This window comes from Neopsephotus bourkii, unplaced genomic scaffold, assembly GCF_033783945.1.
Source record: "Neopsephotus bourkii isolate Nb327-2 ecotype Australia unplaced genomic scaffold, CSIRO-AGI_Nbou_v1 NB_1615, whole genome shotgun sequence".
In the NCBI taxonomy this organism is placed as follows: Eukaryota; Metazoa; Chordata; class Aves; order Psittaciformes; family Psittacidae; genus Neopsephotus; species Neopsephotus bourkii.
Window position 1 is genome coordinate 2,650,903 of NW_026902090.1, and position 551,262 is coordinate 3,202,164.

The 551,262-nt window shown below is 43.4% G+C and overlaps 8 protein-coding genes across 23 annotated transcripts; 3 read left to right on the forward strand and 5 right to left on the reverse strand.

The window, feature by feature from the left end:
* Positions 1-6,656: 6,656 nt before the first annotated feature.
* SH3PXD2A (SH3 and PX domains 2A) lies at positions 6,657-263,999 on the reverse strand. Of its 4 annotated transcripts, XM_061372607.1 has the most exons (15): positions 263,836-263,999; positions 218,970-219,050; positions 189,672-189,747; positions 158,028-158,104; positions 147,835-147,926; positions 98,251-98,279; positions 83,226-83,273; positions 74,365-74,496; positions 39,471-39,584; positions 34,934-35,017; positions 24,825-24,942; positions 19,104-19,438; positions 18,202-18,251; positions 15,653-15,772; positions 6,657-15,520 (listed from the first exon to the last, which is right to left on the reverse strand). In XM_061372607.1, exons 1-15 carry the CDS (start codon positions 263,905-263,907, stop codon positions 13,625-13,627), a joined length of 3,324 nt encoding a protein of 1,107 aa, XP_061228591.1. In that variant the 5' UTR covers positions 263,908-263,999; the 3' UTR covers positions 6,657-13,624. The 4 variants fall into 4 exon arrangements, with proteins under 4 accessions (XP_061228591.1, XP_061228592.1, XP_061228593.1 ...); XM_061372608.1 differs by lacking the exon at positions 83,226-83,273; XM_061372609.1 differs by lacking the exon at positions 34,934-35,017.
* Positions 264,000-272,433: 8,434 nt separating this feature from the next.
* STN1 (STN1 subunit of CST complex) lies at positions 272,434-321,837 on the reverse strand. 3 transcript variants are annotated; one of them, XM_061372617.1, is made up of 10 exons: positions 321,732-321,837; positions 304,852-304,994; positions 300,263-300,358; positions 295,757-295,828; positions 293,855-294,016; positions 292,462-292,573; positions 291,474-291,636; positions 284,666-284,788; positions 283,025-283,097; positions 272,434-277,250 (listed from the first exon to the last, which is right to left on the reverse strand). In XM_061372617.1, exons 2-10 carry the CDS (start codon positions 304,985-304,987, stop codon positions 277,093-277,095), a joined length of 1,095 nt encoding a protein of 364 aa, XP_061228601.1. In that variant the 5' UTR covers positions 304,988-304,994; positions 321,732-321,837; the 3' UTR covers positions 272,434-277,092. The 3 variants fall into 3 exon arrangements, with proteins under 3 accessions (XP_061228601.1, XP_061228602.1, XP_061228600.1); XM_061372618.1 differs by lacking the exon at positions 321,732-321,837 and adding an exon at positions 321,659-321,714; XM_061372616.1 differs by lacking the exon at positions 321,732-321,837 and adding an exon at positions 321,406-321,646.
* Positions 321,838-322,344: 507 nt separating this feature from the next.
* Positions 322,345-369,587, forward strand: SLK (STE20 like kinase). 4 transcript variants are annotated; one of them, XM_061372611.1, is made up of 19 exons: positions 322,345-322,806; positions 343,457-343,621; positions 345,897-345,945; positions 346,683-346,832; positions 349,153-349,225; positions 349,453-349,647; positions 350,326-350,407; positions 351,370-351,498; positions 353,473-354,876; positions 356,218-356,348; positions 356,609-356,732; positions 356,996-357,175; positions 359,166-359,258; positions 362,458-362,587; positions 362,826-362,950; positions 363,815-364,003; positions 365,141-365,266; positions 366,767-366,880; positions 367,484-369,587. In XM_061372611.1, exons 1-19 carry the CDS (start codon positions 322,657-322,659, stop codon positions 367,628-367,630), a joined length of 3,756 nt encoding a protein of 1,251 aa, XP_061228595.1. In that variant the 5' UTR covers positions 322,345-322,656; the 3' UTR covers positions 367,631-369,587. The 4 variants fall into 4 exon arrangements, with proteins under 4 accessions (XP_061228595.1, XP_061228598.1, XP_061228596.1 ...); XM_061372614.1 differs by lacking the exon at positions 359,166-359,258 and adding an exon at positions 360,365-360,436; XM_061372612.1 differs by having other exon boundaries at positions 353,476-354,876.
* A 4,496-nt stretch (positions 369,588-374,083) lies between these two features.
* On the reverse strand, positions 374,084-415,603 carry COL17A1 (collagen type XVII alpha 1 chain). Its single transcript, XM_061372619.1, has 57 exons — positions 415,418-415,603; positions 410,796-410,861; positions 410,061-410,105; positions 409,165-409,263; positions 406,827-406,961; positions 406,422-406,469; positions 405,444-405,479; positions 403,806-403,853; positions 403,279-403,422; positions 402,182-402,325; positions 401,351-401,422; positions 400,444-400,515; positions 400,018-400,083; positions 398,578-398,742; positions 398,162-398,251; positions 397,980-398,024; positions 397,488-397,637; positions 396,833-397,048; positions 396,189-396,227; positions 395,205-395,231; positions 394,706-394,732; positions 394,165-394,227; positions 393,888-393,992; positions 393,353-393,415; positions 392,683-392,718; positions 392,489-392,542; positions 392,069-392,104; positions 391,829-391,864; positions 391,363-391,425; positions 390,570-390,605; positions 390,120-390,191; positions 389,744-389,770; positions 389,013-389,048; positions 388,438-388,473; positions 388,066-388,146; positions 387,052-387,087; positions 386,287-386,367; positions 385,012-385,065; positions 384,863-384,904; positions 384,010-384,072; positions 383,796-383,855; positions 383,255-383,281; positions 383,127-383,168; positions 382,908-382,964; positions 382,484-382,531; positions 381,363-381,470; positions 380,965-381,102; positions 380,323-380,406; positions 379,977-380,105; positions 378,877-378,966; positions 378,231-378,344; positions 377,860-378,012; positions 376,668-377,084; positions 376,340-376,480; positions 375,029-375,091; positions 374,736-374,807; positions 374,084-374,541 (listed from the first exon to the last, which is right to left on the reverse strand). Exons 2-57 carry the CDS (start codon positions 410,848-410,850, stop codon positions 374,492-374,494), a joined length of 4,536 nt encoding a protein of 1,511 aa, XP_061228603.1. The 5' UTR covers positions 410,851-410,861; positions 415,418-415,603; the 3' UTR covers positions 374,084-374,491.
* Positions 415,604-439,595: 23,992 nt separating this feature from the next.
* Positions 439,596-443,834, forward strand: SFR1 (SWI5 dependent homologous recombination repair protein 1). 2 transcript variants are annotated; one of them, XM_061372620.1, is made up of 4 exons: positions 439,596-439,710; positions 441,587-441,702; positions 442,830-443,216; positions 443,434-443,834. In XM_061372620.1, exons 1-4 carry the CDS (start codon positions 439,680-439,682, stop codon positions 443,623-443,625), a joined length of 726 nt encoding a protein of 241 aa, XP_061228604.1. In that variant the 5' UTR covers positions 439,596-439,679; the 3' UTR covers positions 443,626-443,834. The 2 variants fall into 2 exon arrangements, with proteins under 2 accessions (XP_061228604.1, XP_061228605.1); XM_061372621.1 differs by having other exon boundaries at positions 439,602-439,662.
* Positions 443,835-446,541: 2,707 nt separating this feature from the next.
* CFAP43 (cilia and flagella associated protein 43) lies at positions 446,542-494,416 on the reverse strand. Of its 3 annotated transcripts, XM_061372623.1 has the most exons (39): positions 494,165-494,416; positions 490,804-491,057; positions 489,924-490,020; positions 487,000-487,167; positions 485,641-485,791; positions 482,099-482,249; positions 480,245-480,307; positions 479,118-479,197; positions 478,269-478,400; positions 477,057-477,170; positions 475,893-475,973; positions 474,961-475,109; positions 473,885-473,988; positions 473,073-473,213; positions 470,844-471,013; positions 469,932-470,084; positions 469,381-469,511; positions 468,487-468,652; positions 467,308-467,421; positions 465,642-465,719; positions 465,393-465,518; positions 464,877-464,981; positions 464,137-464,253; positions 462,608-462,766; positions 460,673-460,879; positions 459,258-459,347; positions 458,407-458,484; positions 457,867-457,992; positions 457,221-457,340; positions 457,030-457,137; positions 455,373-455,459; positions 455,014-455,102; positions 454,465-454,672; positions 453,632-453,744; positions 452,686-452,842; positions 450,693-450,857; positions 448,642-448,722; positions 447,416-447,569; positions 446,542-446,766 (listed from the first exon to the last, which is right to left on the reverse strand). In XM_061372623.1, the coding sequence occupies exons 1-39, from the start codon at positions 494,239-494,241 to the stop codon at positions 446,609-446,611; spliced, it is 5,022 nt and encodes a 1,673-aa protein (XP_061228607.1). In that variant the 5' UTR covers positions 494,242-494,416; the 3' UTR covers positions 446,542-446,608. The 3 variants fall into 3 exon arrangements, 2 of the variants coding, with proteins under 2 accessions (XP_061228607.1, XP_061228608.1); XM_061372624.1 differs by lacking the exon at positions 446,542-446,766 and having other exon boundaries at positions 447,441-447,569; positions 448,642-448,792; XR_009728338.1 differs by lacking the exons at positions 446,542-446,766; positions 447,416-447,569; positions 448,642-448,722; positions 453,632-453,744 and having other exon boundaries at positions 450,720-450,857.
* A 2,418-nt stretch (positions 494,417-496,834) lies between these two features.
* On the forward strand, positions 496,835-505,123 carry LOC133222693 (glutathione S-transferase omega-1-like). The gene is made up of 6 exons (XM_061372625.1): positions 496,835-496,887; positions 497,001-497,109; positions 499,216-499,438; positions 500,700-500,801; positions 502,858-502,964; positions 504,586-505,123. Exons 1-6 carry the CDS (start codon positions 496,854-496,856, stop codon positions 504,737-504,739), a joined length of 729 nt encoding a protein of 242 aa, XP_061228609.1. The 5' UTR covers positions 496,835-496,853; the 3' UTR covers positions 504,740-505,123.
* Positions 505,124-521,040: 15,917 nt separating this feature from the next.
* ITPRIP (inositol 1,4,5-trisphosphate receptor interacting protein) lies at positions 521,041-545,080 on the reverse strand. Of its 5 annotated transcripts, none has more exons than XM_061372627.1 (5): positions 544,363-545,080; positions 540,081-540,269; positions 539,873-539,980; positions 521,153-523,519; positions 521,041-521,120 (listed from the first exon to the last, which is right to left on the reverse strand). In XM_061372627.1, the coding sequence occupies exon 4, from the start codon at positions 523,509-523,511 to the stop codon at positions 521,862-521,864; it is 1,650 nt and encodes a 549-aa protein (XP_061228611.1). In that variant the 5' UTR covers positions 523,512-523,519; positions 539,873-539,980; positions 540,081-540,269; positions 544,363-545,080; the 3' UTR covers positions 521,041-521,120; positions 521,153-521,861. The 5 variants fall into 5 exon arrangements, with proteins under 5 accessions (XP_061228611.1, XP_061228612.1, XP_061228613.1 ...); XM_061372628.1 differs by lacking the exon at positions 544,363-545,080 and adding an exon at positions 543,922-544,093; XM_061372629.1 differs by lacking the exon at positions 544,363-545,080 and adding an exon at positions 543,023-543,304.
* Between the last annotated feature and the right edge of the window lie 6,182 nt (positions 545,081-551,262).

Here is a 551,262-nt window from a genome sequence, read left to right on the forward strand (position 1 = left end):
CAAGCACTGCCACAGATTAGGACATGTGAAATGCCAATGCTCTGAGCCAAACCCAGATCCTACCCTGGCATTAGCAAGAGGGACCAGGGCAACAGCACAGGGACCCTGTGCTTCCCTTTGACATCCCCATCCTGTTCATTCCCTCCTGCAGCCACCACGTGCAATAGCCCCAGTTAGGTTTGCATCCTCTTCTGCTGAGCACTGCTGGTGCTGGAGTCACCCTGCCCTGCCCTGCCTTTCCCTTACCTTCCTTGGCCATCACCTTCACCTCACCAAACCCAAACCAGATCTGCAATTCTACCATCGCTCCCAACCTATTCTCCACCAAGACCAACCATGGCACGGCACAGACCTGTCCCGGCGACAAGGCTTCCCATCACCGCAGCTTTCCCGCTGTTTCAGACAGGGACACCTCGCGGACCGCGCTGGGCGGGGGGGGAGAAGGATGCTCTGAAAGGGATCCAGAAGCAGCAGAGCTAGTCCAGCATCGCCACCTGGCGCTCGGTTCCCAGCACGGCACACAGCCTCTCTTGCTGTGCCTGTGTCCCTTTTCTCTCCCTCCACGTTTATTTTACTCCTTTTCACAAATGCTACAAATACATATAAGTAGCACCAGAAATATTTAGCTTGAGTGTACCATAACTTTGGTAAACGGCTCTCTAATTAAAATGGGGAATGAAAGGAGCAACTAGCAGTGGTTACAATATATAAGGGGATACATCAGTATACGGTGATTGTATCAGTCCGGAAAAACCCTTTCAACCCTAAGCTGTCTCACCATACACACAGGGGAAGAGGGTGCTTAGTTCCCAGGCACACTTGTCACTAGGTTTGTGCCTTAAAACGTCCAGGACTGCGTGCTGCCTCAGTTCTAATTCCTGACATCATTCAGAGACAAGAATGACCCTCAGGCACCACCCTATGCACGACCTACCCTGTGCATTCCTACATGCCAGCACAGAGGAACATCTCATGGGTGCTGTTGGCAAATGCTGTGCCTCCAGTGAGAGACAGCTCATGTCATGGCCTGGGTGGGACTCGTTTCTCCACAGCATGCTATGAAGGCATAACTCCATGCTAAAATGAGGGATACACTCATAGGAGGTCATTCTCTGCTGCAGGAACAGAAAGCTGAGGAGGACCAACCCCCCTCTGCAGTCCTGCTTTTGAAGGTGGCAGCCTGGCACTAAGCATGACCCCTTTTACCTACAGACCTGCAAACCTAACAGACAATGAGCAAGTGGACAACACTTCAATAGAGGGTTCTCAAGTTGGGAACTGAAGTGCTAGAAAACAACCTCATTTCCTCTCTACTGTTACATCCCCTATTACAACCCACTCCCCCATTACATCCCCCCATTCACTGCCTTCTACACCCCCAAGACACATCCTGCATAAGGAGTGGGGATCCAGCAACCTTGCCAGGATCACCCCGTGTTGAAGCACTGCCTGCTCTGCAGCCTGCATACAAGGGTGTTAACGGCTCATTCTAACTTGCAGAGCAACCGTCTTATCACGGAACTAAAAGGTCACTCCTATAAAAGGATGCTTTCCTTCTTATTTTGCATCTGATGCCACATCCCTCTCCAAAAAACATCCTGTCAAAGTGTTGTAAACCTTAAGACCTTACTAAACACAGATTAAAGGTCTTCATGATTGAGGGCAGAGGTGAGCCATCCATAAAACTTTGTGTACTAGGAAAGAGACAAAAATACAGCATTACAATAACAACTCAGGACCAGGGACAAGAGAAACTCCTTCATCTATTTAAGCCTAAGCTGAATTTTGCAATTGCATGTAAACATAAGTTGTAAGTTATTCTGGGAAGGCTAAATTCAGTGGTTTGCCAAACACACATGGAATTATAACAGTACTGCAGAACTGAAAAAGAACTCCCACCCCAAAATAAACCAAATGGATCACAATTAAAAAGGTCAAAAATTTATTTTTCCTTAGGGCATAAGAGGCAATGTAAACAAAATACCAACAAACAAACAAAAATCACAAGTCAATTCTTACAGTCTGCAAGCATTTGAAGATAGAGTACCCTTTTCCCACCTCCCCCCCCCAGAACACTGCAAGCCTGCTCAAATGTTAACAATTCTGGACCATGAAGGTCCATTGAGTTTTGACGTATCTGAAGCCGGGCACTAGATTTCTCATGTAAGAAGGACACTGCATCTGTTTTATCAAACACTGTTTAAAAAAAGAAGTCCAACACAATATAAATATTACAGACAAAGATCAGATTTAGCACCACCTTTGGTCCAAGCAAGCAATGAACTGGGAGATGACAGGTACGGTCTGTTTAGCAAGTCCTTTCTGCCTGAGTCTTTGAAAACATTAGAGGTTCACATTGCAAGAACTTGTAACAACTCTGAGAAAATGGCCCTCAAACTCTGGCAGTCTCTTACGAGCTCCCCAGGTCCTGTGGAGAGGAAAGGATCATCACTGTGCAGCAGCGCACAGTGCCAGCCAACATCACTCAAAGAGCTTGTCAAGATGAGTTTGGCCCTGTGGTACATAGCAAGCACTGTGCCAAGGGTCGGATCCTGCTTTGGCCTGGTAGACTTTGGGCATGGCTGAGGAACAGGAAGAGCAGTGACCGTGTGCATCCTGAACTCCCCTTTCCACTAGGATTTGCCATCCTCCAAAACCCAGCAGACTGCAGAAGGGTGTATGATAGCAGATGCCTGGAAGGAGCTGAAGTTGCCTAAACCCAAGTTATTTCAGCATATCTAGAACATGCAAATTAAGAGCTCTTTTATTGAGCATAGTTTTACTCTAGGCCGTTTTTAGGCTCATCTTTTCCCCATACAGACATGCCCATCACAAATGCAGAGAGTTGTCACTACCTAGTTTCTGTGCCACAGCACCAATGTGAGCCAGGATAGCCACAAGGATAAGTGACAATCCCGGCAGAAAAATGAAATTCATAAAGCACCTAGCAATATTTTACATTTATTGCAACTCCCTCCTCTACAAGTGACCAGAACTCAATGTGTCTTCTTTTCCTCCAGAAGCTTAGAAGTTTTTTAGCAGTCTTAATTAACCATTATTAAATGCTGTTCAATTCTGAGATAACATCAGCTCTAATAAATGCCTAAAGAGAAATGCAGAGATCTGCTTTCAGGCACAGTTTTTGCTCTTCATGTTCACATGCATAGCTGTCCAAGACAATGTGAGTTTCTCATTGTGTTGAGACACCCATGCAGAGTTTTCACCTTTACAGGCACAGACATGACAAAGAGCAAGCATTTGGGCATGGCATGCTGCTGTTCAGCAGTCATGGAGAAGAGGGCAGCCCCTGTGTGCAGCCCTTGTCCCACACAGGGCAGCAAAACCCCGACCCAGACACCCACACTGGTGACACGAGCAGACACAGGTTGATCTGGTGATATTCCACCCCCCATTTACCGCACTTGGTCTGCAACACAACCATGAGGACAGCTCTGAAACCAGTTCTGGACTATACACTAAAGTCAAGTAAGTCTGCATGTCTGGATTAGGACAAAGCTAATGCTTCATGCAACTGTTTCCCCCCACCACTGTCATATCCAAAGCAAACGAAAACAATGTGTTATAACTCCACTAATTGTCACTGATGATATATATGATAGAGATGCACTTCTGTTGTCCCAGTCATAGAACCAGGCCCACAGTACTGTATGTGTCAGCTAAATCATCACAGGTCCCCAGATGATCTGTGCTAAAGCCTGAGGGATGTTTCGACAGGGTCACTTGGCAAATAGGAGAGCTCTGTTCTCCCCACTGATAATGCATCTTTAGTGTCAGCCCACAGAGAAGTCACTTATCTTTGTTAACTAGTACTCTACTCTGTGTCAAATCGACCATTTTACATGCAGACTCAGGGACTGATCATAAAAAGGTCTGTTTTCTGCCAGTTCAAACAGACTGGGGCATCTGACCCCTCATTAACAACAACTCTTGTCATCAATGGCACAAGGGACTGTTAAGTGCAAAAATAAAGTCATTTTTCTGGGTTTCAGTTTTACTGGGATGACTTTGAAAGGCAAAATCGTGCGATTTCGTTTTCTAGGAAAGCATCTCAGAGACCCAAGCACATCTGGACCCTTGCAGTTGTTCACTGTACAAACAGTTCCACCCAAGTGGTCAGTATCACAAGTACATTGAACAAAAACTGGACAACACATGAGGCTGCAGTTACAATTTTTGTCTCTAGCTCACTTTTGCTATAGGTATATTAAGGACTGATGCTGTGAATTTCGGAATACCTCTCAGCTCTGAGAAAATCAGTACTTTGCCAAAAGCTCTAACATTTGTATGATGAGCGATATTTGCTCCGCTACCTTCAGAGGAGCGGGATCAGAGGCCACAACAAAATATGGTCCAAAGCTGTTACTACCAAAAAAAAAGGGTTTCCCCAGACTCATTTTCTCCCTCTCTTGGCTTAACTTGCAACCCAAACCAAACTGAATGGACTCCCGCCCATAAACTTTCTTAAAAAGAACAAAAAGAACAAAAAGGAAAGCTCTCAGTTATTCCTTCTCACATACACTGCCACAGAAACCACGCCAACTTCTAAGCTTTTCCCCACACAGAACAGACAGAATGGTTCCCATGTTAAAAATAAACCAACCAAACAAAAAGACGACAAAAAAGTGTCACCAACTTGACCACACACACAAAAACCAGCCACACGTTTCTCTACCTCTGGTCACCGACATACTCTCCCAAGCTCCCACCAGGTACATTCCCACCACCTAACCACTAGAAAATGGACTGCGACACCAACACAGAAATGACAATAGTATCTAATATTGAAGGTCACATTAAGAACATCAACCGCCTAGGAAACCCACTGCAAAACCTCACTTGGACCAGGCCTAGATCAATTATTTATCAATTACAAATTTGGCACAGCAAAACCCGTAGGAGTTTCCAGTCCAGACACATGCAATTGCTCCATTAACAGAGGGGAGCACAACTGCATGAACAGATTTCAGCCTTCATTCAACAACAGGTTTAGGCTCTCTGCAATTGACTACCCACCAGTTCCAGAGACAATTTGGGCTAATTAGCAGCTCTGGAAACAGCTACAGATGTAAAGATCCAGCTGAGCTGCTTTCAACACCCACCTTGAGTTATCTGCATCTGAACTTTAGCCTAAGCAGCAATCAATCAAACTGCTGGCAAGACTTCTCCTGACATGAAATCCGATATTGAGTCTTAACTAAGGAGGCTCATCTGCTTGATTCTCCCCAAACACTGCAGACAGAGTAATGAGCACTGCTGTCTGCAATTAAATCTGCAATAAAGGAACAGCACTGATGTAATGTGGTTAGCCAGACAGCAGAAATGCCCCCTGCTCCGTACACTATTGACCCTGCAATACTCAGTTTGGACCCTCAGTACAAACAAGTCATTGTAATGCTACACACACTTTGCTTTTGCAATACTCCAGGTTTGAACTCATCATGAGTAATGAGCAAGTCTTTTCAGCAAGCCTATTCAGCAGGCTGCAGAAAAATTCCTTCTAGAGACTGGAAACAATTATAACTCCCCCACCCCCCAAATCCAAGGCAGGAAATAGTTAAGTCAGCTATTCACTGAAATATTTCATTTTTTAAAAGGTTCCCTTTTAATTCCTTTTCTATTACTTTTTTCCAGTTTACTAATTGTTACAGGCTAACTTCCAGTGACTGCACTGTTCTCTTCTGACCTGCTCCTAGGGGACAGAAATAAACTGAATCTGGATGCTCAAGGGGACGCAGAGTCAGAATACAATTTGATGCCCTCCTCCCCCAGTCTAAACGCCAAGGGTGATGATGGGATTTTGTTTATTTATTACTACTTCCCTGGGGACCCAGAAGCAGTTCAAGAACAAGCTCTTAAACCACAAAAGAGCTGTTTGCACAGAGAAAGCTGCCACAGTGCTTATATTTCAGACATCAAATACAGCATCACTAACACAGCTTTGGTATCTGGAGAAGCCCGAATTATTTCAATTTTAAATGTTGTATTTTAAAAACCCTCCTACAGTGCCAAGTGATCCTCTCTCTCCTGGTTTTCTCCTCCACCAAGCAGGGAGTGAGACTGACACATACCACTGTAACCAAATCACCCTGAGCATCAGGGGGAGATCACCAAACTCAGTATACTCCCAGAACTGCCACTAGCACAGGGTTGTTCCACAGAAGGCCAACGCAGGCACACTTGGAACAGCAACCCCTGCCCGCTCCATCAGCTGAACCTCAGTGTCTGTAAACTCTCAGGCACACAAACTGCATCAGTTACAACAAACACATAAGCAATGTTTGTCTTCCTTAGGTGGAGCTTTGGCTTCAGGATACAGATTGTCATAGTACATTATGGAGTGAAAAACTTCAACTTCTCTCACTAATGAAAAAGCCTAACACAGAGCAGTGATGTATTAAACCCATCTATACAGAGAAAGCACCTGCAGTGTCAGACCCAATAATTTATGGCCTTATTAGAAACATATTTTTCCTCATATTTTATCTATCTCTCCTCTGCCAATATAGTTACCTCTCATTTATTTCCAAATTATCAACACAATTCCCATAATTATTTTGATCAGTAACAAACAGGAGTCTCAACTCAGGACAGTAGTGGCTTATGCTGACAAGAACAGGTCTGTAAAAACGCCAGTGTGAAGCTTTAAACCAAATTTATTTATTAAAAAAACAAACACAAAACAAAAAAATTGCACTCTCCAACTAGAATCAACGCTACCTTGATGCGAGAACAATGAAGAACATTGTTAATGGGACCAGCCCAACCCTGACATTATAAAATGGGAAAAACTAATTTGTTCTGCCTACGCCAGTCAGGCCCGCAAGCAGTGCAGCACAGCTTTCACTCCAGGAATCGCTGCAGAGCCCCAGCCCTGATGTGAGGGCACCCAATAAAAGAAGATCCCCTCATCATTCCACCCTTGGCAATGCATGCACACCCCACAAAACTGACACCCCAAAGTAGAGTTATGGGTGACTCTTTACAAACATCTGTGCTTTGCTCCAAGTTGGGTCTAAGATGGAGGAGGAAAAGCAGCACCATCAACCTACATCCCAACCCAAAGTCAACTGACTGTGGGGGCTTCTGGATCCAGCCCTATATACAGTACTTTATTTGAAAGTTACAGACACACACAACAGACATGACTACCGAGCAGCACAGAGGGAGAGAAAGAGGAATGCAAGCACTGGGCAGAGCTAGCAGAGGCCATCAAACAGTTCAAGTGTGCAGACACATTCCTCATGCATCGCTGTATTGGTGCTCCCTGCTTCTACCAAGCAACTACAAGCAAATGAAAATAACATAACTTACACAAACATTTGCTCTCAGACCATCCTACTGGTACTGTGGACATCTATCAAACACTGCATTTATGCACAGCACTTTGCAAGGTGGCTAAGTAGCATCTACACTTGCTAGAGAAGGAGGTGCCGGTGATGGGAAGCCACCAGCAAATAGCAGCAAAGCTCCAGTTGATTTCCAAAAGCTGCAAGACCTGCAGGGAAGTGGATCAAGGCATGACAGCACCAAGGCTTAGCAGGCCTGTGCACCCTTTGGAGGTGTAGAAACTGAGTGCACGGTGTTTGCTTTTGCTGAGAACATTCCATGCTGAGTGCCCACAAGGAGCTTTGTGCTCCTCTGTGGGGCTTCTGTCAGTGTAACTCTACTGATGCTTGTGGAATTCTTGCCAGGTTAGACAAGAGCACGTGAAAGAATTAGAGGTCTCTCTTCAAAACGAAATTCTTTTGTAAAATATTAGAGGTTTTAAAAAAATCATGTAATTGAAACTATTTCAGTACAGCTGCAGAATTCAGTTTTCCTCTTTGCATGCAAAGGTCTCTGGTAATAATGCTTTTTGACAAACTTAAGAACAGCAGGACACAAATTAAGCAGAAAGCTGAGGTACACCCCCTCTCCAGCAACATGAGCCACAGAAGATGTACTTGCCAGAGCTCACAGAATCAAATGCTCTGGCTTTCACATTTCTCTTATGAAAACAATCCAGTTTTTCAAAGGTAGTAGATTTTGCTGCTACCTGGAAAGTCACATTATTTCTGACAGATGGAAGTTCTCCTTCCATTCAAACAGAATTTAAGACAAAATTTCTTTTGAAGAGCAAAGTTTCTGCTCAACTTTATTTTGGACCTGAGTGATCAGCCTTTGCAAGCCAAGAAATATGAAATCAATACCCAAACCAGCTGTGAAATTCTGCAGGTGAGAACTAATCAGATAAAACGGGGACTTTTTGGCTTAGGTTAACAATAGGGAAGGAAAAGAAATAAGGAACTGTAAAAATACTCCTATAGCTCTTGCAATAAATACAAGTAACAATACAGTATCAATACTTGGGACTGCACCAGCAGAATTATTTTCCCTTCTGAAGTTACCATTGATTCCAAAGTGTAACAGAGGACATAACCAGCAGAGACATACCAGAAGAAAGTATCATGCATGGATGGCATACAGAGTTTCAAGCATAGCTCAGAAGTCCTGTATTGATAAAGATGTTAATGCACATTCTATACATAATCCTGGCAACATGCTGCATAATCCTTATACTTTCATTAACAGGTGATGATTTTTCATGGGAAGCAGTCATTCCGACCCCAAACCACCCTAGCTATCCTGTCAGTCCCTACCTACCCAAGGGTCCAGCCAACCCCTCCCCTGCATTTCCCCTTTCCTTAAGAGTGCATGAATAGAGAATTGCAAACTTTTCACACTGCACGTTCCACTCCAAGTCCTGGATGAGGGGCCTGTTTATTCTATGAATATTGCACTTATCCACTCATTGGATTTGTTTTTTCTCAAGAATGCAGAGTATTTGGGAAAAAATAGAAAAAATAGTAGGATACAACACAGGAAAATATGAGTTATTAACAAGCTAGCTATGAAGATCTAAAATTAAATAGTACTAGTTCTATTCTGTTAATACTAGTAATATGAAAATAATGAATGCTTTATCAAATTCCCTTGTTTTTCATATAAGATAAAAGCAGTAACTTTCTTTTTAACTGAGGAAAGCAATGAATATATATTACAATAAAATACAATTCATTAAGATCTGAAAGTGATGAAAACAATTATATAATGCCTTCGTCAAACTTGATAGCACTGTAACGGAAGGAGTCTTTGGGATGTGGGTCCACAAGGGTAAAATCCATTTTTCAGCCATACCCGTGCAGATGTGAAATTCCATATTTAAGAGTAAATGTGAGCCAATTTCAATCCTTCATTACTGTGTGTTTGCTATTAGTGTACACACCGATTTAAAGGCTTCCTGTCAACACATCAGTTAAGTATCCTGACACGTGCCCATCATATCTTTTATCTTGAGAAGTGTGGCTTGCAAAGGATGAGCACGTATGACTAAACCCACCCACTGCAAAGCATGAGAGATAACACTTAACAGGGATTGCCTCCCACAGGGAAGGGCTGCTGACAAAAACTTAACAACTCTTGTGTTCTGAGAGGGTAGACAAGGGAAACCAGGAGTTAAACTTTTCAGGCATTATATAAACCTCAATAACGAACTCAGAAGTGCTCATTATTATTAAAGTTGCAGTATACAGCAAGACACAATTTTCACATTCTTAAATTATTTTTTTTCTCTGGCATTTGGATTTTCTGCTGGTCCAAATTCAAGACATTTTGGAAAGCACGGACAGCGGGTGAGAGCAACGCGGTGATAGCAGCCGCCTCTCCCCCCGGAGGAGGGCCCCCTTCAGCTGCAAATGGCTTTGCCCAAGCCCTGCAGAGCTCTTCTTAACATTCTGGTTCAAGAATAAACCAAAAAAAGAGAGAAATTTAAACAGTACTGTTGATTTCTGCATTGAGTGTTCACTGAGGTGTACGTTACATTTAAATACTGCTCTTGATCCAGTGTCAGTTCCGACAAATTTAGTAAAACTAAAAGCTTAAGGCGACATTAACATTTTAGAAAAGAACTAAAACACTTCTAGCACTACACTGTCCTTTGAGGCACCCTGCCAGGTTTTCCTGCCCTGCAGTCAGCTTCTCTGATTTAGCTTAAGGCCTTTCACTCTGTTTCACAGCTAATAGTGGAAAGGGCTTGCTATTTCAGGTATCAGTGGAGCTGACCAAAACTAGCTGCTCGCTGGTGGAAAAAGTAATTCTTTTCCTCTCAGTTGGAAGAATAAAAAAAGAGATTGGTGAGAGATGTTATGACAATGGTAAAATGGGAGGGGGAAAAACTGCATTGGGGGGGGGGGGTATTTTCTTTAAAAGTGACCTTTCAAACACAAGCAGTCAAAACAGCCACCAAATAAAGGGAAGCCCAAACTAAAGCCTTCCCATCAGGCCGTGGTGGCCCACATTCATTTCTAGCATCAAGTAGGTTGGTTATGCCCTATCTGAGGCAGAGGGAAGAAGCAAGTGTGGCTTTGCAGCCCATCTACAGGTCCTGGCCTCTCCTCAGGGAGACATGAGACCTTTGGGATGTGAAAAAGGAGCAACTGAGCCATAGGACACTGGGCTGCTGCTTGAGAAAACCCTGGCTGCTCTGCAGGCACCCTCACCAGGTGTCATCCCCTGCACTGATGAAGCTCAGCAAACCATCTCCTTGCAAAAGCCAGAGCTGGAGACGCAAGCCAGTAAGGTGGAAAGGGAGCTGTGGGACAGATTGATAACTGTTACAGAGGTGGCCTGCATTTCACAGGTTAGTGTGAGGATCTGCCTGAGCCTGTGTCCGCCAGGGACCAGCCTCATGCAAGGACATGGCACCACAACTGTCTGCCAAAACCAGCTCTGCCACTCCGAACCCTGTAAGCACTTTTGCAGCTGGGAGCTACTCTGTGCTCAACTTTGCTGGATGCAGGTGAGAACACCTGCGGTAGTCAGGGCTCTCCCATTTGTGTGCTGCTTTCCTCTCCCTAGGTAGGGGCTCATGTCACACCACACCATATTCAGAGAATTCAGTGGCTCAATGCAGAAGATCTGGGAGCTGTGCTTTTACATCCCCCCAAAGAGATGACCTAGAGGGAATGTCTTTAAACAAAACTTTAGAATATTTTAAATAATAAGTTAATTCTTAATAAATATGTGCTTTAAGAAAATGATAATTATATACTGCACCTTTAAATAATGCACTTATTTCTCTGCATTGGCTTCCATTTTGTTTTCTTTTATTGTTAAAGTGCATTAATTCAAAATAATGAACCACTTCCTCATCATTATTGTTAAAATAAATCACAACAACATTAATACGAGTCACTAAGTCACTACTATTAGTACTGCAATCTAGCAGATAACTCTATGTATTGCTCTATTTAATACTGTCCAGCAGAAGAATATAATACTTCTATTATAATCTCACAACAGCTCCAGCAGTCTTTTATGGCTGCTACCATATTAGTACAATTAAAAATGGGGAGAAGTATGGGAGACAGGGCCACAATGCCTCAGATACACATCCAGTACGATGTAGCTAACTGGATATATACATATGTTATATGGCAAGACATTAAGGTACAAAGAGGACCCTGCACACTGTGATAGGAGCTATTGTGCAGATACACCTCCTTCTCCTGTCACCACAACATAACGGGATCCCAACTGAACAGCTTCCCTCCCCACTTGGATGCAAAGAGCTGCTCGAACCACAGCACTGTTCATAGCCAGTAGTGGCACCTGGATGTTGTTTCAGCTACCAGGACACCGGTCACGTTAGGTGTAGGTTAGCTGTAGGCAACTCTCTCAGTGTTACTAGGGAAATTAATAACAACTCCAAACCACAACCCCCCCCCCAACAATAAAGACAAGAACAACGTATAAATTGCGTAGTATTTTTTTGGCAGAAACACACGATATTCTTGTGCTATTTCACTCAGCCCCTTGATCCCAGCTATTTTTAAGTCTTTATATCCTTTAGCTTCTAAGCCAAATCAGTTCGAAATTCTGTTGGAAAAAATGGCATGTATAATTTAGTGTAAACCAGTAGTGAAATAGTCTGCCCCTCCCCCTAAAAACAGATCTGCAATGCTGCTTATTATGTAAAGGAATTGGACACTGATCTTGAGTGATTAACAAAGCCATTTAACACCCCTGCCCCCCAAAAAAACCCATGTCTTCCACAAGTACAGTAGGGATGTAGGCAAAAGACTTGGCTACCTCATAAATAAAATATATTCAAAGCCTTTTTCAATGGATGCCGCATCCATTTCCCACCACACTATCCCTACCATGTGCCACATTTCAAAGCATGCATCAATAAAGGCAATTAGAAATGGAATTAGAAGAGGCAGCTTCCTGGTTAGATGCATTGTAGGCCTAATTCCTTTGATATTAAACCTCTGAGCCTGAGAAGCCCAGGTACACTTTCCAGTACAAATGTACATTTTGGATTCAAGTGGGAACAGAAACGCATATTTGGCTCCTCCTTCAGTTTTAAGTCTCTCTTGGTAAAAGAAGACTAAAAAAAAAAGTAAACCAAGAACGCACAGAAAAGACAAAAACAAAACACAGAAAAAACAATTCCAAAAAAATACACAAATTAAGTATGTGCAGACTGAGTTTGATGGCTTTTCCCCCCCACCCCCTATTGTAAACACTGATGTTGCAGAAGGTCACGGCTATTTCTAACTAACACCTTGGTGGGCCCTGCCAGCAGTCAGCACACTTGAATTCGGACCAGATCACAAAAACAAGAAGTAACACGTTTGATAGCTTTGTCTTTAGTGTCTTAAGGGACTTTTGAACATTTTCATATTACGTCAAGTTTTGAGAAACCCAACTCTGAGAAGATAATCAACCAGGATCACCTGGCAGGAGTCAGGAACAGAACTAAATATGGAGTCTACAAAGTAATCAACGTGCTTAAGCATGGGGTTTGTAGGTTTGTTTTACAAGCACCAGTAGGCATTGCTGCCCTAGAACACCTGAAATCCCAACTCAAAGTACAAGACAGAACAAAAGGAAACAAAAAGCCCCCAACCAACACCACCTGATTGCCTTTTCCGGTGAGTTAGCAGTAACAACAAAACACAGCTGAAGTCAAGAGACCAAATCTCTCCACGGTGAAAAGGCTCCAACTCTGGACCAACCAACTGTTGAGAATAGTGAAAAAAGAAGTGAACAGCTCCAAAGGATTAGAGTCCCTCTGTGTTTCAGTAACTTCCATTCCCTTCTCACTGTAAGTTGTGGAAATGCATCCAGAACTCTTGGGTATTCCATGTACGGACACGAATGAGGAGAAAAGGAGCCAAGACTGTAAAACAAGAGTTTGGCACAAAACTCCCCAAGTAGATGCATGTGTATTTCTCACAAAAGGCACACATTTGGTTTCCTATCAATAATGGGAAAGATGGGATATCATACCCTGTTACACATACAAGATTATTAACAACTTCACAAAAAGGCATTTGACTATGCTGCGTCTTCCTAATAGCTGTTTACAACATATTAGCCCCACAAACCTCTCCAGAACACAGCAGGTTTGTCCTCAGCATAGACTCCTTTGTCCCTTTGTACAAACTGGAGCACAGGGAAACGTCTTTTTGCGTAGCAATTGTTTGTTTGTTGTTTTTTTTTCCACATGTACACAGCAGGAACAGTATAAATTAGGGAGGTTAAAGATATTGCAATATTAGTTCTTTTTCTCCAAGTAATTTGAGGGCACCCAGCCTTTGAATGGCTTCACTCCATTCATAATCTGGCAATACCACCAGCCATTTGGGTTCCTTTCGAGGACCTCCATGCAGACACCTTCTTGAAACCCTGCAGTCTCCTCATCCCCCTCATAGTCTGCAATGGAAACATAGATGTCCTTGAGATTGTTGTGGATAAACTGGGATTTCTCAATGGGCTTTGGCCTGACTGTGGACACAGGAATCCCATTCCTCTGGGTAGAGAGATTGGAGGTGTTCTCTGAGTTCTCTGTACCCGACCGCTCAGGCTGCTTCCCCTTCGCATCACCAGGCTGTGACCACGCATTGCTAAAGGAGGAATTCCGACGGACGCTCCTAAGATGATCAGTAGTTGTTAAAGATTCATTTCTGCGCAAGGAGCATGACAAGTTGTTATCCTTTGGTGGTGGAGACACAAACACTGACTGCGGCCGGACGGCAAGTTGCCTCACACCATTCCTCATTTTCACTGGCCCTGATGGCTTTGAAAAACCACCAGGAGGTTTGCTTGGGATGGGTGGTGTTGAACGTTTGCTCTGGTTGATGGTGTTCAAAGCCTGAACCCTTTTCTCTATCTTCTCTAAACTGTTCGACTTGTTTTCATTTTTCCTGTTCCTGGCAATTGAGGCATCAGTCTCTGCTGATGTAGTTTCCCGCTGGTTATCAGGGAGAGCCAAATAATGGGAAGGAGCCCAGCCTTCCATGTCTCCGTATTTCAGGTACCACCATCCACTGGCTTGCTTTTCCAGCACTTCCACTTCTACTCCTGCTGGGAAGCAAATTTCAGAATCCTGTACCTTTTGGTATGAGTCAGTGGTCACATAGAAACATCTGGAGTCATTTTCTTGCTCAGTTTTGGCTGTATGGCTAGAGCAGAAAATGCCACGGGAAGGAGCTGTAATGATATCAGCTGAGCTCCTCCTAACAGGATCCTCTTGGTTCTCAGAAGCTGTATGTGGGGGGCTCTCAGACTCTTCACTTCTTGAACCTTTAAGTCCACCTCTGAGTTGCCCAGTTGGCCTCAGCTGTCGCCTTAAAGTGCTGATATCCATCTTTTCTTGGCTCTGAGAGTCTGCCTTGTTCAGGAAGGGTTTGGGCCTAACAATTGGCTTTGCTCTAATGGAAGGACTTTGACCAGGCTCTTTCTTCATGCCTGTCCTTGGCACACTACGTAAACCAACATCTGAAGCTGACCTTGGTTTTGTTTCCTCACTCCTGGAATAATGGCATTTTCCAACATCAGGCTGAATGTTTTTGTCCATCTTGAGCTTCATAAGTGATGACTTAGGAGAGCTGGAAGATGGAGAATTCCTTTGGATCAGGGAGAGAGAGGAGCTTTTCTGAGAATCGGAGTCTCCACTAGATTCCTTATTGGATGAAGCATCTTCCACATAACGTCTGAATCCCTCATTCTCATAGATGGTCTCTTCTTCGTGAGCAACTTCTTCTGAAGACTCTCCTACTTTGAACTTTGCTTTCTGAAGTGATGACATAGGAGAGGGCTTGAGGGGCTGAAACAGTCGTTTTTCAAGACTGCCCTCTTCACGATGACTTTCACTCCCTTCACACTCCGAGTCAAAGCCAAAGGCAGGCACATCATACTCAGGTTCTTCGTATTTCAGCTTGTGGGGAGAGTCCTGGGTATCTCCTGAAGAAACTGTTCCAGGAGCTGTTCCTTCTTCAGGGTCTTTTGGTTTACTGGGAGGTGCTGGGGGAGGAACTTTTGGGCGGGTTAAAGTACTGGTTCTTCTGTTTAAATTTGGCTTCTTCCTTTTGTCAATGTAAGATGCTGGAGCCCATCCCTCCTTCTCTCCAATCTGCACGTACCACCAGCCTCCAGAATTCTTTTCTATAACCTAGGACATGACAAGGAACATGTTACTTTGACAAAAGTCTCAACCAAAAGCTTTCCACTCCTTCCTGTTCAATCCAGTTCCCTGCAATCGCCAAATATTACAGTTTTTTCCAGCTGCGCTGTTAAGGCTCACCTCTGCTTTTTGTCCTCCACGAAAGCTTATGCCATCAGAAATACACGACTGGAACTCCGCAATGGTGTAGTATTCCACTTCCACAGAGGGTGGCTCTGGTGGTTTGGGCAACTGAAAACCCTGCAGAAAACAGGGAGTTTTGTTCAATTAAACCAAAGAAACAGTGGCTGAACAGCAATATGAAAAAATATTTGCCTTCATTCCTAAAACTCTTCCTTACTCCTGTGCTACTTCCTAATGATAACTTCCCAGTTCTCCAGAGTGGAAGCTGATATGCTGAGACAGGCCACAAGAGAGAAACCTATCAAAACGCACACAGTTCATACCGCCTTCACCACCTATTAAAACCGTGATAATCTTTACCTAAACAGTAAAACATTTTACTGATGGGCCATAAAGTGTGAGCTGCCATTCCAGTCACAGTAACAACAGCCCATGTACTCTGAGATTTTGTCTAGAAAGACTCAGTTCTGAATGGCTTGCCACAACTGCAGAAAATCACAATGCAACTGGCCCATAACAGTTTCTGCCTGTCACCAAATATACTGCCTTAAAATGCAATTCTAATGAATTATTGCTCTTAATCTGCTGTGGGATTTTTAAGACATCTGAAAGAGTGATATGAGCTAATGGGATTCTGTTGTAGCAAGAAACAAGAATAATATCACAGACACCATGAAGAGTAAGAGAGAGGAAGGGCTTTACTATAGGATTAAGATGCCAGTTCCTCCATGTAACAGAGACCCAGAACCTCTACTCAATCCCAACATAACCTGAATTTAAATTGTACAGAGGCTCCAAAAGAAGCATGACACTGCTATTTACAGACACTCTGCAGCATACCAGACTCTTCTAAAAGCCAAGAGCCTTTACATTGAGCTGTTGCATTTCAGAGTTCGTAACAATTATTTTTAGGGTGATGAATGGGGTAAGAGTCCTTTCAAGAATTTTGGTACCAGAAGCTTTTCAGATTAGCACAATGCTCATCTACAGAATAACTAGATGTTGGTGAAGCTTCACAGCTTGTGGTTCTAACACTAGAATTGCAGTATGTCAGGATCTCTTGACCATAGGTCAGACCTGCCACAGACATGTACAGGACAGCCAAAGACACAAAATGATCCTAAGCCATCAATGGGAGAAAAGCAAATTGCATACTGTGCTTTATTCTCACACTGCTCTATTTCTAAAACATCCTCGTTGTAACTAACAACCCAAGTTTTATTACATGAATGTGCTGAAACGCAGCATGTGGTATTTCATGGAGAATGCACCACTGCACCTTAGGAACCATGTCTAACAATGTTATAATTGGATGTTTCTGCACTATAAATGCTGAAACACAGCAGAAGTGCAGCATAATAAAATGCCTTCAGATAATAGCATGGTTTGGATTAAATGAAGATAATTGAAAACAGCAGACATGTTCCGGTTTCATATATATTATCATTGTTATTTTTAGCATAAGATTAAGAGTAATAGTCTTGCCAAAGCAAAGTCTATTTGAAAATAATGCAAAAAGAAACAGGAAGAAAATGCCAATATGCTATTCATCTAGTTAACAGGAATCTCAGATAACACAAAAGAAATTGTAAGTCACGTACTGCTAAAAAGGAGTACAACAAAGATTGAACACTATGTATTGTCTAGTTGTAAAGAAGTTATTAGCATGACTTTGTGCTAATAGACTACTTAGTAATTCCTATCTGAAAATCACAGTCCTAATATCAAAATGGTCCAGACTTCCAGCTTTGAGGGTAAAAATCATATGAGGTCTCATTCTCATAGTACACATCCTTCCATAAGGTCTCAAGTAACTTTAAATATATACAAGAGTGAAGCTTAACTATCTCAAAGACAGTAGGAATGGAAGGAGGACAGAAGACAAGAGAAAGTCAAAAGATCCAGTCTGGGCTAAAGACAAACAGAGGAACTTTAATCCTGCTGAGTCAGCCAGACAGGCTTTAAGGCTCATGCACAGCATAGTAACTTTAGGATTTTATCCCTGCAGTTCCCAATTAACATTAGGATGTCCAAAGGTCTGCTCAACAGATAAGCAACAAAATGAACAGGCATGAGAAAGCTGCATGGAGACCTCATAGCAGCCTTCCAGTATCTGTAGAGGACCTATAAGGATGCTGGGGAGGGACTATTCATTAGGGACTGTAGTGATAGGACAATGGGTAATGAGTTCAAACTTAAACGGAGGAAGTTTAGATTGGATATAAGGAAGAAGTTCTGTACTGTTAGGGTGGTGAGGCACTGGAATGGGTTGCCCAGGGAGTTTGTGAATGCTCCATCCCTGGCGGTGTTCAAGGCTAGATTGGACAGAGCATTGGGTGACATGGTTTAGTGTGAGGTGTACCTGCCCATGGCAGGGGGGTTGGAACTAGATGATGTTAAGGTCCTTTCCAACCCTAACTATTCTGTGATTCTATGATTCTATGTGCCCCACCACCACCACCACCACCTTGTACAGCTGTAGAAAGTCTCATAACTCACCCACACACCTACCCCACTGTTAACATACATCATAAACCAATACAAACCAGACTGGATTCTCTTCGTGGTGGTGGCCTTGTTCGTAGATTTGGAGAACCTGAGCAGGAAAGGGACAATTTATTTAACTTTGTAAGTATTGCTAAACACATTTTTCAGCAGCTCTTTGCTGTTACATAGTTTGAGGATATTAGTTGTCAGTATTTGCAATATTTAAGGCATCTGCATGAAAAAATATAGGAAACTATGAGGATATATTAGAAATACCAAGGTAGCTTAGCTATTCATCTCAGCTAAGCCAGCAAATTTAAGAGGAAATCACTGCCAGAAAGTAGTGGATTGTATTTTCTGCTGGAACTGACCAGCTCCATTGGAGATTGGCCAGTACAGAATTGGCCTAATACCTAGTTTTCCCCCCAGAGGTAAAAATAATCTACTAAATTAATAACACTCACATTGTCCTCTATCATAGTATCTTGCCATTCCTTGCACAGACTGGTGTTAGGATCTGCATTTTGCAGACAAAGTAGTCAAAACATTATAGCAATTTGCCCCAGGAAAACAACAGAACAAATGCAACAGAAGACATAGGTGGTCTCCTTGACTCTAACAACGCACCACCACATCATCTGCATTACTGAGGGCGGGGGTCACATTTTAGAGTTTTCAAAAGGAAAGGCATCTTCTCTGGGAAAAAGTAAAAAGCAAACGCGTACCAGCTAAGATAAAGAACCACCAGCCAGCCCTTGTAGAGAGTGAAATTAAATTTCATCACTACTAATGAAGGACCATGTCCTGGTGCTCCTGCAGATCTACAGGCAATGCAAAGATCTGCTCATGTGACTCAGCTATAAAGCCAGTACACATGGGACTTAGGCAATGCATGCCCTGAAAGGTAGAAAGCAAAATTCACTGAAAGCCAGTGGAAACCCAGACTACTTTACTGCCTTACTTATTTGAGCTCTTTGTGGTGCTATCCTTGCTATGGCTGGGGATCCCTGGGCCAGTTTGGAAATCTGCTTGTCTGGGGTCATCATGGCATTGCCATTAGAGTCATTGCACAGGATGGGCAAGCTGATTTCCTTCTTGGTGATATGAGTTTCTGCAGTCTCATTTTCTGCTTGAGTTTCCTTATCGGTGGATGCTTTCTTGTTCAGCAGGTTACTGATCTCCATGATGTTTCCTATGATTTCCACTGGCCCAGTTAAGTTCTTTTTCCTAGATGGAAGATCATCTTTAGCCTTCTTCAGATACGAAGCTGGGGCCCAGCCTTCTTTGCCTAGATACCTGCAGAGGCAAACGAAACGTCATCACATCAAACCTAGTCTTCTCACACATTTAAGGTATCATAGCGAAGGCAAAAGTGATAGATGATAACATAAACCAAAATTTGAGGTTCTTGGATAAGCTTTTCTGGTCTCTATTACCTATTGATCAAAACATGTCAGCTGAGGTAGCCGTGAGCTGTGGACTGCTGTTAAAACCCACTAATCATCCTATGGAAGGACTTATGTGTTTTATGCCACACTCAAACAGCACTAGGCAAACTCTATATTTTCTCATACAGCAGCAGAAAAGCAAATTATCAAGTAAAATATTTCAATACTTTCTAGTGGCAACTCAAAAGGAAAAAGGGCTAAACTAAGGGCGTGTGGAGCTCAGTACTGAGACCATGTGTCTACGTTTCAAAGCCCTTGTTCAAGCCTCCCCCCTTGCAATTGTTAACATACACTGATGCTCCTCCCGTAACTCCCAGTCTTGTATGATCAGTTTTTCTTACGGAGAATATGGGACTCAGTCTACTGCAGCTTTCTCTAGCACTGTAAAGTCAAGAAACAGTTTGACTGAGGAAAAATGGCTTTGATGGAGATTCATTCCTCTGAACAAGTTAGAGGCTATTTAAAGAAATAAACCGGGAAATACGAACAGACACCTGAATCCAGTACATGTTCCTGGAGCACCAGCCTGACCTGCTCATGCCACACTTCAAACTGAAGTTATTCTTCCACAACTGGGCTTTTGGGAAGGTGGTTTTTCTAACTCCTGCCATTCCTAGCACCTCAGCTGGGATTTCAGATTACAATCAGACTCCAGGGATGACCATGTGGATAACTCTGCTTTCCCTAGCGGAACACTAACTTGCTGCAGAATGAGTCACTGAAAACTGTCTTTCTTTAATCTCTAGAAATGCCCAAGGCAGGAGCTTTACTGTAAGTGGGAAAGCAGGCACCATTAACATCCTGGTGCTCAGGAAATCTGCTGGAAATGCAAAAGTTAAAACAGTAGGACTCTAAGGCTCTTTAATTAAAATGGAGACTCATTAGACAGCAGAGGAAAGAGCTGGGGGGCAGGTGGGGTAGAATATCAGCAAATCATCCCCTGGCAAATGAGCAACTTTGCCATGCCAACACTTGGATTCTGGGGTCTTGGTGAGATTCCTGCACCAGGGCATACTCAGCTCCTTCGCCACATCCAGACACTCAAGAGTGGTACAGGGGCTTTATAAGAACAGGAAAATCCAGTGTAGGCTTGCTTCCTGAGACTTCTTCATTACTTGCCCTGTACAAAGGCAAGATCTTGCCTTTTCCTCCCCTCCCATCTAGATCACCCAGGATACTAGTGATGCTGCTTCTCCCTATATACCTGCCTTCTGTCACACATGAAAGCAAAGTTACAGAATCTCTCCTGCTCAGAGAGCCTAGTGACAATTTTTTCCCCAAAGATTCTGGTGTAAAAGGAAAGAATCCCAACAACTCTGAGCTTTATTTGCCATGTGGAGACTAACAGGTAGCAGCAGGTAACAACTTGATTTGACTTTCAACAGGTACACAGCGTCCAGCCATTGATACTATGTCAAGACGCAGAAGGCCTGAATATGCGTCATATCCCCTGTTGTGACAAGGCAGTTCTCAATGACATTTTGCAACCCTGACGACTTTTGGCTTCCTCCCCTTTTGCAGTAGAAGGCCCTTTTGCAGAGCTACTGACCAATGCTTTCTGCTGCCTGGGCAGCAGAAGGCACAGAAGTTTTCTTTAAAGGCCCTTTATAACTTTATATGAACTGGAGATGTAAAGATTATAATCTGTGAGAAAGCCTCATTGGCCAATGCGCTGAGCACTCCAGCTCCAAAGGTTACTTTCAACAGAGCCTGATTGTGCAAAATCAGCAAAAAACCCCAGTTTACATCCATCTTAGTTTGTGGGAGACTTAAGTCGTTTAAGATCAGAAAGGCAGCCACAGGCAGCTTCTGTACTGGCACGTTAGTTCTCCTGCCAACTGTATGTATTTGGATCAGCCCATACAACCCTACTGCTTCAGACACCTCTGGTTTCACATAGTTTCTCCTACTGAATAGTAGCAGCAATATCAGGACAGTTAATAACTTTGGGCAACACACGCCCAGTAGGGAAGCTGTTGCTGGTTATTTCTTCCTGTGAGTTAGTAAATTCAACCTGAAATTTACTGCCAGCAACTGCCAGTTTATTTGTGCAACATCACGAATAAAAGCTACTTATGTAAGTCAAATAGTTCTTGAATTTGGTAATATCAAAGACCTTTGCATGTATCACCTTAGAAGACTACTTTATCTCCCTATTTTATAGGTGAATGAAGAACAAGGGCAACTGCTAATTGGCTTCAGAGAAGTCTTGAACAAGTTACAATCTTCTCAATCTTCTCATCAAGAGATGAATCCCAAACTTACTTCCTTCGTTTATGTTCACAACCTACTGGAGACATTTCAAACCCCATCCTAGATTCCTCCTCCTTTTTGTGCCACTAACACCTCCCGACTACACTTCATTCACATGGGCTGAGGCTTGCAACCAACCACAAAATGAAGATGCAGGCAAATAACAGAAGTTTTACTTAGCATATTGCTACTTACTTGGCCTCCAAACCACTTGGGCACCATGAGATTACCTCCAGGCGACAGTAACTGATACAAAGCAAGATCTAATAATGGATGCTAATGCCAGTCATGATCATTCTGGGAAGCACACAGATCCACTGAGCTCAGTAGAACAGTAAGAAGGATCCCAGGTCAGAGCCTCCCTTTCACTTCTCCAGAGTCCAAATTATTTATGTATTTCTTTTGAAGCCATAATGCACACGGAGCAAAATAAAGACACAAATACTGCCTCTAGCTTCTGCAGCATTGAACTGTGAGGTTTGCAGAATTAGGTGCAGTGATTTTGTTCCTCAGAGATTTCAAAACCTTCCCTATTTATATTACATGAAGGAAAAAATGGATTCAAACCATAGGAATGTTAAAGAAAGAGTCAGAAGTGCCTCTGTGAGTCTGAGAGTCACATCTGCTTTCCAGCTCCAGAGCACTGGAATTACTCCAGAGGGAAGCAAACCAGGGGAAAAAAAAAAAGGGGAAAAAAAAGAAAAGAAAAAAAAAAAGGAAAAAGGACAGGAAATGAGGATCAGCACATGGCCAGGAATTTGGGGAAATTACATATTTAAGGTGGAACAAGCTAATGTCTTTAAGGTGGATTCCATTTGCAAGCTGCTGGATTTGTTTTTTATTTCTACACATTGATGCATGCGTGTTCAGTCTCCATTACCCAGCCCAGCAGACAAGAAGGCAGCAGGCTTCAACTGCACTCTCTTCCTGCTCTCTCTTCCCCCACGCTCACTGCAGAAAGATTTGTTCCTTTTAAGGCACTCAGTAGTCAGAAAAATGTCTTTCTGCAGAAGATGAATCCTTTCCTGAATGGCACCTAACAGTACACAGAGCAGTTTAAGTCTAATAAACAGCAAAGGACCATCTTGCAGGGATGGATCAACATATCAACATTTCCAAAAGTGTTGTCCACTAGATGATCTTAAGGTCCTTTTAACCTTAACCATTCTATGATGCTATGTTAAAAACCCCAACTGTTTCTAAAAGCAGTTTAATCCGCCAGCAAGACGGCTCCATAGGCAGAGAGGTTGATGGCTGACACCCAACACACTTATCACACACATATGGGAAGGTCCTAACTCACCTTTCAACAAGAAGAGTGGTTGCTCAACTCAAAATGCCTCTTACAAAAAAGCCAAGGGCATGCTGTATTCCCTAACTACAATGGGATGGCTGGAGCATCCACTGTCCTTGCAGTAGATCACCATGAAGTGGCTACTTAAGCTACTGCAGCAATAGTCACTGTCTGCTAGAATCCACTTCTGCTATATAGAAAAGTGTGTGTTTTGGGTTGGCCTGAAGGGGTATGTGAGGAAAAGCAGGGAGAAAGAAAAGAAATTCTGCTTACTGTAGAACTGTTAATATTGCAAAGAGGAATCTACAGTAGTCATACGGCTTCATTTAAGAATAGCAAAATAAATTAAAGATGTCTTGCAGTGTTTCTCCTCTCTAAAAAGCCCCTATGTGCTCTTGATTCCTCTATCTGAAACTTTGGATTCCACTTCTGTGAATGATTAAAAGAGAAAAAATATGTGACCTGACCAAACCCAGGCATTTTTGAGTTCCTCCTATCTAGAGTGCCTTCCTGGCTCCCCTGCTACCTTTATTAGCCTATTCCCTCTATGGGAACATTAAACAGAAGTTAAAACTAAAAATTAAGAAACCCCATAACTCAACAGTATCAGTTTTCTAAGTAACGGACATCAAGAAAAACACCAGCACTGCTTCAGTCAGCATTTTCATAGTCCTCATTCATAGCTGATAAATCAAGCAGAATTCAAAACAAAAGCAAGTTTTGGCTTAAGGAAGGAAAGGGGAAGAGATAATAACTGCATTTACAAGCTGAATGTAAAAAGATGACTAAATGAGATGTTTTTCACTGCCTGAAAGAGAAGCCTGTGCTTATAAGCTACCTGTAGAATCACATCTTGTTTAAAGAGAAATGGGATTTCACAGCACTGGCAGATTCACATACAGATACAAAACAAGGGGCAGAACCAAGAAAAAGCACTAAACCTTAAGTATTGTGTATGCTTAGATTGACAAAGCTCTCAGCAAGTACTCATTCCTGACCTTATATTACTATCTAAGACATAGCTAACCTACATCCTCCCCATAAGCATTTAAAAGGAGGATTCTTAAGTCACAATTATCTTCTATGACAAACATATAACAAAGTTTGACACACAATGATAACTTCACCTGCCCTCAGAATCCAATCTCTGTACACTGGGAATATCTAAGGTGGACAGGCAGAAATCAGGCAAATTATTTGAGACCACCAATAAGTATGGACAAGAGCTATAGCCAGCAGACTGATCTCTTCCACTCCTGAAAATAGCACTACCTCCCCCAGACAGCTCAAGAGATCACAATCAGCCTTTCAGCATTGCTATCAATAGATTTAAACATGTTACAGAATAACTCTTATACCGGAAACACATTTAAGTTACATAGAACAGAAAGCTTTGATAGGTCTCACTGATCTTAACTTAGATACGGGCTTTTAACTTGAAGGAAAGAAAATAATCTACAAGTTCAGGAATTTCCCCACTGGAATGGTTCACAGCTTTCACAGACACTGCAGTGTTACTTTAACCACCATTGTATCATCATAGCCTTTTCTTTATATTCCTTCAAGAGGCATTACAAACAATTTGGACTTCCTTGCCTAGCTACAGAGTAATTTAAACACTAAGTGAAGGATCAGAAAAGCTCATTGTCACAGTTTCTGCAGCAGCCTGGCTGCATGGCTTCTTTACCTTATGTACCACCATCCTTCCAGGTTCTTTTGGATGACCTCCACGGTGACCCCTTTCTCGAACCCAATCTCATCCTTCCCCTGGCTGGCGTACGGCTGGATAGTGACATATTTCTCTTCTAGTGAGGGGAGAAAAGGCAACATCAGTTAGGGTCAGAATTAGTCCAGCTGTTTTTCTGCTCTGCTTGCTTTTAAACTGTTATGCAGTGATTACGTGGAGCCGTTACTAAAGGCGGAGCCCTACTCAGGGGCCCACTGATTATTTATGCTGACGACATGATAGATAATCAGCCCCTTGCCACTACCCTGCTGCTGATAATCACAAAGTGCTTCCATGCCAATAATGACACAAAGTCCCCTGAGAGCTTCCCCCTGCCTTCCCACCCCCACCCCCCTCCAAGTTCCTCGAGCGGGTAAGGGAGAGGATTTGAAACTGGACTGAACTCCCATACTGTAACTTGACAGAATCAACCTGGCTGCCAAATCAGCCAAGCGTCACCGCGGGAGCTCCAGCCAGTTGGCTCTTGGAACACGCACATGGCTGCAGAAAGCATTGTGTTACTGAAACCCTAGCCCTGCATCCCGAGAAGGACTGATCCTCCCCAACTCAGAGGGGCTGGCCCATCACACTGCTCTCCTGGCACCTCCCAGACAGCACATGTCTACAGCAACAAGCTTGAAACAGCATTAAAAAAGTGATAAAGGAATAAAGACATTTTGCATTTGACAGGAGACCATACAGCATTTGTACTTGTGAGCTGTGAAGAGCTTTGCATACTTTTCCTAGACCTCACTCCAGAAAAATAGACTTGCGGCAGTGGTAAACAAGGGCCAGAACTAAGACACACACTTCAAAAGCACAGGCTAGTTTTAAAGTATGGTGTCTGAGCCAAAAACTCAGCATCTCTGTTCATTTGCAGCATCTATCCCCTTCCCAGCCAGGCAGGGGTCAGTAGACTTCCTAAGAGCAAGCCAGTGAGCAGAACAGAACATACACTTTGTTAGCATCTTCCTCCACCCACCAGGAGTCATCTACTGTGGCATTTCCATCACGCTCAAGGTCAACCTTCTCCATTAGTTTAAAAGATTACAAATGGCACTGAAAACATGAACTACCAGCCTTGCTCTACAGCAGCAGACATGGAAAGCGTTACCATGCCCCTCTCCTGAACCCAAGCTGCAGTGCATGTAACAGCCTGAGTTTCTGTAGCTAGATCAAAGGGAGGGAAGGCAAGCAATAAAGTGCACCCTCACCAGCCTTCCTAGCACTTTCTACTGGCAGTCACAAGGCATGGCCAGGAATAAATAGTGGGTTGTCAGGGCACAGGAATGGGCAGGAAATTAAGTAAATCCAGAGCTCCTGATCGCTGCAGGACAAAGGAGGTAGGAAAGGTTGCAGCAGCTTGAGGCAAACACTCTTCTGGAGAGAGTGAAGCAGACCCAACCATCTGTTTGGCTCTGTGGCTCAACTGCATTCTGTTCCTGGGCAATGCATGGAAACTTTAAAGAAAAAAGCTAACCATTACTGAGAGAAAGTAAGAAATAATACCTCAGAAAGGGTGAGGGGGAACGTTGACAGAGCATCCGGTAGCAGAAAATTCAGCAAAGCTACAGCTCTGAAGTCGACCTCCCTTGATGAGTCACATTTGGATCCTTACAATTCTGGTCAGGTAAGACCTGTCAAAACCTTTGCCTCCAAGAGGAAAATACTGTCTCCTGCTGCTTTAACTGTCCTATCACTGATAACAAATTCCAGCTAGTTTGTAATTAGTACTATCAGGATATGACACCATCCCCACAGAAATACTCTATTACAAGATGGGGTCTGATAAATGAAACCTAGCTAATGAAACCTGGCTTCAAAGTCGCAGGAAAAGAGGAAATCTCTTTGAGAGGAAAGCCCTTTAGGTGACTCCTCCGCATATGGATGAAGGGCTGCATGGAAGTAGGAAGGGAAGAGAAGTTTTCCCATGAATTAGAGACAATCAAAAGTGTTAAAAATCCATTTAGAGAAGAGAGGGTCCTACAATGTTTTTGTTTAGCAGTTCTATTTGTAAGCCTACAGATCAAAAAGGGAAGCCACCATTACAGTTTCCTCTTGCAAAATGCCTTCATAGCAAAAACTACAGCCATTTCCAAGATTACACGTTTGGCTTCTTTCAGTAGTGCAGTGGCTACCACAAACATACATGAGGTTTGTAACTTAAAAACAGTATTATGGAGATACGGGCCTCCTTGCAGTCAAAGGGTGATTTTGCTTTGTTTCTCAAAGACCAGTTGTTTCTCTAGCCCGTGAGATAGTCTTTACACCAAGATTTGCTTAAGGGAGCAGTGGAGCTTTCAGTGGCTGTGTTACTTAAGACAACTGATGCAGGATTCAACATATCAGACTACTAGTCCAGTCTTTAAGAGAAGATATTTTACACTTCATAACTGATAAAGTTACTAGAAAGAGGTATGAGAGAATCAGGAGAGCATCTGTCAGTAGAAAGACACTGCTCTGAATTACACTAACAAATCCGAACTTTCATGATGGTTTCATCCACCTACAATGACAGGCAGTGGTATAAGACACAAGTCACTAAACCATCCCAGACCTACCATCAAAGTTGTATGCCCAGATCTACAGAGAATACAGAAGTGTTTAATTTTGATTCATTAAATTTTGATTAAAAATTACCAAAGGAGGGAAAAAAAAAAGGCAAACAAAAGTATAATTCATATTCCCCAGCTGCAGCTTCTATTACATCAACTTCACCATTGAGGTCAAGTGGGCAGAATAAACTTTACTACATGTTACAGAGTACATTCATCAGCCAAAAGGCTACACCTTGGAAATAATGGGATGAGAATCCTGCTACACTTCAATACAGAAATAGCATGAAGGCACCCTTGTTCTTAGCACCTGACACCAGGAGATCTGTTAATGGCTCAACTGGCTAACTTCACTTATACTCCTTTACCCCATTTTGCAGGTCAAAGATGCCTCCCCAGCTAAACTGGAGGAGGTATCTCTATTGAAAATTCAACTGCACTAGTAAATCTGAACAAGGCACACATGAAGAAGCAAAGTCTGTTTGGCAAAGGGCTACAATCTGTCACATCATGTTATCCAACTTCAACCCACTTAGCTTAGAAAGGAAGGATTCATACATGTCATTCTCCTTCCTACCCAAACAGAAACTATTTAAAACAGGCACAGTAAGAACTTCTGCACTGTTTGGGCTACCCAACTCAGGCACTTGTAGCTGTGCTCTGCCCAGCCCTCCCAGAAACCTCAGCTGCCCCAATGATCAGTGCACTAGCTATTCTAAAGCCTCACTTTCCTGTCAATCTTTCTATTCTTCCCTTTCTCCTCCCCAAATAAATGCAGGCTTCTATTTCACTTTGCTTCTACCCAGTCTCCTGAAGAGAGACAGTAGAGGCTTGGGGCCACAGAGACAGATCCTGATGGATCACTGGGAAAACAGTGCGGACAGCAGAGAACAGCTCCCATGTCCTTGTAACAGCCCATTTCCCTTTCTTTCCTTCATCTTGCCTTGCACCCACCACGTCTCCTTGCTCAGTTCATGGCTCTTCCATGAGGTGGACCTGAAGCCAACCTGGCCAAGGAAAAGTCAGCATGACCCTAAGTCTGGTTTGCTTCATTGCAAATCTGCATGAGCATAAAGGAGAAGGGGAGCTGCTGGGAATGCCTCTTTTAGTCGTGGCACCACAAACTCTGAGTAAAACTCTTCTTTATATTAAGCCAAGCCAGTTTCAATGCAGCTTCACTAAATTTTGAGGGAAGAGGCCTATTTCTGAGAGTGCTGGAAGCAGAGTCAAGGCAACCCATATGAAACTTGATCTAAGCCCAGGTTAGCACAGTTTAAGTGTGCTCACACATCATTTCCCACCTATTTTAAGATGCAGCTTAATAAAGTGCAACTTTTTTGCATAAATAGGATTTGTAGCACAGCTCTTAAACCATCACATGATTTACAGTAAAGCAAGATTACCTGTAGGCACCTTGGCAATGCTTACCAAGTAGTAAAAGGTCACCTTTGCAGCCACTGGGGACTGAAATACTACTTCTGTCTCACCCAGCCTGTTAATAGCTATGCTACAACATACTGGTTGCAGAAAAACAAGGGATGCCATATTTAACTTGTTACATTTTAGCAGGACTTAATGTCAATGACATTTATTTCCAGATAATGGCAGACCATAACAGAGCTTTGCATTTTTATCTTTTGTGTAAGACTGCAGCTTGTAATTAAAGAGCCAGCAGATGCGTCCGCTCCTTCCTTCACACTGCCTTTACACAGCATAGTAACCAAATAGGTTTTCTTTTGTTTCACCTGATGTATTTCTGTCTACTAGTAAAAGGGGAATCTCAAAGAATTTATAAGGATTGAGCATGGTGTTTTCCATATCAGGTGACGTGTTAGGACACCTCTCCTACAGGAAAAGCCTCAGAACAGTAAAGATGAAACTTTGTCTGTTCCTGAAGAAACTGTGCCTAACTATTTGACAGAGCAAGACACCAAACTTGTCAGCTTCCCATCTGTCAAACCAGAATTTCAGACTTTGCACGTGCGTTTGCGCACACACATACTACATATTAAAGTTATGAGGTGTCTTGAGAAGGCAACTTGGTCTCTCCTCCGGCTGTCTGGATTTATACTTACTGTCAGGTCAAGGAAAGCAGACCTATGGTTTTACTGCTTGAGTTGTAACGTAGAGCTTCAGTAGCACTTTCCAAATCTTCGTGATTCCCTTGGCACTGGTTATTTCAGATTCTTCCTAGTCTATCACCAAGGTAACGGTTCCTTTCCTCAACATCTTCAAAATCCTCTATCGCTGCTGCTCCTCACCACCAGAGCCCTGAGCTGGCCTTTCAACCTCCTTTGTACAGCTACTGCAGTCACCTCCTGCCTCCTCTGCTACTTTCTCAAAGGAGCAAAGCACACTGCTCTCACCAAAGGCTCTTGGCATAGCAGCCAGACTTTGGTCTTTACCAGGTACTTTGGTACCTCAGCCAGATTCCTACCAAGTGTACATCAATTCAGTTGTCTTACCTCAAATTTTTAAGCTTGTGTGATGTGCCTTGCTTTAATATCCAGCTACATGCTCTCACACGTTCTGCTCCCTTCGTATTTCTCATTCCTCCAGATCTTTCCATCTTTTCTCACTCAGCCCCATGCCTTTCTTATGATGCCTCATCAACCTAAGCAGGCTCCCTCCTCCATGGTACCAATAACCCAAAACTCTCAAATCCTTTCTAAAATAAGCTTTACCTAGCCTGACTTCCTGCCTTGCCAAACAAGGCTGGCTTTAGCCCTTCTCGAAAAGCTTTTAAAAATACCAAATAAATATCACTTTCCACTGTGAAAAACGTTTTGGTCATAGTAAGATGCATGCCAAATTGCCACTTGCCCAGGTTCCTTTGATGCACAAATCTCCTTCTCTTTGTTTAGGCTGTAAACTATCTGGGACAGGAACCTTGCCTTTAAGCAGCTAAAATACCATGCACGTTTCCAGCCCTGCCTAATCAGTCTCATCTCTCCCAGGCAAATGGCCAGCGCTCAAACGTTTCTGCTTCCAAGTTCTGAGCGCCCCGTTTCACATACCTCTCCTTCACCTATATTTTATAAGTTTGCTCCTTTCTGCCTCCATAAAGAAGTGTGGAAGTTATCTACAGCGCTTCAGGAGCCAACCAAGTCAGGGAGTCATTTCCTTTGCTCAGCTAGTGTCTGTACATGCCCCCAGCTTTCTGTGACCCCATCCTTGTTCGATATGCCAGTAGGAGTGGGGGATAGGGTTTGAAATTAGCCAATTAATGATTTCTCAGCAAAATGCAACAGCTCCAAACCTACGTCTTCCAAACCACAGAAGAATTCTCTTTCAAAATACTTTCCCCTCAGTCAGCAGTCTGCTCTCGCCCTCCCCCACTCCTCCACTCCCCCCCCCTTTGTCAGACCTGCTTCTGGAAAAAGTCTCACTGTTCCAGAAAGCGATGCATTAATTCAACATGGACTTTGTTTTACTTGTCTAAATACGCAGCGCAGAAAATAACTGTCCACAGTTATCAAATGTGTTCATCTGCAGACAGGAGCTCTTCAGCCTTTGTTCCTCATCTGCAGGCCCCTCACCCTCTTTTTGGTTTTAAACAACAGAAAACCTTGTGCCAACAGATAGAAAAGAACAACAATGACATTTCTTCTGAACAGTTCTGTACTGCGCACGCTCTTTCTTCAACCAGCAAGGGGCAATAAACATTTACTACTTTCCTTGGAGCACAGAGGAGGGGAAAAAAAAACCCAGATGAAAAACTAAAAAGAACAAACCACGTCTGAAGCCGCTCTGTGCTGGTTTGATTTATGCACAGCAAAGCAGCCTTGTGCTGCAAATGACAAACACTTCACCAGCGTCAAGGAGAAGCAGCAAAAAAACAGTGGAAACAAAGAGAGAAGGCCTGTGGGTAGTGAGGGGGCTGTCAAAGAGGGCAGAGCAGCTCTGGTGGGATGCAGAAGCACACCAGCCAGGCTGTATCACCAGTACTGATCAAGGGTTCTTGCCACAGCTAGAAAACTGATTGCAGAATGACTCAGCCAGGGTAGGAGATGGGGTTCAAGTATCAAGACCAATTCAAGATAGGGTTCAAGTATCAAAGCCTGTTGGGTTACATGACTGACCTCTGTCTACGCCCCATCTCCCACCATCAAGCTCCCGCTCTCCATAAGTTACGCAAGTAAGAGGAAGACCTATAGTTTCCAAATTCTAACTTTAACTCTTTCACTGAATAGCTTATTTTTTTTGTGCTAGCAGCTACTCTTAAGTAACAGGCTCATTTGGCAGAAATTCAGCCCATATGTCACTATACTGTTGATATGAATAACTTTAAAGTACTTTCCCGCATTGTAACAGCTCCAGTTGAAAGTGTTGGGCATAAAACCAAAGCAGCAATAACTTATGTCAACTATCTGGCATATAAAACAGGCATGTAAACCCCCTCTTTTCCCAATCAAAATTGAATAGCACAAATGACTTCTCATTAAATTAGCTTGTAAACAATCCTAAATTATCTTCCAGGGGAAGTTCCAAATAGATGCATGTGTAGAATTACCATTTTACCCAGCACAAGGGAACATGAATTCTGCAGCTTGGAGGTCTGACAAGTGTCAGGACTGAGGAAAACTACAAAGGTTCAGACTTCTCCTTACAATTCATATTTGTATTACTGGAGTTTCGTAATGTATAGACAAAACTTTAGAAAATGTACCACATTTTAAAACATTTAACATGTAAAAGAAACAAGCTCCGCAGCTACATAAGAAACATAAACCAATGTAATCTCTTAGATCTGGGTACACCATGGACCATTTTAAAGAGGAAAGTTTAGCAACAAATGCCATCTGTTTCTCTTTGTAAAAACAGACTACAGCTGTTCTCTTTGCAGATTTTTTTCAGCTTTAAGAAGGAGCACTACCGTGATATTCAATACTTTGTCCTTCGTGTTTCGTATTCATGGACCCAGTAAGATTTCCCTCAAATATCTGAAGTTCAGGGATGCTCAGCCTTTTGAAATGGCTTTGCAAAGGGTAGAGGTAAATATGTTGTCCTTGATAATTCTCCCCTGTTAGGTAGTCTGTAACAGGGAAGCAAGCACTCTTCCCTTCCACACTCAGGCTTTCCTGGTGTTTTTAATATCCAAGTCCCTTAGAAAATCCTGGTCTTCAGAAACAACATGGAATTCCTTCAGTTCTCACTTTAAAGTGATTCTATCATAGACTTAGGTGATAAAAACACTTTTATTAGTGGAACCTAAGCATAAATAGGAAGGGAAGCATCTCTTACAGCTTGCTTTTAAACTCCAGTGACCTCTTGGAGCTAACCCAACAGCAGGGACTATCTTGAGCAGAATATCACTGGGTGGGGAGAATTGCAGCCAAAATGTTTAATTGAATTTATTTCCAAGAAAGAGGCCAAGTGGGGAAGGGGAAGCTGTTCTGCCTGCATTGAACAATTCTGGCAAGCTCCTGGTTGAGCAGCTCTTCTAGTCCTCCTGGGCTTTGGAGCAGGGGCTTGAGGGTTGGCAGGGGGTGTGTGTACACTTCATGCATTCTGTCATTTCAGTGCAAACCCACCCAAATTTGGCCTTGTTAGGAAGTCGTTTGGGTTGGGATGAGGGCAAGAAGGGAGAAAGAATCTCTTCTGACCTCATATAAACTGTGTTCGTTTAGAGAACAGCAAGCTGGACACCCAGAGAGACTTGTACTTTCAACAACAGCATTTTGGAAGGCATAAATGTCTGTACAGACTACAGCTGTGTCAGATGACAAAGCCACTGTCTCCAACCTGTCCCCAAGTATTCAAATCACTTCCTTTACTTCCAATAAGCCTCCTTTTTTAAAAAAGCTCACTAACCTACTATTTCAGATGACATCAACCAGCTTGTTTTTAGCCAGCTTGGACAGCTGTGGCTGAAATGCATTGCAGAGAGCTTATAGAAGCAGCCCAGCCATGGAGGGTGCCCCAAACTTTGAGATGTTGCAGTTTGTGCCAAGTTCAAGTGCCGAGATTTAGTTCTAGATAAAGCACATGTTCTCCAACACACTCAAAACCCCAGCATTGCTTGGTCCTAATAGGGGAGAAACTTACGGAACAAGAAAAAGGCAGGGATGGAAGAGATTAGGGGAGCCTGTGCTGGGGAAGACTGCCAGAGAAGACACTGTCAGAGGGCAGTTCTGGAGCTGAATCCCACAAATGGTGGGCATAAAAGTGAAAAAGATAAAAGCTGGGAATGCAGTTTAGGTCCTCAAATTTTACCTCAACACTATGCTACAGGACTGATCATGCAGTTTTAATATCTTATGGAGCTTTGTTTGTGGTATTGTATGAAGGATATATTTGTTTAAACTAGTAAACAAGCTGTTTAGAAAACTGATTCCCAGAAATGATCCCAATTAATTTGCCTGGAAGTATCTGGCAGAGTTTGACAATGCAAAATAAGTAGCTCCCAAATTCCTGTGGTACAGAAACAAGCACAGGTTCTTTTGCCTCTGAGGAGTAGTTCCAGTTGCTGCAGGGTCTCCAGTAGGAAGAACACCCTTCTCGTTACTTTGGTTTCATCAACAGTATTTTGAAGCAAATGAAAAAGGTCACTGAGAAGTTGTATGTGCTGCACACACGAGTCTGCAAAAAGAACCACCACCAAATCCAGGAGAAGACAAATTTGCTACTTTTAAAGTACACTGTCTCCTTAGCAGGAAAAGGCACCTTTTCCTCAACCCAGAAGCTTCTCTTGTGGTTACATTTGGTTCCATTGCCTCAATAAGTTACAGAAGTGAAAATTGTACTTCCCCCCACCTCTTCCCATTTTGAACTGTAATGAACACCACATCTGGACAATCTTGCAAGAAGAGTAGAAGGGGATAGAAAGGGGTACATTTGCTCTTGAGAAGATGATTCACACGCACCGAAGAAGTGCTTGGGTTGGAAGATACCTCGGACTTCACCCAACCACAGCTTCAGAACACAAAGTGCTCTCCCCTCCAAAGGCTCAGTGTCAGACCAGCAAAGCTAATAAATAGATACTGCTGCTGGTGGTCTTTTAAACACCTCGGACTGACACAAAAAACTCCCAAAAGTTCTGAAGGAGTCTGTCTTTAGTACCAAGCACTGCTTGCAAGAAAGAGCAAGCTGAAACTGGAATGCTCATCTTTCCACTCCAAGCACTTTTCCAGCGCACACATCTTTGACCATGGCTTTTGGCATTCTTCTCATTTTCACAGCCCTGAAATATCACTTGTCCTTATTGAGGTAGGAAAGACTGAGTATAAATGTGCCCAAAGTTAAAACACAACAGATGTGAGCTTCCCGAAGCAGCGCAAGGAGTCAGACTGCAGAGTTACCTTTGATTATCAGCATCCAGCTCTTGGGGTGCCTAACCCTGGTTCCAAGACACCCTCATGCTGTCATGTACAAAATCCACATCTGAACTCTGGAGCTTTGGCCTCTCTCTACCAGAGTGCCGAAGATGCAGACCCCGGTACACCACAGCCAAAGCTGCAGCATGGCTTGTGGTGCACCCTTAGAGGCTGGTGCCATAGGAAGCTATTAATTCACCTCGACTCTGCTGCCTGTTGACTATCCCTCCCAGCGTCCATCGCCGGTCCAGGCGCCTCAGGTGAGCCTTGCGTCGCTTAGAAACTAGTTTGGAACATGGAATGAAAAAATAAAAACAAAAAAAGGAAAAAAAATGATGGGAAGGTGAGGAATAAAAATAAAACATGGCATTTGCAAGCACTGGTCTTGTTAACAGGAATGAGTTAGGTGGCGTGCAGACAACTTGGTTTAGTTGATATAGTGTAGTGGAACAAGTTAGATTATTGAGCCTGATCAACACAAACCACCTAGAAATGTCATAAATTGCCACTCTTGTTATGGCTTTCCTTAGAAAAAAACCTAAAAGCCAAAACATGCACACACCCCAAAACAAGATGTACAATTTAAGGCTGCTTGTCCAAGGAGGTTGGATCAACATCATTGCTGTTGCACCTCCTAGTTAGGGTGCACGATCTTTGGAGGTTTCAGTCTATAGTGCATGACATAAAAAACAGGGCTCTAACCCTCTTTAAGCAAATTATTACACTATAAACAAAATCTAGGGGATAAATAATAATTAGAAAAAGAGGCAGCCTGTCTTGTGCGAGTTCACTTGTAACAGGAGCACTCAGGTAAAGAAGCCAGGTGGAAAGTGTCTGATGTCTCCTTGTTTATAACATGACTCAATCGCTGCCACAGCTAACTGTCACAATCCAAACTTCTAATATACTGATTACAAATACAAGAAAAAACCTAACCTTGCAATTACTGAGCAGGCTCAAGAAGCTAACAAGCCAGAACTGGGAATTAGGTACACACTGAAACAATAATTTATACTTAAATTATAAACAAAGACAAGACACCTATGGAAATGGCATTGAGAGCAGCTGTGCACAGAGGACACCACTTTTGCTGGGATTACATACATAGAACTATTCAGTGCCTTCTTGTGAAGGTGTGAACAACATAGGAACCATTGGACTGCCATATAAACACAGACAAACGCTTCCTTTTTTCCATTCATGGGTTTCCATGCTCTTTTGACAACTACTGCAAGGGTGCTTGCTGCTGCTACAAAGCAATGTGAAGTATTACACTTCAGCTATCACTAAGGTGCAAACACAACTGTTTCGCTAGTGATACAGGGAAACTGTAAACTCTGACATCAATAATCACTCAGTTCTGCTCACATGTACCCATGAGAGCAGACACCACTGTCTTCTAGGATCATGTTCTGTGGACAATCAGGCACAGAAAAATTATCTGATTTGGGAATGATTAGCTGAAGAAGTAAAAAAAAAATAGTAATTCCCCTAGAAGGGGCTTTTGTCTCTTTGCCCTTTATATCTGTCAGGGGCTTACAGACCAGACATCATACCCTGCTCACTCTCCTCATTTGCTCCTGTGTTATAAAGCCTAAACCTTCCTCAGTGAACTGGAGGTGTGGTGAGTGTTGTTGAACAGACCCGATGTCTTATTTATGGTATTCTGTACTTCCCTTTGTTGCCTTGTGCGCCATAGAAAAACCACAGATTTTCAGAGGAGCTGGATTTCAAGCTTATAGATCGCTGTGTTTTTAGCTGGAAATCAGTGATCCTCTTGGAAGCCCCTGGTGGCACAGAACGTGAGCTGTCTTCACTCCCTACTGGTAGAGTTTTTCTTACCAATTGCTTTAACCTGGTGGCTTTCTCCAAATCAACAGGACATTAGACTGCCAGTGACACAAACGCTACACAAAAGGCAGCATAAGACACCTCACTAGACATATAGATTATAGCAGCGAGATAAGTTAAAGCTAAGGTCATGATAAGGCTGCCTGTATTAGGAGATGTCTATAGAAGAAGAGAAGAAACGAAAGATATTGAACTTAAAGGCTTGCAGGAGGGGTGTGGAAGGGGTAGGATTTGCTTCAGCTGTCAACACAGAGCAGTCCCCCACAGCTCCTTGCTCTCACCAGGAGTTTGGAGGATTGAGTCATCCAGCAGCACCCCTTGGACACAGTGGGTCACACAGATCCACCACACACTCTCCTCCTCAAAACATATGACTGCCCCCCAGTGATAGCCCTGTTACATCATGATGCTTTCTTAGGAGTCAGGGGGTTTTTCCCCTCAACAATACTGAATTTTGCCATTTGACCTCAGACTTGGACTTAGTTGATCATATTAGAGGTAGTCACCAGAAAGGTTATTTATCAACAAGTGTCTAAACCTTTGCAGAGACCATTTTAAGATGTTTACTTTAACAGATCTTGTGGCTGCAAATGTTTCTTTAGATTGCTTTCTGAATGTTTTCCAAGCTTTGTAAGATACTGTTGGTCTAAACACAGGCCCAGGTAGCAGTCGACTGTCTAGCCTCAACCTGACAAAAGATGTTGTGCAGGCTTCAGTGCAGGGAGGAAACACTTTTGTCTTTCTAAGGGAACAGACTATTCAAACAAACACACGTGGAAGTATTACTGCTATGTAGAGGCAGCATTATTAGTAAGTTGCATTCAGCACCTCCTTATCTACAAGGGGCTGCCACAGCAGAGCAGACCTCTCAGTCTGCTTGGCTTGTGGACTTGTTCCAGGCTTGCTGCAAATGGAGAGGGCCATGAGGCTGATACAGAAAGCTCCCTGCATTAGTGTTTCTACCCTTTCAAAGTACGCAGAGCACAGACTTCACAGCTCCAGGAAGCAAACATCTCCAGGAGTCACTCTGAAACTTGTATGAACTCTAAATCCACAAGCTAGGGCACTTAATGCACTGAAGTGCCTTCCTCCTCAGTTATACTGGAGGCTCTATCTCCTGGCAAGTTTTCTGTGTAAGTATATACACATTTATAAGCTTTCCTTTAAAGAGAGTGAATCCGAGTTGTTCTTTCCTCTCTTATGAAGTAACTATTAGAGGAGAAAAGCAGCCCAAGTAAAGAACTGTGGGGTACAGGGACAGGACACACAACAAAGAACAAAAGAAGTCTCAGCTTATGTGCTTAATAACAGAAAACAAAGTTACAGAAAAGCAAGCGAAAGTTGGGGCACATCAAAGTAGCGATTGAGGTAATGCGATTACATTTGTCACTGAGATGGAACTGAACAGAAAGGGAAGAACAGTCTCAGGTTTCAGCATGTATGGATTTGGAGCAAGGAAAGGAGCAGGACTACTGACCATAGCTGAAAAGAGCAGTATAATGGATTAAAGGGGACCAAGAGGAAAAAGATAAGGAACACCTCATGGATTTTCCATTACCCAAGAAAGACCGCTGTGTGGCAACAGCCCTGTGTAGAGTATGCCCCAGAGGGCAACGTGAAAGCCAGAGGAGAGCTTGAAATGAAAATAAGGCTGTCAAGCATACATCATATTTAAGAGCCAGGAAAAGGGAGGAAGCTACAAACCAACAGGCAGGGCATTCTTCAACTCTTTCAGAAAAGAGCAGTAAGCTTTTGTTCTTTACTAACAGGGAAACTTTACTAACTGCTTTTGCGTTCGCTAACATGTTGCATCATACCAGACTGGTTACTGGCCTACCAGTCTACAGCCAGTCTGTCTCTAAACCCTAAGTGACCCAGGATATGGGTAGCTTTGAGCAGGGAAAAATGAGCTACAGAGCCAAAGATTTCAATAAGCCACAGATGTCACCCCTTGGGGCCCAGCACAAAGTTATGTTTTGCCTGTGTGCTATCTTAATGGACAGATGGCCACCCCTACACATCTCTAATCCTCCTGCCTGTAAGGAAAGAAAGGTCAGCTGAGTTTTCACATACGTTTTACATAAGTGTCACATCAAGAGCACCTAGAAATTTAGCAAGAGATTCATTAGAATGAAGAAAATAACAATAAAAGTGTCCTTTGTACACAGTTGCTACATGAGAAGTCTATTAAGATGTGGTTAGTCTTTCATAACGGAACAGAGGAACATGTGAGGTTGTACTATTCCATTTCTGGAACCTGAATTTAGCATCTTTAGCCAAAAACCAGCACAGCTAAATGCATATACATGACAAACGGCATCTCAATTCTAAAAGAATGAGACCACACCAAATAAAATTACCTTTCCACACAATCATAGACCATAGCAAGCAGCAGTGAAACTAGTATTAAAGATTAATTAAAAAAAAACTGTAATAAGAAGCAGCCATTCAAGTTAAATCTCACTCTTTCAACGGCCTGTGGCTCTATCAAGCATCTTTTTCCAGTTAAAAGCTTCCACTTGTATAGTTTCTGCAAACAAGCCATGCAAGTTCTCTCCTTCCATAGACATGAAAGTCTGAGACCTCTACCAGAACATAGGGGTTGCACTTGCACATGAGTTGTTTGTGTGATTTTTAAAAGGTATTAAAATGAGCACCATTTCAGCTTTTGAGCCTCCAGTCACACTGACAGCCTAAGCTGCTCACAAACGGATTACAGGCATGGTACTTCAATTTCTTCTGCAACAATTTTACTGATATAAAAGGTTATTGCACTAGATGAACAGCCACAAGTGGCAACAAGAGTTTTTGGAGTTTTCCTATGGGGAAACAATCAGAAAGCAAGCAATACCAGTTTCCCCTTGATAACAAAAAGCTTTCCATACCTTCCCCAAGTTTGGATGTGTTGATGTCAGAGTCATCTCTGGTTCCATTTTGGGATTCCAGGTATGTAGCAGGGACCCAGCCCTGCTCCTCTGCTGTGCTCACAAACCACCAACCTACAAAAAGAAGTAAAGGAAGTTGCTCATTCAACATTAAGAGGAATAAGAACAGCAGGATGCTACAGAAGAGGTAACACAGAGTCAGCAGCTTGGACTATTTTAAGTAGTCTAACCCCCCTAGAGAGGGGTTTAGTTCTATTATACAATTTCTATGAGATACTCTCACAGCAGTAAATGAATGTGCAGGCAGGCCTCATGTGAAAAAAGGGTACAATGCAGCAAGCAGTTCATTTTAAGAAACCTGAAGTCTATCCATGAAAGCTCTGATCTGAGTTCTCCAATTCAATTTCTCAAAGCAAGTCTTGGGATATGTGCATCTACAGTATCAAAACACTTTGTATGTATATAGATGAAGTCACAGAAGTCAAAAGATAGAAATAGGCAAGACTTCAGTAGAAGGGCACATATTTCAAAACAGGATACAAAAGAAGTGCTTCCAGAGCACTTTCCACCACAGCTGTTGTTTAACAAACATGACCTGAATTCAATTCCCTGGGAAGCTGGGAAGTACTGCGCAGAGCAGAAATACAAGAGAAAAGCTAACTGAAATGTGACTTCAGGCCATAAGCACCAGCTATTTGCTTTCCCACCTGAACGTCCAAGCCTCTACGACTATCTACAAACATCTTCAATATTTACCAGCTCTACACAATTAATGTTTAGGTTACATCTGTGGATAAAATTTAGAGGTGAGCCATCTTTAGGGTAAATGCATCCCAACCATAACTACCTTTGCCTCTTTTCTTGCTGGCTACATTGATTTATTGAATCCTCTACTGGTTTTGATGTACAGTCACTCATCCAAGAGCTTGCTGCTCTCAGATATGAGCATAACTAGATTCTGCTCCATTCAGATAAGCTCAGGGTTAAAATGCAGGACAATAGAAAGCCAAGCAGGTAAACCATTTCTGTTGTTTTCTACAATCTCCCAGTCTCCCCCAAAAACGCAGGTTGCTTTGCCAGGACAATGCAAACTATTGTTCAACCCCAGTCTTCCAGCCCCTCCAAAGGGAGCTGAGAAAAACAGCATTTCTAAACATGCAACTCGAAACAGTTAACAGATCTTGATGGCTGTCATAAACCCAACAAATTTCAATGGAGGCTCCCAAGCCTGCAGCAGGGCCAAGCCAGCTTGGTCTGTAAATAGATGGGGCACAAACCCTAGTTAATTTATGGTGGGACAAAGCCCCAGGCTGTGTGACAGCCACAGCCAGGAGACCGCAGCCCTGGGCTCAACAAGGGGAAGGGGGGCTTCACTGGACTCTGCCAACATGCAACTTTCTTTGAAGACAAAAAGTACTTGAGCAATGCTCAAGTGTTCATGCTAAAAGTCACCCAAGTTCATTCCAAATCCTGTCATGGAAGATTTTACCAGAAAACAGTTGTTACAAACTCTCCTTCTCCTCTCTGGGGGCCATGGATGGGAGACAATGTGCCCCAAGCAACAAACCTCTCACTTGCCACCACACAGCTGCTAGGTAGCTCTATTTATTTACTCTCAAACCCCAGACACTGCTCTCCATTTTCTGGACTAGTAGAGGTTTGGAAACTTTGCTTCACAAGGCTCATGGTTGGAAAGTTAAATTTAGTTATTCCCCCTCAGCAGGAGGTGGATTCTCCTGCCATGAAGCCCACAGCAGTGAACACACAGGATCTGCCAGACCGTTTCAAACACACATCTCCATGGTTGTTCCTTATTTTACTAGCAATGTATCGACATGCGTAGCAAACACACTTTAGCACACACTCATAATTTGGCACAAAATGTGAGAAGTTGGCTTTCAGCTGATATAAATCAGACTAGAATAGTTTATGTAAACTCTTCCTCAGAAAGAAATTAAACACAATTGCACAAAAAGAACTTGCCTACACTTAAGAACGTGTGCTGAGGCCAAATTCAAACCATGGTAAAAACGTCTTTGGAGGCCTGGATCTCCCAGACTTGTGACACAGTGCTAGTCCATTTCACAATACACCTCCTCTGGTTTGGCTCACTGAGCTGTATCATGGCCTCAGAGCTGAGTTTAAGGTCTTGTGTTTGGGGCCATAGTGTAACTGAGCCTCCATCCAAACCATCTAAACTGGGCTCCCTGCTAAAAGGCAACCCCTCACCACCACCCCTAGGCACGCATACACATATCTTCCCACTGCTTCTAAAAAGCCATAGCAAGGAAACCTTTCAACTCCCTGATCTTAAGAACAGGCTCCCACATACTGGCTGGAAGTCAAGTCACATTTGAGGAAGGTTATAGTCAAGTAACGCAACCAAATTCATTGCAATATGCAGACAGAGCATGTAACAGTCTAAGTGAGGTTTTAAGCTGCTTTGATTCTTCAAACCTTCACTAAGATTGAAGCTCCTCATCTCCACAGAGCTCATGAAAGTTATCACTTGTTTCTAAAGATTCCCTTTATAAAGTATGTGCAGGGGTAAAGTATATCTGAGAAACCTTCTCTGCTACTGAGAAATTAGCAGCATCTGTCCAGATTGAGAAAACCAGTCTCTGTTTTTGAGTTCTCTTCTTCCATTTCAAGCTTGCTTCTCAGAAGGACAAAAGAAAGGCTTTAATGCAGCTCACTCAATGGCATGTCCACACACACACACACACACAAGGTGTGTTTGACTTAAACAGCCTGAACAACTGAGAAGCCTGAAAAACTCCCAGCAGCACTCCTGGCAGCAGAGAAGTCAAAATCGGATGATGCTCACAAGCAAGATGTTCACGGTCTTAGATTGCCTGAGCAGAGATTGCAGAGGTAGCTCACTCCCTGTGAGGCAAAAACCTGAATTATGATGGCATATCTAAGCCAGGAAATTCAAACATAGTGCAAGAATTAAACTCCTAGCAGAAAATGGCTGAAGCACAAGACAAGTTCCACAATGCAGTCCATGCATGACAGCAGCCAACTGCAGAACTCTGCCTAGCTGATTGTGAAGTACTTGCTCTGCACCATCCCCTCTTTAGAAGGACTAGGGTAGCTGCCATTTGGTCAAACCATTCTTTCTCCTCCTCCTCCACCCCAAGTTCATAGGAGTTTCACAGTTTGCAGACAGACTGACCTTAGTTTGTGCCATTATAATCCTGACTTTCTGCAACCAACCTCTTGTCCCCTCCCCTGCCATCTTTCCCAACCCAGAGCATCACAGAAATGTTGTTAGAGAAGTTGCTTTTGAAACAGTGAACAAAACATTGCATTTATTTGGAGTTCTCCCTCTATGCTGGAATTGAGCTCAACTTCACAATCCATTATTAAAACCATTCTGCAGCAACATCTGCAGAGAATTATGTAAAGTTATCTCTGTGCACTGCCAAGCCAGTCTGAGGTTCATTCTTGCGCTCACACCATCTGTAAAAATTAGGCAGTGCTTTACAGCTTGTGTTAACCCTTACAGATGCCCTTACCTCTCATGCATTAAAACACAACTCTAAAACTGATGTGGCACAGATGCCTAGACCGAGACTTATCAGCCCTCATCCCTGATGAGCATTCAAAGGACCTTTGAGTCTCACAGAAGGCACAGAAGGAATTGCAGCCACTGCGTGCAGACCAAGCTCACCTTGAGCTTTGCAACATTACTCCAAACCCTGCCTTAATACTCATCCAATAATATGATTTTTTTTAAGGTACAAATACAATTTTCTTCCTACATTTGTTGACTCTTTGGTTGTCATCTGTCAGCATCCCTAGCTGCAATAGCCAAGATGCCTCTATACTAAGAATCCACCTAGACTCCAATAACCCTCAGGTATCTTCAGTATAGAGCTACAACAGTTACCAAGAGACAAAAGGTTCCACTTTTCACATATACATACACATGGCAAGATGACGGTTGCCAAACGCATTGGTCGCACGAGTCAATAAATGACTAAAGTACTACAACCGTAAAAATCATATTCTTGCTTTTAATTGTATTCATAGTCCTGTCACCAAAAGCTTTCTCAAAAAAGCAAAAGACTTAAGGCAAGTGTTATCCACAACCTGCACCATGGGAAACTACAAGAGCATAGTTAAAGGACAGTCTTTTAGGCAACTTTACACACATCCTCACCCTTCCACGCTTCAATATTGTCCTTTTCTCCACACCAACAGGAAACCTAGCTATTCCTGTTGAAGACCACCTAATCATAAGAAGCTACAAATCACTTAAAATGAAAATGCATGATTATGCTGCACATTGGTTTCTAATTCTCCTCTCAGCCATTAATTTCTCTATAGACTTTGACTGTCAATTTATGAGCTTAGCTAAAGTAAACAAGAAAGATAGCAACACTGTAAAAGTGATCAGGATGCATGAGTGGACTACCCATTCTTCTAAACAAATACTTAAACAACACTCCATCTCTCAAGAGTCTTGGAAAAATCCCACTCAAGCAGTGGTCTGGTACATTTGACATGGGCTCTTTGGACTTCAGGGAGCTGCTCCCTTTTAAGTCCTTCTGCCTTGGAACTAACTCTTGAGGGTTATTTTGATCCAACAACTTAAATTGTCCTACAAAGCAGTACTAGATGCAATCAGGTCACTTCCAGACCTGGCACACAGAACTTTTCATGCCAACAGCTTATAACTTTCCTTCAGACATGTGCCCTGCTTCATTAAAAAACAGCTAAGGTAAGCGTATTGCTATGTAGACGAAGGCACTTGCTTTTTCCACCCCTCTAGAGCTCTTCCCACACAGTACATGTACAAGGAAATCAGTCGAAATTGGCTTGGACAGACCTCCAAAGAACATGCATAAGCAGAAATATAAAGGCCCCAGAAGTAGCATTTTGCAAGAGGGATTTTCTGCAGTAAGCATATTCTCACACCCACTTCCTAAAAATACACTACAGTGTCCGTATACTGTTAGATACTATCACTGTACATGCTGGCTCTGCTCTCTGTAAAAGGATCCTTCAGCCCGACACACTTGGCAAAGGCGCTGGGTTGAAAACTTTGAATTTATATGAAGGCCAGTGTCTGATTTCTGAGCATTTTGTCCTTAGACTCACAGAAGAGGCATCTTTCTTTTACATACGGAGATATACGCAACAGATCTTCCTAGAGTGGAGCTGACTACAGCTTGGGCTACAGGAGTCTGTGTGTGAGTCACTGCACAGCAGACCAAGGCTGTCATCTCAGGATGAATTATTCAAGTTGGTGAAATATTAAAGGCAGCTTTCATCTTTGAACACATAACGTTTCCAAGCCTGTGTGCACTGCAGACTTCACTGCAGCCACCACTCAACCATGAAGCAACATTTGTCTCGTTTTAAAGATGGAAGCGGGCCTGAAACAAAGACACCCTGAAGGAAGAAAAATGTGCTTGTAGCAGACATCCTACTTTAACACAACTAAGATCCACAGCACAGGTTCACAGCCTTTTACGTGCCATACCCAAAGCAGATTGGCCACATACTAGGATTCTAGCTCAATCATGTTTTATGATCATTCTAGCCAGTTCAAATCCTAAACCTACATGCTAGGAGCATGGTTTGCATGCTCAACCCCACTTCCCATGGGAACCTTATTTTGCAAAGTGCTGCAAGCCCAAATGACTATGACTGATTGCTCTCACAGTCAAGAGTGAATGTTGCTGTCCTGCTTGCAACTACTGTGGTTGCACTCCAGGTACTGAGTGCAGCTTTAGGAACTCAGGAATAAAACTCACCACCCCAAGTTAGTGCTGAACTCCAAGAGGTTTTTTAATTTGCTCAAGAGCCCCACAGCACTGTCATAGGGCAAAGTTGTTCACTTTTTCATGTGCGAAAAGATCATACCTGTCACTCCTTTCATAGTAGGCCAACATGGGAAACTAGAGCTTCTATAAGAGTAATGGAACAGGTTTGTTACCATAGCATTAAAAGCTGAGTAAAGAATTACAAACACTACAGGCTACATTCTGCTCAGCAACCTACCCTCCATACTTAAACTGGAGCGATGCTTTTGTTATTTAGTGAAGAAAGAACACATTGAAAAAGGAAAGGAGAGAGACTGCACACTCCTGTGCCTTGTTCCAGTGTTCAACTAAAATCTACAAGAATACCTACGAAAACATAACAGCAACCAAATCTTAATGGCATCACTTAGGAACCCTGACAACACAAAGCACACATGCAGTGCCCCTGGAAACACTTTTCTTTCCCTCCTTAGGGAGGGCCTGAAAGCAGAACTGTGTTCTCATCAGAGTACAGGCTGCAGCAGGTTTTGCTTAACTTGGTGATGGAAACAACACTTGAGGCCTTTCTGAGGTGAGAGAGAAAATGGAGAGCAGGAGGTGGGGACTTTAAGAAGGCTGGACTCTGTTGATATTTTTTGGCTATTAACAGCCTTTTGCCTTATGGAGCTAAAAGTTGGAACAAAAGGCAAACTGCTGAGGCCATGGTTTGCTCTTCTCTGATCTGCAAATGCTTAGGATTCAGCAGCAGTACAGGGAATCACATTTGTTGCAGTGCTTTGAGTGTTACTGAGTTCAAGGAAAGTAGAAGTGAATCCCAGAGTTTGGGTACTGTAACACATGGGGGAAGAATAGAGTTCTTTCCTGTGATAACTAGCTATTAAGGTGACTAGTGGTTTCAAATCTATATGGTTTTGGATTTACTATCCTAACCCTTCCAGTCTGTTGTCTTCCTTCACCTCTACTAGTTATCTTTTGGCATTCGTAGATGGAGATGTCTCAGCTGTGTGTTAGCATCTGTCTTTGCTGCTGTACTCCAGTTCCTGTGTTTGCAGGGCTGGCTGGCACACAGGGCTCACTAGATGTTAATAAATATCCTGGTTATTGCTGCCACACAGGTTTTTCCTGGACCAAAAGCAGCTGACTAGGTGTGCACATAAGTGCTTGATACAGAGTCCCAAAGTGCATCTCAGGTTCTGGTTTATACATCTAGCTTGCTTGGATTGGTTTCACATCACGTTACATGCATAAACACACGCGTATATACGTGGAAATTCACACCCTGACCTCTGCATTCAAGTACATATAATGCTAGTCTTCTACTGGGATTGGAACCGTGTTTCCTCATACTTCTGGAAAAAGTAGAAGCGTTCAGAACATGGGAAAAGTTCATGGGAAAAGAGAAAACTGGATAATATACAACTCAGCTCTAATACCTTACGTGTTAGATCACTAGTAGAGACGATGGATATTCAGAGTATTAGACAGCTAGGAAATACCACACTGCTGCATGTGTTCAAGCTAGTAGGTGACAAGCTTTCCAGAGGTACACATTTGGCAAATTACTTAATATATTTATCTCTTTTTACACTTGTGACTTCTTGTGTATGTGTGCTTCTTGTGTATGTGTGTAGGGAGTTGTTTTAAGTAAAGCACACGGTTTATCTTTGAGTTCTGATAATACAAACTGATAGTTACAAACTCCAAGTGCTGTATCTGCAAGCTATTTGCTATGGCCCAATTGTTGTTACCCAGGGGTTTTCCCTCCCTCTTTAAAAATAAGGACCACAGATTTGTGTATTGACACAGCTGGAATGAAGGAATCTGCCAAGCACGTTTTCAAGAATTGGCAGATACATCCACAAAGCCATCATAGAATCCAGTACAAATTACATAAGTTATGTCCTTAAAGGAAGGGAGTAAATGCACTACTTATTACATTATCAGTTATGGAAAAGTCTTGGACATTGCCTGTAAATCCCAGATTGAGTCCCATCAAACTCCAGGGCATCAGCTTCCTCTAAATTGTCTGGAATCCTGGGGTCCCCAAGACAGAAGCAGAGGAAAGCATCACTTGCTAAGCCTGCCCATGGCTAAGTCTAAAATACACTCAGCTGACATGCACAAGGTGTTGGCCAGCATCCCCATACCACTGAAATTAGGGGATTTACAAACCAATGAAGTCTGCCGGTATTACAGGCCAGTCAGCACCCAAAAAGATGCAAAAAAACCCAACAACCAACATCTGCCAAGTCTCAAACATTCTAATGTCTTCTAAAAATAAATTTAAAATAATCTTTCCCTTCCTGCTTTACTTGATTTCAAGAACACCTAATGCTGAAATTGTCTGTGCAATGCAAGCTTGCATTCCACATAGCCCAACATGTTTGTGGCTTACAGCCAGAACAAAAGAAACTAAGAGAAGGAGAGCTTTACTCAGAGGAAATATCTCATCAATCACGACAAGGAACAAAGCTATCTTTAGGTGGGCATACTATATTGTGCAAGCAGCCTGGATGCAGCTGCTAGCCTCCAAATGCTGAGTACTGTACAGTAATTGGAGTAAAACTAGATCCACCCATAACCCAACGGCTTTCAAGAGGTTACTGACTTGCCAACATGGTCCTGCCATCCAACCCACAGTACCAACTCAGTTATTACTCAGAAAATACCTGTTTACTGATGCGGATTTTCCTTTTTTTTTCATCAGATCTGCTTGGAAACAGGATTTCCTGTGCAACCTCAAGTTTTGGTCACAGAACTATGTATGAATTTCCACCTTCTCTTGCAATTTTGTTTCTCTCGGAAAGCCATAGATTCACATGCATCCTTCAAGGATGAAGTCTTTGTGATTTTAGTAACCACAAGGCAATGTAAGATTGCTAGAGGGCACACACAGTTAACCACCTATATAAAAGTACACTAAATCTCCATGGGCAAAACATGGTACTGGATAGTATCTTCCTTTCTTCCTTCCTTTATCCTAAAGTTTTCTTTACTCCAGTAGGACCCAAAAGCTGAGCAGTGAAGATACTGACTGCTACTAATGACTCAGTAGAGTCTCAGTGCTCATGTAAGTTCATATGGCATAGCCCGGAGTCTTTAATCTCCTAACTTCCAAAGGGACTTCTGTTCTCCCTCTCTCCTGTGTTTCTATTGTTAGGAAGATGTAGCTCAAGTAGGAAAGTTAAGCAATAAATCCATCCTCTATCATCCTTAAAGCCCACCTCCTTCCCAGCAGCCCATTGTTTAAAAGCTGAAACCTATAGGTCCGAGGTTTTAATGAACCTGCCAAAGTGATACTATAGGCACCATGTTTACATAAATCAGTAAATTACAAGAGCTCCAAACCACAAGTGGGTTTGGCTGGGGCATGGACAAAGGAGGACTCTAGCACACAGCACAGAATAGACAGAGGTGGGCAAACCCATTGCCTTCAGTAAGGCTTTTCTTGCAGAAGCAAGATTTTCCAGAGCCATGAACAACTGATTACAGTAGAGGCATGCAAACAGATGGTTTTCCACCCACAGGGCATAGGGACCTCAGCCCTAGGAGCCAACGGAGACTCTATTAGTCATTACCAGTTGTGGGGTTGTGTTTTCTGTGGTCAGCCAACAGGGTGCAACAGTCAAGCTCACAAGTAATTTCCTTTACATTCACAGGACTTAATCTTAAAGCAAACACATTCTGTGTCCAAGCTTTCTTTAGGAAAACATGAATAAGCTTTCAAATGGGCCTCATAGTAATCTTGTCCAAAGATTACAAATTACTTCCTAGTGGTTTAAAAGAGGTACAGACCCCCAGCCCCAGCTGATAGGAAACGGCTTTCACAGGCAGCAGAGAATAGCCAATATTTACTTCCTGCACAGATTGACAAAAGTTGCTTTTGTTTTAATTTCTTATTCTGAAGTCTGTAGAGAACAGCGCCGGTTGCTTACTGGGAAATGCTATGTGGCTTACTGGGAAATGCTATGTGGCTTACTGGGAAACGCACATACAGTCAGGAAAAAGAGACTCTGTGGACTAGGAACAACCCTAGCAGAGTACCAAATAACATTCCAGGTGCTAGAGTCGAATCATACATGAATTCTGTATTTCAAGGAAAAATACATCTTCCACCTCCAAAGCAGACTTCAGTTATCTCAGGGCAGAACAAAGCAACACTGGACAAGAGCCTGAAACAAGGAACAAAGACTATACTATATCCAGCACCCATCAGAGGACAAAGCAACCAAACAGTGATATATTTCAAGTCTGAAGCATAGCTGAGTCACCAGATAAAAAACACTGCCTTTTACAAACAGCCTTTATGGGATCCTTCTGAACCACAATACTCCTGCTAAAGGAATGGAGACACCTCAGTTTGACAGTGTCCAGCAGTGTGCAAAGCAACATCTCTCTGCAGCACTCAGATAACTGTCTCACAGTTGCCATTTCTATATCCCGGCTGTTCCTTGAAGCTCTGCTGTCCAAATACAACTCCTGTCCAGCTCTATTTATTAGCTAGATCTGGCAAGATCGTAGCCCAGACGGTATGTTATCACAAATACAGATGTAAGCCAAACCGAACGCTCTGCTCTCCCTCCGACACCCTTCACTGCTTTTCTCCTAAGCTCCATTCAAGCTGTGTTTCTGCAGTGACCCCGGGAGCTGAGCCTCAAAGAGCTGCCTGCACAAGGCTGCAGGAAATGACAGCTTCGGAAATGAGTACCAGAGTGATGAATAGCAGGCTACAAGAGCAGCCAGTGCATTAACGGGCTGCCAGTTAATGAACTACATTGTATTGAACAAGGACATACATGGGCAAGTAGTATCACTGACACTCCCCAGAAGATTACAAACCCAATTCAGTATTTTTTGAAGGGTTTTTCCAGGTTTCTCTAAAATCTAGAAGCTTAGACTTGTTATTGTATTTTTTTTATTATTCAGGAAGCTAAACTGGCCCCATTTTGAGTGAATTATGGAAAACTGAAAGAAGGGGGGAAAGAGGGCAAAAAGATTTGCCTTTTATTTTTATTTGTCATAGAGACCCAGACAGTGAGAAGACCCAGACTGTGCAGTTGGAAACAGAAGGGGACATTCACCTTTAGGAAGGTGATAACTGAGCTCATCCACATAGACCTCAAAAAAGCCGGCAGGAATTACTGGGGTATCTGATTCCATCTGCTCTAACAAAAAGGTGCATCAGCAGAATTAGAAGAGAAGGTGAATACAGGATAGCTATTGAGGCAAAAACCTCTGGTAAGATGCCTCAGCAAAAATGCACTTCTCTTACATTACAGAAAATACTCTTCACATAGTCAGGCAACTAAGCATTTTTTCCAACTTATTCTGGCTTAGTCTCTGGATAAGAGGGCTACACACTTTGCTCAAGTGTCTTTGCAGGGTTTTTGCTATATGGTAGTAAGCATGTGATTTCCCTTCAGCTTGCTTGGTTATCTATCTCACCTGGGACATTGACTTTGAAGACTGATATTTGGCCTTTGGTGTTCCTTACAGACTGGAAAGGCAGCCTAGACTCAGCAGAGAACTGCTCTGCCTTGAAAGACTAAAAGCACCTCAGTGAGTAACTCTTGCACTATGGGATCATCAACAGCAACACCCCTATTAATATATTCATCACAGAGAAGGGCTGTGTCGCTGGCAACCTCTGTTGCCAGTCAGCTTCCAGGAAGGCACCATTAAGTGTGCAATAAGTCGAAGTCCCAATATTTAAACATTTTCACTCTCTGACTCTTCTTTCTGTCTCTTCAAGCTTAATCAAAGCCAGAGCAGGCACCAAGCACAGATCTGCTGGCAATAACCAGTGAGGCTGATCTTCTGATGTTAAGTAAAGGCTAGCAAGGCAAATTAATGATGCAATATGCAAAAGAACTGCCAATCTCCACACACTTCACAAGAGAAATTTATCATCGTTAGACTTATTCCTTTCCATTAGGAATAAACCGACCATGAAACAAGAGCAAGAGTAATGCTGTCCTTGGGCAAAAAGCTGAGATTTGCAGACCCTCCATTACAAACACACATGCATTATACAATACAACACCATTTAAAAGAAATAAGCAGCACAGTAAGGGATTACCTAAACCCATTAGACAGATGATACAGAGGCACAGTGTTTATCTTTTCAACAGGGAGTCACTTAAGCTTACCCTATGTGTGCATGCAAGATTAAACTCTTCCCTCTCCACAGTACAGGGCTACCAAAAGAGGACATATAGGACTGCCTGTAACAACCTATGGCCATACTCTGCTGCAAGTGCTGCATTTTCCATACATCTCCTTTCTTTGCATGGGTAACTGCTATTCCACTATTACTCTGATGCTAACATCATAGAAAACCTTGAGTTCAGGCATTTTGTATCCTTGTACTTTTCAGGATCTCACTCTAGGCAAATTGATAGCCTCTCTTGCCCCAAAAGGCATTGGATTCTCCTTATTTTGGGAAGTATCACTGATGAAGCACAGAGGCTGCACATTCACTGCAAGCTGAGAAAGAGGATGGTCCTGCTGCTGGGGAGCTGGCCTAGCTTTGGGGAGTTCTCCACAAGAGAGAACTCCATTTCTTTTCATGGGAGAAATTTTTCCCTCCCCAGTTTCCAAGTCTTATTTATTCCCCTTCCTCTCCCCCACCACCCAAAATTCAGACAGTGTTTCCTTTGTCTGTCCTTATGTAGACTTCCATTCTCTGGAGACAAAGCCTAAATGTCTAGCAAAACAGGACCCTGATCTCAGCTGGGCCTTAGGCACTGCCATAAAAAACAAACAGATCACAAAAGCATGGTTCTTATGATGTAAAAGAGCCTGGATAGTAAATAAGCCTTTGCATAGGTCTGTTAACTGACATGCTAATTACAATGTTGGAATGCTAGAATTTAACAAAAGCTTGTAAGGCCTGAAAATGTATTTAAACATCCAATTTAGTGACTAATGTGTGCACATTTGGAAGGGTAAGTTGGAGTTCACTGCAATACTAACGTGAAGTATATGCAACACTGCACCTCCAGCAAGACCAACTGGACTGCTAGCACGTTTTAGGATGACTAATGAATTGAAGTTTCCTTGGCATGCTTCCCTCTCAAGGGCTGCGGGCAAGGATTACAGAGTGGAAAAAACTCAACCTGAGTAGAAAATACACACTCCTGTGGCTGCTAAATCCCTACTGAGGAAGGGGATTTCCCATTACATTTCAGAGAGGTCTAACCCCAATCTTCCTTGTTTGCATAGGCTCTTCAACACACACACCACATTCCAAGATTCCAACTCAACGAAACATCAGGCAATACAGTCTGCAGGAGGCAACCAAGACTTCACGTTTTGAGGAAGGACAAACATCACTTCCAAATACCCTTTAACTCATGCAGAGACCCTCAAAACCAGGCATGAGGGAACCACCTTCCAGGCAAACCAGTCCCTTGATGAACTTCTTGGTCAACCTTGGCTAGTAACTGATACCTCCTGAAGGCTCAAAACTGCCTCCTGATGTTCCTCAATCCCATCAGATATAGCACAGCTCTTCTGTGCTTACAAGCCTTTTTCATGGAGATCATGCTTTCTTTGACTGACCTATTTGTCACCAGTTGCTGATGCAAGCTGGTGAATGGGACTGCCTGGTACCAAACTCATAGTATGGGCTGGGACCACAAAACAATCTTTTTGATGTTTTTATTTTAGCAATGGCCACACATTACACTTGCAGCAGTTCATGATAATTCTTAGTATTAATTGCACAGTGTTAGCTTATTAATTTTAAGTCTTACAAAAAGTCTTCCCAATCTGCCCTGCTAATGAACAAATTCATCCATATGCCAAACAATAATAGGAATTTGTTTAATCAGATTTGGAAGCCAGCTTTACATGGTGCTAAAATTAAGGGCTTAAACTTCTGTCCTACAAATGTTAGATTCATTGGTCATCTGCCAGCATGTATTATCTCAACGCTAAGCTATGTCCCTACTTGTTAGTCCACACTTGAAACTGAAGGAAGATGAAAATTCAAAGGGAGATTCAAAATCTGATCTACCTTCTCAAAGGCCATTAATGCTACATCACCTGGCTCACCAATGTTGTGCCTAATAACCTTTACAAGAGTACTCATTTTCAGGAACATGGCTTTTTCCATAGATGAAACTATAGTATGGAGGCTGTTCCAGAAACACGGTCACTGGCCACCAATGTCTGAGGAATTATCATACAGACACCTAACCTGCTTTCCTAAGATAGTTGTGGAAGATTCAGGTGACAGGAAGGTGGAAACATTTGCAACATTTGACTAGTTAGATTTTGATTTTGTTTTCCCAGTTCTTCCCTGCCATTTCAGCAGGATGATCCAGACAAAATCTCAGATATTTCTGTCAGCCTATTGCATCAGCCAGTAAGGTCAGAGTGACCAAGCCAAAGCTTTGAGCATCACAACCACTGAAGTTTCAAAAGTATGGTTTGACTTCCTGACTGGTTTTCTAGCTTGAATAAAACACAAATTCATACTTTCCTATTCTTTTGCAGCCTGAGAATATCTAACCCTATGACAGGATGTGATCTTCTATTTGGATGCAATGAATAAGGTGTGACAGCGGGAGGGGATCTCAAGAGCACCCTCCCACTGCAAGTAGCAATTAGTCATTTTCGCTCATGTTCATTTCTTTTAAGTCCTGATCTCTGATGAGAAGGTAATACTCCTTAATGTAACCTTAGAGCTCAATATCACATTTGACACATTTGCTGATGTGACTCACAGCACGGCTAAGACTGGCTTCTGGGAGATATCTACCCCTGCTCCTTTTGCCAGGATATGCAGAAATCTCACACCCACACCCCTTTCTATGGTAAAAGAAATATCCTTCCTGGTATCTCTTTTCTGGAGAAAATAGAATAAGGAAAACCATTAATCAGTTGACTTAGCTTTCTTACCACGTTTGCTTGTCCAACAGCCCGGCAACCCCCTACAACATGGGTGTCAGAAGAAGCAGAATCTGTCTTCAAGCAGAGACTGTCCCTTAATTTCTGGCCTGTCTTCTGTCCAGAGGCAGCTCTGGTGCTTGTCAGCACTCCTCTACCACCACCACAAAGGAATGAAGTTACTCATCTTTCAGGCCATTTCCATCTCTATTTTTACAACTGTGAAAAGGTTCACACTGTAGTTTTCTTACTTATAAAAATAGGAAACTTTCTTTTTGATCTGGGTTATCTGAGTGGGCCGTGGTCTCCTATTCACTAAAGGTATTTTGCAGGAAAAGAGTGAAATCCCCAAAACAGCATGTTCTAGTCAAGTGTAGGCTTAAGCACTTTGCTCTGCTGAGGATCACAGCCAAGGAGTGAGCAACATCTTTAAGAGACCCATCTGCTAGGAGCCACTTGTACCTTCACTCGGTCGATGCCTGTACCACAGAGCTATTAGGCCTTTAACTCATCACAGCTTTGTGCTGTCACTTCCAGCCTCACTTGCTTTTTCCTTCCAACTATGTCTCAGGCCCTTGGATGAGCCTACACTTATTTATTCACAGCTCAGTTTTCAGATCCTGAGCCCATGACAGTGAAGCAGAGCAGCTTCTCCAGATGAGGTTCTAGAAATTAGCTGCAAAGGTTTAATAGAGTGAAGTAAGAACATTGCATTTGCTTCTTCTACAAACTAAATGAGGGTGTGTAAGGGGCAGAGGTATTGCATGACAAGTAAGAAAAAAGTGAGATGAAGTCTTTGCAAGTGGGGGGAAAAGTTACAGAACCCACTTCCAGCCCAAGCATACAAGAAAATACAAAATATAGTCTGCCTACCTACTCCAAGCACTGGGGTAAGGTCAGGGTGTGTTTTCAGGTTGGAGTTAAAGGGATTTCTCATCTGAGGAAACCCACCATTCCTTTGGTAAAATGCTGGTAATCCTATCCAGCTACAAAGTTAGCAAGCAGTAACAGAAGTCGAGAATAAAGGATACCAACAGCCCTGCCTTCAAGCACTGCTAGCATACCTCAGGGTATATATGTCTCACAGCTGCACAGTTAAGTGCTGCACTGGGTCTTAAGACTTATTTTGGGTCTTTAGATTCTGAGAAACACTGCTAGGGTAGACTGCTTCAGTGTTTTTTATTTATTTACTTATTAAATCAAAATAAAAATGCAGAAAAGTGAGTGAAATGTGACTCCAGATCATTGTTCCTGTGCCTGTAGCTATCCCATTTAAAACAAGATCCATAAAGTCCTACTTTGCAAGCAAGATCACTGTCTTTAACCAGAGCCAGAAGTCTCAGGAGCATGACGTCTCATTCAGATCTAGCAAAAGACTTCTTACAACAGAGATGAGGTATTGATTAAAAACACCAAAAAGAAAAGCAGCTTACGCACCCCCTGCCCGCTCAAGCAAGCTGTAAGTTTGAAGGAAAAGAACAAGATGAACTTGGGTTTGACTCTCTGCGCTCAGAATTACTCTGCGACAACGATTCCCTGCTGCCAACACACACTCCAGCTCTGAGAGCAGGGACAGCAGCGTCCAAGCCAAACACATGCATGGCTGGAAAGACTCACAGCAGATTAGACAGCTCTTCTTTGTACCGATACATGAAGTACATCTGGGGCACCCTGGCTATATTAAGGGCACATTCCTTGGCTGAACCAATGCTTGTTGAGCATCGCACTGCAGGCACCAGTGACATTCATCCCTAGAGCACTGATACAGCACTTCCAGCAGTACCTCAAGCTGGCAGATGGAGATCCCTGGGAATCAGACTTGTGAAACATTCCTGAAGGGCTAATATTCTCATTCAGATTATCTAAATCCCAGCACAGAAAATATGCCAAAAGCATCCTTACTCTGAATCACAATGAAATGCTCAGTCAGAGGCTGGATTTACAGAGCACCAACTGCAAGCAAAGGCAGCCCTTGGCCATCAGTGTCACAAGTGCTTTGAGGAATCTACACAGACCTACAGGTACAGTGTGTCCAAGTCGAGCCCTGTCTCAAAGTCCAATACTCCAATCATGATATGCATCTGGAACCAAGCTGTTGCCACTCTACAATACCTCTCCAGAGAGTCCGTATCCTCCAGAGGCACAGGGCTGCAAATAGCCCCATTTCTCAAGGTTTCCTTTTCTGGTTTTAAATTTCTTTTGAAAGTGTTTTAAAAGGAAAGAAAAAAATATTAAAAGCCACCATTACAATGATGATATCATCTAATGAGATAATAAAAAATACAATATGGATTTCCCTTCCCTATTTCATCAAATATCAGCACCCTTTTAGCCACTTGATATGTGGCCCATCAAGAAAGTACAAAAATTTACACTGAATCAGATTTTAAGAGCAAAAACCAAACCACATTTACCAAGCTTTCTTTCAGGTTTACATGCCATGGCTTTTTCATGGGTTTAGCAGTAAATCTTCAGTCTGCATAACAAGTATGTCCACTTTAACATCAGTGAGTACTACCATCACTGCTCATCTAAATCAGATGCTATTTGATGGGCCACCAGAAGATTTAGGAAGAGAACAAGCTCTTGCCCATGCAGTACAGCCTGGGCCAATAAGAGCTCCAGCACCTTGTGCTAGTCTCACCATAATGGTCACCCTTTGCAATAGTTTCAAGTTTCCAAATCAGGTTTCCTGGATTTCTAACCTCTAGATATCTCCATGCCAGAAAAAAAGATTCCTAAAGAGTTTTAATTTTTCCAGACTGCATACCAGGCTTAATTCCTTACTCTCCATTACTACTGCCTATAAGTTCACTTGACAATTTTCAGCTCTTCAGATTTACAGCCATTCCTAGCAAAGTATTTCATCCACAAATAAACACAACCATCCTTTTTCTGAAGGCAAGGGGAAAATATATAGAAAGCACACAGATGTTTGGCAAGTACATCAAAGCTAGGGTAGTCAGTACAAAACCCCTCCCCAAAACCCCTGATGTTCTTCTCAGTGCTTTAACAATACAATCAAATTTTAAATATGAACAGAGGGGGATTCCAAATGGGTACATAACATCTACAATAATAAATTAATTGGAAGTGCGCAGAAACTTGGACTACAGAAAGACATACACTGTATTAAACATCTTCATGTGCCACTTCATTCTGTGAGGCCAGTCCTGCTGAGTCTGAGCAAATCTTTGCTTTTCACATTAATATGACATTAGATGAGGCTGGGCAGAGATATCAGCTCCTGGCCAGTAGGTATCAACTTACTGTCTTTGGCAACGTTGTGCTCGTGTTCTCTGCACAGTTGGAGAATATGGTATTTGGCTCTTCACACCCTGAGATTTGCTGCTGACCTGTGTACGTTCACTTAGATGCTCTTGGATCGTTGGAGAGCAGAGAGCACTTTCCCCTCCGACAATATTTCATAACTTCAGCACGTAATACCTTTTCCAAAGGAGGACAGATGTGCAGGAGTAGTTTCAGTCTTCCAAGAAGTTTTCCATTAGGATCTTGCTTTTTCTCTGGCTGTGTAGTCCAGCAGCATAATCACGGTCCCTGCAAGGCTGGAAAAGGGAGGTTGCTGCTCCAGTAATACTTGCTGCAAGCAGACCATCCAGCTGAGGTACAGCCCATTCTCTCCCTGGGTTCAGAGATGCTGCTGGGAGGAGGCCTGCCAGCACACAGCTACTCACCCTTTTCCGGGCAGCTTCGAAAAGGGCGTCATGGAAGAACAGCTTGAGCCCAGCTTGTCTTACAAAGGAAACTTCATCCATAAGCCATTATGTCAAACATTTAGATTTTGAAGGGTAGAGAGGTATATGGGATGGGTGGGGGAAAAAGGCTCTATTTTGTTTTCAGAATACTTTATGTCCTAGTTACAGGAAAGAAGCCAGTAGTAATACCTATCCCACTCACAGTTTTTCAGTTTTACAGGCTTTGAAGAGAAGATGGAAGATATTGAGCTCCAAGAATTTCACTCTTGGCATGCCAAAGGCAGCAGTAGAAATGCCTGGATTTTCCACGATGGCTTGGATACATGCCACAGTAAAAGATACCACTTCATAGTAAGGTCCTGTCCATGTGGATACACTTCAGATCACTCGGCTTCAGGGAGATGGGATTACTTGCCTTTGCTACATGGAGACATGATCGATATGTGAACTGCTCCTGCCCAAACAGTCATCAGGCTGTTCAGTCAACTTGGGGCATTAAGGACAGAAGCAAGTCTGTTGCTGTGTTCCACAGGAAAACATCAAATCCATGATGATGTTCAAAGTGGATTACTATGGGCTAAAGTAGTAGAAACCCTTCAAAGGCAGAAGAATGAATGAGTTGATGGGAAAAAGGTGGTTGCATCCCTAGAACTGCAAGGGAAAGTCAGGTTTTCAGTAGGGATTTGGAGGCTGGAAGATAGGACTACAAGTTAACTTTTTGATACCTGTATGCACCTTAGGGAACATTATTTGTTTCTGCACGTTCCTATTAGGACATGCTAGCTTATGCTTACTCTCCATTTTTTTTTTGGCAGGAAACCCTGAAGCTGCCATCACATGATTAAGAATTTGCTCATGAATTCAGCTGAAACCCAACACTCCAGTGTCTGGCTGTAGCCACTGTACAAAGAGCATTTGGGATCTGTGGCATCTGACAGCTTTCCTCCCCTCCAAGGCTGACATTGACCAAAAGCCTCCTATCCAAAACAAAAGTGCTAGACAGAACACAACCCACATTCCTCCTATTTTGGGAAAGTCTGGATTGGAAACCTGATTTCTCATCTTGAACCCATGTGTAATTGTTTAAGTGTAGTTCAGGAGCCATTTGACATTTACAGCTCATTCCTGTGAATTTTAAAGAAAACTAATAAAAGAGTGAGAACCATCATGAAAATGGACTACAAAATGCAATGCAGAGTAAACTGGAGCAACCAGTGATCGCATTCATAACACTGCTGCCCACCAAGGACATTGTGCTCCACAGAAGAGACATGATGCTGGGAAAAAGCATTTTGGTGACAAATTGAGAGCTTGAAAACTCCAGTTTTATGAAGGGAGGCTGAGCACTCAGCTCCAGCTTCAACCCAAGCCTGCTCCTCATTTCAATGAGAAACTACTTTTCCAGAGTCTCTGCCACCTATTCAGAAATCAGACTTGAGCAGAGATGGCAAGTTTGCTCTGCTGCCAGTTCTTCAGCCCCTACTTGGTCACACGTAAAGTCCTTTGCCTCTCAATTCCCTTCTACCAGCCTTCAAACAGTATTTTCTGAGCACATATGGGCAAAATTCCACCTGCAAGATACTACTGGCTTTGAAAGAGATGACAGACAAACATGCAAATACAAATGGAAAGCACTTGCTCCACAGACTCCACCAGTGTCTCAACAGTTCTCAACTAGTCAACACTTTACATTTTTACAATAAAAATGTACTTCTACCACGGTTCTTGGACCCCTTAAATCAACATCATCAAATTCCACTATGGATTTAGACACCACAACGTGACTTCAGTTCTCCAAGCAGAGTCTTGTGAGAAGGTTTTGCTTCTGCCAGCATCCACTTCCAAGTTTTCCATCCCGGATAGTGTAGAAACAAAACAGGATAGCTGCATAACAGCGGTCAGCCTCCTACGCACCAAGGAGCTTCCCGGCTACTGCTGTGTTATGCATTTCATGAACTGTCAAACAGAGCTAGGTCCAACTATGTGCCCACCAATATTAAACTGTATGGCTTGGGACACCACATGCCATGCCAACGCAATAGCCTGTCATGAGCATGTGACAGGAGGCACATGCTCTATTATTTCAGGGAAGTTATGAAGCTGTACACATCCAGCAAGACAAAAAGCTGATACAGCCCATATTGAAAGATGGAAAGGTGCACACAAATATCAAACCCAGTTATAGGAACTAGGATAACCAGGAACTATTTTATAACTTGAGCAAAGCTGCCCATTCACTGACAAAACTGTACAAGTCCAGTCAATCACTGCTGCAGTGTTGGCATCCTGGAATGTAAGGCAGCAAAAGAGCAGAGAAAGATGGACAGAAAACATGATCACACAGTCAACGCATTTTCCTCCTCCATACCAGAAGTTAGCAGAGACACCATTGAGCACAGGAAGCAAAAATAAAGTAACAGAGAAAAGGATGCATCACAGAGGATTATATTCAAGTAGCAGATGTCAAGAAAGAAACCAATTTTAGCATTCCTTTGCCTTTCAGGCCACAAGGCATCTCCCATAACTAATACACATGGAGCGTTTTCAAGGATGCTGGCCACATAATGCTCACATAAACTTCATGAGATTAACATTGCAGCCTGTGGGATGAATCACTCCTATATCTTTCTTTTTATAGCCCACATTAAAATCTCAGAAGGAAGAAAACAATGGCTCATAACAGATTTTTTCTCCCTACCCTCCAAAAACACACACAGGACTTGTAACAAGATATATTCTGGAGGAGTATGTACCACTGAAATAAAAGCACCCAAGCTACTTTACATCATTAACTGTTCTGCTATCTGCCATTCTTTCTATGGTTGTTACTTTACTGATGGAAGTGGTCTCTGTGGAGTGTGAGCTGGCCACAGGAAGGCATTTAGTAGAACTTAGTTACCTCCACAAAGCAGCCTTTACAAGTCCACTGTTCCCCAGAAAGAGTTACTGTTCAGCTTCAGAAGCCAAAGATAAGCAGTTCTGACCTCAGCCATAGCTCCAGTTGAACAGGGGTGATTGCAGTTGTGAAATTTGCTTTCTTACATGATGGTTGCTTTTACCAATCTAGGTCAGACTCAACTACAGCAAACAAGGCTCTTTCCTGCCAACTTACAAGAAAAACACTAAGTACCAATGGACGGTCTGACTCCAGAGCTCTACCTTATAAGTGCAATTCTAGTCCATCCACCAAGACCTGCTGAAGGCACAGCTCTGAGACAGCTACAGAAAAGTGCCTCAGCTTCACATTGTCGAGGTTAAGGCTAAATTTCAGAAACACAGGGTTCTGGTTCCCTTAAACTGAGGAACATGCTGTGTTAGATCAGAATTTGCTCCTGACAGGTAAAGTTAGCAGAGGATTTAGCTATCACAAAAGGTCAAAAAGTATTAATTGCATGGGAACCTCCACAGAAGGTACAGGAGATCAGTGGAAAGGAGCAAAAACCAGCAGAATAAATGATACCCAGGAAGTCAGTCACCAATCTCCACCTGCTCTCAGTTATCCTCCTTTCAGGTCTCCCCTCCTGCACACATTCAAGTTTCTACCAAATGTACCGGAGGCCAGTCAGATAGTCCACCCAGGAGTCTGCTTAAACAAGACAAAGAAGAAATAGAGGAAAGATTATACAATCTGGGGATATGGAGAAGAATTACTATTTTAGGCAACTTTCACCTAAAGCCGATGGTGCTCCTGATGTACCAAGGACCTGGCACTGTTATTTTACAGAAGCCAGGGTAGCTCACCCAGCAGCTTGCAGCCTTTGCCAAGGTGCAGATGAGTTTGGCCCTGTCACTATTTATATTGCTGTCACTGCACTGCCCTCACGACATACTTGCCAAGGGTAAGTGCATGCACAGGCATTCAGCCTCTGCCATGTCTCCACATAACTGGGGGAAAAAATGCCCGTGTGCAACCCCAGGACACCATGCAAGGAGGTCTCGACACCAGCATCTGTCACAGCATTGCAAAGGGTGGGTACTTCTCATCTGTAATGGAGTTTCCCCGAAACCAGCAGCATTTTCCCTCAAATGCCACTACACAACAATTCCTGGTAGCCTGAGCCAAATTTAAACCAGGGTCAGTAAGCTTCTTTCAGAACCATTCAATCCCCGAGTTCCCATGTGTGCATTCTGTGAATAGCATCCTCACTGAGGGATATTGGTTTCTGTTTTGGATTGTTTGCAAGGGAGACTCTGGGGTGGTTTGGGGAAAGCAACACCCTTTCATGTGGCTGGCTCTCAAACCTGGATACTTCTGTGAAAGAGATACTTCTCAGTTGAGTGGAAGGGTTCACACGCCAAGTCTCAGAGGCTCACTTCTTATTTTAAAACCAACAGGCTAACAGCCCAGGAAGTGTATAGTCAGCTCCAAAAATACACTAAAGATGTCTGGAATGGCCAAGTATGTAATTTAACTTGTAGCTGGTACAGGAACCAGTTCTGCTTGCTGTGCTCAGGAGCAGAAAAAGGCATTTTCCTATAGCGCTGTTATCCCATCTGCTTGGTGATGGAAATAGCATCCCATTTCTGGTCAAGGTCTACTTGAAGTAAGGGAATAACTTGCAAGCTCACCCTGAGCATACAGCTGTCCCATGATTTTGGTTCTTCATACTCTGCAGAGAGTTTCCTTCTTGGTAACAATAAGGAATTTTAGTAGGATTAAGAACAAAACCTCAAAGAAACTGTCTCAGATTCCTGATCCTGTTTCCAGGCAAAAAAGCAAGCTTCACCTGGTGTCCCATGAGTCAGTGTGTGGAGTCTTCCCCCTGCCCACACCCAGAGATGCAGATACTTCACAGTGGTTTCCAGGGCACTGAACAAACTGGCCTTGAGTGATAGATCTTCTCAAGTTTACATTACTCATCCTGAATCTCCAGCTGAATCTCAGTTAAGATTAACAGGTCAAGTCTCCCCAAGCAGGTCAGGTTTCCCTCATGCAGACAGGCCTCCAATGACATCCAAATACTACAAAAGCCCATGTGAAAGATTAAGGTGCATTTATGATCCTACCAATATTCAAGTCAATGATTCAGGTGGAATACTGGAATATTCTTCCAATCTTATGTTTATCACTGCATGGAGATTTACCCTATATCCCCTTCATGTTTGAGGACTGTTTGTTCAGGGCTGTTATTCCAATTGCCAGGTTCTGTATGCAGTCACCAAGAATCCTTGAGAGCTATTTTCCTTTAAGGACACGTTTCACCTGCACATACGGTCACTGTTGGAAGTCAGTAGAGTGCCTCAAGTGCCTCAAGACCTGGACATCAAATCATGAAGGTCTTATCTCACACTTGTCAGGCAGCGCAAGACATGTGCCTGCCAGTGTTACCAGCTGCTAAATCATGAAAGAACAATTTATCTTCTCTTTTATCCAAGTATAAAACCAGTCTTGGATTCTTAAACAAACATGTGGCAGCTGTATTAATATAGGAGCAAAGTGAAGCTAGGTCTGCAGCATGAGTGCACTCAGCATTACCCTTACCCTCCAGCCACCAGGAGATATTCTTGCATTAAAAGCCCATCCACCAGCATGCTTACCAGAACGAGTGTGTGCACACAATGGGAGAGAGGAAAAGATCAGCAGGAGGCAGTTCTGTGAACAGAACTAAAACAACTTTCAAAGCAACAGGCTAAGGCTTTCCAGCACGTGTCTGCCTTGCAGGGAGGAAGAGGAGATATGGACTCAAGCAAGGTCTGGGAAATACTTGACATTATCACCAAGTTGAAATTTGACTACATTGCCAATATAACTGCAGTTTAGCTTCATTTGAAATAGTGATGTCCCATTGCATGTGAAACTTCCAGATGAAGTCATGCCGTATCAAGATACAAAGAGATGAACTAGCCAATGAAAACAGTAAAGAGAAGCTAGCCAGTAAAACAGAGCTCCAAGAGAGTTCATCTCATCCCCTGCATCTTCCAGAACTGCTTCAGTTAATCCAGCCATGAGCCAACATCTTTTTACCACAAAAATAATTAAAGTCTTTGTCAAGAATGTTGGAGACTCTGATGTCCCAGCCTAAGGGATGGATGGGAAGAGCCTACATACACCCCTCTGTCAAACCACCCCCTAAATCTGATTGTATTATGAAACTCTCAAGCAAGGCAATTACTTCTATAGGTTTTGCTTAATCTGAAGATGACAAGAAATTGATTTGTGGGGAAACTTGGGTTTTTAACACAAAACCCAAGAATAAGGAGTTATGTTGCTGGTCATAACTGAAACACGTCTGCTAATGATTACAGCTTCTATTTTATGCCAAAGTATTATTGGAACTGCTTATTTGCCGTGCAGCTTGGGGGAAAAAATAATTCTCTCTTCCATCCTTTATTAATCTTGTCCTCATCTGACACAACAAAAATGCACCATCAGTCTTTTGCTTACTTTGAAAAATAGGCCCGAAAGTCACCACAAGAGCCAAAGCCTTTGTGTATAATTGGTTTCTTGATTAACTAGAACAAAGGGCAGCAAACGTCAGTCACTGTGCATTAAGCTTAGTATTTTTGGAGCTTATTTAAAGCCACTTAAGTGACTTGCTTAAAATGAACTTTGAAATAATAAAAACCTATGGAATAATTGCCCCCCCCTTCCCTTTTTCTTAAAGCAGTCGTATCCCAAGGAATGTAGCCCACAAGGTAACTACAGGACTCACTGGAAGGCCCCAGTAATATCCTTGTATCTTCTTGGCTCCAGGTAGTTTCTTGCAGCAGTGCTGAGCTGGTGACCTATTCGGCTGATATAGGAAACCCGATCACTAGAAAGTTTATGTATTCTAATACGAAAAGCAGATTTTCCTTGGAAACATTTTCTTGGGGCGGGTTTCAGGGTCCCAAACCTGGCAGTGACTGCCTAAACAGGGGAGGTAATGAGTAAAGGCTCCAACCAGGGATTCTGTGTAAATTTTTTCCTTTTCAGCTTGCCATCCTGGGCTCCAAACAGGGTATGCAGTGGAAACAGAGAATTTAACTGTCTGCCCGAGTACAGAGTCTCAGCACAGCAGGATTAGATGAGAAATGTAAGAGGAGGGGACTGCTTGCAGGCAGCTGTAATTTCAGAATTGAAGTTTTCAGAGGCATGGTAAATTTTACTGTTCAAGAGTACCTGCCTGTGTTGTACACCAAACCTGAAGGTAGCCTTGCTTGTGTCTTGGTTTCTCCACATTACTGATGTGCCCTGTTCCTCTGAGGCTAAATTGCTTTTATAGACAACTAAGTCTTCAAGTCCATGGTTTCAGTGGTCACATCCCACCCTCTCTCCAGCAGCCAGACTAACAGGGCAGTCTCAGAAGTCCTGGAACAGATTTCATGCCCACAGCATCCAAACACGAAGTCCAGACAGGCTTGCTCTCTCTCTCTCTCTAAGGTGGTCTTCAAGTTCAGTCCTTTGGATATGGGAAGTCAAAACAGCTGCAGATAAACAACTTTTGCAAGGGCTGACACAGATTTTTTCTTGTTTGAACTACACTTCTTGTGGTTTGGAGACAAGAAAAGTCTTCATACATGCTGACCTGGCAGCCATGTGGGACCTCTTTCAACCCTGCTTGTGTGAAGGCTTTGCCCTGGCAAGTGGGCTTGCAAGGGCACGGGCATTCCTCTCTGTGGGTTTCCATTTCCATTTCTTGAGAGATTAGAGAGCTGTAGAACTAAAAGGGTAACATTTTGTTCCACATCAAGCCAGGTGGAGGGAAGTTTAAAAGGGAAACTGTTTACTTCAGTAGGATGCTTAAAAGAAGCAGATGGGAAAAACTCAGCCCTGGAGATACACTCAGAGCAATAACCCTTCCCCCTAGTGTAGACATTTAGGGGTGGGGAAGAGTTGTTCTACAGAGACATGACATCACCTAAAGAAAAGGCAAATAAATGCAAAAGTCAAAGTGGTCGGACTTCAGATGTCTCCACAAAAAGGAAAAAACCCAGCCCACATACGTGAGCTAGCTCTGTTGGAATATCAATTGACTAAGATTAAGACAAACAATGCGAATGGGACTAAAAATATATATATATAATAGAATAATACAAACCACAAACTATACAGTCCAAAGCACGTGAGAAAATATGCTCCAGAGGGATGATTTCAAATTGGAAGTTCAGTTTTATTATGTCTATCTGGAGAGATGTTCCTTTAAAACAGCTTAAAAGCAAGCACTACACAGAAGCAATCTGATAGGTATTATTAAAGAGGAGAATTCTTAAAAGGAATATGACTCTATGACATCTCTTGAGTCCCTATCACTTATTAATGATTCTTTTCCCTCTATAGGAGAATGAAATGAGGCAGCATTGCTTGGAAAATAGTAACTGATTTCTTACTGCACCGAAAACTTCCATGATGAACCAAAGGCAACATTATTACTAGCTAACTTTAGCAAGGCTTTATGAATGCACTGAAGGTCACTTGAGTTTGACATCCAGCTGCTCCCAACTCAGATATTACAGACCACCAATCAACTCCATCCCAACAAGCAAAATATCCCTACTAGCACAGCTTCAGTGCACCCCGGAGGTGTCCCAGGAAAGCTTCAGCAGAATTAGCCATTGCAAAGTAGTGTTACCAGACAGCCATATTTCAAGTGTTCAGAATGAGCTTGTCACTAATAAGTCAGGGCAAGTGCACACTGCAATCCAAATCTGGGCAAAGAAAAACCAAGCAAGGATGTCCACGAAATGCAGAAGTGATGGAAATGTCACAACACGATCTTTTCTGTCACAGAGCTAGAATGAGTATTCCCAGCTGAAAAGCAGGAGCACACCTCAATCCTTTTGCACAATCACAAAATCGTAGGTATATCAGAGGTGGCAAAGGAGAATAACCTTATTTTCTCCAGTGACAGAGGATAACCACAAGCACTTGGATATTAACAACCGTGCTTTGGTTCCAGCATAAAGAATTGCCTTCCAAGCTCTTAAACACAGAAACAAACATCACTTGCCATGTAAGTTACTAAGCAGGGAGAGGAAAGCCATTTAGATATCACAAGACAGCAGCATGAGTGTTACAACACATTAATTAATTCAAGCATTTTGTTTTATACAGCAACCTCCCAACCTCAGCTGTTGGTGTGGTGATGCTCAAGCAATATGCAGGTCTAGAAACATCAGTCCCAAATAGCTCATTGTTTAAGCCTATGTACAAGGCAGCCTTGAACTGCAGCTCAGAGACAACTGCTTCAGAAATGTTGTGGCATACTTCCTTTCTGGGCACAGTAAATGCAAGTTAAAGCCTTGAAACTCAAACGAGGGCTTCAGCCACACCAAAACCCTTTGAATGCTGGAAGTTGAACAGCCAGAAAAAGAACGCAGCCAGCACCTCCTTACCCTTCCACAGGCACACATGCAAAAATGCAACCAGATTAGGGAAAAAAAAAAGGGGTCAGAAAATAGTTTACAGAACAGAATCACCAGAGAGGTCAGGGTAGGCTGTCAAGGGCTGCTTCCCGCTTAGTACAGCTGCTAAAGTCATTAGACAGTGTCACCCCACCCCCGGGCTCCCAGGGGCAAGAGCAGAGGAAGGAGGGCTCCTCCTCATCTCCTGCTGACCAAACTGTTTCTGGTGAGTGTAAATTCTCTCCATCCATTCAACATTTGCAAACAAACCACTTGGAAGAGGGAGTGCCGGTTCGCAGGGTTGGTCAGCGCTATATTCCCAGAAAGGAGCTGATCTCCTGTGAGAACTTGGCTAGAGCAAGTCATCACATCCAGTTTTACCTCTCTGCTCTAAACTTGAGGTCCAGTACAGAACTTGGATTAGTCTAAATGCTCCTGTCCATCCTATCACTGGCTAGTTTAAAACAAGGTATGTAGGTTCTCTTCACAGATGCCATCTTCCAGACAGCTAAAGTTCAAAATAAAAAACCCCACACCTTTACAACCAAACACACCAACAGGATGCTTTGCTTATACTGCTGCATATCACAGTCTCCAAATAGCTTGAAGACACTGCTACAGTGAGACAAGCGAGAGCCACTGAACATCCTTACCCTCAACACAGATGTCTCAAACTCTGTCTGCACAGAGAAGCACCTCTCCAGCCCGAGCTTTAGGCATTTGAAGCAGAAAAGCATCTCTGCTTTGCCAGCATTGTCCCTGTTTGGAGGGAAACTTTACAAACTCTGTTTCTTAGGACATTAAAAACTTTCCAATAACTCCTAGCCAAAAATTCCTGATCACCCACCCTGCTTCCTCAGATGGCCTATGTTTGCCTGCCTTAGTATGTACACTGGGCAGAAAACTGGCAGGACAGGAACTGAATCACAAGTGATGATACTTGATAAGTATCCTCTGCTACAGGGCTGTGACAGGCCCAGAAAGGAAGGACACATGTCAAGGCAGCACTGCATTCAGGACACTTCATACCTCTGATTTTGAAGTAGGGGTTTGGGGTGGTCTTCCCTTGAACTCAGCTCTGCTTGTTAGAGACTTATGAACAGTAGTGCATATATGAGTAGCTGCACGAGCTACCCCACTTATTTAGTGATGACCACTCACGTAAACCTGTCCACTGGGATGAAACCACCAGTGCTAGAAAAAAGGTATTCAACCTTTGTGTTTGGTTTTTGTCCTCAAATTCCAGGCACAGATCAAGGACTGATGAAGAGAAGGGGCTACTGATATTTACTTTTAATATCACACCCATGGTCTCCTGAAGTTTAAAACTCACATACATGGCCATGCTGGAAAGGAATGAAAATGCAGAGAACTGAAGTAGCCTTTGAAGAGCAAACAGCAGGGCAGGGCTGGATGTACAAACAGAAATCAAGTCCTGCATCACATGTGATGGACCACATTCTCTTCCAATGCTTTGGAAAAAAGCTTTCCAAGGAAAGCCAGCATGCACAATTGCACTTGAAATAAGGCATGATGTTTGTAATTAGGTGTACTGTGTCTGCCAACAGATCTAATCAGTGGATGCAAAGTTATTGACAGCTCATAAGCAAACATGGTAACTGCATTTGCAATTTGGTGTAGAGCAACATCCACATTTGAAGCCTAGGAAACTGCTAGTGTGTCACTTATCTGTTAGAATAAACAGAAGTGTACTGGGTTTTGGCCAACATTTGCAAGACTTTACTGTTACTTTAACTTAACTAGTATTTCAGTAGAACAGAACCAAGCCTGTGCTAGACCATAGTGCCTACTGTAACTTAGAGGGACCCACACAAAAGTTGTGTGCAGAAGAGAGACGCTTGCTCACAGTGTCATTTAGCAATCTTGATTATTTTAACTGAGATTTCTTTTGAGGACAGGAATGGAATACTTAATGAGTATTTTAGGGATGTGGTTTAGTGGGGGAAGCGAGTGGCAGTGCAAGGTTTATGGTTGGACCTGATGATCTTAAAGGTCTTCTTCAACCTAAACGGAGACAATACTAATGCTCAGAGGCATTTGCTAGCATTGCATGTAATGCCATGCTCCCCCATGTACAAAGGGGGGACCGCAAAGACTCATCCTAGAGAAAGGAGTACAGTAGCAGAAAGCAGATGTAAGACAGGAACAGTGTTCTTTACACAATTTAAAAACAAAACCCCCAACAACACTAAACAAGAGACCAACCTTCAATTCTGCTTGTCAAAACAAGTGTGGCAGGGGGGCTATAGGCATGAAAGACTGATCCATGATTTGCAAACAAATCCATGTGTCTCTATTTCTACCTGAAACACTTTAAGGGTGTATCTTCAGCCAAGATGCACCAGTTAACCACAAAGGTAAGTAAAGTAAAACCACTCACTCAACCCAGGAAAGCAACACCTTCAAATAAGGATTCTGTGTTCCCCATGAAGAGGCAGAAGCCTAACACAGAAAGCCCTCAATCTAAGAAGAGGGAGTTTGCTGTAGGGAAGCCAGTGCATCCCCAGGACTCAAAGTTTTAAGAAAGTTGTGGCTTGTTTATGTCCCTCTCCTAGATCATGAATGCAGCCAGGGAACAGCACAAATAAAACCAAATGGTGTAGCACAGCATACCTCCAGGGACATGCTAGTCTCCTGACACTGCTTGGACAGCCAGCAAGTCCCAAGGCCCCTAAGCCAGGACACCCTGATGAGCAAAGAGCTCCCACAATATTTCAGTACCATGTCCCGCATCCCCGCTAAGGAGCAGAGAGCAGCCTCCCTTGCCAGAGATCCCTTTAGATCCCGATAAAGTTGCACTAGCCATAATAGCTTTGTTTTACGTATTCCATGTAATATAATATTGGAAATTGGTCTGCAGTTATGTAACTGCAAAGGAAATGGCTATGGTCCTGCTCAGCCCGGTTGAAAACACCGTCCCCACAGTATTTCCACCACAGACATGGCTCTCAGGGGCTGCAGGAGAACAGCACCCATCCTGCCTGTGAGCAGAGCAGCAGCGGAGGCAGAGGTGCTTGGGACTATGCTTATACTTCACCATCTGTCAGGTTTTCCATTGCAAACACTGCCGCCACAGTTTATAGCTTGACCAGTTCCAGCCACATCCACACAAAACTTGGCAGAGAGAGGGAGCTGCTCTGGCCCAATCCCTCCCCCTTCTACCTTAAAGAAATCTCTGTCAGATTCCTGCTTTAAAGACTCAACATTTCTTTTCTGCAGCAGAAATACATTTTTAAGTCATTCCACAAGGCTTTATTTTTGATTTTTTGTTAAGGTTTAAAAGAAGCTTGTGTACTTGACAGACAAGATTTGTCAACTAAACTTGTCCAAACCAATGTCAGATACTCATGCTGTTATTCTGAAACAGCTCAGAAATGCTTAGGTAGTGTTGGACAGTGCAGGTTGGTTACACAGTGCCTTGAAACAAATCACAGTCACTTCTAGCAAGGAAAACAAGCTCTGTAACTGCAACCTGTTCCCAAATACCACCTGTAGAGAATGTAAACCTCTGCTTTTCTCCTGATGTATTTGTGACCATTGCTACATGCAGATTTTCCTCATCAGCTACAGAGGAGAGAAATATCCATCAGATACAGCAGACACACTGTGGGTCCTCTGCTCATGGAACCAGAATTAAGGTCTGAAGGACAATTTTTGTTGAGCCAAGATAGGCATTCACTGCAAAACCCAAGTACCAAAGTCTGAGAACTAATACATTACTAAATAATTTGTTCTTTAGTACAGAAATCCTACAGATTTCTTTCAGTCCAGCAATGTTTGCTTCCCGGCATGTGCAGCAAGCCAGGTTACAGTGACCCATGGCTTTCATAAGAGATGAAGGTTTTCAGAAATTATGCACCACACATGCTACAATGACCTTGCTTTTAAGTCATAAAACTGAGCAGAAATTTCAGCTTCAAATGATATCCAAGTCGTTAATTTTATTGGCACAATAATGAAGATGTTACCCAACTCTTCTAGTTAAAGAAAACTAAGTATAAGACAAAGCCCCACCAAGTGGACTTGCACATGTCTGCCTACAAGACATCTTAAATACCACCTCATATAGGAAAAGTAACTGAATAATACTATACAGTAAATGCAACAAACTTAACATAGCTTGAAGATAGCCAAGTAAGACTTCAATAAATCACACACCAAATTCCCTCCCCCTGCCCTATACACTGGCTTTGAAAGCAGAGCTTACTTCCTTTCAGGGGGGCACACAACTTGGAGGCAACCATCAGAGGAGATGGTAAATCTAGCTCAGGCCCAGGAATTGTTCAGAAGAAAACATCCAGCAGGACATGAAACAGGCATCATTGTTCTGAAACTAGTTTAGAGCTTCCCATGTGAAAAGCATAGGTCCATCTGATGAGTAAGGGGAAGGTGTTTCTTTCCCTACAAAGCCATGCAACAGAAACAAGTCCAGGTTTGCCCCACTCCAAGGAGCAAAAGAACTTTTTAAGTGTCCCTAGGCATTATCAAGCAACCCTATTCAGAAAAGATTTTAAAACCAAGCTGTCATTTGTGCCTTTTCAAATCCAACTGCCTGAAAGTACAGTTATAAAACCCAAATCAGACATATGATATGCTATATGCATGTTTACACACAAGGAAGTTTCAGATACTGGTCTAGCAGCACATCCAATACATACTGTGCCATCTGATGGGACTTCTCAGCCATGCATCTAACAAGCTATCTAGCCATAGTTCCTTCCTTTCACTAAGGAAACTTCCTGCTGCAGGTGAAATACGTAACACCTTACATTACCTTTGTCTGGATCAGGAGAAGAATGAGCTTAATTTATACAATCACAGCTACAGTTTCGCAACACTTGCCAACATAAACATACAGTCAGATGAATGACTACATGGGTGCACAGTCCAATGGTCTATTTTCTTGAAAAGTATATCCCCATTTTCTTAGAAGTTATAACCACCTTTTCTAGGCTTGCTTGCCTACACTAGACAGATACCCAAATTCAAACAATAACTCATGAGTTTTGAAAGCTGGCACTTGAGAAACTTTTGCTAGTTTCATTACATGCCCTACATAGCTTAAGCAATAGCTGAAGAGACAAGAAGTCACAGTATTAGAGTCATTCCTGTGGTATCCCTAACCTAGGATAGAGAAAGAGTGTGTTTGGACTCCTATTCTTGGAACAACTTAAACATGATTTCCCTGGCGGAATAGTTTAGACAAGCATCCAAGCAAACAATGCTCTCTCCATCACCAATCTGTGACTTATGTTTGTTTGGGGTTTTTTAAATGTATCTATATCTTCATTTTATACATATACACACACACACACACATATATATAAATGTACATATATAGGCAAGATCACAGCATCGATTTCAGGACTTGACATTTCCTTCCTTGTTTACATGGTCATTAAAAAAATCTGGCTGCTAAGAAACAGAATATGATCTTAAGAACTGTAATCCAAGTTGAAGGATGCTTTCTTAGAAGAGTCACATTTCTGGATCCACTAAACTCAAACCTTGACACTCTCCATTTATATCTCCACATACCATGTGGCTCAATACAATATGATGTGAACTATGCAAGGCAGAGAAGCCACATTAAAAGAAAACACAAAAGCACTGTAATTTGGAATTCAGACACTTCTTGCATTATTTAACAGCCCAATTCCCTTGGCTCCATAAGTCATTATCCAAGACAGGGACATCATGGGTATGAATACAAGTTGCCACAATAACCAGCCCTGTTCTGACAACAGTAATACCCACTATTGACAGTGAGGAGCCCTCAGGCTTGGAAAGGAGGATGCTTGTCCAGCAGCCCAGAAACAGTTTAAGAAGTTAAGACATTTTTCCCCCTTCAGTCATAACGGTTGTTTTAAAATGGGGCAGATGAGCATTTTGGCTTCTACCAGTTTCATGAGTGATACAGTCAGTATCCAGGAAACAGGCATGTCTGTTCACCTTAGCCAGTGTATTTCCACACACTACCCTTTTGGACACCACACTAAATCAGAGGCCAGCAAACTGGCTGTATCACTTTGAGCCAAACAAGCATTAGGCTTTCATACAGCAGAGAAATCACCACTCCATTAAAAGAAGAAAAATACAATGCAATGTTATTCACAGTGATGATCAGACTCGAAGCTTTGGAAGCTGGATCTGATCAGGGTGACCTGGTTCCCTCAAGCTCTGGCATGCCCAGCTTGCTCCAGAGCCAGCAAGTTGTGAGAGCCCTGCATGTGGAGCTACCACAACATGAGCCTTTGCTAAAGCATCTCCAAATGCTGCAGGTCCTCTGGATGAGGACACGCAAGTCATGAGTGGACTGGAAACCAGTTCTGAACAAATGCTTTGCATTAATACACAAGAAGCACTGAAGGGCAGGAGGAGGAGCTGCTGAAGACAGGCAGTTATTCAAACCAGCTGCTAACCCACTCCAACCACTCACACATACACAACTCCTGCATTTGTTCAGCCTGACTCAAAGCTACCGGGCATCCAAGAGTTAAAAGTACACAAAAGACATCTATAGGAACACTTGCCAAAAAATCTCATTTTCCAAGTGCAAGCTGGCTGTTCCACAGATGGCAGAAGAGATTTCATCTCGCTTTTACACGACAGCCTCTGCCTCCTTGCATCAAAATTCCCCAATTAACACTTCTGCAACAAGTTTTGAAAGTGTGCATGGCCACGTATATATCGACGCACATTCTTTCCCCTCCCTACTGAGCTCTGGGCCACGGACTAAGCTGTCAAGCCAAGTTTCATCCCAAGCAATTTTTAAACACTCATTCTATAAATCCTCTGAAAAGGGAGTTAGTAATGGAAATGCTGACACAGACTTGAAGAGGCAGGAGGGCAACGGTATCAGTGTAATATACATCAGCTTCATTAGCTGCAGATCCTTCTCTCCTTCACCTTCATTTTCCATTATCGTATCCTGGCTAATTAATGCACAAAACCTATGAAACATTCTTACAGTAGAAGGCAACATTTGGCCCCCAGCCCAAATCAACATTGAGAAACTTCAACGTCCTCAGCCAGACATAGTAGCCGAACCAGATGGAGCTAACGTACAGCCACAAGGAGTGATGAGGAAACCGAAAGAAGAGGAACACATGCAAAAAAACTGGACCATTGGATGAGTAAAAAGCAGCAATCGTGTCTTACCGCTTTCGTTTTTCTCTATGACATCCACGACCTCTCCAGCCTGGAGGCTGATCTCAGAGTTCTCCTGTTTCTCATAGTTGGACACCACCACATATTGCTCCAGGATCATGGGTTCAGAGCTAGCATCAGCACCTGGGGAAGGGAAAAAGCAAGCCGTAAGCCAGCTTCCAGCCATGGTTCCTTGAGAGCGACCTCCGTCCATCTGATTCACAACAGGCCAAGTTGTCACCAGAGCCAAGCGAATCCGCAAACAACCCTGGCTCACAGCATATCCCCAAATGGCTGGCCATATAGAAACAGCCTCCTCTGGCCCACAACCCAGCAGCACAGAGGGACATTGGAGAGAAGAAGAAGAAAAAAAGGGGAGGGGAAAAAAAAATACAAAAAAGAGCCAAAAAACCAGTGAATTAGCTGCAAAGTTTCACGATGGATTCTGAAAATAAACCTCTTCCCAACATGGTTTCCACAATCCTTGCTCCCATTCAGAGAGAAAAGTTCTGGGCTGAAGCAGCATAAATCCACAGCTGAGCCATCCCCCCCAGTAAACCCAAAGAACAAACAGCTCTCCCCTTGGCGGCTCAGCTCCTTCTCCACTCTAAAGGCTTGAGCTGCAAGTCAAGAGGGGGCTGTAGATGCCAATCATATTCGTCTGCACTGCAGCCCTTAAATAGAAACACATGAGCAGGACTGAAGGAGAGGGAGGTGGGGTGGAGGGAGAGAGGGGAGGGCGGGGAAGAGTGTTTACTTGAAACAGAAGAAGAAAAAAAAAGAGTTATAGCTCCAGATCCTTGCTCAAACACAGCCACCCCTGCCTGCCCCCCGCCAGCTCTGCAGTTCCGCATTCCCCATGGCAGAGCCGCCCCGAGCGGGACAGGGGCACAGCACGGTCCGGCTTCCCCCTCTCCATCACTCTTTTTTGGAACCCTTGGAGCCGGCCTCTCCAGTTGTTTGGTTTCTCTTTGCATGAAACGCTTTCAAGTGTCAGAGCCGTTTATGAATGAGAATGGGCTCTCACACAAACGGGTGAAAAAAGGTCCAAAATAACCATTCTTCCTTTCCCCACACTCCTGGAATTTCTTCTTGTGTTTGTTTTTGATTTCTGACTTTTCCACCCCCAAACTGAAATCGTGCATTTTGGGATGGAGCTGCAAGGCAGGCACATCACCGTGCCAGATGAGGAGGGAGACCTCCTTGCACTGCTGCTCGCTGTATGAGCTGCATCTCTGATGCAACATAAACAGTGCAGACAGGGGCCTCTGCACTCCCAAGCCCAGGCACAGACCCGCTGTGCTCTGCCTGGAAACTGCCTTGAGAAGTCATGAAAACCTTTAAGACATCAGGGTTTCTTAATTTGCTTTCATTTATACACTCTTCAAAGTGTCAGTCCAGAGCAAAAAGCACTGACAACTTCTGTCTAAGAGCCAACATGCCTTAATGCAAAATTATTTTACAGGTTTCCTGAATTACAGCAACGGGCATTAAGGCAGAGTAGTTTGGGCCAACAGCATTATTATACATTTTAAATACTAAGAGGCAGTTCCTGTCTCTCTAGATTAAGGTGGAAAGGGGAGACAGAAGCAGATGTGCGACTTGCTGAAAGTCCCATTTCACGTGATGGGGGCAGAGCCAGGAGCAGACTCCAGGTCTCCTGAATCTCTGATGACAAATTGGCTACAAGAGACGGGAAGGAAGCAGCATGGTCTGAAACTGTCCACCAGACAAGTCAGGAGACTGACCGCCAAGCACAGGATACTCAGCACTGTACTTCCAAACGCAGCATGTTCGTATGCGTTGGGGCTAAAGATGCAAAGTGATTCTACAGACAAATAATTAGCATCCCTGCCAAGAGGGAGGCAAAGAATGTATCAGCCATTAAAACAGCATCCTGTGAAATGAAAATCCTAGAACAAAACGCAATTAATTGAACCATTTCCTGAAAGGAAACGCTATCACAATGCCTCCCTTTGGACCAGATTTAAGAAATCCTGAAAATTAGATGACTTCCTTGCTCCCTAAGCGTGCCTCTCACTCTCCTCAGGTTACATAGGTTAATTTTCTTTAAAGAGAAGTCATCTCCTCTAGAAGTTTGTGTTTAAGAGATTTCTATAGATAGCTGATCCACAGCCAGCAGTGGGAATAGCGGGAGACAACCATGAACTGACAACATGGAAATTTATAATGAAGATTTTCACCATAGCTGTTCATTCCAAATAAGCATCGTATTTCTGTTCATGATGAATCAACTTGACTTGTGTGTTCCGGTTTAAGCCAGTGCTAACTAGGTTACCTAGAGTGTAATGCGATGCTTTCCCCTGTTTCACACTGCTTTCTACACAATTCTGTCTCCAGTCCGTAATGGAGCAGCATTATCATCTTCGTTCAACCTATTTATGCAATTAACACCTACAACCCCAACCTCATTCTAGTCTTAACATAAATATTAGTTCCCTAATCAGAAACAAAGAACCATCATGGCCTTATTTTTATGCAGAAAATTCATTGTGTGGAAAGGCAAAAGGGAGCAGGGGAAATGAAGGAAGCTACATGCTAAATAGGCACCCCAAATGTCTTCTTTCCTCTAACCTCCTACATAATTTTCATGGGAATAAGGAAAAAAAAATCACCAAAACACAACATTGGCTTGGTAGCAGGAGCAGTCAGTGCTCACAGGATGCACATGTCCCTGCTGGGAACAAGGACAGGACCAAGCTTTAGTGCAGGCTGGCAAACACCCCGCTGTCAGTCACAGAGGCTGAGCCAGGGACCATGTGCCAGGGAAGCACCCTTGCCAGGAAACCTGGACAAGCAGCACTTCCAATCCACCTCCGCAACTCTGGCTCCATAAAAAGTGGGTTTACAACAGTCTGGCAAGATAGGTTATAGCTGCACTCACATATCCAAAGCCCAGCAGAACTTTACAATGCCATTTACTCTGTCCTGCCTTGGATAAGGTACTCACTGCAGGATAATTTCTTTGTCACTACACTGGCTGGTGCAACATACACAATTAAGAAACTGTTTTAACAGAAGCTTTTATAAGCATTACAGAGTCCCTATTAAGACAAGAGAAAGTAGAAATACATTCCTTGGTCTAGGAAGTAATCAAAGTCAAACTTGTTCATTTATAACTACAGCAGATCACACTTAGAGAATATCCCCCTTCAGAGGGATGGGGTCCCTGTGGCTCCTGGAGTGATGCTTGCCCATCATTAGCCACTGCAGAGTTGGGACTTCAGTAACTATAAAGGAAGAGAGAAAGAAGGAAGGGATGGAGGAAAGAAGACAGAGAAACAGCTCCTCCCAGTAATCAAAAGCCTTAAACATTTTCTGGGTAGCCTGGTTTAGGTTGTTCCTGTATTCGCTTCAGGAACAGTCCGTAGGGTAAAATACTTCAACTGTCTTCAGCATCCCAACCTCCACAAGCATCTTTAAATTATTTACTTCTCAATGGCACTCAGGATGCTCACAACATTGCCAATAGGTTAGGTTAGGATGTGGGGTTTTTTTCTCCCCAAAGGGGATAGGATAGAACAAGACAGGCAACACGACAGAGAGTGCAGTTATGCCGCTGCCATGGGTGCATCCGCATCCCTGCCAATTAGTTCAGGTCTAAGTTGTAACAGGACACAGCATCGTACTGAAGCTTAACAGGCTGCACAGTGTGAGGCACGCCAGAGAAAAGGGATGCAGAGTGGCACGAGTTCCCCAGCAAGCTCACATGCACACTGCGATGAACCTGACATTACAACCCCTCTTTCAAAAGCCTCTTCAGCCCAGGAAGGAGAAATAAAGAGCAGAGGATAGGGTAAGGCTGATGCTCCAGGTAAAGTTCCCCTTCCTATCCCCCAGAAAAGCAGAATTAGTGTTTTGGTTTAGCTCCAACTTGCAAGCCCTCCCCAGAGCAGAGCACATGAGAGATTGCTGCTGAAATAAGAGTTTGCTTGCCTCTCCATTTCTTTTTGCCTCGAGTCCGTTTCCTGGTTAAAGTCTTGAGGATACCCCTCCTCCTCTCCATAGGGCTCCACTTTACAATCCTCCCGCTCCTCACCTCAGCGGTTCCCTTCCCAGGGCTGGGCAGGAATGTCATCGGAGCTTGTCCATGCCCCTCACAGCTGGCACTGTTAAGTGACACAGTTGCAGCCTGTCCCCCTCACGAGGAAGTGAGGAGGGAGCATCATTCCTCCCACTGTACTCGGAGACCAGCAACTACTGTGAAAGCCTCCTAAATAAGAGCGCAAAGTGCCCGTTCCAAGCAACGTCGTCTTCCTCCTCCTCCTCCTATGTTGCAACAGCTAAGACCTATGATGGTTTTGCAATAGCCAAAAATTAAAACCACCAACCGGACTCCAAAAATAAAATCATCTGGATATGGAAATCCGAGACTCCTGATCTTTGCCAGAGTACTCTGTTGTTATCAGGCTATAAACATGTCTGCTCTTTTAATCCATACAGCACACAGGCTTTTATATAGCCCTTTTATGATTATCAATCGAGTGTTTACAGATTCAGACTAAATGAACTAGTACTGGGCTGGTCAGTGGAAGCTTTGCAGAAGCAGCCAAAACCACAGCAACGGTCAGCGAACGCCATGAGGATGACTCATGGTGGAACAACCAACTGGCAGGTAGTCCAGCCCCACTGACCTGGGCACAGTGGCTGAGGACACGTGCAAGGCCTGCACACAGGGCTGTCTGGCAGAAGGCATCCCCCAGTGTCACAGCTTTCCATACAATAAAGTTGGCGCTTTGCACTTTTCTGCGCCTAGGGAGGAGTAACTGTGGTAGCTTGGCTCTAGAGCTCTGGTTTCTTGTTAAAGCCAATTCTGGAAGGGTAAGCCTTTACTTATCTCTGGAAAACTCCTTTTGTGGAAGGAAAAAATACCCAGAATAGCAGCAGCAAGCCTACTTAAAATCCTCAAATCAGTCTATCCCTCACAACTATCATATGCCCAGCTCTAAACACAGGGATTTTCTTCCCCTTAAGACATTACTCCTTTTCTTTCTTATCAGAAGGACCATGTCGCTGCGCTAAATAAACATATTGCAACTGCCTTTGAGCCTTCCACCAGTGATCTATCCCCAAGTACTTTAAGACACAGAGCTTAGGTTTGCCTAAAAACTGGGTTAAGTGTCTACTGCACACAAGATAAAGACTAGGCTTTACCACATAAAGCACACGAGATTACACAAGAACTCACAATCTTATATGGGTCTGTGAAAAGCAGTTCCTAAAATAACCAGTTCCTAGAGTAAGCAGTGGGATGAGACTGATGAAACCTCCTACAAATCTCCTTGGGAACAATATGGATTTAGATCAAAACAATGTTTCTAAGCCCAAGATCTCTCCTCTATTCAATGGGGGCTTTTTGTCTCCTATTTTTGTTTATTCATTGTACTGGGTTTTGTTCTTAATGTGCCCTAAACAATCAAGCTTTTGATTCATCTCCTGGTTAGCCCTGCATGGCAGCCTGTCACTCCTCAGCCCCTTTCCCATTTCCCAGATTCAGACTGTAATTGCATGTCAGTTCTTCTTAGTGGTAAAAGGCAACTCACATCTTGTGGCAATAGGAAAGGGGATTCTAAACTAAAGGAGTAAGTCCAGTCCAGTCTCCAGGTCTTAGCAGTAAAACAGCACTGGCAAAAATCCCTTTGCTTCAATCCTGATGATACACATATTGGATAAGCCTATCAAATGGGTTAGCACAGTATTATTTCTGCAGCTCTTCCCTGAGCTCAGCCAGGTACCTCCTTTGTGAAGAGCAAAGCAATTCTGTTATGTTTTCAGAAAAAGAGTTTCAAAGCAGGTGACACCCCGCAGTTAGGCCAAGATGGGACTAAAAATAGAAAGGCATTTGTCAGTTGGAATCAAACAGCTTTAGTAATTCAGAACGCACAAAGCCAGAGAAGTTTGGCCTAAAGCCTTGTCCAAATCCAAAAGAATGCCTGAGAATAAAACAAGGTTGAGCACCAAGCACCCAGAGATGGCCAGGTCATGTGCAAACACTCTCACATGAGGTTAGCAGCCATGATTGATGTATAAGAAGTTTCTCTATAACTGAGCATCTACACATACACTTCCTCAACTCCACAGCGCTCATGTGCTCTGCAAGGCTTTCAGTACATAGGGCAGTGGCTTCCTTGCAGAGTATCTAAAATCTTTCTTGTTATCTTTCTGGTTACACATGCAGAAATCTAGCACAGATGGGAGCCCATGAGCTGCATTAACTCCCTCCTGATCGCTACTACAACCCAACAGCATGAGTTGCCATTAAGAAGGGAATATGAACCAAAAATCACAGAAGCCGAAAATTAACCTGATGTCTGGATTCATTCCCCAACATACGGCACACACATTATTTTCTAGGACTTCTAAGAAAGAAGACCTGGATAAGCTTTCAAGAGATGGGACAAATGGCATCTTTGGGGTAGACTGTGGCTTCCAGCACTGGAGTACGTGTCTGACACACAGCTAAAACCAACAGCAAAACACAACCCCTGTGGGGGAGTGTGTCAGGAACGAGCTTGGCCCATGGTAAATGGCAGGCGCTCTCTCAACTGAGTGCTCCAGTTCAGCTCTTCGTTCTTTGCAGTCCTCAGAAGCATTTCCAAATAAATCCTGACAAATGGATAAATTTAGTGCTGACCTTTGCCAAGGAGCTTGTTAGACACAGGATTTTTTTAAATTTCATTTTTGATCTGCTGAGTTTTAAGACAGAGCCAAGAAAAATGAGAGGGTGAAAAGAAAAAAAATAAAGTGGAGTCCTCTTTCCACTCCTTCTTGGAAAGCTGGCTCTCTGAGCAGCGATTCCAACCAAGTAGGTTACAGGTAGCAACAGTTAAGAATACTTAAGTATTCTGCACACAAATCTGTTAAACTGCTTGGAGATCTTCACACAGCTGCTAGACACACTCTTCCACCAGGATGAAGTCACCTACATATGCTGGCATTTGCTCTAGTCCTGCTCAGCAGTGCAATGAATTCATGTTACTCCACGTGGCACTAAGCAGGCTAGCCAAGGAACTTAATGGTAATTGGGGAGCCCCAAATCAGTGCCCCACTACAGCACCTCTCAGGATCTGGCTGCATGGCACCTGTCTTCTTCCAAAGTGGGTTATTAAAACACTTTTAATCCTTAGCTAGAGTCTCCACTTCATGGAGCAGGTATATGCCCTCAAATGGAGCTCAGGAAAGATGGCTTCTGTTCTAGTCTCTAACCCCCAGCCTCAGACACAGATATGTACAATGCAAGTAAAGATCATTTTCAGATTCAGGTCTTCTCCATTAGCCTGCCACATTAGGATATAGCCCATGGCAGGTCTGGACTGAAGAGTAGCTGTGTTGGAAACTGGGGATTAATTTAGATGATAAGCAGAACAAAAGGCCATGTGAACTCGAGCAGCATGGCGGGGGGGGGGGGGGGTTAAGAAGCTGCCAGGTGTACAGGAAGACCTCTGAGCAGCACTGCCTATCAACATTCACCTTCTTGAGCACCATACAATGCAATTAATAACTTGCATTTGCCCCATCATCATGCACAGATTGGTTTTGAAGCCAAACTAGCAACATGCATTTAGCTAAAAGCAGTCAGCAGAAGGGTTCCCCCAGCCAGGTAATCTGAGGGCTTCTTGTCATTCTTCCCAAGTGACACCACCTCTTCTGTCTCCTCCTCACCTCTGCTCAGTCTCGTTCTGTTTCTCTGCCTGAACTCCCCGGTGACCTATCAACCACCAGGCTCCTGTGACTGAATACTTCACATATTTCTGCACTTTTATACCCTACTACCACCCTGAAATTAAACCTACTCTGCTAAGATCAGGCAGAATTTCCCCCCCAGGGATATAATCAAATCTGTCAAGGACAGCATTTCTGAAATCACAACAGTCTTGTTTATTGAAAACCTCAGAGAAGCAAGCACTCAGCCATGAAGATGGCGAGATTTTGTTCACATATCTTGAGCAGGGCATGAACTTGAATATTTACCAAATCAGCTATGGAAAGCAGCAGGAGTGTTTACAGCTTTCTTTGCCTGGAGACCTACGTGTGGCCTTAACCAACTGCACGACCAGGCCAGCATCCTGTACAGACAACACAAGGTCTGTGGCTCATGATCAGTTTTCCTATGTCTGAAGGAAGAAAAGATCTCTTTCCTGGTATTCCACATCAGGTGAAAAGTGTTTGCAGAAGAAATCCACTGGTTACTCAGGAGAAGTCCTAATTTCTTATACTATAAGGCTTAGATTTCTCCTTGTATTGGACTACTATTACCAGACCCTGACATCACTTAGAAGTTGTTTCACTGCTCCCTCCTCCTTTCCAACATCTTGTGACAAGGAATCTGATGCTCTTGTGAAAATATAGCATATTCCTCAGTCATATGTTTTCTATATAAACCCCTTCATATTTACTGTGGAAAAGCAAAATAGCATTTCAGAGGAACAAGCAGCACATAGTCATGTTTCTGTCCTTTATCTTGATCCACAAGATTTTTCACTTTTGCTGTTCTTCTATCCTCCATCCCACATGGGATAGTGAGCGAGCAGCTGTGCAAGTATTTGTGCAGAGTCAACCCACACAGGAGGCTTCAGATTGTGGCTTTGAGTTGGGCAAGAAAGATGCAACACAACAAACTACCCCTGCTAGCAGCAACATCATGGTGAGGCAGCAGTCAGAAAAGCAAAGCTCTTCCTTATCAGAAATCATGCATTGTGAAACACAATATACAGGTAGACAACAAGATAGACGACAGATCCTGGATATCCACTGTCAGAAACCCACATTCAAAAGAACTCCAAAACCATGCACAGTTTGAACTACAGACTTCTCTTTTTAATGGCATGCAGAATGCTAAGACAAGAAATTACCTGGAGTGACACTCTTTTTTGGAGTCTCAGTCAAACTGGACATCCAAACTTGGAATCCAAGAAGAGGGCAGATATGAAAAGAGAAAGTAATTAGAGAAACAAGAAAACAGTCATATCAGAAAGTCTGAAAGTTAGTCTAAGACAGCTTTGAAAGGAACGTTAAGTTTTTCTTAAGAGTGGTGTTGGCATAATGGGGACTCACTTAAAGGTCAAGTCCTAACAACTATCCAGTTAATTATTGTTTTAATTTAATGCAGGACTTATGAAACTGATCTTGAGTGATCCAATTTTGAGATCTCAGAATAAGATATACTCTGAGCTAATTCCCAATAGGACAGGGAATGCCTATCAAGAGACAGTTTGACTTATTAAGCCTCAGATCTGCAAAAGTATTTAGCTTTGCAGCTGTTAACAATCCCCAAAAGGCTAACAGGCGACTCACAGAGATTCAGGTTCGTAAACACATGCAAGTTTCTACAAGCATTTTGTTATACCCTGGAATAGCATTAAGGAAAACAACAATAGACAAACAATGCTCCATGGAAAAAAGTACAAAGCTCCAATAAAGGTACATTCAAAGTATCACTACAAATACCACTTTCTTTCAGCCAATGAATACGGCACAGAAACCCAGTTAAGGAGAAAGCTAACAGAGTTGTTACCAAGAAGGTCAAAAGATTTCCCTCTCCCTCCATGAAATGAGGTGTAAATACTTGGGTTGGGATTCTGGGAATAACCTTCAAACACTGAGTGCTTGGGTTTGGGGTTTTTTTGTTTCAATACCCTGGAAGCATGTTTCACAATTTAGCAGGTTTGCCCCCTTTCTAAATTAAAACCAGCAAACACTCCTCTTCTTGGAATGAGGGTGCAGTAGGGTAGCTGTTACTTTCACATTGCCTGGGAGAAGAGATGAGGATAGGCTAAGAACTTCCTGCATTCTGACAAAAAAAGCCAAAACAATTTAAAAAAACAACGGGAACCCAGTTCTGGACCCACCAATTTAACAGCACAGAAGATGCACTCTTCAACCACCTAGAGAAAGGGGCAAGCTATATTGGTGGCCTCCTCTGCTAGACTTGCTATTGTCTTTTGACCTGCAGAATTTCATCAAGTCAGCCAAAAATCAGTAATAGATTCCTACTACGTACGTAACTGAGAAATTGCTAGCATGATACAAAGCATAAGAAATGGCTTTCAAACCTTCCCACTGGAAACCAGAGGTCCAAGAAACACATTACTGCATTTCCTCAGCTCAAGGGGAATGGTGAGGTTTTTAAATCCTTTCTTTAAATCAGACACACTATTGTTACTGTGTTAGAGCAAAACTGTAATTCAGATGGATTCAGTATTGCGCTTACTTTTCACTAAATTCTCCAGTAGTGCCTATTCAGGGAAAAACCTGAAATCTTCCAACCACCTAAGTCCCAAGCCCATGCATTTCACTGTCACAATACAGTACAAAATACACTGTGGTAAATCACAATAATTTACTTTGGATAACCATTTAAGACAAAAAGAAAAAGCTTTGCATTGGTAGAGTACAACAGGAAATCATCTGGCAGAGTAACTTGTGCTTTAGCTGATAGAGGGAACATACAGCATGTTTCTATTACAGACTCAGGGCACACACGGGAAAGGGTGCGAAGGAGTTGTTGTCAGCAACTTGTCTACTGGCTTTTGAATAGACTTCCACTGCCTTCAGGAACAGGATTATGAACTTCAGTCAGCAGTCAGATGTTTTTCCAGACAGAACCACCTGAATACAGCAGTGATAAATAAAGCAGAGGATGTATTGCAGGAGCAATTGGGAAGATTTTGAACAGTTTGCCCAATCCAAGCTGGCAACAAAAGGCTGAAACAGCCAACAGAGACAACAAGCTGTGCTTAACACAAGTGTGGGGCTACCCTGCATCTTATATGGCCAAGAATAGAGCGAGTTTAAACTTAGATCCACAGTAGCCATATCAACAAACGCACTGTGCGAGATCTCAAGGAAACAAGCTCACCATAAAAAACAATTGTTAGATACTAGCCTTTTTTTAAATTAATTTTTAAATAAAGTATTTTTTTCCTTGCCAAAACCCTTGGTCTAAACCACAATAAAAGGTCAATCTAAGGATCAACTGGTAAACAAACCCACAGGTCCCCAACATGGGCTCCCTGGCTCAAGAAGAAGCCTAAAAGCAGCAGCACTTCTCAGCTGCCCCAGCCTGACAGCAGCCCTATGTGGATGAGGTTGCTTCTGAAGCAGAAGACAGCTAGCATATTTCAGCTGCTCCTGCACATCTGCTTAGCATTAAACTTCCTTCTTGGGGATTTTTTTCTTTATTCCAAGACGTTTCAGCTCTAATTGCTACCAGCTTCTAAGAGTCCCCCCTACAAATAATAAAAATATCATACATTAGTGATGGATTCCACTTCACAGGGAGCTCAAATGAAGAGCCGCGAAGGGAGCCAGGGTATGGGGAGGAGGTCAAAGGCCCCAGAAGCACGCTGTGCCCGAGCCAACTGAACACAAGCTTTGAACAGCCCCTGGCTTCCCCTTTAGGACAGTTTTACTGGAATTCTGCATGGGGCTTGGAGCTGGTTTCCAATGGGATTGGTAACGGTAAACGAACAAACCCTCGCTTCCTGCCTCTCCTCTCCCCTGTTGCCGCATGGCCAAGCACTGGCTGGTCTCAGATGACTTGGAGGTGGGTGGGTGGGGAAATCTCAGTATTTGGAAGGGAAATTAAAGTTGCCTGCTCAAAGAAAGCCACTCCTAAGGCAACGGCATCCCAATTCTGCTCCTAACACCAGCCCCTACAGCCCTTGCTGCCAGCTTCAGCTGGAGCCAGAACAAACCCCTCTGATCAGAATTATTTTTAAAAGCTCAAAAGAAACACAGGTCCATAAATTCCAGCTAAGCCGCAGGGCTGAGGCGCTTGTGAAGAGCACAGAGGAGGCTCCCTTTGGAGCCACGCTGCACAGAAATAGCAACAGAGCAGGCGTGTCGCTAGAAACGGCCACTGAACCCCATCCCACCCGAGCTGCCACCACAGAGGTGGGCAACCCCAGATGGGCTCCTCAGGTGGGGAAGCAAAGGAAGGTGTTGAGGGGTGGAAAGGCTTTAAAGACATAATTAAGCTGGTTGCTGTGGTGATAGAAACACATGAAACGGATTATTTTAGATTTCACCAGAAGCTTTTCTGCTGCCAGCGAAACTGGTTGTTTTGCTGCTCCTCCCACCACTGGCAAGAGAATAGGCGCCAGACTGCTGGGGACTAACGCTTTATGCTTGCAATACAGCTCCACTCATCTCATTTTAGCAGCACACTATTTGTCTTGCGTGCAGTCAGAACAAAAAAGTGAGCTTCAAGGAAAAGCTACAAAACCTAGAGTCAGTCTGGAGTCAAATGCATGAGCGCAGTGCTACCAAAACCCATGAGATGCCGCATTCATGGTTCACATCAGTACTGCATCTCCAGCTGGGTCCCTGGCCCAGCAGGTGCAGAGAAACTCCTCCATAGGCATTTTAGCAGTAGCTGCTGATGCAGTCTTCTTTTTGTCAGTAACAGTGCTTAAAATGTTCAGTTCAGTGTTGAGTCCATTATGTATTACTGCTGTAAAGGCCAAAAGGAACACCTTCCTAAAGATTCAGAGGTTGCACATAACAGGGGCTATCAGGGTCCTTTATAATAAACTTTTTTTAAACCTAGTGTCTGTATAGCTGTCTAGCCTGTTAAGCTACATATTTCATGACAGTAGTCCTCTAGTAATTATCCAGAGTTAGATCATGCTGCTTACGAGTCTCAGCATGGTTGTCATTCTGGCCATGTAGCCCTTGCCACAAATGATTTCTGTGCATAGCTGAGAAGTTAGTATGGGCCAAAGACAAGTCCCCACAAGTGATCTGGATGTGGCTACCTTGCTTTGGATGGTAAAAGTAGCTCAACTATGCAGGCATGACCTGTTCTATGGAAGTTGCCTTTCACAGAAGAAAACAGGCCTAGGTCCATTTAACTAATCAAACACTTTTGTTCTCACGAAACCCTGTCTTAAAAATCACTTGGAAATACTGAAATCCCCCAGCAGCTGTTAAGGTGAACCTTAAAATACTGAGAAAAGGATGATAAGAACAGGTGGCCATGCTGAAATACTAAGATCTGAAAGAGACTGCCCCTTTCCAACAGTGATCAGTTCTCTAGGTCATTAGTCGTGTCCATGAGGAGGTAGTAGTGGCTCAGTTATGCAAGGACCACAGTGGTGAGTGCAGCTGAGCATTTTGCAGATTCATTTCCCAGACATAAACCCTTCCTGTCTTTATTGGAAGGGTGGAAAGAGACTAAGCAGTACAACCTTAGACTGAAACTATACTGGCTTCCTGGGAGGTCAGTGTTCCACCCCAGAGAACTTCACTGGTGGTCCAGTAACTGGATGGAGCTGGGGGAAGTAAATACTGCTTTTACTCATCACTGTTCAAATAAAAGGCATTAAGAGAAGAATGGTGGTGTTCTCATGCCAACAGTGTTATTTGATAAGTCAGCAAGAGCAGGCTGAGTAAGCTGCTCCCTAGAAGTATTAATTTCTTAGAATTGGCCTAGAGCCTTGGTCACTAATGTTTGTCACACATGGCAGAACAGCAAACAGAAATTAAGCCTTTATTTCAGTCTAGATTTTGAAGGTCAAGCTTGCCAAGAAGCTGGTACAAATGAAGTGCCATGTTGTTGCCCTAGGTGCTCAGGGGAGGCACCTTACTGCTTAGAGAAGGTAAAGAACCCCCAGGGGCCAGGCTCAGTCTACTCAATCCTTCTTCTGGCTCCTCCAGAGATTCCTCCTGAGATTTTGTCTCAAGTTCTCCCCTCATCACTTCCTTCCTGCTCTCTTCAGACGAGCAGAGGAACAACCTCTTCCTCCTGACAAGGTGAGGCTGGCAAACCATGCAATCAAAAGCAGGAAGATCCATAAAGAACTCCAAAACTGTGAGGCCCGTGTCTGCTCCCATGTGCAGACAGCACCATGGTCAGTGTTCCCCCATATCCTTGTGAGCCATTTCCAAAGCCTTCAACCCCAGAACCACCGACCATCTTTTGTCAACGTGTCTCCAGGTTACACTTCTCTAGCTCCTTCCCATTCATCTGGGGATTGGCACTTTGGTTCAATGGGAAGGCAACAGTCCTGGACTAGGGAAGGGAGAGGGAAATACTTGGTGTTGCTAACCTCCGCCATGAACAGAAGAGCTTTTATCAGAGAATCACTCTGATACAGAGTGTGCATGTAGCTCTACAGTGGGTGCAAAAAAGCTTGGAAAAAGTGAAAATGCAAATGAGCCTTTATCTGAACTGGAACCATTTTCACACATTCCTGGCTCACACAATTAATTCATTCAATTAGGCAGAGAAAAACAGATAGCCAGAGAAATGGGAGGATGGCACAGAAAGGATGCGAGTGTTTTGATCTGTTTCAAGCATTACTGCTCAAGGCACGCTTTTGAACGGACCCATTGATGTTTCTCCCTCCAGGCTCCAGAGAGACCTAAACAAAAACAACATTTGTGCCCAGTGCCTGACCCAGGGCAGGCCTGGTCAGCCATTACACTTCCTAGGTACCACAATGACAGGTTTATTTGCTATTGAAATTGCAGGGCAAGTAGCAGCCACCCGTGTTCCTACCCAGAGTACCTTAAATAAGCTTTCCTTGCTCTTATGTCTGTAGGATGCTGATGCATCATATTTAAAGCAAGTGTTTTAAGGTAGCTCTCGAAGGAAAACAGATACACCCATTTCACACACACCCCCCCTCAAGACTGTGTTTTAAAGTAGGCCTCTCGTCCTTGCAAACATATCTATCTCCTCTTCTATATACTTGAAGCAGAACACCTCCACTCCCCAGGCCATCTGTTCAAGAGACAGCATCCTGAAGAGCTACATCTTGAAAGAAATGTTTGAGTAGTAGATTACCAAACATGCAAATCCAGCTAAAGTGCAGGATTAAGAGGATTAGCAGCAGCCATTAAATAAGGGCTTTAATTTTAGTCCTATTCACCACATTCAGCCCATCATGAGCAGCCTGTGCAAGACCTGTAGTAAGGAAGAGGTGCTGCAGATGTGCTGAGCCACAATGAGAAGCCCAATGAGGACCTTCATCTCCTTGGCAAACGTGGCTGCTCCGGCATCTGCCAGGACTCCTTGCCTCCTCAGCACCAGGCTGCAGACCAATCTCAGACCACTTCCACTTGCCACGTAGCCTGGCGTACGCTAGACCCACACACACTGCTTGGAAAATGTTCACATCTGGCTTTCACGTGACTCGAGCATGCCTCAGAAATTCATCATCTGGATAACTCACTCCTGCAGGGGAGAAATCCACAACCAGAGAGCCCTTTCCCGAGCCAGGATGGGGCAGTGAGGAAAGAGGATCGTATGCCCGACAAGCTGCGCAGTGACACGCTCAGCAGCTGCATTTCCACAGCCTCATACAGTCCCTCATCCCTTCTAAAAGTACTAATGCAAAGAAAAGTTAGTCCCAGTTTCCTACTCTGTTTACTCCTGCAAAAGACCATCCTAATCCTATTCACAGACCCCAAAGTATCCAGGATTGTTTAGCTTTTGTTCTGGCAGCCATAGCACACGTTAACTCTTTCCACATGGCAAGCAAGGACTGCTTCCCACATGATCACTGTGGTACAGCCCCTGCACATACAATACTGTAGCAGTTCCCAGTTTGCTGGGAAGTGCCTAGAATATCTGAACGCTAATCCACATCTACAGCTGTACAAACTTAGAGCATCACCCCTCCAAAGGAAAAAAAGTGCCTCTAGCACTGCCAAGGAGAAGCCCCAGCCATTACACTTGGAAAGTCACAGGTACATACGCACACTAGGATTCATGCATGGCTCAAAGGAAAAGAAAGAGCTAGAGTCAAATTCCAACTGTGAAGAAATCATGCTGCCAAGCACAGAGAGTGTACTACAGGATCGGCATGTCCAGGCAGCCTGTTTTAATTGGCAGCAGACTGAGCTGGCCAATTGATGCATACATGATAACTCCTGCTGAACACCTTTATAAGTAATGTTTCCAGCCGTCTCTGGTTAGATAAGCCACTCCATCCAGAGCAGACTGGAGAGGATTTTGCTTGTCACACAGCCCAGACACAACCAGAGCGTGACAACTATAAAACCATGCACAAAGCTGGAGGCACTTCAGGAGTGCTATTTTAGAGGGTGAGTGCTCTCAATAACCCGCAGACACACACTTTGCCATCTAGGTTTCCTTCTCACAAGAGAGATTAAAGCTTCAGGTGCTCACTAGCCTGAGACTAAGTTATCTAAGACACAGGTAAGAGGTCTGCTCCTCTCAGCCAGACCCGTCTGTGCTGTGCACAGATTCCTGCAACGGCTGAGGATCATCACCCTCCACTCCAGTGCCTAAGTGCATTTCTCACCTCCCTTATCTAACACACCAAAATCAAAATCCATCACCACACAGTTCTCTGTGCAAGAGGAAAACCCACGCAGGCAGTGTTAATACCATCTGTCACTGACAGACAGAGGAGGAAGGCAGAAGAGCAGCAGATGGAGTATATACAACTCCTTAAAACCACGAGAAATGCCACTACATCCCCCAAGGTACCAAGTGTTTTCTTGGTGCTCAGCTGAAGGCTGAGACATTTACAAGGGTGCACGCTGTTCTGCCATAGCTGTGCTCAAGCCACACCTCATACCTGCAGTCCTTCCCTGCCCATCCAGCCTCCCTGCCCTCTCCCCGACACAGGGCTCTGAGCAGTGTTGATGCTGAACTGGGAACGGCAAAGAGCACAAACACATTCCTTTCCCTAATCCTGTCCCCTGTCCCCTCACTTCAGCTTAAAAGCCAAGGAGCAAAACAAACAACCCACACAACACACATAGAATTCTTCCCTCTCTTATCCCATCTTCCTCCCACCCCAGCATATGGGCCACCCAGAAGATGACAGGGTTCCTATACATCTAAGGACCACATGTCAGCAGAAAAATGAAGCGGTGCAGAAAAACGTCTCCTATCTGCTCTTCTTTCCAGTAGCCTCAGGCAGAAGTCCAAAACATTTTGGTTTAAGCAGTGACTTCAAAAAATACGGTGCACAAGGAGAAGTGTGAGATCAGTTTCCTCCTGCCAGAATATCACAGGCTGGATTTGCAGCGTGGGATTGGAGTGGACAGATTCACATCTTGACTGAAGATGCAGAATTGGGTCACATACACACAGATGCCGCAAGGAATGAAGTCTGCCTGACTTAGCTGATGCTCTTCCTCAAATATACCACTCCGTGCAAGTGCACCTGAGCACAGCATATTAGCCCTGCTTTGGAAAAAAAACCAACAGATTGGATGTTCCTTCAATTATATGAAGAATTTAGAATAGAGACACTTGCAAGCTTATTAAAAACATGAGGAAAGAAAATGGCTGTTTTGGGAATTGCTGCATCAGGCAAATGCCAGCAAAATGAATAGATTTTGGAGTTTAGCAAATTGAGGAAGTTTAGCGAGTTGAGAAAGATTAATTCTCCATCATGAGAAGAGGAAGAGCCATCAAGGACTGAGCTGAGGATTCACCCTGAGATTATTAACTACTGACTCCTTCCAGAACCAGACCCAAGATGTACATCCCCAGTAATTATATGCTAAGGTTTGTTTAGTCCTTGGTTGCTATGCTTCTGCCTGCTCTAGCCTTTTTTTATTACTAAATCTTTTAACCTCTTGCTTTTTTAAAAAAAAAAAAAAAGGAAAAAAAAAAAGAAGCTATGTGAGAACCAAAATGTTCTGCCAGGATCTGCTGTTTTTGAATTCCATGCAGTAATTAGTAGATACAGCCAAGAAGGTTAATCGCATGGTGGGGAACAGATCCTGATTTCTGATCAAGAGCAATCCTGTCAGTACATGCTTATGACGTTACAAAATAGCGGCTGGCAAAGTCCCTCGTCCAACCATCCTCATCAACAGACCAAACGGCACCAAGGAGCCAGTCCACCATCGCTCTTCCTGCACTAACTGTGGAAAACAATGCAAGGAGCACAGCACGTGTGATTCATCAGGACGCAAACAAGAGCACATGCCTCAGTCTGCAGGGATCATGTCGTACCATAGATTTCTTACAAGGATTAAGTCACCAAGCCCAAGCTACGTGGTTTAAGATGTTCCTGGGACCTTGCCATGGGCTTGGACAAAGTTAGATCCCCATTCACCACCTTAAAAACCCAAAGATTAACCTTCCAAGCTGAAGCTTTCCCTTTGGATGGAGGACAGGGAGGCAGACTTCAGAGACAAATACCACAATGGCAGAATAAGTCAAACTAATATTGGAGTTTAAAAACACATTCTAGCTTTGCTGCTATCACCTGGGCTCAGATTCATTAAGCAATAACCAACTGCCTACTTCACTACTCATGCATTCAATGTGGGTACCCACATGACATCTGCTGCAGTGACCACCATGCATTGTTTCATGCTGGGATTCACCATGTTGGTTTTTTCAACGTCTTCAGTAACACACTCTTAAACTTGGCCCCCTTGAGAACCCACTGAAAAGGTTCAGACTTCCTCTGGCTGAGAGAAGAAAACTGAGACAGATTTAACAGTCAACTGAGTAAGTTAAGGCATGCCCGCAGCATGCTTGCAGTTGCATTTACAGCTCTTCTAATATTAGAAGAGCATCAACCATTCCAGATGACATCCCACAAACACTACTACAACCTTAAGGCAAAGGAAAGGCAGCACTGTGCAACTCTTGCAGAGATCTAGCCCTTCCTTCTTCCTCCACTACAGCCATCTCCCACAAATACCATTAAATATCTGCCAAGGCTGGAGGCTGTATGTTCTGTCCTGTCCCTGTACCCATGTGTAGCTAAATGGCTGCTGCAGACCTATGAAGTTCCACACTCGGTTCCACCAACAAAGCTCTGTCCCTAGGGTGGGCATCTCAGTCTTGCAACAGGCAGAGACAGCTCCAACACCACAGCCTCAATGGTCCAGCTAGCGGCTCACACACCTGTGACCCCATTGAACGATTAAGAAAGGCTAGCACATGCCATTTCTCCATATTGCCTCAAAGGAGGCAGCTCAAACTGAAGTTAAGAAAATAAAGTACATTTATTAAAAAAACCTACAAAACCAAACCCAGAACCAAAACCAATCACATGCCATGGAATTGTAAATACACACTGGACATACGCAGTGTGACAGGACCAGAAGGGCTCAGCTCTGAAGTGATGAGCACAGCTCAGTTGCAAAGACATAAAAAGCCAAAGAGGTAAGGCACTTCCCTTTGTAATTACAAAGGAAGCAGGAAAAAGCCCTATCCCAGATAAAGAAATTACAATCAAGACATCTCCCTGAAGCTGACAGCACACATCCTTTGTGTGTGAAGGTTTCCCTAGTAAGGAAGAATTTGGCTAAAGAAACAGTTCTTGTCATCAGTTCTACCCATAAGCACACGGAAGCAATCCCACAAAGTGAGCACCCAGGAAGGCCCTTGATGTTACAGTGATCTGCTTGTTTCTCACTTCGGTCACTGCTGCAACCCTCTCAATTGTACTTGATTTCCCTTCTGAGGGGAAAAAGAGAGCATTACAGATGTTTCTGTAAAAAAGTCTGAGAAGTAGCTTCCAATGGACTCTGAAGTTTTTATTATTTACTTGCCAGCAAAGACATCCTTCCCAGTTTTAGATTACAGGAGGGAAAGGAAGCAGAGATTGTTGTCTGGGTGCTGCCATATTCTACTGATCCAAATATTGGACATGGGAACTAAGCTGAAGTATAGTTCTCTCTGCTGAGGAAGCCAAGCCTCATCAGCATCCTTATTGAGGCAACACTGGCTTGGACCAAACTGTTAAGTTAATATTCTAAGTGCTCAATTACAGGGGCTATTTATATAGACTTCAGCTGGCAGACTCAGCCAAAGTACAGCCAGCTTGATGTACTTCTCTGGTCAGCTGAGAAAGAGACACTGCAGCACTGATGGGGCCATGAACTCTAAGGTTATTCCCTCTCATTTGGAGGAGCATCCTACCACATAGCAATAAACTGCCAGAGAAAGCCACTAAGCAGCAGCTTGAAGCCAGCTGTGCCCCCTGCAGCAAGCAGGGCAGTCAGAGCAGTGGGAGTGAGCAAGCAATGGGGGTTTTTGTTAGGATTTCAAAAGGTGGTGGTCAGCAGGGCTCCTGCTAGTGCACACTGAAAGCAGTAAGCACAAGGGCTTGGCTGCCTACAAGGCAGGTGGCAGAGAAGCATGCCTTAGCTTTGAAAGCAAAGGCAAAGCAGCATCTCTTCCGCTGCATCTAACCCCACCGTTGTCAGGAGAGCACTCTCAGTAACTGAGGATCACTGAGACTCAGTGTGCAAAAGCTGCTGCTGCCACCAAACACCAGGTCCCAGATGCTTCCTTCAGCTTCATGACTGGGGACTGTGTTAACAACTCTGGCATGAAGCCAGCCAGGAAAGATTCTCAGCAAGGGCAGAAGGCAAGATCATCTTACTCCAGGAGTCTGAAACTTACTGGAGCTGGCAAGGGTAGGGAGAGAGGGAAGCAACACACAGGGGACCTCCCTGGAAAGATATATACCCCGACTGGTTCTACAAGCCACATCAGGATTAGCAGATGTCTCAAGGGTTAATTAGTTCCCCAGGCACAGATGGTAGCTGGTAGGGTTTGTGGAGTGGATTAACCTAATTTGTGGTTTGTAATGTTCCATGCAAATATCCATTACTAGACTTGCAGCAATTCTGCCCTTATTTTGATCTGAGCAGAGAAAACCACACAATGATGGTAGTGGTGCCTTTTTGAGTGACAAATGAGTTGCTGTTCACTTGGTTAATGTGATTGACAAATTGGAGTCTGGAAAGCAATTCCTTCCTTTTTTGCTACAGAGGGTCTTTGGAGAGACCTAGACGAGACCATTTGTTGTGAGTGCACAGAACATGCCCATGGTAACCGCTCCTCACAGTTGTACTGAGGTCTCCTCCGCATTGACAGATGGTCATAGAGCAACAATTGCCTGGTAACATGAAGGCAGCTTTCTGAAGCAGCTCTGCAGCATGTCAAGTAAAACCCCACAAATCCAAAGCAACAAACAGCACATGTGGCAGTTCAGGCCACAACAAATATCCATGCCTACACAGAGCCTCAGTTGATTCAGTGAAACGCCAGGTCTGTGAGCTGACTGCAGGTCAAATCATTTATAATTAGGTCATATCCAAGTAAAGGGCTGCGTGTTTATACAGCTCTTCACACTAGAGGAAGCCGGGCTCAGGGCTGGCATGTAGAGGTACCCTAGACTCCCTTCTGTTTAGTTAAGGACATGCCATGCTATTGCATTTGGTTCAGAAGGTCTCAAATGTTTACAACCGGTATCAGCTGCAGCAGTAAATGTTTCCATAACTCCTATTAAACTCTGAACTTGGATTAATTGCTCTAAGGAGCGAGCACAGGACTAGCTAGACACGCACTCTGGCAAGGCAGAGGTCAGGGTAGAGGTGACATTGGCTGTCAGAGGCATTCCCCAAATGTTTCTGCAACAGGCCATGCTCGTGTTGTGCCTGCACATGCCTGAGACACAGCAGCTGTGGGATTCCTGCTGGACAGTGTGGGACAGCTGTGCTCGTGCCCCAGAGCCCCCTCCCACCACATCTTTGGTCAAGGCAGAAGATGTGCTCACAGGCCTGATTTGTTGGGAGATGATTGCATTTTAAAGTGCCTATTTGTCTCTTGTTTAAAGACAGAGTAGTGTCTGCACCTAGAGGAAACTACATTTCAAAGCTATTTGTTACCTTAAAAGGCTCTCACAGCACACCCTGGAAATTTGTGCTTATTTACCCCACCACTTGTTTGAGTGTCATAAAGCCGGTCTTTGTTAGAGGCTGCAACTACCAACTCCTTTGGCATATTCCTTCGCTCATTGTGTGAGCACTCCCACAATATCCAGCTCTGAACAGAAGGAAGCATTCCTCCTCTGCTCTAAAATCAGGCAAGAGGATGGCTGGGAACAGAGTCCCTTTATGCAGCTCTCATGTGGTCAGAGAACTGCTTCACATTCCTCTTCATAGCAGCTAAATGAAGAAAGAGCATCCCTAAATCCCACTGCTTCCAGGCTGTAGCTGTGCAAGGGGCCAAGCACCTAGAAGTAGAGAAGAGGAAACAGTCCCAGAAGGAGACCTTGCAGCATGTGGAGGTGGGACAGGCAAGGGAGGGAGCCTGACTTGAGCTTCCATCCCTCACAGGATGGAGGAACACATCACTTGGGCAGGAGGCCAGAAAGAACCCAGCAGGGCAGCATCCAAAAATGGCATCTCAGCTACACTGACTCAATCCCTCTTCCCCTAATGCCATAGCAGATCAGCTCCAACTTCCCTCCAGAGCCACAAGAATGGAGGAGCAGCAGTTTCCTCACACTCCCAAAGCAATCCTCACATCTCTTACAAGATTATTGCAACTCCTGTGTGTCTCAACTGGTGCACTGAGCCCAAAGCTTTCCTGGTTTCCTAATGCTGTTCTAGGTCACTGCTAAATCAGGTTGCCCCAGAGACTTCAGTGCTGTTTTTCAAAGGTCTTTACATGGCCCAAAACGCCCAGCGCTCAGGATGTGTCGCTGCATCAGGAGCTCCCACACTCAATTCTGCCTTCTACAGGGTCACTTCACCTTTATGGTCTGCTCCTCTAGAGAAAGTGCCGCTGCCAATATAAGTCACAGGCCACCATGAACAAACACTACACTTGTAATACTACATTTAGGAGATCCTAGAAGTGCAATCCAGATAATCTTTGTAGATTAGGCAAATGAAGCATACCATAGTTTAGCACATTGGGCCAGCACCTAGTACCACGCTTGCCTCTTCAGTACCACAACAAACCTCAGGGAAAGGATACCTAAAGTATTGGCCTGCAAAGGCAATATCCATTTAATGTACAGGACACCGGGGTGAAGCAAGAGCTTTGCTTTAGTGCATCACTTAGCTTATTAGAGACCTGCAGCTTAAAAGCTCTCATAATTAACCAACAGATCAATCTAGGCAGTGACATTCATTGGAGAGCAGTATGTTACATTCATCTTCTTTCCTTCCCGAAGATTAAGCCATTGCTGTGTTTCTTCATCATCTTAAAAAGCAAGAAGAGAAAAAAACCCTCCTCTCCCCTGTACACAGGGCAGAGTTTTCCACAAGTTGCTAGGGGTTTGAAAGGCCTCTCTTTGGATGCCCTGAATACAACTGGGAGCACCCAAGACTCCAAACAAAGTCAATGAGAGTTGCAGGTGCTCAATGCAGCATGGAGAGAAAAGAATAAAAGGAAAAAAAAAAGAGAAAGCCCTGACACATCCAGCGCAGCAGAGCCAAACCCAGAGGCCCATAATTACATGTCCCTATTGAAAACACATCTGTAAAAATCACTAGGAGCTACAAGGGGAGGGGAAAAGTTGGATTTATATAGTTTCAGATTAGGGTTTTATGGGACATTTGAATCCAGGAGCTTAAAAACAAAACACTGAGCTACAGCTTTTGAAGCAGCCCAAATCCAGACACAGGCATTGAAAGCATTTATGCATCAGAAGCTACATCAGACCCTTTTGGAAAAGCAAAGGTAAAAGATTCCAAGGAGACCAGAAAAGCATTCCCTTCCCCTTTGGAAAAGAACCCCGCTCTCAGGCTGCATTTTGACTGTTTGCTCAGGTAAAGAATGACTTAAGAAAAAAAAAAAGAGAGAGAGAAATTTAATACAATTATTATCTCAGACTGAAGAAGGAGCTGTATAAACACAGTCAGAGGAGAGCAGTCATTTTAACTGCAATACTATATGTGGTGGGTTTCTTTTCCTCTCCAGTGCAAAGAGCTGATGCCTGTCTCTAGCAGGCTTCAGCAACAAAAAGTTAAACTGCTACACAATTTAACGCCACGCAAGGTAAAGGGAAGGTTTAAGGGAAGCGGTGTTGAAGAGGGGGTGGGATGAAGGGTGAAGGGGGCACATGGGAAGCTCCTCTCTGTAATCATGCAGTACACAGAAAGCCAGAAAGCTTGGTATCTTACCTGATTTCCTCTTTGAAGATCCATAGTCCCTGAAAAAAAGACAACAACAAATAGACATGGTTAGAGCTGGAAACGGTGGTGATAGAATGGGTGCCTCCCAGATTTCCACCCATATGCTCAAGAGCTCATCCTGTGCACTCCCTCCTTTAAAGAGGAGGTCGGGACTGCAAGGCATTGACAGGCAGGGACCAGGACGGATCCTGAGCAGCACTGGCTCATCAGCAGCAGCAGCTGGGGCTTCTGCAGCACTAGGGGCTCGGGGAGCATGTGATCAACGAGACAGAGCAAACCATCCACAACCAGCAAGGCAGGGGAGAAGGGTGTCATTTTTTCCCCTTTAAATTGAGCTATTAAATGCACAGCTACTGAATTAACCCCTGACATTCCCCCGGAGAGGAAAGGGAGTATTAACTGCTTGATGCAGGGGTGCGGCTGCTACAGGCTTATCTGGCACTGCGTGCAGTCCTCTCCTTTCAGAGGCTGGTTAACTTGTGAATAACCTCGGAACCTCTCCTTGTTATCTCTGGCAAGTGCTTGTCTTCTGCAAGCAAAAACAACACCAAACCCCAAACTTTGTCCTTCTTCTTTCCTCCAGGATGGGGAATGCACCCATACTTTTCCATAGTGATTAAAGGGTGCTGGCACCTTCGCTCGTGGCAGAACAGCTGAGAGCTCAGACAGATGCTACAGAACTGGGAAGAAATTACAGAAGGGAGCTGCGGGAGCTGGTTTTGGATAAGCAGAGCTGAGGACAGAAATGCTTTGCTATGGCTGTGCTTCTTCCCAGCGCTTTCTCAGCCTCTGAGACTCAGCTCTGAAATGGTCTGCACAGGCAAGAGCCTGGGCAATGACAGATTGGGCAGACAGCACTGCTGTGTGGGCACAGTGCCTGAGGCACAGCCACACGCTGTACCCGGAGGCATTAATGTTGGGAATACCACAAAATGAAGCACTGTAGAGGCAGGCTGTGTTTGCAGGAATCCCACTGCAGGGGCAGGCAGCAGCTTCTAAATTTGGAGGGGGGGACAGGCTCTTAGAAGTGGGGTTTTGTCCATTGCAGCATGCTCTGTGCTCAGAGGAACCAGAGAAGGATTATCCTAAACTATGTATTTTATTTTAAGAGTCTAGGGGATCACCTAAGGAAACAAACTGGATCCATGCCTTACATGTCTAGGATTTGCTTCCAAACAAACTGGGGGAAGTTTTTGCACCCTCTTTGGATTTTCCAGTGTCATTTCTTATTCAATTAAATAGTTGTTTTCTCAGCCATGTCTGCAGTTGTACTTGATATGAGGATGCTACTGCTCATGAATAGGCTGCTTTTTCTACACAAGTGATTTCATATGCAACTATAATGCCTGCTATATGGTGCCCAAAACAGAGATCCCTCAGAACGAGCCAGGGAAGGCACAATCCCCAAAACTCCCACGCCAGCCTGGAGCTTTGTGGTTGCTGTCAATACAGCTCTCTTGGCACGCGAATGTCTGTGTTTGGTCCTGCCCTGAACTGCCTCTCTCCTGACAGCGCTAAAGGGTAAGGTGAAACTCTGCTGAGATCCCCACATATAACTTGCTTTGGCCTAGTGTCTCTATTGTGCACATGCTCGAGGATCATTTCAGTACCTCTGCCTGTCCCAACTTTCTGGTCAATGGCAAGCAGGGTGCCAACACAGGCAGTAACTGTTCACGTGAGCCAGGAGCTCTGTCCAGCAAACCCCATCACTGCTTCTCTCATGGCTTGCGCATGGTGAAAACCAACCTTGAGGTTAGTCTGAAGAGGTAAAAAGCCACTTACTGTCACTGCAAAGTGCACAGCTGAGTAAGTTAGGGTCAGCTACAAGAGGATGAAGTAGGAAGTAGCTCTCAGTAATGTCTCTTTGAGATCTGGAGCGTAATTAGCAACATCAGAGGATACAGAATGTATTCAGGCTCTTGAAGGCAGTTGAACCTACAACTTCTGGTTATGTTCTTAGTCTTAAGCACAAGATCATCCTTACAGAAGAAATGAAATTATTATTACAAAATATTTATTTGAATCCTCACTGCCCCCAAAGTCATGAGGGTTGCTCAGAAAAGAAATGAAGAAACCAATCAAGCTACTGGGCAAGTTTTCATCTTTTCACCTATTCTTGTATTCAATATTCACCTATTCTATGTAAGGGTTAAAGCCCAGCTTTATCAGGTTTTGATTTTGGAGCTCCTGAAGTCCATGTACCCCATGTACTCCCTGCCTTGTCACTTTTTCGTACACCCACATTTCACTTATAAAATCAGGACAAAGCAGTATCAAATAAAATGGAGCTTGAAATAAAATTCTCATCTCCCCAGTGAAACTCTGAAAGTCGAAACTTGCTCCTCTCAGCGAGGATGGGGAAAAAAATTGCTGCTGAAATAGAAGGCAAAGAAGGTACAGCAAATTATCTCTGCCTAAGTAAAGTGCTCTCTGTATACATACTCTTTTCTGCTAATGAAGAAAGCCTGTGCTGCTGCTTTGCAATAACACCCAGCAAGGAGCCCTGCCTGACTCCATGTTTATTTTTATGTCCTATTATTATGCATCTGCAAGATCCATTGATGTCTTTTCCCTTTCCCAAGTGAAGATCTGTAAGATGAATACCTCTCAGCCTCACTATTTTCAGAGGAGCATTACTGTGAGGCTGAAGTATCTGATTATGTCTCCAAAACAATTAAGGAAATTATTTAATAACTGTAACAACTTCAAGTAGAAACTCCAATCTTCTCCTTCAGTACAGCTTGCACCTGGCACACTGCTAGACCTTAAATCAGACAAGAAACCTCACCTCGCAGAAGAACAACCTTTCCAAGGAAAGGCACGAAGCACCCCATACTGAGCACATGCCTTTCACAAAAATAGTGTATTTCTAGCCTTTTTTGTATCAGAATATGGCAATTTTGTCTAAAGTCTTCCTGTGGAGCACCACATTCAGCTGATACTGAACTTCATTACTGGCAAGAAAAGTATTTCCTGCTGGTAACGATATTAAAATATCACTGGTGCCAAGCACATCACACAAGCTGGAAACACTCTACTGACAAAGGAGAGGGAGGCTGGATCTCCTTTCTCATCAGCATTACACCAGGGTAACATTACTCATTTGAAAACTAGCAATGAATGTGAGAGGAAGACCACAAGCATTACTACAGAGCTGATTGCCTTGTTATCACATTAAGCTATCCACAGTCAGTCTGGAAATTTGTGGAAAGATAAAATTATCTTATGTCATTGATTTTATATGTCATTTGCAATCTAATAGTGACCATTATATGAGCAATGTTATGGAAAAGCTTTATGGCACAATCTTTCTTTAGGGACATACTTGGCTGCTGTGACCAGTGAGAGTTGATAAGCATTGATGTATGTGTGTGGCATGTTTTTGTCTATCTAAATACATACAGATATACACAAAGAAGCAGTGGCACAACTGGAAAAGTTGTTTAACAAATGAGGAGTATCCTCACATTTGCTCAATAAAGCCTAAGAAATATTCCAAGTGGAGAAGACTCGAGGTGACCAGGTGTGTCTGTGATGGACTGTGCCTATCTCTTTAGCTGTACTTCTAATTCAGTTTGATTTGTATCTATCCCAGAGGGTTTCTCCAGCAAGTCAGCAGAAGCCTCCTGCAGGAACAAGGAGAGTTTGCAGAGCAACAGTGCATCAACAGAGGTACTATAAGGCTGCTACTTGGCTCCTGCACAGCTCCCCGTCAGAGGTGATGTTTTAAGTCAGGGGACTTTATCCCTGTGGTACCCATGATGCAAAGGCTCTGTCAAAAGCTTCTCCCCTTTGCCACGCAGCAGCAGACCCAGCAAGCTCACTCTGTGGGATTCCTCTTTTCTCAGATACGTCACCTTTTAGCCTAGGGCCTCTGTCTGCCAGTAAAGCAAGGCTTGGCTTCAACTCTTTTAGCAAAGTTTTCAGACAACTGTGAGTTTCAACCGTGAGAGAAAACAGTGCCTGCAATGCATGAGGAGCTGTCAGACCCACAGAGGAGCACGGCTGGGGGAGCTGCACAGCAGACATTTCATCAGACGAGACAGAAGCTAAAGGAAGAATAAATCATCTTTCTGTCTGTTTCTCAGTGTTTGCTGTCCAAAGGAGATGAGACAGTGACAAACCCTGAGTAATGGAGGTTAATCTGTATCCTCCAGAGTATTTTAATACATAAATTAAAATTGTTCCTTATTTGTTGGCTTTTGCTAATTCACGTTTAAATGCAGTGTAGGTGTTTATGTTCCCATGCTCCTTAATTCCTAGAAGTCTACTGGTGTGGGCAGGCTGCGGTGGAGATGTATGACATTTCAAACAAACAACTCAGATTATCATTTACTCTCCAATGATTTGCCAGGCAGATTAGGAGCACAGAAGTGTTTTAACAAGGAAGTCCAGTCTCTCCTTCCCAGCACTCATACGGTCTGCAGTCAGTAATGAAGACCACTTTTCCACAAACTATTTTTCTTAGCACTGCTATCAGATTCTGTGACAGTGTTTTTAAAGTAAGCCAATACAAAAATACTTTGCTACTGCTCTTTATGCACACAGAAACCTGAGCCTTGGGAATATATTTGCATCTTGAAACTCCTTAACTTATTTTCCTCAACAGCCAGACTGACATTTTCTATTTGAGACAATTGGTCCAATATAAAGCATGACCAAGAACTGTCACTAGGTGCCTGCTTATGGCTGAATACATAACACCATACAAACACACAGGAGGTATATGGAAAGTGCAGGGTTAAAATTTGCATTCATGGTAGTCAACGTGCAAAAGTTTAACCATGGGCATGAAGGTATCTTCATTCCCATTGAGCTCTGAGACATAATCAAGCAAAATTAACTCTATACATTATGCATCATGAACACAAACACATGGTTGCATACAGCTATACATTTTCCCCCTCCAGCATTCCATCCTCTGCAATCATAGAAGCACAGCTGATCTCTTCACTGAGCCAAATAAACAGATGAAGGCCTTTTTCCTCTTCTCATTTTTTTTTTTTTTTATAAAATATTCTGCTCATTTCCTGATATAAATCATTGCATTGTGGAGCCCTCTCAAACATGAATCTGTCCTTTCTGAGCTGAGGTCGAGCTTTCCAGCCCCGTCAGAAAGGGCCCCATTGTGGAGGACCCAAGATTCCACAATTCCTTGCCGCAAGCAAAAGGGACTTGAGGGGCAAGGAGAAAATCTGGAGACCTGACTTCAAGCCCAGGCATTTCTTGCTGGCTGGAAGCAATTTCTGCTTGCTGCTAAGAAGGGTAAGCCACTCTTGTGCAATAAGCTCCTTAAGAGAACAAAGACAACATAAAAGAGAACTTTGCCTTCCTGACACCTTTCTGTTGTCTTCACAGTGTGGCTGTAATGCTGGCATAGAGCAAACAGCACAGTTTCAGATAGTATATCCTTCTGGTGAGGCTGTAGCAATTTTCTCTGCATCATATAACAATGGGGGCCTAGTTTGATTTACCAGGACCCAGCTGGAAACCCTGATCCCTGGCAGTGCTCAAGGCCAGGCTGGACAGAGTCTTGGGTGGCATGGTTTAGTGTGAGGCATCCCTGCCCACAGCAAGGGGTTGGAACTGGATGATCTTAAGGTCCTTTCCAACCCAACCCATGCTATGATTCTATGATCTAGTGATGACTTCTGACAGCTCCCTTGGACCCAACAAAGTAAAATTCAACCCAAGCTCTTCCTGAGAAACTCCAAGCACAGCACTGGAAACATGTAAGTACAGAAGAGATCTTCCCTATACCAATAACATTAGCTTGCACAGAAAAGCCAAGATTGGAAGGAGATGGACACTGCCTCCTCTCCAGCAATGCTTCCTGCACCTGGATCTATGGATTTTCTCACTGAAAGGGTAATCAGACATTGAAACAGCATTCCCAGGGAAGTGATGGAATCACTGCCACTGGAAGTGTTCAAAAAACATATAGATGAGGCCCTCAGTGACCTGGTTTAGTCATGGCCTTGGCAGTCCTGGGGTAATGTTGAACTTGATGATCTTAAAGGTCTTTTCCAACAAGTTGATTCTATGATTCTATGATTTGTATCATGAAGGGGAGGGGCAGGACAAGGAAAACGAGTGTCCTCTGCTCTGCACTTGGAGGATCCTAGAGATTAGTCCTGCACAGCACAACCTGAGCTCTGCCACAGAGGCCAAGGTGCAGGGGAAGCAGACAGCTCCAAGATAAATGATATCTCCATGGACCACTTCAGCCTCATGCAGACTCACAGTGTTTGAGGGTGGCTGTCATGAGAGTTTTTGTGTAAAAAGGGTGTACAAGGATGAGAGATGGGTTCGAGGCATCCTGCCCCTTCCCTAAATGATTGGGGAATCTCACAGATTTCTGTCCTGAGGTTCCCCAGCAGTGAAGCTGATCGCTTGGCTCCAGGGTGCAACTTCAGTATTTGGCTCAGGCTAAAGATATGCAGGATTAGCCTCTTGAATTTTTCACAACTGTATTTCTTTATGATGAAATTCTCCTCCTGGAGGAAGCCAGGGCTTTGGAAACTCACATTCAGCATTTCACTGGGCTGCGAGATACGGGGCAGCGCAATCTGACAGCAAAGCCCAGCCTCTCCGGCACCAGAGAGAGACGGCTTTGGCACAGCCTGGAAGCTGCAGGACACTGGGACAATGAGCTAACACCATGTGATCCTCTACTGCAAGGCTTCAGCAGCCTTGAAAGAGAAAACACAAATGTTTATAGCAAGTTTTTTCCTGGAAAGAAGTATAAAAACAAGATCTTGCCTAAGAGTCACATCCTCATCTGCTTTTGTTTTACCCTGTTTATTCCTTCAGATGGCAAATTTCTCCACAGGACAGAAAAATGTATTTACCTTAGCAAGAACTCTGTGTGGAGGTGCTCTTCACCTCCTCTACACTGACCTTGCTCGTCCCTTGCGGGGAGGTCAAATTTATCTCTGTCTTACAATGACCAAGCATGTGTCACTTTATCATAGCCTTGATAACACAAATGCTGAGTGATAAAAACAAGGTAATAAAAAATAATCATTCTCATGTGCAGCTTTTCCAGTTGTGCTCTTCACTTTGGGATTTTATTGCGCACATTTACATGCAGATACAATATATGTTTAAAAGATGCATCTAATCATCGTTACAAATTAAGTACTGAACATCAGAATCATAAATTCAAATGTACCTTATAAACTAGTCGGGCTAATGAGCTTGCATATGTATCATATGAAGCTGATTAAGAGCTTAAGAAAGCAGCAGAGATGTTGAATCTTTGCTTCATTTCTTTCTTTCTTTAGCCCTTTCTGGTTTGAGGGTGGGCCCCTCAAACTCTAGCTTCCATAGATTTGGGTCTGACATCTGATTTGAAACCACATGGTCCATCTGGGTTTCTGAATTACAGACCAAACAGTGATTATGAGAAAAGGCAGAGTCCCTTTGCTGTCCCTCTCCAGGGGCACCTTCCTTCTGCTGTTTCAGACTAACTTTGCTCAGAGCTACATGTATGGTGCACGGCCACTGTCCCCTTGATCTCATGGTGGCACTGCTCCCTGTGTATAACCTCCCCCTAGGGAGACATCACCCACTGCTCACCTGGTTGTGCCTGCTCATGGGGGGCAATATACCATCACCTCTACTGGAGTGTGCATGGAGACCAACAGTGTCACTCCCAAAACCCTCATCCCAGAGACTGCTTGGAAAAGGGGAAGGGGAAGGGAGAGAAGAACACTGGCAAGTTACAGATTTCCAAGCCTCAGGTCCAGACACAGCTTGCTCAAAAAGGCTTTTCCACTGAATTACCGTACCAGGAAGAACAGTTGGAGCACAACAGTTTAAATTACACTAAAAGAAGAGCTCCTGTATGCAAGGCAGCTGAATCGTGGTACCCACTGGTATTAGACACTGTGATTACAAAATTAGGCATGGGTTCAAAAGGCAACGAGATATATCTATGCAGCAAAGATAAATGGCGGCTATTGTACTTCACACTCTGGATGTTTTCACCCCAAAAGTCCCATAACGGCTGAATGCCAGAAGCAGAGTGGATAAATAGGGGAAGCTTACTCTATATTTGCTTTGTTTCTTGTATTGGCTGTAAGCCACTGTTGGAGACAGGAGGCCAGATGGGGCCCTGGTCTCACCTAATTGTGGACCTATAATATATTCTCCTGTAAAAGATCAGACTGGATTAGGATAAATTATATCCAAATCATGCTGCATTACTCAGCACATTAAATTGTCCTTAATCACATTACTTTGATGGTCTAGATTCCTGCTTAAATTTACCTCCTGTGCATATTTCTGTGCCTGTTCTGTTGAAACCATCACTGCATTTCAACTATACATAACCAGGCTCTAATGAAAAGCCAGTAAGGTTCTTTGATCAGGCTTTAATAGGACTCATCATGGGGACGTACTCTGCTGCAGCAAAATGGTTTCCTCACCCTGTCTCTTTCAGAAATGTTTTGTGAGCCTTTAAAAGCAATTTAGCCCTGATTTATGTCAGCTAAGTGATTTCTGCTGCACATGTGAGTTACAAGAAAAGGGCTCTCATCTCTATTTGCTACACTGTTCAGGAAATCAGTTATACATGCTGCAGAGCCTTCAGTGTCTCTGACTTCAATGCAGCGGAAACTAGCAATTTGAGAAAATACTTCATCATTCCCAATCCTCTCAAACACAGCATCCAGTACTTCACAAGTGACAACCTATAGCAGATTCTTTTTTGGTAAATAGCACTGAGCTTCCCCTCTCTAAGCTGTTTACCTAAGCTGTTTCCAGAGGATATTAAAGGAAAGAAACATGCAATTCTTTAATAGAAAGCATATGAAACATGCTGATGACTATCTAATAAAATCGAGCATGCATTCAATACGGGTGAGTCACCTCATCACAAGTTTAGAGATGAGGGATGTAGAAATGACTAAGCAAGCCAGAGGTGCAACAGCAACCCAAAAGTCTTGATGGCCTGACCTGACCTGCCAGTGGCATCCAACCAGCACTGGGCATAGGTTAGAGCAGGTCTCTATACCAGGGAACAGATGTCAGGAGATCAGGAGCCACTGTGAAGACCCTCTGACCAAGAGGTGTATTGCCAGTGGTGCTAAGTGCTACAGCCACTGCTGCTGGTTTGTGTGGTCCTGCCGAGCAAAAAACCACCCTAAAATCGATGAAGCCCTGAAGTAAAAGATCTCAAAAAGCCCATCGACTCTCTGCCTACATTTCCATATGCCAATGAAAATAATGACAGTAACTACTATGGGAAGAAAGAACTACTTTCTGCGGAGTTTCCTCTATTGTCCACTTTTAATCTCCCACACCAGTTTTTAGCCATTGCTCCTGTTTGTATTCTTTGCTACTATCAGCAAGAGTTTGATTCCAATATCCTTGTAGCTCCCCTTTGAGAAGGTGTAGGTTGCTATTAGGTCACCCCTTTACCTCTCCTTTGCCAAACAAGTGACAGAAACAATAAAAATAACCAACTATTTTTTCTCCCAGTTCTTCTTGATTCTTATCCTGGGGCAGAGTGACCCGAGAAAGGAGCAGTGACCCAAATGACAGTGGTCCAGGCTGCCTTCCTCCTGCTCTACTCTCCTGCTTCCATTGGCACAAGCAATTCCTCTCAGCCCACAAGGCCTCCTGTGAGCACAGTTCCCCACAACACATCTGCAGGGGCTGGTGACACCAAGCCCTGTGGAGCCGCATAAAAGCAAGACACTGAAGGAAGCCCACCAAGAAGGCAAAGCAGCAGAGCCTCCTGCCTGCCCTTCTTCTTTGCCCAAGCTGCAAGGATATGCACTCCCAGCCTCCCCTGAATTCTCTTCTTGCCCCATACCAGCCTCAAAACCACCCCATGGTGTTGCTGGGTGTTGGCATTGCTCCTTGGGATTCCCTGCTGCCTGTCCCAGTGTGTGGTGCAAGCGCTGGCACCAGCCCACATGCTGGAGGCTCACACAGGGAATTCCCGGGCTGCCACTGGCATTTTTGACATTTTAAAGGCTCTAAATTAGCAAAGTAAGAAATGAGTTACAGGCATTCCCAGACGTGGCTCGGGCCCTGCTAGACCTCCGAGCTCCCAGTACAAAGGAGAGCGTGCCAGATGCCTGGTATTATACAATTGTGCATTCCTTCCTGGCACTGTTCTTACAGGGTCGAGCACTTCAGTGTACTCATTTGGGTTTTTAGCAACATGCTGCTTGGGCCTCTCTGTCTGGCTGCTCCTGCTACTTGTTCAAGGACAGCAGGACCTGAAAGATTAAGATCACAGTGTGCATAGACAGCAGATGGCTATAGCATCTGTATTTACTTTGCACTGCTAAATACCCTATTGCCCTAGCTAGTTTTACATCCCCTTCTAGTGGTAGATCTCTCTCCTGACTTTTTAAAATCATCTGTTGTACATATGGCCCTAAGAATGGTAAACAACAATGCATGTGGGAGACAAGATCAAGCCCACAGTGAACTCCAGCTTCTTCATCTGGTGACTGTAATCTTTCCTCATTACATTTTGTTCAGTTAGAACAGTGAGATTAAAGCACAGCCACTTCCCAAACCTGCCTCAGCAACATGTCTGCAGTTAACTGTCCTGCAACATCAAATGTCTTTCTAGCATACTAAAAAGTAATGTAGTTCTCTGTAAGACACCAGTTCTGTATACCTTGGAACTGTTTCCTCCCTGTTTCTACAAAGCAGCACATGGAAAGATCTTTCAAGTCACTGGGTTCTTTAATTTACTAGTCAAGAGACATAAATCATGGCATGTAAGATGTACTGTGAGTTCATGAACTCTAGGATTTTTTTCTAATCACTGTCCTTTGAACTGAGCTTTTTCAGAAACTGTAAAACTCCAAAACATCCAGTAAATGCATCTAGTAAATTTTCCTGGATTGGCAACTACTAAAAGCAAACTTGTCTTCCCTGATGACCTACCAGCATCAAGCAGTCTTAAAACATCCTCTGTGATTCTAACACTAAAACATGAAAGAGAAAAGAAGTCTTCAACTTGTCTTGGCCAATATAACTGTTGGGATTCATTACATTATTTCAAATTATCATTGACAGGCACCAATTAAGCCAGAAAATAAAGACAACTTCCCAAAGATAGAATCTTTCAAACACTAGGGTTACATTTCAAGGTAATGACCATAACACCTTTCAAATATTCAATTCTGATAACAGGTCCCACTCTTCCTGCACCCCAAAAGGTTAAGGAGCTAAGTTACATGGCATTTGCAAAGAAGCATCACAAAGTTTCCTGAGTACTCCACTCTAGGATGTATCAGACCAGCTAATCAAGGATTTACTCTATTTATTACAATTTATTTATTTATAGACTGTGTGGATATCAAATAATTAAACAAAAGTCCTGTACTTCAAGACAGTGTAAGGGATTGTTTTAGTCTCACTGCTCAGTTTATTTTGGGAAGGAAACAAAGAAAGCGGCAGAGCTGTTTCAGCCTGGACCAGTATAAGATTCATGGGACTAGAGATGGACAGGTACACCCTAAGTTTTATAGACGCATCTCAAAACCATCAAAGCTTCTAGTAAAGTTTGCTTGGTTAGTACTTGATCACACACTTAGAGATTGTAATACTGAACTGAAAACTCACTTCACACAGGCAGATGTGTTTGTTAGCAAATATACGGATCCACACTAATACTCCCTTTTGAGCTTTACTCAATTAAAAAGGCAAATAAAAAGAATCATGTTAGCCTCAAATACACGCCTATATACCTGCCCAAAACACTTCACACCATGTCAACTGACTTTCTAAGGTGTCCAGCATTAAATAACTCTGGAAAATGTAAGAAAGTATCTTTTTATATGCGTATGTAGGCATCAAGGCACAGAAGTGCCATTACACCCCATGAAACACTGAAATGTCTGAAATAGACCAAAAATTTTGCAGTCCAGTTCAAATACAACTTTGTTTTTCAGACCTGTTCATGCAGAGAACAGTAAATTTCATTTTGTTCCTTTTATGTAACTGCTGTCCAATTCTCAATCCAGATATTAACTTTTAATTCACCTCATACATCTCCAAAGGGGGCGTGTGTGGTATTTCCAATCTCTTTTTCCATGTTTTAGGTCCACAGAAGTGGAGAGGCATAATGAATGACTTTAATTATTTCCATCCATTCAGCCAGTTATAGCAGTCCTTTTAATTCAGCTAAAAGAGACATTACTTGTTTCTTCAAAATCAGCACTGATTCAAGGGTATTTCTGGCCTGCGACATGAAGAATCTCTTCAAAGCTAAATGGACACTGGCAGCTTATTGCTGCTGTAACTGTCCACATTATCTGATATATAGATATCTCATGTAGGCGAAGGGAAAATGCCATCGATTGTCAGGAATTACACCCCCTCCTTTTAGGCTATTGATGTCACTCACTCAGTAATTCGCAAGCTTGGAATATCAACAAGGTTCTCCAAATGCCACATCCTGCAATTGGATTTTGTGCACTCTTTTCTTCCTTTGTTACTTGAAATATCAGAAGCTGAATGACAAGGAAGCACACTCTCAGCAGGAACATTGCCTTTCCTATCAGGAAAGGGTGTTGTGGGGTGCTGTGGCTAGCGGTGAGCTCCTTCCTTGCGGAGCTGCATCTACCATAGGAGGACAAGAGCATCCCCGAGGTGCTGGGGAGGTTTGTGTACCCTGAAGTCCACACTGCAGTATCAGCCAAGCAGATACACTGGATACGATACTACACAGCAACCATGCTGCATAAACCCCCCACCCTGTAAGTGTCTAATGCAAAGGTCTGCATTGTTCTTAGCTCCCAGTACTGAGTCTGAATTCAGCACTACTTTGAATAATCTCTCATCACTGTAAAATACTGCAAGATTCAAAGTTAGGATCTGGGTATATCAGCTGCAAGATGCAGCAGTAGGGATTATGAATCAGAGCACAAAACGGAGTGTCCTGCCGCCCATAACCTATTTATTAACAGTTTCTTCTCCAGTCATCCTCTGGGACTGAAGCTGATTCCTGGAACCTTCTGCTTTGCCTCTGCTCCCTCGCTGGCACCAGCTACCCAGCCATCCTTGCCACACTGGCCTTGACTTGTCATCCCCTCCATGGCTAATTGATGTCCTCCCCTCATAAGACACACCTCACTGTAATGCAAAATTGCTCTGATCACTACATGAACATCCTGGACCCTGCACAAAACCCAACTCTGAGCTACCTAGCAATAGTGTGTGCAACACCAGAAACTCAGCTCTCTGTCTTACCCAGCTATAATAAAAACCCTTCAAGCTCTGCTGTGCATTCCATCCATTAGCGGTGTCTGGGGAACTGTGCAGAGACCTACCTCATGATTAGATAAAAGCTTTTCCTTCTAAATCACTGTCCAGAAGAAACCAAGGGTCTGGAAGAGTGAACTTCACATACATTAGAGGCAAGGCACATCCCCTATGCTGGTTATTTATGTGTCTATTTTTTACGCTGAAGAATGCAAGGTTTTGTGGTAGGGAGTAAGTTGATTCATTTATTTACTGTGATAATGATACCAAGACCCTTTTCTCAGTCCAGACACAAAAAAAGGGAAAAGTGCTCCAGTTTTACTAATGAAACAGCATTTTTTAAACAATGTTGTGAAAATCTTAAAGCCCTATAGGTACCAAAGCAAATCTGGGATGACGACGAGAAGGAAAGTCAGAGAATTTTGGTTTTCACTCTGTCCCACTCCCCCCAGAGTCTGCAGGCCACCTCATGCACAGGAGGTCTCAGAACTGCTCTAACCAGCCAAGAAACAGTTCAAAATGCATACATTATACCCTGTCCCTGCTTTGAGGGTCTTCAAAGGGCAGGCGAGGAAGCCATGAAAGCAGCCACCTTCCTGGAGCACACGGGTGGGCCACACTGTGCGCATACCCTGAGGCTGGCTTACTGCCAGCTTCACAAAAAGCTCATTTTCCAAAGAGGACTTGAAAAAAATAACAGCAACAATGACAAGAGAGGTGCAAATGTGTCTCCAGGTCCAGTTCTGCTCAACGCTTAAAGTTCAGAGCATCTCTGGAGGAAAACTGCAATTCAGGCTCGGAACAGATCCTACTTGAAGGACCTCAAGAGCATCAAGTTGCTAATGCAACTGTGGCCATATTCTTTTCACAGCTCAACACCCAGAAACTTGAGTGTATCTCTCCTCAGAAGCAGGCACAAGACGCCATGGCATTTAACAAGAAGAAAGCAAAGAGCTCCTGGCCCAAAGCTGGAGGCTGGGGTTTAATCTGTCAGTCCCTCAAAGACTCAGACTCAGTTGGGCTGACCTTCATCTCATGCCATAAACATGAGTTTAAAAATACACCACTCCTCTCAAATATGTGTCACAGCTCTTAGAAGCAAGAAAATCAGGTTGTGGGTGGGAATAACTGCAGAGCATATACACACATATATATATTCCCTTTTGAGCAACAGTTGTTTAAATTCCACTTTACAAAAAGCAGATTTTTAGCACCTCAGGAGCTAAACACACAGCTATTATCGGAAGCTGGAAGCAGAACAGTTTTAAGAGGTAGTGGTCACTTTCTATTCATTTTTGTAGGAAATACACTTCTTTTTGCAGCTCTGTTTTTTAAATAAATAATTATTTTATGCTCAGTCACAGCTTTTCACTGGCAATATCATGCCCAATTTACAAGATATGAGCACCAAATGATTTGGCACAGGGATATACTCAAAGGAAAAGAAACTTCTTACAATTTATGATACGCTTTGATAACCGTGATTTGAAAATGCCAGGGTTTCATTCCAGCAAATGTTACAATAACAAGCACAAGACTAATGACCTGATGCCTTGTTCACAGGTCAGATAAAGCCACCACATTATACCTGCAGGATGCAGTGTTTCAAAGACAGCCCTGTTTGAGCTTCTCCTGGGCTTGATCCCTGCAAGCTGTATGTCAGCACCATCCTCCCAAAAGCTGGCCTCACCTGAGGGTTTTTCTGCCTTTCACACCTCTGAAACACATCCGAGCTGTCCTGCCTCGCATCTGTGGCCATCTGAACCACCCAAACAGTTTTCTGCATTACAAGGAAGCAGTGAAAGAAGAAAACTTTCAGCCCACACCAGGCTTCACCAAACAGCTGGCAAAGAATAACCTCAGAAACACTGATATTCAGGCAACTGTGGAGGAAATTTGTCGATTTAAGAGGAGCAGGGTGAGATCATCCATTGCCTGCTGTTGTCTTTTGGCTGAAAGTGGCCAATGGACAGCTGGATGGCCCCCGATCCCGCACTTAAACACAGTCATAGAAATATTGGCATTTCATCATCATGTTGCATTTTTCTCTTCTTCTCACAGGCCTTCCCTTGGATCGCTCCACAGTTTCCAAGCCTGTATCACATCCCTTCGCACCTGCTGTGGTCTGTTCACATTTACTGTTGAGCAGAGCATGTGAGCAGTAACAAATACTTTTCTCAGCATATTTAGTATCTCCTTTGTTCAAAAAAGCTTGCCATTTTTTTAGAGTTTCCCATTACTTAAAATTATTTTCTATATAATGTGAGGAAGCGCTGGTTTGTCCATAGGTAGGATGCTCTGATGGGTTGATTGCAGGACCTCAGAGATGTGGTAGCAAACTGCACTAACACATTGCAGCACATATTTGGGTTAGAGATGATGCTCACAGATGAGGACATGTAGGCAGGATTTCAGCAGCACCTGCACTTTTCATTCATTTCATTTGCTATGGAAAAGGCTTAATTTCCCAGAGAATCCTGCACATTCAGACTCCCTTATACTGCCAGCACGTGCTACCCTTGAAGAGGCTGCACAAGGCACTGTGCGGGCAGCTCTGTGTGATGTGAAGGGAATTGTTGTGGTTACTTAAAATAACCTGATGGAGAAATGATGTTTTGCTGGGACTCTTCCACCTGTCTTTGCATGGGCACAGGTAAAATTCCTCCTTGGGAGAAGCAGAGCAGCAGCAGCACTCATTCCAGCCGTTGGGGTGAACTGCAAACTTACCTTGGACTTAGGCAAATTCAGTTTCACCCTTTATATCTGACCACTTCTCCCTCCAAAAGAGAGAGAGGCACATGTACAGGAAGCATCCACGTGTAAATATTACACTATGATATGTTGGGTACCAGCACACACAAGTTTCCAATACCCACATGTTTGCAAGGACAACCTTTGATATTCATAGAATCATAATTTAGCTGGAAAGGACCTTTACGATCAGGGAGTCCGATCGTAAACCTAACACTGCCAAGTCCACCACTAAACCATGCCCCCAAATGCCACATTTACAGGTCTTTTCAATACTCCCAGGGATGGTGACTCCACCACTTCACTGGGAAGCCTGCACCAGTCCTTGATAACGCTTTTGGTCACAAAGTTTTTCCTAAAATCCAATCTAAACCTCCCCTGGTGCAACTTGAGACCATTTCCTCATGTCCTATCACTTGTTATTTGGGAGAAGAGACCCACACCAATCTCACTACAACCTCCTTTCAGGTAGTTAGAGAGAGTGAGAAGTTCCCACACAACTTCTTCAGACTAAACACCCCCAGTTCCCTCAGCCATTCCTCACCACACTTGTGCTCCAGACCCTTCACCAGCCTCACTCTCCTTCTCTGGACCCACTCCAGCACCTCAATGTCACTCTTGTAGTGAGGGGCCTAGAACTGAACACAGGATTGAGGTACAGCCTCACCAGTGCCCAGTACAGGGCACTGCCCTGGCCCTGCGCCACACTATTGCTGATACAGGCCAGGATGCCATTGGCCTTTTTGGCTGCCTGGGCACAAGCTGGCTTATGTTCAGTTGTCTGTCCACCAATATCCCAGGTCCTTTTCTGCTGAGCAGCTTTCCAGACACTCTTCTCCAGGCCTGTAGTGTTGCATGGGGTTGTTGTGACTCAAGTGCAGGACCAGAGCTGAGCTCCCCTCCCTTCTGCTTTTCAGAAGATATAATTCAAGGCCAGACACATCTTTATTTTATAAAGCTTTTTACAGATCGGTTTGCTAATCCAGATGGATTTTCTGATTTGCTTTAGCTAGGAAGTGATTTTACAGAGTTTGCATTACAGTATGTGACTGGGAGAAGACTATAGACCAATGAGATTAAATGGAGAATATCAGAAGAAGCTAAGTTATTGAGTTTACTGAGCAATTCTTACTGCAACATGTGATATGTCCTTCCCTACCGGCACCCTCTCCCCAGACCCATTGTGCAGTCATGTCAAGTTTGTCAAGAGATAAATGCCCAGAGACACAGCAATGCTTGTCTTCCCTTCCTTCTGTAAGAAACTAAGGAACAGATGATGTCTTGATAAAAGCAGGCTGCTTAGGGTTTACTTTACACCCAACCTTCACCAAACATGGCCTTCCCCCTCCTCCATGTTACTAACAATGTTTGGATGAAGATTTAGCACTTCATTTCATTATAGTCCATCTGCTTGCTCCTCATGGCTCATTTCCTGCTGTCCGGTCAATTCTTCAGCAATACTTGCAAAGGACAGGGAGTCAGGTGAAACCTCTGCCACCCTCAAAATAGGACAGCAAGAGGGCAGGAAAACTACAGATGTCCCTCAGAGGAAGGCACACGAGGAGAGGCATTCAGAAAGCAGAGAGCTGAGGCACAAGGCTGGCTCTGAGGTCCCCAAGGAGCAGGGGCTGAGCACGGTGTGCAATGTGCTGCTTCCTGATGAGGTTGGGGCATGACCGCTTTCTGCCCAAGCACTACAGCTCTGTCTGCCACCATGCCTTCAGCTGTCTGGCAACTGGTGACAAGCACGCATCCTTCACTCCTGGCAGCAGATTAAATCTTCCCTGCTGTGATACATGGGCTTTTTAACTACGCATGGCCAACTCCTGCTATGATGGCTTGCTTTGATCAATAGGTGGTAAACGTGCTTTATCCCTGTCCCCAGACACAGCCCCTGAGTCCCTGTCGTGTGTCGAGGGCACCGACCTTTGCTCTCTGCCTACTGAGCCCCACCAGGGCTCCTCTGTTGCTGGTTTCTGCTCAGTTTCAGCCTCCTTTCTTTAACACACTGCTCCACACCTCTTGTCTCTCCCTGTGTTAATCACTTTGGATCAGTGGACTCACAGCAGGGTGAGGGTCAGTGTTAACTCCAGTGAGTGCTCTTAGCCTGATACCAGATAGAGCTGATCAAACCAGATACAGCTTTTTAGGCAGATTATGGCTCACGACAAAGTCCTGGCAGCACCCAGCCATCACGGGACAGGGGCTCAGACACATCATCATCTCCTGCATCCTTTTCCCTCTCCAACTGGATTCAGCCACAATGTGGAGAAGCCCAAGCAAGCCCTATGGGGACACCAAGCTTGGGTTTTAGCCCAGACACCGAGGCTCTGCTTTATCTCTGCCTCAAAACGCAGCACAGCAAAAAGCAACTCTTGGGACACTGCAGTGACCCATTAAAATTAATGGGGTTAAATCACCCTGGTGTAAGCCACCAACTTCAAAAGAATTACACAAGGGATGAATCTGGGGTCATTATTTTAGTTCTCTGTGCCTTTCAGAAAGATGATCTACTTTCCAGACGGCTCTGCTCAGTCTTTCTATGTAAACTAACTACCCTCTTGTCGGTCTCTTACTCCATGCTCTTGTTTACTATCCAAGCAATTCCAAGAACTGCTCACCTGCTTTGGTCCTTCACACACAAAACAGCCCTTGTACACTACCAACTGGCCCAATTAATTTCCTCTTTCAGGGGCAAGTAGTAAAAAATGAAAAACCCCAAACCAAACCAAACTAGTTTCATTAGAGAAACCGGGAGGGTTACACGCTCACATGGCACATTGCTTCTCTACTCTAGGTTGCAGCAGCAGGTAAGGGAGCAGGTTTAACCCTCGTACCTGGTCTCCGTTAAAACCACAGTGGCCCAAACCCAACCATGACTCATGGATGTCACATACTTCTCTGTAATTGGAAGCACTTGTGTGAGCTAAGGAAGTGCAGGAGACCAAGGAGACAGGCAGAGAAACCTCACATGTAAAAGATACAAACCTCCCAGCTACTCTGGAAGCCGGTCTTGCTCCTGAGGTGCCTCATTCAATAGCAGCACCAGTGGAGATGGCCTTCAACTCTTTCAGCAAAGAGCTCAGTAACATTAAAAAGCATAAATCAAAACTGTTAAAATTGGCAGATGATTCGATAGGAAGAAATTGCCTTTCGGGGACTGCTTTTTGTCTGCCAAATTCACCCAGATGCAGATCCACATATGGATTTCTAACCTATCCTGGTTTCAGTGGTGATTACAGCAGCAAATGCGGTATGGACTATGCTAGACATATTATTTTGGGAAAGCTGATTCATTAGAGGTAGACAATGAAAAGCTCCGAGTGTATTTGGTCCGTGAGTTAACCCACCTCCATAGTTCCCAGGTATTCAGCTCGGGGGGTTTTGGCATGGGAAAAGCAGACTTGAAATTCAGCTCCTGAACTGGGTTCAAACTTTGCTGAAAGTGGAGCTGTTCAGAGCTGGGATTTTGACTAGTAGCTCCCAGAAGAGGCTGCTAATTTCTCAGGGTGAGGCAGCAGAGGATGGGAGGAACCAGTGTTATTTCACTTTGCTCTAAATGCAATGCAGCCATCTGTGAAGCTGCTAAACCACAGGGCCTTCCTTGAAGGAACTACAGAATAGTCTGACTGTAAAGTCAGTCACTGAGAAACAGTCACTGCCGGGCTGACACAGCCTGCTGGTACTCCTCAAACCCCTGGAAGAAATGCTGCCTGACAGCTGTATTCTATCTCCTATGCATTGGCCCCATCATGTCCCCGCTAGCGTCTTCTACAGCCGTGGTTAGACATATACCAATGATGTATCAAGATGAGTAACGGACTAAAAACAAAAATACAGACTGCTCAGGAGCTCCACAAAGCTGCTTGTAAATCTACTAAAATTGGCATGTTTCCATAATAAACAATCCGTTATCGCATTGCTCTGTTCCCACTTAGCAGTCTGCCGAGCAAAGGGAAGAAAGACGCCGGTTTGCAGGGCGCTGCATTTAACAGGAGATAAGCAGTGTGCAATGCTCCACACTCCCTCTGCCGGCTGCAAAAGCTGCACGCAGCATCCTCCGGGTGCTCTGGGAGGCAGCGATTCTCCCTCTGATGGAGGCCAAGCACGACTAATCTCTACTTGCAGTGTGGCAACATCTGTGAGGGCACCGACCATAAAGTGAGACCTGCTCTACACAGGTAAAGAATGAAAGTGCCAGCACCTACATGAAAGATGCTGGGCTGTGGCTGGCACAAGGATGTCGAGAAACACTCTCCGTCTGTGACCGAGAAGTCTCTGTGGTCACCTCTGTGAGATGTTCAGTGAGTGGGAAGCACTCGGTGAACCAAAAGGTTTTCCATTCAGTTAGAGGCACACTTCCACTTCCCTTGCCCCGACAACCTCTTCTGCCGATATCCCTGTTCAAGTAGGGCTCCATAATTGCAAAAACCATCTGCCTTCCGAAAGGTCTCAATATGCTTGATCATGCCATGGCAAAACTGGCAATACCTAAAAAGACAAATGTCCATAGATACATGCAGCTGGCAGGCCCAGGGATGAAGCATGCATATATGTCCTTGTATTTAATGTTCACAAAATGTGTATTTCCAAAGCACAGATTTGGCATTTCCCGTCACCAGCAGGGCTTTAGAAAGCCTGAATCGCTGTGTTACCCATCAGCCATAGGTATCCTCTCCTGGGAGTTAGCCTGAGAGCTAAAACACAGACTAAGCCATGCACAGTGAGATGAAGTAGCTCCAGTAAAGCAAATCTGCAGCAGAAAGAGAATGTGAATTCAGGACTTCTTAACCCTTTCCTTCCACGTATCTCCTGTGTCCTGCCGTAGCCCTAAACAATGAGTTCTCCCACAGAGCTGGATATGCAGAGCCCATGCCCACCCAACAGAGATGGCAGGCACAGGGAACCTCAAACCTCCATCAAACAGCCTGTTTCCTACTAATTAAATCTTGAAAGCTAATGAGCTTTAAAAGCCTAATTCCAGACTTATTTTTCCTATGTCACTTTTGATATAATGAGGACAAAACAGCTCACACAATAGCTTCTAAGGTATCAGGCAATTTAATTTCTTGCTTCTCTGATGATATCTGAGGAGACATAACCTTTTTGATGTCCTGCCCCATGTTTTGAAAGGCAATGGTGACAGCTTATAAATGTGCATACAATTATGAATGCTAATACAATTAACAGTGAAAGACTCATACTTGGATCACAAACCCAGCTCTCTTCCAACTCAAGCTCCCCTAGTAGGCTTCCAAGGAAAAAGGTCACAAAACTCCAGATAAAGAAAATTAATGCTTATATGGGGAAAAAAACCCCAGACCAACAGAATTCTTCAAAAAGCCCTGACTAGGCACTGTCAGAGAGATTAAAGACAGGAACAGCTCCCTAGCTATTAGATGTCAGGGTCAAGTTTCATGTAGGGTAACTGAAGGTGGAGTTACCCTTGGGATGCAAAGGATTTGGATCAGTGGTGAACTATGAGTGGGTTTTACCCCTGTGCCGAGTGCAGCCTCAGGATCAGTGCCTGTACCCCCTGCAAAGCACACGCACACGTGCACACAGGGCAAATGATGAAAAATGCATGATCAAGTTCATTGCAAATCTCCCACCGAGGATCAAAGCTGCCGCCCCCAGCAACGCTCACTGGCCCCAGCCAGCTTCACATGCTGCCTGGGTTTTCTGACATAGGAAAATAGATCAAAAGCCTTGAAAGGGAAAAAGCACATCTTCAGGGAACAGCACCTTAAGCAGGCAGACAGCACTGCAAAGGAAGGGGGCTTCGTCAGCACTCTGCAAATACCACGGGCACAAAAACACCCAGTTTCCCAGAAGAGAAAGAAAACTCTACTTGGTCAAATCCAGAAACAATTAGCCCAGGCACATCCCGTTTGAAGCTGGCACTGCAACAAGGGGAGCCTCTGTCACAGCTGGGAAAGCTCGGCCCTTCTGAGAACTAACCAGTTAGTACAATATTAATGGATTTAAGTAAATGGACTGAGACTGGTGCCTCTTCTCAGAAGCTTTGAAGCAATTTCTCTCCCCAAGCCCAGGGGACCACAGGCAGCTGGCTCAAATCAGAGCCTGGTCAGCCCATAGCACCACAGGCTTGGTCAGCATCACCATCACTGGGGGTTATTTCCAGCTTTTCCTCCTTCCACAGGTCATTGACCCACCTGCATAGGATAAGGATGCCCAGGACCTGCAGCCCCAGCTCCTCTCCTGCAAGGCACTCCATGGCCCAAGCAGTCCTTGCCTGAGGGGGCTTGGCCAGAAAGTGCTCCAGGCACTGCTGACTGGTGGGAGGCCATGAGAAGGGCAGAGACCCCAATCTTCCCAGCAGCAGCTGGACATGGCTCTAAAACCTCAAGAGCTCTTGCTCAGGTTTTTCAGTTCATAACTGCAAATGTATTTTCCTCTTAAGACCATTTTACCAACAGTTCATAACTCTGTGGCTTGCAAATTGCCCAGCTCTGGGTCAGATGGTTGCTTGCAATTGTAAAACATCACAAATTGCTTGATTAAATCAGGTTAAAAAGGTCCCAGGCCCCTCTCCTCTTTCCCCAGGAGTCATCATTCTTTCCTTTACTCAATCACTTAAATCTTCATTCTGCACCACTTCTGCTCTTGCACAGAGTCTTCCATTTCACCCGCAAATGAAGAGCGATTTTCCTTCAGAGCAGCATTTGGATGGCTTTGACTGGAAATTTGTCCTTGTTCCATCAGTTTTCAAAGGCTTTATGGCTCCAACCTGCTCCCCATGCTGGGTTAAACGGAGCAACGTGGACAGCTGTTCATCTTACTGCAAGGCAGGAGCAGGGACTGGCAAAGAATAACTCAGCCTGGCCAAGAGGTGATCAGCTGCTGGCTGCCAGATTCCTGTAAGGACTGTATGTGATCTGCAGATACCACTGTGCAGCAGGGGAAGGGATGGATGGATGGATGGATGGATGGATGGATGGATGGATGTACGGATGGACAGATGGACGAACAAATGGGAATCATATAGGACAAGCAGGATCAGTTCCTGCCACCTGTGAAAGAGCTATGCCTGGGAAGCTGTGAAGGGAAAGACCTCCGAGCTTTGCTAAGGGAGCATCAGTGCGATTAGGCAGCAGCCCAAGGGAGCCTGAGCAGATGTGGGGTGGGGTCCTTCCTGGGTCAAGCAAGCCAAAACCCAGATTAATATTCAGCGTGTCAAGCTGCACATGCAATGCACTGGCAATGCAATTTGGATGAGAGCAAACACCCAGATTAAGTGCTGACACTCCCTTAACAGGATCACGCACGAAATCTGGCTGTAAGAAGAGCTGTCACTGACTTTCACAGCCAAAAACGCAAGCAAGCCAGTGACATCTTCCACACTGAAACCCTGCCGAGTGCCCCGGCACAGCCAAAGCTGGGGATGAGAAAGGTTTCCACTTCCAAGTCAGCTTTCCAGTTTAGTGGAGCAGGAGCAAGGACAGCCTGGTGATCAGCCCAGCTTCCCAGGCCTGGGGAGATGATTCAGTCCAGTGGTGAGTATTAAAGAGACAATCAGATGGTTTTCAGTCTCTTCTATATGCTTACGAATTTCTCATGCAGGTGTGGTTCTGGGCTCGTTAGTATTAATGTCCAAGACTGCAAGTCTGCTTCTTTCCCATTCCATCACTAAGTCTTAGGTGCAATGTTATCAAATCCAAAAAAAAAAATTACTATCATAAGACCAATGGAAAAAGATAGGACTATAATATCTAATAAGAAGCCAGGTGGAAAAGCTATTTCATACCTGTACGTAGCAACGTCACAAGCTTTCCCACTGTTGTCTAGAGGAATTCCTGCTCTCTGAGGTACAAGAGCCAAGAGAAAGTGAGCTTTGCCAGAAGAGCATGGCAAGGGATTGAGGCAGGGCACATCCCAAGAGAGATCAGAACGAACGTGCCGCCATGTCCAACGCCCACACCAACCAAAGGCATTTTTTAAGAGCTCAGCCTATGCCGTTTTGCTGCACAGTAAACGCGTGTAAAGCATCATCTCCCCACGACGTGGCAGCAGCTGCCTGCAAAGCCTGCAACACGGGACATTCCCGTGCCTGACCCCTCGTCATCAAGTGGAGCTATTTATAAAGGCTGCAACAAGCTGTGCAGCAAATCTGGCTTTGCAAGAGGGTGGGAGAGTTCTGCAAGAGACACCAAGTGAAAACCTTGATAAACATTAAGTTTGCATGTCTCGTGGGTGAGGTTTCTCAGCCAGGATGGTCTGCAGGTTGCCTGTGAAGTGCGAGCATTGCCATTCATTCTATATAGAAAGCCAGACACAGGGACAGAAAGCTACAGCTGTGGTAGAATGGCTGTACACATCTACACATACACACCCATGCACACAAGAGCAAAATACTGTTCCATGCATGAACTGGCTTTTGCCTTTATGTACTTTAAGGCAAGTTTTGTGTGAATACCAGCCAGAAGTCTCTGCCCTCTCAGGCAAAGGTGAACATGGAGCACTTGTAGACAAGGGGTGGACGTGCCTGTTAAAGTCACTGGCTGCACTCCAGCACAATGAAGTGTGCTGAGAAGTACCTCTCCTGGCTTCCTGGAAAGGGAAAGGACACGGGGCAGGTGAAGCTCTGCCCACCTGGGGGCTTGGTTTGCTGTGCCAGCCGTTGCTAGTGAAGAATGGGAAGTTGGAGTGAAGTGGCCTCTCCCAGAGGAAGCTCTCTGTAAAACAGACACCAGCAATAGGAGGAAGACACTAGACACCAACCCCATTTTACTGCAGTCTCACTGTAGTCTGCACAAATGAAGGACAGGACGCAGTGAAAGAGCTTGTGCAAGGCTGGGAAAGGAAGCTGTTCCTTCCCTACCGGTGAGGCCTCCTGCTGACATAGAGCCCAATTCATCTCCTGGCACGTGGTCTCCAAGAACATAGCCTTCCCCCTCTTGATCTTCATGCTGCTCTCCTCACGCGTCCTCCCTGCAGCAGCACTCAGGCTATCAGCCCTCTCCTGACACTGCTCCTGGAGGATACCTTAGCCCACTGACCTCAGGCTGACAAGCAGTGCCCATAGGTGGCCCGACACTGGATCTGCTGAGAACCAAATGAGTTGTGTCACCACTGACAAGAACAGCAGTTGGAATGGGGGAACAGTTAACAAAAAGGCAACAGAAGAGACAAGGTGTCCATCAAAAGGAGATCCAACAGCAGCACCTGAGTCACATCAGATATCACAGCATTTGCCTTCAAGTGGTATTACTTCACTAAATGTTGAAGACCTTGGATTCAAGAGCCATCTTCAGCCAGCAATGTTCAGAGGAGGGAACATACGAACAATCTGATGAATGATGCACAGGCAGCATCGCCACCACCTTGCTGAGGTGGCCTAGATGCTGTCGCTCTCACACTGAGGTTGCTGATACACACTCCACCTCCGGCAGCATAGTTTGCTTTTAGAGCTAAGAAGACTTCTGGGGATCCATCCCTAGATTAGCAACAGGGGACTGTGCAATACAGGGACTGCTCTGCTTTCAGTGGGAGCTTCCAGCACAGCACAACTTGCTTCCCACCTCCAGCGTAACATTTCCATTGGGCAGTGGGGATGAAGGGACGTGCTTATTCCCTCATCTCCTTCCACCTAACACTGGGAAACATGAATGAGGACTGAAGTGTGTTGAGACAGAATTTGGATAGGGTCAGCCCTATACATTGGTCTCTGCTTTCTGAAGGAGAGCAGGGTCTGTCTCAAGAAGCTGCCATGAGCCAAAACTTGGTCAGTGCACGGCAGGCAGAGCCCAGGCAGGAGGTGAAGCTGCTTGCCATAGCACACAAAGCCTATGAGCACCCAGCAGACACAGCTCAGCTTTCCAGACACAATACCTGCAGCAGCAGGAGCCGCTCCATGGGCAGCCATGCTCCCAGCAGCTTGGAGCTAACTTGCCTCTTCTCATGTGGCTTGGACCGCATTTCCCTCTGCACTGCCAAGCCACGAGCACTTGTCTTTCTGGGATGCACAGGTATCTGCAGGCAAAGCTTGCAGAACCATGTGCTCTAGTCAGCAGGCTCCTGTGCTGAGGGTGCGCAGGGCAGAGGGCTCAGGAAAGTGGGACGGGCTGCCTGCATCAGGACTGTTCTCTTGTGATAACAACTGGCCCTCAACAGGGCTCCACTGCAGGAAGTTTGTTCTTGTCACCTCATTTCCCACCTCCCTCCCCTCTCCCTGCAGGGTGGGGAGGTCGCAGCTCCGGGATGTGCAGAGGAAGGAGGCATGCAGGAGCAGGCTGCCCCTGGCACTCTCTTCCTAGCCAGCCCCGACGCCTGTGGAGGAAAGCCTAACAGCAGCTCCGGTGGTTTGGTTTGTCCTGTGAGCACAAGCCTGCAGCAGGCTGTTTATGGCCAAACAAACTATCCCTATAAACCCTTTATTTGTTCCCTTTGCCCACCCTTCTGCCAGAGCATTTGTCCCTAGCATTGCACATGGCCACACAAACTGTTGATTCAACATCCAGTGGGAAAGGTGAGAGCACCAAGCTGGACACAGAAGGACAAAACAGCTGGCAAAACCAGCTTCTCCACACTCCAAGGGCTCCTCTCCAAGTGCTTCTCCCTGCAAAGTGGATCCTCTGCATTCCTTATGCTCCCTCCTGTCCTCTCTGTGCTGCAGAGCAGCAAATGGACATTTCCACTCCTTCTCATGTAGGAAGCCATGGGAGAAACCCCAGTGAGGAAGAAGAAGTGAGCAGAAATGAGTGGCTGGGGATAAACCTCTTTTAATGATAATAAAAGAATACATGGCTTTAAGTAGCCCAAAAGCAACTGGAAATGGCTTAAGGCAACACACTGCATGGTTGCACTGAGACCTTCTGCCCTCACTCCTGCTTTCAAACAGGACTGATGGGAACCCGGGCAGCTCAAACAGCACCATGTCACTCCTGGCTTCAGGTTTCAGCATCACACACTCAGGCTGTTTGATGGAGGAGTAGAGAAACGGAATCCATTGAGTTATTCCAGCAAAAAGCCCTCTCTGTGCCACTTCTCCTCCACCTACTCCCCTGCTCTCAGACACATTCCAGACATAAGAACAGTGCCTACTTGGCAGTGCTGATGATTGCCATGGGTGGATGTTGCAGGCAAAAGGAAACTGCCAACAAACTGCATGACAGCAATGGCACTTTCAACACATTTGGCACTTCCCCTGACAGAACCTCCAAACCCGGAGGGAGACAAATGGCCAGGTGGACTCCCAGTAAAGCCCATTATTTTGAGGAAAGTTGGATCAATTTAGCTTATTCTCTTAATTTTACAGATAGGCAAGCCCCAGATGTATAAAATACTGAATTTGGTCAAGGTGTCCCCCAGTTCTGCAGCACACACCACAGGCTTTATTCAGGCCTTACATCCTGAAGCGACAAAACCCTGGGTAGCATTTCCCATTAGCACACTTTCAAATGCTTTTGTACACCAGTTGAACAAGTGGCTGCAGCACTGTAGGACTCTGGGATTTGCTCTCCATTTTCAAAACTACTGACTTTCCAAACCTGGGAGTAAGCAACCCAGTAAATGGGTCTCCCTAAAACTTGTTTTCAAATATCATCTGTAGTGGCAAAACCCACTGCTGCAATCCCACGTCCTGAGCCCCCCTCAGATTCAGATAACGTTCACCTCAGTCTCTCCTCATGATCACCATTATTTTTCCCCTTTCAGAAAAAACAGGTCAACCACAGGTTTTGGGGAGCAGCTGCACACAGAGATGGATTTAGCAGTGTAGCTTCTAATGGGAGCAGCCTGCTGAGGAGTCACTGGGCCGAGCAAGGGGAGGGAGAACGTTTCTGACCCGCCGAGTCAGCACTTTGCAACACCTCTCCTTCTGTGGGCTCTGCACAGGCAGGTTCAAACCCTTCCTGCAGGTCAAAGCAGCACCACCGACAACAGAAGCGCAGCAGCGGAAAGCAGGATGTGCCCCACAGTGCAGTGCAAAACCGCCCCACCTCATACCTCCAAACCTATGGGCTGATGTATCCCCAGGGTAACTCAGTTGACATCAACAGCTTTACCACACACGGTGTCTGCTCTGTACCATTATACAACCCCTAAGAGATGTCTCTCTGTGGCAAACACCATGTGCCTGCCCTCGCAGCAAGAACTGAGAGTTTGTTGCAGGATCTTCCCCAGTGCTGGACTTTGCACTGTGGGGAGGTGGTTCACAGCCTCCACCTCACTGCAGCCCAAGGAAAGCCCTCACAGCATGGCACAGGAAGGATCCCAGTGGCATGCTGGGCTCGGCAGGCCATCTGCATGCCAGAATAATCATTTTCCTATTGTTTCCTATTATTATTTCCCCAATTCAGCTAGCCAGGGTGAAGTGAAACTGGCGGTATCATGCAAGCTGTAGCCTGTCACAGCCAGAGTGTTAGTGCTACCCACTGTTTACATTTATCCTTCCCGTGTCTCTGACCCAAGAGATGTTAATAGCCTCAAGGTTGAAGAAAGGAGAGTGCAGCAGAAGAGATTTCTTCCATAAATGACCTTGCAGCAAATGTATTCACATTTTAGAGGTCATAGGAAAAACCCTCTATCCAGAGAAAAATAGTTCAAAAGGTTCTGTCAAGCCCGACAGATGCTCTCTTTCCTTGCCCTGCTTTTAGGTGTCAAAACACTGCCATACTGTTCACTGTCCCCGTGTTCCTGAGGATCGGGATCTAAAACATTAACACTTTCACACCCATGTGGGTTGCAGTATGTGCTGTCACTCCTCCTCACACATCAGGTACCTAGCAAAAGGAATTCTCTAAACGTAGTTGCAGCTACGTGAGGTTTTGCTCCTATCTCAGCATAACCAGCAGTAACCCACATTTTAATCTTCAGCCTGAAGCAATGAGGAAGGAAGAGAAAAACACTCTTTTGTAAAGCCAGGAGCATGCTAGCTTCAGCAACAAATGCACTTTTTTCTCCATTGCTTTCTTTTTTAGCTGTTTTGTCACTGATGCTACATTTGAGCTCACACCGAGTGGGTATCTGAATTCTAGTCTCAATAAAAAAACTAAGAAACAGAAAGCAATCAGAACAGATTTGGCAGTGTCAAATTCAGCTCTCCAGAGGCAAAGGGCCGCCTCGGATTCCCAGGGCTTCTGGCCCTCCTCCCACTCCTTCCAGTCACATCTCCATCTGACTCCTCCATCCCTCTCCTCTGCCTCTGTGAAGCCTCCACTATTTCAGTGTTTACCCCAGCAGAGAGCAATTATTTATGGTATAGGTTACATTAGCCCTAATGGCCAACCCAAACAGGGGCCTGTATGTCTGCTGCAGAAACACAAACCTGTTTTGTTTCTGCCCCAAAACTTGCAATCTGAATAGCCAGACAGGGCAGGGGCAAGGAAGCAGAAAACCCATGATGAAGAAAGCCAGTGTTGGCAGCAAGCTAAACTGCAAGCCCATATTTTCCTGGGGCCAGTGTGGTTAGTGGTGGAAGTGAAGTGACAGTGTTAGAAGGAGAGCTTGGAGAAGAAGTAGGAAAGGCCCCATCTGAACTGCAGGACATTATCTGAAGGTCCCAAGGTCTTGGCTTGGCTGCTTTTACAGCTGTTAGGGCTGGTTAGAGCCTTGCTAGGTTTTCTCTGCAGTTTATTTCCTGAATCCAGTTGGGACAGAAGAGAGCAAGGATGTGAAGCAGCAGGACCGTGGCACTCTCCCAGCAGCATGCACACTCCCTGCATGCTGCCAGGGCTATGACACGAAAGGGAGAAGTGGCCTAGGCTGGGTACCACTTCCACACGCTGTCACTCAAACACAAGTCCTGTACGTGCCTCCTCCTGCCCCTGCTCCCACCAGCTGGAGTCTGGCTAGCTCAGTCTGACTGGCTCATGTTTGATCTCCAGGATCAAAGGGGAGCTGTAGGCTCAGAGGAGCAGGGAGTATTCTCTTTGCCATCTGTATGAAGGAGCAGTACAGTCTTGGCTCTTAGATGGAGTCTGTAGGTGTTTTCTCACAGCGATGCAGGTGTCTTTTGCTCCACCGTTCATCCACTGATTCCTTAAAGGCTTCTCCTGAGTGCCACTGGAATCAGAGCAGACTTTGCCACAGCAGCAGCACAGAGGAAAGACAGCAAATACATGCAAAATGCAGGTCTTTTTACTAGGGTTTCAAAAAGGGGAGATTTGCTGCAAGGATCCTGGACTCAATCCAAGAAATTGTAACTCTTTCCTTCTTTGCCCCTACAACCTGAGATCAAGCAGCCTTTAAAACCCAACAGAACACGGGTGAAGCCACCAACCCTGCAAAGGTCAACCAAGAAACTCATCTCCAAATGCCAGTAACAGCTGCCCCAGGTCTAATGGTTCCCTTGGAGGCTCTTCTGCCTCTCAGCTAAGCACAGCAATACTGCGTTACATTTATTCAGACCATATGTAATATGCACAAGAGCCCATAAAAGCTTAAACAGCACAATAAACATTTGGAAAAGCACAGTGACCAGATTTACGGGGTTTGGATACCTGCCAGCATGACCCACCAGAATCAGATCCTTAAGTTTTTGTGAAAGCCCAAGACATACACACAACACAAACACAAATGTGCTGTTATCCTTGGAAAAACAAGATAAACAGACCCCAAAGCTCATCCCCAGCACTGGAACATGCTGGCCTTCCACTGTGTCTGATTGGACTCAGTTTAAATCAAAGCCATAAAGAAGGTCTTGGCAAGGAGAAATAAATGTAGCACGACAAAACTTCATCCCAGAGCACACAGTAAAATTGTGAAAGAGGGAAAGACAAAAGGATTTAGGCAGTTACTTTCCATTAAAGAGGATACGCACCCTGCTACAGAGAGCTGTGTTGCCAAATTCCAAGATACTTTTGCGCTGATTTTCCTCCACAGGGATGATGTGGTATCTCCTGTGCCACTTCCCATGCTGGAGGAAGGCAGTGATGGTTCAGCAGAAGAGAAGAATTGTGAAATGATAACAGATCCCAGGGGGTGCAAAACATTTTGTCCCAAGGAGCTGCAAAAACCTTAGGCTTTCATAGCTACAAAGCACTTTGATATAGTGGGAGAGGAAGGCACTGGTGGGATGTAAAAGTTCTTCTGTTTCCCAAGGTGAAGAACAGTTGAAGAGCTCCAGTTTCCCAGTGAAAACTGGACACTTTCTTTTTCCTCTACATTTAATAACATTAATGGCTAAACACAGTATTTTTCACACCTACAGCCCCTTCCAGTTCACAAAGATATTGCACAAGCAGGATTTAGTACAGCCGTGAGCATCCAGTACACAAGACGGAAGCCAGGGCTCCTAGCTCCCCATTTTATGCTCTGAAACGCATCCAGAGGAGAACCCCATCTCAGACTTAAAGCCAAAAATAAAGAGAGAACAGCACAAGATGCTGCTTTTGAGAATCCTGCCTCAACCGCTATGCTAAAGGAAAGTATTCTGGATTAGCTGGCAATACATGGAAGGAGTTGTCCACCTCCCACACATAATTTCCCAGAAAATGTTTCTACAAGTTTAAGACAAGCTGCTGCATAAAGTTATACAGAAGAAAGACTAAAGCGTGGTGACGGATTTACTTACATGAGGCTCAGGACGTGAAGATGCCCTTGCTGTTAAAGAACCAGCTGAGAAGCACTACTCCACTTTGCTTATTAAACTGCAGAAAAAAGGCTGTTTGTGTTTGTCTGCTGCTCTGGGAGGTGGGTTGTGCACTGAGAACAAAAGCTACATGCAAGGACGCATTCTCTCACCCACTGGCACGGGCATGCTCAAGGATGGCTTTCCACAGAACAAGGTCTATCTTCAGCACCAAAGGCCCCAGAGGAGGATAGAGCAGGGGGCCTCTGGTCAGACTGCTGCATGGTGTGAACTGCTGTGAAGACCACACATTTGGTGAATGCATAATCTAGTGAGGAGGTGCACAGTACTAAAAGGTCCTGAGAGTGCAAAAGATGTGTTGAAGCAAGGGCCAGGATGGTGAACGACTGGGATGACTGGGAAGTCTTAGTAGCTCCTGAGGGGAAGGTCAGGCTGCTAAATGTCTATGGGAGTCATATAAGCTTGTGTTAGCTCACAGGTCAACAGGCACAAGAGTTAGGGATGGGAAACACAGGATGGGACAGGCAGGGAGAGAACAAAGCCAATGAGAAGAGCAATGAACTCTTCACACATTTCTCTTCCACCCACTTGGGAAGGTAACCTGGAGCAGGAAAGCTCTGCTAGAGTTCCAAACTACACGGCTGCCTGACACCTCAAACAGCTCCAGCCAAACCTCCCTGTGCTGACTCTGGACATGGACTTGCAGATTGAATAATCTGGACGAATACCACAGGGAGCCAAGACTGCAGCCACAAATGGGCTGATGTGCCAGGCACTGAAACAGTGTAGGCTCCTGAGCAATTTACTCTTCTACAGCAGATTGTTCTCCCAGTGCTTACAGAGATTTTGTTGAGCAAGAAGAGGGAGACCTAAGAAATTATCAGGCTCCTCTCTTCCTCCATGCTCACACTCATCCCTTCCAGAACTCCCATGGGGCAGAGGTTGTGCAGAAAAGCAGCTACTCCATCCACATCACAGCTACAGCTCACCCTGCTCTCCATGCAGTCCTGACGTATGAAGAAGCATGGACTGGTCTTTATGTCTCTTCTGCATAGGTATCTGTGGTTCATCTCAGGAGAGTGACTTTAGATGACATAATTGACCACAATTTGAGGTAGGAAGATAACAGGGTGAGGTCGACCTTGAGCTAAGATCCTCCTAACATGCTTATGAGCAAGGGACGAGTGTGTATTCATTTGGAGGATGGGAGGAATGGGGGATAGGCAGTGGTTGAAGCAGAGAATTTAAGGGCATCCTGAATCCTAGTCCCACTGTAACCTAGGGCAAACTAGTTCAATGTTTATTTGCACATTTTCCTCAAATACAGCATTCTGCAAAAATGGACATGAAAGTTGACCCACTCCTGAAGATCCAGGGAGCTAAATATCAGCAAGCCAAACTGTTGGTGTGCTAGTGGTGTTTGCAAAGGCAAACAATAGAAAGCATGCTGAGAGTCGCAACATGAAGCTAAAATTCAGGATTTATGACTCCTGTTCCAGCCTTAGTGACCTTTCAAAACCACTTCAGTACTAGTTCTAAAATAAAACCTGTATTTCACAGTCAAGCTGAGAGAGCATGTACATGTTTGGGCCATACTTCGAGGTCTATGGTGAGCTAGCTCTATAGAAGGGAAATGCAGTACTATTGCCGTTACTACTACTCTATGATCCACATGACACCTTCCTTTCAGTATTATTCTTAGGAGCATTCCCTGGGAAGATTTTGGGTTTGCTAAAAAAAGGAAAAAGATAGATTATACTCAGCTAGGGACAAAAATAATCCCATTCCCCTGTGGTTTGTGCTGTTTAAAGGGACAGAGTGCCTATTTTTTGAAAAGACAAACAACTGACATCTGTCAGCACAAATAAATTTGGAAAAATAGACATAATATCATTTTCCAAAAGCTTGAGGTGAGCCTGAGATGACCCAGAGTATGGAGCAGAGGGTGGAAGCATGCCCTATGTGATAGAGCCCAGCCGTATCTCCGGCAGAACATGAGCAGGGAGTAGTTTCTCTAACTAACTTTTAGAGGAGGATCTTGGTTTCGAGCCAGGAGGTTGAAGGGTGAACACAGCAGCACAGGACCAGGCACACAGGGAGAGTGTTTTGTCCCACGTTCCCACATTTTTGTTCACTGTCCTGGTTATGGGCAGGTGGGAAAAAAGACAATGCTGTGTATACAGCATGAATTGCAATTCCATACAATGGGCTGAGTTCTCTGCTAGTAGCTGGTGTTGGAAAGAGGCCACTGAGCTAACAACAGCTGTGTATTGCAACTAACAATAGTTGGAGGCACCAAGGAAGTAGCAGATGATGGGAATTTGCCCCTCACAGCACCAGATAAAGCAGGAAAGTCTTATTCTTTCTGCATTCCCACTGCATCCTCCATGGCCACATGCTTGGGAAAGCTGTCTGCCAGGATCCAGAGGTGCAACAATGGGCTGAGGTGAGTGCTGGATCTGGGGGACATGAGCAGACAGAGCAGGGAGTGCAGGAAAAGCAGAGGGATGCAGCTGGGAGTACCGGGATTTCACAACACAGAAACCAGGACAGGATCGCTTTTGGTTCTGGAAAATCCCAATCCTCATGCAACTGCTGTGAAGCATTAACCTTGTCCTGGACTACAACCCGGAGGTAATTTAGACATGTCCACAACATGGACAATCCCAAGCCACAGGCTCTAGAGTTAGTTTGGGTGTGTTTATCCATGTGTTCTGCTCTGGGACCACCTCAAACTCCAGCAAGAATGTGGGGTATAGAGCCAGCCAAGAGAAGAACCACATTCAGGCTTTGCTGCTGCTGCCCCTACAGTTACTGTCACTAACAACTGGTGGGGAATCAATGAGAGATGTCTCAGACACAGCATCTTCAGAGATGCTTCATCTACTGCCATCTCATTTATTCTGAAGACTTAAAGGGTTTGGGACAACTGCAGACAGGACAAGGCTGAACACAGAAGAGTAGGCTTGCTTTTGTTTGTCTATAATATTAATAGGAGCATTATGTAATTTCCTTGGCTTACTGATGCACCAACTCTGGTTACAAGACAGGATGGGATTTCCTTGAGGTCATTCCCCCAAACTGTGTGAGTTGTTATTTTCCTGGCTCACCCACAAACAGAGCGGTTTGCTCTTCTGAAACACTAATGTCCGACTGTTGAAAGGTTTTGCCAATCAAAACACTGTGGCCTTACCCCATTTTAATAATCTAAGGCATCAATCTGCCCCTTAGTATTTGTTTGATGTGTTCTGCACCCTGCTGAAATATCCCCTCCAGACCTCCCTGAGCTCAGGCTCTGATTGAAGAGAGATGCCATGCATCAAGCCTGCAGCTTTCTCTCTGAAACATTTAGCAGGGGATGGTGGTAAAATGTATTTATTTTCATGTATTGAGGAAAGACCATATATTCCAGCCTCTTTTTTTTTTTTCCCCCATCACTCAGAGATGGGCCTGAGGCCAAAACGGTGCTGCTAAGCTTGTTTTCTATTTAAAACCTTCATTTTTATTAATAACCCTTTACAGCCTACACACCAGCACTGCAGGAGTTGCATTTCCGTGTTATGTCATCGTGAACCGTTACGTATTTAATTCCTGTACCCACAAACCCATATGGACATCATTAAACACGCACCGTACAGCATTAAAACTGTGTTCCATAAAGTGTGATGTAGAAAAAAAAATAAGACCTATGAAGTGCTGATTTCTATTTTTTTTTCCTAAGGTCATGGGAAAATGAAGAAGTAGGGGAGAGAGAAAAGGTTCAGCAGTGCTGCGGGTTAGCTCATAGCTCTCCATGCCTGCAGACTGAAAGCCCAGCCCGCCTTAGCCACCACAGAACATTCATTACCCACTAACTTCAGGCCAGGGATGATGAATTTCTGCTTGGCAGACCACAGAGACAACTTCTACAGAAATTACAGGTCACAAACCAGCACAAGACCTTGATGATTTGATTTCTGCCAAATGAGGTTTCCATCACTTCTCCTGAAAGAAGTCGCCTTTAGTGGGGCAGAAGAGCAGGTTTTTCCATATTGCTGGGAGTTAGTTATCAGGGCTACTAACATAGGTGAGGATAGACCCTCACCCCAAGTATGACATGTCTCTGGCACTGGGCTTTCTCCCAGTTTGTTATGGCTCCAAACTGGCTTGTCCTGGCTGTAGTCTACACTAGAAGCAAACCCCGTGACAGGGCAACTTCTGCAAAGCAGCAAGGACACGTTTCCTCAGCCTCAGGATCTTACCTGTGTCCAGGACACTCTTATCACCTCTCTGTTATCTCTTATGTGGGATTGGGGATGAAAGGATATGGGAAAGAGAGAAAACGATAGAAGAAATAAACTCAGCGTACAGAGTCCCACTGGGACAAATAGAAATGAGTGCAGCAATGATGGGGGGGGAACAGGACAGAACATATTAAGAAGGAAAAAAAAACAATATCCAAGTGATGTAAGGATAATAAAACCCTAGACACAGTTTAATGACACAAGAAAAGATGTCAATATGAGGCAGAGAAGCTGATGCAGTCAGGGATGGTAAGAAAGCAAAAAGAAAGTAAGAGATAAAAACAAAGAACAATTTTAAAATGTCTGGTAAAACATTTATGTATGTATGTAAAATAGAAGACAGTCAATTGCCTACAACACACACTAGGCAGCTTACAATAGCCTAGTCCTTTATTCAGGAGTGAGACCTGCCAAACCCTGTTCAGTGGCTGAATTCCCTCTGATCATGGAGCTGAAGAGAACAAACCACAGTGAAAACGGTATCTGACAGCATTTTACAGCACATGCAGCCCCAGAAATGTATTTGCACAGCCTTGTGCTTACTGCTTTGTCTACGAGTGGCTGCATTCCCTTACGGATACTGTCTTGGTGCTCCACCGATTTTACAAGCTGCACAATTAAAAGGTCCCCTCAAAGATGCAGATGAAGATACATACCTAATTGCTTTCAAGCCCTTTTTGGTTTTCTTTATGAAATATTAGTAAAAATAAATGTATATAAAGAGCATTCAGGGTGCACATAAAGTATCTGCTATATAAAACCTCTGTATGTTCAGGCCAGTACAGCCTCTCTGGTGGTTTTGCTGTGTGATGTCTGTGTTTAGAAGTCTCCAAGAACAGATGTTACCTACCCCTGTCCCTTGAAAGCTGGTGACTTAGTTCAAGTTAAGTTTGTTGTGCTGGCCCCAAAGCCTGTGTGCATGTTTTCCACACATGTCCATCTCCAGGCAAGAGAGAAGGGTTAGTATGATTTGCAGAGGGGGTTACTGATGAATGCACCTCCTTTATATCCCAGCCCTCTCCAGAAGTTTTCATTCCCATCAAACAAACATACCCATGAATACACACACAAATAATTTTGGGTGCACGTGTGCTCCCGTTGAATTCAATACAGTTATTCACTGTGTAGAAAACTACCCATGTGCATAAATGTTTGGAGGAGGAGGGCCACTCTCAGGATGAGGCTGACAGCAAGTTTAATGTTATCCAGTTGCATTACTCTGGAGGTGAAATGTTTTCTGTAGGGCCGTGTCCTACTTCATTCAAAATCAGGAATTTGCTTTGATCTTTTAAAAATAAAGCCTTAAAAGAAGAAGCAGACACGACTGGAAAAACCTCTTCAAGAAACTTTCAAAGTACCATTAGGACCCCAAGCTGTTAAATGGTCTATTTTGGGTCAGTGCTCTCTTAAACTGATAGTCACATCTTCTACTTACACAGTTCCCTGGCACGTGAGTGTATCTGATTTGAATGTATCTGAAATGGAGATAAGAGTGGAGATTTTCTGAGCACATATTAGGATAGACATTATCATGGCAGAAAGCAACATTTGTTTGTAAAAGCCAAACATTCTCTGTTTGCTGATATTAATTCAGTCTTCTCTCACAAACGTTATTTATCCTGCCAGGGATCAGGACTTATTGGGCAGTAAACCGGGGCTCAGTAGTTTACAAGCATGTCAACAAAAAAAATAAATATAAAAGACTTGTCATAAATCCACATGGACAAAATTTTCTGATTTATGAGGGCGATAAATGATTGATGCAAGAAAATGAAAAAAAGCCTTAAAAGAAAGCAGACAAAAAAGGAAGGAAAAAATAGCAGTATTTATATAATGCACTGGAGACTGGGCTTCCACAAAAGGGGGAAAGGGATCTTATGATGCTTATTTCATCCCTTGCCTAATAATCCAAAAGCACCTAACTTTCAAAGCACTGTGTTTTTTTCACAGGCTGGAAGCATCACAAAGCATCCTTCATCAGCCTGGCCTTTTGGCAGTTCTCCTCCAAATGCAAATGCTACATCTGGAAAAAGCAGGAATCCTCTCTCCTGCCTGAAAGCCTCCTTTTATCTCCGTCCTCTGCAGAACTCTTACTTCTTGCAACTATACACTCTAACATACTACTTTATTGAAGGGATTCAAGTCTTCCTCCTCATCTGCTGAGCAGCCCCTTAAAGTCCCAGCTCACCTTTGGAGCTCGCTTGCTAACTGGCACGGGTCACCCTGCCATACCTCAGCCAAGCATCTCTAAAACAACCCCTTCGTGAACACAAGATGAGCATGAAAACAATAACAATGAAGATTAACAGAAGCTTATTTGTCAGGCCTGGCAAGAAGAGCATCTAATTAGCTAGTATGGCCTGTACAATTCAGCCACCGGGGGTTCCTCCTCCCCTTAGGGGATGACACTGATGCATCATGAACATTAATGACATTGTTAGTGCATGTCCAACAGAGCTCTGCTTTGTGCATTGAGATGACCCGGCAAACAATAAGATACTTTTCCATTGACCTCTTGCTGGAAGAGTTTAAAGCTGTTTGCAGGGATGTGAATGACTCTTGCAGCTTTCTCTAGTTGCCCCTGGCCCTTAGCTTCACTATAAAGTTATGTATGGAGGTGAAGGAACAAATCCAGACTGAGCAAGATGTCTCAGCACCCAGCTTACCAGATACTGGGACTGTAAAGGTTTTATGCCAGCTGAAGAGCATTATTACTGGGACCACAGCAAGGAAAGTGTTCAGCTTTGTTACCCACATGCTTCCCCAAATTTAGGAGCTGTGTTGCTAAACTGTCCCATCATGTATGAAGAAATGTAGAACATGGGCAATATATACTGGTCCCTACTACAGAGTAAGAGCTACCCTAGTTACTCAGTCTGCATGTTGTTTGCATTTGCCATTATTTTCAGGAGATTGGTGATAGCCTCACTCCCCACCTTTTGGTCCTAAATTCAGAATAGCTGAAATGATTCTCCTCACCTGGGGTGAAAATTCACTGCACCACTGTTGGTGGGACAGTGCTGTGGCTGGGCTTTAACACAGTGAAACCCTCCCTGCTCCTCTTTTATTTAGCAAATATTCATAGTGCCCCAAATGCCCCGAAGTGCTGTGCCAGGGCTTGAGCTTTCATGTGTTCATGAGCCCTTTCTTTGCTTGCCAGATGTTGGCAGGGGGAAAAGGGATTGGCCACATGATTGATGCTCTCCCACAGCTGGAAGAGTGAAACATTAGGCAGGACCAGACACACTGAAGCACTGTGAATGACAGATCAAGCCCCAGCCACGCAGCACCCAGGGACCCGTACACCACAGCAGAAGGGGTCTTCTGCAAAACCATCTGCAGGATGTACACATCTGTTCATTCTACAGCCATCCTGCTGCTAGTAGGGCTGATGAAAAAGACCCAAATCCTGTGTTTTGAGACCATGTTTCAACAGGAACTGAGACATTCATTACTGGAAAAACATTTTCATTAAGAGAAAGCTCCTCGTTTAGCCAGATTTGAAGGATATTCAACAACTCCGCAAGATAGCGCATTTTGATGGAAATAAGATCAATTTAAACTTAACATCTTCAAGAACTCTACAGCTCCCCTAGCAAGAGAAGACAATGTCGGTGGAGTTCTCATCATCAGAAAGAGGACTGAGACCCAGCAACCTATCCAACAGGGAGCAGTAAAGATGGCAACATTGCTAATTTACTAGTGAACCAGGACAGCTTCAAGTCTCTAATGAACGCTGTCTGGTTTGAGTCATTCACACGTCATTCCCAGCATGTTTGGATGGAAAAGGAAAAGGTTTATCTGTTAGATATGGTGCCCCTGACGTCTTAACCCCACAGTTGTTGCAATGGGTCTCTTCTCATAAAGCAAAATAGATGTTTTTTTGACCCACAACGTTCAACATTTTCCTCTTCTTTTGTATTTTCAAGCACTGGGTATCTCAGGTTACTAGTGATTTTTTGCGGTGGTTCCCAAATGAGCCTGAACTGCTCTGATTTTTCAAACCCACAGGACTATAATTGAAAGCAAATGTAATCAGACATATACAATGTTCTGAGGTTCACCACAGTGCACTGCAGTCAGCATTACTGGAGTGGCCATTAAAACTCCTTGGAGCTGGGAAGCAAATACAGCAAATAACCAGCTTTTATTAGATTAGACTAAAGTATTGCAAAGCCACAGTCAATCCCCTATTCAGAATATATCTGAGGTCTGTTTAAACGAACATCTTTCCTGAGCTTAGGCCAACTGTTTTAAGAGATGTAAATAGAAACAAGGAAAGAATTCTACTTCTAACACAACAAATTCTGCAATCCTTACACCAGCATCAATCTCGAATAGTCCATTACTGTCAGTGGGGTTGTTCCAATCAAACTCTGGCATAACTGGAAAAAGAAAGTGGCCCAAAGACAAAGGGTATCTTTGAACCCAGACACGCAGGTCTAGCCTGAGATAAGCAGTAGCAAATCCCTTTCATAAACCTCCCAAACAAAATGCAGACATTAAAAGGTGATGGTGGGGGGAAGGTTTAATTGAATTCCCACTGGCACTTGAGTCTGCACTTAAAAGCAGGTCTAGGGTTATCTGTGAAATTTCAATTAAATCAAAAGCTTTGATAACGTGATAAGTCACACCAGAGTTTGGAGTCAAAACATGTTGTTATTTGATCCTCTGCTTGTGTTTCTGGGAACAGCACGCACGAAAGACAGTCAGCTGCAGACCAGTCAAGAAGATGGAAAGGGTGGAAATGAATCCACCAATACATCACTGGGGCTCCTACAGCCAGAGCCACTTGAGGTCTGGTATTTTTTATACATCCTAAATCCTAAAGAAGGCACCCCATTCCTCAAGAGGCAGAAGGACAGAGCAAAACAGATCATCTCTGACATGTGCAGCACTCCAGGGGATGGTTGTCTATTGCCACAAATGGGTTTTTTTCTCTTTTCAGGCTTCCTACAAACAAGACCTTAAACAGCAACAGCACTAGGATCTGAATGCAAAACTCTGTGGACACAAAACACCAAGCCCTGTGTATGCAGTGGTTTTCCAGCACAAATCCTTTGATGACATGGGGTGAGGAGGTGAAGCCAGGTGCACCAATCAGTAATTGTCTAATGTGCTGTTATGATACAGCCAAGCCAGACGGTAAGGCCGTCTCTCATCCTGACCCAAAAGGAGGTGGTGACTCCAGAGAGACCTGACTTGCTTTACCTGTTGTTCAGCACTTTGATTGCTAATGCTTCCTGCTCTCTCTTCAGTGGCAACTGCTGGGTGCTAAGGGCAGTACCAGAGACTCTCAGCATTCAAAGTCCTTTTTATGGAGGAACATCACCTCTACTTCCCGGTGTCTAGACAGAAATGCCCCACATTAAATAAATGTGAGATGTCAACTTCACCTGGCCTGTAGTCAACAGCAAAAAAACAGATTTTAAGTAATGCCTTCCCTTGTAACATATAGTAAATCCTGATGTCTTATGTTGCTCCCAGTCAGCTCAGAATCCCATCTAGGGCTGCACTAGGCACATGTACATGAGAAAAACACTCTTTTTATAACCAGTGAGGCTACTGATCCTCAACAGCATTAACAGTAAAGGGACTCTCCAGATAAGCAATGTCAGAATTACACAGTGATCAACAATAGGAAGTGCAGAGCACTGAAAAGTCCCATCTGACCCAAGGCACCATGGAGACACAATTTATCACCCTGGCAGCAAACATCCCATTAAGTATATTTGTTCCTAGTGCCCTCCTCTTCAGAGTGGAAAAAGTTCTTCATTAAACAATAGTGCAGCCATATTAAACATAGACATAGCAGTGACAAGCCGGATTCTTCTCCACGACATAGTTACAGTTGTAACATAAGCTGCCTATCCTTGTTTTTCAGAGATGACACAGAGGAAGAGACAGGCTCTATTCAATTCTGTCATGCTAATGAAAACTCTACCCCATCTCGTCCTGCCTGGCAGGTCATGAGTCAACAGTGACAGACATCTCAGTGAGTGCAATTAACCTGCTAGCGGGGGCTCACCAGAGCAAGAAGTCCAGATAAGAAGAGGAAGTCCCCATCCCTCTTCCTCGCCTCAGTTACAGGCATATCTGTAAAGGATAGTGGGACTGGATGCTACTCTTCTGCATGGACCTAAGGATCTCTTCAGTGTTTATTAGCATGGGTGATTCAGCCCTATGGGCTGCCTCTATTCTGGGGCATCACACCAAGCATCATGTCTTTAAACGGAGACTTTCTTTTGGAAGATCCTGTGGCACTGAGCCAACCATTTCTGGAAGTGTGGGCTCAAGAATAATGGGTGCCCCAAAGCCTTCCCAACAAACTTGATAACCTCTGAATCCATCTATTTTGGTTCTGCTCCAATCCTGCCTCATTAGCACAGGTTTCCCCCACTGCCAGATGAATACTTTTGGCTCCCTAACTGGTGTTGCATACAGAAGCACCAGCAGAACAAGCTTTCCTGACAGATTTTGGAAGCAATGTTTCTTCCCATATTGACTAAGGATTTTAAAAACAACTTATTTTTCTAACTGGTCATTTATTGAATTATATTATAGAAGAAACAGGGTTTCTTTACCAGAATCAAATCCTCTTTACAAATCTCTGGAACCATACCTCTGCAATCATACTGCAGATATAGCCAGAAGATGTAAGAGGCATTTCCAACATCACAAAATAAATCAATGAGCCAGTAAGGAGCAGATTTTCCAAACCCCTGTACTAACCACTGAACTTTTCTTCTCGGGAAGGAAGCAATTTTATGGGTTAAGTTAAACGTTAAGCAAACTATCACTTTCTGATCTACAAAATAGGCATTGGCAAATTATCAGCAGTGATTGTTCCTTTAGGATATGAACAAAACTGGACAGGAAAAAGGCCCTTGAGCCAACAGGGCCTGGCATTTTTGTTTTCTCAAGGCAACACCTCCACACTTCAAAGTCCCAACTCTTCTACAGAGAAAGAAAAAACAATGCCTTGAATTTGTGCTCATAAAGGGTAACCTTTGGCTAGCACTGACACTACAGTTGTGTTTAGCCCTAACACGGCCGTGTCCAGTGCCGCTGCTTACAGAGCCACATGTCGGCAAGGCTCTGATCTCAGTCACATTCTGATGGATTTTGGATACGTCTGGTTATTCTTAATCCATCTTGTGCCCATGACAGCACGCTGCTTTTAGACCCTGCAGCATGTTCATATACAATCCAGGCAAAAGCTATTTCTGTGCACTTGGCTGCCGGTGCTGACTGTCAGTACATTAAACTATCTTTGTTTCTTTCAGCACCATGTCCTTTCACAGGCAGACCTACAAAGCAGACCCAAATGTGATATTCAAGGCAAAGAATAAAAACTCTTGCTGTACAGTAACAGCAGTAACGTATGCTGTTCCAACTGCCATTCTTCTACAACATTTTTGTGTGGTTGCTGAACCTATTTCATTTAATGTGCTTTCTGTTCCCCGTGGTTTATTGCTTGATATTTGTCTGTATAGAGTTCCTTCTTTCATTTTCTGGATGAGTAGCTAAAAGATTCAAATCTTCTCTCAGGAAGGCTGAGTTATTTGCTGGTATCACTGATGCTGCAACCAGCAGCAAATTTCAATATCATCAATTTGATATTTCTGCCCAAATCATTCATAGGTTGCAAACAAAATAGAAAGTCCCATGTGAAAGTAAAGAAGATAACAAATAATGCATCTGTTGTTTCCTTGTGTCCACTTCTAGAGTCTCCTCCATCCCTGACTTGCCTTAGTTTATTTAAGATAACAATCTCCAAGTGAAACCTTCTCAAAGAAGGGATTAATAGGCATTGATGAAAGGCAGCCTACGCTGTTGGAGTATCTAGAGCTCCATCTGACAACAGCTGGGTCCCAGAGACTAAGCTCCTGCTCTCCAGGTCAGAGGGAGCACAACCAGGAATCAGCCACACTTCACTCCTGTACTTCTGGGGCACAAGGCTGCCTGACCTCTCAGCCACAGATTTATAACAGTCCCACACTATAAGCAGGATACTGTGAAGCACTTCCTGCTATTTAGAAGCCAAGACCCCATTTTCATGACAAATTTAGGTGCTGAGGCCAAATATTTCTAGTAAATACGTCCCTAAACCACGCACATTTGAAAAACCAAACACAGGTGCTCTGCTACACTCTGATGCTTAAAGAGCCGTGGTACCTAATTCCCACTGGAATCAGTGGGAGTCGGATGACTAATTAGGAGTAGACAAGAAAGGCTCTTGGCAAACACAGCCCTAACAGGCTGTTGCATCCCTTGCTACCCAAGTCTCAGTGAAGGTGATTAAGTCATTCTTTGAAAACATTAACTTCTTCTTCCCTTCAGAACAGTGGGTCTTAACTGCCTTTTCCTGCCACCACCTTATTCAGAGCTTTTCCTGCTCTGTGCTTTGCATTTCCCAGCTGATAAATCACATAAATATATAACTTCCATCTTTTCTTTGTTTTTCTGCCTCTTAGGGAAATTAATTTCCTTTCTACATCTTTCAGGTGGAATGAATTTCCCTAATCAAATGTATGCATTGAGCAGTCACAATACAGAATCACAAAATGGTTGAACCTGGAAGGGACCACTGGAGATCATCTAGTCCAACCTCCCTGCTCAAGCAGGGGAATACCACTGGCAAGTGCAGATTTCAACAATGACTGCCATAAAATGGTGCTGACCACATTCCTCAATGATATGAAAATTATCTGTACAGTTAAGTCCTGTAAGAAAGAGCAACCACAAAAAAGAACAAAAGCTTTCCTCATAGCACATCTGCTCAGAGACTCAACTATCAAGTGTGTTGGGAAACACAATTCTAATGGGGTGAAATAGAAGAGAAATGTAAGGGCAGAAAGAGAAGATAAAATGTTTGCATAACCTTTAACAAAACAGAATAAATACAGTATTTTACAGATGAAAACTTTTCCTCCTCTACTAATAGGTAATTGGATTGTTATCACAGGGTATATATTTGGGAAACAGAAATAATCCTATGTAAATACAGTTATGCTTATGGATAGAAAAAAGGTGTGCTTTAGCTCTGGTAGACTCATAAACTAAAACATACTTCCTTAAGATGGTCCCTGCAACTTCTTTCCAGTTTCCTTAGAAATTTGTAGTACATGAAGAGTGAAGGGAGAATCCAGCTTCCATTCTACAGCAGCTGCCTGGCGTCTGAGTATCAGAGTGTTACACCAGTATTTATGCAATAGAGATATGATCAGTAAAGCTCATAGCTACAAACCACAACAAAGCATTTCTGTTCTTCAGTATAGGCACCCTCAGCATTAAGTCTGTTTTCTGCATCATCCCTCATAATGTTATGTCATATACCTAATAAATTCCCTAGTTTTCCTGGATTTGCATATTCCTTGAACATCGCTTTAAGATTCTTACAGTAAATATACTCTTAGATATTGAGAACTGATTTAAATTCAGTTGTTAATACATAGTAAGTGATGGTTTAAACAGAAGTCTTTTTCGAGCCTGCGTGCGTTTCTGCAGGGGGAGTACTGCAGAACTGAATCCTTGGCTTTTGATCTGCTTTTTAGACTGGATCCAGACTCAGAAAGGAAAAGCAAACTCCCACGAGTGGTCTGGCTGTGATATTTTGAACCTGACTGCAAAAAAAGCTCTAAAAGCAGCAGACCATGTGCAATGTCTAATTGATTAATCCCACTCTTTGGGAATTAATGTTATTTCTAGTAAAAAAGAAACATTAAAAAAATGGGTTTGTTTGTTGATTATGAGCCCTGGCCCGACCTCAGCCTTGAATTTAAATCCCCAGTAGAAGTCTGAAATTAATCCACCTCTGGCTTAGTTATCAGTAATTATAATTATTAACAGAAGTAACCAGTAAATGAATGGCTTTCAGTGACAAGGCGTTTCAACTTAGAATAATGGATAACTAAAAGTGCACTTCCTTCTTACCTCACAGCATCTTTTCCCATAGCAGGCAGGATCTCGTCTTTAAATGGGCATGGCGAATGACATAAGCCCAGCCATTTGCTTATATATATATAGGCATTTGCTCAAATGCTTGAATTCCACATATTACAAAGCTAAGCAGTTGAAAAGTGCTCCTCCTGTACCAGAGTTGATGGCTTGAAACTTGATTTCTCTGCAGCTACTCAGCTGAGCACAGCAAGAGCAGCAGCAGCAGCTGCCCTGAGAACATTGGCACTGGAGCTTCAAGCCCTGCCTTGTCCATCAGTGCTCCCAGCAATTTGCAAAGGCCACAATGTCACCATGTGAAATGATCCGAGAGAGATCCCAGACTATCCCACAGTGGGATTTTGTGTCCCACTACAGTCCTGTAATTCAGCATGAAGGAAACCTGCTGCTGGGAGCTATCTGACCTGGAGCTAGCTCTACTAGCAGAAGCAAACTCAGAGGAAACTGTCAGCTGGTTCAAACACTGTGATTTCTTGAGACATCTCTCCAGCTATCTGCCTGTAAACTGCTGTACCCAGAAGAGGCTTAATGGAGCTGAAAGGAATATCTTCTGCCAATTGTCACAGGACTCGAAAGCTTGGACCATCACCAAAACAGGAAACAGAAAACCTAAGCTGAGAATCCAACCAAACAAATTGGCTGGATTATAACCGTGTTGGGAAAGCCCAGCTTTTATTACAGCTGGATTGCATGCTGCTCAGCACTGCAGGCAATAGGAGCACAGCAGAAGTAGGAAATGACCCTGTAGGGAGCAGCCTGCAAGCCAAACACAGCATAACCCAGAGAGGACGGTACACAGAAGCAGAGAGGAGGCAACAGTAGGGCAGATCAAGAGTTATAAGGAGGAAGCTGGGAACACATCTGTAAAAGTGCCTAAGGGACTACAGGAAAATGTTGGCTTCTTTAGGACAATAATCAAAAGTCAAGGACAAAAGTCAAGGGTACAGCTTCCCACCTAACTACTGCAAGTGCATCCTTGTGAGTCATGGCTCAGCCATTAAGGGCATGGATACCTCTCTGCGCATCCACTGAAAGGTAAACCAGACTTTGTGTCTCCTCCCTCAGAGTTTAAGCTTCCATGTTTTTCTGGCTGGGAGCATGTGCTCAGTCACTGCTCTGCAGACATGAAATAACTCAATAGACTCTCTCGGCTCAACAACCCAAATGCCCATGGAATTAGTTAATTAATGCCTCCTGAAAATTAGTTAATTAAACTCGAGGTCAGGCTTTGTCTTAAGAGGCTGGGCTGCTGCAGAAAAAACAGACCAGGTGATCATGAAACTAAAGACCATTGTGCACAGAGAGAAGACATGAAGGAGCACAAGCAAGTCCATTCTGCCATCCCTCAGTGGCTGAGTCCCTCACTTTAACCCAATCAACTGAATGCTGTGTCTATGCTGATGCATCAATATATAAGCCACCTCTCCACTGAGGGCTAAAAGAAGAAGCTGAAGAAATAGGTAAAATAATTAGGGTAGTCTAGATGTTGTTCCAGGCTACACTCCTACCCCTTCCAGTGAGACGGACCATGAGGTCCAGGAAAGACTGAATGCACAGGGCTTGAGCACCATTAGCTCACCGCTTCTGTAGGGGCTCGGCAGAGTAGCAAAACAAGGGAATAAACTGGGGATTTCTCTGGCTGATCATACTCCTTCCTGCAGTGACTGCTGAGGCTGAGAATCGCCCTGGAGGTGTCCTTTCCCCGGACCCTACACAGTGGTGCAGTGAGCCCCAGATCTCCTCCCTTCCCCCTCAGTTCACAGAAGAAAAACACTAAGATGTTTCTGTTGGCATTTACATCACCTTTTTGTAGAGACTAATCTTCAGTTTCAACAATACATCTTTTGTGAAGCGCTCCCAGCAGAAACCTTAGACACCTTCCCCAAGATCTGTTTGCTTACAGAAGACGAGGTAGGATTTGTTTAAACTCTTCTAGATTAATGTCTTGCAGACATTAGTGAAGTGAGATTTAATCAGGTTATTGCTCTACATTTTCCAGGGAAATAAATCACAGTTATTGCTAGGTTGGAATAAGATGCAAGGCTTGGGCTGAGCACATTCAGTCTTCTTTGTTTTTCCGGGCCGAGGGAGAGCAAATGGATAACTTGAAAGTTACTGCAAGGTTGTTGAACAGGGAGCTCAACAAAAGGCCCCCAGTGACTTGTAGGAGGGTAAAGAGAAAGAAAGCCATAATGGCTAGTGCCAGCCTAGGGATGTGCCTTGGTCCCCCTTCCAGATGTCCAGTCCTGAATCTTATTTTACTCAGGTTTAATGCCATAGGGTCCATATCAATACAGAAATCAAATAGGAGTCTTAAACAGTATTTAAAGCAGACTTGTAATGTCCAGTTGAGATCCTCCAGGTAAACTCTCCCATAACCCTGGGGACCTCAGGCCTCTTCTGAGCGCCTGTTTCTGCCTGGCACAAGGGAACATCTTGCATCACAGGGGTGTTGTGGGATCAAGCAACGTTTGCAGACTTTCTTACAGACCGTAAATGGAAACTGTGATAGTCAGCAGGTGTAGCCATATGCTGCTGCAATGGTTTTGAAGTCTGCAGTATGTGTTTAACAATGAACATACAACCGTATTTACTTTGGCATTTTTCTAAAACAAAGCTGGCTGCACAATAAAAAACCCAGCTTTTTTTTTTTTTCCCTGACCTTTGATTCAAAAACTGCTTTTCTCATAAAAAAACAAACAAAAAAATCCACCAAACCCAAAAGACTTCGCTTTCAGCTATACTAGCAGTGTTTCCTTTAGCACAAATGCTAATACACCCCCTTGTATAAAATCATGTATGTGCAAAAGGCAAAGTCTGGGAAGTCAAACAGCAAGGTCCTCTCCACCAGCATGGGAACAGACAGCTGAAGCCAATATAGATCTTTCCGCTAACTACAGGTTTGCGTGCAGTGAAGTGGCCAAACCCCAAAAGGTTTACATCCATTTCCCCTTGCCCAATGGGCTGTGCCAACACTGGAGAAAGCAAATTACGGTAACACAGCCTGTAATCAAGTTTCAAGTTGTGCAACAAAGCAGCACAAAACACAATGGGACCAAGTCAAACTCTTAGTGGAGCACAATAAAATATATCCTGTTTGCTATGAAGGAGAAAAGGAAATATCAGGCGAGGCAACGCAGTTGCTTGTAAATACCCTCCTGCCAACGCCTTCCCTGGCTAAATTAGTCCTCTGAACCCTGACTACATCAGCATGAGTTGGTCTGTCTGCTCCAAGGTAAAGGCTATGATTCTGTTTCGTGTTCAATGGGAACTCTTCTCCCAGCCTTTTCTTGGCTTCCTGCTGAGGAAGAACAGACTCTCCAGGGACAATCTTGGATCTGGACCACAATCTTGCTCCCTTCAGATAACTAAGTATCTCTGGGCAGGAGTGCATTTAAAGAAGCAGCTGGTAATTATGAGCCAAGTGCTTACTGGCAGGATTTCCCCCTGCTGCTGAGCCAATGCTTTTGAGAACTAAATGACTCTTCGGTGATAATTATCAGGTAAAACCCACAAGCCAGGGGAGGTTCACCCATTAGAACCATCAGCAAGAAACAATGCACAGGTGGGTGGAGGATGGCTGAAAATCATGTCTGAGGGTTGCTTGACTCCCTGTCCTCCACACACCCAACGCTGTTGTATGTAATTGCTGGGCATTTTCAAGGTACTGCTTGAAAGCTACAAAATCTGTTCTCACACCTACAGCAGTAATAAAAACAAATGACCTTTTCTTTTCAGCTTGTCAAAATGAACTGAACAGCATTGGGAATCCATCACAGCACTTACTCTTTTGGAGGGTTAAGGTCTTCTGGTCGAGCCTCGAAGAACCTGAAGACTTCATCACACTGTGAAATGTGAGGAGGAAGACGGACCAGTGCCTGCAAAATGTAACAAGAAGGAGGAAGAAGCGCTTAGAACTGTCAAGTTCAAAACATGGACTCAAACATCTAAAATACCAAGAAAGAGGAGGCAAAGCAGTCCTGATGGGGGCAAAGGAATACAAAAGGGAAGCATCACATCTGGCTACTTACTTGAGAAGAAAGGAAATAGCATGTCTCAGCTGCAAATGTCAAGCTGGATGAAATGAATTGAGACAAGGATTGGTTCTTAGAGTCAGCTAGTGTAATTTTTTTGCCATGTGCACAAGAGGAGAATTTGGTCTACATGTGTAAAACCGTAACAATGAGTAGATAAGTGCTCTGTGGCTGGGACAATCTGTGCCATGTGTTTGAACAACACCTCAAACAACGTGGTTAGGGCTTACAAGCTTTAAGTCAATGCACACAAATTCAAGCAATGAAAACCCACAGGCTCAACACCAACTAATACAACAGATTAATGTGCTCCATAAAGCTTTCCATTAAGCACTGTCAACAGAAAAAGTGGAGTTTGTTAAAAAAAACCCAAACAATCCCAAACCAAACAACAATTTGCTCTGAAGATAACAGGAAAGGAAGTTTCATTACATGTCTGACAGAAAAAAAAAACCCAAACTCCACCAAAATCACAGAGAGGACACTTTTGTCTTCTGTCTGAAGACAATTTCACAGCACATCTTGGCTAACAGTGTCCATGTGTTCTGCAAGGCACAGGTATGCAGCATTTGTTGCATACAGCAATAAGTACAATTTGGGAGGCAACTACATTATGCTGAAGCATATCAGAAAGCAAGATTTCAAAACAGTGAGACAAGCACACAAGGTAGAAAGGTACTATGAAACTGCTGTTCAGATTCTAGAGCTGGTGCCAACAGGAGACAGAGCTGTCCCCAGCCCAAAGAGATGGGACATGAGATTGTCTCCAGAAATGATGAGGAAAAGAGGCTGGCATTCACCTTCTCCTTGCTAAGTTACACTGAAAATAGGCCACAGTTTAAATATAGACCAAGCTTCTTAGAGGTATTGTAAACCTGTTTGACAAAATGAGATTGTCTGGCTCTTCTGGCAATTGAAAGATGGATGAGAAACCAGAGCTAAATGTACGTACATTAGGGTGAACTGGTTATACTAACCCAGGAGACATCTGACTGATCTTGATCAGACACACCAGAAAGTCCAGCCAAAGCATGAAGGCAGGACAGGGCAGCTGGCTACCCTCACGGCTGTTTTTAACCAGGCTTTAGAAGTGGCCAGATTTGTTTCCTAGACCATTCCTGCTTGGGGATGTGAAGGAAAAGAGCTGACAAATGAAAAATTCCTCCTCTGAAACTGTATGTGTCCAGTGTTTGATGATGGGGTCTTGTTTTGAGGTGGCCTGAAAATCGAAGTCAAGTGCTTCCATACCTACAGCTCTCTTTTCCTGTCTGAGGGATGTTATAGAAACATGAGGAAAATCCATTTAATATCAGCAGATGTATGAAGAATGAGGCCCTGGCCTTTGGTCACATGGAAATGGACTATAGAGCAGGAAAAGATAACTTGCAATAAGGAAGCAGCATCAGATGCAGAAGCTGGGCAACAACTCAGTGTGTCCAAGTGCTAGGGCATGTGTATGGAACACTACTGCTTGCTGCACTAACAGAGGATGAAACATAAGAGCTGGAAAACTCAAGCGCTCTAATCTGAATGCCCTGGTTGCCACTGGTATCTACTCAATCTTGCCTGAAAGGATAACAAAGGTGTGAGCTCTCTGTCCTTATTCCTCGTGCATAAACACAGCTGGCAAATTAGGACTAACACTGGGAAGTCAAGAACCACCCAGGAATAGCAACAATCACAGCATGTTGAAAGAGAAATGCCTCGCCAGCACAGGAAAACAAGGACATAGACAACATTACAGCACATTTTATTCATCTGTGTCTCAAGCAGGAGACAGACATAGAGAAGCAGTGCTATCTGACCAACAGTGGATGGGGCTGAAATTTAGTGATGGCTCTATTACTAACACCCTTCTCTGTTCAGGCAGGCTACTTAACCTCTTTCTGTCAAATTCAGCAGGGATATATCTTCAGTTACCCATTTACAATGCTGACCAATAACACTTACCTAATCTGCAGAAAGGTTATGAGGCTCAGATATTTAATATCTACAGTGTGTTTTGAAATCTCAAAGGGCTTGAACTTGTGCAGTCAAATGGGGCAGGAGCAAGCACTGCAAATGATACGTATCATTACTAGAAAAACACAAATACCCAAGTTATACCTATCACAGGGGGTCCTGGACATCAGACGCCTTCTCAAAGAGTCACCACTTCCCCACAGGTCAGAGGTATTCACCCTTCCCAAAAACCAGGCTACAGATGTCAATACTGAACTGGAGTACAGAGTGGATTTTCAGTGATGGAGGAACACAAATACTACCAAGCTACCCTGGAGATTTGTGTTTCTAAATAAAGGAAAGCTTTAGGAAATCCAAACCTGCCTGAATCATTGCTCTGCTGCCTGGAAATCTCCAGGAGCACTGTGGTCCTGCTGGGCCAAAGTGGAATAACTGAAAAGCACCTCGTTGATTCCAGGCTTTTGCAGACAGGGGTTCAAAATCAGCCAAAGTCATTTCCACACCCAACCATCCACCTTCCCACCCTGGGGCAGGGCTGGCTCCCAGCTTCTGAATCACCTCCCAGAGTACTGCAATTTTCAGCCCTGTACACAGAGGTGGAATGAAATCCACCAGGTAGTAACTTGCCATTGCATGTTTTTTGGGAAGGCTCAGGTGTAAAGTCTTTAACTTGTTTTTGTTAAAGAACAAATCCCTAAAAAGGGGTAAAGAACACTGAAAAAAGAAAGGATAAGAGAGTGCAAACAAGGGTGTAAAACCAGGCAGAGCCAGTCTATTGATTTTGGACAGTGGAAGGGAGCGGCAATGCTGTTTTGAGAAACAAATGTCTCTTCAGCAAACACACAACATCCACCCAGGAGCAAGCCAAGTCCAACGTGATTCCAGCAAGGGAACAAAAGGTGCATTGAGAAGACGAGGGACACTGCTGACACTCTGCAAGGGGAAAATGCACACTTCTGGCATTTCCAGCAAGATGGGCCCAGGGCAGAGCTGCATCAGCCTGAAGGGAAGACTGCAGGGTCAAGGAAAGAAGGGTGAAGAAAAAGAGGGAAACAGATGGTAAGAAGGTGGAAAGGACAGGGAAATGACATTCTTCCTGGGATGTGGAAACCAGAAGTAAATGCACACAGTCACAAGCAGCAAGCATCCAGAGACAGCAAGGAATGTGCACAGGAAAGGTGAGAGATAAAAAGTGCCAGTGAGCAGGATTCAGCCTTGCACAACTGTCAAGTACTATCAGTAATGGCATGTTTTTCTCACTCAGCATGCAAAGGAGGACGTGCACTGCTCAGACCTAGGAAATAGGCTTTTATTTGTCATTTCAGCCTGCAACAATGTCTGTCTCTCTATATGAGAGGTTTCAGACAGTCTCGCAGAGTGGATGATTCAAAAGGCTATTGAAAAGCTTTAATGTCAGGCAGCGCGCGAGCAGGCAGCCCTTGGTGCTAGGCACGGCCAGCACCTCACACAGTGCCAGCTCATCCTCAGGCAGGCTGCTGCATGCCACACACACCTCTCGAAGCAAACAGAGCACCCATTGCTTAAGTTTACATGAACTTTAAGCAGTTCCATCTATATTACAGCTCAAAGGCTTCATGCAATACACGCACATGGGTGTAAAACCACGCAGGCACTTGCAACTATGCACCGAGTGCTGTGTGCTGCATCTATGAAGATACATTTATAAAAAACAGATGCACAGACATGTATATGTAGAGATCTGTGTTCAGTTCTGGGCTCCACATTACAAGAAAGATGAGGAACTACTGGAGAGGGTCCAGCACAGGGCCACAAGGATGGTCAGGGGTCTGGAGCATCTCTCTTATAATGAGATACCGTAGGAGCTGGGCCTATTTAGTCCAGAGAAAAGAAGACTGAGATGGGGATCTCATCAGTGCATACAAATATTTCAAAGGTGGGTGCCAGGAAGATGATGCCAGACTCTTTTCAGTGGTCTCCAGTGACAGGAGAAAGAGCAATGGTCATAAGCTAAAACACAAGAAGTTTCACCTCAACATGAGGAAGAACTTCTTTACGTTAAGGGTGGCAGAGCACTGGAACAGGCTGCCCAGGGGGGTTGTGGAGACATTCTGGTTGTCTGGAGACATTCAAAACCTGCCTGGATGTGTTCCTGTGTAACCTGCTCTAGTGGCCCTCCCTTGACACGAGGGATTGGACTGGATGATCTCCAGAGGTCCCTTCCATCCCTAAAGATTCTGTGATATACAATATGTATGTAGGCATGCGTGTATATACACACAGAATACTATTCATCCCATTGATCTATATGTGTCTAAAATGAGAGACTGGTCACACTTGTCTATCAACTTGTACAACTGCTAGAGAAAGATCAGCACCTTCAGGGGGTGCTTAGTCTACCCCACCATGGACGTCTAGCTCTGGATGGGGTGAATCATTGACTGTGTCTCCCCGCAGCATGTTCAGGCAGTTCAGATGCATAGCTTTTAAATCACTAATGTGCAGTGGGGTTAATCCCAGATCTGCACACAAACACCCAGAGCCAGCTGATAGTAGTGCATGGTTATGACTCCCTGACTGTTCACATGAAATATCCTGTTCTCAATTGTTTATTGCTTTCATTAACGTTAATCATGATTAGTGCCAGATGTTTGGGAATGGTCATGAGTCCAGCAAGGGGGAAGGTGCAATTAAAGTAGTTAATTTCTGAGAACAGAGAAATAAATTGTTTCACCTATGTGAAAACACTTTCCTGTGAGCCTCAAGTAACTCTAAGCTTGAACTCATAGCACCTAAAGTGTGGAGGTTGGATGGCAAACACTGACAGAGAGGTGATGAGTGCATGGTGGTGACTCAGACTGGAAAAGAAGTGGGGAGATATACGAATAAGTAAAAAGGGGAGGAAGAAAAGAAGGTGCAGAGCTTCGGAAATAAGTGGGACACAGAAGGGCTTTGCAATGGAAGGACCATAAGGGAATGGAAAGCATGGCTCTACTCCAGGCGCTGAGAAGGATGTTGCAAATAATTAACTCTCATTACTGCAGCTGGTCTAAATGCATCAGGAATCTGAAATGTAGATTAAAAAACTAAAGTTTGGAAGCTTTCCACTTCAACTCTTTCATTCTTGACCAGGACTATTACTCCATCTTCAATCAACGCTACCTTAGCTGTACAATGGATAGAGAGAAATGTCTGTGCATCTGTCTTGACGGGTTCAAGAATTAAAACTTGAAAGAGAGGCAGGGCTAAGAAACCAAAAGGGAGCTAATTATGGTTTTGAAGTATGGTCTCTCAAGTTCTGAACATTAATAAAAGTGACCAGTATTTCCTGGCACTGATGTGACTTGCTCCTCTAATTTTTATTTAGGTGATGTGCATTTGGGTAGTCCAGGGTCACTATAGGAAATCCCATAAGTTTCTGATTAAAGCCATCTCCAGTCAGGACAGCACAAAGGCATGTCAGAAATCCAGGTGTTCATGACAGTGGGGCTTCACATCTTAACAACTTCCATGCACAAAGATGCTTCCTTCAATTAGGACCAATGCACACAAAGATGCAAGTCTGCAAATGCTGGCCCGAGTCTTCCCGGAGGGCTGTGTAAGGGCAGTGCAGTGGTTTTGTGAACCACTGACACGAGAGGTCTTTTTGGACAATATATACTGGACAAACACACACCAGAGGTGTGTTTGAGAAATCAAAAGCTTAATAAATAAAATGCCCCTGGCAAAGGCAAGCTATGAAGCTGCTCTTTCTTTTACATTGGCAAAACCCCCTAAGCAAACTCAGAAAACGAGGCCCAATGAGCCCAGAAGACCTTAAGTCACACTAAACTAATTCCAAGCCTACAGCTAAGAGGGAAATCATCCAGAAATACCAACTCCAGTGGGCAGCACACATTTACTGGCAAAACACAGTTTGTTTGGTAACTCACTCAGGTTACTGGTAAGAGCATCCAGACTGCACTTTCATGTTTACAGATGGGAAAAGCCCTGGAAATCTTCCCCTCTGTCCCCCACTCCTCTGTTTTTCATTGCAACTTCAAAGTTTCTCGAGGCCCGAAGGAAAACACTGGCCTGACTACCTCTGTGATGGCATTTCTCTAAGCTGGTAGAATGCAGCAAAGAATCACCCAGGTGTGAAGAGTTTGGAGGCCCATACTGTAAGGTCCAGAGAGCTCATGCCCCTAATAAAGAACATTCTGAAGACCTCCCTTTACTGCCAAGCATCACCACAAACTCTCTGCCTGTCACTGCTTCTATGCCTGGTGCAGGAACCAACACCACAAACAGCAGTCAAACCTGCTTCTCAGCCATGCAAATCCCCATGCTCTGTCAGAGACAGCCTGCAAAAACTAAACAACAAATGGTGGAGCATTTGCATCGCTATTTGCCGGGGCCCATCTGTGCTTTGTCTTTCCAGGGAGGGGGAAATGGATGGAGAGCCCTCATCTGACAAAAAAATCACTATGAGCTTTGCATCTGAACCTGCCTCCCTCCTCTGCTTCCTCAGATTCCAGTGGACAGAGGTCTATTGTCTCATTTATTCATTCTATTATCCCACGTCACATTTTCTCCATCGACTTCACCCACATCATTCCAGCATAATTCTCTACATTTTTCAAAATCAAGCATGTTGCCTGCCTACCCATTTTAGAACTAGCATGGGACATGAGCTGTGCACCCTTCTGCTGTAGAAACAGGACTGAACTTGTCAAAATTATGCTCTTGCTCTACAGTTCTATACAACTCCCTAAAGGGTCAAAATATCCACTGGCCAGGGGAAGAAATGCAGAAAACAGACAATGTTTTTAGTGATCCCACTCTCAAGACAAGCACATGCAAAAGTGGCTGCTACAAAGTGGGAAATGGTAACGAGTAATATTATTTTATTAGCCAAAAGAAATTTAAAATCCCTCTTACACCAAGAGGGGGTTCACTGCACTTCAGCATTCCAAAAGTTAGCATTGGGTCACAAGTTAGCAAGTCACACAGATTCCCTCTGTAGTTAACAGCTGAATGGAGAGAGACCCTGTATCTGTCTCAGGCTGGTGAAGTGAGGCCACTCTGGTTCAGAGTCACCACCTAATTTTCTGTTCCCAGTTACAGTATCACAGTATCACAGTATGTTAGAGATTGGAAGGGACCTCAAAAGATCATCTAGTCCAATCCCCCTGCCGGAGCAGGAACACCTAGACAAGGTTACACAGCTTGCTGTCCTTCCTGGTTAACTACATCTGGGATGGAAAGATTGCAGTAAGGTGACAAAGGCCATGTTCCCAGAATCCCTCTAAGTGGTGACTTTCAGTGAAGACAGCAAGAAAGCATTTCTGAATTTTAAGCCTCTGCTAAGCTCCAGAGATGAAATCCCGTCCCTGCTGAAGGTCAGTAGCAGATCTATCACTGACTTCACAGCATCAAGAAGCGATCCTACAAGCTGTTTCCCTAAATTTATTGTACCTTTGAAGTCCAGTGCCTGATTTACATAATTATTCTCACTCTTGTGGACTTTCATATCCTGGGCCAGGTTTGGAACAGCAATAGCACAGGACAATTACTCTTTGAATAAATGCAAATTGGATGAACCATAAACCTTCAAAAGAAAAAGTTACCCTAATAAAATGTGCAGACTTAGAAAAGGCATGGGCTGAAACTTTCAGCTCCTTCTGTTCATGATTTACACAGGTTGCCAGCTGCGTGCTGTGGGATTTAAGAACGACTGGGAATATCCCATGCCAGACAATGGCGTTACCAACTACCATCTTCATTTACTCTCTGTAATTAGAAGGAAGCTGGAGCAGAAGGTGAAGAAATCAGACCATAACTGGATCTGATGACAGGCAGGACATCATAGCTACTTCTGTACTGTTACTGAAGAGGGGCACAGGCTTGCCTACCATCCACAGTGGACACAGTTAATGCCTGGGCATGGGTTTGGGGTCAAATGCGGGGAATGGAAAAAAACCTTGGCAGTACTTTGCTGCCCAGCACTAGCTGAGCACTCACCTACATGCAGCCCAGGCTGCTCAGACACAACCATGTTCATTCACACTACATCAAGATACATCCCAGGGGGATGGATGAATTAGCCAGGGCCTCTTTCCTTAAAGACCTGGCACCCCATGCAGAAAGACACAATGGAGGATGTAGCCCTCTCGAAGCACTCAGACATAAGATGCAATGCCTGGTCAAACTTTTCAATGACTACAAGCCTCAATCTCCAGTGCCATCCAGATTTAAACACTCCTGTCAGTGTTCAAGGCCATATTGGACAGGGCCTTGAGCAACCTGGTTTAGTGTGAGGTGTCCCTGCCGATGGCAGGGGGCTTGGAACTAGATAATCTCAAGGTCCTTTACAACCCAAACCATTCTAAAACTCTATGATCTTCTACTGTGACGTACAAAGGCAAACTAAAGACAAATTACAGTAAACTGCACATGAAATAAAAAAGCACTGTATCAGGCACAAGAAACTTGTAAGACAGAATTCACTGGAAGCTGTGAGAATATTCTGGAGAAGTCCTGGCACCACTGCGGATACTGCTTGAGACAGGAAACACTGTGATGGGGGAAACAGGGCTAACCCAACACGGCCAGGTCTATGCTCAGAAAAGCAGTGCCTATTAATAAATAGGTTAAGTAAACAGCTTAGCTTTGGGGAAGCACCCAGCCATCTCTCTGAGCTGGGCAGCAGCAGCAGATCTGCCCCGACTCATCTGAAGCACAGTGAAGCCATTCTACGATTCTATGAACAGAGCCAGACTTCTCCAGAAGAGAAAAAAGGAAGCAAGGAGGGGGTGGCAATCACAGTGCCACGGTGTCAATAAATGTGCCAGCACCGACGCCACGACATACCCCTTGGTGGTGACTGGTGGGGCGCCAGTGGAGCCGGCAGGGTCAGGTCGGGTCTGTCTGCGGTGCAGACAATGGGGTCCCACAGAAGGAGCTGCCCCCTGCACAAGTCACCGCGCTCTCCACCACGCATCTGCTGGGTGAACCCTGACATCAGCCCTCACTGCATGCGTCGCCGGCAGTTCCTGTCTGAAGGAGGGCGGCTGGGGACACAGTGAGACCCCGCATATTTGAGAGAGGGCCGCTGGGCTGGCGGCAGGAAGACAGTGCATTAATTGTTGCACAAGAAAGCCTGATCTCATGAGATAAGACTTTAATCACAGCTTCCTCGCCTGGGGGGTGCAGATGGCATGGGCTTCACCCCCCCACCCCACCCCGCCCCGCTGCCCCAGCATGCCTCGGGCGCTTCGGCGATCTGCTCCCAGTTTGGGGTGAGCGAATGTCTGACTGGAGAAGTTCTTGGGAATGTATTTTTTTCCCCTCCACCTGCTCCTCTGGCTTTCTAAAAACGGAAAGAAAAGCCCATGGGAAATAAGAGAGGAAGTCTGGGGTTTAAATTACGCGCTGACTGACACGTTCAATGCCTTTACAAAAAAAAGGATATCTGCCTTGCTTAGAAATTACTTTTAATCTACTGTCAGAGCATTCTTATCAAATCATAAACTCCAAACTAGAAAGAGAAGATTAGGTGACCTAACCTTCTCAGCACGGCTGTGCTTCTTGGTCCTGATGTAAATCTCCAGGCTTCCACTCACCAGGAGAAACACTCCTGGAAGCCATCCGTTCCCACAGGGCTGAGCCAGCCTCAAGCAGCACTGGGGAACACACAGGCCGGGAACAGAAGAAAGCATCATCTTAGTTGTGCCTCTCTGCCTGATCAACTCCTACATTCATCAAGGCTGATGTAGGAGTTTAGGGCAGGTGAGACTTACAGTCTTAGTGACTAAATGAGGCATGAAGTTTGCAGGGGAAGATGCCACGAGGACCCTTGGAGGCAAACAATGGCCTTTTTTCACCTGTTCTCTTAGTTTTGATGGTGTTTGGGAGAGACCATCATTCCTTATGATGGACTCGACACAGATGAAGCTCTCAGAAGTATCCATAAGGGAAAGCCCAGTGCCGATGGGGTGCGAGATGCTCCCTCAGAGCTCTTACCCTGCAGTACTCATCGATGGGCTTCAGCCTCTTCACAGCTACATCTCGGACATGGCTCCTCCGGAACAGGATCTTGCCTGAGGAGGGAACAGAGGAAAAAGGGGGGTTAGAGGCATTGTCTGCTACGTGGGATAACACAACAGCACCATGCAGATGGGTCAGCAAACAGGGTTTCATTCTTGGCTCTAATCATGGCTATTGGCAGTGCTGGTGGCTGAGCTCTACAACCTTGTTATGCTCCCAACAGAGGAGTCCTGGTACTGGAGAGGTTCACAGAGCAGCAGCTTTGTGTGACTGCAGCCCTCCATTGTTATGAGACAGACAGTGCAGCGCATTGGGAAGAGGTGTGAGCAGCAGATCTACTCCTGCCCTTGGAGCAAACTGCACACAAACACACTGCAAGGGCAAGCAGGGGACGGATGCTGGACAACAGCTATAAAAGGGGCATGCATGGCACCTCTTGCAGCTGGATGTTGCTGGTCTTAAGTTTGCACAGGAGATGCAGCACATGGCCAACAACTGCCACAGGCACAGCAGTTCTGTGAAACCTCAGCAACTGCCACCAAAATCCTGTTTGTGTAAGCTGCTGAAAGGGGACCACAGTGACTCACAGGGCAGTGGGAGGCTTTTGATTTCATCCTGCAGATAGCACAAATTTGGCTCCTTTTTAGTGATGGCATTTTCCTGGAATGGATTGATACTACGTTATAACTCCCTTCTACTTTGAGGCTGTTCTGGAACATCCATGCTGCCAGTGCAAGGAGCATGGCTGGGGTGGGATGCAGGCTCCATCTGCACCCCATGCCTGCCCGCTCAGCTGCCTCCCACTGCGGATGCTCCTGCTCTTGCAGGCAGACAAACCACACAGCCAGCTCATGAGCAAATACAAGGCTGTTGGTGGCAGAGCCCTTATAAATCTACAGAGGGAAACCAAATAACAGAAGGAAAATAAACAAATTCTCCTTTTTTGAAAGGAAAAAACCCCAATAACCTCAGTGTCCTTACTGGGTGACATTTCTGCAAGCAGTTAAGATTAAACAAGCGGCTGGGTTTTGTGTGAAACTGATTGTAACAAAGTTTATCAAAATAATCTAGAAGCTGAATTTCCCCCCACACAAGGATGTCATAGAGTTGGTATTTTTGGGGCTAGAAGGGATTATAACTTCATATCCTTTTTTGGTGGTTTTCTGCCCTTTTGTGCTGTATTTCTTTCAATGTAATAAGACAGGAATAAATTATATGTTCTCTTGTGGTGGAAGAAAACAGTATCTGCCGGCATTATTTGGTCCATAAAATGTCTGCGTAAGAAAACCACTGACATATATACCGCTCTCTGCTCCAAACTTCTTCTGCCAACAGGCAAATACAATACTCATCCATAGATCACAGGATAAGAAAACGGACTAGGAAATTAAATCAGAAGCAAAATCTGAATATGTGGCTTTGATTTTGTTGTGATTACATGAGCTGAGAGGTTAATGAAATGGCAGCCTTTAACAGTCCAGTAGCAGAGGCTCTAAACCCTTCCAGAGACTCTGTCCCTTTTGGTTGCCTTTTCCTCCATAGCTGCTAATTTGGAAGGTGATAAAACCTTTTGTTTCGGACAGAAGAAAGTAGTTTATCTCCATTCCCAGTTCTGGCAGCAAAACCGTTTGTCCTGTGAGGTAAAGCCATTTCCTAGTGCCATAAATTTATCTCCCTGGGTTCCCTGTGGTTATCCCATTACAAAGCTGGTGATGAGCCATCCCTGTAGGATGTGGTGCCACACGGCCACAGAAAACAGGGGAAATCTTCAGTAACTGTCTGAGATGTTCTGAGCTTGAGCAATTAGGTCAAAAGCTGATGGAGAAGGGAAGCAGCATTCCCATCGCCTTGCACTGGCCCACTTTGGACACACCAAACCATTGCTGCTTTCCTGCTTCTCTGTCTGGTAAATGCACTTCCAAAACATTTCTTCTTATTTCTGATAGCCTCCAGGATCACACTGCACTTGTAACTGCAGATCTGCAGTAAGCTGCTTTTTAGGGGGCAAGAGGTGTGAGAGTAGCTGTAGAGAAAAGACTTCCTGAGGCACTTTCTCAGTGCTCCAGATATGTCGGTGAGGGAGATCTTGGTATTTCTTTGCAACTTTTACAAATATACTGCAAAGAGAAAGCAGCATTTTGGAAATGTTGTCACTCTTTGGCTTTCCTGTTTTCAGTTCAAGCCATGAGTCGAAAGTTGAACCGGTGACCATATAAAAACATAAAGGAACCAAAGACTTAAACACATTAAAGATCTCCTGTAAACGCAATTCAGCTTTCCTAAAACTAATAATAAAGAATGTTGTATTAAACACAACATACAAAAAGACCCCAGGATATGATGAGTCTTATTTCAGTCCTTACATGGAGATGGAAGGTATCAGGATGAATGTGCTGTTAGGATGAAGCAAAGCCCTGAAGTTGCTTTCATTTTTATCACTTCAGAAAAAGGGAGATTTTCCCTCTGCTACTGGAAGCTGGAAATGGCCTGATGAGGGCTGTGGGACAGATCTGTAGCTGCCCAATCCATTATGGCATTCAAAACTGAGATCTGGAGAAGGCTGAGTAGTTTAGAGCACTGAGGAGTAGCAGTCAGCAGAGAAAAAAGCAAGAACCAAAACAGGGACACTCCGCAAGCACATCCAGTTCTAGTGGACAGTAAGGAAGGACTCCCTCACAAAGGCAGAGCAGTCTCATTGCCAGGAGTACTGAAGCACCTCTAAGGAAGAACATCTTCCCAAATGTTCAGCTTCTCCCCTTTTCTGGGAAGATCGACTATGCTGACAGAAGCTTGGCCAAAACCATCACGACTGACCAGCAGGAACCACTGCAGATCCAGTACGAGTTATTACTGCTTTCTTAGTTTCCCTCATTTCTACTGGTCTTCCCTCTGAATGGAGGGGAGATCCCATGGGACTGAAAAATAAGGTAACCCAAGAGACACGTTGTTCTCCAAGTGGGTGCACTGGACACAGACCCCATTAACAGAAAGCTTTGCCTAATGAGGCTCTCTCCTCAATTTTACTGCAGCTTTTTAAAGCCTCTTCAGGCACTACACTCCTGTTTTACAGAAGGACAGGCAGCTTTCTAACCATGCTGCAGCCCAGCTAGGAAGTGATCGGGAAGTCTGTGTGGGACTCAGATGGGAAGCTGTAGGCTACGTGGGATGATGCTGCCTAGTGCAAAATATTTCATTCACCGATGTGCCAGGCTTAGACCAGGCCAAGAGCAGTCTGGCATATGTTAGGAGGGACTCCGAGGACGGCAGCACTTGGAAGGCAAGACGTGGGAAAGACACAGGGCTCCAGCCCTGCTGCTAATGCAGGATAACAGTATTTATTTTTATCCTTTTTTCTTTAAAGAAAATATTATTCCTAGGAAATTAATCTGGATAAGAGGCAAAGTATCAGGCTTAGCATTGTAGGGGACATCTTAAATCATCCCTTCATCTCTCTGTGTGTATATACATATATATATATATATATATGTAGTCTTTAATTCTGCGACCACACACCTCTTCTCCCACAAGACTTCAGTTTCCTCAGATACACAGCGGGTGCACAAAGTAGGAAGAATAAAGCTATGCAGGAGACTGTCTGTAGGGCAGCTGCTGATTCTTTAAGGCATCCTCTGCATATCACTTTATTCCTAATACAACCTCATACTTAAGAGCAGCACAGATTTTAACAAGTGCATGGACCATAGGAGCAAACAGGTTTAAAAACATCCCAACATGCCTGGTCCTCCCTTTAGCCTATAGGTCTGTACTGAACACACCAGAAAGGGTCCATAGCCTAATGCTTTGTAATGGTCAAGGACCATTCATGCAGGGAAGAAACTCGGCTCCTGGTGGGCTTCACGGCACTGTGAAACACAGTCTGGAGGAAAGACATGACCAGGCAGAGTAGCACTACAAGTCCCCAGTGGGATGCCCAGCAGGACAATCCAGTCTTTCCTCTTCAAGGGAGGGGACATACCCTATACAGACCCTACGGTCACAGCATATGCCAGCCATCACAGCAGCTACTGCTATACATGGGTGATTTGTAAGTTCTAAGAAAGCCTCTAAAGCAAATCTCATAATTATACCTTTCACTGCCAAGGAGAGCTGTTGCATATCTAGGGCGCAGGAACTTCTAGAAATGTCTTCGTGATATTCCCACAAATGTGCCAGTGGTTCAGCCCCAGGCTGGCAGCTTTGCTGCTCTCTGAAGCCAGGCAGTGAATGGGAGCTATGGCAGGGGCAAGAGGGAGGCAGCAAAATTCCTGGTTATGTCCTTTCCAAATTTGCCAGAGAACAGATCCACCTCTTGCTCTTACTCTCTGATTGCTGAGCTTGAGTTTCCTCTCAAGGGATGTCTGAGTGATGGATTGGTCTAAGGACACCAGCTGCTTCATGCAAGGAGCATCTGTTGAAGGTTAGGAAGAGCCCAAACCCACTGTCAAAAATACATGTTCACATTTAATCCTCAAGTACCATCACCACGCTTCAGAAGGCAGTACGCAAAGCAACCCATATGATAAATATTCAACAGCAGCAGCTTGAAGAGTAATGGATGTATTAAAAGTACTGTAATGTCTCATCTGATTTATGTTTAAAAGAGACATGTGCTGCCTCTGACTGCAGAAGCTCCAGCTGCCGAGGCTCTGTCAGTCAGCTGTCTCTTAGGAACAAGGAAAGCTCCTGTTTCTGCCTCTTCACGTTGCTCTTGTTACTGGGCAATGGGTAATTTTTACGTGAGAACCTCAGAGGTACCAGGTCTAAGTTGCCAATGAATGTGTTCAACCCAAGATAACTTCTTAGATACTGATTCTGCTTATAAGAGGAGGTCAGACTCTTTGCAGTTACACTGGGGTTGCATTGGTAAAAGGAGTAAAGAATTTATCCCTCATGCAGTTACAGGTTCTCCTCTTGGGTTATGCAGCATCCTCCAGTGTAACTAAAACCATTTTGCTGCTCAAGTATTTTTATAAAGGCTTCTCCCCCTTATGCACAGCTGTTACTATTTTCATACACTGAAGAAGCACAGATGTGTAATCAGATATGACACAAATTCCCCTCAATGCCTTTAAGTGGTGACATCCACCTCAGTGCTGCCCGAAACTCCCAGGCATCTGCCACACAAAAACTCCCAAATAGAGCATTTACATACCCACTGCTGACGTTGCAATGCAAAATCGATGATTTACAGCACAACACTATGGCATAGAAGAGCAATTTGATGTTTCTCATGGAAGTGCATGTGATTTTCAATGAGATGGCAATCTGACAGTGGCCAAGAGGTGTGTTCCTTACAAAATAATGTCTTACTGGGGAACCCAGTTTCCATGGATTGTTTTCATCCATGATTTCCTGGAGTCAGAAAACCAGTGCCAGGGTCCTAACACTGATGGCATTTGCTCCTAACAAAGAAAGGGGAGGGAAATGATTCATAGTGTTTCCACTGATGGCAGGGGGAAGGACGTTTTTAATAAGTAGAAACTTGTGACAGAGTCAGAACTGCTGGCGGAACTTGGCTGCAATGAACCTCAGTTGATAAAGACTTTTGCTAATCAGAAGGAATTACTATGGAAGGTGACAAGAGGTGATGGAGACAGATGGAGCAGCCAGGAAAGCCAACACAAGCAGTAACAGCAGTGCTCTGAGATATGGGGGATGCTGGGGAGGTTGTCCTTCTTGGATCCTGTTTTTAATGTGCATAAGTTGCAATGGTAAAGAAAATCACCAAGAAACAATAAAGCAAAGGAAGTAACATGGCTTGTATAGAATATCACCAGGAAGAGAAACCTTCCTTCATTAGAAGCAACAAGGAGAATGTGCCCTTCCCTTATGTGAACAATTACAAGGGGAAACCAAACACAGGCAAGAGGCGAGGCTGTATTCCATACCAGGAAAGAGCTCCTACCTCTGAACCTGGCTGCTTTGCTGTCTGTAGAAGTGGCTATTATCCAGGGACAACTGCATCAGCTCTAGGACAGCTTTGCTAGTACAGACTTTGAGAATTCAAGCACCAGGCACAGCTGGAAGGAGAAAATCCTTGAGCACTGATGCTGAAATTCAGGAGTGACAGATGGGGGCCATAGGGTCTCAAGCTAACAGCTCTGTTACTGTTTGTATAGTGTTTTGCATAAGCCAAGAGCTACTTGATGTTGTTCTATGTCCTGCTGCTATCACTCAAACAACCCATTGCTCCTCTAATCTCTTCAGCTGCCCCAGCTGCAAATCTCCCACCTCTCTACAGCAAGGCAGGAATCATGGTATAGGCAAATTATGCAGTGTTTGCCCTGGGAAGGGCAGGCAAAAATGCTACAAAATCACCCTTTCAATTTTCTTACTGTGGTGCAGCTCTCTGTGCATTGGTCTGTATGCACCAGTGAACCTGAACAGATCCATCAACTTGCTTAAATCAACTTTACACAGAATCACAGAATCCCAAGGGTCGGAAGGGACCTCAAAAGATCATCTAGTCCAGCCCCCCTGCAAGAGCAGTGTAACCTAGAGTACATCACATAAGAACTTGTCCAGGCAGGCTTTGAATATCTCCAACATAGGAGACTCCACCAGAGTACAGCACAGTAAAGTACCTACCCCACACAAGAGGATCTCAGTATGAGCACAAGTCCCTGGATCCTTTAAAACTGAACTTCCTGGTCTGTGAGTGGTTGCAAAATGTTGGGACTGTTGATTCAGTGAGTAAAGTCTTCAATTTCAGCAGTGAAACTGCTGCCTCCTTGAACTACAGAGCTCAGCTTCTCCAACATGGAAAGTGAACTCATTTGTAATTACTGGTTCCAAGTGCTATATTAGAGTGCAAACAACCAACTGCTTTTAATTGCAGAAAGCAGTCAGTCTGCCTAAGGGAAGAGGAAGAATGGTATTTATACCTGCAGCCAGCAACACCGGCAACTGGCACGTCCTCACCTGGAGGAACTGACCTGATGATAATTCCCACAGAGTCCCACAGAGATGAGGAGCCAAAAAGGGGTCATGTTTTCAAACCAACCGAGAAATGCTGCCTTAGGCAACAGAAGGGCTTCCTCACACAGAGGATGCAGGAATGTCCCCCTCTTTGCATACAGTCTTTGCTATGCTGGGAGCAAAAGGCACAGAAAGACAGGAAAGCCCACGCAGATCCAAGGCATCACCCTTGCCTATGCGTACTTCTCCCCTAAGGTAAGAGTATGTGCACTTTCACATCCACTACACCCTGTGTTTTGTTCCAAACATCTTCAAAAAAATCCATTTCCAGAATGCCAGGACCAAGTCATCTAACATACAGAAACATCAGAGCTTAACAATCAAACTCTATACCAAACTGATCAGAGATACATCAACCACTATGTCTCAGTGCTGAAACACTTGGTTTTCCTCCCTGTATCAGCTGATGCCAGTGTCTTGTTTTCACCTATGTAGTTAGTGGCTCCTGACCTCTGGTTTCCAAATCACTAGTGGTCCACAGGACAGTCTGTAGAGCTATGTTCAAGAGTGACTTTCATTTCCTGGCCAGTGTGGGAAGGATGTGGATCACTGCATGTTGATACAATGAGTCAGAAAGAGCAGCCCCTGTCTGTATGACATATTTGCTGATGAACATGCTTGGTATCATCTGAGCTACTGCAGCTCCTGACCACAGAATGAGAAAAGGCAAGAGCTTTTCAAATGCCTTTGTGCCCCCTTAACCATGAAAAATGCTCTTCCTGAAGGGTAAGACCATACTTGTGTAGCTATACTAACTAAACTCTTCCTCTGCTCTTTCCAAAAACACATCAAGTACCACCTTGCTCACTGGAGTCTGTTGAAGTCAATAGGAGTCTTTCTACTGACACAGTAGTACGGACCCTCAGGGAAGGACCATATGGTCCCACCTCAATCTTTTAAAGCAGGAGCCTTAACAAATTGAGCCTATTAAAACATTTTCAGTGTTTTGCACATAAGCTTGTATGAGACTTGTCAGTAATGCACATGCTGGTGTGACATTAAGCCTGAGACACGACCTCACACACACTGGGCCAGTGCCAGCCTCACCAACAGGGAGCCTTTGAACTACAACCACTGGGGTCGAAAACCTTCCAGCAAGGTCAGTGGAAGGAGATGGATTCGCACCACACCCTTGCCAAACTACACTGGAAAAGCACAGTAAGGTCCTAGCCACATCCTTTGGCCTGCCTGGTAATAACACTGCTTGGGACACTCCACCCTTAAGCTGGTTGAGAACTGGAGCTGTGAATGAATCTGTGCTCACACCACGTAGATCAAAGTTATTATTACTAGGAAGTAGGCCATGCAATAATGTGGTGCTATGGCATATACTGTTGTGGGACCATTGCAGGTAGAAATTGAAGGGTTGGGATGCAAAGTTGGCTTCATGAGGTCACAAAATGAGCATACGCTAATGAAAGCAATAAAGCCAGTCCCTAGATTGCTCTGTAGATCGCATGCGGAATGAAAATACAGGTACCTTGGCATTTGGGGCCACAAAAATCTTTCTGTTCAAACATTTTATCTAATCAAAACCGAATGCTCAATTTCTGCCACAAGTGAGGCAAAACTCTGTCTTGTGGAAGACCTTGATTAGGTCTGCCAGGTACACAGGTCCCACACTACAGGAGGTGAAATGCAGCAGTCAGATGGGCAGGGATGCTGCTCCTCTGAGCAGTATTTGGAAGGCACCAATTAACACAAAAATCAAACAAACAGGGTGGTGGCAAACATAACTGGGTGTCTGTGCTTGTCACAGGCTGGCACTCACCAGCCAAGGTTTCAGAGAGCAGTGTTCAGATTTCCCTATGCTTTACGAAACAGAGCACTGCTCTCTTTTTCCAAATGGAAGTGCTCTTCTGGAGTTCTCCAAGCAAAAACCCTCACTAGTTTTAAGCTAAATTGTCTGTGGGTGATAAGCACAAAACAAGCAGTTGAACAACCATCAGAACGAAGCTGGCCAGGCTCTGAGTCAGGAAGCTCCTCTGCAGGACAAGACATCTCTACACCATCTGAAACCACAGGCATCATTCTCTGGCTCCAGACAGGTCGTTTTAGTAGGTCTTACCTTTTTGTGTCATTAATGACAATCTCTGGTAGGGATTTTCTCTCTGCCTGCTCTGATCCCTGATAAAGCTACTGTTGATTTCAAAGCACATGAGCATGTGCTTTAAGACAGGGAATACTGATTTCTGTGTTATAGAAGAGAGACGGGTACTTTTATTTCCAGCTTGTTAGGGGTCTGATCAGTGCAGTCATGTTTGCACCTCCCTGCACTGACTCCAAAGACAGACCTGGACCCCTTCCCCTGACTCCTCTTTGCTTGCAGTGCAATAATCCAGCTGCAATGTGTGATCTGACCACATGTATTGGGTCTGGCTGAGATGGAGTTAATTTTCCCCATAGCCGCCCTCATAGTGCTGTACTTTGTATTGGTACCTAGAAAGGTGGTGGTAACACACCAGTGTTTTGGCTTCTGCTGAGCAGTGCTCTACAGCATCAACTCTCCAACATTTTCTTCTCATCAGTAGGCTGGGGGTGGGCAAGATCTTGGGAGGGGACACAGCCAGGACAGCTGACCTAAACTGACCAAAGGGATATTCCATGCTATATGACGTCTGCTCAGCAATAAAAGCTAAGAGAAAGGAGGAGGAAGGGGGACATTTGTTATTTTCCGCATTTCTCTTCCAGAACAACAGCCATTTGTACTGAAGCTCTGCTTCTCAGGAAGTGGCCAAGCATCTCCTGCTGATGGGAAGTACAGAATAACTATTTTCTTTTCCTTTGCTTCCATGTGCAACCTCTGCTTTTATTAAACTGCCTTTACTTTAACCCATGACATTTTTGGTCATCTTATTTTCTCCCTCCCTGTCCTGCTGAGGAGCAGAGTGATAGAGCAGCTTGGTGGACACCAGGCATCCAGCCAAGCTCAATCCACCACACTGCATCACCTGATGAAACAGCTTCTGGGTCACGTCTGTGGCCAGGCCACCCAGCAGCACCTCTTCATTAACTCTTGACTGTGAAGCCACCCCTACTGCCTCTTCCGAGCTGATGGATGCATGGATAACCCACTCCTTTGGACACTGTGATCCATGTGGGTACAAGTAGCCAGTGTCCAGTCACTCGGTCTTCCAGGGACAGCAAAGCTCACTCACATTGCTCCACCTTGTCTGCAGACCTAAGAGCACTCACACCAGCAGCTACCACAGCTCAGCTGATGCACAGAAGTAGGGAAATTACTTTATGATTAGTTATCAGATAAGCAGCTTCCTTCGCACCCAGCTCCTCCATGTGTGAGCGCTTCAGCTATTTCCAGCTCAGGCTACTTAATCCAAACTACACTCACATGTGATTTGGCGCCAGCCATACCTGCTGATGCCCAAAGACAGCTGAGGACAATCTCCCTGAAAAGTTTGTCTTGGTTCCTCACTGTGCAAATGAGTGAGGTGTTAAGGGTGCAAGAGCAACCCAAAGGACAGAGCTGCTGCCCTGGAGCTCAGGGTGGAGGGTGCTGAGCATCCCCAGCTTTCCAGGCCCACCTTCTCTTGGGTTCAGAAAGGTGCCAATGTCTGATCAAAGGAGGAAACAACACTGTCAGATGTCAACAGCTTCACCCACTGCAAAATAAAAAGCCTCTTTCAGGGATTAATGTTCTAAGCAATTACTCACCCCATGAAAGGAAAAGTGCATTTAGCCAAGGTGACAGCAGAATCCTAGGACCATGCACGCTTTCGTTTCCCTTTCACAGTTAATATGGCCTTTTCATTTCCCAGGGAGAAAAAAAATGTGGACTGGAAACTAATGTTTTGTTATTCTTTATTTTTAATAAGGATGGCTGGGCCAGCAGCATAAAAACATGAAAATAACCCCAACTTTATTGCTAAATTAAAGAAAAAACAGTAACATGAATAGGCACAGAAATCTGAATTAGGAATGTGAGCTGATAATTACCCTTTCGGGCCCTGATTAATTGCATTTGAAGCCACGGAGACACTGAGCCGCCAAACGGGACTGGCTGCTAACAAAATCCACCCCACCAAACAAACTGGTCTTTCTCTCCCTGTGCCACCACACAGGAATGGCAGCTCCCCAAAAGCTGTTTGCCTTTGTGTCCTGGAGTGCAGTGCTACGAAGGGCTGGCCGGAGGTACAAAGTCCCACTGTTGGGTACCTCAGATAACCCCTCTGAGGTGGTCCAGTCTGCAGACTTGTGGTCTCCAAGTAGAAGGTCAAGAATGGACAGAAGCCATCTCCATCACTTCTAGATGGAGGATCACCATCTATGGGTTTAGCTGCTCCAATTCAAGAATGCAACTTCACTGGTAGCTATATACTAAAAAGGGACAGGAGATTTAGTCCATTTTGTTGCAGGAATGTAAGAGTGTCACCTTTGGTTAGGTCAAAGATCCCTGTAGTCCAGCTCCCTTGTCTAGTGGCAAGTAAAAGGTAAGCAAGAAATTCAACAACAGGACATGTGTAATGGATCCTTTCCCTGTTACACACTCCCTATTCCTGCACATCAGTGGTTAGACTTTTCCAGAACTAGAAAATAGCTTTTAGCAAACAGTGCTGGCTCCATCCTACAGGAACTCCTCTAGAAACTGCGTTTTCAAACCCACTGTGGATCCTATAGAGTTCTCTGCAAATTAATGTCATAATTTAATCACATGTGTGATGACATGCTTCCTTTCATTCACTTTAAGCTCACCTCCCAAATTTTATAGCCTGCACTTGTATTTTGCATTCTGAGAAATAAAGTAATCATGTCCTCCTCACTCAAATTCATTGAGGTTTCACAAACTTCTCCTCTTATCCCATCATCCCAATCATCACCTTTATTCCAGATGGAAGGCTTTAAGTCTATTTATTCCCTTCATACAGAAGACAATTCACCTCTGTAATCCTCTCTGTCCTCCTCAGCACCTTAGTTTATTGCATACCCTTTCTGAGAGGCCACAACCAGACCTGCACACTGTATTTGCTACATGGGGAAAGAAATGGTAGATTTTCACAGCTGAAACTCTGGCTTTTGCTCCCCATTCTTTGCCTAATTCTTTCTAACACCACCTTTGGCTTTCTGACTGCTGCTCACTGTTGAACAGAAACATCTTTAGAATCCATACTGAAATCTCCTTTCTAGATTGCAATGGTCCTTCCCCCTACCTCCCAGCAATACTTTGTGCTTTCCAACACTAAACTGCCTTTTTACCATCAATATCATAAGATCCTCCTCCAACTTTTTGCAGTCAGCTCCAAATTTGAGTATCCTAAGTCAATTTTGTGATCAGCTAAGTTAATTATATCACTAACACCCTCCTTGGCAGATCCTGGGTTGAACAGCACAGATTTCAGAACAGATCCTTCCAGAATCCTTGCTGGTAGAACCATGTTTCTTTCTGGATACTAAGTTTTCAAGTCCTCATTCCCAGAGGATGCATCATTTGGGCTCATTTGCACCTATTGGCTTTGAATCCCCTATTTTAGAAACATTCCTCTAACGCTTTTAATTGTCAGAAACAAAGGATTACCGTCAATGTCCACAAATGCCAAAGCATCCATCTTTAAACGAAGGCTCCAATCTGGTTGAAAATAAGCTTACAGCCTATGTCAGTCATATATCAAATACCAAGAAAGGCTGTTAATATAATTATCTTCTTATTGCTATTTCGGGAGGCACAGTAGGTTTTGATGGAGCTTGTAGTAATAGGATCTCTCATGCCATAATTTACGAGCATGTCTGTCCTGAACAATTTTCCACATGGGAAATTAATCACATTCTGCCTAATGGGAGGAAAAATATCCCTTTGCAGTTTGAATTGGATTTGCCATGGTCAATTGGATGTGGGATTCTTCTTTATCCCTACTCATAATCTGAGGTGTAGTGTTGCCAGCCAAAATTCACTGTGTTAGACTCCAAAGATGAAGATATTTCACTGATGGGTGATACTTTTATGCAATGGCCACAATGAAACAAGTCAAAAAAGTGAGCGTAGCATAGCCACAAAATTGGATTGTGGCGTATGTCAGATATTGTAGATTATTGCAGGCTCTGCCACCCAGTAAATTTCAACAGCAGCTTCTGTATAGTCTGAGTGTACTTTGGTGTTACTTCTATGAAAAAGAAATACTCAGGTCAGATTTAGGAAGTAGGCCACGCATCCCTCCCCACCAGAGGACCTACACAGATCACCCAGAGCTAGGCCAGTTTAAACAGCTGATCTGGCTTTGCTCAACCACCATTTCCAAGACTCACGTACTGATGTGAAGGTGTGAAACAAGTTCCTGGGTTGCACAACCACTTAAAACATTCATGGGCCTCCCCATGATGTGTATCTGCATCTTGGGGGTACAACAGGAGTGGGTTTAGCTAAGGCAATGTTTGTGTACTTAAAATCACATCACCAGCAGCTTCACTTGGTACAGGGGTGCAAGACCTCTCAGCAGAGCCATTGCTCATCCAAAGACACACTACCAGGCATGAGTCCTGGAGATGTGGCAGGATGCTGAAGGCCACTAAGCACTGGGGCCATGCTGCAATAGTGAATGACACATGACAAGGTATCAATGACTGCTCAAGGACTCAGAGGTCTCATTCAGATGCACAGTGCAGACGTTTATTCCTCCAGGTAAGAGACCACAAAGAATAGAAGGCTCCCCATGTACCAGGCTAATGAGGCATCTGGAGGCTGGCTGTTTTTCCACAGGCACTCAAGAATGAACTGCCCAGAAACTGGGGCTAACCTTCCCTAAGGATTTACTGAGATAATTTGCTAAATGTCAGTTCAGGTTTGGACTTTAATCCCTTCTTCTCTCTTCATCAAATATCCAGTGTGCAGAGCGAATGTCCTGTTGCTGATTCATCCCCACTGCGTATCTCAGAGACACAGTTCTCAGAAAACCCCAATTTTGTTCCCAGTTCCAGTGGAAAAGGGGCAAAAAAGAGAGGCTCAGAAAGGGCGAGGGAAAATAAACCAGAACGCTAACACTTCAGCTGGCACCAAAGATAAAGAAGGTGTTTCCAGGTAGCAGGAAAGGAGGCCAGCAAGATCTGCGTCTCTGAGATCCCTTGGCTTTGCCATTAAGAAGCAGAACATATAGTTGCTCAATGTTTCTTTAAGGCTGAAAGACTAAAGGAAAACAGGATGGCTTAAAGTAAAAAGGAGTAATCGTATGACTGGAAACTGTGAGTGCCCCTAGCCAAGCACCCAAAGGAACTGAGTAATGTTCATTAGTCAGTGACTTTATTGGTACTTGGGACATTCAACTGCTGAGCAAGATTTAGACTGAAAAGATATTCTGGGGCATGCTACTCTATTTATGTTTGGATGGAATTCAGCCTCACCCCACACAATATTTTCCTGTGCTGATTTGAGCAGAACGAGCCCTCAGTTTTTCCCTAGGCAGGGTAAGAAAGAGTGGGTCCCTTCGCGCAGCACAGTGCAAATGCCACTTCCCAGCCAGCAGTGTGAGCGCATGGAGAGATGGCTGGAGAGGAGTGGTCCTTCTACAAGGAAACCAATGATGTTTTCCAAAACACTTCTATTCCCAGAGCAGAAACTCACCGTACCAGACACTGTTCAAACACAAGACAGTCCCTGAGATTAATTTGCTCACAATCAAAATGCTCTGTTCCACTGTGGCTTTTGAACAGGTTAATACACAGCAGAAAGGTGCCTGAATTAACACAGGGCACCTGTGCAAAACAAAATCCAGGTCATACCTCAAAACTGTCGGACTGAAATAACACAGCATTAAAGGCTGACTGTGCAGCAGCTTGGTAATGCTGCACTTGCCACAGCAACGCTGGGTAAGATTCAGCCACTGGGAAAGTCCTGTGTATGAAGGGACGGGGAGAGAAAGGTAGCAGGACCAGTGGAACCGAGCAGAGAAATTCCTCAGGCATCCAACAGCCCATGCTGTGCAGCAGAGATTTCCACTGCACTCCTCTTGCAAGATGCACAAGTGAGTATTACCTACTAGGTTACATAAAACTATGTTGCTGCAAATGCATTTGAAAGACTGGGCTTTCCCTTACAGACAGAGGAGGAAATAAAAGGTATTTCTTGCAACTGCTACAATGACTGCTCTGTGACATGAGACCTTCTGAATGCAATATTCATACGTGTACACTTCAAAGACCACATTCAACTGAGGGACTGGTGGTGTGCTGTCAAGAATTATGTTTGTGCCATTTACAAATCAGAGGGGTGTTGTCCAGAAATCATGGGGTTTGGATTAAACACCTGGAGTAGTTTAGGAAAACATCAGCTCTTGAGAAGTTTCTACTACTGGGTAGACTAAGATTCTTCTTTTTGAGGTTGAGATTTTACAACCACAAACTACTGACCCTTCATGTCCAATTAATCTTTATCACAATCTTTTCATAGTATGGCTCCAAATAACCAAATCACATAAATACAGCACTGAAAGGAAGCTCAACAGACCAGCAAATCCATTACCCTGATTCATGGCACAATTCTACCTATGGCACTACTGAAGAAGTCTGTTTAACCTGTAGTTATCGACCTCCAAAGATGGAGATTCCTCATCTCCTCCAGCAGTCCAAATCCAAAATCCCCTCTCCAGTGCACTACAGAACAAGGAGGATGCACACTGAGTGTATTTAGGACATGGACAAAAGTTTAGATCTGATTTACGACCATTTGTGACCGTGTTTCCCCTTTCACCTAGCCAAAACCCATGATTTCAGTAAATCTACCTTAGCACACAAAGTAATGACCAGTTGCAATGACTTTGCTCTCTGTGGTGAACCTGACATGATAAGGAAGGGACACCGTGAGGAGAAGACCAACAGGGGCAAAGGACCATGAGCAATGAGCCTGACAACTTGTTAAAGACCTTATCCAGAGTGTAGGGGAATTAAAAGGACTTTTTCATTCACTGGTGCTGTGCCAAGCCTTAGCTTACACACACATCTTCGTCATTTCCTAAGTATGCACTTTCCAAGCTTCTTTTTTTTTTCCCTTCTCTGAAAGAAGAGCCATCTGAATCTCAAACAGATAATTAAAATCACTCTGTGTCAATACACAAATCTTCCTTCAAGTACTTTCTTTTTCATGTTATTTACCCAGGACAAGTACTAGATAAGTCTTTTTCGCAGGTGTTTCTTTTGTGGTTCAGCAGATGGTGGGTTTGGGAGGAGGGTTGTTTGGTTGTTTGGTTGTTTGTTTGTTTGTTGGGTTTAATTTTTCTTTGGATGATGCTTTTCCACATTATTTCTTTTAAGTCACACTTTATTAATTTATGTTCATGTGCCAAGAGGACAAGCCAGATGCATTTCAGATAGCTTAATTAAATAACTAGCACTTGACAAAGAGGGCACGAGGGAAGAGTAAAAAGAGAACAAAAGGGAAATAACCTTTTTGGAAACACTCACAAAACAAAGGGTCTAACTTATTTCTGATGTTTCTGAAGGCATGCAGATCAGTTTGGTTTGAATGACAAGCAGATCAATCCCCTGCAGTCAACTCTCCAGATAGCTCAGCAGCCTGGGAGTGATTCAGAAGGGCCACTTCTGAGTCAGCTCAACAAGTCAGGTTGCTTTAGATCATCTCATAACCCCCAGGAAACCTGCATTAGTAACAAACCACAGAATAAACCCAGAGCCCCTGAGGAACCCCAGGCATCACAAACTGTGACAAGAAAAAACCTTTCTTGGCCCTTTCTAGGCATTGCAATAGGGAAACACTGCAGAAAGGGAAGCGCACGCTTCCAAATGAAGCCATTTATGAAAGTAGAGTCTGGCCCTGGGACTAGCACAGATCAGAAACAAACTGAGCAACATCGGGGATGATGTCTCATTGCTGCCAGTGAGAACCCAGCCTGGCTACGTCACAGGTTTAAAAACATATGGAGCACCAGTGAGCCTCTGGGGGACAACAAACTGGTTCAGGCTATAGATGAGTGAAGAAAAGAGTGTGGAGAAGACAGTCCCTTTGCAATGTGCTGCCACTGAGATGGACTTAAAGGACTTCAGAGTGGAGCATGAACACCCATGTTGGCTACTCTGCAGCACTACGAAAACCTGTATGGGGCTCCTGGAGCTGAGGAAGCCACAAGTTGTGTCCTTGTGCCAGAAATAAGCTACATGCAAGAAGGACAGAAGGAAGAGAGAGCGGTTAATGAGACTGAAGAGGATTATCCCCCCTCCCAAGGACCTACGGGTAAATACAGGTTTTCCTGCACGCATACTGATGCTCTTGACACTGAGGCTAATAGCTTTCCTTCCATTGTGTTAAAATAGCTAACCAGTTTGAAGCAGAAGTCAAATTTCCAAGCACACAACCAACACACACCAGGAACACACCAGCACTCCAGAAAACAGGAGCCGGGGTCAGATGACACTCGAGCTCTTCTGAAAGCTTCCTGCTGGAGCCTTCCACGCTGTAAAACTGAAATAACTTGAACACTCCAGGCGGAAAAGCCAGCTGCTTCCCTGGGTCAGCCTGAGACCTGCTCTTGAGATCCCTCACATGCTTGGCAAGGAGGCTTTCACCGTGTTCCCCAAGATCCAGAAAAAGTCCAGTCTGTGATCCCCATATGCAAATGGGAGGTTCCTACACCCTGTCTGCACCAGCTTCTTGTTTGCATGAGGCTGTGTTTTATGAGTCCCAGAGCATTGCTTTGAAGTAGGACAAAATGGGAGAGACTGTAAATCGCCTGGGCAGAGCAGCACTTCACTCTCCCTGATTGCACTCAACCCAATGCTCTTTCAGCATGGTACCAACATCAAGAGAAACTATGCCTTGGGCAGCCTGATCCAAACCAGACTCTTGTGGGAAACAGCTGGGCACTGCCAGGAGGAGGGACGGGGCTCCCTCCACCTCCCCTCCTTCACTCTGTACTGCAAAACCCAGAGATCACCCCATGCTGCCCCACCAACCGCCTCAGCCCTTTGATGCCCAAATTCACATTCCCTCCTTGCACCCACCACCCTCCTGTCCTCTGAGGATGACATCCTCTCTTAGTTATGCTATTGCACACAGCAGCAGCCAAGAAACAGTTTACCCTTTGCAAAGAAATCACTTCACCATAATGTAGTAATTTTACTCCCCTGTAATTAAAAAGCTTAAGCTGCAACTCACACTTCCAAGCATTTGCTCAGAAGGGAGGAAAACTAACAAAAACACTCACAGCCATCACTAGCACCACCCCTGTGAAAGGCCTAATTCCCTATATTGCTTTAATTAAAAGTGGATGAATAGCAGTCTCCCAGCCTAGAGACCTTTAAGAGAAATAGTCAATCTATAGGCTTATGAAAATAAAACAGAAAGAGGGAACCAAACACAAAAATCCTTCCAGTTTAGACTTACCAGAGGATTATAACATCTGGACTCTTTTCAAGATGAGGTGAATCGGGGATGCTGGGTATGGAGAGGAGACAACCACCTCGTGGAGCAAGCATCGTGCACAGGGAGCTGACAATGGGAGAAGAGGAGCAGAAAGCCACAGAGAGATACAACACCCTTTCCTGCACGTTTTTGTCTTCACGGCTGCCTGGAGGAACACTCCTATCTGCTGACACCATGGCACAAAGGATCTGGGTTAATTACCAAAAACAAAGTGGGGCCCAGGGGAAAAAAGCTAACAGATGATGAGTATAGCTGACCTCCAGTGAAACAGAACCATTTGTGAGAATAATCTAATCCGTAAGAGCAAAGTATTTATCATCAGCGTTACAGCAAGAGACCACCCTGCTCCAGAGGACATCTGCAAACAGATGTGAGCATGGACGCTTTAAGCACAGCAGTAAAGGCATCAATCAGGTATAGGTATTACAGAAGGACTCCAATGCTGCAGTATTTGAGTGATAGACAATGTTTATGGATTTATTATTTTAATGTCACAGGGAGATACAGCAGTTCTAGTTTGTCTCTCTTTTTCCCCAATAAAAGAAGTTCAGAAAGTCTGGGTGTAGATCTGGACCGTTTATATCCCACTGGAGTCCCCAGATCTTCTGTTTCCTACTTGTAAAGCACCTCTGGCAGTGGGGAAACTAGGGACAAGTCTTGGACACAACTAACGACTAAACATGGGCTTAACTAGTGATACCCGAGATGGCACACTATGGTTGGGGGACAGAAAGATACTGAATCTGAACTCCCTAAGTGGGCTCCAGACCGCCTCACCTGCTCCCGCATGCCCAGGGTAAGCCCACACATGGTGCTGGGTGCAGGATGTCATCTCTGGTACCCCACAGGAGCAGCACTGACACATGCCCAGCATGCATATAGAGAATGAACCAAACTCAGTTGTTTTTCCACTTGGGCGAGAGAAAATGAAAACCTTGTGAAAGTCACTTTGTCTTAGAAAGAAAGCAAATTTACTTTGCTTTGCTTTATTACATCTCAGCCTTCTTATCAGTTTGACTTCATTCTTAAGTCATTTTAAACCCTAGTGTCATATAATCTGGCAGCTACAGTGATGGGCTTTATACAGAAAAACACAGCAAAAGGGTTTTCAAAAGCCCTCAGACCCACTGAGACTGCTCCTGCTGAAGTCAACAGTAAATCCAATGATACCACTGGGAGCAGAGGTCAAGACTGAGCAGTACAGAAACTTTTGGGTGGGATTTTCAATCTCTTCAAAACCGATTACTAATAACAAAGTATATTAAAAGTAAAGAGCTAAGTTGTGACCCTGAAAATATTTACATACGTGCTCGGCTCACAGCTTGTAAGTAATTACGGGGGCCTGATTTCTCTCGCTTTCTCTAATGTAAGCCAGGAATAAAGGTCCAGATGCATGTGGAAACCCTTGGCTCACAGAGGGTCAGGTACAGTGATTCTGGTGGAATTACTCATGCCCTGCAGCAGAGCTTTGAGCACAGGCATGCACACAGCAAGACTCCTTAGAAACACCAGGATCTTCCTCAACCCACAGCCACACTGATGTGTAAATACACCAAATGTGAGATGAGCCTTTTCTGGCTGTGCTGGTGCTGCAGATACAGCATTAAAATCCACTCCCTCCTAATCAAACACAGTAAAACTTGGGTCAGAAAATGAGGGCTAGTTAAGAAAAACTCCGTGTGTGCGTGGAACTGTTTTATTATTTGTGCAGATCTGACACCATGACATGAATTAACCTAACCTCAAAGCACGAAACATCAGCATTACAAAGTATTGCATCGAGTATAACCATTTCCAGGCAATTATGCAAGCTCAACTGAAATAATATTATGTGTACAGGATTATTGTAGCTCTCTATTAATCCCAAGAGGAAGAGGGATGTGACTTATTTTCTCATCCTGACAAATCATCTCAAGACTCTGCTGAATCAGACATGCTTGCAGCTTAAGAGGAAATAAGTAAGAATGTTCAGCTTCTATTACTAAGTTTGAGGATTCATTAACAAGGATGCAAAAGTAAACCTCATTTAAATCCCCTTATTGTTCACAACATAAATCCTTAGATTGTGTAGCTACGCTGGAATGAAGAAAGGAGCTAGAGAAGGTCACCTTCCCAGCTATTTGTTTCCAGGCAGTTTCACTCCCAGATTCCTGTACAATACAACAGTCTTCACTGCAAATGTTTCAGGGGAATTGCTTTACCTGCATAAAGGCTGCAACTGTTCCCACTGCACCAAAGCCATAAAACTATTGCAATTGAACCAAAACTTGATAACAGCTTAATGGCATAAAGCAATATTTGGACTAAATTGAACCTGATCATATCACTCTAAAGTTCTTTTCCAAGTTAAAAGGCTTTTATTTATAGACTTTACTTACACCCAAGAGCCTTTGACATATTTTAACTAACCTGCCTTCCTTGTCTTCTTAACCTTGGTCCCTTTCCAAGAAAAAAGATGCCATCTGACCACAGATGGGGTTTGATTTCCAGCAGCAGAATTAACCCACAACACAAATCCCTTGTGTTTATTCATGGAGTGATGGTGCATGTTGTAGGGAGTGAGCTTAGCCAGTATTTCCTTGATGAAAAGGGTAGAGGGGAACATTCTGGAGGTACCTCTGTCACCACATCAACCATTTGCATGCAACAAATCTCTGAGTCCCACTTATTCCAGCTCTTCTGGTTTCATAGATACCACCGGAAGATCAGAATATGCTGAGACCCAGCGGTGGATCAGTGCCACTATTACTGGGACCCACTGCATCTCCTTACATACAAGCTACCCCACATTGACACATTATGGACCTCTGTACTGCAGAAACATGGCTTGGACGGTGCAAACCTGGCTACAGGCATGGCCTAACTGGACCTCAGGCAAAGCACATCACAGCCTTCCCTCAGCCACCCCCTGAGTACACATGGGAGGGACCAGCAGTCAGGTACCATGTCATATGTACACAGCATCTACATGGCACTGCACCAGCCACCCCAGCTGAGGAGGCCTAATGAAAGGACAACTGATCAGCATTTATAGACCAGAGCATGACAACTCACCCTGTCTGACAGGGCTGGGAAAAATAACGTTTTTGTCTATGGTGAGGGAAAGAAATTGAAAACTGGGATTATATCAGGGAGAACAATGCCATGATCAAAAGAAAACCTTTTCACCATCTCTGAGGGACTTGTTTTGACCTGCAGCCAAGGCCCTTTTTCAATCAGGTCTGGCAAGTGCCTGCACACAACCTGGCTCACATCTGCTCCAGCTCCGGCTGGTAGTGGGCATACAATGTGGTGGTGCCACCACATGAAATGCTGCAGTCCCCAGATCCTGACACCTCATCTGTCCCCTGAAAGCTTTGCACCTTCATTTCCTCACCCCTCTTCCCAAGCCTGCCCTCTGGGAAGGAGCAGGGATATATACCTCACTAGGAAGGGTACCTCACTAGCTTGGCTTGGTCCAGCAGCACATCCCTGGCTGTGGGATGCAGCAGGGAGCAGAGGGGCGAGCAGGGCAGTATCACACACCAGCAGAGCAGCTTATGCTTGTGGAGAGCATGCTTCTTCCAGCTGCAGGCAACCCACTGGTGGCTCTTCCATCCCCTGTCACCACTTACCAGAGCCAGCAGCAAGCAACCTTCTTCTCCCAGCCCCTGGGAGAAGGGGGTAGCTGAGACATTGTGCAAAAGTAAATATTTATGTAGCCGGGGCCTTCCTTCCCCTGCCCTGTGTTTTCTCCCCCTTCTTAAAATGTCACAGATCAGCTGTTTTCATAATTGTGCAGGAAATGAGTTCCCTGCTGGCTGGCAGCTTAACACCCGTGTGTGCTGGGTCTACCGTGGCTGCACTGCTCATCTCTGCTGCCAGCACCTCCATCCACCCGGGATCTTCAAAGGATGGGTTTGGCCAGAGGGAAGATGGGACAGTCAGGGATGTGGGCACAGAGCTGCACGATTATGGTAGTCCTCATTGCTGCAGCTTAGAGGAACCCCTACTGCCTGGTCCACGGTCAGATGAGGATCCCAGGAGACCCAACACTCTGTTTATGCCACTTCAGAGCAAACATCCAAGCACAGCTTCCTGTCTGCACGCAGCCGCGAGTGCGCTCAGGATATCCAGGCAGATTTCAAGCTTGTGACGACTTCTTTGTTCTTTGGACAAAGCCTTGTCCACTGGAGATGTTGCTAAAAGGATTATTATCTATAGGAGACTTCTCTTCCCAAAAGGAAATCTGCTAAACACACAATTCTGCATTGCTCTCTTTTGCAGGAGACGGGATTAAGACAGGAATGATTTCCCTCCTGCTCTCCCCATCTAGTGATTTAAATAGACCAACAGTGACGACACTGCCTAGTGGGAATAGGCACAAATGCCTTTACCCTGTACTCCCATCTGATGGCTTTACTGCTTGCCTGAGAGGGTACCCAAGCTATCCTGTGCTCAGTGGGAAGAGTTGGAAGAAGATTTAGAAGTTTGATGGGAATCACATCTAATAGTGCATTCAGTGAAAAGGTGAAGTCTGCCCACCAGCCTCAACACCTCCAATAAAACCCCATCAAGGGCCAAACAAGATTGTAAATGTTTTGCCTAGTCCGTGTCACCCCTATGCTGTTCCAAGCCCTGAATATGAGAAGGAACCTGCAAGTCTGAACGTGACAATGCTTAGGATGCGAAAGCAGAAGGAATGTAATTTTCTGCTCTTTGCTTAGAGATGGCAAAACCCTGATAGAAAATGACATGGTGAAAGTGCTTAACTTCAGACCCAAGGAAATTTGAGAACAAACATTAATTACTTCCATTCTGAGTACAAGCCTGGGGCCTGTATTAGCACCTCTCTGAATGGGAGAAGCTCAAGAGGATAGAATTTCCCACTTCTAGGGCCTACTTTCTTTTCCTTATCTACCTACCCTTGGTTCCCTCTTTCTAATTCCCATGTTATTTCCCTCTCTCCACCTCAGCTTTCCCATTAAACAGGACAAAAACTCTAAAAAATACAACAACCCAAAACACAGGGGGGCAGACACTGCCATGGGATATTCCATTATAGTGGAAATAGATTCAGTTTGGCAAAACCCTACCCACAGTATTCTCTCACTCTGCTCCTGAGTATAAAGATTCTCTTATGAGTAAGGATAAAGGTGTTCACAAGATCCTGAAAATAGCTGCATTGTGGAGCAGGGAGGTCTGCAAACATACTACACTTCAGAACATCAGCCCACCAAAAGCTTAATAGATAGATAAAACAAAATAGGAGAAATCACTTGTGATTGAGCAGCAAATTCCCAGGTTCATTGTTTCCAATCCACAGGAAAAAAATAACCCCAACCTATTTTAAGCATGTGAGTATATAAATAAATCAGCTGGCCCAGCCAAAAGGCAAAGTGTGCTGAAAAGCGATTCAAGCAGAGGTTTAGACTATTACTTAGCTGTGAATCTCAGCTGTGCTCTGCTCTCCTCTATTGCTCAGGCAGCTTAAATCTGAATACAACAGAGACCAGATCAGGCAGAGAAGTAACATCCAGAGGGAATAGCTAGAGCCTGTGGGGCTGCACAGCCATCCGAGTCCCTGGCAAGCTTGACTCCCGTGTTAAAAAGCACTTTCATTATATGGGCCATTTGTTGATGGATTGTGGGAAAAAGTCAGATTTCAACCCAGAAATGAAGACAAGCAAACCCTTATATAAAGCCACCCTCTCCCCAGCCTGTGGGTTGAATGCAGAATGGTCTCAGACTTGCTGCATACCACCCACTTGAGATTACAGACTTGCAGGGTTATTTTTAAGAAGTAATTATAGCAGTGGAGGGCACACTCATCTGGAGCGGCTGCCTGAGGAAACGACGGGCCCAGCGCAGCTCCGCTTTTCAAGTCTATAATCGTGTTTATTTATTGCCTTTAAAAACAAGAATCAAAATCCAACTGATTTCTGAGTAAAAACGTCTGTATATTTCCCCAAGGAGCCCGAGCAGCCACACTGCTCCCAAAACCTGCCCCGGCCTCCCCGGCCTCGTATCCAGCACTGCAACAAAAATAAATAACCCCCATTAGCTCTGGCTTCGAGCAAACCCAGACCAAACACTCTTTCCAGTCTTTGTCTTCCCTTGAAACTGCGGCTTGATCATTACAAAACTCTCATCAAATGGTCTAATGAGAGGCACGTCATGTTCTGCATATGCTGATTTCTGCCCAGAGGTGGTTTCTGGTTGAACAAAATAGCAGCTCTTGACAAGAAGAACAGGTATAAGCCCCAGAACACTGTTCTATAGGGTTTTCCTATTCCAGCCTCTTGTTTCAGCTGCCAGACAGTGGATTTTAGACCTTACACTGAGAAAAGACTCAGAAGAGACTGAATGAGAGGGAAGAGGACCAGGTATTTGGGCAGATGTCAGCATTGGGAGGTTTTTTCCTTTTTCTTCCTTATGCAATGAAATCAGGCCTTTGACTCATGCCCTATTAATGACCAAAGACCTCCAGAAGACCTGATGACGCCTGCGATAAAGGCTCTGCATGAAAAGCCAAAAGCCCCCTTGCACTCCATTACACTGGACTCATTACAGCCCCTTCCTCTGTGGGCAGCTCTGAAAGCCGGCAGCTGCTGGTGGCTGCCTTTTCCGCAGCTTCTTCAATAGGAAGCAGCCTAAGGGCATCCTCTGACCTCACAGTGGATGACTTCGTCTTTCAAACAGAAAAGACTTAAACCCTAAAAATATCTCCATGGAGCCTGAAGAAAAAAAATAGGCCTGCCCCCCTCAAAATCATCAATCCCCCCGCTGCCCAGCGAGGAACAGCCGCTTCCTCCCGGCAGCCCCTGCTTTCCCTTCAAGCTCGGAGCCGACAGGAAATCCATTCTCCTCTTGTGAGAGACAGGAGATGAATTTTCCACAATAGCTCTCCTAGCAAGGCAGAAAATAGAAAGAAACAATAGAAAATGCTTTCTCAAACAATAGGAGCTGCTGAAGAGCAGCTCGCCAGAAGCTCAGCATCACCCAAGTCTTAAATAAGCTGGAATGGAAACAAGCCAAGGACCTGTTAGCCGTCTTGCTAACACACTACCCTGGCTCAAATCTAAGTTCATTTTCAACCTGGAGGCACTCTCCCTTTTCAAAGAGGCAGGAAAACTAAAAATATGTATATTAAAGGGAAATTATATTGCATTATGGAGTAGCCCTCTAAAGCTGTGGTCAAGCCCCCAGTGCCATGGGTCACCTCCCTAACCCCCAGCATCTCCTTGGAGGTAGGCATAGGGAACTGCAACACTGATTTACTGCAGGCGGGTGGAAGGAGAGGGGGTGCAGAGCCCCTCTTTCTCCATCTGAGAAAGTTTGGTGCCTCGCATTCAGGATAGCACAGCAGCGTATCCTGATCATTTGTGTGACACTGGTAAGGCTCAGCAAATCAGACATCTGAGACTATGTGTGTGCTCCTATTATGCCTGGAAGACTACCCCTGCACAGTAAAGGAACACGTTTAAAATAATTCATATTTTAATCTAAAAGGTAAGCTATGACTGGGTTCAAGATAAGAAGTTCCTTCCTTTTGGCTTTTTTTAACCTTTAAAACTACTTTTTGACTGGCTCTGAACTGCTGCAATGCTTCATTTCCGTGTAGGTTGAAAATGACTCTAAAGAAAGATTAAAATCACTAACACCTTGTTGCCTCGGCTCACAGAGCTGCAGGGGAGGATAGTAAAAAATGGAAAACAAGCCTGAAATTAAACATAGTTCTGCACGTAAAATCCAGGTAAAAATCAGGAGAGGGAATGCATTTCCTTTTAAAAGCCCAGCTAGCAACCACCTTTCCAAAGAGGAAAACAGCCTTTAAGAGGTGGGAAGAGCAAATGTTGAGAACACCTCACGTGCCCTGACCACTGCTGTAATGCACCACCTTTGACAAAACTACACATGGCCATGCTCTAATTCTGCTGATCCTGGTCTCGATTTACACAGACGGGACATGAACTACTGGATCTGAAGGTCACCACGGTGCTGCTGCTTCAGATGAACCCATCATCTCTGCTTCAGCTCAAGTTTAACCACCCAAGATCTCTGAACTAAATGCTGTTCCAGGCCGGAGCAAAACAAAAGGAGCAAAGCTGGAATATACACAACAGAGAGGGAAAAAAAAGCTGCTCTCATCACCATGGATAGAATCCTGCTGTTGCAAACCTGCTCAAGCCTTTCTCCTGAGCTTCCTCTTCATTGGAAAGGGAAGGGGGGGCGGGGGGGGGGGAACCCAGTACACCAAACCGAAACCAAAAAGCAGAGATATCCACCTGGGATGCAGTTCATCGGCAGATCTCCTTCCCCACTGCAGTGGCAGGAGCGGAGGCAAGGAACGTCCCGGCTGGTGCTGGGAAGAGATTATTCCCCATTCTCCTGCATTGTGCAAAATGGGGAGGCTCCCGCCAGCGCTCCCCGCCTGCCGGCACCCCCGGCCAGCCCCAGGTATCTGGGCGGTGCTGGGTGCCCTCCCGCGCCCTCTGTGACTGCACCTCTCCCTTCCCGCAGCCATCCTGACTCACCCATGGGATGAGGCTGGGCTGGGGCTCACACCCCCGGCTCCTGCTCTGCTGGGGGAACAAGGCGGGAGGAGAGGCTGGGGCTCCAAGGGGGAATCAGGAGCCCTGCAGACATTAGGCAGCCCAGCACAGAGCAGCTCACCCTGCTCCCCACCTGCTGTTGCTGGCATGAACCACGCACCACAGCTCAGGAGCAAAGCAATGTCAAACCTGCAGGGATCTTCCTGCCACCCTGTATGTGCTGCCAGTTCTTAAAGTGCTTCAGCAGGTGCCACATGTTCCAGCTGCCTTGGGGCTGAGGAAGGAGAAAGCTCCAGTGACCCCTTTGAGATGGTGCCAGGGCATTTCTCTTCCTGGGGGGAAAGCAGGTCACCAGGGCTCAGCAGGTCAGACAACGGCTGGTTGACATCTCATCCACCATACTGGCATCCCTCCCAGTGCCCTGGGACACAGCCACCAAGCCCCACTGGCAGCATGCACCCTGAAAGGGATGGTTTCCCCTTCCCTTGCCTTCATCAAGGGAGCTGAAAAGTCCAAGTGGAAAAGATAGGGAGAGAGAAGAAGGTGCCTCTCTGGCAGATGCTCTCAGGTGCTGGAGGCATGGCCTGGAGCCGAGCTGGTCTGTCGCTTCTGCAGTTGCCTAACCAAGCCAGTAGGGCAGCCTGCACCTACCCCCGTGGTCCCCCTGGGATAGGACTCAGCTTCCCTAGGGTAAGGAAAATCAGGCGAACAAAGCAGCCTCCTCAAGCGGGATGTCTCCCTCTCCAGGCAGCAGGGAAGCTGCAGAACAGGCACCCTGCGAGGATTTTCCCCTTCCAGGACTATGGAAAAACCTCCTGTTTTTTGAAGCAGGGCTCAAAATCGTTTGAAGTCCAGGCAAGGACCAAGCTGGAATCTGGGTAGAAAGTGCAGGGGCTGTCATCATCTATGCCCAGCCGCCTGTGCCATGGAAAGCCCAAGACCCTCTCTACAGCAGCGATCTGCAGCCCAGTAGCCAGCACAATGGGAGGATTTCATGCTGTGCAGTGTGTTTTCTCCAAGGCTACACTTTGGAAGACACAGAGGAGCAAGAAGAGCTGACACCCCTCCAACTTCAGCTTTGTCTCCAGATGGCTCTTCCACTTAGTGCCAAAAGGAATGAAAAACAATGCAAGCCCTTGAGTCCTGGGTCAACCACTGCAGAACTGTTAATCCCAGAGCTGCATCACCCTGTCTCTGCCATTTGTATTTGCCACCCTGTCCTCCAGAAGCTCAGCAGACCAGCCTTTTCCTTCCAGCTGAAGCTCCTTCATCAATCACCGCCAACATTCCTGAAACAGGGAATGCAAATCTATAACCTCTTCTCTCTGTTGATGCAGATACTGAAGTATTGACAAGGAGGGAGCAAAGCTTCAAACCCACACTCCAAAGGTTGCTCTTCAGCTGTGCAGCAGGAGAGGTGATGGAGAAATCAGTGCATTGCAAATGGGCTCAACCAAAAGCCACACTGGTACAGCCAAACAGCATTTTCATCCGTGTCTTCTTACAGTGACAAGCCATCTCTAGTTTAGAAAGGCGGCTTTGCAGCCAATTTTGTTCTAACTCTCCCACGGTCTCCCTCCATCCTTCAAACCTTCAAAATTTCATACCACCAGCTACAAAAATGCTCTCTGGCCACCCCACAAACATGGTTTCTTATATGGTTTTCTTCTGCCTCACCTTCTCTGATGCAAACTTTTCCAACAGTCAAAAGAGAAATCAGAAAGAAGAAGGGAAAACTCATGGGGAAAAAAGATAAAATGAGGAAAGAGGAGGAAAAATATCCGGTTTGCCTTCTTGGAATGGAAAAGGAAAAGAAGTTCGCAGAAAATTTGAAGGCAGGGGATTGACCCTCAGAAAGGTAAGCAAAACTACAAAGTTATCCACAGCATATCTTTTACAGGATTATCTGGCACTGCTTATTTCCTCGTTCCTCTTCATGGCACTGAAAGCTGTAGAGTCCGTACTTGTGTAAGAGGGAAGCGGGGAAAAGAAATGGCTAAAGATAAGATAAAGGTATCTAGAGGAAAGAAAAACTGTGCTTTCCTGCTGTTGAACCCAGAATGGTCTCTCCTTGCAAGGCACTGAACTCTGTTACACTCCCCTTGGTTTTCACAGGTAAAAGGTTTCCAACACAGTCAAATACTTAGGCTTGATTGACCCAACAGGGAGGCACCTTGCCCAGTAGTTTGCAACCATAAAACCACCTGAAACCAGCAGCAGTAAGTGCAAAGGGGGCTATCATCTGTGAGTAAAGCAAAAATCACAGCCAATAGGTAACAGGACAGAAAAGCAGCAGCCATCTGCACCTGAGTGGGACGAAACCTACACCAAACCACTTTCTAGTACCCAGGGGATTTATGATCTGTGCATACAGTGGGAGGAAGAGAGATGTACACCTGGGGGCAGAACAGGGCAGTGGGATCCTTCATCATAAATCATGCATGCACCACCATCCCTGGTTTGTACGGAGTAAGCTGAGACATAGCATGACTGGATCTGGACAGGCCAGCCTCTTGCTCCAGATGCACAGCTGACTGTGCATGCTTTCATTTCAGGAGAGCACCACAGCATTGCCAACAAGCAGGAGACACAGGCTGGCATCAGTCAGCTTCCTAAACCAGACCTGATGAGGGAAAATTGCCCTAGCCTGAAAGTGGCACAGGCAAAGCCCAGGCACTCAGAACCCAGCACACAGAGTCACTCCAGCTTGGCTGAATCAGGCAAGCAAAATCATAACATTTTCATAAAAGTAGGATTTAAGTACAAACATCTGCCCTGCTGGTTTTTAATTCTCAGCCTATAGCCAGGCATTCATTTCAGGGATCCACGGTTCCAGCTGCAGAAATGCCATGCGGATTCTAATTATGGCAGCTAGTTTGTTTAACAGACTTTGACATTGTTTGACATTCAGCTGAGTCACCTTGTTCCCGGGTAAAGCAACATGGGCTTTTCAGTGGTTCACCAAGAGAGAGGCACAGATTCAATATCAAAAGTAGAACGTATATCACAAAAATCCTAAATTAAATACAGCTGAGGTCTATTCTCATCTGGCAGCTTCTTTCTTTGGGATGCTAAGTCAATCCAAATGTTTTCCAGATATAATTCTTCCCCTCACGGATATGCAACAGTGCCACCTCCCTCGTGCTGTTGGAGGGTGGGAGGGGTAGGAAGTGTTGTAATGGGCATATGGGATGTATGTCATCCTCTGCAAGTACCACCCACCCATGTATCAGGACATCCATCACTAAGAACTGCACGCAGGCTGAGCATCAGTCACTTGCATTCAGCCAGCGCTTTTTCTAGGACAAAGTAAAAGAAATGGGCCATCAATGGTCAATCCAGAAGGAACAACCATCACCTGCAGACAGAGATGTTCCTACAGCACCTTACCTAAAGCTGTCTGTACCCCTGTATGATGCTTTTCAAGAATCTCAGAATGCTTTCCAGGAAGAAAGGCAGACCAGCACTATCCATCCTCATCACACAGAGGTTTCACAAAGTGACGTGTCTGTGAGTTTGTTGGTGGCACAACTAGAAAGAGAGTTTATGCTTGCACCACTCTCCTCATGCCAGATTGGAAATGGAGGCCAACACCACGTCTCCCTGTCTGCAGAGAGTCTGGATGCAGCATAGAGCACTGCAGAGAGCAAACCCCAGTCCTGGGGCTGCCTTCCAGAAGGCTTGTGGAAGCTGCTAGGCTGCTCTACTGCGGCTCCAATGCTTGTGTCATGTATCTGTGCTGCTGCTTTCCAAGTCCCTGCTCCCCTGCTAGCCCTAGAGCTGTGTTCAACACACATCTGGAGCAGCTGCTCCGCTTGCAAACAGTGTTGGGGACTGCAGCACGCTCCTGAAGACGACTAAGCCCTCCCATCCCAGCTTCTCTTTACAGACCTTTGGGGAAGAGCTGGGATCTCCTTTTTATAGTTAAAGGCAGAAGGAACCTTTTCAGAGGCTGAAAATACTCCACTTATTCTGGCAGGCAGCATAGCGAGCCAAACTTCAAACCAACAGCCAGAACCGTGCAGTCAGACAATAGCGAGCTGGCCTGAGTGTGCATTTCCAAGAGCACGCTGTGGTCTGGCTCATCTCCCCCATGCCATCCCTGCAGTCACTGCTGGAAGAAGCTGTGTGGAAGTGTGTGCCGTTACCCTGAGGAGAGGATATCCATCATGTCCAGGCCCCCTCTGAAAGCTGTCAGAGAGACAGTGGCTCAGGCCAAAGAGATGTTTACTTATCTTTCTGGCCAGCACTGCAGAAATCCCTGTTTGCATTTAACCTTCTTACAGTTTCCTTTATAACCCAGTGGCAACTCTGATTATTCATTCCTTATTGTACAGTAACAATACCTGCAGAGCCACAGCATTAAGAAACAAAACCGATGGTGTCTCTGGTCTCCAGTGGCCTTGAATTGGCAGCCCAAGCTCAGACTGGGGGGCTGCCAGCCTGCCACCCCACAGGCTCAGCCCCCCAGAAGCCATTGAATCCCTTTGTGTGGCAGGGCAGGAACCAACCTGAACCTCAACAGCTGATGCAAGATCCCCTGGGAGCCCTAAACACCATGCCAGTTATTTTAGGAGGAGATGGAGGTCTGGTATCACAAGGCTTTATATACAAGCTCCCAGGGAAAAGGCATTTGTAAGAGTGGTCACAAAAAGTACTAGAGACTGTGGTTGGGGAACTGCAGTCCCCAACTGCTCTCACACATCTTATTTAAGGCCTTCCCCACAGCATTACCTGGTAGGAAAGGGATGATCCTTTGCTTGGGATCTTTCTGGCCTCCTTCAATAGGGAACTTGTCCAGAAGCTGCATCTGCAAAGGAAAAAGAGGAAAGGTCTTAGGGGGAAAACATGGACTGGCTGTGTAGGGACCAGGGGATCTCTTGGTCTGTGTGTGGTTCAAAAGATGATTAGCAAAGCAAAGCAACTGCAGGAAACACTCTGCCTCGTTGCAGGGGAGCCTGTACATTAAAAGGCACGATACAGTTCACTCCAAAGAAAGGAAGGGCAAGTTCCTGGCAGCACAGAGGAGCTGGGACAGGGCCCAGGCAGACATCCGAGCCTGGCCTCACCGCTGTTCTAAAATTAGGCTCTCATTCTTCGTTACAGAACACACGCCTTGCCTCTAATCCACAGCCTGCCCGCATTGGTGGAGACACAGTTTTCACCTGTCCGTTTGACAGGCCACTCACCTGGCTAAACATGCTGTCCAAGCAGATGGATTAATGTGTGTTTAATAAAATACCTGCTCTGCCCTCTCACTGGCAAGGCACTGCCCACTGCCCTGGTCCATCAGAGCACTCCTGCTTTCCCAGGGAGGGAGATGGGAGCTTTGGAAGGATCTTCCACTGCAGTCCCTACACGGAGACAGCAGCAGAGAAAGGAAGCAGGGAGGAAGAAGGAGAGCAGAGCATCCCAGAGAACGCTACCAATAGGAATGGCCAGAAAGCAAAGCTCAAGGTGGGTGTGCTATCAGCTCGTGACAAACAGACTTTGGCACATGGTTATAGACAGAGTTTTGCCCACATCAGCCAAGATCTTACCCCACCAGCTCCTAAACCCTGTCCACTGCAGCCGTCTGTTTCTAACACATCCCTAAGGCTGACTAGGCTCAGAATTCTGTTGTACCACAGAAGTGCAATTAGCCTTCAACCTGAGGAACTCAAAGGGATATCGATAGCTTATGGTCAGCTTGCACAGTGGAGCAGCCTGCTGACCACCAGTGACTTTCTATGGAAGCAAGCCTAGAGAAGCAGCAGCATGCTGACCTGATGTTCCTAAATGAGCCCAAGATAAATACTCAAATCTTCATATTCTATTTAATTTTCTCCCATATTTCAGATGTATGATGCAATGTTCTATGCCCCTGCTGATGCTATGCAGCAGCCCCAGCTCCCTTGTGCTGGGGGAGCTCCAAATCTCTTGCCATCCCAGTGACTCGTTTCCAATAGTCCAGGAGAGATGCCTGTCAACCCACAGTCCACAGGCCCTCTGTGCAGGGTTAGGAAGGAAAGCAAGCAGTCCTGTTACTTGACCTTGCAGGATCCCTATCTCCTCACCTGAACTGGATCTACAGCTCAATACAAACACCTAAAAGGGCAGCTAAAGCTGCAGGTGTGGGGGCTTATAATTGCTACGTGTCCAGCAGTGAGGGTGTGTGAGTTAACAGAGGTTTTGCCAGCTCAACAGATTTCCTTTAAAAAATACGTTTGTGCTAACATGGGGAAAAAAACAGGGGTTTTTTTTACTGTTTTTGTTTTAAGCACACAGGATCCTTCTCTTCAACCACACCGCAGCATCTCCAGTGTTTTCACCATATGTTACAGCAAACCGAAGATCAAGAGGAAGCTCAGGAGTAGAAGGAACATCTGTGCAGCAGAACAAGTTAAAAGATCCCACGTTTCCCCATCAGGGAGTCAGCCTGGTAAATAAATAGAGCGTAGCTTTGCGGATTGTTACCTAACTCACTTTTCTGCCAACAGAGACATGGGTTTTATTGAAAATGGGAAAATTTGTTTTCTCGGAGGTAGAGCTCCGGGTGCCTGAGGTCAGGCATGGGCAGGAGCGTTGTTCAAAGGGAAAAGAAAAAAAGAGGGGGAAGGAATCCCCACCGATCGACTTGAAGTTTTGCTGTTGCTACACTTTTAGCCAGGAAGGCAATTCTCACTTTACTACACAGTGACTAATTCAAGTTTGGAACCGATACAGTCAAATTCCCATGGTTATTCTTGGAGTTAGATTAGCTTGGCTAATACAAGCCTTTTTAACCACATCAAGAGAGTCACAACGTGTATGACTTAGTGCTATTTATCTAAAGGGTGGATATCAGCAAAATAGATACAATAAACTGCAGCTGGAAGAGTTTGGCTAAGTTTTCCTAGATTACACTTTCCACCCCAGCTCTTGCCTCTGGCTGGGAGGGTCTGGATGTCAGGGAGCTGGGGGGAGGCAGAGGCACTCCGGAGGTCACCAATGCAACTGATGGAGATACAGCCTGTCCCAGTGCCAAGTCCCGGAAGATTTCTCATATTTGATATATAAGACAATATTCCAGTGGGCAACATGCACATGTTTGTGCAAAACTGAAGACAAGGTGTAAAGTTGCTGCTTCTCTAAAAGGCCATGCAATGTTGGGTACCCATGGAGGAGTGTGATAGTCCATCTTCAAGTCCCTGACTCCAGAGAACGCTTGCTGCTGGCTTGTGGAATAGCCCATGGATCAACAAGTTGGGCTTGGCATTTCTGCTGCCCAGCAAGAGACAGGCTGGTTTGGGGCAGCTGTGCTGGATGTTTTGAAGGAAACCATGGGCTCAGTTTCAGGTGTGCTATGGGAAACCCAACAGATCCTAAAAAGGATCAGAGGAAGGACATAACTGAGGCCCAGCAATTAAACCCCTGCCTCTATGTCTGGCTGTTCTCATTAACACCTAAAAAAGCACTGCCAGCATGACAGCGTCTATACAGATGAGTACTAATGGCAGGGAGAACCTGCAACACAGACTGGAATGTGATGACTGCCCTTCAACTTTGCAGAGCAGGAAACCTCTCACGATGTTAAAGCCAAACAAAGAGCAGCAGAAGCATGGAGCCTTCCTCAGCACTTTCCTGCACCCAGTTTTGACATTCAAAGCCAGTGCAAGTTAGATCTAAATCCTAGAAAAGCAGGATTCTGCATCCTCTCTTCCACAGAGAAGGATGCAAAGCAGAAAATGAGGAAGAGATAGATGCAGAGGAGGAGAAAAAAACAGCAATAGGTCTGAATGAAACATCTGAAATCTCCCAGAGCTGATGGGATATCCTAAGCCCCACTCAGCCTAGCTTGGATAAGAGGAGACACTAACCACAGAGATAAACAGAGCAGCCAGGAATGGATGTAGATAAGGGCTGAATCATAAAAGCTGCTCCTGGTAGTCACAGCACTTTCCCTACACGGATGATTAACAGCCAAAGAGCAAAAAGCAGATTTTCAGTTTGCTTAATTAGATGTCTGCAGAGCATCTGAAAGTCAAAAACTCCTTAGTCTGTGGCAAATGCTTTTCCATTAGCAGAAATTATTATTGTTATTATTGCAAATATATGTATGATAGATGGAAAAAAAAATCCCTCATTTAATGCCCCAAGTTATTCTGTTCAGACACGGGCAGTCTCAACAAGTTGTTGCTTACATGTTGAATATGACAATTACATTAAGGACAAGATTTGCTAATTGAGAGAGTCATCCCATCACCTAGGGTAAAACCATCCCAGCATGAAAGGAAAGAAGGAAAGTCTGGATGCACAGCCCTAGAGGATGGAGCTAGGGCTGCAGCTGGCTTTGGGCAGGCAAGAAATCACAAGTGGGCAATACATTTAGGCAAACCTGGGGAAGCTCATACTCGGTTCATCTGCTTACAAGCACGTGAATCCCACCACAGGAAAGCCTCCAGTTGTATGACCAGTGTGATGAGCAGAAAGAAATCCATTACTATGTCACTGTGTCACAGGGTGGGGGATTCGTTTGGAAACAGGGAGGGTGTATGGAAACCGGGAAGTGAGCTTCCCGTCCATTTGGGCGGCATGTCTGGGGTCAGGCTGGACAAACACATCCCACCTCCTGCTGCTGCCACAACAGATACACATTCACAAATAACTCACTGCAAAAATCACCTCCCCAGGCTTTGTCTTTCCAAACTGTTCTGGGTTTGTCAACAGCATTCCTGCCTAAGTTCTGCATGGAGTCCTGCCTTCTGCTCCAAACAACTTCCTTTTGCTTCTGTGCTGAACTCACTTAGGTCTGCTATAAGCCTTGTTGGTCCACATTATGACTTGCTTACAGTGGTCAGCAAATGATCATGCAATTAATCCCATTAAAAATCAAGGGAATTACTTGTGAGTTGTTGCTCATTAAAATAAGAGCAAGCTCAGATCACTAGCCGACCCCACTCCTTACTAACTGCACGTAACCATGAAATCACTTGACTTGCAAGAATGGAATAGGAATATTTCCGTGGTATCAACCCTCACCTTTTGATATTAGCACAGGGAGGTATGGATGCTGCCTCACACATGCAAATGGGAAACAAGAGGTGTAGCCAGTGTCCTCACTTACAGCTGAGCTGTCAGTTCACAGAATCATTTAGGTTAGAAAGGACCTTTAAGATCATCTGGTCCAACCATGAACCTAACACTGCCGAGTCCAACACTAAACCATGCCCTTAAGTGCCACATCTACACATCTTTTAAATACCTCCAGGGATGGTGACTCCACCAGGTCCCTGGGCATCTTCCTTCTCAAGCCTTCTGCTTTGGGTCACCTTCACCTAAGAACGAGACTATGCCATGAAGAAAGAGATGCTCCTGCACACAAGGACCATTTAGGCTCAGCAATCACAGCTGATGGCATCTGCAGTCATGTCACGAATGTTCTGCTGTGAAGATTCAGCCCCTCTGTGATTTGCAACAGTATCACCTGATTAACAATCTTAATGAAAAATAAGCACCCCTTGAGACGCTACAAATAGCATCTCTGAGGATGAGAAGCCAAGCATCTTCCTGACAATTATTTACTTACTACACTTTATTTATTTTCATAAAACATTGTTTTATGTTTCAGATGTAAGAACTTACAGCATCTGAGACTAAGGAGCCACTCCTCTTTTGCAAGTGAGGCTTTTACCCTGCTGTTAAGTCAACCAATGCAGGGGACAAGAACATGACCTGATCCTGTGGCATTTGCCAGCAGGAACTCTGTTTCCAATTTGGTCTCCAGGTTTTGCAAGTCTGTGACTAAATCTAACTCCCTAAAATTAATCCACTGCAACAGTTACCTAACCTCCACCTATGCCTAACACCACAGACTCCAGATGGAGCTTCCTGCTGAGCTGTTAGTTCCTCCCCTTCCTTCCTCGCAGCAGCTTTAACTCTCCCCCACTCAGAAGAGTGAAGTTCTCCACACCTTTTAAAATAAGCAAATTAGGACACCCACATAATCTCTTATCAGTGTGCATATCTGTCTGGTTCCTTTTCAAGTGGATGTAGGTTTGCCATGTGCACAGATAAAAATCAAAGCCCTATAAAAGCTTGGCACTGAAATCATGGGAGATTTATTTTAACAGCCAAAGACCCTGAGGAGGACTTTCATCCAAACCCTTTACTTTGGCAAGCGAAGCAACATCCATTGCTGCAAAGGGACACAGGACTCTGACCTTCTGCAGAGAGAGAGAGAGAGGAGACCTCACTCCCATTCCGCAGTGTCTAATTTGCTTGTGCCCAAGGGAAACAGAGGATGAAAATCAAACCACAACCAAGAGACTGAAAGCAGTAGATTTTGGTCAAGGTGCTCACAGAACCCCCCTGAATTTGCCACCTTACTCTTGGTCACCCAAGTGGTCCTAAGGCTACAACATTTCCCGGACTGAATGCCGAGAGGCATATTAGCTCCCCATTTTCCAAGTGATTACTAGAAAATTCATTTTTCACTACAGATGAAGCAAGCTGATAATAAAGGTACTTGGACCTGAAAGGTAAAGTACATGAGGACAGTTATGCTTTGGGCACATGGTGATCCCAGCTCTGTGATCCCTTCTCATGAGGCTGATCTGAGCTTTGAGTCTCAAGGAGGAGAGAGGGGCTACAGCTGAGCGATGAGGCAGAGGAGAGGAGGCATCTGTACACACATGGGATCGTATGCATACAGCTCAGAGACCAAAGAAACTGCAAGAAAAGCAAAGGTACTACCAGAGATCTGAAACTAGTGATGATGGAACTCACACCCTGAGCAGGAGGGGTTCAGGGCATCTGCAAATCAGAGTAGGTTGAAAGCCTCTGATGCACGTAACGCAAGCTTAGATGAGAAGGGGAGGTAAGATACCAAAATAGAAGGCTTATTAATTAAAACCCCGAGGAGCAGCAGCAATTTCCTTTCATTTGAAGCTGAATACCAGCTGTGCTGCTCCCTGACGTGACTGATGATTACAACATCACCAGCCATATTTTGAGTTATACATAGTGTGATCTGAAGAAAGTGAAAGGCTGGAATTGGGATGAATTCTGTCATCTGATGGAGTTTCCTCATGGAGAAACCTCTCTGGTCCTGTCTCTGCTTTTGCATCTGCAAAATGCAAGACAAATCTCAGGAAGCTGGCATGAGATTTAATGAAAAGCCATCAAATGCTCTGAGCAGGAGTCAGACTGAATTCAGAGGAACAATATTCATCTAAAATCAGCAGGACAAAAACAAATGGAAGAAGTATTATTGGTGGTTTTCATAAATGCTTTTCCTCCCATTTGTGGGCTTGTTCATCTGTAATGTATTCCAAATCCTGGTTAACCAGAGCATCCAAAGGGGTCTTTCACTTAAGGAAGATGGTTACCCACCATTGCCAGCAAATGAATCTCATGCTATTAGGTAATATATCAACATTTAAATTTCAACAGGTGAAACCAAGCAAGAGAGTGGAGAATATGACAGCCCATCTCCAGAGATTCACTTCCTATAAGCTGGCCTAGAGATCACTTCTTCAATGGTGTGATTTCAGGATGGGTTTTCTGCTAAGGTTAAGCAGTGGAGCATCCATGACATAAGGGGAAGGACGTGATTTACTCCAGCCCAGGACCATACTGCTGAGATCAATGACAGATGGACAAGCACGACAGGGAACAGAACTGCTGTCCTTGGGGCAGATCCCTCTGCAGGACACAGTTCTTGGAGAATTTTCTCTAGATGTGGGTTGAACCGAGCTTGTTTTTATCCCTCCTCTGCTTCACCTCTCACAGGAACAACGAACCAGTTCACCCTCACAGATGCAATACAGCAGGATGCCTGCCTAACTCCTACCTCTTCACAACCAGCCAGAACAGAGCTGCTCCTGAGCACAATATCAATTAGTGGAAGCTCACAAAAGACTTGGAGATCTTTGGGTGAGGGCATGGAACAGACTGAGCACAGCACAGCCCATCTGTTAACTGCTCACATGTATAACTGACGCCTTACACAGCAGAAGGAGGTGAAACCCCATCTCTTCCTAAAGCAGTAACAAGGTCCACAATGCAGCAGGGATAATTATATCAGGCAGGCAGTGACGCTGCCTCTCTCGTGGTGTTACATGATGTCACAGCGTGCAAGAGAAGTGCATTAATTCAGTCTCTGAGAAGCAGCAGCAACTGGCTTTCCTTTTATTTTGAAACAAAAAAAAGAAGAATGAAAGCAAAACCCATCCGGATAACTGGCTGACATGCCCGACAATTACAGCATTATAGGATATGTTCTGAATTAAATATAGTGTGATCCGTGAGAAAGTCAAACAAAAGCAGGAAAATGCATATAAAGTAAAAGGAACAGACATTTACAGCATGGTGTAATCCCCAAAGGGAAAATGCTTTCCTCAGGTCTGAAAATTTCCACCAGAAATCTTGGAAATCTTACAAACCTCTCAGCATCCAACTAAAACAGCCAGGGGAGTAGAAGGGGGGGAGCAGAGACTGGGGGTATTTCCCCAACATGATCCATCAAAAGAGGGAATGCAGTTTCCCAGTCAAGACATTTGGTGTTTTTCATACAGAAATGCAGCTTTCTCTAAAGGCTCTGCAGAACGAGCCCAGCATTTGTGGCTAACACAGACTGGCAAAACATTCGGAGGTGCTGCTTTGGGATGACAGAAGCACTTGATGCATCTCAAGAGCTTCTCAGAAAGCCCACACAGTCCTTTCACAGAGCAGCTATTGATGCCTCTTGCCAGAAGCATTTTCTTTCCCAGAGCTAAATTAGACTGGCCTCATCCGACTTAACCACACTGGAAGATGCTTGGACAAAGGCTGCTTCATACTTTTCCATCTATCCGTGGTGATTATATGTCCCTTGTTACTCCAGTATCTACAGTGGATTTGTCCTGACAGCATCCCTGGGAAATAAGGCCGTACCATAATGCCTGTTTCAAAAAGGCGCAGAGAGATGAATGCTGCAGTTATGTGGCACAGCAGGGTTGTGCAGGGATGTCAGAGCCACGCTGATACCGTGCCCCATCAGGTCAATTAGCTTCTGAGGAAGGCTTATAATTTTGTGATGGGGTGCAAGCATTATGCCTTTTTTCCATAGCTGGCATACCCAGAGCCAGCCCAGGTGTCCAAAGAGGCTCACTGTAGGTCCCAGCAAAAGTCCTGGCTGAGAAGAAGGGCTGATGTCAGCAGAAGAGCATCTTTCCTTATACCCTTTTTATCCCTACAAAAATCACAGGCCTTAAGGTGTTCTTTCAGACCGCACGTAAGCAGCAAGAGACCAACATCCTCTAGTGACAAACACTGCAGTAGCAGTGATAACTGCCCTTGGACATTAACAGGAGCAGGACCAAGCTCTCCTATAACGCTGGCTTCCATGCAGCAACAGAGCTACATCTAAAAGTGCTGCCAGAGCAAAGGTCCCATTTTTAAATATGATAGCAACTCTAAGAGCTTCACTGGAAGGGAGCAAAGCATCAAGGTCACTTCCATTAATCACCACCTCCCACATCACCTGGGAATTGTGAAAAATACTTATTTCCACCCATTAAATTTCAACCCTTTCACGACAGCAATTGAAATACAGTGTAGCCCCATTGATATTTGGGTTTATCAGAGCAGTACCCTTACTGAGCCACTCCAAAGGCCTACAAGTGCCCAAATCCCACCAGGAGAGACCATTCATCAGGCAGGAACAGCTTGGCTCAGCACAAGGGCTGGATGAGTTGGTGGGAGATGCAGGGCTTCAAACCCTCCAGTCCTTAGGGAACTGCTGGCAGCAGTGGTGAACACTGCACTGAAGTTGCAAGCAAGGTGCTGGAGCTTGCATCCTAAAAGCAGCACAGAGCCATTAGCAGGGTGCTGCTACTAGTTACATACTTGCTCTTAGAAAAACTGTGAACCAAATATTAAGATCAGCAGAATTTGCAGGTCTGTTTTTGCTACGGTCTCTTTTGTCCAGTGCTGTCAGATTATCCAGGGAACAAACGCCTGACCTGCTCCACATCACAGATTTAGGCTGGTATCTCGCAAGGGGGAGGCCCGGTTCTATATTTAAGGGTCCCCTCATGTGCTAGTGTGACTTCTCTCAAGTCCAGCCATTCCCATAAAGCAATATTGCCAAAGGCTGGAGAATTACATCTGTCATGCAATGCCCTCTTTCACCCTTCCTTTACTCCCCTCTCATAAAGTGTAACTGCTGATTCATTGGTGACTAGGCAGGGACTATCCAGCCAGCCAGACCCCACTTCTACAATCTGATTTGTCTGAACCAGTGCAAAGCCTGGCACAGGAATGCTGTGAAACCCAATTTATACATTGGATGGTCACTGATCTTGCACGCACAAAATCCATCCTTAGAAACCTCTGCTGCTCACGCACTGGTGACCATGGTTTTAAATAAACCTGCTTAAAAATACACCCTTAGTTAAACTGGTAAAAATAAACCCTTAGTTAAACTGGTAGAGTTTTGTGAGCCTGCAAGACTACTCCCCTGCTTGCGCTACTATGAGAGAGATGAGACTTTAGCTCCAAATGTATGAAACTTAATCCCTCTGTTTTCATAATCTACATCTTCTCTACAGCATGTTAGCTCTGCATGATGTATTGTCCCCTGGAAACCACGAGTAACTTCAATATTGAAAACAGAAACAATAGCTCCAAATACAATGGCACATCTTACTTCAGAAACTCCATCTGAAATGGTATCTACTCATCTCTGTAGGACACTGCTTGTAGCTCTGGGGTGACGGGGGAGAGCGACCGCCCAGCTCAGTACAATGAAGAAACTGTGCCAAGCACAACATAACCACAGGTTTCAACTCCACACTGGGAGGAGACTCCTTTGTCTTCTTTTCTCCCTCTTTCTCTACCTCCAAACGCTGAGATGTTTTGCCTGCGTATCTGGTTCCAAACACATGTGTCTCCTGTCTTTGGAGGGACTTAGAAAGGGCTACAGACAACAAATCCCACTGCCCAAGCAGGCAGACAGAGCTGCATGTGTAACAGATATCTTGCTCTGGGCCTCTAGGGAGGGTAAGCAAGCAAGCAGCCAGCAGGAGAAGGGTTTCCAACAGTCCAGAGCCAGCTGCCAGCCTTTACACTCCCAGCCCTAGTGTGGATCCTTGACCTTAGGCTCTGCTGAGCGTCGGGTGCCAACATCTGCCCAGGATGCTCATCTGACACATGAAGATGACAAAGGTGTTCAGTGCACAGGAAGGACAGCCTCTAAGCCATGGTTGCCTGCTTCAGCTTGCAAAGCAGGGAGGGAAGCATTTATATGTTAGAATGTAACAGCAAACTTAGGCTTGCAGCAATCTCTCCTTACAAGTGCCTACTGCAATGACACCTCAAGGACTGGTTTCTCTCTGCAGATTTATTTCTGGGTAGGAGAGACAAAGTCTATGGGTACCAAAAAAGCTGTCGCTAGCACAACCACACCACACAGGCATCTTAGCTGGACACTCAAACACATGTTAGTGCCTTCCAATCACTGCCCTGATATGCAGCACGGATGCTCAAAGCCATGACACTGCATTCCAACCACTGCCCTGACAAGCAGCATGGACACCATCCTCTCTTTAAAAAAGAGAAGAGGGATTTGGAGAACATCTGAGTTCTTGAAACTCATGTCCAGAGGAAGGATGCAGGGGATGCGCACAGCTGTCCCAAAGGACCATGCAGATGGACCACACTATGACGCAAGAATGCCCTGAAAGGAGAGACAACCCGTCCTGAAGGCCAAACCCAACCCAGCCCCCTAAGAAGGGAGGCAGGGACTGAAACCTTGTTTTTGTAAGCACAAGTCTGCCTGAGGAGCTTTGCTAATTTAATTGAGAACGAAAGCAAACCCTGGGAAAGTAGATGGGTTTGGATGGCGGCCACGGCGGCTGTGCATGTGCTGCTCGGATCGGGGTGGGCACAGTGAGTGTTTACGGGGCCTCCACGTTACGCTCTGCATGCTCGTGTGGTACTCCAGGGGTTTCATTCAGATAATAATCATCCATCCCTGGACGCGCTGCTCGTCGACCAGATGGTATTCTGTGTATTATACCAACTAATCACATGTAATGTTTGGCAGGGCATTAAAAGCATCGATGGAGGTCTTTGACAAGGGTGGGGGGTTTGGGGTCCTTTTTAATCTCAGTAGCTTTTAAGTGGAGCAGGCACACTGTCAAGAAATACTGTCGGGGCTGTGACTTTTCCAAACTTGTAGATGATAGAACTGCTACAAGTTGTGAGGTACAAACAGCACATGGAGACCAGCGCCTGCAGCCGTGGGGAGAGGGACTCCTTCCAGCTCCATCCTCCCATCAGAAGGTTTCCAGCTTGTATCTCAGCCTGGTGGCATTGGCAAGGCGTGATAGTGGGACCATGGTCAGTAGGACCAGGTGCAGGAGATAACAGGTATGCTGCTGCCTGCTGCATGCCAGGGAGCATGGCACTGCCTTTAATGCCAGAGCTGTAGTGTCTGTGCAGGAGATGCCTCTCGCATCCCCATCAGGACAGTGGCTTCCTGAGCTTTAAGCCACATGGTCTGCATACCACCACCCCTTGCTTCATTAGGCAGCTGCCTACATGTCCACTTTACCAGCAAGCATTCATACCTGCTCTCCTCTGGCAGACACTCTTTCAATGACACAAGAAGAGGTGTTTCACCAGGGACTGTTTGTACATCGCTGGACACATATTCTGTCATAAAACAAAAACACAGCTTTCTCCAGCCTGCCTGGCCACACATGCAATCCACTGTGGCCAGGTGAAGGATACACACTGATTATATGATGCAGGTGTGCTTGGGTGATGCAAGAAAAGGGAGGGCAAACTGCAAACTGCAGAGAAAAGCCAACCCTAAGAACTCATCCCATCCAGTAGCTCCTTCCCAGACATTTCTGAGGGGCTTTCTGAGGAGAAGGTGACCTACAAGCTGCATCTGTGGCCAGGCTGATGTCCATCCAGGACATGACCAGTGAGGATGCAAATTTCTATGCCTCTCCATGTCTTGTGACCAGCTCTAGAAGTGAGATGGAGCAGACAGGCAGGACAAACAAGCATGACAGTCATCTTGCATTGACCCTGCTGGACACTGTGTAGGCACCAGGGCTATTTCTCACCCTCCTTGTGGGTTTGTGCATGTCTATTCTGTTGTCCTCTTCATCACACAAGACCACAATAAAGCGACATCAGAAGGATGCCTTGAATGTGGAAACATCTTTGCAGATGTGTTGAAAGCCCAAGTCTAACCAATAAGCTGCAGGTACCATGCAGCTCTCTTCTGCCCTAGCCCCTGGCTTGGGCAGGGAATTAATATTTCAGGGATGCTTCCCCCCAAACAATTACTTGATGAAGCTTTGTCACAGAAGGCATCCAGGAACACAGTAACATGAATCAAATTGATTAAGGCCACATCCGGACCCTGTAATTCCCTTGCAAGCAGCAACCAAGCTGTCTGATGGCACTGCAGTACCTAGACCTGGCTGCTAGTTTTATGAGCCCACATGATCCTGGTGTGCTCCGTAGGGATGTGATTAGCCTTTAGCACCTCAGCATTAAGGCTGAAAGGGATCAGGATACAGCTTCTCTAGGGGATTGCCACACCAGCCATCTGCAGAACCTAGCCCTAAAACTGCAACTCTTTTGCTTTTCTTTTTTAAGAAAAAGGATCCCAAGGAAGAAGTGAAGTAGGGAGGATGTGGGATGAGGACTGACACGTCAGTTGCTTTCTACAAGGACACAAGCAACTTCTAAACTTAAGTTCCACATATGTCCCCTGCTGAGGGTAAGACAAGCTATTTCAGAGCACAGAACAGCCCATCTTCCATCTCCCAGTAAGACCCATGACTCACGGAAACACAGCTACTGCTAACTTCTCTTAACAAACCAGGACAGGGAAGGTAGCAACTAGCACACCTGTGACCAGCAAGCATGCGAGCACAGGGATCTGCTCAGCCAGCAACCCAGATGTAAAGTTATCTCGCTTAATTAGGGCTTCCTTTGGGGGAAACTTTGGCTCAAGTAACTGAACAAATAAATTACGCTACCAGACACACACGCAAAGGCACAAATAACCTATTTTCCATAGCCAGGTGCAGACAATTGTTTCTAACCCTTTATCTGGGGCTGGAGTACATCTCTCCATGAGGCCAGGTGCAGGAGAACATCGTACTAGAGCCAGGAAAGGAGGAAAACCTGAGAGCAGCTTAAGGAAAACAGAACTCAACAGGTGCAGAGATGTGATTATACGTGCTTCAACACTGGCTTTCAACACGGCCTAAGCATCACACTGCAGATCTAATATGGTTAAGGGGGCTTCGAAATCTCACCCCTGCTTTGAACCTTGCAGATTAGTATCAGCATGGAGAAGGATTTGAAGCTGGAGGAAGATGCTCATGTTTTGAAAGCAAGCACCAGCAGGTGAAGGGGCAAGCAAAGGGGCTGCTCTTCATTACTGGTGGCAATGGCAAAAGCAACCTGGGCAGGCAACCCTCTTGCCTTGATGTGGGACTGAACAGCACTAAAGAGTGCAAATACAACAGAAGCTTGGAAACACAGATAAATTCCCCTTCTTAGCCATAATGAGGTGTGCAACAAGGCAAACCACCACACAGCTTCACTTGCTGTTAAAACCAAGCAGAAGATCATGATTCAAACGTCAATGCTTCCAATGACAGAGAGGCTGACACTGTAACAGCCTCTCATCTACTTAAAAGCATCTTGCAAATGTCAAAGGTGGAAAAAGAACTCTAAACTTTATACCCTGAATCTGAATGTGTCCTTCGAGATACTGCTTCCAGATTCAATCACAGCAGCTATTACAGTGCCACTGACAGCAGTGAGCACACAAGGATTGCATAGGCAAAGAATAAATACAAGCTGGCTTATATTCTTTATCAAAAGGGTGCTCAAGCACTCAAACAGGCTTCCTAGAGAGATGCTCAAGTGTTTAAGAGGCATTTGGACAATGCCATTAATAACATGCTTTAATTTTTGGTCAGCCTTGAAGTAGTCAGGCACCTGGACTAGATGATCGTTGTAGGTCCCTTCCAACTGAAATATTCCATCCTAATGCTGAAGGCCTGTAGGATGGGCATGCAGCACAAATTTCCATATTTCTGGAGTTCAACATTATGACAATCCCACAAGATGAGAATTTTCCGTGAACTTTTACTGTCCTTGGATCAAAACCCAGTTCCCAGGACTGGATTTAAAACTCTGCATGAGAACAAAATGATCAGTCTGAGTTCTCAACATGACCCCAGACACCTCTGCATCCAAGCACCTGATGGGCACAGATGAATTTATCCTCTCAAAATTCATGGGAGATGAAAAACTTGCAGAACAGGAAATCCAAAGCCCAAATCTCTAAACTCCAGCTTTTCTGCTTTAGCCAGGGCAGGATGAAAAAACCCCACTGTGTTCTTCCTTGAAGCCCTTATGGTGCTTCAACCATCCTAAGAAAATAAGACAGAAGGCCAATACACCTTATGTGGCTTTAGATCACGAATTGCAGTTTGCACCAGATGTAGAAGGACAAGAGATGGCTTTTAAACTTGCCATCCCCATGGGGGAAAACAGCCCCCAGTGCTGGCAGGCTGGAGCACATGGAAGCTGTGACTGTAACCTTTCCTGCATGAAGCTCTGGCTGCTGCTCATCTCCCAAGGGCAGGGACACCAGTCAGTGTCCAGCACAAATGCCTTGATACTGAAGTCCCACCCCGGTTGTTCCCATCTCCCTTCCCCACATCAGTAAAATGCTGCTAGCGGTGTAATGCTTTTAGCTCAACAGAGAACTCCCAAGCTTAACTAATGATGGTGAACAAAGGGAATATTCCTTTTGATTTAATATTCATCACGATTTGCATCTTTTCCATGCATTTTCCAGTCCTTAACACCAGAGAGAGCTACCCCTGCTCTGAGCTGGTATGTGCTACTGAAACACAAATACATTAACAGGTCGCCATGAGGGAAGGAAAGAATCAGGTTTCCATTCTAAAGAGTTACTTACTTGAGAGCCTGATGTATCTGAAATCAAATTTTAAACATACATGTGTAAAGGGCTCTCTTTTATAGAGGGACTTGGGTACGACGTGGAAAATCCACAGCTCCTAACATCAAGCCATGGGTGGAGGGAGTCTGGAGTATGAATTAAAAATAATGTGGTTGTTTGCAGAAATTAGTGGCACCGATTTAAATCCACACTCCCCTCCCTCCTCAAATAATCACCCTGTGAACGGAGGTGGTTTATGGAGCCCTCTGGAAAATGTTCCTCATGGCCTCCATTCCGAACCCAAAATAAAACACATTACATCGCAGCAAATACTTCACCAGGGTGCTGCTCTCTTCCCCCGGCCCACGCCTCCCATTTGTTGCTCATTAAATGAAACAGCAGGTGCTCAGACCACAAGCACAGCAGGGCTGCAGTGAGAGCAGTGATTAAACCCCCCTGGAATGTCTTCTTGGAGAGCTACATCTTTCCAGGGACTGCACTCAAAGAGCAAAGATGAGATTAGAGGAAAGGGGTGGGTTGGTCTTTGGCTGCGAGCTCCATGAGGAGCTTTCGAAGGATGGGTCACTAGAAACACCAGGTTTCTGGGGAAGATGCTGGCTCCTGTCTGCATTACCAAGCCACCTTCCTGGCACCCTTGCTACAGGGTTCATGCAACATGGCACACTCTGCCTCTCAGCTGGAGACATCTCAGTTTTCACCCAGTTGAGACCCATCATGGGGTGACCTATCTCTTCTCCCAGGTAACAAGTGATAGGACAAGAGGAAACAGCCTGAAGCTGCACCAGGAGAGGTTTAGATTGGATATTAGGAAAAATTCTTCCCCAAAAGGGTGATCAGGCATTGGAACAGACTGCCCAGTGCCGTTCAATGGAAGCGTTCAAAAACATGTAGATGAGGCCCTTGGTAACATTGTTTAATGGTGGTCTGGGCCCCTTGGTAACATGGTTTAATGGTGGTCTTGGCAGTCCTGGGGCTTGTTGGACTTGATGATCTTAAAGGTCTTTTTCAACCTAGTTGATTCTATGGCAACACAGAGCAGCCTTCCTGACAGCAAGGCATGTATGGGCACCCCAGATCTTCAGGCAATGATTAGCAATGCAGTCCCCGAGGCAGAAGCCATCCCAGCCTAACCCTGGGCAAGGCCAGAGAATGGATGCACAACAAACCAGAGTGTCAGAGCTCACAGGGAATGTTATCGGCCACGTCTGAACACATGACACATCAGGCCACACTAATGAGATGTTCCCAGTTGCCACACAAGGCAAATAGGTGCAAGCCTGGAGAATGATTTTGCAATAGCAGCTCACTCTTTGGGATGGATCCTTACACCACAACTCCTGGTGCGCCCGTTTACCTGCTTGCCTCCATCCGCGCTGCGATTCCATCCACAGGTACTGTGGGGACACAGCACAGACTGAATCCACCCCAATGCCTTCATATGAAAGAAAATGACCCTTGGTGCCACCACCGCCATCACCAAGACTCATGTCCTGATAGCAGAAATAAAGCAAATCAAAAGGTAAATGCTATTCTGTTACTGATAGGGGATAGGGAATGCTGTAGGAACTGGATGGGCAAAGAACAAAGGACACTTACAGGCAGCCAGAGCTGAGCACTCATCAAACCAGCTCTAGGGCCTCCTTGTTTCACCCCTGCTTGCTGTGCACCCCATTGACAGCCAAGGCTCCCTTCACTCCCAGCATGCCAGTCTCACTATCATGACTTCCCATCAAGACAAACTGAGATGGCTTTAATCACCAAAAGACACCGGTGAGTACTAATGCAAGAGCATAAACCTCTTACAAACCAGGATAACATGGTACAAGCCTAGAAATAAACTCCTCATCCCTTCTACACATTGCACTCCTGGCAGCAAAAGTCCATGGGACCAGGACATAATCCCAAGAAAGAAAAGCACTATTTATATTTCTGCTGAGCAGTTCACTTCTCTTTGGTCACTCTGCTGATGTTTCACTTCTTCACCAAACCCCATTAGAAATGACTGGGGGCTCAGGCGGAGGGGAGGGAACATGGTCATTAAGGTCTGGGTTAGCCACTGCAATACAACTAACATTTGGCTCTGTTAAAAAACTCCCAGTTGAAGACTTCAAAGCATTTTACAAACATTAATGAATAAACTTTCTCTAAAAGGGCTGATTATAGCCCCCATTTCATGGGTGGATATTTCCAGATGATCTTCCTGCCCCACCAGCAGCTCCCCACTCCTTGTTCCACACCACAGACTCCCAGCTCCTCATTACACTAAAAAACATCTCCACACTAAGGCAATGAAATATATTTTGACCTAAGAGTGGAACAGGATTTGAAATGAGGTTTCTTAACAGCAACAGGAAGGAACTTCCAGCCCCGCAGCCCACAGCACACCCCTGCTCAGCTGTATAATCCAGGGCTGTCCCACATCCAGAACAGACCTGAAACTTTGCCGGGCTTCTCCCCATCGTGGAAACACTTCATGCAAACTTCTTCCTTTGCCTAAGAATAGCCAGGGACCACCGTTGTGGAGTGCACCACCCCTGACTGCTCCATCTGCCCTGCTCCCAGATCCCAACAGCAAACAAATCTCTGCCACCTCCTGAAACATCAAATATTAATCAGAGACAGGCACCCTTTAACCCTCACCACAGCAGTATGACGAGCATTGCACATGGCTACAGAGGTTTTTGCAAAGCTGCACGCACAGCCACCAACACACCAGAAACTACAAGACAACCTAGACTTGCTACAGGTCCATAGGTGTTCACCACGTGCCATCCCACAACATACATTCTTCACCAGGAAGACTTTGTTCAAGTAGCAGCAGCATGTCACTGTAGTGACCAGGACAAGCTTGGACATAGATTTTAAAGCTCCTCAGACTGCAGAGAGGCCAGAACATCCCAATCTACTGGGCTGTAAGAAGCCAGAGATTAGCCAGATAGAAAGAAACACCGGTGAAATAAGATAAGGTGGATAAGATATACCCATTATAAGGCAAAACTTCAACCATTAAACTCCCCTTAATCCTTCAAAAGATTTTTTTCCCTGTTATTTTACTTGGTCCCTTTCTGATTTGCTTTCTAATTCCTTTCCATTTGGCATCTTCCTCTCTCACACAGTGTTTTCGTGGCTGTCCTTCACCTGTCTCAAAACACCTGGCTGAAGGCAGCAGCTCATCAAGTCCTACTGGTTTTGTTAACACAGCCTTAAAAACCCAAATGCACCAAGAGCCAGGTGCATGGCTCCCACATTAACTCAGTTTGCAAGAACACCACTAACCAATTAGGATCTGCTCTTGACTGCACCTGGTGAATCAGAGACACCTCTGCATCCACACTGATGCCTCATGAATGGCTTTCATAGAGAGCTCTGCTTGCACTGTAGGTTTACAGAACTTATCTTAAACACTTAATCTTAAATAGGGATGCTTTTCTGAGTCTCTGCTGAGTCCCTTGTGAGACTGTTCACAGCTTCTGCCCATCAGGAATTTGTCAGCAACTCACTCTGCTCCAAAGCATGGACCTCCTTCACTGGACTGCAACTCCCTGCTATGCTGCCTTTGTATCCTCACAAGGTTCCAGCTGCACTTGAACGAGTCCCAAGTCCAAGCTTGCACCATTAGGGACACCTGCAGCCACAGGCCTGGACAGTAGACCCACTGCTATGTACCTGTGGCTCATACTCTGAGTTAAGCTCTTGGGGTTTGGACCTGGAAACACCGTGGGTCAGAAACACACTCATATCATGCTCCCAGGGCACCCTCCTCTCACACACATACCAGGAGACCATCAAGCCTGCAGCACTTTTGGGCATAGGCAGGGAAGAGCAAACATTAACTTCTACCATAGAGATGCTTCCCCACTTAAATGGGGAAGCTTCAGAAAGCCATGATTACAGGATCTTGTACAGGTAAATGCTCCATGAAGGGCAAAACCAAAGAATCTTCCATGTTGTAAGTGTTCCAGTTCTTCCTTTCCTGCACAGATCCCCTCTTTTAAATGAAAAGCAAAAGGCAGAGAGCAAAACCACCAGCCTGGTGACTTCACCACTCATCTGCTCAGCAGTGCGGCTCCTCTGTGGGTTTTGCTGCCCTGACCACTTCACTGGAGAGTCACTGATGCTTCCCCTGAAGGAGGGACAGGGGAAATTGCAAAAGCCAGTCCTGCAGTGGGAATATTTGTATTTGCAGGAGACATGAAACTGCCCTGACTACAGAAAAGGAGAAGAAGGGAAGAAGGCAGAAAACAAACCTCCATCTTCACACTCTGTACACTGCTTCTGCAGGGAAGGTAAGTTATTCAGGTGCTAAGAGGAAGAAGCAAATAGCACCCAACACTGATAAATCAGGCTGGTGTGAGCCTGATCAGGAGCCTTTCCGATGGCAGGCATGACTATACACAGTCCACAGCAGAAGAAATGCCAGTTGATGCTTTTGTGTGTCCTGTAACCCAGCCCTGGTGTAACAGGACTAAGAGCTACAGCTCCTTCCAAACACAGCCTTCCCACATCTGAGCGTGCAGGAGCAGAAAGCCGGGAGGGGTGAGGTGGCAGGGAAAAGAGCCCTGACAGAGCCCTGCATAACCTTTCCATTATGGCTGGGCAATTTTCTATTTGCACTCATATGCAATAATGTAAATAAACTCCCCATAACCCTCGCAGAGCTATTTAGGACGTTTGCGAAAACAACCAACTCCTCTCATCGCGAGCCAAGGGATGCGAGCACAACAGGCACTTCTCATCTCAGTCTCCGCACACTTAATGAAAGTGAAGGATTGTATTCCCGGCACAAAAGTGGAATTGTGTTCCGGGGCTGGGGGTGCGAACTCCGTGCGATTTTCCGGCAGGATAAATAATTGAAAGCTGAGTGCGATTAGGGGAGAGCGGCGAAACGGTGGAGGGGGTGGAACTGTCGCGACCGAACTTGTAGGGCTTGGGTGCTTTGGGGAAGAAAGGCCACGAAACAATCCTGCCAAGGAATGTGATTTTCACACAGATATTCCAGAAGAAAATAAAAAGGCCGATCTTGATCTCTGCTAAAAGAGGAAATACGCCAATAAAAGCGGCACTTGGAGAATTCACTGCTGTGCAAGAGCAGCCCCAGTGCGGTAGCTTTGGCTGGGGGCAGTCCCACGGCATAGCTGCCCTCCTGTGTTTTATTGTTCCAGCAAACAAAACCTGGAACAAGGTTAACAAACAAGTGGGCTCCTCCCAAGGCTGAGCTTTAAAGGAGACCTAATGGGCTATGACAAGACCCTCCAACACCAGAATAAAGGAGATGGAGGAGGGGTAACACAGGAGGTATAGTATATTGATCCTTGACATGCTGTGCTGAAGACAGACTTTCAGCCCAGTTTTACCATGTTTCTGCATAATCCCCTCTATGAGATACCATTCAGGTATCTATCAGCAGACCTGGGCCCAGTACTATAATTTTCCATCACGGTTCAGAATTTTTGGAAATTTCAGACATTTTTAGACTTCCGTTAGCACCACATCCTTGCACGGACTCATGTTCCTGATGCATTTGATCTTTAACATGAAAAGCACTCAACAGCTATGAAAACAGGTCTGAATCCTCCTCATCTGATGTGAGGTAAATCAATTGGGTTCATTTGGGAGAATGTGTTCCTTTTCCTCTTTGTGGCTGTATCCAGGGGAGCCTTTCCCACATTGCAGGGTCCCCACTGTGGACAGCGTTCATGTCAGTGACAGGTACTGATAACAAGAACAACTTACACAAACCAAAGCTCTAGAAAGCAAGGGAATAATTCACAGTAAATAACCCTTTTGACCAATTCCACTGCTTTCTGTGCTTACTAGAGGCCCATAAATGGAGTCTGATACACCTCAAGGATCCCTGAGGGATCTTTGCAGGTAGCAAGCTTGTGTAGTTCAAGTGGTGGATGCAAAGTATCTGATACTACAATATTATCTAACCTTCCTGTTCCACAGAGGAGCGGCTTTAAGCCTTTAAAACTCAAGTTCCTACTCCAGACAATGTGAATTCATCCACTGAGAAATGTGCTACCCAATACAGCTCTGCAGCACTCCCTCAAGATTCTTGGGTTGGACAAACCCACCCAAGTTAAACTCTTCCTAGATAATTCATCAAAAATGCATGAATGCAAAAAGCAGGTAAAGCAACTTGTTTATAGCTTCCAAATAACATCCAGAGAATTTTTCAGTCCAAAAATACTATCAATGAATATGGAATAAAGAGGATGTCTCCTAAGAAGGTGAAGGAATAGCAGTAGAAGACCATGTGCAGTTAAAAGGGTGCAATAAAAAAGCCAACAACCTCTTTGGTGTCTTTGTGATGCTTCCAAAAACAAACAAAACAAAAAAAAAAAAACCAAATAAAACCAAACCCCATTCATTTGTCTAACTACATATACAGCCCATAGCTTAATTAAACTTTGTTTTACTTCTAGGGTGAAAAGCCTGCCTAAAGAACAGTTATAAATTCAATGCTAACAGAGATCTACCAGTGTTGAGGTTCTGCTCAGGGGCTGCAAAAGGCAGGAAGTCAGCAGAGACAGTGAATTCCCTTCAGCAATCAGAGCAGATCATTAATTGTTCAGACCCTTTAGAGTAGCTCAGATTGTTGCAGCACAGCACATGAGGAAATCATGAGGATGGAGAAGAAAATTCGCCTTTAGAGCAGCCTGCCACTTAATGCCATGCTCATTTAAGACCTTAGAAGTGAATTAGCAGTTAACCTGGGTCAGATCTGGTGAGAGCTTCTTGATGGTGTGATGAAACTTTTCAATACTACTGATTCCACACACAGAACATGAATACCAGGGAAATAAGGCCTTGTTGACATCCAGGAGAGTATCAGCATTGTACAGAACAATATCTATACGGTGCAATGACAACAGACAGCATTTGTCACAGTCACTCATGCCATGGAGGGGTCCATGCTCATGGTTTGGTGCAGCAAAGGAACAGAGGAGGACACAATACTCAAAAGATGCAGCTTCCAGAGATTTCTGTTCACAGTAGCCAGGACAACCACCCAACCAGAGCCCAACACCTCACTGCCACCTTACCTAGAACATGGAAGGGGATTGGAGCTAGATGATCATTAAGGTCCCTTCCAACCTCAATAGCACTCAAGTGCAGAAGTAAGAATGGGAGGGTTTCCAAAGGCTGGGTCATTTTCTCAACTGCAGGTTATTTGCACGTTCATCGAATGTGGCCTCTATTGTAGCTTGGCAAGCACTTTGCAATTTTTCCATCACAGCCCTCGTCTTTGTCTGACGTGTAAAGTCTTTTAGAAACAAACACTGGAAGCTGAACAGATTGTTTTGCCAGGCAAACATTTTAAAAATGATGGAAATAAGAATTATAAACAATTCTACTTATTCACTGAAGACAAAGATACTCCCCCAAGCCAGCTGGTATCCTAAGGCACTAACTGAGGCCTAGAAGGACAAACAGTATTCAAATAGCCTTTAAATCAGCTGAGAAAACCATTCCCAGTTCAATGACCATATCAGTTACTCATTTTTCTCCCCCCAGGGGCATCTCAGTTCCCCCAGCAAGCCCTGTTACTGGCAAGCTTGCTGCTGGGCTGTTTTCCTGAGGGCAGGCATCCTGCATGCCAAGGCTTGCAAGCACAGGGCGCTTCAGCACAGCTGGAGACATGGGAGGCACGGTCAGCCCTCACAGCTGGCTCAGGGCTCCTCCTAGAATCCTCTTTTCCTGCATCACCTTCCAGCCTTGCCACAGTGGTCTCTCCGCATGCTGGGATCACAGCCTGGGATAGCTGCAGCAGACAAGTGGCCCTGTTTACTCAGTAGAAAGGACGTGCCATTTCTCCCCAAGGACCCGGCGCTGACCTTTGGGAACAGACATGTTGACAGAGCCCTCTTAAGATTTCCTCTGAATTTTCCCAGGCTTGTTTCAGTTTCAATCTTGCTCTTAAGGAAGCTGTTTTCAAACCAAAGCCTACATCTCAACTGCTGGAGTAACTCCATCCCTGCAGTCCTGTGACTACCAGGGACTGCCCTGAAGCCAAGCCAACCTGGGGTTGAACCTCACAGGTCAGATATGGAGCCAGGTCCCTGGTTTGGAGAAGGATTTCACAGCCGCTGTCAATGTCCACAGCTGGGCCAGGATGCTGAGGTTCAGCATCACACACTGAGGGAATGGGAGCAGGAGAAATTTGACCTTTGCAACCCAGACCATCCTGGGCCAAGGCCTGCACAGCCCAGAGCAGAGGGAAACACGTGCTTTGACTGCAGACCAGATCCCCTGATGTCAACACAACCCAGTGAGAGCAACGCCAGTAAGTAAAATCTTCCCTTCTTCCCTTTCTCCCCCTTTTCACTGTGCACTTGCACCACAGCTTCATGCAACAACCCTCTGTCATGCTGCTCCTCCCCACCTCTTCCCCTGCCCAACTCAACCCCACCTTCTCCTCCAGCTTTCCTGCCTGTTTCCATATGCACCCTCACGTAGCTCAACAGAAACACTCCCTGTGCCCATCACAGGCTGAGAATCTTCTAACACAAACCTCCCACGCTGCAAGAGGGGCAAGCTGCATCACGCCCGGAGCCACATCAACAGCCCTCCTTCCCTTCCCACAGTGCCAGGAGCTAAACATGGGGCAGGACCTATGGAGGAGAGCATCATGCAATGCAGAGTGACCCCACTGCTGTGGATGGCTGAGGAGACCAGGCAATGACTCTACTCATCTGGCTATAAAGGCCTCCTAGGTTGAGGGTTAGGGGTTAGCATTTGCAAATGCAGGAGGACACTTGTCCCGTTGCATTCTTACCTAACTCTTCACCACTGATAAATGTAGCACATGCTTGAGCTTGTCTATTCACTGCTCCTGCAGAGCTAAAAGAAAGGGCCTTACAACATGAAATAGTATAGGTCCCACAAAAACGGTCATTTCTGACTCAGACTGCACTGGACCACCAGGTTTAGGACTACAGTCTCCACTTGGGTAGCTCACCAAAATTAACTAATGGAGTGAATATACACAAGTCATAGAATCATAGAATGGTTTGGGTTGTAAATGAGCTTAAGACCATCCAGTTCCAACCCCCCTGCCATGGGCAGGGACACCTTCCAGTAGACCAGGTTGCTCAAAGCCCCATCCAGCCTGACTTTGAACACAGCCAGGGATGGAGCTCTCACAACTTCCTTGGGCAACCTGTTCCAGGTCTTCATCACCCTCACTGTAAAGAATTTCTTCCTTAGATCTAATCTAAATCTCCCATGTTTAAGGGGACCCATTACCATTTGTTCTATCACTGCAGTCCCTAAGAATCACATCGGTCCATCAGAACTACATCAGACACCTATCCTGCAAGCACCCTGCACTGATTCCCCCTCTGCTCTGCCCCAGAAAGCCTGCATCCTCAAGCCACCAAGGTCCTGTTTCTCAAATCATAGCAACCCAGTGAAATACAAGGTGCTCAGGGGCATGAGGCAGAGTTACAACCACCTGACCGCAAATGACAGTGGACATTACAATACTTGATACAGCTTGGGATAACAGAGAAAGGGATGTTTGTACAGAGGTGTATGCAACGAAAGAATGATCAATAGCAGCAGCATTCAGACAAATCCCAGTCTGAGCAAGAAAAGCAGCAATACAGACTGCAATTCCTGTTCTTTATAGCACCACTTTTGTTTAATATCCCCTTCAAGGCTCAGTTACTCCATTACAGCACTATAAACAATCAGGATGACCCTAGCAATAACAAATGAAGCTCTTGATGTTTTATCGTCAGCCTGAAAACAACTTCCATCTCTTTCCATTCCCCAATAAAATTCTTGATATTCTTTATTTTTCATGTTCTAATTGGCTGCTAGTGAGTTCCTCTTTCTGTCCCACTTTGAAGAAAACCTGCTTAGCTCAGCACACCGCAGCAGCACGATAGCTTTTTGCTAACCCATACGCAAAGCAAACGCGTGAACAGAGCATTGTTTATTTGCCTTTTCAAAATTGTGACATTTCAGATGTCTCCTTGCAGCCAAAATGTCTGTGTGGGTCATTGTGCACAGAGACGGGGATCTGCCTACCTAACATTCCTGCCATGGCTCCAGCAGGGACGTCGTTTGCCTCTCATGCAGTCAGAAACACAACGTGGGATTATGGCACGCCGCTACAGCCAGCTGCTGAGTCTTGCCTTTGGAGAAAGCTGCATTTCACTGTTTTGAGAAAGGATCCTCCTACAGCTCCACACACAGAGACCCAGCCATCCTCATGGGAGCAATGCAGGAGCTGGCATCTGAGCATAGGGTTTGGTCCCTCTGCCAAGGCTGTGGTCCTGTTCATACTCTGACTCCAGGCACCAGATAACACAGGCATGAAACTCGACCAGAACTTTTGGAGTTGCTGCATAAAATGCAGCAGATGAGCCACTGGTGACCCAAACTAAGACACCAGGCACTGACCCTTGGTCACATTTTCCCTGTTCACCTTGCTGGGGAGGGGGCTTTTCAGCAGTGAGGGGCAGCAACCAACTGGGCTCATAGTATCTGTAAAAGCCCAAGTGAGCTTGTGGAAGCTGAGCAAGTGGAATGGAGTGGGGAAAGAGCCACCCTTCATACCTGCCAGCTGCAAACTTTGTTGTTGCTTTCCAGCCCATCATAGCCACTGGGAGGGTGAGCTGGCAGCATTCCCACCCTTCTCCACCTTACGCACGTGCTCAACTGTGAATCCAGATATTCCTGGGGGAGAAAAAGTTAAGTGCCCCCAAAGGCACTTTTACTGCAGAGTGGAAACACCAAGAGTTATCCCTGTTATCCCAATGTGTCCTTTCTCAGCTCCTTTGGGGACAACAGCAGCACTGCTGAACTGCCAGCTCAGGGCAGCATTCTGCTACCACCACCAGCAAAACCATCAGCGATGATGGAAGACCTCAAATGGCATCCAAGGAACGTGCTTCAGTGAGCCACCAGCCTGTCATGAGGGTCAGCAGTACCCACAGATGATGCTCACATTGCTCTCCTAGTGATGGGCTCCTCATACACCCCCGTTCTGCACTGTGGGCAGGTGCACGAGAAAGCAGCACTTAAAGTATTACATTAGGAGATGGCTTTGACCCCATGTGGTGCTCAGGTGCAAATGCCTCCCCAGGCTGACAGACAACAGATAAGTGGACTTGACAAGCAATTTATTGTAGTGCTTTAATCTATGCAGAGTTAACTCAATTCTTTCAATCCTATTTACTGAGACACTGGCACCCACATCTATTCTGCTGCCATCATTTGACCCATGCGTAGCAGCAGACGTGACTTGGTTGCACAATTAAATGATGCAGCAGCACCCTGATTTAATTTAAGCCCGTACTTTTAGATCTCTAACCCTCACTGAAGAAGCACAGGGCTGGCAGTAAGCTTAGGCTTGTTGCATTGGGTTCTGTTTGCTGTACTTCTCATGCCTTCATGGGGCAAACTCCAGCTTCAAAACCCCACGGTATGTCTAATCTCACTGCCCCATTACTCATCTTGAAAGCAACCTCACTCCCAATTCAAGTGTGTGTACTGCTGAAACAGCACAACCAAACACTTCTGGGGTTTCAATCCTTAGGACAGAGCAGCCTCTTACTGACTGCAGTGCCTAAGAGAATTTGCTAGGAAGTGTTTCAGAAACCCCAGTATCTTGTAATGGAAGGGCTCTCAAAAGCACTGAGCCACTTCCCACAGACAGAATCGTTCGGGGCAGGGTGGGCTCTCTTTTAAAGAAACATGAAATTGCAGTAGTGAAATTAATTATCTGTATTCCTCCCCAGCTGCCTCTGGGCAATTAGGGCAGCCCCCCCCGCATTTCCCTGTGGGTCCTATCCAGTGTCACTATCAACACCAGGCACTGCAGCCCTCATTAAGTCATTACAAGTCAGCCCTTGTTCCTCCACTTAGAGTCAAAAGCAAATGAGACACGTGCAGGCTTTGGAAGCTCTGAAGTGCAGCTCTGTCGTGGGCACAGTGGGATGAGTGGTGCTGGCAGGAACCTGTAGACTCCAGCTGTTCTGGACAAGAGTAGTGCCTGTGAATTGGCTGAGCATCACTCACTGAGTATTTGCTTGATTTTCTGCTGTAAGGGACACATAGGGATAAGCAGGGACACTACCAAAGTAGATTGATTATGCTAAGGCCACGTTACCATGCATCGTATCAGGTCACAAAACCCAGGTCCAACCAGTGCTAGGTTACACCAAAAAATCTTTAAAGAACAGATCATCCCTTCTCTGGAGCAAATCTGCAACCTCAGCACACAGGGCCTTGTCCCCATCTTATAGCTGGGAAACTGAGCCACAGATCACCACAGCGAGATGCTTACAGAGACATGACAAGGCCATAGAAACTACACGTGAAGACCTCAGTTTCACTAACTGTGCACCTAACACTGCAAGAGCTAAAGAGGTTATTGCAGAGGGCTGTCACTGCTAATGCAGTGGTGGCCCTGACACAGATTCCTGGGAGAGAAAAGGGTTAAGGAAGGGAATTTTGTTACTTTCTTGTCGTATTTTCTCGTGGGGGGAGAAGCGTTGTGCAAGCGAGAGTTTTCCACTGGCGCTAGGCCCCCTTGCACTTATCAATGGGACCTTTCAGGACTCACTCCCTGATTGAGACATCATTTCCTGTCCAACACACTAACCCCATTGATAACTCCATGCTTGATGGGAACTTTTCAAACCTACCAGGAAAGGCCAGGAGACCCAGAAGAACACATATATGAAAACAGAACTGGGGCAAAAAGAAAAAGAAGAGAGAAAGAAACAGCTTTGGCCACAATCTGCATGCTGACAACAACTGTGTGTGATTACAGAGCTGTGCATCTTTAGCAGGTACATTAGACACTGATTTAGACTACACAGCAGTAGGACTGGCAGGCCTGGCACTTCAGCCATAAGAAATGGAGAGGGGCACAAGAGAAGCATCTTTTGTCTTCCAGCCACACAGCAAACACAGAAATCAGGACTGGCCACAGAAATGGTCCCATTTCCTACCAGAAAAGCCAGGAGGCCATAACCGATACAGACTGCAGAACACGCTAGAGACTTCAGATGTCCAGGTACCAAAAATGACACATAAAGGGGAGCGATGATGAAAGTAAGACTCTTAAAGATATCTCAGATCAGCTATCCAAGGGAAGAACTCTTTTCTCCCTAATTTATCATGGCAAAAAGGCTTAATGATATTTCCCAAGACACAGCCCAGTCAGCTGTGCACATCCTTAACACTGGCTGTGAGGACTCACTTGATACTTAACCACAGCCCAGCTCCAAACACCACCTTCAGCCCAAAATCAACATTTCCCCCAAAGTTCAGGAGTTTGTCAAACCACAGCTTTTGTTTTCACCACAGGCAATTACAGCTTTTCTGCCTACAGAGGTACAACGATAGAAAGGTATCAGTGGACATGGAGTATTGCTAAATAGTTCTGAGGCAGAAAGCTCTCCATACCCATACAGGTGCCTGGAAGCAGGACCAGAAATGAAGACACTCACACTGAAACTTTGTAATTTGGACTATTCCTGTTTCCTGGCTTCAGACTTCGGTCAGCAGCTATCCAGCAAGAAAGCTTCAGATGAAATCTAAATATACAGGCACAGAATACAGCAAAGGAGCTGTACAAAGCAGCAGGAGCCAGGACACCAGCTGGCTGGGTAGACGATTAGGAGGAGAGTCTGGAAGGTTTCCACTACCATCTCCATTACCGAACTGCTGTGGGAGTGTGCAAAAGCTCTGTTGTTCTCAGTGATTTGGGTAAGTAGTTTCTGGGGGCCCAGAATGTAGCTCTCTTTCTGTTCTAAGTGCATCTGAAGTATTTAAAATTAAATCCCCTCTTCAATGGGAACCATTCATGAAAATGTCAGCTTTAAATGTCTTTACAGTGCCAGTTACTTGCTGTGAGCATACCACCCACTTATCTTACACCCTACAAGGACAGAGTCTGAAAAGTTTCAAGATCATGACATGTAACAGACCAAACACACACAAAGCTTTATTTAAAGGCACTATTAACCCAGCTGGAAACACGACTAGAAGTGAGTGGAAGTAATATTTTATGTTAGACAAGACAGACTTGCCTGCAGGTCAAAGAACTTGCTGTATCTCCGATAGATGATCTGGGAAGTCAGGTCAGACCATGTTACGTTGATGATATAGACCTGTTCAGGGAAAAGAAAACACAAGTCAGCGTGGGCCATGAAACACAGGATACATACAAAGGCTGAACAGTCAGCTTAGGTTAATTCCACATCTCACTGCCTGCTCCTGCTCACAATGAGGAAAATAGCCCTGGGTGCAGCACTAGACTGGATTAAAGCTGTTGCCCTGTTGCAGCCTTTAGCAGAGGTCTTGGGAGAGCACCCAGTGCTCTCTCACCCAGCCCAATCCAGAGCTCCCACTGATTTTGCTCTCCCTGGGATTAAAGCTTGGAGTGATGGCACATTCACTGCTCCCTGGTAGCACACTCTGGTCTCTGCCTCTGCCCATCTGGAGGGTCCCAGGACCTGCTGCAGCCATGGCTAAGAGAGTGATTCCACCCCTGAAGCAACAGCCCACCATAAGCTGCTGATCTCCCATTCCATACTCCAGGTTTTCCTTGTATATGGAGAAGTGCCTATGGCCCTTCCTAGGTAAAACAAGGAAAGTCAAATGGGACTCAGCACCTGGGGAGTTGTCAGATTACAGCTGTGCAACACAGCTGCTTACGCACATATATATACAGGTGTGACAACACTCAACCCCACAGCACACAGCCCTGGCTGAGCCACATGGTACCACTCAGCATCTTTGGCACCTATCAGACTGATTTGAAGGTGCTGTAAACCAGGTCAGCAGGTGTGGCACTGCTTTGTTACATCCGTGGAAATAAAAACAAAAGCCTAGAACAAGCCCAGAATTTGCCTTGTCCAGCCCTGCTCCATCCCCAATAACCATCATCTTACAGACACTGTGTTTTGCCAGAAGCTGTGATAAAAAGATAAAAATATGCACGCACATACACATATAAACCACAAGTGTTTCCTTTTGACAAAAGTGCCTCAAAACATAATAAAAAAAAAAAAAGAAAAAGAAGGTAAAAATAAGCCAGATTCTACTCTTTCATACACTCAGGGCAAATGCTGGCACTTCTGCCTTGATGAGAAATACCCACAACTTCAGCAAACACAGGACAAAGTCACTGTGGGTGACTACGCAATGGAAATCTAATGGAAATCACAGCTCGGCTAGCTCCTGGGTCTTTAAAACAATCTCCAGATTTCACATATGGAGCAAGACAAGGATCTGACATAGGAAACAGGAAAGCACCCCTCCTCCTTCAGCCCCAGTGCTGCAGTAACTCTTTTGCCACGGATGCAGAAGTGAAGCTCTCTGTCTCTAGCAAAGGGGGATGGATAAGCATCACCTTTCTCTCCATCTCCCCAAGGACACTGCCTCATCTTCTATGACACTGATGCCGGGTAATTGCTTCTCTGCTTTTAACGATAAAGGATACTGCATGAAAACCCCCAGAGGGACATTGAAGAACAGGCTTAACAATGCCTTTCCAAAGGGATTCCAAAGGGATTGTTAAGGGATTTCTTCCTTCTTCTTCCGCAGTAGGAGAAAGATGTCATCTGATGTCCTGGAAACCACAGAGGTCCTACAGCCTCGCTTTCCTCTCTGCTTATTAACCATATTCAGTCCCTAGGCTCTCCATCTCCTGCAGCCCAGTTTCATGGCATTAGGGAACCAGACCTACTGAGCACAGGCTGTTAAGGAGATCTTGGACCTTTCCTAGAGCACTGAGGTTAAGGACTAAGATCCTGAATTTGACTTGGTTATCATATCAAACCTATCTGCTGCTCCCACCAGAGACAATCGAGGCTAGCAAAGAAAAGCACAGTAGTGAGAACACATCTCTCAGCAAACCCAGGTGAAACCTCTGTTGTGCTTTACATTTCTCCTGGAAAACTGAGCCACTCAACCTGCCTCCCACAGTACGCATACACACAAGCGTGACATGGATGGGAGATAAGATTGTGTAAGATGAAGATTTCAGGTCCCCTTTAAAGACCTTGTCCATGCAGACAAGCCCGAGGAGTCGGAGCCTGGGAAGGAAGCTGCTGTTGCCAATTTTCAGGCCAGCCACACTACACTGAAGAATATTTTTCCATGTGTTTGTTGTGAAGGGGAAAAAAAAAAAGCTTGTAGCTTCACTCTGAGCTAATTCACAACACAAATATTTCTACTCCTTCTCCATCCAACAGCTACTTTCAGATGGAAAACCCATTCGATTAAAAACAGATCATGACAGATGGGAGCTGACTGGGATCCAAAAGCAACTTCAGATACTGTAATTCTGGCCCTGGGTTCTCACAAAGGGGACAAGACAGGGATAGGAGAAACATACTGTATATGCAAATACAGGCTGTATTTTTTCTTTAATAATTCACTTTTTCTCCAAGAAGCTAGAAACAAAACACATATGCCACAGGTTCCAGGCTTCTAATTTTCATGGCATTGAAGGCTTCCCCTCTATCCGTAAAACCTTTGTATCCCCCCAGATTTTAACAGCCTGCAAGTCTGACAGGAGTTAATCCTGCTTTAAGAGTCCAGCATCATTCAGTGGTGCAGTGAGTGACACAACACCCCCATCACATGAGACTGGGCAGAGCTGGGTGCAAAGGCAAGAGGCTGGATGTGTTGGGCGCAGGGTGCGGGAATGGAGAAGGACCGCAGCTCTGAAATCCAGGCTCTGCAGGAATGAGGCTGGCACTGACTTCAGTCAAGCCAGGATTTTGCTGCACATTCAAAACAGCAATTAGCTACTTTTGAGCCTTCGGTGTCTTCAAGCTTAGCTAGTGATGAATTGGGCAGCATGCAGATGCACCGAGTTTTTATTTCATGGGAAGATCATAGCAGGAGCGAGAAAAGCCTTTAATCATAACCCAGAGCTCTGTGAAGCAAGAAGCTAATGGGCTCAAAATGTGCTCGGTGGGTTGCAGGTGCAAAATCTGAAATGGCTATTGATTTTCTTTGCTCTTTCCCGTAAATCAAATCGCTTCATGACAGCCACCATTTAAAATGATGGGGAATAACTGTTAGCTTGAAAAAGATCTGAAAAATGACACACTTTACAAGCAAGGTCTAGAGGTTTCAAAAGACTTCGGTATCACATTTCTCTCCCTCAGAGATCAGAGTTTGGTGATTATTCGCTTCTGCTGCCTTAGTCAGACCCATAACTGCTCCATGAGCAGCAAACATTACATCAGCTTACCTCGTCATTTTTTTGCTCAGATCTTAAAAGGGTCACTGTGAAAACATCAGTGATGTTTAACCATGCCAAGTGCAAGGTCCTACACCCGGGTCGGAGCAATCCAAGGCACAGCTACAGGCTGGGCAGAGAAGAGATTCAGAGCAGCCCTTCAGAGAAGGACTTGGGGGTGTTGGTCGATGAGAAAATGAACATGAGCCAGCTTCAGTGTGCACTTGCAGCCCAGAAAGCCAACCGTATCCTGGCCTGCATCAAAAGGAGTGTGACCAGCAGGTCAAAGGAGGTGATCCTGCCCCTTTGCTCTGCTCTCGTGAGACCTCACCTGGAGTATTGTGTGCAGTTCTGGTGTCCTCAACATAAAAAGGACATGGAACTGTTGGAACAAGTCCAGAGAAGGGCCATGAGGATGATCAGGGGACTGGAGCACCTCCCATATGAAGACAGGCTGAGAAAGTTGGGGCTGTTCAGCCTGGAGAAGAGAAGGCTGCGTGGAGACCTCATAGCAGCCTTCCAGTATCTGAAGGGGGCATACAGGGGTGCTGGGGATGGACTCTTCATTAGGGACTATAGTGGTAGGACAAGGGGTAATTGGTTAAAACTTAAACAGGGGAAGTTTAGATTGGATATAAGGAGGAAATTCTTTCCTGTTAGGGTGGTGAGGCACTGGAATGGGTTGCCCAGGGAGGTTGTGAATGCTCCATCCCTTGTAGTGTTCAAGGCCAGGTTGGACGAAGCCTTGGGTGATACGGTTTAATGTGAGGCGTCCCTGCCCATGGCAGGGGGGGTTGGAACTTGATGATCTTAAGATCATTTCCAACCCTAACTATTCTGTGATTCTATGTCCCAGGGGAGAATGAGAAAAGCAGTCCTGCGGGAGCCCGAGGTCATGCAAATGCAACGGGACAGGGAGGCAGCAGGAAATATCAGATAGATACGGACAGCCGTCCCACGCTCGAAAGCCCTGAACACCCGCTGGCCCAGCATCACTGCCTGTGGGGCCAAGGGAGGGATTTCTGCGGCACCCAACAGCTCCCTAGAACTGACCTACACAAGCCACAGCTCCAGCACACAGATGGTCCTGCCCACGACAGTCCCAGGTCTCAGCACTCTGCTTCTTGATAGAAGACAAAAATCAAAGCATCTCACATGTCTTGGAGCAAGCTCTTCTTGCAAGTACACTGTAAGTACGGTGTTTTCCTAGTCAACACATGCACAGCACTAAACTGGAGTCGTGACTGCAAATTAAAAATTACTACAATAATTAATTCCTTAAGGTAAAAAGGATCTGCTTCCTGTAAATGCCATGCTCATGGCCTTAAAGGAGTCAAACACAGCTACTATTCAAATGCTTCCCCTCAAAAATCCTTAAGAAGTCCTTAAAAATAGATACTAATTGAAGTGCAAATTACAAACAACTCACTGCACAACTACTGGGTGCTCCAGCCTCTAATAAAGTTCAACTTTTAATTTCACAAATCCAATCGTTTTTTAGTCTATTATGTATATGAAAATCAGTCCTTCTTCAGGAAGCAAGAAGCAGGCCTGTACAAACTGGAGAATATTAATAGGGAATTAAGCTTCATAAGCAGCTCTTAATATTCATGCTGCATGAAAGAAAGTGCAGGATGCGAGAGGGATTTTATCAGCTGCTAATTACTGTTTAATTCTGGCTCTGAGAAACTTCCATCTTACCCATCACAGAGCAGAAAATTTACTGCAAACTGAAGTTATTGCTCTCCCTTTACTGCCTACACCAAGCGATGAGGAGAGATGACTTCCGACTACAAAAAGCATTCACTCGAATGTCATTGGGCATGACTTTATCATTGAAGGTCTTGTTTTCAATGGAAAATATCCAGGTCCAGCTGGCACAAACCCCAGAGGTAAAAGAGTTCAGGTTATTCCCATGTGACCAAGTTTTCAACTGGGTTTTTAGAGACTAATGTTTTGTTTCCTACAGCCAGATGAGCTGGGGTAGAAGATAAGTGCCTGAAACGAGCAGTGTGATGAGACCACGATAAGAACATCCACAAATACCCGAGCTATTGGCAAAGACAAGATTGAAGAGCAGAGACTAGAAATATCCCTGCACATGTAAGAGAGGGTGCTGTTAATGTTTAATAAGTAATTGCAGTAAATACCAGCTATTAGAAAGGTTTTAAAAACAACGCTATGGTGCAATTTGTATGCAGATGCCATCACGACAATCCCTTTTATCCTGGAGAACCTCAGCTTCATCAAAGTCCCGTATTCAGGTGCTGGATGTTTGTCCTCCAGTGGGTCATGATGTAGTTGGAAAGAGCACTCCTCACCTCCCATATTCAGATGCTATCAGTACCTGTGAGCTGGAAACTTCATCACCACAGCTCAGCATGTGAAGGCTCCCTGGTCTGCTTCCATGCAAAGTCAGTCCAACTCCCACAGGGCTTGCAGCAACTTCTGCGGGTTCATTTAGTTGGTGGCATTCACAGCTCTAACTGCAGCAGCCCTCCATGAATTCAACATACCTCTGTGCCCTAAATTACCAGGGTACAGGCACTGCACCAATTTAGTTTGCATAACTATTTTAATGTCAAAGATGTGCTGATGAGCACAAATCACTGCTGGCCCAGACCCAGATTTGCAGTGATAACAGCCTAGAGACAGCACTTTTGGTACCCATGAAGTCAAGGCAACAAAGCTGCTCACTTTCCAGAAGGTACCTTGATTTTAGGTTCCTTTTTTCACCCCAGAAGACACTGGCATTAGTAGCCAGGGTTTCCCCAGGGCGAGGGTGCCCAGTGTCCTTAATTCCTGCCCTATACAAGACCTAGAGTGGCAGCAGGGAGAGAAAAGTGCTCCAGGAAAAATCATGGAGAGTGTAAGCTCTCCTCCTGCACACATCACCTGTGCCTTCACTTGGCTTGGATCATGTTTGACACAGGATCCAGTGAGAGCAGCACGGGCTCCCTGCCCAGCTCACAGCATCCAGAAGGCCCTGGAAAGCACTGTGAGACCTGAGAAATTCCCACAGAGATGAAGTCAGACCCTCAGCCCTGAGCCCATGGCGAATCCACCACCGGATGATGTCACCTTTCAGCACAACGGTCTCCAAGGGACCACAACTCAGCCGGGACATTGCCAAGGAAGAGCTATTTTCAGCGCCAGTCTGGAGCTGTTCTCGTACCAGGAATTTGAAGATTGAGCTAAGAAACAGAGATGAGGCTCAGAAGAAACATGAAACCCAAGCAGCCCTGAACAGGAAACCTTCTTGCAGGGTGATTGCTGCCATGGCAGGGTGCCTTAGAGCAGTCCCCAGCACAAGCACTGATGCAGGCTGCACGCAGGTGTGAAGCGTCTGGCTTTTTCATGAAGCACATGTGGTTTCATGGACATCTCTCTGCCCAGCTCGTGTTTCCATTACCAATGGGAGAAATGTAACTGAGAAAAAGCCAAAGCAGCCCATGGGTCTCATGGACACGTACCTAAGTTTTGGAAGCAAAGCAGAGTTATAATATGCTGGAAGAGAACGAACTGGACAGCCCCAGAGCTTGCCAATTCTCATCTGTGAGCAGCCACCACATTGGTAAATTAAGCAGGACACAGCAATTCCAGTTTGCATCACAATTTGAAAGCTAATTTACAATCTAATTAAACATACAGGGTGGGGGGAAAGAGTTTTCCTTCCTTCACTGCTTTCTTTTGTGGATCTTGTTTCAGCTCAGCAACGCAAGAGGATTAATGCCACTTCTCTTTACAGCCACGTCACATCAAATCTATTCTGTACACAAGAAAAATAAACTCATTTCCAGCTCTGAATTCAGTCATACTCTGAGTCTCAAGCTGGGTCCTTTCTAGCTTAGAAAATCCCACCACTACTCCATCCTATAAGGGCACAGACCTTCCTCCTGGTGGAGCATTAACTAGGATGAAATCCATTTCTCTTTGCCAAATCCTGGTATTTAAACACAAATGAGAATAACAAACAACTGCTCCAAGCCAGCCAGCCAGCAGACATCCCTGGGAACACAGGAAGAGTAGCTCATTTGAGTATGGAGGCACCTGGCTAGATGTTTTTGCTGGTTTCCTAGCTTCAGGGGTGAGGACCAGACAAGTAACAGGGCTGTGTCTGAATGACAAATCCAGCTCATTGTGTTTACACAGGACAGCAAACCAGTACTCAGCTTCCCACATTTCTTATACACAGATGAGGTTTCAAAGCCCGTAGTTCAAATTTCTACTTAGTCTCTTCCCTTCATACTTTTGGCATTTGCCAGCTTGGGATTTTAAGCACTGACTTCAGGCCTTCCCAGCACCTCCTGCTAAGAAGATGCTAAGAAGTCCCACACAATCAGAGCAGTAAGCCAAGAGGGGAAAAACCTCCCTGCTCCACTTCTTTGCATGGTCATTTGCATGGCTATGAGAGGCATGAGAAGGTAAAAAGTGGAATTCACACCCATAATTTGAGACATTAAGTTGACCAGAGTGCTGCAGAACTGGAATGGCTGGGAGCTCCACAGCTCGGTTACAAACCACCTCCGAGCCTCTAGTCAAGCTTGCTTGATTACTTCATTTGACTTCGTTCTTAGGGGTGTGTGAGAAGAGTATGATGTGTCTAACTCCTGCAGACAGGCAGTATCTGTGTTGCATTAGCAGGGCTCTGTTTTTTAACTGATATCCTGGGTCACATCAAAGACCTCTCAAGGCTCCCATCTTATCTCCAACATTCAGTAGGTGGAGCTTATAGAAAGAATAAGAAACAGGACTAGTAAGACACAGGTCATTTCCCTGCTACCACCTCCTGGCCCTTTCCAGCTTCCCTCCAAGGAATTAGCAGACAAGGGAATTGGACAACATCCACCCATTAGACTTCCATACACGCATGCGGGAGAGAGAGCATCTGACCCCAGTACAACTTGCACTTGTATTTCTGTTTCCAATGGTTCTGTCTACCTGCATTTACTTTCCATCTGTGATGGAAATACTTGTGAAGCAGAATAACCACAGGACTGTGTTTCTGCCATTTAAGAGTTGACAGATAATTAGAAAACACATCTAAGCCTACAGAGCATTAGAACAGTAGAGCGACAAACACAGAATGGAAACAAGAACACACAGGTTCTCTGTGAAACCTGTCTCCCTCATGGCCTTCTCAAATACCCTATTCTGGGTCTAAAAGAGGCTGTCTATGGCAAGGAAACAAAATAATCCAGCTGCACTTCCAGGCGAAAAGTTTTCAGTTTAATGGCTCTTAAATCTGGATGCCACTTGATTTCTAAGCTGTATACGCGGTGCTTATGTCTTTCTCCCTAGCAGGTGGTCGGTGTTTCATGAGGACACCAAAATAAGAGTCTTGGTAGAAGAAGAGTCAAAAAATAGAGCCTTGAATTTCAAAGCCTTCAAGTAAGTTTCAGTTAACACCAGATCTCAGACATCTTTGCACAGAGGTATTTATGCCTGGGTGAGATCTCTCCAAGTACCTTTCTTTCTGCTCTGAGAACAAGGGCCCATCTACATTGTACCAGCAGGGCTGTACCGGTGCATTTTCCCAGCGCTGGAGCTTGTATACAGTGCTAGAGCACCCACAGCTAGTAGCCACATGAAGACAGAGCACACCATGACACTGTTGACATTGGCTTATGTATAGGCAGAGGGCAGATTTTTGCACACTGTAGGCATGTGGCCCTACTTCCACAAATGACACGAGCTCCCTGTGCGGTCAGTGTTACAATCACACAGAGGCGCTGCTAAATCCCAGCCTCCCCTTCGGCTTCTCGTGTTGGGGATTTCTGCTCTGCACCAACACTTGCGTGTAGTTTATATCAGCATGCAAATCTTCCAGCTTTGATTTGTAACCTTCCATATGACCCCCAGATGCAGTGCTGGAAAAGCAAAGCAAGGGCCTGGGAAAGGGACCAAAACTCCTCCAGGCCCTTCCAGAACAATGACAAAGCTCTGGGACATTCTTAGTCCAAATAATGGAAATTCTCCTGGGATTTTGCCATAGAATAGAAGGATAAATTTGTTTTCTTCTCATTTTGAGTAGAGGGAAACAGAAAGTTCATGTAAACCAGGAGACCCTCGGGTTCACAAAGCCAGAGCTGAGGCGCACAGTACTTCAGGTGTGATCTACACCCCCTGACACAAAACGACTCCGAAAAACCCTTCTAACTTTTATACAGTTTGTGCAACCACATTTTTCATGAACTACTGAAGGATAAAACTTGAGGTGAAATCAAACAGATCAACCTGCAAAGCATCACAGAACTGCCAGCATAACACGCTGACAGATGAGGATTTGCATTATAATTGCAAGATGTTATGAGTTGTGACTGCAAACCAGACCTATCCTCAAAACAAACACCACTCAGCAAACATACAACTATACTGCATGGCCATATATATGTAAGACTGAATGCATTTGGATGTTCTTTACAGGACAATCCTGACAATGTGAAACCATCTCTTGGAAAGAAAGGAACAAATTTCCACAACTCCAGGAAAATGCAATGCTGAAGTCACTGGAAAAAATACCTTTCACTTTTGATTTAAGGCTTCGTAGAAATCCATGTTTCTTGTGGGGAGAAAAGTGAAAGAAGAAAGTGATTTTGTGTCGTGGTCTTGTAAAGAACACCTGAATTGCCCTGTGAAATACCAAAGAGGAGGCAGACATGGAGCACCCTCCTTATTCTCTGCTGTGCTTCTGGCCAAGGCAGGAAAAGTGATGCAAGAGCCCTGCACAGAACAGATTCCCTCCCATCAGGGCACGGCACTGAATTAAACACAAAATCACTTTCTTCCTGTGGAACTTCAGGGTTTTCGGGAAGATACTCTGCCAAATCCTCGCACCCTCAATCACTGCCTCTTTGCTAAGTTGAACTATTGTCTCTGCCCCTTCCTTCCCTCCTACTCTTGTAACAGTCATCCTCCTTTTCCCTCCTTTTCCCACGCCTGGCTTCCTGTCTTCCCGCTTGCAGGAACACCCTCTCCCCCCCCGAGATGTGCAGGACCATCACGAACAGCGTAAAACCCATCTCTCTTCAACTCTGCAACTTGCAGCCTGGGCCGCACACACAGGCACAAATGGCCATCCTCACTGGTTTCCAGACTGAGTTAATTCAGCTCACTGGGCTGTGGGTTCTGCAGATGGGCACACATTGCTCTGTCCTGATGGGATACAGGGATACAGAAGAAATGCTTCTTCAACTTGGAGCAATACCATACTATGGGCATTTCTGCTCAAAACATCACTCTTCCTTTAAAACCTGCAAATATAGGGATCCTCTGGTAGGACAATATATTCAACTGGAGCCTTTTGGTGCAGAGGAGAACAACATCCCTAGGGATCACACAGCATCCCTCTGCGAAAAACTCCATGTCTCCTTTGGAGACATGCACTGCTGTTTGGTACATCACTGTCTGTCTGAGCTGCCACGGAGGGCAGTGATGGAGACTACACTAATTCCTTCTCATTTACCTACCACAACCCAGCCACAAGCCACACATGCCCAGGGAGTTGCTCATTTTTGGAAGGAGAGTGTGTGGCTGCAAGTCAGCATGTGTCACCTTAGAAATAAGCCTTTTAGGGCCATATCTATATTATATGTTCTATCAAAACCAGTAATAAGGTATGAATCAGCAAAATGACTGCATGCATTTATATTTCTGTCAAATTCAGGGTTTAGAGTGACTTGGAACAATAAACAAACCTAGCCTGAATATTCTCCTACTTTTAGCCACTTGAAGGCAATTATTAATGTTCAGCAGACATAAGCTCTATTAAATCTGCTCAAGTGACCACCAAAAGCTCAGAAAAATTACCGTCTGTAACAGCAGACTTTCAAGAACTGCAATACATACTTTCAATACAGCAGACAGCAGGAATCTGCTCGGCAGGATCTGGGCAAAAAGTCCTAGATTTATTCATCCCAAAGTCAGGCTCACAAACTGGTCAAAGCTACCCATCTCAGATCCTTCTCTAGGTACATGGCTAGAGTAGACGTCTGCCTCTGGAGCTGCCTTGTCCTCTGCCTGTAGGAGGATCCTATGCTAGACAGACATCTAATGTCTACAAAGTTGAAGGTGAGGTAGATGCACATAAGAAAAGGTCTACACAGCACAGAGATGCCCAAACTGACGCTGACCTCTGTCTCGTCCATGATGCAGCACTGTCAGTGCATGGTGGTCCACAACGCAGGTTGGCTGGGTCAGCCACACTCATACCAAAGAGCCCCACATCTTTGCAGGGCACAGCATCACTTGGATGTGGCTGTTCTACTTGATGGGACTTCTGAACAGCATATGCCTCTGTCACAGCCACTGGGTCCAACTGCTAGCAACAGAACACTTCCAAATGGCAGGCCCTTTTAAAAAATGGGGATTTGACTCCAATCCTCATTCAGAGGATTCAAAGTTTGTAACATGGGGCCCCAGAGCAATTTAAAATTCCAGTTTATGAAGGGCTAACACAAGAAGGAGCTGGAGGCACTCTGTAATTTACCATAGAGCAGATATGCAAAAACAATAGTCTGAAACAGCATCCTGACAGCAGACCAGGACTAACTGCCAGATCACCAACAGCCCACATGGGCACAGCATGGATCAGAGTCACCTCATGCATTCAGTGACATTGGGCAGTGCAGGAACTCGTGCTCGTGGAGTTTGGGAAAAAGGACAGGCGTTATTTAAGAGATGCTTCCTCTTTGAATTAGTTCAGCTGTCAGCTTCAGAGTAGAGCACTCAACATGCAGCTGCTTTGCCAACTCACCCCCAGGCACCGGCATAGGATGGGGATGACAGGATGGACAGTCAGTTCAGCTGAAGGGCACAAACGTTCTGCCACCCTGCAGGCGTCCTGAGACACAGAGAAGCAAGCACCAATTTTTGTCCCAGCCAAGGGCGCTCTGTCCCTGAAGTGAGCTGCAAGATGAATGCATCACCTGCCAAGCCTCTCATTAATAATGACCTGATCTGAAAATCTTTTCCCTAAGTGTTCACTCTTACAGAGCAGATTTCAAACAGAAGATTGAGATAAAGATGGATGTGCTCAACATCCATCTTCTTGACCCATTTCAGACTTCCAACCTTGCTTGCTGCTCCCAGGCACCAACCCTTACTGCCTCCACTGATCCCAGCAGGAGCAGTGCTGACACAACAGAGAATATGCAGCTTCTATAGTACTTAACATGCCCTTCATTTTTTGCTAGGACCAGGGATCTGCTTACAGGTAAGGATACACCAAAACCAGGCTGGACTAGGGAGATGCAAAGTCTGCCATGAACAGCCATAGCTTTTTTGCCAAAGGGAATATACTGCAGTGGAGGAAGAGCCAAGTTCTGCAGCCATACCCATGCAGGCATCTCCACTTGAGGGCTGAGCAGCCCAGGGGCAAGCTGAACCAAAATCTCTCACACAGCGTGTGCAGGGCATGAAGCAGTCCAGTCAGTTGAATGCCACAGAACACATGAGGTGTGAATTACAGCATCCTAACTCACGCCCTGCAGTGTCTTATTGCCAAATGGTTCAGGGCAGAGCTAGGATTCTGTTTTCCAGTGTTGTAATTCCCCTGCCTCTTTTCTCTTTCCCACAACCACCCTTTCAGTAGAGATACATCCAAAGAGGAACAAATCTCACCCTCCTCAGCCCTGTGAAACATGAGCAAAACTAGCAGGGCTTGGCCCACTGTGCCGTTTCTTAAGGCTTCAATAAGATTAAATTAACACTGTTCAAATATAAACCACTCTTGCTTCGGAACAACACAAAGACAGATATAAAATCACCATATTCACAACCGGGTGCTATCAGCAGGCTATGGTAAGAGCCAAGCATCCCGTGCTCTAGCAGAGTGCCTCCCCTTCCACTCACCTCCATGTACCAAGAGTAGACGTGCTGCAATGCAAATCAAGGCAGGTGCAAAGGAAGGTCTCCAGCTTCATGCACCACAATCTCTATGGGCCCAACTCCATTTGCAGCCCACTAATATGGGCTGGCTCTCCACAAGGAGATCCCAGGTAAAATAAACCCTTGCCCACACACCAGCAGATGCAGACTGATAAATAAGAGGGGATGTCCTCAGCAATGCTATCAGGCCACTTGCTCCAGGATTTGCCCTAGTCTGTCTCAGGTAGAAGGAATGGACATCCTGGACATCTCCTGGGTGCAGTGATGGGAGGATCCATCACTCTGAAGGCCAGTGGGATAGCTTCCAAAGTAAAATAAAACACACAAAACCCAAAAAGATCTGAGGCAGGGATGTGCTCCCAGGTCAGCCAAATCCCACTGGAAGCAGCAAGCAGGGGGGAATTCTCCCACAAGACACACCAAACTGACACAGCCACCATGGCTGCTCTCACTTGAGGGAAGAGACAAAGTTAGACAAAATGAAAGCAAGAGCTCTCCCACACGACAAAGCCACAGGCTCAGGTTCCAGAGGCAGACCATTAAGCTCCCACAGTCTCTCCTCTCTGTTAACCTACCAAATTGCTCTTGAGAGTAAGCAAAGGAGGCCAGCTGGAGAGCTGACTGATAGTTTTAGTGGAGGATAACCACTAACCCTGAGACATAGCTGACCACAGGGCAAAACCACTGCTCCCATCAGCATTCTCCAGCAAGCCCAGGACCGCCCTGGATGGGACAGGCAAGAGCAAAGCCCAGGCCTGCACCCTGAGACCCATGCTGTCTGTACTCCAGATAGGGCAATTTCTGCTTCCCCAGCTGCCTGTGCAGTTTCTCCACCAGCAACACAAAGACATCCAGAAAGTTCCTCATGGCTTGTGAACACGGAGGCAAGTCTCACCTGATCGTGAGATGGTGCCTTGATGTTCCCAGCTCTTCATGGTCACAAAAAAGATCTCTCCAGCAACCATCCTATTCTCAATGCCAAGACAATAAGCATTTTGCTTTGGTCCCATGGATAAAAGTCATCTCCTCAGGACAGGAAATCTTCCTAGAAAGCGTAGGGCAAACACTGAATGGTCTGCAGAGATCACAACAGTGATCCCTTGGAGGCTCAGCCTGCCAGGGCACTGATAGACATGCTGCACTTCAAGAAAGGGCCTGAATTCCACAGATTTCAATGGGATTTAAGCCTACACTTAACTGTTGCTGACTTGTAGTCTGCGACTGCCAAGGTCATCTTTGTCACTCTGTCCCTTGGACTTGTACAACTGTTAATTTGTGGGCTGCGTTGAAAACCCTGACTCGTGTAACTATCATCCTTCCACCATAATTTTGGGCTTTCCCAAAACAGGCCCATGTAGTTTGTCTACAACCTTGCCTGAGTAGTATGACAACACTCTTCCAGCCTTGCACAGATGAGAGGAGCCCTCCAGCCCAACATCTCCCCAGCTCCAGCATACATGAACTGCTCCAACACCCTCATTTCACACATCAGTTATATCCTGCCAAGTTTCAGCTGGAGATGACTGAATCCTCTCCAGATTGGCTCAGCTCTTGCCACAGCTGCAGCACTCCACACATTTCCAGCCCTTGTTAAGCCACACTAGTGGTTGCCACATTGCCAGTTCTGCAGCCCAGGGGAGGCTCTGAAGCAACCCCATCATGGTGGCAAGAAAGCCAGTTCCTGATTGCAGTCACTCAGCAGCCAGGACTCCTTGGAGAGGCTGCCACGTGGCTTTGGTCTGTCAACTGCACTGCCTTTTAACTTGCACCCACAAAGAGCTACAGCCAGCGAGCATGTCACCAGCTCTCCAAGTCAGCAAATCACTATCACAGTGAGCAATCATGTATGCAAAAATACAGAAAATAGGAAAAATGTCACACCTCTTCTAGATGAATAGCCCCATTTCTGTCTCATGAGTTTAAGGAATGGGACAGGGCCTTGAGCAACATGGTCTACTGGAAGGTGTTCCTACCCATGGCAGGGGGTTGGAACTAGACGATCTTCAGGTCCTTTCCAACCCAGACCATTCTATGACAAGCAAAGGAGGCTGGAGGTTTGTTCAGGAGTTCAGCAAACCTATGACAGAGGGGTACCAATTCCCATCTGCACACCTGACCACTCAACAGGTCCAGTGGCCCACTTGGAAACACCCACCAGGCCAACTGGAGACCCGACTGTCTTTTTGCTGACACAAGAACCCTCCTTAGCCCCAAACCTGACTCCAAAACACCACTGAACTGCAAATCAACTTGACAGGGTAAATTATCAAAGCATGATTTAAAAGTGAGCTCTGAAGCTGGGGAGCTCAGCCAGCTGCTGCATCTGGCCACAATATTGAGAGTCAATCCCCCAGTTAATAACCTCAGACTCCATCAAGGTGCGACATTAAATAACTATCCAAATAATACACCAGCCATGTCACTTTATTCTTTTTCCCCTTGAAAGGACACCTGGAATGCAAGGCTTGGGTTCTCCCTCATCCCAGGGAAACCAGCAACATCTTCCAAAGAGTTCTGTTGCCTTGTTCTTAGGTCTTAAAGATCCATTAAGCTACGAGGTGTAATGCAGAGGGAATTCACAAATATCCCTCAGGAATGTGTCATGGTTTAAGCATCCAGTAAGATCCAGGTAAATTTGATCTTGCTGGGCACAAGACAGAATAAAAAAAGTTTTGTAGGCAAGATTTATATTTTTTTCCTAGAAAAAAGAAATAAGCACCATGTCTATAAAATAGTGAATTTTCACACCAAGTTTATTTTGAGCCATGGGCTGCAAGGCAGTGCTCTCCTATTGACTGCCAAGCTGGCTACTGTGTTCCTCTTCACTCTGCAATACTTACTTGATTGGCAAGTCACTATTTCAGAGCTATAAAACCCTCCTGGAACACACTCCCAATAAACTGAATTCCTTTTCTAACTAATCATTTTATTTCCCTAATTATTAGCAGCACTTGGAACAAATTAGACACCACAAGTAGAATCCAACGCAGTCCCTGCCCAGGAGCTGTTTATATGCTGCTCTATGAAGGGCCAGGACTGGGGTCTCCAGCCCAGCTCCTCATGCTGAGGCTGGACAGTGGAACAAGCAGAAGGCAACCTGGAGCATGCTGGGGAGCTGCCTACAGTGGGGCATGATGTGTTCCCAGGATTAATAATGCCTGATTCAACTTCTGTGTCCTACCTTGGCCTTGAAAAGATGCTCTTTTTCGGTACTTGCCTTAAAAGTAGTAACTCCTGTCTATCCACTTCGACATAAACATGTACACTGTTATGGGGTGCACTGCCTCTCTGCAATGAAGAGGTTACCCTTCACAGGAATGAGAAAGAGCAGTAGCTGTAATTTCCCTATACGAAGCAAACAAAGTATGCTCCCTGCAGCAGCAGCTGGAGGCATAATTTGGATGCAGAATCTGGATGCAGTATCTCGGAGACCGATACTCCAGCCCACATGGAAAAAGCACCACATGGTTAAACTCAGACAGAATCCAATCTAGAGGCACCTTGGATGAGAGACCAAAATTCAGGAGTTGGAGACAGTTGTTCAAAGAAATGAAGGGTGAACAGCTTTGAGAAGCAAGTTTCAAGGGCACATTTACACTTAAATTAACAACCTTCCAGATAACACTGAATTAAAACTAATATAGACCTGTATTAAGAGGGCACGTTGCCAATACACAGCAGCATAGCAGTGCACCCCACTCAACCAAAGCTGCCCCTCTCAGCAGCAGAACAAACTCACCAGAGCCTTTTTGTGGCACACTCAAATCCCACAGGATATAAAAAGCCCATTGACTCGCCTGGCACGGGGGGACAGCAGCTTAGTCACACACAAGGATTTTCTCTTGAAACACTTCTCATCTCCCCCCGGTGTGCAGGCACGGACACACATGTTCTCCCAGCCCAGTGGGGATGGGATACCCCAATATCAAATGCTTCAGGAAGTTCAAACCCTAGTCACACCTGACAGGGAGAGCAGCACAGGCTTCAGCATCACAGGGGAAGGAGGCTTCCTAGGTCCTAATTCACCTCCTACTCCACCTCCTCTCCCATGAAGCCTGAAGCAGTATTTCCACTTGAGTTCTGTGTTTTCATACACCCAGGTTTGAGTCCCAGGGCAAAAGGCAATCCTAGGAGGAACCTGCTCTGACAACATGCAGAGAGCAACAGAGATGTCCCCAGAACAGGGAACATGAGCTTTAAGAGAATCTGGAGGGGGGAAACACGACGACCAGGACACTATTCTGAAGCATAAAACCACTTGAAGCACGTTCGTTTCGCAGTTGCTAGAACATAAAGCCATGCCCTGGAGCCCCGCCAGCCAGTCAGTATTTTTACGACCGTATCAAAGCACATGATAAAAACAAAAAGCTTCAGGGTCAGACTCAGCGCCAGGATTAGTAACCAGGCTGAAGTGAATAGAGTGATACCAGGTCTGAACAGGATCCTCTGATCACAGGCACGTAAAACACGCTTGGTTTCTGCACAGACAGCAGTCATGCCTGAAACTTATATGCCAGATTCCTCCTTCAGCCCATCCAGGTGGGAAGGGCTTAGTGCAAAACTTCTAAACCCTTTCCATCAAGGAGCACCAACAGCGTCTGCAGCTGTCTCAAGTCACATACATCACCCAGAGGAGCACACATCCAAGCCCTTCCCTTGTCACTATTTCAGTCCCCCCGCTGCCCCTGGCACAACTGCTCCCCACAGCAGCAGTCTATTTCCAAACATCCCTACGTTAGGCACTACCACGAGTATGACATGCTTGCAGGCTGGAGCATGCAAGCACCAGAAGAAGAGAAGGGCTCCCTTCTGGATAGACTTCAAGTTATAACCAAAAGGGCTAATGACAGAATCAGTATAAGGAATCAGCCAACTTGTGCTGAAGGCATCAGAGATTAAGAAAGACCAAGGTTTCCTTTCGTGCTGCATCAGAAACTGCCCATGGCAGACCAGGAGATCCCAACAACAGCATCACCTATCAGAACTGCTTCTGTGACAGCCAGCAGCAGAGACACTGAGCTAGCCACTTGGAAGCAAGCATGGTCACTACTGGGTTACAGAGATACAACTGCGATGCTACTCACTGCCACTGCTTCAGCTCAGCGCACAAAGGGTTTGCAGTAGCTCTAAGCTGAAATGCCTGGAATTAGAAACCATCATAGACACCTTCTCACCCTGTGGGTATCTGCACTCTGTGCCTCTGTCACCCTCATCCTGATAAGTCAGGAGGCAGCAGTGATGGGCACATGAGTCAGGGAGAGGGATGAGGACACCGGTGGATGGTGGCACATCCCCTGCTGCTTGGCCAGTGCTGAACAGCTCCAGCAGGACATGGTGCCACCTCCTGCTGCTATAGCCCTCTTCTGCATGGCTGTAGAGCCAAAGTGTCCATGCAGACATGTCTCTTTTATCGAAGGAGAGAGGCTGCTTCCCTATTGAACAGTCTCCAAGGGTGAATTTTAATAGAAAAGATCAGAGAGAAGGTTAAAGCTCAGGCTGTTTGTTTTAAACACTGGATGTTCCCTTGGCTTGGTTATTTTGGCCGTTGGTTAAGCTCCCTTTTATGTTACACATAATTTCTTCTTTTCTATGGCAAGGTTGACCAAAACTGGGAGTGATTTCTTTCCAAAGTATCTTTTTAAACTAAATAAAATGACTTATTTGTTGCATTCAGTACTTTTCAACAGTGATTTTAGCTCCTGGACAAGATGCAGCATTTTACTCCAGAAGACGTAGATTCAAATGAAAGCCTTTTTCCGTCTATCTTTCAGCAGGAAAAATGTGGGGTTTTTAAGGTACCAGTGTTGACTGAAGGTGAACTGCAATGGCAATTCTTCAGTCTTGTTATTTCACTAAAATGGGAGTTAAAAATACACATTTTTTACACCAGGGTGTTTTTTAGCTGCATTCAGGAGCTTTCTCACAATCAGAATTAAGGACTATTTGGGGGCTATGTTGTGCACAATGGAGGTTTTGACAAGTACCTCACTGTGACCAATTTGCACTTAACGACAGAATTACAGTTGGAAAAAAGCACTGAGGGAGGGAATGGCTGTGAATAGAAAGAGAAAAGCCTGCTCCCCCTGTTCGAGCCATCCCCCCCTGTCACTGGTGCCCTTAAGCTCTGACCCTATCTCACAGAAGCTGCCCAAGAGCTCTCATCCTGCAAACTGCAGAGCACGCTCTACTCCCACACACCTCTCTCCATGATCAAGGCTTAATGGATTTGGGACTGCAGCTCAGCTCCAAAACACAGTGCGATGGCATCAAAAATCACTTCAGGACTCTGCTCCAGGCAAGATGCAATTTTGACTGAAGAAGCAAAATTTCCAGCTCATCCCAGCAGCCTTAGCTCCCACACAGGTTTCTGTTCTGATCCATCTGCCACTTTAATCAGGTTTTTAAACAGGCAACAGTGTTGTCTTCTCTCCTTCCTGACATCATCTGACCCACAAGGCTTGACTGGGGCTATACTTGAAGTGCATCATACAGTATCACACTCCCTCTGATGCAATGTGTCTCTATGACAGATGATGGGGTTATACTGCGCCTTTGCACAAAACCCGAAAACCCAAAGAGGAACTTTGCCAGGAATAAATTCACAACCTGACACAAACAGCACACGCAACAGTTTCTGTGTTTCCAGATACGGCCTGTCTGATAGCACAGTCCAAAAAAAGGAGTTCTTACAGGGTGGTTTTGACCTTCTCCCTCATCTGAAACCTCAACAGATATCGGCAGGAAGAGCACAGGTCAGACCAGCCTGCACAATGGAGGTGCATCATAGAATAGTTAGGGTTGGGAAGGACCTTAAGATCATCCAGTTCCAACCCCCCTGCCATGGGCAGGGACACCTCACACTAAACCATGTCAACCAAGACTTCTTCCAACCTGGTCTTGAAGCCCAGAATCCCTACCCCAGAATACACTTTATATCTAGTAAATCCCAAGGCTTCTGAAACATGTGGCTCCAGCCACTCAAGTCTCTATGAGAGATATTTCACCATAGCTTTTTCCCCCTCACAAACTACTCTCATTGAAGCCCCAGTTCAAATATCCCTCACTTTAAGGGGCTGAAATTTCAGAGGAGATGAGCGCTTCCATGCCAACTCATCCTCAGGTTGTTCCTCCTGCTGCCTGGACATGATGATGCTTAAAAGGGGACATTAATAAACCAAAGAGATTGTTTCTGAGCCAGTTTCACATGTCCACAGCTGACCAAACTGCAGAGAAGGAAAAGCCAATATATTCTGGGTTGCCTGTCCAACTGCAAGCTTTGAGCACAGAAGTTTGCTTCTGTAACCCAGCTTGTGAATCCCAGAAGCAGGAGGACCATAACATCTCAATGACACGGCATGGGGACAGGCAGTCCAACACAGCTCAGAGGCAAGCTGGCATCAAAGGGGCTGGGTAGATACTGCAGTGCAAACTGCAACATCCAGGTGAGAAATCAAGTAAATATACCAAGCCTGTGCTGACCCAGCTGCCCAAACTCAGGACTACAGCCAGCTCAGAGACACCTACACAAAGTAGTGTCATGGCCAAGACCCACTTTCTTTACTAAGAGCACAACTGAAAGCAGTCTGTCTTTTCTTACCTTACCTACAACTTTTCATGTTAAGCATTCATGAAGTGAGATATGTGAGAGTCCAAAGAGCTGCTTCAGGTCACCCAGGTGTGCCAAGGCAGAGACCCCCCAGATCTGACAGATGCACTGAATTACTGCCCATGCAAGGCTTGCACTTACTTTCCCATCTTACCTCTTGGACCATGGCTATGGAGGACGCAGCAGGTACAACTCAGAAGATGCAAGTTTATAAAGAAGCGGATCCAAGCCACCTTTGCAATGCAGCTATACTGAGCACCACCACAGAGCAGGCCAGAGCCTCTGGCTGCTTTCACGCCTCCTCAACAGGGAGTTTGTGAGGAACTTGTCATCTCCTCCCATTCAAAACAGGAGAAAATAGTATTGACCCTTTAAATTGTTCTGAGTACTAATGAGCCACATTACAGCAGAGGTCTGAAAGTTGACTCTTGCTTCTTGCTAAGTCCTATTCCTACTGTAAAATTAAACAGCTCATTTTAAAAGTAGTAAAATGAGTCCCACTTCGGAACACAGCTCTTGGGGGATAAAAAAAGTTTGCAATTTCAGCAGGGCAATGCATGAGACTCTTTTAATTACCAACAGAAAGGCAGCTGGTTCAGTTCCTGCTATCTTAATAACTTTCCTCTCTTTGAAGTCTTGATCACATCTTTTGAACAACACACTTGAAGCGTAACACTGCAGAGAACACTTATTTTCATAATGAAAGGGAAATATTTTGCTCCATCCATAATATTTAGTTATCTTGATAGGCTGCATTGATAGGGTTTCATATATTGTGTTTTCAAGCTAGCACTGAGTTTAAGAGGCCTGCAGGGAAGTGCAAGACCTCTATCTAAATGATAAATATGTAGCTGGTGTACGTATTTAGAATCCTTTAAAGTGAAATCAAATGGTTTCTAGTAAGAAAGATAAAAGCGCCCGAAACTTTCTTGCCCTAAAGGCATAAAAGTTAAGTTCACTTGTTTCCCATTTTAGTTCTAAAAGTTAAAACTTCTAGGCCATATGAAGATGACGTTAAACCTTTGTACAGTGTGACAACCTATCTACTGTTGTGTAACATACACAGTCAAACACTCTCTCTGCTTCCCACAGACACCAGAGATAACCAGCAATCTGGAGCAAGCATAGTTCTGAAAGCTGGCACAAACAGGGTGGGGGTTTGTAAGAGTCACAGCAACCTATAAAACATATAGGTGTATGCTCCTTTGCACTGCCCCATAGTAACGGGAAAAGCTGGAGGATGACCCAGCTACACGAACATGGCACCAAATTCTTTGAGAAGCACCTGGCCACAGCTCCCTGCAGCGAGGAGCTCTTTCCTTGATAAATGGGCTCCATCCAAGACGGGCCATGATCCAATTTATCTTAATGGTCTAAATCATAATTTGAAGGTCAATGAGGGTATCCCCGTTGGGCTGCACACCAGAGTAAAGCCCAGTGAACTGTGGAGGAGAGCTTACTAAAAGGATGTCCAGAGACATGAAAAATGCCTCCAAAATGGTTATGACCCGGGCAGAAAGTTCAGGGCTATGGCAAACACTCGGCCTTTGCTCTAATTCTCCGTGTACAGGCTGAGTCTTGACATTACAGGTTACATTCAGTCTGTCTAAACAAAACCTAGCTGCGGAGGAGTGACTTCAGGATGCAGACTTTATTTTAACCACAACACCCATTTCCTCACTCTTTTCACTTTAAACCAGATGTTATTATATTTGCCTGTGTGACATTTACACTTAACAATGCAGACTCTGGTCGGATTTGCTGAAACAGGGAACAAAACCATGATTAAACTACTTCCTATATGCAAAAGCACTTTGAACATCGTGTGTGTCATGGAGACTGGAGAGTCAGAGGAGCAACCACTGCCCGGCCGAGGTCAGACATGCTTTGAGCTGCAGCTGAGCAGATGTAGGAGGCAGCTGGCAACCACTCACCATTGCCTGTCACTACCCCTTCCCTCCGGCGGTTACCATCACCTCACACATGCCAGAAGGACCAGGTGTGTTGTTCCTTGCAAATCCAGATGAGAAAAATCCCACTAGGAAGTGGGCTCTAGTTAATCCCTGCTGGTATGGGAGAAGGGAGGGTGCCAGCCATCGGATCTGCCGGAGGATGTGACCTCTGGGCAGGAGGAGCTGGAAGGGATGACACTTTACTCCTGCACAGGATAGCATCCCTGAGCGCAGCCCTGGGCTTCCACTGACTGAAAGGAAAGCTTCTCTTCCGAAAAAGGAAATAATGTGGGACATCTTTTGCTCCCTGAATTGGCTAACCATGGTCTCAGAAAAGAGCCACGGCAAAGAGGGCGTGGGGAAGAGGGCCAGGGCTTCTTTCAGTGGCAGCTGCCCCTGGGTCAGCACTGCTGTCACCCTACACAGCAGGCCCCTGACTGGCTCTGAGACTCATCTGGTCCTCTGGCAGAAGCTACCATAGAAAAAGGATATACACCATGCTCCTAGATATGCAGCAACAACCTGAAATCACTCATACCAGCAACACACATGAAAGAACAGGGTCACCCACTTCAGAAGCTCAACTGCTCTCAACACATGACAAGTTTAATTGAGACTGAACTAGAACAACAAAATGAAGGGGTCAAGGCGCATCAGCAATACCATGTCTGGAGTCAGGACCTCCCCAGGTCAGAGACATGTCTGAAACAAGCTGGGGAGGACTGGGACAAAGGAAACAGCTTACACACCCACAAAACTGCACAGAAGGTCCTTCACAGCCATTGCTTTGGTGCTGCAGTGCAAGGGGCCCTTGCTGGGTGCCTTACTGCCATACAGAAGGGCAGGACTGTCATGGCTTTCTATCCTGCTTAAGGATGCTGCAGAGACAGACCCAGACTGAGGGCAGCCCAAAAGCCAGCCCAGCATCCTGCCCCAGTGACACTGGGCTCCCATGCTCTACTCATCCTTCCTCCAGTGAGCTACAAAGAGTGGAGAAAGGCTGGGACCAGCATTAACACGTGCCAGATGAGCAAGTGGGAGGAAGGTTAAAGCACTGCTCATCCTGTCCTCAGAGGAATGGGGAGAAGAAAAGGCCACTACCCTCTGCAGTCTTCCTCACAGGGAGCAGAAGAGGCACACACACCCTTCGGCCATAGTTTCATCCTCTAATTTAGCACTGCATGGAACTGAATTGTATCCAGCCAGTGTCCAGGAATAAAAATAGACTGAGTTTTGTTGCTGGGACAGCCCCTTACGTTCCCAGAGCCAGCAAGGAGCATTGCTTTGCCTTGGTGCTGAACCCTGACAGCTGAGCTGCTGAGGTGTCAGGATGTGCTGAAGGAGCCATCGCAGCTGCAAGGCCAGCTGAGAGCCCCGGAGAGACCGAGCCAGTGCGTTCTGAAAAGCATTGTGGAACACTTGCTCCAGAGACTTTAGTTGCTTGCCCCCTGCACGTACATCTTTTCCCCATCGCTCTACAGCCCATGTCACTTTTATCAGCATCGGTCTGTGCTACCTGAGGAATGCTAAGCATGCAGCTGAATCCTGAGTTAAAAGTTCATTTTTATCAGAATATTACATCTCCAGTGAGCTAACGAAGCATTTTGCTAGAGAAGAGGAGTTTCAGGGCATCCTTTGGAATAGTACTGAGTCTCTAAATAAGACTGAGACACTTGGTGTGTGGAAATTTGGCCAGTTTTCAGCAACAGTGATGATAATAGTATTTATATCCTGTTCCTCCTCCTTCCAGCACAAAAGAAAGCTCTTACGGAATACAGCAACAAACACAGGGTAATAACCCCACAGATTGTTGAAACACAAACACTCTCAAAATAAAACAAATTAGGAGCTGTAATTTGAGAGTGGGAGGCATCTCAAGTTGTGATAACAGACTCCTCTGCTGGCAAATCCATAGCACTCCATGGCAGCCAGAATCATCATTAGCATGTTTCTTGACAAGGAGCGATTAAACCAGGGCACAAATGAAAAGATCTTCCCCAAGGAATGAGATGAGAAAATGAACATGAGCCGGCTTCAGTGTGCGCTTGCAGCCCAGAAAGCCAACTGTATCCTGGGCTGCACCAAAAGCAGCGTGACCAGCAGGTCGAAGGAGGTGATCCTGCCCCTCTACTCTGCTCTCGTGAGACCTCACTTGGAGTATTGTGTGTAGTTCTGGTGTCCTCAACATAAAAAGGACATGGAACTGTTGGAACAAGTCCAGGGGAGGGCCATGAGGATGATCAGGGGACTGGAGCACCTCCCATATGAAGACAGGCTGAGAAAGTTGGGATTGTTCAGCCTGGAGAAGAGAAGGCATAGCAGCCTTCCACTATCTGAAAGGGGCCTATAGGGATGCTGGGGATGGACTCTTCATTAGGGACTGTAGTGATAGGACAAGGGGTAACGGGTTAAAACTTAAACAGGGGAAGTTTAGATTGGATATAAGGAGGAAATTCTTTCCTGTTAGGGTGGTGAGGCACTGGAATAGGTTGTCCAGGGAGGTTGTGAATGCTCCATCCCTGGCAGTGTTCAAGGCCTGGTTGGACGAGGCCTTGGATGACATGGTTTGAGCGAGGTGTCCCTGCCCATGGCAGGGGGGTTGGAACTTGATGATCACAGTATCACAGTAGGTTAGAGATTGGAAGGGACCTCAAAAGATCATCTAGTCCAATCCCCCTGCCGGAGCAGGAACACCTAGATAAGGTTACACAGGAACGTGTCCTGGCGGGTTTTGAATGTCTCCAAAGAAGGAGATTCCACAACCTCCCTGGGCAGCCTGTTCCAGTGTTCCGTCACCCTCACTGAGAAGAAGTTTCTTCTCAGGTTTAAGTGGAACCTCTTGTGCTCCAATTTGTACCCATTACCCCTTGTCCTTTCATTGTTTGCCACTGAGAAGAGCCTGGCTCCATCCTCGTGACACTCCCCCTTTATATATTACATACACTAATAAGGTCACCCCTCAATCTCCTCTTCTCCAAACTATAGAGACCCAGCTCCCTCAGTCTTTCCTCATAAGGGAGATGCTCCACTCCCTTAATCATCTTAGTTGCCCTGGCTGGACTCTCTCCAGCAGGTCCCTGTCCTTTTTAAACTGAGGGGCCCAGAACTGGACACAATATTCCAGATGAGGTCTCACCAGGGCAGAGTAGAGGGGAAGGAGGACCTCTCTCGACCTACTAACCACCCCCCTTCTAATACACCCAGGATGCCATTGGCCTTCTTGGCCACAAGGGCACATGTCGGCCATGGTCACCCTGTCGTCCACCAGGACCCCCAGGTCCCTCTCCCCTACACTGCTAACAGGTCGTTCCCCAGCCTATACTGGAACCTGGGGTTGTCTGCCAGATGCAGGACTCTACACTTTCCCTTGTTATATTTCATCAAGTTATTCCCCGCCCAGCTCTCCAGCCTGTCCAGGTCCCTCTATGCAGCACAGCCTTCTGCGTGTCGGCCACCCCTCCCAGCTTAGTGTCATCAGCAAACTTGCTGATAGTACACTCAATTCCCTCATCTAAATCGTTGATGAATATATTAAATAATACTGGTCCCAGTACCGACCCTTGAGGCACTCCACTAGATACAGGCCTCCAACTAGACTCCGCCCCATAGACTACAACTCTCTGGCTTCTCTCCTTCAGCCAGTTCACAGTCCAAATGATCTTAAGTTCCTTTCCAACCCTAACTATTCCATGGTTCTATGATCCTAAGGAAACCCAGTGGAAGAGCAGGGATTGCAAAAGAGACCTTTGACTCACCCTCAACTCACCAGACGTATCATTTCATGCTGAGCAAACACCAAACCACATTGAAGAGATGTAACCAAAAGCTCCCGATTCCTGAAGCCGTTTCAGACAGCTCACTAAGTCATCTAACAGACTGATCAGATACACTACCAAAGTGCTGTGATTTACCTCCTTATATTCATTAGTTAATACATGGTAACCTTGCATAAACCTTGACCTGCACTGCCAGTCCATTTGTTTCAGTTTCAGTGCAGAGAAAGCAAGTTTGCTGTACCATGTATCTGAGCTGACTGTGAGTGTGCAGGCAGTGAGCACCCCACTACTCATGCACTGTTACTTATTAAGTCGCAGTAAATTGCCCATGAGATTTTAACTGAGATCAAAGGGAGACCGGCTCCTGCCCCTGTAATTTTGGCAATCGCATCTCTTTGCAAGATCAGTGTTGAGTGTGTGGAGTCAAAACCACTATTACAGCTCACTGCTCAAGCATGAGGAACCTCAGCTCCAATGCCCAGCAACCCCCCATGGACACAAGCAGGAATCCAGACACAGCAGAGTCAATCAGTGAGACTCAATTGGTGTTCCTCCTTAGCTGTGCACTCCTGGGAGAAAAGACTGCAGAGGGAACAGTTTTGCAATAAATGTGCTTAATCTTAACCACCTTTATACAATCTTTAAGTATATTAATCGCCTTTAGTACAATCTAGCAAGCCTAGTAGGTATTTTACAGCCAGAGTTACACTGTTGAACGTTAGCTTCTCTTTCTCTACAGTAAGTGACAGCTGCTGGCAATGTCCCCATCCCAACTCCTCCTGCTAATCCCCATCTGCCAAGGAGGTAACATGGCCTCGGGAAACGGGCCCAGTATGTCAGGCACTTTATCACTAATACCGTCCTGCCTCACCACTTTACACTTCGTTTCCATGTCTTCATGGGCACAGCATCTCTGGGTGGCTGGAGGGAGACGGGCATCGGCTATTTGAGCCACATGCTTGTAATGGCATCTAATACAACACGGCCCATTTTATACCCAAGGTCCCAGCTGTGCAACTGCCCAGGACATGTCTGTCCTTGTTTCCTGACTGGTCAGTTCAGAAGTGCCAACCCCAGTCCCACAGGCTAGCAGCTAAAATGATGTGTTCTTCAGTGTGTTCAGGAATGACTGGAGAGTACTAAGGATAATCCTTGTACTTGCCCCAGAATATGTTCAGGCAGTTAGAGCAGGGTCACATCTGATACTGGCTAAGACTAGAAGGGATGGATGGGCAGCTTAAAAATTCCAAGGAAGAGTTTCCAACACACAGGTATTCACCACCTCCTGAGAACACAGTCTCAGACAGGTCTCCCAAAACCCCAAACAAACCCCAAATCCATTCTCTTAGAGCCGCTATTTCCTAAGTTCATCACTGATGTGCTCAGTGACAACAGGCAAGTTGTACCAGGTTCCTCCATCTTGCAAGCACCACCCCCCCAAGCCAGGTCTGTATCATTCTCCTAGCAGGACTGCACAGACATTTCACCAGCTGTGTATGAGGTTTTCATGAGTCTCAGAGCAGCAGTTACCTGGAAGCATAAAGCATCACCGTGCTCTCAGTAGCTCTCAGCTCTGATTCTTCCCCACCACGTGTTTTTTAGCCTTTCTACACATGAACCCTCTACAGAGAAGCTTTACAGAGGGCCTGCCACTGAATAACCATTGCTAACTGAGCACAGATGTCTTGCTCCATCCAGAAAGATGGCTTGCAACCTTCTGGTTTTACCTCTAACAAATTACATTAAAGACTTAGTTTCCCTCCTGACCCCCCTCACTGCTACCTATTGCTGATACTTTCACAGCAAGCACATATTCCAAGGTGCTTCTGTAGTTTCATTGATGCTTGTGGAAAAATGCAAATATACTGGAGACCATTTTAACAAGTGGCCTCTGCACATTTTTCATCCACTGAACAGTGAATTTAAGCCTAAGAAAAGCAAACCTACTGCCAGTTGTTACTTTTACCAGTGCTTCTGGAACAAGCCACAAATCTCAGTGTGAAAACTACTGCCTTAAAGCATAAGGCACTGTGCTTCCCTCTTGGGTCTCCCAAAGAAATCAGCCTCTAAGACAGAGTTAAACATCTGAAGGGCAAATGAGTCTTAGACTGCTTTGATCAAGTAAGCTGCAGACATCCCACAGCCTTCTGAGTTCACTGATAACAAATCAGCCCTACAATATGTGTAAAAACTGGCACTGAGTGTGCCAGTGAGGACACTGAACAATCCCCATGACAGATCCTGGGAATGTCCCCCAGCAGAGAAGGATGGAGAGACACCAGCCAGGAGGAGAGCTGGCCAAACACCCAGGGTCAAGGATGGCTTTGGATGAGGAGCTCAGTACTTGGGAGCAGAGTCAGCCCCCAGCTTTGCAAAGGGACAACTCCAAGTGACACTGATTTTAATGGCAGCAGATCTATAACCACACAACTTGGACTCATGGGGATTGAAATCCCAGGGGTTGTGATGGCCTCTTCCTTACCCCAAAGGCAAATGCCAAGAACACTAAAAAAGAGCAGATATGGAAGCTGAAAAGAGGATGTTTGTCTGAAACTTCCCAGCATCAGTTTCGTATCATCAACATCACAAACCAATCTACAAAGAAGCTTGCTGATAATCACCCCAGCTATCTCCACTGATACATGCACGTATGATGTGGCACGTCAATTCTGTGTCTGCCAACACTACAAGCTCCAAATGGGACCCTGGCTCTCTTCCCCAGGCACTGAGAAACTCTTGTTTTGTTTGGCTCCCCCCTTGTCCTCTCTTCACAAAGCCAGCATGCTTCCACAACATCAATCTGGAATTATTTACTGTTGTTGAAGCTCAAACAGAAACCTCTCCTCTCAACCAACCAGAACAAGCAGAGGTTGTCCAAATGAGAGGGCTTCACCCAAGTGCTTTCAATCCTGCCAAGCATCAATCTGGGCAAATTGCTGCCCACTAAAACGATGCCTTCATCTCTCCCACTCCATTCCCAAGACCTGCTGAAAACTAGTTTATCTGTGCCTTCAGAACATTAAATAGACACCATCTGCTTAAAATTACCCTCATTAAAGCTAACGTGGGAACATAATCAGACACATTTTCTCTACTTTTACAAGTGGAGTGTCACTTGCAAGGCTTTGGGACTAGCTCTGAAACTCCCTGAAGAGAAGAAAATGAAACCATGAAAGAGCCACAAGTTATTCTCCATCAAGCACTCTCCTTCATGCTCACACAGCTCAGGGACAGGCCAGATCCAGGATCTTGTCTCTTTCAAATGGCACTGACTACATCTGGCACATCATCCCACTGAGGTCAAATTTGTTCCCAGGTGGCTGCATCTGGCCCCTGCCAACATGGGCAAGTACCCAGGCAGCACAAATTAACCCACTGCATGCTTGAAGTTACCCAGACTGAACTGCTGTCAGTTCCTGCGCTCTCTTATATTCAGTATACGACTGCTAAAAGCGTGGTGTGGGGAGATGTATTTGCTATGCACCTTGGAGAGTGGTCTCTTCTACACAAGGAGGGTAAAGCAGCTCAGTAGAATGAAGGCTGAGAAGGGACACAGTCACTCCCTAAAAAATGGTGGACAGGAGTGGGACAGAAGGTCAAACCAAACTGAGGGCAGAGATGTTTATGCAAAAGGATGTTCTGGTGCGAGAACAAACAGAATGCTTGTGAATAAAATAAGTCTACACGGGAAGCCACTAACCATCAGAGGTTCTAAGCTTCCCACCAAGCCAACCCAACCATCCTGAAGGTTCACAGGTGAGAATGCAATATGCTTACACACCTAAGTCTGTCCCAGGCCTATGTTCTACAGTCTCCTTAGTCACTCAACAGTACTTTCAGCCATAAAAGAAAAGCTTGTTTCCACCAGCCCAAATTATTCCCTAAGGTTGTGACAGCTCTGAGAAGGCACTTCTGCCTGAGCTATATTGCTGCAAACAGGATGCTCTCCCTCTCTGCTCTGCCTACCTTGCAGAGGTGCTGATGCCCAGTGTTGGGGGACCCATTGTTGAAAGGTATGACATAGTACAAAGTCTGAATACATATTAATCATACAAGACATCATATCTTCATAAATTGCCATCTGACCTAAGGCTGGGAAGAAGAAAACGATGTGCCGAGGGCCTGATGTGCAACACCAGCCCTAAATCATAAAATCACAGAATGGCTCGGGTTGGAAAGGACCTTAAGATCATTTAGTTCCAACCCCTCTGCTACGGGCAGGAACACATATGGGAAAGCATCAGAAGACCCAGACTGGCCCAGAAAGTTTTATCATAGCTCTTCACTCTGTTGTTAATGAGGCTAGATGGTAAGTGCTTAATAGTAACACAGAGAGCACAGTGTGCTTAGTCTTTAGCAATCGGTAGATGACAGACTTCCTGACCCAACCACATATCCTGGCTGCTGTGCTTAATGCAGTCAGTCCTGTCCCTAGAAATTTGTCAGTTCTTTTTTTGAACCGTTTTTACCTTCAGCCTTCCCCATCACTTTTCAGCAAGGTGAAACAGCTTAATTGCACAGAGGAGAAAACACGTTTTATTCCATCTCGTACCCAAGAATGTCGTAATTCCTGCACCACTGCCAAGAGGCTGAGGCTGTTCCTCTCCATCATCTATTCATGCATGCATCAGAATTCAGGATGTGCATTCAAATGAGCATCTCTCTCCTCTTTCTTCTGCTTCTAGATTTTAGACTAGACTCCTTTAGTCTGATTTAGGATATCACTACGGATAGGCCTTAGTATGAGACAGATTGGGCTGTTGCCAGCCCTAGAAAGACCAACAAGAGTTAGGGATGAGAGGCCTGTTTGTTTTAAGCAGATTAGCTCTAAACCACTGAGTAACTTTATAAATCTTCAGTTTCATACCCTTCAAGGAGACAGATGGAAGTAAGCCTAGAAGCAAAACAAGGAACAACAGTTACAAGAATGTTCTAAGTGGCTTTAAATCATCTGTGGTGAGTGTTGTTTCTGAAAGCTAAGAAAGTTAATTTATAATGTTAGCAATTTGACAACCAGTTTTTTTAATAGGAACTCAGCTATTGGGTTTTGAAACAAACAGGAGCTATAGAGGGTGGGGTATTGCCCCTGGCTATGACTTGCCTATTATATCATCAATGAGGAGCAAGGCTGGGCTGCAAATCCCTTCACCTTGATTTGCCTAGTCTGAACTCATGAATCCAAGAGTTTGTCTTGGCTAAAGTCACTAGAAGATGAAACTTTAAAAACCAAAGCATCTTTGCTAAACAGGTACAGCTCCATCTGAGACAAATAGGTTGGAATGTGTTAGCCACAACTCCTAGACCCTACACGTTTCCCATAAAGCATTCATAGGCTTTTGATGGACGCAGAGACCAGAACATAGGCAACAGTAGGAAGAAAGAGCCTGGGAACTCGGATAAAGCCCCAAAGTGAGTGGACATTTGCTGAGAACAGCACTGTAAAGTTGGCTTCAGTGCTTGGCTCCTGGCAAAACAATGACATAATGCTGTGTTTACTAGCAGGGAAATCTGAGGGTTGGAAATGGGTCTGTAAAAAAACCACTAACACGTACTTTTTGACAAGCCAACAGATTAACATCTATTGTCACTGGGGCAAGGCCAAACTTGCCTGGAAAGGGTCCAGGAGTTTGATGTCACTGAGAGGCTCACAAGGACGTCAGCTAAAGAGCTTTCCCATGTCATCTCAGCATTTACCGCTGTGTTACTGCCTAAAGCAAGCTCTTTGCCACCACCACCATCTGTTTAACCCTTCCTCTCACAACATATAGCAAAGACAACACGCTGGCCTTTCAGAAATAGGTGTTTCACCTAGATCTGTTACAGCTCAGGTTAACCTGATGCAAAAGGCTGGTCAGGGACCAGTCAAGACAGGGGGCTGGCAGATAAAACACACATTTGATCAGGCTTGGACTGTCAGTCCTGTGCTAGTACTAATTGAAGTCTCTATCTTTCTACAAGCAGAAATAGAGGGTATCATTTCCTCATTTGAATCCTTAGGATGTTTTCAAGTCTCCTGTGACCCAAATCATGTGGCCAGTTGCACCCTCACCCTGATCTGAATTTAAGTCTTTATCATAACCCAGCCAATACTTCTCGCACAGAGCAAGACAATGGCAAACAAGTTTTAGCTTCTCACAAACAAGATCCCAAAGCAAGGACAAGTGGACTCCCATAAATGCCAGTGCCTGGTAGAGAACACTTTGCTAATCAGATGAGCTAGAGACCTGATGGCTTAGCATCTCTATATGATAACATGGTAGGCAGAGCCCCACAAAGCCCTCAGCACATGGGGAAAGCTTTGTGACGCCTCTCCTTAGGCACAAAAGCTGCAGTAAGCATATTAGGGCTGTACTCTCAGTCCTTCCACAGAACCCCAAAACCCAGTGGAAGGCTCTGCTGATTGCCCACAAGATGCTCTCCAGTCCAGCCTTACTACATTTGGAAGATCACCTAGAACTCCAGAATTAAGACAATGTGAAATAACCCCATGCTGTGGGTAAGATTAGAGCTTGTCAGAAAGGAGAAAACCAAAAGAAAGAAGGAAGAATAAAGGAGTATTCTTAGGATCTGGCCAGGACTGTGGCATCAGCTCCAATGGAACCTAAAGATCCTTTACAAAACTCTGCTTTTCACCCCGTTTCTTTGACTGAGCCCTCTTCTTGCCCAAAAGCAGTGCAGCACAGAAGTTAAAACAGCAGCAAAATGCATGCATACACAGAGCTTCACATCAAAACCCCAGTTCCTATCAAACACCTGCAACTCTCCCCCAACTCAAGAATAGAGAAATTCTGTATAACAGTAATCCCAGTGTTCCTTTGGCAAACACCATAGCACACAGATACACAGCATTACTCACAGCTGAAAGGACCAGTAGAAAACCCAAAACTGCCACAGCCTAGCTGTGAAGCAGTGCCTTGCTCCCATCCCCAGGCTGCGCATCCTCAGGTCTTGCTCACTTGGGCCTAAGCCTCAGCTCTTTCAAGGAGACTCCCTCCTATACAGCAGTGCCTCTTGCACACCAGTACGGGCTGCAACTCTCCAGTGCCACTAGCACTATACAAAAAGATGTCAAGAGGGCAGAGAGAGGTCTAAAGACAGATTAATGGACTCTCCTGCCTAGATCATGACTACTGCAATCTCCAAGAGTAGTTACCCATGACATATTCACTTAACTTCTTAGACCTCATAGCAGCCTTCCAGTATCTGAAGGGGGTCTATAAGGATGCTGGAGAGGGACTCATCATTAGGGACTGTAGTGATAGGACAAGGAGTAATGGGTTAAAACTTAAACACGCATAGTTCAGGTTAGATATAAGGAAGAAGTTCTTTAGTGTGAGGGTGGTGAGGCACTGGAATGGGTTGCCTAGAGAAGCTGTGAATGCTCCATCCCTGGCGGTGTTCAAGGCCAGGTTGGACAAAGCCTTGGGTGACACGGTTTAAGTGTGAGGTGTCCCTGCCCATGGCAGGGGGGGTGGAACTGGATGATCTTAAGGTCCTTTCCAACCTGAACTATTCTATGATTCTATGATTTGAACATATATTTAGTTTAAACTGAGCTATTTATACTTACCTTTACAAATCAGGGATGTCTGTATTAAAGGATTAAATGCAAGCTACAGCTGCCCAGCTCAAAAACAGGTGGAAAGCTGCTTCCCAAACCCAGTCCAGATTTCTGACAGACACTGTTACAAAGACAGCAGCAAAAGATGAAACAGAAAATCTGTTCTTGAGCAATAACAGGCAGCAGACTCCTCCGTATGCCTCAAGTGAGAGTATTTCAGAAGCTGGCTGCTGCACTGGATTCCCTTTGAGTACAATATCATCTGTTGTCTTTATAAAATGCCTTTTGCTGAAGCATTAAAGGAAAATTTCTCTGGATTCAGGGAAAGGAAGGAACTTGTTAAGGATGTCCAGGGCTTGTAAAATACAGAGGATACAAGATTGCTACCCCTTGGTACATGGAAAACCAGCATGGATGTTCCTCTAGAATGTGTCACCTTTTATTCTTCTCTACTTCAGCCAACAGCTCTGATCTCTTGTTATGAACAGAGAATAAGCAGCCCTTGTGTTAATAAAAAGAGATATTACCACCAGTGCTGGTTCAAGGATTATGGCAGCTTTGCCTAATACCTAACACATACCCCCACCCACCCACACACACACAGATAGAACGACCCTCCCACTCCTGCTTTTCCTCTGCCCTGTCCCAGAAGCCAGCTCCAGAGCCTGTTCTAATCCAACTTAGGAAAACATTGAACTCCAGTCCTTCTTCCTGTGACATGCCTGGGAGATGGGAGGAGGGAGATGCACTTAAATCTGCCCTTCGTGGCTTTCTTCCAGGACAGTACTTCACATATCCTTGTTTGTTTGTTTTCAGATTCTAAGTGATTTTAATGCTGGAGAAAGTCGCTGGAGTGACAGCCCTGGGAAACTGCAGGCCTTCCACTATGCACTAGCAGGGGCTGTGCCAGCTGCCCTGCTGCTGCTGAAGACCCAGCACTCAGTGGCCTCTTGGAGCATCTACCCATGAATAACCCTCAACTCAGGCTGCTTGAGATGAGGCAGCTGTCAGTTTGCCATATTTTCAAGCAAAGGACATAAACTGAGCTCAGAGATGGCGCAGCAAAGCACCTGCAGGGCAGGGAATGGAAAGACATTTAAAACTGACTCTCAGAGTATTTTGCTTGGAGCTACAGGGGTCTACTCTGGGCTTGCATCTGCCAGAGAGCGGAAAATCAGGAATAACCTTCTACCCATAGCATATGGGTTAATCTGTAAATAATAATACAACAGTCTGAACCAAGCAGTAGGAAAACCTCATTGAATGGGAGCCATTAAAACAATCTGATCATCACAGAGTTCGGAAAATGGTAATTCAGATGCTCCTGTTGCATCACCCCCAAGGATACAAGAATGCCTGGCAAGAATATTTCACCTCTGCTGGTGAGCTTTCCTGACAGGGAATACAGAGATACCAGAGAGAGATCAGACAGCAGCATCTAGCAGCCTGCTGCTGAGGGACTTGCTCCCTTCTCCATGCTGCACCTCAAATAGCTCCACAGGTGCTGGGGCTCCAAGATGGGAAGGAATGCTCTAGAGGAATAGGCTCCCAGCTGGCAAGCACGGCTGGCATCCTAAATGTACATTTCCTCAGAGGGGAATGTAGCTTTTATACCATCCCATTCATTACCATGTAGTACTGGTACTAGTAACAGTAACAGTTTGCTGAACACTATTAGGGAAGCGACAGTCTGACTCTCATTTCCAGATAACACAATGACCTTGCCATTAGGCAAGTGCTGCTCCCAGGGGTGGACCTCCTGGTAGAGGAACATGACCCAAACGTGGAGGTTTCAAAGCGTATCCTAGCAGCCAGCCCTTAGGTAACGCTCACGTCTTTACAGTTTATAAAAGGTGAGTAAATCCTGTTGGCTTTGCAGCAGAGCACACAGAGACCCTGAAAGGTTAAACAAGCGAGCCAAAGCCACACTGCCAGTAAAGAGGACACACAAGCTCTTCTAACATGCCACACTATGTCTTGTGTGTACTGCACTGGACATTAGATCAAGCATTTCTGGATGATTTATGAACTGTATGCCTTAAAGTTTGCATTTATAAGCATACCCTGGACAATGGAGAACCAGGCTTCCAGTATCTCAGGGGCAGCTACAGAAGACTTCTGTAAAGTAGATAGCATGGCAGTGTGAAACTCTTGTCTAAACACAGCTATGGTTACGAGAGTTTTGGCATGTTTCTCCCTGTGAACATAGATAAGGATGTTTTCCTTGCAAACAACTTTGCATCAAACCTACAAAATCATGCTGCTGACTGTTGAGAGTACAGGAGCCTAGTGCACCACTGTGTTTAGCCAATGTGGTTATAGGAAAAATAGAACATAGCCTACTGGTCAGAAAGACAGTGCTAGCAACATATATAGGCATGTGTGTTTGAAACATGGGTTTAAAGCACAGTATGTATGAGATCACACACACATATTTATGGACATTTACATTCTACAAACCTTCTATTTCACCCAAGAGTCTACCATGCCAAAAAAAAAAAAGAAAAAGAAGCTGAATTGTAACGAATGTTACTACATAGCAGTATATTGTGAAGCTATGGTACATCCAGGTCCTGTGCTAGTGTAGTCAGTCACTATGAAGACCAATTAAGAATATACTGCAGCGTACTAGTGCAGTATGTGAAGTTCTGATGAAAACACAGATTTGGGGATGTGTATTCTGCACACAAAAGTAGAATGCTCCCAGTGTAAGGACTTAGTTACTTACCTACATGTTGAGCTCCTCTTATAAAAACTGCGACAAGTAGCTTTGCTGAAATCAACAGCTCAACACAATCAAGAAGAGAATCTTTATAATTGTCACAAAGGTCATCCTAAGCACAAGAGCATCAGTTAATACCAGCACTTCCAAGAACTTACAGGTGCTACAAGAAATAAAATCTGTCTCTGCTCTACCTTCACCCCAGAGCAATTTAAAGTGTTATGAGATCATCCTTTTTCACAACGATGCCTAAATAACCACTAGACAATAGTCTGGGTTATGTTGAGACAACTAACTGCACAGCTAGTTGATACTGTCTCACCGTCCCCCCCGCCTGTATGCATGTGCCATGGCTTGTCTTTACAGCCCAGTGCAGAGACCATCTTTCAAGTCTGTTTGCACATATTTTAGTCCAAAAGCATCCTTGCTTTGTAACAAAGGCTCTTATGCATTTACAGAAACTCCCATGTTTATAAACACATGCAATGAGCACACCATATTACTGACACATACTGAATTCACATTTGAAATGTTTGAAAGACTGATTAGGTTGTTTTATATGTTCACCTAGAAGGTGGTTCAAAGAACAAGTAAGCTAAAGTGGGAAGAGTCTAACTAGGTTGCAAGATGTTCCACTTTAAAGTCTTTCCATGTGAAGAAATCCACCTCGTTTCCTTTTGCTTTCCCCCACTCCAAATGTGATGATGTCCCTGCCTAAAAGAGAATAACAAAGAGATGATGGGGAACATGTTTTTGCTTTTAAAGTAAAGAAAAAGGGAGATGCATTACATTAAACCCATAGTAATTACAAGCTTCTCAGTAAAACTTTCAATAAAGCTTCTGTCTAGAGGTGTGAGACAAGGCCCAGGGAGGTTTTTTTTCCGTTGACTTGACTGTATTTGGTTTTGACGCTACCTGATTAAGCAGCAGACACCACCAGCTTCAAACAGAACATTACTGTGCAGCTCGCTGCCTTCTTCATGTAATATTTACACAACACGCTCCAGGCGAGGTGGTGTCAGGTCTTGCTACAAGAAAGTATTCAGCTTCACAATGCCATAGGGCTGACGCACGAAGCTGTCAACCCGCTCTAATGATCCTGCTCTTCTCTGTGGTTACTGGGGAACAGCTCCCTTTGCGTGAGCAGGCACAGATTAAGAGGATATGGCATGAAAAAGGAAGATCAAAAAAGAGAGAAAATCATCTCGCATTAGAAAGCCCAGCTGTTTCCTCCCAAATGACTAAATTAGAGAGCTTGTACGTCACCTCCTGCCGCAGGTAGGGTCACACTGAATCCCTCTTCCTGTTTAATCCACATATAATGGGAAATGGGATTTGAGGAAGACAATGACAGAATGCGAGAGTAGTATTTTTTCAGGCTGTGTACGCTTATCAGATAAATTGCAAGACTGCTTTAGAAGCCAAAGCAAAGAATAGAAAATGCTGCCACACGCTTCATGAGTGGCCTCGGGCCAACCACTTAATCTCTCTCTTTGCCTCATCTCCCCAGTGGGAGTACTGGTATATTCCCTTCCTCACAAGGACAGGAGGAGGGCAATACTTTTGAGTTGCCCATCTCTCTAAGGGCTGCTCTGGGATGCAGGAAGTCTGGGCTCCGTTTCCTATTCCATCACTTGCTTCCTTAGGATGTCTGTTCATTTCTCTCCAGTCACCCTTTTTGGGAAAAGGGTGTGATTTGGTCTCTCCATTCCTCTTCCTTTTAACTCAGGCTGGCGTAATTGTGTGTACAATCCATCAAGCTGTATTGTACTAGTGGGCCCTAGCACCCACCACCCTACTCAGGGCTCTTATGAAGCCAGAGGTCACCCACAGCATGCAGCGGCTGAAAGCATTTATGCTGCCTCTTAGGACATCATCTCCCTGGTAACTAAGTCCTGGTGAAAATCAATAGCGGCATCTTCATCACTTTTAAAATGGAACTTGGAGGCTTTTTGAGCTGTTGCCCCCAGCTCACGGGCTTGCTAAAAGCTTTTCTTTGAGCTTTCTTTTGGCTGCCCTCCCAGCACACTGCAGGCTCAACCCCAGAAGAGCCAGTAGGCAGCCTGCCGGGATGTAGTCTCCTGCGTTATTTCATTCTGCCCTGACCACAACAGATCAGGACAACTTGCTTTGCTCTATTGGGGTTTAATTTATTCCTAAGGCTGGGGACAGCCATTTACTTTGCAAACTGTTGCATTTAGATACTACTGACTCTTGGCTTAATGTAACCAATCCACAACTCTGTTGGAAGAAAGGACTGAGATGCTTCTTAATGTGCTGGGCTGCCCTGCTGCCTGCTGAAGAAGCCTTGAGTTACAGAGCAGTAAGAGACAGATAGTGCATTATGGAAAGCAGGTAGATGTCTAAAGTGTCTGATCTACTTTAAAAACCTGCTCTGAACAAGCTCAAAGGACTGTCTCTCTTGGGCACTTCTGAAAGATAAGGGAACATGTGAAAGACCTCTGAGAGAGAGAATCAGGTAAAGGTATGACACTGGAAGGCTAAGTGGATGGTGAGAAAAGGAAGAAAGTGAATGTCTCAAGGCAGTGAACAGAAAAAAAATGGATGTTATTTTGGCCACAGAAAAGAATGGTGCCCTTAATGTAAAAAAAAACCAACAGGACACGGAAACTAAAACCTCTGCCCTTAGGGGAGGATTTCACTTCAAGAAGCAACATTGCCATCAAGAACTGGTTACAGTGATAAGGAAGAGATAAGTCCTCTGAGTACCAGTGGGTGCAGCAGCTTTGCACTGGCAAGGTCTGATCTATACCTCCTGCTGCCCCTGCTCCTCTGGCCATTTGGGAGTAGGAAAAAGGGCTGAACCAACCTGCGGAGAACTGTCTATGCACAGCTTCCAGGTGTTTCAGAAATATGGACTTCTCCTGACATGTTTCAGACATTAAAAACAATGAAAAGTTGGTAGTCTGCAAAAGCAGAAGATTTGCATCTAGAACAGGCAGAGGGGTGAAAATTAACCTTAAAGACATACATCTACCCCAGCAGGATGGTGGTCTACATACAGAGAAAGCCACTGCAAGGGAGAGGGAATGTTTTACCCCAGTGTGCTGCCTCCTGAGCTCTCCTCCGCTCTGCACAGAGGGAATCACAGCCACCTTTCATCTAACCCTTACCAATGTATGGAAGTTCAGTTTTGAGGAATGACAAAGTCACAGAGCAGCCTGCTCATTTTCTGGCTCTTCCCCAGCACCCCAGGCAAAGATAATAGTAGCAATAATAATAATTAATAATAATAATGCAGACTGGTGAGCCAAGCTGGATCATGGCCCCTGGAAGGAAAGCCACACAGGGTGTCTTGATGGGGGAAAAGAGAGAAGAGAAAATGGTTCATAAGACCTAAATAGGTACTCCATCTGCCCATTTAACACTGCCTTCTGATCCACATCAGGTCCCTTACTGAGCTCTACCCACAGGCCACAAGCCATATGAACTCCAAGTATGTCACATCCTGTCCACTCTGGAAGAGATCTGGCTCACAGGCTCCAGCTCTGCTAACTAACAGGGTCAAACAAACCCAGGCTAAGCCGTCCTTACCCATGAGCTGCTGGTACTGCTAGCACAAGTGGCATATGGAGCTCCTCAACTCAGATCCCCTGGCAGGGCCACAGTGGACAACCCATTTGATGATCCAAGCAGGGGGAACCCAGCTCTTTCTCCCATGGTAGCAATGAGGGACCAACATAGGAACAAAGATCCTTGTCACTAAATCTACGACATGTCCAGACCCTCCTTGTCAGTGTTGGCTTTTTAAATCCAGCAGCTTGCAGCAAATAGAAACAAAGCCGTGAAGATGTCTGATAACATCTGAGTCACTCTTGAACCTAAGCAGTAAGCAGGAGCAGGTAAGACGCAAGGAACAGAGCTTGGCCCTAGCAGTATAAGGTTTTTCTTCAAAGTGTGCTGATGTTTTTCAACAGGTCACCTGTGACAAGCACACTCAGGTGCTCTGGGGAGCAGTGCTAAAACCTAACACAGGAGTCAGCCCCTTACAGTTCAATGATGTCAGTGCCCCAAGGAGCTTAGCAACCATATCCATGCAGCAGAGAGAGTCCTACAAGAGCAAACTTGAGACATTCAGAGATGGCATTAGGAAACAATTACCCAGGGAAGGCAGTGGAACAGCATGCAGGCATCTCAGACTTGATGATATTAAGGGTCTTTCCCAACCTAAATGATTCGGTGGTCTCAGATGACTAAAATCAGCAATGCACTCACTCCAACTGGAAAGAGATAGGGCAGCCACTTGTAAAACAAGAGTGTTTTAACTTCCCTCCATGCTATACAAAGCTGAAAACCACACAAAGCCTACCTGCAACAGGAGCAGAGAAGTGCTGGAAGAGGAAATCTGTACCGATGTATCCATCCCTGCCCTTGGGATAACACAGGCACACTTAGAGACCTCAGAAACTACCTCAAGCATATAAATGCCTAGGGAGATAATGCACATCAGTAACTACTCAGTCCCCTGCGGAAAAGCAAGTGGTCAGGGAAGAGGGTGAGGGATCTCATTAACTTGGTTTCCAATGAACTTCTGCCATCAGCCAGGTCCTGCAAAGCTGTGAACAGATGAAGGTGCTAATCTCCTCTCACCTCCCTGAGAGCAGGATCAAGCACACCTGGTAGGCAGAGGCTCCCTGCAGGGCTTCTAAAAGAGTTAGGCATTTGGGTAAAGGGTAAGATATCTGCCTAAAGATAAGCTGGCAACAGAGAGGAGAAGGGAGGATGTCTTGTTTTAGCTCCTTGATGGATGGTTAAGGGAGGCAAGCATCAACAGTGGGGCTTTTTAAATAGAGAATGCATTTCTAGTTTGGGATCATTTCATATCTAAAACAGTCAATCACAATTTCAGACTAAAAGCCAGTGAAGCCACCCCATAAACAGATGAAACTTCAACAACCTAGAGAAGAGACTTTCAGACTGTTTAAAACTTAGCAGGGGCCAGAAAAGGGATTTGGATTTTGTTACCAGCTTTTTCTCTTCACAATGATTAACTGACACCTTCAACCATTAACTGCAACATCCTAATCCACCCAGCTTCACCACAGCATTGCTCAGCCAGTGTATGACCCCTGCTACATCAAGGGTCTTTCCAACAAACCCAGACTTCACCTTCCTGACATTGTTCTTGTTAAAAGAAAAAGGAAGGGGGGAAAGCAAGGAGATTTAACATTTTTTAAGTATTATCAAACATAAATCAATTTTTAAAAGACCATCGGTGTGAAGAAAGAATAGGAAATTAATTTGGAAAGTCAAAAGCTGTAAGAGCACCAGGAGCTTGTATTACTGATATCCCATATAAGAGGCATGTGGTTATGGATCCGACTTTCTGTTTATCCTTTCACATGCTGCCATCCAGGGTGCCCAGCCAACTGGGTGGCCTTGTGCTGTCCAGTTGCTGACAGCGATGCAGAGGGAGGCAGTGCAGATTCCTTCCCTAGTAGTGATTTCCAAGGGGAATGGGGAAAAGAGCTGGCTGGGCTCCTATCAAATAGTGCTGCATCCAAGATTTTAATCTCTTCCCATGTGCAAAGCACTACAAATCTTCCAGTGAGGTATTAATCTCTTTAGACGTTTCACACACCAGGATCATGGCAGAGGATAGGCAAAGCCATCTTCTTTCTTCTACTTTCCTGAGTCAAGGCCACATAAGCTATGCTGAGATCATGAAATACATCTGCTCCAGGGAATGATGCCTGGCATCTAGGCCAAGCAATGCAGGGGCTCATGTGCTGGCTCACATTTAGCCCTCTCCACATGCCCACAATACCTAAGACTTGCCTTCGTTTCTCCAGGCTCCACTACTGCCTTGAAAAATCACGATTAAAAGGAAAGGGAGTCACATTAAAATGCCTGCAATACCTGTGTCACCATCCACCAGAGAAACATATCATCAATCGGATGCCAAGGCATGTGCTACATGGCCTTGAGGCATGGCATGAAGGGGGCTTATGGATGCTGGAGGTAGAAAGGCTTTCTGATATTATGGAGCCACATAAGGCAGAGCGCACTAGGTTTTACACTCTCCTAAACTATCTGCTAGCAATGGAGAGAACTAAATCCCAAGTCATGTTTACCTTCATTTCAGAAGACAATGCTTGTTTCATGTTAAAGAAGAGCACAGAACCAAACTAACAACGATCAGTGGATCAGACCCAGGGAATTAAATTCTTTGACAGCACAAGTCCACCCTCTGTGAGTTACTCTACCACAGCCAGATGAAAGGCAAAGGCTGCAGCACATTGCAAACTGCAATCTAGCAAACAAAAAGTGTCCAAGGCTTTTGGACCTGTGGGCTAATTCACTCATCTAAAGATTCACAAGGACATGGATTACTATCATTTTTAACTGAATTACTCCAATGATTCTTTGTGAACCAAGACCCTACTGTGCCGAATACTGTACAGCCAGAGATGGAGTGGGACAAAAGGCAGACACAATACTAATCACCAATTTATGATCTTTTTGGCTAAGAACTGGACACACAAGAACATGGACCTGTTGTGCAGAAGACAGTATTAGAAAAGGTTTGTGGAGAGAAGGGTGTAGAGGAAGAAGTAGATTTTCCACTAGAAATGTTAAAGAGAGCTTCTTGGAACAATTTAGGCTACTGTTATTAAAACGCAATGACAGTCATCATCAAGGAAATACAGATATATTTCTGCACACAAGCACAGAAAATATTTCCTTTCAAAACCGCAAATACAAGATTTAAATCCTTATTTTCCAGTTGATTTCCAACAAATAAGAAATCAACAACGTCAATTTCTTTTGGTGATAAGAAAGGTATCGCTACCAGCTCTTTTGTATATCTCTGTGCTTGGCAGATGTATCTCCGACGCTGAACTGCAGCCACCTTTCAGGTGAGAGAACAGCCTGGGGTGGTGTCAGCCGCAATTCACATCAGCAGCTTGCAAAGGCTAAAGCAGCCTGGAAGCAGTGAATGAGCAATAAATATACTGAACACACAGGTCCTGCTGGCAGCCTGAGAGGACACGAGACCTCAAACTTCCACTCCTCTGAGCCGGGCACAAGATGCTTAATTCTAAGGGAGATGAAAGCTTCAGCTTTACATCTACAAATCAGCATCTCTCAGCAACATAGTGCCCTCTAGCCTTGAACTGGGTTATGGTGTAAACTCCAGACTAAAAAGCCCAGTGATACGAAGTACTAATGCAAAGCTTTACATCCAGTCTTCAGCCTTATCTTTCAAGCAGGCTCTGAAGAAACCTGGCAGACGCACAACGCCAGGAAACACGGTAAACTCAGAGCAATTCTGCACCAGCCACAACACCCTGTCAGGCTTTACCTTACCAAAGCTAGATGATTTACCGTCCCTAAACACAAAATCCAGCCTTCCACGTATTAAAATGCAAACTGTATTTTGAGCAAAGAGTTAAAGGATTTGGTGTAACTAAAACCCAGAAACGAAACATACCCTCCCTACTTATGCAGATAGGCAAAAGCTACTCCACCGTATGCTGCGAACTCCCGCAGGCAAAGACACTTCTACATGACACTCTGCAATACCGGAGTCTGGGAAGGATGTTAAGAATCCTCTTACTGCTATTGGCAGTAAGGTGTGAAAGGAGCAAGGCAAAACAGAGATGAAAGAGATCCCAGAAGCTGAGTCTGACTTGATACCCATGCAAACCGGCTCCCCCCTCAAAATCTGCCTTCATGTAACTTATGGGAGAAAACCAGGGAAGAAGCATTCAGCACCCCCGGCTCACTGACCCCACAAACTGCAGAGCCTTGCTCCGCTCCCCACCGGGCACTCTGCAGAGCCACGGCCAGGACGGAGGCAAACCGGGGAGCCGAGAGACCTGTCCCATCCTGCGCTGGCTCCTGCCGAGCAAGGAGGGAAGATCCCCCTTCGGAAGGGAGGGGAACTTCAAAATAACATCACAGAAACCCAACCGCCCAACGGGATGAAGAAGGACAAGGAAAAAGAGCTGCATTTCTATGGCAGCCCGGAGCACCGCGGCCGCCTCACCCACGGGGGCAAATGGGCTGGGGAGCTACAACCACGGCGGGTGCCTCGCCAAGGTCCGGTCGGGGACGGCTCCGCGCCCGTCTCCATCCCGTCCCTGCCCGCCTCCCTCACACGTGCGCCGCGCCCCGCAGCCCGCCCGGCGGCGGAACGGGGGCTCTGCCGGGCCCCAGCGCCACTCACGTAGTGCTTCGAGGGGTTCCTCCGCTTCTCCACGTCCACCACGTTGGCGTCCAGCACGCTGTAGGACAGCATCTTCGCGCACCCCGCGGCGCGGCTCCGCCGCTCCCTGCCGGCGCTGGCAGCACCCTCCGCCGCGCTGCCCGCCGCGGCGATGCCGGCCGGCGCGCCGGGCGGGCTGGAGGGAGAGAGGGAGGGAGGATGCCCCGGTGCCGGCTCCGCCCCGTTAAGCGGCAGCGGCTCCCCCCTCTCTCGGCGGCGGCTCCGCGCCCTGCCCGCTGCCTCAGGGCGGGAGGGGCAGGGCCCGGCAGCAGGACCCGCCCCCGGGGGGCTACAGCGGGACAGGCCGTGAGGGGAGCGGGAGCCACCGCCCCCGTGTGGCGGGGGGCCCGGCCTGCCCTCCGATGGCGGCCGGGCCGGAGGACATCTCCCTGCAGGGGCACCCGGCCCGGCCCCAGGGAGAGCCCCGGGGAAGGGACAGCACAGGGCAGCGAAAGGGCAGGGGGCCTCCAGGGGCCTCCATCACTGCGGTGTCCAAGATACCCTGTCCGAGCGGCTGGACAAGGTCAGAAAGAGCGGAGCTGAGAGCACAGCCCACCAGGCTCCCGCTGGCAGCTCAAGACTGACCACTGCTTGGAGAGATCCACACTGCCCTGGCCATGGGGCAGCACAACGCTGGAGGAAGGTCACACAGACTCGTGCCAGTGATGCCGTCCATGAGTGATAACCCCATTTCATCTATTTACATAGCGATAGATATATGTGCATCATCTTCCCCAGTCACACTTCAAGTAAAGTTTGCCCTAGAAAGTTCAGTTTTGTTGTGTTGGGTTTTTCCCCAACAACGCATCATTACTTTTGATATGGTTATTTGGAAGTTACATCAGAAGCAAAAACTTACGTGTGATATTCCAGCCTTCAGCCTGTTTCAAGACATTCATTAGCTATTCATCACATTAACTGAAGTTGCTAAGATCTCTCATTTCTCTGAAGCTCTTCAGCAGCACTCCATGCAGAGTTTCCACTAAGCCCCCAGAATGCTGCTGACAGCTCTGGACCTGCTAGTGTAGGAGCACAGAAAGGTCCCAGGTAGAAAAGCCCCATGTTTACTGTGAAGACAGTTGGTTGCAATCTGGTTTCATTACAGGCACAGTTTCTGAATCACAACTTTTACAAGTGCTATCGGCCCTGCAACAATGAGCATGAGAGAGGCACCAGAGTCACAGAGCTTTAGATCCTTGAGCCCAACGGCTGACATCTGAAAGTGGCTGGTTTCAAACCATAGCTGGTTTCCACAAACAGCCTAAAAAACAGAAGGAAAACCAGCAGCAGCCCCATCAGTGCACAGGCAAACCGGGGAGCCGAGAGACCTGTCCCATCCTGCGCTGGGTCCTGCCGAGCGAGGAGAGAAGATCCCCCTTCAGAAAGGAGGGGAACTTCAAAATGATAACATCATAAATAACTGCGGGCAAAACTGCCTGCTGCCAGGTGGGAAGCAGGTACCTGCTGTGTAATGCCAGGGATGTACATGCTCCAAGACAGCCTTCCCCTTGCTGCTCAGCTTGCTACAACACACAAAACTAATAAAGTGACATAAAATGCTGAATTCCTGGTGTCCAACCGTGGGATGTGCTCAGGTATACGTGCAACAGGCTTTTGGTAATGGGGAGGGTGACAGAGGGGGAAAAGCTGATGTGCCCACCTCTGTGGTCAGTTTTCAGGCTTTCTTTTCTTCAGAACACCTTCTTTCCTCCTCTTGAGAGACTTCCCACCTCTAACCTAACCCTCCTGCATGACACAAGGCAGTGGAGCAGTTATTTACATTAGAAACCTTTACTGTTTAGACTGGCCAAGAAGTCTCTGGTGTGCGGAGGAACCAAAGAAGATCCTTCCTTGAAAATGTAAATATTCAAATAACCCACTGATAAAATATGCCTGGTGTGGCCAGTGGTCTTGGATGCCTCTTCCCCGTGAGCCGTATCAATAGACATCACACATTCCATCCCTTTCTCCTATCACCCTGTCCAAAAAAGAATAAAGGGTCCCATCCGTCATTAAAAACACTCAGGGTTTGTTTCAAATCAGCTTTCAAAACATGTCATTGTGAGTGAAAGAGAGCAAACACATCATTCTCCACACACCCTGCCCCATCCTTCCTGACATTCTTACTAATTGGCATCTCTTTGTCAGTGGTGTTCTCATCTGCTCTTGTAAGGAAGGAGCTGCTATTTTCAGTGGAACCTGAGCCTGATGCTTTGGGCTTTGTGCTCCCTTGGTGCCCACCCCATGCTTCAGGACATCTGCTCCATGGTTTACCTTTCCTCTATTCAGAATAACTCAATTCTCCACCACTCCAGGTGACCTTCTCCAGCTGTGAAGCTCTTGTACAGCTCTGGCTCCCCTCCTCCTCCTCCTCCATCAGCTGATGGCTTTGTGCTCATTGACACCTTATGCTCTTGTTTGTTTGCTGCATCCCTCCATCTACATAGGAAAAACGTATGTTGCTAGGGGCATGGATTGTTCTTTTAAAATGTGTACAACACCCAGGCTAGTGGGAGTCCAACCCCAGACTATTGCAAGGCTGACAGAAACATAACCGAAACCCCTTATTATGCTGCAGGCTTGGGAAAATCTGCTCCTCTTTTAGGCAGCAGCTGGGAAAATGAAGCTGACAGCACTTCCCAGCCTTGTGCTGGAGAGCCAGGCTCTGGCTACTGGGGCTAAATGAAAGACAGCCTGAGTACACAGAGAAGAGCACAGCAGGCTTGGTCTGTGACCAACCCCACTTGCCCAAGAGCCTGTACCTGACAAGGACCATGAAGACATGGGTTGAGGCACTATGAATCTGTAGGAAACTAACTATGGGGATTTAAATCCTAAATCTCCCAGTATTTACCTTTCTCTTAAAGTGTCTATTATTGAAGTCCTGTCATTACATGGTAAAATCACTGCCATTATTATCAAATCTAATACATATCTTAGCATCAGTATTAAAGCTGATTTAATAATTCACCTTTACGGACTTATGCTTCTGATAAAATTCACCTGAGGAACACCCTGGGAAATTCAGATTTCTGATGAAACCAGGTATTTCAGAAAGCTTTTTTTTAATCTACTTATTTGTTAAGTGGGTTATTTGGGCAAAAAGGGTGGGTTTTTTTGACCAAGCAGGTAATCACATTAGCCTCACAGATCCAGTACAGCTATAGCCCAGCCACCCAGCCTGTGCTCCAATTACAGCAAAAGCTGATGCGTGACAGAATGTGTGCGCAATGGTCTCAGAGCTGGAGCGTGACTTGAGTTTTCATATTTCATGAGGATTTTGTCATGCTGCAAATGTTTTGTAAATAAGCATTTGGGTTGTAAATTGAAAACACTTGGGTCACAAAATCAGTGAGAAAATAAAACAAAGGACAGGCTTTTCTGTGCTCCATTAAAGCCACTTCTAATGCTTCTCATTAATTCAGGGTATATCAATGTAGATAAGTAACCCCCTATGAATATTAACCATCCTATGGTCTAACAGCCCTGCCTGTTGTGGCTGGAGCTGTTGTCGAAGATGAAGTTTATTTCTTATCTATGATTTTCTTTTTCTGGCTGGGCAGCCGGGTTGAACACAATGCTTTCCTGTCCCACGAGCCAGGAGAGGCTCTAACGGTGCTCAGCACCTGGAGGGGAAGCAAAGTGCCTCATAGGCTCAGCCCAGTCCTCTGGGGGAAGTGGGAGTGCTGCAGTGCTGTGCATGACAGATTAGCCACACAACTCATTACTGGCGACTAGAGTTGCATGCATAATCTGCTAGACATGGTACTAGAGATGTGCCCCTTAGGGGGATTTTTGGCTCTGATGTGCAACGCCACAACACAGAGTCTTTGTTACATTCCCATCTCAGCATCTGTACTTACAAAACCTCAGCTTCTTAAAAAGGCTGTTTTCCATGCAGTCCTTCCACTTCAGGGTTTCAATGTACATGTCTTTTGATAGGAGTGACAAGAATAGTAGTCTGTCTGGCATTCAAATCTCAAACTCTGAAACACAAAGCACGATGCAATCTTTTTCTGCTATGTTTTAAAAGCCAATTGCATTTCATCTTCTTGAGAGATTTCTGCTTTTCAAATGAAATTCACTCTGGAGATAAATAGGCCCGGTTTATGTGATGGAAAAGGAAGCTGAAGAAACAAGCTGCAGTCCTGGCAGATCAGCCTCCCCCCCAGCACAGTAGTGTGCCCCTTTCCCCCCAGCCTCCTCATCAGAGTGCTGTGGTAGCAGCCCCTATGTGCAATTCAGGATAATGGGAAAAGGAAAATAATTGTTCCCCCTGATAGAACTGTACATGCTTTCCCAACGGCATAACAGCTTTCGCTTACATTATGAAAGAGCTGCTTTACCCTCATGACTTAAATTATAGATTATCCCCTTCTTCAAGCAGCTATCTTACAATTTAACACTTTCATGACTGATGTTATTTTCAGTCCTCCCTTACCAATTGTGGATGAAGGATTTCCAACCTCAGTATGTGAGCTGCACTCTCTGTTTAAGGTAGTAGCAGCAAATTGCAGACTGGTTTTCATCCGCATACACCTTGTATTTTTCCATTGTCATGAAGGCTTTGTAGATATCCATTGACATGGTTAAAATAATGAAACAAAGCAAACTCAAACCACACTTGTCTTTATGTGTTATGTACATGTCAGGCTTACATTTGAGACTGCTGAAGTTTATCAAACTGATCACAGGTTTGGATTGGGATTCCCCAGGTTTCTTCCTGGATGCTATCTCTGACTTCAGATGTTCTCACGGTTCTCAAAATAGCACATTTTGAGACTGGTCTCTGCCTCACCCTCTCCAAAAAAACCACCTGGCAATCTATTATTGAAAATGCAGGCTTGTTACAAATAAAGTCAGTCTAGGAAGAAGCAGTCTGTCTTTGTGTTCTCTCCCATGTTACCTCTAAGTATATACTTGGACACCAAGACCTCAGTATTAACAGATCTGAATTTTCCACCAAGCCCTTTTAAAACTTGAATTTCCTTGTTCACTGTTTTTACTTATTCAACCCATTCTGAAAGCAAGCAGTAATTTTATTTGGCTGCACATCCCCTAGAGATGGTAGAAGACTTTATCTGCCAATATCCAAAGCAGAGAACATTTGACTGATGGACTGTGAATTATAAAAATGCATCAATAAAACCTTATGAACCATGGAACTGCTGTTAGACCATAGATGACAAAACCACAAGCTTGACACTATAAGGGGAAACCTGTAACATGCAACCTCTACCACTCTGCAGTGGAGTGCTTTGATTATTTTGTATTTATTTATTTATTAAAGTTACTTTCATGCAAAAGCAAAGGGGTTTTCCCTGCAGAGAGACTTCTTTAGAGGGAGCACTTCTGGACCTCCTCAGCAGCAGCATCATCCCATGGGTACACACAGAGAGTATTCTCAAGTTAGACTTTGTACATCAGTAGGGGAGATGTTTGGAAAAACCAAAGATGTTTATTGCTTGGAAAAAAAAATAAGATCATTCCAAACCAGAAAATACTGCTTGGAAAGTGGAACTACAGCTTCTCTAGCAGGTACAGGTGTGCTATTCAGTCTGGGGCAGCAGACACACCATCCACATAATCCCATCCATTCATTTGGATCCAGGCATGTGTTAAGCTATGGTCACACAGCACCAGGGATGCAACCCTAAAGGCCATTTCATTAATGGGAGTCTTTCTCAGCCACTGATCTGGTGACAGAGGCACACAGAGACCACTTACAAGAGAAGGGCAGCTCCTCCTTCAGGACTGTTTCCATCAGTTAGAATCAGCATTTGGGCTACTGACAATTACATGATCTTGAATATTTTCATCCTCAAAGACAAAAGAGCTCAAAGGCCAGCTCTTACTTTATCATCTAACTTTAAGCATCCAATGCACTGGTCTTTTATAGAAAGGACAAAATACCCTGCAGAACATAGGAACTGTTAAAGGAAGGCAGAGGAAGAGCATATAAATATTACTGTGCTCTGTATAAATTTGTCCAGCTGTTTATGGTAAATGTTCTCTTACTCCAATTTTTTCCTGCCCTCATTTCCTCCCCTGCTTTCTAATTGCAGAAAGTAAAACAGTACAAGCCCTTGCTTTCATTACATGCAACACCTGCTGCCTGTCCTGAAACAGATGTCTAAAGCATCGTTAAACAATTACTGCTTTAGCCTTTTTCAATGGGACTAATTTCAAACATCTTTGTGCTAAATCCTCCTCCTTCAGCTTCCTCTGTATTTCTCATCCTTTCCTACATTCAGAGTTCCAAAACTCCTCTCTGTATCAGTTTGCTCTTGTTACGTTTGTCCTGGATCACTGCACTCACAGAAAGACAAAGAGAGAGGCTATAACTACTCTGAACCAGAAATTAAGTGTTTTTATTGGGGAGAAAAAGACAAGGTGAGGGAAGAAAACAATGAGACACCAGCAGTCAGCAGCTGTAGGCTATAGTGTCAGACCACCACCTGGCTTGTTACAGCTCTGGGCGTTTTTGTGGACATTACAGCAAAGAAGAGTTTAGTTTTACATGCATGCAAGGACAACTCCTCCACTCTCAATGTGAGTGGCTTAGATTTTGGCAATAGGAGAAAAACCCAACTCCAAACACCCTTTTTATTTCCCTACCACCTTTGTACCTGGCCAAGAAAAGCACATGTTAGTATCAGGTAAGCCTGCAGGGCTTACATGACTCTGTTGTTGGGGAAGACATTTGAGGGAATGGATTCCTCCCTCATATTTCCAAACAGCATTATATATTTGGATAAGGCCTTCACTCCTGGGAGGAGCCACAAGCATTTCAGGTCAAAACTTGGCTTTGTTTAATCACATAGGCTAGTACGCAGTGACATGCATTTACACTTTACCTTACCTTCTTCACAGCAGACATGAGATGACTTTCCCATCTTTTAACTTAGGGAAATTAGAAAGAAGAACAAAGAACAGATGTCTCAGGCCAAATCTTCTACAGAAGCAGCGTCTGGCTGCAGCCACTCCTGCAGTTCTCAAGCAGGAAAAGCAGATGTTTTGGTCTCCATGCTTGTAGAGTCACAGCATATTCATCGCAGGCTAAGGTGGCAGAGAGCTCCAGTTCTAGCAGGTTGGGAAGCAGCACTCATCCTTCCAATCAATAACAAAAAGCAAGCTAAAACAAGAGCTGTAGGACATGTTGTGCCAGGTTAATTGGCAGCACACTGTTCAGTGCTTCAACACTTGCTGAAAATTGTTCCTTTAGGTTATTTCTTTCACAAGCAAATTCCAGGTTATGTTATGCTCAGGCAGACTTGTTAATCTGGGCTGGCTTCAACTTGTAAATTACTGTGACTAGATGAGTGTAGTCCCCGTGGCACATTTAAGACATATTGGTAGTAATGGGCTGGTGGCATACCTAACAATTGGTTACTCAACTTTGTACCCTGATGTAAATACTATAACTTTACCAGGTTTTAATGACTTGAAGTTTCCCATCGTGAATGGGAAATTTGGGGTGTTCCCTATGAGTAAGCTTCAGGAAAAACAGTGCAGTCATTTCTTAAAAGAGCAGTCAGAGCAAGTGCTTCTGGTGGCAGCTGAAGCCACTGGTTATAAAAACGGGTTTCTTGGGACTGTCTTGTGTGTGGTTTCTCCAGTGATGCGTGACTGAGTTTCTTCCTTCCCCTTAATGGAGGCACGAATTTGGGCTTCCCTCTTCTATCAGTGCATCCATTTTCTAAAGACTCTAACAGCTCAGGGTCCTTCACCCCTCTTAACTAGCCAACAGAATACAAAGTCACTTCAGGTGGTGGGACAGACGTTGACAAATGCCCAGACACACACTATAATCCCATTAGAGTAAAATCACACTTTCTCAGAAAAAAAGGAGACATGCTAATTGGCAGGCAAACTAAAAGTCCACATCAACTTTACAGATCATGTCTGCAACCAAATCTGGCAGGATGTGAAAGCAGCAGGGAGAAACAGCTTCTGTCTTGTGCATGACTTGTGCTTACTTAGGTTTGGGCAAGTACATTTGTTTTGTACTCAGATACCTGCAAGAAAATCGCCACTGGAATCTTCGAGGGGGCAACTGGGTGTTTGTGAGGGTGGGGTGGGAAAAGTGGTGTTATCCTGAAATTACAACTCTTTCCTGCTCCAAACTACATGAGCAAGAAAGCTCTAAAGTCATTATCTGCCTCTTCTAGTGCCTAGACAAGAAGCAAGGCACAATCTGCTGGAATCAGAACAGGCTGTGAACAGTGCCAGGTCAGTTAGGCGAGGGGATTAGAGTGAAACTTTCAATTGCCAGATGCTGACTAGGATATTTGAGTTCGGAAAGAAAAAGGGAACAAAGTAGAGAGGAAGGAGGTTTGGCAAGGATCTGTGGTACAGAGATGGACGATGAGACTGCGAAGGAAATGAAGGGACTGACAAATGACAGTTAGGGGAGGGAGTGGAGAGCAGAAATAGATGAAAGAAATTAGGGAGAAAGCCTCTGTGCCTGACAGGGCACATTGCTGGGAATGAAACCCAAGATCCCTGGCTCAGCATTTCCCTGCTGCCAACAAACATCCACAAAAATGCTTCTGTAGGGCCGGGGCTCCTGGAGGACGGTAACCAATTATTACAACTATTCTTTTATCTTTGCAGCCGAACTGTTGTTTGCTCCCTGGGCTGTAGGGTTGGGGCAGGAGGGCTGGAGACTGCGGTGAAAGATGGCAATAAAGAACATAGCGCTGCACTGACAGGAAGTTTCAAACTTCAGGTTGCCCATGGGGTCTGAACTTGCTCCTTTCCCATTCAGAAGTAAGTATAAAGATACAAATCTTTGCTAGGCACATCTTTTCCCCACAGGATCGGCTTACTCCCAAAGTAAATGAAACTGCCATTTCTCTGACAAGCAGATTTTCAGTACTCTGCCTCATAATTCTTCATGTGGCTCCACGCCTCACTAAATGCTTGTTGATGAATTTTCATTCTGAATGAAGAACTACAAACTCCTATTTATGGTGTTCATCACTGGAATACACAAGCATGCACAGATCCACAAAATAACAGCTTTCAGTCACGCAGCTGATCTTTACATTCGTCTTTATTACTTTGAAAGAAAAGCTTCATTTCTCAGTTAGCTTGTGTAAAATACACACCCCCAGAGGTACAGATTTACAATCCAAAGATTTGAGAATGAGACAACCCGAAACTTATTTACCTGGATTTATATTTTTAAGAAGTCATAAGGGGGAATAGGATTCCAGGAAAAATACTGGATACAAATAAAACTAGGGAGGCCATCATTGCTTCATTGGACCTGCAGAGCAGAAAGACAAGCCAGGCCAAGTAATATGCATGGAAAACGAGGTGGAGAAAGATAAAGCTATTAGCAAAAGTGAGGCTTGGATTAGAACGAAGCCCCACTCCAGCATATATCCATTCACCCTCTCCCACACAGACACAGAGATATTCCTTAACAGGTCACATCAACAGATCTCAAGAGCTTTTAATGACTAATGTTAAGAAAAGTTGAGGCTTATACCTACACAGGGAGCTGGATTGCCCCCTATTTACAAAAGAGCAAAACTGAGGCATGAACCACCTCATTTCTTCTCTCACCTAAGCAGATGGTGGGGACTGAAAGTAGAGTTCATTTCCTCACCAGAAAAGCACTCACCTTACCTTTTGCTAGAATAAAATATTGAGGTTCTTTGGTAGTTTTTGTTCTCAGGTGTTGTATTTCTATGGAAACATACCTTTTTAAAGTAACAAAAATGATGACTGCTTTTAAAAACTCCATTTTACTTACCTGCCTTTTACTGCCATAACTGTTTCTATGGAAACTGAAGCTGGCCATGAAGCAGTCCTACAACATGAATTCTCACTTGTCAATTTTAAACTAAAGTGCCGCCTTCAAAGCCCTTCAGTAAAGCACTAATAATTGCATTGCCTAACAAGTTTTCAAAGTAAACAAAACAAGAAAGTGTGCTTTCACTGTATATTGCACACAATATTTTGTAGGTGTGGTCAGAGTTTTCACAGTGTGCATGATATGACTCTCTTGGTTAAGGATATGATCTTTTAAACAGAGAGACAGTTTATTAGCAGTAAAAGCCCTAGTGTGTGTAGTTAGACTTACATAAAGGTGACTTATGCCAATACGGGTATGTCTAGACTGCTGTCACAGAAGCATACTGTAGAGATACTGAGTAAATGGGTAAATCAACCTACAGTGAGCTCTGTGCTCAGCTAGCCTGGGTACTTCTGTGCAGGCATATGCATACGCTATTCCCTGTAGGTACAAGAGAGGGAATGCACTCAACCAGAGTGTTAGTCTCTGCTGGGTGACCACCATGGAAAAAAATAAAGCATGCAAACTTAAGGCACAACTATTCCATACAGTTATTCAGAATTAGAATCTCTGTAACTTAAATCTAGACTCCTCTTAATTCTGCCTTAACCTTTCAGTCTTGTAAAAACCATAGGCTCCCTTGTGTTCATTCATATTACTTCCCTGAGCAAACTCAAGTGAGAAAAAGCCCTTTTTGCTGTTCCTGGGGAGCAATCTCCAACAGAATGCACCCTCCATCACATGAGTCCAGCATTGCCAGCAAGGACAACTTAAAAACCCCCGAGGACAGGTTCTTTCAAGACTGACTATCCATCCTTCCACAGGCAAGCTCCTCTCACTTCATCTCTGAGGCTTTGCAGCTGCTTTTAAAGTGCAACAGGGACAGGACAGAGAGGGAAGACACTTTCATGAATCTCCAAGGCATAGAAAATAGGTGCCATGGAGTTTTAGGCAGACTTTACACACAGAAACACATCTAAAACCCAGGAAGCGCAGCATTAAAGGTGGATGCAGCAGAACCCATTAGAAGCTGTGTGTATGACTATACAAGCTGCAGAGGACAAAGATGTAATCCTATTTTGGTATGAATTTATTTTAAGGAGACCCTAAAGAGCAACATGATCTGCAGACTATCTTTCCTCCAATACTTAGCAAACTCATCCAGCCCACACACTTGGCTGACACCCTCAGGAGAACCAGGGTCAGTCTTTCTTCTAGCCCAGGAGAGGAGATCACCTTTCCCACTGAGCCAGCAGTGTTCTTTTAACCCTTTCCCAGCAAAATCAGCTTCTGCTAATACAGAACATTTCAAGGAAATGGCCAAGCCAGTCTCTTAAATTAGATGCCACATTCTTCCGTATGCCCAAGACACCGCATACTTTCGTTCAAAAAAATCCATGAACTCATGCCAAGTAGGTGACTTGCCCATGATCAAGCAGTAGCATATAGTTAACTCCCAAAGCGAGTATGAATTTAGGAATCAAACTCCAAACTGCTTCATAGATGGCCTTTGTTTTTAAGCATCACTTCAAACTGATCAGTAATCAGAGCAGGAATCTGAAAAACAAACCTTCCCTCTGGCCAACCAGACCTTTTGCAGGCATAAATTTAAGCTGCAATTCCCCTCAGTACCACTTCTCTCTGAATCTGGACTTCTTTCACTTATTTCCAGAGACATGGGACAGGCAGGCAAAGAATAGAGAAGACTTCCACAATTCTTTATTAATCATCTTCTCTTTCATTTCCTCCTGCACAAGTACATCCTTACAGCACCTCTTCAGGCCCATAGTAAGATCTGACTAACAGGTACCCAACTCGAACCAGAGCAGCAGTGCTAGCAGTAGGACAGCCTGCAGGGAAACAAATTAGTGAGCCCTGCAGCAAGAAGGTAATTTACAGCAGCAGAATGATTCATACATCATTTTCCACTATGAACAAACACACCATTTCTTTAAGGACAGAGTTTTCCACAGGCCTCTGAATGCAAATGCCAAATATTTTGTCATGCCTTTCTCTTAGCCTATATCTCACTGCAGCCAGAGCTTGGAATGAGGCATATAATATAACAACAAACCAGAGACCTGGCACACATGGGGCTACTCACTGGCTTTCCTCATGCCTATGGTTTATTTTTCCCTGCTATGTCAATCCTTATAGGGCTTTACCACTACATCTGCCTCCTGGGAGTCTGCTATTTCAACTGTTCCAGGGAAGGTGCAGAGGAAAGAGGAAGGATACATTCAACCCTTTCTTCTCTTTTCAAGTTAAAGGTCTCACCTCCACACTATTAAACAGATTAATTAAACAGACAAGCCCCTGCAGCAGCAAGCCCTCTCTAAGGATAAATACTGAACAGTTCTGGGCTTTGAACTGTGGCACATAACAGAGATCAAACATCTTGCATGGCAGCCTTCTTTAGGCTAGTGTTATTTCATCAATGCCTTCCGTTCCCCTGCAAGCACAGAGATGAATAGTATTTTTCCCTGAAAGTGACAAGGAACATAAGACACAAAAGATAATGGGGAGCATGGAGATTACAGTGGGTCTTGCTGGCTTTCATGTTTTCTTTTCCAAAGCATCTGATTTATGATTTGCCATTTGTGATGTAGGAAGCAATTTAAAAATAAGCAGCAAAATGGAGGCTGATTTTGAGAATTCTGGTCTAAACAGAATCCACAGCAACATGCATCAGTAGTGTGCATGATAGCCAGGGGAATCCAGACATGCTCGACAAGCAGTGGGCAAGGCTGCAGGGTGGGAAAGGGATGCAGGACTCCATTCCTAAATATAACTTTTCAGAGAAAGGCCAGGACTGTGCTTCAGTAGTGCAAAAGTTGTGCATATTCGGGAATACATATTTACAGACATGGGTACACCAACGCTGCCAGGAAGACCAGGCAAATCTTTTGATTGTTTGCTTATATGTCTTTTCTCTAGGTATTATAAAGTATATATAAAAAGGAAGATCCACAGCTATTACCATATGGAAAGACCACGAGATCAGTCTTTAAGCCAGAAAAAATGAATCCTGTCATGCCCACTGTTGTAAACAGCACTCTGGAGCAGTGCCTTTTCTTTAGGGTTGTAAATGTGAGGACAACCATGTCATATCTTACTGCAAGGAAAGAGCAGTTTCTTTTCTAGCTCCCCTCCTATATTAGGATGTCCAGAATCAGGTTGATACAACTTTCACTAGGAATAGCGAGGAAGTTAGCAAGGATATTAACAAAAGTATTTTAACAGCTTCTCTGGAGCTAGACAAAAATAGTATTTGGAGAATCAGAATGCTCTTTTTTCTCCCTCTATCTAGACCATATCAGGTAATAGCAGCTTTTCAGGGTCACTCAAACTGTCCTTCCCCCCTCCTTTATCTGGAATGGACCACAACAAATGTATCTTATCTTCTCTCTTTAAAATGTCATATAATATCCTTCCATAGTGCTGACAACATCACTGTTTCTCTCCAGCAGTTCCAAGACACGGTTCATCACCATTTCAGGCAGAGAGGGGTTGTAGCTCTGACGAACACAATTTAAGATATGAAGGAAATGGCAGCCTTTTTCAGCATCTGCAGGAAAAAAAGAAGTTAAACACAGTCAGGCATGGAGGAAAGGCTTCAGACTCTTAACTATTATAATCCAGATTAGTCATGAAAAAGCCACAGCTGTCAAAGAGGAAGATCCCTAGGTACTAAAGCAGAGATGTGTATATTCAGAAGGAAGAGACCCAGCCTATGCCTACAGCTCTTCGATTCTCAACTGTTCCTCCTGACTTTTCTGGGAAGTGTCAGGGCTATAACACTAACAATAAGGGCAAAATATCATCAGTCTTGCAAACTCTAATATACAGGGCTCATTCAGTACAACCTGTTGATCATAGAATCATAGAATAGTTAGGGTTGGAAAGGACCTTAAGATCATCAAGTTCCAACCCCCCCCTGCCATGGGCAGGGACACCTCGCTCTAAACCATATCACCCAAGGCTTCGTCCAACCTGGCCTTCAACACTGCCAGGGATGGAGCATTCACAACCTCCCTGGACAACCTATTCCAGTGCCTCACCACCCTCACAGGAAAGAATTTCTTCCTTAGATCCAATCTAAACTTCCCCTGTTTAAGTTTTAACCCATTACCCCTTGCCCTACCACTACAGCCCCTAATGAAGAGTCCCTCCCCAGCATCCCTATAGGCCCCCTTCAGATACTGGAAGGCTGCTATGAGGTCTCTATACAGCCTTCTCTTCTCCAGGCTGAACAGCCCCAACTTTCTCAGCCTAACTTCATACAGGAGGTGCTCCAGTGCTCTGATCATCCTCGTGGCCCTCCTCTGGACTTGTTCCAGCATATCCATGCCCTTTTTATGTTGAGGACACCAGAACTGCACACAATACTCCAGGTGAGGTCTCACGACAGCAGAGTAGAGGGGCAGGATCACCTCCTTCGACCTGCTGGTCACACTCCTTTTGATGCAGCCCAGGATACGGTTGGCTTTCTGGGCTGCAAGCGCACACTGAAGCCGGCTCATGTTCATTTTCTCATTGACCAGCACCCCCAAGTCCTTCTCTGTAGGGCTGCTCTGAATCTCTTCTCTGCCCAGCCTGTAGCTGTGCCTGGGATTGCTCTGATCCAGGTGTAGGACCTTGCACTTGTCATGGTTAAACTTCATGAGGTTGGCATCAGCCCACCTCACAAGCGTGTCAAGGTCCCTGTGGATGGCATTCCTTCCCTCCAGCGTATCAACCAAACCACACAGCTTGGTGTCATCAGCAAACTTGCTGAGGGCGCACTCAATCCCACTGTCCAGGTCAGCGACAAAGATGTTAAACAAGGCCGGTCCCAACACCGATCCCTGAGGGACATCACTCGTTACTGGTCTCCAGCTGGACATTGAGCCATTGACCACAACTCTTTGAGTGCGGCCATCCAGCCAGTTCTTTATCCACCGAGTGGTCCATCCATCAAATTGATGTCTCTCCAATTTAGAGACAAGGATGTTGTGTGGGACAGTGTCGAACGCTCTGCACAAATCCAGGTAGATGACATCAGCTGCTCTACCCCTGTCCATCAGTTCTGTAGCCCCATCATAGAAGGCCACCAAATTGGTCAGGCAGGATTACCCCTTAGTGAAGCCATGCTGGCTGTCACCAAGCACCTTGTTGTTTTTCATGTGCCTTAGCATGCCTTCCAGGAGAATCTGCTCCAAGATTTTGCCAGGCACAGAGGTGAGACTGACTGGTCTGTAATTCCCTGGGTCATCCATTTTCCCCTTCTTGAAAATGGGGGTTATATTTCCCTTTTTCCAGTTGTCGGGAACTACTTCACCTGACTGCCATGATTTTTCAAATATGATGGCCAGCGGCTTAGCAACTTCATTTGCCAGCTCCTTCAGGACCCGTGGATGGATTTCATCAGGACCCATGGACTTGTGCATGTTCAGATTTTTAAGATGGTCTCGAACCAGTTCCTCTCCTACAGTGGGCCCAAGGTCTTGACTGTCACAGTCCCTGCTTCTGCCTTCCAAGACTTGGGTGGTGCGGTCAGAGCCTTTGCCAGTGATGACCGAAGCAAAGAAGTCATTCAGAACCTCAGCCTTCTCCAAATCCTGTGTGTGTAGTTAATAACTTCAGGGTACCTCCACTGAACACTTATGCAAGCCATACAGTTTCTGCAAGTGCAGAAGAAACCACGTTAAAACCCTTTTGCTCATACCCAAGTTCAAAGCCAGCCAGAACAGAGAAAGTTCCGTGGCCAAGACCCTTAACTGCTTGCCCAATGCTGGCATCTTGTGGAAAATCTGCTACAATGCAACTTTCATTCTTCTAGCAGTGCGATCCCATTCCCACACTTCAGACTACTCAGACAATAACGGAAGTAGCAATTCACAGAAGTATCAAATTTTATGTTCTTTTAAGAGGAATTAACCATGAAAATATACAAGAGATCAGAAATGCAACAGAATCCCCTTTCCTGGAAGGCAAACCAGAGACAAAAGTCCTTAATGGCCGCTGCAGTACTTTATGCAGCTACTGTGGGCCTGGTGGAGTCATCACTTGAAGCTCAGCTGTCTCAGCCAACATTTCATCCAACACATCCTGTAAACCCAGTCTCCCCAACAGCTGAACTTGCAATAGGTTTCTTTCTCCCCCCTGGCTAATAATGGAAAGGAACATAAATGAGATGGATCAGAAAAAAATTACTCCCTCCTCCTCAGCTCACATGATGTAATTTAAGTTTGAGAAGTTACAGGGGGGTTCCTGTAACTCATTCTTGCTGCCTTTGTTTATATTTTTGCCACTCTCTACTCTGGAATCAGCTGAACCACAGGACTGCCTTAGAAGCTATGGAGAAAAGTCACTGGTAGGCAGGAGGCAATGCTGAGTACTGGGAAATAAACAGCTCAGCCTAATTCCTATTAGGCTGTGAATCCAGCAAAGATACTTCTTTAGAAGTCAGTAATCCAGCATGATAAAACACCTGAGTGGCTGGTAGCCAAAAATGCATCCACCACTCTAGGATGGCTAAATGCAAGGAACAGAACAATGCCTCTACCTGGACATAGTGACTATTGTTGCAAACAAAGTAGCTAGCTGCATTTTGCATTAGTCACAGGTTTGTCATAAGAAGGTTCAAAGTGCCCATCCCTGATCTAACTTACCTTAAGTCTCAGTGAATTAGAATAGTGACTCAACTGTTACCCAACAGTACAATACATACTTTCCTCCTACATGCTGGCAGAAAATGGCATTTTGGGGTAGCTGCAGGTATGTACTATCATTAAGTAAACCAGAAACACTCCTAGTCTATGATCCAACTTTGAGGGAATACACTCCTTGCAGTAGAGTGATGCTGTCCCTCTTTCACTGACATACTGCACTGCAGCTTCTGTCCACCAGCTGAGGTAAGCCAGGTTGTGAATAACCTACCAATATCAGGGAGGATAGAGTCACAGAACAGGTACCATTTGTCACTGTGGACATCTCACACGGGATCTATTCTGACATAGTAAATTTAACTTGCAGTGGTCCTGGTTTTTTTTTCCCCTTCATTACTATTGGCTCTCAGCTAAGCCTAAAACCAGAGTAAAATTAAAAAACAAAACAAAAACAAACAAAAAATACTCCCTCCCCCCCAAAAAAACCTAAACCAAACAACCCAAATCAAATCCACCCACCCATATCCGGACTAAGTCTTCCATTTTGCAGTTCAGGCTGGAGTCGAAATGTGCTGTCATCCTTTTCTGGCTATCTTAGGCCTCTAGGAGGACTCAGAGTGGCCTTGTATGAGGGCACTTAAGATCAGAATGTGGAATTACAATTGGAGCCAAGGAGTAGGCTTGTCAAGTAGGCATATTACAGGTCAGGGTTTGTGGAGCTCTGACTAGGCATGCTGGGGATTTTCTTTATTTCTAAAGTAGTTCCAGACAACTGGGCTGGGCCTGAGAATGTGTCACAACTAAAGCAATGGGGTGAGGCATTGCCTTGAAAACTGGCAGACAAGTAACCCACTAGAGAGAAGAACTTGGTTCACCCTAAATCAGTCTTTCTGTCATGGAAGATTAATACTACTTTTGAAGGAAAATGGGTAACAATTTCTTGTAACAAATAAGCAAAAGCCCTTTAGGTATTACCATGTTATGTTCTCACCACGAGCCTACTCGCTCTTCAAGGCCAAGCTGGCTAAGACTGCCAACCCACCAGCAGAGGGGGGCAGACAGTCACATTGAGCTCTGTGCTCTTGCATCATTCAGCGACAGTAAAATACCCGCAGTACCCTGTTGGTTTGGATTGAAACTTCTTGGCTTTCCTCCTCAGAATCTCCTATTACCAATGCATTGAAAAGGTTTTTCTGAAAACTAGCAAAGAGACACTGACCTGGAAATTGTCCTCTTTACAACAGGAAACTAAGGAGATGGAAAGCTTCAAGCAGAACAAGAGGCTCTGTAAAGCGGTTGCTATTTTTAACCTGCTCAGTATGGAAAATATGGCTTTGAGGACTCGGGACTCTTTAAAGCATTTTCTGGGACTCATCTACAAGTTTCTGTTTGCTGTTGACTCTTCCCAACTAGGAGAAAGATCTTCCCAACCTCTCAGTACTTCACCAGTGTGACAATACATAAGAGAGGAGTTAAACACCAGGCAGCCGCTCAGTGCCCTGTGTCAGCTATATGCAGGTTCTGGCCTTTATAGTGGCAAAAAAAATAATGGGTTCCCATGAGAACCAGCTGGTGCATAAAATGGGCAGAAGAATGGTTTGACTCTTACAGAGATTGTATTTGTTAATTGGATAAAAGACAATAAAACAATGTGATATGGTACCTTGTACCAGAACAGCCTCAAGCAAACAAGCCCATCTTCACCTGCATGCCCTTTAACAACTACTCCCTCCACTCCTCAAAGATACAGAACTCCTACCTCCACCTAGGAACCCCATCTGCAATTACCCCACCGCTTGAAATAGCCAGTTGAAACCTCAGAAATAATACTACTTCACTTTGCCTATTTTCTTTCAGGATAAGAATCATACACCAGGTCCTACAAGCACTATTATGGTTGTGATATTATAAGAGCAATTTAAGATTATATGCCTGATGTTCTAGTCAGTCATTTATTCTGTGCTAAAGAGCCTTCTACCCCACAAATAGCTGCAAGTGATCCCTGCTGACACGTTCTGTCCAATGAATTGAAACTCTGTAGCAATGTGCCAGTGTAATTAGCAAACGCTCAAGTTAAGCGAGCTGCTATGGCAATATGACACAGTAGACTTGAGGGACAGGGATAATTCAGAAGCCACATGAGGTACATTACCTGAAAAGAAGTGGATTTTGTTAGACTGAAATTCCTACCTGCAAAGAACAACCACCTGAGCTCTACCTGAGCTTAACATCTACAGCAAATATCCTACTGACTTAAGTTTTATTGTTGACTTAATGAAGGTGGGGATTTTACCCTTCTGCACAGTCACTTTTTGTGTCAACACCCCTGTAGGAACTGAACTAGCAAGATTTGCTACTTATCTGAAGTGCAAAGCAACAGCTGCTAAGTGCTGACCTAACTGTGTTATGTTTGGTTCCTCCCAAAATCTAAGTATTCTCCAAAGATACAGATCTAAGATAACGGCTAATTGTTTCAGATCTGAGAGGTCTGCTTCCTGCTGGGCACACCTGCTCCTTCTTTCTCCATGCTCACAGGAAGCTGCTTTCAGCTATAGTGATCAGCTACACCAACAGCTTAGCTCCAAGTTCAAGGGTAAGGACAAGAAGCATATCTAATCCAGCAGCAGGAGGAGATATTGCCATCGATATATCAGCAACAGCTCATAAAAGCCCTGATTACATTGTTACTTACGCCTGGGTTTTCGACAGTCTTCTTTAATCACATCAAGGGTCACTTCAAGCAGCTCCTTATCATAGTCAGTCACCTGGAGAAAACAGAGAAACTGACAGTTTATAGCTGTCTATTTCACAGTAAATGGCATGGCTGTTGAAAAGCAATCCAATGCCATGATGTATTCTAAACCAACACTGTCTTAACTACAGTCTGCATTATATACTGCCTCTGAAATTAATAATGAATGATAACTCTGTAGTTATTATTTTTAGTACTATTAGCAGCACCCATGAGTTAAGCAAAGTACATCATATAACAGAATCCAAAGGAGGGTGGGTAACCAACTCAGTAGAACACCAAGTGTCACCCCACTTCGATCAAGAGAACTATCCCAGGTCTCAGGCTTCAGCGTACTCAAGCTGCATCAGCAGTTCTGCAACCATTGAACACAGACTGCACTTAGAATAGCATCAGTGCTTAAGTCTGGTGCTGAGTTACAAAAAGAACCACTCAGTAGGTGAGTGCCTGTGGGCCAATGCCAATCTCACAAAGTTCAACAAAGTGAAGTGCAAGGTCCTACACCTGGGTCAGGGCAATCCCAGGCGTAGCTACAGGTTGGGCAGAGAAGAGATTCAGAGCAGCTCTGTGAAGGATGACTTAGGGGTGTCAGTCAATGAGAAACTGATCATGAGCCAGCTTCAGTGTGCTCCAGCAGCCCAGAAACCTGGATGCTTGGCTGTATCAAAAGGAGTGTGACCAGCAGGTCAAAGGATGTGATCCTGCCCCTCTACTCTGCTCTCGTGAGACCCCACTTAGGAGTATGTTGTGCAGTTCTGGTGGCTCCAATATAGGAAAGGATATGGAGCTGCTGGAGCAAGTCCAGAGGAGGCCAGAAGGATGATCAGGGGTCTGGAGCACCTCCTGTATGAAGACAGACTGAGAAAGCTGGGGCTGCTCAGTCTGGAGAACAGGAGCTGCATGGAGACCTCGTAGCAGCCTTCCACTGTCTTAAGGGGGCCTATAAAGAAGCTGGAGAGCGACTTCATCAGGAACTGTAGCAACAGAACAAGGGGTAATGGGTTCAAACTAAAACAGGGGAAGTTCATTCTGGATAGAAGGAAAAAGTTCTTTACTGTGAGGGTGGTGAGGCACTGGAACAGGTTGCCCAAGGAAGTGGTGAATGTTCCACCCCTGGCAGTGTTCAAGGCCACGTTGGACACGGCCTTGAGCAACCTGTTCTAGTAAGAGGTGTCCCTGCCCATGGCAGGGGGTTGGAATGAGACAATCCTAAGGTCATAGAATCATAGAATCATAGAATAGTTAGGGTTGGAAAGGACCTTAAGATCATCAAGTTCCAACCCCCCTGCCATGGGCAGGGACACCTCACTCTAAACCATATCACCCAAGGCCTCGCGCAACCTGGCCTTGAACACTGCCAGGGATGGAGCATTCACAACCTCCTTGGGCAACCTATTCCAGTCTTTTCCAATCCAAACCATTCTATGATACAGAGATAAAAGCAACACTGAAGTAAGCTGCAGGTAAGACTTCTAGTAAAGAGACAGCACTTGGATGCCCAGCTTCTTTTATTGAAACATTTCTACTCTCTGTGAAAGTCATAGCCCTGACCTTCTTTGCAACCACAGCTTAGTTTCTTACATGGTATAAGTCCTTGGAACTACCAGGTTTCTGGAAAACCACCCCTTTTTCTTGTAGCATCGTTATTGCTTGCTTAAAAACACCGTGAATCCTTTTGGAACTGCAGTTACTTTTTGACTTCACCTGGATGGGAAGAAAGGAATAAAGCAGATGGTGAGAAATCTCAGCTCAACTAAAGTTTCCAGTAACACCTCCAGATGCTTTCAAAAGCAAGACAACTTCAGGTGATTTTATTACACTTTCAGGGTTTTTATTTTGTAATTCACAAACCATATCTGTTATGCATAAACCAACCAACATCCCTGAGCTTTAAAAACAAACAAATACCAGGAGATTTTGCTATTCTTAAGGAATTGCAATCTCCTAAATACCTTCTTTGTATTTAGCAGCTATCTGATTGTGTACTGACAACTCTCTTTTGGAATAGGTTTGTGATGCTCACACAGCGTTTGACTGTTTAGCTAATCAAGCTTTGATCATATTCAGAGTTTTCCTGGTAATAAGGGTAGTGCTTTGGAAGGTGATATTCAGGAAGAATCCAAATGCTGGGGACTAGATGCCCATCTCTTGATTTGAAACTGAGGAAGCATCCAAGGAAAAGGAGGAAACCAGCAAGAGCAGTATTTATTTCTTGTCCCCTGCGTTCATTCTGGTCATGCTCTCAAGAGATTCTCCACAGCCTGATGAAGTGAAAGGATAAAAAGCACGTAAGACATTAAGACAGGTATACAAAATGAGTGAACAAAGGGTTTAGTTTTGAGGGCAGGCAGGGAACAAGCCTCTTGTGAAAGGAGGTGGGCCTGGAAGTCCATAACTGAGGATGCCATTTAGAATAAAGGGTTCTGCACTTGGGACACTCCTAATAGGGTAGGAAGGAAGAGGAGGAAAAAAAATTAGGGAGAAGCAGGGTTTGCTTGGAAACAGAACAGAGCCAAGACAGTGGAATGACAGCTAGGGAAGTGGGAGGAAAAGAAGAATCAGTTGTGGAGAAGAGAAAGTACGGGTAGACAAGAGCAAGAGCACAACTTACTCTTTTCCACATCTTACATGTCCTACTATGCCCTGCAACTTCCCATTTATCTGCACAGAGTACTTCATTCCCCAATTGTTGGTTGCTCATTTGTTGGGAGCACACTGTGCTCCCTGTGGTTTCCTTTGCGAAGAGAGCTAAACTGCTTCCCACAAACCAACATGTGATAACTAGAACCACACCAGAGCAACCAAAGCATGATTTGGCAAGCTATTTCTTCAGCTTTCACTGTAAATGCTTCCACCCTGTTCTGAAAAAAAGGACTTCACATATCCTACTTCACTCACAGAAGCCTTGGGAGTGAAACAGGCAACCACCTATGCACTAGAATGAATTTGCACAAATACCTGAAACAGACACCACGTTAGCAATACAAGAATATCTTTCCACAAAACATTCATTCAATCAATTTGCAAGTCTCAAACGAAACTCCAGCTGCTTCTAAGCCTGGAAGCTGATGTGTCTAACTGGGAACAGTTCAAAGATCCAATAGGGATTTATGTGTTAGCATGTATCATGAGTTTCTCCATCCCCTCCCTCCAACCTAGACCTCAATATTTCGACAGGCCATAGTCAAATCTCACTCTTTCTGTGTCCCACAACAGCTTTTTCCTCTCAAACCGAGAGTCAAAAATCATTGCATAATAGTTCAAAGTAATTAATACAGAACAATGGCTATTATTCTCAGTTCAGTTTTCTCCTTCTCTTCCAGACGGAAGGACTTCAGTGCCCAAATGTTGATCTGTGCCCCTGTCCACCACAGCTATATCAGTGTGGATAACAACAGTCACTGCTTCCAATTACAAACTTGACCATACATCTGGACACCATTCCAGTCATAGCTTTAATACCACTATCATATTTCTCTTTACAATGCCTCTTCTGAGAAACTGAAGAAACAAATATAAAATGTAGCAGGAAGGGTTAGGAGTGAATATTTTCTCATGGAAAAGCACACTGCCTTCACCATACGTAAAATGAAGGGACTTTGACTCTCAAATGCAGTAATAAATCCTCAAGAATCTAAGAAACTGCTAGCAAAGCAACCACCTCAAGACTCTGATCAATTTTTAATGTGAAAGCAAACATTTGGGGAAAGAAAAAAAAAAAGATAAAAATATCTCCAAAGCAGCACGATAATTATTCAGTTTGGCTTAACACTGAGAGCCCGTCAGAAGAGGGAGATAATTAAAACCAGACTCTGTGTGAACTGACACACAGCTCAGCCTGGATGGGTACTGAAACAGAATCACTAAGAATGCAAGTCAAGGCACTGACAGAGCAAAGGCAAAGAAGCAGGTTTGGGGGTGAGAAAATAAGTAAGCAGCTGCTACGTATCAGCACTCTCCCATATGTCTTGCAGAGTCCAAGTGAAAGGGCTCCACTGCAGGACTGTTCCTGAAAAACTAATGAGGGCTCCTGCCCTCTTCAGAGACTTCAACATTACCCTGAAATGACACAAAAAGTTTGCATTTTTTTCCTGGTGTGCTCTAGAAGATGCTTCCTCCTTTCCACCCCTACAAGTACAGCTACAATTGAGGAGTTTTTCCGTGAACACAAGACAAAATTACTTAATCTGTTCTTTTGGTCCACTCAAAATATCTCCAGCATCTCACCCTGAAAATGCATAAGTCAATAGTACTTCTTACCAATACCTTACCACTTTCCGTTAAAGCAAACCAGGCTATCACTTATTCTGGACTTGGAACTCGTCAGAGCCAATAAACACCTAAGCTTCTGATTTAGTCTACTGAGCAGAAATCTGCAGGAGACTGAACATGGGGCTATACACAGAGAGAAGAAATCTAGGCTATGAGATCCTGCTTTTATTTCAGATTTGAAATGCAAGCATTTATCACAGTTACTAGGATGCATTGTAGCTGTTAGTGTAGTTCCTTCTGAGTCACAGCTTATTAGCCATCACTTTACTTTTACAAAGCTTCTCATCAGAGAAATGCAGATGTTTAGTAGTTTAACTGCTCATCCAAAGCACCAGCAAGATTTGAATATGGATTTTGAATTTAACTCTTGCAATGTTCACATTTCGCTTTGCAAAATGCCCCTCAGCATGCCTTAGTTTCCCCAAAATCGTTCATTGCTTTTGCAAAGCATTTTCCTCCCCCCTTACAGAAAGAGAAGCAGCTATTAAATAACAGTTTTACCATCACTACCCCCACTCCCAAGACCACCCAAGGACTCTGTAGCAAAGCCAGCAGAAGAATCTGTATCTCCAGAATTGGTATTTTAATGAATATACTACTTCTTAAGAGTTTCACACAGCTTAGTGAGCAGGTACTGTGCAACCAGTTATTCTCAGATCTTTAAAATGAGACAAACTCTGTACAATCAATAATAGGTCAAAGAATGAAGTGGTACAGGAATTAGTTTGTTCAATATGCTGAAAGTATGCAACCTTTGGCTTATTACAAATCACAACACACCCTGATGGTGTTAAAGTTTCCTGGTATAACCACACACGTGATTCTACTCACGGAATTGCCCTTTGCAGTTTCTCATGCAATGTTTAATCCTTAGCATAGACAGGTGATAATTTTAGTAATAGTGACTCTGGACTTGTCAGTCCTGCAGTCCTATAATAAGCTCTGCAATATACATATTTAAAGCAGTAGTGAAGCTTCCTCAAGAGGCAGGAAGACAAGCACATAGCATTAAGAATGTATAATGCACTATATTATACCTACAGTACAATGTACAGGGTATATACAGTAAGTACAAACAGCACCATAAAACTCCCTGCTTTAACAAGTGTACTTGTCATTGATGACCCCAAGATAATATTCAAATCACAAGTAGTAAAAATAATAGAGCCTGAAAATCACAACCCAAGTTATGTGTCCAAGCTAGCGACATACTCATAGGTCATACACAAACTAGAATAGCAATACTAAAATAGCACACACTATAGCTTATGCATGAAAGAAGTACATAAAAATGGTTAATCAGGGCTGGCTAGATGCAAGTCATATTTAATCCAGTTGAGAAATTGGATGGACCAAGTGCACATGTAGTTTTCTTCATTAAAAGGAGCCAAAGGCTTGTCTATTTGCCAAACACGATTGCCTAAATCTAGCAAGTACACCCTTAGGTTCTCTAAACACAAGCTTGCTTCTTGTGTTTCTTGCTTTTAGTCTTCCTTGTGGCACCAAGCCCATCAGTCTCAAAAGTCATTTGTTTTAAGGGATAAGGGAAAGGCTACAGCTTAGGGACAGAGGGGGCACTTGTTATGTGAAATAAATCTCTATTGGCTTTAGAAACATTGAGCCTTCCAGTTCTCTTACCCATCCTCTGTAGGCTATAAAATTAAATACTCTCCAGTATATGTCTGAGCAGAAGACATGATTAAGACATGATCTGAGTTCTGCTATGTGCATCTGCTAGAGGGAAATTTATTCTGGAGAGCCAGAAGACTGCACTGCTGGAGAGCCATTAGGACTGGAACATGGATGGTATGTAGACAGGCCTCAGGGTACAGTAATGCTGAGAAAGAACAGACATGCTGCCTACCTCAAGCTATACCAGCTACCTCCTTCTGTCTTCAACCCCTACTCCATGCCATTGCCAGTGACTCCATAGCAGCTCACCACCTCCCTGAAGAAAATACTCCACAGGGAGATACCCTCCACTATGATGAACACTGTGCAAGTACTTAAAAGGCTGGTAAAGAGATGAAGCAGGTGCACCACATCTCCTAGGGTCACAGGGTGAGGAAGACAGAGGCAAGAAGAGTTTAACAGCAACTGTTGCGGGGTTAAAAAAGATGAAGCTATACATCCAAATAACTTATCCTTTCACATAAAGGAAAAATGCAAGAAGTGAGCAAGTGCATTATTGACATGTGGTCTAATTGTTTGGTCCACTGACCTAGCTATTCCCTAGCCAAATAGACATAAAATAACATCATTCCACCCAGAACCCTTTATCCTTTTGGTTTGAGAGCAATACAAAACAGAAGACTATAGAGGGGAAAAGAGAAAAAGAGTGAGAGAAACCAGATCTATTACACTTATTTTTGTGGATCAAACTGGGTACTTGACCCTTTGCCAATTATGAGAAGTGACCACTTCAAGAGACAGGGTAAAAGATCAATGAAGCGCATTTCTAGACCATTACTTGCTGCTCCTCTTAAGGCATTCAGGTCACTTGACAACTGCAGGTTCTTTCTTATGCAAAGATATATAAGCCTCTTTGAAAGGGATTAATACCAAAGGGCAATAGGGAGAACTGCAATTTCTAAATAAGCATCTGTGTGCCCAAATTCCTAGGACACATACTCACACCTTTGCATCATGGTCAGGAGTAACTATTCATTATTATGACAGTTCCTCATGGCTGCTAACAACACTGATGCTACACTGGTTTTGTTGGTTTGAGGTTTTCTGGTTGGATGGTGGTGCTTTATTGTGCCTTTTCCTTGTTCTGCACCAGTTCCTACTTTAAATGGCTTTGCAAGTTATTCATCTTGATCTTTCTATAAATGCTGAAACTTCAAAGGTGGAAGTTTCCATTATTAGTTACAAGGACCACTACTTTCTTTAATGTAAAGCATTTGGGAACTTTTAACACAATTCCAGCTAGTTTAGAAAACATACCCTGCCCTGTGTTGGATATTCTAGTATCAAACTTTTATCTCAAAAATGAGAGCTGCTCCTGTTATAGTTTATGCTCACTTTAAAGCAAACAACAAAACCACCTTCAATAAAAGAAACAGCTAAAACAGCTATCAGGAAGCAGCTATGACCTCATCTACAAGGGAATGTTTTTTGTCTTGTTTGTTTGGTTTGGTTTTGGGTTTGTTGTTTTGATTTGTTTGTGGTTTTTTTTTAAGAATTAAACAGACATCAGATGTTAATATAACACAGCACTTAACTTTTACAGTGCATATCAAAATCAGGCAGTGAAAACGACTGCCACGGATTTATTTCTCTAGAGAAACCCAAGTATAAACAAGCGTATCACAACACAAGCTTAAGTTTCAGTTGCCATTGGTAACATGGTAAAAGCCATAACTGTTACTTCTGCAGAAATTTACCACTTCACACCAGTTAAGAATCTGGTCTGTAATTTATCCAAATAACACAGAGTAATATGAAGCCATTTGACAAAATGTTTGTTGCTCTATTTCCAATTCTGCAGTAGATCAAGAATGTACTATCTCACTGGAAAGTTTCTTAACAGTTTGGTTACACGCAACTGCATGGAATCTGATTTCAGCTAAATTCCACCTTCTGATCCTTTCAAACATGGCCTTTCACAATTAGGGATTTCTAACAAAAGAAACATGTAGCAGGGAGCACTGTTCATCCACTCATTTTAATCTCCTTTTGAAAGCTACATCTCTGTTAATACATGGAGCTTCAAATGAGAAAGACTGTCTTCCTTTTCCTGATCAAATTCAGGATCTCAAACATCTGACCCAAACAGCTCAAGCACCTTAAAGGGATCTTCCTTTTCTCATACTGCCACTATTTACAGATCTAGGTAAATTAGTGCCTGTTGCAGACTAAGGTTACTTAGGCCTAATACAAGATTACACTTAACAACAGGATTTTCTCACACTGCTTTCTTCAGTCCAGTTTTATACGTCTCAAGTGACCAGGTTTCCTCAATCTTTGTAAACAATTCATGCATGAAGCTAAAGCGCTTGTGGCTTTTGAACCCTCCCAAGGCACCAGCCTCTTATCTGGCTGTTTATGCATTAAAAAAGTACGTGGTATTTTTCCCCCCCACTAAACACTTGAAACAGTTACATTCACTTACCTCCTGACAGTCGGGAGTGGATAGATGCGCACCAACCAGCGACACCAACGTATCAATTGTTTCCAACTCCTGTTGGTAAAAGGTCTGAATTTTGTTTTCTAATAGAAAACCTTGCACTTTCTCATGCAGCACATTGATCAAGAATGCCTGATCCTCCAGGCCACTACAAGGATACACAGAACATGTCAAAAGGCAAGAAATAACATTCTTAGCATTTGTTTAGTTACCTAAAGTTAGCCTGCTAGACTGGTTTGCAAAGATCTAAAGCTATTTCAGTGTCCTTAAAGAATCTGAATTTAAACCTTTAATTAAACCAGACCCTTTTTATACGCAATAAGCATTGAACTGTTCTTCTTAAATCATTTGCTGTAACAGTGTTGTGCTTTTAAGATCTGCAGTCTCTGAAAACACGCTACACGCATCAGACCTTCCAGTAAACATCCAGCTAAACTTAAACTGAATACAGGAACGGGTGGGTGTTTGAATCAGTTCATTGAGGTTATGTCTGTGATTTGATGACATGGGCAGTAGAAGCTGAGAGGATTTCAATGGAATAGCCCCTTACCCTTACACATAAAATCAGGCAAAGATGATCATCCATCTAATCTGTTGACCTCACCTCCAAATCTTGCTCAATACCCCAGCTTTTTTACTAGAAGCAAGAGATCTGTACATAGTATTTTACCCCCTTCTGAATGCTCACTTTGGTTCAGAGTTATATTTCTTTTATCAGATTATACAGAGGTATCTGTGCATAGAAAGGTTGGACCAGATGATCCTTGAGGACCCTCTCAACCTGGTATTCTGTGATCTCATCTGTGTGGTTTATGAATTATTTGGGAGAAAAGCAGGCTGCTACTTTACACGTATGCAGAGAGTAAATCACAGCTGGGCTCTTTTCCATCTTTCTCCACAGTTATTACAATAAGAAATAAACAATAATAAAAACCACACTTTGCCCCAAGACCAGTCTGGATACTGCATTTACCTCTGTCCCTCCTCAGGATCTTGGAAAGGTTTATCATAAACTTCTCTATAGAGACAGGGGAGTTCCAGCATCCTTGAAATCTGAACATTACACACAGGATCATCCACTTTATCTGGAGCAGTAAAAAGAACACACATAGTTGGCCAGGACTGCCATACCAATCTTATAAGCAAAAATACCTGAGGCAACACAACAGAGCTTCCCATGCCAGCATTAAATTGGCAAATTTTGTTCACTTCTGCTTTTATAAAAACAAAACCACAAAGGCCACTCCTGCTTTTACAGTTTACAAGGAGGTAAATGGCCTGTTGTGATGCATTGCAGATCATGCTTTTGTCTGACAACTTATTTAACCAGACTTCATGATCTCTATTTTACCTTTCAGAAGTCTTTATCCATTACATAAAGTTAACATATAGTAAGGACCCTTTTTTGGACCAAAGTAAAAGCAATTTAGAGGCTATTTGAACTGCATGGCTCTCTTTTACTGAAACAATGGTGTTATTACCAGCCCTTGAATGGGTTATACATTCATAAATCTTCTGTCTGGAAAGGAGGTTGAATTCCCTTTCAGGTTTTAATTAGAGCCAAAAAAATCTAGATCTTTTTGCTAAGCTACATAGATCTTGTATAAAAGATGGGCTTCCCCCCAAGGAATCATTTTTAGATTGTCTCAAAGGTTTCACTGGGGAAAACTGACTCTTACACAACAGCACAAGCACAGAGAAGTTACGTAAGTGGGAGCTTGTAGGGTGCAATGAGTGGACTTCAGAGCCCTGCTGTCTAAAGAGCTGTCGGATACAGGGGCAGCACCTGCACACAGGTATGTGCCCTACTGCCTGAAGATGAGGCTTCACTTTGCAATTATTCTGCAGAACCAGAGAACCTGGAAGACCCTTGGCTTCAAGAGGTACAATGTGCCTATATGTTGCTGTCTGCCCACAGAATGGATTATACCAGCAACTGCTTCTTCAAAGCAGCTAATGCTCCTGGTGACACATGACATAAAACGTCACCAACTCCCTTCCCATGGGCTTTGTCTGTTCTACCTCAACACAAAGAAAACTGAAGAGCAAGTCATTGTCACAGATACCAAATCACAGTATCTGCATAGTATTCTTGTATGCATGCTAGTAATATTTTATAAATGAGGCATTTTCCAAGAAGGCCTCATTTACAGGCAATCTAATCCCATACATTTAGTAGTGTGCCTTCTAACCTTCCACTGCTAAAATTGAAATAAAGACATACAGATGTAAATCTCTTTAGAAACATGAGGTGCCAAAAAATAAAGTGGAAATGATCCAGTGAATTACATACAGCTTAGATCATCTCACGAATTCAGACAGCTATTCAGACAAAGATACACATGTCACAGGTCCACAACACTCACAAAAACATGAAGCCCGAATTTCTCTTTGTTGCCTGTAGGTTCGGATGCAACCTCTGACCCTGACAACATCCCCGATCTCCAGCTTAGTTTTCTGGCTCACCATTTCTTGAAGCTTCTTTATCTGTTCAAGCACAGTAAGGCTGCTGGGTGTGCTTGGACGACCTGCAAGAAGTGCGGGAAAGGAAATGGGGGATTAAGGCCAAGAGGACTGTCCTTTTGCATTCACCTAAGCATCTCAGGACTCACATTATAAAAAAAAGGATTAAGGTCCCAGGCCCTGTACGTCCTGGGTAGCAAAACATTTGGGTGATAAAGTCAGTTTACAGTATTATATTTATTTAAGAGATCACCCAGGGAAAGTGTAAAAGGGATGAGGAGGAGATACTGATTTACTACCGAAAATGCGGTAGGTGGGTTGCAAAGTTGAAACATTAATTGAAATGGGTTCTGCCATTTTTGATTTTGTCATGCTAAGATGGATGAGAGGTGAAAAGAAAGGTCAGCTGAACTTCTTACATAAAAAAATGAGTCATCTGAGGTGTGGCCAAAGTATTCATGCGATGCAATTTGAAGTCTACACTGAGATGAATGAAACTTGACAGAACTTCACATTTACATAACACACCTTTGCAGGAGAGTAAATTCTTCATAATGTAAAACCTGATTCATGATCCAAGAATCCCTGATGACAATTACAAAGGGCTGGAAGGAAGTTTCCTCTTCCCCCAGGAGCTATTTTCTTTAGCAAGGTACAAATTAATTGATTTCCACTAATAACACAGTGTCCATTCAAGCACTGCTGACGTACAGGTAAAATAAGAACACGAAGTTGAAAGCAGCATTCTCAGTCCTCACTCTCTTTCAAGCAGCATTTAGTTCCTCATAAAAACCAGATTTGATTGTGGATCCCCATTATTTATTTTTTTTTAAACTGTGCCACAACATCACCTCTCTAAAAGCGAGAACTGATTTCTAGATTCCAGTTGCAGTTGGGATTGTTTCTATCAATTGTCATATCACTGTTAAACAGAAGCAAGAATTATCTGTCTATAAAACTGGGCTTGTTTCACAGACAAGAGTTTTTAACTCCAAGTTTTTCTCTCCCCATTCTATGTGTAGATAACCCTAACACCACCACATGGCACTAGTAACATTTATTTCAGTAGGATTTTATCAGCTGTGTATCAGGGTTGTCAATCTACCACACAACCTCTGAAGTTCAAAAAAAGAGTGCATTCCATACTTTGACCTATGAGAAATGGTGGGAGAAAAATCAAAGAGAAAACCAGGCACTAGAAACCTCTTCTGTTATTGAACGCAATGATTAATTTCAAATGCACAATTTCTGCACATTTAGAACTTTCACAAATCATAAAAGACTGCTGGCATCCTCCCACTGTGTTTTACGCTACTTTCAAGTTCATCAAGGACAGTATATGCATAAGCAGAAGAATACAAATGCAAAGAAGATGAATGCTGAAACCACTGTATCACAAGAGTGGGGAAAGTATACCAGGTTGCTGGTCAACAGATTGGCTTTGGAAACGGAAGCTGTGGCACATGGCAGGTTTCCAGCCTAGTCCCCCACTAGATGAAGTCACAAAAAGAACCATAAGAGAAGGATTCTCTGAACAATGTCACAACATAGAATTGCAACACTGTATTACTCAGATAAGGAAAAGGCTTGACAGGTCATAGTGTAGTGCTCTCATTGGCATCACCATTGGACACAACATAAAGGGTAATATGAAGACTCCCAAAATGTACTAGGCTGCAGGAAGTGATGGTTTAAATTAAGAAAAGCATTGAATTTGCTCTTCTTCAAGTTTAATCATTTAGAAAATTACATAAGAGAGACAAGCAAAAATGTACAGTCAAAAAAGGAATTGTTTGTCAAATTACCTGATGAAGATGCTTCTGCTACCATGGGACTTTTCCAGCAGACACAATTTATAACTCCAGTACTATCATCCACTGTAAAAACAAAATAAAATTGCAAGAATGACAGAATAAGAAAGGTAGTGATGCTCCAGGAGGTGAAAGAGACATAGATATGTAGTGAGATGACTACAAAGGGTATTTCATTCCAACTGGTCTGAAGGAGAAAGCAGGTGCTCAATCCCTGCTTAATACCTCTGAGGTAGTCTCAACAGTCATTTCAGTCATGAAAGTAGCTCAGCACCAGGTACATGCTTATGTGCATAGTGAGCAGAGTAACAGCTATAGTCTCAAACAGTGATCAAGTACTCATTTAAAATATGAGTCTTCAGTACTATACTGGGTACTAAAGGGTTTTAATCTCATTGACAAGGGTCGGAAGAAGAATCAGTGTTGAAAGCTGAAGTCAGACAAATCAAAACAGGAAATCAGACACAAACTACAGAAAGATTACTGTAACAGTGAGAAAATAGCAATTCAACACTGGGGGATACAGTCATGCGAGTAGACTGGGAGGGCTGCTAAGAATGTGCACAAAGTCTGCTGGCCATTCCTATACAAGATGTTCCAGAGAGCAGAAAGGCAGCTCCTCCAGACAGGAAGGCCAGGAGACAGCACATGCTTGTGGTTCTGCTCTAGGCCAAGAATTCCCAACTTAAAGTATACATACTGGTGGCATGCAAGACACTTCCATTTCCAAAACAGCTTAACACCTCCAGAGCACAGGAACTATCTAGCTTTTCCTGTTTTGATAGCACCCAATCAAAGTAAATTGGAGGATTTCTGCCCCAGGCAGTGCATTGTCAAGGACAGCAGAGAAAGACAAAAGTCAAAGAAAATGAAAAAACTAAGAAGAATCAACAGCTCTACAGATCGAGAGACTGTATACAGATGGCATGTCCAATCTACACTCTTAACTAAAAAGGCGCTAATTGTTGTCAAACTACAGCAAGGGTCACATCTCACCTCCAGCTAATGCTCCAAGCACCTTGGTGCTTGAATGGAACCATATTCAAGACAGAGCTTCCACTCTTCACAATTAGAATTTGCAATTTTCTTCTGCTCCTTAAATCAGATCCATGACTACAAAAGTTAACAGCAGTATTTACCAGGAAGGTACTGACTGGTACCTGCAGCCATTTCCTTTGGGAACCACAGCATCAAAGCATAATGCCTTTGCATTGTCTCACATGTTTTGAAACAATCTCCCTATTTGGGGGATCTAATTTCAAATAACCATCTTGCCTTCCTGTTTCCCAGTAGTTTAGCTGCATATTCTTAGTAACAAACACAAAGCATTTATAAAATGCAGGCAATTCCAAATTCCATCACAAAAGTACATTCAGCTCATTGCTATCATCCTTTTGAGATGCTGTGTCTGCAGCTTTAATTTTGTACCAGAGCACAGATAATGATCTAGCTGGTAGGATTTCCTCCTCAGTATAGACAAAACACAACTATTTTGGTAGGAGTCAGAGCCCTCACATACCATGCCACTAAGAAACAGGGGCAGATGACATTTTGCTATTATATTACTGCAGCTTCTAGATATTCCAGCTTGCAACTGGCTGTTGCATCAACTGCGACAGATAGGATTCCTAAAAAGAGCTTAGAAACAAACCAGGGAAGGATTAGGAGGCTGGACTCCTTCTCATCAATCTAACAGCTGAAAACAGCTGAGCCCTGGAGAGACTGACCTGTTCTTGACCACACAGGAAATCTGGTAGCAGAGGAAAACTCTGAAGCAAAATTTACCTAGTTCACAAATAAAAGCTTTGAGCAAAAAGACGAATACCTTCTCAAGCAAAGATGAATGAGAACTCTTGCAATTGTATTCTAATTAGACAGGAGAATGATAATCTATTTTAAATGCACTCAAAGGGTCTACAGGCTTTTGAAAACTTCCTGTGCTCCCTGTGCCGCCCTTCCTCATCTCTGTGGGTTTAAACTTCTTTTTGTTTTAATATGGGTTGGTTTTTTGGGGCTGTTTGGGTTTTTTTAGCTCTTACATAAATGATCCAGGGGGTACCAATCTCAAAGCTACCTGATAAATGGTAAACTGTGATCCTTTTTCTTTTTTCATGACAAAAAGGGTATGTTTTCTGTAGGGCCTGTGTAAGCCCAACGAGATCCCGGTGAGACGTTTTTAGTTTGTTTTTTAGGCAAGTGCATTTGGCCTTTCAAAACAGTTCTGGAGAACACGGAAAACCACATGGGACGTTTTGTTTTGGTAAAAAGGAAAGGGAAAAAAAAACAAGTCAAAGGTCAGAAAGGTGCATTAGATAAAATATGAGCTTGTTCAAAGTTGCACTTTAACTAGGCATCTTTCTCCTAATTACAATAGCAACAATCAATCACATCAACATGTCAAAATCAGGTTTTACACATGGTTGGGTTTGTTTGTTTGCTTCTTTAAGCCTAGAAAGAGCCAATTTACTCTCTTACACTGCTGTTATTTTGTCACCAGTTCAGGCTGTACAGTTTTCAGCACACAGAAAGATTCTCTGGGATTGATTTAAGATCAATCACAGAATCTTACATCTTTCAATTGATGAAAGATGTAAGATTCTCTTAAGTGGTGTATATTCTGAAGTAGACAGATAGGAAATGGGGGGGGGGGAGATAGTGGGAGTGACACAAATTTCAGTTCTCCAGGGAAAAATTACAAAAGGGGGAATTGCTTTGTCAGTCACTTTTAAGCAGATGGGAAGGGAGCAAGCACTGAGCAGCGTGCAGCCCTTCAAGTGATGAAACATCAGCTCTGTGACTCACCAACCAGGGGCTGCTGTACCCAGAGACGCAAGAAGTTACAAGCAGGAAACTCTCTAAGAAGTTACAATTTTATGGGTGGGGAGTCAGCCTGCCTGTGAGGGAGGGCAGGATGGGGAGGGCAGCCTGAAAGCTCAAACCAGGAACTGCTGGAACAAAGAATGGAGTTGGACGTGGAAGGACAGCAGGAAGCCAAGCTCTCTGAGAGCTGTACTTAGAGGTTTGCCGATGTAACGCTAAGGCCTTAATTCCATGACTCTGCAGGTTCTTTTTATTTCTATTCCTCCATTTTCTGCCACAATCAAATAGTTCCAATAGGTTTACATCTAGGCTAATGCTGAAGCAGAGTGGGAAACCCTGGCCCATAGAATTGTTTTTACCTTGGTCATTTTGATTCAGCCTTCCTCTGTTCTCATGAAGCAATAACTGCATTTGCATACTAGTGCAATGAAAGAATTGCACTAGGTGATGTTCAATTGATATTTCAACACTTCATTATATCCCCACCTCTTAACTTAGGAGCTTGTGTAGCCTGTGCTACTTAAGTGCCTGAGAAACTTGTGCTTCAAAATATTTACTGTCAACTCATTTAGCATAATGGCAGGGTAATAACAAAGATTCAGAAATTAGACTTAGAAATAAACTAGAAAATATCCAGTCTAAGAAACTTGCAGGGACATTTCTATAGAGCACAGAGCCAACACTAAGCAGCTGCACAACTGTGGGGTACACTATATGCATTAGCAGATAATGCTACTCTGCAGCAGTATGATGCAACTGCAGGTGTTGTGGGGGCAGGGCCCCTATTGTCAACTGTATCTTCACAATACTCCTGAGTCAGGGAATTGCTGCTGACTCAATTTCACAAGTCAACTGAATAAGAAGAGGGCCTCCATGACTTGCCTCCATCAGGTGGAAAGCCATGGCAGAGAAGGCCATTAGACACGAGTCCTTCAACCGCTTCAAGAGGATCTATGCATTTGGCTCCCCCTTCCTACTGTGAGATGACCTCCCCCTTCCCTGCTTTTGAAACTTGCCACATCACTGCTTTTTCTCCAGCTGAAAAAGACAGCTGAACAAAATGATGATCAGATGTTTCAATGTTAAAAGAACAGCCTGACTATTAGGAAGAGCAATAGGGAGGAGACAACTTCCAGCTGGTGTTGGTAAGCACTGGTACTATGATGCTCAAGTTAGATTGGTTAAGACTCTTCACACATCTAAATATAAACAAACTCCTAACTGCTATTAAAAGCTGGCTCTAAGATACAACAAAACATACAAAAAGTCAGAAAGGTTCAGAAAAGGAGGAAGTGACTTCTCATTTGCAGGCACTGGTAAATCCATTTATATCTTACGAAATAAATTGCATATATATGTGTGTATGTAGGTGTATATAATATATATGTATGTGTATGAGAGCGAAACAATTGTAAGTCCAGTGGCAAAGCAATAACAAAAATTAAGATGCGCTAGATGACCCTGAACAAATCAGTTACTGTGTTTTAACTGTTTCTCTGCTTTTGAAGTAGAGATAAACAGTAGCTTCCCTAAGTTTGCTAAATAATCCAACTGCAAATATGTATATTCAGATAAGAGCACAATTGTTTCAAGAATGATGATCAAATAAGGCAACTTTTAAGTTCTAACAGTAACTAAGATTAGGAGGCTGATAAGTGCAAGAGGAAAAACTTTTCTTACCTCCATAACTATAGAAGGCATCTCGCTCTTTCCTTTGAACCACTATCCCAACAACATCCACCTGTCTTACTGGATGTCCGTTATAAAAGAATATACCTAGACACAAAACATACTTGATAAGCATAACTTACTTTCAACATCCTACCCTATACAAAGTCACATTTATCAGTAAAAAGGCCCATACTTTATTGCATATTTAATGTATCTTGAATTATACAATGCTAGTCATGTGAAAAATCTCCTGGATCAGTAAGGACTGGGAACATTTGAAGAAAGAAATACTAGCTCTACTTAGGATACCAAAAGCTTGGGTTTGTAGACTGTCAGAACTCTAATAACCTCTTCTTGTCTTGCCCATTTGGACCTGAAAAACAGTTTGTTTGCTGCAGTTACTAGGGGTGTTTTAGTTGTTTTGTTGTTTCATTTTATTTCAGTTTTGTTTGTTTTGGGGTTTAACATCTTCATCAGGCTTCAGAATAAATAATAGAACACAATGGAAGCAGTCTGAGCTTCCCACAGTGCAGCTGTTCCAGATTAAGGCAGAGCTTCCAAAAGGAAAACTAGCATAATTCTGTCTTTCATTTCTAAAAGAACAGGAGCCATGGGGGGGCAGGGGCAGAGAAACAAGCCTCTTAGACAGTGGCATACACTATGCCGTCATCATGGACAGCACCCTGAACTTCAGCTTCTGAAATAACAGCTTCTAAAAACAGCCCTTCAAAGCTATTTTTGTGTATATATAAAGATGACTTAAATTAGAATAACATGTGAAAAATGCATCCAGGAAACAGTGAGGAATCAGTGCTCAGTGGACTTTGACAGCACTGAAGTTGCCACATGCCCTCTGAAGAGAGTGAAAAATGTTCTTAAGAAACACCAATGCAAACATTATACACTGAAGCTCCACAGTCCACTAGCAGGAGGAGACTAGGGCAATAAGCCCAGATCCTGGGCTGGCTAATTTTTAGTTAATGTATTTTGTTCAGTTTTTGAACATTGCTGCTTCACTGAAATAGGCTGGGATGTTCAATAACTGTCTTTAAAAACTAGGCAACTCAAGGGACTAAGAAGGGAACATTTGGCTCCATACACTGTGGCAAGGCTTATTCTTACAAAGAGAAACACTGCAGCAAGGGAGTGAGAGAAAAATCAAAACCAAAATCCAAAAATAACTTGGCCTACATAGCCGGCAGACTTAAATGAGCCTGGAATTAACTTGCTTCACGTAAGGAAGACAAAACACCTAAGTTTCAAAAGAAATCACAGGTGATCAGCCAGGCAGCTCATAAACAGAAGGTCTGCTCATAAAAATCCAGTGCAATGTTTTGAGGATGTGTCTATCACTGTTGTCGTAGAGCTGGCTGTAGTAATCGTGCAGTCACTGGTCAGGTCTGGTGTAGCGAATGTTTAGCAGGTCTACCCACTTTTCTCTCATTACCAGGACAATAACAATTGCCATAGAAACCCTCAATGGAGATGCTCCCAGTGTATATAATTGGTCACTAAACCTTACAAAATCTCTATTTAAAAAAAAGGCTGAGCCAGTCTCTGGGTAATTCTGTGGAGTAAGGATACCAAGCTCTTGACTGTGCAAACAAGCAACATATTATTATGCTCATTTCCATCTGTAAGCTGAGTTTTGACAAATGACAGAACCAGATAAAACTGGTTCTCTCCATCCCCATAAACTCACATTGAACTCCACCCTTATTCTTTGAGAAACTACTCAAATTTAGAACATGAAATTATATTTACACTTCTAAAAGTTGCTGAACTTAACTCCAAGGTGTAAATTGTTTCTCCTGCCAGTTTATTTATTCATATTGGTAGCAGTAAAACACATGTGAAGCTACTTGCAAGCACCTCCAGTCAAGCTCCTAGTAACCCAGTAAACCACATGTTCATTAACATGCTGTTACCACAACAGGAAATCACAGTAGTGGTAAGGGGGCTTTAAATGCAGAGCTCTCTAGGGCAAGTTCTGGTCATGTCTTTACCAACATTACTAAGTACTGAGCTGTTTGCCATTGCTTTAATTATTATTACCTCCTTTTATGCTATTTGTAGCTTCCCTCACTTGTTGATAAGCTGTCACAATGCAGTGCTGCATGATAAGTCTGAGAAAAGCTCATTTCCATTATGTGTTGTAACACAGTTTGACACCCACTCGCATTTCATGGCCTCTAAGACAACACAATTGCTGTTTTTATCTGGGAGGCTTTCCAGCTTTCTTGTCACCATTTATAGCAGGAAAATAATTGGCCAGGTTTACTGCTTTCCTCTCTGTAAAGGGATTAGTCATTATGGCATCAAATCCTAATGCTTAAAAATGGAAAGAAAAAACCTATTAGGTCATTCAGTCCATTTCCTCAGGGTCAATGCAAGACCATTCCGTACAGTAAATTCCTGGCAATCTGTACAACTAGGATATAAACAATCCCAGTGAAGGGCATCCCACCTTTTTCCTGGGAAGACCGCTCCATGGTTTGGCAGATGTCATTCTAAGGATGTTTTTCCTGACATTCAGTCTGTGTGTCTTTCCATTCTTCCTAGTTACAGCCTTTTGGTTTGCAATCATTCATTCTTAATTACCGTTACTTAATGACTGATTTACAACCAATCGTATATTTAGCTTCAGCTGGTCTTTAACAATCCCATTAGAGGCAGGAAACATCAACAGCAAACACCTATCTGCTTCCTTCCCCAACAGACTTTCTTCTTTAGTGTTTCTGTTGTGCAAACATTTGTTGCTAATAAATAAGATATGCTGAAAAATGTCTGATTTGGTATATACACAGCACTAGGAGAATGAAAGCTCAGGGTGTTTGTTCTATGAAATTTTATTCTTTAAAGTTTGGTTTAGAAAATGATACAGGACTGCAAGCAAGCTTAGTTGTTCAAAATGTCAGATACACAGGAAGCAGAGACAGCTTGCATACACCGATTTTAAAGGCTGATATCTCGACATGACAAATACCACCTCCTTAGGATCATCTTAGGAAAGAAAAGCAATAACAAAACTGAAAGTTCCTGAAGCAGAAGACAACTCACCTAAGTAAAAGAACAGGAAGGGAAGTGAGAAAGGAAATTAAAGGTAAAAAAGAGCAGGATTGTGCTCTAGGACTGTTCCTGCTTTTGTGAAACATTTGTTGGTGCTTAAGTTCAATTCCTCTGAATATATTTTGGCATGTATATATAACTAACGTCTAAGACCAAACTACAATCCTATTCTGCTAACATTGAATTGGTTTGTATTTGTTTGAAAACAATTAGAATGTCTCTAATTGAAGCAGGAACAGGTTTTTACTAGAAGCATTTGCAACACCAGTACTACTGTATGACTGCACGCTTTAAAAAGGCCTCTAAATACTACTCACTCTAGTATAAACATCAACAACTGACTATAGCCTCGTTCTTTCAGTGGATTTAAGACAAAAGTATCCTCTCATGTTAAATAACAGAAGTGTATATATATGTACTGGGCTTTGCAGTTTCTGATGCCCACATGTATATAAAAATGGTTGCAAGAAAACCAAAAAAACCCCACCACTCAATTTCTTCAACAATACACTGCTGCTATCTGTGCTATTAAAGAAAAGTAATTAAGAGCAGCAAAACCTACATGGCAGAGCATATTCAAAGAGCCAAATAGGTATACCTTGTCTCTGTGGAGGAAAAAAACATAACCAAAAAACCCCACAAACTCTGCTTAGGGTTTACTGCTTTTTTTCATTTATTCAAAGTAACTTGGGTTCCACCCTGATTATCTCGCACCTTGTCAAGCTTTAATTTGGAGTAATGAACCCTTCTATAGCACAAAACTTTCTGAAGTCTATTTAAAGTCTTCGTAGCGAAAACAGAAATTCAAGGTCAGCCCCCTGTCGCTTCAGACAACGTACACGTGTGGGTGCTATTGGCTGAAGACCAGCAGGAAACAGACTGCAAAGCATATGATTTCCAACAATGGTTAGGAAATGAAAGGTGTGGTGTAAGATTCAGCACAGATGCTAGAATTTACAGTAAGGTTGTTCAAATACATGAAGATGTCAAGTGTCTATCATATCTGGAAATTAAGTAGACAAAACCTCAAAACCTCTACCTGTTATATTCAGAGGAAAAAGCAAAACCACATACATTCAGCCATCAACTCAAGATTTTGCAACAATGACAAGATGCATAAAATCCTTCTCTAATGCTGTACAGACAGTGGAAAGATACAACACAGATGACCAGAAAGGACCAGAATTTTTCAAATTAATGTTATCAGAAAACAACAAGCATTACCACACAGATGAAATACAACATTACCTTAATGTAAGAGATGTTCTGTATGTACCTATCTATCTCTCTCTCTCTCTATATATATATGTGAGAGGAAGAAAAGCCATTAGAATGAACATTTTATTTTCACACATATTTCACATGCAACCTGTTGTTCCCAGAACTGTTAAAGTTATTAGCTTCACTTAGCCTTGGGGCACGGAACATTAGTGGTGTTCATGAAGCATTCTGCAATCCCTCAATAAAGAGCACAACGTAAATCAATTAGAATTCTGTGTGCATCATAATCAGCACATGTAAGTACATACCTGGCACTTGTTTAGATTCTCTCATTTCTTTTATATCTTTAATATACAGCCTTGCAAATGCAAAAAACACAGGATCCAATCCCCAGTGCAGAGAAGGTGTCTCTTCTTCTTCATCCTTCCTAGACTCTGACTGCATTCAAAACCTGTGAACACAGAAGACCTTGTGACTATTTTCTGCACAGGTAAAGAGCTGTTCACACGTGTTCCACCTGTATGAAAAATAGCCTGGGATTTTACACACAATAACACAGCAGAGCTGGTAAGAGACAGGGGAGCTTATCTAATACAATGTTATCTCTGTGTTACTATATGAAATATTCAAAGTGTCAATACTGAGCAGGATTGTGGGATACCAACTGCCTACTTTCTGCACCCTGGGTTATTTTTTCTCCCTATCATTCTTTTTCCCTTCCATAAGATATTCTCCTCATTGTTCACCCTGTGCTTTACTGCAGTGTTTATTTACTGCAGGTGTATCTTCAATTAAACAAAAGCAGCTGGACCTTCTTTATTTTGGACATACAGCCTCAATTAACTTCATAATTGTTACTTTCACTTTTTGCCTCTTCAGATTTCCCTGTTTAGTACCTGCCATCTTCTGCCATTACCAGAGCCAGTGCTCTGCTTATCACAGAGTTGATGTCAGAAGAAAAACACAGCAATCAATTCAGGAAGGATCCTTGTAGAGATCTGGAAGCTGAATATACTTTTTATTAGCTTCTCCCATATAGATAGCTAATAAATTATTTATTAGCTTCTCCTGTATGGATAGCTAAAGCTTTCCAGGTCACCCTCAGACGGGTTTCACCCACTTACACCTATAGGGCAAAAGTGGTAAGTGGAGTGATTTTGAGGAGTGCATAATAGGGCTGTGATCTAGCAGCTACAGTCTCCTGAGAGAGAACAGCTCCCTGCTAGCAATCAAGCTGTAGGAGACACTTCTAGCTACTGATGTAGAGGAAACATGCCATGAGTAGCATGATAGCATCTTGCTTCTTTGAGAAACAACAGAGCTTGGATTCTGTGCAATTTCTGTTTTCACACTTAAATTTTAATTTGGGGCAGAAAAACAGAGCGTAACGCAGAATGCCAAAGTGTTGCTGGCATCTACTCTATGCTGTGAAAAGAACTGCAGATGACAATTACATTCATTTCTAAGGTTTATTTTTATGTTTTTAAACAACAAAAGGTTAGCCATATTTTGACCTTCCTTAGAGCGCTCATTTGTTTTGTTAGATGTTGAAAGTATCTGATTTAGTCAATGCCAGCCATTTTATCTTCGAATAACAAACTAGTTTTGTTTACACTGGGATTTATTCCTCTCCCTGCTACAGACAGCTTTTCCAAAGCTATCCATTCCACACACAATATCTACTCATAAAACCTTGCCACCCTTTTCTCCCTCACTTCTCCCCAGAAGCATATTTCTTTTCTGCTGCTGAATTGCAGACACTGCTCAGTAGAATTTCATAAACGAAGCTTTAACTGTATGATCTTAATAATGCAAAGCTGCGATTCCTCCATATGGCAGTTCCTCGGTTGCTTGCTATAGTCTATGTCAAATGTAGATCATAAATTTTCCCAAGCAAACACATAGTTTGAACCTGTGTTTTACTTAGCACGCTCGTTTTCATAATGAAATTAGTCTTCCCCATCCCTTTCTTTTTGCTTGCAGTCTCTAGCACCAAGTTGCCTGCATTGTCCCTATGCTACTGTGCTTTTATAGCTTCTACTCAAAAAATAGTAGGGGAGGAAAGGGAAAATATAAAAGAAAAATAATAAACACAGCCCAGCAAAACGTGATGGTGAATGAGAAGAGTTCACACATCAGTTGATAAACTCACACTGTAGTCAATCAAGGTTAACAGATAATGCGTTGAAATAAGGAGAAGCACTACTTGTTCAGTGTCACCCCGCCTCCCACTCAGAGTCAGGAACTCTTAAGATGTAATTTTGTCCTTAATGGTGCCACAATCCCCTTTCAGTGGCACTTCTCCCCTGACAAGAAACACTGATACAATCACAGACTGTTGTCCAAGATCATCTTTTACACAAAGCAATATTCCTTTCTGCACTGTAACCCCCCACCTTACTCTGCATGGTTACAACGTGTCTCATAGCTCAGCACCTGGTTTTTTCTCAGAGACAGATGGTAGGCTGAGCTAAGCAGCCAAAAAGGGAGAATTGGGTAACAAGCCTAACTTTCTGCATTTTGCATGAACACATTGGCACAAAAAGCAGAAGTCACCCCTGCACATCTGAGGGGAAATCAATGAACTGGCACCACTGGAGATTACAAGTATCTGCATTTTGCTATTTCAGTAAACAGCTATCAAAACTGAAATGCCCAAATGTTAACAGATCAATAGCTAGAAGTCCAAACAACACTTCTAGCTATTTAAGCATCTCTTTTCGGTATGGAGATTCTCCCCAAATCTTATATTTCTTCCCTATCCTGAAAGGTGAAGGATTTCTGCTGCAAAAGCTCTATCTCCAAAATTACTGGGAGCTAAATCTCATTCTGGGGCTTCTTTCTAGCTCCCAGGCCTTCTTACAGCCCTTCATTGGAAAAATTTACATCCATCACATTTAACTTCACGTAGAGACCCACTGCTTGGTTCAAGTCTGCTACAGACACACCAAATTCAACCTTACTGATTTGGCTGATTCCTTGACAACAAGTAAATCATGCCCCCAGCACTATGAAGAGATCACAAGAGTTCTTGAAGCCCACAGGACAAATCTGCTGAAGTGAGTTACAGACTCTTCACCCAGACCAGGCTACCACAGTGAAACCATACTCCAGCCACTCACTTTCAGCAATGTCTGACACACACACAGAGAACATTCTGCAGTGCAGTCTCCCCTTGGCTCTTCATGGTCCCAACAGCCCTCACAACTGCTGCCCAAAACTAAATCCATTTTCCTTCTTGCCTCTCAAGTGGCCAGTTGGTAGCTACATTTGAACAGTGACCGACTTAAAGCCTAAAGCTTGTGGCCTGCTTGGAGGAAAAGATACTTACTGCCTCCTGCGCTGCTTGCCATCACATACTTTTATTAAAAATCCACTCTTCTTCTGGTGTTATCTTTTTGCTCCTACAGCGAAGGATGTTCAGTCACAGAAGTACCCCTTCCCAAAATACCTATTTCCCAGTTAGTTTGCAAGCTTCTTTCAGGCAGGTTGATAGTATTAGAAAATATAATTCTCACAAGGCAAATAGAATCACAGAATAGATAGGGTTGGAAAGGACCTTGAGATCATCCAGTTCCAACCCCCCTGCCATGGGCAGGGACACCACACACTAAACCATGCCACCCAAGGCTCCATCCAAGCTGAGATAAAACACTTCAAATCCATTTCTCTTTTGCTATATAATAGCATCTTCCCGTAAGCTTTTCTTAAGTTGGCACAGGAAGCCTCTGTCCCAGGCAGAATATCACAGAGGTTAATTCATTAGTGAGTCATTCTTGTGAAAGTAGAACTTTCCATTATGCTGGAAGCGTTTTCAGCTCTTAACTGGTACCACTGGCGATATGCTATCAGCAAGGAAGATAACAGCTAGGCTGTACAAAGATGATCCAAGGGGCAAAGAGAGAGACACAGGGCATTATAATCAGTGTGAATACAGATAGCTCACAATAGACAATTCTGAGCAGATACTATATCACAAATGTTGAAGGATTAAACTTTTTTTTGCTGAAAGATGGTGAAAAGGCTTAATAATAATACAGAGTCCTAGCAAAAGGCCACCCTTTCTTCATTTTGTTTTAAATGCAGTGTAGTGACTTTACAGTTGCTGTAGTGCAAGGAATTCAATCCTGCTATAGGAGAAAAAAAGGCAAGAGAAGCATCTGGTCCATGAGCTCATTAGATAGAAGATATCTGTATTCTATTTTTAGCTCTTTATAAAATAACGCCAAAGAAAGGCTACAAAAGCATAATCAAAAACAAAAACAGAATTAAATTCAGCTATCTGGACCACTTTTTGGGAAAACTATCCTGTTTCAAACCCAGAAAGCTCAAGTTTACGTGGTAGTTATCTAAATACAAATAAACAAAAAGCCTCAATTTGAGATTATTCTAGACACTAACCTATTAAAATGAGGGTCTTTCACCTACTGCTATCAATGTTAGCTTTCTGACTTCAGTGAGAATTAAACCAAGCCCATAAGCCTTAGTGTTATCTTGTGAGCTCAGCAAGGTGTTATCCTAAAAGGGAAAGAAGGGAAACCAAGGAAAACTGGCAGCCTTCCCAATAATGCCACCACCCAAATCAAAGCCCTGCCTTCCCTCTCGAGCAGCCTACCTGGTAGCCTTGTTAGAACCAGAGCTGTTCAACAGAACCAGCCACGGCCAGTGATTTCTTAGCTCCTACTCCTGTGTTCACCAGGTATCTTTTAAAAAATGGTAAATGATATAGAATTGGTTTTCTTCCAATCTCAGTGAAATGGAAAACCCAGAGAATAATATCTGGTTTAATGTTTCTTCTTTTCTCCAGATGTAATTATCAAAACTCATGGAGAAAATTGCCTTAGTTTGAGATGAATCTTTTGGAGCCATAGCAAATGTATCTTGCCAGCTGTTGTCTGCAACTACTGGCAAACTGCTACAAAGATTTTAAGGTTTGCTGTAAACCAGAAGCAGAGAATATTTATCCACCAATACAGGCAGCTTAAACATTCTACCATGCATTCACTCTTCTCCAAAGACTGCCACAATCATACTAGCACTCATGATCTATGCAGGAAGCAGCTCCTAAGCTGTTAGAGCTGCCAACCCTATGCATTAAAACATCTTAAAGGCAGCATTGGTTTACTTGAATAAATAAGGCTATAAACTGCGGCTGTTAAAGAACTGCTTCATGGGTCAGCCATCCCAGCCACGGAGAAAGCAACTTGTGGAAAGAGGAGCAGAGTCAACAGCTGGGCTTTGTACCAACCTCTGTCATCTGAATTGAGCTCATCTCTGTTTGAGTCAGCACCCTACATAACAAATGATTATTATTCAATTCTTCATGATCAGCAGAGGCAATTCCAGCATGACACAATTAAAGACACCATATTCCAAGAAATGTTTTTACACACAACATTTTAAACTAAAACTAAACAAATCCAGTATCTTATTATACAAGTAGATCTTAGTGAGCTGGAAAGTAAAGCCTTAATATAAAGATTCTAACAATGAAGCTCAACCATAGACTTGTTAAAAAAGAAAGTTTTCCATACCAGTAACAAGATAAAAACCATCACAGAGACCAAAATACATCACTGAAAGATGAAAAAGGCTCCTGAAAGAGATGTGCATTGATATCAACTTTACAGCAGTTAGAAAACTACCAAACAGTAAAATAAGGTCAGTTTGGATCCACTTCCTATCTGGTGATTCTGTTCAAAAGTCAAAGTAGGGTAAACACTTTCAGTCTTACCTAATAAACTACCTTCAGTTGTTGTTGCTCATGTGAATTCCTTTGAGTTTAGTTAGTATGTGCTACAACAGTCAGTAAGGGCACTATGTGTCCTGCAGGCCTTATATACAAGGCAAGTACAATTTCAGTTCAAATAAATAAACAAAAAAAAGAAATAAAAAGGTTTTGAACCAAAATTCAGAGAGCTACAGCTCCTCTGAACTTGCAGCAGTTCCCAAAATGGTACTTGTACAAGTGTTAACATCTGTCTAACCTCCGGAGATAACACAAGTACCAAAAAGAAAGAATTACAGAATTTTCCTTTAAGACACTGCTTGGAATTTTAAACATCTTATGTCCTTTAATTACATTAGATTACAATACACTTCCCTGGCGAGGAAAGATGGTGCAAGGCAAAAGATCCATTGCCACAGATTTTAGCCAGCAGAGAGTCCATCAACAACATAGAAAGGTACTGGCCACAGTACCCAAAACAATCAGGATAATGGTAGGAAAAAAAAAAGCCTTGTTTTATGAATAAGCTGACACCACTACTGTATAATAGTCTTCCAGTGGAGTTAATATCTCCAGGCCCCAACCTGTAATGTATTTCCCGCTCTCTGTTTTTAACTTTCCACAGCACTGACCAGAAATCCTCCGGACAGGAACATGTGGCTGCAGGACATCAGACAGACTGGCTCCTCTAACATCAACAGTCTTGGAAGGAAGGGGGACAAAGCTGGCACTTCCAGATTGCCTTCTTTGGCACTGCAATTTGTTTTATATGCAAGTTAAACCTTGCAACAAGGCTTTGGCACCCAATTTTCCACAAGCATGATTCTGGAAAACTAACAAGGAAGTGTGCAATAAAATAAACAGTAGAAGTAGCTCCTCCTGATCCTTGTCCTATGCATTAGTCACAAGATATTTTCCTACACATCAAGAAATAAGCAAACCACTCAAAAGAGCAGTAAACCAGCTCTATATGTTGATTTGTCATGGACAGCTGTAAGCTTACCATGAAAAAGGTACAGTAGTCTCTACTGATATTCAGAAAGCTTCACCTGCCATTTGTATTTTAAAGCTATTGGATAATCGCACTGAAGCACCTTCTTCAGCTAATTCTCTAACTTGTTTCGACTGAGGGCAGGAGGAAGTCTATGAAGATGATTAATTCTCTGCAAGCTCTTAATCACCCACAGTGCTGCCAGAATAAGCTGAGCTACTGTGAAGACATTCTTTCACTAGGAGAGAGAAGGCTCTCAGTTATCAGCATGAAATAAAACCAAACAAAACTAAAAATAAATTACTTCTTATAAACAGTAAGATTGTTGCTTGGAAAAACAGCAGTATGGAAGCTTTCATAGCAACAGGATTCCAAAAAGGCTCCTGCAAAAGAAAGTTTTTTCACAGGTACGCGTAATTTACTGATCCAGCATAAAGGAATATTAACTCATTCAAGCTATCTAATAGTAAAGGGAATAAAACCTAATTCACCCCAGCTGAAGGCAACACAGTTGTCTTTTGTACTTTGGTACTGTCGTGGTTTAACCCCAGCCAGACAGCTTTTCACTCACTCCCCCCCTTCTTGCCCTCCCCCTACTCCTGGAGGGACGGAGAGGAGAATCAGAAAGAATGCAACTCCCACAGGTTGAGATAAGAACAGTTTAGTAACTAAGGTATAACACAAATCACTACTGCTACCACCAATAATAGTAATGATAAAGGAAATAACAAGGAAAGAGAATACAACATCCCAGCACTAGGCGACCGATAACTTGCCCCCTCAGCCCGACCAAGCACGGACACGTACCTCCTCCAACCCTGCAGTCCCCTACCCCTTCCGGGTAACTCCCAGTTACCTCCTGGGCATGACGTGCTGTGGTATGGAATACTTCTTTGGTCACTTTGGGTCAGGTGTCCTGTCTCTGCTTCCTCCCAGCTTCCCTCCTCCCTGGCAGAGCATGAGGCTCACAAATTCCTTGGCCAAACCAAAACATCATTCTTTTTCAGCCCTGTTCCCAGCTGAAAGTCAAAACACAGCACTGCACCAGCTACCAAGAAAGAGAAAAATGACTGCTACTGCTAAAACCAGGACAGGTACATATTATTCACATGTATGTTCATGGAAGAATAGAGCATTCCATTACAACCTGAGACTTCAAAATAATTAACCTACCATTCGGTCTAGGTGCACAGTTGTGATGGAAGTTCTCAAAATATTCCCAGCATGTACCAAAGCATCAGGTTATGCCACACCTGCTGAATGTTCTAAAAAAGTTTTTATTTGCCATCCAAGTAAACTTATTAACTATATCAGACCACTCTGAAGGTGTGTTTGAAACAGTGTCCAAGTAGCAGTGTTGGTATATACAAAACAATTCAAATCAGAGTAATTTTGAAGTCTCAGATCCAGCTAGGATCATAATATATTTTGTGAGCGTACCTAGAGACCGAGTTTGCTCATTTGGACCTCTTTTGGAACATTGAGGCTTAACTGTTACTCTTCCTTGAAAGATCAACACCAACCATGATTATGTCCAACCTTTACTCAAGGACTGCCAAGGCCACCACTAAACCATGTCACTAAGGGCCTCATCTACACAATTTTTAAACACTTCCAGGGATGGTGATTCCACCACTGCTCTGGGCAGCCTGTTCAAATACTGGATCACTCTTTTAAGAAAGAATTTTTTCCTAATATCCCATCTAAACCTTTCCTGGCACAGCGTGAGGATATTATGACAGTAATCTCTTTGTTACTGGCAGAAGTTTGCAGTATCGCCCCATGTAAGAATAAAGCTTTTGTTATGCTTTTCTAATGTTCCTCATAAGGGTCCTCTCAACCAGCATCTAGGAAAAGTATCAATAGAGTGGGGGCTTTGTATCAAAAATGGTACAATTACCAGCTTGCTGTTCTCTGTAACTGTGCCTCCTTTCTGAGGATTAGAACTTTTATACCTGAAATCAAGCACAGGATTTCTCAGTCACACCCAGGCTGTTCTGACCTACAAAACCAAGGAAGTTTCAGAAATGCCAAAGGTATGCAGCTATTTCTTGATTCCTCAAGATAAATTGTTCTCTTACACTGCATTCTATGAACTTTGAATCATCTCAAGACTAGTTGCTTCCCAGATAAGGAAAGCTGGCTCATCATCCCTTATCTTCAGCCAGTAAACTCATTAGGACCTCTTAAAAGCCTAGAGACTTTGTCCTCTAACTTTTGGGTTAGCAATTTTTGTAATTCTCTGAGGATGTTCTGAAATAATGAAATCTCAGAGACACTCCCTCTGAGATCTGTCCAAATTTCATCACTGAGAGCTGACATAAGACTGATAATGAACAAACCAAGACTGCTCAGGAACACCTGTCCTTCAATGTGAGTATCTTAATAGCTTTCTTCCCCACAGAGAAGACTATAGACTTCTTTGCTAATGATGATTGTTGCCCACCTTTAAAAACTTCTTCTGAATCCAGTAAGAATGCACCAAATGGACATAACACTATTAAGATTATTGAAAGCAAATACCTCACCAGTGACTGTGGCTGCAACTTCTTGCATTCCCTGTATGAATCACTGTCACAGCTAATATGATAAAGTCACTGCTATTTCCGACTTCTTGGTATGTAGACAAAAAACCAAAACCCAAACAACCTTTTATAAACAGATTTAAATGTCTCCTTAATTGCATTTAAATAGATGCTACTCCCTACCTCGTGCTTCTGAAAGTAAGTCACTCCTGTACACTCGAGTGTAACCATAGAATAGTTAGGGCTGGAAAGGACCTTAAGATCATCTAGTTTCAACCCCTTTGCCATGGTCAGGAACACCACATACTAAACCATGTCACCCAACACTCTGTCCAACCTGGCTTTGAACACTGCCAGAGAATGGAGCATTCACAACTTTCTTGGGCAACCTGTTCCAGTGCCTCACCACATCCAGAGTAAGGTATTATAGCTCAGCCAGAAGCCACAGGAATTTATTTTTCTGATAGGTAACTTGATTTTCTGCTACATAAAATTCAGTCTACTTAATGGAAGGGGCCCATAAATATTTTATGGTTATAAAATGTAATACTGTGGATTAGATGAGACTGAATGTCCCTTCTGTCAAAAAAATACAGATTCCAGGGCACTTGAGACAAGTGCATCACATCACAATACTGTATTCTCATGAGCAAGTCCTAGCGCCCGAAGTTTGCTATACTGTCATTGAACACACAATAGCTGTTGTATGCCTTAACAACTGACACATTATTACAGCTCCACATGTTGCTGCTGTACCACGAAGAGATTCTCCATAAAGCCAAATTCTACTTTACAACACACAGTAAACCATTTGTTTTGCCTCAAAAGTGAGAATTATGTAATAGTTTACAAAATCTAGGTAAAAAAAAGAACATTACACGTACAGAAACTATTTTAAACATGGCTGTAGTATAAAAATAACATTTTTTTATTAAAAACTAAGCTGTTTTTCTCAGTAAAAATAGTTTCTATTTTCAAGTCTAGCTTTGCACTAATAAACAGCTTGTATCTCACATTCCCCATTTCGTTTGCAGACATGTATCCAATCCTATCCCACTGCAATGTCTCTCTTTAGGATATTACTAAAGAATCAGTAGTTTTCAGTGGTATCACTTTGTCAGATTGTCCTTTTTTTCTTATTATGTGTGTGAAATTTTTAATAATAGTTGTAGAAGTCATAATAAACATCCTGCGTATGCTTACCACATAACCAGGACTGGGTTTGCTGTCTGGCTAACCATAATAAAAACCAGATTTAAAAATAACTCATTTTTCATATTACAGAACAAGTTATTCAGTCCCATGATTCCAGAGCTGATCAAGATCACAAGAGAACACAATGTCTATTCTGGAAAAAAAAAGTTCCTGGGAAACAGGGTAAGAAAGTCAGGATTTGCTGAAAGCAAGCAGCATTATATGTGGGGGTTTTGTTCAAACATTTTTTTTTGTGCCAATATTGACTGAAAGCAATACTGAGACGCAAAGCTATCTTTATCCCTTAATAAACTTCTAATCCTAGCTGCTATGTGAACTAATGCAAATTTGAAAGCCACAAACAAAAAGAGCAAATCAGCTCGTGACTGCTATGCAAGAGGAAAAGGTCTAATTACCATCTGGAGGAAAGGCAAACATGGTGAAGCATTTGTAATACATGCTTCCATGTGACTCGACTAAATCTAATAGCCATCAGACAGAGGGGGCTCTGCAAGTTACAAATTCTTTGCCTTTTGTTCGTGTACAGTCTTGAGCAAATAGATTTTCCTTTAAATGAAATATAATCTCAAAATATTAAAATGGCTTGAAAGAATACAGCAATATAGCTAAGAGGAGTATTTAATTGTATATTATTTCAAAAGAAATCAGTATTCTGGACAGACTAATAAAAATTCTTTTCCTCCATGTCTGAATATCTATATCAATCTTTCAGAAAACCACACGAGTAAGTCTAACTACTGTACTCAAAAAATGCAGCTGTCCACCAATGCAAGTCAGTATTATCTGAAAATTCCTATAAAGAGTTTTTCCGGTAAATATAAACCAAAGTGACAAGCCTTCTTGTATAATATTATAATGAAAAAGGACCCAAAGTTGTTATTGCATTAGTCAGTTAACAAATGAAGAGAATCAGCTAAGTTTCAAGTTGTCGACTTCTTTCCATTAAATCTGAGATTTGCTTCTCAGTCAAGTAAGTATAAAACCACAACTTACACGTCCAGTTATATATGTTTCTGAATATCAGTCTTGAAGGTGGCTTTCTTACAGACCAGCTTAGAGGCAGACATATTTCTTTTCTGCAGTAACTTCAACAAAGTTAACATGTTAAAGCTTGAACGCCTTTGACCCAGTATGTTTCCAATAAATATTCTGGTACTATTTGCTGAACTATCTGATCCATATTCAAGATTTCTACATTCATATTACTGCTTTTTCCTCTGACACTTGATTTCAGAAGTCTCATAAGAAAACAGCATTGGTTTACTTGGAAATGGTCAAGTAATTTGGTTACTTTTATATTTGCTCTGACATCACTCCCAGAGGCATTGCCTGATATCAGAACTGCACTCCAAGAGCTCTCCTGGCAGTGGCATCCCCATAGGTAGGAAGAACCATCCCCATCTCACGTTTCCAGGACGACTCACCTCACACAGTTAAATACTGTGTGATAAATACCTAGAACAGGAAAGGGTGACTTGCCCTCTGAAGATACCTTTCCCCACTCACTACTGAAATTGTTAGGCCAATTTAGAACAAACACACAGATTTCTCTGAAGCCAAAATTAGCTCAATCTTATTCCTAACCATTTTAACACTATTTTTTTTTTTTTAGCACCAAGTAATACCCTTATACATTGAAGCTTCCAAATACCACGTTTCTATGGCAATTCTTAGATTAACTGGTCCTGCAGTGATGCATTAAAGAAAGAAAAAAAAAAAAAAAAAAGGAAAACAAATTCATGTAATGTGTAGTTTCCAGGTTATTGATAGGACCCTGACCATTGACTCTGGCTCATGAGATAAGGGGAAGCTCTAGAGCATCTAACCTCGGGTATTTTTTTTTCCTGTTTGTGTGATATGACTGAATTATTCCTGTTACTCATATCAGAAAGACTCTTAAAGCACCGAGTACAAAACTGAGTCGTTCTTGTTCCTTTATGAAGACAGCTTTAAATTTCATACGCAGAACTGAAATACATAATAATAAACTACAGATCTATCAACTCCACATTTAATAGAAAAGCTTTAAGAGTCCTATATAAAATACTGTCTCCCCTCTCAAGGCTTTCAATAAATGGGTAACATGACTCAATGCAGTCCTGGAGTAATAGCTGGACTTGATGATCTTAAGTCTTTTCCAACCTAGTTGATTCTATGATGCTCCTTAGACGGAAACATACAGCCTTTTAGGCCATTCTCTTACATCACAAAGAAATAAAAAGATCTTTTCAGATCTCTTTTGTATTTCTTTCTTCACCTTGTCATAACCGTGCGTTATTAGCTAATGATACTTCTAGCTCCTCCATACTTACCACTCTTTATTAGAGCATTAGGACACAGGAGTCAGGAGGTGTAAAATGGTCACACAAAACAGACAAAGTTAAAATGTACACAAAGAAGATGGAAATGTCACAGCAGGAAGAAAAGGAATATCTTTAAGGTCAACATACAAGATTGAAAGAGACTTGAAACAGCATGTATTAAAAAACCAGTGAACTGAGGTGTTCCTATTAAAGGGCAATACATTCAGAAACAGTGGAAAAGGAAAAAGTCCATTCATTATCAGTCCTATTCATTATCAGTCCATTATCAGTGGACTGATAATGAATAGGAGAAGGGAGAAAACAGTCAGGTATGGGAGAGTCACCAGAAACTTCTTATAAAGCCTGAAGGACTGAGGGAAGTTAGTAAAGCTGTGATTGTACAAGGTGAAGAAACATCAGAACTTAATTCCATAAAATCCCAAACTCCAAGGAAAAAGGAGTTAGATTCAGAGGGAAGCAAAGCAGCTTTTGGGAATAACTTCAGATACAGATGCTGGACACACAAGATCTTGGCAAAAAAAGGAATGCAAAAAGAAGGAGGTTAAAATGAAAGGCAGTGGGTTAAATAGAAGAATCTAGAGAATATAGCGGACTCAAACAAGTCCTATACACCATAAAACACAAACTTTGGGAACAGAACCGAGTAGAAATGATAGAATCTATGGAAAAACACCACCATATGATTGGAAAATACCAGTCAAAACACCACATACATCAAGAAAACAGACAGGACAGTGTTGAGTGCCAAAAGTGACAGACAGATTAAGACGGATGAAACAAGAATTATACTTCAGATTTAACCACTAACAAGCCACCTGTGACCTTAGAGCAGTTCAATGAACTCAAACATCAGAAAGAAGACTGGAGGAGATCAGTGAAAGCGTGGGTGGACAGGAAGTCAAGCCAATATAAAGATACCACTAAATATTGATAGAACTGAAGACAGGATGGAGGACTGCAGTGAAAGAGGAATATACGATGGAAACACGTTTCAAAATAAATCTCTGAAGCAAGTGTTTATTTTCAATGAAGAGAAACTGAAGCAGAGCAGTTTAAATGAAACAGAACTTACAGAGGGAGTCAGGAACAGTAGCAAGTGTAAGCAATTAAGTCAATGGGAAAGGATGCAGCAGCAAGTGTAAAGGAGACTTCTAAATCTCAGAGGGATGAAAAAGACTGCAGTGAAGAGTTGCAGCTATTTTAAGCCAGTGTATTTGGTGCACAACCAATATAGTTCTTTAACATCTTTACTCTGACATTTTAAGGAAGCGTTGAATTTTCAAGCAGCACTGCATTAAATTCCTGAAGAAGAAATTTTCATATACTTATTACTCACTTTTACCTTTTAATCCTTACCATCTGGAAACATTTACAGCTGCTAAAAACTCAGGCAACCAGGGAAAAACAAAAAACTAAACAACCCTCTCACACAATAAACCCACCACACACACAAACAACCAGGAATCATACAGCCTCCTCCATACCAGAAAGTCAATGCAAATTGGGAAGGATTTGCTACTAGCACTTAACTTTCACCTTACAGAGTTTATTTTTAGGGTTCAGTGGCAAGCTGTCATTGTAGAGTGAAGGAATAAGGGAAAAGCCACTGTTTTCAGATATAAGTTTTTTTATCTTAAATTACTTGTTAAAGAAAATAAAAGTTAAAAGCAAACCTTTATCACTAGATTAATTGCTCCTTTATTGTGCAGCCTTTCATCTTATCTTTTCAACATTATATGAATTAACAGCTCTCTAGAACAGGAAGACTGTAAAAGTTTAAAGCAACACATCTGTAAGTACCTATTAACATTTATTCATTGGTGGGATGACACTACTGTCCCTGTTCTGCTCTGAGTGAACCTGTTTTATCACACATATTCAAAGCAAATTGATACATTATAAAGACACTGTATGTTAACCACTTATAGTCAAAAGTTAATTTATCAACAGAGCTGAGAAAGAACTGGGCCCTGGTATCCCATGACTGCCAGCCTTATTAAGACAGCAAGCTCAACTACATTTGTTCACATATAGCTCAAGGAATTTTCTTCTAGATTTGCATTTATTTCCAGTTATTATTACAAACTCTGGTATACACACACACACACACACACACTTGCTGCCCTATGACATTAATCCTGAGGCTAAAGAAAAACTAATCCTGCCTAGATACAAGGATTTCATGCTATGGCTTTGGATTCCTTTTTTGACCACCCTCTATTAGTTAGTCATTCCAAACAAACAGAAAAAAAAATAGCCACAAAGCATTTTTCTTATCCAACAGAAAGCAAGTTAAAATCAAAATATTCAATTTAAAAACAAAATTAAAATAATTATTAAAACCACAATTGTATTTTAACTTCCATATAAAAGCCGGTGCTGGAGAAACCTTATCAATAATTTTCTTTGTTATTAATTCAAACTATCTGCATGAAACTTGGAAATTAATGGGTGCAACCAGCCAGCCAGATCATAGAGGAGAATGAAAGCCAGCTCATTTGGATTGCAGCTGTTTCTTGGTATTACCATTACACACAAACTGTCTTGGCTTTAACACTCAACAGTTTTATATTTTGTGGCCAAGCTGTCAGTACAAAGGAACCACTAAGCCCAAGATTGTTTCTGAAAAACAAATGCTGATATTGCAGCAAATCAGGACTGCTATCAGGTTAGCAAGAGTACTTGAAACACTCTCTATTAATAAAGGGACAGTACCCTTGAAACTAACTTTATATAGATTAAAGAAATTAACTCATGACACAACACTGTTGATTCATAAACTTCTTGTATTAGGGGCCATCTCTTTGTTCTATAGCAGTACAATGACTAGCACACCATGTTCCTATACGCTACAAATACTATTAGCATCACTAATTACACAACATACACCACCAACATAGTCTTAAAAGGCTTCGACCCCAGCATGCTTCGACTAAAACAACATTAACACATGAAGTCCAGTCCCAGGGTGCTGTTATGCTCTTAGTTCCCTCTGAGCTGCCTTCCTAATCTTCATTACTATAAACACCTGTATTATCAGACTACTCCTTTGCTGAAATTGCTTTATTAACTCTGGCCAGGACTTCCTATTCCTTCAAGTCATGCTTCTTTCAAGGAGATTGTCGATGTTGCCATAGGATCCCTATTAACTGATGCATCTGAATACCTCATTACTATTACTAAGCTTACACATGGACTACACTACTCAGCAAACTACTATCAAGCTAATAAAATGGACTGAGGAATGATAAACACCAGAGGCTTGACTTTTAGAAGCTTATAATGCAGTTTAAATTAACGGCAACTGCAGGCATTCAGGTGCATACGAGGATAAAGCATTACTTGACTTTCACAGGGTGTCTGTCTCACTGCCAGATCTCTCTTAGGTCTCGCATCATTGCCACAACTGCAAGATCAACTTCCTGCCTCCCGTCACAACTTAGACTTTGCCTTTAAGATGTCTGCTAGTTGTGCCTTATCCAGGCAACAAGAAACAACTCTTGCTTTCATGTGAAGAAATCCCACACATTCGGTGGCATATAAACAACACAACTATTAAAATATAATTATAATTCAGGCTGATGAAAGAATCACTTGTGGAAAGGTTGTGTGATAGGGAAATTCAATCCTGTCCCACTGATTAAATCTCACAAGACACAAAACATGGGCAGCACATGAACATCACACCCTGCTATGTCTGAATGCTGTGACAAAGTAGGAGAGCTAGGAACAGCACTAACCCACAAAGTCTTCCAACATTGCCTTATTCTACCAACATCTACCTCAAAGAAATATGCCCTCCAGGAGACACCACCCGCCAATAAAATACTCCTGGCCAGCTCCCCCTTCAACTGCCACATTCAAACCTGGATCAGAAAGTAGTTTGGAGTGGAAGCGATTTTCAAAGGTCATTTAGTTCAACCCCCTACAATGAGCAGGGACATCTTCAACTAGGTCAGGTTACACAGAACCACATCAAGCCTGGCCATAAGGAAGCAATGTGGGGGAAGAGGCACTCTGCTTTTGCTGAAAAGAGGAACTTGAGGTACTCTGCTAGTCCAGAAAAGGTGTCCCCTTACCTACGAAACATCACCCTCTGCCACAAGAGACCTACAGGGGACAGCTAAGAATGAATAAGAGAGGGGCAGGCTGCTCTTCGGGAGTCAACAACTCAGCAAAGGGTAAAGCGCCTCTTTCCCACAGAGCTTCTCCCACCACGGTTACAAGAGAACGAGGGAGTCACTTTCCTCTCCGGCCCCGCACCCAACTACGCATTCACAGCCTATTCCCAAAGAAAACCAGAAGCAACACAAACGAACAAGAGCTCAGCACACCCAAGCAGTGCCGCCCAGCTCTGACGGAAGGCGGCTACCCTCCTCCATCTTGGAGCCAGGCACCAACTTACCCGCCGGAGGCCTCAGCGCGCTCCTATTGGCTCACGCCGCCAGCGCCGCGTCACGTGGACAACGCAGAGCCCCACCTCTTCCCCCGCCACCTTTGACGGAGACTTAAACGTTGGGAAGCGGGGGGGAAGACCGCGGCTGTCGCCACGGCGCGTGCGCATGCGCCGGCGCGGCGGTGGTCGGCGGCGGTAGCCGGGGTGCGAGGCGGTTCCGGGAGCGCGGGAAGAGAGGCGGGGGCACGGGGAGCGCGCACGCGCTCGGCGGCGGCGGGTGGAGGGAGGCGGGGGAGGGAGGCGCGGCCCCGCCCCGCAGGAAACGGTGCCGCCCGGGCCGCGCTCTGCGAGAGGGCGGGCAGGGACCGGGAGACAAACCCAGAGAGGACCGTCGGGGCACCGCCGCCTCCCTCCGCTCTGCCAGCCCGCAGCGCACCCTCCGGCAGGACATCGGCCCGGAGTCCGGAGCGGGGCAGCCCCCTCCCCTTCTCTCCCTACATCCGCCCCGTCCTCTGAAGCGGGAGCGCCCTCGGCGGGCTGCTGGGTGACCACTCCCCCGTCCGCCGCGCCCCGCTGCCCCTTTCCAGCCACGATCCCTTGGCCGCGCTTCTTCTCCTCAGGCACTTGTTGCTGACGCGATGGTCACCGGCCCGGCCGAGCAGGCAAGGGACCGTTGAGCCCGCCGCGGGAGAGCTCTGCTGCGGCTGCTGTCGACGGCCCGGCCCCTTCGGGGAGATCCGAGGGGTTGTTTCCTCTCAGCGCCCGGCTGCGACGGCTTCCCAGGCGGCGTGAGGACTGCCCTCGGCCGTCACGGGGATCGCGCCCGTAGGACCCCCGCTGCCCGCCCCGGATGGTGACGGCGGGCTGAGGGGGCACCGCCAGAAGCCGCCCGCCCCTTGCTGGCCGCGCCTGGCCTCCCTCGGCAGGAGCGAAGATGTCTTTCTTCAACTTTCGGAAGATCTTCAAGCTGGGTGGTGAGAAAAAGAAGAAACAATACGAGCACGTCAAGAGGGATTTGAACCCTGAGGAGTTCTGGGAGATTATAGGAGAGCTGGGAGATGGTGCTTTCGGTAAAGTGTTCAAGGTAAGGGCAAGAAGGAAACTCGAACCGCCTGTATGGCTCGTTGCTAAAAAATGACCCGCGTATCGCTTCTGAGTCCTGTCTAAAGCTTGCCTGTCTGCAAGCGCTGTCACCTTGGGATACCTGTTGTAAGCATCAGGTGGCTGGAGAACTTCGTTAGGCCGGTAGGTGCTGTGTCCTCCCGACCGGGGGGACGTGCCCGGCTGCCGGGGGACAAGCAGAGCCTGATCCAGGCGCTTCTTGTCCACCGAGCCTCACGAAACTAAAGATAGAAAAGACCTATTAGGTCATCGTCCCGCCTTCTGCTCCACCCTGCCCGTTGCGGAATCGCTCGCTTCTCCTGTATTTTGTTGGTTTCGGACTCGTGTACGCAGCGTGGCTTCTAACATTACGGAGACTCTATTTTAGGTGTGATGTTCATAGTTATTTAATATTTTCCTAAGTTTCTGTACGGAAGGAAGCCCGTGCACAGGAAAATTGGCTTGTGTGCCTCGTGACTAGTTTATAGGGCCAAGCTCACGTTGCTTTTAGTGGGCATTCTCCTCTCCTGTTCCATGTGGGACTGAATTAAATAGTTGTGTTCTCTTGGCTTGCTTTACGTGGCAGCATTCCTGTATTGGATCTTCTAACTTCTCTTAGTTGTTTGATTTTTCTATCTGTAAGTATACTGGCACAAGTAGTGTTTTTAAGGATGCTTATCTAGAATTTATCAAGCAAAGTAGAACATAATGACATAACATTGCCTAGTGTTTGACAAGGCTGTAGCTTTCAGGCAAATCTTTAGCTACTCTTCCTTTTTCTAAAAGGTATTAACTCTCCACATTTGGTTTAGGGGTAGTGTGGAAAAAACATCATGGAGGATAAGCATGAGAGAATTGGGGAACTGACATGAACAGAGACCCTGGAACAGGTTCTTAAGATTGGAAAAAAAACGGTGTGAGAAAGAGTAGCAGCTAAAGTGTTTCTGAGAGCTAATCAGGTCAAGAAATATTTCTATTTAGAGTACAGCACTTGAGCGGTTATGAAATGTGCAAACTCAAAACTTGTGCTATTTTTGCTAAAAATTACTTTAGATTTTATTGTAGTGTGGTGTTACCTGTTTGTAAATTTGAGCAAAAGTGTCACAGTCAGTTCATAATGCTAGGTGGGGTTTTTTCTTATCCTAGAAATTTGTGTCAGTGTCCTATTATAAGAGCATCTAGTTTATGTTGGTGTAATATGTAGTCTAGATGGTGGTTCTCATGCTAGTGTGGAAGATAAGACATTTGGGTTTTATTAAAATGACAAGGAAATATGGCTGAAGTTGCTCTATCATAAAACTTGGTGACTTTAAAAACATAATGTTGTCTCTAATGGCAGTTGTAGATGATGAAAAGTTCTTTAAACTTCATAGTGGAGTTTTGATTCCTTGTTGGTGAATATAATGCTCTGTCCCTTAGAGATGACTGGGGAAGCCTCAAAGCTACAATAATAAATGTGTTCTTCTCCCCCATATGCATTTCCTCACCCATCCTCAAACCTCTTCTCACTTCATGTTTATCTGCAGGCATGTCTGTATAAGCCCTAGTCTGTAGAGGAAGATATCTGAGCAAGACAGCTGGCAAATCTTGCATTTCAGTGTGCTTTGTGTGTCATAAGAGTTTTTTCCAGTTGGATATGATTTTTCACTTTGAGATTTCTGTATGTGAAATGACAGTGTTAACTGATGAAATTGATTTATTTTGTTTAAATAAAACCCTGTTTTAAAAGTTGTAGTAGTCAGAATGACACATGCAGTTATACTAGTGAGCATGTTGAACCTCGCACTCATGAAAATTAGAAATGACTAGTATTCCAAGGGAAAAAATAAATCCCATTTTAAAAAAAGAAGTCTCCTACTGCATGTAGTCAGCAGCACTCATTTTGTTTCCATCTAGTTTGAGGAGGAGGATTACGCATAGATATTAACTGTACTTGTGTTCTTGCATCTGAGCATGCTTGGCAAGAAACTGTTTTGAAAGCAAAGGTGTGGTAGGTTGTTCTTCCTTGGATGAGACACTGCAAGAAAAGCTGTTCAATGCCTTCTCAAGTTTTGGAATCTAAGCTAGAAACTAGAACAAAACTGTCAACATGTAAAGAATTTGCCTAAGTAATGTAAATGGGGTGGTGGTTTAATTTTACGTGTGTGGTGGGGTTTTTGTTTGTTTACAAAACCCAGCATCCCAGTGTCAGATTTGGCAAAACTATATTTGCCTTTGTTTAAGATCCTTGGGGTCGGTGTGTGACAGAGTTTTGGCAGATACATGATCAAATGGGATTGTCAGATAAATAAGGCTTTGTATGATTTGGGCTTCTAATAAAAAAATAGGTTAGATTGGTTACATGCTATGGTTTCCTGTAGAGAAGTATTTGGTTTAGTTGGGTAACTTCTTCTGGACAGAGTATCAAATATTAAAATAAAACCTCAAACGCAACTCTTAAATTATCCTGTCATATTATGATGCCTACCTGATTAAATTTTTTACATTAAAAATTACTGTGTCTAGTGATAACTAGTTTTGTATCCAGATATCTTTAAGGGTACTGAAAACTTGTGTTTTACTCCTGTTCTTCCCAACCAGCTACAAGGGTCTTGCTTTTTTTTTTTATAACTTAGCCAAATTAACAGACAAGCTTATTTCCTTTGAAGCTGTTTAAATTTCCTAAAGCTTTCTTAGCTCTGACAATTCATACATTTGTATTCGCTAAGTAATGTTTAGAAATACTCTTCAGTGTTTCAACTGCTGTGGCAAGTCTGTTGTGATCAGAGGAGCTGTGTAACTGCAGACTACTGATGCCAAAGGTTTATGATTGTGTAGGACTTTTCATTGCTAGCCCTTTTCAGCCTCTTCAGTGAGGCCACTTTTAGGCTGTTTTCTTTTTGCTCTTGGCTAGTGTGGTTTTCCATCCTTTTTCAACTTATAGGCCCTTGCAGTACTTCAGTATCAGGTGATGGCCCTTGTAAAGAGAATTTCAAGGTTGCTGATGATAGAATTTTTTTCCAATGTCTTTTAATTGCCTTTCATGGATTATTTAGAATTACTGAATGGACTGCCAGGGTTCTGACAGCTGCTGAAGGAGTGTAGTATTAACATTGGAGCCTGATTTCAGCTTTGAAATTTGACAGCTAGATTGCAAAATATTCTTCTCTTTTTGCTTTTCGTAAAAGAAAAGAAAAACCAAAAGACAGTTTGAAACTGCTCTGCATTTGATCAGGTTAAGTAGCCTGAAAAATCATAGGCTCTTAGTGTTTAAGTTAATAGTAATAAGTTTGCTTTAGCAATTAGTTACATTATTATATTATGCTAATTTATTGTGTTATATTGCCCTATTGTATCCAGTATCAGTTTGGTGCACATAGTAAACATTGCTTTAAGGTAAATCAGTATAAGTAGGTGTTAGACTTTCATCCGCTTTAAGTTACTTTCTAAATTCACGGAAGTTAATATCCAGATGTTGTGAAAACAGACCTTTAAAAAGCCTGATCTGTTCTGTTGCTCTTGGTAAAGTTCCTGTCTCAGAGTCTTAATCATACAGATGCACGTAACTGATTAAAATGCAGATGCCATCCTAAGTTAACCTCTTGAAGTGCCAGGACTATATTTCAGTAAAATTTCTCAGCCTTTTTGGTAGTCAGAACACTTAAATTGCAGAAAGGCATTTTCCTAGTGTCTAGTTGGTGTCATCTCTGAGCCCTTCACTAGAGGATACTTTTCAAAGAAATTAGTGATAAGTACCATCTGTGTGTGTATATATATGTGTATATATATATATATACACATATACATATACATTAATTTTAAGTTTTTTACCAGAGCAGAGTGGCAGGATATATGTGGTAGTATCTTATATAAGGTATCTATATAGGGTATGTGTATAGAGAGGGAATATATAGTATATATGCATTTTAATAGAAATCAACAAATTACTATTCAGGAATCCCTTATACTTGTCTGGTTTTGAATTGCATTCATGCTTCTTAGTTTGAATGGGAATATTCTGCCTATTTATAGCATCCCATTTATTACCTGTGTCTAAGATTTTGCAAGCATCATATGTACAAGATTCTTGTGGGAATTTGGAAAATGAAATATTTGTATTTCATTTAAAGTCCTTAAGACAAGTTTTCCAACTCTCAGTAATTAACTGGTGCTTGGTTAAAAAGCCTGTTCTGCTTTCTTTTTAGGTTCAGAGAAAAGATGTGGAAGCTGATAGCCATAATCATGGTGAACAGCATTACCCAAATGCATTATCTTCTGAAAACTATAAATACATTAAGTAGTCATATGTACTTATATTCATAGTAGTGGCCAATATAAATTCATCTCTGGCTAATGGTAGTGGACTTTTGATATTAGTGTTTCTTCAAGTCCAATAGACTAATGATTTTGTTACATGTAAGTTAGGCCTTTGTTTCTGCTTTTAAAGCAATCCTACTTATAATGTACCTATGTGACTTACAGGAGAGCCTGGTTTTGCCATTATGTCTTCTACATCAGGTAGAAACAAATAGGTTTTTTTTTGAATACTGATTTCATGAGACTGGACCAATTATATAATTTAATGATGGTGTCCTTCGCTCCTTTAAATGCCAAAATATGGACTGACAATTGGTTATACTTAGAAGTACTTTTTGTGTACTGCTAACATCATAACTTATTTTCTAATCCTAGAAAGTAGTTAATTAGTCTGACCTGAAAACAGAATCAGGCAGAGCATTCATAATTTGTAGGTTTTGTGGCCTTACAGCACACTGTTTTAAATAATCCCTCCAGCTGGATATCACAAGTTGAAGTTATCTTAATGATACTGACGTCTCATGCTGCTTGCTAGGGTGGATTTCTTCTATAGCTGTAATTTAACACTCATAGATGTTGACCACTTAATATCTAAGCTGAAGCACTGATAAGCTCTTTTTTCTCTGCTCTTTATCTTTTGACTTACCTGGTGTCATTAGCTCTACTAATTCTTTGGAAGGATGTTAGAGCTGTTGGAACTCATAATCATTCTTGTAAGAAAAGATAGTTTCCTGTGGAAGGATATTGCTTGAGTTCATTTGAAATCCTTTATGTTTAATGCTAGTTGGAAGATAAGTTCATGTTTGAAACTTTTCAGTGAAGTCAAATACTGAAGTTTTAGGACCCTGCCATAGTCCAGACCTGGAAGCCAAAGCAGGTTAAAGTGTCCTAAATTAAATTTTAATAGATAAGAATGAATCAGTGCAGAACTTCTGGCAATTTTGATTAAAATTTTCGGTATACTAAATACATTTTGTTCTAATCTATTTTCATTCATAATTGACTGTATAAGTTGACCTCTGATTAAACTGGAGCAGTAAAGTAGTGCAGTTGTCCCCAGGAGATCTGAATTAATAATACTCACTTAAATGCTATGTTGCTTTGTTTAGCCGTAGAGGCATTAGTAGATAGAGGAGAGAAGAGGGTTGACTTACTCTCAAGACACTAATGTTTAAGATGGCAATGTTCAATTTATATATTTAGTCTAAGTAAATGGAACTAAAACTTTAGGTAAAGCTTGTTAAGAACAGAAATTTCTGTAAGAGTAGCCTGAGTGTTTTAGGGCTGTTGTGCATGGTCTAGGTGAAAAGATGTGTGACTCTTCATAGAAGACAAACAGTTTTGTTCTTCCTGATCAGCTTGGTGAGTTGCGCTGTATCTTACCTTTTTTTCCACACAGTTGCGGTTTTAGAATGTTGAGGGAGACCAGTTAAGGAAAAGGCTGTATCACTGGTTTAAACCCTGGGAAATGTGTCAAGGGGAAAGCTTCACAAAGCTATTTACCCTGTTGTCACTCTTACTTTTCTGAGGAAACAGGTAGTGCAAGAAAGTTGTCTGTAGATCATAAACCGAGATAATTTTCTTGGTTTAAATGGCTTCTTTCCATTTTGTCTGTAGCAAGGAAATACTCTCAAGTATAGCACGTTTTGTGTCTCATTTTTTGGACATCTTTAAGTCGCTTGGCTTAAAATCACCATCACAATACTTATGAGTAATGTTTTGTTTGTCTGTTGCATTCAGAATTGAACTGCAGACATGATTGTGGAGAATAAATATAGAATGCTCATGATCACTGCTTGGTAAGGGAGTCATCTTTTCCAAGGTGTGGGCACAGTTATATGAACTGTTTTAAACCCTTAAGTAAATAGGAAATAATGTGATTTTATTTATCCATGTTTATAAAAGTTCCTGTTTGTTTTCATGTCTTCTGATATTTCATATTTCTTAGCTAACTATTTGTGTGAGTGCTTGGACTGCTAGTTTCTTGTCTGGAGAGTAGACCTTTAGGTTTGAGGTATAAACTAAATGTGACTGTTTGATGGCAAATAGACTGCAGAGTGAAGCTTTTTTAAGCTGTTGTAATTTGGTGAAACTATTCTTCATATTTAAGATGCAGTCTATTATGTTAAGTAATTCTGATACAGGAGCTACAAAAATATAGTGGTGTTACTGTTTTGGTTTTGCCTTTTTTTTTTTTTTTTAACAGGTTTCGTAGACAAATTGGTTAAACCTTTTGAGCTTAATCTTTGGCAAGGCAGTAGTCCTCCAGTAATACAATCCTCCAAGCAGTAATACATGCTATTGTTGCAGAGCAGTGCATCACAAGTTTCTTTTGGTGGTGTCTCAAATTCTCGTTTTGACCACTCCATAAACAGCATTGAAGAAATCATTTTTTGTTTGTATTTGCAAATGCCACAGTTCCCAGTTTGGGTGTTTTTTTAATTGAAAGCAGTTATGAATGGGCCATATGTTTTCCATGGGCCATGACCCACCTTTTGAGAATCTCGTGAGGTATAAACATCATTCTTCTTCAATGACAATTGCCTCTGTGTAAAAAGAGGCATCATGTAATTAAACAATCTGGTTTGAGATCTTAAGTGCATTCCTTGAGACCCTCTCCTGAATTGTGGTTTATGAATACTACTTTGGTTTTTGCTTCCTTGTGCTCCCCAAAAATCTTTAATTATAATCAGATTATACATGGAATTGGCAAATTCATATTGCCTCACCTCTTTTGCCCATTGTCTTAACTTCACTGTAGTTTCCAAATTACTCAAATACAATGCTTGTGCTGTCTTTTCATTTGACACTATTTGGATTGTTCCAGTTGTCAGCATTCAGTGACAGAAAAGCCAAGAAATTTGAAGTTACAAAACAAAGCAGACTGAATGAATAACAGTAAAAAAATGAATGTTTTATAATTTTTGTCCAAGCCCATGTAAAATACATATTGTCAATCCCTCTAATTCACTTATAATGGCTTTATAACAGTATGGAATGCTTGAAAGACATTTCAACTGCCAAATATGTCTCAAATATGTTACGTGGAAACACATTTTTTCCCCCTCAGAAATTGGAATGAATCTTTTTCAAGAGAAAGAAGATCTAGTGTTTGCAGAATATGTTTGGAGGGTGTCAGGCAATAAAAATTGGAGAAGTACTACTCAATAAAAAGTACTAGGCTACTTCATACTTCAACAAAAATGAAGGCTTTAATGTAAATGTTAACTTTCCATTGGCATTTCAAATTTTCTGTGGAATATGCTCTACATTCATGATATAAACCAACTGAAGTACATGCAACAGCAGATTTAACTAAAGTGAAAAATCCACAATAAAATAGTAATGGAAGATTCTTTGTATACTTAATGTATCTCCTTAAAGTATCACATTTGATTTTCAGGAGGATATCATGTCTTTTACAGCAATTCTAAATATATGTAAAAGCAAGCTACATTATTAGAAGCTATGGATTTTTCTTGTTTATTTTCACTCTTCTGGATTAAGAGTGGTTTGCAGTATTCTGTAAGACTGTGTGTGTTTATATAGAGAGGTTAATGTAAAACAGCTAAGCATGAGTGATGATTTGGAAGCTAAGAGAAAGACAGACATTTTCCCCTTTACATAGCCATGTTTATATTTTGGAGCCATTTTCTATTTAGTTAATTACCTATAGCCTAGAGGAAGAAATTGTTCAAGCATAGATTCATGTTTGAATCAAGTTCCACCCAAAATCTGGCTTTAAGAAGGTTGTAATTACCTGAAGCATGCTATTCTGTGATATGATTTTTACTTTTTACTGATTTTTCTATGGAGAAGAATATATAAGTGAAAAAAAAAAAAAAAAGATTGTGCTACAACAGCCAAATCAATTTATTGATTAGAATTTAAAATCTGCTCAATTTCTTCTCACTACAGAGGTCTAAGTGACCGTTACCTGAAAGTGTCAGTCTTAAAAATTAATTTGTTGGTTGTTGTTTCAGAAAAACCTAAAACTGAAGGAGGCCATAACAAATAAAGGGACTTTATTATTTTCAAAAAGTATTTTTTCTGAAGTTGTGTTAATGCACTTTCTCAAAGTGAGAGGGTGAGCAGAGAGTGGAAGGGCAACTGTACAGTCTGAAGGTTTGGGGAGAACTGTTATCCTATGACTTCAGTTGTGCCTACATCAAAATAGTTTTACCTAGTATGAAAGCAATGATGAATCCCAGTGCTAAGGCAGAATCGTTTTGGTATCCATGTAGCTTGATAATTAATTGGAGAAGACTGTCCCTTTATTCATATCTCATTGAACAGCAGTTTAGATCTTTCTGGGACTTTCTTGTTTAAGAAGGACTTTAAGGAACTAGGTTTTGTCTCTAGAAATATTTAGTTGTAACCATGATTCAGAAAACAGTATTCTGAGGGAAGTTACCGCAAATTTGCTAATGATACAGTATAACTTGACAAGACCTTTTGCAGTGCAATTTATTCTTTATGTTGTAGGTAATGGTTCCCTTGACACAGATTTGTGCTGTGAAACCAAAGCTTTTTTCTAGTACATGTCTGAATTTTTGTTATAGAAGATGACTTTTCACTTTTATATCTAAGCAGTACTTTACCAGGAAAAGAGTTAATAATTTGTAATCAGAAGACAGGAAAACCTTTAATGGGGTAATGTCAGCCGAGTCCTTCAGCAAGAATTAGCATGTTGCAGTAAACCCTCATCTCCTTAACAGCCTTTGTCTCAGGCAGGCTTTACCCAATTCATATGCTCCCTTTTTCATTTTATAAAGTTCAGTCATGCTTCAGCCCCACCTTCAGCTTTTCCTGTTTGAATTGAAGAGGCCCAACCTTTTTAGTCTTGCTTTTCATAAGACAGCTGCTTGACCCTTTAATGATTTTAATTGTCCTTTTCTCATTCTCTTACTTGCTCAACTCTGTGGATGCCACAGATCTTTCAGTTCACCATTCAGGCAAGTGTTCTGTTTTTTGGTGCTTGATAGTCATGGGTCAGAACCACTGTGCAACTGCATTGCACTGTGAAAACTGTGATCATTGCTGGGAAATATGGTTAGAAGAGTTTGAAGAGGAATTATCCCTCAAGCGAACTGAAATCATTCCAGTAATGTTGAGAAATGGGTACTCCTGAAGTTAAGCCAAGCTTGTTTTTATTCTTTCACCCTTTCCAAGTAGTTTTTACTAGTAGTGAAGTGAATGCAGTAGCCAAGTTTATAAGTAACCTGAAAGAAGGAAGTACTGTCTGCTGTTTTTTTATCTCTCTGGATGGGAAGTCTGAAAGCTTAAGGATCATCATATAAACAAGAATACTGTCAAGTGTTTCCTATTGATTTACAGGATAACTGGGGTACCTGAAAATGCCTCCTCTGCTTTGGATATAGCAGCAACTTTAAGCTATCTTTTAGTACTAAACTTAGATGTTGTGGTCAGCTTAACAACAACCCTAGAAGTTGTTTGTTAAAATTAGCTTGTTACAGTTAAATAAAAAACAACCACACACTTCCTAATGTTTAAAAGTAAAATAGAAAAATAAGCAAGTGTTCAAACTTAACCCGTCCATTTGTGATGTCTGTGTATATGTGGTGATTCAATGTTTATTGATGCTGTTATAACTCCTTAGTGTTCAGTGCCTTTATTAGGGCCTGGCATGGGACCTTACCTTGAGGCAGTGCAATATGAAGAAGATTCTTCTGATTCTCTGGAAAGCACTTAATCAGTATGGAATTGTGATATTAAGTGAAACAGTCAATAACACAGTCAATAACACATCTTCTCAAAGTGGTGCATTTCAATAGCTTTAGTAAGTACAGAAGCACTTGTGAATGATGAGTGGCTTCGTCTTTACCAAGACTTTTCCACAGCAGTTTCTGACAGTGCTAGTCAATGCAGCCAGAGTCCTGGCAGTGTGTTCCCTTTCCCACCTCCTTCCTTGTGACAGCTCTGGTGCTTGCCAACCCCAGGATGATCTGGTCCAAGGAACTAAGCCACCGAAAAGCTGATTGTACATGTAATCTCCTTGGCTTCCCAGATCAGCTCACGGGAGGGCCAGACAAGTGGCAATGCTGATATAAGGGTAAAATGACAGGACAATGTCAGCATTGGCTTAAACAGGTATAAAAGGGACGCATCAGGGTGCCAAATCAATATTCTGAAGTTGTTAAGGTATGTCAGAGGAATGTGGTTTTGTAAGGACAAAAGGAAAAATAGACCTACTTCTGTTGTATAAATCATCTACTGTTAGCAACAGTACTGATAAAAGGCAGTTTTGCTAAATGGTGCCGTTGGGGTTATCAGGCAGTAGTTCTGTCCCTTTGCATCACTGGCATCCATGCTAGAAGAATTTTGTTACATGGAATCATAGAATCAACTAGGTTGGAAAAGACCTTCAAGGTAATTCCAACCATTACCCCAGACCACATATATAGGCCACCACATATATATACATAACTTTAACTGGAAATGCACTAAAAGCTTGTTCACCCAGTTTTGTTCCGGGTGGTAATTCTTTTTTATACTTTAGGCATGACACATAACTGCTAGAAAAGAATGAAAATTTTATAAGACTTCTTATTTGGCACCAAATTTACCTATTTGAGGAAAGTACAGAAACTGAATTGAATTTGAGTGAGCAGTATTTTGAAGTAAGAAATGGCCTAGATAATTTTCCCGAAGGACTGGAATTCTGCGTTTCCTCTCCCTGTATAAATACACAACAAAAGATAGCCTTTTGCTTCAAAAAGCCTTAAGCATAATAAAAGAATAAAAAAATAAACATGACAGAAAAGGAGGAGTAGGAGAAATGGGGAAATCTTGTCAAAGAGAAAACTACTTCATTTTTAACAGCTGTGCTGGTGCAGGCTTATTGCTGTCACTTCTTGGGGACACGGGCAAAATAAAGCTTTCATAATTCCATTAAAAGTAGCATTGCCACACTGTTAAGAGATGAGAACAGCACTTCCTCTTGAACATCTTGTTTGTTTAACTGTTTAACGTTATTATGATACTCAGCAGTTGTGTTGGAAGAACATTGTTCCTACATTGCATGAAGATCTCTTACTGATGGAAGCTCGCAATTTGGTTAAGCTGCAAAAGTATGAGTAAAGCAACTGTTTTCCCTTTGCATATTGTGTGCACCAAACTCTGGAAAGACAGTCAAATATTGTGATTTGGTTTTAATAATTTTATCAAGTAATGGAGTTATTCCTTTGATCATTTGTATTTATCACTAGCATATTAGATAAATTCTGAATGAATTGCAGTAAAATGACAAACAGCAGGTGCAAAAACTATATCATAATATGAAAAAATTATCATCAGCACCATGCAACCCCTACAAACTAAACAGTTAATGTGGAAGGCAGCATCAGAAGCAACATGTTCCACTGCTGTGCTGAATACAAATGAAGTTTACTTACAGAGCCCAAGATGCTATTTCTGTGGCACTTGAGTAGCCAGTTTTCAAGGGATACCAAATGTTTATTCAGATGGTGCTTTCCCATCTCTTGAGATGTCATACTTGCAGCACAAAAATAGCTTGGGTCATTATAAGCTGTATGGGAGGCAACCTTTCTAACTCACATGTGGAAAGATTTCACTTTGTTTTCGTGAGTTGGTATGTAGCTTTAGGGTCATTACTTAAGACTCACAAAAAGACTACTGGCAAGACTACTGACTGCACAAGTGTAAAGTAGCATACAACATCGTATTGAATTTTGTGATTGATAAAGTTCATTGTAGAACTGACTTGAAAATAACTGGCTTATGTTGAAGAGAGCTGAAAGGCATTGCCTTAACTGCATTGATTTCTTTTGTGGTTGTTGCTGTCTTTGCAGTTGGTTTCTGTTAGATTGTTTTAAAGATGAGTATGTGAGGAGGTAATAACTTCCCTCTAGAATTCTGAATTTCCCATTCTTTTTAAAATTACCATAAAGAGAATATTAACTGTTTTCTGTAGCGGTTTTACTTAAAAAACAGGGATAATGTTGGACAGCTTTTTATGAAAGCTGTCAAAAGCTACTTCCTTTTTTGTTACTTCAGAAATAGGGGAAGTTTCATCTTACGAGACTAGAACGTGCATGGAGCAACAGAATATATGCTTTGATAGTTTTGCAAGAACTGTTGCCAGTTTTAATGTGTTATTGATGTAGTCATGTTTCATTTCCCACTGTTAACAACTGTCTTTTTGTAAAATACTGAATCCTAAACTGCCTGTGTGTCTTATACTTTTCCCTTTAAAATATGAAGTATATTTTATTTATTGTTCATTTTAGCAGGACAGAGAATTAAATGGACTGGTAATGCTTCATCTTGTTTCATTTGTCTCATTTAATCTTTTACCTCTGGCTACTTAGCTGTGCTTATTGCAAGTCATGAATGTGGGTCACATTGCAGTATCAAATTATACAGAACCTTTTCCCAAACTGCCCATATTTTTCAGCTAGTAAGATGTATACACTTAAATGACAGTTGAAGTTAAAACTGTTACATCCCATCATCTTTGAGAATAAATAAATTGTCCTAGTGTGGGTCTTTATTGCCTTCCTTCTGCTATATGAAATGTAGAGCTTTTAATACTGTTCTTTACTTTTTTGACAGCAAGGTTTTTAACTTAATGGCTGTGCCACATTTCATCTCTAGGACTATGTAGTTTCCCTAGTAACGTGTCAGAAGGCCTTTGTTGAAGGGTTCTTGAACTTCAAAGTAGTTGTCATTTTTGTTTGTTTATTATTTTGTTGACTTGTTCATTTCCAGTTGGGAAAGGCAGAATTTTCTCTGCTCAAGTCAGATGCGCTTCTTTGTTGTTGTTCTTTTGTTATATATGAATAGCTGTGCTGGCTCAGCAAACAGCTGTAGCCATCTTACAGCTGAGCTGGCTAAAGGCTCTGGGCAGAGCAGATCCCAGTTTTGTTTTTGTAACCTGACTCCCAAGGAGCAGAGTAATGAGGAACTGTGGGTTGACCTAGCCAATTTATTAAGAAACAGTAAAAAATCTAGTTTGATCTGTGTACATCTGTGAATGTACACTACAAAGTTCTAGTAAGCAGAATGGCAGGAAGCTAAAGCACTGTGGTATATCTGCAGAAAGCTAGAGTTAGCTTTTACAACTCCAAATGTCTCCTTAGGGAAAGATTTTAGCAGGAGTAGCACTGGCTCTTAGATAGCAAGTGAAATAAAGCATTTTTAGAGATGTTAAATAACTAGAAGCTAGATTATAACATAAAATCCTCTCAAGTAAAGGAATCAGAGGATTCTTAAGTCCTATATTCACACAACTAAAGTTATCAAGAACAAATATAATTCTGTTTTCAACCTGGCAGCATGGTAATTTTCAGGAGGAAGGGGAAAAAAAAGGCATTTTGGAGAGCTTCAATTCTCACGTGTTGGTTGTCTTAAAAGCAATTTCAGTGAACAGCTAGAATTAGCAATTGTTTGATTAAAAACTATTTCTTGATATCGTTGTTTCTTGGAATCATTAGTTTATGTCATCTGGAATAAAGGTGTGTTTATTGCTGGAATAAAGACTTAACTTTAAGATGAAGTGACCAAAATAAATGTGTAAGTTAAGAAGTAGTAAACACTGTTTTCTTTTTTCTAATGACACAATACTGAATAAATAACTGCAGGATATCTGTAATCCAAGATGAGGATACACTGGGCTACCATCTCTCCTGGGAAGTTGCAAGTCAGTTTGGGGCTGACATTGTCTGATGCTGGATGAAGAGGAGAAAACCTCTGCCAGCAACTGTTAGTGCCCTCTGCAGATGAAAGATACTGGTAAAGCAGCTTAGCACTGCAGGGATAAATCTTAATTTGTCACACCTCCCCCTTCTCAAGTACAGGAGTTAATTGTAATGCAGAATGGTGTATTTTAATGCTGCTTTTGCAAGTGGTACATACAGTTGTTATAACTGAACTTGGGGAAAAAAAATGACCAGTCCTTTGGTCTTACACCTCTAACACCACTTAACTGCTTTAGTTACAAATGTTTCTCCTATATTACCAGCTGTTTTTCCCTTCTGCTTTTATGTGAGCTATCACACAACAGGAGAAAGGAAAATGATGTTATTATAAAACCACATGGCATATTCTGGATATTTTCTTGCCAACGTTTAGCAATCTTTTGTTCTTATTTTTTGTTCTGTTTTTTAATGGATTTGCTTAAATTAGAAGAAAGATGCTGAAATCTGATATAATATCCTCTGCGCAGTTTCCTCTGAAGGACTGTTTCAGTTACTTTGCGTATACTGGCCAGCTCAGCCCTGATACTTTTCAAATATGTATATAAATATTCCTGACACAACACATGAATTGGGATGGGAACCCTGGTTAGCTGGTTTACAAAATACCACAGAAGTAATGAAAATATATGAAGGGAATCATGAGGTTAAACATGACAAATATATTCCTTACCACTCCCCAGAATAACTTCTGGAATCCTCAGAAACCAACTGTGGGGGAAACAGAAGAACCACAATATGTATGAAGTACAAGGATAATGTTAAAAGAGTGAAATTGTCGTGGAAACTGCTCCAAAACCAGTATAGCCACAGCGGCAGCACCAGACCACAGTACCATAAAGACCTGTTTCAGTAGTCTGGGTTGAACCCTGGGCTCCACTTTACTAGTATTTGCTTGTAGAAAGTAGAGGCACTTTAATCTACACTTCTGTTTCAGTATTGTTTTCCAAGCGTTAAATGTTTCTTAAGTAGAAGAAACTGTATAATAGGTAGTTATGATACATTGTTCAGACAGGAAGATTTCTGGCTGATAGCTGTATTTTAAGCATGTATCATCTTTGGTAGATACTCTCCTGTCATTATCTTTTGAGTAGTTCTTTTGTAACAGTCATTTCAACACGTTTTAGCAAGTATAACTGAAGTTGGTAGGTTTTTAATTCCTTGGACCAGCCATATCTGTAAAAAAAATTAAATTCTCTATAGTTTTTTTCATTACTAACACATTTTCAAGCATTGTGTAGATAGGACTGGTGCATTGCTTCTGTTAAATGACTGGCTCATTGTAATTGCCAGATCTATGGAGGTTGGCATCCCCTTCACTGGCCTAATGTGATTTATTTTAAAAGTCATGGCTTAATATTGCAGAGGTTGCTATTTGCTTTTGAATTCAAAGTTTTAATTACATTTATCAACGATCAGTGTTAGAATACGTGCTTTCTTTTATTGGGTAAATTAGATTCTTTTTCTGAAATGCACTATTACAGAACACCCTGTGTTTTGAAAAGAAGTTTGTATACTTGATACTGGACAATCATGCAGGTTTGGTTTTGGGGGGTTTCGGGTTTTTTTCAGCTTCAAAATGCACAGACCAATGTTAAATATGGTGGAGTAAACTTACACAAAGCCAAGTGCAGTTTACTTTTTCCAGTAGGCCACGCTAGTACTTACAGATTTATTAGATCAGGCTGTTAAAATCTGAAATTTGTCTGTTTTTTTTTTCTTGTTTCATATGTTTAAGAAAACCTGAGATCCACTGCTTTTTGACAGCGCTGAGAAGCAGCTTTTGCCTTTGCCTTTTCAGTACTGATTACTCACACATCATCAGAAAGTATATGGATCTAGATCTGACAGTCACAGGTTTACACAAAGTGCAGCTTTTTACCTGCAAAAACATCATTTGTTGAGAAGGGATTTGCGTATTTTTCACTTTTTGATGGTCTGTGATTGTAAGTGCAGTTTAGTTGAGAAGAGTGAGTCAGAAAGGAAGAGCTGCTTTAATTGATTTGTTTTGCTGCCTGCAGAACATGCCATGTGGTTACGTAAGATCTCAAAAGAGATCAGGCTTCAGCAAGAAAGGTGAAGAGCAATTTTCTACCTCCTACCTCAGCTTTGTTTCCAGTTGGCTGAACAATAGATGGAGGATGCACTTAACTCTGTTCAGTCATAAATGGTGGTTAATTTTTAGATGTCTACATGCTGCATGGTTGGGAAGGAAGCAGTTGCTGGTGATAGGCAACTAAAACGGCTCCTCACAACTTAGGCTGAAAATTCATATTGGCCATCTAAAGATGAAAGACTACGAGTTATCTCCGAGCTGTAATCCTATTACTCTGGAGCAATGGCTCTGCTCTCCTTGCCTGCCCATGGCTGGGAATATACAGCTTCTTGGCTGAGTGCCCAGACAGTAAACCTGCCTTTTAATATTCTGCTATCAGCCTCTTCACAAAGCTTCTGGCTCTGGAACTTGTATGTGGTTATACGATACGGTATTAAACCCCAGCATTGCTAAGGAGGAGTTGCTAATTTCACATGCTTATGGATCCTAGTGTTGTGTAGGATGATTATTCTTCTTTCTTGTATGATACGTTTTCAATTTTTTGTGGGTTTGTGCATTAGGTATTTGCCATTCTAGTGTGAGGGATTTAGGTTCACAGAAAAAGCAATTTGCAAGTTCTAATTTACAAGATCATATTTATTCTATGCAAAAACTGCAGTCCATCTTTCTAAACGTACTTTTATCTTGAGAGAATAAGAGTATCTGTGTGTTTTCTACTAACGAGACTATGCCATCCATTGCTAGAACCATGCTGTAGCATACAGTTTGCTATTTACTTGTGCATACTATCTCTCTGTGAGTTAGCATTTGCTGCAGTAACTTTAAATATATAATGCCAAAAGAGGTTTTGGTGGAAAGATTACCGTATTTGTTGTTGCATATAAAAGTTAATAATATCTATGTTATATTCCATTAGTCAGGTCTTGGGGGAATGAGTTACTCCAATTCAGTTTTCAGCAATTACGTATAAATCTTTTTAAAAGATCAAATTTTGCTAATGCAAAGAAGGAAAAGCTTAGTCCTCCTTTCTTTCCTGTTTCTACACAAGGCAGGATTGAACATTGAAGATGCCAATTTGGATTTTTTAGTTTAGGACTGAAGCTTAAATGACATGTCATGGAAGCAGAATCAAATGTATTTAAGCAAGGCATTTGGAATAACTTGAATTGGTAGTTGAAAGCTGAAATATAGGAACAAACCACTGGGTTGCTGATACAGGACATACTTTGAAAGATCAGAACCTCTGAGTAGCATAAGTTGTTATTTGTCTTTAAATGTTCATGTACCCAAATGCAAAATGAGTATATGCAAATCAAGACTGCATCTACACAGTCATTGTTGCTCCTGCTCTGACCTTTGGAGAATATTATGTGGCAGAAGAAGGACTTCAGCCAAAGTCTAGAAAAAACAAACATGCCCACAAAAAGCTGTAAGTGCTTTTTGTTCCTCTTAATCCTGAGGGTTGTTTTTTGTTTTTTTTTTTTCCATATGATATAGTGCTACATAAATCTTGTGCATGAACAGTAAAAAACCTTTACTACACAATTCAGAAGAGCATATTTCTTACACACTTCTTACAGTAAGCTGCATAGGTAGTATTTATTAGAGTGCACTGTGGGGTGGAGATGAGTAATGTCTTACTCAAAAAGAACTTTAAAAATAATGTTTAAAATATATAAAGATTTTTTATTATTATTTTCAGATGTAATTTGATGTATGCTTAAAATATTTGGTCAGGCCTCAGAAATACCCAGTGGAAATATGCTACTTATAAAGGTTCTTTCTTTTAAGATCTTAAAAAAAAGTCTGGCTCTAGACCTACAGAATTTTACTATCTCAAGTCGGAACAAAGGCAAACATTTGTTTTGTTTATAATTGTTAAGATACCCATAAAGATAATCATACCGACTCTATAATCACTTCTGGTTTGTAAATGAAGTGTTTTAATAGAGCTACCACAAGGAGAAAATAAAAGAAGCTTACACAAAGCAGATTTCTAGTTACTTCAAGCAAAAGGCGCTGGGAAAAAATCAAGATACAAAGTACTCTGTCAATAGAAAAAAAACCAAAATATGCTGTAAATGCAACAAACTACCTAGGATGAAATTCACCAATCCTTCTTTCTCTCAGAAGGTGAAGCTGAATCTGAAACACAATAATATGTTACTGTCACCTGGCGTAGACTTTAAAAATAGTTTTATTTAAACAAAATATTACTACCATTATATATAGTTTACTTGTAAATATGTGTAAAGATGAATTTTGGATTTTTTCCCCTCAAAGTGTCCTTCTAAGGTACAGTGGAGTGTGTGGCTGTAAAAATGTGACTTTACACTTAATATTTGAATTGCCTACAAAGGTATTTTAACAACCATTTTCTGTACATGTAAAGCTACCAAGTCTAATTCTCTTGTGGAACCAGACGTTTTATCTTTCATGTTTAATTTACAGTGCAGCTCTGGAATAGGAAGGTTGGTCTTACATTCTTGCTATAAGGCACGAAACCAAAACAAGTTTGTGTTGTGAAGCAGACTCTTTTGTTATTAGGATGTGTGTTGGATTAGAATGTTTTATTATTAGAATGTGTATTTTTATTATTAGACTATGGGTTGGACAACTCAGCAGTTTGTTTTCAAACAATAATGTTACATGGATCCGGTATCTCTGTTGTTAAAAACGAGAGGGCAAATATTGAGGTTGGGAAGATGGTTGGTTTTTTTGTTTTGGAAAGAATATTGAGATAAAAATGAATGTTACAGAAAACATTTACCCTCAGCATATGATGAATCAGCCAGGACTATGCTTATAAATGTGTTTAGCTGTTACTGCTGCTTTACTGAATGTTATCATAACTGTTTATGTTAAAATCTTTTATTCTCTTTTGCCACATTGAGGAAATTATTTATGCCTGTGAAAGTAATAAAGTATAGGTCTTGGAAGTCATTCAGAAAAATTCTTACTTGCTGTCTGTCATCGGCTTTAGTCTGATAATGAGATTAAGTGACAAAAGTCAGGTTTCAGGATTCTTGCTGTGTCCTGTCCTGGATTCAGCTCAACTAGGTTTGCCCCGTGGGGTGCACCAGCAGCCCCAGCAGAGAGACAGGATGAGCCACCTTTCGATGCTTCACATTAGGAGTCAGAATTGTCCCTGCAGGTTCTTGTCTCTTGCTGCTTTGGAGAGAGCCTATGTCCCTACTTCTCACTGAGTTTAATTTGTATGTCAAAAGCTAGGTGAAGTAAATCCAGGCCTTTTCTTAGAGGTCATTATAAATGGTGAAGTCAACTTCAGTCGTACAACTTCATTCATTCAGAGGCAAAAGGTGACCATTTTTCAGACTGGAATTGCTTTGACAAACTAATGTTTTTATGATGGCTTGAGAAAAATACACTTTCTTATTTAAAGTTTACTTAATTCCAAGTTGTTACAGTATTCCTTCAAACAAAACTTGCCGTAGAATGATTAGAAAGTGTGTATAATTTTGTGTGTGTACATAAAGTACACATAGTCAAGTAGGCTAGGTGCTTGATAGTTGCTTTATGGCCCACATATTTAAAAGGAAAATATAATCTGACCTTGCCTAGTTTTGCTGGATTAATGTCTCAGCAATACTCTCTGAATAAGTCTTTAGAGCAACCAGTTTCTGATTTTTTTTGCTATTTAAATAATAGTCACCCTAGTTGTTTGTGTGTTCTTATGTTTTAAGAAAGCCAAGACTATTTAAATGCATAGTAGAAATGCCTGGGTTTGTTTTGGTTTGGCTTGGATTTTTTATCCCCTTGGGTACCTAAGGTTTGGTTTCCTCCTGCCTCTTGTTCTCCCGTTGAATTTATCACTACACAAGTTCTAGTTCTCCCAAGTCCTAAGGTGTGGCGTAATAGAGGCAGGCAGCATTTTCAGTGTGGCTAACTTCAATGAGTAGCCATCTGTGGAAGTCCTTCTGGACTTCTGAAGCAAAGAGAGCAAAATGCCCAGACAAATTAATGATGGCTTGGCAGCTCTGTAATGTGGGAGCTTGAATACAGCCCCTGGCTGAAGAAGGGCCTAACCTACTGATTACTGGTAGAGGAGCTGCGTTTCTCTGTGGCTTTGCGAACAGCTGTGCTGCCCCAGCGTGGGGATCCTCAGAAGGGCAAGAATGTGCACTCAGGAATGAGAGGGAGGGTGGTAGGATAGATACTTCATGCTCTTGACAAGTGTTAATAGGTAGTTTTTTGAGGAGCAACACAAAACTTTTATCTTGGGGTACAAAATAATAACAACCCTCAACTATTAACTGCATGATGGTTTGAGGAATGTGATGAGAATTATTTTTATATTCCTAGCTCTCGTTATTTCTTGACCATGGGGAAAGTTACTAAACCTGTTTTCTGCTTGACTTTATCTGGTCTTCAATATGCAGGTCTTTTTGTAGAGAATCAAACTAAAGGTAGGAAAACAGTACAGAACTATCCAGAGAGGGGGTTTTGTTGTTTATTTTTGTTTTATTTCTGCTGACAGTTATCTGGTGAAATTCACATGTATTCATTTGCTGTGACTTTTGTAGGCCCAGAACAAAGAAACGAAAGTTCTGGCTGCTGCAAAGGTGATTGATACTAAATCAGAAGAAGAACTTGAAGATTACATGGTTGAGATTGATATATTAGCATCCTGCGATCATCCTAATATTGTTAAGCTCCTAGATGCTTTCTACTATGAAAACAATCTGTGGGTAGGTATTATTTCTTTTTGAAATACTTTTACTTACCTCAAAAGTAAATTGTACAAAAGTAAAAAGCATATTTTTCTTCATTCAAAGATCATTTGTTCCATCACATCTTTTTTGGGTTGTCGCTATTGGGGTAACTGTTCAGCTTTGATTTATAAATCATGGGTATGAGTTTTAGGAAATTGTCAGTGTAAAATTGAGCTACACTGAGTCATTTGGTCAGGAGTTTGAATCTACAGTTTGGAAGCTTGTGCATTTTGGTATGTGGAGAGAGTTCTTAATGCTTATTTGTAGCGGCAGGGCTCAGATTTTAATTACATTAACACAACTTAGGGTGAGATTTCAGAATCTGCAGCTGAAAAATAAATAATATGCTAAAAAGGTCAGCCTATGAAGTAGATATTTTAGAATTGATACTTCCAGGAAGGACAGTTCACCAGGACTTGGATCATAATTAATTTACTTAAAACCTTTATATCTAGTAGGGAGCATACATATGATTGTACATCACTTTTCTGCTGTATCTTATGCATTGAACAGCTTTAGCTATGAAAATACAACTTTTTTTTCTTCCAGGCAATACAGTGTAATATTTCAAGTGCTTTTGGAACTGTACAGAGAATACATGGTGTTTTTTTTAAAGAGTTTATAATTTGAAAAGATACCTAAAACAAGCAAATCTCCTTTGAGTCTTACAAACATGCACTGTCCTTTAAGCACAAAAATATTAGAGGTGTGATAGCATGTTTCCTGATGTAGATTTATTTTGATAAGCTTTGTGAAAACCTTGTGTGATCTGAATGCAGCGTAATTCAAATACTGTATAACGATGCTGTATAAAACAGTGGAATACTGAAAAGATTTCCATGCATAAAGGTCAGCATGAAAGCAGGTAGGCATAGAGGTGGAATATGAAACTGAGTTGATAGGTTTCACTAGCAGAATAAAGATAGGAGTAAATAGTTTGAAATTAAAATTGTAGATACGTAATTACAGTGAGATGCAGAGACAAGGAAGGGCCAAAGGGAAGGCTATAATGATGTGGTAAGTAAATGGAATTTAGTGGAGGAAAAAAGAAAAGAATGATAGTTGACAAAAGAGTATGCTTTTGCTTTCCAGTTTTAGAAACAGTTTCTGTACCATGGAGACCTTTGTCAGGTTGTCAAACCAAACAGCAGATTTTAGAGAAAGAAATTATTTACAAATTCCCACACTTAACCTACTTGGCAGTAGGTATGTAGAAGCATGAAAATGGAATAATGGTTTAAGGGATTTACAAAGTATTGCATTATGTATTTGTTAGTACCATTGTCAGGATTAATTATAATACCTATTTGAAGTAACATTTAATATAGGTGGTGTATATATATAGAAAAAGTGTTATGGTATAATGTAAAAGGTATAATTTGAGTTTTCCTCTTTTATGGGATTATACTCTGCTTTTAAAAGTACTCTAAATGAAAAAGTTAATGTATTTCCCAGAATACTGGCCATTAGGATTCTGACAAGGAATACTCATTAGCTGTCGAACTGAAAAGTCTAATTGAATGCTTAAAGTTAAGTAGGGTCTCAGTCCTGGATGACCTTTCCTCTTTCTTTCTCTCCTCATTCTCTTTGTCTACTTTTTTCTCCTTTGTCTATGTTCTTTCTGTCCTACATGTCAGCATAGTTTGTGCCCCAAAATAGTTGCAGTTTATTTTTGTTTCAAATGGAAACTGAAAACTGAAGGTGGACTTCTAATATTATTAGATATTGTAGGCATCAATGAAAATGGAGGAAAATTCATGTAAGCATCTGAATGTAACCATTTTCTGTTATCTTTTAAGAGTATTTTTCCCTATTTTCATCTCCTATGAAAAAATACAGGTGATATCTGCTATTGGGAAATCATACGGCTCTTGTTCTTGGCCTTCAGTCAGAGAGATTATAATATAGAAATACAGTTGAATAATTGAGAACTGAGTTTGCAGGGATTGTGCAAATCACATTAAAGTGAGTCAGGTAGAAGCTGACTGTTTTATTATGAATTTTATTATGGAATTTTATGATTTGATTAAAACTTTTGGATGAGCATCCTCAAGCATTTTTCAAATCATTTGCTTGAGCAATGTAAGCCCTACTTTTAGCTGGGTAACAGTTATTTGCAGAGGTGAGGTAAACAATTTGTAAAGGCCAAATAATCTGAAACTCTGGTCTTCCAGTAATGCTCCCATAATCAAGGTTCAGCTCAGCAGAACTATTTAATTTGTAATTTGTGTATTCTTTTGTTTGTATACAGATCCTGATCGAATTTTGTGCAGGTGGAGCAGTAGATGCAGTAATGTTGGGTAAATAAGTTGTTTCAAATAATAAACTTCATAACATCTTAAAATTATAATATATGTTGTAAGACTTGTTTCTTATGTATATTTTGTTGAAATGCAAATATTGATGTAATTGGTGTGCTCTGTGTCAAATGTTGGGGGTTTTAAATTAGGATTTTCACTTCTGTCAGTGGACATGATAGTTAATTTTCTCTCATTTGTAAAGTATTCATTTACACTTCAAAACACATTTTTGTCTTGACCCTTTAAGTGAATGTGATGAGTTGTCCTCATATGCTTATTGAGCTCTCTGTTGTTATAACATTATCTATATGAGCCCTTTTCAGGACCTCATTCTTTCACTGCCATCTTCCAAATTACATTGTGATAATTTTTTCATATTGCATAAACCTTAAAGTTAGATTTTTCTGTGTTTATTCTTCAAATTAGGTGAATGTAATGAGTAAAGGATCTAGTCCTTAACATTTCTGTGTACCACACAAAAGAACCAGTCTCTAAACTATATAGCCTTTTCACAGTTCGGATAGGTAGGTATGTCTCGCTCATAATGAGAAGGGGTTTGGGTACAAGGGATGACATCATTAATGAAAGGAGCAAGTATGTTAAGGTAGAAATTTTTCTGACATATGATATTAAGAATCTGTCAGATTAATTAATTTTCACATATACTTCTATACAGCTTACTATGAACACATAAACCACAAAAATGTTGTGCTTATTTCTGTCTCTTTCTCCTGTAGAGCTTGAAAGGCCATTAACAGAGCCGCAGATCAAAGTGGTATGCAGGCAGACACTGGAAGCATTGAACTACTTGCATGAAAATAAGATCATCCACAGAGATCTAAAAGCTGGCAATATTCTTTTCACATTAGATGGAGACATTAAACTAGGTAAACATCCTGCATATAAAAGTCTTTTCTAGAACTTTGCCTGGTCTTACAATTGTATTTTCCTTAGGCTGTAGCTTGGCAGAATTCAGTGTTTATCTATTTAAATGTCAGTCTAATAATAAGAGTGTTTTCAGATGCAAGGTTTGCTACAAAACAAAGAGTAAAGCTTGAGTAAATGTCATAACCGTACTTGACACATCTTTCAGATTTAAAAATCAGCAGGAGTAGGAGTCATACCAGTATCTGTACTAGGTTGGCTAAAGTCAGACACAGGCCCAACTGTTTCTTAATATGTGTTCTTAATTGTGTTTATCTTTACTGTGGTAACATCAGAACTTCCCTTTGAAGTTGCTAGTTTAGAAAATGAACATCACTCAGTATCACCAAAACCCAGTACCTAGTACTGTTGTCTCTTCTATTATTGAGAAAGAAGTAATAATCTTATTTACTCAGCTTAAGGCTTTTTCATGCCTTTCTTACTTGTCCATTGCACTGAAATTAAGATAAAACAGTCTGGAAGAAAATTAATACAAGTTTACTATTATTGATTCCTTTTTTTTTTTTTTTTTACCTGAATTTAAGCATTCATTCATGTTTTCCTTCTGATGTGGTAGGGAATCCATGAGGATTCCGCCATGAAGAACTGACAAAGGGCTACTGGTGTTGAATAGCACCCTTTCAACCAGCCAGGAAGTCATAGGAACTGTCTGCATTCACTTTGTTCAGAGCTTCATCAGGGGCAAATGTGCATAAGCTGTCAGCCTTTACAGTGGCTTTACTACTGTCATAATTCCATGACATAGCAGCTTGCATTCAGGTTTCAAACATGTCTCTCTACATGTTTAGCTGTATTTATTTGGATACAAGTTACACAGAGGGTAAAGTCAAAGAGAATCAGAAGATCACTGCGAAGCTGGGGCTCTACGTTTCCCAGCCTTGCTACATACATTCCTTTTAAGTGTAAGCAAGATGTGTCCAAATTCATAAATGTAACTGCTACCTAACTTGTATTGATCACAGTCTCTCTGTGGGGTATAGTGCATCATCTCTCTTAAGAAGTTCAGAATATTTAAAAACCTGCTTTTGCTGCATTGATCAGTTAAGTGAATCTCTGCTGTTTGTGTGGATTCCCTTTCAGATCATTACTTGTACGTTAATACTTGAATGCGCCTTTCTCTTCATCCACAAAGTACATGTAACTTTACTGGTTACAGGTTTTCTTGAAAGCATGAAAATTTAGTGATGGACTGAGTCTCATAGGCCTTATTTATAAAAGTAATAGAACCACTATCTTAGTACTACTGTAAAAGAAATCTCAGATCTTAGTAAGAGTCTCATGGTCAGAGAGAGAAACATTTGTTTCTGTGCGTTTTATTTGCCTCACATGACTTGGCTCCTCATACAGACTGGAACTATTTTAAGATTTTGTCAAGCTTGGCTAATGCACAGCACTGTGCAGGCTGTCAGGATACTTTACAGTTCAGATCACAAGGAGATATTTTTCACACATACATTTAGTAACAGAGTAGGTTTGTTAATTAAGATTTCTAAAAAAAGATTTATTTTAGTTTTGGAAAGTAAAGCACATCCCTTAAATGAGCATTTTATTCCTTATAAACTATTTGTATTTTGGTTCTGGTACACACAGGAATGGGTAATTTCTTCTTTTACAAATACAAATAAAATTTATGAAACAAAGGTAAATAAAATTCCTTCATTGCATTTATTTCTGTAAGGATTTGAGTTTTATTATTTCCATGTCTGTAGTCCCTCAAGGTTTCAGATTTAGCATTTGAACAGATAGCTCTCTTAGTCCTTTTTTTCTTCCCCACAGAGCGAAATTAGGCTTCTGAAATGTTGAGTCCAAGTAATTTTGTACAGATTGTACAGGGGTTTTGTACAGATTGAAGACATGTGACTGTCTTGTCCCTTTGCTCTGCTTTCTAGGTCTTCATTAAGAAAGTTACATCTATAATAAGCATATAACACTTACTTAAAAGTTGTCCTTTTTCTCTAAGTGAGAAATGTAGTGCTTCATAGACAAGTAATATTAATTGCAAAGACAAAGTTGATTTTTGGTTGAATGCTGCATCTTATCACACACAGCTCAGCAGTAGCATTACATTTTGTTATAGCAATGGAGAATAACATTATTATTATTATTATTCAATATATTTTATTAAAAATGCTAATGAAATGTTTGCACTTAATTATTAAAACATACATTTTTGCTCTGAAACTTAAAACATTAAAAAAAAAAGTAAAATATAAAATATATTTTCCACCACCCATTTAATAGCATTTTACTGTTTGCTTTAAGCGGATTTTGGAGTATCAGCTAAAAACACAAGAACAATACAAAGGAGAGATTCTTTTATTGGTACACCATATTGGTAAGTGCACTGTTTTGCTGACTTTAAAGTATTAACTAGTATCTTAGTATTTCCTTTGCTGTTACTGTTACAATATTGTGTAAATATATTTAGTGAGAATAGAACGTGCTTCCTAAAAAGTTTCAGTGAATTTATCTCTTTAGAACCTTGGGTTTGGGTTTTGTTTCTTTTTCAGAGTTGATAAAGAGTGTATTTTCTAATGCGGTATTTCATTACTCTCTTTGCAGGATGGCTCCAGAAGTAGTAATGTGCGAGACCTCTAAAGACAGGCCTTATGATTACAAGGCTGATATTTGGTCTCTTGGCATTACTTTAATAGAAATGGCTCAAATAGAGCCACCTCATCATGAATTAAATCCAATGCGAGTGCTTCTGAAAATAGCAAAATCCGATCCACCTACATTAGCACAGCCTTCAAAATGGTAAGTATTCTATTTACAACTTTCTCAGCCCAATTTCTAGGTTTTGAATATAAGGCATGCTAAGTTGTTTATTTGATAAACTTAATGTTCATGAACATAGACCTGTTGAACTTTATGGGACTAGCTTAATGCATAAAGTCAGGTACTTATTCTGTCAATGTTTGTACATGTATGTATACGACTTGTATAAGGAGATACACAGATGGACTGTGGTCTTTTTTTGTAGTTCTGTATAGAAGCTTTCACTGCTAATATTTGGCAGATTTAGCATTAAAATATGCACAAAATAGCTTTTACAAATGCAGGAAAAGATCTGAAGACCATCTGAAAAACAAGATCAGTTGAATGGAGACTGAAGTATTTTTATACTAAGAAAACATTTTTAAAAGCCATTTACTCTTTGATCATTTTTAATATCTTTATGTGATTCAGTGATGCAGCAGATGTGTTGTATTATCAATCCAGAGCCAAATGTAAACTCTTCTATCAATGGACAAAACGTTTTAAAGATTGTATTTGTGCCACATTGGTCTTTGCATTCCTGTACTACCTTTCTGTTGTCCTAAATCAATAGAAGGACCTGGAGATGCACTGTTAGGTGCATGTGAAAGCAAAAGAATATTTCACTGTACCACAAGACAAAAGAAGAACCCCTGCCTGTTTGCTTTTTTTGTGTAGGTCATCAGATTTTAAAGATTTTCTGAAGAAATGTTTGGAAAAGAATGTAGATGCAAGGTGGAGTGCAACTCAGCTTCTACAGGTAGGGAGAGTTGGATTGTTCAGCACCAGTGTTCAAAAGCAAGGAGATTTTGTACTTTTTTTAAAGCAGAACAGTATTATACTCTATAAATAATTTCAAGTTAAGTGTTCAGACACAGTATGGTTTTAACATTGTTGCGTTGATCCTTATTTGGTAAAATTTGATTAAATGATACCAAGTGCAGATCAAATTTGGCATTTACATATTTGAATGTAATTTAATTATTCCACATAAGTATTTATACTTTGATACTTATAATGGAGGAAGGAGGTATTTACATAAGTAGTCCATTGCTGACAGGTGTTTTAAAAGCTTTAGTGCTCAGCCTTCCTCTGTAATGCTGTCACTGCAGAATAGCTAAACAGGAATAGATGTGGCCAGGTACATTTGATTCTGTCAGCACGAATTTACTTTATCCAGTTTACATCCGGCATATCTTGAATGGATTTAAGCAGCAGGGCCAAGCAGGGAAAGCAGATTCAGACAACAGGAGAAGAGCAAGTAGCTGTTTCCTCTTAAAGAAAAATAGAGAATTCTATTTCTTGAGAGGAAAAATTGTTCTAAAGACAAAGCAGAATATTTCTAGATAAAGCTTATCAGGAAATAATTTAACTCTGGGACAGAAAAGAAATGAAACTTGTTTCCAGGAAAAATAAGCTTTTAAAAAGTCTTTCTACTTCTATTCTTGGGATTGTGAAGCAGGTCAGTACAAATGAATTATCTGTATTTTTAGCAAGTTTGTTAGACTTACATGGTATATTTGAATACAAATGTTTTGATTTTAAAACTTCTGCAGCAAAATATATATCAGGACAGTTATGATTAATGCTAACTCTGAACCTTCCAGTTTGAAGGAACCAAAGTAACGTTTCTCTGAAGTTATCTTTCTATCAAGTTCCAATTTTCCCCTGTTTACAGTGAAGTCAGCATGTAATATTGTTCTTATTTTTTATTTTCACAAGCATCCGTTTGTTACTGTTACTTCCAATAAACCCATAAGAGAACTGATTGCAGAAGCTAAGGCTGAAGTTACAGAAGAAGTCGAAGATGGTAAAGATGAGGATGAAGAAGAAGAAACAGAAAATTCTCTGGTCAGTTTAAAATTTACTTTTTTAAATACGCAGCTATTTTCAATCACCAGTTTCCAATGCAGAGCTCAGTTTCTGATGTACTACCCAACTTTTGCATCAGGTCTTTTAAGGTTAGCAACATAAACATACTCTAACCTTATTATAAAGTAAGGCATTTGCAAAATTACCATGTTCTTAAACTCCTTAGGAACTAATAATAAAGAATATTAGCTAATAAAGAATATTAACTAATAAAGACTGTTATCTTCATTTATTTTTACATGTGTATGTAGTATAGAATTTGAAAACTCAGATACTGAGTTTTATGTAAATGGTTTTAAGTCAAAATGACTAGATGAAAAGATAAACAAGTATTTGTATTCCATAAGAAGCTTAAAACGTAAGGTAGGTATGTTACTGTTAATGCTATAAACTGTCAAAGAAAAAAAAAAAAGAAGAAAAAGCCTCATATTTTACTAAGGCATGATTGCATTTATGAATGTATTTCTAAAGATTCTTACAACACAAATTCAGTTCCTCAAAGGGCAAAGCCATGAAGTTCATGAAGTAGGGCAGCAGGTTTCAGAGTATGCAGGTATGGTGCTTTCTGACTTAATTGGCTCACGCACTATAAACATGGACACTGACCAGTGCCACCACTAGCTGCAATTACCTGCAGTGGTAAAGGAGCCGAATTCATGTGCACAAGAACCACACCTCCATTTCCTCCTTGCCCCTCGCCACACTAGTCACATCTAGTCACTTTCCCTGTCCACTCCAGCAGGTCTCCAAGCATTCATTCCCACCAACTTCCTCCATGACTTATTTTCTATTTCCTAAGGCGTTACCCACCATATCCTCTGCTGATTAGCTGCTAAGCCATCAGTTCCCAGGAGGGCTGGGAATGGTGTCCACCCTGTGACTCAATGAAGTGTCTCAACACAAGCAGCAGTTTAGGAAACTGTGAGGTAGATGCATTTATGTTATTTACTTGTGGTAGTTTAAAAACTGCTTCAAGATCAGCACTAAGCTTCTGGAACAATCATGTGAAATCTCTGAAATGTGCTTTTCAATTCAAAGGAATTGGGTTTCGTATGCTGCAGAAAACCCTAAAGTAGCAAAAACGCAATGAAACTCGTGCTTGTTACAATAGCTAACCCCGTATGTTCCCAATGGCAAGTCAGAAGGCTGATCTGCAAATTACAGGGTTCTAACAGTAAATATAGACAGAGAGATATTGCAATCACTTTGAAGAGGGAAAGGGCAATTATGGTTAAAATGGTACTTTATTAGTATATTCTTTTGGAGATCTGTGTGCAATCTGATAACATTCACTCATGTTCCAGAAGCAGCAATTTCTACAGTGATGTAACTGTTTCTATTCCAGTTTCATATTGCCACTTAATCAGATCTGCTGGAGGTTTTCACTATTTTAATGGAGTTTCATAGTGATTAAAAAAACAGATAAAATTTCAGACATTCTTAACAAAGAGCACAAGGAAAGATACTCTTTTTGATGAGGCAGAAGAAGGTCTTTAATCTTGCATTTCAGCAGTGCTGCACTAACTAAAGCTACACAAACAGCTTCTTCTTTGTCAAACTGGCACACACACGTGATTTTCAAATCCAATTGTAGCTGGGACTACAGGGGAACTAAACCAGGTAAAAATAAGCAGCGTGATAGCGTGAGTGGAAAAAGGCTCTTGAAGATCCTGTTAAGAGTGAGACACATGGCTCACCGTGGTCCCTTTCCTTCAATCCAGTATGTTTGAATAAATTATGAGAGAATGGAAGAGTGTTCTTGTGCAGTTTGTTCTGTTCGGAGCCTTTCTGCAGTGCATTCCTGTGGTAATACCAAGTGAAGTGCTCTGAGATTATCAAATTCCTATAACTCTGCCTGTAAATACAGTATCTCTATTCAGATATTCTTCGACAGAACTGTGCTTTAATTATGTTAGAAAATCATTAAATATTCTTTCTCCTTCAATTTTTTAGCAGTTACCTGCAGAGAAGCGTGCCTCCTCTGACCTTAGTATTGCCAGCTCTGAAGAGGATAAGCTTTCACAGAATGCCTCTGTTCTGGAATCTCTTTCTGAGAAAACAGAAAGTAATGCAATTGAGGACAAAGCCAGCACAATATTTCCAGATGGCAAAAGGACTGGAGATGAATCTGAGGACATTAGGAAAATGGCTGATAACATACATGATACTACTGTTGGTGATAGGAAAGTGCAGAATGGATCTGTACCAACTGGTGAAGGTGAGCAAGGCAAAATAGTGCTAGCTGAAGAGAGTACAGAAAGCCTGGAAAAACTACATGAAGATACAGAACCCCAGAAAGGAGAAGGACCTGATGTAGTAACAAAACCAGAAATAAAGGATGAGCCCCACCTAAAAACAGAGAAGGAAAATGACGTGGTAAATGAACAAACAGAAGATAATAAGCTGCAAATAGTACCTACAACTGAAAATAACGTAGAAACCGAAGAAGCCATTTCTAATGAAACTGGTGAAAAAGAAGAGAAGGAGAACAGAACAGATCTCTCTGAAAGTAAGGAAGAAAAGGTCCCTGCAGAAAATGCTACAGAGCAAAAGGAAGATAAAGGTGAAGCTCATAAAGAGGCTGTAAGAGACACCACTACAGAAACTCTACCTAATGCTGCAGATGAAGTGACTGATGAAGAAAAGGAACTAATAAAGCATGGAATTGACAACATTAAGGAGATAGGTGGTATTGCTGAAATACAGATCAGTGATGGGGATAAAATACCTGAGCCGGAGGATAAGCCAGTGGAAAGTCAGGCTAAGCAGGTCCATGAGATAATCAGCTCTGAAGAAACTGTATCAGAAAGCCAAGATAAAGTGATCAAAGTAGACAAGAAACTGTCAGAAAGTGAAAATGAGAATATTAGTAATATAAGCAGCATGGAGATCAAAGACTCTGGGGAAGACGATGTAGACCACAGGGCAATACAGAGCAAGCCTGAGGATACGTCTGCTAAAATGGAGGATAAACTGACTGATATGAACCAGAATTCGGAAGAGAGCAGACCCGAGAATATCCAGCAAAACAGTATTCAGATAGACAAAGAACATTCGGAAGTTACTTCTGATGAAATAGTGAAGAATAAGCTTCAAGATACTGTCAGTGAACAAGCTGATGATTCTGAAGTCACTCCAGTCCCCAGTATTAGTATTAGCACTGAAGAAAAAGAGAAGGTCAAAACAGATAATCAAGACAATACGGAAACGTTACAACAGCTAGAATCGGAGAATATGAAGGAAAATGATGCAGATTCAGGCACTGGTTCTACAGCTGATAACAGCAGCATTGATTTGAACTTGTCAATTTCTAATTTCCTTAGTAAAAACAAAGAGACAGGATCAATATCTTTACAGGTAAGTGCAATCAATCATATAATTTTTAATATAAAATTCTATGTGACTGTGACCCTAAAATTATCTCCAAGTTTGACCTTTGCAACAAAGACAATTACTGAGCAAGAAACTAGTATGACATATAAATGCAAAACTTTATAGAAATCAAAGTTTTCTAAATGGCACGCTCTGACCATGTCTGGATTGTGTGCAGTTATGCAGCAAAGCTAGAAGCTACAGAGCTGCTAAGGATTTTCTTATTTTTATGCATAATTGTAGTTTAAAAATGTGGACTAACAACAGGAGGTTTAACTGTTAAAGGTGAAGATTTATGAATGGCTCTAGTTCAGAGCTGGTATTCAAGGTGATTAGTTCAGTGCCTTACTTTTGCACAGAATCCGTGTTTAACCGGACAAATCTCTTATAAGATCTCGTCTTATGCTGAATTCCTGTCACTTCCTTCTTCTGTCTCTCTGTTTAGATTTAAAAGATCTAAGGCAGACAGTGCCTCAGGTTTGTTTATTCCAAACACAGTACAAATACAACTATGCCAGTATGAACGAGCTTATTCCGAGGGAGCACCTTTCATGTTATGAACTTTATTTGTATCTTTATACTAATATGATTACAGCCAGTATAGAGTATTAACTGTGTAACCATGAGTTTGAAGAGAACAAAACCCAACCCAAAACAAGCAAACAGACAAAAAAAAAAAAACAAAGAAAAATGGTAACTTGGTATAGCAGTGCTGAGCATAACTTCAGGGTGTTTACAGTAGCCTTAATGTAGTAGAGATGCAGTTTCAGCTGGGGTATCTCTTCCCTCACAATGAAACAAAGCAGCTCTGAGAAGGGAGATCTGGCGAGTTCTGTCAGTAAGAGCATCACATGATTTTGTATTAATATATAAGAAACAAAAAACTGAACTTGCTGGTTTAATTTATTTCCAAGCAGAAGTAGGTAGGTGAGTAAATTGCTATTCTGTTTCAGTACTGCTTTTCAGATCAAATCTCTTTCTTGGTGTCTGGGGAAATTATGGTCAAAAGCAAACAGTAATTGCAGCTGCCTTCAGCTCTTGAACATAAAACTGCATCCATTCTGTTCAGGGTTTGCCTAGGTTATTTCTTTCTTCTGCTAATTTGGATGATCAATAATTACAGTTTTCCTTTGCTGACTACAGGAAATCTCAGTATATTAGAATTTTTCAAGTTCTCTTGGTTAGTGGGGTACCTGAGAAGCAAAAAAATCCTGATTGCCTTACAATGGACCTTCACAGAAATATCTGAAGTATTGAATATTAACAAATAAGGGGAAACTGTGTAACTTAAATAAGTCCAGAATAACTTAGCAATGCTTCATTCAGGAAACTAGAAGACAGAAGAAAACTTTAAAGAAAACTCGGAAATTTGTTGTTGATGGAGTAGAAGTGAGTGTAACCACGTCAAAAATAGTTACTGAAAATGACTCCAAAAGTGAAGAAATGCGATTTTTACGGTAAGTGTCTTTAAAAGTACAATTTACAAGAGGTTGGCTTTTTTTTTTTTCTTGCCCTGTTTAAATAAAAGTAGGGGACTAATGATCTTGTTTCTGTAATATTTGGGTATTAATTTCAATTATTTTGTTAGTAAAGAGGAATGTGAGGTGTTTCTTAATAAAGCAATCAATTTGAAACTTGTTTTACTGGACCTAAGTTGTAGATGCTTTTTTCATCTTCTGTAGTTTTCCACTACTAAGTGTTTTTTCTTCATTATTAGGCGTCAAGAGCTAAGAGAGCTGAGGCTTCTTCAGAAAGAGGAGCAGAGAGCCCAACAGCAGCTCAGTAATAAGCTTTTGCAACAGCGAGAACAGATGTACAGGCGTTTTGAACAGGAAATGACAGTGAGTTTCTGGATTTTGGTGCCTTAAAATGTGACATCTTGATGGAGTAGGCAGTATGCTTCTAGCAGCAATCAGGTGTTTCCTTTTATGATGGCTATAGCTTTCACGCCTATTAATAAATGGCAGTATTTTCCATTGTGGAGTGCCCGGGTTGTGTGCTGGAACTCACCTACCTAAGAGAGTTGGTCATGGCCATCCTATGGACAGCACTTCACTGAATGGAATTTAGTTTTGTAAAAAAAGATGCCCAATTGTTTTTGCAGAATAAAAAGCGACAATATGATCAGGAAATAGAGAATCTGGAAAAGCAGCAGAAACAGACAATAGAGCGCCTGGAGCAGGAGCATACAAACCGCTTACGAGATGAAGCAAAGCGCATCAAAGCAGAACAGGAGAAGGAACTGTCCAAATTCCAGAACATGCTGAAGAACAAAAAAAAAGAGGTAAGAGACAATGTTGATAATATAGAAAATAAGGAGTATGGATGTAGCAGCAGCTGAGATAAGTCTCCTAGAAGCCTTGTCAAACTTGTGCTGTACTGAGTTGTGGAAGGGTTAGTAGCAGCCAGTATTATTTCTTTTGTCTTGCTGCCTAAAGTGAAATACAAACAGCTAATGGGGAAGATTTAGGTATTGACTTGATGTAGGGAGCACCACCAAGTTAGAAAACTTTATTAAAGATGCTGTGAAAAACTAAGTATTTTCCCTCAAATCAAGAAAATTATTTTCTTAAAGATTGTGAAAAATACTTGAGATTTTTACTGTAACAAATCCAGCCATAGCTCCTTAGGAAATACCAAATTAGAGTTTAGAATAAAAGAATATGGTTTTGGTTACTACTGAGAACCACTTAAATTCAGATACTTTTTGTTAATTTGTTAGGCTTCTGTTGAATGTGTGCTGTTGTTGTTTAGAATGTCTTGAAGTGGCAGCAGTTACATGGATTTAGTTTCCTTTAAAAAGGAAAGCCAGGAGGGAAAAGTCTGGATAACTTAACATCTTTTACAGTTAATTTCATGTGTGTCATACAGTTGAGACATAATGAATGCCATTTGACAATGACACCTTATACTATTAATTTGCTTGCATTAGACTAAGAGAAGGTGATGTGTTTCCATATGGATTTTGCATCTTAAAAGCTGTTTTATTTCATTTTCAGATCAATCGTGTAATGCTTGTTTGTATATAAACAGCTCTAGTGTTTGCTCTAGTAGTTATAGTTACTTAGACTCAGATTTCCATGCTTCTGCATAGAATGATCCTGTAGTACAAAAGCACATAAAATAATACAAGTTGTATTCAGTTTGAACCATATGCTCACATGTAAATAACAATTTTTCTTCTTTTGTGATACCTCTTGCATTTTTGAGTCTCTCTCTATTTACTGGTGATTGGGTCCTACATGGGAAAGCGGGAAGAATTTTACATATTGCTCTGAGCTACAAGCAGTTCTTTCATGGAAACAGGAATAGCATGTGGTGGTTTGGACTCTGTTTTCTGATGATGCTTCCACTATTAAACAAACAGGCATTTGTTTTGAGTGGTATAGTTTTGTACTTCAAGCTTAAGGAGGCGATTTACAGTTCAAAGTCAAAACGCAGCTGCTGCTCTAAAACTCCCCATGCTATACTGGAGTGCGCAATGTTACATGTTTATAATTCTTACAAACAAATAAAGCACATCAGCAAATTAACAGATTAATAGTCAGTTGATTCAGCCAGGTTATATTTAGAATCTTTCTACTAATCTAGTCTAATTCCCCTTGGACTGAAACACATTCCGTTGCAGCACACGTGTTGTGGGAAGTTTCTTGAAAGTATCCTTAGTTAGTGGTGGTTTCTGCTTTTAAATTCTTCAGAACCAAACACAACCAATTAATTAGTATTTTATTTGATATTTTAAAGACACAGTCTGTGTAGATGTCATTTATGGTTGGATTTGCTACTAATGGCATCTTACGAATTCATGTTTGAGACAGTGTCAGCAATAGCTGGTATTCAGCAGAAGTTGTTTTTAAACTTCCAACCATTTTCACAGCTTTACCGGGAGGTAAACGTACTCTCTAGTCCTTTTGATATAGTGCTTCAAGAAAATACCACTTTTGCAGGTGGTGGTTTTCTGAACTATTGACTATTGTAGCTGCTGCATGAAACTACAAGCAAGAGATTGCCATTTCTGAGCGCACTGGGCAGCATTTGCATGCAAAAAGAGGCTGGCATATACCTCCTTTCTGCACTGCTGGCACACATAAAGCATCAATTGTTCCTTCTCTTTTCATTAAGCTCATTTCACTACTAACATCCCTGCCACTGAAGTAATGCACGCTTCCCAGTAACTCTAGTGCTTGACCTGCATGTCCTATGTTCACGGTAATGCTTGCTGTGGAGAAAGTGTGTCCTTTTCGCCACCTTCTGCATGCTTATATACACTGTAGGTTTTATGTGAAGTGGAGAAAGCACCAAAAGAGCTGAGAAAAGAGCTCATGAAACGCAAGAAAGAGGAGCTTGCACAAAGCCAGCATGCTCAGGTAACAACGGCAGCTTCAAGCTACTAAAATACAAAAGGCAGCAGTATTCACACAGCTTGATGATTTCACTTCTTGTTGTTGTTGAGTGAATATGGAACTTAACTCAAACTAACCCTATGTACTGCTCTCTTTCTTCAAGTACTCCCATGTCACGTCCCATTGAGTATACTGTGTAGAAATGTAGGCCCAGCAATTTCCAGGTTTGTTCTGTTAAGCATAATATTTCATATGCTGTACTGAAAAAAAACCCAGTGTTTTTTCACAGCAAGTTTATTTCCAGTGCTTTTATGAGTGGTAAGTACCCCATAGGTCCATTGAAGTATAAAGGTTACAGTCAGAAGTAAGTTTTGAGCAGTATAGGCGTAGGAGAGGAAAAGGTATATAATGTGTAAACATGAGGCATCCTGTTCATGGAAGCAAAACAGATTAGGTAAAATGGAGTTATTTAAATGTCAAAGTGTAGGTGTATGGAAACTTTACAAGACATCATCTATAATTTCACACCTTCAGACTTGCTGATTTTAGATGACACAGCTAGGAAGGAGAGCTAGTGTTTTAACAAATACTGCCTTTGTGCTGGCCGCAGCTTGTACTGAGTGAGTTTGCACCATGACAGAGCGTGTTTGGGTGAGTTATTTAAAGACATCTATGTGAGTGACCTGATAGAAAATAATAGCAACTTCAGTCAATTGCGTGTTTAATTCATGAGGGGATTTCCCAGGATAGACTGGGCTGCGGGGCTCCCCCCATGGCAGGGATATGTGTCTGAACGTCTTAAGGAAACAATTAAAAACCTGAATTCTCATAGTGCTTGTAGTGACTTAGGTTGTTTTTCCTGCTGGTTTCAGTTTTTGAAGTGAGAGGTGTAAAAGGCAATTCTAAAGGTGAAATAGCCTTACTTGGAACATTAAGTGCAATACAAAGGTGCAGATGTTTAACTTGCAACTATGTGGAACTTCTGTCAGTAACTACTTTAGTGTGATGAGCCTTGACAGTTTAAATGTGTATTACTAACATACAGCAGATCTCGTTTCTCCTTTTCTTTTTTTAAGAGCAGAAATGCATTGCGTTATATTCTGACATAGGAAGTACATTGTGTCCCACAGGGCGTTGCTCAGGTTATGATTCAGTCTTTTCAGTTGTCTTCATGTACGCTTTTCAACGCGCAAATGCAGGATGTAAGTCTTAAAATGCAAAGCAACCAAAGTTTTATTGCTCTCATTTTGCAGATGTGTTTTCTCTTCTTCTGCTCTCATGTGCTGATCAATGTCATTGCTGTCCCTAAACCAGTTAGCAAAAAATTCATGTAACTATGCACTGTTCATAGTAAAAAGGTCAAAATTAGAGCAGTCATTCACTCTGATCAAAACACTGAAGTTTCACACATGCTCTATAATACTGTTCTCTGGTGCGTATTAGTTGTTCAGCACATGTGACAAACAGTGTGTGACTTCTGTGCTGTGTGTGCAGTGAAACCATGTGTTTTAAAGATGTCCGAGGGGTTTTTAAGGTACTTACTGGGCAGAACCAAGTGGTAATTTCAAAAGAGCAGAATACCTTGCACTGCCTGCCTTTAACCATTCAACATGTTCTTTAGTCAAGTCTGTGACTTTTACTGTATGTGATATTTGAGTAGATGTGAGAAGGGGAAAGGCCCAGAGTGCTTTCTGAGATTGCCTGGTTTATCTTCTAGTGGTAGCAAATCTAAAACTTAAGGTTTACCCTGTAGAGAGAGAGCAGCAGTGATATTTAAATGACTGAGTAAAGCTCAAACTCAGTTGCTTTTTGATCATGACTGCACTAGAACAGCTTTCTCCCCTCTCCTTCCAAATCAAAAAATTCCTGGCAAATCGAACACTGTTAATTATGGGTCTGCACCCTCAGAATAATAAGCTTGTCGTTTTCTTATCCTTTTCATCTAGAAAGGGAAACAGAACGGTATTTTTTGTCAATCCCTGCATTTGTTTAGGTATGTCTGACTTAATTTACAGACATTGCCTTCCGGTTCTTTTTTGTACCCTTAGGTCTGTCACTGTCAACTTACTCCACCTCTAGTTCTGTGTTACCTGGCTAATTGTAACTGCTCTCCACCAGGAGAGATGAAAGCCTCATCTATTAATAACTGTCTGTGAAGATGAAAACCAGGATTATCCTGGTCATAATTAAAAGTTCATTTCATGAACATTTAATTCCATATGTTGCTGACAGTTCTTCTAGCCAGAAGCATAGGTTCAGTAAAAAATTCAGACTCAGACAGTTCCTCTCATCATCTGTAGGCCAGTGCTGTCTTCCTGCCTTATCCCATCTCTCCCTTCCAATAGAACATAATTTAACATTGCTTTGTTATGCATAACAGCAAACGCCTCAGCTGCCCACCTTGGCTCTGATAGGACACTGTCATCGTCCTTTCTTTTGATCATTACATCATGGTAGAAACATCTGCTTTTATTTCTGATACTCAAAGAGTGTGCGTGTGCATGCCTGCATGCTTGGAGATGCTTGTTTTGTTATTTGAAGTTGCAGAGAAGAAAGACAACAGGTCTTGGGGCATGGGAGGGGGATTCTTAGTACTGCAGGTAATATGGGGACTGCATCAGACAGATGGCAGATTGCTTTGTGAGAGGAGCCCCCTCAGCTCTGTTGTGATAAGCTTGCAAGTCCTGCAGGTGCAGTTCCTGCAAAAGCCGTTGGGTGTCTTCATAGCAGTCTTGCAGCACTCCCAACCTCAGTATCTTTGCATTCACGACAAGAGATACAAATCTGAAACCCAACTGTATAAATAAATAGGCTTTAACTGACTATCCAAAGCAAAATTACCTAATGTACTTGCATTTTCTTATATGCATTAATAAGTAACCCTTGATATGATAATAACTTTATACTGAGGACTTCACTAGCTTTGAACCTGCGGCTTGTTTTGAGGAGGGACAAGGGATGGGATGAATTATAGATTGCTGGCTAGTTCATTGCCTTTGTTGTTATTTCTGAAGGTATTATTTAAACATTAATTACACTCTTACCTACTCTCCATGTAGAAAATACAGGAGATGCATAATTCATAGCTGAGGCATGTTAGCTCACATTTTCATAGATGTATTTGCTTTTCATGTATTGCTAAGGCTGAGAGAGCTGGGAGTTTCATTAAAATGTCATGGGTTAGAAGGACACAATGTAATTTATATGTGTTGGTTCTTACCAGGAGCAGGAATTTGTGCAGAAGCAGCAACAAGAGCTGGATGCATCTCTGAAGAAAATTATTCAACAGCAGAAGACAGAACTAGCCACTATTGAACGGGATTGCCTCAACAACAAGCAGCAGCTCATGAGAGGTATCTGGCATCAGAATCTCTCTTTAAAACCAGCCATTTGTGTTGTATTTCAATAAACAATGTCTGTCTTAAACTTATGAAATCCAAGACCCTCATGACTAATCCAGAACTGTCATAAAAACATTTGCGAAGGGATTGTTCTGAAAATGCCCACAGAGGCCAATTCTAAACACACTGGCAGTTAGATCAGACAGTATTACGTGGTACTTCCTGAACCAGCCTCCCTCTTCTTTTCCAGCTCGTGAAGCTGCCATCTGGGAGCTGGAAGAGCGACATCTACAAGAGAAACACCAGCTCCTCAAGCAGCAGCTGAAAGATCAGTACTTCATGCAGAGACACCAGCTCCTAAAGAGGCATGAAAAAGTTAGTGTTGCCTTTGACTCTTTCTTTTGTGTGTTGGCATAGAGAGGTTTTATATGAAGTAGCCTCATGATCTCTACCGGTAGCTGTTTGCTTGCACAAGAAAGACCCACATAGTTATTTTAAAGCTCTGTAGGTGGTCATATATTTCCCTTTTGATTCTCAAAAACCTAAGCCAACAACATCAGCCTTTCTGCATTTAAAAATAGCAAATTCTACTTACACACTTGTGTTTAAATAAATCTGCTCATTAGATCATAATTCTGGGATTAAGTGAGCAGAATGAACCTGAGTAGCTTTTGGGAAGTGGCTGATAACGGTCCCTATGGCTAAATCCTGTAAAAGCCCAGAAGACAAGACTTGTCTCCCACAAGGCATTTTTGTTTTTCATAGAATATGCTAACCAGAACAGTTCAGTGTTTGAAAGCATAAAGCCAGTGGAGAGTTGTTATGGGATCTCCTTGGTGACTGGAAGATGAGCAGCCTCCACTGGAGGCTTGGTTTTGTGTGGTTGGGTGTTGCTTTTGCAACAAAGCAGCCCTTCACAGCTGCAGTTGTGGAAGTTCAGTTCCACACAGGTTCTCCCTTTGAACCAGGCTTTAAAAAAGGCAGTTCAGGAGTTGAAGAACCACTGGTGAAATATAAATGCATTCATTTTCATTAGAGTCTTAGAGAACTTCATCTGGGTTGGGCATGATCCAGAGCTTTCTGGAATAAGCTCGCTTCCTCCCTGTTGATATCACTAGGGCTGGGACTGGTTTCTCTTGAAAGAGGCTGACTCAAACAGCATGCTTATTGATGAAATGAGGTGCAAATATTTTAATGTAGTAGTTCCTCTCTAACATTTCCGTGTTGTTAACATTTTAGGAAACGGAACAAATGCAGAGATACAATCAGCGCCTGATCGAGGAGTTAAAGAACAAGCACACTCAGGAGAGAGCCAGACTGCCTAAAATCCAGAGGAGTGAAGCAAAGACTCGAATGGCGATGTTTAAGAAGAGTTTAAGAATCAATTCGTTGGCCTCTCCAGACCAAGACCGTGAGAAGATTAAGCAGGTTATTAATAAAAACAGTTTTAATAGTGTAAATGCTTAAAACAATGTAAATGTGAGGATGGGATGGAGTGTACTCTCAGCAGGTTCACTGAGGGTACAAAACAGGGTTGATGCACTGGAGAAGGTCAGAGGATATTGTCTTTCCCCCTGGCACTGGTGAGGCGCCTCTGGAGCACTGTGTCCAGTTCTGAGCTTCCCAGAACATGACTGACATGGGTTTACTGGAGCAAGTCCCACAAAGGGCCTCAAAGATGACTGCGGGACTGCTGGGTCTTGTTACAGGAAGAGACACAATACCTGCGATGCTGCAGCTGGGAGGCAGGAAGGCTCGGGGATGTCACCCATGTGTATAAGTACCCATCAGAGGGAGTAAGAAATACAGAGAATCCAACTTAAACATAAGTGAACACTCTCTTTTTTTAGTGTGAGGGTGGTCAGACGCTAGAACAGGTTGCCCAGAGAGGTTGTGGAGATACTCTGGAGCCAGCTGGACACAGTCCTGTGCAACCTACTCCAGCTGACCCTGCTCTGAGCCAGGGGGATTGATCTTTGCAGGTGCTTTCCAACCTCAAGTGTTCTGTGGTTCTGTGAAATACTTCTAAGAATACTTGATTTTTTTGTGAGCTTTTGAGCTAAAACTGCAGGGTTTCGTTCTTTCGAATGAAATGTAGTGAAGAGGTTTAGAGGTTTGCTTTCTGCTGATGCACCCAAGTCCCAAATCATTGTTTCATAGTGGGAGCACTGGAAGGATGAATAATCTGGAAGAACCAGCCTCCAGTAGGTGTGTAAGACCAACCTTAACTGAGACTTGTAGCAACGCTGCTGTGTCACTTAGCTTGAGAGGGAGATAACTTCAGGATTGTGGAAGTGAAATGTGCTGTTTTAAGGAAAAATGAGAGTGGAGGCATGGGATGATGGCATGGAACAATGAGAAATGGAATGATGAACAAAACTGTGAGGACATTCCCTTGTAAGAATTTAAAAAGAAAGACTAAAGGAAGTATAGTTGCTGTTTAAATCCTTTAAAACTATTCTTCTATGCTGTGTGTATTTATTCTGTTGCATACCTTTCTTTGACTTGTGTAAACTGTTGTATCTAGAAGCACAATATAAACTGCCTTTTCATTATTCGTTTTAGTTTGCTGTTCAAGAAGAAAAGAGGCAGAAGAATGAGAGACTGGCTCAGCATCAGAAACACGAAAACCAAATGCGGGACCTTCAGCTGCAGTGTGAAGCCAACATCAGAGAACTGCATCAGTTACAGGTTAGAAATAGATGATATTATAAATGAACCTTCAGTGGGAAGACTTGGGTTAATGACAGATGAAGGCAAAGCAGAAACATCTTTTCCTTCATGTTTTAACTTCGCTTTCAAAGGCCTGTAGCAAATCACTTAACCAGATCCAAATACTTGCAATTAATGAAGAATCGTTTTAAATGCAAGACCAGCATTAACCAGAAGCAGATGATCACTTCTAGAATATCTGTCAAGTTCCCAGTGCTATTTTCTGTGGCAGTCTTTCCTTTTAACCTGATTCTGCTGAGATGATGTCATCCATCAGAACAGAGGCAGGCAGCACCAGGCATTGCCCACAAGACATTTGAGGCAGTACTTGGGCTGAGGAGGCTTTTACCCAGTGCAGGCTGCCCTTTGTACTTGAGCTTCTGGAAGGTACTTGGAAGAATTCTCTTCTCGCAATGTGGAACTTGTAAAAGTTGCTGCTGTTTACCAGAGACCAGGTCTCCTTTTCCATTATGTCATTTTTTTCTCTGTTTCAGGGACAGTTTTAAAGCATTAAATGATCATCTGCTGATAACCTGTGCGTAGGGAAAGCTTCCAACAACCAATGAAGCTGGTTCTACTCTGTTCACTTACCTCCTCGAACACAGTCCCCGACTGTGCCGCTAATACACCTAGTAAATCCCCAAGTACCGTGGGAGCCTTGTGGGAGTTTTAGCTCCAGTAAAATCAAGCAGATTAGGGCTGCACCGAGCTTCACCAGGAAAAACTGGTCCCTGGCTACATTCCAGTCTGACCATGTGCTTGTCAGTTTTGTTCCTGTGATTTTGCACTCTGGATCAGACCCAGTTGGGACTGGCACCCTAGAAACAAGGACATGGAGTTTAGAGACTGCCAACTGCTCTTAAAAAACAAATATTTGATGTAGCCAAATACTTGATTTTTGTTTCTCACCATGCTTCACAAGATCAGCAGCTGCCTGTGTGCCTCACTGAGAGGAGTGTGAAGCCAGTGTGGGGTTTGATTGCCCTTTTCCTTCTCATAGAGCAATTCTGAGGCTACTTCTGCAAGCTTATTTCTCTCCTAAGTCCCATTTGTTAGTCTGAGCTCCTTGGCACCAAGAGTTGAAACACTTCCAAAAGCCTACCTCCTTTTTAATGTAATTGAGTTTAATGCATTATACAAACTGTCTTTAGGAATTAAAGCAGAAATGCTGTATGACCTTGAGAAGCGTTTTTGGCAGGGAAACATAGTTTTGAGTAGCACTGTCGTCTGCCACCTTAATGATATTTCAGGAGTATATTTGGACTTATAAGTATTTCTTATCTCAATTGGTTCTAATGGAAAGATCAGCTTTGGATAATGCAGGCTCGTAACATACTTTTATCTTGTAATTATTCACGTCACTATTTACAGGAAATAAGCTAATTAAAAGGAATTAGGACAACATATGTCCGTGTACAAATGTTGAGTTGCCTAATCTGAATTAGTTTTACATAAGGATTATCTTTATCTTGTTTCAAGAATGAAAAATGCCATCTACTGGTTGAGCATGAGACGCAGAAACTAAAGGAGCTGGATGAAGAACACAGCCAAGAACTGAAGGAATGGAGAGAGAAATTGAGACCAAGAAAAAAGGTAAATCAGAACAGTTTGCGAACTGGAAAATCAAGAGTTGGATCTAGCAAATATAGACCATACAGAAAGTAGCGCAGAGGAGGAGACCAAGCCACTGTCCCAAACTGCTGCAGTTCATTGAATAATAAAAGATACTAACATCAAACATGCAAAAACTGACAAAGAGCAAGTGCAACAAGAAAGGCTTCTGTGTTACCAGCCCCAGGCTGTTCCCTCCTGCAGCTTGTGTGTGCATATTTGTGTATACAACTTCTTAGCTGGAGGTAAATCTGGGTTTAGGAATGTATTTCAGGAGCCAGTAGGTTTCTACAAAAACTGAGGCTAGATAACAGGTGGTGGAAGTCGGCTTTGGGGTTATAGTTAATGTTCAAGTGGGAAATACTAGGTTTTCACACTGTTCGGAGAGTATCCTATGGGCAGATGTTGTCCTGAGCTTCCCATGCCTTGGTTGTCTTGCAGCTTCTGAATTGCCTGGTGATTTTATTGCGATGGGGTCACAGTGTTCTGTGAGACAGAATGGCACCAGTGTGATAGGTTTCTTGTGCTCCACAAGAGACTTGTGTTCCTTGAGTTAATCCCATGACAATCTGATTTTGGTTGTAGACGCTGGAAGAAGAATTTGCCAGGAAACTGCAGGAACAGGAAGTTTTCTTTAAAATGACTGGAGAATCGGAATGCCTTAACCCTTCAACACAAAGCCGCATTTCCAAATTCTACCCAATCCCCAGCCTTCACTCCACTGGCCCCTAACTCTGGGAACTACTGCAGGTTATTTCTTACTTGGAATTCTCCATCCTCATCATCTAACCCGACTGGATCTGCGGTGTACATCAAAGGACCTCGTGCTCTTTATTTTCAGTGGAGACAATCAGTGTCGGGATCCGTTTCTTTACTTCTCTGAATGGAAGAAAAGAAGAAAGGTGTTGGTGTATGATGGTAATGTTGTGTCCTTCGGATGTTTCAAGAGTAACTGGGATTTTTTATCTTGGTAATTTATAGACAGTTTTGACTTCAAGCCTAAAGCATTGATTATACTCTTTCTGATCACAAAAAGAAACGGTTTCTCATGTGAACATTTAAACAGTGTAATATTAGTTCTGCTACTGTGTTTCTCAGTGTCTGATTTCTCCACGGGAGAATTCCACAATTGAAACTGCCGTGAGAGGTTTAAAACTCTGTAATGCTGAGCAGTGTCTGCATAGCAAGGACTGAAACAAATTACTCAGAACATGCCAATAATGAGAGAAAGAAACCCTTATGTTTAAACATGACTGGTAAAAGCAAACACCTTTGCAACCTCTTTGAAAAGAAACCTCTGGCATGAATTAAACTGAGCTGATCTCCATGACATACTTTGTCCATTAGTTCCATAATGAAATGGGGTGCTAGTTGAATTAATACAGTGCCTGAAACCGATATGCCGAACCTGGCAACAGGGTGGCATTTCATCATTTAAAGAAACAAAAACTCCTTAGCATTGTTGTTACTGTACAGAACAGAAGATTTCTTGCTGCTACTGCCCTTTTTGTTGTAAATCCTCACCCTGAAATATTTTGCACTAAAATATGTAAAGGTGAAAGAAATGCTAACTTTAAAAATGCACAGTTTATTATTTTCCTTAGCTATTCCAGGGGGTTAGTTCTACAAATTGAACAGTGTAGAATGTATTTTTTAGGAAGCGGTGTGCACCATGCACGTGGTTTCTCTAACTGAACCTGCAATGGGTAGAGCCATTTTTCTGTTCTTACCAAAGCCTCTTCATTTAAACTCCATTGGACAAGTGGAGCTGGGTGGTCATATTTATAAATACCCACGGCTAAGTCTGATTTGGTTAGAAGTGTTAGATTTGATGGGGTTTTGTAGTTATTTTATAGAAAGATTTAAGTTAAATATATAGACAAACTATGTTATGAAGGTGGGTTTTTGCTTTTGTGTTGCCACGTACTAACATAGGCAAGTTTTATTTTTCATAGATGTACAATAAGTTATTTACCTGACTGATCTGCAGTGGAAGAAATCTGAGATGTAGGGGCAATACAGCTCTATTGGGTCACTTTTACTGCGCTCGTTTTGGTGGTTAGAGTTTGAGTCATATCAAGGCAGTGTTACCAGCTGTACTTTGGTATGCTGGCGTTCGGTTTGTGAAGTAGTACTTGCTTTCTGTCCTTTGAGGCCTGACTTTTAGGCTGTTTGGGTATCAACCGTATGCGTTCTGTTTTGCTGGCTTGTGTTAAACGTGCAACTGGTGACCTTTACATGGCTTTCATTTCATGGGAACAGTATTGATGCATGTGAATGAAGTCATAAGTTAACACAGGACTTTAATCAGATGCGGCTGAAACCTTGGATGCTGAAATCCTTGGACGTTGAAGTGTCTTCATTGACCACCTCAATGAAGATATTTAATTTACAGCACGGGAAAATACAGCTAATTTGGAAATGCATGTTTTAAGTTAAATTTTGTAACTTTTTGATAGCATAATTACTTTATAGCTAGCCTTAACTCCTGGCATTTTATTATGTAACTGTGTATTGTGTACTGTTGTAAATTCACATACCATATCTCTAGAATGTTACCTATTGCTAAATGCAAAGTTCTTTACATTGTTCCTTCAGGAGGGTGAAAAGAGTCCTTGAAGGCCTTTTAAAGCTTCACCACCATAAATTGACTGTTACTAAAATAACATTAAATAATCCTCACCTTTAACAGAGTTTGTTGGCAGTTCCCTATGAAGTGGGCTCCGTGCTCTACTCGGGGAGCAGGCAGGGCAAGCACATTTCCCCTCCTGTCTCTACCGTCATCCACATTAAATCCTTGGTGGGAAAGGTTAATCCTCTCCTTACACTTTTGGCAGTTCCAGTGATAACTGGCTAATACATATTGACAAACTGTTTACCTCGCTCTAAATCTTATCAATGTTTTACTTGAAGACCCTTTTCACACCAGCCTGGTCTCATGGTCAGTTGTATTCAGGCTCTGTGATGGAGGGGGCATTGAATGCACCAGTAGTGGGTGCTGGGTCCGGTCTGCAGGTGTGGAGCACTGTGAGCTGTGCTGAGGCTTGATAGCAAGTGTGAAAAGGTGTTTTTCTAGGGGATTACAGGCACTAGCCTGGGTACTTCAACATTTAGACTGATAACATTGGGTTTAAGTATTGCAGAACGTGAAGCAGGTGTACAATATTGTATCAATGTCAGAAAATTCAGTTCAAATTAACTTAGTCTCACACAGGCCTGGAGGAGATCTCCTGAGATACAAAATCCAATCTCTTGTATCATGTCACCCCCCTTTAATAAATGTTAGGAGCTCCATCTCTGCAGTAGTTAGGTGTGTTTTCTTCACGAAACGATGCACTTTGTTACTCAGTGTTCAGCAGATCTCATTTCTCCCCCATGCCCTTCAAAAGACAAATCAGTATTTGCTCACCTTTGTGTTTTACTACATCATAAATGCTGCCCCCAGGAAAATTAACAAAGGCAGTGAATGTGTGAATTGCAGTGCAATGTATTGGTTGGTTGTCCTGTATTTACAGCAGCCTCTGACAGGTTCAGCCCTCACAACTTGCTCTTCCTGAGCTCTGAGAGCAGATTTTGGCACCTGCAAAGTCAACTTCATTGGGATAGGGCCTCGAAAGGGTGGGAGCCACTGCCTCTGCTCGCATCCTATCCATTACTAGAACCCAGCTGCTTGCAGGATCCTCTGCCTATGCAGCAGAGGTCTCTGGCTGGGTGAACCTCACATGGTCTCGCTGCCCCTGTGCTGAGGAGGTTCTGCATCTTGAATAAATGGGGCATCTCTTCGGGATGGGGCTGTCTCAGGTGGGGTTACTGGTGAGGAGGATTCGGGCTGTGTCCCAGGGGAGCTGTGCTTCACTTTGGCGAAGGGGGAATATTCCAGCATTTGTTCCTCTCTGATTCCCATAAAGCAATTGTGTTTCTTTTCGTAAGCACTCTGCTGAGCCCGTGAGAAGTGTGCATGGCCTTGAAGAGACAGGACAGTGAGGTCGTTAGGACTGGTTAAGTCGCTCCTGATTTATTAACACCTTTGGAAGGAGAACTGGAACTTACACCCAAATTCTAGTTCAGAGGCAGCAGCCCCGCACTGTCCTCTCCAGTGGCATTCACTCACAGTGATTTTTCACATCGCTTTTAACATACTGATAGGCATTCCGAGCAGCATCCTTTCTTTCTGACAATGTTTTAAGGTAATATCCTCTTCAAGTGACATCCATGGATACTCATTATCTGATCCATCACAGGGTTTCAGAAGTATTCTTCTGTCCCAGAGGACTTTCTATATTATAACTGCATGCTACTGAATTTGTATTCTTAATAAATAGGAAACTTAGCACCTTAACTAAAACAGCGCCAAGCAATGCAGTGATGTACCATCACACCACAATGTCTTATATGGCAGCAGTACCACATAGGAAGCTTAACTTGATTCTCCACATGACAGAGTATCTGCCTTGCAAGTATTTCAAGGTTACTTTGGTATAGGAAAGATTTGTATAGGAAAAATAACACTCTTTTTAATTCAGGCCCTTAAATCCACCCTTATTAAGCCTGACTTTCAGAGCTGCTGTGCAGCTGCAGCTCCTTGCAGCTCAGAAACACTCATCACACTGAAAACCAGGGAACAGACTTCACTGTGTGAGTAAGTTCAGTGCTGCTTGCTTCCACTGAGCTATTGCCCTTTGGCTACTCTGTCGTGGGGAAGGGAGGCAAGGTTTTGGGGGCAGTGGCTCTGTGGTCACCAGAGGAAAGGGCAGGGAGGAGCACGTAGGATGGTCACTGCGTAGGTAACTTTGTGCTTTTTATGTCAGCATTTACAATCTGGTCATTTAGCTTCAAATTCTGCACTAGTGGGTCTCAGCCTTCCTGCAGTTGAATCGTCCATGCACATTTCCCATTGCCAGGCTACTTCTGCCGTCTTCACAGCACATGCGAAACGAGGTCAGAGAGAATTAACCTTCCTCATTCAGAGGCAAGGGTGCCCTGTTGCTTCCCAGTCTTACAGAAGATGAGACCAGATAAAGGGGAGAAGGCAAAAGAAGCTTGTCAGTGTTTCTCTATATTGCTTGCAGAGCTGTCAGTTGTTCTCCATCCCCTTTCTCTTGCCTCATCCTCATCTTCATTTCTGTAACTACTTCTGGCATTAGGTGCCAGAGCAAATTCTTATGAACGTTCTCAAAACTATGAATGCTCATGCATAAGGGCTCGTGTGCTTCCGCTGTACCAAGCAGAAGGAGTAGCTGACCCCAAAGACGCTTTAGTTCTTCAGAGTCTCTTCTGCAGTTCCCAAGGTAGTTGGTAAAGCCTCTTCCTTACAAATTATCAATCCTAAAATGGGGGAAAGAATGGAAACTGGAAAGGGACACTGAGTGGAATCTGTAATGTTGAACTCTCACATCTATTTCCTATAGGAAAGGCAAGTGGGAAGGGGGGGGGTCTGCTGTGATCAAGTGTACACTGAGGCATCTGCACCTCATGTCCCAGCCATTTGTTGAATGTTTTGTGTTACCTGCAACCCAAGTTAATTCTGCCTTACAGAAAGCAACCAAAAATCAGGGGATGGATGACTTAACTGGTTGGGGGTCTCTGTACGTACAGCTCGTGGAAGTGAACTTGCAGTAGCAGCCATACAACGGTTTGGGGTTGGTTTAACTTTTTGTCTTGTTTTCCAAGTAATTTGATTTCATGGCTTTCTGTAGAATATTGTAATAATTCTGCTGTAAATACAATAAAATCACGGTTTGCTGAGCTGGCCTCTGGTTTGCTGATGGAAAAGCTGCATGAAATACACGGGATGTTGGAGTGAATGGGACTTGAGTGTAAAAAGTGCTTTAGGCCTGGAACAGCCCAGGGCAGGAGCGCAGATTGAGCACAAGCCTAAAAGGATGCTGTTTGCAGTGACTGCTGTGCCCTGTCAGTGCAAATTCAACATGGGGCCTCCCCTCATGACAACCACTCTGACCAGTTGGGTACAGGGGAAGAGGTGAGGAGCTGCTGTTTGGCAGCAGAGCCCCCCTCAGCAATGGTCCAGGCTGGATGATGCAGCAAATGAGAGGTTGTGCCTGTGGGGCCTCAGAGCTGCCCAACGCTGTCGCACAGCACAGCCTGCAAGCACAGCATGGCTGTCCTGAGTAGTTCAGGCATGGACACCCCACTGCTGTGCTTAAACATGACAGCACAGGGCTGTGGGTGTTGTTTTTAAATGAGAATTAAAAGGTAGGCTTTATTGGCAAACAAGCTCTGTGCTCTGAGGGCTGGCCTGGTTCACACAGGCCTTTGCTCTAAGCACTCCTATGCTTAGGGAACACCAACACTTGACATCAGTAAAGTAAACCTGGACTGAAAACAGGCACTTCAAGTGAGGGGTTTTTTCTTGCTATAAAAACGAGCCACTGACCTGTTATGGCCAATCCCTGGAACTAAAGTAGCACCTCAGTGTGTGTGTGCAGTACACACGACCCCCGAGCACCGTAATGCTGATGTGGTGTCACACACGTGGTAACCAGGCACCATGCACTGAAATGCCAGCCTCTGCCCAGTGGTACCTCACAGCTCAGCCATCGCTCAGCCCCTAGGCTCCCTCAGCTCAAACACATAAACCTTACCAGTAATGCTGCACTGCAAGGAGCAAGGCAGTGACTGTGGCACCCTGGGACAATGGGTAGAGGCTGCTGCTAACGTGACTGGAACCTGCTGCCACCTGACGAAGCAGATCAGCATGGGCCTGGCCCACATTCCTGTGCTGAGAAACAGAACAGCCACCAGCACCATCCAGCTGTGTCTGCCCATGGTCACAGTTGATGCCCAATGTAACGCTGGTCACGCAAGCATGGGTTGAAAAACACACTTTAATCGGGCTGTTTACATTAAAAATATTCCCCCCACCCCAATGGTTTTAAAAAAACAATACAAAAATACTTTTAAAAGGATCAACAAATTCTGTTTCAAAGTGCTTCAGTTCGGTCCCTCTGCGTGTCATGTCCCGCTGTGCTGCTATGAACAGGCATTGCAAAGCACGTGTGACCCAGGCAGAAGCACTTCCATGTGCTGTACCCATCACTGTCTGCATCCCTCCAGTAACAGCTTGTCCAAGGAGCTGTGCTCAAGAGCAGGTTTAATGCACCTGGAGCGTTAAACCCACTCCCGAGGCCAGGTGGGTGGGAATAGCTTTCCAAAGCAAGCGATTGTCCTGTGGGCTGAATCTGAGCCCTTAAAGGCCTGTGTTTGGTGGGGAGGGATGCTTTCAGTTTTAATTTATGCTGGATAGTTGGCTAGTTGTTAAAACAGGATTTTAGATAGCTGGGAGTAATACAAGAAGCCTGGACTGGGTGAGACAGACAGGGCTCCCTGTCAGCCCAAAGCCTGGGAGCTCAGGGTGCTAAGCCAAACATCAGCAACAGCAGCAAATACCCACATCAGGGCCATACCTGACACATAAAAGAGCCATTCAAAGCTCTGCAGCAACACCGAACTATCAAGCCTAAGTGGTTAGCTGATGGGCAGGGATGTGTTAGCTTCAAGGCAGTGATGACTCAGGCTAATTCTCTATAGGCTGCTGGGAATGCTGCCCAGTGCAGAACTGAGCTGCCTCTTTCCTCAAACCCCAACATTTCTTCTTTTTCTTCTGCCAACATACATCTGTTCACCTGGGGAGAAGGAAGTCAAAAGGAGGGTTACTTGACAAGTTCATGGGGGTAACAAAGACAAAAGACCCCAAACAAGCAAAGAGCTGGGGCCATGTGGATTTTCCAGCAGTTCCCAGAGATGGGCTGGTCCCTGGGGAATCCTCCCCTGTCCAACAGGCAACCCCTGCTCTCCTGGGGATGGCAGATGTTCATACCTTTCTCTCCTTTCTCTCCCTTTGGTCCCCTGTGCCCATGGCGTCCTGGTGGGCCCATTGGTCCAGGGTCACCTGAGGGAATGAGGAGACCAAGTTTGCCCCTGGGCAGGACTGGCCCACCAACAGGGACAGGCCAGGGCAAGGAAGAGCAGCTCCTGCTGCGATCCTGAAGGTGCCACCTCTACTGTGGGGAGGCTGTGACCTTGTGCAGCCCTGTGCCAACGACCTCTGTGGACACAGGGCTGCTCCATGGCTGGGAGGAGGCTTGAGAGGGGAAGGATGGCAAGCCTTACCTTTGGGTCCAGGATAACCTCTCTCCCCTTTTTCACCGGGTGGTCCCTGGATCGCACCATATGCTGGAGAGGGAAACAAAGGAGAGGATGAATGAGTGGGACCAACCACTCTGTACTCCCTCAGAGCAGCAGAGAGTCACACTGGAAGGACATTTCTCTAGGTGACATGGGATTAGACTGACTGAAAGCAAGTTCTGGTTCTGGTCCCAGCAAAGTCCCAGGGCAGGGTGTGATCCCATTCAATCAGCACTGCTCTGCCATCCTCTCTGGGTGTCTTGGCTGTCACCAGGGCTGGAGCTGGCCCACACTCAGGAAGGGGAATCTCAGCACAAAGTGAGCTGCTGGCTCCTGTTGCTCTAGACGTGCCAGCCCAGCCATGGTAAAATCGGCCGCAGGGGTTGCAAGCACAGCGGCCTTCAGGATTTGGGATGAGTTTCCTGCAAGTAGTGGGTAAATCTAATGCCTTCCTAATGAGACTGCACCTCCCCAGCAAGGGAGGAATGGGATGGGCAGACTGCCTGCCTCCAGCTTTGTATCTCAGCAGTATTTCTGCAGCGTGCAAAGGTGAAAAGATCACTAGGTCTACAAGAGGTTGGTGAGATCACAGTATCACAGTATGTTAGAGATTGGAAGGGACCTCAGAAGATCATCTAGTCCAATCCCCCTGCCGGAGCAGGAACACCTAGATAAGGTTACACAGGAACGTGTCCAGGCGGGTTCTGAATGTCTCCAGAGAAGGAGACTCCACAACCTCCCTGGGCAGCCTGTTCCAGTGTTCCGTTACCCTCACTGAGAAGAAGTTTCTTCTCAAGTTTAAGTGGAACCTCTTGTGTTCCAGTTTGTACCCATTGCCCCTTGTCCTATCATTGTTTGCTACTGAGAAGAGCCTGGCTCCACCCTCGTGACACTCCCCCTTTATATATTTATATGCACTAATAAGGTCACCCCTCAGTCTCCTCTTCTCCAAGCTATAGAGACCCAGCTCCCTCAGTCTTTCCTCATAAGGGAGATGCTCCACTCCCTTAATCATCTTAGTCGCCCTGCGCTGGACTCTCTCCAGCAGGTCCCTGTCCTTCTTAAACTGAGGGGCCCAGAACTGGACACAATATTCCAGATGAGGTCCCACCAGGGCTGAGTAGAGGGGAAGGAGAACCTCTCTCGACCTACTAACCACCCCCCTTCTAATACACCCCAGGATGCCACTGGCCTTCTTGGCCACAAGGGCACAGTGTCGGCTCATGGTCACCCTGTCGTCCACCAGGTGGATCTCACATGCATGAGCCACAAACAAGAACCCAATACGTCACTTACTTCTAAAGAAGTCCATGAGGTCCGCGGTGACGTTGCCATAGGCTGCAAAGACCCGGCTGATGCCAGGAGGACCAGGAGGGCCTGGGGGACCTGCGGGTCCCTGCGCTGTGTAAGACATCAGGTCCTGGAGAATACCTTGGCCTGGGGAATTTAAGGTATCATTTGAAAGGAGCTCTGGGAAAACCGAGGCTGGATGCTGAGGCAGGAGGGTGTCAGGGAGGTGTAGCTAGCAGGAAGGGTAAGGGAAGTAACCACTGACACAAAGCACAGAGGGTTAGGGTTGTGTGCTGGGACAGGGAGGGTCAGGACAAGCAGGCATTCCACTCACTCTGTAGGCTCTCTGACACACGGAGTGCCAGCTCATTGTAATCCAGGGAACCAGAGAAGGAGTTGCTGTAGGATCTGCTTGAACTTGATCTCCTGCGCGATTCTTCCTCTGCCAGCAACCCATCAAAAGACCTACCATTGCCCATGGAGGTCTCATAAGAGCCATCGCTGCCCATTGAGGCACTGTAAGATGACATGCTGCTCATGGAGCTGCCATATGAACTGCCCGTTCCCAGTGATCCCTCATGGGATCCCTCAGCACCAAGGGATTCTCCATGCATCCGCTCAGAAGTCCGTAACCCTTGGTATGACGAAGACATAGACCCAGCCACCAAGCCACTATCTCCTTTTGGTCCTGGTGGCCCCCTTGGCCCAGGGGGTCCGGGTGGCCCAGAGATGTAGCTTCGAACTTCATCACCTGCAAAGCACAAGAGGGGGAACATCAGGGACACTGGGGTGCTGGGGACCCCAGGCTTGGCACAGGTCCTGTGCTACCACCTGAATGAAGACTGGAGTGTGAAGTTTTGTCCTGGCAGTTACCACAGTAACCCTCATGCAGTGCTATCTCACAGGCAGCAGGCACGGATGCCGACCTCAATCTCCACAGGTGCCATAGCACCCTCCTCCTTCCCATCTCTCCCACAGTATCAGGTGTCCAACCTTGGCAACATGGCCACAGCAGAAGGGTGCACTCCTCTCAGGCCACTGTCAACACCTCTGCCAAAACAGCCATTCTGTGACCAAGGTCCCAAAAGCGAGGGGATCCCCATGTTTTTGGAAGGCTGCCCTGGACGACTTGCCAACTTGAGAGCTCAGATTAGTGCTGCTTCACAGCTGGCTCGGCTCCAACCCCTACATCACCCATTGCTCTATAGGCAGGTGTTTGTCAAAGAAGACGCTTTCACATGGCAAAACTCTGCAGATGACCTTATTAGGGAATTGTTTGGACCTTACAGGCCAATTGGAACTGCCCAGTGCCTGTTTCTTTTGGCTCACAACATGGATTTTGCCTCCTTGAGAGGAGACCAGCCCATTGGGTGCAGTGTAGACCTGGCTGTAGAGATAAGGTGTTTCTGCAGCCCCGTTTTAGGGAAGGCTCCTACAGGACTGCCTTAGCTGTGGTAGAGGCAGCAGCCTACGCAAAGCAAAGCATGGCTCAGGTGTGTGCAGGGGGATGGATGGTGTCCCCTTACTCTTCAGGTACTGGATCAGCTCGCTCCTGAACTCATCACTGTTGGTGATGTCAGCATAGGATAGGAGACCGGTTCCTGAGAAGCCTGGTGGTCCTGGAGGGCCAGGAGGGCCAGGTGGGCCCTGGATTCCAGAGAGGGAGGAGTATCCCACACCTTGAGAGAGAAGAATTATTTCCCATCACACATGTCTGGGGATCTGCAAAGTGCAAAGGCTCCAACCCCAACTTCCACCCCTCTCCAGCTGATGCTGTGAAGTGACCCTGTTCTCAGTGGGCAGTCCCAGCCCTGCTGAGCTAAATCTCAGCCTCAGTCCCCCAGCACCTACAAACAGACTCTGCCTGCCAGCTGTGAGAAGTACAAAAGTGCTTTACTTTGTAGGTAAGCAGAGAAGTCCTCCAGAGAGGTGCCTGGTGACCCAGGGATCCCCGGAGGTCCTTGGGGCCCTGCAGGACCAGGGGGCCCGACAAGCCCACTGAATTCAGAGTCTGTAAGAAAGACACAAGGGAAGGAGTCACTCAAACCACCACAACCCTGATGAACCTTCCCTGACAATACAGTCAATGTTAACCACAGCCAAGTATAAGGTGTATTTTTTCTCCCCAGCACCTTCTGGTGCAGCCTTCCTGGTGCACCTCACTTTCCTGTGTGCAGACACCACAGTCAGGAGATCCCAAAGAGGGCAGAAGTCCCTATTTTTTAAATATACTTTCTTAAAGTGGCATAAAAAATTCCTTTATGCTGCAGAGCTGCGAGAAGGGCTCCTCAAGCCCCATTGCCAAGACAGCACCTCCCAGCTGCTGCTCTCCACAGGAGCATGGTGATCTGTCTGCAGCCCTTCATGGTCTGTACAGGTCCTAGCAGAGCCCAGGAAGGCTGCAGTGTTCCTAAGTGACCATCATAGTCTCACAGGCAATTATTTGTCATGATGGGCAAAAGGGGAAACTCTGGCTAAGCCTATAAAAGAAGATCCTGAGGTATGCAGGGACCTCTGACAGGGGAGTAAAGAAGCTGGCTTACTTCTGAGGTATGCTGTCAGGTCACTGTAAGATATACCAGGTGTTCCTGGGGGCCCAGGTGGTCCAGGGAGCCCAATGCTCATTCCAGAACCTGCAAAATCAAACAGATCCAAGAGTAGCACATTATTAGAACAGGCAATTACACTGTGAACAGACAGGCTGCAGGGTTTGTTGCAGGACTCCTGCAGGGTGGAGTGTTCCCAGCAGCAGATTGTGCTAGGGACCAGGGCTTAAACCTTGTTCTGTGCTTGGAGTTAAAGCTTGCCTTGTTAATTTGAACATGAGGGCACTTGCACACTGGCAGGCATCAGGCCTTTATTCACGACTCACTGGCACGTGCTGCTCTCCCTGTGTCTGCCTATCTGCAGTAGGTCTGATGCAGAACTTTGCATCTTTGTGATGTGCATTGATGAAATGTCCCTGCTGGTAAAGCACAGCTGTTCTGGGTGGGATGCTACTGCTAAACAGCAGTTTTCTGCTTCCAGAGCCAAAGAGGAAATTCCCACCATCTTTGGAGCAGCCAATTAGTGAAATCTGGTCTCCAAGGTCAGGTCAAAGAGACTAAGAATGGACCAGGCTCTGCTTTTAAGAGGAATAATGCAGCTACTAGGATTAGGCATTTTAGCACTGCTGTTGGGGATTCTCGAGTCCTTTCTATCCAACAGCTCTTACATGCCACATCACGCCTTTGCAAATGGAAAAATGAAGCAGAGGTGCTTCATTTACTTTAAACTTGTAAGACTTTGTTGTCTCAGCTGCCTTGACACAAAGTGGGCATAGACCAGCTCTTCCACGGAGGGATACGTCCTAGCCACAGAGCCAATGAAAGGCACCTGAAGGGATTGATGGGAATTCTACAATGGAATTATGTTCCTAAACTCAGTTTTTAGCAAAGCAAGAACTCATTACTAGAGTCTGTGGATAGTATCTTAACTATAGGGGGTCTTTGTTTTCTTCCAAGTCTCTCACAGTCCCTGTGAGGCCGTCTCTGTACATAGGGATTCACACAGTTCACACTGGAAGAGTTTTCACTGACTGCATGAGCTTTCTGCTCAGTTCCCAAAAGAACAAAAGGAAATACACACTAATAAAGGCCATTACTTGTCAAGTAGCTGATAAACCGTCTGGTCAGCTCATCATAATCCAGTGACAGAGACACGCCATCTCCCCCTGGTCCAGGAGGTCCTGGTGGGCCCCGAGGTCCCATCAGATACTGACGGATTTCTTCTCCTAGAAATGAAAAATGCATCTTTAAGGCCATCCAGCTCCTGCAAAGGCACCAGGTCTGAGGATTTCTCAGCCTGCGAGCAGGTCACTAAGCAGCACCTATGGCAGGCCTTGACCCTCTGAAGCAGCTGCTGGCAACTCCAGTTGGACACAGGAGATTGGGAGATCTCCTGGGATGCTTTACCCCTAAACCCCATGTTTCCTTTCAAGGTCCACTTACTCTGCAGCATGTCCAGAAGTTCTTGGTACAAAACAGATGTAGTTGATACGGAACTGGCAAATGACTGATAGCGATCTGAAGAGCCTGTGGGAATGAGGATGAGACAGAAGGTGAAGAAGGGTCAAGCAGGGACAAAGGAAAGCTGAGTTAATCCAGTTTAGCTGGTGGAATGAGCCTCCCATGCCCTCAACCATGATTCAGTTCTGTCTCATGCTTACTGGTCACCTCCACAGATGTGTGCTCTGTGCTTTTCTGAGCTAAGATTCCAGGCTGCTTCCAAAAGCTCTGGAAATTTCACTCACTTTAGGAGGGCCCCAAGTGTACAAGACAGCCCCAGAATACCTGAGATCACATATACCAAATAGAGGCACCTGTCTGGGTCTTAGGGGCATTACAGGGTCTGACAGCTGATGTTTAATGTGGGACTCTTTAAACAGCAGCACCTGTTAGTTAATCTAACCATTAAAATGAAACAAGGCTCAGAAGCCACCTCAGCTGTGTGAGACTGCAGAAGATGAATAACTGGGTTGGGGTGCTGCTACTTAAAGACTGATGTTTCTCCTCTGGCTCTCACCTCCCAGGTGTTGTACAGGCTCAGCCAAGAGCATGACTCAGTACAGAGCTTACCAACGTGGTGCTTACTTGTCATATAGCTCATAACACGGGTAGCCAGCTCCGCATAATCCAAGCTCATCCCATCCGCAGTGGTGATGACTCCAGGCGGCCCCGGAGGGCCTGGAGGGCCTTGGGCACCAGTCAAATAATGCCTTACATTGTCACCTAGATAGGAAGCCCAAGATACATCCACATCAGCAGAGGGAAGACAATGGCCACAAGCACAATTACTGGACCCTCTTCTCCTGGCAAAAAGCAGGCCAACAGAAGGACAGCTCTGCAGACATCACAGTGGGCAATGGCACAGTATTCAACAGAAATAAGACCAGAGCAGTAAAGCTGCTGTTTCTAAAGGGAGGGTGACATGGGGCTCAGGGAGAAAGGCATGCTCCTGCTGAGCTGTGGCAAACTCTCATCATACTCACTCTTCAGGTAGTCAGTGATATACTGCTGAATTTCCTGAGATGAACTTCCACCTGGGCCAGGAGGACCAGGTGGCCCGGGAGGTCCAGGGGGTCCTTGTCTGGATCCACCTACGGAAAGCATGGTAAAGAGAAGGCATGCTTGCAGTAGACCAATGCATGCTAAAGTGTGCTTGCACTGAGCCCTTCCCACAGGTCTGGAAATAGCTTTGGGAATGGACAGTGGAGGGGCTCCCCCTCCATCTCTAAACACAGTCTAGGCATAGGCTAGTATAGGCAGTATATTGTCTTCAATTCATTCAGCATCTTATAATTCAGCCTGTGCAGCTCTGCAGGGCTGAGTCCAGAGACTTCCCTGGCTTTGTACTGACAGACCTGGCTGGTTTGTGCCCCAGAGTGCAGTGCTGTGTGGAAATATAGATGGAGTTCCATAAAGTGCAGAAGCTCATTAGCCTAACCTCATTGCCCTGCTGCTCCCAGCCTGGGCAGCACCAGCTCAAGAACCTCAACACTCATCTCCATTGCAAGATACAGGTGGGTCCTGTATGACTCCTGTCACCATGTTGTCATGTGACACCTCATGTTCTTTAAGGTGTTTTCCCATGTCCCTGAAGTCATATTCCTCTAATGTAGAGAATCATCAGGGTCTTTCTTCATATGGAGGGACACTTAGGTTAATACATATGCACTTTCTGTGAAACTGCACTAATATCCTGCATACACAGATGCTCTTACTGAGAATGAAAGCAGCTTCATTCACATGAACCCACCTGAAGGTAGGTAAAACCGAACAAAGGACAATTCTGATCAGATTTTCCACTAGAGGGTTCAATGCAGCTTCTCTAATCCCTTATGGAACATGGTTAGCCAACCCAGAATCCCTTTATTTCATATGCCATGAGGAAAAACTCAAAGGATTCCCAGTAAGCTGATAACAGAAAACTTGCAGCTCCTAAATTATCCAATAAAAAGCAGATTGTGTAAAAAGAGGTTTTGAACACAAATCCCATCAGCGTTAGGTTGGCACCCACAGCTGCAAAACCTGAAGGAGCTTTTTCAAAGTCATTTCAAAGGACATCAGCATTTCTTGATAGTCTCAGAGCAATGATGGTCTGGCCTCTTACCTCGAGATGCTCCTGGGATGCCAGGAGCGCCTGGGACACCTGCATCACCTGGAAACCAGAGTGAGGGAGACAGACAATTGTTAATGGGTGACACTGCATGCTGCATACTTGGTCATGTAAAACAGTTGAGCTACGTGTTGTCAGAGAAGCAGCTCCCTAGCCTTATAATGACTATCTTAAATTCGCAGCTATTTGGGGAAGAGCAGAAGGAAGAGGCCACAGCAGCTTTCCTGAGTGTTCTGTGACCTGCCCATGTGCCTTGTGCTCAGAGTATTTCTATTGCCATGGTCCTGCTCTGCCTGAAAAGGCAGTGGTGAGCACAGATGAGGCTTCCAAAGGACCAGGTTGCTCCATGCTTTAGTCTCAAAGAGTCTTGCTTGTGTGAGGCTAGCACCAAAGAAAGAAACAAGATTTTTAACTTCACCTTTGGGTCCAGGTGGGCCTGGTGGGCCTGGAGGTCCCTGTAGGGTGACTCCCTCACCTGCCAATTGCAGAAGAAGAGTCAGAGATTCACAGGAATAAAATGCATGGACAAAATCCTGGCTCCAGTAAAACTAAGCTAGAATCAGTAGAGCAGGATTTTGTCCCCTGATTTCAGTCTAGGGACAATGAATTAAAAGGAGGAAAGGGTATACACACTAACCATGGGAGGAGAATGCTGAAAGGCCAGGCTCACCCGGTTCTCCTACATGGGACACAGAAATGATGGAGCAGGTCATACATAGGCAAGCTACCCTGCACCCCACTGGTATCTCCTGGAAGCCTCCTTACCTCTGAATCCTTGTGGACCTCGTTCACCTGTGAACAGGAGAACAGAGGAACAGTGTTAGCATTTGCCTTGTTCTGATCTGCAACATCCCAGCCCACACTGCAGAATATTATCATGGCCTTCGATTTGCAAGGCAGAAATGAGCAAGGAACCAGGTGCCATGTTTTCCTGACGGCTGAGAGCTGAGCTACACTTCACAGGGCCCCCTCCTTGCACTGTTCAACCTGCATTTTGTGTGGGCATTTCCCCTTTGATGGCAAATCTGAAGCTCTAAATGCTCCTGAATCTAATGGGCTTGCACAGTTGGGATGTGAATACAGCTATTGTCTTGAATACAGTACTGGAGGCTAATAAGTTCCTCTGACAAAGACTGACTTGTTTTACATCAGCAGAGAGGAGTCCTATTTAGTGAGCACTGTGCTAGCTTTCTTACAGCCACAGAAAGGCAGGATGCTTTCTGCTTCCAAGACCTCCCTTCCTTCTTTTCAGTCTGAAGTGCTGAGATCCATCTAGTATCTTGGTAAGGTGGCAGCATACACCCACCTTGGTCTCCCTTCGGGCCTGGTGGGCCTGGTGGACCTGGTGGGCCTGCGAAGAATGCTTCTGTAATTAAAACAAAAGGGTTTCATGACATCCAACAGAACACGACACAAATTTCATCTGGCTCCACCTGGTCCTAGCCAAGGATGTGCTCTATGGAACCACAAGTTAGAACATTCACAGGACACAGGTGAGGGAATGAGCGGGAAGAACCTACCTGAGGTGGACATGGAAGACCCTGATCTCCCAGGTGGGCCTGGAGGTCCTGGCAATCCTTCTCCTAGGCAAAAGGGAAACAAAGGTTTTAGGAAGGATAAGGATTTGTAATTGAATGCATTTCATTGCTGCTACATCTCCAGCCATGGCCATATCTGAAGTATTTCCAAGTGTAGCCTTGTATCACTGTTTTCTCCACACGCATCTATCCATGTTAGTTACTTTTCATTATCTGTTGCCACCACAGCAGACACAGGACACAGGAACAACTTCCTTTGTGGTACAGAATGCCTATCCCAGCTGGCCTCCACTACTTCGATACAGAAGATTCATTTCATCACACACCTGACCTGCTCCCCTTTGCTACTGAGCAGAGAGCAAGGAATGGGGTTATGCTCCTGTCTCATCTCCTCCTGCACCTCCCCTCTTCTGGCTGTGAACAGGAAATCTGTGTTACAGGAAGTGGATATGTTCCTCATTATAAGAGCCACTCTGTCTCCAGCTGGAAGTTAAGGCTGGACAAGTAAGACATAAAGATGGAATTGACAGCAGTTACTTACTCTGTGACCTGAGAACATTGAGTGTCTTCTCAAAAAGTGTGGCTTTTATGAATTACTAGCCTGGCTAGCAAACCTCTGACAAAACAAATCTCCTCTCGGGCAGCATCTTGCTGCTGAGAAACTACACTGCAGTGAAATTGTTCTAGGAGTAACCCACTATGGGAAATTCTGCTTCCGGTAAAGTCAGCCCTACTAACTTCCACCAGGTCCAAGACTGCATCTGGGATACCACAAGGCACAGGATAGAGGTACACTCCCACTTTCCAGGTTTGTTTCAGAGAAACAAGCTCTTACCTGGGGGGCCACGAGGTCCAGGGGGTCCCTGCACAGATTCACCTGATAACAAAAGAAACAGGGCTTACCTAGCAAGCTCTGTGGCCCAGAAATGTGCCATGTGTGTTAGCATCCCCCTGCTACATACTGAGCTCTGCTATGTTACGTACCCGGTGGTCCAGGGGGACCTGGTGGTCCTGCTCGCCCTTGTAAATCTGACAGCACTGTGTAAATGAAATACACAAAAAAAGAGAAAATTGTTGCTATGGAGCTAGTGCTGCTATAGAAACTCTGTCATTACATTGCTGTTAGAAGCTTTTAAAGTCAAAGGTGGACTAAGGCAGGACCTGGGTGACCTAAGCCAATGCTAAAGCAGAGCGGGGAGAGAAATGTGTCTGATTGCCACCATGTAGGTTAGGACATGAAGCAAAATACAGCCCTAAGCAGGCTGGCAGCATACTGGAAACAGAGAGGAGATCTCTCTGGAGAATGACTGCTGAGGGAAGGAGCAAAGGACTCAAAGGCTAGAGAAGGAGGGAAAGAATTTTCCAGGAGAGGAAAGATTCCTTCAAAGAGGGGCAAGTTTGCTAGGAGAACACTATGCAGCCATTATTTTAACAAGCAGCTGCACTGTTATCTTGATTTGAGATGTATCCTCACCTCCAAGTTGAGTCACAAACTCAAAGGTCAGTACTGCTGAGATCCAAGACTCCTGAATGGGGGATGGGACAGTACTAAAGCATGGTCTGGATATATATGACCCCATTCAGATGGTGATCAGGGAAAGACCATTTATGATTTTATGCCCTCCTCTACCTTGCCTTTCCTGTACACTTGCAGAGGTCCAAGACCCTAAGAATTCTGACTGTAAGTGCACAACACATCTGGTATTGCACAGAGCAAGCAGACATGTTTCTTGGGATGCTGTTAAACCATTCTGTTCTGCTCCACTTATTTTCCATTTTAAAATAGCATTTGCTCCTCTGTGAATTCATCCTGTAACTCATAGAGAGATTTCAACAGCTGTTGCTCAAATTAGTGTGCCTTTTCAAACTGGTTCTCCTCTTACGGATGGCTCTGTGATCATAGGGAACTGCCCGGTGTGGCTAAAAGGCCAGGCTGCAACCACACAGCTCTATGACCATCTCTGCTGCTAGGGACTGTTCAACAGTCACCATTCCTTAGTTTTCCTCTCTGTGACATATGACATAGGCCTGATGCCATCTACTTCCTTTTGAAAGCACTTTGGGATGCACAGATGAGAAGGATGAGAAGGAGGGCAGACAAGGCAGCTGGTATTGTTATCCCACCACAAACATACACACACATACTTGCCCTATGTCATGTTGAGGGGAAAGAAGTAGAGGCATCTCTGTTAGCTGTGGGCAGGCCTTGAGGCCTCTGGCACTTCTCTAAGTGAAGGAGTGGAAAGGTGGCCCACTTACTTTGAGATGCTAATGATGAGACTTCTGTTCTGATAGTTTCTATCACAGCTTCACCTGGGGATCCCTTCTCGCCCCGTGGACCTTTTCAGGGAGCACAAGAAGAGAATGTGAATCATGTAACTGAGAAAGGGTGACATTTTGTACCCACTCCTTACCTCCTTGTCAATGGGTTCAGCCTTTGCCTATGTGAACAGGGAGAGTGAACTCAGTCCCTGGCTCTGAGGGACACTGTATTCAAAAGTGGAAATTACTGCACAGTTTGCTCTAACAGGATCACAGGAAACCAGCTAAGAAAGGTTCTTAGCAGTCAGCTCTGTTCAGGCCCTTCCAAACAGACACCTGTCCAGTTAGCAGTGGTTTCACAGTGACGTTATTCTCAATTTCCCTCCAAGTTGTTCTCCCACCTTTCAAAATGGCACAAAGTATCAGCTGGACTATATCCCCTACCACAGAAAGGCAGCCGCACTTGAGAAGTGTCTTAGAAAGACCAGCCTCCAGAAAATATAACAGAAAAAAGACATTTGCAGCATCCACATCACACTGGCTCTTCCCACCCCCCTTCTTCTCCTGGGAAAGAAAAAAAGAATAGAAATTCCTTGCAAGATTCATTAAGTCAAATAATGCAGCAAAATGAACTGAAAGGAAGAAATCTGCAGACAAAAGGGAGAGAGGTTGTGCCAAGGGCTGAGAGAATTAGAAACAAAGGAAAAGTAATTATTTCCATTCTCTTTAAGAAGCAGAATCAAAGCTGATGGAGAATGGTACCTTGCTGTCCAGGGAGACCAGCTGGTCCAACAGGACCTGGTTTCAAAGATAAAAAATCAGACTGCATTAGATTTGCCTGGTTGTATTTTACAATAGCAATATGTCTTTTATAAGAACTGAGACTATCAAATAATCTATTTGCCTGCACAAGTCAATCAAACTGCTATATGGTATTGACTTCATCAATGTCCCATGTATTACCCGAATCTCTGGAAAAAAGGCTTATTTTCCATCATGTGGTAATTAAAGTGCTTGGTGCCTCTTAGACTGAGGAAATAACCAGAGTGTCACTGACCACAGCAGGAATGAGATAGGCCTAACACTCCTCCTGCGCCCTGCTTCAAGCTGAGGCTAGCTGTACCAAACCAGCTCCAAGAAGCTGGAAGTGGTACAGAAATTCCATGAGAACCAGGGCTCAGGAGGTATGCTGCCTGACACCAGCATGCTGGAGGGCAGTGTCTGACCTGGAATAGAAGAGTCCCAGCACCAAGCTCATGTTTATGTTTGTCTGTGTGTCTGTGTTTGTATGAAAGATTTGCAGACACTAAACGTGGGATTTCTGCTGTCTTGAATTCAAAGCTATGACTGGAAAACAAGCACTTCCTGATCTCAGTGACAGTGCTGGGAAAGGGATGAGACACTAGCCTGCTTTCCTGAGATGCAAAAAAACTTAATTCTACTCACTGTATTTGACCTATCACTGTTTAGTACTCGTCAGATAAAAGGACACCAACAGTGTTCCCAGTTTCTTCATCTTCTCAGCACTCCCTTCTGTCCTTCCCCCTCTGTGACTATACCCCATTACTCCCCTGAGGCTGCTGCCTTCCTAACTCAACCTGAGATCCTGGTCTTTCTGCAGGGAAGGGTGAGGACCATGAGTCCTGCCTGAGCAATCTTGCCACCCAGACAGGGCAGGCTGGCAGAGCTCATAAACATCATACATTAAATTAAGAACTGGATCCACAGTGATGTAAGCTGCCTGCAAAAACCACAGCAGAAGAACAGCTTCCTCACCTGGAACTCCTGGGGGTCCAGTGGGGCCAGCTGGGCCAGGGGGACCTGGTGGGCCTGGCAGAGCAATAGTTGAGGAACCCTCTGAAACACAAACACATACACTTGTACACATACACATATATACACACATCCAGTGAACGTTTAACAAATCTATCCTTAAGGAATCACAGGTCTATAGCATATGTATTCTCCCAACATAGGGAGTCCCAGTACAGGTCTGACACATAATCAAGATGAATTTAGGAGGCACAGAGAAAAGGGGGGAGTGAATAAGAGGGCTGAGTGGATGACTTAAGGCCTGGGCTTAAACCATGACAACCAGAGATAGTCCTCCAAAAGCAGATGTATTTGAACTCTCACAGCACTACTTACCAGCACTTACAACTTTTCCTGGAGCTCCAGGTTCTCCTAAGAAAACAGAGACAAAAGATGAACTTCTGTTTTGGGGAAAATCTGTCACTAGCTCAACATCTTTGTCCTATTAAACATGTGATTTCTGTTCTCTCAACATCTTTGTCTTATTAAGTGATTTCTGTTCTCTTTGCCCTTGTTCTCTTGTCTGAGAAGTCATAGCACTAGAAGGTCATGGGGGAAGATCAGCTTCTGAGGCACTACATCTGTCAGCACAGGCAACAGGCCTTGACTTAGCTGAGACAACCACACAGCTTCCATGGCAGTCAACATCCATCATACTCGTATGCTAAGGGCAAAACCAGGTTTGCTAAGGTTTTCTAAGTGCAGAACTGTCATGTTGAGAGCCTCAGCAGATGCCCTGCCTTTCCTGTATACTCAGGGAGGCTTTGGCTACCGCCTGTTTCTCAAACCTTCCCTTCCTAAAGCCACTAGATGCCACTGTTGATTCAGGGACTGATCACTAGAGCAGATAATCCTCCCGAAAATGAAGTGCTTGGAGAGAAAATGAGTGCTGGGGAAGAAACAAAACTCACCTTTAGCCCCTGGTAGGCCTGGGTTGCCTGGAAGTCCTGATAAGAGGTGGATAAACAATTTTAAAAGGTTAGTGCAAACATTGTTTGCTCTGGTTTTTCCACATACTGCAGTTGAGTTTCACTTGTGGATTTATAGAAGGAGCTCCCTACTCAAGACCCTGGTTTTCAGCATTTATAAGCAGGTCACTGGCAGCAAGTGGAGGAATTCACAGTGGATTCTAGACTGACCTGTGGTGTCCTTGGGTGTAGTTAAGGGCTTCCTTTCTCCCACTGCTCCCTGGATGATAGCACTCCTAGATTTACCTGTAGCTTCTTCCAGGTACTGCTCCCTGGCTTGAGGCTCCTGGATAAATTCCCTTGTGATTTGCCCCCCCAAATCACCTCTGCTTGCAGACATCACATCCTCTGTTTCCACCTCTATTGCTACATCCCCTCCCCTCTGTTTCTGCTGCTGATTAGAAGGACTTTTCAGTGATGCATAGGGAACTGAAACATATTATTTGCTGCAAACTGTGTTTTAGGAGAGCTAAACTTGCCACACTCCAAAGCTCTGCACTGCTAAGAATTACATACCAACCACAAAACCTGTCTCAGAAGCCAAAGGACATACAGAAACCTTAGGATATCACTTTGGAAGACCCAAGTGGCACCGAGGGAAAATTAAAAAGGGTTTCTTTGAGCTCATATCAAAGTGTGTCATTGACAAATTGGAACATGGTGGAAAAGCCTACCTGGTGGTCCTTGGGGTCCTGTGAGACCTGGAAGAAAAAGACAAAAGTTCTAAGAAGTTTCAGGTGGAGAAAGGACAGACAGGGACAAAAAGATTACATTTACTTGAAATTGTAACACATGGTTCACAAGGGTGTAAACTGGCCTAGCATCTGGTAGGTAAACTCAGTGTCGGCTCATAGCAGTTGATGTTTTTGTCTGTAGTGTGTGCAATCCTGAGATCACAAAGGGTCTAGATTCCCTCTGTGTCTCCCTTTCATCACAACCTTACAGTACAGAGATCCTCCGCCAGCCTTAAATTAAGACTGGGAATTGTTGACAAAGACATCTATGTTCCTGACTAAGCAATAGTATTTTTGTTCCTTGTATGCTTATTACCTGGTTCCCCTGCATCTCCAGAGGGTCCTGGGGGGCCTCGGGCTCCTGGCATTCCCATAAGACCTGGTTCACCTAGGGATATAAGCACCATTAACAAGCCAGAAGTCCCCGACTTACAATCTGCCAATTCATACAAGCTTGGCCACCAGCTGTCCTGCTGCACTTTCTACCTATTCTATCCTCACAACCAGCTGGTCATTTAGAGCATGAGAGTCTGGGAGGTGAAGATCAATGGCAGAAGAGTTCTGTAGTGAGAAAAACTGTCACAAGTTTACAGTCAGCTCCATTATATATCTCAGTTTCATACTCACACGGTTGACTCTACAGTTCTTCTGAGACAGCAAGATCCCAAAACCTGAATCTGCTCCCATCTTCTCCCACCTATTTTACAAATTAACCTCCTGCCAAATCAGAAAGTACCTGTACTTCTACCTCAGAGAAATCCCTTACCTTTTTCACCTGGCTGTCCATCACGGCCAGCTTGTCCTGTCCGAAGAAAAGAGATTGTTAGGAACCACTGCAGTAGTACACAGTTGCCTTGTCCTACTAAGCAGTGCACAGTTCTAAACACAAGAGGGTGTTTTTTCATCATACTGCATCCAAAAAGAAACCTTGCATGCAGTTACTGAAGATCTAGAAAATACTCACTTGAAATTTAGCTGTAGATCATCTTTTCTGAGTATACAGGCTAATCGTAGAATAGTTAGGGTTGGAAAGGACTTTAAGATCATCTAGTTCCAACCTCCTTGCCATGGGCAGGGACACCTCACACTAAACCATGCCACCCAAGGCTTCGTCCAGCCTGGCCTTGAACACTGCCAGGGATGGAGCATTCACAACTTCCCTGGGCAACCCATTCCAGTGCCTCACCACCCTCACAGTAAAGAATTTCTTCCTTATATCCAATCTAAACTTCCCTTGTTTAAGTTTTAACCCATTACCCCTTGTCCTGTCACTACAGTCCCTAATGAAGAGTCCATCCCCAGCATCCTTATAGACCCCCTTCAGATACTGGAATGATTCTATGAGGTCTCCACACAGCCTTCTTTTCTCCAGGATGAACAGCCCCAGCTTTCTCAGCCTATCTTCATACGGGAATAACCTTAGCTATCTAGAGAAAAGACCTAGGATCAAAAGTATGATTCCACTCCCATATTGTTTCCTTGTCTGTGCTCATAAAGACACACTCTGCACGGAAATAACATTGCCTCACATCTAAACACAGCTGTTTTCTGTTACCCACCTGCAGGTCCTTTAGCCCCTGGCTCTCCTGGAGGACCAGGAGTTCCTCTTGAGCCTTGTTCACCTGCAGCAAAATGGTATGAAAATGAATCAGTCAAATCTTAGTGAATATACAATTTATGACTGCCAGCAATAGTGGGTGTTCTGCATTGACAGGATATTCAGGTCTCATGATTTGTGACTGTCTCTGGGTGTTAGAAAAGCTCAAGTGACATGAATACAGGGCACGTAAGGGAGAATTTCTCTAAAGCTAAATACAAAGATTGCTACCAAGATTACTAAAACAAGAATGGGATCTATTTGTTTAAAACTTGGGTGCAAAAATAAAACTCCTATAACCAATAATGTCATTATACTTTTTTTTCAGAAAGCTAACTGGGATTGGCTGGGCTATACAGTTATTTGAAACTCAAATAACAAATGTGTGTATTAGGTAAGCTGTTACTCCAGGAAAACAATTCACTGACCTGTCATTCCACGAGAACCCTTCTCACCCTGATCACCTGTGGCACAGAAAAGGGAAGGATTCTGTGACATTGTTTCATTGTAAAATGTTTCCACATCAGAGAAAATAAAGTCTGCTTTCTGACACTACCACAGAAGAAAAAGCCAAAGGAGGCTAGGGTTAATACCCATGGACAGTATCCACCTATAAAGGATCTAAAGAAAATATCCACAAAGACAGTGGATATAACTGATCAACGTACCTTTGGGTCCAGGGGCTCCAGCAGCTCCTTTCTCACCTGAAAGATATATGGATGATTGAAGAATAACAATTCAGAAGGGAAAGGAATCTAACGCATCAAGAAAAATCAAGGGAAATACAGATGCTCTGATACCAAACAAACTCAAACCATAAATTCCCTTGCTTCAGTACAGCTCCATCCATCCAACCCCATTTCCTCACCTAGACTGCTCTATTGACTCTGTGTCTCCTGTATTTCTCAATACTTATTTGCATTTGCTAACTAAGTTTAGTTCCTCATCCTCTTTCCTCAGTCTTAACTCTTTCCTTTGCCCCTAGCATCAAAATGCTTCATGCTCAGACCAAGTCTGCTACTTAGGGCAGTGCTGGAAAAGTACATCAGCAGTTAGTGCTGCTATAATTGACACGGGGAAGAGCATACCTTTAGCACCTGGGAGACCTGCTTCTCCTCTAAATCCCTGTAGGCCAGGAGGACCTGCAGCAAAATGAGATGGAGTTTTAATTCATCCCACTGACCATTATGCGCCACTGAAGAAGAAAAGCTATGAGAAGCTGTCACTCTGGTTTTGTTTTCTCTAGTCTCTATATTTCATAGCAAAAGAATGCAGCACTCACCTGGAGGACCTTGTGGGCCTGGAGAACCCATCAGACCTGTGAATAAGGAACATGGAATTTCTTTCAGTAACACCACAATTAGAAAATTAACTCTCAGTTTGGCATCCACAACACAATAGGTGTTCAGCAGATTGGAATTCCCTCAGCCACTGACAGAATTTGCATCACCGGCATCCCTAAACCCATGACAACAAATCTACACAACTTAGTTTTTGTGACATGGAGTAAGTGGTTTTCCCTAAAGTAAGGTGAAGAGTCTCAAGCCTTCACTTTGGCTGGGATGCCGGGATCTGTACTTCAGGGGCAACCCAGTTTTTCATAGTGCATTTTTTATTGCAGTTACATGTATTGTAGAGCTGTAACTGTGAGAAGCCTGTTAGGATATGGAGCTTACCTTATTATTTCTGAAAGGACAGAAAAAAATAGTTGGAAACATCACACATCTTAAAGGCTGGTGCTTTGCAAAACCCTGCCAATCCTCATTCTCACTTAAAAATATCCAAGAATTTATTGCTCTAAAGGTTATGTGTACCTACCAAAGTAAATTTTATCTAAAGTGAGGACCATTCATTCACTTTTCTCATGACTGCAGTGCAACACAAGTGAAACAAGAAGGCTTATTTACTCCTAACCAGTCTGCTAGGCTCTCTCTGTCCATCTTCATATTTACCTTTAAGGCCAGCAGAACCCGGGGGGCCAGGTGGCCCTGGAGGACCTGGCTCACCAATACCACCTGTAGGGTAAGAGCATGAATAGATAACTGTGATCCTGTATTTCCATTATTTTCTATTATGTTTTCTCTGGCAAGTGTCATGATTAATCTACTGGTCAGTTTGAAACACCAAAGTAAGCATTCATTGTCCAAGAAAGAAATCCCATCTCACTGGGATTCAGGATGAGCAAGAAATCCCCCAGCTTTGGTGACCTGAGTAACAGGGAAGGTGACCTTGATACTAAGTGCTTTTGTTTCTGCTGAAGTCAAACCTGACTGTGAGACCTGGCAAACCAAAGAACCCTTGTTTACCCAAGTTTGGTAAAAAAATCCTTTAGTCAAGATTTGTCTGTGCTGGAAAATGTCTAAAATAAAATCTGGATTTGAATAATCAAGTACTATCACTGAGGTGTTTTATAAATCAAACAAACAGGACCAAACTCTAGCTTTTCTCCATCTCTGCTTTATCAAAAATGGGACACTTAGTTCCTACCTCTGTCTCCTTTTTCTCCAAATCCTGGTGGTCCAGGCTCCCCTCGAGGCCCTGGTAGCCCTTCTCGACCTCTCTGTCCCATAGGACCTTCCATGCCCGGATCACCTACAGGAAACAAATGACTTGTAAAAAAGGTGTCTTTAGGGAGGGCTTGGGAAAGAGGATCCATGGCCACCACCATAGGGGAAGACAACGATCACACCAACCTGGACTCTGTATTCCTATGCCACATGTCAGTCAATTGCGAGAGACTCACAGCATTGACAGAGATGCTTACCCATGCTGCCTTTCTGTCCTTTAGGTCCTTCTGGTCCTTGGTGTCCAATTGGACCAGGAATGCCTGGAAAATAAAACACAACAAATGTTCAGAGTTCTTGTCTGGGTGCCATGAAAGAATAACATGTAAATGAGGGGGACCTGATTCATCAGCTAGGGTAAAGAACATATTACTTGGAAGGTAGGTACTTGAACAGGGATCTCTTTAGAAGAACACACTACACTACTTCCAAGAGCATAAGAAATTTGGGCCAAGTACTCATGCAGCTGTGGGACTCTTTCAGAGGTGGCTGGGATCTTCACAACCTCAAATTAGGCATGTTTGGCCAAGTGGAAATCAGGCTGAGGCCTTGCTTGTAACCAAGCCTCCAAGCTGTGCGTGTAGATCAGCACCAAGTGACTTAATCAAGTGACTTAGTCTATGCTAAGTATTGACTCTTTAGAGAACCACCTTGAGCTAGCTGTGCAGTTCAAAATTTGTTCCTGCCTACAGTAATGTCACTAAATGCCTTCCCTCAAAGGGGAATTGTACTATTGCCTACCTGGGACACCAGGAAGTCCTCGCTCTCCTGTAGAGAAAAAGACATTCAGTGAGGAATAGGTCTTCCCTGTTTGTCACTTTAGCAAACCTTAAAGCCCCATATAAAGGGTTTTATGTTCCTAGCAAGTTTACAAGTTCTACCACTTTCAGCAATACCACATTGGCCTTCTTGTGTTATGCATTGGACTGAATCATTCACACCATGCAAAATTCTCTGAAGCACTCTGTGATTAAAGCAGGTAGAGCTTGGCTTCAGGAATGACTTTCATCTAGGTGAAAGAAGTTTCTAGATTCATAGATCTGCTATGTCTTCTAATGTGAACTCTAAAACTGTCTTGCCTGGAAGAAGAGCAAAAGAACCCAATCATCATAACCATGTCTGAACTAGAGAATGCATCACTTTCTCCATCTAACTTTTGGAGTAACAAAAATCCACTTGTTACCCAGGCCCTACGGCAGGGTGCCCATCTACCTGAGAAAGCAGGTAACTCGCGACTCACCTCTGGGACCTTGCATTCCCATGTCACCTAAGTGGGAAAAAAATTAAATTAGGAGAGATCCTAGAGCTCTTTCCAACTCATTCCAATTCATTCATTTTGTTTTTCTGGTTGCTTTCCCACCTTTAATGAAACACAAAGGAGTTTTGGGTGAACAGGGATACTTCACACTTGAATAGTGCAGGATCAGACCCATCACACTAGTGGCATAATGCAAGACCAGACCTCCTGTATTAGTTCTGCATGGGATCAGGCCCTCTACACTTTATGCAGCAAACTAGCTTTACGCTCTAGTAGGACAAGGAAGGAGACCATCCCTTTGTGTTTGGCACAGGTGAGACTGCACCTAGAACAATGTGGTTTTTTTGTCTCCTCACTACAAGAGAGATACTGAAGTGCTAGAGCAGGTCCAGAGAAGGGCAAAAAAGCTGGTGAAGGGCCTAGAGCACAAGTGTGATGAGGAGTGGCTGAGGGAACTGGGGTTGTTCAGTCTGGAGAAGAGAAGGGTCAGGGGAGACCTTATCACTCTCTACAATTACCTGAAAGGGGGATGGAGAGAGGAGGAGGCTGGTCTCTTCTCCTGAGTAACAAGCAATAGGACAAGGGGAAACAGCCTCAAATTGTGCCAGGGGAGGTTTAGACTGGATATTAGGAACAATTTCTTCACCAAGAGGGTTGTCAAACACTGGAACAGGTGCTTAGGGAGCTGGCTGAGTCACCAGTTCTGAAACTATTTAAAAGACATTTAGAAGTGGCACTTGGGGACATGGTTTAGTGGTGGACTTGGAAATGTTATGTTTATAGTTGGACTGGATGATCTTAAAGGTCTTTTCCAACCTAAAGGATTATGCAATTCTTTTTGTTCAAGTATAAACCAGCTTCATCTTTCTCATTGCCAGTTGCTGCCTGTGGCAATATCCAGCCCAAACTTGGGCATTGGCAGAGTAAGGAATAGGACAGGGGAAAAGAAGGACTATATGGCTGTACCTTTCTCACCAGGTTCTCCTCTCTCCCCTCGGAAGTAGCCTGTAACAGAAAGTGAAGGGGCTCTTAGAGCTCATCACACAACAGAATAGCTACTTGCTTCATGTACAAGGATCCTTCTATTCAGAGCTTGAGTCTCCAGGCAGCACAGGCTATCAAGCCCAGCACAGCTTTCTGAGTAGCTTTCTCAGCAAATTTGCTTCTGCAAATACATGAAACTTCTGAAGCTGGGAGAATGTAGGCTCCTCTGATCTTATTTCCATCATCTGCTAAACAGAAGTAAATTGTTTTCCCTTGCTAACAAAAGTAGCATGAGAAAAAAAGTGTGGTCACATTTTTCTGGGTAGTTCTTTCAAAATGGAAAGCTTCTTTGCTGCGGCAAACATGATATGACTTGGCACAGCATGGCATATCCAGAAGCTCCTTTCTTCTCTTTTCTGCTGTCATTAAGAGATGCACCACCAGCATAAGTGGTAGCACTCAGCTCCAGCACAGCCTGCCTGTGAGGACAGGTAAGGGCACTGGTTTTGGCAGACTTCATTGCATTCTAGAAGTCCTGATCTTTATGCCCTTGGGCAAGAAAATCTTCCCACTCCCTTTCAAATAACCTGGTCTCAGTCAGCATCACAGCCATTGACTCTGCTCACCTCGTTCCATTTCCTTGTTCAGTCTGCTCTTCACCATCAGCCAGATTGACTCTTCATTTTCATAAGGGAAGCTTGAGGAGGGTGAAATACCATGAAGAAAGTCTACTCTTGAAACATCCTTTTCTATTTTTGAATTCCCTTGGTTAATTGCCAGAAGGCCGCCATTCATTTTTTCCAGGTCTTCCACACGAGCTTTCAGCCTTCTCACCTCTTCCGCTGGAAGTTAAAGTAAAATGCTAGGGAACATCTGTTGCCACAGATGTATGCCTGAAAAACCTACTTCTAATAGCAGGGACCAGGGAACACTGTGTCAGATAGCTATGGCCACTGGGTTTAGCAGGATTGCTTTTTGTATCTATTCTTCTAGCAGGGATATCTGAAGTTAAAATGACAACTTTGGAATCTGTTAGTCTCTGAGAAGACCTCAGATCTCAGTAGTTTTCCTAACCTACTCACCCCAAGACGACATAACCCCTCATTAAAGTTTTATATTCCTTATCCATTCTTTCTGTACATTTGTAATATCTTAGCGGCAGTCAAGCTGAATGTGCTCCTCCTCATCTCTTTGGCTTGCTGTCTCTGGTAAGTGGCCTCTTTACCAGGGTATGCCTTCTTTCTATCCCATTCAACATTTTGTTCCTCAGTTATTTCTTACCCAGAGCAATGAGTCCAAAAAGCAATCCAAGGAGAAGCAACCAGGCCAGAAGCAAACCCAGGAGCCATTTCCACCAGCTACAGCAGGAACTACAGGGACACCAGGATGGTGCTGATCCGACAGCACCCCCCACATCACCATTCCGTATTTCTGGAAGAGGGAAGGGGCAGTCTCCTGGTTAATGAAGTGTTCTTTAACTTCAATCAAGAATCTCTTATAACAAGGACACCAAGTATAATCCATTATACAAAGGGCTATGGAGAAAAATCTTTACATCCCACTCTGCACATGGTGGACGTAACTCTTGTCCTTGTGAAAGCTGGGAACATCATTTTCAATAAGAATTCCAACAGGGGACAACACTCAGTGCATTTTATAATAACATCTGAAAAACATGGTTCCCTTGAGATCACCCATGTCACTTAAGGATTGCTTTTTTATATATTGTGCTTTGGCACTTCTTCCAGTTAAAGTCTAAATTGCTTCACTTACCTGCATAAGCTGCTTTGTCCCTTGTTGCTGCTGATTTTAGTCCTCCTGTTTTAACAGCAGTAAAAGAGGTTTTAAAAGTTTTTCTGTGCATTATTAAAGTTAGAGCATTAGTTTGAAAGAGGAAGGCAGTAACGGAAGCAGGAGGAAGTTCTATTGTTTTTTCCACAAGGACAAACTCTTACCATTTGCATCTGATTTTATGCCAGTATCTGTAGCATAAGAGGAGGTCAATCCCTGCTTCTCTTTCTTCAAAGTGTCTTCTGCAAAGGATCCTGAACAGGTAATTAAAATCATTACATCAGAAGTTCATCCAAGCCTATCTTTTCTCTTTGGCAAAAGGCATATTTTTTATTGGGACAACACAACCCTGCCTTTTTTTTTTGCTTTCAAAGCTCCTGAGCTTTATAAAATATTCCAAAGCACAATCTGAAGCTTCAAATGCAAAAGCTAGATCTAGATTGCAGCTGCCACGGTCAAAGGCTAACTGCCTGTCAGAGCTTCTTGTTTGGCTTGCAGAGGTTTCAGTCAGATGTCCTGAACTCTGAACTCCCCCCATTTCTCTGCCCTAGCATATCCATATGTCCAGAAGAAAAGTTACCTCCATTAAGTCCAGCGGTAGAGGCACTAAAGACTTTACCACTGTCCTTGTTCATGATCAAGCGCTCCACCTCCTTCTTTGCTGGGGCATTCTCCTTCTCCAGCAGCAGAAACTTGCAGTCTTTGTGCAGAATGTCTTCTCCCTGGGAACTCAAAACTGTTCCCCCTGCGATATTGGTAATGGATGGGAAAGAGATGAGTATGGGCCACTGAGTTATAACTGCAAGCCACAAGCCTTTTGTTCATTAAAATAGGCAGTCCCATTGCAACTGGAGTTGCTACGATTATAAAGCACTGAGTAAGAGACACACTGGTCACTGAAGCTAAGAGGATACCACTGTGTGTCATTAGATTTCTTTAGAGATGTGTCACTGCAACCAGAAATTGAGAGCATCTGGAATTCAATCACATGAAGAAATTATCTGACCAATGATATCTTTGCTTCTCAAACACACTTAGTATAGAATCATAGAAACTCAGTCTGAGAGAGACATTCAAGGGTGACCAAAGCCAGCACAGGTTAAGCTAAGGAGCAGCTTTAGCAGACCTACTCTGTCAAGCACAAAGGACTCCATATCCTTAGGAAGCAGGCATGGCTATGTGTCACTGAACTGTAGCTTACTGAGGTTTGGCGCAGGTCAAGCAAGGCTCAAAAACATTGGTGTGGTCACCCTTCTGAAGTCAAAAAGTACTAAGTATGCTTTGAATGGTGTACAAAGCTGAATTTGTACACAAATTGACACAACACTGAAAATCAAGATAACCGTAATGGTATTATTTCATCACCCTAACAAACCTGGAGTAAACCTGTATTAGAAATGTTATCATAACTTCTGTGGTATTTACATCTATTTTTAAGCCTCATCTTTGGAATTCTTTGGATTACAAAAGAAACTTGGTTTCCCTTACACACACGCACACAAAACAACCCTAATTTATAGATCTCAGTTGCAGAAGAAAGCTGGATAAGATGAATCCCAACCATTCAAGACTACAGGCCAGTAGAAAGAACTCCTCTCTTTTAAAAACAAATAATCGGATCATATGTAAGTAAATCCCTTGATTTTTCAGTGGTTGAGGCTGATACTACTGCAAAATGATGTTTAAGAGCAACCTTGCAAATGTTTTGGCTTCAAATAAAGCACGATTTCACATGTGCGATCTTCTGTCCGTGACCTGCCTGTTGAGCAGAAATAGCTGAAATTAAACCATCCAAATTACCAGAGTGGGGGAAAGCTGAATTAGAGCAGCTCATTTGCTCATTCTTAGCTTCTAATTCATTTGCTTTCTATTCAGAAAGTTTCTGGTAGGTGACCTGGCTACTGACATGTCATGCTCCTGAGGAGCAGGTGTTAGTGTCACTCAGTTGGATGAATCTCTGACTCATTTTTATCATGATATGCTTGTTAAGGCCATGCCTAAACAACTCTGAATGACACACCTGCTGTGGTAGACACACCAGTACTTGCCATGGTGTTGCTCTGTGAAGTGTTCTTCATCCCATACGCTGCAAAGAAGAAATTTGAGAATGAAGAGATGGAGGATAACAAAGTATCCACACACCAACTTGATCTGCACACCATTTCAAAAGTCTTTTCTCATTCAAGGTATTTAGGACAATTCAAACAAGCAAGGAAATCCCCAGCAAGCAAATCTCTAATGCTTCCGTAGGCACTGGGTGCTGTTCTTGCCCATATGAGGTAGAGGAAATGTTCCTCAATATCACCTTATATGATGCTGTGCCACAAAAGATGATCATGAAGGAGCCTCTGTCAATATGAACTTTCTAGTCGCTATAGAAAAGGTGGAAGAAGGCAGCATACATTGTGTGACCATCACACTTTTTCTAGGCTTAAATTGTACTGACCTGCAGAGGCTGCAGTAGCATTCTGGGGCAGGGTTGAAGAGCTTGGAGACAGGTTGTTTTGAACTCCAAACACTGCCAAGAAAAACATTGCCATAGGGGTTATAGGAGTCCTTCAGTGCAGGTGATATTTCAGCTAAAACCAAAACTACCAGCCAGCTGGAGGCATCACAGAACTAAGCATTTCTGTTCAAATATCTTCCTCACAAGATGTTTTTTTCCTTAGATCATTTTGCTGTATAAGTTATTGCTGGCCCATAGCAACGATGACCACTTTAAAACATTATCTCAAGTTCAACTGTGAGGCCACTCACATGGTAATTTCTGCAGGTAGGGCACTTGGCAAAAAGGTAAATTCAGAAAACTGGCTTGGACTGACCAAGGTAGATTTAAGGATCTAATTGTACAGTGTGTACTGTCAGAGTACTGCCCAGAGAGAAGCGAACAGCTTGGCAGGTGACACCTTTGGTGCCAGAATCAGTGTGTACAATGTACAGGCTGTTCTCATACACCCTGCTTTCTTTGCAGGCCCAGTCAGAGACCCTGCATGATGGCACTGTGCTGCGTAGACACAGTGTGTCTATAGACATGTGTGGATTAGGACATGAGTCTATTTTTTAAGGCATTATCCTGAGTTGTTCTAGGGAAGAAACAGGCTACCCTAACAGAAAAATTATTCTCCTTGGAAAATCTCTAGTGTTCCCTGCCTCCCAGACAAAAATAGTCAGGAGCTAATGCCAGCTATAGAGGTCTGACTTTGAATAAATCCACTGTAAATATATAGCTGCAGTATGTAGATAAGCTGCTGACACTGAGATGAGGAACAGAAGAGAAACAAAGTGATCTTATTATTTCATTGTACATGTCTCTCAGGACTGTGGTGATGAAGGGAATAAGAGATAATTCTGACCCGTAGAGGAAGTGCTCAGGCCTGCATTCAGAGTATGACTGCTGGGAGCCAGGTTATTTGGGACACCAAAAACTGCAAAAAGAGGAAGTGAAACGTTACTTCTCTGGAATCAGAAATCCAGCATCCAAAGCTCAGTGGCACATTCACAGATATTAAGTCAGGGTCACTGTGAAATGCAGTTAATGAAAATGCACAATAATTGCAGAGAGGAAAAATCTTGACAATTGTGACACCAAACCACTCTGTTACTAAACTGACAAAGGGGAGAAAATCCTGCATCAGACAATTTTCAACCATGTGACAGTGTGAGAAATCAAAGCTTTTAATAGTATGCTATCATAAAGCTTCCTATATTTTTCTCTGCAGCTGGAAAATGAAGCATCCCTGGCATTCAGGTCTTATAATGTATAAGCACACTCAACGCTTATTATGTCTAAGATTACATCTTTAGTGTATGAGGACTGAAGGATTAGACCCAGTTGTTTTTACAACGGGCTAGGATAATTCAGTGTTAACTAGAGTCTAAAACTAGTTTTTGTATGGAACGTGAGCCTGACCTCATTGACAAAGCTATCATCAAAACTTTAGAAACAGATCAAGCAATAAGGAAAATATATCCTCACAAAGCAGGATTTTCAAATAGAGTCAGTGTAGAAGCAGAGAGCACCAAGTTACAGAAAAACAGGGAAAATTCAAGCATAACCCCTGCCATCTCAATTCTCCCATCACGTTAGCTCTTCTTGCTGTGCTGTGCAAAAACCCCCCACTGCTGTTGACACAGTTTCATTATGGAATTCTATCCTTCAAGCCTGGACGGTCCAGGAAGCATACCTGAACCTGTAGAGTGAGACATAGCATTGATCAAGGAAGAGCTGTTATGGTATCCACCTAGGGAAGACCCAGCAGGCAGAGTGGACGACCACATGTATGAAGGGAGAGCGGTATTCAGTACGGTGGTATCATATGTCCCCGACACTATAAAAACCAAACAGAAGTGTGTTTTGATAAGACCAGGCATATGGCTCAGCATGCATTGCAGCTTTACATGGCAAATAACTTCATCTGCCTAAAATTTCAATTACCCTTGTGGAGTCAAAACAGTGATTCCAGATCAACATGGTATAACTGATCTCAAATGAGAGGTGATTAAGGCCTATCTGAATTTTAACCAATGGAATAAAGATTGATCTGGTAGCATTATCATTCACAAAACCTTGAAGAGATTTCATTGTTGTTCATGCTGATACTAGAATAAAACACTTCAGTCCACCATTCTGATAATTAATCATCCTGGGCCATGGGATGTATTTTGCATCCCACAGGTGGCTTTGATTGGTTCACTAGTGTATTGGGCTAAAATTCCCAGTTTTAGACAGGATTTGAACCATGCACAAGTGAAAAGGTATTGCTTGTTCCCAGATACTGGTGGAGGACAGTGGAGTGAATGTGAATACCACTGCCTCAAGCCTTGTGGTGAGGCTTATAAAAGCTGGTTATAGTATTTTAAGTGCCACTTCTATTATTATCAAGTTCTAGTGATCTCTGAAGTGTGTGGTGTGCACAGTAAATCAAACACTGACCCAAATGTTGTCTTCAGTGCTATCTCCATCTTTCTTGAAAATAACAGATCAAATCGCTTCAAGAGGCATTTGCTTACAGCTCTTGCCTATGCCAGAAGCACCTCTAAATTAAAGCTGGTGGCAGCAGGAACTGGCTTATTCTTATGGAAATTAGACAAGTAACTAGGAAGCTACCCAAGATAGCTCTTGTTAGGACAACATCTGGACAGCCCTCCAGCATTCTGACCCTTTTTCTGTATTGCCACCACTGTCTGGGACAGAAACTGTGTTTTCTTACTCAGATGTTCTTAGCAACTGGGTATTTTTATGGCAAATAAAGTTTGGAATGGCTCCAGCATTGCCAAGTACCTGACTGAGAGCTCTCAGTAACCATCTTTGTCTCCACCACAGCCTTTTTTGGTATTGGGAGTGTACTTGATGGTGATCGAGTAGGGCTGCAGCTGGCTGATCGACTTCCTTTCAGCAAACGTTTCACATCATCCAGTTCTGTCCCTGTCAGGAAAAGAAAAGTGTCCAGATCACCTAAAAGCCATTGTTTCATTGATCTATAATCTTGCCCTGGCTAAAACATTCAGTGTCATTTACACGTGTGTAGATGAAGTTGTACTTTCTGGGGTTGCCACTTACTAACAAAGCTTCAGGGTCTCTCTTTCTGGGACTAAGTACAACTACGCTCTTGCAAGACCACCATCTATCACACACCATGCTTCCTTGTTCAGAAAGGGGAGACAAATTAATGTTCTTAACAGGGAAAAAGAATTACATGCTGGTGTCATCATGAAGACTGGACCCCAGAGACACTGCAAACATACCCACAACAGCAACATCCTCTGTCTTAAACCTGATCCCCCTGGAATAAAAGCCATGGCACTTACATCTGCCAGAAGGAGATGCACTCTGCAGTCGGACTCGTATTTCACTCTCTGGAAAAAGAAAAAGCAGATCATGAATATGGAGTGAGATGTGTTTGTGCCCTGGGCTGGGAATGAATTTTTAGGCTGAACCGAATTTTTCCCTTCTTGTTGTCTATGTTCCACCTTGCTGTCTTGCTGCTTGATCTGAGCTGCACTTATGGCCCAGTGTGAACTGGCTGTAAATTTCTTTGGGTGATTTTTTGTTTTGGGGTCACATTTTGCTACACTTAATTCCAGAGAGGTTTACTCATTGAAGGCCTCTGTTGAAGTCAATAGCATTGTTACTGCCAGACATGCAGAAGACCTACTCCATATATGCAGTCCTCAATCACATTGATATTCCCACTCATCACAAATATAGCTATTATTGTCCTTCTGGATGCAAACTTAGAGACCCAAAAGAAGCTTAGTAAATACACAAATTCCCCACTACTTCTTGGGTAAAATTCACACTACAATGGGCTCTATGATTTCATCTCCCTACAACTTGCTGACTTCTCTTCTGAGTCACTGAATGTAACCAGGCCAGTTTAAGCCAATATTCTCAGCAGGTACTTGATTTTATTACTGACTTCTACTGTCCAGCACAAGAGACTATGGAGTTAATGTGATTTGGCTGGGGCAAGCCTTTAAGCTTGCTACCCATAAGCAAATTTATCAGCCAGGACATGTGACACATGCTCCTTAAGATGAAATCTGACAGTGCATGCACTATAAAAGACACACTAGCCTTGGCATTCATGTGGAGAAGCTGATGGATTGGAATTATTTTCTGAAGTAATATGAGAAACTGGAGCTAATTCTCTGGTGTCTGTTTTATTATGTATGGCCTAGTTCTGCTGGGAGCTTATGTAAGTGTGCTAGAGGAGACTGTGAAGATCTGAGGCAGAATAATTGGTAGCTCTGACACTCCAATAGAAGTGTGCAAGAGCACACTTTGATTTATATCCACTGCTAAAATTAACTTGGATAAAGTGACATTATAGTTTCCTCTTCAAGCAGCTGGGAACAGATATTACACACTTACAGACCAAGATAGCTCTTCTTTCCCCAGCACTGCTAATAAATTATTAGAAGACCTGAATGATTTAAACAACGCAGATCTTTACAGTGAGCTGGCTAAACAGACCACAGCAAGACCATAATTTCTTCACCATCTCCGAGCATGATATCATTTCAGGGTAAGGCCTTACAGTTTGTAAGATAGATCACGTTAGGAGGAACATGAATACACTATATTCATGTTGATAGCAATTACTATAAATACGTCATAAGCAGGTCACAGAGCACAGACAGATGGAGTTATTGTAGTGAATGGACAAAAATGGAAGATGATGTCCTATGCTCCCAGTTGCCAGCTCCTCAAATAGATCCTCTTTTCTGACAGTCCAAACCACCATGACCTTCACTAGGGTCAATTTTTACACTGAGGTTGCATAAGCAATTGCTTACCGATAAATGGTTCACATCTGCAGTAGCGTAAATCCGCATACCTCATCCTAGTACTCTGCACTTACCGGTTGTAGCTAAGGAACAGGTCCATTTAACACACCCTGAATAAAAAACAAAGGAGGCTCCTAAAAGAACTGTATCACTCACCTCGACTTTGGCTTCTCCCTCTTGTGGCTGCAGATGCTGTGAACAGCAATGAGAGTAAAGCAATATTAGGGTTTACCGCCCATGACATCTCAGAAAATTAACACATGATCTTGCTCAGAGTGCTCAGATCCAGACAGTAACCTTTACTTTGGGCACAGGAAATTGAACCCTCAGAGGTTTTACCATGCCCCCTTTAGACTATAAGGTATCTAAAGAATCAGTAGCACCTTGAGCATTTCTGGACCAATTGCTGTTTCTTTTTGTACATATAAATGCGCACGGATGACAATCTCCCATTTCAGTTGCCCAAAAGGAAGCTAATGAGGCTGTTTACCCCATCAACTAAGGTTGGACACTGTGAAGCCCTGCCTTCTCTCTGAGCTCTAAGTCTTTCTCCCTGAGAAAGACTTCCTGATCATATTGTTTCACTATGTACAATGAGTAAAATTGGCAGCTCAGAGTTTAGACAGAGTAACCTCATACCTGCTGTCAATGTTTAGTGTAACTATATCATCACTTGATAGAGAGTTCATCTTCCCATATAAATATGCTGAAGTTTAGAAAATTGCTACTGGAAAAGCATATGTAGCAATGCTCAAGATCCTGAATCTGGGCTTTCTTGCTTGGAGCTGTTCTCCCAGTTATGGCAGAGCAGAGGGAAGGAAATGATACAATGCATGTCATGTCTATGTTCTCCCATCCATGTCCTATGCCATATGGGGAGCATAACGAGCAGCTGAAGGTAGCAGATATACAGTATGCATCCTCTGTTTGAATATGCATCAGCTAGATACCCTGCTGTCAGCTGTTAATGTAAACCCCAAATAACTCCTCCAAAGTCAAGGAGCTGCACTGGCTGCTCAATACAGAGGAAGCATAGGTAGGGAAAGACACAGCAATATGCAAAAAGCCACCGTAGTCACCAACTCACATGACCTTGCCATCAATTTCAGAGGAACAGCTCTAAATAGAACATACCAAACTCTTTTCTGGGAAACTCAGGAGAAGAGTTGGCACTGGAGCTCCCTGCAGAGAATAGAAAGGTGTTCATTAATACTTTGCACAAGATCATTAAAAGCTTTCAAAACATGTCTTCCTGGTAACTGTCTAATCCCAGTGGGCAATAAACATTTCCATTTAAAAAAAAAAGAGCTGTTCAGGATTACGTAAAAGGGCTGCTAATGTCTTTCATCAAAAATATGTCAAAACTCCTTTTAGGAATGAGCATTTCTATCCATAAGAGTTAATCATTAAAATGTGTCCCTGACGGCTTACTTCCTAGCAAAACCACAATGGTATTCTTGTGCTATCTGGGACAATCCTGCATTAATGCAACCTCAGAGTGCACTACACATTGCCTCCTTATGGCATACTGTGTGATACCTTCATACGTTGCATGGCGGTTGACATAGGTTTTTCTTTCAAATGTTGAGCCAGGTGATCTGGTGAGAGTAGAGCTAGGAGACTGTGTTTGTCTGTAGCCAGAAGATGACGTTGAATTTAACCTACCACTTCCACCTATAGGTAAAACAAAATACACTCAGCAAATTGAAGACATGGTCTGGACAAGGGGTAACGGGTTAAAACTTAAACAGGGGAAGTTTAGATTGGATTTAAGGAAGAAGTTCTTTACTGTTAGGGTCGTGAGGCACTGGAATGGGTTGCTCAGGGAGGTTGTGAATGCTCCATCCCTGGCAGTGTTCAAGGCCAGGTTGGACGAGGCCTTGGGTAATATGGTTTAGTGTGAGGTGTCCCTGCCCATGGCAGGGGGGTTGGAACCTGATGATCTTAAGGTCCTTTCCAACCCTAACTATTCTATGATTCTATGTATACTCTGGATGCCCTGGGTGCTTAAAGTTCCTGTTGTCTGAGCTGAACAAATTTGCATTGGTACCTCACAACTCTAGACTGGCAAGAACAACATTTGGGTCTAACTCTGACTGTCCTTAGCATTCAGTGCAGGGAGAAGTATTTGTTATTGTTGTGGTTTCAAAACAAACATTGTCAATGATATATATAACACTAGGTTTTGGCCTAGGATGAATGAGCCATCTCCCCTGAGCAGGACTACATGGCTCTTGATGGTGCTGGGTTTTGGTTTGGATACAGATCTGCCTGTAAACTCAAGTGTTATATGACACAGAACACAAAAACTGGGAGACTTTTAAGCCAAACTCAAAGTGCTGAAGGATACAGTTCATGAGATAAGGGAAAGCAGAGATAAGGCCACTTCCCTTCCAAAGCAGGTATCCACACTCTCACTTAGTCATGCCTTAGTCAGTTCACCTTCTGGAGAAGTGACTGAGGTGTGCACCAGGCCCAAGGCATCTTGAAGATTATTAGTGGCTGTTATATTTCGACAGAAGAAAGAATTTCCCTCCTAATTTACATCAGTGATGTGGAGAAAGAACCAAGCAGACATAACTAATGTGTCCATGCTCTTGTATGGAATCAAATGCTGGAGTATGATCAGACAGCAGCAAAAAGGGGACCCTGTAATAAAGTGCACCATATCCATGCTGATCAGCAAGATCAGACTGGATATTGTTCACTCATCCCTGCAAAAAGAGCATTCAACAGAGTGTTTTCTTGACAGCTTTCCCCTCTACAAGGACCTGTATTGTTCTGTTAACTTTTCGACTTAATTCAGCAGAAAGAACTACTGTGACAAGTAGGCCTCTCTTAGAGGCATTCTGCAAGCAGACATTAGAAAATGCTTCATGAAACTTCAGGAACTCATTATCTCTAAAGTTCAGGTCCTTTTCTCTTCCTCCACACTCAAAATAAATAACAAGGGAGATGGCAATCCTGCTGCAGTTGTCTGAGTTTGCAGGGCTGGGCTCAGTTCTCACACTGGTGCCAGTCCAGACAATTACACTGACATCTTCCTTCACTGGAGTTACTTCACGTCTCCTCTGAGGCAAAGTGATTCCATAGTCTGGCTTTTAATTGGTATGGAGGTGTCTGTCGGATCTACTGGGTATGCCTAATCCTCCTGTTGAGCTTCCAGACTGCACTTCACCCCCCTTGGTTTGACAACTCTTTCAGGGCATGGAGGATATTTTCTACAAGGATAGTTATACAATCTGGCCCACTGAGGCTAGAGAGGGGTGTGCCAGAAACCTGATTAGGAAGCTTATTCTTCAGACACCTTTGCTACAACAATCTAACAGCTGGGCAAAGAATGCTGTTAGAGAAGAACCCACGGAGTAGACAGCACATACTGATTTAGCACATCCAGAAAACCTGTCAGACCATTTCAAAGTGCTGAGGCCAGGGATGACTACACACACATAAGAAAATATTTTCTAGGAAATTCTGTAATAATATTCTATCCTGAGCAAGATCAACAAAATGATTTCTCAAAACTGTCTTTGGAACAAGAATGGTCAGAATTATTGTGATTTGGAAATCCTGAAAGAAGGAATATTTGGGTTCTAAATGACTTCCTAACAATAGTGGGAATGGCATTTTGTGTTGTTGTTTCCCTGAAATCAAGTTTTCCCTGTGGAAAAAGGGAATTTTGCCATTTACTCACTCATCCTGACACTCAACTTTAGAGAAAGAATAGCTTTGTCTTGACTATTTGCCACTTCTGCTTCCATAAACTTTATTTTCTTTACCTCTGGCTCATCCTACTCCCCTGGCCTGAATTTCTCCTCAGACCATTTCAGCTGTCTTGCTCTCTTTTTGCTCAGTGTGCAATGCTTTAATTCCTTACTTGAAGTCACATAGCTGCTGCTATGGGTGTAAGATCTCTTTTCCACTCCACTCCCTCCAGTGTGGGATGATGTTTTCAGCCCACTGCTGCTCCCTCCTTCTGGAAGAGATAAGCACAACATGAGACATTCTCTCAAGGTAAAAGATCAGAAGAGCAACAATAACACAAGACAAGGCAGGAGGTACCCAAAGCTGTCCTCACAATTACAAATACAGCTTCATGTCTGGTGAGATACCAAAACTGCAGGGAAGTGTCTTGGCAGAGCAGATAAAACATTCAGACAGCAGACCCAGGAGGTCTGTATTCAAGCTTTGCTCCACAGATGGACTGAAGGATACTCCTGATAACCCTCATCACAAATGAGATGCAATTCCTTTCCAACCCAGCTGGAGCAAGCTAATAAAGAATATGGTGCCATAAAGAGCATAGAGGATTCTTCCCTGCTTGGTACTTGTACTTCCTGACAGAAGCAGAAATCACCCATGACACCTGACATTACAACACTCACTGTTGTCAGCTGGGTAAGATGACAGAAGAATACACTGCAGCTCCAGCAGTGGAGGCTGCAGACACACTGCTTTTGACCCTTGTCCCCAAGAGACAGTCAGCACTAGAGACCCTCTATTTGGGTTTAAGCCCTTGGGGAGTCTGGTCTACCAGTCTTAGTGGACTCTGCAGCTGTTTCTGACAGTATCCAGAGAGTTTCCCACATTCTACTTCCTGCATACTCTCTAGTAAAAAGTATTTTGGGAGAAGCATTTCTGAAAATAGCTCCTCTTTGGGTGTGAATCTTTCTGCAAGGAGACTGCCTACACCCAGGGATTTATGGAAATAATGCAGTCAAAAAGCATGGAGGAGCACAGAACAGCAGATGTAATGTAATGACAGTTACTTACTGGGTGGCAAGGATGTCAGTCTTGTGGTCACAGTCTCTGTAATAACTGAAGAAAGAAAAGGATGCAGAAGCATTGGCATGTTAATATAGCCAAACAAGATCAATGTTCTACTTAACTTCCATGGAAGAACATGACTTATTCAAAGATGGTCTCATTTAGAGAACAGTCCATTAAGACCACACTGCTTGGAGGCTGCAGTCTCATTAGTACCCAATGCTGTGGGTTTGTTTTCAAGCCTTCCTACCTCTACAGTAACTAGGGACATGCCGCCATGAAACCCTTTTGTTCTTCACAAGATCCCTGTAAAACATCGAAGTACTATTATTCCTGGGCACAGCCATTGCTGGAACAGTAGCCCCCTTACTAGCTTCCTCCTAGTTAATTCCCATAATGCCAGCAGGAAAACTATCACCTGTTTTACACACAGCCAAAAAACACATCTAAAGACCATCTTCTAGGCCACACAGGCACTGGTATCAGAGGTAGGAGGAGAGTCCAAATGTCTGCACTACTGGCTAAAAATGTTACCATAGGGTGATCACCTGTGGCTAAATAATCAGGTCATGCTACATGTCTCTGTATGTGTGACCTTGGCCCTTAGTCTGTCTTCAACAGAGAGACCAGGAACAGGTGCAGAATTTAGCTCTGGGCCTCTGATCAGCATTCAACCCCTTAGAAAACTGAGCATCCACTTCTGGGGTTTCTGGTGTGTGACTCAGAAAATGTTCTCCTTACGTCTTTCAGTAACTTCTGATCCATCTTGCCTCGTTTTCTTTGTTACAGAATCCATACCATTGCCACCTGCAAGGAAAGCAGACACTGCACTCAGAGCTCTGTGGATAGTAGGAGATTACAACAGCTCCCCAAAAGGCCCACCACTTTTCTCCTTGCAGCTGTGGAAGACAACTATGACAGGGAGTTTATAATGCCTTTCCAGAGCCATATGAGTATTACTAACAGACCTGCATCACTTTTACTACAAAACTGGATGCAGCAGAGCTGGAACAGCAGGAGGGGTTGTGAAGCCAGCAGGTGAAATAAGGGTCATTGAAGCAAAGCAACTCAGTGCTGGAGAGGTTTAGACCTGGATTTAAACCCAGACTTTGTGGCACTACACTATTGTCTCCCGTTGTGCCCCTATAAAGGCTTGATCAAAACCACAGGATTGAAATACCGCTCCCACACATCTGCTTTGGGCAGGACTCAACAGTACAGGATTAGAAACACAGGCAGTGGGAGGAGTAAGCTATATGCACCATGCGAGCACTGCCAGAAACACCTAAGCACTTGCGACAGTAACACTGTGCATTCTCTGAGTAAATCGATGCTAAAGCCACAACATTGACTTTAGTGAAGCAGAAAAACACTGGAGGCACACTTAAACTAGCTATTTTCAGCAGCTAGGAACTTAAGGTAAGAAGTGCTTTATCTTGTTTTATAAGCAGAGCAGAGACAGTTTGGAGGCCCTGTCTGCATCTTTGGAATCTGATACAATTTAATGCCAGCTCAGGTCAGTCTACATAGTATTGGAATCACTGCTGGGAATGCTGTGTACACTCCCCTTCATACCTTGGATCACACTCTAGTCAAAATTACAGTCATACCTCTAGCAGAGGTATAACTGCCTGCCAAGGCAGGAATACCACAAAGAAACATGATTGTGGAAAAACACCAATTAGAAGAGAAAACATTTCTGTCAGAAGGAAATACACATTTGCTCACTCCTTAGCTAAGATAACATTTTGTCTTGTGCAGCCACAAACAGTGAAAAGGAAGAGCTTTGAATTTATGCACAAGGTCATAATAGATCAGAACTCTCCAGTGCATTCGAAGACTCCTCCTCAAAACTGAAGACCCAGCTGTACCAACATGTACACAAGTAACAGGCTGCGTACAAAAAACACACTTTGGGAAAAAAATTCCTTCCAAGTTTCAGAGCCCAGCTTGAGGCAGAACCCAAGATTGTGTCCTCCAATTCAACTCCCATTTGAGTCTGATCCTCATGATTCCAACTACCCTTCTGCAAAGTGTCTACTGAGTACCCCCCTTGATGTTACGCTTGCACTGCCCACACACAAATAATGGTACAAGGTAGGATGCAGCAGAGAATCTGCAGGAATATCTTAAGTTCACATTCAGTTCTGCTATTCCCAGAGCTGGACAACAACAATTTGAGTGTAGAAGACACACTGTCAGTCAAGTCACTTTAGCCTCCTATCACAGACTCAGCTACAATTTGCAGAGAACACCCACAGTGCCAAGGGCCCTCACCCTCTGCACCTCAGACCTGAGCTTGGCTAAACAGCCCTGTAAATGGAGCTCCTGAGGCCACATCCAAGTCTGTACACAACCTCAGCATCAGAACACTGTCCACACCTTACAGTGCTTGCTAACACCGGGGATTTCCAAGGGATTATTCAGAGTGCTGACTCCAAGGCATGTGCAAGACTGGAGCTGTATGTGTTTGTTAGGGGAGTTCCTCCTCCAGCAGAATAACAGTGCCCTCCAACGGAAGAGTCATTCACTCCAAGGAAAGGCAATCTCTCTGCTATTCTTCTTTATTACATCAACAATGGAAACATCTTTCAAGCTCCTTCCCTAAAAAACAGATGCTGGAAGCTGTTGTCAGCACTGCTGGCTTTGCCAGTGTTTTTGGCAGGGAACACAGTTTTGTATTTGTAAACTGCCCTCCTACTGCTTTGTAGCCCCAGAACTCCATTCCCTTTCTGCTACTGGGAAGTGGTGCTGCTTATGGGTGCTGGAAGAGGGCAGCACCACCACGGAGTAAATACATCTTCTGCATCTTTGCCTTCCCTTGAGGAAAGGGCATATATCTTGCTCTGTTACCAATAAAAATAGTAAAATCACAAGAGGTTAAACCACATCTTTGGAGCCACACATGCCACAGTCCAGCTCCAGCACATGGTGCAGTTTGATATATGTTGCATGTGTTAGCCACACGAGTGCAAAAGCCAGCCCAGGCTCCAGTAGGATGACTGAGCTGGATTTCCATTATGTGCCAGGACTGACTGACTCATTTCACCAGCTCCTATCTGGATTCACAAAGCCGTAGCTGTGGGCTACGTCTGTGGCAAAGCAATAGTGCTATTGAATCAGAGCAGTCGCCTGCAATAATCTCTGAGCAACAAGCAGGAACTCGTGCAGTGGGATCACTCTCAAACAGTGCAGGCAGCATGAGAGGGCAACCCTATGGCCACTTTAGCATAAGCTCAGGGGTTGCAGTGTGCCTGTGGCACCCACAAAAACAGAGAACTTGCAGACCCTAATGGTGTGAAGAACCAGGAGAGGTCTAGCACTGCCACACTTGTCCACGTTCCTCTGTAGAGCACTGAAAAGCAGGATAGTAACAGCAACCCAGCTTTGCAAGGCATACTTAGATCTGTGCTTTCCACATCAGCCTGACACTGCAGGGTGACTCCTGCACCCCCTTTTCCACCTGACTGCAGTGCACCACACTGGCAAGGACACTAAGCCACTGCGATGGGACACTCAAACCCCTCTTACTATCTCAGAATTTAGGTATGGTGTGGAAAGCTAATAAAGTTTATTACAGACATTTTTCCAAAGGGGAGGGGAATAGCCACAAAGACACATTTTAATGGAAAAATGAAAGCAGGCACATTTCAAATTCTTTTATTCCTCCACAATGTTCTTCCAGTTTTCATGTCAGAATGCTGTTACACCCTCACTGCACATCCTTTCAACTCCCTCCTTCCTCCATTAATAAGGCTCCTGCTGTTAGACACTCCATTAGGAGAAGGAGGCACCAGCAGGTGCTGAGGTTAATAACATTTAATGTCAGCGGAATCCTTTGATCGCAAATACTCTGAGACTCAATAGATGTCCCCAAACCATGTCACTGACTATGTTAAAAGCAAATGCTATGTCTCCCATCATGTCAAATGTCTCTTAGGGTGCCCCTTTCTCTTAATCAAGCCTTTCAGGTGCCACTGTCCTGGGACTAGAATCACAGAATCAACTGGTTTTTAATAGAGTTTTAAAATGGCCCCTTATCTCTCTTCTTTTACACTACAGTCTAGGAATCTGACCTCCTCATTCTGCTTTAAAGCCTGCTTCTTTTCAGTTATTCTAACAAAACTAACACAGTCAGAATCAAATCAACCAAATCTGCTCATCTTGTAGACTCACTGAAATGATGCTCATTCCAAGGAAGCAGGTTAGTGCCCAACCAAAGTTTGGACATGCTGCAGGAACCAAATGCTTCTCTGCCCACAATCTGTCCCGTCTTCTTTGACAGCAGTATCTGCCCATTTTCCAGAGCACAACCAGGAGCACTGCCCAGACCTTACTCCAGACTGCCAGGTACCTTCCTTTCAAAAACATGTCCTCGCTCGCTCTACTTAATTGAGCTACTCAAAGAGAAACAGTCCAAAGCAAGGCCAGTCTGACCCATACAAGCTTCTCACTTCTGGCACAGAAAGGGAGCCAAACAACCTGCTATTATACAAAATATGTTTGCAGAACAAGCAAGTGCTGCTGTCACCATTCAGCAGATGAAGCAATTAGTCACACAAGAACAAGTAAGTTCCCTGAAATCACTCTACAATTCAGTCCAAAGATAGGTCTTTTACCTTATGCTACTCTGTTCAAATTGCCAGACCTGCTGCTGAAAGGTTTCAAACCAATTCCTGAAAACAGAACTCTCCAGCTTACTGTGACAAAGCTTAAATAACACCTTACAGTGCCTCCTAATCTTCTGTAACAAAAATGTAGCACGAAGTCCATAGTCAGTGAGTCACTGCTGATAAGTAAGTCTACTCAGCATAGGACAAAACAAAGCTTGTCCATGGCGACACAAACTTTCACTCAGAAGCAGTTGCAGGCACTCTCAGGACTAAACATCAATCCCTTAATATTACACCCTGCACCCACCACCTGAAGCTCTGATTTATGATCATCATTCCTCCAGCACATTTCAGCTCTACTCACTTTTAAAATGAGCCAACAGGTGATGTGCATTTCACCGTGCTGGTACCCTTACAGAACAGAGAACATCTAGCTAAGCTTTATCTGTTTGCATGGCAGTATCACAAGGTGCATTAAAAATATACCAGATCTTGGCTTCACATTTCTTATCTCCCAGCAGGTACACTCCTTTCACTTGATGCTCAGTTTAAAAGAGCAGTATTCACTGACAAACACAAACCCCGAATGACCCAGCTCTTACACAAATTTATACATTGTATTCCCCAGAGAAACATGTAAGACCTCCTTTATTTTGCCTGAGAATTCAGCCTTCCTCTTCAAGGAATCTAGGAGAGAGAAAATAAAGGATACTTTTTTTTCCCTACTCTTTTTTAAGTAATGTAACTTACCTGGAGTGCTTTCCTTACTGAACTGCAAATCTGTTTTTCTCCTCAACCGTTTCCTTTCTACCAAAATTTGCCACCTACACTTTATATCACGTCCTTCCAAAGGTGTGTGGAATCTGAGTGATCATCCAAAAATGTTCACCTCTTCTTTAGTCAACCTGTTTTATTCTCACCCTTCTTCTGCTTTTCTATTCCCGTGCTCTCAAACAAGTCCCAACAAAGGCGTGTCGTGGTTTCCTGCCTCACCCTACCCTTCCAATTACCTGACACTCGCTGGAAAAAAAAGATCTGCCTCCAGGAATCAAACTTTATGGAAAGAAAAAAATTCTCCTGCCTATTTGCTCAGGTAGATTAACTATTTAGATCCCAGACAGACACAGGTGTGAAGGCTTAAGCTGGAGAAAATGAAGTTATGCCAATACTTTCTGATACATGATCTGAGATCTACACTGGTATTTTCTTAGAGTTACAGAGCACCTGTGGATGTCTCTGCAAAGCTGGCTGCAAACTAAGCATATTTTGCTGCTTGCAATAGAAGGGGCTAAACTCCCAGCTAGGACAAACTGGCTGGAAAGTGCTCAAGTCAGCAATCTGAACTGCACTGCCCACCACATAGATATTTATGCTCTATTCAGAAGGCAGCACTATTAATAAATATAAATACACCAAATTGATAAAGGAACAAAATTTCTTCCATGTATATCACCTATAGCCTTCACTGAATAGGAAATGGAGCAGCAGAGCAGCCATAGTGGGTCAAAGCAAAGCTTCATCTAACTCACAACCCTGTCTTCCACCATGGCTCACTTTAACAGCCCGAGGAAGACTATGGAAACAGGATAAGCATATATAGATATTTTCCTGGTGTACAATGGAGATTTCCTAAATCAAAAGCAGCAGCATTGCAGTCATTCCTTGATGGGTATTTTCCATTAATTTGTTCAATTATTTTTTGAATCTGTACAGCATTTTAAGATGTAGTGTCCTACAGCAAAGACGTTTACAGCTTAATCATACCTTGTGCCAAAACACTTCCACCTACTGAACATGACAGTGCCATTTGGTGTCCTGTGTTTATTTGTAAGAATCAGAACTCACCTTTGCTCCTCTCACCCTACACAGATTTTGACAGGTTTGTACCACAGAATGGGAAATGAACTTGATGCTTCATGCCTGTTTTTGCACAGACCTTTTAAGGAATCGTAGCTGTGCACTGTCAAGATTGCACTCTGTTCTTTTAAAGTCGCAAACTTCCAGAAAAGTGCATAGGGACATGGCTGCTATTCAGCACTACACTGCCACTCCAAAGGCTACGCCCTATGTTTGTTGATGGGAATCAAAACTTCTTCAGAATTCATCAATGCCTCCCCTAAATTACAGAACTTGCAATTATATATACTTTTAGTCATAAAAACATTTATGAAGCTTCATTTCCTCCCTGCATGGAAGAAGCACCCATGACTCTGCCTTCTGAACACTAATCAAAGGACAGGCTGCATGTGGTAAGTCATTAAGAGGAGTAGAGCTCAGCCTGGGACCTGGCCAAACTGCTCTTGGCTTAAGACTTGATAAAACCATAAAAGTGGATTTAGCTTTTTGAACTTCACGTTCTTTGAACGTGACACTTTACTGTCCCTCTTACTGTCAACTGCACTTTAAACCTGCACTTTGGTCATCTCATTTTACATCTGGTTCCAGCACAGTCCAGAGCTGTGTGCTTCAGACATAGCCTGGCTGCTCTCAGACAGAAACTGTTCAAGGCAAAACAGCACTGAACACACTGGGATATCACCGCTCTGTAAGACCCACCAGTACAGGGAAGATTCACTGAAATGACATAAAGATTTCACTGGAGCAAGAGATCAGATCTCACATTTTAAGATAATATGCTCAGGACTGGAGAAATTTCCTCACTCCTTGACCTTTGTTCACCAGATTTCTTTACATAGGTATAACCAAAAGTAGCCATCCCAATTTTGATAAAATAAGAAAACTACAGTATTTCAGTCCCTGCAATGTCATCAGCGAGAAAGATACTGGTTTAATGTGTCTTGAGAACAAAGTGTTCACGGAGTGTCTCTTCTTTCTTACTGTAAAAAAGTAAGAGGATGGCGGGGTAGACGTAGAGGTGCTTTAAAATGAAACTGTTGACTGAGAAGCACAAACTCTGCATTTAAAAGGGGAAATATAGGAGAAGGTAAGGTTGAGGATGCTGCTTGATGAAACAGACTGATTACTGCACTCAGGTTCCTAATGGACATAATTTCGAGAGGTCCTGAGCTGCTTCACCTTTCACTGAAGTCACTGACTGGCTCAGGTACCCAAAGCTACTGAAAGTCAGGTGTCTAGCTGGCACAGGACAATGAACTGCAGCCGACCTAGCTTCAGGTCATCAGCTGCCACTTCTCCAGTAACAGCTGTGGTGTGTGAACTGGTGGTTAGAGCAGGGGAGGTACTCCGAACTCCTCTTGGAGGAGTATCTCTCCTCCCATTCCCCCATCTGTCCTGCTCAGTTTTGCTTGTAGAAGGTGAAGTCTGTACAGATGGAGTCTGCACTCCTAAGTACACTGCTCCTAGGTGTACCTGTGAATGTGATACCAGATGCAGAGTCTGCTGCTTTCCCTGTTCCCAACACAAGAAGAAGCTGTACAGACTGAACTTTCAACTGACGCCTCAGTCTGGCAGCTATAGAGATCAAATCGTGATAGAAGACAGCACCATTTTCTCTGGTGAAAGATCCTCCAAAAGCCTACAACAACTGAAGCTGGTACTGAAAAAGCTAAGATGAGGCAGGAGTCTCCACTGCATATTCACTGCACCTGGGAGGGGGCTGTTACAGCACATCTGAATCACTTCTCACTCTGCAAGGGGAGCCCAAAGATAAAGTCTCAAAGCTGAAGCAGCTGGTTTTGTCAGGGCTGTCCTCTGGCAGCTTAAGGGGCATTCAAGCTTTAGAAACAGCCAAGTGATGATAACTTGTTATCTTCAATTTCAAAGGCAGCTGTGGAGCACAGGATAAGGTGTACATGGGTCTGGTAATTCTGTCTTGATTGACACATAAATTACACAGCTAGTGAATCAGCCAACAAGCTGATTGGAATAGTGCAGGTCTGCACAAGGATGGTTCGCACAGGGAAGAAGAAACCACACCTATTTCTGTGTAGCAACTGCAGTTCTCTCTTCATTTTGCACAATGGAGCTGGGCAGCTACTAAACCAATCAGAGTCTCCTGAGTCACTCCCTTGACTCAATGCCCCAAGTCCACAGTCTGCACATCACTTGAGAAACTCACTGTGAGTAACCTCAGGAATGAATAAAAGTCTTGTGGGGAACTGATCATTGCTTTTGGGGTGCTGGGAGGTGAGTAATATCAGGATGCAAAAAGCCATTACTAACTCAATCTCCCAGGTTCCAACAGACTTGAGTGATCAAGAGATGTCTTGGTTGTTTGTACTCCTTAATATAAAAACTCTACAGCTTTCCCCTCTCCTTTTGGCTTTATATAGTGTTCCACACAATGGGAGGCTTGCTACAGCTTCTAAGGCTTATCACAGTGCAAATAATAAATAGCAATAATTATAATAAAGCTATATATGCATATGAAGCATTGTAAAACACTGATCCTTCACCATGCAGGACAAACTGAATTGTACTGGTCCAGAAAGGAGGGTTTGGGCTGTTCTGGTGGAGGCCAGAGACTGGCAAGAGGTGGCTAAATACTTGGGCTTGCTGCTTTTACTATTACCATATGAACAGGAGGAGTGGGACTCTTCAGCAGCAGTAGACAGCTCTCTACCTCTGCTCAGACACAAGCCAGGATAGACACTAGGTCCCTGATGCTGTTATCGGTGCTCAGCAATACAACTGCCTAATAGTTACTAGCAAGTAGGCCAGTCTAAGGGCTGAGAATGGACATGTGAATTGTCTTGTGTATCTGGAACTGCTCCTGATAATGTAATATTTGGGAATAGACAGATCCAAACAAAACACATTGGTGACTTCTTACAGCCTCTCTGTCCTCCATGCAGCTTTTAATGCACACTTAAGCTCAGGCATAATGTACATTTTGGTACAGGTCAGGCTGTTGGCTGGCAGAGCCAGGAGTTATCATCCATACCAGACTCACCTCTAACGGCAGCAGGGCTGTTTGTCAATGTGACTTGCTGCCATCTCTCCTTCTCCCTTTCCACTCCCACCATGGCAATTCAGGAGCTACCCCAGATGTGCAGCAAGCCCCAACATCTGCCAGGGAACACAGCTGTGAAGCAGATGGCCCTGATCAGCGCTGCTCTGAGGGTTATCACTGTGAGTTTAAGTAATTTTCACTCATAAGGAGCCTCTTCTTCCCTGTGCTGGCTCTCACTTTGTCATCTAGGTAAGAGTTGCCTGCAACACATGCTCCACACAGTAGCAGAGCTCAGAACTGGACTGTCTCTCATTTGATGTGTAGTTACTCCAAATCAGCCCACTGCCCCATCTACTTGGTCAAAGACAAAGGAAACCAGTCCTTGAGTGTTTTATTTGGGAGAATTCAAAATCTGATTCACAGAATCGAATAATTACCCATCCCCCAGCTTTTAGAAAACTACTGATTGTTTGCAAGCCCCCCTGTGAACACTTACAACAGTTTTAGCACCAGTGTTTTTTAGAGAAAAAGTACGCACCAGAAAATGCACTATTTGCCAACATCACACATCAAATGTTTCAGTCAGCCAGGCAGCAAAGGGACACAACCAATGCCAGATGACCTGGCTGTGGTGTTGCCAATATAAATAATGGAGCAAAGTCAAAGCAAACTGTTTATAAAGAAATGGCAGCAAGCAAAAAACAACCCCAAACCCAAAAAAACCTTTCTGGCAGACGCAAAGCAAACACAGTTGGATTTGTGAATTGCTCACCAGCCATACCCATGGTCAGAATTCCAAGCAATTAGTATTTCAAACAAACAATACAACCAGTTCTACCTGCTGCCAGCCCAAAGCTTGAAAGTTAAAGCACACAGGGAGACACAAAAAGCAACACAGGGAGAACTGCAATGCAACAGTACGGGACAGAAGTTGAAGACAGCACTTATCTTGGATATTTGCCTCATAAGATGATGAGTGTTGGCAAATAGATTTCTGAGTTGGCAACTGATTTCTAAGTGCCATCCTGACGGAAAATTCAAAACATACATTGTTAAAAAAGTTCTGATGGAAAATCTCTGCTTGGCTCAGCTACAGCTTGGAGCAACTCACTACCTATACAGACACGGGTTCTCTTTAGCAGGATAGGAAATGCATGGGAGGGTCCCTGAAGGGTCTCTGAGAGCAGTTTTCTTCTGCTCTCCCCTACTCCAGCTTTATTCATTCCTGTCCTGCAAGTCCTTTTCCCTGCTAGTATTCTGAGGGTTATTTTTGTATCAAGGATTATATCACAGACTATAAAGGATTTTCAAGAGACTTTAGGAAAAGAAGTGCCACTGCTGCTTGGTCACTCAGGTGAGCATGTAGTGCAAGAACATCTCCTGAAAGTACCTGGGCACAGGGAATGGAAAGTAAACACAAGAATATGCATAAAGCCCATAGTTCACACCCAGACCACGTAACCTGGCAAAGCACTGAGGATCACTGCAGAGGCACCAGAACTGTTGCTGTAGGGACAGCTGAACTGCAAGTGAGTCTATACTGTTGCTGGTACACCTCCTATATCCCATTCCCGAGCTCTCCAGCCATATCTATACTGTCAAGATCTAACTTTCCTTTGGTAACAGATTTCCTCATTATCCACATTGTTTACACAACACTAAGAGAGAGTGATAGCCTGAGCTCCAGAGCAGCCTGAGGGCAGGTCCAGAGCATAAGCAGGACCCAACACTATGCTCATGCAGTCCAGATTGATCTAGCATGCACAGTTAAATATAAGGTGTCACTAGTTTTCACATATTCCATAAGGCCTAATAGTCATCCCTAGAAGGTTTTCTAACAAATACACAAATGATTTTGCAGTGTATCTTCTCCAAAATTTGGCTTGTCTTAAATGCTGTATTGACACAATGAACTCAAACTACCGGTTTCCCATACCAAGACAAAATTGGGTATGTGGAGCAAAAATCAATGACTTGATACCACATGTGGCAAGTTTATACTCACTATTGAGGTGGTGCTTGCAGTGTACAGAGACCTTCTATGGCTCTGCCAGGTGCAGAAGCAAGAGAAAAGGGGAGCTTTCTGGGAGACTTCTGTCAAAGCAGAGTGCCACAAGTAGCTTCTCAGCCAGTAGCGCTCCTGATCCAGCAGGGATGGGGATCCCCAGCAGCAGAAGCAAGCACAGTGAGCTTGCAAGCTCATCTTCTAACAAATGTATCAATGATACAGTATTGCAGGCTACCAAGAGAAAGTGCTGCAATTATCAGGGGTTCTGATTTAGCAGAGAAGCAAATGATCACCCAAGGAAAGAAAGAATTGAGGTACATGGAGATTTTAAACATGTACTCAGTATGTTAACGTTTCTGTTTTGTGAGTTGACAAGTTGGAGCCCATTATGGATGAAATACGTTTCACTCACCATTTTCAACCACAGACTTTATGAAGAACCTGTGGTAAGTAAAAGAAGCATATTGACAAATGATTTTAACCTACAACAAAGGGATTATCCCCTCCTCTAAAACTCTTCACGCATCTGCAAGATAAAAAAGGCTGGAAACTATTGTATCAGATCATGTTAAAATATGTTAAAAGCACAGAACATATCTATACAAATATACTATATAGGATTTGATCCCTTCTGCAGGGATCTTTCATAGCACATGGAAAATACGTAGTGAGTTTGGATTCAGGGTAGAAAGAAAATGGTGATGCAAACTCAGTCTATTTTAGTACCACAGATCTTTACTGTGCCCCATCTACAAGGCACACCAGCCTGGCACTTCAGGAAACATAAAAGCATTAAAAAAACCTCAGCCAAATTAAGTTTTTGAGTTTTTCAGCTTTGCTGTTTGCACACAATGGCTTTTTGCAGTCCCTGGATGGTGTGCCTGGCTTGTTGGCATGTCTGTCACATGTGCCTGTTGATCATGAAGCTGCCTTTGTTCTAAGTTTCAATTAAAAAGCAAGAGGACACTGAATACAGTGACACTGAATATCAAACCTGGTTCTGTTCTCCAGCAACACTACTGAAGAGTTTGTGTGGCTTAAAGAGGGACAGGTTTTTCCTCAGGAGTATATATGGCAGTTAGGAGAAGACGAAAAGACAGACCCAGAACCATGATAATCTCTTCAGTGTTTAAAACAGAGGAAATAAGGGAGGAAAATCATCAATTGACTGAAAACTCTCCATCAATTTTATTTTTCACACCACTTTTACAGAGAAGTTTACAAGAAAAAATACTTTTATTTCCAACAGATTTTGAAAATTACAAAAAAAATTGAAAAGTTCTTTGTTCCTTTCTTCCATTTTTTAGTTTAATTTCCTCCAGGGAAGTAAGAGCAATGACTGGGATTACAGGCTTCCCCAAAAGGAAAGTTAAAAACATTAAAAATAGAAGAGTTTTAGAACATTTTTTTTCAACATTCTATGTTTATGATTTAAAACGAAAATCCCTCCCTCTAAGAATTAAACAAAGGAAACTCTGCATTTCTCCCAAAACTGTTTGCCTAAATAGATTTGAGAACCCTCTTTGCACCTCTGTTAAGCTAAAGTCTGGTGCTAGGCAGAACCTGGAAGAAAGTCACTGCTAAATGAGGCTGGTGCAATCTAACCCCAGAAATGATAAGATAAGCACAAGAAAGCTGATTTTAGGTCTGAACAGTGGTAACACTTGGACACTCTTACCACATAACATTTTCTGAGATCAGTCTTTATAGTACAGAGAGCTTGAAAGCACAAAACTGTATTTCTACTCCTTTAACAGGCAAATAAAAGCATCTTAAAAGCACACATTTCATGTACAATCATAAGGCTTGATCTTTCCCTCAGTTCTGTCAGGTTTACCTGGCTATGATTCAACAGCAGTAACTCATCTCTCTGAATTTTTATCTTCATATTTGAACTCTTGTGTAGACCAAATGATGTAGCAGATATACTGTCTGGCACTACAGTAATACTGATGGCGTAAGAGTCTCCCCTTGGTTTGAAATCCATGTCAAACTGAAATCGAGGCATTCTGGCTTTTTATTTTTTGTGGAGGTGCAAGAGAAGGCCAACCCAGTGGTCAATATAATTCCTTGGAATATGCAAACACCTCCATAGGGATTTAAACCTGTAATTTTCACATTGTTCTCTCCAACCCTGTGATCAGACAGTCTGTCCCGGGCCAAAGGAGCTTTGAGAAAAAGTTTCTTTTAAAATAATAAGGTTTCTGAGGGAATTGTCAAGCTTAGGTATCAATGGTTCTGAAGGGAACAAAAAGAGGGTGTTTGTACAAACATGTTAGAACAGCTGTGCTGTGTATATCCTGGGAAATTCTGACAATCCCCTGTGCCCATGCACCATGAAGACTGAGACGATTCAGGAAACTTCCTGAGTCATACTTGGAATCGAAGACTACAGAATTCCACAGGATTTCTATTCCAAGATGGTCCCTGTCAATGTGATCCTTCTTCACTAGGCACCTACTTCCTGTGATTAGGCTCTCAAGCATTTCAGGGTGGAGCTCACTTTTCACTGCCAAAGTAAACAACAGGAAGAAAAGTCCCTGCTGGGCTACTAAGGCGTTCACTCTAAGGGAACATGCTGTGTTGTGAGCCCTGTTTATTGCCACTGATCATCAGGTATTTATCATGGACTGGCACTTATCATAGTAAAGATCAACGTTATTACCAGGGATGGACATTTCAGCTTACATCCACTTTTTGTTTCCATGGGTGCTTCAGAGTCAAAAATCAACTTCCAAATATATGTTTATCCAAGTATTGCAAGAGAGTTTTAAATCAGGAGACTGGTTTCCGTTACTGTAAAGCTGGACTGTGCTTGTTTCTGTTGCATTTGTTCAGATATGGAGTAACACTGTGCATTATAATAGGGCGATTTGGATCTTATTTTGGTTCTGAAGGCGACATCATACCACTTGCTATAACTGCTTATGGCAAGGATGTGCATGAAACTGGTTTTGTTCCCATTTCTACCGCTATTTATTTGCCAAACTGGTCCTCAGAAAGGTTTAAATCCCTCTTACTGGCTGTTGCCATGCTGCACCTGCTTTTCCTGGGTGCATAGCCTCACCTGCCATGTGCAGGCTTGCAAAGCCCCAATTTAAATGGCACTCCTTCATTAGAAGATACATTCCAGAAGCATAAAATATTATTATCCGATATACACGGCTAGAAGACTGCTGATCTCCTGCAAGCACAAGATGGGACATGAGACTCTCGGTAAAATCGCTCTCCTGAATGCACCTCACGTGGCAGCTGGAAGCCTTGTGCACATTCTTGGTACTGAGGCTGAAGACTGCCTTGGAGAACATTTTCTCTCACACTGTAAAAATCACTGAAGTAAAGAATGAGTTAATCTCGTTGAGTGCTAATAACACCTCTTCAGCTTTGTCTATGGAAACATTTTCCTACATTACCAAAATTATGCCTCCATCACTTTTTTCTCCCTTCCCTTCTACAGGAACTGTCAAGTATCTCTTCAAAACAGAGATACCATCTGCTCTTTCTAGTTCTTTCACCAATTTTCCTCGTCCTCTCTTTTCAGCAAGGAGCTATGGAAATTTATGAATTCCTAAGTTTTGTGGTCATAGGACGGAAGGTGTAATTTCAATTCACGTGACTGGCAGCAGAGTTGTATGAGCTGCTGTATTGAAGTTTTGCAGATTTAGTACCTTTCCCCGCTCTATTCACTCAACTGTGCCTTGAGTTATGCTTTATTTACAAAATGGAACTGCTCATTCAACTTCCAGTACATTGTTTCTACTCTCCTTGATTTACTACCTGAAGCTTTAATGTACAAGTGCTAAGATTTTTAGCTTCCCAGACTATTTAAAGAAAAAACAACTTATTGAGTTCTGGTGGAAGGACATTCAGTCCCTTGAGGCGAGCAAATGCACTATCAGATCTATACCGAGGGAGTCTATTGTGCATAATACCTGTTTTGACAAACATTTATTCATGATAGAATAATATTCATTTTTCCTGAGCTGTCAGCTGGTTACAGGATCAATGTAAAAATGCATTTTGTAGGCTAGTACGTATACATTTTCTAACAGCCCCTACCCCCAAATCTCTTCAGCTCAGTAAATACTGATGAAATAAAGAATTGGAGTCCTGCAAATAAGTATGTAGTTTATAGCACCAATAAAATACAGAGTCCAGAATAAAATACTGATGCAACAGTTCTGAAGTTGTGGAGTTTTTTAAATGCTGGGTTTGGTAAGTAAAGAGGCTATAAAGTCCAAAGCTGCTAAATTCTATACTTCACACAGGCCCTATGGCAAGGATGCAGGAAGAATAGAGAGAGAGAAAGAAAAATACTTCCTTTTTACTGCATTTTGAATAAAAGGAGAACACTGACCAAAGTTCCTTAAAGCCATGCAGCCCAGAAGCTTATAACCCAATTTCAATATTACATCCACAGAAGCTTTGATCCACACATCTGAAAGCAGGGAAAATGCTTTTGTCCTCAGCAGAGGGATGGGACAGTCAGAGGAAGGCTAGGATGTATTTATTCACAGGTTGTAAATCACTTGCACACCAGTACAGTATCTTTCTCCTCCTAATTATGTGCCTTCAATCCACATGACAAAAATCTTCAGCCATTTCAAATTCATCAGTTTCTTAGGAAATGGAATAAGGTAGATGGATTGAATTATTACATGTCAGACTTTCAATCCTTCAACAAACAATGATAAATGCACTGTATGGAACGACCAAAGTCAACAAGTTTTAAGTATGTTGTCAGTAATAAGAGCTACAAATACCATAGCAGGGCCTGATAAGCAACCCTTAACTACACAAGAACGCATCAAACCCAGGCATTGAAGGAGTCATACTGTTCAGCAGATCTGAATCTGAGTCAGAGACTGCTAAGATCTCTCTCAATAGGGAAGTTATAGGTGTCCTTGTCTAGAACACACTTCACCTTGACTTTCAAGGTGAACTGGTCATTTACAAAAAGGTATCTTTATATCACGTTTGCCAAAAGCATAGTGGTCTGTCTTTGTTCCATCTGGTCACTGAAAAGGCTTGGAAAGAGTAATGTGTCTACAGTGTGCTGCCCACTCCGTGGTGGTTATTTCGGAGGCAATACAGGTCCTTGCTCTGTAATGAGGAAGCTGGCACAGACTGAAATTGGGATCCAGCTTTGTTCCACACTGGGATTTTTTTTAAGATCTTGACAAAAAGTACAAGGTCTATCTTTCTCAAATTCTGTTACGTATGGATTTTTATAAATACTCATTATTTATGTCTTTCACTGTGCCTTTCATCTGTATCATGTGTTGAAATTAATTATAGCATTTATGGACTTCTATTTTGATATGCCAGCACTTCAGTAATCTTGGTCATGTTTCACATCTACATCTCACACCCTGGCCATACAAATGTACCCAGAGAGACAGAACAACAGACCAGACCCACAGGAAACACTCACAACACAGAAGCAACACTTCTCTTCAGAAACCATTCAGAAAGAACAGATACAGGGGTTAAAGCAAGCCAGTCTCTGCACGTTCTTTTTTGCCTTGACTCTGAATTGATTATGAACGGACATATATAAAAGCTGCCAACTGTTTCTAACTACACAGTAGTTAGAAACACATCATTTACCAATAATTAGAAAGAGTAAATATTTGAGCAATATTATAGAAGTCAAAGGTCATAGCTAGCAGCTCATTAACAACGGTTTTTCAATCTGTTTTATGATCCCTCCATGTTCTTTAATCTAGAATGTCTTTTAGTTTGCAGCTTGCTTCTTATGTGGGTTAAAAGCAGTATTCAGCACCATTCCTGGTTACTTTCTTTATGTTCTCAGTGCCTCACCCCTCTCCAAGTTTCTTGCTTTTCATTAGAGATTATGCTTCTGCAAGCAAATCTCTAGCCAGACACACCTTTGCCATACAAAACCACAAGTGATATGCTAATTCCAACCAAAATGTTTGTTGAAGGATAAACAAAGAGAAGATTTGTGACCCAGAAGAGACCAGAAAAGATCAGTGCAAGTCTGTGGCTCTTTGATATTTATGTCTGCTTCAAATGAATGCAGAGGTATAATGCAGTCTGTGGAATATCCACCCATGCTTATTTGTGTAGCAGTAGTAAAAAGAGCCCTAACAACAATAACAGTAACTCCTACAGAAATCATGCAGCTGTTTTAATGCATGATGGTCTTACAGTTAGTTCATACACAGCTAGAACTTCTATGTTCCAAGCTGCTGCATCTATCACAATGCATCCGAGTGATCTCACTCACTGCTACAACCAAAACGAACATGTTAAGGTGACTGTTGTAGGGGCTGCTCTCCAATACGCCAGAGCTGACTGGGCAGGTTTCATTGTCAGCAGGACATGAGTCTTCTTTTCAATACAGACTTCTTTCACACACTTCTCCTGATGGTTACACGGAAAAGATGATCCTAAGTTGGCTGGGGTCACACTGCTTTGCAGAATGAGGCTTCTGCCAGAATAGCTTGCCATTTTTTGTAGAAGATTCACTGTCCCACACGACATCCTTGTCTCTAAATTGGAGAGACATCAATTTGATGAATGGACCACTCGGTGGATAAAGAACTGGCTGGATGGCTGCACACAAAGAGTTGTGGTCAATGGCTCAATGTCCGGCTGGAGACCAATAACAAGTGGTGTCCCTCAGGGATCAGTGTTGGGACCGGTCTTGTTCAACATCTTTGTCGCTGACATGGACAGTGGGATTGAGTGTGCTCTCAGCAAGTTTGCCGATGACACCAAGCTGTGTGGTTCTGTTGATACGCTGGAGGGAAGGAATGCCATCCAGAGGGACCTTGACACGCTTGTGAGGTAGACTGATGCCAACCTTATGAAGTTTAACCATGCCAAGTGCAAGGTCCTACACCTGGGTCGGAGCAATCCCAGGCACAGCTACAGGTTGGGCAGAGAAGATATTCAGAGCAGCCCTGCGGAGAAGGACTTGGGGGTGCTGGTCAATGAGAAAATGAACATGAGCCGGCTTCAGTGTGCGCTTGCAGCCCAGAAAGCCAACCGTATCCTGGGCTGCATCAAAAGAAGCGTGACCAGCAGGGCGAAGGAGGTGATCCTGCCCCTTTATTCTGCTCTTGTGAGACCTCACTTGGGAGTATTGTGTGCAGTTCTGGTGTCCTCAACATAAAAAGGACATGGATCTGTTGGAACAAGTCCAGAGGAGGGCCACGAGGATGATCAGGGGACTGGAGCACCTCCCATATGAAGACAGGCTGAGAAAGTTGGGGCTGTTCAGCCTGGAGAAGGCTGTGTGGATACCTCATAGCAGCCTTCCAGTATCAGAAGGGGGCCTATAGGGATGCTGGGGATGGACTCTTCATTAGGGACTGTAGTGGTAGGACAAGGGGTAATGGGTTAAACTTAAAGAGGGGAAGTTTAGATTGGATCTAAGGAGGAAATTCTTTCCTGTTAGGGTGGTGAGGCACTGGAATGGGTTGCCCAAGGAGGTTGTGAATGCTCCATCCCTGGCAGTGTTCAAGGCCAGGTTGGATGAGGCCTTGGGTGATATGGTTTAGAGCGAGGTGTCCCTGCCCATGGCAGGGGGGTTGGAACTGGATGATCTTAAGGTCTTTCCAACCCTAACTATTCTATGATTCTATCATCCTGTAAGATGAGTATGACGATTTCAGGTGCAATGAGTAAAACAACAAACTTAAACAAGGAATATTCAGAGAAAGAGAATGAGCAGTAGCTGGCTTTACTGGCTCAGGGTTACTCCTTTACTCCATGCTCTCCCCAGTAATGGCCATGAATGATTCTATCAGATAAAGTCGCCTGCAAGAGGATCTCATTTTACAAACCAGCTTTTCTCCAGTGCCAAGGCGGCATTCAAAATCAAAAAGAAAAATGGTGGCATAATGGTAAGCACACTGTGCTTCAGGGCAGAACCCTGGGGAAAAAAAAAAAGCAGCTTTTCTTTTCAGGGCTTGAAAACTGATTTCAGAGTAGCAGGTTACTTTTTAAATAGTTCTGAGTAAGACATTTGCAAGTGAACACTCATAACTTGGATCCAAGCTATTTAAGTTGCCTCTGCTCCAATTTCTGGCAGGTTTTCTCACTTGGCTCTGAACCTTCTGACTGTGCCCATCTCTATATTCATGTCTCTGCTTGAAAAATCCTGTTTCTTATTCAAAGCACAAAAGTATTGCCTTTCCCAAAAGCCAGCTCTGTTGTGTGTCACTTCTCTGCAAGATGACTGGCTGGAAACTCAGTTGTTAGGCAAACTTTTCATTTCACAGCAACTTAGGTTCTCATTAATTTACTTCCATCAGAAGTTCAGCTTGTGAAACCTGTGATAACACAGACTTCTTTTATTAAAATCAAGGCACCCTGGGCTCATCCTCACTCCATATGTTATGACTGCAGATGTTCCTGCTGGCATGGAATATATCTGCGTATATTTATTGTTATCACAGGGTTGCCAGATGCGTGTTATGATGGCTGCCTTCCTTACCCAAAGCCTGCAAAGGAACTGCTCTTTGGATGCTACTTTAGTAATACCCATGATTAAAGCTGTCAACTGAAGGCTTTCTACCCACACCACCTGAAGATGTTTTTAGTTTCCAGCATAAATTAAAGATTTCAGAGTAAAATATTTAACACACACTCCCCCAAGTACTAAAAATCTGTACTAAGAAAAACACTCTGTCATGTGTAATGGCAAGATAAAAATAATGGCTAAAATCCAGTACGGGCAGTGATCTGAAGTGAAGAACCCTCCCTAATAAGTGTGTGTATTTTCTGGAGTTCAGTACACTGAGTTCACTGAATCCAGTGTTTTAGAAAGATAAGTTATCGACAGGGAGCCCAATAAGAACACCAATCCACTGCTCCACCTTCTGACAGAACAGCATTTGCCTAAGCTTATAAAGAACAACTTTCTGGGAGTCTTTATACATTTATTTTGATGTACACGTGTAATTTTAAGCACATAAAATAACACAACTGTAGAAAATAAGGCTGAAAAGGCCTTCAGTTAGGTATCTTGTCCCTCTCTCTGCTCCAAGACCCAGCTCCACCTTAACTATTCTTGATAGATTTTTCTTTAGAAGACTTCTATAAATTTCCATGAGGTTTCAGAGCCTCCCAAGGTGATCTGGTTCGTATGTCACCATACTTGCTGTTAGAAAATGGCTTGAAGTTCCAAACCAAGTATCTCCTGCTTCAGCTAAGGATCACTTCCTCTCTTCCATTCTCAGTGTAACACATCTCCTTTATTGCTGCCGCCCTTTATGTATCTGAATGCTGTTATATTTGCCATTAGGGTTTTCAATAGCAGACTAAGCTTTTCCTGTTCCTGCAGCTTTCCTCACACACTGAGTTTCCTAGACCTCTGATGACTGAGAACTAGCGCTAGCCCTCATGGGGACTACCCACAAACTTAAAGCTACAGGCATATTTAAGTACTGTGCTGAACTGCAGACTTATTCCTAGTGCTGCCCAAGGCTGTCAAACACACGCTGGTCTAGTTTAATTGAATGACACTTCAGTTAATTACTGTTTTGATAATAGCCATCTGGAAGTTTGCAAATGTCTTTAACTTGTAACTGCAGGTAAGAACTACCATATTTTGCTGGTAAAGGACAAATTGTTGGGAACCTCATCTGCATGACGAGAAGCCAGTGTTTAACTTACAGTTTCGTAAGGTATTTCCTTAACAGTACAGCCATGAACAGTATTGGAAACTGGTATTCTTATACCCAGAGAAGCAAATTCTTTTGCCAATAAACAGCCATGTCCAGCACTTAATGCTTGATGAGGCATTGGTAAGCACATATATCCTTATCCTTGTCAATAAAGAGGTTCGATAACCTCCATTTGAGTACACAAAATGCAGCAGACAGAACAGCATCTGTGGTAGCTAATGCACACCAAGCAGATGCAATCAAGCAAAACATAAAGAAATCAACAAGCCAATACATGCACATAAAATATTATAATGAAAACTTAGGCAGACAGAGTCCAAGAGGGAAGAAGACGGAATGGAAACAGAGACTAAGCAATTGCCAGCCATGAGCAGTCAGCTCACAGGAGGGAGGGAAGTGAACTGTGCTTAGATTGGTGTTAAAGGGACTATTAGAATTATGTGTTCCTACTTCTGTTCTGTTTACTTTACTGTAGTTATTTGCAGTGCTGGGAATTTGGCCCGTGTGTTTAGCCCGTTTCAAAAATAAGTGCAGTAATAGAGTTTAATCATGGTGACTTCAGGGTGTGTGGTTGGCTCCTTCACATTCTGGATTGTAAATCATTGCAGCAATGATTGTATATCATTGCAATCTTTTCTGTGAGGATGGCTGCACATAGGTTTGCTTAGAAAAGGAAAGTAAATATTTCTGTGTATGTGAGGCACATCCTTACTATTTTTTTTCTCAGTGGTATTGCTCCTATGCTTCTGGTGACACACCTAAGCCTTAAAGAGTACATCACAGATTTCACCGCTCTGGTTTGCTTCTGAGACTTGGCAATACACATGGCAATGTATCTTTGGTGAACTCAGGTTAATTATAAAAGGAAAATGTATGAATTCTTTAGCTTCTTGAGGTCCTCCCAACTTCTCCACTGCCTGGTGGCCTCTCCAGAGAGCTGTAATTCAGGTTGGTTATCTAGCGACAAAATTAGACTGCTGGCTTGATCATTAAAAATCCATACCGCATCTGACTGGCAGAACTGAGGCACACTGCCTGTAGCACTGAGCAGAAAGGGCAGCATTTTCATTTGCAGTTTTTCCAGCAGTGCTATGCATTCACTGTGATGTTGCATGCCAGCATCAACTTTCAGCATCTCATCAGTGTTGGCTTGAGACATATTTGTACTTCTCACCTGCAAGATGTACCTGTGGTGTACTTGAGAAACTGGAGATTGGTGAAGAGAGCTATTTATTTATTCTAAATGGAACCTGAAACTCCTTAAGAAGGCAACAGCTAAACAGCAAGGCTTTCCAGTCACAGGTATGGCACAAAAGCTCTGTCTGGAGAGAGGACCCTCCTCTTCAACATTTCCAACCTCTGCCTATTGTCTTTGTGGGTTAAACACATCTTTAGAAAACCAGCAGTTACAGCTAGGCACACCTACTGAGAATGCAAAGCAGTAGTAGCTCCTGCATTATAGTAGTATCTGTGAGAAAGCATGTCACTTTAGGTTTGAGAGGAAGCTAGGAGATGGAAGTGTTAGACCAGGGGCAGTTTAATAGCTTCTACACTTAATTTTTTAAAACAGAGAATCCTGCTTTACAGAAAAAAAAATCTGACCCAGAACTCCTCACTGACATGGAAAAGAAAGATGTTACCAAACAAAATGAACTGCAGGGAGTAGATGATAATATTCTTGATTACTCTTTGTACCCACATATCACATATGATTAAGTAAGGTGCACACATATGTGCATTGTTGATCCTAGAAAAATTAATCCCACACAGGAATTCCTATCCAGGCATGGATGTGCAGTTTTCAGGTTAGTCATACCCGGATTCACAGGCTGAAGAAGAGACAGGGTATATTCTAGCTAAAGTTCCAGGGTGATCTATCTACTGATCTAACTCCTGTGGAGTCTTTCAAGAGAAAACTTGTCAATGCATACCCATGTGTTGAGTTACTACCAACCATTTAACCATGATGAAATGGCTTATTCTGGCATATGCTACCCATAAAATGCTTGTAATTAACTCAAGGGAAAAATGCACTAAACTGTAAAACATCAAAAACAGAACAGCTCCTTCAGCTGTGTATGGGATGTACTCGGATTAATTCCAGTACTAGGAGATTTCCAGTTACAGGAGAGCTACTTGAAGTGGTATTGCATGGCTCTCATCAAAGAGGTTGGTGACAAAGAAAGCTTGTTCAGTGACTTGATATGTGTGATGGAGGTCACTAGTGCCATGACACAGGCTAAAAGCTACATGAGCTACTGATGGAAAACATTCCCAGTTAAGGTGGGAAGCATTTGCTCACCTGGGTCACTAAAGAATTTTCTTCTTTCACTTAGTATCAGTTCAGCATTCCTGGACTCCATTTAAGACAAATGTTTTTCACCCAAAATACAGTTTCCTTATTGTGTTGAGAGGGAGACTGGTACTTCACACACATTAAACACAGTGTGAAACGCTTACACTAATGCAGTCAGCTGCAATTCCAGTATACCAGCACCACATGAAATTGTGGCATTAACTCACTCCATATGCCACACTTCTACTAACTTCCATCAGGATAGTGTAGTTCTGCTTCCCTTCAGTTCAGCAGGAACTTTCTCAATGACTTTAAATGTCACAAGTGCTAAGCTGCAGTGAGTCAATAAAATGGTAAAAATAATATAAGAGTAATCACTTTAACCCATTGAAGCTGTAAGAAAAGACTACACACTAACCAGTAAAGCTCTTCCTCTGTGCCTTTGTAGAGAAAGGGACTGAAACTAGTTTTCAGCGTGAACACAAAAAATCTGCACTGAACCAATACAGTTCACAAACATTAAAATAACCGTTTAGAAATGAGCCACAACTGGCATAAACAGTGCATTTTACCCAAGAAATGAGAAGTGAAAAAGCTTCACTGGACATTTTACTTGCTAAAGGAAATGGAGCAGCAGACATCCTTGTTTTCTTCCCTGTAGCTGAGTATTTTGAGAGGCGGGTTGATAAACAAGTATTAACTGAGTTCCCATTGCCTGTGAGTACCTTAAGTCTTGACTTGTAAAGAATTTGCTTCAACCTTTCTATTAAAATGTGGGAGTTTCACATCTGTTCACAATTCTTGGTGAATTGCCTTACTTGCAATCCTGAGACAGCTGTCATAGAATCATAGAATGGTTTGGGTTGGAAAGGACCTTAAAATCATCTAGTTCCAACACCCTGCCCATGGGCAGGGACACCTCCCACTAGACCGTGTTGCCCAAGGCTGTCCTTAGATGTGTGATTTTGTTTGCATAAACAAGACAGACATACCCCCAGATCACAACAATTATGCACACTTAAAACATATGGAAGTTACTAAATGTATGACAAGGACACCAGGAGAGAGCTTTAAGCCAGCTCTCACATTATTAGCCTGTATTAGCCTGTGAGCCTGGTTTGCAACAGAAGCATAGTGAGTGCTGACAGCATTGCCACACTGGCATCAAGATGTGACTTCATTGCCAGCAGTACCCAGAGATGGAAAACTCCCATGAACACATTTGTATTTCATCCTTATGAAAAGACCTCATAATTTTTACTTCATAAGGTTTTCTCTAGTCTCATAATTTTTACTTCATAAGGTTTTCTCTAGTCTTAGGTAAATGACCTAATTTCTTTCTTAGTGAGAGGAACTGTATTTTTGAATCCCGCCTGCTGATGCTGCAGCTTGGTAGGGAAGGAGGTTTGCTGGGTAGAATGGCTATTCTACCATCTAACCAATGATGCTGCTGAAGTGTTGATGGACACTACTCGCCCATGACTATACTCAGAGCAACAGTAAAACCTCCAGAGTCCAGGAAGAAGGTAAGGTGTGCATCTCCATCTGTGTTTACCTGGATACTTGTTTGGTACCCCAGTTTAATCTAATGAGTTCACCCAAGGCCTCCAGACTATGGGTAATTGCCCTCAAATTAGCTCATCTGTGCTTGCAAATAAACCACATCCACTTCTTCAGCTTCACCAATTCCAGCAGCACAAGTAAATGACAGCAACCTAAAAGGTACAGCACAGCACGATAACTATTAAGTATGTGAGAAAACAGTGACTCCAAGCTCCACTACAGACCAAATACCTTTAAAACAAAAATATGCTCAGACCATCACAGATGACAAAAGCCACACCAGGGACTAGTTTAGATGAGGGCATGGATTGAAAAGGCTTGAGTTTTCTTAAGGTAATGATCAATCAGTTCTCCAGCAAAGACAAGAACACTGAAGGTCTGTTTATTGTTTCCTTTGTCTGCTACAGCCTCATAAAGACTTCAAACTGTAGGTTTTGGCATGCCTGTGTCAAGGAAAATCCCACAAGAAGACAAAAAAGTAAGAGACAGTCCTTGCGCCCTTCCCTTTTATTAGTCCTGTGCCTCACCCACTTGGCTATTCACACATGCAGCAGGGAGACCAAGGAAGCCCATCTCAGCTTCCTCTTGCATTATCTTTTGTAATGGCAAATTGCAGTGCCCCTTAGCTACAATAAATTATGTCAGTTTTTCTTTCCAAGAAGGGTACACTGAAAATTGAAGTAAAACATACTGGGTAGTCTAAGCCATGCCCAAATGTAAAGTAGAAAAAGCAACAAAACTTTATTTTTGCTTTAGCTTCATGCTGATGGCCTTCTAGTGACTTCACTGTAATTACTGGACATTTGCACTGTTAGGAGAGCAGAATGTATCTCTCAGGGACAGGTTTTGTTGCAGTAAACTGGTTTTACTCCTGGAATCTGGTCTATAAAGCCCTTCCCTTGATACATTTACATGGCTATAGGCAAGTCAGAACAGTTTTCTGAGGAGTGAATTACAGCCAGCAAAAACACAGCCCCAGGCCCATGCTGAAGTGGGAAGGATTTGAAAATTTCTGCAGCAGTTAGTTGTTAGGCACATAAAAACACCCCACCCTCCTGCCTCAGGCGAGAGAGAATACGCAGATAGTGCAGAGTGTACTTCATGTGTCAGGATACATCATCTGGCTTTCAACAAGATCAACAGATTTCAGAGAAAGGAGAGAAGGTTAACACGGTTTCTTCTCTTCTAAAGTCAGTATGTTGACTAACATCTCAGTTACTCACAGGCAATGTTTAGAGAGAAAAGTCCTGGCTGTGGTGCCCAGCAAGCTGTTAAATGGAAGTTCTCCGATGCTCCTGGCACTCTGAAAAGAACTTAGAAAGGTCAGACTGGAGTCTCTGAACAAAGTCAGTATCCTTTACTATTACTTTCCATTTTGGCTTTGTTATTACAGATGATGTCTATAGGGGAATATAAGATGTTCTTGTCCTGTCAGTGCTGATGTGTGAGCCCTAGTGCTTGTCTGGTAATATAAAATTAATGAAACAGACAATACATAGAGAATGTCTTTCAATTGTGCAGATAAACTTGTGTCAACTGAAAAAAAATATCCAATCACTGCAATGTCATCAGAAACACCAAAGAACATAAAACAAGGAAGCACATTTTCCATCTAGTTCCTTGGAGAAACAAGTTTCTCTGAAGGGCAGCAATATGTTCAGCAGATAGAGCTCAGTAATTTTATTACCCTGTACACAATTTCCTGTGTATTTTTTTATGTTTTGCTTACCCCAAACTATTCTGATCACAAAATAATTAAAAAAATAAATAAACAATAGCATTATAGTACTTAATAAAGACTGTTTTGCAGAGAACCTTCTACCTGCCTGTACATACTAGTGAGCTTAACTGAACAGTATGAGAAACACTCTCCATGTGCCATAAACACGCCAGGATCAATAACACACAGATAAGCTCTTTTCCTCAAGGGAAACAGATGTGCACTGTTTGAGAGGAAGGTGTTAGTCTGTCTCCTGTCTGCCATCACCAAGTTGCAGATATAATAACCATCGGTACTGGGTTTCTGCAATAAAAGTACTGGGTAGTCACTGGAGAGTGACTGATGACAGTCTAGTTCCCAGCTCCATCAGGGCCCTTCTTCCAGGTCTTGGACAAGTCATGTTTTTGCAGTAGTACATGTAAACACCAAGTAAACCCATAGGCAAATGTGGTAAAAACAGATAAACATTTAATATCAACCTGAAACAGGGTCTCTTCCTAGAGTGATTATCCATCAGTGAATACTGATGATAGCATTTCCTTTTCTCTACGCTATGTGTAGTGCATTAAACTCATAAACCCAGTGTGTGGACCCATCTTTCTGTATTCACAATCTCAAGCAAACTGTAATCCTTACTTGGGGTGGGGCACATGGGTGTTGCTCAAGTAAAGTAGCAATGATAATAATGCACAGGATGATTTTTTCACATGTTATGTTCCTGTAAAATCATACTGGAATCTCTGCTGGCAAATGATCTAAAATCTCAAACTTTCTGTTGTTCTTGTGCAACTCAACTGTTAACATGTCTGCACAACAGAGCATGAGTAATTTAAAGCAGGGACCATCCTTCAGACAGAAGAGATTATTTTGCTAACTTGGAGACATGCCATCTCAAAGCTCTAGAGTACCTGAGGTCCAACCCATTGATACCTTTGCAGCAGCAAGTCTGTAGCACTTTTACTGTTGTGCTCAGGCGTCCATTTTTTACATTAAAAAAAACCAAACAAAAACCAAAACCAAAGCCAAAACCAAACAAAAACACACCAAAACCAAACTTATGACATTAAGTCAGCTGCAGGTATTAAACAAAAATAAAGGCAGGTTTGCTGGTTTAAAAAATGCCTCCAAACTGCCTAAACAGTTGAGATACTGAGTGAGGTTTTTCACTAGATGATTATAAGAGATCACACAACTTAGTCACATAATCTAACTTGCCTCATTTGCCACTGGGAATAGTCCAGATCACTTTCACCCAGTCAACTCCTATACAAGGAGAAATCTAAAGGCCCCAAGTTCTCAGATTTCCCAAAGTGACTTGTTCTAGATGGGCTTTGAATGCTTCAATACTTTTTAATGTATGAGAGAAACAAGTTGCTATCATCCCTGTGAAATTCTATTTGAAGTGAGTGAATCTGTGTATACTTGTGTTGAAAAGCACAGTAACAGCTAACATATGATCATATCTACCCTCAGTGCTTACTCAGCTCTCAGTGCAAGAGTGTATCTTGCTCAGTACAGATGGAGTTACATGAGGTGAACAGACAAATGCACATCCTCATCTGTGGCCGTGAGGAAGAATAAGGCAGGAAATCAACGCATTTGTGTTGCAGAAATTAAGGGCATGATCTAGCAAAAGCACATGGGGGCATATACTCCACATGCAACACTCAGCACAGCTGTGCAAGGCCTCAATGCACAGCACGCAACAGTTTGGCTGTGGGCAGCGCTGAAGGAACCACAGATCCATCATCCCTGCAGACTGGGAGGTATTGCTGTTACACTTCTGCAGCTCATTGCAGCTCACTTGCTCAGTCCTGACAGTTATATTTGAAAAACACTTTGTGTAAATCAGTTTTGAGAAATGCCAAGTCCATGTGGAGAAACCAGGTCTGCAGCTTGGAAGGAAAGTTTGCTGATAAAGATATAGAAATCACATTTGCTTCAGCAGTGTCTTTGAGAGCCAGGGCACTCTAATCCTGCTCTGAAGTACATGACTGCAGCTACAGCTGGGGCTGCTCCTGGTCACTATCACAATACACCTGCCTGGCTGTTCAGTCAAGTTTCTTCACTTCCTTCTCCTTCCCTCACAACCAAGGCAGTGCCATTCAGATCACACCGGTGTGTTCTCAGGTACAGGCACATCTTCATCCCCCTTCTGTGCGCAGACAGTGTCTGAGGCAGAACTGATGGACGGCCCGAGAAGTTGAGCTTTCCTTGTCTGTGCCAAAACGCTGGCCCGGCCCGGCCCGGCCCTGCCCTCATAGTGGGGCGCACTCTATGCTGAAGCTGACTCCCAGGCACAGGGACGCTTACAGCAAGAGAGCACAGGGCTCTTCGGTAAACTCCTAAGAGACACAGCACAGCCTTGCATGCCCGACTGCAACATACGTACGAGGTTCGTCTGGGTGCCCCGTATCGACGCCCCAGAAGCCCATCTCTACTCGTCACTTTTGCCGCAGCAACACCCACTCCCATATTTACCGCCCGACCCAGCGTGTTAACAATCTTACTGCGCCCGCCCGCACCACACCACACCGTTACCACGCCCACCGCCTTCTCCCGAGCGCAGGCGCAAAGCGATATGGCGGGGGTGCGCATGCGTACTGCCCTGGCCCCGCCCCTTTCCCGGAAGCGGGAGATTGAATCGCCAGGGCCGGTAATGGCTGGGCCCGCTCGGCTCCTCTTTCTGCTCCCCGCAGCGCTGTGCTCCCGGGGCGGAAGAGGGAGGAAGCGGGTCTCTCAGGGCTGTCCCTTTCTTCCGTTCTCGTCCTGGATCTTCGCTCATCTGGTTCTTGGGGGCTCAGTTCGGGCCTCCCCTTGCTCCACGGCGTGTGGATCGGGCTGCGGTTGCGTTGCTGTGCTCCGTTTCTGGGGTGCCTCTTGACTTTCCATGGTGCCTCACCTCAGAAACAGCTCCTCGGGTCTGTGGCTGTGCTTATGGGCTGCCTTATGGCAGCCTTCTTTCTGCTTCTCTGCAGGGTGGAGAGCAGGCGGGAAAAAAGTTGTTGAGTGATAACAGAGCCTTTGGTTTGTGAGAGGGGGGTGTAGAAGGAGCGAATGTGGTTACATAGTGTAGCTATAAACAGGAAAACTAAGACATGTAGCATCAGGGATTTACCCAGTTAGTACTGAAGTGCAAAATTGCCTTTTTCCCCCTTCTAGCCCGAGTTTTCCTTACTTACTGGACAAAAATATTTTTCTGTGTGATAAATAACATTACAGCTTGAAAATGTAAAGGATACTTGGGCTGAGATACTGGGGAAGGGTTTTAAGAGTTCGGGAGATCTGTGTGATCTGGTATAGTGGAGGCGTCCCTGCCTGTGCAGGGGGGTTGGAACGAGATATCTTTAAGGTTCTTCCCTACCCAAACCATTCTGTGAGTCTATGAATGTGCTTTGGAACAGAGTTCAAGTAACAGTGAAGCATTGGAAAAAATATTAATGTAGTCATGGTCACATTGGAAGAGTCACAGGACAGCAGGACAGGATTCTGTTGAAGCTCTTAGGTTTGAAATGATTTTGCTGCTGGGGAAGACTGATTACATATTTATGACCTGCTGTATACAGAGGCATGAGGTAGCTTCTTCTAGGCTCTTGCTTACAGTAAGAAATAAAAGCCCACATTGTATCTAAGCTTTCACTGTATTTAATGGATGCTGTGGGCTTCCTGTTTAATTGGTAGGTTGCTAAAATACCCAATTAACTGGATTTTGTTTACTAAAATTTGGGAGGTTTTAAATCAAATACCATAATGTTGAATTTTTAACAACTGGAGGAATGTTGACTTGTAAGATAATTGAGGACCCGTGCCCTTTGGTATAGAATGAGGAAGATCAGGTCATTTTCTAAAGGCTTCTGTTTGAAACTTCTAATTGCAATGTGCAGCTAAAGGGAGGTGTAGCTGACAATTTTCCAGCTGCATTTTGGCCATTAGCAGGTCGTTCACAAGTGCTAAAGTAAGATAAACACTGCCAAGGCAATTTGAAGTTGGTACGTGCTGGGAGAGAGGACTTGTCATTTTAATTGAGATCCTTTTCTGAGCAGACTGGGGATGCTACTTTCGATTTAAAATTCTACTTGTGTGAGTAATTTCCTTTTTAAGCAGCATCCCCAGAAGGCTCAAATGAGAAAGTGGATTATTTTCAGACTTTCATACCCAATTATTTTGTTTTCTAGAAAAGATTATTTGTACATCAGGACAATAAAAATCTTGTGGTTCCAACAATCCTTCTGTCACTACTTGGGATACAGTTAAAATTAAAGGACTGGTTCTTCATACCTGGTTTAGTAATTATTATTCCTTTGAGTTAGACAAGCATTAAAGTTTATCCAGGTTAAGAAAATACAGTTTGCTTGGAGTGAGTTTTTGATGAGTTCAGTGTTGCAGGATCTGATCCATGCAATGTCTGATTTATAGATGGACTGTAATGGGTTTGGTTTGTAAGTTGTCTTGCTCCTTTTTAGCACTTGAAAGAGGATATCGGGTAGGAAAAAAAAGATACTGTGAAGAGTAACTGTAAGTCTTTATATTTTTCATTTTTTAAAGAAAAAAATCCAGAATTTTAGGACTGAGGGGAAGATAATCTACAAAATTCATAGTATGGTGCTTATACCAGTGAGTAGTGTTGTTCATCCTCTTGAAGCCACTCGCAAAGCAAGGTGTCTTTTTTGAACTTGCCAATTAGAAAATAAGCTTTAGTATTTCTTGTTAGAGCTTTTTCCTCGTTTCTGCAGCCACATGGCTCATTATAATCAAGTGAAAATGGTACCATACATAATTTATTCTGTCCTTTAACAGAAATTGCTATCTGTTGTGAGATGGAAGAACCAGTGCTTGATAAACTGCCATCTTTGTGCCATACTCCAGAGGATTCTAGGACAGCAGCTCCACAGGCGACTAGTTCAGGGAAACAGGTATGAAAACTTACTTGGTTTCCCAATAATGTGACTCTTTGTAGTAACAAAAATATTTGTGAAATCATTAAGTAGTCGGGAGTTGCTGAGATACTGTTTGCTGGAAGGCTAAAGATAGGCAGCTTATACACATAGCTATAAGGTTTTCCAGGTAAAGAATGTGCTCGGTGTACTTTGCTCTGAATATGCAGATGTTTGCTGTGAAGACAAAATGATGGAGCTGTATAACCCAAATGCCATACTAATGAATGTAAATAGTATTTAGGGCTTGTGGTGGGGTTTGCTATGTTTGTTTTCTGCCATCTTCAGTATTCCCAAATCCTAATTTTCTAGGCTGCTGTGTATGCAGGCTGACCTTCTGCTTACACTTGAACAAAACACACTGCTTTCAGTTCGTATATTCTCCATGCTGATGAGCTCTGCTTTGGTGTTCATCCTAGCATGTGTTATGGTGATGTTGTCACACTCAGCACCCGGACCTATACAGGATAGGGCTAGTTTGCAAGTGTTCCTTAACTAATCCCTCTGCCCTATATTGTAGTATATTTTCACAAGTGAAAATACTAGGCACATGTTATGAAAATTAACTCTTACTTTGAAGAAAAAAAATCACTCTTTAGATTCTTATCAGTGAAGAATCTCAAAGCATGAGTAAGTCAAAATTAGATAGTTTCTAATACTGTCAAGCAGAATACAAGTGTTTTATACGGGTGCTTATGTGTGTTGTACGATGGAACAGCAAAAAACCCTAACCCTCATCTCCATTAAACTAGAGGAGGGAATTGAACTTGATGGAATAATATTAGCCATGTTGAAATATGCCATATACTTTCTGCACAAAGACTAGATGAGTAGCTTTGCCTCAGCAGAATACAGGCTTTGCTCCCGTAAAATGTGGAAGTAAATCTTTCCATATCTTGCAGCTGTGTGTGCAAATACACATGAAAGGAGGATGTTTGTTCAAATTTGTGAAAACTATGGAGAAAATTAGGAATTCCGGCTTTACAATCATCTTTACATATATACTATAGTCTATGTAGATAGTAACAGGATAAGCAGTTCTTTGAAATTTGATAAAAAATTATGTATTCTGATCCACCTCTTCCTTTGGTTTTAATATTTTCTAGCCAATGAGTGCAGCTCTGAGGGAGCGATTGAGGAAAACAAGACGTTCATTTAATGCTAATATTGCAGTGGCAAAGCGGCTGAAAATAAACACTGAAGAAAAAGACTGTCCTGATGCTGACAAAGGGTGTCTGCCAAAGACGAGTACGGATTGTTCCACGTTACAAGATGGTTCAGAAAACCTGGAAGGAAATGGCACTGGACATGTATGTGTCAAAAGTCCCTTACAGGAGCGTGGTCTCTGTGGATCTGCAGAGAATTCTTGTGTGCTACAGACTGATCTTAGTCAGCAGCAGTCCCTGGAAGAAAAAGTAAGGCTGCTGAAACAAGTGCAAGAGAAAGAAGAACTACTTCGGAGGCTCAAACTGGTTAAGATGTATCGATCTAAGGTGAGGCAGACCTCTGAAAAAGCACTGTTAGGTTATTCTTTGAAGTGGAATTGATGGTGTAATCATCACTTACTAATTTAAGCCACAATACTCTTGTGTGGTGTTTGTGTAGTGTCTGTTTAAGGTGTTTTATAAAAATCGATCTGCAGGGTGTCAAAAAACTCCATATTTCAGAAAATGATAACATTTTTTTTGGTTTCTTTTGTCCCAATTTCAGAACAACCTGTCTGAACTGCAGGCTCTGATAGTGAAATGGAGAAGTAGTACCCAGCTGATGCTGTATGAACTCCAGTCCGCCTTTTCTGCAGATGGCAAGAAAGTGAGTCTCACTCAACTGATAGATACTTTTGGATTAGAAGACCAGTTACTGCACTACAGCAGGACAGAAGAAGATTTTGTAGATTCATAATCTACAGGTGTAAAAAGTTTTGAATTATACACATGGAAAAGCAGAAAAGACTGAGTGAATTCTGATCACATAAGTGTTGATCCAACAGTGGACTTTATGCTTTGAGGTTATGAGGGTTTCTTGGGAGATACTTATAAAGCTGTGTACTTAAATACAGTAGGCACTGTAAAAGGCATTACCTAAGAGAAAACACTGAACTCGTGCTGTTCTGGCTTAGCAACTTGATTAGGGAATCATTATTTAATAAAAATCAAATCAAGCCATACTTTAACAGGTAGAAGGCAGCCCATTCTTTGATTAGTCTTTGCAAGGTTACCTGTATTGATATAGTACCTCAGTTTGTCACTTCTGTTGATGTTCTGATGGGGAAGAGTTCGGTTCTTTGTTCATAGACATGTCCCCATTTTACATGTCTTCCTGCTGCCATTCAGTTAATGATAGCATTTTGCAAATTAACTAATTTTCATGTTTTTAATATTCTGAAGCCAGAATGAGATGTTCTCAATAGCTTTAATTGTTCCTGAAGGAAATGTGCCATAATGCAGTCACTTTCAGGTACTGGTAGAGCCAGTTGTCTTCAGAGAAGCTCTCTCAAGCATTCTCCCACAGTGTGAGATATAATGGAAGGGAAGGCAAGAAAACTGTAACCAGCCCCTGTCTCCTCTGCTATTTCATTTGAGAGCCAGGTGTTTTCCCTTTTCAAACAAACAAGAAAAACAAGGCCTTGTCTAAAGGGAGTGATTCCACTACAGCATCATAAAGCTGAATGAAACTTCAGCATTTCATTTCCCCTCCAATAAATGTCTTTTTTAAATACTGGGTTTTTGTCTTAGCTTGAAATTGCTTATTTTCTCATGATGACCTATGTGTGTAGTGTGGTGACTTCTGCCTGCTTTTATTTCTTTCAAATCTCTGCTTGTCAAATGTAATATGTGAGTCGTAACTACTCTGCAGCTCTCCCTGCTATGAATATTGTTTTATATACAATCACATTCCTTACTGGCTGTACCATAACTGGTTTGTTTACAGGCGCCATTTCCTGTTTCCCATGGGAAAGAAAATCAAAGATCATACAAACCTTTTTAACATTGATAAGGCTTATTAGACTTAAATCTGTACCCACAGCTTGCTCTTAACAATATTGATTGTTGCTGTCCACAGAGAGTTAATGAAGAGAACCTTTATTGCTAATCACATTTTGAGTATTAAGACACTATTTCTTCTGCCTCTTGAGGTTAGTAAAGAAAAGATGATGGTGCCTGGTAAAGGGGGTGGGTCTCTTCACTGAGTTCCTTGGCAAATTTGCAGTTCTGCTGCTTCTAGGCAAGTTTCAGCAGGAAAACATCTTGCAAAAGGAATGAAGATGTAATTGGAATCCTTACAGACCCCAGTTAGAGATGGTAAAGCAGAAAAGGAGGTGGTGTACAGCTGTAAGGAGGTGGCATGCAAGTTCCCAGCAGTAGTTTTCCTTGCAAGGGTAGATTTTTTTTAAACTAAGATACTTTAGAATCACAGAATGGTTTTGGTTGGGTTGGAAAGGACCTTATGATTATCCACTTCCAACCCCCTGCCATGTGCAGGGATGCCTCACCCTAGACCACGTCACCCAAGGTTCTGTCCAACCTGGCCTTGAACACTGCCAGGGATGGAGCATTCACAGCTTCCCTGGGCAACCCATTCCAGTGCCTCACCACCCTCACAGTAAAGAACTTCTTCCTTATATCTAACCTGAACTACCCCTGTTAAAGTTTAAACCCATTTCCTCTTGTCCTATTGCTGCAGTGCCTGATGAAGGGTCCCTCTCCAGCATCCTTGTAGGCCCCCTTCAGCTATAGGAAGGCTGCTATGAGGTCTCCACGCAGCCTTCTCTTTTCCAGGCTGAACAGTCCCAACTTTCTCAGCCTGTCTTCACACAGGAGGTGCTCCACCACCCTTGTCATCCTTTTCTGGACTTGCTCCAACATCTCCATGTCCTTATGTAGAGGACACCAGAAATGCACACAATATCCCAAGTGGGGTCTCAGAAGAGGAAAGAGACAGGATCACCTCTTTCAACCTGCTGGTCATGCTCCTTTTAATGCAGCCCAGGATATGGTTGGCTTTCTGGGCTGTGAGTGCATACTGAAGCTGGCTTATGGTCAGTTTCTCATTGACCAACACCCCCAAGTCCTCTGCAGGGTTGCTCTGAATCACTTCTCTGCCCTACCTGTAGCTGTTCCTGGATTGCCCTGACCCAGGCATAGGACCTGCTATTAATGATCTTGCAATGGAATGGGTTAAAAATTTATGTGAATTTATGAAAGGAGAAGAATTGACACGTCATGGAAGAGGGAAATAAAAGATATGCAGGTAGATCAGTACCCAGCAGTAGTTAATTATTTCAAGGGTTCATTATTTTTCTTAGCTGTCTTGGAGAGCTTTTTCCTGTGATTCTGCCAGTGGTAGCAGCCACTGCTAATGCTGGCTGTGGGTAATTACGCTATCATAAGCCACAGCAGCTTTCAGGACTGGGCTGGGTAGCACACATGGTGATGACAAAGCATACCTTCACCTCGCAACCTACACCTCTGCCATTGCAGGTGTAAGTAGTTTTAAAGAAGCAAAATGAAATCAAAACCAGAGACATAAATTTTAGCAGATGAAAATTCGTGGAGTACTTCACTTTCCGAATGTTCTATAATTGCATATTGCAGACTAAGGCTATACAAATACACCTGTTCTATCGGTCTACAATATCTTGTACCCTGTTTTCTGCAATGAGCTATAGGGTTTATATAATCAAAACAGCAGAAATAAATCTCATGAACAGAAATAGGCATGAAACGTACAAAACAAACAAACATACATCTTTCAAACAAGTTATTTTTAAAGAAATTAAAGAAGAATTATGCTTGTGGAAAGGCAAGTTCTGGGAGAAGAAGGTGTCAAAGCTCCTTTTCTTAGCCATGACCATGGTATTGTATATCTACCTGGACTCTGAGTTTTAAAGAATAGGGAATATTCTTGATCTCAGTCTTTCAACTTGTGCCTGAAGAATTTCAAACTCTTCCTTCTCTTCCTTGATCTGCCCCCGTAGGTATTTCTGCTTCAAGATCTCTTGGTAGCGCTGCCTTGCAACCTTTTCAGTAATATGCCGTGTGTCTGCATAAAACAAAATAATAAGGGTCAGCCTGTACTTGTAGGGGATGCACAGTCATATGTCTCTTAAACACGTCCTGGGGTTCTTCCAAGTTCTGTGTAAAATAGGCAAGCACCTTAAAGAAGGCTCACAGTTGGGCTTAAAAGCCTATATAGTACTGAATAAAGCAAAAAGAAATCCCAAAAGGCACTGGGAATGCTTCCTTTAGCTTCTAGCAAGTATTTTGAATATCTGTTTTCCATTAGTGGGAAGAACTCTACGGTTTTCCTAATAATAAATACCCTTCTAAGCTTCACATTACTACCTCTGATCCCTTCAATGGTGAAAGCATGTGGGTTGAACAGTTCTGAGAAAGAATGAAAGCCCTTTGCCTGATGAGGATATTAATGACTGTAATATTCTGACTTGAATAGTTTCAGCAATTTGGGTAGTTAGCTTTGGGTACAAGAACAACAGTCTCTAGGTATGCTCTTAAATAAACAACGTTAAACTGCTGTGGGAGAAAGGGCACTACTAGTTTTGCACACAGTAATCAATCAATAGGTGCTCCTTGCCCCTTAGCCGATGCTGATGGAGAACAGGACCGTGTGGCCTTGGAGGTATTTTCTGAATGTTCTTTGTTTATGACTTAACTGTGTTACTGTGACTCACCAGCTGCCTCAAAGATATGCCTCCTTTCTGAAGTAGAGACCAGCATTTCTTTAAGCTCCAGGCTGAGCTCATAGTTTTCTTGCTCTTTTAAACGGATGCATTTCTCCAATTCTTTAACTTTTTTCTGGCGGTTCTTCACATTCTTCTTGTGCAGCTGTCCATTTCCAAATGAATAATGCAAATAGATTATGCAAAAGCAGTTCTGACAAAATTATGATAGAAAGCTACAAATATAAGCACTGCATGGTAGCTCAATGAACTTGTGTATTTTGGTTTGACTAACAGCACATTCTAGCTTTACTTTGTATAGTGTCTTTCATGCGCACAGTATGCCTTATGGTATTCTAATTTAAGTGGCTGACAAGGACCAAAGAAGTATGGGCCAGGGAGAAAGATCTATTAAAGATAAAACCTGAAAGGCAAAGAGAGTGAAGGAAGCAAATGGAATCAGTGAGTTGAGAAACTCTTGGCTTTTAGGAGCTGCTAAAGAAAGGGTGGTCATGCTGAAGTTGTTGGATGAGCTGTAGAGGGACAAAAGAAATGCTAAGGCTTGAGGAAGAGGAGGCTCATGCCAGCTAAAGCAATCTAAAAAAAAAATATCCAGTGGAATCACTTGAAAACAAGGATAATGATAATTTGAGTGCTGAAATAGAACCAGCAAATCAAACCGTTGTGTCTCATTTTGAGTATAGGGGGCAGTGATACTAGGAACACGCTGGCACTCCTGAAGAGAAACATTAAGCAGCGAAGACTGGAAGAATGCTTCACTAGAAATGGGAGGGTGTTTTTTATAGATAGTGCTGTGTAAGAAGTGATAAGCAGATCTGCATTCATATGCTCAGGAAGGAAAGCATTTAGTTCTAGTAACAGGGTAAGTAGATTTCTCTCCATAGAGTTGATTTATGCAGCAATCCATATACGATGACCTCTTCCAAAGACTTTAGAGAACTGCTGCTGTAGACAGCTCAGTGCAAGCTAAAGAAACTATTTAAAGGCAGATGAATAAATACATGGAAGTAGATAGATAGATAGATAGATAGATAGATAGATAGATAGATAGATAATCCATCTGTGTGTACTGTTATGGCTGTGCTGCAACAGTCGTTGACTTAGTATGCCTGTATCAGTTGCACTTAATCCTTACAAATGCCTCTTGCAAATGAAGGAGAGGAGTTGCACTTAAACTAAGGATGTTTCTCGAATGTGGTGGTTCACTTAGGATTTACCTTATCCATCATGCCAAGAGTCTGCTCCATCACTGAAATGCGGTGGGCAACGTTGCTGTTGTAGTTCGGCACAGTTAGGAGCTGATGAATTAAAACCAGAAAGAAACCATTGTATTAAGCCTGTTTGTTTGTTCTCAACAATTTCCCACTTCTATAAAGACAGTTATATTCTGTGAAACTCAAACCCCCTAAAATTCTACACAGTGGAAAGGCTTACTAGTGATCATAAACAGACATTGTAAAGATAATCTTGGACGTTGCGTGAATACTAAACTGTACACTTGTTAAAAAGAATGTTAAGTATTATGTGTTAATGGAAACAAAGACCAAGAAAATTTGCTGTGAGGTTATCAAAAAGACCCCAAGCAATACGTTTGCTTATTAGGCAATATAAGCTAACACAGCTGGAAGGCAAAGTGCTGTACAGTCTGTTTTTAGGCCAGAGGAGAAAGTGATTATTTTCTGTCAAGTGGCTTCCCAGTAATTCTTACTTCTTTTACTGTTCTTGTATCTGCATAGTAATTCAGGTTTCAGACAATTTATTGAAGATTTTTCTTGGGGACAATGCTACTGTAACACTTCTTTATCAAATGGCAAATGGTAGAACAGGCTGTATGACCCATAATGGGCAGTAGACAGGCTTCTGTAGATATAGATTCATCCTTCCAGAGTATTGCCCCACCAAAGTGACTGGTAAATTTATGTGGAGTGCTCTAGTTAGGGGAGAGAAAGAGGAAAGACCCAGCAGGCTCCTTGCCTACAACACCAAACTTCTTTCATGCACTGCTTTGTTAATAGCCCTCATTCCAGGTGCTCTCAGGTCCACACACATTTATACAAGCCATTTTTATTTCTGTTCCTGTTGTTGGGGTCTCTGTTGCCCTGTCTTTTTCATTAACCTCACATTTCTACTCAGAAAATTATGTCAAGCCCCTCGGAGCATTCAGATTCTGATTAAACTAGTATCTGCCTCTGCCAAGGGCAAGTTTAAGTCTTTCTGAAGGGCAGTAGTTCTGTTCATTGGTTTAAATTAAGTTTGAGCTAAAGGCAACACTCTGGTGATGAATGTGCTACAAGAACTTTTCAGTGTGTTGTCACATCACCTTGTTGGAAAGCTGTTTTGTGTTAGTTATGGAAGTCCCTTGGGTGTGATTCACAAGTAAACAAGCAGTTTGGGTAGCAGCAAAACAAATGAAGCCTGAGCAAAACATGTGTTTTGGATTTTCTTTTCATCTTTTGATTAAATTGCAGTACCCTTACATGCTCTCCCAACACTCTCCATTTTCTCTGTGCTTGCTTTATAGCTCTCCCCCACTGCAATATACTCATCCTACAACATCCCTTACTATAAGTCTTTATGCCCCCCACCTCATTGCCTTAGTTTAATCAGCTTTCTCTGCAGTCCTCTACATCCCATACTGCAATACCCTCAGGTTTCCCCTACAACCTTTCTTCTTGCTCCTCTCTTCTCCCACTGATATCCTTGTCTCTCTCCCACAGCCTTTACCTATGTTTTCTGGCCTGCCAGCTGGGCCACTTCAAAGCTATGTGGGTGCTGATTTGCTGGCCAGCTGCTGCCTCTTGCCTGCCAGGCGTGGCCAAACAACTACCTGTCATTCTGCTGCTGGGTCAACAAATGGCAGTGAGCAGGGCTCAATGAGGCTCCTGTAGGAATGCTCAACCTTTGTACCCTGAGCAGAGATTATGTTGTTTCTGTGAGATACCAGATGAGGGCACTTGAGACCTTTCACTTTGAGGGAAATTACAGTGCCTGATTTTAAAAAAATCTGTTCTTCGTGGCTGCAAACCCTGATTCCTTACTTTCATTGCCAATTTTGAAATACTAAAACTTAGGGCTAATTTTGCCGTCATTTATGCCTGAACATCCTAAAGAACTTCATCACTGATCAGTCTCAAGGGTAAAACTGAATTGTTGAACTAGCAGGCATCAGGTTTCTCAGTAGAAGTAAGAGATGAGGCAGAAACGATGTTACAGGTATAGGCAGCAAAATATTCTGCAGCCAAAATACGAATTAGAGAAAGTAACTCACTAGCTGGCGATCTTTGGAAATAATTAGTGATACAATATCCCGAGCTTTCTGTTGCAAATCTTCTATCTGCATTCTCATTTTCCTGTGTTCCCATTCCAGCTGAAATATCCCTTTAGAGAAGTCCTTATATTCCACCATGCTAGCAATTTTTTTTTCTGCTTCAGCCTGAAAAAAATAGATTGATCTTAATTAACAGACTTTACAGATTATGGAATTATTATTTGCAACAAGATAGGCAAGTTTCCAAAGTTATAATTTTAGGAAGGAAAACATGCTATATTGCACTCTCATTCCAGACTTTGCTCCAGATGGTTATCTTTTGTGGAATGTTGTACCCTTTTATGCTCTGTGGCACAGCCTTGGATCATAAAGAGAGATGAAGAAGGTTAGAACTATGCTCTCCCTCCATCTTTCTATAAGAATGTGAAGGCGTTTTAGCACTACAACATACAAGCATACTCTGTATAAAGTATTTTGCAGTTGCTACTGAAGGCTTTGTGTAGTAGCAGTAAGAAGCTATTTTTGTACAGCCAGAACACCTAAAAAAAGAATGTTTAATGAGAGTATCATAGAATTACAGAATCATAGAATCCCAGGTTGGAAGGGACTTCAAGGATCACCTGGTCAATTTTTTTCTTGGCAAACAGTCTAGACAAGATGTCCCAGCACCCTCTCCAGCTGAATCTTAAAAGTATTCAATATTGGGAAATTCACCACTTCCCAAGGAAATTATTCCAAAAGCTGATTGTTCTCATTGTGAAAACTTCCTCTAGCATCCAACCGGAATCTCCCCAGGAGTAACTTGTGCCCATTATCTCTTGTCTTTCCCATGTGATACCCGTTAAAAGGAAGTCTCCCTCTTCTTTGTAGCTACCCTTTAAACACTAGACCATGCTGATGAGGTCTCCCCTGAGCTTTCTTTTCTCTAGGCTGAACAAACCCAGGTCTCTCAGCCTTTCCTCATTCAGCAGGCTTCCCAGTCCTTTGATCATCTTTGTGGCCCTTCTCTGGACCCTCTCCAGCCTGTCCACATCATTTTTGTATAGCAGGGACCAAAACTGAATGCAGTATTCCAGGACTGGCTTGACAAGAGCTGAGCAGAGTGGTCTAATGACTTCTCTATCTCCACTGCTGATACCCTTGTTAATGTAACCCAGCATCCTGCTTTCTTCACTGCAGCAGCATACTGTTCACTCATCTTAAGCTTGTTGTCGACCAGGACCCCCAGGTTCTTTTCCACAGAGCTGTTCTCCAGCCAGGTAGATCCCACCCTGTGCTGCAGTCTTGGATTGTGTTTTCTCAGTTGAAAGACATTACATTTGTCCTTGTTGAACTTCATAAGGTTCTTGCTAGCCCATTCTGCCAGCCTGTCCAGGATGGCTCTCCCTTCCAAAGTGTCCACTTCCAGTTTAGTATCATCAGCAAACTTGGCCAGGGCACACTTGATCCCATTTTTCAGATCACTTATGAAGATATTAAACAGTGTTGGGTCCCATAGCAATTCCCAGGGATCCCCACAGGTCACCATTTGAAAAGTACAAAAACTATTTTAAGTGTGATCACCAATTACGAAAACTATTTTAAGTATGATCACCAATTTCACCTTACATAGAAAAGTGTATTAATTTTTTAAATCTTAATGTAAGCTACTCTTCAGATGCTATTTAGCATGACTATAAGTTTGGCTTGAGGGAATTTTTGGACTTGTGCCCAAGATATTAGCATTTTCTATTTACAATGTGTGTGTGAGTGATGGCATGTCTAAAGGCTGTTGCTGTTTCATTGATCTGAATTGTATTGATCGAACATCAAGAAAGCAGTCTGTATTGCAATCTTTACATCATGATATTCTTAATAGCTTCTAGATTACAACGGAGCCTACTGGTGTGTAATAATGAATTCAAAGTAGATGTTTCTGGAGAAAAAGCAGAGCCCCTGAAGGACAATACATTTGTTTAAAAAGCTTAAATTTCCTTTGGATAATGTAAATTACCATGATATTGCGATTCAGTTCTTCAATAACGCTCTTACTAATGAGAATGGCATCACTGTATTCTGGGATCTCTGTGTTTTCCAATTCTACTTGTCCTTGTTTTAGCAAAAACTGGATAGTCAAATTCAACTGAAGTTTCATCTTCTCCTCTCGCAGCCTAAAATGGCAGAAAATAAAAACAATGCCTAGTGTTCTCAACAAGTATATATAAATCCTCCCATGATTCTCAAAATGTTTATATTTATTGCTGGTAAGCGGTATGTTCATCTAGGGGTTACTCTTTTACAGCCTGGTTTCTATTTTCCCCCAAAGTGACTACAGAATTTGCATCTCATTTCTATATATGAAGTTTTCAATCACTGGATTCAATTTAACATACTCTGTATTGTATATAGAGAAAGTGTTGTTACTGAAGAAAATTTTAACAATTGAAAAGGAAACGGAGAAGACTTCCAGCCAGAACCCGTTTTCTTGTATACTTTATCCTGGGGTTTGTTCCTGAATGACAATGAGTCTGAATATTATGTCATGGAAACACTGCAGATCTAAGCAGGTCAGTGAAATTGGGTGTCATGTGGCACATTGCAATTGGGAGTGATCACTGTATCTTAGGCCTTCATGAGTGAAATTTAACTGAGCTAGCTAGCACATATATGGCCTTGAAGGCTTTGGGGATTCACTTTCTGATGTAGTGTTTGGGCAGTCAGTTTGCATTGAAGGCTATGGTGCCATCCTTACTGATGTTGTTACCTAAGAAGGTAGATTAAGAATGGTGTGGCCTGCTCACATGTGCTGTAATTACACCTCATTTCAGAAATATTATAGGTCTCAGATGGTCCTAGATAAAAGAGTGTTAGAGGACGCGGTGGTGTAATTCTGTAGCTTTTGTTTCTGGTTTGGTGGAGTATTAAATTGTAGCTGAACATAGGAAAAGAAACAAAATTACCAAGTGAGTTCCTGGAAAATGTTTTCTATTTCTGAATCAATTTTATTGCTGTCATCTACTCTTCTCTGGAGAAAGGCCTGCATCTCTGCCAGAGTCTGGGACTTCCATTTCACCTAAGCAAGCAACACCATGAGATTCTGAACTTTTTCAGCTTGTATGTCAGGGCAAGCCTCTTCAAGAACAGAAAAGACAAGTTCTTAAGACATATGTATGTATAAATATGCAGCCTGCTATTTTGAGAATCCCAGTAGAGCACATGAGGTACAGAGGTTACAATCCTTACACTCTGCTCAGAAAAGTATTTATTCATTTATGCATAGTTTATTCACATGAAGGGAAATAATACTTCTTTTTCTCTTAGTGAAATTTCATTATCTCTGTCTCTGGGTATTTCAGATTTACACCTTTATGCTTTTAAATTAGAACTTTCCAGCTACCCCCAGCTGAACTATTCTAAATTAGAACTTTTTCAGCTACACAGAATTGGGAATGCATTGGTGCAAATGTAGGTAAGCTAATGGGAGAGAATTACTCCAACAGATCATAGAAGTCAAATACCTTAACGGTATTTTGGTATAGATGGAGAAAAGGAAAATGATAATTTTTAAAAAAATGAAACCATATCAGGATCACAATCATTTCTGATCAACTCTGTCCACATTAATATGCTGATTTTTCCTCTGAAGGAGAACTAAAACTTCTGTGTCCAGAAGGAACTTTCATACTCAAACGTAGCTTAGGTATCCTGCAGTGTTATTTCAGTACCAATTGAGCTCCAAAAAAGTTCAAGACCTGGAAATATCGAGTACTGCCAAATAAAGAATTTTACATACCAGCTCCTCACTCTCCATTTTATTTCGTCTAGCTAGACAAAAATTTTCCCATATAGACAGATCTAAGCCATCAGGCATGTGCTCAGGACTATCCAGTTCATCCATGGCTTTCATTAAAAGGGTAAGTGCACCTTTATTATCTTCAGCTGAGCCCAAACACTTCCCATAGGGGTTAGCTGTGTCAAGGACAGTTTCTTTCACTGGAGTCCTAGTGCACACACAGAATACATACAGACTTTACTATTTCATACTCCCAATCTCTTACAAAGAGCAAATAGGTAATACTACATCTCACACAAAGTAAGAATGTATGGTTTTGAGACCTGATGATTACTTAGATTACATTTAAAATAGATTATGTGAAGAGAATAAGGCAGTGCAAAATAGCAGCTGTTAGTATGATAGGAAATGAATGGTTTTTAGCTAGCCAATAAAAAGCAGGCAGTCTGATCATCAAAATAATTGAGACTATTGAAATAAATAACATTCTCATTCTTGCCTCACAAAAAGTACTAGTATTTAAACAGGTGGAATGAAGGCGGATCTTACTTTGGTCGCTGCCTGTAAAGTTGGATAAGTTCCTCAAGGAAATTGGCAGGTACGTCAGCAAACTCCCTTGCAAAACTAGATTCCACATCCTAGGAGGGAAACAGAAAGCTTTCTTGTTACCACAGTGTTATTTTTAAAAAGAGCATCCACCTGCCCATATCTTAGAAATACTCCCAAGTATCACAGGAATCTGGACTATTTTATAAATTCTGTGCACATGTTCTCCTTTACAGCTTAATTTCAGTGATCAGCACATTGACCAGAACTCATCCTGTGCTTACAGTGAAGTATGTTCTCAGTATCAAGACACAGCATTAACTTTTTAACTTCTGAACCTCATCGTGTTTGTTGAATCTCACCTTATCTTGAACTACGGCATTTTCATAGGCGTCTATGTAAGCCTCAATTTTACTTTTTGTCATCTGGATTGTTCTTGCAGTCTTGACCTGTAGCAAAAGCAAAAGATTTCAAGAATGAAACTCAGCCAGCAGAAGCTCTGAATGGCCATTTATATATACTGATGAAGTTGACACTTTCTTATTTCTAGACAAAACCTTCTGAGCTATTTTTGCAATCAGTTTAATGCCTTCTTCAGAAGGTTACTTGTAGATACTGCTAAAAAGTGAGCAGGTGAGAAATTAAACTAGTCCACTGCTTAAGAAAGTAAGAATTTCGTGGAGGAAATATCTCAGGCAAATGCTTATAAATCTTCTTTTTAAACTTCAGAATGTGTGTTGCTACTTGTTTACACTTGCATAGAGATTTCCTTTTCCTCTCATGTCATCACAGGTAAGACCAGTCAAAAATTCCCAGTAAAGCATTCTTCATTTTAGAGTGCAGTTTTCCTGTTGTTACGACATAGTTCTGCTACATGTCACGATACTAAGCTCATATGTCTTACTGAGGCTGTTCAATGCTTATATTCTGCTGGGGAGACCGTTTTGATGGATTTGACAGCTTGCATGGACCAAAAGTTATACCAATTGGAACATTTAAAAAAGGAAGGAAAACAAAAAAGCTGTATTTTGAAAAATGTATGCTGGTATACACTTGGCCTCAGATACTTTTAAAAGTAGTTCAGCCTGTACTTTAGAACCTCTCCCTGCAGCTCACATATGAAGGGCTCCTTGCAGCTCCAGATACAGAGGTCTGCACAGGTCGAGTAGATCTGACATGGGGAGGCACTAGTATATGTGTGTATGTATATATATATATATATTTTAGTATAGTCCACAGAAATGTGGACTCAGAGACAGGTCCATGAAGATAAATAGGCAAATGGGCTATATTGGCCCAGGCACCAGAACCAACCTGCAGACTACCACCACTTAAATCACCTGAGTCATGTAAGTATTGGCAGAACATAGAAATCGGAACTGTCACTCAAAGTTATTACTGTGGGCAGTAAGCACTCACACTGAAATCTGGATCTACTACTTGTACTCTCCAGTCTTTTCTTATGTATGGTTTTACAGGGATGGGTAAACTCTGCAGGAGGTTGAACTAATCAGTAAGGCTAGAAACACTTTGTACTCCATCTTATGTTCTGCTTCCATGGTCAGATACTCATATGCAACCTCTCTCTATGCTTTGAACTGGCAAACAAGTCAGCATGGCCCTGGTCTACATTAGACACTAAGTGGAAAATGTGATGGCGTTACACATTCTTTTGTGCACCTTCCTGTCATAAAAGCATCACAATTGGTGCTTCCAGTTTGATATTGTATACTAAAAAATATTATATATATAAAAGAAATAGCAGCATGCCCTTCTGAATGTGCGGAGCTTTACCAAAGTACTCTAGATGAGCCAAGATGAGTATCTATTCAAAACCATATGTATTTATAATGGATGTCACCTTAGCCAGTTGAAAAAAAAATAATAATGAAGTGACCCTGTAAATTGTCAGAAAATCATTTATGGCAAAATTTTGATTTGGAAAAAGCAGTCTTCACAAGAAAGTACATTTTAAATATTACTCTTTTCCTAAGAACAACATTTCAAATGACAACTTACTTTTTCTTTCTCCTTTTTCATAAGGAAATTATGAAGTCCAGTTTCTCTGGTGCCCAACTCTTCATCCAACATTAAAGCATAAACAAGATTGACTATTTTGAGTTCTTCCTGTGAAATGATTGTAATAAAAACTAAATTAACATTCCTGCTGCACAGAGGCCTAGATGAAAAATGAATGTTCTCTGCAATACCTGATAGATGACCATCTCTAATTTCACTTTCTTTTCAGAGAGTTTGCGTACAGTCTCATCAAAATTCTGTGTTGTTTCTTGTATAGAAGCTTCAAGCTTCTCCAATTCATCTTCTAGTGACTGGGAAAGGAAGGACAAAAGCAGCAATATTACATCTGAAGGGACAAATAATCTCTGATACAGTATATCAGATGCTGGAGAACGCACAATTTTGAACTTTATTCTTCAGCCAAAAGGTTCCAAAAACTACTTGTTTGGAAGGAGAGTGCTGCCAGGCTACCAAGTTATGTGGTACAAACACCACTTTGAAGGACAAATATAACTGTTCTTTTTGTATGGAATTAGCAAATCTGGGAATGGAACCTTAAAAAACCCCTCGTTTTTGGACTACTGGTACATTTGTGAAGAAAAGTTCCCTTTTGTCAAATATCACAAGTTTTGGCACATATTAATTGGTGTATGTAGAGATTGACTTATATTACTGTCTAAGCTAGGAGTTTAATATGCCACATGATCTTTGTTTTTCATTTATTCTTTGTTCATTTATTTATTAGTATTCAGTTTTAGAAGTAGCTCCTGAGAAAGATCAGAAGCTTTGGTCAGGAGCACTGTGAACAAACCCACAACTTTCCTCCTTTTAATTTACCATTCTGTACTTTTCTTTTTCTTCATTCAGCTTCTTGACTTTTTTCTCATAGTCTCTAATTTTTTCCTTTTCTTCATCAGTCCAAATATACTCAGGTTGGGATATAAAAGCAGGTGGAGGAATATCCTGGAAACATTAAAGACAAAAATGCTTCAAAAGCAATATAAGGTCTCCATCAGCATACTAACAAACTCCATGACATGTCAAATTTAATGAAAGATATGTCTTAGTGGTAAGTAAGGTAGAAGCCTTAACTCTAAATAACATATATGTTACTGTAATGGTAATACTAGATTATATACCTTCAGTATTCCACTGTGATAGGGACAGGTGTTGATGGCTAAAACATGCAGGCACTAGAACCTTGTGGTCACTTTTGAGTCCAGTGTATGGTTTCTTATGGAGTCTATGTAGGCATAATGCAATTCTACAATTCTCTGACTTTCTTCCATCACTTAGGTTGAATATATTTGCTAGTTGTATTTCACATCTTTAAAAGCCCACAAGCTACCCAAACGATACGGCACAAACACAGCTCACCATTTTCAAGATGTCTTCCTTTTTGACTTCTAGCACTCCACCCATCATGTCATCAAGAGCACGCAGTCTCTCATTGTCCTGGGAATAACCACAAGTATTTTAGGCTAAAAAAGGAAGTGGAGTAATTGGAAGTTTTGGGAATGATAATAGGGTAGTGCACTTCTACAACACCCATACAATTATTCTGTGTGTCACTGATAGTTTAATTCTCTTCAGTGATGCATGTGAAATATGCTAAAAGTCTCAGAGTGTTTTCTGGTGGTCAGATGTTCATATACCAATAACTTACTGCAACTGGCATTCTGGCAGGTTTGGAAAGAATACAAAGGCATAGACTACTCCTGGGAAGAGGGCAGGCTAGGATGAAGGAAGTTGTAGGGTCCACTGTCTTACTGTGCATCTTTTCTGGATGCCACAACCATCTTAGGCTTTTCAAGGACGTATTTTAAAGCCAGAGGAAAGCATTATGATCTTCTAATCTGATCCGTGAAGAAGAGAGGTTGCTCAGCCAGCAAACACTTATCAAGCACAAAGCTCTTGACTGAGCGCTAGCATGCATTTAGAAATGTATCTAGTTCCCAGTCACCTGATACAGTATTTTTAATTGCCACTAAGCACATTAAAAATTGCAAGCCTAACACTAAATCTTTTCTTCCCCCAGATGGTCTATGTAGTAAAGGATTATGTGATTGTAAAAGATAGTAAGAGGAAAAAGGCACACATCATCGTTACCTACCATTTGAAATTTATTTTTCCATCCTACTTTACTCGAATATTCCAGTGCAGCATTAACAAAATAAACTTAACCAGAGACAAAGGGCTTTTCAGTAAAAGGATACTACTTGAAGTACCGTAGCAGCAAGTTGTCTTTCCATTTCAATCCTAGCCAGCATTTCTGCTTTCTCTCTCTCTTCTTGAGTCAAGTATTTTTCAGCTTTAATCTGAAGGAAGAAAATGACATTTATATCAAGGTTCTTTTCTCTAAACATGATCATTACACTTGTAAAGGTGGGCATCCTGGTTTCAGCTTTTTTCTTCCTAGTAGCTGGTACAGTGCTATGTTTTGGATTTGCAGTGAGAATAATGTTCATAACACACCAATGTTTAGTTGTCGCTGAGCAGTGCTTACACAAAGTCAAGAACTTTCAGTTTCTCTTGCTGCCTGCCAGTGAGGAGGCTGGGCAGACACAAGAAGCTGGGAGGGGACACAGCCGGGACAGCTGAACCAAACTGGCCAAAGGGATATTCCATACATATGATGTCATGCTCAGCATATAAACTAGGGAGAAAGTTGGCCAAAGCTCAGGAACAGGCTGGGCATTGTTTGGCTGGTGGTGAGCAATTGTTTCTCATTTGCATCACTTTTTTTTTCTGGGGTTTTATTCCTCTATTTCCCTTTCCATTACAATATAGTGTTATTGCTGTTGTTATTATTACTATTATTATAATTTATTTTATTTCAATTATTAAACTGTTCTTATCTCAGACTAAGAGTTTTCTCATTTTTACTTTTCCCCATCCCACCAGGGAGTGAGCAAGCAGCTGTGTGGTGCTTAGTTGCCAGCTGGGATCGAACCACTACAGTGGTGTCATACTAATCCTTAATGCTTTTTGTTTCTCTGCTCTGTGATGATATTCCTCAAGAAGCAAATTGTTCTGTTAAGCAGCTCCAAAAGCTACATTTAAAAATGCAAAAATACAAACTACCCTTATTTTTGTTGAAATGAGCTGTGTTTTGTGCATACCTTTTCTGACAACGGAATATCACAGACTGGTGGGAGAGCAAAGAGAAGTGAGGAAAATCTGATCAAAAGAGCAGTGAAATCAGCGAAATATATTGTTTAAGAAATACGGTGTTTCTTTATAAATTATCAATTTAATTTAGAAGTACAATACTAAACATCCTTTAGTACCTAAATACTTAGTTTGAAACTACTTAGTTTCAAAATGGTGCTCAGACACAACAGAAAAACCCTTATCTATGGAAGTAATCCCTGTGAGCCTGGTTTGAATCTTATTGTCCAGAACAGGGGGAATGTCTACCTAACCTGTGGGCAATTGAACTTTTAATAGCAATAAAGTAAGATTGTATACATTTATTCATTTCAGATTGACTTATGAAGAGTTTTCTCCCTAAAAAGAAAAAGGGAAGCAAAAGACTTAAAAATATGACAGGCACCTCTGTACTGACACAATGTCTGGAAAAGAGAAGAGTTAGAGAACTGTATTTGAGTGGGTAAAAGAGAAGGATAGATTTCTCAGACACCTCTGAATCCTGAACAGTGAATGCTCGCTCTGGCATCTCATCATCTGTAAGAGCTGGCTCCCACACTTCCACTTGGAGTTCAAGTTGTGCCAAGATTTCATGGATCCTCCGGTTCCTTTCTTTCACTCGTGCTATGTCCTGCTCCTTTTGTCGTGCAACTTTGTCAAATTCCTTATTAAAAGCAGTTTTCAGGTTGTAAATGATGTCCTGAAATACCAAAAAAGGAAACAGCAATGCTGCACAGGTCACACCCATCCATAACTACACATAATCCCCCACACCATCAGAATCATATATGTGTATTTGTGTGTGTGACAGGGGATAAACTGGTAAAGCCCTTTGGTGAAAATCCTAAGGGCCAAGTTCTATCTATTTGTTAAATACAGGTGAGCAGATTATCTGTTTTTGTTTTTTTTCTATTTCCCCTAGAAAATCTTATTCCCTTTTTTCTATGTATTTACCATTTGACAAGGATTCTGAATGAAATACTGCAGCCAAAACTAGATAAAAAATTCAGCTGCCTTATATTTACTGGATTTGCACTCATCAGCTGAAACAAGAAGGGGCTTCAAAGAAAAAAACATGTGACCTATAAATGTATAGATTGTAAATCACAGGTGCAGGGAGGCAGAGTTAAGGACTTGCCTGATTTCTGAGTGATGCAACCTGCAGTTTCAATATGCATTCATGTGCTTTTCTGTCTGACATATGTAAGTAAAATGTGCCCATTAAGTAAACAAACATTGGAAGCTAATATTTAAAAACACCTGAGACCTTAAAATGCTTTTAACAAGTATATATTCTTAGTGGGTGAATTCTTCCTTTAGTTAATTGATCTCAATGCAGCAAAGTAGAATATTAAGAGAGCAAACCACGTGTATCTCCTACTGTGTCAATTTACTAAAATGAAATATGAAAAGGATTTCAGTTCTATTTAAACTTCACGGTTTGAGATGCTTCACTGCTTGCAATTTGCATTATAATAAATATTTGTGTCCATGTTGGACACATTTCATTTATTTCCAATATAATAGTAAGTAAGGATGCAATAGGGCAGGCTGGCAGGTAAGGTACAGTGTTGCTGGGAGAAAGAAGGTTGTGCTCAATGTCTATTCAGCCATGTAGCTATCAGCAAGCTTGCTGTGTTGGCCAGGAACACTGAAGAGCTATTTACACTTGGATATATAATACACGTCTTTAAAGCCATACAGTAGAAAAAACTTGTTACATCCAATCTCACATCTGTAAGTGCTCCCTGTGCTTCTTCCCATTTACTTTAAACACTAGCTTATCTACTAGATTTTATGTATTAAAAAGCATAATTATTGAGCTCTGCTACCACTTACAGCCTTAAAGAGCTCTGAGGAGGCAAAGCTTTATAATAGTTTAACCACTTATACCCTTGTAGATCATCGTTGTAAGAAGCCTATTCTGTAGCATGTTTACCACTTAATAAACTGTCTGGGATAAGAAAAGTAAGAGAGTCTGCTAGTAATGAATAATAAATAACAGGAACATTAAAGACCCCAAATAAAAGGAAGGTTAAGACTGGAGAGAAAGGAAATGGTGTGAGGATCCAGCTGATCTTTCATTTGGTAGCAAATATAGGGAAGCGGTCATGTTTTCATGGGGCATGCTGAGATGTGCAAGCTAGCTTTGGCTATACACACCCTTCAAGCACAGTGGGCAAATACAGATACCTTCAAATTGGATAACCAATTCCATTAAAATGTTTTTCTTCCAGCCCTGAGCTGGCAAATCCACACGGTGCTGTACTGCATGTGTGCATTTATCAGCTTTCATCTCAGTAACTCAGAGACCTACGTGACTCTCCACTGTATAGCTATCAGTATGCCCAAAATCTAGCAGTGGCTGTGACTGCTGTGAGAACCAAGACAGTGTCACTGCAGTAATACAAATTTAAGAAGACCTCACCTGCAATAATACTATCTGGTTGACTTTCTGCTCCCTGGTGTGCAAGTCCCATTGGCTGTATAGGATAGACGTGTCTCCACCGTACTGAGAGCTCAGACTTCCAATCAGGCAGCAAGATGCACTATCATCAGCCATTACTTCTGCCTTCTCTCTTTCTTCCTTAGATAATACAAGGAAGATAACACTCAGGACTTTTCTTCTGAACATAAATATCACAAAGATGGTAACTGTTAATTTTGTACATGATCCAGTGGCAAATGTATGGAAAAAAAAATCTAGAGGTTATATTCTGGTGACATGGTCTAGTGTGAGGTGTCTCTGCCCATGGCAGGAGGCTTGGAACTGAGGGATCTTAAGGTCCTTTCTAGCCCTAACTATTCTATCATTCTATGATTCTGCAATTAAGCTCAGAGATCAAAATAATACAAGTTGAAAGGTTAATATCTAGAATATTTGGTCCACTTGTATGTTCTCCATTAAAAGGAAGACATAGGCATACTCGAGCAAATTCAGTGATACGCCACAAATGCAATTAAGGCTTTGAAGCATCTAACGTGTGAGGACAGGTTGAGAGAGCTGGAATTGTTTAATCTCAAGAAGGAGACTAAGTCTTGGGGGAATCTTAATAGTGCATATAAAAACCTAATGGTGGGGAGTAAGGACAACAGAGCCAAGCTCTTCTCGGTGATGCTCAGTGACAGACCGAGAGAAAATTGGTATACATAGAAATACAGGACATCCAACTTAAACATAATAAAACATTTTTTACTGTGAGGGTTATTGAAAGTAAGGCACAGGCTGGGATTTACTTTGCTGAGATCAACATGGGTATCACCAGCAGAGATAGAGAAGTTACTGTCCCACTCTGCTCAGCTTTTGTCAAACCACCCCTGGAATACTGCATTCAGTTTTTGTCCCTGCTATACAAAAATGATGTGGACAGGCTGGAGAGGGTCCAGAGAAGGGCCACAAAGAAGATCAAAGGACTGGGAAGCCTGCTGAATGAGGAAAGGCTGAGAGACCTGGGTTCGTTCAGCCTAGAGAAAAGAAAGCTCAGGGGAGACCTCATCAGCATGGTCTAGTATTTAAAGAGCGGCTACAAAAAAGACAGAGACTTCCTTTTAACAGGTATCACATGGGAAAGACAAGAGATAATGGGCACAAGTTACTCCTGCGGAGATTCCAGTTGGATGCTAGAGGAAAAGTTATCACAATGAGAACAATCAGCCTTTGGAATAATTTCCTCAGGAAGTGGTGAATTTCCCAATATTGAATACTTTTAAGATTCTGCTGGAGAGGGTGCTGGGACATCTTGTCTAGACAAGAAAAATTTGACCAGATGATCCTTGAGGTCCTTTCCAACCTGGAATTCTATGATTAATCTTATTTTATCTTTTTAATTTATTTTTTTTAATAATCTCTAAAGCAAGAAAATGGACTGTAGAAATGTAATTATGTGAAAAAGGGGAAAGATGCCAACTTAGAACATCCTGACTATGCCTTTATGCAATACTTCAAAGCGATTGTACCTTAACATCAGCTGTTTCAACCTTCTTTAACCTGAGAACTTTCTCCAGTGTTTCCAGCTCTTCTTTACTACGTTTCTTCAATGGATAATTCTTCACTTCATGAGCCGTATGGAAGCTCTGTTCAAATTAAAAACAAACAAACCAAAAACCAACTAAACAAAGAAAACCCTGAAACAAAAATCCCAAGGTAAAAAGTTCTCCAGATAGCATCTATCAATTCATTTTTCAATACCTGAATACTGAACAGTTATAAAGACTTCTTAAAATCTTTGTCCACAGAATTCAACTAGAAAGAGTTTGGGTTTTTTAAGTGACTTGTTCTTTCACCACTCTTGAGATAAACCAGTATCATCAGTTTGACCAATCTCCCTCTGTTTAAAATAGGCAAAATCAGGGTTAAATTTTGCCTTTATGTTCTGTGTAGCAGAAGTCATACTGACTGCACACAGAAAAAGAACATTACTTTTCCTTTTAGCCACACTGCGTAAAGATATTCTCTGACACAAAGGAATTCAAAAGTTGCTTATTTGCTTATCAGCACTCTTATCCACCTTAGAAGGTAAAATCAGCCAGGCTCAGACAAAATGAACTGAATAAAAGATTTGCATGAGCCCTGAGAAGAAGTAAGCTTTTTCCCGTGCCAGTATATCAGAAATGTGTTATACTTCTATTTGTTTTGTCTCTATACCTTACAGAATCAAGAAACTACTGCAGAAAATGAATTAGAAAGCAGAGGTTACCTTAACTGCACGTCCTTTTATATACATAGCATCCCAGCACTCACGTTTGATGACATGCTGCACATAGCGGTTGGCTAAATTCTCCATCTCAATCTCCTTCCTAGTCTTTCAAGATACAGAAAATAGCATGATGTGGTGCAAAATAACAAGATATGGGCAATTTGTATTGAGTTATTGAATGAATCCTAACAGATGAAATGAATTACCAGTATTTTATCATCTTAGACTATTGCAGCTATGTTCTCCAAAAACGATATTCCATACTACTAAAAGGCATCATTTTATATGTGCAGAAAAGCATTTTAGAGCTTAAGCAATGTGCCCAAGGCCAGTGTCAGTTTCTGTCATAGATCCTATTCCAACTGGCAATGCATCAGCAGCTTCACCTGCTGCAAATACTTTTAACTTTTCCTCCTCAGCAGCAAACAGCAACTTTGAGATCTTCCTCTGCTCTTCAATCATTGCTTGTCCTTTTCACTTCTAGTTTTAAGATGTTCTCCCCCCATTCTAACATACCATAATCACTTTTTGTTCAGCCTCTGCTTGAGCTTTTTCCTGTTCTTCTATATCCAGGTTGAACTCCTGTGGCTCTAGTTTCTCAGTGTCTGGCACCTGTTCATTTTCAAGCATCATTTTCTGAATCTGTTTTTTTAAGAAATAGGTATAAGGAATAAAAAGTAATTTGAACGTGAATAGAGGCCATAAAGGAAGGATACTTGTAAAGGAAACTGGAAAGCTGAGCCATTACCCTTGTGAGAAACTCACTGTTTCATGCAGCTTTTCTACTTCCATTTCCAGCTCTTTCTTCTGGTTACCAAACCTCTGAGTCTCTTCTTTCATAACCTGACATACATCAAATATATTTTTGAAAGACAAAAATAGACAAGAGAAAAAAAATATGTAAATAATCTAAAGGAACATTATATGTACAGAAAAAAATCCAAAGGCTTAATAACTGAAACAGACATAATCCTAATTCAATAGGATGATTCTTTGAAGTGCTCAAGAGAAAGATCATACAACCAGGTCACGTTATAAATTGGTTGTACAGCAACAGAGCATAAAGGAAAGAAAATTTAAGAAAGAAGTAATTACAAGTGCAATGATTACATAAACATTGAACTGCAGAAAGCCTACTGCCAGGATTTGTTAAATGTTTTGTATTCCTCAGATTTTTCATTGTAACTAAGCATTTCCAGTGGCATATTTAAAGAAACAAGTAAACTAAAACATCTGGTACTCATTCTGGAAGCAGTGAAAGTTTCTTGCCCCTACAGCCTTGACAATTCATCTCTTGGGGAAAATTTTCCAGTCCGCACCTCTTGAATTTGCTTTCTAAAATAAATATACAGCTTTAAGTAAGATTATAGCTATCGATTGAAAGAAAGGGATGTATCCTTCTGACCTTAGATGGACTCCATCCTCTAACAGTCACATGCAAGTCTCTTAGGACATTAATGAGCATCTTAAAACAACCTAGAACTGTACTGCTGCCTTCAACCTTTGTTTCTCATCACCTGTCCTTATCTGCTACTAATAATCATGTGGTACTCATGTGTATGCACAGTCACATGGATTTGTCAAAAAATCCCAGCAGAAATGCCAAAGCATGAGCACCAGCATCAAAGCAGGAACAGGAATACACGTCTGGGAGAGTTATGGAGAAGATGCCACTTTCAATAGCAGTATGTCTTAGACTGACTTGAGCCACTTAGGAAACTGCATCATAATTTGGAAAGACACTCTTGGAATCGCTCAGAAAGCAATGATATTTTGCTTTGTCTTGTCACTGAACCTCAAAAGCTGCACAAAAATACACAGCTCTGGCTCATATCAGAAAGAACTCCTAGCATTCCTAAATTCACATTTCTGGGGAAAAAAGAAAACTATGCTAGCAGTAACATAGCAGTTTCCAGGCTCAAAAAGTGCTAAATCCCCACTGTGTAAATCTTTGATTCACTTTTACTTATAAAAAATTTGGTTACATAACATACCTCAGCCTTAAACTGAAATAAACCTCAGGGGTTCTGTAATTAACGTCATATTGTTGAGTATCGATTTATCAGTGCAGTAGAATTTGTTATTCTGGCCCTTGGCAAGAAGAGAGCGCTGCTTGGTTTCTGGTAATAATATTCTATGCAATTTTTTGACATTTAGAAGAAGAAAGTTTTATCAAGTTTCTAAAGGAACCGATTTCTCTGGTTTTTCTTTTTTTGTTCAGTGCTCCTATTGTGCTACCTACTTTCACTGATGCATTTAGAACCTTGAGCTAGGATTTCTAAAAGTCTAGACTGCAATGCCTTAAAGAGAGGTCCAAATGTCAAAAATGCTTTAGAAACTAGATTTCTTTACAGCATATAATTTGGCACTGCAAATCACTAGTGACTCCTGAAAATTCTGGTTTTGATTAATGCTTGTTTTATGAAAGTACCTTCTTTATTTTCTGACCTATCCATGTCATGTCAATGGTTCCAGATGAATACAAAGTGGTGATCTTTCCATCTTCTTCTGTCACCTCTACATTGGAAGATTTAAGTGGTGCTTCCTGAAATTAAGGATATAAACATCCATTTCACATACTTAGAGAGAATGAAAGAGACAGAGATGAAATAAAAAGTGGACTCACATTAGTAGGACCACCACCAGATTCCAGAGCATTACAACATTTTTGTTCCCTAACCAGTCCCCCCAGTTTGATCCTGCAAAGCCTTGCTATTATGTGAAGCCTTCTGAGATCTCACTTGGAGTATTGTGTGCAGTTCTGGTGTGCTCAACATAAAAATGACATGGAACTGTTGGAACAAGTCCAGAGGAGGCCACGAGGATGATCAGGGGACTGGAGCACCTCCCATATGAAGACAGGCTGAGAAAGTTGGGGCTGTTCAGCCTGGAGAAGGCTGCGTGGAGACCTCAGAGCAGCCTTCCAGTATGTGAAGGGGGGCTATAGGGATGCTGGGGATGGACTCTTCATTAGGGACTGTAGTGGTAGGACAAGGGGTAATGGGTTAAAACTTAAACAGGGGAAGTTTAGTTTGGATATAAGGAAGAAGCTCTTTACTGGGAGGGTAGTGAGGCACCGGAATGGGTTGCCCAAGGAAGTTGTGAATGCTCCATCCCTGGCAGTGCTCAAGGCCAGGTTGGAGAGGTTTAGTCCATGGCAGGGGGGACTGGAACTAGATGATTTTAAGGTCCTTTCCAACCCCAACTATTTTATGATTCGATGACTGAAATGGGCTGACTGTACTAATATCTGTAATCACTGCTTTGCCTGATTCCAGAAAAAAAATATATGACCAGTAACACACAAATGTATAGCGGTGACATCACACTGGGAATGACACATAATTTCATATGAGGAGAAACTGACTTTCACTGAGTTTTCTGTGGCTGAAGAAACCAAGTGAAATTGATGATCTGAATGTCATCCTCATATAACTATTCCATCTCCTTGATAATAGTATTCTACAAATTAATAATTAAGCATATTCAGCCTGTCCTCAGGGGTATTCTTTTACTAAAGGATCAGAGTTTCTTTAGAGGACAGTTTTTATCATGTGTAATTTAAGGATAATGATCAAACTTTTTTCCCGCTTAACAATAAAGAAAATACCTTAACTTTCTCTTCTGGAAGTGATCCTAATTTGGATTCTGGATCAAACTGACATTCTGACATAGATCGTAAAAAAGCATTTTCATTTGAAGTGGACTTGTTCAGTATAGCCAGAAGAGATTTCCAGTAAGAAGCAGCTTCCTTAACTTCAGTTTTCTTTAACTTCCTAGTTAACAGAAAGGGAAAAGATGTATTTTATATGCATTATGGAGAACAAAGAAAGTATTCAATATTTTTAATTGTTATCTTTATAACACAATTATTATTAAGCTGTTTAAAAGTTTCTAGTCAATATTTTTACATATGATTCAGTATTGTTTGAGTTCTAGAACTGCAGAATTAAATGAGGTTTCCACAGAACTATAAATTCTAAAAGATGGATTACCCAGTTTAGAAATATTGCTCTGGCAGAGACATCTTTAATCTGTGCATCTACCTGAACAATTGTTATATATTTCTGTAATATATATAGTTGTAGTTTCAAGTGTCTCTTACTCCTGATGTCTGCTGAGTTCTCTATAGCCAAAGTTGAATTCCGTTAAAGCTGTGATGTCTCCTAATAACTGAGTTAAAATAGTATCTCATGAGATTACACCCCTTACATTCCCAGAGAACCCCTTCCAGATGGTTTATTTGAGAATGGTAAGAAACTCACTATGGATAACACTAAGATACTTGTGTATCTTGTATTGCAACCATACCCAATGTACTAGATTTCTCATGAGCTAGGTACACAGCCTCTAAGGATGAGAGGAGCGATTTTATATCTAGCCAATTCTTCTCCTTACTTTCAGGCTAATAAATGGGAAGTCTAGATTCACTAATAGATACAAAAATTAGTCTGTCAGGATATAAAGAATTTCCAGCAATATTGGTCTGCCACTTTATACATACTTCCATTTCAGACACACCAGGGCACCATCATTTTTGCCATTAACGAGGATGAATTTACCATCCAGTGAAAATACCACGGATCTGATTCCTCCTCCTTGATGTGAGTGACAATGCTTTTGAGCAAGTATATCCTAGAAAAGTCATAGAAGCAGTGTCAGCAAACATGTTTTTCTAATACAATATGTGCTTAAATTATACTTCTTGGCTTTCAGATAAAAGTCAATCCAAAGTACATGAAAGACTAGGATTTATGAGTTTAAAAAGTCTGACTACAGATGGTGCAAGTTCATAGTATACTTATTTTGCAGAATATAAATAAGAGTAATAAAATTATTTGCCTAAGATATATTTGAGAAGAAATCAGTTTGTATGATTGTATACATATTCATTATAAAAACAATTTTTCTGTATAATTCTATGTCAATTCATGTTCAACATAAATTTTTCTGGAACACCTTATATTCAAGTGAAGAGAAGCTTACAGTAAAAGAATGTAGCTTTCACACCTCTTATGTAAACCAAACAAAGCCTGTGTCTGGGTGCCTACCTACCATAGTAAAGGTATCATAGACGAGCAAAACACCATCCTTTGCTGCTGAAGCCAGCCACCGGCTGTTGGGTGATAAACAGAGGAAACCTGATCCCAACTGATTGCCACGAGTCCTCTTTTCTGATAAAAACACTGATGAATCTTTTGACATATTCTGCCAAAAAAAGCCAAACTGTTAGAAGCAGTTCAGATGATGGCAATATCTATGCCATTTTGAGAAGACTAGTGAGAACCTGGGGGTTATCACCTGCAGCGCAGTTTCAAATGTTGTTGGATTTCTGAGCTTAGGAAGCATTACCATTGCTATGCTGCTGATTCTCATCTCTTCAAAAGGGTCTGTATGCAGTATGTTTGGGCCTGGTGTTTCTTGGCTCAGAAAGTAAGGGACATCTCAAACAGGAATGTTCACCCTTGGAATTCACCTTGCTTGACCTAACTCTTAAACTGATGGAGACCTATGAGCTTCAGAGAGCTGAAGTTCATCAACAGTCAATGACAGTGGCTTCCTGAAGCCCCCAGTACTTCATTGCAAGGCAGGGCTGGCCTGGGTTTACAGCTGCATCTAGAGTCACAGGCCCACATTGGCTCAGTTCCTTCAATAGCTGGATATTCAGGTTACTCAGCAGACTGCACAAAAGCACAGCTCCAACACAGAAGCTACATGTGAAGTGCCTGCAAGCCATATGAGTTTTAAGAACAACTATTTAGCTTTTTCTGTAATAGAAAAAAGAGATTGCTTTTGCCAGGTTTCTGAGTAGGTGGTAGGATACTGAAAGTTGATGTTTATGGATGGAGTAGGTATTTTTGGTGCACAGGGGATTTAATATAATATCCTGCTATATTCACTTCACCCACAGCCTTTGTTCACTGGTATTTAACCATGACCCAAAATAAAGCAGTGTCAGAGAATTACCTCTTCAGAGAGACGGTATTTACAGATGAAAGGTGCACAGGTGCAGTAGCCATACACAGTGTTATCCTTCAACCTGACTGCTGAGCTCAGAGAGTAATCCAGATCATATCGCTTCATTTTAATGGCACTAGCATTAAACATTCCATGTGCATTAACATACTTATCATTATCTAAAAGATTAAGGAAAAAAAAAAACCAGGAAGAGGCATCACTACCACTAATGCAGGTGCTTCATCTCTAAAGTAACAATAAAAAACAATCTCAGCAAGGAGTGAGCATGATGTGAGTTTTCAAAGAGGAGATTGGGAATTAAGATACCTATCTTGCTTTAACACTAACTCTGTGGGTTGGCTGATGTAGCACACAGCAGTGAAGCAGAAGAATAAGTCTCCTAGCTCTAAAGAAGTACTAGAAACAGTTTAATCACAGTGATGTGAAAATCTGTATGCACTGATTTACCCTTCTACTTGGGTATTATTTAAGCAGTGCTAATTAGTTTGTGTGGAGGTTCATGTCATCATTGCCTTCATCTAGAACTTATTTAGGCATCTTTGCCTAAATAGCCTGGGTAGTATTGGTTAAAACAATTCACATCCTCAAAAGGGCATTTTATTCTTTTTGTTTCCTTAATTTGAGCTTTAAAGAGACACCTGAAATCAAGACTGATGCAATAACTGTAGATCTTTAGCAACTTTGAAAATCAAGCCCCATTTTATGTCTAAAAATAGGCATAAAAAGAAGCCCAACATTAGAGAATATTAAAAAAAAAAACTAACTTCATTGAAAACTACTTTTTAAAAAGTTTGTAAATTGTAAAGCCTCTTAAAAACTAAATATAAATAACTAGAAAGCCTGACATAAGGCTTTCTAACAATTTTACAGTTTTCTCTGCAAAAGGCTTTGTTAGTAATTCAATTGCTTATAATAGGAGTAAAGTGATATAAAAATAGCATTTTAATAATGAACACAGAATGCCTTTTGATTTAATACGATAGGTAGAAGACATCACTGAAACCTCAAGCTATACTGATTTAGCAATTCTCAGATGGTAAAGACATAAAACTGGAAGTATACGGTGCCACTGCCAACCAAGTCTGTCCTGTACTGGCTGCATGGTGAGGACACAAAGAGCAATATTAGCTTGCACTCTGCCTTAGTTAATGCATTTAAGCCTTTTCATGACAACTGAATTAGTTTCCCAGCTGATTCCACAAAGTGTCCCAAATTGATGTATTCCTAGAATATCAGACACCATTAAAAGCTCTGTGATCACTCATGACACTAAAGTCCATTTTTTCTTGCTTTAGTACTTCTAAAATGCTGTATTACACCTATGTCCTGAATGACACAACCACATTACTGAGTTGTTTCGCAGCTGAGCATGGAATTTATAAAACAAATCATGAACAGTACTGGAGCATTTAACATGGGTTACCTGATTTAGTGAAAGACAAACAAGTTCCCTTCATTTTACTGCCAGATTATGAATAGCTATTCTGTGATATCCCAATATGTACATTTGTACATTGCACACTGAAGATATACAGGGCCAGATTTCCAGAAAGTGAATGGAAGTGCACCATTTTTAAGTCTCCTTAATTCTCCCCTTTTCCCCATAGTGCCATTTTTTAATTGAATGTGTCTCTTCAAGGTTCCTTATCCAGACACAAGTTAATATTTGTTATATACAACGGACTTTGCCCTTGGTGCTTTTATATAGAAAAGCTATGGCAAACACAGGTAATCATGTTTTTTTAAAATATATCAACCTTTAACTTTTTGTAATGATATATTATATACCTTTAATAATTATCTGAAGAGGCTGTTGAGGCTGATTCCACTTAACACTTGATATGCTAGTCTGCATGGGGTGATGCCAAGTTCAAGGCCTCTTTGTGGCCAAGTTTGGGCATTGCCCATATAGTAGCATTAATAATAATAACAACAACTACAACAACCAGTAGTGGTAGTAGTAGTAGTCAAGTGGTGGATTTGTGATTCTGAAAGTGAATTACTCCTCTCCTTCCTTTCTTAGCCTTCTGTCAAAATATCAGTGTCTTTCTGCCAAAATGATTCAGCTGACTATAAGTCTACAGACAGCATGAAAAATGATGCCCCAGAGGATATACAGATGAGATGAAGAAAGGGATTGTTAGTATTTTGTATTAAGGGATAGCAATATGTTCTTGTCTTAGAAAAATGCCACATAGTGTGTATTTCAACTCTTACCTGTTGCGAGTGCTGAAGATAGACAAAAAGTTTCCAGTCTTGCCCGCTGGACCACTGCTACATTAAGAAGTACCACCACTTCAACTAAGTCGCTCTTGAAGTCAGAAAGTACAGAAAGATCCAGCACTTCACCTTCCAACTCTGAAGCAGGTAGGGAACACCAATGCAATTTGTTACTGAAGCATGGTAATATTGTTTTCACTAAGATACCATGTGAAACAAAATGAGATCTCTCTTTAGGATATATCTTGGGTCAACCACACAGTTCTGAACTTGCATTAAAACATCAGACAAGCCACAGCCTGTTTTCAGAAAGTACTGCATGCACAAAACTTCAGCTTGAGGCATTGAGTGCTGAGAATGCTAAGCACCAGTGTGTTATTATTACATTACACATTCAAATCTGAGTTTACATGCAGCTTGAATTGTAGCAATTTGGAGGCTGTCTGCTGGTAACTGCCAGATAAAGCATAGAACAGCCTCCTCTAAGAAGCCAGCCAGCCAATGAGAACATGATCAGGCAAATTCTGAAAATTTTCTAAGGAGATGTAATACTGTATTTGTCAAACCAATGAAAATGATAAAATAATGTATTTTATACTTAAAATTATGATGAAGATCTATACGCACAAATACGATCTGTAAGTATACAGATTTTCCAGGGCAAAATATGGTTGGGAAATAGGTGGGAAGAATATGTTTAATCTTCAAAAAAGGTAAGGAAAGTGGCTTAGTCTGACCAGCAAATATGCTTAAAATGCAGCAAATAAATAGTGAAAACACGAAGTAATTAATGTTGTTACATATATTACCTACATATCCAAGAACTTCGAATAATTTGGAAGGCCGGGCATCTAGAATAAAGATGTGTCCTTGTGTAGCTCTAGCGATGACGAACTGGCCCCTCTGATCATAACTAGGTAAAATATAAATCCAAGGAAAACCCAGTTCAATACAGTCAATAAAAATGGTCAAATAATTCCTTTCCCATATCTCTGCTGACTTCACTGAGGGCATAAATGCAACTGGATTTTCAGCTTTTAGGATACTGGGTTACAAAGCCCAGTGCAATTTCTAATTGAGTGGGTGGTCAATCTGAAGCTAACAATACTCCATAGCATCTGTGTTAACAACTCTATTACATCTTTCTTTGAAATTCACTTCTTTAAAAATAAAACTCCTATAGGGATTTTTATATTATTTTGAATAGCCATGTCTTTGGTTGCATTGATTTGACTTCGAATAAGCTGCTTTCTGTATGCATTTTTGGTGGTTTAGCTTAGGTAACTGTGAAAAGAGATTATGTCTAAGTCTCCAAATAACACACAGATTTATATTAAAGTTTAACAGTTCAAAATCCATTTTTTTAATGAAAAGTAGAAGTAAAATAATCTCAGACTCTTCAATAGCTGGAAAAACAAAAACCAGCCAAACAAAAAGGGCTTTTAGATCACTAGATCTAAATTCTGAAACAGTAAGCAAATGAGTAACTAGCAATGGTAATAAAAATCCATTATATAAGAACGGATGACCAAAAGGCTTAAACTTAACTTCATAAAACTTCAAAATTGTATTCAGTCAGAAATAACCCTCTAAATTCAGATACATGGAATTGTGTGTAATTACTGCATCGGGGGGGATCTGTCAGAAAGTATCTTACACATCAGTATCCTTGGTGCACAGTTAAAGCTTCTTAAAATACAGGTTTTATTCTGTTTTTCTCATATCAAATCTTGCTACTACTCCTCTTGCAAGCAATTAAAGCAATTGAAGCTGTTAAAATATTTTTATTTGTTATTTTTAGAATAAAAACTTTTTTTTGTTTGTTTAAGAGCATTACTCAAGCAACAAACTGACAATAGTCCTGCCCTTGTAATGAGACACTTACTGCAAAGACAGCACTGGAAATTCAGAAACAAAAATTCTGTGAACAACCCGTGGAGCTTCAGCTTCAGTAACATCAAGGAAATAGATCTGACCTCTTTTGGTCCCTACAGCAACGCTGTTGGAGGAGGGACAGCAAGCCATAGCCGTTGCCTAGTTGAGAAGTAAAAGATACGTAACAGTTTCGTGTCTATATATTATCCCACATGTCAGTACCCATTTTCTTTCACTATTTAAAAAAATTTGGAGAAGAAACCTGAAATGATTTATCTAAAAAGCAAACAAAGAAAGTTTTAGAGACATCACAGGGATTTTACCTATGCTGTGTGTCTACAAATCAACAGGCAATCTGTGCTCCTCAGAAAATAAAAGTAAATCTACTATCCAGATTTTAAGTGAAAGAAATTCCACCTAAATAAAACAGTGACTGCATTGTTACATGTACAGCTGTAACAGAAAGTGATTTTTTTTCTTACTTTGTCAGATTTCAGAGTTTGAATGCACCTTAAATCAGGGCAAAGCATTAACAGTTTGAAATACTTAATTCTTAAAACCTGCTTTTCAGATCAGTCATGGAATTTAGTTTTTATACACCTGAAACTTTTCTTTTGGCTATGACACTCATTAAAATTAAAAGGTAATGAAGTAATACGATAAAAATTGTGATTATTTACAAATATGTGCTTAAAGACAGATCATGAGGACATTAGGTTGAAATGTTTACTGTCCTTTATGGCTGGGTTAAATACAAAATTAGTTCAAGGAAACATTCTGAAAGACAATCTTTTTTTAATCTGTTTCATGGGTTGTTTGAAGACACTACTGAGCTTTCCTTATCACTGTTTGATACAAATCTGTGGAATATTATGCTATGAATTGAAAAATATTAGAGAAAACTAAGTATCAGTCACTGTATAAGCTCCTGGTTACATGTACCTGAACATTAAGATTTAGCTTGCTGAGGCCAGTTCCATCTTTCAGCAACCAAACTTGTACTTCACCTGAAATTGTTACAGACTGTTGAAGAGAGAAAAACACAAAAGAGGGTGGAATAAACAAATAGCCTGAAAGTGACTGGTGATCTCCTACAGAATATAAATTCAGCTAATGTCTGAGCATAGCAGATCAAAGGCCACTAGTTTTGCTTGCAATTATCTTGCTTTCTCATTAAGCCCAGTTGCTGCAAGGTGCACCTGCCTAAGGAAAACATATAACAATTTTTGTTAATTGCTGCAGGTCGCAGGAATGGTCTTTAAGCAGAATGAGACAATCTAGGACAAAACATGTAAGCTTGATCAATATTAGCACTTCCACCATTCAGCCAGCAATAGGAAAACCTGTTTATAATTTTCTTTGCATAAGAAAGCACTTAAGAACAGGTCTTGTTTTCCCACATGAAAAAAGATATATATCATAATGGAGCTTGAGTTCTTTTATACAGGCATTTTTCTAATTCCACAGTAAAGTATAGCTAGAGATCAATCAACCCTCACATTGTTCATTGAGAGTAAAGTAAAATCTGCCATTCCCATGTTAACAGCAAACAAACAGATTCAGCAAACCTAATTGATTAAGACCCCAGGTTCCTAGGCTGGCTACTTGAAGAATTAATGGCCTCGAGATGAACTGCTGGCTAAAGTATGTCTGGCAGGAGTCAAAGACATAGGAGGAAAGCAAGGAGTTTCTCATAATGGACAGATGAGGAAGACCTTTTTTGTACCTGGACCCAGAATAGAGGCATCTCTCAGGCTGGTCCAATTTGTGCTGAAGGCTGAAAAGGTAAGTAGGAATTTCTTGTTCCAACATCTATTTCCTGAACTGAATACACCTTTTGCTCAGCTATGTTCCTGAACATAGTGAGTCACACAAATCAGCAGCAGAACCAATATGACATTTTAGCAATCTGTGAATTATCTACCCTGCATTCTAGGGCAAGTTCTGACCCTTTTATAGACCATACCTGAATTAATGCCATTTACTTCTATAACAAATATCAGAACAGTCCCAATCTCTGCAACGCTTTAGGTTCTGCGCCTTAGCAACATACTGGTTACCTGAAAAAAGCCACTATTATATATAAAACAGAATACTGTTTCTTACCACACAGTACTTGTTCCCTGGAAGAAAATCAGCTGCCAGAAAACAACTTCTGCATGTGTCCAGGATTTTGACAGCTTCTCCAGTATGTGCAGGTTTGTAAGTATAGAGTGTCCCCTGAAAAAAAAGAGAAATAATTCATCACTGGCCTATGAAAGTTTTCATTAAGACCTTCTGAAGACTTCAACAAAAAAATAGCCATCTTTCTAAGCTTCACTCTTTAAAGTTTTATATCTGACTCTAAACTGAGGTAAAAAGTGCCCAGCAGAACTCTCATTAAATCAATGGATTATATTAATTGACGCTAGCTGAAGATTAGGTTAGTTCATTTTAGAGTGATGCAGCCAGTCACATTTTCAAGAAGTTCTGCTTCTCAAAATTGCTTTAATAAAATAATTTAAAGCCACTCTATTTCATGTCACTCCAGGAATCAATAAATATTCTAAGCCAATATAAAATACATATCATAAATCTTAAGCTTTAAGAGACATTTTTATCTAAAAATCTCAAAGCCTGTTGGAAAAAATTCATAACTAACTTTAACAAAGATTTTAGATCATCTTATTTTACAAAAGGAGAATGAAATCAGTGTGACTGAAGTTATCATTGCACTGCTGTCCTGAATATGGAACCTCCTGACACATACAAAAAACATTTTAAGAGCTTTAAAAATGTCAATTTCAGTGATTAAAGGTCTGCAAGAAAGGTAGAATTTCAGGATTTGGGACCCTTGTGTAAATTCCTGTACATCAAGATGGTCAAAGAAGGATCTTGGACTGGGTTGCCAGATGAATTCAGGTTTATGAACAGAACAACTCTACTGCACAGCCACAGTAGGTCTGATGTACACAAGCTACTCTTTTCTTACTGGGCAGGCACACATCAAGCCTAGAAGAGCTCATGCTCAGTTGGTCCAATGTGACCTGAACACACTGCAGACCCTAAAGTTACTCCGCTGTACACACACAAGTGTTTTTGTTGGGAAATCTCAGTATTAGATACTATATAATTCACCATCTGTAGGAGACAAATATTCTGTGCTTCATTAAAAGCCTTTCCAATCTTTCATTAAAAAACACAAGCTGTTTTCGCCTCTGATATAATCTGTGACTTGTGTGATTAGATTACAGACATTTCAGCCTAATGATATCAGCATACACATATAGCATCACAGGAACATCCCACTATATCATGCCATTATCTCAAATGCTATACCTGGTCAGTGACAAGCAGAAGTACAGTGTAATCAGGGGAGAATATGAGGCTGGATATGGGTTGTAAGATATCAGCATAAATTTTCATCTCGTACTGCAGACCTTTGATTTGATAAAAGAACAAAATGCCCTCCTGTGCAGAAAAATACAAATCCACATGAGGTCTAGGTTATATCTATGGCAAACTGAACTTCAAGAAGTTCTGTAAGATCTCTAAACTAACAGTGTTTAACTGTATCCCATCACTAACAGACTCATTTGCCTTTAGTGTATTTAAATCCAGTGTGTTTTTACCCTGGGTAATAAATCTACTGAAAAATTAAGGTATTCTTTAATACAAGTCTTAGTAACAGTCCATGCCTGATAAAAACAGACTCTTTCATCAGTTAATTCTTCAGATTTCATATTGATTTTTTTGATACAGTATGAGACTTTGTCCCACTCTTAAGCAGTAATGTACAATGGTATTGTCAGTTTGGGTTAAATATTGAATTAAGACTTGAACAAAACAATTTGGCAGCTCCCTCAGCCATTTTCTCTCTTGCTTTTTGTCCATCCTCCTTTTCTGTTGCTCCAGAATACTCATTATCTTTTGTTAAAAGAAAGATTGTCCTCTTTTATTGCTTCTTTGATCACAAAACCAGAAACCCTTCCCACCCTGCTCCCTTCCAATTTCTTATCTCAAGTCTTAACAAAGAAAATACAGACAACATCATAGAGGACCCTTATAGTTCTGCAGCTCTCCACTTTTCTTCTAACTCTTGTCTTTGTGGTGAACTCTGCAAATAGACTCCATTTGAACGTTCTTTGATTTTCACACAGTAAGCTAAAAGCATAAAAGATGCCTTACACTTCCAGCTGTGTACAGCCCCTCGTTACAAAATGCCATGCCAAATAAAACCGGTTTTTGCAGATCTGTTGGTTTATCACCTGAGAGCACAAAACCAACATAAAACATCAAAGTTGATTTATTGCAACAATGGTTCAACTTCAAAACTGAGATGATTTACTATTTGTGAGTAAAAAGGCTTTGTGGGCTAAATATTCTTCGGACTTTTGGTGTGATAATGAAGCAGAAGGTTGATATACATAATTTGAAGTGACAGTACTACTGTGGTGAACTAGAAATTTGAGAAATCATTTGACTTTTGTAAAGGCTGCTAAATAGCCGCGTTAAAGTCGGTCAATAGCAAAATCATTTATGTTGGAAGGGACCCTAGAAGTCCTCTGATCCAGTCTCATGATCAGCACAGAGCCAACTTCAAACTCAGAGCCAACTTCAAAGTTGGATAATGTTGTCCAGAGTCACGTGCAGCTGAGGTTTAAATATATCCAAGAGTGGAATTTGCATAGCTTCTCGTGGCAACTTGTCCCAGTGTCTGAGTACTTACACTGTGAAAGTATGTCTGGTTCCATTTTCTCCTAACCTTTTATTAAGTAGGTAAAGCAATAGTAAAATCCCCCATTTTTGTTTCTTTGGGCTGAACAAACATGGTTCTCTCAGCCTACCTTTGTGTGTTGGGTACTGAGACACTGCAATAATCTTTGTGGCCCTGTGCTGAAGTTCTTCCGTTATGTGAATATCTTTTTTCTACTGTGGAGCCCAAAACAGTGTTTGAAACAACTCCCTAAATACTAAGTCAACTAAGTTTCAAGTGACTGCAGTTCTAAAAAAAAGTTATTAAAACTAAGCAGTAGGGAACCTATTCTAACATCCTTATTCCAATGTAAATTAGAATGAAGAGAAATTATTTCACTGCCACTGTTTTTCCTGAGGCTATTCATTTGGCTGTCTATTATCACAAAAGCTATTGATCATTTGTCATGTAAACATATAAAAATTGCCATCAATGTGTCTTACAGAGGCCAGTGTGAGCAGGGTTTTTCTAACCAGTGGCTTCCAGCTGTACTCTCATATTATTACTCCCAGACATAGACATCAGTGGTGCTATTAGCTTAATTTGAACATGGAAATACCTTTCTTTCTCTGTACTTCTTTATGAACATAAGATACGATATCCGACATTTTACGCAGGTGATCTGCACAAAAGAAAACAACTTATAACATCAACCTTGTTTATATGTCAATATTGCAGTAAAAGTCAGCTGCATACCAAACGATAGCCCAGTTTCAGAACACTAAATCCTCCCCAACATCCACCATTTCTGTCATTTATGCAACTGAGCAGGCACAATCTTTCTATGATTGAGCTCACAGCTGTAAAAGGGGATAGCAATACTTGGCATGGAGAGTGGTACAGATGCAGATTTATATATCTTCTAGTGCTAAGTGCTGGTATTCTTATTTCTAACCATGGGTTTGTTTTTTTTTATTTGATGTACTTACGAAGGAAACTTCCATCAGCCTCATAAAGATGCCCAAGTGAAATGCTGTGGCCACTTACGGTTCTGTTTGCAACACCATAATAGGAATTTAGCATGTGCTTAAAGCTGGGCATGCACGTAAGCATTCTGCTAAACAGATACAGGTTGCAGTATGCTTTATATTAAGCAGAAGGTTCATTATAATACGAATAGAGACAGTTGTGTTTGTTAGACAGTTTTAGGACAGAACTCAAAGAAGAATATACAGGTCAATGAAAAGCCCAGATGGCAAATATTCTTGTTTCTTTCCACTGAAGTGCCAAAAACATTTCTGGTTACACCTCAGCTTTTTATTTGTTGATGATTTCCAGCTCTTGATTTGGTAAGCTTAAAACTCTGATAATTTCAAAAGCAGAGAAATAATGCTGGTTTGTTAGGGTATTTTTAAAAGCAGCCTTCCATTTCTGTGTTAACTATTACAGCACTTTGGGAATGTCAGGGAAACCTGCTGCAGCTTAAAAACCCATGTATTACATGACAAAACAAGAAAACAAATTATCACCAGCCTGTCTATAATAGAATCATAGAGTCATTAGGTTGAAAAGGACCTTTAAGATCATCACCATAAACCTAACACTGTCAAGTCTACCACCAAGCCATGTCCCTAAGTGCCACATCTACAGGTTTTTTAAATATGGGTGACTCCACCAGTTCCCTGGGCAGCCTGTTCCAGTATTTGACAACCTTTTTAGTGAAGAAATTTTTCCTCATATCCAGTCTGATTCAGTGTTTAATAGTGAAACAGTTCTATGCTGGTCTAAATCAGGATATTACCCAGTTGTAGTGCTAGGGAGAATCATATTCCAATACTCCTCTTAGACCTGACTGAACCAGGGAACTTCATGTACACAGTTGGACTGACACCTTCCATCCCTGCAAATGATGATACATATAGGCTGCCACTGCTGAAACATTTTATGTCAGCTGTGTTTCACTGTCCTCCATCTTGGGAGTGCTCTGAATGGGCACAGAAGGGTACCATGTGGCATTCTATTAAGCAACATTACCTTAAATTCAGCATTGTTGTTTGAAGACTTATAATGAGTCTTCAAAGATATGTTCTAACATCATCTAACACACCAAATGAGGACAATCCAATATTTAATGAAAAATAAAATAAAGTCTAGGTACTTACCTAATAGTAAAAAGACTGTGTACAGCTGGTATGTTAATAATTTAACATTAATCTCGTAGGACTGGTTAATAAGATCTGGGCTTCTAGAAATATTGTTCATTTTATCAGTTTTGATAAAAACGAAAGCCAAAAAAGAAACCCAAATAGAAGCTCAAAAGATATTTCAAATGCTTATCATACTACTAAGAGAAATATGGTTCTACAATATAGCTTTACAATCTCTGTAAGGTACACAATAGGAGAACAGAAGAAAGCAAAAAATCCACTTTCCTCACTACTTGAATAAAACACACAATGCAGCTATTTCTTACCAGGCAGAGGTTTTTGTTGAAGAACAGAAACACTGCATGTCTCAGAATCAATTGCTAAAACATATCCTTCTTTGCAGCCCACATAAACTTCTGAGGTTGCAGACCAGCAGTGGGCAGTGGGATGTAGTAAAGGCTTGATATAATTTCTAGGCTGCAGCACAAAAAGAAACAAATTCAGCCAACAACTGGCAAGTATCTGTACAAGCAGTTACATACATTTTAAGGCAAAAAATTAAAAGATCATTAACTTAAAGAGTCTGAGCACTTGTACAACATCATCCTTACTTTATTCAGTCATGTGTTCACTGAGGCTTGTAACTTGAGAAACAAAAACATTTTCCAGAAAATCTATGTCTGGAGATAGTTTCTTCAAGGGAAAAAATATCCATTATGGATTCTTGATATGAAAAGTTTTATTAAAAGACAATTGTAATAAAATGGTCCTAGGGAAGAAGTGGAGTTAAGTGGGCTTGCCATGGTAAATCATGTTAAAGAAAACCCACGTGCCAATTGTAAGGAATATTGAAACAAAACTAAATCAATCTCGTTGAAGAAAGCAGAGGATTGAAAGCAGCAGGAGCTTCCAATTCCTTTCACTCTGCTGCCCCGTTGTGGTTACACCTTGGTACGTACCCAGCCTCATAACCTTGTTCCAGAGTATGGAACCCTAAGCATTTCAAACAAGCAAACAACAGCACTGGCAACGGGCTTGCTTTTCTTACTTGCCTCTCAAGCATCCGTTAGGAGTGGGCTACAGCCTCCAGGGATGATGTAATGTAGGCTGAGGACAGCTCCTTTCAATAATAGCCTAAATAAATGAATGGTTCTCCACTTTGGATGCTCACATCAATATGGAAAACATTGATCTCAACTGGCTCAGATTTTGTGATAAAGAACAAAAAAACTTCTGTCAAATACTATGGAGATAGGCAGACCTTTGTCAGGCCATGATACCATTCCCACTGCATTCAGCTGAATGCACCTCATGAACCACCACAGGAGAAGCAGGATGTCTCTTATTAATCGAAAAACCACTGATGACAGGAGAGAGGAAAATAACTTAAAGGTTATTTTCCTTGACCAATGTTGAGGCACAGATTTTAGGCCAGAATTAGACAACTGCTCATGGACATTTGTAATGGTACACAAACTATTAGTGCTAATAACTATTGATACATCTGCCACAGCAGCCTGTCAATGTACAGAGACAATGAAGAACAGTACTTACAGCAGCTCTATAATGGACAGCCTTGTCCATTACAGCAACTGTAATCGGAAGATATATGGATATCTAAGGAACACAGCAAGTTCAGTCATTTCAATCTCTCTCAAAGTTGCTGCATTAGACACTTTTCAACACAAGGGTCTTGATAAAACAGTACTTCAAAGGAGTATCTTCTCCATCAAGTATATTCTCATCAGCTTGTGTGGGAACTGCTTTGCCAAAGCCATATGTTCTGTGCTGGGGTGCTGGAAGAGGGTGTTTAACCTGATAAGACATATGCATATCCAGTGTGGGGGGTTACAAGACCCAGTGGTGGCTCAGTTTTTTCTGCTAGATTAGAGAGGGAACATATGTATACAGGCATGCATGGAGGGGAGAGTCAGTGCTGTAAGGCACAATAAATGCAAGTCCTGCAAAAAATTATTCAGCTATTATAGTCTGGAGCAAGGTGAAAACATGCAGGAAATTGGTTCAGCCTCTCCTAGTGCTAAATGTAAGTGCAGCACCTCACAACTTACGGGAAACAACATAGCACCACAAGAACAAACGGAACAACAGCAGCATGTATTTCTGAAAAAAAACCCCAAACCAAACTAACTTAAATTCTTTCCTTCCTAAAGAACCTGTTTGTTATCTTGTCAATATTCTCAACCTAAATACACACACCTATGGAATTTGGACAGTAAATAATTACTAAAATATTTATCATGCAATTTGAAAGAAAAGGAAATCTTCATCAAAGACTAGTAGAACAATCTTCTCTTACTCTAGGAATATTTCTAAAGAGAACATGATCGTCTTGAAGGTGCTAAAAAAGAAACCTAGGTTTCTCTGAAGGCAGTTAGGAATGCAAGGACCTTATAGTGTTTTCTAGTGTAGAATCATAGAATGGTTTGGGTTGGAAAGGATCTTAAGATCACCTAGTTCCAACTCTCCTGCCATGGGCAGGGATACCTCCCACTACATGAGGTTGCTCAAGCTCTTGCCCAACCTTTTCAATCAAGTATGGTTGAGAGCACAGACCTTCCATGTGGAAAAGTTCATGACATGATTCTGCAAGTTCAAGCAGAAGAACCTAGCACTTCTGAACGGAATAGCACCCATTCAAAGACAGGAAAAAGAAATTAAGCCTCAGAGACCTAACATGGTAGTTGTGGGGTTTTTTTTTCCCCAATACCTCTTGTAATTCACTTTACAGGCTAAAGAACAAAGTGGGTTTTGCAGTTCATCATCTGTACATAATGCAAGAGGCAGCAAGGCAGAAGAAAAAGGCAATGCCCCTGATGAGAGTTTTAATTTGCCGTGTTCTAAGTAATCTGAAATAAAAGCAGCTCATGTGTAAACAGAATCAATAGATAACGTTTGTTTGTAATTACTGATTGTTCTGGAAACCAAAGGTATCAGCAGGTACACGGTGAAAAACCTCTGTGAAATCTGAATGCATGAAAAGATGATGAGGTCAGGAAAGCATCATTCCCTCTTTTCATTTTTTATTTTGCTTTATAAGAAAAGTTTATGGCAGAAACCTGTGGTATCCTAATCTGATAACACAGAACTCACATTTATCCAATGAAAAGACATAGTATAATGCCAGTAACATCTTACACGTGGTAGTTTGGGTATCTCTTACATATCACAAGTCACCACATAGAAATTGATGGTATTAATCTTAGAAGAGAATCCCAGATTTGCAACTTGAATGTTTTCACACTGGCAGATGCTTCTGGCTGATAATCAAGTGAAGGTAAATTTGAAAGCAGGAACAGTTTTAAGGTCTCTCAAAATAGGCATCTCAAGGGAAGCTAACAAGTAAATAATCAAATACAAAGCGAGACAAACAGGCAAGCCCAACACTGATAGTGGTATTGGAGTGTATTTCAGAAGCAGAGGTTGCTGTTTGGAACAAAGCCTCTCATGTTTCCATAGCTTGTGACATTTCAGCCAAAAAGAAAACAAATCCCAAAGGGAAATAAGGATACCTGAAGGTTACTATCAGTTTAGCATGGGAATAGGTTTCCAGGGTTTCGGCAGGGCACATTAACTTGGGCATGGTTAAATGCTGACATGCTTATACTGCTTCTGGGATACAGATTAGTGCCTCCACTGTGCAGATATATGACTATGCTAGGACCTGTGCAGTGGCAGCATGATTTCTAAGTCTCCTGTCAAAATGGATTTAAAAAGCATTGTTGAGACAACAGATCTATTTACTGGCCTGTACCTGTTTAACAGACATTAAATTATTAACACCTATTTGCATTAAAAAGTATAATGACTTGGAATAGTAAAAAGGGAAAAAAAACACCCCAGTAATTACCATGAATGTTTCTGCTTCATCTCCTTCCAGTCCAGCAATGGCTGAAACTGGTAAAAGAGGGCCGTAGTATGGGTCTTCATCATAAGAAATTGGAAAAAACAAATCCGTACGATGACTCACCGACCCTTGTGCATCAGGGAGTTCCACAGGGCTGTGAAAAAGCAAGAGACACTGTCTGAGGACAAGAAATAATATGAATAGTAAAGGTTGATACAAAACTGAGAAGCAGGTTTTCAAAAGTTTGAGACACCATCTCATTTAAGGGGATTTGCTTCTGTGAGAGTAATGAAGGACTGTTGTAGATAATCATTCCACACAGCACATACCATTTTACTGAAAAGTAAGGCTACTACAAAAGAGGAATATTCCTAATGCACAGAAACAGATTGCCATGTTCTAGCTCAGCCTTTTCTTGTTGCCTTGTATAAACAACCATTCTATGTTACTGTTTCCTTATTGACCAGGATTAGTAAAGTCACACTCTTAACTTGCACACACTGTGAAGATTCGTGCTTAATGTTTACTTGCAGAAAGTTTAATGATGATGAAAAATTAGTAGCACTATTTGCCTGCTGTAATCCAGAAATTGGTGTTATGAGTAGCTGTTACAATGCCTCTACTGAACAGAATGAAAAGTGAGGAGAAGGAAAGGAGAATACGTGTATTTTCACGTGTACTCTATACAGACAAGAGGCAAAAACCCCTTCAGTATCCTTTTCAGATCTCAAATTAAGGCCTTGTCTACACTTTCACTAGTATATGGCAATAGTTGGCAATATATTCATAGTTAACCTGCAAGTTCTATACCAACCTCAAAAACCATTTTTGCATAAATAAATTCTAGGTTTGCTGTGCTCAGCGAATTGCATTGACAGAGCCATCAGTAAATTGGCCACACAAGGTGGAAATTGCACAGAAAACTGATACTGCTTTTGGTATAATTTGCGAATAAAATAGCGTGTTGTTTAACTATGCCTACTAGGAAGAAAGTTGATCCAAATGTGGTGATTTCATAGCTACAAAAGCAATACTCAACATAGCCACTTTCAGGAAAGTAGTCCAGGTACTACCTTAATTCAGTTATGCAGCTTTTGATGGAGGCTGCCAAGTCAGTTGATTAGTATTAGCTTCATGATGTGCATAATCTGGACATGTGAGTGCTAAGAAATTAAATCATAAATTCAATTAACTTGACTTACCAGATAGATCCACACTGGTGGTGATTTAGCAATTACTGATTGCAACTGCTTGGTGAACTAAATTGGATTAAATTCTTTCAGAACAGATGTAGGTTGCTAGTTTTAGTTATTAAAATAAACAACTAGATTTTTCTCTTAACCTAAAGGGTCTTCCACTTACTTTTGCTTCAGATGATGTTCATCATTATTTCTTTCAATATGCCAGACAGTAACATTGCTCTCATCAACAAGACAGAGTTGTTGCCAATTCATAGGGTTAAAACTCATAGATGTCGCTGTTACCCCTGGCTGAGACTCGCTGCAAAGGAGGATATTTTCTTGCCAGTTCCTTCATTAAGGAGAGTAAAAGAAAATCAAATCCATTAAATAAGTCAAAAACATTCCTGCTAAAGATCTGGATGTGGTTGTGACTGATTTTTAAGCTCAAGTTTGGAAAAGAAATATTATGACACTGACAAAAAATTTCTGCTGTCAAACAAGTTAGGTCCTCGTGAGAGTGCAAAGGAGGTGGTTAATTAGCCATACCAAAAATTATTACTGCTACAAAAAGATTGAATAACAAAATAATTTTGAAAACTGACATTTTAGAAACCTTATCATGCACTTCCTTTTGTGAAAAGACCAACAGACTCATGAGACATGGATTTTTTCCATCAGTGACTACTTGAATGACCGAATCAACTCTTTAGCACTCCAGACCTCAGCCTTGCTTTTCCAACCCATGCTTTTCCATGATTACAATGCTTGCAAGCTAGCAGTTGGGAGGTATTATTATTAGGAAATAAACCACAGTCAGCCCCTGATTGTCTATGGATTAATTACTTAGGTAATACAATAACTGTGCTGTGAATGCAAATACACAAGCTACAGCTGCATTAACTAACATGAGCAGCAGAATTTGTGTAGGGCTGTTATGTATAGCTGACACAAGGCTAGGAATCTGCTTTCTGCTGAATTTCCTTTTGTCCAGTGTAACCTATTTTATGTTCTCATAATTGTATTTCTCCATTATCTAGATTAATTCTTGATTGCATTTGCATTTTTAGGTGCTGTCCAAGAACTGATTAACATCATTTGAAGCAAATGGTTAAAACTGCTTCTTAATTTATTGGATGAAATATCTGACTGTTAATCTAAATAACATTTACAGCTTTAGTATTTATCTTTCTGCTGAGAGGAAACAAAACCTAAAATGCATACACTGCTGTAAATGGATTTAGTATAATCCTGGTTTTCTAGCCTGTAATAAATTCACTCACATAAACAGGTCAGGATGCAAGACAATGGTTAATACTGATGGCATATGCAAAAAATGAGAAGTATTCACACATACACAGAAACTCTCATTAAAATTACAGAAAGCTATAAGCTGCAATCCCGACTTTAAAAGATATCAGTATAGCTCTTTCTCTAAAGATCTGTCAGCATGTTCTCATCTCATACCTAACAGATAGTGCCAACACTCTTTTCTAGTAGATAAAATACTAAGATCTGAAACTATATAGTACATGTATCTGAAAAAGAATCTGGCATTAAGCCTCCCCTTTGAACAGAACAGAATAAAGATCTAGGGATAAAATATCTCAGATGAAAGGCAGCTTTTAGTTATCCATAAGCTTTCTATATTTTGAGACTGACATACCTTTCAAAACACCTTTTATACCTCTGATTCTGAACTGCTTAAAATACAGGAACTCTGCAATTATTATACTGCAATTACACATTGAGATTTCTCTCATCTGTACACATACATTTGTACAGTGAATGAACAATATAATCCAATTGCAAAAATAGAGGTCCTGATCTTACAGTAATTTCACATACTTGACCAGAGCTCAAGTTATTATAAATTCTATGTTAAATGCTGTAAGGTAATTCCATTTTACTACTAAATTCTTTCTGACTGGAATCTGGGATGGTTCTTTCATGACAGTTAGCTGCTGATAGTCATACTCATGCTGATTCAAATAGGTTTAACTTGTTTGGCCTTGGGAATTACCACTACTTTAAAGCATTTAAACATTTCTAGATATTTCCAGTTTTAAGAACAATTTAAAGAAGTTTTTCAAGATGGTGGATTTTTGTTCAAGTGCACACAATGAACGCATTAGATCACATGTGTTATTTCTGCTCTAAGTGACAAACATGTAAGCTCTTCAGGCCAGTGAGGCTGTCTTGTTGGTTTCTACTGCAATATATATAGTCATCCTTCCTGAATTACTCTATGTAATCAGAGTTCACAGCAAACATTCTTCTTCTTCATAAGGAATAAAGAAGAGGCATCTGTAATTCTAGCTACTATCATTACTAAAATTCTGAAGTTACAGGAGTTTCTGCCTCTTCACTAATCATTGTACAAGAAAAGGTCACAATTAAATTGAGAGTATACAGAATATTCCTTACATGTCCTTGTTAGCTTTCCTCCTACTCCACCCTCCCTATCTGTTTGCAGAAGTGCTCAGGCTCCACAGTCAGCGCAAGCTTGCTGGCAACGGAGGTGAGAAGGATTATAGTTTTACAGAACCATTTAAAAAATTAAATATTCTAACTTTCTGTTAGAACCAACTTTTCACACTGTATTATTTAACCCTCCTTTTCATGACAATGAGCAGAAAATGATGATGTAACCCAGTGAGCCAGGGTAGTGTAATCACTGAAAAAAACTGTAAGAAAGAACTAAGATCAAGCACAATTAATTAAGAGGACTGCTAAATGACCCAGGGGGGACAAAAAAAGTAGAAATTGGCTTTAGAATGTTTTTCCTCATTTCAGAAGGCAACTTTTTCTTCACGAACAGCATGGTATTCAGCTTCCAGGGGTGAACAGGTAATTAACTGATGCTGAACACTTTGAAGAAGGTAGAAGATAGCTGTAGCAAAGTAACAGTCATTCTGAGTAGTGGCTACTAATGCTAGTAAATCAATACCAACTTTGGTACAGAAAGGTTGCAGACAATGATCAATCAGCGAAAAGAAGGAGATGAAGGCAACCAGTGTGTCTTCCACATTTGTTAATTTATGCTACAACAGCACACACACAAAAATATGAATTAAATGTAAATGGTATTAGATTTTAAACTCTTACCATACTGAAAGAATAAATTCTGGGATGGAAGAGAAACTGGCTAGATATGGGCCTCTGAAACTCAATGCAAGCAAGGTATAGTCCAGCTGAGCGTTACCTGAAATGTTAAAGTAAAGAATATGGTCTCCAATTGCCCTGGACTTTATTGTACACTATCCTAGCTAAGAGTACTCTTCTCAGCTCCTTCATATCCACTTTAACTCTTCAAAAACATTCTTGAGACCTCTGATTTTTTGCTTCACTAAGATTATATTTTTTATTTTCTCATAAAAATATTCCCCATGTATCACTGCTTGGAGATTTTTCAATTTTTTTCAAGAATATCTTGGATTTTTAAACTATTTTTTGCCCAAGTACCCTGAAATCCTTTGCAGTCATAATTTGATTCATATACAGGAAAAAAGCAAGTAGCATGAAACTTATTAAATGGCAAGGAAACTGAAACGTGGGTAAGATAAGCAGCTTAACTAAGGAGAGAAATGTTATGATGCAGGCAAAAAAAATTCCCAGATTCCAGGATTTGTCTGCAAGAGCCCTCATTCCTCTCACATCTCTGATTTGCCAATGTGGTTTCAGTAGACTGCTTGGAGCCTACTGCAGTATGATTTTTCTTCTGATTTTGACTACATTTTCCTAAAATTAGTTCCATTTGTTTTCCCTTTAGAACAGCTCCATTTTGTGCTGTCCTTTTCCTCCCTAGCTTAAGCCTAACTAAAAGTAGTGCAGTGGAAAATTCATTCCACTGCTTTCCAAACATCTTGTCATGAGACAGTTTCTGGTCACAGTTTTTCAAGTCTTATAAATAAACCCCCTTCAGAAAGCGGATGATTTAAGCATTGTTTTAATGAAAGAGTGACAGGAAGGACTACCACATCATTACCTTTTAATTCCGTCAGTTTAGTGAGCTCTGGAAATGTGTAGATATATATGATGGGATTCAGCCTCCGGTCTGAAAAGGCCAACACGTGACTATTCCCATTCGCTGTGAAGGCTCCCACCTGGCCAGCCTGACACTGCAGTGCTGTCGTCTTCTTTGTTTCAATGTCCAGGAAGAGGATGTAATTGCCACAAGGGTAGCAGACAGTTTGATTATTGATAAAGCCAAAGTTCTTGTTTGAGAATCCTTGAACCCAACTTAAAAAAAGAGCAAGTGAATGTTAAAACATTAATCAAAGACAGACATTTCAGAACACTTGTTAGACTGATGTTAGACTTATCCTCATAACCAAAATAACTTCAAGATCTAGTACTATGGATCACCGTGTCAGTGTTTCCAAAAATACAGGGTCAATCTTCTTCTTGTGGAGCACAAAGGACTGTCATAAGAACAAGGAGAGATGCTTATATTTCACTTTTCACTAAAAATAAAGTTAGCCTGTTCACAGGCTCTGGTTTGGTATTCCTATATTATAGTAACAGAGTATACTTTACTGTGAATTACATAGGTACAAACCATACTTGGGACACAGTTGTGTTTGCTTAACCTTTTTACACTTTCATAGCTCATCTCATTCCCATGAGATAGAAAGTACAAAGGCATGGATTGGGTTTATATGAATGTAACCAGGATGACTGGTCTGCTTTAAAGACAAATAACATGGTAAAACTTTGGAATGTAAACAGGATGTGTTACGCAAGGACTGAAAGAAATTACTGAAAACGAGCCAACTTATGAACTTACATCAACAAATTCATAACTGCCTGCAGATCTTTCTGCCTTTCAGAAAGTGTGTGGATAAATATCAGGGGCCTCTTCTTGAAGCAACTGCATTTACCATTAAGTGAAGGAGTCTGAGCCACATCTTAGCCTGCTAGTACCATGGCAGAAAAGTTTCAGCAGTGTAACAGCTATCCTCTGTGTACAGTGCTGCTAACACCTTCTAATTTCTATTCAGAAACTTTCCATCTCTTCTCTTCTTCAAAATAGGACAGTTTGACTGGAAAAGATCTCTGTCCTCTGCAATTGCAAGCAGCATTTTTATGCTCTTTTCATGATCGTAAGTCATAAGATCAGTTCAGCTGCTGATCCTCTGAACTCTTACTAGAAGATTGTACTGCAGCCCCAGCACTCATAGTTAAGAACGCTTTAAAATGACTTGTCTTAGGAAATATACATGGGTGCAGTGGAGATGGCAATGGTGTTTTGCTCCCCCCCCAAAAGCTGACTCCCATTACAATCATTTATACATTGGGATTCTTCTATTTTACAGCAAGAGACATGGCTTAGCAGTGGACTTGGCAGTCCTGGTGTTAACGGTTGGACTTGATGATTTTAAAGGTCTTTTCCAAGCTACTTGATTCTATGATTCTACGTCCAGCAATAACATCTCATTATCTTTTTGAATAGCTTCTGCTTTTGGCTTATTTCACTACATATCAGATGACTACATGTAGCCAGAGGGAAGTGGAAGCACACTGACCATGTGCTTGTGCAGATGAACTGAACACCCTGGCAACAAAGAGGAGACATTTCAGCTGATGAATGTTTTTCCAGACCTTTTACACAAGAACTAGCGGTATGATGTGCCATGGCATGCAAGCAGACCTTTATGAACATGCTCACAGGACTAGTCGTATGCTCTTCTCTAACATTAGATCTGAATAGTGGAAATTAAGTATTTTTACCTTTTGTTTGCAGGGGTAAAATGAAATCCAGAAAACATGTATGCAGAGAAAAAATAATGGGATGACAGAGCAATTTATCATCCTGATGCAACCAGTAAAGGCTTGAGGGGACAAGGATTCAGGTTGTGACCTGATGTCATCTCTGACTAGTGCAGTAATCAGCCATGGCACACTCATGCTGTGTCTGTCTCCAGTTCTATATAAACATTGAGTCAGAAGTATTTCAGTCATAAAATTTGCCAGCTGGTGAAAAGTAGATTGGGCAAAGTAATTAGAGTTTCCTTACAGACCATTTTTTCCACTGAAAAATGCTAGCTCCATGAGTTTTGTCAAGGTTCAGTGTTTTCTGAAGACACAAACTACAGCATTCCAATTTCCTGCTGCAAAATAATTTTTGTCACTTTATTCTGATATATATACTGCTACTACTACATTAATTGATAAGAAAAGCAAACTTTAAACTTGTCCATTTTATGGAAATAGACTTCACATTCAAAAGGATTTAAATTCTTTTTTTATTTTGGATAATATTTTCATTTCACAGTGGTGTTTTCACAAAGCAGAAAACCTGGGTCACAGCTCTTGCAAGTAACACCAGTTTGCGGAAGAACTTCCTCTGAATAGCGATGATGTGCTTCAGATGGTACCTTTTTCACTCTACAAGTATCAGAATGGTTAAGGCTGAAGCCTGCTTCTCCTATCACTAGAACAAATAAGTGCTGCACCTATAATTAGGGATGTATGTAGCCACAAGCATTGATGAAATGGCTCAAATACTTACAGTGGGCAAGGAAACTTAAATATCTGTCCCATTACATAGAAAGTATGTATAAACATCCTAGATTGTTGTGAAAGGCTCAACGAAGGTGGGGTAGGAAGGATAATTTACCTACAGTGCCTATTTGTTCAGAACCAAAAAGCAAGTTGCTGGACTACCAAGAGCTCTGGAAGAGAAATGTTATTCTATATAGAGTGTGGGTTATATTTGTGGGAAATCAAAATCTGAAAGGCTCTGACACACAGATTAAGTTGCTCAGAAAGGCAGGACTTAGAATGCCAAGAGCCATGGCAGAAGATCATGACAGTGGGATTTAGGAGGTACAGAACAGCCAGGGAAATTCTAGAAGTTGAAGCAGTCAAGGTAAAACAGAAGAGAGATGTGGCCATGAACAGAGCATAACTGTACAGGTTCACAAGGCCAGGTACTGAGAAGAAAATCATGCCCCAAGAGGACATGCTGTGTGTTGCCAGAACCACTGCAGAAAATACAACTTAAGCCACATTTCTTGTCAAGCTCCGGCTTAAAAGCAATCAGGGTTACTTATTCCTATGCTAAGGGTAGAGAATGTAAGTTTCACCTAAACCCATCACAGGCTCAGTCGCCACTACACGCTGCGGTGCAAGTGCTTCTTTCCCTACCTGTTCTCCCTACCACGGCCCACAGCACAGCAGCCTCTTCCCTCTTAGACTCGCCCTATTCTCTGCATAGAGCTGACCCGGGCTGAGAGGAGCATAGGCCCAGGAGCATAGGACATCCCGTCGGGGCTGGGGGCTCGGGAGTGTGTGGTGCGGGTGTGCGGATGCCGAAGGGCGCGGGCTGTCCGGGCAGGCCCCACCTCACTTCCAGCGCGGCCTCCTCGGCCGAAGAGAAGCGGCGGGCCCCGGCGCGCGGCTCCTCAGGGACCCCCTCCATCAGCGCCGCCGGCTTGTTCACACCCGTCTCTTAGGAACCAGAGCGCCTCCCGCCAGCCTCCAAGCAGGCCACTGATTGGCCCGTGGCCCTGCGCCACTCGCCAATGAGCACTGGCGGGGATTTAAAGGGCCAGCAGCCCTAGAGGAAGGAGTGAGTGGGGCTCTGGATTCGGACAGGAGAAGGCTAAATACATATTGGTGAGGCGAGACACTGATATTTGTGGGTAACCAGCCGCTTTATCAGGCGGAGAAGTGAGTCAGCTGTGGGGTTCATTCCCTTGGACACCACACTGGTCCTTCTGCAGCTGCTGCTGCTCCTATTCCAATGGCATATGACCTCTCAGTGCGGCAGCTGTGGCTGTCCTCCAGTTGCTTCCATGGTTTTCCTGTCATGAGGTACTGCAGTTCTTGGGGTGTGTAATGCAGTGTTCCTGAAGCTTCGAAGAGAATGGAGAAGTTGATCACTGTAAGGCATCACAGAATGGTTTGGGTTGAAAGAAGCCTTAAAGATCATATAGTTCCAACCTCTCTGCCATGGGCAGGGATATCTCCCACTAGACAAGAATGCTCAAGCCCAATGAAGTAAAGCTGCAATCTTTACCTATATACTTACGGCGTTTAGCATGGTAACACAGTACAAATCTCAAAGTATTTAAAAGCAATATTATCTCCCTTTTCCCTTTCCTAAAGGGAGAAGCATTATTTATAGTGTTTTGCTTGTGTTAGTTTGTTATCACTTATCTGTACAGCAGCAGTGTGCAGATTTGTGATGCTGCTACACACTCACAGTGCTATAGAGCAACAGAAAGAGGCACTCCTGTTTGGAGGCAGCAGGGCAAGCCTGTACCTTACCTCTTGTCTCCACACATGCTCTGTGTGCCATGCAAAACCAAGGTAGAATGAAGAAATGGGTCTGTTTTAGCATGGTGCCCTTGAGGGGCTATTGCATCACGCAGATCTTGTGATGCTGCTTTGGGTTCCTACATGTCTCTTTCTGGGCTGTGACTTAGCAGACTGTTCTTAATTGCTAAAGGCAATCTCAAATTAAGTTTCTCTTTTTCTCATGACCCAGAATGTTGCTGAATCTCTCCTAGGGGCAGGCACTTGGAGGAATGAGAAATATGTCCTCTAACAGCTATTTTGTTTTAGTGTCAGGAGGAATTATTTGTTGGCACAGGACACGTACAGGTTCTGTTTGCTTAGGGCATGGCAGGCTTGTGCAACAAATCACTGCTGCCTTCACAGCTGCTTGTTACATAATCAATTAATTACCTAATCAAACCACAACGACTTATCAACAAATCATGCGGTTCTTCCATTCTAATGGATAGTGGTGTCAGGTGTGTGGTTACTTTACTAGTGGCTACCTCAGTGTTTGTCTTGCAGGAGAGATCACTGCAGAAAATAATGGTCATTGCAACATGATGCCTGGAGGCCCATATCCAGTTACGAAACAAAACCAAAAGTCACCAACGGGCAAAACTTCCCCACTGTGCGAACATGGATCTGCTGATGAGGCTGGAGAAGCTCTGGTTCCTCTGTTAGCCTTGGGGATTTGACAGAGATGTGACCATCGCCAAGGAGGCCAGGACTTTCCCTCCTTTTGGCAAGGACTGCCCCAGCCCTCTGGTGCCTACAAAAGTGCTGCTTGTTAATAACATGCAGCTCTGACCTGAAGGCTGGGCGGAAGTGCATGGACCCCCATGTAGGGAAGCATTTTATTTCTAGGACCACAGACCAACTTGGATGCTGTGTGAAATGCATTAAAATGTAAGCTTCTCCATTTCTACTACTATACCTCACAAAAAGCTGGTCCAGGTAAAGCCTTGGTGCCTTTGCCTCAAATGAAGAGGGAGCAAAAGGGTTGGAGAGGACTTCAGTCCATGGTTTCGTTCCCTCTTTTGCTGTGTGCACATACTGATGCTCCCATGGGTTACGTTTGCAGAAACAAGCATGAATCCCTCTAAGTAGTAATTAAATGGAATGTAGCTTTTGCTTGCACCCCCTTATCTTTTAGGTTATCTGTTGTCTCCTCTAGGGTTTTTGTCATGAAGCAGAATAGCTTCATGAGAGAGAAAACCCCCTTGTTATCCTCAAGGTGGGATGGGGTTTTGATGGCAGTAAGTGATGCAGTGGTGCTGTAGGAGGAGAGAACCCTTTCTAGGGAGAGAAGCAGAAGGAGGACTGGTGCTTCACCATCTGCTGAAGGCACCACTTCACAACAGGTATATGGGGTGGAGCTTTGCCATCGGTCTTATCTGAATGGCAGTGCCAGCTGGTGTGGGTTGTGCTGAGGTTATAAAGAGAATATTAAGTGCAGTTTAATAGTGCCTGTGCCAGCAAGCAGCTCAGCATCCACGCTGGGGAGGACGGTCAGCTTAGGGAAGGGCTACCGGGGAGCTCCCTTATCTCCCCGAAATACAAGCTTTCTGCTCGCTATGGGAGTCAGCGCCTGAGGCAAGGTGCTCATCACTGCTGAGGGGTTGAAAGCCGGCCCCGGCCCGCCCAAGCCCCACTGAGGAGCGGTGGTTCCCGCCTCCTGCAGGCGGGGACGGGGTGGTGGCGAAAGGCACAACACAACGCGGCGGACAGAGCGCAACACAGTGCATCACCATGGCCGGCGACCACTCTCGTAGCCTGGGCAAGGGTAAGCGGCGGCCCTGGCTCGCAGCGCGCTGCCGTATCACCTCAGCTGGGCCTGGTCGGCGGGGGGGCGCGGGGCGGGTAATGGCTGTAACAGGTCTCCTCTTGTCTCCTCAGGGAGCGCGGCGCCGGGGCCGGTGCCCGAGGGGGTGATCCGGCTCTACAGCATGCGGTTCTGCCCCTTTGCCCAGAGAACGAGACTCGTCCTCCGCGCCAAGGGCATCAGGTGAGGCCTTCCCGGCGGGCCTGTGGGGCTTGTTGCGCGGCTCCCCACCGGCTGTGCTTCTTCCGCTCCCGGCCTGCCCACACCCCGGTACCGCTGCCCGCCGAGGGCTGTCGGGGCCCGCAGGGAACGGTCCGAGCTTCTCTTCTTACGTGGGCATCCTGAATGGCTCTTGGCTAAACATCCCTGAAAGCAGTGAACAAGAAAGGGGTTTCTGGGGGTGATTTTTGCCTTAAAGCTGGAACTTAAGACTTGTTTTTGGGGGCAGTGTCTTGCTGAAGTGGGAAATAAGAAGGCTGCTATGAAATCAGTGATGTAAAGGCCCTATATAAATAGGTAGGGGCAACCCCCAAGCTGATTCTTTTTTTCTTCGTATATCGTCCTGAATGTTTGCAGTAATAACATTTGAGCTTGTTGTGGGTAGAGCCTTAAAGTATGTTGTTTGGGTTTGATGCAAGCTGCAGTGAAAATTCTGGGAGATTCAAAAGCAATGGCCTCTTTAAAAGATGTACCATGTTACCGTAACATCTCATTTCTGTGCTGCAGAAAGTTAATGGAGTTGAGTACTTAAGCTTGTTTTTATCTCGGGATAGCCATGTCCTTTCAGTGTTTTTAAGTGGGGTCTACTGCTTCTCTCAGTTCACAGTTTCAAAGTAATGGGTTTTTCCACCAAATTGTTTCCCACCAAATCCCAGGCCTGCCAAAGGTTTGTTAACAGGGCTTGGGGTTCATGTTAGCATAGTGAATGCTTACCATTCAGTTCTCCTGATAACAAGATGAGAGTTGGGTTGGTTGGTTTGTTTTTTTCTTTCTTGGCTCTTTCTTCAAAAGAGTAGGTATATTAAAACTTTCAGGTCAGTTTAATTCTGTCTTTATTTAGTGTCTTTGGATTGATCTTGGAACTGGGAAGTTTGTTTTGGTATAGTGATTTTGAAGGGCTTTTATGGCTACCTGGGTGTGGCAGCTGCCTTCTGATAACCTTTCAATTGTTTTGCATGTTAAGTTGTGTTTGGCAGACCTTATCAGTATCTGTTTGCATTTACCTTAAACACCTGTTCTATCTGAGGTAATAGGTGGGGAAGATAAATGGATAGGATGCTCTCCTAGTGTGCTCTTTGGTGTAAGGTCAGATTAAAAATCAGCTGCAGTTCTTAACTGGAGTGTAGTTTACTTGTGCTTCTTTCACAGAATACCCCTAACCTGCATGTGGAAGTGTGCTGCATTCTGAGCTTAAGCTTTGTGTTTAGCATGACTGCAACAGCTATCTCTATTCATGTGTTTTTTACTAGTTTGTTAAACAACTCATTCTAAGTCAATGCTGGTTATTTTCCAGTGAAGTGCCCCTCCCTCCCCCCGTCAGTATTTGTACATGTTGGATGATGTTAAAGATGTTTCTTTGCCTTAGGTTTCCCACAGCAGAGGCTCAGATGTCTGATTCCAGGAAAACAGATAATTTAATGATCGAGTGGTACAGCAATAGGGACAGCTTGAGCTGGGTATCTCTGGAGAGGGACAGGACAAAGAAACCCTCAGGCTTTTGTACCCTTGCAGTCTCTGAACTTGTTTTTCACACGTTCTTGATCTTTCATGCATTTCTTGGTCCAGCCATGATTTTTGGTCTGGGGTCTTGTTCCTAATTGGATTCTTTCTCTGGATCTAGGTGGGCCATTAGCTGGGTAAGTTGCAGCTTCTGCTTTCAGTCCTGGCTTCCTTATCTTACTGTTTGCACTGGTCTCCGGGCCTCCCTTCACATAACTAAGCAATAGTTCAAGATAAGTTCAACTTTTCTAGGTCACAGCTTGCAGCTTTCAACAACTTTAGCTAATGGTGCTAAGCAAAGCTACTCAGGCAAAATAAGACAGTTAAAAGTATTCAGCTAACTGAACTTAATTTACAGCAACGGTTAGTTGTGCGAAGGACTTCAGTGAAGAGTTTAGTGGTGGACTTGGCAGTCGTGGTGGAATGGTTGATCTTAAGGTCTTTTTGACCTAGTTGATTCTATGTTTCAGCCACTCAAGTACTGTAGCTGTTGAAGTGTAATGACTGCATTTCACCAGGGTGGTATGGCCTGTAACAGAACTGAGCCTGGGTCTTGTTTTGCTCTTTTAGCCACGAAGTAATCAACATCAATCTGAAGAACAAACCTGACTGGTTCTTTGAGAAGAACCCCTTTGGGCTGGTTCCTGTTCTGGAGACCAGCAAAGGCCAGCTGATCTATGAGTCCCCAATCACTTGTGAATATTTGGATGATGCATTTCCAGGGAAGAAGTTGATGCCTTCGGACCCATATGAGCGAGCCTTTCAGAAGATGCTCTTGGAACATTTCTCAAAGGTACTGTAGGATCAGTGTGGGAATGTGTTTCTTTACCATAGCACCAAAACCTGCAGCTCTGTTGCCAATGCTGCTTTTATCCTTCAAGGCAGATCTTGTGCCTGGGAGGAGTTATTTGGGGTCTCTTGCTGTGAGCGCATACAAGCCACTGTGTGTCTGAACTGCCCCTAGCATTTGTGTTTTGGGACGGATTAAGAAAGACAGCTAAACTAGCGGGAGTGTATGTGACTGAGACAGGATTTTGAGCATCCCACAACAGAACAAAAGTTAGTGGAGCAAACCAGCTGAACACTTGAGACCTGGACAGTAGCAACTGCTTTATTTTAATCTGAGTCTTCCTTTAGGAAGTACTGTATGAATGTGGAATGCAAGAAGTGCCTGACTGAGAGAGCCTACAACCATGGATGATAGGTAGCTGTAGACACGGGATGTGTGAGGTTTTGGCTCTCTGGAGGTTGGAGGAGAGCACTGTAGCTGACTGGAAGTAACCTTCTATGCGAGCATATGCTTTGAAGAGTCTAGGAAGTTAAAGAAGTCTGTTTGGATTGGAGGCAGAAATGGGGGAGAGGAAGCAACAGAAGATGCAAAGAGATGTGGACAAAGAAGAGGGTTAGAAAGGAAGATGAATTTACAACAGGCCTTTCTGAATAGGCATGATGGGAAGAGGGTCACAGGAAAACATATTGCAAGAAACAAAACATGCATTGAATGTTGGTTGTATGGATGACAAGATCTTAGAAAAATGGTTTTCTGAGTTTTGAAGAATATAATTTAGTGAAGCTTGGCCACTGGGCAGCTTTCTAGTACTGGATGCTAATTTCTCAATTGCCAAATCAGAAAATGCACAGATCTGTACAAGCCTGCATACCCTGGGCTTCATGTCTCTTTCTTAAAGTACCTTTAATGTTGATAATAAAAGTGCATTTGGAATTCAGGAATGTATAACTGGGGAACTCTGCACTTTGCTAGCTTTTTGGTTGCTTATTTAGTAGTGTGTGCAAATGGGAAACATGCCATTCTTTTCATTGTTCTCTTATTACAAAATTCATTAGTATTTGCACTTATTCTTCCTTTAAGACTCTACTTATAGTTTCTGAAGCATGAAAGGTTTTATTAACGGACTTTATTTAACTCTTTAAAGTTAAATCTTTAAGATTTAACTTGAACCTAATATCTTAACATTTAACATTTTAAGGTCTGAGTGACTTGCTTGCATTATTGTAATAGGAATATTAAAAACTTTATACTTTCCTTTGTATAGATAACACCATTGGTTTTCAAGTATTTTGTGGCAGTCAAAGATGGACAGGACACCACAGCACTGAAAGCAGAGATTGTTGAAAAGTTTGGCAAATTTGAAGAGGTAAGAGTATTTCGTGATCAATGAGCAGGTTGTCAGTCATTGTATGATCCCATTTTTTCTTTTGTAGTGTGGCCTTTGGAGCTAGATCTCAGTAGTTACAGGAATGAATAATCTTTCAATTTACACTCCCCAGCCTAGGATGCCCAACAGCAGTGTTAGAGAGAACTCCACACAGCTAAACTAAACTTATATATGGTGATGACTCTGTAGAATTGTGGATTCTTTTGAATTCTGGCTGCTGCTCTTATCTTAGGTATCTTTGCTTTGCATTAAAAGTAAGGAGACCTTGCCACACGTTCTAATAGGAGTCTGAGCTGCTGAAGAGCATCTGTGCTGGAGCTTTGCTGAAATCACTGCACATACCCCTGCAACAACACAAAATCTCTTTTGTTCAAGAGCTTATCTTTATTGGACATGGGGCAGAGCAGAATGTAATCTGTCCCTTGCGCACATCCAGGCCTGGGCCATGTTGTGCTACTGGTGGTGTAATGCAGCTTCAGCAGAGCTCCAGGGAAGTGTCAGGTGGCTTTTATGCTGTATTAGGACTTCATAATCCATGGCACTAATGGTTGCTGGCTAGTCTGAACAAGTCGGACTTGCCTGTATCATTAACCCATTCCTTCTGCATCTTTAGCAGTCACAACTAATGCTTGTCTGACTTGGTGAAGAAGTGTTCCTCCAGAGCGTTTTTCTTCAGGTGCAAAGCTACCAATGGCTTCCTAATACGTTCCCAGCTCTCCCAACAGTCCTATGCATTCTGCTTCTCCACTCCCTTGAGTTGCCAAAGTAAAATCGTTCTTAGGGTATCCTTATCTCTTTGGTCAGGCTGATGCTGGAGTAGTGCAGATAACAAATGAGCTCTTGGGGCAAGCCATGTGTTTCACTTCCCTGAAACACAGATCTGTTAAATTTTAAGGAAGAATTAACCTTCTTCCTGCTTTATTAATGCTGTGAAATACTTGCTGCTCCTTCAGTCCCTCTATTTTACTGTACCTTGAAGAATTTTTCTGCACCAGCTGAAGGTCAGCTGAGGATGAGGGGAAGGAACGGAGCCATGCCAACTTCATGTGGTTTATTGCATGAGAGATTCAAGGAGATTCGTGTTTTGAAATGCTTCTGTGTTTGCTGCTACCCGACAGAGGGAGCTGTGTTCCTATCTCTGCAGCTGTGCAACTGATGGGTTATATTCTGCCAGAAATGTCATAATCCAAACAGCTTCATGCTTCCTGAGGGGCTTACTGGATCATGGGGTCTTGGGGACAGGGAGTAAGTGGTACAGGAGTATAGTGTTGTGTATCCAGAAATACAAAGGTTTGTAATGTCTCTTGAGTTCCACCTTTAAAGTGCCTGAAAACAGGAACTGGTCTTACGAAAGATGAGACCAAGCTCTGGAGGTTCCTTAAAGCACATTAAACTTGGATAACCATGACACTTGAAACGTATCAGAAACCTAAATGTAACAGAAGAACTTGATGAATTCTTGTCCTCTGCTTTCTGAGTTGTGGGGATCTCTTTGGTATATGTGGCTGTTACACTTCCTTTCTAGATGTAATGTCAGAAATGCTTTTCTGGCACCACTTGGCCTCAAGTGCTGTGGGCTTAGTGAGTTCCTGCTAAAACAGTGTTTTAGCCTATGTGGATGTTGCATTTAGCTGGATTTATTGTTCAAGAAATGCATGTGCATTGCTATGTTTGATTAGTCTGGGCATTAATGCTTTTTGACAGGTAAGAAATCTCAAACTGAAGGATTTTGAGAGCTAAATTTCTTTAGTGCACAAGCTGCAGCTCACTAGTGATTGTGGTTTTGAACCTCTGGAAAAGAGCTGGACTGACGGTGTATGAAATAGTTAATTGTGATACTGTAGTAGCTACAGAGTAGCTCTGACTCCCCATATACTGCATGCATAGGGTAAATATGCTGTATCTCCATTATTTGCTGTCTGGTTGCTTTAGTATGCCTGCATTTCTACTGTGAAGTGGGCTTTTTGCTACTGTAGTGTCCTGTTGTGGTACTTTTCCTTCTGAGGGGGTACTTGTCATCTCTCACCCCTCACAGATTCTGTCCAAGTGCAACACTGTGTTCTATGGGGGGGACTCAATCTCCATGCTTGACTACATGATCTGGCCATGGTTTGAACGTCTGGAGCCATTCCAGCTGAAGGAGTGAGTACCTTGCTTAGCTTGTGGTGTGTATTGAAGTGCCTCAGCATAAGCTTTGCGTACACTGTGCAGCAATGGGCCACTCTTGGGGGCTGCTGAAGAAAGTTTGTGTTGTGTTGCAGTTTGGGGGAAGCATCTTCTCAAAAGAGAAAGGAGCTGTTCAGGGATCTTCTCTAAACAATTCCTACAAAATATCTGTTTTCCTGCAAAATAATTTTGCCAGATCCAGAAAAAGTAGTCAGAATACAGGACTTCATCCCTAACATCATAGATGAAAATGATCTTTATTTGAAGGGGATGGAGGAATGAAGGCCTAAGCTCAGATTTGTTGGCCAGAAGCCTCAGGCTTGAAATGCAGTTTTCTGTGCCTCTTTAGAAAAATTAGCTTGATAAAGGAGAGTGATTTTATTTTGAGATGGATGAACTGTATCCTAACTTGCTGTAAATAATAGATCTGTCTCTGTTGTAATAGTGGGGGATTTTTACATGTAAGTAAACACCTTGGTCTGTTATATCCTTAGACAGCTTCAGTTACCATGGTATTGCAATATTATGTAAGGAAATGGTAGCAGAGGAAAACTGCTTTATAGCTGCCTTAAAACAGAGCTAAAGAGTCAATTTGTATGAGGAAGTGGGTGAGCATAGAACAGTTAATCTCACCCTGGTGCCTGAACCATTCTTGAAGAACAAGACACAGGAATCCTTAGCATTGAAACTTCAGGCACTGTAAAATGAGGGCTTTACTGATGGGTTGCTGACCCACTTTATCTGCTGTGTGGTCCTTGGTTGGAATGGTAAATACTACAAGCAATATAGGAGCATAGGTCTGGAGTCATTAAGGTGTTTGAATGACTGGGGATCTAAGCTATTCTGTGTTAAGAAAAAGATGCTTTCTGGGTAAGGGTTAGTGGAAGTTATGCATTAACTAAACTCAGGAGTTAACTGTAATGCACAGTACTTGGCTCAGTCCGACAGAAGAGACTGAAAATAATGATTTCCTCTTAAGCTTTTGATTTGCCCCACAGTGGTTGGGGTTTTGTTTGTTTTCAGCTGTGTATGAGTGGGTTCGTGGATTTAGTCTTAGTTACATCTTCAGTTTTCTCAATAGACTGCATCTGTGTTTTGAGCTGCTGGGTTGCCAGGTAGTACAAACTGCACAGCTTGCCTTGGTATCCAAGAGAGAGGAAAGAGCTTTGTGAGCTGGTGAGGAGGACTCAAGCACTGCACACAGCATTTGTTTCAAGAATCACCATTAACAAAGCATTCCAGAGGGAGGCAGTGGTGCACAAGCCTCTACCCTTGGAGTGGATGATAAATGAGAGCTGTGTCTTTTGCAGCAGAGATAATGAAAGTAAAAACATGCTGATATCTTGCACAGTAAGTGCTTATTTGTGTTTTTGCTCAGCTTAGCAGAGTGTATAAGCTCTGCAAGAACTCCTTCCAAATCCTAGTCTGTCTTCTATGATCTGATGCATGTTTCTGTCACCAGCTCTGAGCTGAACATTTATACTGGGAAGGAGAAAGCAAAACAAACAGTAAAATGGAACTGTTCAAGTTGTTTTGCTTCCTTCATGCCCTCCAAGTTTGCCATTTACGTTATTCAGTCTCTTTCCTTTTCCTGTAGCATTTTGAGTCACACCCCAAAGCTCCAACGCTGGATGGAGGCCATGAAGGAGGACCCTGCTGTCAAGGCTACAATGACTGACCCACAGATATATAAAGATTACCTGCAGCTCTATTTGAAGAACAGCCTTGAGGCATGTGATTATGGGCTCTGAGGTGCCAGTAGGCACATACTTGCTGAAGTACTTCTTTTTGGTGTGAGCTGTGGGGAATCTAGTGTAATTTGGTGTAAGCTTTTCTGTGGTTGCTTTTCATAATGGGGACTAAATCTGTGCTGAAATGGGTGAGAAACCTGAGAACTCCACTTCTTCCTCTCTGGAGGAGGATGTGCTGGCTTCAGGCAGGAGATAGAAAGTCATTACTGGTCATATTTATTGCACAAAGGAAAATGTTGGCTTTATTGAGAGGCACTGTTCTGTTATCTGTGGCCTCTTTGCCGGCATTGCTGGTGGGCAGTCCCTGAACTGGCCCTGTTGCTCGGTTTAAAAACTGTAATACTGATGTCTTGAAAATAAATAAAAAGCAAGCAGTGCTGTCTTAAGCACAGTTTTTCTTTCCTCTTTCCAAGCAGCTGTTAATCCCTCGACTGGTTGTGCAAAGGGGAGCCTTTAAAGGCTAAAACAGATAGTATGGTCTCTGAAGTTAAGATGCAGTCACCTAATATAAACTGGCCTCTACTTAATCCTGCTGAAGTCATGTTTGCAGGGACCATATAGTAATGGCTTCGCATTTGGGCTAGATGTGCTGAGGGAGTGTGTAGTCTCAATCCTCTGCCCTCTGAAGTAGGGTCATGTTTATTCTAGATCCTAACTTGTTATCCTAAAAGCTGGCGTAGGGAGTAAAGCTAACAGAAACCATACCTGAGCAGAAGGACATTATTTTCTGTTCTGCTCCAGAATTCAAAGCACTGCAATGCATGTCAAGATGTAGGTGAAATGGGAGAACTGAAGTAGAAGTCCAGTCAGAACATTATGTACTGGTTGTGTCTTGCTGCTGGTGAAGGAGTGAATATATTCTAGCAGGTAAGTGTCAGCGTCAGAGCTTTGTAGCTGGACAGATTTTTAAGCTATTCTCAATGTTAATAACAGAATGGAGACAAGATTTGTTGAACAAAAGTAGCTGCAGGGAAGGCTTCTTCCTCTCTCGTTTTCTTTTTTTTCTCCCCACACAGGGGGTTAAAAGAGCTATGGCCTATTCTGGTGTTGCTCAGCTGTGTATGTGTTTCTCTGTCAGACCACGAACAACTCAAACTAGCCACAATTCCAGGGCAATAAGCATGCAAAAAGAAGTCAGAGCAGCACATTCAAGGACAGGGCTGTGGTTCCTGTGGTGCTGAGGCAGTTGTCATGAGATACACAATTCCTTTTCCATTGCAATGAGGTAAGGGAGTATAGAAGAAGGTGGTGGTTCATGGTTTTCCTGGTAATTGAGACACTGGAGTGTCTTGGACCTTTTCTGGAGTAAAGCTGGGCTAATTTATCTTTAACATATTTTATTCCGGCACAGTAAGTCTGAGGAGGAGGTGCACGCTTGTGTAACTTCAAGTAGGAAAGCAAGTATGAAAGATTTGATAAGAAAAAAGAATTAGCAGGAGCTTGGACTATCAGCCTGCAGCTATCGCAGGGGATTGCTTATGCTCTTACTAGCTTTAATTCAAACTGTGCTTTTTCCCCTCCTGTTTGTCTTTGTGGCTAACATCTGGCACTACTTAGAGAAATACTAATTGCTCTGCTGTTCCTTCCAGAATGCTGATGTTCTCTAAAATATTTCCTAGCCCAGATTTGATGCTGTACATGGTTTGTAGATTGTCATTAGGGAACCCAGAGGAAGCATAAAGCTGTAGGTGTCTTGTCAGAATGGGTATCTAGGCCTTTTCTTCAGACGGAAGCGGGGTTTGAGCTTGCAGAAGCCACTGCCTCTGAAATGGTGATAGTGGGATCTTGGTGGCGAGCTTCCAAGGATTAACTGCAGAACATTGTGGTTTTATTAGCTGCTCTGCTTTGTGTAGGGCTTGTTAATGCTGTTAATATAGTAGGCTCTAAGTTGGCTTCTATGAACATGCTAGGAATATGCTCACAGCAGCCTTCCAGTATCTGAAGGGGGCATACAGGGATGCTGGGGATGGACTCTTCATTAGGGACTGTAGTGATAGGACAAGGGGTAATGGGTTAAAACTTAAACAGGAAGTTTAGATTGGATATAAGGAGGAAATTCTTTCCTGTTAGGGTGGTGAGGCACTGGAATGGGTTGCCCAGGGGGGTTGTGAATGCTCCATCCCTGGCAGTGTTCAAGGCCAGGTTGGACGAGGCCTTGGGTGATATGGTTTAGAGCGAGGTGTCCCTGCAGGGGGGTTGGAACTTGATGATCTTAAGGTCCTTTCCAACCCTAACTATTCTATGATTCTATGCTGCAGTTTGCCTCCAGTGTATTACTGGGTGCTAGTGAGAGGTGTGACATTAGGGAGATCAAATAATGGGTTAAGAGCAGAGACTGGCATCCAAAAACTGAACTGGCTTGGGCCAGACCATGGTGAACTGGAGACCTTGTTGTCCAAACTGAAAGATGCGTGCTCCCTGTCTTTGTGTCTTTATTTCGTGGCTATGGAGTGTGCCATTATAAATATGCTGCTTCAGCAAAAGAAAGTAAAATGAAATATTCTGCCTTATAATTTACCATTAAATATCAGTGTTCTAAATCCCCAGGCAGCCAGCTGGGGTCCTGAACTCATTACAGCACACCAAGAAATGCAGGCCTCGGGCAAAGTGTTCTTAATGTGGTCATGAATATGCAGCACTTTGGCCCAGTCTTCAAGGGAAGGAAAAAGGAATGGGCTGGCTCTCTCCTTGCAGGATGGATGGGTGTAAAGGATATGTTGTATTACTTTAAAGAGGCCAAGAAAAGAAAACAGGTATCTTCAGTTTTGCTCAACAGAGGAAAAAGATGGAAGTTGGTAATGAAATGATCAGGTAAACAGCTCTGTGCTTTGGTCAGAGCTCTCCTTAAAATCTTCTGTGGATCAAATTGTACTGTATTTACTTGCTTCATACTCCATATTTTGCCCGTGAAAGTTTTGTTGGTGCTATTGCTTTCCAAAACAGTGTTGATTTGGTTGGTTTTGGTTCCCTGTTATTGTGTCATCAAACATAACTGCTTCCAGCACATGTTAAAAATATCAGTGTTGAGCAAGAAAAGGACTATCTTGTAAAATATAGTGACTCTAGGAGCATGATGGGTACTTCAGATTAGCAAGGCATCAGGCTTCGTTTTGTCCCACATTTGTAGTATATCCCTACATCTTTACTGATGTCCTTGTTACAGTTCTTGATACCATAATGTGTGATGTGGTCCAGCCTCTGTTCCTTCATTATCGTTTTAGGATCCCTTATATTGAAGCTAAAAGCAAGGTAGAAGGGAAGCAAGATAGAGGGAGAGATGGGATCTCAGGCTATCAGTTCTGGGAATGTTTATGGAATTTTGGGTAAGTTGAATGGGAACTTTGGTGAAGGGGACTGTGGCTACAGCAGAAGGTCCTTTCTTGGTGAAATTGTTGAGTCTGTGGTTGTGCTGGAAGTGATGTTAACTGGAGGTGCTGGTTTAAGAAATCTCAAGTGTCACATATAAGGGACATCTGAAGCATTTGTGTGCACTCTTACAGATGATGCCTGTGGCTTTGTTGCTTTTTCTGATCAATTAAAAAGGAGGAAAAAAAGAAAATCTCAGTTTACTGCTTCACTTAATCTCAGCTTCTTGCCATACTTCATTTAACAGCTGTCTGTCCTGTTCATCAGAGGTGCCTGGCTGTGGGTGAGTGCATGTGCTAAGCATGTGGTGTTGGCAGTGTTGCATCTCCTGGGCCTACTCTCCCTGTTTTTCCACTGTTGTGGCATCTCTACTGTTCCCTTGCATTATCAAGGTTTGAGAACTAGCTGTTTCTAGCCTCTCTTTTCTCTGCTAGCCTGATTATTTCACCACTGTTTCTTGGACATCAGTTTCACTTAGGAACGGCTGATGAAAATGCAGCCTCTTTATAGTCACAACATCAGATGTGATTTGACAAAATCATATCCAGTTTCTGTAAGATGGAAGCAATCTTTTTTACTGCTAGTCTGAAGCCAGCCTCGATGGCAGTTGCTGATTCATCTGAGTAAATCAGTAATGCCATGTGATGGCGTTAGGATTTTTTCCCTCCTGAAACACTTGGATTTGCTAAAACAGGAGTTTTAAAACTAGTCACTGAGATGCAGCTGTGTCTGGGGTGCAGTCTGACTGCTTTTAAGCAGTGTGCAGTAATGCTGTCTCCAAGACTATAAGGAAGTTAGAATGCAGGTGGTATTAAGTGACCAATGTACTGAGCTTATTCTGATGTGCAGGAGGTAGTCTGTGAGAATTGCAGCACGTGCTGCAGGTCTGCATCTTGGAACCACCAGTCTTGGCAAAGCTGATGGAAAAAGCTATCTCTTGAAGGGAAATGGAGCCTAGAAGAGGGCACTGAACAGCCATGTGCTGAGCAGGGAGCAGACTGTTTCCTGTAAGCTGCAAACCATTTGTATGAGTCACCTATGTGGCTGCACAGCAAAGGAATAAGAGAGCTGAGGGAAAAGGAGGAAAAGATTGTCAACTTCAGACTACCTGCAGAATCAATGAAGACCAAAGTGAAACAATAGAGCTTAATACTGTCTTCCTGTAGCTCTCTGTGCACATTCCCATTTTCTCAAAGAGTGCTTTTGTGTTTTTCCTGCTGTCACTCAGATCATCCTCGGAAGGGAGCTCTCAACATGAATGTACCAGTTCACAGGTCAGTGTGGCTGGTTCCTTCCCCTCCATATTAATCAGATCCTCTTTTCCTTGCCTGTTCAGGCTTGGAAGCAGAGTCTGTCTCCTCTTGCTTGGAATAGTTTAGGTGTGGAGGTGTGGTGATTAATTGGTTGTTTCTCCTTGTGGGAAGACAGCTGTAACCCATGTCTTCAAACCTACAGGCTTGTGCCTCTCAATTCTTCTTGGTATGCTTCCTGTAGCTTGTGTATGCTGGCGTATCTCTGCTGTGGATCAAACTTTCACCTATCTCTGTCAGTAGAGAGAGAGTCACTGTGGGGCCTTTGGTAGAAACCTGCCTGTGGACAAGCCTTACTTCTCTGTAGTTTCACATACAGGAGCTTCATGATACCAATGTGATGTGATAACCCCGAAGGTGAACTGGCTGGGCAGGAATATCATGCTGACAGTGCAGAACACCTCTGTTCCATGGGCACACCTGTGTGGTGGGCAGGCAGATTTGCTGTGTGTCGCTTGTGCTTACAGGCACAACAACCATCCAGGGCTGTATTGCCCTGCCTGGTGCAAGCTGGCAGGGATGAGACCTGGAACATGTTAGCAAGCTAAGTGTGTTCTCCCTGTGGATTTGGGAAATTCCTCTGTGTTATTTGATTTCCCAGAAGAGGACTAGAGAGCAAGGCTGAAGGTTAGCAATACAATGGGTTTTTGCCTTGATGAACCTGGGGAGGTGAAGTGACTGATGAGTCAGGCTGTGAACAGTGTGGTCTACTGATCCCAGTTCTGCCAGGCTCTGACTGCTGGGCCTGTATTGTGCTGTGTTTGATCCTGAATGTTGGATTGTCCTAATTGGATTTCCAGTGAAATTGTAAGTGCTGTGGCACTTCTGGAAAGCAGCACAATGCAGACAGAAATTTGATCTTGACCCCTTACACATGGTTAGGGCTTTGCTGAGTTGAAGCTGTTGATGGCTTTGAGTGTTGGTGGGTTTGTAGATAGTTTTACATCTAAACTGGACTCCTTTTCCTGCAGAGCACCTCAGACAATTTTAAGAGCTTCACTGGGGTTTTTATCTTCATTCTTGTGAGACTGAGGCACTGCTTTAAAAACTGTGCACATTTTACAAGCACTCAAATGCCTAAGCAGTGAGGGGTGTATTTAAATGTTTCACCGCAGCAACTTTGGCACTTCCACCTCAGAGCGGGTGAATAAAGCTGAGAGTCCCTCCTTCAAGACAAAAATTGCTGACCCGTTTTCCCCTCCCCTCCTCTAACCCATTGGGTAAGCTCTGTTTCTACCCAGACAGATTTATCATTACTTAAAACTCAGTGCCTTTATTCAAAGGCAGCACCAATGCAAACAGTGACTGAAAGGTTTTGCGCTATAGAGTCCCTCAAGCTTCTGCAGCCAGAGATCTAACTTCTAGCAGCTGAGGAGTCCCAGAGAATGCTCCTAAATGTAACCTAATTAGAAAGTGGAGCTTTTTTTTAGAGAACACTGTAAGAATAGTTGATCCACAGCATGGGCTTGTTCAGATTCCTATTTTAGGACCAGGGTTGCCCAACAGATATAGAAATACCTGTTTGCTTGCCTCCACTTTCTGCCAAGGCTCGCTACAGCTGTGTGAATCATTTTGAGAGTAGCAGAAGTAACACAACTTGTTTCCTCACAGCTGATTTCTTCAGGTCTAGCAAGGCATGAGTACCAACTGCCTTACTGCGCTGGGGACATTTAAATGGTCTCTTCTGTACTTCCTCAGCATATGAGAGTCCTTTCTCTATCTGTCTGCCTGCTTGCCTAAAATTCATTGGAGCTGAGTATTCTTGAGCCCTCTACACATCTGTCAAACTTGGTTAAAGTTTGATGGACTCAGAAGTTACTTGGCAGGAGATGAAGGGATAGACCCTCCTCTTCCTCCTCTCCTACCCCTCATATGCATGAGCACACTGACTGCATAGGAATCTGGCTAAAAATAACCTAGTTTATGTTGCTGGAATGGGTTCATCATTTTAGAAACAGGCTGGACCGCCTGGAATTTTACTTGGCAGTGGTACAAGAGCTCAAGTGTTCGGTTGGAGCCACTAAACCTAATTTGCTGAGAAGTCCTCTTTCTAAACAAACAGTCCAGATAAATGCAAGACACATACCTGATACTGTGCCTGTGGCACTTGGCAACAGACCTGAGTTAGCTGTTAGACCTGCAAGTAAAGAACTGTAGCAAGAATTGAGCAGAGAAGATGAGACCTGCTCAAGGATTGGGCAAATTCTGAGCAGTATCCCATTCTGCTCAATTATATGGGGTAAGCCATCCTCCCAGCTTGATTGCTAATGGTACCTGATGTGAAATGAATGATACAGGGTCACTCAAAGAATCGCCATCAAAGGTATTAGCAAGAGCAGTTCTGATAGGAGTTTATAAATGTGTAACTTAACAAAATTCACTGGCAAGATGTTTTGGTTTAACCCCAGCCAGACAGCTTGTGCGCTCACTCCCAGTGAGTGGTGCTGGGCTGGAAGCAGTCGACGCCCGCGTTCCCCGCCCCCCCCCCCAGGGTCTCCCCCCTTCCCCGCTCTTGGAGGGATGGGGAGGAGAATCAAAAGACTGCAACTCCCACGGGTTGAGATAAGAGCAGTCCAGCAACCAATGTACAACACAAATCACCACCGCTACCACCAATGACAACAATGATAAGAGAAAATAACAAGGGAAAAGAATATGATGCCACCTTCTGAAAAATGAGTCTGACCCAGAAGACCCCATGTCCTTCTGGGTAACTCCCAGTTCCATCCTGGGCATGACGTGCTGTGGTATTGAATACCTCTTTGGTCAGTTTGAGTCAGCTGTCCTGTCTCTGCTTCCTCCTGGCTTCCCCTCCTCCCTGGCAGAGCATGAGGCTCACAAAGTCCTTGGCCAAACCAAAACATCATTGTTATCAGCTTTGTTCCCAGCCCAAAAGTCAAAGCACAGCACTGCACCAGCTACCAAGAAAGAGAAAAATGACTGCTACTGCTCAACCCAGGACACAAGATTCACTCTATTACTTATTACATGGATGAAACATACACAGGAAAATCAAGGTGAAATCAAGCTAAAATAATTAATACAGAGATCAAAGGTACAAAAGAGTAAGGGAGATGCTGCCACTGAGTCACAAGGTTCAGAGTGGAGTCCCTTGTTTTCTAAACAGGGAATTTAGGTGTGGCTGAGTCGAATCTTAGTCTCAGACTTGGATAATGTCTAATGGAAGAAATTCAAGGAATAAGGAAATCCTGTTGAGTCATGAGGTTCAGAGTAGACCCCCTGGTGGAGCTTAGGTGTGGCAAGGTCTGTTCTTAGTCTCAGACCTGGTCAATGGTTTATATCTAGAGGGATACATGTGCACCAATTCACCACAGATAGGACTTTTACATGGCTTTTACATCTCTGCAGTCTGTGGTTCTAAGGTGAATGTTAACACAAAGTGAGTCAATGCGATTTACTACACTTACTGTATGGTGTCTAAATTGATTCATACACATGCACACAAACAAGATTTATATTAAGCTACCTGTTAAAATTTCTCCTTGAGCTCAGTGAAATATTCATGTCAAATGTCTTAGTATTTCTCAATGGGAAGAGTTGGGAGTCTTTAGCCCAGGTCCTGTCCCCAGCTTTGGGTGACAGTCTTCTGTTTATCCCAGTCTTGGCAGTTTGCAAGCTCTGAGAGGTTCCCCACTCAGAGATGCTGGTTGCAGTGCGCTGTGCTCTATGAGAGCTCAAAGGGTCTCAGGACTACTGTCTATGGGGTTGCAAGATGCTTTGCTTTAGACATTAGTAAATTTCCATCCCGGCAGCATCCTGAGGTGGTAATTGCTAGAAGTTATTCAGAACTCCAGTAACAATGGTACCATTGCACTTGGGCTATGAGCAAGGAAAGGGGTGTTCTGAGGCTGTCAGGGGGATGATTGAGTATCCCTGCTCTTAGTTCCCACCTCTGCCGGGTGATAGAAGTACTATCAGTGCCTCACTCCTTAGCTGTGCAAGAGTTCCTGGTATGGTCAAGGGACACTTCAATAGTCAACTCATTACATGAAGGTCAAGGCCTGACTAGAATTCCTGAGGTGGTGGAGCAGCCCAGAGGATGGGGAGGAGATGCAGCACCATACCGGCCCAAGTTCAGGTTAGCATGCTTGCAGGTCACCATGTCCTCTGAGGTTGCCCTTGCTTTTTTATAGCACAGATATTTCTGCCTACTTGAAATAAAGGAGATTCTGTCCTTGCTTGTGGATGTTCCATGAGTGATAACAAGTCATTAGATGAATTATTAGCTGCAGATTATTCTCCTGACTTTATTGTCCTGCCTGATTCTGTGGGTGACTTAATGCTTGAAAAGTATTAATTTGTATCTACACACATACCACCCTGATTTGCATAGCAGCAAAACAACGTTGTGCAGAGCTGGGAAGCAGAAATGCGTTCCTGTGTGGAACATACAGTTTTTCTAAGGTCTACAGACCTTTAGTATTAGCCACACATCAGAACTGTGTAACTGATTCCCATGAAGGGTGTGAGGTACAGGGGTGTTTCATGGGAAATCTGTAAGAACTGCCTAGTATGCCCAGGTACTGCATAAAGGGAGGTGTGCTTGTGGAAAAGGCTGCTTATTGCATTTGCAGGTGTCACCTGTCCAGTGAAGTTTCTCACTGCACTGGGTACAAGGGATGCAGACTACCTGTGGTCATGAATTTTTCAGGGCCTTTCTGGGTTTGCCAACAGGGAATCCCACAGGGGTAAGTTGATTTCAATCCTAAATGTCATGGGGAAGCTTGTGTACAGACAGGAGGAGCAACCTATAGCAATTACAGCAGCTCATCACACTGGAGAGGCGTGCTACAGCCATCTGTGCTAGTACTTTCATCTAAACAGACACTGGCAGGACAGTCTACCTCCTAACAGGTAATAAGCAGCTGAAACAACCCCAGTCTGAAGGAACTAACCTGAGAGAGCTGTGTACCCCTTGCTGGGTTTGGAGAGGGTCCTAAGGATTGCCTGCAATGAACTAAGATGATCAGGGAATTTGGGGAAACTGAGAGAACTCTGAACTGTGTTTGAAAACCTTCATCAAAATGAAGTTTCACAGTTAATGTTATACCTGCCACTCTCATGTTCTTTTATTTGCTCTGTTTCCAAATTTCCAGCATTTCAAATGCTGTTCTGAAGTTTTCAAGTGAAGTGCATTCAATGCCTGATGTCATAGCAACTTACAGGGCCAGATTGGAGACCCTCACACAAGATAATAGACTATTACTGTAACTTTGGAGATCATGGCTTAGAGACAGATGTAAAGTAACAAAGTCTTTAAGTGTTACAAGGAGACTTTATGAGAAGATTTTAATGACCAAGACAGGAGTTCTACTGGACTATAAGAGAGAAGGAGGTAAATGTTGCTTGTAGTGTTGCCCCAAAAGAGAATTTGTAAATGCCTAAGTTCTCTCCCTATAATTATTGAGTCAACTTTTGCCATCTAAAACATTTACATGGTGGATGGGTATTGAAAGCAGAAATGCTCAGGTCTTTAAGTTCTGATCATCTACTGAACTAGGGCACTGGAGATACTCACTCTGCAATGTTTTAGTTGTTTTAAATTTGCACTGCCTATCCCACATAGGCCTGACAGCATCAGAATCCAAGAGCTACAGGAGGTTTTCTGGCATGTGACAGACGTGATTTGCTTTGTGTAACTTCCCCATATTCAGCTATTTATTGTCAATGTGCTGAAAAATGTCAAAGTACACCACTGCAAACTCATCTCCTCAGAGACTACCTTAAAGCAGTAATAAAACCTGAGATTAGAGATACTTCCAGCTGCAATAGAGAGTGCTGCTTTCTGAAGTAAAAGTAAAAATCAGCTTTGTTTTGTGAACTTTCCCCTGGGAGTTTTGATTTTAGGTAAAATTGAACGTTGAAGGGGAGAGAGACCTAGAACATGATACAGAGCAATTAAGCATGCAGCAAGGGGAGGGAATGACTGCCATGCACACTGTCCAGGATCACAACATAGGTTTTCAGTGCAACTGAAAGGCAATTGCATATTGATGGGACTGAGGGTAAGTCCAAAAGGTTTACTCACAGTTCAGTTTCACATGCTCTTTAGCCAGACATGGAATGATCTGTCCCTTTGCTGGAGGAGTGAAGGACTTCCCAGGAAGTGACTTCACACATCAACCAAGCATAAACAGGTAGCTATGTCTAAGTGTGCTAGCTAAATCTCCAGCCGTAAAGCACACCTGTAAGGTTTGACCTGCAGGGTGGTTGTTACCTTAGGGGCCTTTGTCCATCTCTAGGAATGTTGTTTACAGGTGCAGGAAACATGTTTCTGAACTGCACTGCAGCCATAATTGTATGCCAAAACTTTAGGCTACTGGACTTGTGCTGATGAAAGCCAGCACACTGGAATGAGGGCTTTAAGAAAGCCTGGAAATAAGAAAAAACTAAGAACTTGCATGTCTGAAGAAAGAATCTAGATCAAAGCTTAGGGGAAAGCTGTTTTACTACTAGAAGAGGAGGTCAAAAACAATCTCTAGTGGCTGGGGTTGGCCTCTTTGCATCTGCCTACTCTATGGCAGATAATACTGTAATAATCACAACAGCATGGACCAAAAATCTGCTAATTGCCCTTCTGAAAAATGATTTTATACTGATGTGATCTCTTCTGTTACATAGAAACACAGAAGCAGTAAATGGGGGAAAAAACGCTCCAGGCAGTCAACAGCTCAGTGGAGAAAATGTTGCTGAGCTGCTCAGCTTTAAAGCATGGTGGGTTTAGTTTAGTTTTGTTTGTAAATACCAAAGATTTACTATACCAAGCAGCACTACGGATTATCCTGGGCTACAGAACTCACTTAACCACAGTGTGGCTGGCCCTGGGAAATGGTAACTCCCATCTAGGTAGACTTGTGCTACAACTGTTAAGTTAGCTGGTTCTCAGACCTGTTCAACGCTGATTCAGCCCCAGTGATCACTGGAAGGCAGTTATTAATGAAGGGTGTGCAGAGCATTCCATGGGGCTGGAAGACATGTCACCAAGGAAACAGTGGTGGTTTTATTACATTAATTCATAACTAGCTTTGGATTTTCTTCCAAAGCCAGAGAACATTAGAATATTAACAAGGAGGTGCCATACCCTTAAACCAGGGAAAGGGGTTGAACAGGAGGCTAAGTGCTGGTAGGTGGTTGCTGGAATTTGGCTGTGGATTAAACAAGCAGGTAGAAAGGATTCCTCTAGCTGAACTGGAAGTACAGGAGATTTCTGGTTCAGCCAATAAGGGTAACATCTACCAGCAATATTTAGGGCTTGCCACAAAAGGGTTTATCCAGAACAATTATTTTGAATTCCTGTGGAATCATGTTCTTGGGGAAGTCTGAGACATCCATCCCTGGTGTTACTCTGCAATCGCTATTCCACTTTATGTTCATGTTGCATTTTATTCTGGAACCTTTTCTACAGGCAGTCAGAAATCAAAGGTGCTCTTGCTATTGGGCTCACTGTGCTAGGCTCACACGGCATATCCCTGCTCCATCCTTTTGCTCTCTCAGAAACAGTTCTGGGGGAACTGGAAACAAACAGACTTCACACTTTAAGTTTTGTACAAGACTTCCTTTATTATAAATAAAGCTGCATGAGAAAATCTATATAAATTCAACAGTGTCCTGCTATAATAGCAGCTGTTTGAGTACAGCATTGTGGATCAAGAAGACCTTAGTTTGGGGAGTTTTGGTGTTTCTGCCTATCTCAGCTGTATTGCTAAGATTGGTCTTCATACTACAGTTTTGCTTTTGAGCTAACATAGTACCCCCCAATCCTAAAAAAGACAAGTAATAAATAAAGCTATTTGCTATGTTGGATCCTATGGGAGCGAACCCCTCAATGACCAGCAGCTAAGCTGTTACAGGTGGCTAAAGGCTCATTTCTTCATTACAGAGAAACCATTGCAAAGACTCTGCATTAAAAACATCTGGTGCACAAGCACCAAATCCTGCTGCTTGAATACTGGATACGTTTTAGATCCTTTTGCTAAAATACATCTTTATAGCCCTGTAGGACCTGTGTACAAAGCAACTCTGAGAATCTGTGTTCTGTGGTTGCCACATACTCAAGAGTGAATTCCCAACAGCTCCCTTTAGAAGGCATTCAGCTCCTGAACAGCAAGAATAACCTTAGGCCAAGGCATTTCCTAAAGGCAAAGAGCTCCTGAGGCTATGATGTAGATCAGTGGCTGCTATCAAACCACCATTAATTCCATTGCTTTGACAGAGTCCATAATAAAATATTAAAACCACATTTGAGGGAGGGAGGGTTTGAAACCAGAAGACAGCAGGAATTCATCTGTTACATTCACCTGGTTAAGCAATATCAGCACTGAGACACAAGGAAGGGGTCTGGGAAGGCTGTTTACCCTTCATTAGGATCTCTCATGGAGATACGAGCATTATCAAAGAGATGGTTTGTGTTTGTTACTCATGTGTCATATGCTGTTTGGTTTTTAAAGAGCTTTATTCACTTTAAACTACAAAATACCACTTCTACCCCTACCCTTCCTTCTACCTCAAGATGCTTCCAATAAATGGCCAGGCAGAACTAAACACAGGTGGAACTAAAGTCTTAGGACATTTTTACTGGCTGACAGCTAAACTGTCTTATAAGCCTTTTTATGAAATGTGAGTGTGGGGTTTTACTGATAGGGCAAAGATTTAATACAGGAGAAACAAGGCGGTTCAAGGAATAGTGTGCTTCACATCATGGCCTCCTCGTACCACTGCAGACATCTGATCCAGAGAAACCAGTGTCTGTCCACCAGCATCTCCCCTGGTGGGACATATATATACCCCTTGTACATATTCTGATATACGGCTTACAAAGAAGATCTCTGCCGCAGGCTTACTCGAGCACAGCTTATCATCACAGAGCACTTCACCCCCTGGACAAGTGTGAGTGGGTTCCCTCAGCCTAAATACGCAGAACAGGCCTCCTAAAAGGTGCTCAGGGCAAAATGAGATATTGCATGTAGGAAAACTAACCCAAGTGATTTGCTTTCAGGGGAATGAAACCCATGAATTCCTTGGTTCAGCTCCAGCTTGGGTTCAACTAAACCCCATGGGAACACTTCAGGGTTAGTTTGGGCTTAAGGCAGAGCAGGCACAAAAGATTCTATCCACTTATCAGTTTAGGTTCCCTTTGAGTCTGAGCAGCAGTGCTTGAAGCTGTGTAAAGACAAGTTTAGGCACGTTTGCAAGCCCATACGACTGGAGTTACAGAGCTTTGTTCTGACATCTTAACAGGGGAGTTGCCTTGTTCTGTTCCACAGCCTTTTCTTCTCACCCTCCCCCTGCTCAACCTTATATAAAAGTTATTTTTCAACCCTGAACGTCATTTCCTGAGAGACCTGGGTCACCAATTTCTTTCTTTTCTTTGCACAGTCCAAATTTAGACCCCTGTCAGGAAACAGCAAAGAAACTTTTATTTCTCTCTGGCTGGCCTGGGAGCACATTTAGAAGCAACTCTGACCACAGCTGCTTGAGCATGACCTGCCTGCCAGCACCACATGTAAAACTGGATCTGCTACTGGCACTGTGCAGTAAATGTAGGCAGGTAAAAACAGCAAATTGCTTGGGTTTGCAAACCACTTCTACAGCTTCCAATGTAGCCTCCAGGCTCCAGTATTCACCCACCCTCCCTGTACCTCTGCTTGTCACTACCTGCTTGTCATGTCCCCTGAGATTGCTCCTGCGCTCTGTCCTGTTGGGAAGGCTTGCTTGGATGTGCTAATGAAAGCCAGTGGCTTACAGCACCCTAGCGTTAGCAATTAGTCCTGCCCTGTAGCTCTGCTAGCCCTGGCAGCCTCTCAGGCGCTCATCACTTAAGGGTGATGAAGCAAGCACTGATGATCCAAGACTTTCTTATTGGCATAACCCATTTTGCTTCCTACCCCTTATTTTCTGCTCCAAAATATTACTTTAGCACCCTATAACTGTGATAAAAAAGCCAAGGGGAGCAGCAATTGAACAAAGGATTCCCTGACCCCTTCTTAGAAACCAGGTGTGGAAACAGGAGTTCCAGCTTTCTCTGCCTTTGTGCACGCAATGTCCCTCACTGATGGAGGCACAAATGAGCAGACATCGAAGAGGTGGTGAAATGTTTTCTACCAGGAAAAGAGAAGAGAGAACATTGGGGATTCTGCTTATCAACAGGCTGGGCAATAAGCCTCATTCTGAATGCTGTCCCTAGTAGTGGTAACAGGATTAAATTTTCTCTTATGCCTTCAATATAAGAAGGACATGGAGCTGTTTGAGCAAGTCCAGAGGAGGCCATGAGGATGATCAGGACACGAGCACCTCCTGTATGAAGACAGGCTGAGAAAGTTGGGGCTGTTCAGCCTGGGGAAGAGAAGGCTGCGTGGAGACCTCATAGCAGCCTTCCAGTATCTGAAGGGGACCTATAGGGATGCTGGGGATGGACTCTTCATTAGGGACTGTCGTGATAGGACAAGGGGTAACGGGTTAAAACTTAAAACAGGGGAAGTTTAGATTGGATATAAGGAGGAAATTCTTTACTGTTAGGGTGGTGAGGCACTGGAATGTGTTGCCCAGGGAAGTTGTGAATGCTCCATCCCTGGCAGTGTTCACGGCCAGGTTGGACAGAGCCTTGGGTGACATGGTTTAGTGTGAGGTGTCCCTGCCCATGGCACGGGGGTTGGAACTTGATGATCTTAAGGTCCTTTCCAACCCTAACTATTCTATGATTGTATGCATGTGATAGAGATGGTTCATTGTAAGTGACCTGTGGAGTGATGGTAATGCCATCCCTGATGGGTCTCACCACCCAGAACAATGACCCTCCTGAAAGGCGGGTTCAGAGAAGCCCTAGTGTAAAACACGGCAGGAAATTCTAATGTAAGAAAATGGTAGGAAAGGCCCTTAGCAGTGGAAGCCAGGCTGCCAGGACCAGGACAAAGCAGATCTGCACTGAGGCTCTGGATTGGATCTTGCATGAAGCACAGGAAGGAGGGTGAGGAGCTACTGAGCCCCCTCCTCTAGCAAAGCCACTTCCCCGGGGTGAGCAGCCCACTGGCACTGCACTAACAAGCAGCTTCCTGAGGGAGTTCAGGCACTTCCATTTGCACATTGGGGTTTTTAGCACATGACTCCAGACCCTCCCCTGGCTGGAAAGCCTGCAGAAGCTGTCATTTCCCAGCCATGCTCCTGCAAATTACCCCACTAGCAGCAGCTCCTTAGAGCCTCCTCAGAGCAGCACTCTTTAAAAGGACTGAGGAGACCCTACAGGGAGGCAAACCCAAGCTTTTGCCTGGGTACCTGTGAGCAGGAGGAATGCAGTGCAGACCACAAGGCAGCTGCAGAGGCAGCGCTGCCAAGCTCTGCTACAAGTGCACCTCCTTCATCCATCCCCTCCTGCTAACTCAGGGCCATCCTGCTGGCCTTGGCCTATTTAAAACCATGCTGGGAGAGGCATGCTCTCATTCAGAGGGTGATTGTTCCCTCCTGCTACCAGACTGCCGGGACTGGCTTCATTACAGGATAATTTTGGAGAACTGCTTCTTTTACAGAAGCAAAACCTGCAGCAGTCCTCTCTGGGCTGTTCTTGGCCTTGCTGCCCTGAGGTAAGGAAAAGAAACAGACCAAAACACCAGAACTCAACAATGGCTCTTTTATCTAAGGTAAAAAAGGTTCCTGTCCATTCATCCATGGAAAATGGCCAGGAATAGAACCCACTAGCCATGTTACCACGAAGAAAATGGAAGACTCAAATGAAATGGCCTGAAGGCACAGGCCCTGCTGCCTGCTCTGCTGCATCCTCCCTGGGGAGGAGAAATGTGCAGGGGTGCTTCTGAACAACAGGACAAGCCATTTAAGCTACTACAAGTCCTATCAAGAAGGCACTTTTGTATCACTACAGTTCCCTTCTGATTAAAGAGCTGTGTTTGACTTCAGGATCTGAATCCAGTCCAGATCTTGTGCACCACCCTCCTCCCCACATCAGCGCTGAGTCTTACTTTGTGCTTGTAGGCTGCCCTCCGCAAGCATACAGGCCCCTGCAATCCCAAGATCCTGTTTCTGATTCCTCCACCCTTTTCTTATCTCCCCTTTCCAAAGGAAATGAAGTATTTGGCCACCACCACCACAGTTTGCATTGCAGGCATCTGAATAAATTAGTCATATTTGCTGCTCACCACCACTGCAGCGTGACTGAGGCACAATAGAGAAATATATTCTCAGCTGCATCAAACCCAGCCAGCGCACCAGTGGAGCAGAACCTTACTTTTATAGCACATCTTCCAGTTTTCCCTATCCTTCCCCCATCCCCTCTCCCTTACTGCAGAAACCATCGCCCAGGACTGGTTCAGCTGCAGACAAGAAGCTGTACTGGCAAAGTCAGCTGTGTCCAGGAGGCTTCGGAAAGCTGCCCTCTGGACTTGTGCTTAGAGGAACAAGTGTTCTCCCGCTGGCTTTGGTTAAAGGGATTCTTTATGGATCCCGTTGGTGTGCGCAAGGGGAATGTGCACCGCGTACTCATTTATCAGTGCAGACATGTTCCTGAGCATCTCATGGAACGTGTCCACTGTCTTCCTGTAAACGTCCCTGTGTAGCACAAAGGGACGGAAAAGGTTCAGAGGTTCAGCCCTCTGGAATATGATGGGGAAGCCCAGCTCTGCTGGTACCTTCCCATTGCCAATGAAGAAGTGGTAGAGCTTCTTTTCGTGCAAGCATTTCTCCAGGTATTTCAGCATGTCCTGTAGACGGGCCTCCAGCTTTTCTGGGGCCCAGTCCTGACTGGGACGTGCCTGCAGCAGATGCAGCATCACCGTCTTCAGGTGGTAGTTGCTGAGCCCGCTTGGACCTGTGAGGCTGCACTGCTTCCCATGGACAAAGGAGAGGATCTGCAGGCAGCTGACATGGCAGGCGTTGGCAGGCAGCGCTTTGGAGATGAGCTGGATGAACCTCCTCTCATACACTGCAAAGGTGAGGAACCAGTGAGTGCTGGAGGGGAGCTCGGCTGCCAGGCCACCCCGAGGGAAGTGAGAGATGAAGTACACGTCAGAGTTCTCGTACTGCACCACAGGGGTAAGGTTGAAGGCAATCGATTTCCCTGATCTAAATTTGATCTTCAGGGCTCCTGGCGAGTCCAGAAGGCTGAAAGAAAGGTCAAATTCATACTTGTGAGAGATTCTGTTCCAGGCCTTGGTGACTGCGATCTGGAACCACTTCATGACTTGATCAGCATCCAGATATTGAGTGTTTTTAAAGCATAGGAGGTCTTCCATCTCACTACTAGGCCTTGTAATATTGGTTTGGCTATGGAGGAGGCACAGCATATCTTCCCCTAGTTTAGTCTTGTCACAGATGCAACCTGTCACGTCCTCATCTGCCCTGCATACCTTGATAGTGCCATAACCTTGCTCATCTGGGGGAGAAGAGTCGCTGGAGCACCAGGCCTGGCACTGAAAACAGTATGGCTCTGGGGGAGCAAAAGGCACTATCAGATCACAGACAAAAGGTTTACGCACTCTCCAGTTCTCATACATGCTCCCCACACCCATGCAGTCTTCCACTTCCATGTCAGCATCCCGGTTACAAACACTCCTCAAGGCCTCCAGCAGGTCATCTGCAAAGCCTTCCACCATCTCCCGCATCCTGGCCACGTCTCCAGTGGTACCCAGGATGCGCTTTTCATAGAAGCTGGCCAGGACGGCCTTGTCAGGGAAGGACACTCCTTTAAATGCTCTCCCCAGGACAGCCATGTCATCCTCTTCTCCTCCTGTGTCCTGCCAATACCCTTCCTGGAAATCCTGCCTCCAGAGCTCGATCAACAGGAAGATGACCATGGAAAGGGCAGTCCACATATCCCATCGGACCTTTTCCTCTTTACTTCCCTCTACTACCTCTGCAGCATTTTCCACAGCCTTCTGTGTGGCTTCCTGGTCTGCAATCTCCTGCTCCAAGCGCAACTGCTCCAGCCGAAGGCTCACCTCCCGCTCCTTCATCTTCTGGATGATTTCTTCCACGTTCTCAGGGACAGTGCCATTCTCTTTAGGGAAGAGGAGCGGGTGGTTGACGATAGCTGTAATCACCACTAGGCACACCCGGAAGATTCCCACGGGCATGGCAGTTCCTTCCCTGGAAGAGAAAGAAAGGTAGAATGACCCACAGTTTGGAGTATATGCCCTCAAGAAGAAAAATGAGACACTCCCTTCTTTGGATAAAAGCTTTGGCATCCTTTCTAACCCTGAAAAAACTGCTTGAGTCTGGAAGCTCCTAAGCACATGCCTGTTTCTGCAAGTTATCAACCAAGCTTCCCAAGGAGACTTGTCATGGTTTAAGCCCAGCCAGTAACTCAGAACCCATAGACACTCGCTCACTCCCCCCTTTTACCTTCCTGCTCCTGGAGGGATGGGGAGGAGAACTGGAAGAATATAAATCCCATGGGTTGAGATAAGAACAGTCTAATAACTAAACTATAATGCAAAACTACTACTTCTACAATGACATACTACTACTACTACTACATACTACAATAATAATAAGGGAAATAACAAGGAGAGAGGATATAAAACTAAAAAGGGAAGGGAAAAAAAACAACCAGTAAACACAAGTGATGCACAATACAATTGCTCACCACCCACTGGCCAATACCAAGCCCAACCCGAGCAGTGACCTGCCCCTTCTGAGTATCTCCCCCCAGTTTATATACTGGGCATGACGTGCTGTGGTATGGAATACATCTTTGGCTAGTTTGGGTCAGGTCCTGTCTCTGCTTCCTCCCAGCTTCTTGTGCCCCTCCTCACTGGCAGAGCACGAGAGACTGAAAAGTCCTTGATCGGGGTAAGCATTGCTTAGTAACCACTAAAATATTGGTGTGTTATCAGCATCTCCTCAGACTAAAGTAAAAACCACAGCACAGCACCAGCTACTAAGGAGAAAAATAACTGTTACAGCTGAACCAAGTACAAGACTTTATCAGCAAATGCTGGGGATGAAAGTGCCCCCTTGCCAAATTAATGCTGAAGAAAAGAACTGGGAAGGCTCATGCTACTGTCAAGCCACTGTGATGCTGTTGGGGCAGTGTGGGAGGGCATGTCCTTCCTCCCTCCTTTAAAATTTTCAGGACAGAAAGGGAAAGAAGCAGGCAAGACCTCCCCAGGCATTAAAAGGTAGGACTGGAGATGAGCACTGCTTTCCCTCAAGATAAGGCAAATATTGCAGACATGGCAACAGCACAGGCAGGGCTGGCCTGGCCACCTTCCATGTTGTGCATACCTGGGGACCCACACAGCCTGCTTGTATAAAAGCAAACTTCACTGCCAGTGCTGGTGATGTGCACCTGGGTGGTAACAAGCCTGTCTATGGGTTTGTGCTTCTAAGCAGGCATTACAGGCAAAGCTCTTCCTGCCTTTCTGCACCACCAGGATCAGGCTGTGGCAAACCTTCTGGGCCCCCAGGATGCCTCATGACCACAGGGAAAGGTCAGAGACAGAAAGACTGCTGAACTGGAAAGCGTTTCCTTTACCCCAGTGGTTTTAAAAGCACTGGGTTGTTTATTAATCTTCGGAAGACACTGGTAAACACCATGGCTTTGATCTAAGCCATCTCTCCCATACAACCCTTTAGCAGCTGTGCTTGCAGCCAAGCTCACTCCTATTTGAAGTGACCTCAGCATGGCTGTGAGACACATGGTGCTTGCTGCAGGCAACTGTGTGCCACCAACAGTCCCATGTATCACCCTGTGCACAGGCCCTTGGCATGGCCAAGACTGCAGTGGTGTTTTGGAGTTGCTTTGTATGCTTACTGGCTCTGCTGCTTGGACCTCACACTTCATAAAGCTTTCCATGCCAGGGGGATCATGGAGAAAGGATTTAATTCCCCACTTTCCAGGACATGGTCCTATTGCTGGGGTACCCACCTGGATCTGACAAGGCCTCCCAGGGATCTAGAACAGAGTGCCTAGGTTAAAGCCTGGGCTGTTTCCTCCCAGGTGGCATTTCTGTTTCTGGAGAGCTGGCATTGCCATCCAGTGCCTGCTCAGGACAGGGCAATCTGAGGTTGTCACCCACTGCTGAGATACAGCAAGTTCACCTCTTCCTAGGAACGTCAGCCCTCAGTCCTAGCACAGGGGAGACCAGAAGGACAAGACTGACAAGTATTTCTTCTTTGACATTTAATGCAGCTGCTTTTTAATGCCTCAGAAGTGTGTTGGAGAGAAGGGTTTCTGTTACAGGAATAAAGTCTATCAATAAAATACCTTATCAACCAGACCAGAAGTTATAATCTCATTCCTAAGAAACCAGTTCATCCTGCTGTGGGAATGAGGCTGTTTCACAGAGATCGAAGAGACGGTGAGGCACCAAGTGTGCACCAGGAGCTGAGGGCTGTAATTCCCTCTGCCTGCAATAGCTCCTTCCTGGTGTGTTTTGGTTCCACAGCAACCCTAATGTCCTGGCATCGGGGCAAGATGGAAAACATCTCTGGCAATGACATTTATGTCTCCACAGGGCATGCAATAAAGCCAGATCCACCCCAGTGGGCCCTGTTATCATTACTGCACAACAAACTGCTGGCTTTTGTTTGATTTCCTCCATGTAAGCCCTTACTGTACATGGGAACCGTATCCTCCAGCATGCAAATAGCTTTGCTTAGAAGAGGGCTGGGACTGGAATAAGAAGGGAACAGGATTGAGGTGCATTGTCCAAGCAGCAAGAAAATTCACACGGTGCTCAGGATAACACTATGTGCCCCTCCCTTGCGTAACATTTACTAACTACTCTTTTTCTTAGATCCCATATGCATGCACAGATGAATGCCCTTATGCATATAGTGCTCTGGAGATGGTTTGTAGGCCTTTCTTGTCCTTTTTACATTTATATGAACTCTTTGATTCATCACGCAATGAATGAAAGGTGAATTAGTGCCCAAAGCTGGGTGTTCCAGTCATTCAGTGAGCTCCATCCTGGCCACATTTCAAAAATAAACTGGGGTCACCGTGCATTGCACAGGGCTTTATCAGCCTGCCAGGGCAGGGCAGGAAGCGCTGGTGAGGTCCTTTCCTTAGTGCTATGCTCTCGCAGACCACATGTGCTTTCCAAGCTTAAAAATAACATGGCCAGAGGCCAGGTGCCTCCTTTTGCAGTCCTGACCAGGATGCTCTGCCCTGCGAGACCTCTGGCCCTGCAGATGAACTTGTTTACTATCACCAGATAATTTCTTAGATGAATTACCTTCCAGTATCTGAAGAGGGCCTATAAGGATGCTGGGGAGGGACTCTTCACTGGGGACTGTAGTGATAGGACAAGGGGTAATGGGTTTAAACAGGGGAATTTTATGTTAGATATAAGGAAAAAATTCTTTATTGTGAGGGTAGTGAGGCACTGGAATGGGTTGCTCAGAGAAGTGGTAAATGGTCCATCCCTGGTGGCCAGGCTGGACAAAGCCTTGGGGAACATGGTCTAGTGTGAGGCATCCCTGCCCATGCAGGGGGGTTAGAACCAGATTGTCCTAAGGTCCTTTCAAACCCAAACCATTCTATGATTCTATGATTAAGGCTGAAAGAAGTCAGCTTCCTTAGGATCCTCTGGTACCCTTCAAGCCTCTCTCATGCCCAACTGCCCCTAGGCACACTGCTTCCGGAGGTTACCTGCCCCCAAGCTCTGCTAGCAGAAGGGGTTAGGCCGGACATCCCCAATTCCATCACCATCTGGCTCAGCTGAATTCATTCTGGGTCACACTGACAGCCTAGGCTACCCCAGCTGATTTTACAGGAGTAGGTCAGGAAGCATGCACCCACACTCTTCTCCCAGCAAGCTCTACAGGCATCAGCCTCTGGAAGAGAGTCAGGATGGAAACTGGAAGTGACAACATCTTCAGGTTGCATGAATTTGCCAGAATTATGTCTGTTTTCAACATGAACAGAGGAAGTTCTCTTGGTCAAAACTGCCCTTTTGCTACTGCAGCTATTCACACCAGGAAACCAAACACTAACCTCAGTTAAAGCTTAAGGGTCATGATGCTCAGTGACGGAAGTCAGTGGAGTCTGGTCATGACAGCAGCAATGGTGGTAAGGGCAGAGCGTTCCCACATCTCATCAAACACACCTTTATTAATATGGAAAGACTAAATAATACAGGTGAAACCAGTAGCACTGCCTGCTGCAGCAGTCCAGCCCTCCCCATAACAAAGGCCCTTTTCCCTTGCTTTTAACTTCAGCCCAAGTAATTTAAGTCTGATAAAAATATTTATGCTTGCTCTGGCTGAGACAGCTTTTGTGTGGGGAAGAGGGAGAGTCCAAATGATTCCAAGCTGAAGACTAAGAAAAAGAAACATCATTGTTTCATCTACACATCAAATTTAGCAACATTTCAGGTATGGGGTGGGGAGAGAGGGCAGGTATTAATGAGGTTTTATACAGCAAGTTCCCAAAGCGATCTTCAACCTTCTCCAGATTTCTGGTCCTGACAATTTTTTGCTTATTCAAAGTATAGACAATGTCCAGACTTGGTAACAGGCTTAAATCTACTGGAACAGGCTTCCCAAGCAAGTTTTAGATGCCCTATCTCTGGCAGTGTTCAAGGCCAGACTGGACAGAGCCTTGGGCAACATGGTCTCTGTGAGGTGTCCTTGCCCATGGCAGAGGGTTGGAATTGGATGATCTTAGGGTCCTTTCCAATCCCAACCATTCTGCCATTCTACCTTTTGCAGACCCTCTTGTGGCAGTCCCAGAGCTCCAAAGTCCCCCTGAAGGAGGGTTCTGTGGTCCTCACTGCATTGCAGGCAGGACCTCTGCAACCAGTGGAGCCTGCCCTCCCCCTGCTCCCTAGGCATTCCCTGGGGGAGAGTGCAGAGACCCCATCTCTTGTGCTGCCATGGGCACAAAGCAGGGAAAGAAGCAGAGACCAAAGGAAAGCTGTTCAGGGAAGGGAGGAGGGCAGGAAGCAAGTGGAAATGTAGAACCCCATCGTCTTGATGCAAAGCTCTGCCTCTGCTTGCTGCACAGCATCTGATGCTGCTTGTTCAAACCTGCCTCTGGCACCAGAATTAGTTTCCTTCTGGGCTTTCCTATAGCAGTCTCTGCTTCAGTGACTGAGTACTGCACTGATTTTAAGGTTAACAACCACTGTGAACAGCCCTGAGAACTGAGGAGGCAACCACATCCCACTCTCTAGCTGGTGAGTGAGGGCTCTGAGATAAAACCAGCTGATGGCTCTGCTGCCTGATTAGAAACAATCACTGGCTGCATCCTACGGCACTTGGTGTGTTCAAAGGCCTCACCAAGAGCACCTGCAGCCCTCCAACCTCAGCTCCCAAGCAAATCAGGCCTCATCCTTTTAAGCCTAATGCAGCTTTCCCAGCTGGAGGATCCCAATCAGCCCCACAGCAGGTCCTAGATGATGTGGGAAGGCCCAAGAGGAGAAGGGGGAAGATGTTACTGCTGTCATGCAGTTCAAGTTGGTGCTCTGAAGCAGCATGCATAAGGATGGCAGCTCTCACACTAGCTGATCTGAAAGCCCTTCTTGCACAATTCAGTAATGTTTAGTTTGCCATCTCAGCTGAAACACAGTTATAGGTAGTGTGTTGCAAGGAAAAGGAAGAAGCACATGAAGCTCACAGGCACAGAAAGCCTTCACACAACCAGGCAGCGGCTTGCCTAAGGTCAGGTGATGGATGGAGACTATCCTCTGCATGGGGACTTTAAAAGCTGGCTGATAATCCTCTTGTGTACACATCAGAAAGCCCAAGGGATGAGTGCCTCCAGAGAGGTTTGCCCCAGAGCTGCCACTGGAAAGGACTCTTCTCTTTTGCCACATTTGGGCAGCACCAGACATGACAAAGGCTTGACAGAAGACAGGTTGGAGCTCTGAAAATGGTCCGTTAGGTGAGATCTGGCTCACCAGCCATGCTCAGCCCCTTGGTAGTGGAGCACAGGCAAAGTTGTAGCTCCTCACCAGCACAAATGCAGTCCCCTAAGCCAAAAACTGGTGCTGAGCTCTGCAAACCAGCACTTGCTGTGCCTGCATCTCTGCAGTAACTGTCTTCACATCACATGTGCTACCTCGGGCCCTGCACAAATGGCCTTAAGGGAAAATCATGTGCAGAGGCTACTGCAAGGCAACATCAAAATAGCCATCAAAATGTTCCCTGACTGTAGTCAGCCCTGAAGATGAATAGTGCCTGCAGTCCATGCTAGCACAAGCAGATTTATTTAGTGGTGTTTTATGTAGCATGGGGGCAGAGCTCAGCTCTTCCTTCAGCTGCTGCCATGAAGACTTCCTCCTCACCTGGGAGCATCACAGAGCTCATCTGGTGTCCTTGTGGGCCAGCCTGGGACAGCCACTGCCCTGTACATGTGCTTTCCCCCTTCCCTCCAGCCACCCTGCCATAGGGGACCTCTGCATGAACTTCTTAGAGATGACAATGCTCAAAGCCATAGCAATGTCCTGTCCCTTCCAGCTAAAATGAGCTCAACTTCTGATGTCCTGAAGCCTTCCTCACACCTTTTTCCACAGCAGCTTCAGACCCTTTTTCCTCCTGCTCAATCTGGCAAAGGAAAAGAAAGCAGTGTGAAACTTGCCTCTGTAGGCTGGTCATGTGCTCTGAGCCCAGATAACCTTCTATCTTCTCTGAAGACACAGGAGAGTATTTCCCTTTCACTAATGGTCATTTTCTTTCCTCAAGAGCTCCTCATACAGCGGTATTTTTTCCACTTAAATTTCGAATCATGGGAAGCAAAACATGCTCGGGTTGGTGTTCAGCAATAAACCAGAAAGGAGTGACCTGAAGCTTTGATTCTTAAACTGGAAAAACCCAAGTCAAGCCTCTGAATGCGGTTCAGTAATGCACTGGAACACGCCAAGACATCATTTACGACACACTCGATTGCTTCCTGTGATTCGGCTGACACAAAAGGCACTGAGTAGGTGGTTACTACATTGTGCTTTGCTTTGGTAGGCTGCAAGAAAAGAGGCAATTCAAAGAGATGATAGAAACTACAGCTGGTTGGGAGCTTGTTTCATTGAAAGCTGCCAAGTTTTTGAAACCAGAACTTTCACAGGAATAAATACGATTTCTGAGACTCTTTGTGGTAAAGGCCCTTGAGTTCTGGAAAGGACTGCTTATTTTGACTGGAGAGATGAATAGCCCCAAAGAGCCACTAACCTGCACTTGAGAATTGCTTACTGGGAGATGTGAGTCTCAAGCCTAGGGGTTTCAGGCTCAGCACAGCTGTACTCCCTTATGACTGAGCTTCTGGGAGCTTCATGATCCTCCCCCTTGCTGTAACAGAAAACAAATTGTCTTTTGATCCCTGAATGTATAGCCTGAAGATGCTTCTGCTGCATTTATGAATACCTAGTCAAGAAAAAGGTTTGCTGAAAGCCCTTTGTAATATACTATGTCTTTCTTCAGTTTGCAAATACTGTTGCCACCTCTGCAAGTATTCAGAGGTATGCCTGGCTTCAGCAGAAAGAAATGATGTTTCCTCTTACTAGGGACTTATGCTCTAAACTGCAATAAACATGTACAACGAAAGAGAAATGGGAATTCCAGAGATGCATGTCAGTGCTATTGTTCCTGCCAAACACTAAGAAAGATGCAGTTTATTTAGTCAACCCCATACCACGCTTCTGTTTCTCCACCATCTACCCATCAATGTTTACAGAGCAACTGAAAGGCCTTTGCTGGCTCAGAACAGATGATGAGGGCTGTTTTCCTTCAGCTGCTACATGTAAAGCCTCAGGAATAGACACATGCTGGATCGACGTTCACACAAAACCATGAAGGTACCACTATAGAAAGCAAAACCCTGGTGAAGATATCAGACTGGTCTCTGCCATTAGTTGCTGGGAGTATGTTATTCATATTTTGCCTCTTGCACTGGGAAGAATGAGAAAACTTTCAGATTTTAATTTTATATGCACATATTTGAAAAACAGAGCACATGTGTATGCCCTTATAAGTCTGAGAACTTACTTGGGGTGACAGATACTTCTTTGAAGGCTCTCCTCCAAATTCAGGAGGGAGTAACAGTAACCTAAGCCTTGGTCTCCTTCCCGGCCCCTGAGGTTGCTGCCCTCATTACTTGGCTGCTCTCCATGTTTGACCTGGGTTTCACATGACTTGAGGAATTGGTTTTGGCAGAACTTCACTCAAACCTGTCTTGTTCTTGAGACCATTTTTACTGGAAAAGTATTTTCTGGGGTGGGCAGAAGAGGAGCCCCATTTTGGTGAAGAAGTTTAGACCAGAAGTGGGTGAGGTTTCCTCCCACATCAGCACCAAGTTTGTTGGGTCCTGTGGGTTATCCAGCACCCTAGTGTAATGGATGCTGCCAGCATTGCATCTCACAACAAAGAGTTTCCATGTTCCCTGAGTCAGCAAGGTGGAGCTATGGCATCAGGTGGGGCTGGCAAGGTGTTGGACCCTCAGGGAGGCTGTAGGGCCCTTACAACCAAGGTCAACACTCGTACCCACATACTGAAACACACCCCAGGGTGACTAAAGGTTTATTGCACCAGTCTACCTTCCCACCCCATGGCATACGCATTAGCACATGTGACCCTGCCCAGGCACAGGCAGCAAGGGCTCAGACACTCAGATGAGGATCCTCATCTGGTTTCTACCCTCCAGGACAAAGAGCCCACTGCTGCAGGGAGAACACATCCTCAGCCCTGTACAGAGCCATGAAGACCCCCACTGCCTGCCCCACCATCAGCTGTGACAGCGCCCAGCAGAGCCCACCCAGAGATCACACAGCATGGGGCAGCCAGGAAGGGCTCCTGTTCTTCCCTCTTGAGCACACAGTCAGCTGCAGCACACACAGCCCTGCCAGGAAAGTCAGGAGCCACAAAAATGCAATACAGAGCCTGAGCAGCACCAGCTTGTGCTGTTCTTTCACCTCCCATGATTTAAGCTTGCATGCAGGACATTGGTGTGATGAGCTGGGACAGAACAGTGCCAGCCACAGCAGCTGTAACTCATGCTCTGACTTGTCTTTTTGAGCATTAAATTAGTCCTACAAAGTACCAAATTCCAGTTGCTAGCACAATCACAGCTGGTTTGGTCCAGACTGGTGGAATTGAGCTCTGTCTTTGGCTCTCTATCAAAGCCACCAGTGGAAAAGACCAAGTGCATCAACACAAGGTGCAGAGGCCTGGATGTTGAGACTGGTACCACAACCAGTTGGGTCAGGACTACGAAAGACAGGTACAGCAGAGCAACTGGCTTCCAAAACATGCCTGGAAGCTCCAACCCAGGTCAGCTGCTTGGCCACAGCACAGCAGTTGGACAAGGCCGCTTGCCTGATAACTATTGTTTTGCTGTTTGATTGAGAACACGTTAGCCTTTTGTAACATCCGTGGACGTCCTGTCCTGGGCCTGCTACAGTGCCAAGGGGGTCAGTCGCACAGCCTGAGTCGGACATCCTGCCCAACAGGTCTGCTGTGGACTTTCGGAAGCAATATTTTCCTCCCCAGGTCAGCAGATCAGGTATTTCCAAGGAAATGGTGATGCTCATCCTGTGCTCAGGACGAGATAGCCCTCCCTTCCCACAGACAGGCGGATTTGGGGTGGATAAGCGCGTGAGCGGCACTGACAGTGCTCTGGAGGCAGATGCTATTGTGCAGTTCGAGGTCCAAGTGAGGAGTGACTTTGCCAGCATCTCTCCAATTACAGGAATGCTTGACTGGCCCTGGGGAAGACAGGGAGTCACTCGCATGTCTTCCATTCACTCCCTTTGCCATCAGGAAGCCTTTTCTCATTAGCTCTCCCTTACTGCAGTTAGGGGTTCAAACTTCACAGCGACCACTGTAGGTAAAAGCAGGCCAGATTGCTTTTCTTCTTGCAGTAGCACACAAGATGTTCAGAGGTCGTCCCCTCCTGCCTCAGCTTTCGCTGCACATAGATGCATTTGTAAGTGTTGCCATGGCCCCCTACCCCCAAAGCCTAGACAGTACAAAGCTTTCTTTCTGCCTCAGGAGTTATTTTCTTTCTAGGGCTCCTTTCCAAAACCTGCTACATTTTCACTTTCATCACCAAGTGGGGGATTTATCTAGCCATTTCCAAGTCACTATTTCTCAGTGCACACAGGTATAAGGCCATGATTCTGGCCCCCTCTTCTTCCCCCAGAAGCCAACAGCTACTGTCAAAGACAGCTGTACTAGCTACTAAATAAACACAGAACCACACCATACCCCCAAAGCATTGTTTATCCACTGTAAGGCTGGACCCAGGAAGCGGTGCCTGTGGAGACGAGACGAAGCTACCAGCATGAGCAGCCTGTTACTCAGCATCCTGCCTGCTGCCTGCATGTGTTATTTTGCTTTCCGGCTGCGCAGGCAGCTCCTGTGAGCAAGCAGCACGTGTGCAGTCTGTGCAGGGCCTTGGGTTCCCCCTGCTACAGCCAAGGAGGGGTTTTACAAATTGGAACACAGCGCTGGCTGCGAGGGAGGCAGGAGGGGAAAGGTAGGAAGTGTGCTTGTGGCTCCCACCCACATACTGAGCTGTTGTGGTAGGATCCCGGCCAGGAACAGCTTGGCTTTTGAAGCCAAGTGAATTTTGTCTTTAATTGTCAAGAAAACAATTGGAATAGAGCGAACTTTTTGTTTGTTTGTGGTTTGTTTCTATTTCTATGAGGAGAAAAGACACACACCAAGCAAAACATAAAAGTGGTCCTACCACCCTTACCGGCTCCCTGCCCCTCAAACCGAACGTGATGGGAGCCCAGGCGATCGCTGGTCCTTCCCTCAGCACAGATGGACACAACCCCTGCTGCTTCACCAGCAGCCCGGTACTGTCAGCCACAACATGCCGAGCAATGTCTCTGCACAGATGCTCTCTGGCCTCCCCAGCGCTCTCACTGGGACCCTCCATGGCTGTGCCCCTCTCAGCCACACGACCTCCCCTTGCACACGCAGGTAGCTGCAGCTCATCGATCCAGCCCTTACAGCTGCCAGGGACGGGGTGCGTCAGGGATGTCGGTCAGTGGGAAGGGGAGAGGGGCGGCCATGACGGGAGATTGTGAGGGGAGAGCATGAGGGGAGAGCAGGCGCGGCCATGAGGGGAGATCATGAGGGAGTGGTGGGGGAGTTGTGAGGGGATATCGTGAGGGGAGAGTAGAGGCAGCCATGAGAGGTGAGAGGAGATCATCAGACAAGAGCAGGGGTGGCCATGAGGAAAGATTCTGAGAGGAGAGGTGGGGCAGTCATGAGGGGAGATTGTGAGGGGACAGGAAGGGCAGCCATGAAAGAGGTGCGGGGATCGTGAGGGAGAGCAGGGCAGCCATGAGGGAAGATCATGAGGGGAGAGAGTGAGGGGCGAGCAGGGGTCGCCATGTGGGAAGATCATGAGGGGAGTGGTGGGGTGAGAACAGGGGCAGCCATGGGCTGCCAGGGGTGGCCATGAAAGGATATCTTGAGGGGAGATGAGGGGTGGCTATGAGGGGTAAGGGTGGCAGTGTGGGCCACTATAAGGGTACGGATCAGGGGTGGCTGTGACTGGAGATTATGAGGGACAGCCTTGAGGGGAGATCAGTTTGCCCTCAGTGACATGGTTGAGTACTGGGCTTGGCAGTGCTGGGGTAACAGTTGGACTCAATGATCTTAAAGGTCTTTTCCAACCTAGCTGATTCTATGAGTCTATGATCCAGCAGTCACCTCAAAGAAAGGTGGTCAGAATACAGAGGGTTCAATTGCCAAGAGGTTTGTTTAAATCTGCCCTCCTTTTCCCTACGGAATTCTCAAGAAGGTGGAGAAAATCACACCAGTGTTGTTAAATCAGGTAGTTGTTACCCTGACTCTCCTTATCCTAAGCTAGGCATATGTCCTGCATCGCTACACATCCAACTTAACTGTATATTGTACACCCGTCAAAATGAATGCTTTGGTATTAAAGTGTTTGTGGAAGCATTAACAGAAAGTTGATTTCCCAGCAGGGATACACCACTGCAGCACATCAAAGAAGAGCACACGTGGATATCGGCACAGCTCAGACATGACTTGCAGAATGATTATGTTTTACATGTGAGACTATGAAGTCCTGTTTCAGTTATGTAGCAAGGAGCACTTACACATTACTGACAGTAGAAAGCACAGCAGTTACCAAACCCTTCCACACTGAGATGCTGAACAAAAACACAGCAAAAAGCTGTCATTGCAGGCTATGAATTAGGTTGATCTGACATCTTCTACTCCATCACAGTCTTGACTTAGTGACAAAGTCAAGCTCCTGTATCAGGAGACCTGCAGGCCTAAATATCAGCCTTGAGAAGAGAAGGTCCATGGAGACTTCAGAGCAGCCTTCCAGTATCGGAAGGGAGCCTACAAGGATGCTGCAGAGGGACTCTTCATTAGGGACTGCAGTGATAGCACAAGGGGTAACGGGTTAAAACTTAAACAGGGGAAGTTCAGGTTAGGTATAAGGAAGAAGTTCTTTACTGTGAGGGTGGTGAGGCACTGGAATGAGTTGCCCAAGGAGGATGTGGATGCTCCCTCTATCCATGGCAGTGTTCAATGCCAGGTTGGACAGAGCCTTAGGCAACACGTTCTAGAGTGAGGCATCCCTGCCCGTGGCAGGGGGGTTGGAACTAGATGACCTTAAGGTCCTTTCAAACCCAAACCATTTTATGATTCTGTCTGCTTAAACATGGCTCAAGAACACTGGATGGGACTGGAGGCTTGTGTGATACTGCACTATTGTTTTGCTAACTAGTTACAGCTGTTGTATTCAAACATTTGAGGAGGAACAGTATTTAAAGCTGGCTATTGTAGCCAAAATATCACCACAGAAATGAAAACTAGTGCTTTATCCCATTGCCTGAAATCCCAGCTTTTTTTATAAACACAATATAGTTCCATAAATAAATTACAAAAAAGCCCCAAACCCCAACACCCCAAAACAGACTGTGAAAGCCCCTGCAGGGATGGGTAGAGGGTGTGGAAGGAGGAGAGCACTGGTACTACAATGCCCTCATTCCCTGACTCTCAACAGGATGACTCCCTGATCTAAGCAGAAGCACTGTGCACTGCATGCCACTGTCTGCAGGAAGAATCAGGCCCTCTAACTTCATTACCTGGTGGCTCTAGAAAAGAACAGAAGTAACAACACAAATGCTTTGGGAAGCAATAAGCCCAGTCTTGGCTCGCTACTCATAAACCTAGGAACTGCCAAGACGCACGCACGCTCACAAATATGTTGGCTGCTCTACTGCTGGCTAACTCCACTGTTCAAAATGACGTTGAATAAATAAAAAATTAGAAGAAAAAAAGCAAAGCTGTACAAGAAAACAAACTGCCCACTTCCGTACAATATTTCTATGAAGCTCATCCTTTCAGCGACCTGTGGCCACCAACCCAGAGCCATTTTCATCCAAAGGAATGACTTCAGAAACCAGCCTATTGCCACATGCACCCATATTTAATAATTCTCATGTGCTCTTTGCTCAGTCCCCTCAGTTTAGCAGCAAAACAAAACATCTTTAACTTCTTTCTTTCCCTGAAGAGCTTCTAAACTGAATGCTGGGAAGAAAAACTCTGAAAAGACTCCACGGGATAAGAGCAACGTAACATGCACTGCTGTAGCAAAAGTACCAAACACACATGTTAAGGCTGTGAAGCCACATGTTTTTCATTTGGAATGTGTGGGGTGAACACATACGCCTGCCTCCTTTATAACATCAGCACAACAAAGGGAGGCTTTGTTTGAAAGCCAAGGGACAGCCTCTCTGCACACTTAAAGGCTAAGTTATAACGTAATGGGAACTGTGAGTCATAGCTATGGGGCCCCTACTCATAGCACAAAAATCCCCTCCACTGCATCAGGAAAGGAGCTTAGTGAGGAGCAAAGACTGAAGTGTCCAGGACTAGCAGCAAATACAAGGCTGAGCTAAGAGCATGTGTTGTGGATGACTTAGGATGTTGACATTTCTTCCTGCAACTTCAGTTGACGTTTCTTCCTGTAACTCCTTCAGAGCTTGAGATCACGGCCCTGCATGCGTTCCAAATGCATGAAGCAGCTCAAGAGGATGGTCATCAGCCAAGCACCTTCAGACTGCCTTGTGACTTTGGCTGCAGAAGAGAGTGGCCATAATACTTAGACTGAACACAGTCAGCTCACCAAGTAGGACTGCAGTGAAGCTCTATGTCCTTAAGTCACTTAGTAAGCCAGACAATTTATGTCACTGTTATTTATGTTACACAATTTATGTTACAGCAGGGGAGGGTCAGCTGATGGGATTCTAGCTACCCAAAAGACAGCCACCCATCTCATCCTTGCCCCTGCTAGCCTAGGAGAAAAAGATAAGGGTCTTCAATTACAATGAGTCGTTGCAATCCACAGTGCAGAAGTGGCTGTGCTGCAGAAAATCCAACCTTCCCAAGATATTTGGTTGCTAAATCTCCAGAGGCCTTTAGAAATCAAACACTCATCTGAAACTAGTGGCAGTTAGGTACCTGAACATCCAGGAGGGAACAGCTTAGGATCTAAGCATTTTGGGTGCAGATCACAAGTCCCTCTGGGAAGCACTAGACTGTGAACATCAAGTCTCACAGTTTAAGCTTGAGAATGTCTCCTTAGCTCCATCATTGATACATATTAATATTCTACAAATATTATTTAAAAGATTCTTAAAAAATAGGGTAAAAAGAGATCTCTAAAAGCAATACAGTCTCCCCCTTCTGCCTTTGTGCATGGCCTACACTGTGCCTGGATGGTTTCTGGCAAGTCTTTGCCTGCTTCTGAAAAGCTTCCAGCAAATCTCCGTCTCTGCTTCCCAAGGCAGTCTAGACTACTGGTTAACTACCTCTACCTGTAGGAAAGTCTCTTTCTCACTGCATGAGCTTTCTCCAAAACAAGCTGTAAGCCCTGCTGGGATTCTGGCCCATGCAGGCAGTATCTTGTCCTAGGGAGCTACTTCCCTCCCTGCAAGCAGCATGGGAACCATTTGCTCCCACTCCTCATCAGGTGCTCCCTGAGCATCACCGAATCTTCTGCAATTAGGAAGAACTGAAAGCAAGGCACCCTGAAGCTGATTTTCATCACTTCCATTTGAGTTTGGCCACAAACTCTATTTTTATAACCAACGGCACCCGCCATCCCTTGAGGCAACATAGAGGAAGATGCAGTTGGTTGCGCAGGTGGCTCAGCTGACACCCTGCAGCTAATGCTCTGCCTGAGCAGAAAAGTGACCTGCTCTACGTGCTCTTCCTCCTGGTTTTGAAAGTGAAGGAACAGTATGTTTTCCTTTGCCAGGCAACTGAAATAACCATATGAATTGGAGACTGTGCCTAACAGGGCTTAAATTCTGCAACAGTTGGCCTCAATGGTCTTCTTAGTTGCCAACACCATGCTTGGTTTTTCCAAGCCACATGTACAGCCATAGGGTGCATCAGGTATTTTCCCTATAAATGCTGAAAAAACATCTCTGCCTTGAGGCAAATATCCTGATATAAATGATGTACTAGATTAGCCAGAAAAACCTGCCTCTGGAAGAGGGTAGTAATGAAAGACAGTGAGGGGAAAGGAAAAAGAGAAAGAGCTTAATTTACACACAGGAGGATGGCAATGGGCCGGCTCTCACAGCTTTGATCGGAGCTGGCTGGAGCAGCATGCCAGGGAATGCTGAGCTGAGCTTTGCTAAAGCAGAGCAGGCGTTTGAACTGACTCGGATGGGAAGAAGGGGACAGACATCACCCAACACAGCACAGATCCAGAGTAAGTGAGAAAGAGAAAAAAAATCACATGGAGTAAATGAAGTAACAGGTACTCAGAGCTGCAGCAGGACATCGTGGCTGCCAGGACTGCTGCTCTGGCTGCTCTAGGTCCTATGTTTCCACCACTTCTGCTCACAGAGCTTCTGCCACATGCTCACAAAGCAGCACTGCCCCATGTCTGGGCTTCACCCAGCAGTTCTGCTTTCAGTGGGTTTTTAGGGGTTTTCATACAAACATCAGAACTCTACACACTGCTGGCTTGTAAGAGCTGCTATTTCCCTTTGACCTGGCTGCTTCTGCTTTTCTTCAGGAGGCTCTCCTGATACTTCCAGGCCTTTGCTCCCCCACTAAAACCTGAATGAGGGGGGAACTAGAATTCTTCCAACTGGGTAAGGTACCTCTGGCAAGTCCTCCTGCATAGCAGCAAATGCAGCAGTAGCTGTTATCAGCAAAGCTTGGACCTGTTGGTTCCCTTCTGCCATCCCTCTCTGACTAGATGCCAACTGTCCTAACCAGTCAGATAAAAGCAAAATGCCAAATGCCAAAAGAGAGGCTTTTAGCACTGATCTAAACAGAAGCCATTTCCAAGTTAAACCGTCACAATATTGCTACTTTTGCTTTGCATGCTGTGTGGCCCTTGCTGCTGGGAACATCTACTACAATATGAGCCACACCACTTTCCTTCCGGCATTTCTGCTGCAAGGCTCAAGATCTCCTAGTGAGAGCCCATCATTTTAAAATCACACCATATCTGGAAGGAAGAATGACCCCCAGGCACTTACCTGCTACACGAATTTGCAGGTGCTCATTAAACTTCACATTACTATCACCGTGATGCAGAGAAGGCTAGATTCAGTCACCCACCACTGAGGCACAGCCAGGAAGTCTGCAAGACACACAGAAAATGAATGAGGAAGTTCCTGCAGAAGATGGGTATATAATGCAGTTATCTAAATTAGGGACTGATTAAAAGATCACTTCCTTACCTAATAAAATGATCATAAAAGTTCAAGAGGCCAGAAATAATCAGCTTTGAAGTGATCAGGACAGAGTTAAACTGCTGCTTCTCCTATGGGAAAGCCCTTAAATCACACCATGGGTCTGTCAGCGTTGCAGACATACCAGCAAGCAAAGACCTCCCTCTTCTCACTCCATCCTCACCCACCAACACTCTCCTTTTAAAATGGACTAGGGTCAAATTAGCAGCTGCATAAATGCAAGGGCTGAGACAGTTTTGTCTGGGATTGGTTTGTCTCAGAAAAGGCAAGTAGCTGCTGTTAAGCAGCTTGCAAGGTAGAAATACTTGCTTGGGGAGCTGGGTTTAAAAGCTAACATGAGAAACAAAAAACACAGGAGAAGAGGCAGGAAGTCTGAGAGCATGCAGGAAGATGTGAAACACATAACCACAAAAGATAAACTACCATATTTCAGCAGATAGAAGTTAAGCAATTTTAGATGAAACAGGAAACAAAGTTCTCCAGCCAGGAGAGGACAGGACCAACAAGATAGTTGCAGGCAGTCAGGACATTACCCAGCTGCACGCAAATGGGCAGGGGAGCAGGAATATGCTGCCCTCATTACCAAACTCCGTCACTACTTCAAACCCCCTGGCTGCCTTAATACAAAGCCTGATGAAATCCTGAATAGTGTGGGCTGAACCAGGTCCTTTAAGGGCTTAGTTTAAGGTGGATATGTACTTGCTCTCCTGAACCCCTCACTTCGGCAGCCTTTGGGTAGGAATGGATCTTTCCTCCCACATACCTGCTCCACCAGACCTCATGGGTAGTTTCACTTCTCTGTTTCTGTCTTCAACTGTGAGGCCAAATGGGCTGTGCCTGACCTCCCTGCTCTTTGCAGGCTGCAGGGCTCCTTGTGCCTCTGCTCAACCAGTGCTGTGATGCTAGCAGCAGCAGCACAGACTGCCAAGCATGGGAGCAAGAGAGCCCAGTTCCAAAAGGGCTGGATCTGCACTGTCATATCCCAGTGGATGTTTGCCAGCCTTCAGAACCTACAGTGCCTGGTCTCATGATGGCTCAGGACCAGTTACATATAGCATGCACTTCTGCTTGAGGAAAGGAGCTATGAATTGGATCTGCTGCTGCAGGAGTTATGTGCTCACACTTGTTAGAATGATATTTAAATCTCCAAAGAGAAAGTCTGGGTCTCCCTCTATTACATGGGTATAGATGTTGGAGAGACCTTGACTGAACCTTAGGGAATGATCTAAGGTCACTACAAGAAGGTCCTTCTTAGCAGTGGGTGCATCTGTGCTGCATCCTCATATACTGGCACAAACCTCCTCTCACTCCCTCAGAAGCAGTCCAAGCAACACAGCACAGTATTTGTTGTAGGTCAGCCCTACATGACAGCCTCCTCTCCATGCCAGAAATCAAACCCACCCCTACTCCAATGAAATTCAGCTGCTAGTCCGGTCTTTAGGTTGTGCTAATAAGACCCATTTGTTTTGCTGAATTGCCGGACAAGGTTGGCTCGATGTGGAAATCTAAACAAGCTTAAGAAAGAGCCCTGTTGCAGCTGCACCCCTAGCCAGATCCATCCCTAAGGCTACTTGAGACCTGGCTACCTGCCTCCCTTCCTATTACCCATGCCAAGGGTGAACGGGCAGGTTCTGCTTACACAGCTGAGCCCATGTCCCTGCAAAACCTGGAATTCATGGTTGGGCACACGAGGATGCACACACCCTGGCCACTTTCCCTCCCGCCTGAAAACCAGAGTCTCTACCTCTCTCCACTACCTAGCAATTACATTTGCTGGTGGAAAGTATGCTGTCTGGCAGCAAACCTGCTTTTCCCCAGTATAAATGGATTATAATAACACTTGGGAGAGAAAAAGCTGGCCCACCCAATAGCCCATTTTAAAGGGGATCTGATGGAATAAGCCAGGAGCTTTTTTTCAGCTCCCTTCTTCATTGCACCATTGCTAGCAATTGCAATTGCAGAGGAGAATGTGCAGGACAGGACAGTCTTGCAGACTCTTCATGGAGTTTATATACTTCACCAGTGCTCCCCTGGACAACTTCTTCTTAATGCTCACCGTGTGAGTATAGGCTGAGTTTAGCTTAGATTTTGCCAGGACAGTTGTTTTGCAGATGTGTCAGTAGAAAACAATACAACTGGAAAAATAAACCACCCACCCCTTTTGTTGTGTACCCACTGCACTCAGGAAACTAATTTAAGCTATCAGGCACAGAATAGGGGAGACGCACCCCACAATACAACTCATTAAGCATATTTCATGATATCACACCATCTGCTTTAATTTACTTGCAGGCAAGCTCCAAGATAGTAAATAGTCAGCAGGTAGATAGCTGGACAGTTGTAAAAGCCAGCCTAAAGCTGGCCTTTTGAAAACCATGGGTTTTGCTTAAAAAACAAACTTAGAAATTAGTTGGATCAGCTCATGGAACACCAACGTTAGGTTTCTGTGGGTCAGATTCCTTTCTCCTGTTACTCATTGCCACGTAAGGAGGATCACAAGCACTGGCATCCCTGTGAGAACGCTGTGCAGCACAGGCACACGGAAGCCCTTATTGCCATGGAGAGAACCAACAGAAAACAAAAGAGCAGAACATGCAGTTTTGGTGGCCCTAGTCATCAGACATCCCAAAACAATCACTAAGGAAAACCGAATTCCCCCACTCCCCAACCAGGGCTATTTAGTCTAAGCTGTAGAGGAAAAAAAAACCCAAACCGAAACAGAAGAAGCTGTTCTTAGTATACTGGGATGCTTAAAGCAACAGAAAGAGGAAGGCAGTTAGGTGGGGAGGGGCCACAGGCTGAGCTCTTGATAAACAGGTACAACATCTTAGGTATGCACAGGTAATTTCTTCCTTGCAGATGCGCTTGTGCAAACACAGATCACTGCATTCTGTACACCAAAGTCGTGCAAAAGATGAAGCATCACCTACCAGCTGGGAGCCAAGCAGCCCTCAGGGCTGATCCCAGTACTGACATTGGCTCTCCAATCTTCAGCAAATCAATTCATCTCTTTCACATCTGTGGCAATCCCACTTACTATGTACATTTCCCATGTGGGAGCAGCGTGAAGCATCTATTGTGCTAAAAACAAGGCTGAAGGGAAGGCTTTAAGTTTCCATTCCTAATTTCCATGCTCCATTTCCTGTACATTAACGAAAAAATGGTTTTAAAAGCAGATGCCTGTGAAGGTAGGCAGAATCATTTTAGTCAGAGCTGCAAACTGAACTCAAAAACCTCACAAAACAAGCTATACTACACTATAGCTGCTCTCTTGTCCAAGTGATGTTTGCCTGGCAGCTCAGGCCTTGCCTGGTAGCTCACACCAAACACATGCCTGAAGGAGATGCACTGGGTATGGTTTAGGCCTATAGCACTCATTAAAAACCCATGTTAACAGTAACAATTGCTTAGAGATGCTGCTGGTGCTCATCTTGCCTGACCACGTAACACACCAACAGCAACAAACCCTGTTTTCCTGATGGATTTTAATTTGGCAGTTCCCAAGAGACCTGCTTAAGGGAGATTGCCAAAGTGAAGATGCAGAGGCTCTGGTTCCGCGTGTCAGTTTTACAGCCCATGATTCCCAGTATCCCATACTCCAACTTGAGCTACAAACATGTACTGGCCATCTTCACAAAGATGCCCACACACATGAACAGCACCTCTACTAAAACCATCGCGCCATCTCTCTGTACTCATACGCTGTATCTCAGAAGAAAGGCAAAGAAATTTTGTGCCAAGCCCAAGCCACACACAAGTGAAGGCACAGGGACGCTCCATGATGCGTTCTGCAAGGGCTGTACATCCCTAGGATCACCACTGTCCTCACCATCATAGAGGCGGCTGCGGGCTCTCTCCTCAGCACGGCTCGGTCCCGCAGATGCTCCCCATGGGCTCCAGCTCCTCTGAGGGGCTGCGGCACTTCTTCCCACAGCCCACAGTGCCCCCGAGAGCCGTATCCTTCTGCCCGGACCCGGAGGAAAGCCGGCAGCGCTGTTCAAACTCCGGCGGGAGCAGGCGTCTGCCTGGGGGACTGACCCGTCCCCCTGCCCCAACACCCACCGAGACGCGTCACTTGCGCAAGGACAGCGCGCAAAACGCAGAAGTTACTCCGGAAAGAACCCGGGGTCGGTCGCACCAACGCGACCTGTTGCAATCGGACGCGGTACCCGACCCCTCGCGGCTTTTCTCTCTGAAACCGCCGCAGCAGACACGGCCAGAGCCCTCCCTTTGTGTGCCCGGGATCCCCCCAGCCCCGAACGAGACTTACTGGGCCGGGCCAGGGCTGCCGTAACCTGCGGAGCTCGGCGCAGAGCGGCGGTGTCGGGGCGTCCCGCGGCGGCTCCGCTCGGCTCCGTGCCGAGCCCGCCCAGCCTGGCCGGAGCGGGTTCCCTTTCCTCTTGGGTGGTTTCTCTCCTCCTTCCAACCACCGGAGCCAGCCCTAGGACCCGAGCCATTCCCCGGGAGGCGGCAGTTCGCTGCCCCAGGTCCCTCCCGTCTCCCCCGTTAGCTTCCCAGATGGTTTTGTACTGAGGGCACGGGGGACGGAGAGGAAATGCGCTCATTGTGCTTGTCGGATGTATTCTGACCTCCTGGTGGTCGTGCCTGAGGGTCAGGAAAGCAGCTAAAACACAACCTCGTTCGTTGCTCTTATCAAAGCAAGATCCCAGGGATGCTGAGCTCAAAGCTGGCACAAGCAGAAGCTTGTGAAGCTGGCTATCAGCCTTCCGAGGCAGAGAAGTGGTAGAGAACTTTTCCTGTAAGGGCGGGGGAGCTGGGGCAGGACAGGGTTAAGTTACCAGAGACAAAGCCCATGATAGGGGATTTTAAGAAGTGTTTTACAAGACTGCCTTCATTCTTCAGTTAAAGGGCATCTTACAGATCTAGAGAGAAATTAATTTGCTCAGCAACTGTTATTTCCCCAAAGAAGCTTGAGGGCACCAGGTTTGAGAAACAGCATAGTAACCCCTATCTAGCAAGTCATGGGAGAGGATTCTCCCCCTCTACTCTGCCCTCATGAGACCCCACCTGCAGTCCTGTGTTCATCTCGGGGAGTCCCAACACAAGAAGGATGTGGACCTGTTGGAGAGAGCCCAGAGGAGAGCCACAAAAATGCTCAGAAGGCTGGAGCACCTATCGTGTGAAGACAGGCTGAGAGAGTTTGGGTTGTTCAGTCTGGAGAAGACTTCAGGGAGACCTTAGAGCAGCCTTCCAGTACCTAAAGGGAGCCTACAAGCAGTCTGGAGAGGGATGCTTCATAAGAGCAACAGCGATAAGACAAGGTGGGATGGCTTTAAACTGAAAGAGGGTAGATTTAGATTAGATATTAGGAAGAAGTTTTTTACTGTAAGGGTGGTAAGTCACTGGCACAGGTTGCCCAGGGAAGCTCTGGCTGCCCCATCCCTGGCGGTGTTCAAGGCCAGTTTGGACAGGGCTTGGAGGAACCTGGTCTGGTGGAAGGTGTCCCTGCGTGTGGCAGGAGGCTGGAACTCGATGATCTTTAAGGCCCCTTCCAACCCAAACCATTCTGTGATCCTATGATCCAGTTTAGGGGACCTACAGATCCCTTTATTTCCATCTTCCTCTTTCCACAGCAGTGCAACAACTGTCTTACATTACCACTGGTATGACATGTTGCATGTTCTCTACAGTTGTGCTTTGATTTTATTTTTGTTAAGCTCTGGTGGTGGACATGTGCTGAGGTGGGAGACAATCTGTGTCAGATTGCACTAACAATCTGCAGTATCGAGAGGGCACCAGGTAAATGCAATAGTGCAGCTTTGCATCGGAACCATCTTGGTGCTGAGTAATAACTGGGACTGTTAAGTTGGCCCGTTCTTTGAATATCCTGAAGTCCTTATTGAATTAGTAACAGTTTTAATGTTATTCAAAGGGTTTGTGTTTGTAAATGTGTGCATATGGGTATTACTTCCTTAGTGTCTGAATCAAGTTTACTCAGGTTTATTGGCAACCTGGGTGTTGTTAGCACATTCCTTTCTCATTATGTCATAATCTATGAAAATCATCTCTAGCAAGAGCTGGAATTTCCCTGCTTCTGTGCTGCAGGACTCGGCCTGTCTTGGTGCATTATTTATTTCCTCTGGGAACTTCACAGCAGCAGCAGGAGAGAACACAGCTCCTTCTCCAAGATCACAGCTATTCATCACCTAAGCCGAAGGAAAATATCTATTAAATATCAGCTGCATAAAGGCTGACAAGGTAGTAATTACTGATTCTGGCCATGTATATATATATATATATATGTTCACACACACACACTTTGAACAATACAAATCACTATAGGTTACAGTGACTTCAATTTACATTCATCTGCAAAATTTCTGTGAGATACAGGGATAAGGCCTGAACATTTTTCAAAGAAAGCCTCACATCCCAACAGATTATATTACAAATCCACCATCCCATTCAGGATCTACTTTCTGTGCAACCTAAGATGGTATAAAATTATGATAACAATACGATACATGTAAATGGAAAAGTCAAACCAAGACACATTCAATTTGATTTGTATTAGGTTTTTTGATGCAGTTCAGCAGTTTGAAAGAGGAGGGAAAGCTAGAAGCACATATCCTGACAGCTCCAGCACATGATTCATTGTTTGAGTATTGCTGCACTGCAGAAGGCTTAAGATCATTATCTTGCTAAAGGTAGTAATTTATTTGATAATGAGCCAAGCTCCGCTAGCCTTACTCAGATGTTGGCCAGGACCTGAAGCTGTGACCAGTGGAGTAACAGTACCACAGTTCCTCTCATGCTGGGACATAGTCTGTGTCTCTGTGATGTGACTGCTACTGCAGCAGAAGGGAGATACAATAATAATATTATTTCTAAAATGGACTCTCAGATCTCATCAGCAGGAGCAGGACAAGATCAAGATTTGGCCTGAATGTTAAATTCTAGGCATCTTTCTCAGCTGTTTTTGGCATGTTAGAAGATAGAGGAATTATTTTATTCTTTCCACTAGTGTTTCTAAGCCAGTACAAAGCTAGCAGTATTCATTTAACTGTAACAAGCAGTAAATAAAAAAAGTCATCTTGCAAGATCTACAAAGAGGGAATAGGTATGCAATAGAGAGGCCATGGGTAGGCAGCAGTGAAACAGGTTTTAGTACAGCTTCCAGCTGTCCCCTTCACAAGGAACACAGGAGATGGCAGCCAACCTGGAGCACAGAGAGGAATCACATTAACATTTAACACAGAGAAAGCAGGAATGATAATCTTGCTGGAGTCAGGCCTTGCTGGGGCCTTTTAGACTGCAAGTGTTTGTGTAAGCCTAAGGGAGACTGCAGCAGGACAGTTTTCTAACAGGTACAGCTCAGCATGATCCAGCACAGCAGGAACATGAGCAGACCAAAGAGAGAAGGGAGCAGGAGACTCCTCTCCATCCATGAATATTTCACACCTCATAGTTACCGTGCAAGGAAACGTGCAGGGAGATGGAGTTCCCTCCTCACAGCTCACCATATGGTGTCTCCATCTACCCAGTTACACCTGACCTTATGAACGTCTTAAATCTCTGTGATTTCTATAGCCTTCCTTGGGTATTAAGGTTTTTTTTAATAGCCTCTTCCTCCCTGAGGACTCAAGTGTCGAGTAGTGAAAGATGCCAGACAAATTTTCAGCTAGGGAAGATTTGGTGGTTGAGAATTAAAAGGGTGAAGAATAACAGGGAAACAGGAGTCAGAGATTAGGGCCTGGATTCTGCTGCTGAAACTGTAAAGCTGTTGGAAAGCATGGGGGGAAGTAGTTTCTGCTAATGAACATGTGTCATAAGACATATTTTAAGCTCATTTTCAAATATACCCAAGTGTTCATGATTGGGAAAACAGCCATGGATCAGAACTGCTAAGCAGGTAATGGAAGTCGTCCACTGAAGATCCTAGTGCTGTACAGCACCAAGTGTATTCATGTTACCTTGTGGGCTTTCCTTCATAAGCTTTCTAAGGAGTAATAATGCTGGGCAGCCAGGATGTTCTAGCAGACTATGCCTCCAAATACATAGGAGGAAGAGTTTCCCCCCTCACCCCACTGTCACTCTCCAAAGCTGTAGGTCAGATTAGTAGCATAAACCATAATGCTGCTAGTGGTAAGAGCCCGCAGTGGGCAGTGATGGTGATGGGGATCCACAGAGTGTTGCTTTTCCTCCATACTTGAGAATCCCTGTGTTTGGCTGGGAGAAGGGTAAAAGGGAGAAATTTTCTAACAAGCATGGCAGGCCATTGTAATCCTCATTGCAGAGGATTGCAATGGGAGGAAAAACTGTGACAGAAAACTTCTGCAGTTCAAGCCATGTGGGGAATGATAAGTCCAGTTTAGTTTCAGGATTACTGACTTAATTTTAGCTGCTTTCCATATTTGTCATCTATTTTATTTTTTATGTAGGGCATGTAATTGTACATTATACGCAAACTGCTTGTCAACTTTAGCTTTCGTCTCAGAACTGAGCTCTTTATTTGGGTATTTCTAGTAATTAAAATGATTTAACTTTTTATGAAATGGTAATATTTCTTCCTCTTGAGATCATTGGCTCAACGCTCATGCAAGACATGATCAAAGGTTACAGCTTTTGAGATCTGTTGCATGATCTTTATCAACAAAGTAGAAAGCCTCAATCCAATTTAAACTGAATGACTGTTCACATTATGAAACTATCATTAAGTTGGAGAATAACAGGAAGAGAGGATGCTCAAAAAGGAAGTAGTAAAAATATCAGATAAGTAATAGAGGACTGTATAGTATTTCTTTGTCACTGGAGAAAAATAAGTATTTTAGTAAGCTCTTGTTCCTTTTAATACTGCAAAAGTGATGTAACAGGGGAAGTTTAGATTGGATATAAGGAGGAAATTCTTTCCTGTTAGGGTGATGAGGCACTGGAATGGGTTGCCCAGGGAGGCTGTGGATGCTCCATCCCTGGCGGTGTTCAAGTCCAGGTTGAACGAAGCCTTGGGTGATATGGTTTAGAGCGAGGTGTCCCTGCCCATGGCAGGGGGGTTGTAACTTGATGATCTGAAGGTCCTCTCCAACCCTAACTATTCTATGATTCTAACTGGGAAGGTAGACTGGCTTCCAGGATACGTCACAGGATATCAGCCCATGGACAGTGTCTGAACTGGTATTTGAGGCTGTGAGGTTGTGATGGATTTCCATATCACTGGGAAAATTACAAGACTTGCCGTTAGGTACGTATGTATCATATGTGTAGTAATATATATAAAATTATATTTTAATGTTAGTAAATTGTTCAACAAATTTTGCTTTCCTTAGTTGTAATCTCCCATTGATGATATTATCTGAGTAAATTGAGAAAAATTATATGCAGAGGACCTTACCCATGAACACATGTGCACCCAACCATCGTGTCTTCATGTAGTAATTAACATTTGTAACACATATCTAAACCGGAAAAGATTGACAGGCCTGAAAGTAGTTGTTCTGGGGGGCAGTTTATCAAACCACTGTGGTGGTGGGGTGCCACCTAGCGATCTCCTTCCTTACAACAGCGTGGTGTGGAGGGAAGCATATTTCAGCCCCGAGCTTTCCTTTATCAATTCTTCTTATTGTTACCTTCCAGTGTCCACAAGGTTCATTTTACACTGTCCAGAAGACATGTACTGCCATGGTCCTTGCTCCAAATTTCTTGCATTCTCCTGGGTGATGGTATGATGGGATTTGACTCTATTTATTTATACCTCTGCAGTAGCCCATAAATCCTTCCAGTCAGGAAGCAATGGCTTATCATTTTCATGCCACTACAGTTTAAAACATGCATTAAATTAACTGCCTGGGGGTTGTGATCTCAAATAAATCAGTGAGCAAACATTTCTTCTCTAGTAACCCTTTCTGCACAAACACAAACATACCCCACTGATGCAAAACTCACGCATGCAGCAGGTGATTCTGCTTGTTTACCATAGAGGATGGGTGTCTCTTGAAAAAAGTGAAACACTCAGGGAAATAAATAACAGCCTTTTCAATGAACTGAAACTTTCTGGATCTGCCTTGTCCCTCCTGATAATGGAGATTTATTTAGGTTGTTGTTTTTTTTTTTTTTTAAGGTGATTTATCTTTTTTTTTTTTCCCCTTCCTTTGTGGTTGTAAGAGTTTTTCACACTGACTAGCAGAAAAGTTTTTCCAGAGCTGGGAATGTAGGATTACCTTAAAAGGGGGCATTAAAAAGTGATTCCACTTCTGGAGCTTCACTTTGTCTAGAGGCTCACTCTATGACATGAGTGCATCATTTACAGCCATGACAGCCATAAGACTATTGCAGGATGGCCGCTGTGGTTATTTCCACCTTCCTGATGGTCCCAGGCTACAGAAAATACTTGCTAAGGTCAGAAATCCTGATGTAAGACCAGCTTCTCAGATGTGAACCTGCTGAGGCATTCTGTAGGTTTGCTGCAGAATTAATTCAAAGTAAATATTTTGAGTCTTGTAACAGATTTGTGTTCTGGTTGCACTTAAACCTATACGGTGTGAGTTGTGATGTTTTAAGACATGGTGGCTGTATTATCAAAAAAGGGATTTAGCATGACTTTATCAGAGACTCCTAACACAGTCATCCTACTATGTCTGCACTGCAGATAGAGGTGTAGCTACCATGATGGTGAACTTATCAGATTTGAATGAATTTAGCTCAAATGGCACTTGTCTTGAAGAACAGCCTTTACAGTCACCCTTAGGGGGTCTCACAGGACACAGATCACTAGAAGTCTGAAAAACATAGAATAGAATCATAGAATAGTTTGGGTTGGAAGGGACTTTCAAAGGTCATCTAGTTCATTCCCCTGGCCATAAGTAAGGCTACTTTCCAGTAGATGAGGAAGCTCATGGGAATGCCTCTTGGGAATAAATAGGTATTGGTTTTGGACACATTCGTGCTGTTACTCAGAAACACAAACATGAATCTAAAGCACAAAGGTAATTACTTCCCTTTGCAAGTTTCCACTCCTGTTTTGTTGTTAAAGCCAGAAGAAAGAGTAAAATAAATATCAGGGTTACATACTTAAGATGTGAAATTGAAGGGTTTTGTGTTTATCATATATATGTATTTTTTTTTTTTTTTTTGCAATTCTGAGCATATCCACTTCCTCCAGCAGTATTTGATAGCAACATTAAAATCATACCTTTGATATAGCAGCCTTCCAATA

Excerpts from the sequence above, each read along its gene's own strand:
- STN1 (XM_061372617.1), bottom strand. The coding sequence starts at position 304,987 with ATGCAGTCAGAGTCTAGGAAGGATGAAGAAGAAGAGACACCTTCTCTG. Across the intron at positions 300,359-304,851 it reads AGAATCTAAACAAGTGCCAG|GTATATTCTTTTATAACGGA; the intron begins GTATGTACTTAC and ends TTTTGTGTCTAG. Across the intron at positions 292,574-293,854 it reads AATTCGGGCTTCATGTTTTT|ATAAAGTGGATGATCCTGTG; the intron begins GTGAGTGTTGTG and ends TTACTGCTCCAG.
- CFAP43 (XM_061372623.1), bottom strand. The coding sequence starts at position 494,241 with ATGGAGGGGGTCCCTGAGGAGCCGCGCGCCGGGGCCCGCCGCTTCTCT. Across the intron at positions 475,974-477,056 it reads CAGGGAACAAGTACTGTGTG|TCTGTAACAATTTCAGGTGA; the intron begins GTAAGAAACAGT and ends TCTCTTCAACAG. Across the intron at positions 464,982-465,392 it reads CTGAACAAAAAGTGATTATG|ACTAGGAAGGAGATTGAGAT; the intron begins GTATGTTAGAAT and ends GTATCTTGAAAG.
- SH3PXD2A (XM_061372607.1), bottom strand. The coding sequence starts at position 263,907 with ATGCTGTCCTACAGCGTGCTGGACGCCAACGTGGTGGACGTGGAGAAG. Across the intron at positions 219,051-263,835 it reads GGAACCCCTCGAAGCACTAC|GTCTATATCATCAACGTAAC; the intron begins GTGAGTGGCGCT and ends TTCCCTGAACAG. Across the intron at positions 15,773-18,201 it reads CACGAAGAGAATCCAGTCTG|GGTTTTCAGTTGCCCAAACC; the intron begins GTTTGTATTGGT and ends TGTTTTCTGCAG.
- ITPRIP (XM_061372626.1), bottom strand. The coding sequence starts at position 523,511 with ATGCCCGTGGGAATCTTCCGGGTGTGCCTAGTGGTGATTACAGCTATC.
- SLK (XM_061372611.1), top strand. The coding sequence starts at position 322,657 with ATGTCTTTCTTCAACTTTCGGAAGATCTTCAAGCTGGGTGGTGAGAAA. Across the intron at positions 351,499-353,472 it reads AAGAAACAGAAAATTCTCTG|CAGTTACCTGCAGAGAAGCG; the intron begins GTCAGTTTAAAA and ends TCAATTTTTTAG. Across the intron at positions 359,259-362,457 it reads CACAAAGCCAGCATGCTCAG|GAGCAGGAATTTGTGCAGAA; the intron begins GTAACAACGGCA and ends GGTTCTTACCAG.
- SFR1 (XM_061372620.1), top strand. The coding sequence starts at position 439,680 with ATGGTGCCTCACCTCAGAAACAGCTCCTCGG. Across the intron at positions 441,703-442,829 it reads CGACTAGTTCAGGGAAACAG|CCAATGAGTGCAGCTCTGAG; the intron begins GTATGAAAACTT and ends AATATTTTCTAG. Across the intron at positions 443,217-443,433 it reads TTAAGATGTATCGATCTAAG|AACAACCTGTCTGAACTGCA; the intron begins GTGAGGCAGACC and ends TCCCAATTTCAG.
- LOC133222693 (XM_061372625.1), top strand. The coding sequence starts at position 496,854 with ATGGCCGGCGACCACTCTCGTAGCCTGGGCAAGG. Across the intron at positions 497,110-499,215 it reads CTCCGCGCCAAGGGCATCAG|CCACGAAGTAATCAACATCA; the intron begins GTGAGGCCTTCC and ends TTGCTCTTTTAG. Across the intron at positions 500,802-502,857 it reads AGTTTGGCAAATTTGAAGAG|ATTCTGTCCAAGTGCAACAC; the intron begins GTAAGAGTATTT and ends CACCCCTCACAG.
- COL17A1 (XM_061372619.1), bottom strand. The coding sequence starts at position 410,850 with ATGGATTCTGTAACAAAGAAAACGAGGCAAGATGGATCAGAAGTTACT. Across the intron at positions 405,480-406,421 it reads GTTTCCCAGAAAAGAGTTTG|CATCTGCAGCCACAAGAGGG; the intron begins GTATGTTCTATT and ends TGCTGTTCACAG. Across the intron at positions 400,084-400,443 it reads TGCTACTGCAGCCTCTGCAG|CGTATGGGATGAAGAACACT; the intron begins GTCAGTACAATT and ends TCTTCTTTGCAG.